Source organism: Aulonocara sp. 'chitande type north' Nkhata Bay, linkage group LG11 (genome assembly GCF_057382095.1).
Source record: "Aulonocara sp. 'chitande type north' Nkhata Bay isolate Kocher_YH1m ecotype deep benthic linkage group LG11, A_spYH_male_GT1.1, whole genome shotgun sequence".
NCBI lineage: Eukaryota > Metazoa > Chordata > Actinopteri > Cichliformes > Cichlidae > Aulonocara > Aulonocara sp. 'chitande type north' Nkhata Bay.
This window is the reverse complement of record NC_141354.1, coordinates 34,453,378-35,007,742: the sequence shown is the minus strand read 5'-3', so window position 1 is coordinate 35,007,742 and position 554,365 is coordinate 34,453,378. Positions and strand designations below refer to the sequence as shown.

General features: G+C 40.0%; 13 protein-coding genes, 2 long non-coding RNA genes and 33 other non-coding genes across 65 annotated transcripts; 19 read left to right on the top strand and 29 right to left on the bottom strand.

Moving 5' to 3' along the window:
* Positions 1–4,010: 4,010 nt before the first annotated feature.
* On the top strand, positions 4,011–10,571 carry nr1d2a (nuclear receptor subfamily 1, group D, member 2a). 2 transcript variants are annotated; one of them, XM_086312323.1, is made up of 9 exons: positions 4,011–4,625; positions 7,038–7,074; positions 7,205–7,441; positions 7,528–7,616; positions 7,719–7,863; positions 7,964–8,658; positions 8,764–8,949; positions 9,417–9,627; positions 9,754–10,571. In XM_086312323.1, exons 3-9 carry the CDS (start codon positions 7,258–7,260, stop codon positions 9,951–9,953), a joined length of 1,710 nt encoding a protein of 569 aa, XP_086168449.1. In that variant the 5' UTR covers positions 4,011–4,625; positions 7,038–7,074; positions 7,205–7,257; the 3' UTR covers positions 9,954–10,571. The 2 variants fall into 2 exon arrangements, with proteins under 2 accessions (XP_086168449.1, XP_086168448.1); XM_086312322.1 differs by lacking the exon at positions 7,038–7,074 and having other exon boundaries at positions 4,012–4,625.
* A 5,897-nt stretch (positions 10,572–16,468) lies between these two features.
* LOC147319643 (macrophage mannose receptor 1-like) lies at positions 16,469–21,177 on the top strand. Its single transcript, XM_086310077.1, has 7 exons — positions 16,469–16,513; positions 16,858–16,906; positions 17,596–17,952; positions 18,287–18,628; positions 19,050–19,141; positions 20,180–20,270; positions 20,374–21,177. The coding sequence occupies exons 1-7, from the start codon at positions 16,490–16,492 to the stop codon at positions 20,391–20,393; spliced, it is 975 nt and encodes a 324-aa protein (XP_086166203.1). The 5' UTR covers positions 16,469–16,489; the 3' UTR covers positions 20,394–21,177.
* Positions 21,178–50,167: 28,990 nt separating this feature from the next.
* On the bottom strand, positions 50,168–50,240 carry trnav-aac (transfer RNA valine (anticodon AAC)). Its single transcript has one exon. It is a non-coding gene; the product is annotated as a tRNA-Val (tRNA).
* Positions 50,241–50,822: 582 nt separating this feature from the next.
* Positions 50,823–50,894, bottom strand: trnad-guc (transfer RNA aspartic acid (anticodon GUC)). The gene has a single exon. It is a non-coding gene; the product is annotated as a tRNA-Asp (tRNA).
* Positions 50,895–51,045: 151 nt separating this feature from the next.
* Positions 51,046–51,117, top strand: trnaq-uug (transfer RNA glutamine (anticodon UUG)). Its single transcript has one exon. It is a non-coding gene; the product is annotated as a tRNA-Gln (tRNA).
* A 3,031-nt stretch (positions 51,118–54,148) lies between these two features.
* trnav-cac (transfer RNA valine (anticodon CAC)) lies at positions 54,149–54,221 on the bottom strand. The gene has a single exon. It is a non-coding gene; the product is annotated as a tRNA-Val (tRNA).
* Positions 54,222–54,804: 583 nt separating this feature from the next.
* On the bottom strand, positions 54,805–54,877 carry trnav-aac (transfer RNA valine (anticodon AAC)). Its single transcript has one exon. It is a non-coding gene; the product is annotated as a tRNA-Val (tRNA).
* A 583-nt stretch (positions 54,878–55,460) lies between these two features.
* trnad-guc (transfer RNA aspartic acid (anticodon GUC)) lies at positions 55,461–55,532 on the bottom strand. Its single transcript has one exon. It is a non-coding gene; the product is annotated as a tRNA-Asp (tRNA).
* A 151-nt stretch (positions 55,533–55,683) lies between these two features.
* trnaq-uug (transfer RNA glutamine (anticodon UUG)) lies at positions 55,684–55,755 on the top strand. The gene has a single exon. It is a non-coding gene; the product is annotated as a tRNA-Gln (tRNA).
* A 462-nt stretch (positions 55,756–56,217) lies between these two features.
* On the bottom strand, positions 56,218–56,290 carry trnav-cac (transfer RNA valine (anticodon CAC)). The gene has a single exon. It is a non-coding gene; the product is annotated as a tRNA-Val (tRNA).
* Positions 56,291–56,875: 585 nt separating this feature from the next.
* trnav-aac (transfer RNA valine (anticodon AAC)) lies at positions 56,876–56,948 on the bottom strand. The gene has a single exon. It is a non-coding gene; the product is annotated as a tRNA-Val (tRNA).
* Positions 56,949–57,531: 583 nt separating this feature from the next.
* On the bottom strand, positions 57,532–57,603 carry trnad-guc (transfer RNA aspartic acid (anticodon GUC)). Its single transcript has one exon. It is a non-coding gene; the product is annotated as a tRNA-Asp (tRNA).
* Positions 57,604–57,754: 151 nt separating this feature from the next.
* trnaq-uug (transfer RNA glutamine (anticodon UUG)) lies at positions 57,755–57,826 on the top strand. Its single transcript has one exon. It is a non-coding gene; the product is annotated as a tRNA-Gln (tRNA).
* An 11,146-nt stretch (positions 57,827–68,972) lies between these two features.
* Positions 68,973–69,044, bottom strand: trnad-guc (transfer RNA aspartic acid (anticodon GUC)). The gene has a single exon. It is a non-coding gene; the product is annotated as a tRNA-Asp (tRNA).
* A 151-nt stretch (positions 69,045–69,195) lies between these two features.
* On the top strand, positions 69,196–69,267 carry trnaq-uug (transfer RNA glutamine (anticodon UUG)). Its single transcript has one exon. It is a non-coding gene; the product is annotated as a tRNA-Gln (tRNA).
* A 462-nt stretch (positions 69,268–69,729) lies between these two features.
* On the bottom strand, positions 69,730–69,802 carry trnav-cac (transfer RNA valine (anticodon CAC)). The gene has a single exon. It is a non-coding gene; the product is annotated as a tRNA-Val (tRNA).
* A 585-nt stretch (positions 69,803–70,387) lies between these two features.
* Positions 70,388–70,460, bottom strand: trnav-aac (transfer RNA valine (anticodon AAC)). The gene has a single exon. It is a non-coding gene; the product is annotated as a tRNA-Val (tRNA).
* Positions 70,461–71,042: 582 nt separating this feature from the next.
* trnad-guc (transfer RNA aspartic acid (anticodon GUC)) lies at positions 71,043–71,114 on the bottom strand. Its single transcript has one exon. It is a non-coding gene; the product is annotated as a tRNA-Asp (tRNA).
* A 1,332-nt stretch (positions 71,115–72,446) lies between these two features.
* trnav-aac (transfer RNA valine (anticodon AAC)) lies at positions 72,447–72,519 on the bottom strand. The gene has a single exon. It is a non-coding gene; the product is annotated as a tRNA-Val (tRNA).
* Positions 72,520–73,101: 582 nt separating this feature from the next.
* On the bottom strand, positions 73,102–73,173 carry trnad-guc (transfer RNA aspartic acid (anticodon GUC)). The gene has a single exon. It is a non-coding gene; the product is annotated as a tRNA-Asp (tRNA).
* A 150-nt stretch (positions 73,174–73,323) lies between these two features.
* Positions 73,324–73,395, top strand: trnaq-uug (transfer RNA glutamine (anticodon UUG)). Its single transcript has one exon. It is a non-coding gene; the product is annotated as a tRNA-Gln (tRNA).
* Positions 73,396–73,856: 461 nt separating this feature from the next.
* On the bottom strand, positions 73,857–73,929 carry trnav-cac (transfer RNA valine (anticodon CAC)). The gene has a single exon. It is a non-coding gene; the product is annotated as a tRNA-Val (tRNA).
* Positions 73,930–74,514: 585 nt separating this feature from the next.
* On the bottom strand, positions 74,515–74,587 carry trnav-aac (transfer RNA valine (anticodon AAC)). The gene has a single exon. It is a non-coding gene; the product is annotated as a tRNA-Val (tRNA).
* An 805-nt stretch (positions 74,588–75,392) lies between these two features.
* On the top strand, positions 75,393–75,464 carry trnaq-uug (transfer RNA glutamine (anticodon UUG)). The gene has a single exon. It is a non-coding gene; the product is annotated as a tRNA-Gln (tRNA).
* A 3,088-nt stretch (positions 75,465–78,552) lies between these two features.
* trnav-aac (transfer RNA valine (anticodon AAC)) lies at positions 78,553–78,625 on the bottom strand. Its single transcript has one exon. It is a non-coding gene; the product is annotated as a tRNA-Val (tRNA).
* A 582-nt stretch (positions 78,626–79,207) lies between these two features.
* On the bottom strand, positions 79,208–79,279 carry trnad-guc (transfer RNA aspartic acid (anticodon GUC)). Its single transcript has one exon. It is a non-coding gene; the product is annotated as a tRNA-Asp (tRNA).
* A 151-nt stretch (positions 79,280–79,430) lies between these two features.
* On the top strand, positions 79,431–79,502 carry trnaq-uug (transfer RNA glutamine (anticodon UUG)). The gene has a single exon. It is a non-coding gene; the product is annotated as a tRNA-Gln (tRNA).
* A 1,100-nt stretch (positions 79,503–80,602) lies between these two features.
* trnav-aac (transfer RNA valine (anticodon AAC)) lies at positions 80,603–80,675 on the bottom strand. Its single transcript has one exon. It is a non-coding gene; the product is annotated as a tRNA-Val (tRNA).
* Positions 80,676–81,480: 805 nt separating this feature from the next.
* On the top strand, positions 81,481–81,552 carry trnaq-uug (transfer RNA glutamine (anticodon UUG)). The gene has a single exon. It is a non-coding gene; the product is annotated as a tRNA-Gln (tRNA).
* Positions 81,553–82,014: 462 nt separating this feature from the next.
* Positions 82,015–82,087, bottom strand: trnav-cac (transfer RNA valine (anticodon CAC)). The gene has a single exon. It is a non-coding gene; the product is annotated as a tRNA-Val (tRNA).
* Positions 82,088–82,672: 585 nt separating this feature from the next.
* trnav-aac (transfer RNA valine (anticodon AAC)) lies at positions 82,673–82,745 on the bottom strand. The gene has a single exon. It is a non-coding gene; the product is annotated as a tRNA-Val (tRNA).
* An 805-nt stretch (positions 82,746–83,550) lies between these two features.
* Positions 83,551–83,622, top strand: trnaq-uug (transfer RNA glutamine (anticodon UUG)). The gene has a single exon. It is a non-coding gene; the product is annotated as a tRNA-Gln (tRNA).
* Positions 83,623–84,084: 462 nt separating this feature from the next.
* On the bottom strand, positions 84,085–84,157 carry trnav-cac (transfer RNA valine (anticodon CAC)). Its single transcript has one exon. It is a non-coding gene; the product is annotated as a tRNA-Val (tRNA).
* A 585-nt stretch (positions 84,158–84,742) lies between these two features.
* On the bottom strand, positions 84,743–84,815 carry trnav-aac (transfer RNA valine (anticodon AAC)). The gene has a single exon. It is a non-coding gene; the product is annotated as a tRNA-Val (tRNA).
* An 805-nt stretch (positions 84,816–85,620) lies between these two features.
* trnaq-uug (transfer RNA glutamine (anticodon UUG)) lies at positions 85,621–85,692 on the top strand. Its single transcript has one exon. It is a non-coding gene; the product is annotated as a tRNA-Gln (tRNA).
* A 5,129-nt stretch (positions 85,693–90,821) lies between these two features.
* LOC147319609 (uncharacterized) lies at positions 90,822–93,689 on the top strand. The gene is made up of 5 exons (XM_086310076.1): positions 90,822–90,997; positions 92,175–92,579; positions 92,890–93,231; positions 93,363–93,451; positions 93,591–93,689. Exons 1-5 carry the CDS (start codon positions 90,961–90,963, stop codon positions 93,687–93,689), a joined length of 972 nt encoding a protein of 323 aa, XP_086166202.1. The 5' UTR covers positions 90,822–90,960.
* A 32,925-nt stretch (positions 93,690–126,614) lies between these two features.
* On the top strand, positions 126,615–144,338 carry LOC147319608 (retinoic acid receptor beta-like). Its single transcript, XM_086312321.1, has 8 exons — positions 126,615–127,243; positions 131,180–131,340; positions 131,879–132,020; positions 135,950–136,116; positions 139,592–139,768; positions 140,682–140,886; positions 140,996–141,154; positions 142,363–144,338. Exons 1-8 carry the CDS (start codon positions 127,033–127,035, stop codon positions 142,533–142,535), a joined length of 1,395 nt encoding a protein of 464 aa, XP_086168447.1. The 5' UTR covers positions 126,615–127,032; the 3' UTR covers positions 142,536–144,338.
* Positions 144,339–146,256: 1,918 nt separating this feature from the next.
* nek10 (NIMA-related kinase 10) lies at positions 146,257–170,437 on the bottom strand. Of its 3 annotated transcripts, none has more exons than XM_086312318.1 (36): positions 170,311–170,437; positions 170,075–170,171; positions 169,905–169,965; positions 169,638–169,768; positions 166,924–167,019; positions 166,754–166,838; positions 166,597–166,638; positions 166,419–166,497; positions 166,260–166,327; positions 160,282–160,361; positions 160,122–160,208; positions 159,692–159,916; positions 159,167–159,369; positions 158,173–158,234; positions 157,934–158,005; positions 157,784–157,848; positions 157,514–157,616; positions 157,243–157,371; positions 156,993–157,130; positions 156,858–156,903; positions 156,418–156,539; positions 155,591–155,693; positions 155,437–155,512; positions 154,852–154,981; positions 154,685–154,755; positions 154,094–154,301; positions 153,854–153,944; positions 153,706–153,774; positions 153,358–153,403; positions 153,150–153,187; positions 152,929–153,029; positions 152,639–152,749; positions 149,065–149,170; positions 148,882–148,925; positions 148,421–148,476; positions 146,257–147,068 (listed from the first exon to the last, which is right to left on the bottom strand). In XM_086312318.1, exons 2-36 carry the CDS (start codon positions 170,137–170,139, stop codon positions 147,032–147,034), a joined length of 3,246 nt encoding a protein of 1,081 aa, XP_086168444.1. In that variant the 5' UTR covers positions 170,140–170,171; positions 170,311–170,437; the 3' UTR covers positions 146,257–147,031. The 3 variants fall into 3 exon arrangements, with proteins under 3 accessions (XP_086168444.1, XP_086168445.1, XP_086168446.1); XM_086312319.1 differs by having other exon boundaries at positions 159,167–159,357; XM_086312320.1 differs by having other exon boundaries at positions 159,167–159,306.
* A 5,354-nt stretch (positions 170,438–175,791) lies between these two features.
* On the top strand, positions 175,792–196,870 carry septin7b (septin 7b). 3 transcript variants are annotated; one of them, XM_086312312.1, is made up of 13 exons: positions 175,792–175,913; positions 177,562–177,668; positions 178,655–178,755; positions 179,514–179,648; positions 183,405–183,522; positions 184,069–184,161; positions 184,260–184,356; positions 184,564–184,615; positions 185,511–185,639; positions 186,608–186,628; positions 189,318–189,453; positions 191,139–191,281; positions 191,470–191,839. In XM_086312312.1, exons 1-13 carry the CDS (start codon positions 175,904–175,906, stop codon positions 191,483–191,485), a joined length of 1,158 nt encoding a protein of 385 aa, XP_086168438.1. In that variant the 5' UTR covers positions 175,792–175,903; the 3' UTR covers positions 191,486–191,839. The 3 variants fall into 3 exon arrangements, with proteins under 3 accessions (XP_086168438.1, XP_086168439.1, XP_086168440.1); XM_086312313.1 differs by lacking the exon at positions 191,470–191,839 and adding an exon at positions 195,463–196,870 and having other exon boundaries at positions 175,811–175,913; XM_086312314.1 differs by lacking the exons at positions 186,608–186,628; positions 191,470–191,839 and adding an exon at positions 195,463–196,870 and having other exon boundaries at positions 175,811–175,913.
* On the bottom strand, positions 196,445–200,305 carry LOC147319605 (uncharacterized). Of its 2 annotated transcripts, XR_015131562.1 has the most exons (6): positions 199,688–200,305; positions 198,077–198,114; positions 197,741–197,843; positions 197,611–197,634; positions 197,333–197,389; positions 196,445–197,249 (listed from the first exon to the last, which is right to left on the bottom strand). It is a non-coding gene; the product is annotated as an uncharacterized LOC147319605 (long non-coding RNA). The 2 variants fall into 2 exon arrangements; XR_015131561.1 differs by lacking the exon at positions 199,688–200,305 and having other exon boundaries at positions 198,077–198,380.
* On the top strand, positions 199,513–213,360 carry ngly2 (N-glycanase 2). 3 transcript variants are annotated; one of them, XM_086312303.1, is made up of 13 exons: positions 199,513–200,348; positions 203,174–203,313; positions 203,493–203,668; positions 205,365–205,525; positions 205,657–205,797; positions 208,518–208,639; positions 209,185–209,353; positions 209,587–209,732; positions 210,038–210,162; positions 210,503–210,629; positions 210,949–211,082; positions 212,060–212,181; positions 212,331–213,360. In XM_086312303.1, the coding sequence occupies exons 1-13, from the start codon at positions 199,921–199,923 to the stop codon at positions 212,344–212,346; spliced, it is 2,007 nt and encodes a 668-aa protein (XP_086168429.1). In that variant the 5' UTR covers positions 199,513–199,920; the 3' UTR covers positions 212,347–213,360. The 3 variants fall into 3 exon arrangements, with proteins under 3 accessions (XP_086168429.1, XP_086168431.1, XP_086168430.1); XM_086312305.1 differs by having other exon boundaries at positions 199,514–200,348; positions 212,060–212,232; XM_086312304.1 differs by lacking the exon at positions 212,331–213,360 and having other exon boundaries at positions 199,514–200,348; positions 212,060–212,272.
* Positions 213,156–238,761, bottom strand: col28a1b (collagen, type XXVIII, alpha 1b). Of its 5 annotated transcripts, none has more exons than XM_086312296.1 (36): positions 238,384–238,760; positions 237,186–237,266; positions 236,524–236,660; positions 235,123–235,685; positions 232,527–232,547; positions 232,385–232,444; positions 232,228–232,281; positions 232,114–232,158; positions 231,987–232,013; positions 231,843–231,887; positions 231,719–231,763; positions 230,780–230,833; positions 227,755–227,823; positions 227,440–227,508; positions 226,620–226,688; positions 226,301–226,369; positions 226,134–226,202; positions 224,942–225,010; positions 224,438–224,506; positions 223,820–223,891; positions 223,655–223,723; positions 223,470–223,541; positions 222,717–222,785; positions 222,141–222,209; positions 221,995–222,063; positions 221,831–221,899; positions 221,230–221,298; positions 221,081–221,149; positions 220,535–220,603; positions 220,201–220,281; positions 220,002–220,037; positions 219,339–219,375; positions 218,660–219,214; positions 217,856–218,040; positions 216,973–217,258; positions 213,156–213,935 (listed from the first exon to the last, which is right to left on the bottom strand). In XM_086312296.1, exons 3-36 carry the CDS (start codon positions 236,657–236,659, stop codon positions 213,763–213,765), a joined length of 3,582 nt encoding a protein of 1,193 aa, XP_086168422.1. In that variant the 5' UTR covers position 236,660; positions 237,186–237,266; positions 238,384–238,760; the 3' UTR covers positions 213,156–213,762. The 5 variants fall into 5 exon arrangements, with proteins under 5 accessions (XP_086168422.1, XP_086168419.1, XP_086168423.1 ...); XM_086312293.1 differs by having other exon boundaries at positions 238,479–238,760; XM_086312297.1 differs by having other exon boundaries at positions 235,123–235,682; positions 238,479–238,760.
* On the top strand, positions 237,991–252,096 carry mios (missing oocyte, meiosis regulator, homolog (Drosophila)). 3 transcript variants are annotated; one of them, XM_086312299.1, is made up of 12 exons: positions 237,991–238,119; positions 238,524–239,387; positions 240,535–241,028; positions 242,104–242,198; positions 242,311–242,565; positions 243,855–244,024; positions 244,647–244,712; positions 244,792–244,950; positions 246,297–246,449; positions 247,847–248,051; positions 248,296–248,425; positions 250,126–252,096. In XM_086312299.1, exons 2-12 carry the CDS (start codon positions 238,569–238,571, stop codon positions 250,214–250,216), a joined length of 2,637 nt encoding a protein of 878 aa, XP_086168425.1. In that variant the 5' UTR covers positions 237,991–238,119; positions 238,524–238,568; the 3' UTR covers positions 250,217–252,096. The 3 variants fall into 3 exon arrangements, with proteins under 3 accessions (XP_086168425.1, XP_086168426.1, XP_086168428.1); XM_086312300.1 differs by lacking the exon at positions 237,991–238,119 and adding an exon at positions 238,213–238,349; XM_086312302.1 differs by lacking the exon at positions 237,991–238,119 and having other exon boundaries at positions 238,415–239,387.
* An 878-nt stretch (positions 252,097–252,974) lies between these two features.
* Positions 252,975–326,566, top strand: glcci1b (glucocorticoid induced 1b). 4 transcript variants are annotated; one of them, XM_086312308.1, is made up of 10 exons: positions 252,975–253,139; positions 253,319–253,696; positions 262,790–262,938; positions 269,539–269,628; positions 272,403–272,528; positions 274,471–274,605; positions 277,669–277,858; positions 278,954–279,074; positions 279,360–279,715; positions 326,405–326,566. In XM_086312308.1, exons 2-9 carry the CDS (start codon positions 253,387–253,389, stop codon positions 279,706–279,708), a joined length of 1,470 nt encoding a protein of 489 aa, XP_086168434.1. In that variant the 5' UTR covers positions 252,975–253,139; positions 253,319–253,386; the 3' UTR covers positions 279,709–279,715; positions 326,405–326,566. The 4 variants fall into 4 exon arrangements, with proteins under 4 accessions (XP_086168434.1, XP_086168433.1, XP_086168435.1 ...); XM_086312307.1 differs by lacking the exon at positions 326,405–326,566 and adding an exon at positions 311,621–311,740; XM_086312309.1 differs by lacking the exon at positions 326,405–326,566 and having other exon boundaries at positions 272,406–272,528; positions 279,360–282,451.
* On the bottom strand, positions 284,253–296,358 carry ica1 (islet cell autoantigen 1). The gene is made up of 13 exons (XM_086312311.1): positions 296,168–296,358; positions 294,118–294,147; positions 293,826–293,997; positions 291,128–291,200; positions 290,860–290,983; positions 290,060–290,258; positions 289,094–289,219; positions 288,816–288,914; positions 288,621–288,721; positions 287,963–288,009; positions 287,217–287,447; positions 284,726–284,806; positions 284,253–284,588 (listed from the first exon to the last, which is right to left on the bottom strand). The coding sequence occupies exons 2-13, from the start codon at positions 294,132–294,134 to the stop codon at positions 284,467–284,469; spliced, it is 1,392 nt and encodes a 463-aa protein (XP_086168437.1). The 5' UTR covers positions 294,135–294,147; positions 296,168–296,358; the 3' UTR covers positions 284,253–284,466.
* On the bottom strand, positions 314,179–331,462 carry LOC147319599 (neurexophilin-1). Its single transcript, XM_086312315.1, has 2 exons — positions 331,147–331,462; positions 314,179–316,985 (listed from the first exon to the last, which is right to left on the bottom strand). The coding sequence occupies exons 1-2, from the start codon at positions 331,225–331,227 to the stop codon at positions 316,197–316,199; spliced, it is 870 nt and encodes a 289-aa protein (XP_086168441.1). The 5' UTR covers positions 331,228–331,462; the 3' UTR covers positions 314,179–316,196.
* A 3,849-nt stretch (positions 331,463–335,311) lies between these two features.
* thsd7ab (thrombospondin, type I, domain containing 7Ab) lies at positions 335,312–540,284 on the bottom strand. The gene is made up of 30 exons (XM_086312316.1): positions 540,134–540,284; positions 466,360–467,194; positions 454,760–455,008; positions 453,385–453,569; positions 438,264–438,419; positions 435,451–435,654; positions 430,095–430,289; positions 429,683–429,721; positions 429,331–429,366; positions 425,437–425,683; positions 407,866–407,981; positions 406,059–406,194; positions 400,608–400,711; positions 396,779–396,973; positions 395,304–395,570; positions 385,823–386,001; positions 385,209–385,214; positions 384,612–384,745; positions 382,960–383,113; positions 381,454–381,595; positions 374,676–374,791; positions 373,995–374,112; positions 369,532–369,677; positions 367,697–367,871; positions 354,221–354,394; positions 350,568–350,666; positions 348,840–348,922; positions 345,887–346,100; positions 342,581–342,668; positions 335,312–337,742 (listed from the first exon to the last, which is right to left on the bottom strand). The coding sequence occupies exons 1-30, from the start codon at positions 540,282–540,284 to the stop codon at positions 337,652–337,654; spliced, it is 5,034 nt and encodes a 1,677-aa protein (XP_086168442.1). The 3' UTR covers positions 335,312–337,651.
* LOC147319598 (uncharacterized) lies at positions 445,364–445,813 on the top strand. Its single transcript, XR_015131563.1, has 2 exons — positions 445,364–445,569; positions 445,650–445,813. It is a non-coding gene; the product is annotated as an uncharacterized LOC147319598 (long non-coding RNA).
* Positions 540,285–554,365: the final 14,081 nt, after the last annotated feature.

Sequence of the window (554,365 nt, the reverse complement as noted above, 5' to 3'; positions counted from 1 at the left end):
AGTTGAATGAGTTTTGCATATCCAGTCTCTTACCACTGACCTATGAATCATATGTCAAGCATAAAAAAAGCACCTAACTCAAATGAACCATGTTGTGTCAGACAACAAAGAATTAGCTTTAGAACCTCTGTTAGCAGCCTGTCTCAAAAACACGATTTTTCCCCCATTTATTTAGTTGAATCTATGAAAAATCCCAAAGAAGACAGACATAAAATGGTATTAAAGTCATTAGCTGAAAACTTCAGCATGATGTGCAGTGTGTCTTTAAAAAAAGTCACTGGAAACTGAACAAGTGGGGGACAAAAGAAGTGGAAGTCCTAAAAACCTTAAAACAGTCTATACCAGATGAACAATGATTTAAAGTCCTTCAAATAACAGGAAGACATCCAAAAAATACCTGATGCAGAACTGAAAGATGCATTTAGCCCTTCAGATGATTCATCTAGCCCACATTTTCGGCTGCATTTCAGCCTGTGGTGTTGGGATTTTGTCAAATGAACACAGAAAAGTACCATCAGATTTTGATCTGCCATGGATCTGATTGGCAACAGCTTAATTTTTAATGCCTTAATTTTTCCAGCATGACAGTGATCCCAAACATCCAGAGAGGTCCTTCAAGAACTATTCCTGAAGACTACTTAAAGTATGAGAACACTTCCTCAGAGAGTTCAGGCAGTCTTTAAAAATAAAGGCAGTCATATGAAATATTGATTTTCAAGCTCACTAGAAACTCTGCTTTTGCTTTATATATTGTATGTTTGGATGTTTTTCAACAAATCACTGAATCTATTTCCCATTTTCCTAGTAAAATATAAAGAAAATGAGTGGCTGAAGACTTCTGCACAGCACTGAAAGGTAAAAGTGGTTTGTTCTGCCAACGTGCAGAAGCTTTGACAGTTAACTAAAGATGAAACTGCTGCTGGCTTTTACCAAATATAGAAGGTCTCTGATGTGGGTTTTAGGTGAGTGTCAAGTATGTAGATCACAGAGGTCAGGTCAAACCCAGGTCACCACCGGGGATGCCATGTTCCAGATTTTTCTGCACTGGGTCAGCATCACTTTGGAAAAAAAGAACAGTGCTGATCATCATGGTTGCAGTATGAGCAGGAAAAAAAAGATTAAATACATGCATGAGTAACAAGAGGGCGAGCTGTCAATTGTTTAAATGTTGTAAATGCACTAAATCAAAGCAGGGAACTTATAAGAAACTGGAAATCCAATATGTGTTCAGCATTTATTATTTAATTTTATTATGATTTTATTTAAGTCATTTGTAGTTTTAGGCTCTTGTTATGCACTCAGCTGTTAACAAAATGTGTGTCAGTCTTCTTAAAATACTGGGGTGATGGGGTGTGGAGCATTGGCGACCTGCAGAGTGAGAATCATTCCAAGGATGCCTGAACGCTGGGCAGAAAGACAAATCTGGTCAATGAGCACTTAGTCACACAGTCACTGTGCATGTGTTTGCACGAAAAATTTTAAATCATGACAACTTCATATAAACTGGCTTTTTGTCAAGAAACCAGTGAATCAAAGTTATAATTTCCAAAACAGCTGGATTTGTACATGCTCAAACAACAAATTCCAAATTCAGGCAACACTAAATCCATTGAGCTAGCTATAAATGTTACTGTATAGTATAAATGTTAATCATTCATCTCACTCAATCTCATTGTAGATATCGTGTCAGTGTAGCATTCAATGCTACAAGTCATTTATGATATGGTAAGCATATTAAACATGGTTTTATTGCATGCCGTTGAAATGAATAATGAATATCAAGGACACAGTCCTCGAAGGGTTTTGTTAATAGTTGCCAAATATGCAAAAACTGATCAGTTCGATTACAATGTTGAGTTTGTGTTATTAGAAGTTTGTAAATTACTGAAGCACATATATGATTGAGTTCAGTTTGAATGTAAGTAAACATTGCTCATTGATTTGACCACCTGTCTTCACAATATTATAATAAATCTTGTTCAGGGGTTGCCACTATCATCTGCCCCCCTCTCTCTCAACAACTCTCTCCAAGTCCTCCTTCACTCCATCATCTCTTTTTTCACCCACCATCAGGTCCATCTTCAACATCATTTGTCTAATTTCCTCTGCAGTTATTTTTTCTCTGCACAAATACGCATGTCAATTTAAAAAAGTTACATATAATTTCAAAACCATTTCCATCTAAAAAGTTATTTCACACTTTACTAAAAATTAAAAGGAAAAATAATCCTGGTTCATAGCGAGCATTTTCCCCAGGTAATTTGCAATAGCTACTCCAAGACTACTGCAAAAAAAACCCACAGAGACCAGCTGGGTTCACTGACAAGTAGATTGGTGCAAGAACACAGTGATTGAATTACAGGCGTTTACAAAGTGAGCATGAGTCCAGCGCCATAATCAGAGGTATTTCCAGGGTGCTTTACATGGGGACGTGGCAAAGGGAGGATCAAGAAGTGGTCAGCCCTGCTCTGAATCCCCACTGCTGTTGACGATGTCACTTTTTGCATATATGCTTCTGTGTGGGCCTCATCATAAGAAATGCTGAGCTAAATATATGGTGGACTTGGAGCTCATGAAAGGTTTACTCGATAGAGAAAAGTCTTCAGAACAACTGAGTGTATACACACCGTCAGAGCTATGAAAGCAGCACATATACACACTGACAGTGTATCAGCTAATGCATTACTAGTGCATTAGCATAATGAACAAATGAGATACAATTACAGCATAACACACTGCCTCATGGGGCCATTATCCTTGTGCTAATCGATATACTGTGTTTACACTCCACATTACTACCATAGCTCCATATTTTAGTGGTTTACACAGTTACTTTGCAAAAAATTTGCTAGTTCAGCTGCACGTTGTGTCAGGAAGAAAATGTAGAGTTAAAAAAAAAAAATCAAAACATGAAGAGCTATCTGCCTGAGACTCCTTGTGACAAGGAAGCAGCTCAAATTAGCTTTCTATTACTAACCACCATATTCTTTTAGCAATCTTTTGCAAACAGGGATTGGGCTGCCAGGGCCTCCTTCAATGACAACCAATCAATCCAACCTCTACAGGCCTGTTCAGGGTGGTGGGCTGGCTTAGCTCTGTGGGCTTAGGCCTGAACAGCAGACGCTCACCCTTGAACCCCAGGACAGGTTAATTTTGTCCCTTGCTTTCCTCATTGACAAGGTTGCAGCACACCTCTCAGGGCAAGCAGAAGGTACAATCCACTAGACACCAGTCCAAGATGGAGACAGTCATACATTCACTTCACAAGGTTCTGCAGTAGTGATAAATTTGAGAACCTGACCGATGCAGATAGAGGGCGAAGAGCAAACTCCAACAAGGAAGCTTAAATAAAGAACCTTCTCACTGTGAGGTGACAACACAAACCTGCACCTGTGCTTGCTTAAGCCATGTTTTACAAAAATATACATTTCTAAAAAGATTACCTTCTTTCTGAGTGTTAAACAACTGAACTATGCAAAAATATTAACATTTAGAGACAGTTAAGGAAACTTCTTTCCTTTTACAGTTTTTTTCCTTATAGAACCTCCTGTACATACTTTTATTGTGACCTTTTTTTGTCTAATTGTAGTTAAATTGTAACTAACATTTGTTTATTTCTATCAATTACACTTTACAACTACAGCTTTAAAGTTTAAACCTCAGCCCAGGTTTAAACAGTTAGCGAAACAGTTATAAAAGAAAAAAAAAGTATTCCACATTTATAAACTGCAGATATCACAGCTGGAATCATGCGAGGGACAGATGTTTACACTTATAGTTGTCTTATTTTAAATACATCGTTAATTATTAGCGTTAGGACGCAACAGTGGCCACTTTTTTCCAAAGCTTGTTTTGTTGGTTTTCATGGTGACGCCTGTCCACGGAATGGTCTAGAAAACACGCTGGCGACAGGAAGCAATTTCAAAGTCGTGGTGACTGACTAGAAAAACTCGGCAGTTGGCGTCCGTGGACAGAACACGGGGCCGTGCATGTCTGGTGGGCTGTGAGGGGAAGGAGAGGCGTTATTCAATCAAACCTGAATAACTCAACGGTTCGCCTGCAGCCGCAGCGTGAACTGCAGAGCTTTTTGGGGCTTCTCCACTTCACGTTGTGCTTTGCAACGTGACCGCTGTTATCCAGTCCTCTGTTACGTCGACGGGGCGCTTGGCTCCGCCCTCACCAGTGTCCTGAAAGTGTGTCACTGGGTTAAAGTGGCTCGAGCAGCCCTGGCGGAGGGGCGTGGCTGACAAATGGGTCACATGGGCGAGCCCACTATTGAGAACATTTAGTTCTCTCCACGAACCCGCAGTCACAAACACGGCGAAATAAAGGGGGGGGGGAGTTCCTCCCGATTCAGCTGCCTATACTCGACCTGCTCTTTCTCAGACGCGCCTTCATGACTCACCGAGTTGGACCTGCAGAATTTTTCCGAAATAGAAGCTCGATGTGAGCTCGTGTACCGTCTTTGACTATCAGAGTTCAGTACCATTCGTTGATCTGTGAAGTGGCAGAATAAATCCTGATAGACTGTGCGAGTTAGTCAGATATCTGTTGGACATTTTTTTTTTAAATTTTCTTAATTCATTGATCAGAGATGCCTGAGGACATTGGGACAGCCAAGCCTGGTAAGTTTGTTTTTCTTTAATAGTTAAAGTAATAGATATTTAAGCCTGTCACAACCATTGCATGCACTGTGCAGAGACGCTACTACTACTGCTGCTGCTGCTGTGTTTTTTGATTAACGGTGTCAGCTGCTTTTAATATATTTATTACAAAAAAGTTTATTTATATGGGCTTTTGACGGTTGTGGATGGGCTTCCCATTAAAGGTATGCGTGACATTGACTTGTACTTGTGTGTACCTGTGTGTCATGCACTTATTTAGTGAATAATAAGGAATTTAAAGTGTTTTAAACAGCAGGAGGTGAATGAATGGCGTCCTAGCGAGTGGACAGTATTTTAACGCAATAATCAGACTTAACGTTTGAACACCATCGTGTTTTTTCTATAGACTTGTGTTACGTTAAGTTGTCGCAGGTTTTAAAGTGTGCTAATAGACGTATTTTCGCTGTATTACCGTGTTTTAAAACGAGGTTAGGAGTGCCACTGAGGCGCTGCGTCGTTTACATTTGACACAACAACAGTGTTCCACTTCCCCGAGCCCTCTCACATGGACAGCGTATCCTGGCCATGTGCCTCTGTGTACACGCTCCCAGGGAACACTGCTCTGATTGGTCGAGGGGCGTTCCCTTCTTGGGCGCACGCTTCGGCGGTGCTCTACTCCGATTGGTCGGGACGAAGCCCGTGACGTAGGGTGTTGCACAATCCACTCCGAATGCGGCTCTCCTGGCGCGAGGCTCTCTTGCTGGGTACACGTGAGCCGGGGAGAAACAGCAGCGAGCTGACCTAGATTTTTTTTCCTGTCTTCTTGGCGTTTCGCTTTCACAGAAATTCATGACAGGTCCACGTGTGGGAGGGCCGTGAAAGAGAGCAGTCATGGCTCGGGTTAGGTAATCGTCTGCCGCGGCCTCTGGCACTAAGGGGCTTTTTAAAGAAAGGGTTAATGAAGAAAAACAGTTTAGCTTTCACGCAGGTATTCCAGTAAACCCCGACTCTTCACACGTACACGTTATATTCGTGGAAATTTCCCAAGTATGTTTGGCAGGGGCGTTTCGAGGAGTTTATAGACGGGATGGCACTGGTGTGACCCAGAATGACTTAGCGCAGACGGTGCCGTGTGAGAAGTAGCACAACACACAAGTTTTTTTTAGTTGTTTTTTTTTTTTTGTAAACGTTTTGAATATCTGCCACCAGTCATACTCAGTACTACAACACACAGCTTCAAAGTATATTTATAAGGTACATGAAGTAAGAAGTAGAAGTTACACAGAATTATACAATATTGGCTCTTAACTAGCGACTAGTTTTATACTTTAAAACTTTTAAAGTTAGTGGCATAAAAAGGCCATGGGCTTCCAAACTGAAGGGTCTCTAGAGCTTTTACAGAAGACCCGCAGATGCAGTTTTCTCAGTAAACCGTGTTTTTGAACTTGATCTTACAAAGCATGTTTGGCATTTAACATCCGCATCACCCTACTTCCCATTCATTCACTTCAACAAACTGGCGTTTGCCCTGAGGGAATTAACAGGTTATTTGAAATTTGAAAGACTTTACTGAACACTTTAAGCAGACCTGTCTGTGGATCTGTTGGCATAAAAACTGCGGGGCTAAAACACGGGGCCAGCCCGCTGAGATTTTCTTGCTGAACATGTCATTACGTAACACACGGTGGATGTTTTCCCTTTGTGTTACTTGCCTCCTACACGTGTTGCCTTGCTCTGGTGCTTCACTGACCCGTCTAGTCGTTAAGTCATTGGAGCACGCTCCCATGGCACAGAGACCCAGGCTTGTTATGTAACAGTGTTATCCAACCAGCAAGCGTTGGAGGTGATAAAACAGGTCATCACAGTGTTGAATAAGCCAACCGGGAACAGCACATGCTAGACTGCTGTGCTGCCTGGGTGTGTCAGAGGCACCTGTTTCTACTGTAGATGTTTGTGTTATTGTTTTATTCCCGTTACCGTTTCTGTTTCACAATAAGAGTTGGCACGCTTGATGTTTTGTATGTCAGAAAGACAAATATCTGGATCTGCTGATATGGCTGCAATGCACCATAATTCTTGGTATCAGGTTTACATGGAAACGGGCTATCACAGGTCCACAGATAGCAGTGTTTACCTTGTGTGTTTGCACTGGTTCACTTTTGTGTTAGAATTAGGGTGGACCACCACCGCCCAAAGGCTATTCTGACAGGCAACGTAAGCAAAAGTTGTAGGTTACAGTGAAAATAATGCTGAAAGCAAAATCCACCTCAAATGCCGTATGAACATTTACATTAGCCAGTTTTTTTTATATGCATCTCTGCACAGGCCAGTGAAGAAAGCCATTGTATTGGAATGAATTTAAACAGCAGTACATTAAAGCCATTTTGCCTCGAGAATCCTAAGGATAATGTTGCTTCTTGTTGATTTTTCCAGGCCATATTTTGCCCATGTGTGTATTAGAACAACAGCAGTAAGTTGCGTCTGAATTTCTATGTTGAGAAAGACTAAATTCATGGTTTTCGGATGGAGCAAGTATATAAGTAAAGAGCCTTTCCCTGATTTTAAAGTGACCCTCTTGTCCTCTTTCTTTCTGTCTGCAGGAGGTGTAATTGCCTATATTTCCTCCGGGTCTGCCCCCAGCCCAGAGTCCTGCATGAGCAGCAGCTCCAGCAGCGGCTACCTGTCGATGTCACCAACTCCTTCCCGCCCCTCGCTGCCTAGCAGGGCCGTAGGCATGGTAGTGGATATTGCTCCACCAGCCAAGAACGGCAGCCCGCGGGGACACGGCGGTGAAAAGGCCGGCCGCTCATCTGCGTCTTCAAAGAGCAGCATCACAAGTAAGCACTAAAGCCTTCATTTTATGATCAGCACGCTTATTTATGTGTCACATGTGGTGAACCCCTGTTCATCTTTTTCTTTAAAGAAATCAACGGCATGGTGCTGCTCTGCAAAGTGTGCGGGGATGTGGCGTCAGGCTTCCACTACGGTGTCCACGCTTGCGAAGGATGCAAGGTGAGACGCATCCCTAGAAGGATTCATTTAAAATTAAATTCACATCCTCTTGTGCACATGGCTCATGCTCAACACTGGGGGATCTTGGGAAATTGTTTTTAGGGCTTCTTCAGGAGGAGCATCCAGCAGAACATCCAATATAAGAAGTGTCTAAAGATGGAGAACTGCACCATCATGAGGATAAACCGCAACCGCTGTCAACAGTGTCGCTTTAAGAAGTGCCTGGCTGTTGGGATGTCTAGAGATGGTGAGAGTTAAGATTTATTTACATTCAGAAAGCAAAAAACACCCTGTGATTTATGTTTACGCTAAAAGCTTAGTAAACTTAATGACTGGTTCTCTCTCAGCTGTTAGATTTGGCCGTATCCCAAAAAGAGAAAAACAGAGGATGCTGCTTGAGATGCAGAACGCCATGAACAACATGATGAGCAACAACAGCCAGTTGCACAGCATGCTCCAAGGACACCAGAGCCCCCCGCTGCCAATGGAGGCCATGACAAGTGACTCCAACTCCTTTCCATCCTCTTCCTCCTCTGCTTCCGATTCGCCATCGTGTTCCAATCCGTCCTCCCCGCAGTGCCCTCAGGACTCAGAGTCAGTGGTTTCTATGGACACCACCTCAAGCTCATCCTGCTCATCGGACAGCGGTGAGGACGAGGCACTTGTCACACTGAACAGGCAGCACCAAGATGCCTTAGCGTTCACCCAGCAGAGATCACCAATGCAAGGTCAGACCTCACCAGCCACAGTCTCCGTGGAGATGGGGTGTGAAAGACGATTGGAGGAGCAGCAGGATAGGTGGAACTGCTGGAACAACAGCGTGGCGGTGAGAGATTACCAGAACTGTCCTTACAGCAGCGGCCAACACGTCACCAACCCGGCCTACAGGGAGGAGAGGGGAGGTTGCCAGCAGCAGCTCAACAGCACCCCTAGCTGTGAACAGTCAGAAGACAGCCAAAGACAACAGACAGAGCTCCACACACAACCTGCCTCACATGGTTATAATGGACCAAACAGCTGTGTGAATAACAGGGCACACTTGGTGAGTGATTTCATTTCTCCCTCTTTGAAAATCTTCAGAGTCCAATGAAAAGAAAAGCTGGATTAATTTTCATCACACTGACATCTTTCTTGTTTGTTTTTCCAGCTGTGCCCGATGAACACCTCACCTTACGTGGACCCCAGCAAGCCCAGCCAGGAGGTTTGGGAGGAGTTCTCCATGAGCTTCACACCAGCCGTGCGAGAAGTGGTCGAGTTTGCCAAAGTGATCCCGGGCTTCCGCGACCTACCCGAGCACGATCAAGTCGGCCTGCTGAAGGCTGGAACCTTTGAGGTAAGAAGGCAAACAGACTGAACACAAACACTCGTGTTATTTTGTCCTCGCTTTGAAGTCAGACACTGCAGGCTCGTTAATACCAGGAATACAGGAGCCACAATACAGGTGCACACAGGCAAATATTTGTTCTGATAACAGTTGGGATAGAAATGAAAGAGGCTTATCGAATCTTCTGTTTCAACTGTGTACCAGTAAATTCTTGTCAGATTCTTCGAGGAGCTGAACCTCAGTTAATTTAAAGAAAAAATTGATACAGTGCAAAGTTGCAGATTCTTGGTCATATACCAACTACAGTATGCAGTGAAATGACCCTGCTCTTAAGTATGGTGCCAAAGGTTTAAAGTGGGATGAGACTATGAGGCATTTATTACATTATAAAGTGAGAAGTGCAGTTATTCGTATATTTCTGTTGGCTTGATCAAAGTCTTTGTCATGGTCTAAATAATTCCCGTCTTTGCTTCCAGGTGCTGATGGTTCGATTTGCCTCTCTGTTCAACATCGCCGAGCGGACGGTGACCTTCCTGAGTGGCAAACGCTACAGCCTTGACACACTACGCTCATTGGGTGCCGGCGAGCTCCTCAACTCCATGTGCGAGTTCAGCGAGAAGTTGGCGGCGCTGCGGCTCAGTGCAGACGAAATGAGCCTCTTCACCGCTGTGGTGCTTGTCTCAGCTGGTGAGTAACATACACCATACATATATGGACAACAGTTTAACAGCACAACTAGCAGTATTATCACAACGGAAGGAGTTCTCCAGTAATAATGCCCTCTCTCTCTTTGTCGTCTTTGTTCCGGCTCAGACCGCTCAGGGATCCAGGACCTAATATCAGTGGAGGCTCTGCAGGACAAACTTATCCGAGCACTGAGGAACCTGGTGATGCAGAACCACGGCGACCAGTCGGCCACCACATTCACCAAGCTGCTGCTCAAACTTCCTGAACTGCGCTCGCTCAACAACATGCACTCAGAGGAACTACTCTCGTTCAAAGTGCACCCTTAAAAAGCTTCCTGAGCGGGTACTCGTGTAACTTCCACTTCCTCCACACACACCTTCACCTGGACCTGCCTCTTACCGTGCCCTCTCAGCCCCCCCCTTTCCCTGCAAACTGACCAACCCAGTTGTGTGTTTGTTTCTAGAATGTATGAAACTGTTTTGTTTTTTTATTCTATTTTTGTGGAAAAGAGAACAATTAAAAATGTACTGTATTTATAGACGACGTAGCTTACGCTTGTTGCACACAAACACACGCAAGTGCTCGTGTGTCAGAGGTTTATAGTTTTGCAGTTCGATGCAGTTTTCTATTTTTAAAAGCACGAAGAGTATTTAACTGGCTTAATGAGAATATAGAATAGAAACGAATTAGTCCATGATATTGATTATTTTTTAACATGTTTCCTCCAAAAGCCATTTAATTCCAAAGTGTATTCTCTAATGAGCGGGTGAATGTGAGAGATTTTATATATATATCTATATGACATATACTGTACCTTACACACATTTTGACTGCTACATGTTTGTTGAAGAAAACAAGCTATCAGAAAAATATTGAAAATTGTGTGAAGATTGCTGCTAATGCATGGCTGTATTAATGCAAAACTACTATTATCCCCCCCCCCCCCCCCCCCCCCAAAAGCATCTGTTCAGTTAATTGACTCGCTAAATCTACAGTTATATGCTTTGTGTTTAAATTTGGTTTTCATACTCATGTCCATGCCAACTGCTGGTTCACCTTCCAGTGATTTCTGGGCAAAGTCAATAAGACTATTTGAAGCAAAAACACTACATTTGCACTTTTGGGAGAGAGGAATTTTTTTTTTTTTTTTTTTTTTTTTTTTAAATGTATGTATGCTTTCAGCACACAAATGTTTTTGCCTTTTTCCACCAAACTGTTTTCAGCCCAGCACTCAATTTGAATTTGTTTTTGTCAGCCGTTTTGTTAAAATGTTTCTTCTACTGGCAGCACTGCCACCTGTAAATAAATATAAATATCTGAGGAATATAGAATATAAATATGATATAGTATAAATAAAAACAATGGAAGAATAATTTGTGTGTGTGGTTTTTTTTTTTTTATACTGTACATGTCCAAAAATTTTGGGGATGTAATGGTTGTTATCTACCACTAGATGGAGCAATGTGCACATGGTGTCTCTATTTAAACATGGAAACATCACTCTTGAAAAACAAAATGTTATTTATCCTAAAAGGAACTGCTGCCAAAGTGCCTCAGGTAGGAACGGAGACAGTAATTAAGCAATGAAATATTGTAGACTTCACCCCTGACTGAAAAAGTCTGGCCTGAAGGGCAGCTTCAGAACTCAAGCACTAGATTCATAAAGGTAAGGGTCCATAAAGTAGCAGAGAATGTTGCAAAGAAAAAAATAACATTGTAATTTTTTAATTACAGTTTTTTCTGATTGCTTAAGCACATTTTTTGTAACTATTGGCTAATTTTGCAAAACTCTTCACACAAATAAGAAAACCTGTCACCCAATCATCAAAACATTGTAGTTCTCTTGCAAAAGCAAACACAGCTAGATTAACTCTTCACACCTTTGTAAAAATGGTGTTTCCGTATCAAACAGTACACACAAGCCATCATCTACTAAGCACACAATGCGCCAACTGCACACTGATGGTATGAATACAAAACACATCTGGCGTTTGCCTTCCCTGTGCACAAGGTAGGCTATGTCAGTTTGAGCTCATACTTCTGTCATAGATCCATAAGCATGGAGGGATCCAAACTTCAAGTACTGGTGTTTAGTCAAACACATCAAAACAAACACAAGTGTTTATTTCCAAGTATAGGATTATTTGCAATCGCCATAATGACTATATGGGTTACTTGGTCTGCAGTGAACATGCTTCCTCTGCCCCCTCCTCGTCTTCCTCTTGCTCCTCCTTGTCCTTGTCGTCCTCTTCATCCTACTTCTTCACCTCCACGTCCTCTTCCTCGGCCTCCTCTACTTCTCACTCTTTCTGCTCCCACCATTGTACTCCGCACACACAGCTTACCTGTATTATAGTGCTTAGGCTGATTGCAAAGTGAACGAATTATCTAAGAAAGTTTTGATATGTGAAAGTGTGCCAGACAGTTGGCAAATTAGTGTTAATGATAGCCATACATGTGTATACTTTTGCTAGGAGTGTGTTGGAAATTTGGAAATTGAGTGTTGTGCAGTGAATTGTGCCTACAGTTTTGCAAAGTGTGTGTTACAAAATTGCAAACTGAGTGCAAAGCAGTTTTTGTGCTTTTAGTTTTGCACACTCAGTGAGTGGTTTTGCTATAAGTCTGACTAGTTTTAGAAATTGTGCTACAGGATTCACAGTTAGTGTTTAGGCATTCGGTAAAAACTGTAAACCCCACATCGACTCATAACTTAAACTTCACATTAGAGCCACAAGGGGGCGAACCACTACATCAAGACGACATAGGACCTTAGAGATGCCCTTTAATTGATCTACAGTCCACTGAATCCTCATCAAAAATGGAGTCTATGGAAGTGTGGCTGTCAAGAACCCATGTTTTAAGAGGCAGTTTTTCATGATTTTGTTGGATAACACACAGTGAAGATTAGACAGGAAAGCATGGAGTCAGGGATAGCACACAGCAAAGGGCCTTGGGTCAGACTCAAATCCAGGCTGGTACATCGCCTGATCAACCTAGTGAGATAAACTGGCACCCAAGAATCCATTCTTAAAGAAGGAAAAGACAGTGGAGGCTCTGTCATGGCCTGGGCTTCATTTCAGCCTGTGGCTTCTAATGAATGCAGAAAAGTACAGTCAGATTTTCATCTACCAGACAAAAACAACTAGAAAGCACCAGACTGGCAGCAACTTCATTTTTCAGCATGACAATGATCCAAAACACAATGCTAAAAGAATACCTGGATAGAAAACAATTACCATGGATCACCATTACCAGCCTCCCAAGAGCCTGGACCTCAACATTATTAAAGCAGTGTGGGGTGGAGAAAAGAACTAAAGACATCCAACATTCAAAGAAAAACTTTGAATGTCCTTCAAGAAGCCTGGGGAACTATTCCTGAAGACTACTTAAAGAAAATTCAAGAAAACTGGCAAAGAGAGTTCAGGCTGCCAAATTTGGATTTTTAAGCTTGAGTTGTTTCAAATCTGAAACTTAAAGTTTTAAAAATAAATAACCTTGAACACAAAGTACGATACTTTAATTCAAAATACAGTTGAATAGAAGTAGAAAGCAGCATGACAGAAATATACATGAGGTGCAATCAACCTGTACTTTAGCAAAATAACTGAGTGGGTTTTTAGGTATAATTTAAAGATTAAATTGTTTTATTGTATCAATATGTTGTTTATTATGAGGTATTGTGTAGACATTTACAATAATTTAATATATGTAACGAGATAACGCAGTGTGTCAGGGCCAGACAGTTTGATCGTGCAGCTGATTATCCTAAACTACCAGGATTTTTCTTATTCTTACATTCAACCACTGACGTTTTGTGGTCCAAACATTTGAATGAATCATTAATGGAGGTTTGAAGCTTTCGAGTTGCTTGAATGTTTTGTCAGTGCTCAGGTACCTGTGTAATGACAATCACAAACAATGAAATATCTACCATGTTTTAGGAATGAGGAAAACTCAATGTAAGCGCACATTTTTACAAGGAAACTCCAGCTTTAATCTATATAGTACAGTAATTGCACAACACCTAAATTCTTGAGAGAGAAATATGCTTAAGAGAGCTTAGATATATGGCAATTTTATGTTGAAGCTAATTTGAATGTTGTAGCTTTCTTTTTTCTTACGTCTGAGCTGGCATTGTGCAACCCTTTGGATTTGAATGATACCTCAAGGGAGCTTTGAATGCAAACACACACAGAAAAAAGCTCAACCAAGCAAACAAACAATTAAAAAACCAATTAAGAAAAAACAAACAAGCTCCACACTCATTTTTACTCATTTTATTAATGATGTTATGTCCTCAGGCTCATTCATTGATATGCATTTATTCAAAAGTAAAAATTTCCATCACACTTTTGCAAGTCTAAGATTTTCTGTGTTCATTCATAACTTTTCTTGCTGTGAGGTATTTGTTAAATTCTAGTTCATCAAGTAATAATTCAGTGCTCTTTCCCACCTTGAACTTTCAAGGGATACGATAACTGACCAATAAGACCACAACACTGCAGAATTTTCCTTTAAATGACATTTGAGGACATCTCCAAATCATCATAGTATTTACTATCATTTAATAGACGAAGCATAATCAGTACTGTGGGGATAATTGTACATCTCTAGTTGTATTGCAGAGTACTAGTTGACTGAAAAGTTCATTATGTTTAGTATATGGAAGCAATATTTTAAAAAATTACATAAATACCTTTGACAAATTAATTCAGATCAAGCACAGAAATATTACTGTGAAATATTACTGAGCTTCAGTCTGTTTTCAGAGGTCACAGTTAGTTCAGTTCTTTAGTTCAGTGTGGAGAGGTTGGCATACACTCATAATCGGCCTAAAACATTCCCCCAAATCTATCCTTAAAGTGTCTGTAGAAAACCTGGGATTCATTAACACGTTCAGTCATACAAATTTAGAATTGACTTGGATCATTACTCCAGCAGGAAGGAAAAACGTGCATTAACCGATGAACTGCTTATCTCATACTGACAGGGTACTATGCTCCTTTATTACAACCTTAATTAAAAGATCTGTGGTTTCATCTGTGGTTTTCTTTTATAACCCACACGCAACAACATGATATATACACAAAGTATCTACATAAGCTTTTTGTGGCTTTTTGTCATGATGTTGTTTCAGTGCAGTAGACCCACGACAGCAACATCCTCCATTGCATTATTGAAGAGCCTTCTCTAACTGCAGTCACAAGCTCCTGTCCCGAGTGCTTATGAAAGTCTTTTCCACACAGTTTCTGGATGTCATGATGTTTTTTATTGAAATTAAGTGATTAGGAAAAGGAAGCCTTTCATGATCAAAATGTCAACATTTATACTGAGCGCTGTGAAATTTTGGCTTTACATATAAAACACTTTAGCATACATTCTTTTGAAAAATGGTCTTTCAGCCCACTTTAAAGCCATTGTTTCCACACAAACCATGTTTGAAAATTAATATTTCACAAACTAAATGTAAGCGCCTAAAATTTTCCCTGATCTTTCTTGCCATCAAAATAAATCAAGAGCTGTTTTGGGACCATTACATTAAAAATGTTCAATAGTTTAACAGTTTAAATTGATAAAAAACATTTAGATGATATATAGTTACATTTTACAAAATTGCTAAATAAAGCACAAAATACTTTATAGCATGAAATCAATAATCCCAAAAATGAAAAAAAAAAAAGTCATTCAACTTTCATGCTGCACTGCTCAAATATGAAAAATTGTATTAAAAAATTGTACTTAAAAACAATATTGGTAGATTGTGCTATCCAAATAGATCAAAATTCTGGAGTTTCCAGTTTGTACTTTCATGATAATTGAGAAAATAATTTCGTTAAATAATTCTCATGACCTACAATTAAGTAAAAAATTAAGTGCAATCATGGTCCTATCACATTAGTCTTATTTTTATTCTTGTGAGCCTCTTTTATGACAAATATGATCAAAAAATGTTATTCTTTTATTTGTTTAAGGGAAATATAACTGTCACTCAATAACAATACTAATGTTTAGCAGCTATGAGCTTATGTAATATTTACATGTTCATAATCATAGTTATTATTATAATAACTTGTTTAAACTACAACAAATTCTTAGTTGTTAGTTCTTAGTTTTACGTGTATGTGTAAACAATGGACGGATGCTACTTATGTTAACTAAAAAACTCGGTTGTGACCCCCAAATAATTTTAAAAAACAAACAAACAAATAATAGCAATAATTGTTGAAGTTGATTCAATTTAAAATCCTAATGAAGAAAAAATAATGATGCAAACTCTATTTACAAACCAATTGAATTTAATTTCCTCCAAAATTCCTCACACATCAGGTGATGCTTCTGAAGACTTTTCATATTGTTACATTTCAGCTATCGTATTTGGTAATGTAAAATGGATTTTGTAATAGATTTTTACATTATGTGGTCTGAACATTTGAATGAATCAGTGGAGGTTTGCATGCACAGCCGCACAAGCTTGCAACATTCCTAAAAGTTTTTTCAGTGCTCAATTTCAATAAAATTTTCACGTTATTAAATAGATACAATGTGGAGTTTTACCACTGATGTAATTTACTTTGGTAAAACTCAGTTCAAACAAAAATGTGACTTATGTCGGCGTCACATCTTGCTGTGAATACTTATATTAATCAACTATAACCAATGTGAAAAAGAGAATTCTTTCATAAGAAATCATGGAAGTTGTAAATCTCTAAAGAGAGCACAGTTTATATGGGAGGGTCACGAGAAAGCCTCACAGTGTCATCAAGGGTGTGTCACAAGTGAAATTTAAACTTTCCACTTATTTGCATTATATTATAACAGCAACCTCAGAGAGAAAGGAACACACAGTGACGAGCAGCTGTTCATGTTTGGTAACTCAAGAAGTGTGGTAAGTTTTTATCTATCTATCTACATATATACAACTTTCTTTTTGAATTTGCTGTAGTAATAGATTTTTATATTAAGGTATAAACATTAACACGAGGCCCTTAACTAAATGCAAAAATATAGAGGAGATTTTTATATTATATATTTAAAGCTAGTTAGTTAGTGTCAGGTTAAACATTCAAGAAAACAAGACACAAAACATTTTGTGGTATGTTTAAATACCTGTAAGAATTTCGGTCCTTTCTAATCGCTTTGTTTTTTAACCACTCTCATTCTAACAGTGAATGTTGTATATTTATTATAGCTTTCAATTTATAAATTCTACTGAACTTCTTTTCTCCACAGTTAATCAAAGTGAACATGGATGTGTTTGTAGTCCTTCTCATGCTTTCAGGTAATATTTCAGGAGTGTGCTGTTTGTTAAATTCTTGTTCAGTATGTAATTATAATTATAATTCACAGTTCTTTTCCAAATAGAAATTGTTTCTACCTTGATTTTTTTTTAAAGAGAGGTAATAACTGACCAAATATTGCATAGAGTTTTATGAAATGATATTTGAAGACCGCTGTTGCTCCAACATTATGACTATAATTAAATGAATAAAAAGTAAGGAATTAACTAAATGTAAAAATAAATAAATAATAATACAACACAGGGACAGAAAAGTTGTAGACTGAAATTTTGGCTTAATATATTTATTATTCATATATCTACAACTGCAGTACTGTCCTGCATTTTTCATAGTGTTGTATGTTTTTCTTGCTTAACTTCACTTCTTTCTCAATGAAAAGCTAATTGTGTTTTCTAATTTGAGAAATCATGGTTTGATAGAATGCTGACTCCACATACCGCAGGAGCGCGTATCAACTTAGAAATGTTCAGATTCACTAACATAAGTACAATTTAAAAAGTGTCTTCTATCCACACCACAAGTTGAACCATCACTGACATATTTCTCCTATTATAGGATCTACTGAGGAAATTATTTACTGTACTGCAGTACCAAGTATACAAACATTCTGAATAAATATAAACAGTATTTCTTCGTAAAACGTCAAATAAAAATCTATTTTATTCTTCAGGTTTCTGTGTCTCCACTGCTTCCTTTCCAAACATCTATTACTTTATCAGTGAGAATAAGACCTGGGATGAGGCCAACGCTTACTGCATCATGGAGTACACTGGACTTGCCCAAATTACTAACCCAGAGAACAACACTGCACTGATGAACACCTCAGCTGGGGGATACACAGGCAAAGCCTGGATAGGACTCGTGGGCCCTTTAGGGTGGGTCTGGCTGGATGGAACACAAGCCACATATTTCATGTGGCACTATGAAGAACCACAGGCTTCTGACACTGGGTACTGTGGGCTCACAAATTACCATGGGTGGTATAGTGAAATATGTGAATACAAGTTTTATTTCATTTGTTTTAATGGTAGGTATCAATCAAGATTATTTGTTGTAAGATTTCACTCCACTATATTAAATTGACCTTGGTACTTATTTTTCAGAAAGAGGCTCAAAACATAAAAATACAACTTTTTTTATACTCTAGTTAGAGACTGGAAAAAAGCTCACGGTGAAACTCAAACCTGATGGATATTCATTAAAATAATAATGAAGTATATATGCAGTACTGACATATGATTTATATGGTGTATTTAAATCACAGCTTTTTTCTGCATAGCCTATTTTTAAAAACATAAATGAAATCATTAATATATGTATAATGTTACTAATGGAATCTATAACTTCTGTTTCTTTAACAGGCAGTGATTACATTGTTAATAAGACATATGTGACTTGGAATGACGCCAAAATCAGCTGTGAAAACAAAAATTCAACTCTGGCACAAATCCTTGATCTGCTAACATTTGATAAAGTCAGTCGTGCATTTCGAAATAATAATCTTAACAAATATGAACCACTGTGGATTGGCCTTAGTTTTTCTCCAGTCTGGTTTTGGTCAGAAACCAAACAAATCAGCACATTCGTGAACTGGAAAACTGGACAACCTAACAATAAGAATAATTGTGCTGCTGTACTGGTGGGAAATGGAACCTGGACCACTGAACCATGTAGTGAGCAACATCCTTTCTTCTGCTATGGAGGTATGAATGATATTTCCCTAGTTTTAATATTCAAGTCAGTTACCACAGATGGTACGACCAGAAAATATTTAAAGCAAGACGTAATGAAAATAATACACTTCTTTGTTTCATTTAATTCTTGAAATCGTAAGCTTCATATTTCAAATATCTAAATTTAGCACAAAGACTAACAAAAAATTGACAAATTTATACGAAAAGAAATTCCAATAATAAAAGCTATGAGGTTCATTCAGGTCAAAGGAGTGCACTGAATTTGTTTTTGTTCTGGAAATTTTAACAAGGTTTTGGTATATGCTGAAGACATTCTATTTTAGTCTAAGAACATCTAATAATATGCTAAAATAGTATTAATAACTTCCTCTAAACCAAGTATTTGTCAAATTTGATCCGATTTATTCTGAAATGATTTGTTTTTGTGTAGTTCACAAATCAAAGAAGACAGTGTTGAGCATGAATATCCAAACTGATGTTGACCTGGAAACTCCAGATAACCAGGCTGCGCTGATGGAGCAGGTATACCGTGTGTGTGTGCCATAAACAACAAAACACGTTAGTCCTGCTTGATCATAAGATTTTGTTACATTCATTTTTGTACTTTGCGCAAATAATTCAATCAAATTAACTTTGAGAATGGAGACACAACAGTGTTGTGTTTATCTGTCTGTGTTTTTATTCTTGTTTTCTTTTTGACACACACACACACACACACACACACACACACACACACACACACACACACACACACACACACACACACACACACACACACACAAAATGTTTCATCTATGTTTATAAGTCTTAAGTCTTCCTGTTATTCACCATTTACTCAGCTAAAAGCTTAATGGAATTAGTGGAAAGGTGAATACAATCACTCACTTGTTGAAAGATGGATTAAGGGAAATTTAATTCAATTCCATTTTATTTAATACCACTAGATAACTAAAGCATCAATCTCACTGTGATTTACACTGTAAACTAAAGGCTAAGGGTGCAGCTTTAAAGTGTTTTAGTAATCGAGTAATCTATCGATTAGGTCATTGCTTAATCAAGTAATTCGATAAGAAATAGTTTTGTCCTATTAATGATCAGCAACAAATATTCAAAAGAGAAAAAATAGAGGTCTTTCAAAATGTACAAAAAACCCCCCAAATCCTTTGTATTTATGTGTCATAATGAATTTTAGTTTCAAAGAAAATGTGAAAAATGTTCTCACCTCTGTTTGCTTCCATGTAAAATAGGACAGCTACCATCACACTTCAGAAAGCTGTATAATTTAAACATGTTTCAACAGTAAGAAAGGATCCAAGCTGAAACACCAAGATTCAGCTTGGATCCTTTCTTACTGTTAATGACCGATAAAAAATAGCATTATATGGGGAATTTCTCCACTCCTGAAATCATGTATTTTAGAGGTGGCACGAATTATAGTAAGGGTACTGATAAGAAAACAATGTGAGTGTCAAACACAAATATGACAGGCGTAAAAGTGCCCCCTCCAAAAAAGCTACGAAATAAAAAGTAACACAATTTATCTTCTTTCCTCTTATTTAGCTGCAAGCAGCACTCGCTAAGCAGGGTGTGACTGACTTCAAACTGAGATGGACGAAACAGCCTGTGCAGAAGAGCAGGAAGAAAACTGATGGTACACACACACACACACACACACACACACACACACACACACACACACACACACACACACCAAGAATTTCTCTGAATATTTAAATGGGTTTGTCTCATTTCAGATGCTTGTTTGAACGTGTGAGATCAAGTCCCAGAAGACTGTGCTACAACACTGTTCAATCAAAGAGGGATCACTTTAAATTGTTCACTCTTCAAGTTGTTATTAGTTAATTATATTAGTCCAGGTATGAAACTGCATGATTTGTGTGCATAAAGTCTGAATTGTAAACATTTAACTCTTTACCATTTTAGTTTTGCATTTAAAGTTAGTATGTTTGACACCACATGTGTAACTTTGAAGTAATACATCAGGGATCAATTTTCATTCCCCCAAGGCATCAAATAATGCTGTTTTGTTAAAGCTGTTGGGGTATCTCAGTTGTTCACAAAGTGCCCTTTTAGAGAAATGTGACACGCCTGATTAGTGGATTACTGAGACTTGGTTATCAGTCCCAACCTTTCAGCATGTATGGTTCCATACAGTTGTGAGGGTAGAAATTTAGATCATCAGGTAAACTGACAGCTTTGTTTTCACATTATTCTCTCCTCATAGCAACAGAGTCCACATCACTATAGATGCAGCACCAGTACATCTGTCAATTTCCAGCTCCACTCTCCCCGCAGTTGTTAAAAACCCCAGTGCTCCATTTAAATTCTCCAGTCACACTGAATATTAATGTCATTATTTTTTCCATAGTTAACAACGTTGTTACTTATCCTCATGAAAACATAAATAGGTTATCAGGTCTGCATGGCATGTTTGCTACACGGTAGCAAACATGCCATATGCTAACTTTTTTGAGATGTGTCATAATTTTTCATGAAAGAGTGACGTGTCTCAGTTTAAACATTTGATGTGTTTCTATGTTCTGTTGTGAATAAAATATGAGTTTATTACACTGCAAATAATTGAATTTTGTTTTTATTTACCTATTTTAAATTGGGGGTACTTCAATACATGCAAATTGAAGTGAAATGTTTGATGAAAAGGCTACAAGTGAAGGTTTGCCACTGATTAAATTTATTTTGGTAAAAGTAAATGTTTACAGGTTAAACTTATATATTATATCAGCACCAGGTACAAATGACTGCGTACCTTTTCCAGTCCCGAACTGGATAAGCAGTTAATTCAATGGATGGATGGATGTGAGTTACATAAACTAAAACATTCATTTATGATCCAAAATGTTTTACTCACATTTGGAAAAATATCAATCAATCAGGCCCCAGGAGTCTGTTATTTTTAAAAGACTTGAGTAACCTTTAAGAGCTATTCATGCTGAGGATTAATACTTAGATTTTTACCTTTACTGTTTCACAAGGGTTAAAAAGGGAATGTCGACAATCTAGACTTTATTGCAGGATATTTTAATAAAGAACTTTAACAGGAGCAGAGCAAAAGCAGTACGAACTGATATTACAGTTTTTTCTGATTGCTTAAGCACATTTTTTGTAACTATTGGCTAATTTTGCAAAACTCTTCACACAAATAAGAAAACCTGTCACCCAATAATCAAAACATTGTAGTTCTCTTGCAAAAGCGAACACAGCTAGATTAACTCTTCACACCTTCGTAAAAATGGTGTTTCCGTATCAAACAGTACACACAAGCCATCATCTACTAAGCACACAATGCGCCAACTGCACACTGATGGTATGAATATAAAACACATCTGGCTTTTGCTTTCTCTGTGCACAAGGTAGGCTATGTCAGTTTGAGCTCATACTTCTGTCATAGATCCATAAGCATAGAGGGATCCAAACTTCAAGTACTGGTGTTTATTCAAACACATCAAAACAAACACAAGTGTTTATTTCCAAGTATAGGATTATTTGCAATCGCCATAATGACTATATGGGTTACTTGGTCTGCAGTGAACATGCTTCCTCTGCCCCCAGCATCTGGTCATCTAGCAATTCTGTAAAGTAACAATTTCAGTATTTTTACATCAATGGTATTGGTGTGTTTCTCATTGGCATATGGCAGTGCTACAAATCTTTGTGCAAAGTGACTGTACTAACCGATTCTCATTTCAAGATGTCCTTATGGTGCTTGCTACAGTGTAGCGGCTCGAGTTAGGCTGGACCCGTTGGCCAGCTACCCTCAGGGTCATTCCACGGTTGATGACATGGTCCACTATTGTAGCTCTGATGTCATCAGCAATTCTATTTCTTACTCTTCCTACCCTTCCTCTCCCCCCTCCTCATCTTCCTCTCCCCCCTCCTCGTCTTCCTCTTGCTCCTCCTTGTCCTTGTCGTCCTCTTCATCCTACTTCTTCACCTCCACATCCTCTTCCTCGGCCTCCTCTACTTCTCACTCTTTCTGCTCCCTCCATTGTACTCCGCACACACAGCTTACCTGTATTATAGTGCTTAGGCTGATTGCAAAGTGAACGAATTATCTAAGAAAGTTTTCACATGTGAAAGTGTGCCAGACAGTTGGCAAATTAATGTTAATGATAGCCATACATGTGTATACTTTTGCTAGGAGTGTGTTGGAAATTTGGTAATTGAGTGTTGTGCAGTGAATTGTGCCTACAGTTTTGCAAAGTGTGTGTTACAAAATTGCAAACTGAGTGCAAAGCAGTTTTTGTGCTTTTAGTTTTGCAAACTCAGTGAGTGGTTTTGCTATAAGTCTGAATAGTTTTAGAGATTGTGCTACAGGAATCACAGTTAGGGTTTAAGCATTCAGAAAAAACTGTAATCACAAAATAATAATCAAATCACCTGAAACTATACTTATCTAATCTAACCTCATGCTGACCTTGTTGTGATCTTTTGCAAGAGGGCTTGAGAAGAGAATGAGCATGTCTTGCTCAACAATATTCTTATATCTTTCATGTAGGTCACCACCGCCAGGCCCTGTCATGGCCTGGGCTTCATTTTGGTCTGTGGCTTCTAATGAATCCAGAAAAGTACAGTCAGATTTTCATCCACAAGAGGAAAACCTCTATAAAGCACCAGATTGGCAGCAACTTCATTTTTCAGAATGACAAAGATCCGAAACACAATGCCAAAAGACTACCTGGATAGAAAACAATTACCATGGATCGCCATTACTAGCCTCCCAAGAGCCTGGACCTCAACATTATTAAAGCAGTGTGGGGTGGAGAAAAGAACTAAAGACATCCAACATTCAAAGAAAAACTTTGAATGTCCTTCAAGAAGCCTGGAGAACTATTCCGAAAGACTACTTAAAGAAAACTAAAGAAAGCTGGTAAAGAGAGTTCAGGCTGTTTTGAAGAGTAAAGGTAGACATGCCAAATTTTGACTTTTAAGAAACTAAAAATAAATACGCTTGAACACAAAGTAGGGGAGACATTTTTGACATTTCTGTCTGTAAATTGGAGCTCTTTTAAGGTAGTGGATTCAAAATGTAATGCAAAGTATTTACATGTCTCGGCTATTAAATAGTGCAGCTATTTTCTCTGCAGCACAATTACCCATTGTATGGTATGGCCTCAAACACAAAGAGTGAAATGTTACAATTAACCCCATAGTCTGGGTTAGTTGTAACATATCCTGGGGTGAAATGTAACACAATGAAATAAGGGTACTAACAAAACATTAACATGTAATCTTTGTTTATTCAACACATGAACGCACTTACATCCATTTATGTAGCTGTGTGTGTGTGTGTGTGTGTGTGTGTGTGTGTGTGTGTGTGTGTGTGTGTGTGTGTGTGTGTGTGTGTGTGACAGAATGCAGAAATCTAGCTTTTGAACATATTCCAACCCCCCAAAAAAGACAAATTATGGAATTTTCTGCAACTGAATATTTCATTAATTTTGGTTGGTCTTCCTTGAGTTTGGCCTCTTTGGCTCAGTGGGCATTATAACCTACAACTCTTGCACCAATTTTGAACATAACAATGAAGCTGAAAAATGTAGTTGTTCACCAGCATCGCAATTCCATTACTTTTTATCATGGCTTACCTTGGTGTGGTTTGCAAAGTGCTTCAGAAAGATGAGGAAATCTGTTTCTTGCACCCATCCTGATTTATTTCCACTACCAGTACTTCCTACTGGTCCATCTCTGACACAGTGGTCTGCATAATGTATGTGTGGGAACACAAACAGTGGGGGAATTGTGTTGCCAATGGCATTAACCGCATATACAAATGCGACCAGTGAACCTCTCTCTGCTGATGTCGTTGCCCCAACTTGTTTAATATAAGTTAAAGCAATAGTGTGGTAAGTTGTAACATCTGCATTATTGTTACAACTAACCCAGACTGTTGCTGTTACAACTGACCCAGACTATAGCCATGAACTAGCTAACATTACAGCCAACGGCTAAAACACTAGCACTAAAGACCTACACAGAATATATCCCCACAGACATACAAATAACATAATTCAAGTTTGATGAGTTTAACTGCAAAGCAGATAATGCTATTAGAAATTGAAATAAAATAGAAAAACTTACTTTTTGGCATACAAATTACTTTTTTTCGTGTTAAATTGTCTGTGTTTGACAAAATGTGCTGATTTTTCACATGTGATAGCAGAACTGAGTTGGGCATGCACAGGATGAGTCACATCATTTGAAACTTAGCCCTGATTGGAGAAATTGGAAGTGTTACAACTGACCCACGTTACAACTATCCCCGGTCTCCCCTACAATATTTTCATTGAAAATACAGTTGAATGGACATAGAAAGCAGCATGATAGAAATATAAATGTGCATACATATACAGGTGCAAACAACCTGTACTTTAGCAAAGTAACTGACTAAATTCGCAATTATATTGCACCACTGCCCCTAAGCATGCTTTGGTGCATTTAAATTTATTATTTATTATAAATTAATTTATTAACTATTAATATTAACTGTACTCTAAACCAGTGGAGGGAGCTGCCATGCTTTGGGGGTAAGTGCCCTGGTGCAAGAAATATTAATCATTAGGAACTTTATAATTCAACATCCCTTCAACATCTGGATGTAATTAAAGTTCCAAACTTGTGATGCTCAGTGAGAAATATACAAAATTTAGCAAAAAGTTTGAATCTACCTGTGAAGATATTGTGTGTAGGAGTTGAAATCCAACATGACACGCATGGGTGGAGCACTCACTTGTGTCCTCTACAGGGTGTTTGGGCAAATTTGTTTCCACGGGTCAGATCAGCATTTAAAGGTTCCGGATTGGAGAAAGGAAGAGATGGAGTTGGGGAGTAATTTGTAAGTGTTTAGGTATAATTTAAAGATTGATTTTTTATTTATTGATGCATTAATGCATTTATCATGGCTGTGTGCAGGAGACGGGAAAGAAGGACCTAAATACAGACTCAAATGCAGAGGCAGAAGGTGAACTAAAAAAGCAGCCTTATTGCTGGACATGGAGATAAACTAGCTAAACTGAGAAATACAAACTAGACTGTGAAAGCAGACAGAACACACAGTTTGGTGGGAGTATGACATGATACTGAGAGAGAAACACAGGGCTAAATACACTGAGGGAAAATGAGGTAATGAGACACAGGAGGGAAACACAGCTGGGAGAAATTAGGCCTAACGAGGCGAGGGAAGCAAAACTAGAGACACTGACATGAGACAGACTTTCAATATATGTAACGAGATAACTTAACTTTTTAATCACACAGTGTGTCAAAGGTGGAAAGTTTGATCATGCAGTTGAATAATCTTAAAGAACTGTTTGTAGGGTCCTTCTGTTATGGTCTGTACGTTCCTGCAGCAAATCATTTACACACCCATCAGGTGAGGATACACCTGTGCATCATCAGTTAGCTTCTAACAAATCTCCTCATTCCTTTGGATTGTTAAAGCAATCTCTGTGCTTGAGGTTAAACTTTAAGTTGTGCTCACCTGAAAGTTTGTTTCTGCGATTTGAAAAAAAAAAAGAAAAAAGAAAAACTGCAACAAAAATGCAATAATCTTAAACTGAGTAGAATCAAAATCCTGATACAAATATAAATAAATAAAATTTATTTATGCTGCAAAATAATTTGAATTTTGATCAAGACTTTGACACAAATCGCAGGGCTGCACGAGGACGTCTACTAAGATTCTTCTTATTGCTACATTCAACCACTGATATTTCGTGGTCCAAACATTTGAATGAATCATTAATGCAGGTTTGAATGCAAATCAGGACAAGCTTGCAACTTACCAGAATGTTTTTTCAGTGCTCAGGTTCAATACAATTTACCCGCGTAATGACCTGAATCACAAACAATTTAATGCCTACCATTGTTTTAACAATGAGGAAAACTCAATGTAAGCACATATTTGTTTTACAAGGAAACTCTAGGTTTAATCTTTATATTACAGTAAATGCACAACATCTAAATTCTTTTAAGCGAGAGAAATCTGTTCAAGAAATTTTTGATATATGATGATTTTAGGTAGAAACTAATTTGCATGTACTTTTCTTACATCTGAGCTGGCCTTGTGCAAACCTTTGGATTTGAATGATACCTTAAAGGAGCTTTGAATGTAAACACACACAGAAAAAAACCTCATCCAATCAAACAAACATTTAAAAAACAAGAAAAAAAAAACCCTCCACACTCATTTTCAGTCATTTTAATAATGTTTTTTTTTCCCCTCAGGCTCATTGATTGATATATTTATAGAAAAAAAGTGAATATTTCCATCACACTTTTGTATCATCTCATAAATCTAAGTCACAGATTGAAGAGCAGAGACATCGTAATAGTGCTGTTTGTGTTCAGTAAGAAATCAGATAAGTCGTCAACTCACAAATACAGACTTGAATTGAAAAAAAGAAAAATACATTTTTTTCAGTTCTTGTTCTGTATTTCGTTCTGTTGTAGCAATGCAGAATGACATGTTGAAAAGTTAAATATAACATACAGCAGCGTCTTTTTTCCTCTTCTTCAAAGGTCACAATTCATAAACAAATTTAATATGAGCTAGACCTGCTAGAAAACGCAAGACAAAAAAAGTCAAATCTATTTTGGGTTGTTAAACAGCTGTTAGAATTACTTTGCTATTCAGGTTTTATTTATGCATATTACTTCATTTTTTTTAATGTAGATATGATTAAAAAAAAAAAAAGTTTATTAAAGCTTCCAAAACATTATTTCCCCTCAATCAAATCTCATGTTGGATCTTTTTTGGATGCGTTTGTGGTCCACACACAAGGTAAGATTTCCCCCCAAAAAAATCAAAAATTGATTTTTGGACATCAAATATTTAAATATTACTTAAATATTTAATAAGCTTTATTACTAATAATAAAATCAACCCAACAATCTTCCCCATGGTACACAACTGTCGACAACTGGTATCTGAGAGTTGATCTGAATATGGCTCAATAAATAAATATGAGCTACTTTATGTCATGTGAAGGGTGTTGCAGGTAGAAGTGGTGGTAAGGAGGACCCACAGTGCAGACACTTGGAGGCAAAATGTAAACTCAAAATGTAAACCAGCTTTAAAGCTGAACTCAAAAGTTACAAAAATAAAAATTACAAAATAAACTCACGCTGGCAGACAGCACACACAGTAAGATGAGGGTAGATCACGACACGGACAGATGAAAACACAGGGCTTAAATACGCAGAGGGAGCAGTCAGGGAACGAGAGACAGGAGGGAATACAGCTGGGGCAAATCAGGGCTGACGAGACAAAGGAAGCAAAACCAGACACATTAACATGAGATGCGGCTTTTTAAAGTAAAACAGGAAAACACAGAGACACAGACTGAGAAGGGGATACAGCAGACAGGGGAGACAGAGCAAGGAACACAGACAGAAACCAGAAATCACAAAGAAACCAAAAGATGAGAAATGATAAATAATATCAAAATCACAGTTCAATAATAAAGTAAGCTTAAAACTGGGTCGACGACCCAGGTCTCCTAACACTTGAAGCCTATCGCTTATTCACACAGGGTTACCACATTTGATTTGTTGGGTTTTTAAAGGATGCTCTTCCTGATATTAAGAGGGGATTTGTGCCTTCCCAGACTCAAATCACTTTTTCTGTTTCACTTGTTTGGCAAATGTGTAAACCACTGCACTGTGTAGCCAGTCAAGCCCACTATGAAGGTGAAAAAACTGCTATGGGACCCAGTTATTATCTGGATTTTTCAGTTGGCAACACACAGTGATCTCTTCAGGAACCAAAAGGACCACAGAGCCAGCCTTCCTGATCAGTTTTTCCAGCCTGGATGAGTCCTTCTTTGCTGTGCTGCTCCCCCAGCACACCACAGCATAGAAAAGTACTCCAGCAACCACTGACTGGTAAAACATCCTCAGGAGCTTCCTGCAGATGTTAAAAGACCTCAGCCTCCTGAGGAAGTACAGTCGGCTTTGGGTTTTTTTATACAGGTGCTCTGTGTTGCATGACCAGTCCAGTTTGTTGTCCACCCACAGCCTGAGGTACTTGTACTTGTTGACCACCTCCCCCTCCTCCCCCTCTATCTGAACTGGCAGTGGACCTGCTCTGGACCTCCCGAAGTCCACAACCAGTTCCTTGGTCTTTGAGGTGTTGAGTTGCAGGTGGTTTGTGTGACTCCATGTGACGAAGTTCCTCCCAGACTTCTGTACTCCTCTTCCTGATCATCCCAGATACACCCCATGATGGCTGTGTCGTCTGCAAACTTCTGAATATGGCATAATTCAGAGTTGTAGCAGAAGTCAGAGGTGTACAGGGTGAAGAGGGGACAGCACAGTTCCCTGTGGTGCTCCTGTGCTGCTGACCACAGTGTCAGATGTGATGTCCTTCAGTCTGATGTACTGTGGTCTGTCGGTGAGGTAGTCGGAGATCCAAGCCACCAGGCAGGGGTCCACCTCCATCCTGTTCAGTTTTTCCTGGAGCATACAGGGCTAGATGGTATTAAAGGCACTGGAAAAGTCAAAAAACAGGATCCTGACTGTGCCTTTTCCCTTGTCCAGGTGTGAGTGGGCTCTATGCAGGAGGTACAGGATGGCATCCTCCACTCCGACATCTGCCTTGTATGCGAACTGTAGTGGGTCCTGGGCGTGTTGTACCTGTGGTTGGAGGAGGTTGAGGAAGAGCCGCTCTAGAGTCTTCATAAGATGTGACATCAGTGCCACCGGTCGGAAGTCATTCAGCTCATTGGGACGGTTCCTTTTGGGGACCGGGACGATGCAGGATGTCTTCCATAGGGCGGGCACTCTCCCCAGTTGCAGACTGAGGTTGAAGACTCGTTGTAGCGGCTCCCCAAGTTCAGCAGCACACGCCTTTAGCATCCTAGGACACACCTTGTCTGGGCCTGCTGCTTTTCTGGGGTGAAGCTTCCTCAGTTGTCTCCTGACCTGATCCACTGTGACACTGGGAGATGATTGGAAGGAGGGGGGGGGGAGATGTCCTGCTGTTGAGAGAGGGGTTGGAGGAAGGGGGTGTCATAGTGTCAGGAAGGGGGGGAAGCGAGGGAGGTAGGAGAGTGGGGAGAGGGCTCTGTACTAAACCCGCTGTGTTGCTTTCATCTCCTCCTTCACTTTGCTTGTGAAAGCCTTCTTTTTCATGTTGAGGACAGTTTTGACTTCCTGTGTTACCCACAGTTTGTTATTAGGATAACACCGTATCGTCTTAGCAGGGGCGACCGTGTCCACACAATTAATAAAATCTCCCAAATTCAAATTTGGAGCTGTTCCAGAAGAGGGTCCTGACAAATGAGGGCTTTGTCTCTCATTCTAGTTTTAAATATCCTGGAAATTACATATAAGCTTGCAGTCTGATTGCATTTATTTGTGTATGTGGTTCAACTCTTGAGCGATCGTGGCCCAAGAGTTGAGAGGTCGCCTTATTATCGGAAGGTTGCTGGTTCGAGCCCCGGCTTGGACAGTCTCAGTTGTTGTGTACTTGGGTAAGACACTTCACCCGTTGCCTACTGGTGGTAGCCCGATGGTGCCAGTGTTCTGCAGCCTTGCCTTTATCAGTGCCCCAGGGTGGCTGTGGCTACAACGTAGCTTACCATCAGCTGTGTGTGAATGGGTGGATGACTGGATGTGTAAAGCGCTTTGGGGTCCTTAGGGACTAGTAAAGCGCTATACAAATACAGGCCATTTACCATATAATAATGAAAGCCTCGGGGTTTTGTGTCTGCAGTCTTGCTGTAACTGTGTGTATTTCCTCACAATTTGAAGCCTACATGGGATAAATGTGGGTTGGCCCTGCCCACACAGCCCCACAGAGTTTCCCGATACTGGTTGAGAGTGCATCTACACAAGATGAGAGGCTTATTGCCTTCCCTTCAGTTGAGCTGTAATGTTAGTGAGCTACATGCTTCTTTTGGTTGGCAGTTGTAGGTTATGATGGAATTTGTCACGTTTAATCTTTTGAGGTCTAAGTTGTCATTGGTAAGGACCTCAACTCCAACACTAACCTGAGACAATCAGAAAACAAATTTTTGTTTTCATTAAATTGTTTTGTACATCAGGAAATAAATAAAACGATCATCCTAACTGACACAAATCAAAAACTATTTGTCTGTTGTCACCTTCTCCAACTTATAGGGTTAGGTTTAGAGCAGGAGTATTAAACTAAAATTTGAGGAGGTTCAGTGGGAGAAAATCTTCTCAAGCGCCTGTACCTACTACAACAAATGACACAGCTACAACACAGGCACTGTGGAGAGCATCCTCACACAGAACATCACATCCTGGTTTGGGAAAAGCTTTGTTAAGGACCAAAAAGCACTTCAGAGAGTGATCCGTACAGCAGAACGCTGCTACAGGATTGCTCTCCCCCCGCTTCAGGACACCAGACTAGAGCAGCACAGATACTCAAGGACCTGTCCCATCCTGGCAACAAACTGTTCCAACTTCTGCAATCAATCACACACACACACACACACACACACACACACACACACACACACACACACACACACACACACACACACCTAAACCTACCGGCACAATTTACATTTCCCTCCAAGGTGCTCAGGAACTTTTACTCATGCACCATAGAGAGCATCCTGACGGGAAACATCTTAACCTGGTTCGGGAACAGCACCATGCAGGACAGACGAGCTCTACAGAGGGTTGTGCGATCAGCTGAGCGCACCATCCGCTCCGAGCTCCCTGACCTGCACTCAAACTACTGCAGGCGGTGCTGGACCAAGGCCAGGAAGATCGTGAAGGACCTCAGCCATCCCAACAACGGACTGTTCTCTCTGTTGAGGTCAGGAAAGCGATTCCGCTCCCTGAAGACCAACACAGAGAGACTGAGGAGGAGCTTCTTCCCGCAGGCGATACGGTCTCTCAATAACACTACCACACAGTACTGACCCACACATATAGTTCTTACACACACACTGGACATTCTGGACATTGTTTTCACTTCATCACTTAAATCACTTTAAGCATATTTGCACTGCACAAGACATAATGTGGATTGCACAACACTGGTCACTATATTCTTCATTTCCAGTTAATACTTGTACAGCTGCTGTTATTTTGTATATATTTATTTATTTATTTATTTATTTATTTATATTTCTTCATGCATTCTTATATAGTTCTATAGTGTGTATTGTGTATTTTGTTGTACAGTTATTTTATTTTCAACTTTAATTTATATATTTTATCTTATTCTTCCCAGTTAAATTTACCCTTCATTCTAATTTGTGTTGTACAGTTATTTCATTTTTAACCTTAATTTATATTTTATTCCTTCCTAGTTAAATTTACCCTTTTTAATTTTTCATATTTATTTCCTATCTTATTCATAGCCTTTTCCTTTTTTTTTCTTTAGGTCACGAGCAGTTGTCTAAGCATTTCACTGCATATCGTACTGTGTATGACTGTGTACGTGACAAATAAAATTTGAATTTGAATTAAATTTTAAATATCTTCATATTGTCTATTCTGTAAAATAGTCAGATTGCCTATTCTTATTTAATTCACTTAATGTACAGAATTGACCTTCTTGCTGTTTATATGCTACTACTGCACATTCATCTAATGTATATATTATATATAATGCTCCCCCCCCCCCCCCCTTTTGCACAAGTCAAAAAGAGAGACGCGAACTTGAGACGCGAACTTGACACGGTGGAGACAGAGCAACTAAGAAACACAGAGATATAACCATAAGGCAAAGAACCAAAAGACTAGAGATGATAAATAATACACAGAGGGAAATCCTGGAACACAAGAACACTAGACTGGAGGGAGTAACAAAAGACCAACCATGAGAACATAATTCACAATACAGAGTGACAGAAAACACAAGAAACTCCAAACATGCGAAGACACAGACCAAGGAACACGGACTTTACACAGAACAGAGAGGGCACAGAGAAACATGAGGGGCAAGGGATCAAAAATAGAAACCACAGAGTACTCGAAAAAAAATACAAAAATCACAAAGAACTAAAAACGCTGGGTGAGGAGACCCAGGATCCTGACAGGTTATCATATTTGATTCAAACTGTTTATTGTCATGTGTACAGAAGAAATAGCATTTCTCTGTGCAATGAAATTCCTCCTTTGCTGTCCATATACAAATGCCAAGTTAGGTAAGGTTGAAAGCAGAGGTTCACAGAAACGTAAAGCAGAAGATGAAGTATTGCCAAATATGTTTCCAAACCAACTTCATTCTAAGCCAAAGCCTAAAAATATGACGAAACATATTTTGCTGAGGTAGGTCTCCGCGACAGAATTAGTTTGCCCTGCGTCGGAAGCATGTGCTGGGCTCTTCAAATCACAGACAAACAGTATCCCACATTCTTGATTTTTAGTTCACAAACACTTGTTGTAATGACTAACTACATTTTTGAGATGTTAGCTCTTTATACAGTAAAGTTACAGTGGGATACAAATAATATCAGTCTGATCCTGCCACGATTTGTTCCCCCTGTCCGAATCACGGACAAACAGTAAAGCATAGTTTTTTATGTTTTTCAACTCATTTTGCACAGAGAGGCATTTTTTTGAAAAATGCATTAATAGCAATGTTGAATATTATTACACAGGAAAAAACACTACACATAAAATAATTACACTATGACGCCTCTGTCTTTCTAAATGGAGGGACAGTTACTGTGTGTGTATATGTAAGCATGTAAAAACTGCACATAGTCAGATTAACAGTAACAGCAAAAAGTTTGGGAACCACTGGGTTAAAGGAACAAGATAAATAGGGATAAAAATAAGACAAGATATTGAGATAAATAAAAATAAAAATAAGAATAAAAAATAATGAAAGATAAATGAATAAGTACAAAAATAAGTAAGTGAAGACAAGTGAGGTATGCAGATGTTGAGGTAGATGATGTACAAAGAAGCTTAATGTGTAAAATTAACTTAGTGTGCAAAGTGTCCTGATGTGCAAATTGCAGTTAAGGTAGGTCAGCTGTTCAGTCTGATACTAGTGGGGAAGAAGGAGATGTTGTCATGCGGCGGCTGTGTGAAGGCAAGAGAGGACCCAAATGCACGGCTCAAGACACGCGGGGATAAACTCAAAAGGCAGGTCTTTATTAATAGGAACATAAGAAGTCATACAAAACTATACTGGGAGAAATTAAAGCTGAGGCGCTGGGAAGACACGGGGGAACGCACACTACCTAGAGGGACGACACAACACGGAACAAAGGGATACTCTGACATAAATACACAGAAGGTAATGAGGGAAGTGGGAACACACGGGGAACACAGTTGAGGACAATTACTCATGACCGAGCGGGGAGGACACGGAACTGAAAATACTGACACCAAGATGTGGACCTTAAACACAACACAGTACACAGAGAAAGAGGCAGAGAGAGAGAGAGGCAGAGAACAAGGATGAATACACGAGAGGACGAGGAGAACACAGAACACAAAGGACGGGAACACAGTACCAGAACAAACACCACAATAAAAGTATGGACACAAGGGGAATCCAAATACCAAACCAAACAATCCAATGAACATAAGGAACAAAATACAAAACCACAGGAAAACTAAGAACACTGGGTCAAAATGACCCAGGACCATGACAGATGTTGAGTTGGGACATTCTGGACTTCACACTTCTAAACCTTCGTCTCGAGGACAGAAGTGTGAGTGTGTGTGAGCAGGCTGAGTGTACAGTTTGTGGATGAGTTTGTGAGGGATGACTGTTTTGAAAGCAGAGATGTAGTCAACCAAAAGTACCTTGATGTAGGAGTCATTATTTTCCAGGTGGAAGAGGGAATAGTGAAGGGCATTAGCGATGGCATCTGATGTGGACCTGTTGGGCCGGTAGGCATACTGCAGGGGATCCAGAGTGTTTGGAATATTTCTCCTAATGTAGGCCAGCGCCAATCTCAAAGTTGGTGTAAAACACATTGAGGTCGGTCATCCGGCAGACCACCTGGAGAGCTGATGATGTCGGTGGTGGCCCTATACTCTGTGATGTGCTGCAGGCATTGCCACATCTGCCTGGGGTCAGCAGAAGAATAGAAGCCATCCAACTTCTCTCTGTACTGCCTCTTTGCTGCTGTAATGGCTTTCCTCAGTCCATACTCAGGCCATGGAGAAGATCATAAAACAGCACATCGTAAGAGCAACTGACCCCCTGATGGACCCACTCCAGTTTGCTTACCATGCATGCAGAGGTGTTGATGATGCCAAAATCTTCATCTTGGACTCCATCCACAAACATCTGGAGCTCCCTGACTCCTCCGCCAGACTTCTGTTTGCTGATTTCTCATCAGTGTTCAACACTCTGCAGCCTCATATCCTGACCACTAAACTTTACACCCGATTTTACCTGGATGATCAGCTAATCCTGTGGATATTGGACTTTTTGACCAACAGGACTCAGAAAGTTCGGGTCAACAAGTCTCTTTCCGGTTTCCATTCCACCTCCACTGGCTCCCCCCCAGGGCTGTGTGTTCTCCCCCCTGCTCTTCATCCTTTACACCGATGACTGCAGATCCATGCAGCCCAACTGTCACCAGGTTAAATATGCTGACGACACAGTTCTGCTGTCACCGCTGTCAGGCCCCTTACAACACCATGGGCCCGCTCTGCAGGAGTTTGTAGAGTGGTGTAACAGCTCCAAACTTGAATTGAATGTGAGTAAAACCAAAGAGATGGTGACCTTCTCCAGTAGACAGAGGGATCTGGCTGCTTCAGTCACCACCACCATCAACAGGAAGCCAGTGGAGGTAGTTGAGGAGTACAAATACCTGGGAACCATCTTTGACAACCTCCTGAAATTCTCTGCCAACACAGAGGAGATTCTCAGGGGGTGCCACCAACTGCTATACCTCCTTAGGAAACTCAACTCCTTTGGAGTCAGCACATCCATCTTTTTACTATGCCTTCCTGGAAAGCATCATGACTTTCTCCATCACCTGCTGGTTCACTCCCTCAGCCTTCAGAACAGGAAGAGACTGCAGCACACTGCATCAGTGTGCTCTAAAATCATTGGACTGCCTGTCAGAACTCTGGCACAGGTTTTCAGCCAACAGGCCCTTAGACAGGCAGCCAAAATCATCAACGACCCCTCTCACATTTCAATGGCTCCCCTTAGGGTGACGCCTCTACTGCATTTCCTGCAGGACTGAGAGGAGGATAGCCACCAAAGCCACTCTGGTTTTTAACTCCAGCTTGTAAGAACGTTTCCCATACCAGAAACATAAACTACCCTCTTCTTATACTACTGACACTTTATTTGCAGTTATTTATTCACCTTTAGTCACTTTAATTTTAAAACTGTGTAATTTTAAAACTGTATATACTGTATATTCTGTGCATTTATTATTATCTTCAATGTTCAATATTGTTTGTTAATTGCCCCTTGGGGATAAATAAAGTCTTCTGATTCTGAGAACTCTACTAATACTCTTTTTACCACCTGTTCCTCGATTCTTAACATTGTTGCACCCATCAAAATGAAACGCCCTAGAACTTTCTCACAATGCTGGTTAAATGATTCTGTTCGTGCCCTACGACGTATATGTCGGCGTGATGAGAGGAAGTGGAGGAGTGATAGACTTCAGTCTTCTTATGATATTTTACGTATTAGCCGCTCGAAGTTCCAAACTGCTGCCAGAACGGCTAAAGCGGCTTTTCTCTCTAAAATTATTACCACTAATGGTGATAATCCACGAATTCTATTTAAAATTTTTAACTCTGTGGTGAACCACCGTCCCTCTATGCCACTGCTGTCTTCCCCGGGTCTTTGTGGAAAATTCTCAAACTATTTTTTAGATAAAGTTTTATCCCTTAGATCTACTCTTCCTCTGGTGACTGATTGTATGTCTACTCCTGATTGTTCGGCCACCTTTTATCAATTTGAACCCGTTTCTCTCTCCACTCTGAAGCGTCTAATTGATAAATTGAACAATACTAACTGTGTACATGATGCTCTCCCATCCCGTATTGTTAAGGATTGTTTCAGTGTAATTGGACCCTGTTTATTGTCCATATTGAACTTCTCCTTGCTTTCTGGCTATGTACCTTCAGCTCTCAAGCATGCCATAATCCAACCTGTTCTAAAAAAAAGGAACCTTGAGCTTAGTGATTTTGCCAATTTTAGGCCAATTTCTAAGCTTCCCTTTCTGGCTAAAATACTTGAGAAGGTGGTTCTGCTCCAACTGCAGACCTACCTTGATGAGAATAATATAAATGATAAATTTCAATCGGCCTTCAAACAACATCACAGTACAGAATCAGCATTGCTTCGTGTTTTCAATGATCTCCTACTAATGGCTGACAACGGACGCCCCTCAGTCTTAGTGCTTTTGGATCTATCATCGGCATTTGACATGGTTGACCATAATATCTTATTAGCGAGACTTGAGCACACTGTAGGCATCAAGGGCGCTGCCCTGGATTGGTTTAAATCCTATCTCTCCAATCGGCTCTCTACGGTACATCTGGCTACATCCTCTTCCTCGGCTGTACCTGTTTGCTGTGGTGTCCCCCAGGGATCTGTGCTGGGCCCTACCCTTTTCTCATTATACTTGCTTCCTTTAAGTGCCATCTTTGAGAAATACCATATTGCTTATCACTATTATGCAGATGATATCCAGCTCTATTTTGAGCTAAACGACGATCTTGCTCTGTCTCTGAATAGCCTCCGAGAATGCATGTCCGAGGCCAAGAAGTGGTTGTTGTCGAATTCTCTTATCCTTAATGAGAAGAAAACCGAGATTATGATTTTTGGTAGTAATGCCCTTCGTGCCAAACTCCGGGATGCCTTTGGTTTTCTTAGTTGTTCTCTCTCTGATACTGTCAGGAATCTGGGTGTCTTATTTGACAGCTCCTTTTCACTTGACAAACAAGTGTCTGCTGTTGTCAGATCTAGTTTTTACCAGCTTCGTCTTATCTCTAAGGCTAGGCGCTATATCCCGCATAAAGATCTCGAAAAGCTCATCCACGCCTTTGTAACGTCGAGGCTAGACTATTGTAATTCACTTTATTGTGGTCTCCACTCTTCCCTTTTACAGAGATTACAGACAGTTCAGAATGCTGCAGCTCGCATTCTAACCAAAACCAGCAAGTTTGCCCACATTACTCCTGTCCTTGCCGATCTGCACTGGTTGCCTGTCAAATATCGTATTCAATTTAAAATTTTGTTGTTTACTTTTAAAATTACTAACAACACTGCACCCAGCTATCTTAAGGACCTTTTAAACCCTTATGCTCCTGCTAGGGCTTTAAGGTCATCGTCACAGTTACTGCTGGCTCAGCCCAGATCTCGACTTAAGACTAGAGGTGATCGATCGTTTGCTCTTGTTGCACCTGTGCTGTGGAACAATCTCCCGATTGGCATCCGGGCATCTGATTCTATTCATTCTTTTAAATCACAGCTTAAAACATATCTTTTTAAACTTGCCTTCTCCACCTTTTAATTGCTGGTTTGTTTGTTTGTTTGTTTGGTTGCTGTGACCTATTGACCTCTTGTATTAATTCCCTCCTATCTTTCTATTGGTGTCTTTTATTATGGTGGTACAGCTTTTATCTTGCTATTACCCATGTGCTGTAGTCATTCTTATTGGTAGCTTTTATCTATGAACATAACTCGTTATTTTTATTTATCCTTTATCAATGTTTGAACCTTTTATTGTTTTATGTAAAGCACTTTGGTATGCCCAAGGCTTTTAAATGTGCTCTATAAATAAAGATTGTTGTTGTTGTTGTTGTACAGAGTGAGTCTGCAGCTGGACGGCGCATTCCAGGACTTTATCTGAGAGCCAGGTCTTGGTGAAAATAAGAGCGCAGCATTCTCTTATCTCCCTCTGTGTTGTGATCCTGGCTCGTATTTCGTCGAGTTTGTTTTCCAGGGATCGCACGTTGGTCAATAAGAGGCTGGGTAGCGGTGGTTGGCTAGCCCGAGCTTTTAGTCTTGCCTTGTTTGCGTCGCCATCTCCGAAGCACTCTCCTGGGGTAGGGTGGCTCACTTGGACTCGGTGCTTTGTGGCCTTTCTGGGAGTGGTGGCGTTTGCGGTGGCTGCCGGGGAGAACGATGGCTGAAAGCTCCAGTGGTAAAGCTGAAAGCTCAGGTGGTAAGAAAATAGTAGAATCCAGATGATTGTGTGAGTTGCCGATGTCTAGTAGTGCCTGTCTCATGTATGTTAACAGTGCACAACACTTGTCCAGTGCAAAAAGAACAGAAAACACAAAAAACAAAAGAAAGTCGACATTCGAGAGTGGAGCGAGCAAACATGTCTGCCTCGAGGGTGCCATTGTCTTCGGTAAGGTAATATGGATTTTTAATAGAATTTTTACAGGTTGACATTATGTGGTCTGAACATTTGAATGAATCATTAGTGGAGGTTTGCATGCACATCAGCACAACCTTGCAATTTACCCAAATGTTTTTTCAGTGTGTGGAAAGAAAATCAACCTGATTCATGACCTGAAAAACAAACAATGAAAAAATTACAATGTAAGTTTACCACTGATGTAATTTACTTTGGTAAAACTCAATATAAACACAAAATGTGACTTATGTTGGTGCTTTGAACACATATCTTAATAGATATGAATAGAAGATAGAATGCCTTTATTGTCGCTATGCAGTTGTACAATGAGATACAGAGCACAGTTCTGCAGCACTATACACATATTGGCAGTATTAAATGGTAAAAAATGGTAAATGGCCTGTATTTGTATAGTACAGAGGAAAAATATATAAAATGTACAAATATACAAGCCAGTTTTAAAAAGTAATATGTAATAAATAGCATTATGTAATTTCACATAGAATTAGGTATTGCACAGTAGTGATTCATAGAGGAAATGGGGAAAAACTTAAATTACATCAGTGGTAAAACTCCACATTGTATCTATTTAATAACGTGAAAATTTTATTGAAATTGAGCACTGAAAAAACTTTTAGGAATGTTGCAAGCTTGTGCAGCTGTGCATGCAAACCTCCACTGATTCATTCAAATGTTCAGACCACATAATGTAAAAATCTATTACAAAATCCATTTTACATTACCAAATACGATAGCTGAAATGTAACAATATGAAAAGTCTTCAGAAGCATCACCTGATGTGTGAGGAATTTTGGAGGAAATTAAATTCAATTGGTTTGTAAATAGAGTTTGCATCATTATTTTTTCTTCATTAGGATTTTAAATTGAATCAACTTCAACAATTATTGCTATTATTTGTTTGTTTGTTTTTTAAAATTATTTGGGGGTCACAACCGAGTTTTTTAGTTAACATAAGTAGCATCCGTCCATTGTTTACACATACACGTAAAACTAAGAACTAACAACTAAGAATTTGTTGTAGTTTAAACAAGTTATTATAATAATAACTATGATTATGAACATGTAAATATTACATAAGCTCATAGCTGCTAAACATTAGTATTGTTATTGAGTGACAGTTATATTTCCCTTAAACAAATAAAAGAATAACATTTTTTGATCATATTTGTCATAAAAGAGGCTCACAAGAATAAAAATAAGACTAATGTGATAGGACCATGATTGCACGTAATTTTTTACTTAATTGTAGGTCATGAGAATTATTTAACGAAATTATTTTCTCAATTATCATGAAAGTACAAACTGGAAACTCCAGAATTTTGATCTATTTGGATAGCACAATCTACCAATATTGTTTTTAAGTACAATTTTTTAATACAATTTTTCATATTTGAGCAGTGCAGCATGAAAGTTGAATGACTTTTTTTTTTTCATTTTTGGGATTATTGATTTCATGCTATAAAGTATTTTGTGCTTTATTTAGCAATTTTGTAAAATGTAACTATATATCATCTAAATGTTTTTTATCAATTTAAACTGTTAAACTATTGAACATTTTTAATGTAATGGTCCCAAAACAGCTCTTGATTTATTTTGATGGCAAGAAAGATCAGGGAAAATTTTAGGCGCTTACATTTAGTTTGTGAAATATTAATTTTCAAACATGGTTTGTGTGGAAACAATGGCTTTAAAGTGGGCTGAAAGACCATTTTTCAAAAGAATGTATGCTAAAGTGTTTTATATGTAAAGCCAAAATTTCACAGCGCTCAGTATAAATGTTGACATTTTGATCATGAAAGGCTTCCTTTTCCTAATCACTTAATTTCAATAAAAAACATCATGACATCCAGAAACTGTGTGGAAAAGACTTTCATAAGCACTCGGGACAGGAGCTTGTGACTGCAGTTAGAGAAGGCTCTTCAATAATGCAATGGAGGATGTTGCTGTCGTGGGTCTACTGCACTGAAACAACATCATGACAAAAAGCCACAAAAAGCTTATGTAGATACTTTGTGTATATATCATGTTGTTGCGTGTGGGTTATAAAAGAAAACCACAGATGAAACCACAGATCTTTTAATTAAGGTTGTAATAAAGGAGCATAGTACCCTGTCAGTATGAGATAAGCAGTTCATCGGTTAATGCACGTTTTTCCTTCCTGCTGGAGTAATGATCCAAGTCAATTCTAAATTTGTATGACTGAACGTGTTAATGAATCCCAGGTTTTCTACAGACACTTTAAGGATAGATTTGGGGGAATGTTTTAGGCCGATTATGAGTGTATGCCAACCTCTCCACACTGAACTAAAGAACTGAACTAACTGTGACCTCTGAAAACAGACTGAAGCTCAGTAATATTTCACAGTAATATTTCTGTGCTTGATCTGAATTAATTTGTCAAAGGTATTTATGTAATTTTTTAAAATATTGCTTCCATATACTAAACATAATGCACTTTTCAGTCAACTAGTACTCTGCAATACAACTAGAGATGTACAATTATCCCCACAGTACTGATTATGCTTCGTCTATTAAATGATAGTAAATACTATGATGATTTGGAGATGTCCTCAAATGTCATTTAAAGGAAAATTCTGCAGTGTTGTGGTCTTATTGGTCAGTTATCGTATCCCTTGAAAGTTCAAGGTGGGAAAGAGCACTGAATTATTACTTGATGAACTAGAATTTAACAAATACCTCACAGCAAGAAAAGTTATGAATGAACACAGAAAATCTTAGACTTGCAAAAGTGTGATGGAAATTTTTACTTTTGAATAAATGCATATCAATGAATGAGCCTGAGGACATAACATCATTAATAAAATGAGTAAAAATGAGTGTGGAGCTTGTTTGTTTTTTCTTAATTGGTTTTTTAATTGTTTGTTTGCTTGGTTGAGCTTTTTTCTGTGTGTGTTTGCATTCAAAGCTCCCTTGAGGTATCATTCAAATCCAAAGGGTTGCACAATGCCAGCTCAGACGTAAGAAAAAAGAAAGCTACAACATTCAAATTAGCTTCAACATAAAATCGCCATATATCTAAGCTCTCTTAAGCATATTTCTCTCTCAAGAATTTAGGTGTTGTGCAATTACTGTACTATATAGATTAAAGCTGGAGTTTCCTTGTAAAAATGTGCGCTTACATTGAGTTTTCCTCATTCCTAAAACATGGTAGATATTTCATTGTTAGTGATTGTCATTACACAGGTACCTGAGCACTGACAAAACATTCAAGCAACTCGAAAGCTTCAAACCTCCATTAATGATTCATTCAAATGTTTGGACCACAAAACGTCAGTGGTTGAATGTAAGAATAAGAAAAATCCTGGTAGTTTAGGATAATCAGCTGCACGATCAAACTGTCTGGCCCTGACACACTGCGTTATCTCGTTACATATATTAAATTATTGTAAATGTCTACACAATACCTCATAATAAACAACATATTGATACAATAAAACAATTTAATCTTTAAATTATACCTAAAAACCCACTCAGTTATTTTGCTAAAGTACAGGTTGATTGCACCTCATGTATATTTCTGTCATGCTGCTTTCTACTTCTATTCAACTGTATTTTGAATTAAAGTATCGTACTTTGTGTTCAAGGTTATTTATTTTTAAAACTTTAAGTTTCAGATTTGAAACTACTCAAGCTTAAAAATCCAAATTTGGCAGCCTGAACTCTCTTTGCCAGTTTTCTTGAATTTTCTTTAAGTAGTCTTCAGGAATAGTTCCCCAGGCTTCTTGAAGGACATTCAAAGTTTTTCTTTGAATGTTGGATGTCTTTAGTTCTTTTCTCCACCCCACACTGCTTTAATAATGTTGAGGTCCAGGCTCTTGGGAGGCTAGTAATGGTGATCCATGGTAATTGTTTTCTATCCAGGTATTCTTTTAGCATTGTGTTTTGGATCATTGTCATGCTGAAAAATGAAGTTGCTGCCAGTCTGGTGCTTTCTAGTTGTTTTTGTCTGGTAGATGAAAATCTGACTGTACTTTTCTGCATTCATTAGAAGCCACAGGCTGAAATGAAGCCCAGGCCATGACAGAGCCTCCACTGTCTTTTCCTTCTTTAAGAATGGATTCTTGGGTGCCAGTTTATCTCACTAGGTTGATCAGGCGATGTACCAGCCTGGATTTGAGTCTGACCCAAGGCCCTTTGCTGTGTGTTATCCCTGACTCCATGCTTTCCTGTCTAATCTTCACTGTGTGTTATCACACATGATTCCAAACATTTTTTACAAATAAATAACTGCAAAGTGGGGTGCGTGTAATTCTTCAGCCCTCTTTGGTCTGAGTGCAGTCAGCTGCTCATAGACGTTGCCTGATGAGTGCTAATGACTAAATAGAGTGCACCTGTGTGTAATCTAATGTCAGTACAAATACACCTGCTCTGTGATGGCCTCAGAGGTTGTCTAAGAGAATATTGGGAGCAACAACACCACGAAGTCCAAAGAACACACCAGACAGGTCAGGGATAAAGTTATTGAGAAATTTAAAGCACGTTTAGGCTACAAAAAGATTTCCCAAGCCTTGAACATCCCACGGAGCACTATTCAAGGCTTGAACAGTGCTCTGAATGATCGCTTGAAGTTCAAGCGAAATGGAGGGAGTATGGCACAACCGTAAACCTACCAAGACAAGGCTGTCCACCTAAACTCACAGGCCGAACAAGGAGAGCGCTGATCAGAAATGCAGCCAAGAGGCCCATGCTGACTCTGGACGAGCTGCAGAGATCTACAGCTCAGGTGGGGGAATCTGTCCATAGTTCAACTATTAGTCGTACACTGCACAAAGTTGGCCTTTATGGAAGAGTGGCAAGAAGAAAGCCGTTGTTAACAGAAAACCATAGGAAGTCCCGTTTGCAGTTTGCCACAAGCCATGTGGGGGACACAGCAAACATGTGGAAGAAGGTGCTCTGGTCAGATGAGACCAAAATGGAACTTTTAGGCCAAAATGCAAAATGTTAAGTGTGGCGGAAAACTAACACTGCACATCACTCTGAACACACCATCCCCACTGTCAAATATGGTGGTGGCAGCATCATGCTCTGGGGCTGCTTCTCTTCAGCAGGGACAGGGAAGCTGGTCAGAGTTGATGGGAAGATGGATGGAGCCAAATACAGGACAATCTTGGACGAAAACCTCTTGGAGTCTGCAAAAGACTTGGGACTGGGGCGGAGGTTCACCTTCCAGCAGGACAACGACATAAAGCCAGGGCAACAATGGAATGGTTTCAAACAAAACATATCCATGTGTTAGAATGGCCCAGTCAAAGTCCAGATCGAAATCCAATCGAGAATCTGTGGCAAGATCTGAAAACTGCTGTTCACAAACGCTGTCCATCTAATCTGACTGAGCTGGAGCTGTTTTGCAAAGAAGGATGGGCAAGGATTTCAGTCTGTAGGTGTGCAAAGCTGGTAGAGACGTACCTTAAAAGATTGGCAGCTGTAATCGCAGCAAAAGGTGGTTCTACAAAGTATTGACTCAGGGGGCTGAATAATTATGAACACCCCACTTTGCAGTTATTTGTAAAAAATGTTTGGAATCATGTATGATTTTCGTTCCACATCTCACGTGTGCACCACTTTGTGTTGGTCCTTCACGTGGAATTCCAATAAAATTGATTTATGTTTGTTGCTGTAATGTGACAAAATGTGGAAACGTTCAAGGGGGCCAAATACTTTTGCAAGCCACTGTATTCAGCTTTGTAGGGAATTCTGATCTACACAATTAGGAATGTGTTTGACACTAAGAAGGAACATTTCAAGGATTTGTTTTGTGAGTGTCCTCTAACATTTGCCACTATGAATCTATTTATTGTCTCTCTCATTTAGTAAGCACTATTTTTCCCTCTTAAATACTATAACCTGTTTTATGAAAGGATTATCAAATTAAGTTGTATTGTTTATTTATTTCCTTATTTATTTTAGGAGATCTGAAAATAAATTCTCCTGTATGTGTGTATTATAAGCTTAGTCCCTCACCCAAGACAAGTAAAGTCACTCTGTAACAATACCAATTTTTAGTTGTTGTTAAAACTAAATACATAGTACAGAATAAACACAACATTATAAAAATCCATTCTTGGGTCTGGTCACTGAACTGGGAGTTCAGATAAGGAGGGTGGAGTGCTCACTCCAGGTCAGCTCACTCAATAAAATTACAGATTTTTAGTAGTTGTAATTTATTCCTTTGCATTTGTCAAAACTAAAGACAGATACAGCCTATTCATAAAGGAATGTAATTCGTTTTTGAGCCATGCAATCCAAACTAGACTCATATAGTTATATAGGTGAACGTAAACATTAATTCCCAGGTGAGGTCACTAGACTTCAGGAAGAGAAAAAAAGAACTACTTGCTTGACTTATGAAATAAAAACAAAGGATGTTTCCACATTTACCTCATTGCTGTTATTCAATTCTTTACAGTTCAAACTCTCATTTTTATTGTAATAATAAATAAATAAACAATTTTTTTTAAAACTTTCTTTTACTGCCGTATAAATAAATGGTCTGTAAAGCGCTTTACTAGTCCCTAACAACCCCGAAGCGCTTTACACATTCAGTCATTCACACACTGGTGATGCAGCTACATTGTAGCCACAGCCACCCTGGGGCGCACTGACATAGGTCAGGCTGCCAGATACTGGCACCACCGGGCCCTCTGACCACCACCAGTAGGCAACAGGTGAAGTGTCTTACCCAAGTACACCACAACTGAGACTGTCCAAGCCGGGGCTCGAACCAGCAACCTTCCAATAATAAGGCGACCTCTCAACTCTTGGGCCACAATCGCTCAAGAGTTGAATGACATACACAAATAAATGCAATCAGACTGCAAGCTTATATGTAGTTTCCAGGATATTTAAAACTAGAATGAGAGACAAAGCCCTCATTTTAAAGTTCTTTTATTGGTTTTTAAATGTCTTAATGGTCTTGGGCCTTCTTATCTCTCAGATCTGCTTTTATCATATGAACCCTTGCGGACCCTGAGGTCCTCTGGTACTGGCCTTTTGAGAGGCAGCTTTTCAATGGTATGGTCCTCGCCTGTGGAACAGCCTGCCGGAGGACCTCAGGGCCGCAGAGAACGTACATGTTTTTAAGAACAGGCTCAAGACCCACCTTTTTAATTTAACTTTTATTTAACGTTTATTGATTTTATTCTTATTCATTTTTTAATCTTCTTACTCTATTTATATTTATATTGTATCCCGTTCTCATTTATTTTATCGTTTTACCCTGTATATATCCTATTGTGTCATATCTCCAGTGTTTCCTCAGAGGGCGCTCTCTGCACCGGGGCTTTGATCGACCGTGGCTGCTGGGGCACAGGGGTCCTCTCAGCCCGGCTGGGAGGCTTCTTTGCCTCCCTCCTGCTGTGTGGCCAGCCTGGAGGCTGCGGTCTGTGACCGGCTCCTGGTGCAGACGGCTCCCCTGTTATAGTGTTTCCTCACTTGGCTCATGCGTACCGAGCCCAATTTAACTCTTTGTGTGTGTGTGTGTGTGTGTGTGTGTGTGGGGGGGGGGATATGCGTGTATTCACATCGTTTATGTTAATGAGAGTGTGGGGAGTGAGTTGGAAGGTGGGGTGCGGTGGGCTGCTTTTAACCATGTAAAGCACTTTGTGCTACATTTTTTTTTGTATGAAAAGTGCTTTATAAATAAAGATTGATTGATTGATTGATTGATTGGTCAGGACCCTCTTCTGGAACAGCTCCAAATTTGAATTTGGGAGATTTTATTAATTGTGTTTTGTCATCAGACTTTCATCATTTACATGCAATACCTTCAAAAGGTATCCTTTTTCGCGCTGAAGGTCCTAACATCATGAGACAATTTCTCTTCCCTTACTGCCCTCCACAAACAGATGTCCCCAGAAGTTCAACAACCTGTAAACTGAGGTCTGTGTAGATTGTACAAAGAATATCGCACAAACATGGAAATACAAAGGAAATACATGGAAATACATTTTTAAAATAAAATTTCAAGGGTTTGTTAAAAAACAAACCTTTTTGGAAATACTTTTGTGTCTTTATGCATCATAGCATTTTATCATTCATCATATGTAGCAAGTTCAAATTACAGATTTGAATATTTGCACTATAACAAAGTCCAATTTTTGTTGCTTATCAACATTCACATTTTGGACAGAGAGGACAGATGGTTTGAAAGAGGAGTGAAAGAAGCCATCTATGTCCACTGTGAGCGACCATCTTTGAACAGAGGTGGGGGTTTACGACACCAACTCTCTGCCATCTATAATCCAGTTTTGAGATCCCTTCCCAGACGCCTTAACGCCCACTCACATCCTGGGCCATCTGATCTCAGGAATTCGCATGATAAGGTGGGGCCAGGTTTCACAATGAACCCACCCGAAACTCTGGCTGATTGGGGCCCACACCCAGTTTCACACCTTGGCTCAGGCGATTAGAGGATCATCAGGGGGTCCTTTTGTCCCTCTGTGGGGGGTCACTCCCACTAGGTTTATATCTGGGACTCTCCACCATTTGACCTTAGAACTGAAGAAGCTTCTCGGATGAGAGGTGAAACGTCTTCAAGTAACTTAAAGAAGTCCAGACGCTTTTCTTTGCAAGCTCCTTTGACTACGATGACCTGGATGACTGAGAACATTCACAGACATGTTGCTTATCAAGTTTTTCTCCTTTCCCCCCCCCCAAATTCTACTTCCTCTCAGTACTGCAGTGTCATTTTTATCATTTTCAAACCATTTTATTTTGGAAAATCTAATTGTACAAGCTAGCCAGGCTAACTCAACTAAACAGTATGTGAGGACTCAGGGCTGTGTGTCGGACAGGGTCGTCTGCAGTACGGGGGCCCCACAGGGAACGGTTCTGGCTCCGTTCCTCTTCACCATCTACACTGCAGACTTCTCCCACAATTCCACCCAGTGCTTCCTGCAGAAGTTCTCTGATGACTCTGCAATAGTCGGCCTCATCACTGATGGGGATGACAAGGAGTACAGAGGTCTGACCCAAGACTTTGTGGACTGGTGCCAGCTGAACTACCTCCAGATCAACGCCAGTAAAACCAAGGAACTGGTGGTAGACTTCCGCAGGCACAAGCATTCTCCACTGCAACCACTGAACATCCAAGGTATGGACATTGAGACTGTGGACAGCTACAGGTACCTTGGTGTTCATCTGAACAATAGACTGGACTGGACTCATAACTCAGACGCCCTCTACAGGAAAGGGCAGAGCAGGCTGTACCTGCTGCGGAGACTCAGGTCATTTGGAGTGGAGGGCCCACTCCTGAAGACCTTTTATGACTCTGTTGTGGCTTCTGCTATCTTTTATGGTGTGGTCTGCTGGGGCGGCAGCATCTCTGCTGGGGACAGGAAGAGACTGAACAGGCTGATCCGAAGGGCCAGCTCTGTTCTAGGATGCCCTCTGGACCCAGTGGAGGTGGTGAGTGACAGGAGAATGGTGGCTAAGCTGTCATCCCTGTTGGACAACATCTCCCACCCCATGCAGCAGACTGTGACAGCACTGAGCAGCTCCTTCAGTGGGAGACTGCGGCACCCACGGTGTGGGACGGAGAGATTTCGCAGGTTTTTCCTCCCCACTGCTGTCAGACTCCATAATAAAGACTTTAACTGATCAAGCACACACATCCATACATATGCAATAATACTAAGTGCAATAATCCTTTCTGTCATCGTTGTATTCTTACTCAGTTGTATATAGCATTTGTATTTGTATTCTATTTTTATCTTATTGTATATTTATTTTTTTTTATTCTACTGTATATAGTATGTTATTACACCACATGCACTGCCAAAGCTTGCTCTGCTTTTAACGATGTGAGGGACCTACCTCAATGGTGTCCAGATGACCAATACAGAATAATGTTTAAAGCCAGATGTTATAGATCTTTCAGGGGTGAGAGTAAGGAGTTTCTGGATCCGGAGAAGGGAATGTTACACGTGAAAAAGACCGACTTATCGACTGAAACTGTCGGATGAAAGTGCACTACTGGTTGACTCTTGTTTATAGCCAGTCCCAGATGATGTGGAGCGTTGCAGGACGGAAGATTTGGTGGACAGTGCAATTACATTGCAAATCTTGTTAAGGCTGGACAAATAACCGATTACACTACTTAAGATGTTTATTAAAGAACAAGTTAGTGGCCCAGTCAATTCCACTCCTCTTCTGTTGGCTGATCTAATCTGCGCGTGGTCTTCATGCCGCACCAAACCTAGTTCATGCTCTTGTACTGCACTTTCCACTTCAGCGTCCTGCTGTATCTTTCATTGGCCACCGTGACTCAAGGCAACAATTCCCCTTGTACTCTTCTCAATTCCAACTTCTAACTCTGTTGCCACCACTGAAGGCTCTGAGCTTCTGGTTGACAAGCTCTTTAATGTCCTTTGCTTGGCTAGCACACAACCTATAGAAGACAAAACTAGGAGTCTTGTTTCTCAATAGGGACGCAAGTAAAACAGAGAAAATGCTGGACAAGCAGAGTTGTCTAAACAGTGAACATCAATTCCCTTGTGACCAAAGAAGCAAAACACCCATGTTTCTGCCCGGTTTCGTAACGGGGACCTTTCGCGTGTGAGGCGAATGTGATAACCACTACACTACGGAAACGGTGAGTGATGGCTTGCTTGGCTTTGGAATGTCTCTCAATCAGTAATCTGGCCAATCTGACAAATCTGATGGCAGGTTACTATCATGCCCTTGAACAGAAGGAACCATGGAGAAGAGACAGACGCTCGCTAGCAAGGAATCTGAACTATAGTCTCGATGTTAGGCTCACTTAAACTTTTGACATTTAGGAGTTCTCTGAAGCAAGCGCAGCTTGACATATGCTGCCCTAAGAAGCCCAGAACTGTTAACTAAAGAGGCCATGCGGTTGATCACGTTGTGCATTGGCTGAAAATAGGCCCAAGTCCTGGGCGGGCCAGCTAGAGACACTCATTTCCAAGAGCTTAGTCTGTGCCTGCATCTTCAGTAAATATGGTGACTGGAGACATGTTGGTTTGTGTGAAATTTCCTGAAATTTGGGCTATAGACAACTTTTTACAACATGAGCATCCAAAGGTTACAAGCGTCAGAGCCCTGTACAAGATTTGAGTACTTTCACTCCTCTTTGTGCCAAACAGCAGTACAACCCCATAAGATAAAGCAATGTCTGCAGGCAGACACTTTTGTATCGGGAAACAAAGACACATGTTTCCGCCTGGTTTCGGACCAGGGACCTTTCGCGTGTTAGGCGAACGTGATAACCACTACACTACGGAAACGGAGCGTGCATGCCCTCTCGTCATTAGAGGGGCAATTCGATGCCTTCTTAAATTTGAGGACTTTTATGACAGATCATGTAGGACTAGTGAGAAGCGGGGAACTCCCATTTGTGTCATTTTTCAAGCATTCCCCCATTTATGGTTATATTGACAATCCAAATTGTGATCTCGAGATAGCATCTCTTCAAATGGGAGCTGATCTTCTTGTTGACAAGCTCTTTGATGTTCTTTGTCAGGCTAGCACACAACCTACAGAAGACAAACACACGAGACTTATTTGTTAATAGGGACGCAAGTAAAGCAGAGAAAACGCTGGACAAGCAGAGTTCTCTTGGACAAGCTTCTCTTCTCATGGGAGCTCTTGCCTAGAAGACATTTTTGACTTATGAGTGCACAGGTGGAATTGATGTTTTTTCAAACCCATTATAGGACTAGATTGTTAGATCGACTAGGATGTGGTGGAGAAATTCCACAGGGTGTTTTTGAATGATGGACTCTGTGCAAAAAAAATGCACGTAGCGTGCGATTAACGGGTGTGTGGTCATTCCAGGTAAAAGGAAGAGCAGAGAAGGAGACTGCTCACTCCCCGTCGGGGAATCGAACCCCGGTCTTCCGCGTGACAGGCGGAGATACTGTCCACTATACTAACGAGGACCTGCAAACCTCTGTCGGCATCATGTCAAGGTGGGATTCGCAGCAGGTATGACACGCAAACTCTCGTCGGCCATGTAAAAAACCCCATCACTTTACCAGGAACTACAGTTTTATGGGTGTTTGACAGAGAACTTTTTTCTGCTTTCAGCAGGGTTCCATGGTGAAACGGTTAGCACTCTGGACTTTGAATCCAGTGATCTGAGTTCAAGTCTCAGTGGAGCCTCATGGTAACGGCCGTGTATGTACCACCCGATGCTAATGCTAACTCTGCCATGGAGGAGCTGCACAAGACAATAAGCAACCAGCAGAACTCCCATCCAAACGCAGTGCACATTATAGCTGGGGACTTCAACCATGCTGATTTAAGGTCAGTATTCCCCAGATTTGAACAGCATATTAAATGTGCAACGAGGGGGAAAAACACATTGGATAAAGCCTACAGCAACATCCAAAAAGGCTACAGAGCAACCCCTCTACCACATCTAGGTTTGTCAGACCACATGTCCATGCTGTTGATCCCTGCATACACTCCCATTAGGAGAAGAGCCCCCCCAGTCACAAAAACTGTGAAAACCTGGCCAGAAGGTGCATCACATCAGCTGCAGGACTGTTTTGAAAACACGGACTGGAGCGTGTTCGAACATCAGGACCTTGAAGAGCACACAACATCAGTGCTCTCATATATTAACTTCTGTGTCAACAGTGTCACTGTGGACAAACGTCTCCGGGTGTATTCCAACCAGAAACCCTGGATGACTAAAGAGGTCCAGGTCCTGCTGAAGCAACGTGACGCCGCTTTTAGATCCGGTGATGGTATGCAGTACAGTGCAGCCAGATCTCAGTTGAAAAGAGGCATCAGAGAGGCCAAGGCAGCGTACAAGAGAAGGATCGAAGACCACTTCACCACCAACAACTCACGACAGGTATGGCAGGGAGTTCAGCACTTAACCAACTACAAACCTGGTAATACCACGTTGACTGAGGGTAACGCGGAGCTTGCAGAGGAGCTGAACCACTTCTTCGCACGCTTTGAGGTGAAGGGACCAGAGGCAGCAGCAGCAAAAACATCGGACAGCAGCAGCCCAAGCCTCATAGTGCAGGAATATGAGGTGAGGCGCACACTGAGGGCAGTGAACCCCAGGAAGGCCACCGGACCAGATGGGGTAACCGCAAAGGTCCTAAAAGAGTGTGCAGACCAGCTGGCTGGGGTCTTCACTAAGATCTTCAACACTTCACTGTCCCAGTCCTGCATCCCGCCGTGCCTAAAGTCAGCCACAATTGTCCCACTGCCAAAGCGTACTAACATTAGCAGCCTCAACGACTACCGACCAGTTGCTCTAACACCTGTTATAATGAAGTGCTTTGAGAAACTGGTCCGACGTCACATCATGTCCTGCCTGCCACCCACACTCGACCCGCTCCAGTTTGCATACAGAGCTAACAGATCAACTGAAGATGCCATTGCTACAACGCTCCACACCACCATCTCTCACCTGGAAGTGCAGGGCCGTTACGCCAGGCTGCTCTTTGTTGACTTTAGCTCTGCTTTCAATACGATACTCCCGGACAGACTAATAGATAAACTGCTGGAAATTGGACTTCCTTCCACCACCTGCCGCTGGATCAGAGACTTCCTCTCAGACCGTGTACAGAGAGTTAGAGTGGGGCCTCATCTTTCCTCAGCCCTCAGCCTCAACACCGGCTCTCCACAAGGCTGTGTACTGAGTCCCCTACTGTACACTCTGTACACACATGACTGTGTTAGTTCCCACCCAGACAACACAGTCATCAAGTTTGCAGATGATACCACTGTGGTGGGGCTCATCTCAGGGGGAGATGAGACTGCATACAGAGCTGAAGTTCAGAGGCTGTCAGATTGGTGTGCAGACAACAACCTGGACCTCAATACCACCAAAACAAAAGAACTGGTAGTTGACTTCAGAAGGAGGAAGTCCGAGCTGCAGCCTGTCAGCATCAACGGGGAGTGCGTGGAAAGGGTCTCCAGTTTCAAGTTTCTGGGTGTGCACATAGACACAGACCTCCAATGGAGCTCTAACACCTCTGCGGTCTTAAAGAAGGCCCAACAGCGTCTCCACTTTCTGAGAATCCTCAGAAAAATGGACCTGAAGAAGGAGCTGCTGACCGTCTTCTACCGCTGCTCCATTGAAAGTGTGCTGACATATTGCATCGGTGTGTGGTTCTCCAGCTGCACCACAGCACACAGAAAGGCACTCCAGAGGGTCATCAACATGGCCCAAAAAATCATTGGACATCCTCTTCCCTCCCTGAAGGACCTGTACAGCACTCGCTGTCTCAAGAGGGCACGCAGCATCCTACGGGACTGCACACACCCAGGACACCGGGTGTTTAAGCTGCTGCCGTCTGGCAGGAGGTTCAGGCTGCTGAGGTCCCGAACAAATAGACTCAAGGACAGCTTTTACAACAGGGCAATAGCCCTGATCAATGTAAATAGCTGACCTGACTGGATACCTCCCTGGACTTTTTAGGGGGAGTTTACAATGTTTAAAACGATAACAATAATATTTATATTTATAACAAGGTGCAATAATAATTAATGTGCAATAATAACAGTGTGCAATACAAATACACTTATTCTTCTTTTTTATACTAAGTTAATATACTGTGTTGTGTTGTTTGTTACGTTGTGAAGTGTCATATCGTGTCGTGTTGTGTTATATGTAGTGCCGACGTAGGACAGTTTTTCCAATTTCATTGTACTACTGTACTATGTATGACTGTGCAATGACAATAAAGAGTTATCTTATCTTATCTTATTTGGCTTTCTAGCCCTTTGCTCCGGATTAGCACAAGCTAGCATGAGAGTTTAATGACTTAAAGACAAGTTAGTGGCCCAGTCAATTCCACTCCTCTTCTGTTGGCTGATCCCATCTGCGCGTGGTCTTCATGCCGCACCAAACCTCGCTCATGCTCTTGTACTGCACTTTCCACTTCAGCGTCCTGCTGTATCTTTCATTGGCCACCGTGACTCAAGGCAACAATTCCCCTTGTACTCTTCTCACTTCTAACTCTGTTGCCACCACTGAAGGCTCTGAGCTTCTGGTTGACAAGCTTTTTGATGTCCTTTGCTTGGCTAGCACACAACCTATAGAAGACAAAACTAGGAGTCTTATTTCTCAATAGGGACGCAAGTAAAACAGAGAAAATGCTGGACAAGCAGAGTTGTCTAAACAGTGAACATCAATTCCCTTGTGACCAAAGAAGCAAAACACCCATGTTTCCGCCCGGTTTCGGACCGGGGACCTTTCGCGTGTGAGGCGAATGTGATAACCACTACACTACGGAAACGGTGAGTGATGGCTTGCTTGGCTTTGGAATGTGTCTCAATCAGTAATCTGGCCAATCTGACAAATCTGATGGCAGGTTACTATCATGCCCTTGAACAGAAGGAACCATGGAGAAGAGACAGACACTCGCTAGCAAGGAATCTGTACTATAGTCTCGATGTTAGGCTCACTTAAAAACTTTTGACATTTAGGAGTTCTCTGAAGCAAGCACAGCTCGACATATGCTGCCCTAAGAAGCCCAGAACTGTTATCTAAAGAGGCCATGCGGTTGATCACGTTGTGCATTGGCTGAAAATAGGCCCAAGTCCTGGGCAGGCCAGCTAGAGACACTCATTTCCAAGAGCTTAGTCTGTGCCTGCATCTTCAGTAAATATGGTGACTGGAGACATGTTGGTTTGTGTGAAATTTCCTGAAATTTGGGCTATAGACAACTTTTTACAACATGAGCATCCAAAGGTTACAAGCGTGAGCCCTGTACAAGATTTGAGTACTTTCACTCCTCTTTGTGCCAAACAGCAGTACAACCCCATAAGATAAAGCAATGCCTGCAGGCAGACACTTTTGTATCGGGAAACAAAGAAGAATGTTTCCGCCTGGTTTCGGACCAGGGACCTTTCGCGTGTTAGGCGAACGTGATAACCACTACACTACGGAAACTGAGCGTGCACGCCCTCTCGTCATTAGAGGGGCAATTCGATGCCTTCTTAAATTTGAGGACTTTTATGACAGATCATGTAGGACTAGTGAGAAGCGGGGAACTCCCATTTGTGTCATTTTTCAAGCATTCCCCCATTTATGGTTATATTGACAATCCAAATTGTGATCTCGAGATAGCATCTCTTCAAATGGGAGCTGATCTTCTTGTTGACAAGCTCTTTGATGTTCTTTGTCAGGCTAGCACACAACCTACAGAAGACAAACACACGAGACTTATTTGTTAATAGGGACGCAAGTAAAGCAGAGAAAACGCTGGACAAGCAGAGTTCTCTTGGACAAGCTTCTCTTCTCATGGGAGCTCTTGCCTAGAAGACATTTTTGACTTATGAGTGCACAGGTGGAATTGATGTTTTTTCAAACCCATTATAGGACTAGATTGTTAGATCGACTAGGATGTGGTGGAGAAATTCCACAGGGTGTTTTTGAATGATGGACTCTGTGCAAAAAAAACTGCACGTAGCGTGCGATTAACGGGTGTGTGGTCATTCCAGGTAAAAGGCAGAGCAGAGAAGGAGACTGCTCACTCCCCGTCGGGGAATCGAACCCCGGTCTTCCGCGTGACAGGCGGAGATACTGTCCACTATACTAACGAGGACCTGCAAACCTCTGTCGGCATCATGTCAAGGTGGGATTCGCAGCAGGTATGACACGCAAACTCTCGTCGGCCATGTAAAAAACCCCATCACTTTACCAGGAACTACAGTTTTATGGGTGTTTGACAGAGAACTTTTTTCTGCTTTCAGCAGGGTTCCATGGTGTAACGGTTAGCACTCTGGACTTTGAATCCAGTGATCTGAGTTCAAGTCTCAGTGGAGCCTCATTTGGCTTTCTAGCCCTTTGCTCCGCATTAGCACAAGCTAGCATGAGAGTTTAATGACTTAAAGAACAAGTTAGTGGCCCAGTCAATTCCACTCCTCTTCTGTTGGCTGATCCCATCTGCGCGTGGTCTTCATGCCGCACCAAACCTCGCTCATGCTCTTGTACTGCACTTTCCACTTCAGCGTCCTGCTGTATCTTTCATTGGCCACCGTCACTCAAGGCAACAATTCCGCTTGTACTCTTCTCACTTCTAACTCTGTTGCCACCACTGAAGGCTCTGAGCTTCTGGTTGACAAGCTTTTTGATGTCCTTTGCTTGGCTAGCACACAACCTATAGAAGACAAAACTAGGAGTCTTATTTCTCAATAGGGACGCAAGTAAAACAGAGAAAATGCTGGACAAGCAGAGTTGTCTAAACAGTGAACATCAATTCCCTTGTGACCAAAGAAGCAAAACACCCATGTTTCCGCCCGGTTTCGGACAGGGGACCTTTCGCGTGTGAGGCGAATGTGATAACCACTACACTACGGAAACGGTGAGTGATGGCTTGCTTGGCTTTGGAATGTGTCTCAATCAGTAATCTGGCCAATCTGACAAATCTGATGGCAGGTTACTATCATGCCCTTGAACAGAAGGAACCATGGAGAAGAGACAGACGCTCGCTAGCAAGGAATCTGAACTATAGTCTCGATGTTAGGCTCACTTAAAAACTTTTGACATTTAGGAGTTCTCTGAAGCAAGCGCAGCTCGACATATGCTGCCCTAAGAAGCCCAGAACTGTTATCTAAAGAGGCCATGCGGTTGATCACGTTGTGCATTGGCTGAAAATAGGCCCAAGTCCTGGGCAGGCCAGCTAGAGACACTCATTTCCAAGAGCTTAGTCTGTGCCTGCATCTTCAGTAAATATGGTGACTGGAGACATGTTGGTTTGTGTGAAATTTCCTGAAATTTGGGCTATAGACAACTTTTTACAACATGAGCATCCAAAGGTTACAAGCGTCAGAGCCCTGTACAAGATTTGAGTACTTTCACTCCTCTTTGTGCCAAACAGCAGTACAACCCCATAAGATAAAGCAATGCCTGCAGGCAGACACTTTTGTATCGGGAAACAAAGAAGAATGTTTCCGCCTGGTTTCGGACCAGGGACCTTTCGCGTGTTAGGCGAACGTGATAACCACTACACTACGGAAACTGAGCGTGCACGCCCTCTCGTCATTAGAGGGGCAATTCGATGCCTTCTTAAATTTGAGGACTTTTATGACAGATCATGTAGGACTAGTGAGAAGCGGGGAACTCCCATTTTTGTCATTTTTCAAGCATTCCCCCATTTATGGTTATATTGACAATCCAAATTGTGATCTCGAGATAGCATCTCTTCAAATGGGAGCTGATCTTCTTGTTGACAAGCTCTTTGATGTTCTTTGTCAGGCTAGCACACAACCTACAGAAGACAAACACACGAGACTTATTTGTTAATAGGGACGCAAGTAAAGCAGAGAAAACGCTGGACAAGCAGAGTTCTCTTGGACAAGCTTCTCTTCTCATGGGAGCTCTTGCCTAGAAGACATTTTTGACTTATGAGTGCACAGGTGGAATTGATGTTTTTTCAAACCCATTATAGGACTAGATTGTTAGATCGACTAGGATGTGGTGGAGAAATTCCACAGGGTGTTTTTGAATGATGGACTCTGTGCAAAAAAAACTGCACGTAGCGTGCGATTAACGGGTGTGTGGTCATTCCAGGTAAAAGGCAGAGCAGAGAAGGAGACTGCTCACTCCCCGTCGGGGAATCGAACCCCGGTCTTCCGCGTGACAGGCGGAGATACTGTCCACTATACTAACGAGGACCTGCAAACCTCTGTCGGCATCATGTCAAGGTGGGATTCGCAGCAGGTATGACACGCAAACTCTCGTCGGCCATGTAAAAAACCCCATCACTTTACCAGGAACTACAGTTTTATGGGTGTTTGACAGAGAACTTTTTTCTGCTTTCAGCAGGGTTCCATGGTGTAACGGTTAGCACTCTGGACTTTGAATCCAGTGATCTGAGTTCAAGTCTCAGTGGAGCCTCATTTGGCTTTCTAGCCCTTTGCTCCGCATTAGCACAAGCTAGCATGAGAGTTTAATGACTTAAAGAACAAGTTAGTGGCCCAGTCAATTCCACTCCTCTTCTGTTGGCTGATCCCATCTGCGCGTGGTCTTCATGCCGCACCAAACCTCGCTCATGCTCTTGTACTGCACTTTCCACTTCAGCGTCCTGCTGTATCTTTCATTGGCCACCGTGACTCAAGGCAACAATTCCGCTTGTACTCTTCTCACTTCTAACTCTGTTGCCACCACTGAAGGCTCTGAGCTTCTGGTTGACAAGCTTTTTGATGTCCTTTGCTTGGCTAGCACACAACCTATAGAAGACAAAACTAGGAGTCTTATTTCTCTTTTTTTTTTTTTTTTTTTTTTTTTTTTAAATGACATCAGAAACAGCAGTATGCGACATTACGTGATGGCAGAGCTTCAGTTCATCCTTTGTCATTTTTTTTTTTTTTTTTTTTTAATAAATAGGACAGGGGGAATGAATGAGAGAGAGAGGGGGAGAGAAAGAAAGAAAACCAAAGGGGAGAAGAGACGGTGAGAAGGGGGGGGAAGAGAGAGACAAAAAAAAAAACAAAACTCCTGGGTCACCTGTATGGAGAAAAAAAACAAACAAACAAACAAACAAAAACAAACAGAGGAGACAGCAAACAACAAAGAGCAACATAATAATAGAGAAAACAAAGCACCATCACAATAAACTAGCTAGTCATAGATATCAGTATTTACTAAATAATAAACGATATTGTGCAGCACGCAAGATAGACAGCGCACAGTGTGCTTTGAGGCAGCAGCCAAGAAAGCTTTAGTCCGCGTCTGTGAATACCCATGTGTGCATACCTGTGTGGATCAGCATGCTTGCATTCCAAAGGTTTCTCCATGTAATGATCTGCTAGGGAGTGTGGGGGGGCCACAGCCCCGTCCTCCAGGGTGTGAAGCGGGTATGGAGGAGATCAAAACTCCAGACATCCAGAGGCCCCCAGAACACAAGAGACCATGGAAGACCAACAGAGGGGCAGCCGCGCCACTGTCCCAGTAAGAGCTGAGGAGAGTCCCAGATGAGGGCTCGCCCAGCAGCCGCGGAGCAGAAGTCAGGGGGAGTTGCAGTGACGCGCCCGTGAGTTCCGCCGGCCCCCAGCTGCGCCTGAGTGACCGAGCCCTAGGCCGAGAGGCCGGGGGCACCCCACCTCCAAAGGGGCCCGAGCGAGCCCCAGGCCCCAGGCCCCGACAAGCGGCCGCCAAGGAGTGAGCCGGTGTGTACCCGGACGCCCACCCCCAGACACAAAGAACCACCAACACACCGACACCTGAGGGAGTCCGCCACCGGCAGGGGAAGTGGTGGTGGGTGGAGATAGGCCTCCAAACCTTGGAGGGCCTGAGGTGTCCCCAGAGAGGTGGCGTCTGATACCCAACCTGACATATAGACACAGACATACAGGCACACACAGACACAAACATCCATTCCCACCCTCATGCTCTCATATGCACTCACTCCACACTCAACCAACGTGGAGACAGACATAAAGAGACGCTGTACACACAATCACACTCCCCAAGCGTACTCTACAAACCGGGTCTAGGTACCCTTGCCCCTGGAGGGGGGAATTGCACCCAGACCCAGGTGGTGTTATCCTTTTCCCTGCGGTGGGGAGAGGCAGACCACCCCGACTCCGCAGCAGCAGGGAGGCCCCACACCCCAGACCGCAGTCGGACGGCCAACTCCTCCTACTAGCCCTCCCGCTCCAGCAGGCCGCAGAGAATGGGGGTGGGAGAAGACTCCAAACCTCCCTCCACCCGCTCATTGTAGTGTTGATGCATATGTGTTCTAAGGTGCAATTAAAACCCAGGAGGGCATGGAGCTACCTGCCAAGGAGCAGCAGGTAAGCGCATAGTCCCTCCTGCTAACCCTCAATGACTAAGTGTATTTAAAATTGAGAGGTGGGCAACGACGTCAGGGGTGAGGTATACACCCTGATGGTGATTTGGACTCCGTGATTGTGCCCACCCCCAAGATCCTATATGTATGTGTAATGAGAGTGTGAATAATGTGAATGTCTAAGTTGTGGGATAAAATTGAGGCAGAGGCAGCCAGAAGGGGACAGGGGGGGGGGGGTAGCCTCCTCTGCACCCTGGTGACATACCCCCACTCCAAGGCCCTGCATGTGTGGGTGGTTGTGGAGGAGCGGGAAGAGGGAGGCAGCTGGAGATGGGGAGGGAAGGAAGGGAGGGGCAGGTAACCCCTCCCTGGGGCCAGCTCCCCCGCTGACCCCAGTAGGCACTCCCACCCTCCGCGACCCGCCAGGGAAGGGGGGCCCAGGCCCATCAGACCGGGGCCCAGTGCAGTAGCGCCCCCCGGCTCCACAGAGCCCTGGACAGTCCACCCAACCCCACCACAGAGAAAACTGCACCCACCCCACCAACCACACATCTTCCAGACTACATAAGACGGTAAACGCCCAGGCTGAGATCTTCCTCCACCTCTCCTGTATCTCCCCCTCCTGCAGAGAGTTCCTGAGAGAAGAAAGCTCCTGCAAGATGTGACCATCCCCCCCACCAGTTGAAGAGCCCCCCAGGCGGCTCGATGCACCGGCGGCACCCTGCTCCAGGGCCGGGCCCCCATGCACCCACCCGCCCACAACCCCGGCAACACGCCAACCAGGACCCGAGCCCCCGAGGCCCGGCCCGGGCCCCAGCCCAGAGACGGAGCGCCCCCAGAACCTCACGCCCATCCCGGACCCACCCAGGGGCAGCCAGGTTGCCAGGTCAGTAACCCGCGTCCGTCAGCACAGACCCTCCCCTAGCCCCGCTGCACGCAGCCGCGAGGAAACAGTCACCTGAGAGCCAACAGAGCCCTCAACCGGACGTGACCGCTACCCCGGGTTGAGCCCCCCAAGGAAGATGCCTCCGGGGAACCCCCCGACGCCCTAAGCCTGTCCCTACCCCCTCACCAATCACAACAGTGAAGGCGGGACCAAACTATGACCCCCCACCCCCACTAGGTGATGGAGCTGATAAAAGGGGCCCAGAGCAATTGATCTAATGTGGTGGCAGAGGCTGTGTCAAGACTAATGTAATCTAATAGATAATTTCTATATTGGTTAGAATTAAGATTATTTTTATTTTTCCAGTTCATGAGGACTGTTTTCTTGGCTATGCATAGGGCAGTGAAGATCATATGGGCTATATTCTTTTCTGAAGTGACATTATCTAAGCTGCCCAACAAACACACTAAGGGGGAGGTTGGAATGTTACATTTCAGACATTTTGATAAGTCTTCACATATCTCGCGCCAAAACTTTTGCACTGGTGGACAGAACCAAAGAGCGTGGATGTAATTGTCTGGTGTATTGCCTTGACAGTGTGAGCAGTTGTTGGAAGATGTAAAGCCCATCTTGAACATCCGATGACCTGTATAGTGCACTCTATGAAGTATTTTGTATTGTATTAATTGCAGACTGGGATTTTTAATTAATTTAAAAGTTTTTAAGCAAATCTGAGACCAGAAGTTTTGGTCTAGGTTGACTGATAAATCTGCTTCCCACTTTGCAGTAGGAAGGGATATTGATTCATCTAATTTAGAAAGTGTTCTGTATATTTTAGATAATAATTTGGGGGATTTAAGAGTAAGAAAATGTGCCGCACTTAGTGGTGTTTGTAATTCAACTTGACTGAGGTTAAATTTCTTTTTTACTATGGATTTAATTTGTTGATATTCTAAAAACCTTGTCTTGTTGATCCCATATTGTTCAACTAGTCTGTCAAATGGAATAAATTCTGTTCCCTCTAATATATGTTCTAAGTATTTAATTCCTTTACAACTCCATTCTGGGAAATTAATCATATTATTGTTTTGTAATATGTCAGGGTTATTCCAGATAGGTGTACGTTTGCATGGGATTAATGAAGACTCCGTTATTTTTAGAAACTCCCACCATGCTGTTAGAGAAAAGCTGATGTTGATACTTTTAAAGCATTCATGTCTTTTGATGTTTGAGCTAATAAATGGTAGGTCTGAAATCTCTAGATCCTTGCATAGTGCCTGTTCAACATCTAGCCAGGGCTCAACTAAGAAGGTATGTTTTAACCATTCTGAGATGAACTGAAGCCTGTTGGCTAAGAAGTATTGGTGAAAATTAGGCAGATCTAATCCTCCTCTATCCTTGGTTCTTTGTAGCGTTTTTAAGCTAATACGCGGGGGTTTATCTTTCCAAAGGAATTTGGAAATATATGAATCCAGAGATCTGAACCAATCTTGTGATGGTTTGTTAGGGATCATCAAAAATAAGTAATTTATTTTTGGCAAGATCATCATTTTTATAGTGGCGACCCCTCCCATGAGTGATATGGGTAAAGATTTCCATCTAGTCAGATCGCCTTCTACTTTCTTTAGAAGTGGGATGTGGTTTAGTTTAGTTAAGTCTGAAAGCTTAGGAGAGATATTAATACCTAAATATTTAATATTTCCGGATTGCAGTGGGGCAGAGGAAGAATTATGGAAGGAGCAGTTAATGGGGAGAACTGTAGATTTTGGCCAGTTAATTGAATAATCTGAAACTCTTGAAAACCAGTTTATTAAAGTAATTACCTCAGAGAGGTTGGTTTGTGTGTTTTGCAGAAAAAGCAACACATCATCCGCATAGAGACTGATTTTATGTTCTATGTTCTTACATTTTATGCCCTTAATTGTTGTAGCCTGTCTAAATGCTGCTGCTAGAGGTTCGATAAAAATTGCAAAAAGTGAGGGGGAGAGTGGGCATCCCTGTCTGGTGCCCCTCAGGAGACAGAAGCTGGAGGATGTCTGGTCATTTGTTCTGATACGAGCCGTTGGGGAATTGTATAATATTCTTATCCAGTTTATGAAAGAGTTTCCAAAACCAAATTTGTGTAAAGTTGCGAATAAAAATTTCCAATTAACTCTGTCAAATGCTTTTTCTGCATCTAGAGATAATATTATGGCTTCGATGTTTTTATCGTATGAGTAGTCTATTAAATTAAGTAATCTACGAGTGTTTGTTGAGGAGTGCCGACCTTTTATGAAACCAGTTTGGTCAGGATGAATTAAGAGGGGGGTCATTTTCTCTAATCTCTTTGAGAGAGCTTTGCAAATTATTTTAAGGTCTACATTTAAAAGAGAAATTGGACGATAGCTTGAGGGAAATAAAGGGTCTTTGCCTGGTTTTAGCAGGAGACTAATGTTGGCAGAATTCATATTTGGTGGTAGTCTGCCCTTTTCCTCGATTTCCTGCAACATGCTGTGGAATACTGGTGCCAAAATTGTCCAGAATTCTTTGTAGAATTCTGCAGGGAAGCCGTCTGGACCTGGAGCCTTATTATTGGGCATACTTATCAGGGCTTCCTGGAGTTCACTTGGCGTCAGTGGCGAATCCAATTCCATTGCTTGACTGTCTAGCAATTTTGGAAGAGTTACGTTGTCAAGAAACAGATCAATTTCATTTTTAGATGGGTTTATTTGTGGTGAGTATAAAGTTTCATAGAAATCCCTAAAAATGTTGTTTATTCTTCCAGGATCATATATTGTGTTCCCCGATAAATCTTTAGCAGCACATATAGTTGTTTTTTCTTTATTTATTTTTAGCTGGTTAGCTAGAAATCGACCTGATTTGTTACTGTGTTCAAAATTCTGCAAGCGAAGTCTTTGTATAAGGAATTGTGTTTTTTTATTAATAGTTTCATTTAATTCTAGTTTTGTTTTGCATATTTTGGTCAATGTTTCCTGATCTTGGTGGGACGCGTAGGCTTCTTCTAGTGATTTGATGTTTTTTTCTAATTCCTGAATATTTTTGTTTTCTTCTTTCTTTTTGTGTGATGAGAAAGAAATTATTTTACCTCTCATCACAGCTTTCCCTGCTTCCCATAGAACAGAAGCAGATATTCCGGGAGTGTCATTAAAGTCTAAATATGAAGTCCATTCCTTTTTAAAGTATTTAATAAAGTCTTCATCTTTAAGTAGTGATATATTAAATCTCCAGTTTTTACTTGGCGTAGTATTATTCTTGTGCATTAGTGTTAAAGATACAGGAGCATGATCGCTGACAGCTATAGGATGAATCTCAGTGTCTGAAATGTCACACAGCAGTGAGCTGCTGACCAAAAAATAATCCAGACGAGAGTAAGAGTGATGAACATGCGAGAAAAAAGTATATTCCTTACTGGTGGGGTGAAGAGAGCGCCATGCATCGCAAAGACCAAAGTCGTTCATATACTGTTTGATTATATTTGTGGACTGCCAATTACGCTGAGTTCCTGTTGTGTTGAGCCTATCCATTTCTTCATTTAGTCCAAGGTTGAGGTCACCGCCAAGAATGAGTGTGCAATCAAGGTGTTCAGAGAGTGCACTAAAAAAACCGTGGAAGAATGAGGGTTCATCAACATTTGGACCATATATACTAACAATACATAGTTTTTTGTTCAATATTGATAGTTTAATAATTAGAAATCTACCCTCTGGATCTATAACTGTATCGAGTACTGTAAAATTAACATTTTTATGTATTAAAATTGCTACTCCCCGTTGTCTAGAATTATAACCGGCTGCAAACACGTTAGGAAACTCAGGTGTTTTAAGTTCATTTAAACCTGTGACAGGTTTGTGAGTTTCTTGTAATAAAACAACATCTGCCTGTAGTTTTTTAAGCTGGTTAAATATTTTTAACCTCTTTCCTCTGGTGCCAGCTCCATTTACATTCCATGTGACAAACCTCAGCATGCCCTTAATTGTGCGTGTATGTTTAATGATGTATGCTGGGTGTTTCGTTTAGACAGGTGGAGAGAATATGGAAACATCCCTTGTTTGTAAATAGAAAGAGAAAAAGAAGTGTGGTGAGAGACTCCATAAGTCTGACTATGTGTGTGAATATTCACTAATATGAACAAGCGTGGCTTGCTTATGTGTCCTGCAAGTCTGTGCGTGCTGTGAGGCTGTTGTGAATGTGCTGCCGTTGAGCTGATGTGTTTGCGTGATCGTGTTGTGAAAATATGGAGAAATAGAGGGTGTTGTTTGTAGGTGAGTGGGGAAGTAGGTGACCACAGCAGTGAAAGACAAGAGAAAGAAAGAAACCACATGAACTGTGAGCGACAACAAAAAAAAGGAAACGAAACGGAAACATTCCAATTAAAGCAATGACGGAGGGTGACGGTGTTATATCTGCTATGACATCCTACTGATATTACTAGGTTAAACACATTTTAAAGGAGAAAGTGTGAATGAATAAGAAAAGAGTGTAGCGGGTTCTTATCTGGAGTGCAGTCAGTATAACCACGGTGTGGTGCCGGGGTCGCGGTACAGCTGTCCGTCCACGTAGAGCCGGTCCACAGCGATGACAGCACGGGAGCCTTTCTGGATAAAGCTACGTCGAACTGGGAACAGGACCTTGCGTCGTTCCAGGATCTCTTTGGGGAACTGGTCGTTCACGCTGAAGTCCGTTCCTTTCAGCTCTCTGCCGCGACTCTTCACCTGTTCCTTCTGTTTGAATTGACTGAATTTGGCCACAATAGGCCGTAGTCTCCCGGTCCGCGACCGCGCGCCCCCCAAGCGATGTACTCTATCGAAGTCGATGTTCTTTACGGTGTCCTCCGGCAGCTTCAGGTGGATTTTAATGAAGCTTTTCACCGTTGCCTCTGCGTCCTCTCCGGCAGTTTCTGGAATACCAGAAAACACAAGATTATCTCTCATGCTACGGGCTTGTAGATCGATAACGGACTCTTTTATTTTTTTATTTTCAATGTTTAGCTGGGTCACGTTATCGGTGAGAGATTTAACCGACTCCCGTAGCGTGGCATTTTCAGCGGCAAGCGTTTCCACCTGCCGCTGGCTGAATTCCAGGGATTCTCTCAGAGATTTAAATTCCCGGTGTAAGATCTCCACCAGGGACAGCCTCGCATCGAAACTGGACAATCGCTTGTCGATTGACTCCAGGATTTCTGCGATGTCTTTGCCGGCAGGCGATGTTGTACCGGGGGAGTCTGCCTGGCGACTTCTCTTCGATGACGGCGTCTCGATTTTGGCCGGGGAAGATGCACTCTGGGCCTTATGCATTACTAAATCTTGAAAACGGCGGTCGATGTAATCTTGGAGAGCGTCTAAACTCTCCCCGTTGTCCTCCAGGGTGTTAGAGATGATAAAACAGATGTTGTTAGTTATATGACAATTGATTAGTATATTTGGTAATACTGAAGCTTGGAAAACCTTTGTTAAACTCTATGCTACCATTTGCTTTTTCTCCGCCAAAATCTCCGGCGTCTGACGTCACCTACAACATCACTTCCGTCACTTACCTCACTTCCGTCCGTCACTTACCTCCTCCTCTAGAGCCCTTACCACTCTTATTTCTCAATAGGGACGCAAGTAAAACAGAGAAAATGCTGGACAAGCAGAGTTGTCTAAACAGTGAACATCAATTCCCTTGTGACCAAAGAAGCAAAACACCCATGTTTCCGCCCGGGGACCTTTCGCGTGTGAGGCGAATGTGATAACCACTACACTACGGAAACGGTGAGTGATGGCTTGCTTGGCTTTGGAATGTGTCTCAATTAGAGATGGCACGATACCACTTTTTTATGTCCGATACCGATACCGATATCATAAATTTGGATATCTGCCGATACCGATATGAATCCGATATAATGTTTTTTAATCAACAAAACTGTTTTTTAAATATCTTGCTGCATTTTGTATAAGTTCATACTCAAGTTTAAAACAACAACTACACTAAAGCTATTCTGTTATACCTGTATGCAAAAAAAAATATTTCATAGTTCAGCAATACTGATCAATCTAATAAACTTAAACCTGCACCATCCTCCCTATTCTGGTATTTTAAAGAGTACTTAGCATAAATATTAAGCAACCTAACTAATAGGGTTCCAACTCCCAGCAACAACAAAAATAAATAAATAAAAAATAGGGAACCACCCCTCACGCTCCACCTCATGATGCTTAATCGACGTAATCAACCTTAATTTGATGCAGTGTGAAAAAAAATGCACAGAAATCAATTATTTTTCAAGAAATATTAAATAGATTCAACATCTTTCTTCAACAAAATTGCAGACTGCACAGATGGTACCTTCCCAAAGGAAAAAGTACTATAGCTTACTAGGGTATATATATTAGACGTAATAGTTACTATATACAGTAATTGACTTCTATTCATTTTACATCAAATTAAAACTTTGGGTGTCAGATAATTATTTATTAAAAGCTAGACATTTTAAATGAGAATAAGAAAGAAAAGTATGTCTTTGTGCCCCCTTTTCCCTGTTAATGCCCTATCGGCCCCCCTGGCTAAACTTTGCTAGATCCGCCCCTGCACAGTTACCAGCGTCAGCTACGTAGAAAAAGATCCTCGAGTAGAAAGTAATATTAAATACATTCTAACAACAGCTGATCAAGCTTAAACGTGCTGCTGTTGTTCAGCCGCTGGTTTCCTCTTTCTGGTGCAAAGTGGGCCAAAAGCAAACTAGAGACACGGACTCGCGACAGAAAAGCCGATCAGCTGATCATTTAAGCAGTTTCATGATTGAAGTAGCAGCAGGAGAGGCAGTCGCTTGTTAAGCTTAACGCAGGAATGCTTTACAAACATTCAGAGATGGACTTACACACTTGCTTTACTTCTCTCGGGGATAACTTTGTCGGAGATGAAATGCCGGGTTGCTAGCGAAGCTCCACATGCTATCCAGACCACCTACAGGTCCCGCATGCCACAGCCGCTCTATCACGTGATGCATACTGCTCCGACGTGCTAACTTCTGAGGTGAGTTACGGCGTGTTGCAAGTTTTGTGAGGTGCTTTCGTGATATTTAATGGATCGGATTACATTTTTTATTTTTCTCCGATATCCGATCCAGTAATTTAGGTCAGTATCGGACCGATACCGATACGTAATATCGGATCGGTCCATCTCTAGTCTCAATCAGTAATCTGGCCAATCTGACAAATCTGATGGCAGGTTACTATCATGCCCTTGAACAGAAGGAACCATGGAGAAGAGACAGACACTCGCTAGCAAGGAATCTGTACTATAGTCTCGATGTTAGGCTCACTTAAAAACTTTTGACATTTAGGAGTTCTCTGAAGCAAGCGCAGCTCGACATATGCTGCCCTAAGAAGCCCAGAACTGTTATCTAAAGAGGCCATGCGGTTGATCACGTTGTGCATTGGCTGAAAATAGGCCCAAGTCCTGGGCAGGCCAGCTAGAGACACTCATTTCCAAGAGCTTAGTCTGTGCCTGCATCTTCAGTAAATATGGTGACTGGAGACATGTTGGTTTGTGTGAAATTTCCTGAAATTTGGGCTATAGACAACTTTTTACAACATGAGCATCCAAAGGTTACAAGCGTCAGAGCCCTGTACAAGATTTGAGTACTTTCACTCCTCTTTGTGCCAAACAGCAGTACAACCCCATAAGATAAAGCAATGCCTGCAGGCAGACACTTTTGTATCGGGAAACAAAGAAGCATGTTTCCGCCTGGTTTCGGACCAGGGACCTTTCGCGTGTTAGGCGAACGTGATAACCACTACGGAAACGGAGCGTGCATGCCCTCTCGTCATTAGAGGGGCAATTCGATGCCTTCTTAAATTTGAGGACTTTTATGACAGATCATGTAGGACTAGTGAGAAGCGGGGAACTCCCATTTGTGTCATTTTTCAAGCATTCCCCCATTTATGGTTATATTGACAATCCAAATTGTGATCTCGAGATAGCATCTCTTCAAATGGGAGCTGATCTTCTTGTTGACAAGCTCTTTGATGTTCTTTGTCAGGCTAGCACACAACCTACAGAAGACAAACACACGAGACTTATTTGTTAATAGGGACGCAAGTAAAGCAGAGAAAACGCTGGACAAGCAGAGTTCTCTTGGACAAGCTTCTCTTCTCATGGGAGCTCTTGCCTAGAAGACATTTTTGACTTATGAGTGCACAGGTGGAATTGATGTTTTTTCAAACCCATTATAGGACTAGATTGTTAGATCGACTAGGATGTGGTGGAGAAATTCCACAGGGTCTTTTTGAATGATTGTCTCTGTGCAAAAAAAATGCACGTAGCGTGCGATTAACGGGTGTGTGGTCATTCCAGGTAAAAGGAAGAGCAGAGAAGGAGACTGCTCACTCCCCGTCGGGGAATCGAACCCCGGTCTTCCGCGTGACAGGCGGAGATACTGTCCACTATACTAACGAGGACCTGCAAGCCTCTGTCGGCGTCATGTCAAGGTGGGATTCGCAGCAGGTATGACACGCAAACTCTCGTCGGCCATGTAAAAAACCCCATCACTTTACCAGGAACTACAGTTTTATGGGTGTTTGACAGAGAACTTTTTTCTGCTTTCAGCAGGGTTCCATGGTGTAACGGTTAGCACTCTGGACTTTGAATCCAGTGATCTGAGTTCAAGTCTCAGTGGAGCCTCATTTGGCTTTCTAGCCCTTTGCTCCGCATTAGCACAAGCTAGCATGAGAGTTTAATGACTTAAAGAACAAGTTAGTGGCCCAGTCAATTCCACTCCTCTTCTGTTGGCTGATCCCATCTGCGCGTGGTCTTCATGCCGCACCAAACCTCGCTCATGCTCTTGTACTGCACTTTCCACTTCAGCGTCCTGCTGTATCTTTCATTGGCCACCGTGACTCAAGGCAACAATTCCGCTTGTACTCTTCTCACTTCTAACTCTGTTGCCACCACTGAAGGCTCTGAGCTTCTGGTTGACAAGCTTTTTGATGTCCTTTGCTTGGCTAGCACACAACCTATAGAAGACAAAACTAGGAGTCTTATTTCTCAATAGGGACGCAAGTAAAACAGAGAAAATGCTGGACAAGCAGAGTTGTCTAAACAGTGAACATCAATTCCCTTGTGACCAAAGAAGCAAAACACCCATGTTTCCGCCCGGTTTCGGACCGGGGACCTTTCGCGTGTGAGGCGAATGTGATAACCACTATACTACGGAAACTGTGAGTGATGGCTTGCTTGGCTTTGGAATGTGTCTCAATCAGTAATCTGGCCAATCTGACAAATCTGATGGCAGGTTACTATCATGCCCTTGAACAGAAGGAACCATGGAGAAGAGACAGACGCTCGCTAGCAAGGAATCTGAACTATAGTCTCGATGTTAGGCTCACTTAAAAACTTTTGACATTTAGGAGTTCTCTGAAGCAAGCGCAGCTCGACATATGCTGCCCTAAGAAGCCCAGAACTGTTATCTAAAGAGGCCATGCGGTTGATCACGTTGTGCATTGGCTGAAAATAGGCCCAAGTCCTGGGCAGGCCAGCTAGAGACACTCATTTCCAAGAGCTTAGTCTGTGCCTGCATCTTCAGTAAATATGGTGACTGGAGACATGTTGGTTTGTGTGAAATTTCCTGAAATTTGGGCTATAGACAACTTTTTACAACATGAGCATCGAAAGGTTACAAGCGTCAGAGCCCTGTACAAGATTTGAGTACTTTCACTCCTCTTTGTGCCAAACAGCAGTACAACCCCATAAGATAAAGCAATGTCTGCAGGCAGACACTTTTGTATCGGGAAACAAAGACGCATGTTTCCGCCTGGTTTCGGACCAGGGACCTTTCGCGTGTTAGGCGAACGTGATAACCACTACACTACAGAAACGGAGCGTGCATGCCCTCTCGTCATTAGAGGGGCAATTCGATGCCTTCTTAAATTTGAGGACTTTTATGACAGATCATGTAGGACTAGTGAGAAGCGGGGAACTCCCATTTGTGTCATTTTTCAAGCATTCCCCCATTTATGGTTATATTGACAATCCAAATTGTGATCTCGAGATAGCATCTCTTCAAATGGGAGCTGATCTTCTTGTTGACAAGCTCTTTGATGTTCTTTGTCAGGCTAGCACACAACCTACAGAAGACAAACACACGAGACTTATTTGTTAATAGGGACGCAAGTAAAGCAGAGAAAACGCTGGACAAGCAGAGTTCTCTTGGACAAGCTTCTCTTCTCATGGGAGCTCTTGCCTAGAAGACATTTTTGACTTATGAGTGCACAGGTGGAATTGATGTTTTTTCAAACCCATTATAGGACTAGATTGTTAGATCGACTAGGATGTGGTGGAGAAATTCCACAGGGTGTTTTTGAATGATTGTCTCTGTGCAAAAAAAATGCACGTAGCGTGCGATTAACGGGTGTGTGGTCATTCCAGGTAAAAGGCAGAGCAGAGAAGGAGACTGCTCACTCCCCGTCGGGGAATCGAACCCCGGTCTTCCGCGTGACAGGCGGAGATACTGTCCACTATACTAACGAGGACCTGCAAGCCTCTGTCGGCGTCATGTCAAGGTGGGATTCGCAGCAGGTATGACACGCAAACTCTCGTCGGCCATGTAAAAAACCCCATCACTTTACCAGGAACTACAGTTTTATGGGTGTTTGACAGAGAACTTTTTTCTGCTTTCAGCAGGGTTCCATGGTGTAACCGTTAGCACTCTGGACTTTGAATTCAGTGATCTGAGTTCAAGTCTCAGTGGAGCCTCATTTGGCTTTCTAGCCCTTTGCTCCGCATTAGCACAAGCTAGCATGAGAGTTTAATGACTTAAAGAACAAGTTAGTGGCCCAGTCAATTCCACTCCTCTTCTGTTGGCTGATCCCATCTGCGCGTGGTCTTCATGCCGCACCAAACCTCGCTCATGCTCTTGTACTGCACTTTCCACTTCAGCGTCCTGCTGTATCTTTCATTGGTCACCGTGACTCAAGGCAACAATTCCCCTTGTACTCTTCTCACTTCTAACTCTGTTGCCACCACTGAAGGCTCTGAGCTTCTGGTTGACAAGCTTTTTGATGTCCTTTGCTTGGCTAGCACACAACCTATAGAAGACAAAACTAGGAGTCTTATTTCTCAATAGGGACGCAAGTAAAACAGAGAAAATGCTGGACAAGCAGAGTTGTCTAAACAGTGAACATCAATTCCCTTGTGACCAAAGAAGCAAAACACCCATGTTTCCAACCGGGGACCTTTCGCGTGTGAGGCGAATGTGATAACCACTACACTACGGAAACGGTGAGTGATGGCTTGCTTGGCTTTGGAATGTGTCTCAATCAGTAATCTGGCCAATCTGACAAATCTGATGGCAGGTTACTATCATGCCCTTGAACAGAAGGAACCATGGAGAAGAGACAGACGCTCGCTAGCAAGGAATCTGAACTATAGTCTCGATGTTAGGCTCACTTAAAAACTTTTGACATTTAGGAGTTCTCTGAAGCAAGCGCAGCTCGACATATGCTGCCCTAAGAAGCCCAGAACTGTTATCTAAAGAGGCCATGCGGTTGATCACGTTGTGCATTGGCTGAAAATAGGCCCAAGTCCTGGGCAGGCCAGCTAGAGACACTCATTTCCAAGAGCTTAGTCTGTGCCTGCATCTTCAGTAAATATGGTGACTGGAGACATGTTGGTTTGTGTGAAATTTCCTGAAATTTGGGCTATAGACAACTTTTTACAACATGAGCATCCAAAGGTTACAAGCGTCAGAGCCCTGTACAAGATTTGAGTACTTTCACTCCTCTTTGTGCCAAACAGCAGTACAACCCCATAAGATAAAGCAATGCCTGCAGGCAGACACTTTTGTATCGGGAAACAAAGAAGCATGTTTCCGCCTGGTTTCGGACCAGGGACCTTTCGCGTGTTAGGCGAACGTGATAACCACTACACTACGGAAACGGAGCGTGCACGCCCTCTCGTCATTAGAGGGGCAATTCGATGCCTTCTTAAATTTGAGGACTTTTATGACAGATCATGTAGGACTAGTGAGAAGCGGGGAACTCCCATTTGTGTCATTTTTCAAGCATTCCCCCATTTATGGTTATATTGACAATCCAAATTGTGATCTCGAGATAGCATCTCTTCAAATGGGAGCTGATCTTCTTGTTGACAAGCTCTTTGATGTTCTTTGTCAGGCTAGCACACAACCTACAGAAGACAAACACACGAGACTTATTTGTTAATAGGGACGCAAGTAAAGCAGAGAAAACGCTGGACAAGCAGAGTTCTCTTGGACAAGCTTCTCTTCTCATGGGAGCTCTTGCCTAGAAGACATTTTTGACTTATGAGTGCACAGGTGGAATTGATGTTTTTTCAAACCCATTATAGGACTAGATTGTTAGATCGACTAGGATGTGGTGGAGAAATTCCACAGGGTGTTTTTGAATGATGGACTCTGTGCAAAAAAAATGCACGTAGCGTGCGATTAACGGGTGTGTGGTCATTCCAGGTAAAAGGAAGAGCAGAGAAGGAGACTGCTCACTCCCCGTCGGGGAATCGAACCCCGGTCTTCCGCGTGACAGGCGGAGATACTGTCCACTATACTAACGAGGACCTGCAAACCTCTGTCGCGTCATGTCAAGGTGGGATTCGCAGCAGGTATGACACGCAAACTCTTGTCGGCCATGTAAAAAACCCCATCACTTTACCAGGAACTACAGTTTTATGGGTGTTTGACAGAGAACTTTTTTCTGCTTTCAGCAGGGTTCCATGGTGTAACGGTTAGCACTCTGGACTTTGAATCCAGTGATCTGAGTTCAAGTCTCAGTGGAGCCTCATTTGGCTTTCTAGCCCTTTGCTCCGCATTAGCACAAGCTAGCATGAGAGTTTAATGACTTAAAGACAAGTTAGTGGCCCAGTCAATTCCACTCCTCTTCTGTTGGCTGATCCCATCTGCGCGTGGTCTTCATGCCGCACCAAACCTCGCTCATGCTCTTGTACTGCACTTTCCACTTCAGCGTCCTGCTGTATCTTTCATTGGCCACCGTGACTCAAGGCAACAATTCCCCTTGTACTCTTCTCACTTCTAACTCTGTTGCCACCACTGAAGGCTCTGAGCTTCTGGTTGACAAGCTTTTTGATGTCCTTTGCTTGGCTAGCACACAACCTATAGAAGACAAAACTAGGAGTCTTATTTCTCAATAGGGACGCAAGTAAAACAGAGAAAATGCTGGACAAGCAGAGTTGTCTAAACAGTGAACATCAATTCCCTTGTGACCAAAGAAGCAAAACACCCATGTTTCCGCCCGGTTTCGGACCGGGGACCTTTCGCGTGTGAGGCGAATGTGATAACCACTACACTACGGAAACGGTGAGCGATGGCTTGCTTGGCTTTGGAATGTGTCTCAATCAGTAATCTGGCCAATCTGACAAATCTGATGGCAGGTTACTATCATGCCCTTGAACAGAAGGAACCATGGAGAAGAGACAGACGCTCGCTAGCAAGGAATCTGAACTATAGTCTCGATGTTAGGCTCACTTAAAAACTTTTGACATTTAGGAGTTCTCTGAAGCAAGCGCAGCTCGACATATGCTGCCCTAAGAAGCCCAGAACTGTTATCTAAAGAGGCCATGCGGTTGATCACGTTGTGCATTGGCTGAAAATAGGCCCAAGTCCTGGGCAGGCCAGCTAGAGACACTCATTTCCAAGAGCTTAGTCTGTGCCTGCATCTTCAGTAAATATGGTGACTGGAGACATGTTGGTTTGTGTGAAATTTCCTGAAATTTGGGCTATAGACAACTTTTTACAACATGAGCATCCAAAGGTTACAAGCGTCAGAGCCCTGTACAAGATTTGAGTACTTTCACTCCTCTTTGTGCCAAACAGCAGTACAACCCCATAAGATAAAGCAATGCCTGCAGGCAGACACTTTTGTATCGGGAAACAAAGAAGCATGTTTCCGCCTGGTTTCGGACCAGGGACCTTTCGCGTGTTAGGCGAACGTGATAACCACTACACTACGGAAACAGAGCGTGCATGCCCTCTCGTCATTAGAGGGGCAATTCGATGCCTTCTTAAATTTGAGGACTTTTATGACAGATCATGTAGGACTAGTGAGAAGCGGGGAACTCCCATTTTTGTCATTTTTCAAGCATTCCCCCATTTATGGTTATATTGACAATCCAAATTGTGATCTCGAGATAGCATCTCTTCAAATGGGAGCTGATCTTCTTGTTGACAAGCTCTTTGATGTTCTTTGTCAGGCTAGCACACAACCTACAGAAGACAAACACACGAGACTTATTTGTTAATAGGGACGCAAGTAAAGCAGAGAAAACGCTGGACAAGCAGAGTTCTCTTGGACAAGCTTCTCTTCTCATGGGAGCTCTTGCCTAGAAGACATTTTTGACTTATGAGTGCACAGGTGGAATTGATGTTTTTTCAAACCCATTATAGGACTAGATTGTTAGATCGACTAGGATGTGGTGGAGAAATTCCACAGGGTGTTTTTGAATGATGGACTCTGTGCAAAAAAAATGCACGTAGCGTGCGATTAACGGGTGTGTGGTCATTCCAGGTAAAAGGCAGAGCAGAGAAGGAGACTGCTCACTCCCCGTCGGGGAATCGAACCCCGGTCTTCCGCGTGACAGTCGGAGATACTGTCCACTATACTAACGAGGACCTGCAAGGCTCTGTCGGCGTCATGTCAAGGTGGGATTCGCAGCAGGTATGACACGCAAACTCTCGTCGGCCATGTAAAAAACCCCATCACTTTACCAGGAACTACAGTTTTATGGGTGTTTGACAGAGAACTTTTTTCTGCTTTCAGCAGGGTTCCATGGTGTAACGGTTAGCACTCTGGACTTTGAATCCAGTGATCTGAGTTCAAGTCTCAGTGGAGCCTCATTTGGCTTTCTAGCCCTTTGCTCTGCATTAGCACAAGCTAGCATGAGAGTTTAATGACTTAAAGAACAAGTTAGTGGCCCAGTCAATTCCACTCCTCTTCTGTTGGCTGATCCCATCTGCGCGTGGTCTTCATGCCGCACCAAACCTCGCTCATGCTCTTGTACTGCACTTTCCACTTCAGCGTCCTGCTGTATCTTTCATTGGCCACCGTGACTCAAGGCAACAATTCCCCTTGTACTCTTCTCACTTCTAACTCTGTTGCCACCACTGAAGGCTCTGAGCTTCTGGTTGACAAGCTTTTTGATGTCCTTTGCTTGGCTAGCACACAACCTATAGAAGACAAAACTAGGAGTCTTATTTCTCAATAGGGACGCAAGTAAAACAGAGAAAATGCTGGACAAGCAGAGTTGTCCAAACAGTGAGCATCAATTCCCTTGTGACCAAAGAAGCAAAACACCCATGTTTCCGCCCGGGGACCTTTCGCATGTGAGGCGAATGTGATAACCACTACACTACGGAAACGGTGAGTGATGGCTTGCTTGGCTTTGGAATGTAAGATAAGATAAGATAAGATAGAACTTTATTAATCCCTCGGGTGGGTTCCTCTGGGAAATTCGATTTCCAAAAAAGCACAGCACCGACAGAAGTTACAGAGTTATACACACACACATATATATAAATACAGAGACAATATAAATAAAATATACGAAGGGGATAAATAGAATAAATAGGAATAAAAATAAAAATACAAGTGAATTGCACATTTCAAGTATTGAGTCTATTGCACCGTTGACTATTTACAAAAGTATTGCACAAAAGGTATTGCACAGTGAGGTGAAGAGGCACTACAGCTTAGTTGTTCCCTCCTTTGTCCTCCTGTTTCCCCTCCCTCTCCCCTCCAGAGAGGAGTTAAACAGTCTGATGGCGTGTGGGACAAAGGAGTTTTTAAGTCTGTTAGTTCTTGTCTTTGGGAGAAGCAACCTGTCACTGAACAGACTCTTCTGGTTGTTAATGGCCGTGTGCAGAGGATGCCTGGCATTGTCCATAATGTCCATCAGTTTCTTTAATGTCCTTTTCTCTGCCACTGTCACCAGAGTGTCCAGCTTCATGCCGACCACAGAGCTAGCCCTCCTGATCAGTTTCTCCAGCCTGGATGAGTCCTTCTTTGCTGTGCTGCTCCCCCAGCACACCACAGCATAGAAAAGTACTCCAGCAACCACCGACTGGTAAAACATCCTCAGGAGCTTCCTGCAGATGTTAAAAGACCTCAGCCTCCTGAGGAAGTACAGTCGGCTTTGGGCTTTTTTATACAGGTGCTCTGTGTTGCATGACCAGTCCAGTTTATTGTCCACCCACAGCCCGAGGTACTTGTACTTGTTGACCACCTCCACCTCCTCCCCCTCTATCTGAACCGGCAGTGGACCTGCTCTAGACCTCCCGAAGTCCACAACCAGTTCCTTAGTCTTTGAGGTGTTGAGTTGCAGGTGGTTTGTGTGACTCCATGCGACAAAGTTCCTCACCAGACTTCTGTACTCCTCTTCCTGATCATCCCAGATACACCCCATGATGGCTGTGTCGTCTGCAAACTTCTGAATGTGGCATAATTCAGAGTTGTAGCAGAAGTCAGAGGTGTACAGGGTGAAGAGAAGAGGGGACAGCACAGTTCCCTGTGGTGCTCCTGTGCTGCTGACCACTGTGTCAGACGTGATGTCCTTCAGCCTGACGTACTGTGGTCTGTCGGTGAGGTAGTCGGAGATCCAAGCCACCAGGCAGGGGTCCACCTCCATCCTGTTCAGTTTTTCTTGAAGCATACAGGGCCGGATGGTATTAAAGGCACTGGAAAAGTCAAGAAACAGGATCCTGACCGTGCCTTTTCCCCCATCCAGGTGTGAGTGGGCTCTGTGTAGGAGGTACAGGATGGCATCCTCCACTCCGACACCCGCCTTGTATGCAAACTGTAGTGGGTCCTGGGCATGTTGTACCTGTGGTCGGAGGAGGTTGAGGAAGAGCCGCTCTAGAGTCTTCATAAGATGTGACGTCAGTGCCACCGGTCGGAAGTCATTCAGCTCATTGGGCCGGTTCTTTTTGGGGACCGGGACGATGCAGGATGTCTTCCATAGGGCGGGCACTCTCCCCAGTCGCAGACTGAGGTTGAAGACTCGTTGTAGCGGCTCCCCAAGTTCAGCAGCACACGCCTTTAGCATCCTAGGACACACCTTGTCTGGGCCTGCTGCCTTTCTGGGGCGAAGCTTCCTCAGTTGTCTCCTGACCTGATCCACTGTGACACTGGGAGATGTTTGGGAGGAGGGGAGGGGGGGAGATGTCTTGCTGCTGAGAGAGGGATTGGAGGAGGGGGGTGTCATGGTGTCAGGAAGGGGGGGAAGCGAGGGAGGTAGGAGAGTGGGGATTGGACTCTGTAGTGAAGGTGAGGGTGGGGGGGTTGTGGGCTGGTCAAACCTGTTGAAGAAGTTGTTGAGTTCGTTTGCCTTCTCCACAGTGCTTTTCTTGGTGTTGTGGCCTGTGATGGTTTTGTGTCTCAATCAGTAATCTGGCCAATCTGACAAATCTGATGGCAGGTTACTATCATGCCCTTGAACAGAAGGAACCATGGAGAAGAGACAGACACTCGCTAGCAAGGAATCTGTACTATAGTCTCGATGTTAGTCTCACTTAAAAACTTTTGACATTTAGGAGTTCTCTGAAGCAAGCGCAGCTCGACATATGCTGCCCTAAGAAGCCCAGAACTGTTATCTAAAGAGGCCATGCGGTTGATCACGTTGTGCATTGGCTGAAAATAGGCCCAAGTCCTGGGCAGGCCAGCTAGAGACACTCATTTCCAAGAGCTTAGTCTGTGCCTGCATCTTCAGTAAATATGGTGACTGGAGACATGTTGGTTTGTGTGAAATTTCCTGAAATTTGGGCTATAGACAACTTTTTACAACATGAGCATCCAAAGGTTACAAGCGTCAGAGCCCTGTACAAGATTTGAGTACTTTCACTCCTCTTTGTGCCAAACAGCAGTACAACCCCATAAGATAAAGCAATGCCTGCAGGCAGACACCTTTGTATCGGGAAACAAAGACGCATGTTTCCGCCTGGTTTCGGACCAGGGACCTTTCGCGTGTTAGGCGAACGTGATAACCACTACACTACGGAAACGGAGCGTGCATGCCCTCTCGTCATTAGAGGGGCAATTCGATGCCTTCTTAAATTTGAGGACTTTTATGACAGATCATGTAGGACTAGTGAGAAGCGGGGAACTCCCATTTGTGTCATTTTTCAAGCATTCCCCCATTTATGGTTATATTGACAATCCAAATTGTGATCTCGAGATAGCATCTCTTCAAATGGGAGCTGATCTTCTTGTTGACAAGCTCTTTGATGTTCTTTGTCAGGCTAGCACACAACCTACAGAAGACAAACACACGAGACTTATTTGTTAATAGGGACGCAAGTAAAGCAGAGAAAACGCTGGACAAGCAGAGTTCTCTTGGACAAGCTTCTCTTCTCATGGGAGCTCTTGCCTAGAAGACATTTTTGACTTATGAGTGCACAGGTGGAATTGATGTTTTTTCAAACCCATTATAGGACTAGATTGTTAGATCGACTAGGATCTGGTGGAGAAATTCCACAGGGTCTTTTTGAATGATGGACTCTGTGCAAAAAAAATGCACGTAGCGTGCGATTAACGGGTGTGTGGTCATTCCAGGTAAAAGGAAGAGCAGAGAAGGAGACTGCTCACTCCCCGTCGGGGAATCGAACCCCGGTCTTCCGCGTGACAGGCGGAGATACTGTCCACTATACTAACGAGGACCTGCAACCCTCTGTCGGCGTCATGTCAAAGTGGGATTCGCAGCAGGTATGACACGCAAACTCTCGTCGGCCATGTAAAAAACCCCATCACTTTACCAGGAACTACAGTTTTATGGGTGTTTGACAGAGAACTTTTTTCTGCTTTCAGCAGGGTTCCATGGTGTAACGGTTAGCACTCTGGACTTTGAATCCAGTGATCTGAGTTCAAGTCTCAGTGGAGCCTCATTTGGCTTTCTAGCCCTTTGCTCCGCATTAGCACAAGCTAGCATGAGAGTTTAATGACTTAAAGAACAAGTTAGTGGCCCAGTCAATTCCACTCCTCTTCTGTTGGCTGATCCCATCTGCGCGTGGTCTTCATGCCGCACCAAACCTCGCTCATGCTCTTGTACTGCACTTTCCACTTCAGCGTCCTGCTGTATCTTTCATTGGCCACCGTCACTCAAGGCAACAATTCCCCTTGTACTCTTCTCACTTCTAACTCTGTTGCCACCACTGAAGGCTCTGAGCTTCTGGTTGACAAGCTTTTTGATGTCCTTTGCTTGGCTAGCACACAACCTATAGAAGACAAAACTAGGAGTCTTATTTCTCAATAGGGACGCAAGTAAAACAGAGAAAATGCTGGACAAGCAGAGTTGTCTAAACAGTGAACATCAATTCCCTTGTGACCAAAGAAGCAAAACACCCATGTTTCCGCCCAGGGACCTTTCGCGTGTGAGGCGAATGTGATAACCACTACACTACGGAAACGGTGAGCGATGGCTTGCTTGGCTTTGGAATGTGTCTCAATCAGTAATCTGGCCAATCTGATGGCAGGTTACTATCATGCCCTTGAACAGAAGGAACCATGGAGAAGAGACAGACGCTCGCTAGCAAGGAATCTGAACTATAGTCTCGATGTTAGGCTCACTTAAAAACTTTTGACATTTAGGAGTTCTCTGAAGCAAGCGCAGCTCGACATATGCTGCCCTAAGAAGCCCAGAACTGTTATCTAAAGAGGCCATGCGGTTGATCACGTTGTGCATTGGCTGAAAATAGGCCCAAGTCCTGGGCAGGCCAGCTAGAGACACTCATTTCCAAGAGCTTAGTCTGTGCCTGCATCTTCAGTAAATATGGTGACTGGAGACATGTTGGTTTGTGTGAAATTTCCTGAAATTTGGGCTATAGACAACTTTTTACAACATGAGCATCCAAAGGTTACAAGCGTCAGAGCCCTGTACAAGATTTGAGTACTTTCACTCCTCTTTGTGCCAAACAGCAGTACAACCCCATAAGATAAAGCAATGCCTGCAGGCAGACACTTTTGTATCGGGAAACAAAGAAGCATGTTTCCGCCTGGTTTCGGACCAGGGACCTTTCGCGTGTTAGGCGAACGTGATAACCACTACACTACGGAAACGGAGCGTGCATGCCCTCTCGTCATTAGAGGGGCAATTCGATGCCTTCTTAAATTTGAGGACTTTTATGACAGATCATGTAGGACTAGTGAGAAGCGGGGAACTCCCATTTGTGTCATTTTTCAAGCATTCCCCCATTTATGGTTATATTGACAATCCAAATTGTGATCTCGAGATAGCATCTCTTCAAATGGGAGCTGATCTTCTTGTTGACAAGCTCTTTGATGTTCTTTGTCAGGCTAGCACACAACCTACAGAAGACAAATACACGAGACTTATTTGTTAATAGGGACGCAAGTAAAGCAGAGAAAACGCTGGACAAGCAGAGTTCTCTTGGACAAGCTTCTCTTCTCATGGGAGCTCTTGCCTAGAAGACATTTTTGACTTATGAGTGCACAGGTGGAATTGATGTTTTTTCAAACCCATTATAGGACTAGATTGTTAGATCGACTAGGATGTGGTGGAGAAATTCCACAGGGTCTTTTTGAATGATGGACTCTTTGCAAAAAAAATGCACGTAGCGTGCGATTAACGGGTGTGTGGTCATTCCAGGTAAAAGGAAGAGCAGAGAAGGAGACTGCTCACTCCCCGTCGGGGAATCTAACCCCGGTCTTCCGCGTGACAGGCGGAGATACTGTCCACTATACTATCGAGGACCTGCAAGCCTCTGTCGGCGTCATGTCAAGGTGGGATTCGCAGCAGGTATGACACGCAAACTCTCGTCGGCCATGTAAAAAACCCCATCACTTTACCAGGAACTACAGTTTTATGGGTGTTTGACAGAGAACTTTTTTCTGCTTTCAGCAGGGTTCCATGGTGTAACGGTTAGCACTCTGGACTTTGAATCCAGTGATCTGAGTTCAAGTCTCAGTGGAACCTCATTTGGCTTTCTAGCCCTTTGCTCCGCATTAGCACAAGCTAGCATGAGAGTTTAATGACTTAAAGAACAAGTTAGTGGCCCAGTCAATTCCACTCCTCTTCTGTTGGCTGATCTCATCTGCGCGTGGTCTTCATGCCGCACCAAACCTCGCTCATGCTCTTGTACTGCACTTTCCACTTCAGCGTCCTGCTGTATCTTTCATTGGCCACCGTGACTCAAGGGAACAATTCCCCTTGTACTCTTCTCACTTCTAACTCTGTTGCCACCACTGAAGGCTCTGAGCTTCTGGTTGACAAGCTTTTTGATGTCCTTTGCTTGGCTAGCACACAACCTATAGAAGACAAAACTAGGAGTCTTATTTCTCAATAGGGACGCAAGTAAAACAGAGAAAATGCTGGACAAGCAGAGTTGTCTAAACAGTGAACATCAATTCCCTTGTGACCAAAGAAGCAAAACACCCATGTTTCCGCCCGGTTTCGGACCGGGGACCTTTCGCGTGTGAGGCGAATGTGATAACCACTACACTACGGAAACGGTGAGCGATGGCTTGCTTGGCTTTGGAATGTGTCTCAATCAGTAATCTGGCCAATCTGACAAATCTGATGGCAGGTTACTATCATGCCCTTGAACAGAAGGAACCATGGAGAAGAGACAGACGCTCGCTAGCAAGGAATCTGAACTATAGTCTCGATGTTAGGCTCACTTAAAAACTTTTGACATTTAGGAGTTCTCTGAAGCAAGCGCAGCTCGACATATGCTGCCCTAAGAAGCCCAGAACTGTTATCTAAAGAGGCCATGCGGTTGATCACGTTGTGCATTGGCTGAAAATAGGCCCAAGTCCTGGGCAGGCCAGCTAGAGACACTCATTTCCAAGAGCTTAGTCTGTGCCTGCATCTTCAGTAAATATGGTGACTGGAGACATGTTGGTTTGTGTGAAATTTCCTGAAATTTGGGCTATAGACAACTTTTTACAACATGAGCATCCAAAGGTTACAAGCGTCAGAGCCCTGTACAAGATTTGAGTACTTTCACTCCTCTTTGTGCCAAACAGCAGTACAACCCCATAAGATAAAGCAATGCCTGCAGGCAGACACTTTTGTATCGGGAAACAAAGAAGCATGTTTCCGCCTGGTTTCGGACCAGGGACCTTTCGCGTGTTAGGCGAACGTGATAACCACTACACTACGGAAACGGAGCGTGCATGCCCTCTCGTCATTAGAGGGGCAATTCGATGCCTTCTTAAATTTGAGGACTTTTATGACAGATCATGTAGGACTAGTGAGAAGCGGGGAACTCCCATTTGTGTCATTTTTCAAGCATTCCCCCATTTATGGTTATATTGACAATCCAAATTGTGATCTCGAGATAGCATCTCTTCAAATGGGAGCTGATCTTCTTGTTGACAAGCTCTTTGATGTTCTTTGTCAGGCTAGCACACAACCTACAGAAGACAAATACACGAGACTTATTTGTTAATAGGGACGCAAGTAAAGCAGAGAAAACGCTGGACAAGCAGAGTTCTCTTGGACAAGCTTCTCTTCTCATGGGAGCTCTTGCCTAGAAGACATTTTTGACTTATGAGTGCACAGGTGGAATTGATGTTTTTTCAAACCCATTATAGGACTAGATTGTTAGATCGACTAGGATGTGGTGGAGAAATTCCACAGGGTCTTTTTGAATGATGGACTCTTTGCAAAAAAAATGCACGTAGCGTGCGATTAACGGGTGTGTGGTCATTCCAGGTAAAAGGAAGAGCAGAGAAGGAGACTGCTCACTCCCCGTCGGGGAATCTAACCCCGGTCTTCCGCGTGACAGGCGGAGATACTGTCCACTATACTATCGAGGACCTGCAAGCCTCTGTCGGCGTCATGTCAAGGTGGGATTCGCAGCAGGTATGACACGCAAACTCTCGTCGGCCATGTAAAAAACCCCATCACTTTACCAGGAACTACAGTTTTATGGGTGTTTGACAGAGAACTTTTTTCTGCTTTCAGCAGGGTTCCATGGTGTAACGGTTAGCACTCTGGACTTTGAATCCAGTGATCTGAGTTCAAGTCTCAGTGGAACCTCATTTGGCTTTCTAGCCCTTTGCTCCGCATTAGCACAAGCTAGCATGAGAGTTTAATGACTTAAAGAACAAGTTAGTGGCCCAGTCAATTCCACTCCTCTTCTGTTGGCTGATCTCATCTGCGCGTGGTCTTCATGCCGCACCAAACCTCGCTCATGCTCTTGTACTGCACTTTCCACTTCAGCGTCCTGCTGTATCTTTCATTGGCCACCGTGACTCAAGGGAACAATTCCCCTTGTACTCTTCTCACTTCTAACTCTGTTGCCACCACTGAAGGCTCTGAGCTTCTGGTTGACAAGCTTTTTGATGTCCTTTGCTTGGCTAGCACACAACCTATAGAAGACAAAACTAGGAGTCTTATTTCTCAATAGGGACGCAAGTAAAACAGAGAAAATGCTGGACAAGCAGAGTTGTCTAAACAGTGAACATCAATTCCCTTGTGACCAAAGAAGCAAAACACCCATGTTTCCGCCCGGTTTCGGACCGGGGACCTTTCGCGTGTGAGGCGAATGTGATAACCACTACACTACGGAAACGGTGAGCGATGGCTTGCTTGGCTTTGGAATGTGTCTCAATCAGTAATCTGGCCAATCTGACAAATCTGATGGCAGGTTACTATCATGCCCTTGAACAGAAGGAACCATGGAGAAGAGACAGACGCTCGCTAGCAAGGAATCTGAACTATAGTCTCGATGTTAGGCTCACTTAAAAACTTTTGACATTTAGGAGTTCTCTGAAGCAAGCGCAGCTCGACATATGCTGCCCTAAGAAGCCCAGAACTGTTATCTAAAGAGGCCATGCGGTTGATCACGTTGTGCATTGGCTGAAAATAGGCCCAAGTCCTGGGCAGGCCAGCTAGAGACACTCATTTCCAAGAGCTTAGTCTGTGCCTGCAACTTCAGTAAATATGGTGACTGGAGACATGTTGGTTTGTGTGAAATTTCCTGAAATTTGGGCTATAGACAACTTTTTACAACATGAGCATCCAAAGGTTACAAGCGTCAGAGCCCTGTACAAGATTTGAGTACTTTCACTCCTCTTTGTGCCAAACAGCAGTACAACCCCACAAGATAAAGCAATGCCTGCAGGCAGACACTTTTGTATCGGGAAACAAAGAAGCATGTTTCCGCCTGGTTTCGGACCAGGGACCTTTCGCGTGTTAGGCGAACGTGATAACCACTACACTACGGAAACGGAGCGTGCATGCCCTCTCGTCATTAGAGGGGCAATTCGATGCCTTCTTAAATTTGAGGACTTTTATGACAGATCATGTAGGACTAGTGAGAAGCGGGGAACTCCCATTTGTGTCATTTTTCAAGCATTCCCCCATTTATGGTTATATTGACAATCCAAATTGTGATCTCGAGATAGCATCTCTTCAAATGGGAGCTGATCTTCTTGTTGACAAGCTTTTTGATGTTCTTTGTCAGGCTAGCACACAACCTACAGAAGACAAATACACGAGACTTATTTGTTAATAGGGACGCAAGTAAAGCAGAGAAAACGCTGGACAAGCAGAGTTCTCTTGGACAAGCTTCTCTTCTCATGGGAGCTCTTCCCTAGAAGACATTTTTGACTTATGAGTGCACAGGTGGAATTGATGTTTTTTCAAACCCATTATAGGACTAGATTGTTAGATCGACTAGGATGTGGTGGAGAAATTCCACAGGGTCTTTTTGAATGATGGACTCTGTGCAAAAAAAATGCACGTAGCGTGCGATTAACGGGTGTGTGGTCATTCCAGGTAAAAGGAAGAGCAGAGAAGGAGACTGCTCACTCCCCATCGGGGAATCGAACCCCGGTCTTCCGCGTGACAGGCGGAGATACTGTCCACTATACTATCGAGGACCTGCAAACCTCTGTCGGCGTCATGTCAAGGTGGGATTCGCAGCAGGTATGACACGCAAACTCTCGTCAGCCATGTAAAAAACCCCATCACTTTACCAGGAACTACAGTTTTATGGGTGTTTGACAGAGAACTTTTTTCTGCTTTCAGCAGGGTTCCATGGTGTAACGGTTAGCACTCTGGACTTTGAATCCAGTGATCTGAGTTCAAGTCTCAGTGGAGCCTCATTTGGCTTTCTAGCCCTTTGCTCCGCATTAGCACAAGCTAGCATGAGAGTTTAATGACTTAAAGAACAAGTTAGTGGCCCAGTCAATTCCACTCCTCTTCTGTTGGCTGATCCCATCTGCGCGTGGTCTTCATGCCGCACCAAACCTCGCTCATGCTCTTGTACTGCACTTTCCACTTCAGCGTCCTGCTGTATCTTTCATTGGCCACCGTGACTCAAGGCAACAATTCCCCTTGTACTCTTCTCACTTCTAACTCTGTTGCCACCACTGAAGGCTCTGAGCTTCTGGTTGACAAGCTTTTTGATGTCCTTTGCTTGGCTAGCTAGAGAATCCCACAAAAGACATGTAAACTGGTTGGTCAAACTCCTAGGCACCCGCAAACATCCTCGAGAGAATAAAGAGCTGGACCATTGTCTCACAACCAGGACGAAAATCCCATTGTTCCTCCTTTTTCTGAGGTTCAACTAATGGACGGATTCTCCTTTCCAGCATGCTGGCATAGAGTTTCCCAGGGAGGCTGAGGAGTGTCATCCTCCTATAGCTGGAACACATCCTCCGGTCCCACTTCTTATAGATGGAAACCATCTATAAGGAACCATCTATAAGAAGATGCCAATCCAGATTTACTGCCCCTGATCTCAACATTGTAGAGGCATGTCAATCAAGACAGCCCTAGAAAATCCAGACCCTTCAGGAACTCAGGGTTAACCTCATCCACCCCAGGGGCCATATCTCAGAGAAACTCACCCCCAGAGCTAGACATGGCGTTTCTGAACTCCTCCAACTACCAAGTTGTTTCTTCAGCCACTACCTGAGCTGCATTCCGCTTGGCATGTCAGTACGTACTAGCTGCCTCTGAAGTCCCACAGGAAAACCAAGCCTGATAGCACTTCTTCAGCCTGGTGGCTCCATTCACCTTTGCTGTCCACCATTTGGTTTGGGGGTTCATTTGGACTCAATGTCTCCAGTCTCCCTCGGAATGCTACTGAAGCTCTGTGAGTTGAAGATCTCGCTGATCAGGGTCTCTGCTAGGTGTTCCTAGCACACCCTCACTATACATTTAGGTATGCCAGGTTTGTCCAACATGCTCCCCAGCCACCTGATCCAACTCACCACCAGGTGGTGATCAGTTGACCTTTCCCAGGCCTGGCTCCAGAGTGGGGCCCGAATAACATTATCTCAGGCAAGGTTAAATGTTCCCTTGATCTTCTACTCATAGGAGTCTTTTGACCATTCCCAACTAAACTACAACTTCACCAAATGCATATTTAAACATCACCTTGATAAATATTATACAGTGGAACCCCGACTTATGAAATTAATTTGTTGCTGAGGGTCTTTTGTAAGTCGAAAATTTTCGTAAGTCGAAGCACCCATCGCGCGTTTTGAGTGAGGCGATGCTGAATGATAGGCTATAGGCTAAATGCTAACTAGAACAACAATATTTGTTCAAGTGGAACAGCGAAGCGCAATCACGAAGGCCAAGGAGTTGTCACATAATTCGGAAGGCATTGTGGGCATTGTAGGCTCAGCCAATCAGAGCCAGCGGATTTGATTACACGGGCATTTTGCCGTAACGCGGGCAGAAATATTGCAGTTCAGTGCCTTTGTAACTTGAATTTTTCATTAAATTGGGTATTTCTAAGTCGGGGTTCCACTGTATTTGGACTTATTTTATTCATATTACACATTTAATCCTTGCAGAATTGTAGAATTTGCAAAATCATTTTTACAAAAAAATTTACAAATTTACATGAAACAAAATATTTTTCAGATTTCGATTTATTCTGAAATGTTTTGTTTTTGTGTAGTTTACAAATAAAATAAAACTGTGTTGAGCATGAAAGTGAATGTAAAGTCTAATGAGCTATATCAGTTATTAAATTTGATCGGTTCTTTATTATAGATAATATGTGCTGATAAATCCCGTGTAAAACATGTGAGGGAACTACTGTAATAGACCCTGTAAATAAGATGTAAATAAAGAGGATATAAAAAAAAAAATCGCAAATCAAGGACACTTTCCTGGCACAACTACACATCATTTACATTTACAGTTTGTCATGGCACTCTTCTTGTGAAACAGTCAAATGCAGTGGCAGCAGAAACACTGGATCGTTTAGGGGGGAAAAAAACAAACAAACAGATGATGCTTTAGTTCACAACAGCCTTTTCTTCAAATTTAACAATGAATACAAATGAGAAACAGGTTTTATGTATTGCTTAATAAATTAATTCTTTTTTTATTATGACAACTTACTGGAATCATATTAGATTAATCTAATCATCCTGTGTGATTAGAAAGAGGACCATTAGGGGATCCATTGGCCCTCTTGGGGGGACTCTCCCATAGGGCTTAAATCTGGGACTCCCCACCATTTGACCTTAGAACTGAAGAAGTTTCTCAGATGAGAGGTGAAACGTCTTCAAGCAACTTAAAGAACTCAGACGCTTTTCTTTCCAAGCTCCTTAGACTGTTTAAGTTGTTATACCATTTGTTTATTAGCAGGTTTTAAAATATTTTTCAGCTTCACTATCTCTAATACAATTATGTAAAATGAAACCTCAAAACTTAAATAATTATTTAGTTAACTTTTTGGTGATCTAACTTCATTGTCATTGCTTCTGTTGTTACAGGATGGGCTCAAAATTTTCCCCATGGTATTCAAAATGGTATTGAATATTTTCCCACCATGGGGTTTGAAATTCTAGTATTGTGACAATCCTATTTCCTACCACGCAGTGATTGAAGCTCTCCAACATCTTGCTGCACTTGGTAAATGATCCAAGTCTGCGCATCTACTTCTTACACAGTATCACTTTTGGTCTTCCAGTCAAGTATGTCACAGTGACTTATTGGATGTGTGTTACCACCCCTAGAGGACTTGTCTTATTATTTACATATGAAAATAAGGTCCAAGACTAACCATTTAAAGGGTGGTAAATTCATTGCCTGTATTCATATGTGGAGCATTCAGAACTCAACCTTAAAACAGTTTTGACCAAACTTGTAAGTATATCTTTATATTTCCAGAATTTGAGTGTTTCAAAACATTTAGATTTTGTTATTGTGCCTTTTTTTTTTGCCTAAATTATAGATAGAACAATATGCACTTATTCTATTGCATATATTATATGTTAATAAATGAACAGTGGTTGTCTCTTTTTAGTTATATATTGACTAATAATAAACAGATAAAAAAGAAAGATCATTTCGTCAAACTCCCGAAAATACAAAAATAACGGCTGTTAGGGTGAATAAATCTGGGGTCTGGACTGTCTTGAAGACATGATTTGGGAATTCTAATTTCCAAATTTTCACTATTTTCTGTTATTTCTATTGAAAAAAAACCCTCATCCATACAATACAAACTTACACTGATCAGTCACAACATTAAAACTAATGAAAGGTTGCATGATTAAGACTGATCTTGCTCTGGGGACACCTCAGGCCCTCCAAGGTTTGGAGGCCTATCTCCACCCACCACCACTTCCCCTGCCGGTGGCGGACTCCCTCAGGTGTCGGTGTGTTGGTGGTTCTTTGTGTCTGGGGGTGGGCGTCCGGGTACACACCGGCTCACTCCTTGGCGGCCGCTTGTCGGGGCCTGGGGCCTGGGGCTCGCTCGGGCCCCTTTGGAGGTGGGGTGCCCCCGGCCTCTCGGCCTAGGGCTCGGTCACTCAGGCGCAGCTGGGGGCCGGCGGAGCTCACGGGCGCGTCACTGCAACTCCCCCTGACTTCTGCTCCGTGGCTGCTGGGCGAGCCCTCATCTGGGACTCTCCTCAGCTCTTACTGGGACAGTGGCGCGGCTGCCCCTCTGTTGGTCTTCCATGGTCTCTTGTGTTCTGGGGGCCTCTGGATGTCTGGAGTTTTGATCTCCTCCATACCCGCTTCACACCCTGGAGGACGGGGCTGTGGCCCCCCCACACTCCCTAGCAGATCATTACATGGAGAAACCTTTGGAATGCAAGCATGCTGATCCACACAGGTATGCACACATGGGTATTCACAGACGCGGACTAAAGCTTTCTTGGCTGCTGCCTCAAAGCACACTGTGCGCTGTCTATCTTGCGTGCTGCACAATATCGTTTATTACTTAGTAAATACTGATATCTATGACTAGCTAGTTTATTGTGATGGTGCTTTGTTTTCTCTATTATTATGTTGCTCTTTGTTGTTTGCTGTCTCCTCTGTTTGTTTTTGTTTGTTTGTTTGTTTGTTTGTTTTTTTTCTCCATACAGGTGACCCAGGAGTTTTTTTTTTTTTTTTGTCTCTCTTCCCCCCCCTTCTCACCGTCTCTTCTCCCCTTTGGTTTTCTTTCTTTCTCTCCCCCTCTCTCTCTCATTCATTCCCCCTGTCCTATTTATTAAAAAAAAAAAAAAAAAAAAAAAAAAAAAAAGACAAAGGATGAACTGAAGCTCTGCCATCACGTAATGTCGCATACTGCTGTTTCTGATGTCATTTAGGAAAAAAAAAAAAAAAAAAAAAAAAAAAAAGACTGATCTTGCTCTCTGTGTAGAAAATTGGTGTGGCAGCTACTTCAACCATTATCCCTGCCACACCAATTTTCTACACAGAGAGCAAGATCAGTCTTAATCATGCAACCTTTCATTAGTTTTAATGTTGTGACTGATCAGTGTAAGTTTGCATTGTATTGATGAGGGGTTTTTTTTTTCCAAAAACCCCCCCCAAAAACCTGTCTGTGAGGCTAAGGCAGACGTGTAAGACGTGTAAGGCGTGGGGGCCAGAAGCTCCAATCCAGCCTAACTGACATCTTTCAAAAATGTGACAGAAGGTTTAAATTTTGGACTCTTTAACGTAATCGACATAATGAAGTAATAGATAAACAATTAAATGACAGGAAAGTTTCTATTTTTTTCCACAAGCTACTATAGAAATTCTGTTCTTTTTCTTTTGTCTAGAGTAAAATAAGTAAATAAATTATTTGTCTGGGCAATAAGACTGTTAGAACAACTTTTACTGTAATTTTTAAACATTTATTTCTTACTATTTAAGTAAGTAATGTAGTGTGTTCTCATATTATGTTCTTTTTTATATATTCCCGAAGAAAACTTTTAAAGTCATTATTTTCTGACTTTATTCTCATTCTCAAAAGCATGCTATGTCATTCTTTTGTGGATTAACACATCAGAGAAAACCGGGAACAGATATAATGAAAAGTGGCTTTAAAGTTGTTGGGTTTTTTTGTTTGTTTTTTGTTTTTATTTGTGTTGACCTATATTCCTCCTCTCTCCAGTGAAATCAGAAATGGGTTGTTTCCCAAAACTGACTCTCCTTCTCTTTGGTAAGATCCCCATATTTGCATAATGGAAATGTGTGATTTGAATTGTAAAGTTGAAAAAGAAGCCTTAGCAGGACATTTTCCATTACCTCAAAAACAGTGTGTCAAAAAAATCTTATGTTTCATTTTATTAAAACTTTGAGGAAGTGCAAGAGGCATTGAATGAACCCCTACAAATGATCTCTATTCCTCAAAATTTAATATACAAATCTAAAGCTATAATTTTGACTCTGCATAACATAAGCTACTCCCATGCAGACACTGCCTCAACTTTCACTCATAAGTTTTCATGAACAAGAACTTTACGTCTCTCTTCTAGTATTTTATGAGCATCTGCTCTCCTCCATGTGTCTGTTTCAATGGAGACCAGCAGAGCACACATAACCACGAGTTGAGTAACATTACTTTTATGGGGAACTTACATTAAATTTAAAATGTGACTTAAGTTATTCAGCTACCAACAGAGAAAAGTGGCTTGTTGAAGTGCTTTCATGCAACTAAAAATAAAAACTATTTTCAATTTAGCTTGCACGTCAATTAAGCCCATATGGGGGAAACATTGTCTCTTTTTATAGTCCTTGTCACTACCCTTGCTTCAGCATTTTGGATCAGCTGAAGGTTATGAAGAGATATTGTGTAAATGCAAGAAAGCATTCCAATATATGCTTATATACACAGAAGGACATATACTGGTGAAAAACGATTTCATGATTCCTCACAGTGTTACAGTGTTGGCCATTGTTATTTGAACTGGAATCCATAAAAGAGACCAAAATCAAGTCTGCAGGAGCAACTCAGTGCTGAGTTGCTAAATTCTAAAACTGAATGTTAGCTTTCTGACTAAATAGGAAAATATGCCATGGTTGAAATAAACCTGAATTATTGTTTCATCTTCAAGAAATCCAGCAGTTATGACCCCAGCAACAAAGTAAAATATGCTAGGATATGGCAATTCAATGGCAAATATTGAATTCAATATTGATCTTATAATATTTGGGCATTACTGCAACATTACTGGCCTCCTTGTTTTTATATTAGTAGACTGGTACCCCTGTGTAGCCTGTAAATGTAGTTACAAAGATCGCACTAAGGGCTCTTTAATGTTTGTTTATCCTTTTCTTGTGTGTATTATACAAATAATTAACTTAATACTACTTATACTATCTATTACCAATGTTAGGGTTTAGTCTCTGCTCTTGCTCAAAGTTCCCTCCTCGTAAGTACTACTACGTTGACAAAAAAATGAGCTGGAACGACGCTCAACAATACTGCAGAGAGAAGTACACAGACCTGGCCACCTTCGAAAACATGGATGATATAAGCAGGCTAAATTCAACTTTTTCCTACGACTGGGCATGGATTGGACTGCAGGATGATCCCAAGTCCTGGAAGAATACGCTAGGCAATGACACCAACTCCTGGAGATGGGCAGTAACTGGTGAAACGAGCAAAACTGTTTACAACAACTGGTACTATACCAATCCAGATAATTATGATGGAAATGAAACTTGTGTAATAATGGGTCTTGAAGGAAAGTGGTACGATAAAAACTGTGGCGCAAGCACAAGTTTCGTTTGCTACAATGGTAAGAAAATATTTTCATTCATGGGTTTCTGACCTCACTAATGACTTAACCTGCATTTTTTACTAGTAGATTTCACAGAAAACATCACTGAAGATTTGTTGTATAAAATATAAGAAAACCCCTAACTCAAAAAGTTTGAGTAGTGATTTGAAAACATTAAATTGATTATCCAAATTTTTTACTCTTTCATTTACAATGTTAACTATTTGATATCCATAATAAATTCAGAATCATCTGTCATCTGCCGTGATTACTTGAATGCTTAAACACTTTCTTTCCCGCTTACTGGCTTATTTTCTATCTGCTGCAGTTACACAGCAAAACAAGAAAAATTACATGTACATCTCTATTACAAAAACATGGCCCTCTGCTCGAGAATACTGCATAAAACTCAGCATGGACTTGGCAGTGATCGAAAACAGTGAAGAGAACGCTGAGGTCAGTTCATTAAAACCAAACAATGATGCCATTTGGATCGGTCTGTACAGAGTGCCATGGACCTGGTCTGACAAGAGTCAGAGCTCCTTGGAAAACTGGAAAAGTTCCAAACCAGACAATTATCTAGGTAACCAGCATTGTGTGGTGGAGAATAACCTCCACAAGTGGGATGACGACATATGTACAATAAAATATGTTTTCATTTGCCATCAAGGTAAATGTTCAATAACACACACAAAACAAATAAACAAACAAACAAAAAAACATACCCTGACTAACAACAACTCCTGTTTCTCAGTTTGTCAAAACTTACTTTTATTTTTTGGTTACATGTTTCCTGCTAAGTGGCAAAGTTGAGGACGACAGTGAAGACTAAGTTTTTGACTGATGTTGACTTAACTGACTCTGCAATTAATGTCCAGATACTCCAACAGGTAAAAGTTTTGTTTTTGCTTCTGGAAAATTTTAAAGTAAAGCAAACAAACTACAAAGAAAAAGCAATGGATAAATATACTGACAGACAGCTTCAATAAAATGATGAAACCACCTACTTATCTTTCTATTCTGTCACAGCTAGGAGCCAAGCTAACAAATCAAGGATTGACTGATTTCAAACTGCAGTGGAAGATTCAACCCAAGAAACAAGAGAATGAGGAAAACAGAGAAACTTAGAGGAACTAGGTGTGTTTTGGATCACTGCTCAGCTTTGTAACCCAAGTGTGCTTAAGATTCAGGACAGAAATTGATGGCCAGATATTCTCCTTCAGGATTTTTGAAATTTTTAGACAAATTTTTTTTTTTCCAATTTTAAAATACAAAAAGTCATTCAGATACCAAAGGAGAAACTTTTAACTCATTAGTCCAAATGATATTTAAGGTTTTGGGGATTAACATTTTTTGTAGCAAATGTGGTGTATTGTGAGTAGTGAGTAGTGGTTCTCTCCTTGGGACATATTGGGACAATGCACTTTTGGAGTAATTTCGGTAGGCCAGCCATGCCTGGGAAGTTTCACCACTGTTCAGTTTTCTCCATTTGTGGATAATCAAGTTCATTTAAAAACAGTCCTTTGAACCTTGATAGCGGGATGTACATTGTCTAAAATTAAAAATTAATTGTGTAAAATATTTAAGTGTGGGAAATATGCAAAAAACCAAGGAATGCCAAAAGGGGAAAATTAGTTTTTCATGGCACTGTATATGAAACATATGCCTTAAACTTTGCCATATTATCAAAGAGATGATGATATGTTGCTGTTATTTAATATTGTCCCCTTTATTAATGTATTATATAAATTAAAAGAAATAGTTGACAGTAAACACAAAAAGGTTATTATATTCAGCCATGTTCATTGTTTTTTGTTTTTTTGTTTTTTGTTTTGTTTTGCCTGTCCCATTTGGTTCTTTAGCCATCAGAATTGTTGTCTGAAGACCAACAAAGACTTATTTTGCCAAATGGATCATCGTGGCATTGCCGTATTGGTCCATTTGATCGACCTTTGTTTTTATTATTTATTTTATTTTATTTTCAGTTGTTACAGACGGGACAGACATGAGTGAGGGATAGGAAAGGGAGAAAGAAAGAGGAAGGAAAAGAAAAACAGAAGGGGAGAGGGACAGCGAGAAAGGGGGGGAGAAAAAAAAATCTCCTGGATCACCTGTTGAGAGAAAAAGAATAGAAAACAAGCAAAAAAAACCCAAAGCAACATGCTAAACACAACACCATCGCATTAATCTAGCTAAGTGTAAACAGCAGTAAATACTAAATATTCAATGTTGTTGTGCAGTACGCAGGACAGACAGCGCACAATGTGCTTTGAAGTAGCAGCCAAGAAAGGTGTAATTTAGGTCTATGAACAGTGAACACCCGTGTGCACACCTATGTGGATCAACACGCTTGTATTCAAATGGTTTCCACATGTAATGGTCTGCAAGAGGATGTAGAGAGCCATAGCCCCGTCCCCCAGGGCATGAAGCAGGCATGGAGGAGATCCAGGCCCCAGACATCCAGAGGCCCCAGAGTGCGAGAACCCAAGGAGGACCACCGGAGGGGCATCCGTGCCACCCTCATGGGAAGGGCTGAGGATCCCCAGACAAGGTGTCACCCAGTAGCCACCGAGCAGAAGCTAGAGGGGGCTGCACCGGCGTGCCCGCCGGCTCTGCCGGCAGCCAGCTGTGCCAGAGTGAACCGGGCCGGAGGCCCGAGGGCCCCCCGCACCCCGGAGGAGGCCTGACTGAGCAACAGGCGCCAGGCCCCGCCAGGTAGCCACCGGGAGTGAGCTCGTACATACCTGAGCGCCCAGCCCCGGACACCAAGAACCACCAATGCACCGACCCCTGAGGGCATCAGTCACCGGCAGGGAGTGTGGTGAGGGGAGATAGGCCTTGGAGGGCCTGGGAGTTCCCAGAGAGGTGGAGTCTAAGACCTGACCTGACATATAGACACAGACAAACAGGCACACACAGACACAAACATGCATTCCCACCCTCATGCACACATATACAAACACTCAGCACTCACCCAACGTAAGGATTGACATAAATGGACATGTACACACAATCACACTCCCCAAACATACTCTATACCCCGGGTCCAGGTACCCTCGCCCCCAGAGGGGGAAACAGAACCCAGACCCAAGAGATGTTACCCTTCCCCTCGGGGTGGAGGCAAGCAGACCGTCCCAGGCTCCGCAGCAGCAGGGAGGCCAATCGGACAGCCAACATCTCCTCCCAGCCCCCCCGCCCCGATGGCTAGCAGAGAACGGGGGTGTGTGAAGACCCCATACCTCCCTCCTCCCGCTCATGTGTAGTGTTGCTGCGTGTTGTTCTAAAGTGCATTTAAAACAAGGGAGAGCATGGTGCTGCTGCCAGAGAGCAGCAGGTGTTAGCACGGCCCCTCCCGAGAACCCTCAATGTCTACATGGATTTAAAATTGAGAGGTGGGCACCAGCGCCAGAGGTAGGTTTGAGTACACAGACCGTCCACTGGACGCCGTTAACGTGCCCACCCTCAAGGCCCTATATATATATGTGTGTGTTATGAGAGTGTAAGTAATGTGGATGTCTAAGTTGTGAGATAAAATTGAGGCACAGGTGGCCAGAAGGGGACAGAGGGGGGGGGGGATGTCTCCCCTGCACCCTGGTGACACACCCGCAGCCCAAGGCCCTACCTGTGTGGGTGAGTGTGGTGGAGGAGGGAGGTAGCCAGGGATGGGGAGGAAAAGGAGGGAGGGGAGCCATGTTCATTGTTGATGTTTGAGGAATTTGTATCGTTGCAATAAAATTGTTTTAAAATTGTGGGGCTGAATTTACTATTTGAATGCCAGTAAATAGTCTGTAGGTAATCGGTCTGGTAAACTAATCACTATGATGACAAATAACACTATAACATGAAGTAATGCTTGTCGAGTAACTTGGGGTAAAGAGACCCCTGGCTGAATTGCAGCTTTCCAAGCTTCTTGCTGCTTCTCCCAATATTAAGAAGGTTTGGGGTCTCTCTGTACTCCTGAAGGATTGAATATTCAATGCACCCTGCTTCCCTGTTAGATCCTTTCCATTAGCACAGACACAGAGATAAGGACATCTGTGGCCAAAGTGTACTCATACTCTTACCAAAGATAAGAACAAAATCAGAGTAGGTTAATTACATAGTATAACTGATGTGATTTCATTATTCTTTTGTGATTATTCTTGTTTTTAATTCTGCTTTTGCTTTGTCCTGCCAAATTGCTTGAATACATTTTTCAAAAATTTTCAATGACTTTTTAGCCCTTTGTGAAACAGTAAAAGAAAAAAAAGTATTATTACCAACACCACAAAACAACAACAAAAAAACAAAAAAACAAAACAACCCAACCTTCCATCATGGCTGTAGAAACTCACTGATCTACTTCTATACTCACCTCCTCCGTATACTTCCATTCCTTAAGAATGGCTTCTTGATACTGACAACCACACTTCCCTGAAAACCATTTTTATGAGATTTCAGTGAATGGTCAGTGGATCAACTGAAGGGCCAGATGCATCTCTCAGGTCCTATTTCAGGTCTTAACTGCATTTTCCCCCACTTCTTAAGAACATATATTTCAGATACTGTTCATCTCTCATTGACAGTATCAAGTCCTGCCGTTCTTTTGTTCTCCACTTCTCCAGTTTTCAGATGTTAACTTTAAGTGTAAATATTTTAATTGACTGTTCTTTGATGTTTTAACTTACAAAAGTTCTCAGCAACAGCCGAGTCAAAGTTAATTCTTATTATTGCTTTTGTCATGGTCCTGAGTCTGTGGACTCATTGGTTTTGGTTTTGATTATTATCTTGTGTTTTAGATTCATTCTTGTTGGGAATTTCTTGCTCTCAGGTTTTGTTTCTGTTTTGTATTTCGAGCTCCTTTTGTTCTGTGTCTCTGTGCCTGCCCTGGTCCCACATCTTTGTGTTCCCTCCCTGTTGACATATCTTGTGTTAAGTTTGTGTCTGTGCATACCTGTTGTTTTCCTATTTTACTTTGAAGCTACCTTGTCAAATGTCAGTGTGTTCAGTTTACGTTTCCCCTGTCTCATCAGCTCTGATTTCTCCCAGCTGTGTTGCTCTCCTGTATCCCATTCCCTGATTGCTCCTGTGAGTATATAAGCCCTGTGTTTTCTCCTGCCTGTTACTGGTCTGTGTTATCGCCCTGTGTTTCCACTGCATGTAGGTTTCAGGTTAGTTTTCTCAGTTTAGGTTTCTCTTTAGCCTGTTCACCTCAAAAAATAAAGCTCACTCTCTAAACACAAAGCACAGACCCACCGAAACATCAGAATCAGTGAGCTGTCTGTGCCGTCGGGTGAGAAAGACGACATATAGCTGTTTGGTGGTTGCTGAAATTTTGTGAGGTTTAACCTGAGATTCTGGCATTTCAGGCAAAATAAATTAAATGCCCACCACAATACGAGAGCTCAGGTGATTCTTGGGTCTAGTGGGCTACTATAGCAGTTTCTGCCAGAATTTGTCGACAGTAGTGGCTCCTATAAGTCATTTGTGCAGTACAAATGCAGTGTCAACATGTATTTAACTGTGCCAAGTCTCTCCTTTGCAGTGCCCCTATACTGGCTCCAGGTTTCAGCAAGGCCTTCAACGTGTAGCAGTACTGCTACACGATGGAGCAGATGGCATCAGTCACCAAGTTGCCTACTTCTCAGCTAAGTTCAAGCCTCACCAACTTAACTACTCCACCATTGAGAAAGAAACGTTAACCATTTTGATGTTTACGTAAGATCCACCGCAACTCCTGTTATGGTGTATACCGACCATAACCCTTTGGTATTTCTGGAGTGCATATACAACCACAACCAGAGATTGATAAGATGGGCTTTGCTTGTTCAAGAATACAATCCAGACATCAGACATAAGAGAGGTCAGACTCAGAATGGGTTTATTGCCAAATGTTGAACAGGTTTACAACATTAGGAAATTGCTGTGGTACTTAGTGCAAAATATACTGTCAGATGACGCTTAAATAAACATAAAAATTAAAATTAAAAGTGCTAAGTAGATAGATTTATACATGAGTGCAGGTGGTGATCAGTGCCAAACATGGAATGATGCTTTGAACACAGTGTAGGGTCATGTGTTAGTGGTGGGAACAGTCATACGGTTATTGTTCATGTGTCCGACAGCAGAGGGGAAGAAACTGTTCTTATGGCGAGAGGTTCTGGTGCGAATGGACCGGAGCCTCCTGCCTGAGGGGAGCAGGTCAAACAGACTGGGTCCACAGAGAACCAGGCGCTCAAATGACTTCATGACCACAGATGTCAGAGCCACAGGTCTGTAGTCATTTAGTCCAGTGATCCTTGGTTTCTTGGGGACAGGGATTATGATAGAGGACTTGAAGCAGGCAGGCACATGACATGCCTGCAGTGAGGAGTTGAAAATGCCAGAAAACACTGGGGCCAGCTCATTTGCACAGTGTCTGAGGGTGGCAGGAGACACACCATCTGGTCCAGGAGCTTTTCGAGCATTCAGACTCTTAAACTGCTTCCTCACATCTGCTTCATGAATATGAAGAGTTGTGGTGGGAGGAGGTGGTGTGAAATCCTCCTTGGTGTGGGGTGTGGAGGGGGGTGTTGTAGGTGAAGTGTTTGATGGTGGTGATGGCTCTATGGAGGGGGGAGAGGTGGAGGAATGAGTGTCCAAAGTGTCTCTATTGTTGGGGCCGTTGGAGGTGTGAAGGCTGCTTGATGGCTCATCAAAACGGCAGTAAAAGTCGTTAAGGGTGTTGGCTAAGAGCAAGTCAGTGGGGGGTTTTAGGATTGTAGTTGGTGATATTCCCAAAACTTTTCCACACAGAGGCCGAGTCATTCTCTGAGATCTGCTGCTGCATCTTCTCAGAGTGCTGATGTTTAGCAATGTCCACTTCTTTAGTGAACCTGTACTTGGCCTCTCTGTAGCAGTCTCTGTCTCCACTTCTGAACTCTTTTGTCTTTTCCAGCCACAGCTTTTTGAGCTTAGGAGTAAACCAGGGTTTGTCATTGTTATAACTCACCCTGGTGCATGATGGCACAATGCTGTCCTCACAGAAGTGGATATAGTGACAGTGTCCATAAACTCATCCAAGCTGTTAGAAGCAACCTTCAGGGGTCGACCGTGGCTTAGGGGGTTGGGAACTGGAAGGTCGCTGGTTTGATCCCCGGGCTCTCTGTCCTGGTCGTTGTGTCCTTGGGCAAGACACTTTACCCTACCGCCTACTGGTGCTGGCCAGTAGGTCCATGGCAGCCTCGCTTCTGTCAGTCTGCCCCAGGGCAGCTGTGGCTACAACTGTAGCTTGCCTCCACCAGTGTGTGAATGTGAGAGTGAATGAATAGTGGCATTGTAAAGCGCTTTGGGTGCCTTGAAAAGCGCTATATAAATCCAATCCATTATTATTCATTGTGTCCCAGTCTATAGACTCCAAACACGTGCGAAGCTCCTCCACAGCCTCGTTGCTCCACAGTTTTTTAGTCCTCACGACAGGTTTGGAGAGCTTCAGCCTCTGTCTGTATGCGGGGATCAGGTGGATCATGACGTGGTCAGAAAGTCCGAGTGAAGCGCGGGGCACCGCGCAATAGGCCCTGCTGATCGTGCTGTAACAGTGGTCCAATGTCCTCTCCTCTCTGGTCGGGCATTTAATATACTGCTTGTATTTGGGAAGCTCTTGGCTCAGATTGGCTTTTTTAATAATAATAATGGATTGGATTTATATAGCGCTTTTCAAGGCACCCAAAGCGCTTTACAATACCACTATTCATTCACTCTCACATTCATACACTGGTGGAGGCAAGCTACGGTTGTATCCACAGCTGCCCTGGGGCAGACTGACAGAAGCGAGGCTGCCATATCGCGCCATCGGCCCCTCTGGCCAACACCAGTGGGCAAGTAGGGTAAAGTGTCTTGCCCAAGGACACAACGACCAGGACAAAGAGCCCAGGGATCGAACCGGCGACCTTCCGGTTACAGATGCGATTCCCAACCCCCTGAGCCACGGTCGCCCCATATAAAGATCCCAGGAAGAGCAGTTCGCAGTCCGCGTCTCCTCAGACGCACGAGTTTGCCAGCTCGCTTTCCTTCGGCGTCTCACTTTCCTGATCAAGGTCTGTAGTAAATTTGCCGCAGATGCGACAAAAATTGGAATTAAATCCACAGGTGTTGTAGTCCTGTAGTTAAGAAGCTCTTCCCTGGTGTAAGAATATCCAGAGGAGTGCCCAGACACACAAGTTATGCACAAAAACAAAACAGAAGTAACGCACTGAAGTACCAGGGCATCCATACGCGGCGCCATCTTGGTATGGTGTGGACAATGTAATGCAGGAGTGTCCAAACTTTTTCACTGAGGGCCACAAACATAAAAATATAGGAGGGGCTGGGCCACTTACTAGAAATATAACCTTAACTTTAGTGTATTAAAGTTAGAAAAATCACTTAAAAGTGGTCAAATATGTTATATTGTTGAATATAATTAAAGACAAAACTGCCTTCATCACAGCTTTCCATAAATGGATCTTTATTGATTTATTCAGAAAAAGCTTTGGTAGCTCATTCTCATAACAGCAGCCTCAGATTTCTTCTTAGACAGAAGATTTACAGCACAGAGAAAAAACAATAAAGGGGAAAATGGGACGGGTACATTTCAAGTTTGTTATTTAAGTTATTAGTCTTAGCAACACACCTATTAACGTTCGTTTGAAACCGTTATCAACATTAACAGACTGAACTGGACTTAATAACAGGAGTCCATATAATTTTAGTAAATTATTCTGTGAGTATCAGCTGTGCTGGGTATGTAAATCTGGCCATCCAGCTGCGGTGCTGATTGCCACTCGTGGCAAAAATACAGACAAATGTCACTTGATCAAGGATGAGATCAGCTGACTTCGCGTGTGCGTGCACTGTGCACAGCGGTGTGTACTCTGTGTGTTAACGAGAAAAACGCATTTAAAAAAGTGGTGCGCAAAAGCAGGGTAGTGACAGAATTGATGCGCATTATTGATATTTGAAGCATGTGTACCTGCAGATTAACACACGGGTACTGTGGAATATATTTTTTACTCACCTAAAGCGCTCGTGCTGTCGTCCACTCCCCGCAATAAATGATGAGTTGGGCGACCTCATATCTGGCTATTGTAGTCTTTTCCTGGACCTTTTGAGCACGAAAAAAATACTGTTGCTGACCCCGCAGGAGAGCTACACTTTGCTTTAATTTCTGCTCTCGCTCAGCACCAGTGTAGGATGCATAGGCCTGATGTTTGGTTTCATAATGACGTCGTACATTATACTCTTTCATAACTGCTATAGTTTCAGTGCAGATCAAACAGACACACTTCCCCTTGAATTCTTTGAAAAAATATTCACTCTCCCACAGTGTCTGAAATTTTCTGCATTCACTTTCTACCTTTCGCTTCTTTGGTTCTGCCATCTTTAGTAACTTGGGGTAAATTTCTTCTGTGATTGTCCTTTTTGGTGGAGCAACTGCCTTGATCAACAGCAGCTCCCCCTGGTGTTAAAACTAAGAAGTGCAATACACTCAAGCAAAAGTTGAAGTGCGGGCCATATTCTATTCTATTTATAAAATTACTTGTGGGCCAATTAACCCTTTAAAACCGGTCAGAGTGGACACGCTCCATTTTGCGTAACTATTTTTAAATCCCGGTAGCACTGCAACCACGTAAGCTAGCGCAATAATTTTTTTTGCATATGAAACCAGAGGAGTTGTACTTACATCTTATGCCATCAGCTTGTCCTAGGTCACAGTTTTCTTCCATATATAGCTTTGTAAAAACTGCATTAAAAAGCACTTGCAGCAACAAAAATATAATATTCCAGAAACACGCTTTGCCGATCCGATCAGCTGTTCGTAACACTTCCTACTCCATCAGCGTGAACTATCACATGACCGCATGACCTGCCCGAAACCGGAAGTGACGTCATTTTGCGGAAATGTAGTTTTTAACCATCGTGGCCTTATGAGCCTATTTTTGTGTTTTTAAAAGTTATGTTTGACTTTATGACTTTCTGTGTCGTTTCTGGGATGCTGAGGACTCATATTGCAATGCTGGAAATAGTTTATTTTGATGCATATGCTGTTATTTTGCAAATTTGCACTATAATATATTTTTTCGTTTTTCCTGTAGTATATGAAAATTGGTGTATCTCAAAAATAAAACTATGAAGACACTTAAAATAAATTTCCTTTTGGTGGGAAACTAGTTTGTGCAACTTTTTTGTATTTACAGTTTTGAGGGATAAGCCTCTTAAATTTCTCTAAATATATGTTAAAAATCAAAAACGATTTTCAATTTTTTTGTAGTTTATTGCACTTTTTTGCAATTTATGTAATTACTATGCACTTAATGCATACATATTATTAAAATTTGGGCTATAATGGTTGTATTGATGTATAGCAACTTGAAATGCTCCAAAAAATGGCTTCACAGCATGTAAAAATACAGGGAGTGCAGAATTATTAGGCAAGTTGTATTTTTGAGGAATAATTTTATTATTGAACAACAACCATGTTCTCAATGAACCCAAAAAACTCATTAATATCAAAGCTGAATGTTTTTGGAAGTAGTTTTTAGTTTTAGCTATTTTAGGGGGATATCTGTGTGTGCAGGTGACTATTACTGTGCATAATTATTAGGCAACTTAACAAAAAACAAATATATACCCATTTCAATTATTTATTTTTACCAGTGAAACCAATATAACATCTCCACATTCACAAATATACATTTCTGACATTCAAAAACAAAACAAAAACAAATCAGCGACCAACATAGCCACCTTTCTTTGCAAGGACACTCAAAAGCCTGCCATCCATGGATCCTGTCAGTGTTTTGATCTGTTCACCATCAACATTGCGTGCAGCAGCAACCACAGCCTCCCAGACACTGTTCAGAGAGGTGTACTGTTTTCCCTCCTTGTAAATCTCACATTTGATGATGGACCACAGGTTCTCAATGGGGTTCAGATCAGGTGAACAAGGTGGCCATGTCATTAGTTTTTCTTCTTTTATACCCTTTCTTGCCAGCCACGCTGTGGAGTACTTGGACGCGTGTGATGGAGCATTGTCCTGCATGAAAATCGTGTTTTTCTTGAAGGATGCAGACTTCTTCCTGTACCACTGCTTGAAGAAGGTGTCTTCCAGAAACTGGCAGTAGGACTGGGAGTTGAGCTTGACTCCATCATCAACCCGAAAAGACCCCACAAGCTCATCTTTGATGATACCAGCCCAAACCAGTACTCCACCTCCACCTTGCTGGCGTCTGAGTCGGACTGGAGCTCTCTGCCCTTTACCAATCCAGCCACGGGCCCATCCATCTGGCCCATCAAGACTCACTCTCATTTCATCAGTCCATAAAACCTTAGAAAAATCAGTCTTGAGATATTTCTTGGCCCAGTCTTGACGTTTCAGCTTGTGTGTCTTGTTCAGTGGTGGTCGTCTTTCAGCCTTTCTCACCTTGGCCATGTCTCTGAGTATTGCACACCTTGTGCTTTTGGGCACTCCAGTGATGTTGCAGCTCTGAAATATGGCCAAACTGGTGGCAAGTGACATCTTGGCAGCTGCACGCTTGACTTTTCTCAGTTCATGGGCAGTTATTTTGCGCCTTGGTTTTTCCACACGCTTCTTGCGACCCTGTTGACTATTTTGAATGAAACGCTTGATTGTTCGATGATTACGCTTCAGAAGCTTTGCAATTTTGAGACTGCTGCATCCCTCTGCAAGATATCTCACTATTTTTGACTTTTCTGAGCCTGTCAAGTCCTTCTTTTGACCCATTTTGCCAAAGGAAAGTAAGTTGCCTAATAATTATGCACACCTGATATAGGGTGTTGATGTCATTAGACCACACCCCTTCTCATTACAGAGATGCACATCACCTAATATGCTTAATTGGTAGTAGGCTTTCGAGCATATACAGCTTGGAGTAAGACAACATGCATGAAGAGGATGATGTGGACAAAATACACATTTTCCTAATAATTCTGCACTCCCTGTAGTTTGACCCTGCAGCCAAAGTGAGTGAAAGTTGGCAGACGTCAGTATTTACTTCAAAGAGTTTAGTAGATTTTAAAGTTGTGAGTTAATATGCGTGAATATTTCAAGGGAATTAATGAGATGTTAAAATACCCTGTGCCATTGTCACAAGGCGGTGATAGACGCTACAGATGTATTGTTTATTTTTATCTTTTTAAATGATACATTAAAAGCCAATTGAAGTAAAAAATATTTTCTGTATTTTTAAGTTTTAAGAACTGAAGATGTTAAGATTTAGATCATTAGAACTGAGTGTAGAGGAACAGAGGCACAGCTCAGGTTGAGTGTTTTCAAATTCAAATTTAAATTTTATTTGTCACATACACAGTAATACACGGTATGATATGCAGTGAAATGCTTAGACAACTGCTCATGACCTAAAAAAAAAAAAGACTATGAATAGGATAGGAAATAAATATGAAAATTAAAATGAAGGGTAAATTTAACTAGGAAGGAATAAAATAAAATATAAAAATTAAAGTTAAAAATAAAATAACTGTGCAACAAAATACACAATACACAAATACACAACATAGAAAATATATCAGAATATATGAAGAAATATAGAACAATAACAGCAGCTGTACAAGTACTAAATGGCAATGAAGAAATATAATGTCCAGGGTTGTGCAATCCACATATATTTTTCATATTTTTTGAGATGTAATTTGAGTGGCATGGCTACATTTGGAAGTGTGTAGTGATAGTGCATATACTAGAAAAAGGATGTTGAACATGGACCTAGGAGGAGGAAAAGAGGAAGATCACAGAAGATATTAATGAAGAAGGAGGACATTCAGAGGCTTGGGTTCACTGGGTAAACTACTAAATCATAAATTATCACTGACTTGGTAAGTCAGTATGTGATGGATGAAGTGCTGAATAGATAAATATGGCTTTTCTTGTAAAGTGTACCAAGTGGTACATAAAACTGAATATATGGCACAAGATTTTTATTATTATGTCAATTTTTCTTATGGTTTCCAGGAAATTCCCCTAAATGGATCAAAAACTAACTCACATTCTCCTCTTCTTTGGTAAGAACCAAAACTTTTATTTACACCAGTTTAACAGATAAACTATGAATTCTGTTAATTTTTGATTTATGTGTTGTTGAATGCATAAAATACTGAGACAAAAAAAACATTATTTTAGCAGATTAAATAGCACGGATAGCTGTCTGCTACTATCAAATGATGCAACAACAGATGCACCCAAATCACAGTTTACAATACAAGACATTTTAATTTTTTTGTCTTTCATTTACTGAAACTGTCATGTTTGATTTCATGTACATATCTAAATGACCTGTCTAAAGCATTTTGATATGCAAGAAAAAAACAAACAAGATGAAAAAACTGACTCCCTTCATGGTGCACAATGGGTTTTGATTGTTTACACCTGATCCCTGATATTGACTCAAACGAAAAATATCTCAATGCAAATTATTTTTCCTCTGCATATTGGAGGCCTGTTACTGCACCCCCACTAGCTGCCGCTTTTCCAAATGTTAATATTATTCAGTATGATGTGATATTCATGTCTCTCAGGATGAGTGTCTTGTATTTCTGTCAGAACATGTTTAATCTAATTATGTTACTGTGTCATCACTCCCAGGACTTTGCATACCTTCCTCTTATTAAGACAACAAAATCAGCTTACTATCACCTCAAGAATATTTCAAGGATAAAAGATCTGATGTCTCAACAGGACCTGGAAAAACTAGTCCATGCATTCATCTTTAGTAGACTTGATTACTGTAACAGCATCTTTACAGGTCTACCTAAAAAAAATCAGTCAGACAACTACAGCTCATTCAGAGCTCTGCAGCTCGAGTCCTCACTAAGACCAAAAAAGTGGATCACATCAGTCCAGCTCTGAGGTCCTTACACTGGCTGCCTGTCCGTCAGAGGATAGACTTTAAAGTTCTGATGCTGGTCTATAAAGCTCTGAATGGTTTAGGACCAAAATACATCAATGACCTCCTGACCCAGTATGAACCTTCCAGATCCCTCAGGTCATCTGGATCCGGTCTTTTATCAGTTCCCAGAGTCAGAACCAGACACGGAGAAGCTGCATTCAGCTTTTATGCTCCTTATATCCAGTGTTGGTCAAGTTACTTGAAAAAGGTAATCAGTAACTAATTACTGATTACTCCCCCAAAAAAGTAATCCCGTTACTTTACTGATTACTTATTTTCAAAAGTAATTAATTACTTAGTTACTTAGTTACTTTTTAAAAACACGATTTACAACCTGAAGAGGTGATAAAGCGATAGATCTTTCAGCCCAATTCTACTTTTTCTACATAATCCATCATACAAAATGTAATCAAATGTAATCTTTTAACTTTATGCATCAAGCAAAAATATAATTTATGCAACATTCTCTGACTTGAATAAATTAGTTTAACATTTAAACCTATTTTCTGCACATTCCAGCACATATATTTTTTGTGTTTACACTCACTCTTTCAAATAGATGCAAGTCAAACACAGCAGAAAATAAATAAAGTCACAGACTCAGCGGCCCTTTTGCTCTATTTTCACCTGTAAAGCAGGACTGGGGGGTAGGCGGAGGTTTACCCTGGTGCAGGTGTGCTGCGGTCAGTTGAAGAATCCGCGAGTTTCTCTGTTAATTTCCCATTACGTCGTTGCGCACTCGGTGCTTGCTTGGAAGTTTAGGGGTTTTTTTCGCTGTAAAAAGTTTTCTTCCCACGCACAACGGACGCTAATGTTTTTGTCACTTTTTATGGAATCAAACTCAAAATAAGGTCAGTACTTCCAAGCTTTAAACGCTGCACGCTCATACTCTCTCCCACAATCGATATATGATCCATTGTTGATCTGCACACAGCTGTTGTCACCAACGGCGCACTTGCTTACGTCACTGTCATGAGACATTCTCGCAAAAAAATCACGGTTTTAGTAACGCAGTAACGCAGCGTTCCTACGGGAAAGTAACGGTAATCTAATTACCGATTTTGCAATAGTAATCCCTTACTTTACTCGTTACTTGAAAAAAGTAATCAGATTACAGTAACGCGTTACTGCCCATCTCTGCTTATATCTGGAACAAACTCCCAGAAAGCCTCAGATCAGCTGAAACACTCAGTTTATTTAAATCCAGGTTGAAGACTCACTTATTCTCAGCTGCATATATAATAAAGCACCAAATCCGCACTTAAGCTTAAATTTCAAAACTTACATTTTAACTACTGATTTTATCTGATTTTATCTGTTTTGATTTTATATACTGTTTTGTTTGTTTGTTAAGCTTAAATTTCCAAACTTACATTAACTACTGATTTTATCTATTTCTGATTTTATCTGTTTTGATTTTATATACTGTTTTGTTTGTTTGTTTGTTTGTTTGTTAAGTGGGTTTAGAGCTCTGGGTAGCTCCCCAGCTGGGTCTAGACTGGGTCTAGAGAGTATTTTAAATTCAGGGAATTTAAAATAGAAAGTAGCTCGTCCACAGAAGGACTGGTAGCTCCCCTTACGATAAGGGTTCAGATCGCGCGAACAGGTGTGAAATGTGTGTGTTTAGTTAGTTTGTTTGTTTGCTTGTTTTAATCAATTTTAAATCATGCTTTTTATTTGTTTTTGTTTGTAATGTCTCTGTAAAGCACTTTGAATCACCTTGTTGTTGAATTGTGCTATACAAATAAACTTGCCTTGCCTCTTACCACATAAGGTACTTCCACTATGTCAATTTGACAATGAATTGGACTGATGCTCAAAATTACTGCAGAGAGAAATACACAGACCTGGCCACCATCGACAGACTGAACAGACCTCCTTTATCAACCACTACAGCATGGATCGGATTAAGAAATGGCCCCAAAGCCTGGAAGGGAACACTGAAAAATTATAGCAACTCCTGGAGATGGTCAGCAACTGGTCAAACAAGTAAAACTGTTTATGAAGTTTGGCGTGAGCCAGATAATTCTTTCAGTTCTGAATACTGTGGGTTTATGAACTCTGATGGAACATGGTCTGATAAAAACTGTTTTCTTCTTAGCCCTTTTGTTTGTTACACAGATAAGGAACTATTTGTATTGATTATACCTACTGGCTTACCTATTAATCCATATCCAACACATTGTCAATCACAACATACAAGCGCACATGTATCTCTCCTCTTCTGTGCAGTTATTATGTTTGTATTTGTGTAATTGAAAAGCCCATCTTTTAATTGATCAGCATTTGATTCAGTTTCTTCACTAATTTGGCACTGGTTTTACTTTTGTCCTTTGCAGAGACAACAAACTCCTATGTGTATGTCACAATTGCGCGCATATGGTTGGATCCACAAGCTCACTTCAGAGCATACTACACTGACTTGGTTACAATTGAGAGCTCTGTTGAAAATACAAAGGTCTTATTTTATTTTATTTATTCATTTATTTTCCCCTTTCTCACTGTCCCTCTCCCCTTCTGTTTTTCTTTTCCTTCCTCTTTCTTTCTCCCTTTCCCATCCCTCACTCATGTCTGTCCCGTCTGTAACAACTGAAAATAAAATAAAATAAATAATAAAAACAAAGGTCGATCAAATGGACCAATACGGCAATGCCACGATGATCCATTTGGCAAAATAAATCCATTGAGTATCCTTGTTGGTCTTCGGACAACAATTCTGACGGCTAAAGAACCAAATGGGACAGGCAAAAAAAAAAAAAAAAAAAAAAAAAAAAAAAAAAAAAAAATACAAAGGTCTTTCAAAAAAAAAAAAATCACCGTCGAGTGGAGTGTGGATTGGTCTTTATAGAGAACCGTGGACTTGGTCTGATAACAGCAACTGCTTATTTAGAAACTGGCGTTCTAGAAAACCAAATAATGCTGACTTTAACGACTTTTGTGTGTGTGAATATTCTCAACATCAATGGACCGATGATGATTGTGCTCTTAAGAAAGCTTTCATCTGCGAGGAAGGTGACTGTTCCCTTCTCCAAAGAAGCTTTTCTTCTGTTTTTGTTTCAATTACTGTGCATCTGACTTGTTTGTGATTTTATATTTTATATTCTTCAGATACAGTGGTGCATACAACTGGTTAAAATAAGGATTCAAACTGACACTAACTTGACAGATCACACTATGAACACCCAGGTCCTCCAACAGGTAATTGTTTTCTCTTCTCCATTGTTTTTTAGAAGTAGGAACAATAGAAGAAAACTCTGATTTGAGGTTATATTGAATTTAACACAGAAGAAAATGTTGCCAGAAAATGCCAATTATTTTATTCCTTCTTAGCTAAGTGCAAAACTAGCAAGTGAGGAACCAGCTGACATCAAGATGCAATAGAAGATTCAGCCCAGAAAACAGGAGACAGTCAACATGACACAAACGACTTGTACAACATTCCCTTGACAAAGACAACTATGACTAAATGAGTTAATCAATATAAACTTATTTTTCAAATGAGGAACCTGTCACATTATCTCTAAGGTGACCAGAGCCAAACAAATCTGGTCACCCTAGTTTGGTAAGAATAATTTTACACATGGTTTGTGTTAAGAAATTCTGTTGTAATATACATTTAGTAGATAAAGGTCATGTAAATGACACATGGATACTTTATTAATACAGTGATTTACTAAGTAAAAAACTTGATGGTAGTACCTGCATATGTTTTTAGCCTGTCTTTAAAACTGTGTGCCTTGTGACTGATAAACAAATTCTCCTAAATTTTGTTTTTTCAAAGGTTTTATTTGTTTATAAATAAAACCACGTGACATCTCTTGGTTTATCAATAAACAGCAACAAGCCATGTGGAATTTTTTTTTTCTTCTTTTGACTCTTTATGGCTAAATGATTGGAAAGTTAAATAACTTAGATTAGTCATATACCTATTAATAGCCATTAGTTTGAGTTTGTTTGAGTTGGATTTAAATCTTTTTAAATATATGATATCATTTTTAAAAGTAGTCTGTTCCTAGATTTAACCTGGAGTGCCACTGTTGCAGTTTAATAGTTGAATGAACTTGGAATTTAAATCTGAAAACAAAACAAAAATAATAATAACATTTTGACGTAACATTTTATCATATTTTCCTTCATTATTCATACATTTACAATTGTTACGTTCCCCTGGGGGGGTCTAGGCAGGGAGGGGGAAGTAACAAAAGTGACCGGGTCAGAAAAAGGAGTCAGGGAGGCGAAGCAGTTAAATAAAACAGTTTTATTGAAGTAATTCAACTAAAAGAGACTGACAAGCCGCTATCACCATAAAGGTAACACAAACAAAACTCAGGCGTTGGTCAGTAATGCAAAATGTCAAAAGGAAAACGCAGCTCACTAGCTGAAAACCACAATACACAGCTCACTAGCTGGAAACACCACAAGACACTCAGCTCACTAGCTGTACTCACACAAATGGCACTCTGGCCCAGAGCTCACCCTGCTCTGGGCTTAAATACCCTTAATTGCTGATGGTAGTCAGCTGCGCCGGAGGGAAAGGTGGCATCTCAGGTAGGAGGTAGTGGGACACGCCCACACAGGCACACTCAGGAGAGAGAGAGGCCCTGCTAGGGCCGTAACACCCCCTCCCATAAATGCAAACCCATGGTTTGTCAAATTTACGATAACACAAAGTGAGTCCATAGCCATTCCATGGAGAAATTGCAGGCTTTCCACCTACCAAACCCCATAGCAACGGGTAGGCATTGCCTGCGGAAGCTGCCAATCCCATCTCAGTGGGTTCACAACATTACCAGAGGGTGGCCCCAGACCCTCGAAACAGTGTCCCATGGGATAGCCAGGGCTTCGAACCATCACGTGTGGAGAACCCAGCAGGCAGCTAGCAGGCTTCACTGAAACACAGACATGATATTTAGCAAAGGGTGCAGGTCTGAATGGTGGTTTTAAACATGAACCGGAGAAAGGGTCAACCAGCGGCAGCTCAGGGTTAGTTGGCCTCGTACACTGATTACGGGGTGCTACCGAGCAATTGTGCTCCAGGTTTAGCCTTTTAGTAGGCCTGGCAGGCTTGTCAGTTTGAGAGCCACAACTGACTGTTCTCAAAGCAGGCCCCTTTTGTGTTGAGTGGGCTTTCTGTTTGAGTGCCAGTTCGACACAATTGGCAACCACATGGCCAGGCTTGTGACAGAAAAAACACAGTTTGGGCCTAGGTCTTAACACCATAACTGCGTTTTCCTTCTTAGCTGGCCCACTCTCACCTGTCCAGGATGCGCTATAGTGCAGAGGGATATCCTGTCCTACAGCACTTGCTTTGTGAGTCAGCCTAAACTCATCTGCCAGGGTGGCAGCTTGCTGTAAAGTTGTAACCCTCTGTTCACTTAAATAAAGGGCCACAGATTTAGGAACAGAGTTTTTAAAATCCTCCACCAGCATAAGCTCACGTATGGACCCCACATCATTAACCTGGCTTGCCGCACACCACCTATCAAAGAGCCTTGCCTTCTCCCTGGCGAAGTCAAGATAGGACTGTCCCTGCGCCAACTCCAACCGTCGAAAATGCTGCCTGTAGGCCTCAGGTACCAGTTCATAGGCTTTGAGGACGGCCCTTTTGATCTTTTCATAAACTAGGCCGTCCTGCCCAGACAGACCAGAACACGCTTCTTGAGCCTTACCTGTCAACCGACACAGCAACATCACCCCCCACACATCTTGAGGCCACTGCAGTGCAGTTGCCAGGCGTTCGAACACACTGAAAAAGCTGTGAACACTAGATTCACAGAAGTCTGGAACCAGGTGAATGTTATTGCTCACAAACGAGCCTCTAGACACCTGTACACTAGCAGCTGTGTCAACCATTCTGGGGATGGTGAAGAGTTAGCAAAACACAACCTAATTAAGACAGTTAACAGACCACTACACAACTTACTTTAGCTTACCAACGTACCTCCCGCCACACACACACACACGTTAACAAAACAACTTACCCAGTTCCAAAGCATTGCCCTGTCTATCTTCCGGAGCGTGCTGGGCTCGAGGCAACTTTAAAGGCAGAACTTCAGCGACCGGAGCCCTGAATTGCCTACCCCCGACAGAATTAATCCCCACCCAGGATTACTCCAAAAATAACAAAGGCAAAATAACAAAAGAGTGCCCGAAGGAGGAACTTAAGAAGCTCAGCTGGACACTCACCTACATTAACTGGGAAGTTATGGATCTTTAAAAGGTGACAAAGCGAGATAATCAAAAAACCAAATCCAACACAGAACTCCCTTTTCAAAGATCCCGGACGAGCCCCCACTTGTTACGTTCCCCTGGGGGGGTCTAGGCAGGGAGGGGGAAGTAACAAAAGTGACCGGGTCAGAAAAAGGAGTCAGGGAGGCGAAGCAGTTAAATAAAACAGTTTTATTGAAGTAATTCAACTAAAAGAGACTGACAAGCCGCTATCACCATAAAGGTAACACAAACAAAACTCAGGCGTTGGTCAGTAATGCAAAATGTCAAAAGGAAAACGCAGCTCACTAGCTGAAAACCACAATACACAGCTCACTAGCTGGAAACTAGTGATGGCCCGCTTGAAGCTGACGCTCCGGAGCGTGTGTCGAAAAAAACAACACACTGGTTCAGAAGCACTGTGTCGAGGCTTGCTTCGTTTGGCAAAAGTCACGTGACCAGTGACGTCCGAAGCTTCATTACGCACGTAACTGCTTCGGTACCTGATTCAAACAGATATAAGGAAGTGAATCATCCACGGGATTCGTGGAGTGTGTTGATGGTGACAGATAGCGACGAGGTGATCATTCCACTGACAGATATGGAGCCAGCGAGGAAGAGAGGACGTTCTGGCGTGTGGGAATATTTTGAGTTGATTTTGCTCAATTAATTTTATCTGCCGAAGTGAAAAACTTGAAATGTCCAAAATCATGTTTTCATAATGTAAATATCATTACAGCATATGACTTTAGGAACACTTCCATGTGAATTAAAGCTGATGAAGACTACAAAAATGTATTTGACACTATACGTACATTACATTGCTACACAGTTTAGAAAATCATTTTGTTTATTGTTTTTAGGTGATAGTCTGCAGGACCCAGGAATACCTGCATATCTACCAGCTTGCAGTATAGTTCCTGCACTCCACAGCCTCTTCTGTTCCATGCAAGTGGATTTTCTCCAGGGCAGGAGAAACTATTTCTAAGAAAAGAAACAGACTCAGCCAGAGCACAGTAACACTAATCCTCTTTTTAAATGTAAATAACAAAAGGGCTACCTTACATTGATCATGTTTTTACTTTGCAAGTTCTTGATTAGGGGTGGGTTTTGATTATCGCCTTTCTGATTACAATCCATGCTAAATTGAATAAAGTGATATTGATTCATTACAATCCTGTGTCGATTTGTAAATTAACGTTATTATGCCTGAAACGCCAGCATCTCAGGTTAAACCTCACAACATGTCGTCAAACACCATGCAGCTAAAACAGTAACTGGGAGCAGGTTTACGGATTCTGCATACAAACGTAAACACAGAGCGCGGACCCGACGCGTCAGAGTCAGATTTTGATGTGTCGGCGGGTCCGCGCTGTGTTTGCCTCTTTTTTTTTTCGCTGGCTTCTGCAGCTGCAGGTTTCATAACTCTCTGTTTACATCTCTAATTAAGTCTCACATGTGTCAGCTTTCTTTTAATAGATACGAAATTATGGATATATACTGTTAAATGATCAGAATTGTAATATTTCTGACTGAGGCAAAACTTTCCAGATTCCAATCAAATTGAATCGGATCCTGTATCGAATCAAAAGGATTCTACAAATCAGTGACGATGCAGCCGTACTCAGCCCCCTAAGCATTTTCCCTTTCCAGTTCACAATCAATCCCACCCCTAGGTCAAAAATATGTATAGGACAATTGGCCTAATCTAATATTTTGTATGAACCTGTCCAGCTGTCCAGTGATTAAACGACAAGTAGATGGAGGCAGGACTTCACAGCAGGGGCATACTCCATAATGTGCTGTGCATTATCATATGTATATTATATATATTGCTCACTTATTGTATTTACCAACATCAAGGAGTTATGAGCAAAGAAAGGCCACCATAGTGCATGTTTAAATAGGGAAAGTTTATTGATCAAAATGTATTACGCAAATACGCATTACATTTTTTTCAGCCCCCCAATCGAGAAAACAAAACCAATTACATGTTCAAAGCAACGGAACGGTGGCCCAATATCAGAGAGAACTCCACTCTTGAGTGAGCACTGATAATTGAGCAGTCTGTTTTATTTTGCAGATTCAAGCTGCTCTTCAAAATTTTCACCACCAGATGTCACCGGAGAGGACTGTGTTGAAAAGCTTCGAGTAATGAACCGTTTTTCAATACAAGTTTCAGTGCTTCGGAAAGCTTCATTTGGCCATCACTACTGGAAACACCACAAGCCACTCAGCTCACTAGCTGTACTCACACAAATGGCACTCTGGCCCAGAGCTCACCCTGCTCTGGGCTTAAATACCCTTAATTGCTGATGGTAGTCAGCTGCGCCGGAGGGAAAGGTGGCATCTCAGGTAGGAGGTAGTGGGACACGCCCACACAGGCACCCTCAGGAGAGAGAGAGGCCCTGCTAGGGCCGTAACAACAATACACTGCACAGACAACACCCATTTGATTTTAATAATTGTAGTAAAATGTCTCTTTTGTCTTTATCTACCTTATATTTTATAGAAGAAATCATTTAGGTTTTATAAGTCACTTTGTATAATCTTATTTTTGAAAACTGCTCTACAAATATGCTACACAATGCATTGGCTGGTTTTATTACTAGAAATGTTTGATGTATCTATTAAACTTAACTTTCCTAATCATGATGTAATCACATTGTCAGGTTGCTTTTATGGGATTTAGTGTGTTTGTTTCCAGCATTGAAGAATAAATAAATCAAACATGGTTGGCCACCGTCAAATCAGAGAAAAGTGTGTTAATCTTTTAAACGTCCCTAAACATCTCCCTAATGTCTAATTTGATCATCTATTTAGAGCTAAAGTCCAGTGATCAGCTATTTTCAATTTAGCAACACTCAATACGACTGTGACATGAATGAGTACCCACACACACGGCGTTGCAAATTGCTTTGCGTTCTATTGTTTATAGATTTTTACACTCTCTGTCTGAGCAACTTTCCAGCTGCCACACCATTGTCCCCTCCAGTTCCAGCAACATCCTTTAAAGGGAAGACATGATTCAAGGATGGAGGTCAGGTGTGTGAGTCAGCCTCTTCTGACACCACCACAACCTGCTGCTCCAGTTCTCCCCTACAGCTGAGCTATAAACCACACCCCGCCAAACCACCAACAAATGTCATCAGGGGCGACTGTGGCTCAGGGGGTTGGGAATCGCATCTGTAACCGGAAGGTCGCCGGTTCGATCCCTGGGCTCTCTGTCCTGGTCGTTGTGTCCCTGGGCAAGACACTTTACCCTACTGGTGAGGGGCCGATGGCGCGATATGGCAGCCTCGCTTCTGTCAGTCTGCCCCAGGGCAGCTGTGGCTACAACTGTAGTTTGCCTCCACCAGTGTGTGAGAGTGAATGAATAGTGGCATTGTAAAGCGCTTTGGGTACCTTGAAAAGCGCTATATAAATCCAATCCATTATTATCAGTAAAATGTGTTGTGTGGCATTAAATATTTTAAAGGTTTTACTGCCTAATCAGCTGCCACTACTTGCTACTGTTCAGTTATAAGCTTGTAAGCTTGTTCAGCATCACATCCTAAATGGCACCTGCGGACCATGACAGAATTTGCTGTGCCCTCTTTGATGTGGCAACTTAAGCAGCTGTTGTTTGTTAGCTGGCTCGTTGTCAGCTATCCATAGATGGGAGAGTCTCATATCTAATCTGCTAACGTGAAGCATTTGCCACAATATTGGAAATAAGGGAAGCAAAAGAGAAATGTTGGAGGAGAAGAAAGACATATTAAGATGATGATAATATACATGTACAAATGCTAAATGGTTATATGTAGTTTTAAAGATCTATTTGTGATCTTTAAATTAATAGTAAATTATAAGGTGTAATGTTTTTAGCCGCTCTCCAGCAGCATACATAAAATGCGATTAGGCAGAACAGAGATGCCCAACAACAGCATCGTATTTACAGTTTTTTCTGATTGCTTAAGCCCTTTTTTTGCAACTATTGGCTAATTTTGCAAAACTCTTCACACAAATAAGAAAACCTGTCACCCAATCATCAAAACATTGTAGTTCTCTTGCAAAAGCAAACACAGCTAGATTAACTCTTCACACCTTCGTAAAAATGGTGTTTCCGTATCAAACAGTACACACAAGCCATCATCTACTAAGCACACAATGTGCCAACTGCACACTGATGGTATGAATATAAAACACATCTGGCTTTTGCTTTCTCTGCGCACAAGGTAGGCTATGTCAGTTTGAGCTCATACTTCTGTCATAGATCCATAAGCATAGAGGGATCCAAACTTCAAGTACTGGTGTTTATTCAAACACATCAAAACAAACACAAGTGTGTATTTCCAAGTATAGGATTATTTGCAATCGCCATAATGACTATATGGGTTACTTGGTCTGCAGTGAACATGCTTCCTCTGCCCCAGCATCTGGTCATCTAGCAATTCTGTAAAGTAACAATTTCAGTATTTTTACATCAATGGTATTGGTGTGTTTCTCATTGGCATATGGCAGTGCTACAAATCTTTGTGCAAAGTGACTGTACTAACCGATTCTCATTTCAAGATGTCCTTATGGTACTTGCTACAGTGTAGCGGCTCGAGTTAGGCTGGACCCGTTGGCCAGCTACCCTCAGGGTCATTCCACGGTTGATTACATGGTCCACTATTGTAGCTCTGATGTTATCAGCAATTCTATTTCTTACTCTTCTTACCCTTCCTCTCCCCCTCCTCATCTTCCTCTCCCCCCTCCTCGTCTTCCTCTTGCTCCTCCTTGTCCTTGTCGTCCTCTTCATCCTACTTCTTCACCTCCATGTCCTCTTCCTCGGCCTCCTCTACTTCTCACTCTTTCTGCTCCCTCCATTGTACTCCGCACACACAGCTTACCTGTATTATAGTGCTTAGGCTGATTGCAAAGTGAACTAATTATCTAAGAAAGTTTTCACATGTGAAAGTGTGCCAGACAGTTGGCAAATTAGTGTTAATGATAGCCATACATGTGTATACTTTTGCTAGGAGTGTGTTGGAAATTTGGTAATTGAGTGTTGTGCAGTGAATTGTGCCTACAGTTTTGCAAAGTGTGTGTTACAAAATTGCAAACTGAGTGCAAAGCAGTTTTTGTGCTTTTAGTTTTGCAAACTCAGTGAGTGGTTTTGCTATATGTCTGAATAGTTTTAGAGATTGTGCTACAAGAATCACAGTTAGGGTTTAAGCATTCAGAAAAAACTGTAATGGATTAATGCTAAGCTTCTGAAAATTTACTGAATTTGCCGGAAGAACCAAACTGAGGGATTAATGACGTTTTATCTATCCATCTATTTGTCAAGTCATTGGAATACATAACTATACAGCAGTCTATGTATATTTATGAGTACAGCAGTCTTCCTTCTATTACATAACTTTTAAAAATTACTTTAAACAGCTTTTAAAATGCTTGCTTTCAACGACTGAATTCGGTTTACTACGGTTAATAACATGTACAAAACAGACAGTACTGTTTTTCATCTCTCCTTTAACTGCTGGCACGACTGGGCAGCAGCCGTGTGATGTGTGGAAGGAGGACTCAAATGCAGCACTTATTCAGATGTGAGGGTGGTTTATTAAGAATACCAAACATAAAGTGAGGATGGCAAAACGGAACTACGGATGGACTAAACTGGGAGAAACTAAACCAAAGAGTAGCAAACCTGAACATGAAGGGAGGACAGCAGGGAGAGCACGCAGATTCACAGAGTAATGCAGAGTACGCAAGGTAACACAGAGGATGAACACAGGCGACACAACAAGGAACAGAGGCAAACACACACTATAAATACACAGAGGGATACTGGGAATTCACACACAGGTGGGAGACACAGCTGGACCTGATTAACCTGACGAGCCAGGGGAACACTAACACAAGGGACCAACAGAGTGAGCACAAACCCAGAAACCCAGTATCTAAAATCCCAAAACACAAATAATAATGAAAATAATAACAATAAATACACCAAACACAAAATCACTGAGTCATGGACTCAGGATCATGACAACTGCAGCATTACATTTTTTTTGTTCAAAAGAAAAGAAAAAAGATATGAATGCAAATTAAATTGGACCATGTACTCCTGGGCTGAGCATCACTCTTCAAAGCCTGCTGGAGATTTCTTCCTTTTAAAAGTGAGTTTTTCATTCCCACTGGAAGTGGTTGCTATTAGGAGGTCATGTGATTGTTGTGGTTTTCTCTTCAATATTGTCTTTACCTTACAATACAAAGTTCCTTGAGGCAACTGTGGTTGTGATTGGAACTGAAAAATGTAATTGAATTATGGGTGCCCAATGTGACATTTCCTCCTCTTCCTTTTTACTTGCACTCGTTGGTTAGGTTTAGTCAATAAACACAACTTGGTTATGGCTGAGAAAGGTTTGCAGTTTGGGTTAAAGCACGCTCCTTCATGTTGAGTCAGTTTAGCTCACTGGCTGAGCAGGTGACCTTTTTTTTTTGAGCAGGTGACCTTATGCCACATGGCTGCCTTCAAGTCTGTGTGTCTCTCCTGCTCTCTCTTTTTCTTCTATTTCCTCCTTCTTCTTGTATACTGCACTGTCCAGTGAAGGTGAAAAATACTCCATATACAAGAAGAGACATTGCACAGATGTTTCATATTATAAAAATCATAGAAATCACAGATCAAGCAGTGAGAATAGTTTTGTATTTACCAAGTAAAACCTTGTAGAAAGTCAAATATAACTTCAAAGAGGACTTTGCCTCTGTCATCTAGTGCGACAGTAAAAAGATATATATTGCACTAATAAATTACCCCTCCGTGGTGTTAAGTTTTTAGTGAGGGTTTACAACTGGTTGTAAAGATGCAAAAAGGAATGCTGAGGATCTGTTTGACTGTTGGTCATTTAGGGCCCACTTGCCATTTGGTGCAATATCCTGAACTAAATGCTGGAGACTCATAAACGCACAAAATGGGTTTTATTAACTTTGTGGGAAAGCATTCCAAGCTGCAAAAAGGCACAATACTGAATACAACACCTCCTTGAACGGCTACATGTGCTGTCAGAATTTTTGAGTACATTCACTCAAGTGGTGTACTGTACAATAACTTGGAGATACATTTATGTACCACTCCTACCGATCCAGTATGCTGACTGCAATTGTCATTCATGGATAAGATTCAAATAAAAATACCTGCCCATTTATGGGGATCTAAAATATAAAAACTTTCATGACTGTTGTGACAATGTTCTTTGGAAAGAAATATAACGGCCTGGGCGCTGGTGGAGCAATATATTTCGCAAAACGACAGTAAAGGAAAAATACGTTTTAAAGGTATAAAAGTTGTTAATTCTTGCAGAGGTAAAACAAAACTGTTGTTTAGTGGTAAAAAAAAAAATGTGTTGAAGTTTTGTGCATTTCTATGTGTAAATTATAATGTAAATTAATTCTGTTCACTCAATCTGGAAATCTCACCATCAGTTTCTGTTTTGAACATTTTACCCATCAGTCTGGAACGGGGTAAATCTGGACTCATTAGAACACATTAACATTTTCTATTCCTCATGAGTCTAACATGTATGCTTACTAGTAAACCAAAGCCTTTTTCCCCCAGATTAGCCTCACTGCTACTGTTATCTTCGGACTATATAGCTATTAAATCCAAATTACTTCAGATCCCTTCATATTGTCCATATGGAAAGGCTCTTTTGTCTTTTCTATTTAACATATGCATGAGTTGCACTTCTCATTTTGCACAAAATTTCATTTCACCAGACCTTAAAGTGAGCTCTATTCACAATCATTAAAAAAAAAACAAAAAAACAATTTAAAAAGATGGATTCACTATACTATCCTTAAATGCTTTAATAATGCACTGGATAGAATTTCCTTAGTTGTCCTCCTTCCTTGATGCAAGTCAATAATTTGTCCCTTTTGAAACAGAATGATATCATATCCATGACTACAGGATCTGTCTTCAGGTGTGGTTGTTTAAGAGAAGTTGGTTAAATAACCTGTTGCCAGCCACTACAGTAATTATCCAATCTAGAGCTCTTTACTGTTTGCCTCGTTAAAACCCTGATGGTGACTTTTTAGCAGGGCAGTATTTATAGTTTCACTGTGAGCTAAAATGAGTTTGGCACCACTGGTTTAGGTATTTGGCACATTTGGAGCAGACAGTATTCTATGAGTAGTGCTATCCACACATTAAGATACAGTGTGTAGTATTAAGATATTAAGATATATGTGGTCAATACCCAGCTTGTCTTAGAGCACCATCATCTGGCAAAAATGTATCAAGTGCCCTGATTTATGGCTAAATATCTGTATTGCTGTCAGATTCAGCTCTACTGTGTGTTTATTGATGTGTAGCAAATCTTACCATGCTTACATGTTAAACTAAAATGGTTAACATTAAACTTGCTTTACATCAGATGCTAATATTCTCAACACAGTTGTTACATGGCATAATTATAAATGCCTATAGAGTCATAGCCTGCTAACTTAATGTGAATAGATCATTGTATCTTGGCCCTATGCCACAATAATCAATGATGGATGGCTTAATACATGCAAATGAAAACAAATGAATATTGCGAAGATGGACAGTAAGAAAAAATGTAAGTGATGCTAAGTGGGACATAGGAAAGAGAGAAGAAGCGGCGCGGGGGAGGATGGATAAAGAAAGGAGGACAGGGGAAGACTGAGGTGGGAGGGAGGTCTAGCAGCAGCAGGCTGTAGGAATGTTTCACATGCCTGTCCTCTGCATGACCTCGCCTCCCTGGAGTGTGGGAGATACTGGGAGTAATTAGCCTCTTTTAACATTGGAGCTGTGCTGCCTCTCTGCCTCAATGGGGTTAGCAGTGGCATTGAAGGAGATCAAGTGTATTTATATTTTAAAAAATAGCTTTGGCTTCCTGCTTTGGCACCACACGCTGTAGCACTCTGTGCCTTTCCAGTGGATAGACACAGACAACTACATGTGCAGATTCTTTTGTGTCTTTTTTTTTAGGTTATTCCAGTCATTTCCAGTTAGAAAATGCTGTAAATTACTTCCATTATCTTGAAGTGGAACAGATTTCCTTCCCCCACCCACTAACCCATCTTACAGCTGACCTACTTTATCTTCTGGTAGATTTAATTATGAATTCTTCTAACTGGAAATACTTCTCACTTAGAGTCAAGGATCAAGAATTAAACCGGACATGAATTAAGAGAAACGGAGCCTGGGAAGTATTGATTTTGTAAAAGGCCACATGGTTTTAATCATGGAATGCCAATACCAGTGTTATCACATTTACTTTGATGCCCTTTATTTAAAACAGATGGGTCTCTCTTTTTAACTCTTTACCCCTTGAAAAACTACGAGGAGTAACTGCTAAAGCGCTTTTCTCAACAGAGCACTTCCTGTCATATTTCAGGCCTGCTTATAGAACAAAATGACTGGCTGTGCATCAGACTTTAGTGAGCGTGGTCTCTGCCTATTCTAATGGTTGTCAAACCATGTCTTTATTGAGGGGTCAAAACTTGTAACTAAGGGTACAAGGAGGTTGTCAAATGTCATCTTTATTCAGGAAAGAGTTAAAAGCATAAAGCTGAAAAGAGTGTGCACAATTCTGAAAAAACAAGTAGAAGGCCACTGCCATTTAAATAACAATCAGCTATTTATTGTCTCCATACAGGTGAGTCGGCAGTCTGAAGTTTAACCTCCAAACCAAGTGAGCTGCTGTGTTGACTCTGGAACAAAATCTGATGTATTCAAGGCAAATCAGCTACATTGTTGGTTTGAAAACACATTTGCCTACCTGTCCTCTGTACCCTGCATGTTCTCCCCATGTTTGCTTGGGTTCTTTCCAGATGCTCTGGCTTCCTCCCAGAGTCCAAAGACATGCAGTTAGTGGGGTTAGGTTAATTGGTGAAATTTCCTATAGGTGTAAATGTGAGTGTGAATAGTTGTCTGTCTCTGTGTGTTAGGCCTGGGTCAGATTGACATCTTGTCCACCCCCCTCTCACTCTAGCTGAGATGGGTTCCATCACCCCATGACCCTGATAAGGATAAGCAGAAGAAGAATGGATGGATGGCTGGAATTGCTAGTTGGTTGGTACAGTGTAGTGGTGATGTCTTCTGGCTCTAAACGTTTACGTTTAAATAACACTACTCATAATTTCAGTAATACTTATAGTTCTGACATCCTATCCTCACTGATGCTCATGAGCATCTTGGAAAGTAACTTAAAGAATGAGCTCCTGGAAATTAACTTTCTCTGAAGAGTGGCTGGGCTCCCTTAAGGGGAAGAGTTCAGTCATTTGGGTGGGACTCCAAGCACAGTCTAGACAAAAGGAACTATTTACCGGATTAATTAGTATACCTCCCAGGTCAGGTGTTTTAAGCCTATTCTACAAGCAGGAGGCCTGTGCAAACTCAGGACACCCTGGAGCGGTGGCTGGCCAGAGGGAGTTCTCTCTAGGCATCTCTGCTTTGGCTGTTACCCTCACAATCCAGATAAGCGATGGATGGATGTGAAATCTAGTTTCACGAGGTCCCAAGCTGGAAAAATGGGAGGGTTGCATCAGAAAGGGAATCCGATGTAAATCTGTGACAAAATCTACGCAGCCAAAAGTATCAGAGTTTATCACTGTATTCTGTGAGCAAATTTTAATAACATTTTTAGACTCTGTTGGTTTGCATTTTTTTGAAAACTCTGTGTACCAAATATTTCATCAGCACTTTCTTTTTGCTCGTTGTATAAAAATAACTACCATTGCATTATTTCGATTATCAATAAAAACATGAGGATTTAGGCTCAAGTTCTTGTTATCGGATTCAAATTTTTCCCTATGTGGTCCTATGAAACATATTTGCAAACTAATAATTCTTTGTAATAAAAAGAAATTAAATGCAGTAACAGCTAAGTTCGGGTTACTAGAGGAGTCTGTTAGAAAAAGTAACTGCTAAGTTTATTCTGACCTGAAATGAAGATGAAGGAATAAGTTCTCCCTTCAAGCAAATGTGCACTGGATTTTTAACAGGAGAAAAGCTGATACAGTTTTTCATGAGTAGAAAGAAGAAAAAGTTGCAAAACCACAGGTATTATTCCTCCAAAAGTTGGCTACAGCTGGCATCCAGCTCTTATTGTATTAAATACTCTTACAGTATATAAAAAACTATTATTTTACATCAACAAGCCATCATAAACATCAAATCCAGGTTGCAAAACCATCTTAACATAATAAAACCTATTTTAACTGTAGTAAGAACTTACCATGAATTTTCCTCGACAAGATTTCTCAGTTAGTCCATTTATTCTTCATCAGCTCTTCCTTTCTTATTTTCTTATTCTTATTTTTCAAGCAAAAAACTTAAAGTCAAATCTTCTGCGCGAACATTACAAAGAGCTACTTTTGCCATTGAAGTCTAGACTTATGGGGTAAATCAAACTTGGCATCGACATGTGTTGGGACAGGACAATTTTACACATTTTACCATCTTTTTCAGAAATAGATATTATTTTTTATAAAATAGTAACATCTCTCAGTGTTCTCATGTTTTATATTGCTTTGAGGGGTTTGTAAAGTACTGCATTCTGTTTTTATTTACATTTTACACAATACCCAACTCTTCAAGAACTGGGGATGAAAAAGATTTTTCAAAAACAGGAACGGTCTAATTTATAAGGTTGACAAAATTTCTAGGGTTAAAAAGCAAAGCCAACACTGCCTTAAACTTCTATTCTTTTTAATGAGCAGGAGTTGAGTAACTCCTTTGGCTCCAAATTGACTTCCTGTTGTGTGGAAAAATGGTCCTTGACTCCATTTCTTTTTGAGCTCAGTGAACACTTTCGGGTGAACTCTGTGGGCTCAGTTACTAGTTTCCAGTTGGCTGGGGCCAGCAGTCTTGTTTCACTGCAGGCTAATGTCAATGCACATGTAGAAAACATGGTCATATTGCTTTTATTGAGTGGTTACAGGTTACTCTGACACAGCCTTCATGCAATATCACATAGATATTAAAAAATGCTGTTGTCTGTGGCTAGTTGCAGGTGGTGTCGCAACATCTTGGGGGGGAAAAAGCAAATAACTGGTTTTGTAGATTCAAATTATGAATTAGTAGTCCAACTTACTACTATATCTGCTACCCAATATTGGGCTTTGGACTAGTCAGCTACCCACAAGTTCCTCCATCATTGCGTTTTTAAACCACACATCACAAGCACAAGTTAGATATAACCAAGTAACACTGCACACTTGTTGGCTATTGATTTGTCAATCACATGGTAAAGCAAACTCTGCTTTAACCTCTTCTTTAGCTCTAATAGTGACCATATTTGCAAAATGAGATTTATGTTGTATGAATTTATTGAAACTAAGAGAGGAAACCATAAACTCAAGGGGCTACTTCTCAGTAAAGTTCAATCAGACTTCAATCAGACCAAAAGAAGTCATTCCCCTGCTGGCAATTGGAAAAATGCAGGTTTAATGTAAGAGTGAACAATACCTGTGAAAGAAGCGTACAAGAAATTAAGTGAAGTAATGCAGTTGTTTTTAATGAGAAAGAAAGATATGTAATTAATATGGAACAAGGGATGAAATGTAATGACTTAATTACTGTACATCTGCTCAAAAACAGGTAAAAGGTGAAGCTTAATAATAATAATTATTCTTATTATTTTTGTTACTATTATAATAATGAACTTTTCAACATTCTATAAAAGCCACTTGCTAGGTAAGATATTAGCACCAAAAATAAATGAGGATATAAGAATTTAAAAAATGTATGTGTGATTTAACACAGAATACTTCAATACTTCAGCCAACTTCAACAGGTTCGTTCCTACTGATGCTGTTGAATTTATTGTGTTTTATGTGAAATTCTCTCAGTAAATTAATTATGTGTAGTTGTCATCATTAAGGGTGCTGGTTGGTTGATTTTTTGTAACTTTCTGACTTGCTGTCTCCCTCTGAATCTAGTCTCTATGATAAGCTATAACCTAACTATGGTAAATGAACTTAATTTCAGCTCCATATAGCAGGGACATGAGTACATATTGTCAGCTACTCAAGCACTATCAAGGCAAACCTTAATTTTTACAGGTCTCCAAAATATTCAGACTTATGATGAATTTCCAACTTTCCCCACAATAATCAAGGGATTCTTTTTTGTATTTAATGATTAAAAAAAACGTGTAGTAAACGTGAGTCTTTTTTCCCTTTTTTCTGCTGCCTATTTCACAGTAAGAAATTACAATGTGTGACTCAACAAATTTCTGTAGTAAATTATCCTAAAAAGGCTGTTAAGATGTTAAAATAGCACATGCATCACAGACTTAGAGTCACCACAGGATTTATCACAGCTTCTTTTATGTGGTGCTGCATCATATGAATTCTTTGTAAGGTGTTTGTTTGTTTGTTTGTTTGTTTGTTTGTTTGTTTGTTTGTTTGTTTGTTTGTTTGTTTGTTTGTTTGTTTGTTTGTTTGTTTGTTTGCTGCTGATACAACCAAATTTCCCCTTGTGGGACAATTAAAGGATTATTCTATTCTATTCTATTCTATTCTATTCTATTACAGATGAGTATATGTAAAAAAAAAATCCACTTCAGAATATATAATAGTAAATATTTCATACATCTGTGCCTCGTGTTGCCACTCAGCTGATTCTAATTAAATTTTAAAGACAGAAACTCTGATGTGAGGTGGGTCCTCGTATTGCACCGTTAGTAATGTAGGTAAATGTTTCATGGCTCTTCTCTGTGATGGATCATTGTTGATACTTTTACTGTCCATTCTGAGTCGGTTATAAGAGGTGAAGTCCTTTATCAATAGTGGCAAACTTTTAATTTTAACTCTCTGAAGTTAGCTCCTGAAAGGTATCTCGACTGAGGCCGACTGCTTTTATCTTTTCCACCCTGTACGGATACTTTTACTCGAGTAAAGGACCTCAGTGCTCGTTTCCACCTCTGCTGGTGATGTCAGACAGCGGCTGGGTCATGTGAAGGGCAGCAACGGAGGAGGAGGTTCACGGAGAGTTCACTCGCATACATTAGGTAACACCATCGGTCGCTGTGACATAACTAGTATGAAGCAGGTTGAATTGAGACATTTGTCAATAAAGAAGAGATAAGTGGAAGAAGTTCTGCAACAAACTTTGTTATGCAAAGCAGCCTGAATGCGCTTTACCGATGCTCTCTGATGGAGGACTACAGCCCGCTGGCTGCGCATCAACATGCAGTTTGTGACCATCTGTGGGAAATATAGGTTTGTTCCTGCTCCCCTCTGAACATAACGCAGACATGCTTCAGTGTTAACACAGTTTGCATCAAGTGGATTTTAAACTACTTCGGTGCAGAGAGAAATCACCCTCTCTGAAGGATTTTCCTATGCCGACGACATTCCCATACGGACTTCACGGAGACTCACGACAGATCATGTTCGACTATATGGAGTTTCAAGTTTTCGGACCCGGGGAAATCGTGGACTTCTACAGCACTTCCAGTCCTTCTTGCATGTTGCAGGAGCAAGACCAGGATTTGGCAGCGTTCTTCCCCGAGCTGATCGAGTCCGACTGGCAGGAGCACCGGTACTCGCAATGTAGGTGAAACTGAGGATGAGTGATGTTGTGGTGCGCAGAAAGATTCTAATTTGTTTTGGTGTCCAGTGGAAAAAATATATAAATTCATTTCAGATCAATTCACTTTTATTTGTATAGCGCCAAATGCCTCGAGGGGCTTAATCCTCTGAAGAGAAACCAGAGTAAGGCCATGTGATTTTACTGACATTATTTCACCCAGAATGAGAAACACCCACGTTTGCCTCCATCTGTGCAGGATATCCTCCAACCTGAAACCTCAAAAGGTTCTCAAAACGAATTTATATTAAGTGAATTTCTTACCAGTTTAACCAGAATTTATAAAGCATCAAATCTGTAAACTGTAAAAGATTGCATTAAATATTTAAACAAACTGGGGGGAAATAAAGGTAGAGTTTAAAAACAAACAAACATGTATTACATGATAAAAGAGTGTTTCTTATTACATTGACATGGTGTGTAATTGTTTAAAAAGCCTGTTATAAAACTTTAATACCTTAACAAACTGGTGCAAGACTGTGAATACATGCAAGTTTAAATTCAGAGCAGACACTGGAAGCAAACCAGTGCAAGGGTAGTTTTCTCTTAGTTTATGACTTCAGTATTGTATTTAATCAAATGTGCATTTAGCTTTTTATTTAGATTATTATACTTTCGAATCATGAAATTGTGATTTGATTGTGTTTGCAAAGGGATGCATTTATATAACACTTTACTAAATTCGTACTTTAAACTAACATCCACATTAACATACCTGTACAAACATAATGGACTTTAAGCCTCTTATCCCTCTAGGATCAACACACACACCTTCAAAGTAAAGCCCAAGGACGATTTGAACCCAGAACCTTCTTGCTGGTATTAACCACTGCACTGACCATGATGAAACTGGACTTCATCATATTGTGTATCAACTGCTATTAAATGGTCACAAGCTGCCTTTTAATATTTAAAGGCTGAGATAAAATGAAGCGTTATCTATTCTACATTCTTGTGCTCTGTATCTAAATGCTTTGATGCTTTCTGGGAGCCTCTTTTCTCTTAATAGATAAAGGATGTGAGAAGAAAGTGAAAACAGACTACTGAGCACATGGCAGCTAATGTCTGTGTGGTCGTCTTAGTCTGTGTTTGGGTCTGTCCAGGGACGGTCACTTTGGTGTCACCCTGGGTTCACCGGACGGTCACCGGCTCAAGAGGTCAGAGGAGAGTCAGACTGTTGCCAAAAGTGGAAGTAGCATTTTTAGTGGAATAAAGCATCAGTACAGCAATTTAAAAAAATAAAATGTCAATAGTTAAAGTACTCATCCTGTAGTACAACCTGGAATTTGGGAAAACCTGGAAACTAGGCAAGAAAAACTATTAGACTTTAGATCTTTTGGTCCTTCTGATCAGGTTTGGGTTTTTATTCTCCCTCCCACAAATAATAATAATAATAAAATTTTTATTTTAGCAATAGAACATACAATAGCACGTTAGAAATGGGGACAAAACATACATAAATGGACTTTACAAAAACAAAATAAAACTATATAACATTTTATTTTTTAGTGTAATCACTGAATTGCTATTTACTCATATGATGGTAAATATCTGTTGTTTTAGTCAGTGCAAGCAAAACTGCCACAATGTGGCTGTTTCCAACTTCTTTCTATATGACAGAAAATAAAATATTGTTGTGTAATAAACTGAAGTTATGATGACCACATTTCATCTGTTTCTGACATTTCATTGGATAATCAAGAAAAGGATTATTGTAGGTCAGAAATAACTTTGAATTAACCTGATAATTATTATCATTACTGATAAATCTGCATACCGTTTTCCCTTGAAAAAAATATTCAAATGTGAATTTAACTGACAAGAATTTCACAATAAGAAAAGAAAAAAATCAGTAACTATATTACAGTTGATAATCTGTAAATGTAGTTTTTGTTTGTCATGATTTAAACAGTTTAGCTGATTGTAGCAAGCTAAAAAACATTAGAAAAATAAAAAGTTCCTTTACCGAAGGTTGCAGGTTGCATAACAGGCAACTGAGGTTATTCACAAAAATAAAGGGTGAATCCCTGCTTTCAGTATCACTAATAAATAACCCAGCAGGCCTCAAGCAGCATGCGGCCGTAATAATTAAGCTTTACTAGTCTTTAATACCAAGTCAAGCATTTGTTATTTTATCCAGCTACATGTTGCAGCTCCTGTCTTACTGTAAACCACAATCAAAGGCTTTTAAACTTATCTCTGTCTCCAAAATCTTTTAATGTTTTTCTAGATTTATTGTTTGACTCAAACAGTGCATTGTAGTATACATCAAACAGCACCATCTAAATTGGGATGGGGCAACCCTCTTTCCCCTACCAAATCACTTACACCGCCCTGCCACACACACTTTCTGTTTCTCCGTCCTCCCTCTCATCAGTCAGTTGGGCTTGTGGCATGCTCCTGCATTGTTTTGGATCTGGGGAGCAATCGGCCTGATGGGGGTGTCCTAGTTTGACCCGCCGATTCCAGGTTCAACCAGAGGCCACGGATTCAAGGGGATGGATATGAACAATTTTTCTCGTTTTGTCCCCTTTTCAAAACAGCTTTCTTGGTTTTGTGTCAGGGCTGGAGCAGCAGAGGTGATCAGAGAGCCAGCAGGGAGGCCGAACGAGCCCCCTAGGCCAGACAAAGTATCTTCTTGGAAATGGCTTTAAAGTGGGAGTGTTGAGTGCTGTGGTGGATGTGAAGTGAAACATTCAGTGGAAAAAATGCTGTGCTACAGTAGGTCACCACATGTGCAAAGCTGTAGATATATTACTGCGTCTGTTTGTGACTCATTTTCAAATTTATGAAGCAGAGATGTGATACATGCCTGTTTAATTTTATTTGTGTAAACTGAGCGTTGTGTTTGAAGTAGTGGGGCTGTACAGATCATGCTATAATCTGCCACAGAAAAAAAGCAAGATTAGTCTGCGCTTGGCTCAGTGAAGGAATCACAAGGTGATTTCATCAAAAAGTTGGTTGCTCAGGTCTGTTCGGCTACGATCAGTGCCTGAATATATGTGTAACCACTCTCAGGGGCCAGTGTAGGGTCAATCTATCCTATTGTCACGACTAAAAATTAACAGAAGGTGCTTTGTATATTTGGACACAATAAAGCTTTTTTCGTTCCTTTGTTGTTTTGGGTAAACAGGCCCGAGACTTGAAGCGTTTTCTAGGATTTTAAATCACTAACTTAACATGATAACATTGTCAGATGGGCCACAATAAATAAAAATGCATTGGCATGAACTGCAGGTCACAAGTGCCATAATTTGCCATATCTCTCACACAGCAGTTTGTTCTTCTGTGTCCTGTTAGTGAATGTGGAATGAAAACCGAATATTCTTGAAACCTTATTGTTATAAAAACTCTTCTGAAGCATGCAAGCAGTCCACTAAATAACCTCTACATTTTAATACAATCTGCCTTTTGCATTTCTGAGCTCTGTTTGCTTCATCATGTCAGAAATGGTTCATCAGTAATTTTCAACTCATCACTAAATGTTGGTATTTCTACTTGTTAGGTCTGCTTTGAAGAAAACTTTAGAATGCTTTGCAGATAAAAGGTCTAAAGTACATTTCATGTATGGTGATAATTATTTTTGTTACTGCTTATTTTGTTGACAGGTTTCTCGCTGTATATTTTAGACAAATATAAAGCTTAACAAGTAAATAATTTCATTTTAAAAACTGTGCAAGGCAACAACTTATGTTACAAAATGAATAAAAGCTTCATCTGTAATGAGTAATTTTTCATGTTCTGACTTCTTGTTGCAGCTGTTATTTCCCAGCAATATTTCAGTTTCAGTATTTAAAGGATGCGCTGAGTTTGATATCCATTTGAATAAATTTAACTGTCGCAGTTTTATTCTCCCTGAGATGCTCGTTTGATTTTATATGATTTTGTGTGTTTTTCAGCAGTGGAAAGTCAGAGTTCCAGCTCCAGCTTCAGCTCGGACGACCTGTTTACCCGTCCTGCCTCACCACCTCCACCTCCACGCACTTACAAACCCTGCTTTGTGTGTCAGGACAAGTCCTCGGGCTACCACTATGGAGTCAGCGCCTGCGAGGGCTGCAAGGTAACACGTCAGGCCGGTGGTCTGCTTTACAATGCCCCCTCTGTTAAGCTTAGATAAAAGTAAGTCCCTGTGTCATGCTTGTATTTACAAGATTGTCTTAGTTTTTCTTACTAATCTCCTAAACAGATAAATGAACAAATACCTTCTTAATATGCAAAATGTGACAATATCATATGTTTTAGTTTTTTCCTGTATAAATTCACAATTTTTTTTTACCTAAATCGGTTCAAATTAAATGAACCACTGGATAGACAGACACGGTATTTGTTTTTGTTTTTTCTTAATCCATTTTCCTTTTCTTTCTTTTTTTTTGAAGACCAAACAAATCAATTTTACTCCTTGTTTGAGTTAAACATCTGAAATACATTTAAACAGGCTAAATATTTACTCTTTAGGTGTAAAGGAGTAAATTTAGGAATAAATTAATCTTTTTTGTCTAGCTTTAAAGTCCACACAGGCCTTTATTCACATTGTAGCAACTTAATAGCTTAATTAATTAATATCTTATCATTCATTCATTGTGCTGGTGTCTCTGCAGGGCTTCTTCCGCCGCAGCGTGCAGAAAAACATGGTGTATACCTGTCACCGCGACAGGAACTGTATCATTAACAAGATCACCAGGAATCGCTGTCAGTACTGTCGGCTGCAGAGGTGTTTTGCTGTAGGAATGTCTAAGGAGTGTAAGTGTCACATCCTCTCTGATTCACAGCAGGCCTCGTGGGATTTAGAGTCAAAATTAAACCTTTCTTTTAAAATGATTCATCTGCTATTACAAACACGACTAAAAGGTCAGTGCAGTCATGTTCTCAATTTGAATGACCAACTCAAGTTTATCAGCATGTAAAGAGCTGGTCAGTTCGTGAGTGTGGTTTACTCAAAGTTATTTGTGTCAAGTTTTATATAATACTGGGTTTGTGGTTTTGTTGGGATGACCGAGTGTTCAGAAATTTGATATAAGGAAACTGCGTATTTGAGAATTGGATATTACGGAGCCCCTCTGATGACATGGTCCAAACAATAAATAAATTGTGGCCACAAAATACTACTTCGTGGGCACAAAATAGTGTAACATGCCCACAAAATACTTATTTGTTGCTACGAAATATTATTTCGAGGGCACGAAATAGGTATAACGTGCGCACAAAATGCTAATTTGTGGGCACGAATTGGGTATAACGTGGCAACGAATTACGCATTTGTGGCAATGAAATAGATAACGTGCGCACATCATATTGATACAATTCCTGGACAGCTGCGTAGAGACATAAGCATAAGAGTAGGCTAAACCTATACATCATGGACAGAGAAAGTATGATTGACTTTTATTTTAGGCTGGGAATGAGCTACAAATGCATTTTGAAGCCTGGCAATGCAAGGAACCATTATTACGGAGAGACATTTAAACAGGATATTGAGAGCCCAGTTGCTTTACAGACGTAAGTACGACCTGGATGCTGGGATAGATTTTATTGTCAACCAACTGCAAGGGCCTCACGGGAAGGATCTGCAAGGGAAGGATCACGGTTATGTCAAGGTCAAGTGTTTCGTGCCCACAAATTAGCACGTTATACCTATTTTGTGCCCTCGAAATAGTATTTCGTGGCCACAAATAAGTATTTCATGGGCACGTTATACCATTTCGTGCCCACGAAGTAGTATTTTGTGGCCACAATTTATTTGTTTTTTGGACCATGTCATCAGAGGGGCTCCGTAGGATATAACTGTGTAACCTTAGACAAATAGTGCAGTACAAAAGAAACTCTCTCCATCCAACAACCTATTTTCTCACCAGCTTATCTTACTCTGGGTCATGGAGGGGGAGGCTTTAGCCTATCACAGCTGACTTTAAACGAGAAATCCTCCCTCTCAAGTTTAAATGGTTTCATCTTACTGAGATACTCTGATAAAAACTGCCACATAAGCGGCCTATTTATTACTGCAATCAGAGCAACGAGCTATGTATTGAAGTTTTAATGCAATTTGTTGTTACCTATATGGTGGTAAACATCCACAAAGAAGGGACAGATTGTTTCCCATAAAAGGTGCCTGCCATTAAAACTGCATGTATGTTAAAAGTGTCTTATTTCTGTCGATATTAAAGAAATAACAATATAACAAAACAAAATGAGCAGGAAAATGCTCCTCTTATTGATCTGTGGTAATCTATATTCAAGAAAGTCTTTTTTCAGAAAAAGTTTAAGCTAAAGTGGAAGAAAAAGAAATTAAACTTCTTTTGTCAATTCAAAATGCATAATGTTGTAATATATTGTCTGTCAGCATATTTAGAGTCTTTATTGTTTAATTGTAACTAGATAGCACTTTAAGACTGAAAATTCATAGTTTTGTTTGTCAGAGAGAAAATATATAAAATCTAGAATAACAAACGCATATATACGACCAAGGTAATGCATATTAAAGCAAACTAAATTATAGCTACATAATAAAGGTGTAGCTTAAGAACTGCTGATACACTCTTGAGCTCTCAAAGGGAGTTTTAATGCTTTGTCATCTTAACAACCCAAGATTTTCATTTTGTTAGTGGGTTAGGAAATTTTTTTTTTGTGTGGTAACTACAAACGTCTTTATTTTAGAATATATAATTAGTTGTGAGAAAAATGTGCAAATAACACTTTAACATATGATTTTCTCTTTTTTTATAAGTTCTCTGTGAAGTACAGCAGCTCTCGGGCACAGGGACTGTACAATAGAAACAAAGGCTCTAATACCCAGCAGTGCAGTGACCTAAATAACTGAGAATGTGTTATGTGGAATGAGCAAAGGGCGGCGACAGGCCGACACTAAAGGATCCACCCATCCACATGTTTTCATTATAGTTTTTCTATGCTCAAACAAGTTACATAAACATATCACATGTAGTGGACAGATGGATGCTATGTAACTGCTCTCAGGCAGCGTGTAACATGATCTCTATTGGAGTGTTTACACAATGACGGCTGGATGTAGGGCATACACAGGGAGGAGGAAGAGGAGGAGGAGTGGTTGGAGTTAAGTGTTGCGTAATCCTGAGCTTTCCTGACATGTGTGTAGCCGTCTGAGGCAGTGGGACACAGAGAAACGTGTTGACACTGTTCCCGAAGTGATTATGAAAAGCTAACCTGGTTACGCTGCTTTCACGTGCAGCCTGGAATAACACATAAGCTCAGTGACACATGCTTTCATTCCAGAGTGATTTATACCAGGAAGTGGTTTAAATTATTAAGAACCAAAACTGAAATTCCAGTGAGCTCTATTTAAATCACACCTGATGTCTAAACATCGTTAAGGTAAAATGGGTTAAAACCGCCATTCATATACTGGTGAATGCAGTCTCCTGGGTCCTGATTAAAGGAACAGTTGTGTTTGGCTGATGGTAAGATCAGGGATCTGCCAGGGAACACTATCTGTTGCAGGACTTCCTGTTTTTTTTGTTGTTTTATACAGAGCTATGTCAGATTACAAGAAAAACTAACATAGAGGTCAATGTTTCTTCGCTGAAACTCTGCTTAAAGGATGAAGACAATTTTTCATAAGACATCCCCGTTTCATACAACTTATTGATACACATGTGTCTTCACAGTACTTACATGGGTTGTTTATTGTCTATCTTGGAGCACTGAGAGTTTTTGCTCTCAGCTCTTATCCACCAGTGTACTTTACATCCTTGGATCACATTGTGTGCTTTTGTCGTTTCCTTGACTAAAACACTGATGCAGCCTTATTTGTCAGGTGATTCTTGCTTTGCCTCCAGCTTGCTTACTGACTTACATTAATCAAAGTCAAGTGTGGGACGTTATTGACTTTTGTCCCGAGTCTCCTAACTTCTGTCTGTGCAGAAAGTCAACACTGAATTTGAAAAAAATAGTACGGCTCCTGCTTCTGGAGTCAACTGCAAAATCAGCTAATCTTTAGGATCTGGTCTCAAAAAAGGAGTCTGACATGATTTTAAGTGATCAGGATATACAGACAGACAATTGCCTACACTTGTGTTTTTGGTCAGTTTAGTTTAAAGATGAACATTGTATAGCACATTAATTTTAAACTTCCGTAGGAGTTTAAGTGGGTTGAGTTATGTTCATCCTAAAGTTGAAACCTTTAAATGAGGAAGGTTGTCATCCTGGTAGAGCGTGCTCCAATTGTGATATAAATCTTTAATTAAAGGATAAATTTAATCACTAAGAACAGCTGTTTTCATTTTCAGTGATTCATTGCTCTAGGGGCACTAATGAACCTAATGAACCTAAACCATGCTACCAAAATGCCTCCCGTAACATATCAGAGCCACTAGATCTCCTCACTGTAGGGACCATTTTTCAGGTTGTTTCTTCATTTGTATCGTTGTACGATTTTCCCTGTGTATTTGGCCTCAGACAGAAAACAAAAAAAACAACTTTTTTTCATATTATACACTTTTTTGTTCTTTTAAAAGGTTAGTTTATTAACTTGAGCATTTTTAATATAAATACTCAAAATTAAAGAAGGTGTTTTGTAACATTAACATTTATTTAAACAGAGAATGATACCAGTTTAACCAATTTTAAACCACCTGTGGAACTGCTCGAATACCTTATTTCCTAATCATCTTATGCTCTGCGTCATCCGTTTTCTCCAGCGGTGAGAAACGACAGAAACAAGAGGAAGGGGAAGAAGGAAGCAGTGAAGATGACCATCATGGAGACGTACGAGCTGACAGCAGAGCTCGGCCTGATCGTGGAGAAAATATGCAGAGCTCATAGAGAGACCTTCCCCTCCCTTTGCCAGCTGGGAAAATACACCACAGTAAGTCCGGACATGAAGCTAACGTTTCAAAACAATAATCTTTACAGAAGGAAGACAACCTGCAAAGAGGAAAAGATCAAAGCTATGAGGTCTGTCCAGCACTTTATTATGATTTTAATTGACTTGGGTAAACATTGTATGGATGTGTAGATGAAGGAGAATTTGAACTTATATGGCAGAAACTGAAAAATAAGATTATATATCCCAAAATGTTGATACATTTTACTTATTTTAAACGAAATATGAAAAAATGTCTATTTTTCGAATGTGATTGATGACCTCGCTAAACCCTTTCCTGATGATTTTGGGCTTTTAATCACTATTTTCAAGTTTTAAAGCAAAAACAATATTTTTTCTTTAAATTATGCTGCTCGTAATTATGATAAAGTAGGGCATATTAGATGGCAAAGCTGCCTTGTGACTGATGAAAATGACGGTATGTTTGTGCATCTTCCTTCATCTGGTTGTATTACATGGAAAAGACTTGAAACCAAATGGTGGCTCCATGGTTGTTATGTCATCGTTTTATAGTCTGTGGCCGAAAGAAGAAAGATGTTGACTGTCAGGGCAGTGACATTTAAATACTTGATATATGATTAATATTACCAGACAAAAACGGACCGCATTGAATACTCACTGCTGCATGCCTGGCTCATGGTTGGTCACTGTTGGATATTGTTAACACTGTCTGTAAAAACACATTCACCAAGGAGAGATCAGCAGAGCTGAGATGACAGACACTTATATTTGTGTCTGACACTTATAAACTGATACTTTTCTATACCTTTACTTGTTACATTTCTATACCTTTTTATTATTGATATGCACAAACTTTATTTAAATGATAACAGTCTTGTTGGCAACTCAAGCTTTCATCTCTTTCATTATCTTAAGCGCATTAAGCCCATTTAGAATCACAGTTTCACCAAACATGCCTATTTTAACGCTGTGGGTTAAGAGGAGCGCTCAGGGAAAAGCCACCATGCCAACAGACTGCACATCCAGAACCTTCTTGCTGTGAGGCAACAAGCTAACCTCTGTTCCTCTTTGCTTATGCAGAATAAAATTGTTTGGTAACATTTGAGACTCTGATTGTTAACAAAACCAAACAGACTCCTGATCACATTCAATGCCAACATGAGGGAAGGGGTGCAAACATGCACTTTTATTTAGGAACACATGTATACACATACATACATATATATATATATATATATATATATATATATATATATATATATATATATATATATATGTAACTACCTGTAACATAAAAATCGTTAGCTGCCCTCTGTTGCCTCTGGAGCTGCCAGCTCCTCCTGTCTCAGAAAAACTAGGGCCATCACAGGTGACCCTTGCATTGCGCCCACCACCTGTTTGACCCACTGCCCTCCGGACGGCACCTCAAGACAGTCAGGTCCCACACCTTCAGCCTCACAAACAGCTTCTACCACTGGGCCATTTGAACTGTAAACAAACACTATTACTCCGTTCACACAAACCCCACCCCTAACACCCACCCACCAATCTGGGCGGAGCACCCACTCTATTCTATTCTAACTGCCAATACTTACAGTACACACAATTTTCTATGTCTTCCAACAGTATGTACAGTATGTCATGTGAGCATTTTTCTTTAGAGCAAAGGAAAACTGAATATAGGTCCACACTGAAAAAAAACAAAACTCTTTTTAAAGATATGCTGGTGAAGATGTTGATTTGCACAGATTTAACTGGTTTATTCTTTGTTAAAAGGTAAAGTAAAAGAGGAGGAGAAAATAAAGGAGTGTGTTGTTTTATGTAAACATGTCCTTAGAAACTGAAAAAACTGTACATATCATTATGACACTTTCCAGTAAAAATACATGACATTGCAAGAACTGAGCTTATGTAATCAGCACTGTTGCCGTTTTACAAAAGTGACATTAAATAAATATGGTTTGGCAATGTAAGTGAGCGATGCCTGGAAGTATGAGTCAAAACAGGAAACATACGAACATGAGTGACACGTGTTGTTCTGCTCTTTAAAGACTATAACACAAGATTGTATTGATTGAAATAGTACACTAGGGCTAAGATGTACGACCTACATCCTAACAGTGCAGCAGATAATAGAAAAAGTGGATACTAAATATGGACGTTTGTCCCTCTGGAGCCATTGACTTAAAAATCAATTAGCCTCTTGAATCTGGGCATTTTTTAAATTTCATTTCCATCTTAGAAAATGACTCTTTATCAAAATTTTTACTGTGGGATTTAGAGGTTTTACTCTACTTTTGAATATAAATTAGTCGCTTTTAATAGTGAATTTATTTAGGGCCTCTTTTTTTAGGCCAACTAAAAGAACTGAGACAACATATATGTCACATGTTTTTCCAATGGTCCAATGACAGCTGTAGCTCCACAGTACTGTGCAGATTGAGGGATGATCCTTTTGCCCTTTTGATAACTCTTGTGATGAATACAAACGGGTTCAGACATCTTCTTTTAACCACTTATCCAGTGAAGAAATCCCAAACATTAGGTGTGAGGGTACAAGCATGTCTTTGGATAGCTTCAACCCTATAACCTTCGTGCTGCAAAGTGACTGATGCACTACTGTTGTGTGCTACTCCTCAGTTTGTTCAGACTGAAGGAGCTGGGTATTGAACCACAGACCTTCTAAATGGTTGAGTGTAAGGGTTTCTAGCCAAGAGATGTGCCTGAAACAAAGAAAAATATTACTTGTACACCACATGCTGCAGTTTTTTTAAACCTCTGTGTAATTTCAGATTTTTAATGCTGACGTCTAGCGTTCATCATTTAAAACATCCAAAAAAGGCGGAACCAGTTTACTTTATCTGAAAAAAATACACATTTTCAGCCATTGTGGAAATGGCCAACATGTTGAATTTATTGAGCTTAATCGATAAAAGCTAAAAAGTACATAAACAAATGTTAGTAAATGTTTATACTTGTGAATGATTATCTTGTAATGTTCAGTCATCTGTTATATTAAAATAGCTCATCATATCTCATATAATTAGCATTAGCATAACTGTTACATAATTTTCATCATTATTTCTTTTTGAAGTGCCCTGTCATAGTATTCTCATCTCGGTATTTTTGTCCTTGTGTCTGAAACACTCTCCTTCCAGCCTAGCAACAAACAGATAAGGTTAGCAAATAAACCGTGTATACACAGTGAAGCAATTAGCAGACTCATCAAATAAACAGAAATATTTTTTAAAAAACAGCTGAACGCTGAACTATTTGAGGTCACCGTAAAGGTTTTTTTATTGATTCTGATTGTGTAAATAGGTTTGTAAAAGTATGTCAGTATTGTATTTACTGCTCTTTGCTGATCTCAAGTTTTCAAAATATTTCAAATTTAAATAATTTAGCTATGTGCACAGATTTTAATAAGCCGTTATCACAACGCTGAAACAACATGTTTCGTTTGAGCCAAACACCTGATCTTCGATCCACTTTCTAGAACTCCAGTTCAGACCACCGGATCCAGTTGGATCTTGGCCTGTGGGACAAGTTCAGCGAGCTGGCCACCAAGTGCATCATCAAGGTGGTCGAGTTTGCCAAGCAAGTGCCGGGTTTCACTGGCCTGACCATTGCGGACCAGATCACTCTGCTCAAAACTGCCTGCCTTGACATCTTGGTAGGTCTATTTCAAAAGATGTTTTTTGTTTGTTTTTTTTTACCTTTAGATTTGTGGTTTAAGCCCTCAAAAAGCCTGACATATACTATAGTTTTCATTAAACACCTACCGTTTTGTATTTTATTTCAGGTAAATGACCTGAACAAGTTATGTAAAGTTGCAGCTCTTCCTGCATTTCACACCTTTGGTAGATCTTGACTCACGTTGCCTGTCGACATTCATGCCAAAGACAAACTGACAGGCAGACAGACAGTGGTCCTCAGGCAGAGTGTTGCGTGTGTTCATCTAATTTATCCTCCATCATTCGCTGCCAAGTCTGTCATAACTGCTTTCTCAGTCTGATAATTTAGCTGCACTCTCACAATCTCTGCAGGAAGTCCATCAAAAGCTCTGTGACAAAATTTCCCTGATTAATCACTCTGGGAATTTTGTTTTCCTGATTTGGTTTTCATGTTTTTTGATAGAAGTGTGATGCACCATATTGAACGCCAATTATATGTTATTTAATATTTGTATTCAAGCAATTCTCCAGAAACAGGGCACAGCATGTAATATCATTTAAAGTTTAGATGACAAGGAGTTGGAGAGATGTCTAGAGTGGTCTGCTGTTACTCATACAGATGAGATATCATTACAAAGAAATGATAAAAAAAACAACTGGAAAAGCCTGAGTATTAAAAGCAGGAAGGTTTCTTTCTAAACTATTATGCAATATAAGTATTGAACCATATGATAAAGGCCTTCTGCCTGCAATACAGACAAATTTTGAATGATAAGGATTGACACATTTTAATGAATATAAACAGATTGTTGTTTGTTTGCTTTTGAGTCTTTTTATTTAACATTTTTTAAAGACAAATACAATATTATTGAAAAAAATGACTTGGTACACATACATGTTTCCTACTTTTAGATCTTGAGGATTTGCACTCGCTACACTCCTGACCAGGACACCATGACCTTCTCCGATGGCTTGACACTGACTCGTACTCAGATCCACAATGCAGGATTTGGGCCACTGACGGATCAGGTTTTCACTTTTGCTGGGCAGCTGCTGCCGCTAGAGATGGATGACACGGAAAGTGGGCTCCTCAGTGCCATCTGTCTTGTTTCTGGAGGTACTAAGTCTTCACAATCCCAATTACTGTAGTAATATGACAACAACAATCAACAATTAACAACTCCAAATTTGAAATAGTTGAAATGTTCGATATCTGTCTTGGACAGACCGGGAGGACCTGGAGGAGCCGTCCAAGGTAGAAGTCCTGCAGGAGCCTCTGTTGGAGGCGCTGAAGATCTACTCCCGTAAGCGGCGACCCAGCATGCCCCTGATGTTCCCCAAGGCCCTCATGAAGATTACCGACCTACGTAGCATCAGCGCTAAAGGTCAGGGGAACCCCACCTTGTCGCAAAGTATTTCAATTCATAGATTACAGTTTGTTACAGTTTGTACAATCCTGCTATTCTATTTTGAATGACTGCCAATGTTACTGCATTACTTTTGTCCGAAATGTAAAACCTTTCTGATCAGAACGTTGCTATTTTTTGGTTTCTTTGCACTATTAAGTCTGAAGTCATGTTTACCCAGGATTAGTAAAAAGTATTATGTATTAGATGAATGTCACATGATTAAGCATTCGTATTAGTATACTAAGTATTAGCAAGCATTTAATTTATCATCTATATAGCATCACTCCTCCTTAGTATGTAATTTATAAATATATTATTATGAAAATGTTTATTACTAGAAATGATTATGCATTGGAAGGCCCCTGTAGCTGTGCATGGTGTAACAGAAACAGATGAATAAACATATCTGTATTTATAAATGACATACTAAGGAGGAGTATTGCGTTATAAATCATGAATTAAGCACTTGCTAATGCCTTACTAATACTGTACTATTTTTATAAAGTATTACCTGCATTTTTAATGACTATACTTCTTTAATATTTAAAAGTTTTTGTAATACAAACGAAAAGAAAACAATTTACCCCTGCTTTCATCTTTTTGTCTTTTGAAATTTTTCATTTATTTATTTATTTATTGTTGAATTCCTCTGGATAAAAACCGGGTGGAAATAACTTTGGGTTTAGTGGAATTTTCTTTGACTGTTTTCAAATCTTCCTTTTCTCAAAGTGCTTTCATCTACACAGTGTTTGTTGAGTGTCTCGCAGTGAATTTGCTGTCATCAGTGGCTGCCTGCTACAGAACTAGTGTTACTATTAATAGGCTACCACATAATAGTTGAGCAAAGTGTTCTTTGCCTCATGCTGCAAGGCATGTTATGCATTTCATCCTCCTCTTAGTGTAACTGGTGGGTTCCTACATTGTGTATCTGACACACTCCAGTTCCTCTCCCACAGGGGAATTGTAGCTGTGCATTTATTTTCACATTAAACATAAAGTACAAACTTATGTGCAGCATATTTGACACAAGATAAAAACCAACACAACATTTGACATGCCTGACAATCAAAGGTGAAAGCTGGTGTCAGTAAATACGGGTAAAACGCAGACTTTGTTTATCTATATCACATTAAGTCTCCCTGCCAATAAAGCTTTACACGTGCATTGTTAAACCATGTCTACAGGAGCTGAGCGAGTGGTGACACTGAAGATGGAGATCCCGGGCTCCATGCCTCCACTGATCGAGGAGATGCTGGAGGATCTGCAGAACCTGGAGAAACACCAGAAGTCGGGCACCACTCAGCTCACTCACCCCGTCTCCTCACAGCACATGAACTCTGCTGATTTTCCACTCTGAAGCTGCTCAAAGAACTTTTCTTTCCTCCGAGGGAAATCGCTCAAAGGTGCAGCTGCAGATCAGAGAGTGACTTACCTCAGTTATTGTCCAGAGGTCAGAGCTCGATCTGCAGATATGACTCCATGTTTAAAGAAGAGATTTAAATCACACATTAACAAGTATTTCTGTAAACAAAAATCCTACTTCAAAGGAAGATGCAGTAATGCTTTAATCTCCATTTTTATAACCTCTGAGAATCACTCTCAGTCTTTTCTTTACTGTTTCTGGTTTTTACTGTATTTATATTTGCATGAAATATCACATGGATTAATTTTACCTCATTTAGCATTAGTTATAGCAAGATAGCAAATATAAGGAATCAATCTTTAGGTTTTATATACAAATTTCTCAAACTCTGTTTGTACAAAATTAAAGGGAAATGCAATGTTTTTTCCTCCATAAGGGTAAGTGTTCATAATCGGAGTTAACAAACTAATGTGTCTGAACTGACACGGTGTAGGAAATGAGGGATTAGAGGTAATGCATAAGGACAATAAACATAGCAGTGTTTGTATGAGCTTGTCAATGTTAGAATCTCTTTGTAAAGCTGCTCTGGTAAAATTTGTTGGAAATCTGCTGGACTCGTTTACAGCTTGACAGATTTATTACAAGAGTAAGCTAATGATAATATACAACTTTATTCTCTTTTTTACTTTCTAAATGGAAAAAGGTTTTCCCACTATTATCATAAAGCATATTATTATTGTTATTATTATTTTGATACTGAGAAAACATGTTGGTTGCTGTATGAAGATTGTACAAAAACATTTCCTAGATTTTCAGCCATGATTGTGCTGTGGCACCACTCTTCTTAACTTTCTCTGTAGTGCCAATATCAGGTGAAAAAATATTTTTGACCGCTATTTAAGGAGGACCTATTGTGCTCGTCCTTATTTCTTGTCATATCTGTACTCTTACAGTGATAGATGCTTATATTAAAGATGGCTAAAAATTTTAAATATTGAGGTCTGAGCCAAAAGTTCAGGCTTCCTACAAACAACAGTTTTTTTGTTTGGTTTTTGGTTATGGTTTTTTATACTTTTGGCACAGCTTCAGCCATGAGCACAGAAACTTTGTCTTGAGAGGGGCAGCCAATCCGAAGAAAGAGGGAAGGGAGCTAAAATGTCCTGTTTAAGGTGGTCAGTGAACTGAGGGGCCAGTATAAGATAAATGTGTGAATCATACTCTAATGGAGTCCAATAATAAAAGTATTTAACTGGAAATGAGCATAATCACTTAATGATAAAATACCTGCAAAGCTGACATTTCCATCAGCATGTGAATAATGATAGCCTTCTGTGAGTGTGTTAGCATTCAGATGTTCACATTTATCTTAAGGCGCTTAGCTGCTAGCATGGCTAAATGCCAGTTTCTGTAAGTAGTAACGAACTTGCTTTGCACACAGAGTGGACCGTGGGCATTACAGTGACAGTATCACAGCATCTGAAATCTGAGTGATCATAAATCCACACAAATGCTAACAAAATGCAACAAATGATGAGACTGTAACAAATTAGAAACTAATGTGATGATTTTACATTAAAGATACACGGACCTTAACCTGCTTTGTGTAAGCATCTGAGCAAGCATCCCGTGTACTGTAAGAACTCAAATGTGCCTATTTTAATTGTGCCCAAACTTTTCTATGTCTTGACATTTCTAAAAGTGATTTTACTTATTTTGATGTCCACATCCCAAACGTTGCAGTAAGACTGTATGCATTGTGTCATTTTACATGTTGCATTAATTTGTTATATCACTAAACAGATCACATTTCATATGCTTTTCTTTGTTCTATTAAAGTCTTGTGAATTAAATTTTATGCTGCTCTGTCATGTTTCCACTGAGAATTTAAGTATTTCTTTTTCTGGTTCAAGTTTAATTTCATGGGGCTGTGAGGTTGTTTGAGGTCAGACCATATTTACTAAAGGCTCATACTGCCCCCTGTTGATCAATTGATGAACTGCATACAGCAGTAAATAATTTTATCTGATGACGTGTCCTAAGTGGGTGCAAAATTTAGAGTAAGTCTACGTTAGAGACTGCTGTCTAACATATTTTATCACTTTGATAAAATGGAAAAAGCAAATAATTACAGACCAAATAAGAATAAAATCACCACTGTACTTATTTCCCTTTCTTTGTGTTTTGATAGTTGTGTGTCCTTTAAATTTCTTTAATGTTTCTTGTTTGTGTTTGTCTTTCCCATTACTGGTCTGTGTTTTTCATTTCTGTTGCATTTTTGACCCCTCAAAAACAAGTCCATCATCATCTCAGTGGGTTGTTATAGTAATGAATAAATTTTAATTAGTCTGAAGTTTCAGCAAATCTGATTTACGTGTATGGGAAAATTAAATGAAACTGAAATAGTGTAATTAACAGTTAAACCCTGACTAAGCTGCAAGCAAACCTAATGTGCATGACAGTGATTCCTTTATGTTACTGAAGAATGGATTCTTTCCAAATGAACCTCCATCAATATCAATGATGGAAAGCTCTTAATATTTCCCATTTAATCCTATTGTGTACTTGCAATTGTCAACTAAACATAAAGGAGATATATTGTGATTTTTTACTCTCTATATTACTTTATGATAATAGATTAGCTTAGATAACACACACACACACCAGTTAAAAATATATACTAGTATACTAGCTAGTTTTCTTTCATACTTTTATTTTTGTTCAAATATATATTGCTGACAATAACTACTTATTTGCAATGCAGATCTTTATTTAGCTCTGAATTTTTGTACTTTTACTTCATCTGACTGCTTCTGCCATCACTGTTAATTTGAGTCAATCAATATCAAACCTGCACGTCTTGATGCATGTTCAATCATCCAGACAAGTAAATCTCCAAAAGTTGATTCTGTTCATCTGAACATAGCATTTTCAGTGGGAGAAATGTTTCGTCACTCATCCAAGTGACTTCTTCAGTCTCAGCTGACTGCAGGTTTCCTCAATCTTATAAACAGTACATTGCATAATGACTGAAACCAGCCCAGTTAAGGATTTATACATCGGGGAAACCAAACAACCTCTGGCGAAGCGGATGGCACAACACAGAAGAGCTACCTCGTCAGGGCAGGACTCTGCAGTCTATTTACACAGGCCAGTGGACACTCTTTCAATGATGAGGATGTACACATCCTGGACAGGGAGGAACGCTGGTTTGAGCTTGGAGTCAAGGAGGCCGTTTATGTGAAAAGGGAAAGACCATCTCTGAATCGAGGAGGGGGCCAAAGGGTACATCTTTCGCCATCTTACAATGCTGTGATTGCAGCCATTCCCCAACTCTCTGTGAATGGTACTCATGGCCATTGATCAGTGGGTTTTGGTCAGTGGTTGTTGATCAATGGTCATGAGAGTTTGCATAATTAAGATTAAGGAACTGACCTCCCAGCCCTTCACTGTGCTGGTTTCAGTCAATATGCAATTTATTGTTTATAAGATTGGGGAAACCTGCAGTCAGCTGAGACTGAAGAAGTCACTTGGATGAGTGACGAAACGTTTCTCCCACTGAAAACATCCAGATGAACAGAATCAACTTTTGGAGATCAAACCTGCACATTTTATGCACTAAATTCACCTTCAACATGAATAGCCCTCACAGCACATCAAAAGAATACACAATATTTATAGTAATATTAAAACATTACAGGCAGACATTTGTTGAATTAAATAATGTTTATTAATACAAACATTTAAATAGTTTTATACAGATAACAGTGAGTCAAAATGCAAAAGAAAGCTTTTCTTCAGCTGTCAGTCATATTTTAGATCTTCTTTATAGTAAAAATGCTGATTGAGTGCATTTTATTACAGTGCAAAACATTTGACCTGTTTTTTTTTTCTTTCAAATCCAGTCAAAAATTGTGATATGTAGAATTAAGGTCAATGTGCTGCATCTTATCAGTTCTTAGAAAGCAAACAAGGTCACTGTGGCTTGCAGCCACTAGAAAAACACATGCTGTGACATGCAGTGTCTGGGCCTGAGAGTATAAAGTGCTTCAAAAAAAGCATTTTAAACAAGTTTTAAATTTTGATTTTGAACTGAGAATAGAATAACTGTCAGTCTCAAACTTAATTACATCCGTATCTATCTGTAGATATGTATATATATTCATATATAATATATCTTTGGAAATTCATACAGTCACTTCACATTTATGGGAAAAAGAGACAACAATAATGCCTGAGATCAAAAGAGTAGGTGACAACATGACTATGAGCACTGTGGTAAAATATCACCGTAATCATGTTTATGTGCAAACAAATTAATGTATGCATTTACTACTTTTATATTCTTTTTATGTTCAATGAGAATATGTTTTGTAATGAGGGTTGGGATAAATGTTCATTAGATTTCAAGCAGTGTTGAAGTATCATTGTGAACTCATTCTTCTCCAAATAAATTGAAAGTTTGAGTTTTTAGGGATGAGTGAAGATAACTGTTACTTTTTTTCTTGGTCATTTCTTTTCTTTCTGAGCCTAAAAGAAAAAAAGAAAAAAAAGAAAAATGAAAGAAATCTTTATTTCATTTCAAACAACTGTCCCACTAAACTTAGTTTGGAATAACAAAAGGAAAAGAGACTAACATACGGTAAAAGTTTCAGATAATGGCCCCATTATATATATAAGTAATCTCTGAACCAAATGCTCAGGCTTCAGACTGCCTTAAACACTCAGTTTGAAACAGTTTTTTTCTACTCCTTTCTATGTTTCTACTTCTGATGTAAAATAGACTGGATATCCCTAATATCCATACACAGTATCCATAATCACATACTGTGTATGCTACCGTTGTATAGAGTGTAATATCTTACTTCTTTTATATTTGTTTGTAATTTATTTGTATTTTTTGTATTTTCCTACTGATATTTGTACCTGAGCTGAGGTATTATCTTAATATGGTCTTCTCAGTCATTCAGCTGCAGTTATAAATACAGAAGCCCCACCCGCCTACGGTTCCAAATTTTTGCTTGAGAGGGGCAACCAATCAAAAGAAAACTTGTTCAAAGGAGTCAATGTTAAAATAGCTAGTTTCAGACAATGGATAAACTGAGGGACTGCAACAAGGCCCAACATAAGACAAACAAAGAGTTGTTTTTTTTTAACTGTAAATCATGCAAAAATAAAGAGTTGAAAATCAGCATAATAGTTCATTTACATTTTGTAGCCACAGAAACAAAGCAATAGCCTCTGTAGAAACTATCCTCACCCTCACTTATCTTAACTGCACTACTGTATAGCTCTGTGTAAATAATCATTCTGTACATTCGATAATCTTTAATCCTACAACTGTTTACAACTTGCATAGTTCCCATTTCTGTATAGCTGTATATCTCAGATTCTGTAAAGTTATTTATTTCATATTCTGTATAGTTTTTCATATTTATATCCTGTTCATAGCCTGTACATAGCTTGTACTCACTACAGCCTGTACATACTTATAGTTATAGAATATTCACAACATACTTCATACCGTGTACATTATAACATACCATAATAGACCCATTTCTGTAATATACTCACATATCTATATTATTGCTAATATAAATTGTAAAATATCTATATCACTAAAGCACTTCTGGATGGATGCAAACTGCATTTCGTTGCCCTGTACCTGTGCATGTGCAATGACAATAAAGTTGAATTCTATTCTAATTCTATTCTATTCTATTCAATTACTGCTATTGAAATGAAATTCATTAAAGGTTTGTGTGCGCTGAACAAGACAAGTGATGATAATAATGAATTGTCTTGAACTAGTTTTTAGAAAAGCTCAAGCGCTAGATTTTGTGAGTCTAATGATTCAGTTAAACACATCATTTCCAGTTTACCTGCTGTTTGTTGGTTCATAGTAGCTGTTCTCATTCAGCAGTTCCTCAATGATCGCCTGAAAACATTCGAACAAAACACCATGTCAGAGGCCGCAGACAGAAGTTCAGTATCATGATGAAGTTGAAATTAAAACACTGTTCCAAAATGAGACCCATCTGTGGGAGAGTCAACACCTGCAGTTGTAAAGTAATACAGATCCATAAAATTGAATTTTAATGAAATAATAGTTGGCACTATGCCATCAGCAAACTATTTATTCTCTGAATAAATTTGTTGTTCACCAACCAGCCTACATTGGCACTATGCCTCTGCAGGAGGACCTACACGACATTTATACAAACAATAGTTTAATTGTTTTTCAATGCAGTTTTACATAGACTTATATGCCAAATATGACTTTTATTTTTAGCTAGCAAAAATTGTTCCTATTAGAAAGATTCCTGAGTTTCTCACCACCAACCTGCATCTGGTGATATGTAACTCCATCTCTGAGATTCACATCAACTGTCAACACAAAGAAGAGACAAAGTATTTATTTATTTATTTTTACATCAGAATTAACTTGCAATTCTACTTCTGCATAAGATGCTCTGCTTGTCTTTTACTGGAAATTTATGGTGAAGTTGGGCATTGATGGCACTACCTGTGCTGTCAGCGGTATGGATGTCTCCCGTGAAGTGGTGGATCCAAGGCCACCAATCTGAACTGATTGAACCAAATGCCATCAGCTCTGGAGACGCCTGGACGAGCTGAGAGCCAAGAAGAGGAGAGACAAACACCGTTAAGTTCTGCCTGATTTTATGAAGTGATTCTTACAAGACATTTGTAAGGTACACCAGCACAGAGCAAGACTTCCTGTAAACTGAGTACTGGAACAAAGTAGACTCAACTGTATGCAATAAAAAAAGATTTTTAAGAAATATTTCATTTTGATTGTGCAGAGAGCTCCTCAGTTTCTGACTCTTGAGTTATTTTGCACGGTGATTTCAGTGATTTCACAAAGCTTTTAAGGTTGGTGTTAATGCCCTCTTTTATGAGATATGTTTAAACGTCTCTGAAATTAGTTTAAAAAATGTCCAGTCCAAAAATGTCTCACATTATCAGATCATTAAAGAAAGAAGCTTTACAGTAGAAGTTGTGCCAAGCTAATAAAAATGTTCTGTACTCAGGCTATGCTTTAATCTTCCTTGTAATTACAGGGAGAGATGCTTACTATTTAATATCATCTATGAATGAACTGAGAGCAGATTTATCACGAGACATTGTTTATCAGGTAACCTAGCCATTGCTGGTCTCATGTTTTTATTTTTCATTAATCATGGCAGCAGAAGAGACACAGACAGGTGAGCTCTGATCTCATAATGAAAATATTTTGCCATTGGTTCAGGAGCTGAATTAAAATTCATGCAGGAACATGTTTTTGATGGTAGACTTAAACATCACTCTGTTATCAAACTCCTTCCCTGTGGTTTATCATATCATGAAAGTGAAAGTTCAGAGCTACAGGACCTCAGGTGTGGCTTTAAAATAGCTGACAGCAGCTTCTATGGTGGGTATATTAAATGTGTTCTGGCGACCTAGCACACATGGAATGAAGTCATAAACTGCATCCATCGAGGAGCACGGGGTGCACTGCAGAGTGAAACAATGCTGGCTTTGTGTGATGTTATGATTTTGATTTTTTTTTTTTTTTTTACATCAAGATGGTGAAACTGCAAAATGAAAGCATTCCTTCACAGAGCTGTGTTTAAGAAGCTTTTACTGCAGTAGTTACAGTAAATGTAGCCCAGACATGTTCTGTTGTATCTGTTGTAATCTTCTTGTTTGATATTTGTCTTATGCTTCTGAGTATTTTCCTTTCTCACATCTTTCGCCTGTTCTGTGTGAGTTGCCTTCATGTTTCTACATCCTTCCGGTTTTATTTTTTTTTACAGTGCTTTGGAGAAGTATTTCCCTCCTCTCTGAATTCATGAATTCATAAAATCAAGAAATGAATCAAGAATTATTTAAATAGAACCTGACAACAATCTCAAAAAATACACAATCTAAATAAACTTAAGAACAGATGAGAAACACAGTTATAGACATTTATTAATCTAAAGAGGCTCACAAAGCTACTTCAAGGCTTTGGGACTCCAGTAAACCACAGTGTAAACTACTCTCCCCAAATGGAGAAAACTGGTGAACCTTCCCAGCCAGCCTACAAAAATTACACCAACGGTGTATCGATATCTTATTCAGGAAGTCACAGAAGAATCCAGAACAACATCTAAAGAGATTCAGGCCTCATTTGCCTCAGTGAAGGTCGAAGTTCATGATTCAACAATAAAAAACAGACTAGACAAAAATGACATCCACGGAGAGTCCAAGGAGTAAAACCACAGTGACTAGAAATAACTCAAAGGCTTGTCTAACATTTTTTGAAAAATCATATTGATGATTTTGGGGAAATTTTTGTTTAACCAAGAAGTCTAACTTCTTGGAAGGTTTGATTGCCGTTAAATCTGGTGTAAAACGAACAGCATTTCATTTAAAGACCAATATACCAGCATCAGAATTATGATGCTTAAATGCTCTCCAACGCGTTTTAATTAAAACAATTCTACCAAGAAGATTCCTTCACGGTGATGTGAAAGACTCACAGTCAGTTATACCAAACTCTTGACTGCAGTTTTTGTTGCCAATAGTGGCACAAGCAGTTATTAGGCGTAGGGGCCATTTCACTTTCACACAGGGCCAGGTGGGTTTGGATAACTTTTGTTCCCTTAATAAATGGAATCATCATTTAAAAACAAAATGTTATATTTACTCAGGCTGTCTTTGTCTACTATTAAAATTTGTTTTATGAGTTAAAGCAGGCAGCATGGTGGTTAGCATTGTTGCCGCACAGCAAGAAGGTAATGAGTTCAATGTCCCTCAGTGCGTGTGAGTGGTTGTCTCTGTGTGTTAGCCCTGCGACAGACTGGTGACCTGTCCAGGGTGTACCCTGCCTCTTGCCCTATGACAGCTGGGATAGGCTCCATCAACCCTGAAAAGGATGAGTGGATGGATGGAGTTAAATCATGTAATATGTGTCACACAAGTGTGACAAATACAGACACACAATCAAAGAAACCAGGAAGGGAGCAAAAATAATTTCTTTTTTTTTTCTCTCTACTGAGTTCAAATCAAGCTTATTATCCCTCTCCCTGGTTTGTGTCCAGGCTCAGCTCCTGGAAGATGACCTTCAGGAAGGTGATGCACCAAAAACCTCCTAGTGATTCCTGGAGTTGCTTGCAGATTTCTACATTTACCTGTAGATTTTCATGTTTGTCACATTTGCCTGTAGTTTTTCATACTCACTAACGACTACCCGAGTAGCAGTACCACTGGATTAAGCGTATGGCAAATTGGAAATGGGGAAGGGATTGCCTTGGAACCTCAACCTACATGTTTCAAAAGGTGAAACATTTCCTTTAAAGGTGAATGTTCTCAACTTCTGTTTTGCATCATACAGACAACTCTCTCACTTCCATTCAAACTATTAGCAATAGGCGACTGACCAAAGCAATCACATAGGTTTTTGCCAACCAGTTGGGGAATACAGATTTTTCCCTAGCGACATGTGGTTGCCAGAGGGTTATTGACTGGTCTCTAGGCCTGCAAAACTAGGGCCTTATTCATTTGATCTAACATTGTCACCAAGATCACACCACATGTTCAAAATGACAGCAAAGTTAGCATCACATGTTTTGTGGTCACATGTCTGGAAAACAGTTTCACAGTTATGAAAACAAGATATCTGTTACAAAGCCATTATTGTGCCACATTATGTTTCACAATGACTCATTGTTTTGCTATTTGTTATTAATGCAGCATGCCCCTCTCCCTCATAGGGCTGCGTTTTGCCTTTTCCCTAAAAACTCAGGCTGTGCATCAGGCTGTAGTCTGCTTACGATGCTTCGCTTTATTTTGAACTAGCTTTCAATCTGAAGCCTGCAGTTTTTCTTTAGTCCAATAAATATCTGATGTTTCCAAAGTTAGTGAATTGTGCTTATTCACATTCTGATCACAGAAATGTCAAAATGATCATGATTATGATTGCTGAGCAGTCCTACATTATGAAGGAAAATTATAAAGTACAATCACTGAATACAAATTCTGTCTGACCATATTTTCCAAGTTCCCTGCATTTTAACTTCAAGTGCAGTTCTGAATTATGAGTTGACAGTTCAAACCTTGCTGAGCTCCACTTTCAGGTTGTACGGATCGCTGCCAAATTGGAAGAGAGACTTTTTAAATCTTTCAACAAGGCGCCGTTTAATGTGGTGGTGTGGAGCTGGTGGAAGCTGGAAATTAAATAAATGCAGGTTATTACCAACAAATACAAATCTAACCACTGCTGACAAAATATTCCTCATGGGTTGATCTCAGCTGGACCAAATAGTCCAACTGATAGAGTGTTTCTGTGACTGCATTTATAATTTTTGAATCAAGAGATTCAGCAAACATTTCTTTATGCCTTTACTTGAGTGATGAAGATGATTTTGTGCAGCTGCACCAGAAGCCTCTGAATTGGATCATCAATCTGGCGAAGCTTCTTCTGGGAGACGCAGATTCCTGCTGACACTGAGGTTAGAGCAAAACCAACAAACTGACTGATGAGTGCTAAAGAAAGCCATGTAGGCTCATTTGAAAGGGTTTCTGTAGTCTGAGAGGTCAAGCAGTGCCATAAAGTCAAAAAATTACCCGGTCTTGGTTTCACCTTTGCAGCTGCAAAATCCCCACTGGGAAAAACAGCAAATCACAAACGTGATTCAGTTTGCTTGTGTTTACCAACAAACATTTACACGTTCTTCAAGTTCAAAGGATGAGCTCAAGACTGCTACCACATACATTAAGCCCAGAGCTTACATAAATCATACAGCTGGAAATGTGTTCAATGTGTTAAACTTACCTGACTAAAATATGATCAGGGGTAGCACAGGCAGCTGACTTTGAGCCTTTGATTAAAGATAAATAGTAAAACAAATGGGGTTTGGGGTATAATTAGTGAGCAAAATCCACAACAACCAACAGAAAAATCTAAAGCAGTGAGAAGAAATGAGAAAATAAATGTTTATAAATGAAAAAAGGCTTTGAATCCCTAAATGGCACCACAACAACTAACAGTAGTGAGGCATCATCAGGTAAAGTAAACATGCCTGTGAATATTTGGATGTATGAAAAACACAAAAAAAAGTATCTTTGAAGTAAGTAATAAAAATGTGATCATGTGCATTATCACAGCTTTGACACCACTAACCGTAGTGTTTCCCTGTAGAGTTGGTGGTAGTGTCTGTGCCTGTTTCAATATCTTCATCAGGGCCGTCATCTAAGCACACACGCACAACATGTTAGCATTGTGTCTTCACACCTTTCACAGTCTGAGCAGTATAAAGATACCCAGATACCCTGAGCGAGTCTCTGCTCTCTGCTGTGGTTTGAGCTGCAGGCTGTAGAGGAGCATGAAGGTGCATATTCAGTCTTCATCATGGGTGTTTCCTGTAAAATATGAAGCACCATTTTAAATCTCTGCAGGCTAATAATATATTTATTTATAAGCACTACAGCACAGTACAAACGTTCATGAGTCTGTATTTAACATTTATAAAGTGAAGAGTCTTTTTCTGATTTCAAAGAACTGAATTCACCTGTGACATGTTTGAGTAAGAGCAGGTCACCCTAATTTTATCTCTTTCTAGGAAAAACCTCTGTGCTCGTTTCCTGTCTCGCTCTGCTTTTCTTTCCAGTGAATTCTGGGAAGTGTAGAGTCCATCCATCAGCTTCATCATGAGGTCAGAGATCCTGGAACTCACAGCTATAATGTCCGGTCTCAGATCTGGATCTGGATTTAAACACCTGACAGGACATCACATCACAAAGTAAAGTGCTGAATAAATTTATTAAATAATTGATTGTTCTGTTATTTCTTATTTTATTTCTTATTTTTCCACATGGATAATACATGTAAACACTAATACATTTAAATAAATTGCAACTGTTGTGGTGCTGGACTTCCTACCAGGGCTAATCCTGAGACCTCGTCCTTAGTGAATGCTTTTAAGTTAAACATGCATCAGTTAAGAAAATCTAGTAGAAACAATAGAGGAACCAGAAAGCCAAAAATTGAGATGCTGTGTAAAATCTAAATAAAAATCCTCAAACACAGATTCCAGAAGCCAATGACTGAATCAATGAAGCCAGATTGATTGATTGATCTTCTGTATACAGTCTATGCTCACCATTTGATCATGTCGATGACTCTCTCTGAAAAAGTACCTTCTTCAATTGGCTCATAATCGGCCTCCACAATCTGCCAGCAGAGAATTAGAGTGATCAGTGACTGACAGTAGAAAGTAAATATATGAAGTTAGGCATAAAATGTGAGTCTTGTGTGTCTCCATGCTACCTTGCTGGCCAGTGACAGCATATTACTGCTGTAGAATGGAGGCTGTAAAGTGGCCATCTGGTAGAGGATGCAACCTAAAGCCCAGATGTCAGCTTTCTCTCCATACGGCTCGTTTTTCACTATCTCTGGGCTAAAAACACATCACCACACTGAAAATCTTGAGTCATGAGGACCATTCATGCAATAAATCTCTGAATGAAGCCACAAAATCTGACGATGATCACAGAAGATTAGAAGGACCCCACAATTTGACAAGGAAAAAGAAAGTGTATGTGAATCGGACAGCATTATAGGAATATAATCACACAGCAATGGATTCTAAACTCTAAAACTCAAGTTTAGGCCTCGACTTTTTACCTGAAGCCAAATTGAGGCTTAATTCTAATGACAACCATCGTATTTAAAACCTCTAATTGGAGGAGAGTTCCCACAGTTGTTTATGTGAGCAGATTTCTGTTCCCTCAGCTCGATTAACACAAAACAAGTGTACACAGCCAGGAATAACATAATAACTTTCCAGCTGTTTCTTTAATAGGCTGTAATAAAAGACAAAAACAGCTGAACGTTTGGACTTAACTTCCTCACCAGGAGTAAAGGATGGTGCCAACCACTGATGTGAGCTTGCTGTTCTCCTCCTTCTGCTTAGCTAGGCCAAAGTCAGCTTCAGGTAGAGGAAAGACAAGAGTTAAACTTTTCATATGACGAGATGTTCTGTGGGGAAACCTAACTGCACACTCACTGATGGTGACTTTATCTTTCTCCCCTAGCATGATGTTGTTTGGCGTCAGGTCACGATGGACTATCCTCTTCTCCTTATGCAGGTACCTCAATGCCAGAGACATCTGAAGGAACATGGAGAAATTATGTTCATTTCAATGCTAGAAGTGCTTTGGGAGTTGTGGCTCATCCATGTGTGTCTCATTTGCTGAGTGAAAATTATTGCCATTCATTTTGGCTATTATCAAAAACAATCAAAAACCAGTTTGGCAGCCAGGGTTTCTGTTCCTTTGAGTTTTGAACGAATATGTGAGTTTGGGTTTTTGCTTTGGTGTTTAAAGTTATGATTTTTATGTTTTGCGGGGTTATTTTTATTTTACACTCTAATATTTTGTTGTACCTAGGCTCTAGTTGCTGTTTCTTGCATTTTAGTCCCCTTGGGTGTTTCTTTTCATCCTTCTGTGTTCCCTAGGAGTTAGTTCATCTATGTTGAGATTTTTTTTTCTTTATTCATGTTTTCCCCTTTCAGTAATGGTCCATTATTCACTTCCTGTTTAATCCCATGTCCTCTTCTGTCTTCACTGGAGTTTTACTTCATCCCTTGTGACTGTGTTGATTGTGTATGGCTGAGTCTAATTTTCATTAGCTCTCAATTTCTAGGTTTCAGTTTAATTGTGTTTTCTATTAAGTTTGTTCTTAACCACAAAAAGGTAATGGTAAATGGCAAATGGCCTGTGTATAGCGCTTTACTCTGTGGACCCTGTGGGAAGTGTCAAATTTGTCAGGCGGTAGACAATCAGACTTCATGCAGTACAAGCAGTTTACAAAGCACTTACTAGCATTTGTTACCTGTATGAATATATTCCAAAGTCTGTCTTCGGTGAACTGCTGCTGTTTTTCCTTCAGAGAGTTAAAATGTTCAGCCAGTGGTACTCCCTCAATCAGTTCCATCACAATGTACAGCTTGTCACCTAAAATGGACATTATGATAAGTGTGTTTGGCCTTTTGCTGTTTTTTTCTTCTTTAAAGGGGACTTATTATATGCTCTTCCTTAATTTCCTTCAGATTCTTGCCATTATACCTGTGGATGTTCATGTTAAACATGACTACAGTTACAGATAATGAACCCAGTAAGTAAGTAATCCCTGTGAGTTTTTGGCTCACAGGGATTACAGGGATTATGAATCAGGAAAATATCCTTTAGTAGAGCCTGAGAATAACAATATGGACCTCAAGACAATCAAATAGACTCCCTGTAATTTTCAGTTTCAGAGTTCATTATGCTCACCTTCCAGAAAAGTCCTGTAATATTTAACAATGTTCGGGTGTGTCATCTAGAGATAAATAAGCAACACATTAACTTCCAACATGTAATCATACTGTCCAAATACAGTTCACTTGTGATTTGTATTGAGCCAAGTGCCTGTTCTTTGATGATTGTGAGCTCTGAGATGATTTTCCCCACATTACTGTCTCTGGACTTCTTGTCTTTGCCAAATGCAGGGTTGTGTAGATTCACCTCCTTCAACGCTAGGATGTTCTGGCCGCTCTGTTTTTGGACCTGTCATCAAACCAATAAATTTGAAGTAAATTTAAAAAGAAAAGATGCAAAACATCACAACCAACTCCAAATTTGGTCACTCTTGATTATGTTTCCTGTTACTGATGTTTACCTTAAAGACACTTCCAAAGGCCCCGGTGCCCAGATGGTCCAACACAGAGTAGCCACTGATCACTCTGAGAGGAGGTCGGTTCTGGTCCACTGTCTCAGTGCCTTCTCTCAGATTGTCCAGTTCCTCTTTCTGCATTGAAAACACAAAAACTTTGTTTGTTTGTCAGTTTACCTCATTTATTTTACCCCACGGCAGTCAATGTTTTTCCTTTTTTCCCCAACTCCAAAACAGCTGAATAAACAAATAAACTCATTTAGAAGCTATTTCTTACAGTGTAGAGTGAAACTTTGGTTTGCAGGCCCTCATAGGCAGCGAGGTCCCGCACATAATGTCCAACATCAATAAACAGCTCAAAGAGGTCTGTGGGAAAGAGTCTGTAATGGATAAAAGATCACAAAACGGCAGTGGAAAGCAATAATGAGACTTCTTTCCCTGGCAGTGTTCCAACAGTAGCTCATTTTAAAACAATTCATCCACTTCATGAACTTAATGTTAGACAGTTTCTGTTATATTTTAAAACTTTTTAATGCCGTTTCATCACCTCTTAAACAGATGTCTATTTCTTTCCACACTAAAGAGAAATCGGAGCGCCCGGAATGCATAGCACTGCCAGTACACAAACAGATATGTTATTTCCTATAATTATAACATTTAGATTATTATGCAATTTGTTACATATAATAGCATATACCTGTAAAGAAGTGATTGTTTGTCCAGAGTCACATGGTATAATCAACTTTGCAATTATATAGATGCCATTTTCCTAAGAAAAGAAGGTCAAATGTAACTAACGCAAAAACATATACATGTGTTTTTATTTTTATTTATTATAGCTCATGCTTTTACATATTTCTCTCTGGTAATAGGATCAAGAGTAAAAGCACTCTCATTTGATTAATACGTGCTCTTCCACTAAGAACCCTTCTTTACCTGAACAATGTGGTGAGCAGATGTGTCATCTAGACTCATCTCAGTCAGAGCTGTACAGCAGGCTGAAAGGGGGATTAAAGGGATAGAATTTAATTTAAGAACTCATATACACAATCACAGAGTCCTAAATAGTCTGGATTACAGATGTAAATATTTATATGACTCTCTAAAAAACCAAAAGGCCAGAAGGAAACACTGTGTTTGAAATGTAAATCTTAAGCTTTCCCTATTGATACTTCTCGGGGCATGCATGTTTGGAGTGAGCAAGAACGAGTTCTGCTTTATGTTAGAGTCATCAGACGTTTGAAAACAGGAAATTTACAACCACTTCCTGTGCAATTACAGACAGGGTTAGTCAACTCTCTGCAGTCGTCATTGTCTCATGTCAGGAAAAAACTGTTTACATCCTCAGTAACTGATAAGACTGGGGTAGCATTTTCTTTTTGTGCAGTAGGGACAAAAAAATGCTTTATCATAAACTCTCTGAGACAGAGGTGGAATAAATGTCCGCTTCTGTCCCTACGCAGACCTAGGGACAGGGATCATTGGAACGTATCGTAACTATATGTAAATTCCTAACCATCACAAAGGTACAAATATGTTCCCAAGCAGTAAAAGTTTCATATTTCCACCGTTTCTTCCAGATTTTAAGATGTATTATTAGTAGATGACCTGTGTTTTTACCCCAAGCGTGTTCTTGGGTTGAACTTTCCCACAGGCTTTGTTCTCCATGTGACTGATTTTATAATAGAAGTCTTTCACTTATAAAACCTGTTTTTCTCCAATTTCCACTAATGAGTACTTTATAAGTTTATAAATTAATATCATTAAAAATAAATAAATATATAATATTCTCACACAGAAAAGCTGGTGGGTACTTTGGTGGATTCAAACCCAGGACTTTCTTACTGTGGTACTAACCACTGCTCCACCATGCCACTGAGCAACACAGTACCCAGAAATAAATTGTGTGATATGCAGCGTATACCCTGACCTGACTGGAGCGCGATCGTGTTGTCCACCACCTCCTGAGGGCTGAGCTCCTCCCTCATGTGCTCTCTCTGGATTCGACCGGCTGCGTTGGCACTGGAGAGCGCCTCAATGGACGAGCGGTCGGTGATGTACCGCCTGTCACTGTGTGAATGATTTTGTGCCTTATTTTTTGGCACTGTGACTGTTTTAAGCCTGAGAACAAAGCTGTTTAATGCTGTTCAGTCAGCTAAAGTTACAACCTCCATCATTAGCTATGAAATATTGGATGAGATTATGTTGCAGACAAACGGAAAGCATTTTTTTTCTAACCAGCAAAGATGTGAAAGGATAAAAAAAGGATAGAAAAATATATGAGGTAATAAACTCCAGACAGATTCATCAGCAATATTTGCTGATCTGTCCCTTCAAAGACAAGGATCACACTGAAAACTAGTGAAAACAACTTATAGACTATAAATGTTCAAACTGAGAGCTAACTGTTGTAATCTAAACTTTAAATACATTGTACTCGCTCATTTTCACGAACCTGTGGAGCAGCCGGAGGAGCTGCTGCACGCCACCCCAGCTTCTGATCTCCACCCTGATGTCGGGGTCCTCGCAGAGCTGGACCAGCACCCAGGTGACACTCCATAGCAGTTTCAGGTGCTTGCCATGCAACAGACTCAGCAGTACTGGCAGACCGTCCAGCTCCCTCACCTGAGCCCTCACGAGCTGAACCGGGCAGAGCAGCCTCAACAGCTCCGCACTCATTCTGGACGAAGTTTAACCCCAATATTATTTATGTTAAGTGAATATAACTTGATACTTGCAGAGATAATATACACTATTATTCTTTACAGCTCTATTTTATTTGTCTGTCTATGTTTCTGTCCAGATTTTATGACTGTATATCAGCACTAATGGGTGAAAAAACCTTTTCCATAAATTAGAATAACAACTTAGTAGTGCTTTCTTACCTCTTTGACAGGAGGTCGTATTCCTGAAGTATTACAAGGAGGCTCTCCACTATCAGTAGCTTCCCAATCTCCTCTTTAAATTCTATGCTACAGAGAAGAAAATCTTGTAACAGATGAAATCGTCCTTGTATGTATAGTCTTCGGTGCAACATTTACTTACCTCTCAGCCAAAGTGGTGAGTGCTAGCAGGGCTCCCAGTAGCACACTGCTATCAGTTGTCGAGAGGAGTTTTGCCATAGTCTACCACAGTCAGAGTTGGTATTCATTTACAAAAGGAAATAGAAATAAAGAGATGGCAAAGTGTCATCAATCCTCATTAGTACTTTCCCAAATGACAAAGCATTGGGCAAAAAAATTAAGAAAAACCACACTGGTAAATCTATGCTTCTTCCCTCACCTACAGCCTTGATCTGTGGGTAGTGACTAAAAAAAATATCGGATCGCAGATACAAGCAATAGGAATTAGCTTCCGGTGAAGGATGTCTGGACTCAAGAGATATATTTAAGAGCTCAGCCATTCAGGGGGGACTCAGAATGCAGCCTCTACTCCTCCACATTGAAAAGAACCAGTTGAGGTGGTTCATGTATCTGACCAGGTTGCCTACTGGACACCTCTTAGGTCAGGTCTTTTCTGCATGTCTAACTGGGAGGAAACTTTTTAAATAATGTTATCAGATGTAAAGCAAAAAAAAAAAGTAGTAACAGTAAAATTAATAGTAAAATAACTATATATATATATATATATATATATATATATATATATATTTTATTTTATTTTTTTTATTTTTTTTATTTTTTTAAAAACACCCAGCACGCCCCTGCGGGCGGTTTATCCTTCAAGCTCGGGTCCTCTACCAGAGGCCTGGGAGCTTGAGGGTCCTGCGCAGTATCTTAGCTGTTCCCAGGACTGCACTCTTCTGGACAGAGATCTCCGATGTTATTCCCAGGATCTGCTGGAGCCACTCGCCTAGCTTGGGAGTCACCGCACCTAGTGCTCCGATTACCACGGGGACCACCGTTACCTTCACCCTCCACATCCTCTCGAGCTCTTCTCTGAGCCCTTGGTATTTCTCCAGCTTCTCGTGTTCCTTCTTCCTGATATTGCTGTCATTCGGAACCGCTACATCGATCACTACGGCCGTCTTCTTCTGTTTGTCTACCACCACTATGTCCGGTTGGTTAGCCAACACCATTTTGTCCGTCTGTATCTGGAAGTCCCACAGGATCTTAGCTCGGTCATTCTCCACCACCCTTGGGGGCATCTCCCATTTTGACCTCGGGACTTCCAGATTATACTCGGCACAGATGTTCCTGTACACTATGCCGGCCACTTGGTTATGGCGTTCCATGTATGCCTTGCCTGCTAGCATCTTGCACCCTGCTGTTATGTGCTGGATTGTCTCTGGGGCATCTTTACACAGCCTGCACCTGGGGTCTTGCCTGGTGTGATAGACCCCAGCCTCTATGGATCTTGTGCTCAGAGCTTGTTCTTGTGCTGCCATGATTAGTGCCTCTGTGCTGTCTTTCAGTCCAGCTTTGTCCAGCCACTGGTAGGATTTCTGGATATCAGCCACCTCCTCTATCTGCCGGTGGTACATACCGTGCAGGGGCCTGTCCTTCCATGATGGTTCCTCGTCTCCCTCCTCTTTCTTGGGTTTCTGCTGCCTGAGGTATTCACTGAGCACTCGGTCAGTTGGGGCCATCTTCCCAATGTATTCTTGGATGTTCGTTGTCTCATCCTGGACTGTGGTGCTGACACTCACCAGTCCCCAGCCCCCTTCCTTCCGCTTAGCGTACAGCCTCAGGGTGCTGGACTTGGGGTGAAACCCTCCATGCATGGTAAGGAGCTTTCTTGTCTTTATGTCAGTGGCTTCTATCTCCTCCTTTGGCCAGCCTATTATCCCAGCAGGGTACCTGATCACGGGCAGGGCGTACGTGTTGATGGCCCGGATCTTGTTCTTACCATTCAGCTGACTCCTCAGGACTTGCCTGACCCTCTGCAGGTACTTGGTGGTTGCAGCTTTTCTAGCGGCCTCTTCATGGTTCCCATTCGCCTGCGGGATCCCCAGGTACTTGTAACTGTCCTCTATGTCTGCAATGTTGCCTTCTGGTAATTCAATCCCCTCAGTTCTGACTACCTTCCCTCTCTTTGTTACCATCCGACTACACTTCTCCAGTCCGAATGACATTCCAATGTCATTGCTGTATAGCCTGGTAGTGTGGATCAGTGAATCGATGTCTCGTTCACTCTTGGCATACAGCTTGATGTCATCCATGTACAGGAGGTGGCTGACAACTGCTTCGTTCCGTAGTCGGTATCCGTAGCCAGTCTTGTTAATGATCTCACTGAGGGGGTTCAGGCCTATGCAGAACAGCAGTGGGGACAGAGCATCTCCTTGGTAGATCCCGCACTTGATGGTGACTTGTGCTATGGGCTTGGAGTTGGCCTCTAGTGTTGTACGCCACATCCCCATTGAGTTCCTGATGAAGGCTCTTAGGGTCCCATTGATCTTGTACAATTCTAGGCATTCCAGTATCCAGCTGTGGGGCATTGAGTCATAGGCCTTCTTGTAATCAATCCAGGCAGTGCACAGGTTGGTCAGTCTGGTCTTGCAGTCTCGGCTGACTGTTCTGTCTGGTGTTTTGCGCCTCTGGTATTCTTGCCAATCCCTTTCTGTGTCCCGCTCATGTATTGACCCATGTGCCTGTTCATCTTAGCTGATATGATGCCTGACAGGAGCTTCCATGTAGTACTGAGGCAGGTTATTGGTCGGTAGTTGGAGGGGACCGGTCCCTTCTTGGGGTCCTTGGGGATCAGGACCGTCCGACCTTCGGTTAGCCATTCCGGGTGTCTCTCGTTAACTAGCAGTTGGTTCATTTGTGCTGCCAGACGCTCGTGGAGTGCAGTCAGCTTCTTTAGCCAGTAGGCCTGAACCATGTCGGGCCCTGGTGCTGTCCATCACAGTGGCAGATATCCAAGAAAGGGTCTCCAGTATCTTCATACTGGAGACTTCATACTGGAGACCCTTTCTTGGATATCTGCCACTGTGATGGTTACTGGACCCTGTTCAGGGAGGTCGCTGTGGTCTGCCCTCAGATCCACTAGCCACTGAGCATTGCCGTTATGGGTTGCGTCCTTCTCCCATATGCTCTGCCAGTATTGCTCCGTCTTCAGCCTTGGTGGTGCTGTTCTCTTATTGTTCCCTTGCCACTGAGAGTACACCTTTGCTGGTTCTGTGGAGAACAGCTGGTTTATTCTCCTGCCTTCTATCTCTCTGGTGTACCTCCTCAAGCGGCTGGCCAAGGCTATGAGTCTTTGCTTGGCAGTTTCCAAGGCCTTAGGTATGGACAGCTTGCTGTATTTCTTATGCACCTTCTTTGTCGCACCTTTCTGCAACTCCGTTAGTTGGCTAACCTCCCTCCGTGCTACTTTGATCTTGCCCTCTAGCCTCCTTCTCCATGGAGGGTACTGCCCCTTGTGGCTGTTCAACTTGTAGCCAAGCATCTGCACTGATCACTGCTGCCGTATTGTAGATCAGCTTGTTAGTGTGGTTGTAGGTATCGTCCGTAGTGCTGCATTAACATCATCTAGCAGACCTTCTGAGGGTACTTCACGTAATCTTGGTAACCGACTACGGGGGATACAGGTTTCTATTTTTCAGGTCAGTTCCTCTCGCACTCAACTATCCTTCTCCTATCGCACTTGGGGCTATGTACCCAATCTCGGGTGGGGGTGATGATATCTCCCCCCTGACCTGGCGTCCTGACTCCTCCTTGCCATAGCATTTGTGTTGTACCTCGTCAATCTCTAGCTGTGAGAGCAGTCCCTTCTTTCGAATGTTGGAACACTGAGCTACTAGTTGTTTCGCCGTCATTGTGGATGTTGGATATCGAAGAATCCATAGGTCCCGCATCCTATTCATGTAGCCCCTTCTGCCGGGGTTACTTGCGTAGTAGCATTCCAACAATGCCCTGTTTTTGTCTCTTGCCCACCAATGCCTTCTTGTTCCAGTAGCCCACTTTTCGTCAGGGTGCCCTGGTTCCTCAACACCTGACGCGGACCTTGTTGATCCGGGCGACGTCCGAGCCGGCATGCCTTCATATTTATCTGTCTCGCTCATGTCTGCGGTAGGCTTGCTTAGCATAGGGGGTCTAGCCTTAGGACCCTTACTGGATACAGACGCCCCAGGCAGGAATCGATCTTGCGATCCTCTGTTCCAAAGGCATGTAGTCTAACCACTACGCTATCCAGCTGATATATATATATATATATATATATATTAATTAAACTATATATAATAATTGTAAAATTATTGTCAGCAGGAAAAAACTGAACTCATTATTGCCACTGTTAGCGTATTTTTCCATGGTTTAAACTAGAGATGGCACGATACCACTTTTTTATGTCCGATACCGATACCGATATCATAAATTTGGATATCTGCCGATACCGATATGAATCCGATATAGTGTTTTTTAATCAACAAAACTGTTTTTTAAAATATCTTGCTGCATTTTGCAAGTCTGCAAGTTCATACTCAAGTTTAAAACAACAACTACACTAAAGCTATTCTGTTATACCTGTATACAAAAAAAATATTTCATAGTTCAGCAATACTGATCAATCTAATAAACTTAGACCTACACCATCCTCCCTATTCTGGTATTTTAAAGAGTACTTAGCGTAAATATTAAGCAACCTAACTAATAGGGTTCCAACTCCCAGCAACAACAAAAATAAATAAATAAAAAATAGGGAACCACCCCTCACGCTCCACCTCATGATGCTTAATCGACGTAATCAACCTTAATTTGATGCAGTGTGAAAAAAAATGCACAGAAATCAATTATTTTTCAAGAAATATTAAATAGATTCAACATCTTTCTTCAACAAAATTGCAGACTGCACAGATGGTACCTTCCCAAAGGAAAATGTACTATAGCTTACTAGGGTATATATATTAGACTTAATAGTCACTATATACAGTAATTGACTTCTATTCATTTTACATCAAATTAAAACTTTGGGTGTCAGATAATTATTTATTAAAAGCTAGACATTTTAAATGAGAATAAGAAAGAAAAGTATGTCTTTGTGCCCCCTTTTCCCAGTTAATGCCCTATCGGCCCCCCTGGCTAAACTTTGCTAGATCCGCCCCTGCACAGTTACCAGCCGTCAGCTATGTAGAAAAAGATCCTGGTGTAGAAAGTAATATTAAATAAATTGTAACAACAGCTTATCAAGCTTAAACGTGCTGCTGTTGTTCAGCCGCTGGTTTGCTCTTTCTGGCGCAAAGTGGACCAAAAACAAACAAGAGAGACTCACAACAGAAAAGCCGATCAGCTGATCATTAGCAGTTTCACGATTGAAGTAGCAGCCGGAGAGCGAGAGGCAGTCGCTCGTTAAGCTTAACGTGGGAATGCTTTACAAACATTCAGAGATGGACTTACACACTTGCTTTACTTCTCTCGGGGATAACTTTGTCGGAGATGAAATGCCAGGTTGCTAGCGAAGCTCCAAATGCTATCCAGACCACCGACAGGTCCCGCATGCCACAGCTGCTCTATCACGTGATGCATACTGCTCCGACGTTCTGAGGCGAGTTACGGCGTGTTGCAAGTTTTGTGAGGTGCTTTCGTGATATTTAATGGATCGGATTACAATTTTTATTTTTCTCCGATATCCGATCCAGTAATTTAGGTCAGTATCGGACCGATACCGATACGTAATATCGGATCGGTCCATCTCTAGTTTAAACACAAATCATTTCCTGTTATGTTACAGAGTTAAACTCATCTAGAAGCACCTATTAGCTTGAAATGCCTCAAGGCACTCACTTTAACATCACTTTCAAACCATTATCCAAATTAACTGTAATTACAATGATCTCTGGGGTATAAAGACTGTTCATAAAAAATGCTAGTCTATTTTTTTTAAATGCGTAAAAAATGAATTGATTTCCCTCTAAATAACATTTTAAAAAGATTTTATACTTTTGTCACCACTGCCTGCAGATTTCCATCCAGAATTCTTTGAATGTCTTATGCGGACTCTCTCTGGTTTAACCCAGACATGCCAAAACAGTGACAACAAACAGCACACAGTCACAGATAACCTCGTCACAACTTATCACTTACCCTGTGAGCGCCACTCTCAATGACCCAGACTCTTTGATCCTGAGTGGCAGATAATTTCTGAAAGATGTCTGGAATACAGTCAGTTAATCCGCCATTGATAAGGACAATACAACTTATATTATCGGTGTTTCTCTGTGAGTCTGCCTTCACATTACTCACAGGTCATTGTGACCAGCTTCTGCGTGGCAAACGTCTGCTCCCCACACGACATATACAGAGCAGTGACAGACTCCATATACTGAGAGACAAAGGAGAGAAGGGTTCAGGGTGGCATCATATCACTGTGGGCAAAAGAAGCATTGTTTTTTTTTCTTCTTTTTTTACATTAGGCATTTACCCTGGCAAGTAAACTGATGCCTTGAAGCTCATGGAGGATTTTCTAAATCAAATAAAATAAAATCAGCATTTGTTGTTTTTATTTTGCAGAAATGTTTTTTCATTAAATTAAAAGCATAAAAAATTAAAGTTTGTTGTTTTGTTTTTTAAACTTGGACCTGATAGTGGGGATCTCTGATCAATAATCGCAGGCAGATGAGAACTCTAAGGACTGACTCAGGAGGTGCATGCTCAATCCATTCACTGTTGAAAGAGTAAATATTATCACAGAAGTTATCCGTATCTATTACAGCAGAAGAAATGTTTAAGTACTTCAAACATATTTCACCTGCACAGTCGGTTCTTGATCAAAGACACAAGGATGTCAGAGAACAGTTCATGCAACGGGTGGCTGCTGAAGCATCTTTGGTCTCTGTATGTTATGCTGGTAAATGACAGGAAAATTATGTACAATTAACTTTAAAGAACTACATATTGCATTTAATCCCTTAAAGAAATATTTCACTGTATAATTAATGTACAAACGCCAACATCAGAAAAGTTTGAAAGCATTTTAGTCACATTTAGGATTAGAATTTAACCTCAATACAGTTATTGTTTTCCCTGAAGTATAGAGAGGACTTAAAGCTGTCCAGAAACATTTCCTCTTTGAAAAGATCTGAATGTGGATATTACTTTTCTTAATTTAGCAAGCCACCCTTACATTTCCTTGCTCATTTAATATGTAAACTTAAGCTAACTGAAGACCTTTGGCTTTAGGTTGTTGAATCTAAAAACAAATTTGAAGGTACTTAATTTATATTGTGTGGTGTGGTGCTTCAAAAAGGAAAGGTTATTACATAGTTCGATAGCAACACTATTTAAACTGAATGCAATGCTACAGGAAGGTTAGTGCAATTATTTAGCTGGAACTTGCCTGGAGAAATCAATATCCAGTCAAGTTCCAAGTCAGGTTTATTACCCAATGAACCAGACTTAACATAAACAAGAAATCACGTAGAAAAAGCAGAAAGAGACAATATACACTGCTCAACATTTGAAAACATACCAGATATCAATGGAAAACATATTATGCTGGATATCTATACAGGTAGGGACTGAGTCCTGTGTTTGGAATGAAAGGATGCAATCGTTTTTAATGGGAATTAAAATTATTAACCTCCAGAGGGCTGAATTCAAAGATACTCTGAAAATTAAAGTGGAAAAAAATAATAGGGCCAATTAGTCTATTTTGACAAAATTTCATTGTAGGACTTAAAATGGTGCTTAGTAGCACCCACATGTCTGTATGCATGAACAAGTACATTGGAGCATGCTTCTAATGAGATGATGAATTGTGTCCTTGAGGATCTCCTCCTACATCTATACCAGGCTGTCACCGAGATCTTGGACAGTCTGAGGAACAACCTGGTGGTGTTGGATGAACATAATATCCCAAAGATGTTCCTTTGGATTTAGATCAGCCAAGTGTCAATGGTATCAATTCCTTTATCTGCCATTACCCACTGCACCAGTGAAGGGTCTGAAAATGAGTCCAAGGGTTTCATCCTAATACCTAATGGTAGTCAGAGTGATGTTGCCTAGCTTGTAGAGGTCTGTGTGTCCCGTGTCAAAAATTGGCAGTTTGTCTTGTAGTCAGAAGGTTGCCAGTTCGAGCCCCAGCTTGGACAGTCTCTGTCGTTGTGTCATTAGGCAAGACACTTCACGTACCGCCTACTGGTGATGGCCAGAGGGGCTGATGGCGTGATATGACAGCCTCGCTTCTGTCAGTCTGCCCCAGGGCAGCTGTGGCTACAACTGTAGCTTGCCTCCACCAGTATGTGAATGAATAGTGGAATTGTAAAGCGCTTTGAGGGTCTCGAAAAGCGCTATATAAATGCAACCCATTAATATTACATAGATATGCCTCCCTGGACGATCACTGACCCACCACCAAACAGGTCATGCTGAATGATGTTACAGGCAACATAATTTGCTCCACAACTTTTTCCTGTTTGTCAAATGTGCTCAGGGTGAACCTGCTGTGATCTGTAGTACACCAGTCATGCACCTGCCAATTCTGGTATTCTATGGCAAATACTAGTTGGGCTCCACAGTGCTTGGAGTGAACACAGGGTCCACTAAAGGACATTGGGCCGTCAGGCCACCCACATTAAATCTGTTTCTGATTCTTTGGTCAGAGACTTTCACATCAGTTGCATGCTGAAAGTCATTTTGTAGCTCTGGCAGTGTTCATCTTGTTTCTCCTTGCACAAATGAGCAGACAGCAGTCCTGCTGATGGGCTAAGGATAAGTGACCTTCTCTGGCCCTGTCCAGCTCTTCGAAAGTAACTGCCTGTCTCCCTGGAATCTCCATGCACATGAGATTGTACTGGTGGACAAAGCACACCTTCTGGCAATGGCATGTAGCGGGGATCTCTGATCAATAATCCTGAAGGAGTTGGAACACCTGTGCAGCCTCTGTAGGGTCCAGGTATCACCTTATGCTACCAGTAGTGACACTAGCCAAATGCAAACGAGTGAAAAAAACAGCAAGAAAAGATGAGGAGGGAAAAAATGTCAGCGGGATCCACCTGTGAAACCATTCCTATTTTGGGATTGTCTCATTGTTACTCCTCCAGGACACCGGTTGTTAATTTCATCAACAAAGCAGTACCAAAGCAGCTGAAACTGATTAACAACTCCCTCTGCCATTTTAATTGACCAGATCAGATCAGATCAATATCCCAGAAGTTTATCTGACTAAATGCTATACTTTGATCATTTTTTGAGCAGTGCAGATCACTGTCTTACAGAAAAACAGCTCTACCAGTATATCCACAGCTGAGATTAGTAGCACATGTTACTGAATCTTAGACAAAGTCAACCTACGATTCTTTCATTTTCAGAGTCAACATAATAAAGGTCAACTGGGCCTCTAATGTATTAATTTTATGCATCTTACTTGTATTAGTATTCGAAAAGACTTGGACTCATAACTGTGTGCTTTGAGATTTTAGTTAATATTATTTCAGAGATTATGCGGTCCTTAGGAAATGTAACCTGAATTTGTCCAGTTCTGAGGCCTCATTGCTGATGTCACTCTCAAGCCTGTGTCTACTTGTGTTTTTTTGAGGAGGGATGGATCTGCTGGTTCCACTGCTGCATCCTTTACTGTGACTCAACACTGCCACCTGCAAACACAAGGAGTCTCACACCACAATAATACACACAGATAGGTAGCAATGTGAGCTGGTTTTTGGGGTCTGTTATTAAAATGTCTAGACATTCAGCCTTGGTGTGGTGTCATTTGTTGTTGTTGCTGTTCACCTCTTGTCTGGGACTGTTTTTGGCAAGCAGGGACTGGAGCCTCCTTAGATCACGAAATGCCCTATAAAACATGCTTATCAGGTGATTTGTGGTTTTCATATCACGGAGATGAATTCTGAACTGGGTCAAGAACAATTAAATAACTGTAAGGAGAAGATAACCAAGCATACTTGCTGTGTGTTCCTATGGATTTCGGGGTCAGTTTTTCTTCTTGTTTCAATTTTTTAACAGACATTTTCAGCGTTCCCCGCTGCTTTCATTAGGAACCTGCGAAGCATTTTGGCACATATTCACATTTAGTCAGACATAAGAAACTCAGTGGCGACAGTGCTACCTCACACTGGCCAAAAACGACAGGTCCGCTGATAGAAGGCTAACAAAAAAAGTCGCGTTTATAGTCGCTTACCTTTCCCCCAGCAGCAGAAAGCTGATTTGGCCTATAGAAATTTGGCCTCATTAAATATCCTGAGTTAGTTTTATTCGAGCAACAGCAACTATACGAGCAAATAGTATTAGTCTATGTTGCTATGGTTACAACCGACGCGCATCCAGTTCACTCGCCGTATTTTGTGCTACGCTGTCGGAATACTTGGCACGCGTATATATATATATAAATAATTTATATTTTAAAGGAAATTGAAATAACTTAAAATATTTCTCATTACTTCTCAACACAGTCCAGAACAAACGAATAAATTAATACATATTATAAGACCCAGAATTTCCTTATGTTTCCTAGCAATAGGAATTCTGTCATATAAGCTAAACATTAAGTTAAACAGCCTATAATTAAAAAAAACGAATAATGGTAATAATTATACAGGTCAATATAAAAATGCAGTATGACAAAAATTTAATGTAAATCTTTCAAACATTACTGTTTGAAAGAGTTACTTTTAAATAAAAAGTGGACTTTGCATGTTTCTCTCCAGGTACTCCTCCAATAATATAAAAACATGCAGTTTAAAATACTGGTGACTCTAAACTGGTCTTAGGCGTGGATGTAAGCATGAATGGTTCTCTGTTTTTCTGTGTAAACCCTGTGACACCCTGGAAACCTGTCCAGAGTGTACCCTGTGACAGCCATAACAAAATGAAATATCTCAAACTCAACAGCAAACCTCGACACACACAGTGGTCAAAGTTGTGACAGTACAGGTTTGAAGTAAAATATTAACATGAGAGAAGAGATGATTAACTGCTAGACAGATGTGTTGCATTGCTAAGAGTTATTGCATAAGGTATGAATGATTTCCTGTATTTGTCCTTGTGGCAACGTTCTCAGATTGCAGGCCTATTTATGGTTCCTCTAGTTTCCAGAAGTACAAATGGAGGTAGAGCTTTTACCCACCAGGCTCCTCTTGTGGAGACACAAATCTGGGAATTTTTCATTGCTGGTCCTACAATTCCACACAGTAAAACCATACTGACTTAATTGTTGCACTGCTAAGACCTTTTAAGATTTCACAATTTACAAGGGTGACATTGTGAGACACTGTCATTACTGTGGTATAAAAATCAAATATGCAATTTTATTTGAATGTGGTTTTCCCCACTTCTGTAAGTATAAATGGGAGCTTTTTATGGACTTTTTGTGTTCCTCCATTATTTCAATACATGATAAAACTGTTAGCTGTTATTTAGGCTGTGGTTCTGTCTGAAAGTCATCTTTGAGCTTCAGTAAAACTCCGTCGAACAACACATCTCAACACTGGAGTGAGGACACCTAAGTCTGTCTAGCAAGTCTAGTAACTCTGGAGTCACTTTGAATGCCTCAAATGACTTATTTGGGCAGTTGTGAAGCATTATCTAAATGAACTATAATTTCAGTGTTCACTGGTACATGCTAATTACTTAAATAGAATCACCAGTTAAATCTGATAAAGAGCTCTTGAAAAGTTTGCAGACTTTGAACTAAATAAGGCCTTAAAAAACGTAAAATTTGTACTTATATCACCATCTTTGCTGCTGCAGAAGAGAGAATACATTCCAGTTCAAGATTCTTTCAGTGCTGTGTTTCTCTTATAATTTCCACAAGCCCCAAAGACCAGCATTCAAATGCATTTGCACCATATTGGTGTATTATGTCTGTGACAGTGGCAAGTCCTCCTTCACTCACTAGTTCACTCAACAAATAGGAATTATGAGTAAATACAGTTGCTGAATATTTTTGTGGTAAACGTTGTTCATTGTGATCTTACTCAGCAGATGCACAGTCTAGCCTCTGGCTGCAAAAGGGGGGATGGTGGAAGATGCCAGTAGTATAAACAAATTAAGCTGAACCACTGCCTTTTGATTTTAGATGTGTTGTTGCAAAGTTTGCAAGGTAATCTAAAGATGTTTGTTTATCCTTGTTTTCAATCATCCTGTTAACTCTCTGTGCAGCACATCAGCCCCATACTTTGTATTGTGACTATAGGCTACTGTGTCCCTATCAAATTAAAAAAAAAATTGAGTGGTTGATAAATTAAAATAGGCTAGAAATATCAACACATGCACAGTTAAGCACAGCAAGTTACTGCTGATCTCAGAAAGACAAAAAAGTAAAAGTATTTTTTTATATGTCTAGCAGTGATGCTAGTTTTTTAAAGGTGAGAATAATATATGGAGACCAACACAAAATGAGTTTCCCCAGTATATGTTTCCTTGACAGAATCAAGAACCTTTCTGCCATAAAACGGGGCAGAAAATATTTAACTGCCGCATAAAAAACACACGAAAATGCAGGAAATGAAGTGCGCAAAAAATTCATGGGGGAGGATCTCCATAGCCACTAATTGCAATGTATCTTTTCCATTTCTCGAGTAAAACCTATGACCACGTGTAACTAAACTGAGAAGGATGGGAAACTGATTTTACGTGCTCGAAAAGAAGATTGTGACTAAAGAAACAAAGAAAGAATTAGTTTTGTTTCGGCTGTGGTTTATTCTCGCGAGATCACACCAGCACTCAAAGAAAACGAATTGTCATCGCGAGACTGCAGTGGTCCTCCCCTTTGTGATTCACGTACACGTTTACGTCTCACTTTTGGCATAGTTTCGTGGAGTGTGGGAGGCGCTGCGTGCCTCTTTGTGCGTAACTCAAGCAAAAGCAGTGAGGGGAATGTCGGCTTGTGAATGATCGGTGTTTGAGACGGCAGGGAGCGTCAACGTTATGGGTGAGAACGCTACAGGCAGCTAATGTCACAAATTTTTCAGAAAACATTGTTTTAAACTGTAACCGTGATGATTTCAGTTAACGGAATTCACTATTTAACATTTTGGCTTTCGCTTGGTTTAGCTTGTGTAGTTGTCTGAGCAACCAACGCCCAGTCGCCCGCCTCCAGTAGGATTGTAGCTAGCTAGTTGTTAGCCTCGGTTCGCGAGCAGGCTGCATAACCTAACGGGAGTGTCATTTCCTGTCTTAAGATCTTCGACAAAGTCTCCCATTAAACGTTTCTATGTGTTTTATGTGCTAACACCTTAACCACCGGTCACTGTTTTTACAAAGCCTGTCTACAAATGTTAGTACTTTGTCTAATGAGCTAAGTTGGTGTCGTATTTCGGATTTAAACAGCTCACGTTAATGCTAAGTTGCATGCTTTCAACCTCAAGAAGCGTTGAGCTGTTGTGGTTTTCGGTTTAGCATTTTTTCTAAACGTGTGAAAGAATGAAGTAGCACTATGTAGAAAAGAGTGTGTGTCGCAGTCGCAAAGCCATAATTTTTAAAGCTCTTTTTTTAGCCAGGAATGGGTGCTGCATTAGTGCGTGATCAATAATTTGATCAAACTCCCATGATTGGAGTATCTGGGTTAGGCAGTCAAAGCCAACTCTGGGGGATGTGGCAAGTTAGGAGGGGGAGGAAGGCAATGCTGCCATCTAATCTGGATTAAAGTGGATCTAGTACCTCAGAGTTCATGTTTTGACTTTTAAGTTCATTAGCTTCAGACCGTGGCCTCTAAGTCAGAATGCTGTACCTGCTCCCCCACCCCCGTGTCGCTGTGTCAAACTGAAACACCAGATTTGGTGTTCTACGGAGCAGAGCTTTCTAAAATCTGCACAAGCAAACTTTAGCTTTCACCTGCCACCACTTCCTTTAGCAGCCCTATCACGAAATACCGGAAAGGAAACACACGGTTGTAGTTTTAAAATGTCGGTTCTCATATTTTCATACTTAAAAAAATTAAAATTACCTGTTTGGTAATGCCTGTCTGCAAAACCTAATTTACAGTATTTCCAAAACTAAGGCAGTATGATACGGCTGAAATTAAATTGCATTTCTGGTAGGCAAATCAGCACATTATGTCTTGGTATCACACAAAAGACACGTGGGCTGCTGTTGGTGGGCAGGAGATGCTTTGGTGTAAGAAGCAGAAATACTCTTATAGCCACAGGCAAAAAGAAAAATCTGCAGCAGTTGGTGAAGCTTGCTTTATGGTGCTACTGACATTACAGGAGCAAAAACGGGCTTGTATTGCTTAGATCGTGAATTATTTTGCCTGCAGGCCTCACAACTAAAGAAGCTGATTCTGGAGACAGGATAGTTGGTTTGTCAGGTTGTCTGAGATTTCTAAATTATTTTTTTGTTTGTCTTCCTGTGCACTCCCCTGTGATTCTTTGTCCCTGGAAATGTTGGCTCTTCCTGCACATGCTGGGATTTCATTACATCCATCAATGCCAAACAGCTGTAAGTATAAAAAATATGTTTCATGCCTGAAATGTAACTGGACTGCAGTATTTTTTTCAGCAGTCTTTTGTCGATAAGCTTCTCAGAATACAAACCAGAATGTGTGATGCTTGATATTGTTTTTCCTTTTTACTGTGGAAAACCAAAGACAAGTGACTGAACAAGACAGAACATTGACAAAAAATAAACTATGGTGGTATTAACTTACGCTGGACATTATAAAGAAAATTTTTGTGGTATTTTTCAGGGTGTGTCGTGGTATTATTTTAAATATTTTAGTGTAACTGGATCTTTATATAGATTTAAAATGACATTTTTTGTCAGACGTAGATCCAATTAAAAACATTTTAAAAAGCCTACTCTTAAGTTTTGATTTTAAAGGAAATATTTCACACAAGGCTCTAGAGTCATTCTGCCTGTTATACCTTTAACATGTATGTAATGGCACCTTTTTGTTGCCGTTAAACAAATTCTGCCTCAAAAGCTACTTTGAATTAAACTCTTTTTTGAACATAGTCTTCCAAACTTTGTTGCCCAAATGATTTTGCCTCCAGGTAGAAACACCAGTTAGCCTTGAATAGCACATTGTCTTTGCGTTGCCTGGTCTTCTGTCACTGTGTGAAATTTCAGCACAGAATCAGCATGACCAGAAAGGAAGAAAACAGTTCTCCTTCTTTCGTTTAAAACTTTAAACCTTCCCAACAGCTGACACGGCCCCTGTCTCCGGGCAGCTCTGCTCCCCTTTCTTTATCCTCCATCTGTCTGTATTGTTCTTAAACTCAGCAATGGAGCCCCTCCCAAATGCTACCTGGCTTGCTAACATTACCCAGCATGCCATTCATGACAATTTTTATAGCTTTAGAGAGAGTTTTTTGTTTTAGAGTCTGTGTCATGCCCTGTTGACTAGAGTTAATTTTAGAGTATGTATTGTTGTTTTGTATTAAGGTATATGAGTATGGTTCAAGCCATGAGCGATAAGGGTGATGTGTATGTGTACAGCTCCATTCTGGGCTTTATGGTTTAAATTTATAACACATCTTGAATATTGTGGCTTCTGAATACTTTCAGTGTAAACTTAATCAGTTGCATAATAAAGATGTGAGAATATACTTTTTCTTCTTAATCCAACACAGTGGAGAGTCCGTTTCAATTCAGGCAACATAGTTTGTTCATGACCTTTTGTTTTACACTTTAGAAAATTAGATTTCTTTGTGGTTTAATTTTTTTTAACTTTCTTACAGCAACAGAAGAACCTAGAAGGATATGTTGGCTTTGCAAGCCTCCCGAATCAAGTCTATAGGAAGTCGGTGAAGAGGGGCTTTGAGTTCACCCTGATGGTCGTGGGTAAGAACACACGCTGCTCGCCACTCAAGTTTTCCCTTGTTTTGTTTGAATCATTTCATTGTATTCTTTGCGGTTGGCATTTTAACATCCTTCACTGTGTGGTTTATTTTAGAGAGAGAGACGGGTTTGTGTGTGTATACACAGCCATATTTATACACAAGGGACAGACCCCCAGCTTTGTAGTGTTAATTGCTGAGTCAAAGAGGAGGGGCGCAGATTGCATTCCTGTTCGAATTCATCTCGATGTCAGATCTTTGACACTGTCTCTCAGCAAAGAAGCATTTGGGTTGGAGTTATCTAAAAGTGCACTCAGCGAATCAGAAATGCAGACATTCTTTTACAGCGCTCGGATGTGGTGGTTGACGCTGTGCCAAGATCCTCCTTGGCTGATGAGGCCGTATTTGGAGGGACAGTGTATCCTAGGGTCAAAGCCATTTCCTGTGGTGGGACCAAGAGAATTCATACCCAGCATGCATCTAAGTAAAGCCAGTAAAGAAAACTCTGCGTTGTTAATGCTACGAGAGTGACGTCTCTCGTTGCATTAACAATGCACAGTTTTCTTTAATTATTGCTGCTAATAAATGTTCAAACCTGTTAGTGAGCTGTCTCTTAAATGTTGTTATTAGATAGTTGAAGTAGAAGATCACTTTTGCTCCCCCATCACTTCTATTGCTGTTGGATAGTGACCAAGTGGGCCTCTGGGGGCTGTGAATGCTTCGCTCTGTTTGTAACAAATATCTTCATTTTGGGGATAATTGCTGAAAAGATTAAACAAATGGCTTTGCAACAAGGAAAGAAGAGGAGGTCCTCTGGGCTTTCTGTTGCTTAAATGGTGGCTATTGTTTTTATGGTATCACCCGCTTTCACGGACACACTCACACTCAGCTTTTCTTGGCTCCAACTAGCTGCAAGCCCACATGTCCCTGCAGTGCTGTTCACATACAACGCAATGCGTCACCAGCGCGGTGTGATAGGAGTCAAGGATAAAAGATAAAGGGAAGCACAAGGAGAAATTGAGATGGCATCACCACCGGTGGCTGGCTGGCTGGCAGATCTCTGCATGCCTCATAAAATCACATGACCCAACAACCTGTTCAGCAGCTCATTTCACAGGCTTGTCAGGCATTCAGATCACAGTTTCTCGCTCATTGTTGCGTACGGTGATAAAATGTACAACAAACCGATGACACAGTACGAGCTCCACACATTACCCTTTGCTTGTAGCTCTGGCATAAATGGTGGCTCGTTAAATATTGACTTATGGCCATCAGCAAAGTCGGGCAGTGCCAGTGGTCGTTTCCACTAATGATCCTTTTCTCTGGGAGCTTGGACACTGGATGCACAATGGAAAACCAAGCATGAGAAGTCTCCCGGACTCCACAGCCAGCCAGCTGCACATAACAAGAGCCATTGTTCATGTTGTTTTCTTAGCCTTTTAACTGGTAACCCAAATGGATCAATGTCTTGGGCAAATGTTACTTGCATCCCCAGTTAGACACATGGTCTTTTCTTGTGTGGAAGATGCCAGCAGTAGACTTTGTATAGCTGTGTTACAAGTGATTTTAAAGCTCTTATTCTGAGTGATACTGTGTCTCACAATCTCACTGTGTTTTGTTTTGGGTTTTTTTTTTGTTTTTGTTTTTTACAGGTGAGTCTGGACTGGGCAAGTCCACATTGATCAACTCTCTGTTCCTAACAGACCTGTATTCAGCAGAGTATCCTGGACCATCACACAGAATCAAAAAGACTGTGCAGGTACACACTGACAAAAATATCTCTTTTAAAATCAGTTAAACCTGCAACAGCATGTGCTGGGCTGAAATAATATCACTTTATCTTTAAGCAGTACAGGTGTTGTGGTATAAAAGTTTTTCTTTATCTGTCCTTGTGGCAGCAGACCTGAATCAGATGTTAAAGAAAATGTTCCACTCCAGATAATTTGAGTTTTTATTGTTTAAATATTGCAGTTATCATTGGGACCGCTATATCCAGAGAGGTACTGATAATAAACACGAGATTAAATTTAGATATTTTCATTCATTGTCCTATATGTGATAGACGTGGTAAAGCTGAAGGATCACTGTCAGACTCTGCTATTATTTAGTACCAGGCAGCTTTTTGGGGGTGATGCATGTAACGTTTTTTTTCTAAACAAAATGGGATATTAAAATACTACACTAAAAAGTCTTAAAAGCCTGAATGTATGCCATGCAGATTGAGCAATTAAGAAAAAAAAAAAAAGATTTTTACTATGGTGTTTGTCATCATGAAATGTATCTGAATATTGGAAGCTGGGGAGAGTCATGGGGTGTTGAAAAGGTTTTGTTATTTTTAAATTTTTCTCCCAGTTTGTGAAATTATTCTCACAATTGTTTGAACAAGTCAGACTTTCCGTCAGCTGACCACATGACTTCATGTTAATCTTCCTTGATTACAAAACACCGTCCTAGATCCTAAAAGCCTAAAGTGCTGTGTGACTCTTGCTTCAAAGCCTTTCTGGTTTTTCAGAATAGTTATCAATAGCACAATATGTGAAGGCATGTTGCTACATGCTGCCCATTGCCAAATATTTTCTGTATGAGTTTTGAAATCTTAGATACACTTACCTTAACGTGACGATCATTTTACACCACTCCTTCCATACTGTGTTTTCATTACCTACTAAACAGGTTTGGTTTCAAAGGCGCAGTTTATGGGAGAAGTAAAACTTAGCATTCCTGTCATTCTTTCTTCGTTGACAGGTGGAGCAGTCGAAAGTTTTAATAAAGGAAGGCGGTGTCCAGCTGCTGCTTACAATAGTTGACACCCCAGGGTTTGGAGATGCTGTCGATAATAGTAATTGGTAAGGGTCACCACCACCTTCATTTGTAATCCTTAAAATATCAAAGCTACTCTCTGACATTCCTGATTCAGAAGAAGGGTGCAGCAGTTCTGCAGATTTCAAAAGTGGATTCAAGTGCTTTGTATGTTTGTCTTTTTGGCTCATTATTGTGAAAAATCCCATTATCTGCCAGAATCACATTAATAAATGTCACCTATTTAAACCACTTGATCAACTTTTTATTCTTAATATCTATTTCTCACTATGGGGAGGTGAAATATACACCTCAAAAACTTCTTCACACTTCTTTGACTTATATATAATGTAGAACATCAGATAATTGTAGTGACACATTTATCATGACAGACCAAAGACTCCAGAGTTGTTTTATAGACACACTTGTTAAATATGATCCTTTAACTTCATTACATTTTTCCACATACAACTTGGACAGGACATGATAAAAGCTGGTCTGATGACCCTGTCATTTTGAAAATAACAAATGAGATAGAAGGGGGAAAGAAAACAGTTCTTGGCAATTTCAGACTCCTAAAGTCCACTTATACCTGATTATACCTGTGTGATTATTTATAAAGAGCAATCTAATTGACCTATCTTAAAAAGTGATACATTCCTGCTGAAACAGCTTTTATCCAAGGAATAATCATAAAATGGTTTATGTGCACCTTTGTCACTCGAGTCCACTAGTGAAATGTTTCCCTGTTAAGAAACAAAGACCCAGCAATAACTTAACTGAAGCTGTAATTTGTATTACACAGCTGGCAGCCAGTCATCGACCACATTGACAGCAAATTCGAGGATTACCTCAACTCAGAATCTCGAGTGAATAGAAGGCAGATGCCCGACAGCCGAATCCACTGCTGCCTTTACTTCATTGCCCCTTCAGGACATGGGTGAGTCTAGGACACAGATTCCGTTAAAGACAACTGTTATCAAGAACCTCTTTTAACACTATACAATGCTACTACAAGCATATCCAGAGAGAATTAACCTCTTAAACTGCCACATGATTGTTGGGTTTGAAGTTAGCGGATGAAAAGCATTGGACTGGAAAAGGGAAAAGGTAGTAAGGGGAAGGGTGAACAGTGAGAGGAAATAGTGTAAGGAGGGAAATGAAGGGTCAGTAGTGCCTCAAAGGTCAGTGAAGCAGGGTTGTGAGTGGAAGAAAAGGTTGCTGGTTGAGATCATTGTGCAGCCTGGAAAATTCAGAGAACGGTCGGTAGTGTAGCATTTCCTCCCTGAGCATTTTCACTTAATATGGCTTTCACGGAGGTGCTAGATGTGCGTACTGCTTCTGAAACTAACAGCATTGAGCGGTAGTCATGTTGGACTGCTTAAATTTCTGCAGTAAATTCATATCTTGACATTATTTTTCTCCTACAACTAGACTCCCCCACCCCCACCCCCAGCTGTTGTTGTGAGTGATAATGTGAGACTGAGTCAGCCTGACTTGCAAAATAAGGGTTAAAAGTGGGCCTGTTAAAAGGAGAAATAAGTGTGTGGGGGTTCTAAGCAATACTGAGACGCTGGCTCAATGCCCGGCAGATGATACTGATGACAAAAAGATGACTGTGGAATTTTAATGATAATGTTTATCATTCATAAGCTACCATGTCTTCTATAACAGGCTGGTGTGCTCATATGGCCTTTTTTCTATGTGTGTCTACGTGTCATGGATGATGCATGTTGGTTAAAGATGAGAAAGTGTGAGAGTAGTGAACGTGAGAAACTCTAGTGGTTATTTCCTGCCCTCGGGGGGGAACAAGATAAAAACCTCTTAAAAATGTATTTAAATGCACGAGTTGGTTTTATTCCTTTTAAAGTGAATGGTTGCTCTCTGTCACATCTGTTGACCTTATTGTGTCTGCTGTGTGGCTTTGCAGATTTCATTAATATGCAAATATCGCTGCTTACTCACATGCCTTTCAATCTGCTGATCATGACCTACTGTAAGCCGTGAACCAGGCTCTGTCCTCCTTTGTGTCCTCATCTGCTTTCTGTGAGACATTGTGTTTGTACAAGCCCGCGATCTGTACTCACACAAGCTTTACTTTTATCCTTGAGGATGGGCAGCGTATGCTCTGGCATAAACACAACTGCACACTCACAGAGCACCCCTTCATAACAGAGCTGACTGCTCTCACACAGCCGCACAATGACCTCCAACATTGTGATATGCTCTGGCATTCACAACCCCCGCAGCTAAACCCTGGCTGATGTGACGTCAAGGTTATCTGCAGGTCTAGAAAAGTCTCATAAATCACTGAATTCAGTTCAAGACTTCAAAGTATTGCAAGATTAGCATCCAGGAAGACTTTATTTAAAATACAAGGGAAACTTGAGTGGTTGTGGATTTTGCTGTAGGATGCTATTGATTTTTTTTTTTTTTTTTTTTTTTTGCAGCTATTAGATTTTTAGCAAGCAGTGTTACAGAGTGGGTACAAAGTAACTAAATATAGGAAGAAAACAAGCACAGCAGATGTCAGATGACATAAAAGTGACTCACTGTAATAGTGTATAAAGTGATGTGGACAGTGCAGGGTTTAAGTTAACAGCAGAGTCTCTTCTGTGGTGTGTACTGTAGGTGCGAACAGTTTCCTGCCATTGTGGTAGTAAAGCAGAATCGCTCTCTTTAACAAAGTGCAAAGTGTAATTTGTACCAAGGGTGGTCGGTCAATGATGAATAGCAGTTAATATAATGGTAACATTTCCATCCTTCAATTTTTACCACAATTTTTTTTGGATCCAAATTGCACTAATGCATGAATTATGTATAATATTAAATCTAGGTCATATTATCAATATTAATTTACATGATACCTTTACATAATTGTGTCAGTATATTTAAATCCTTTCCTGCATCATTGGTGACGTGTGTGGCGTAGCAGTTAGTGCTGGGGCCTTTCTGTGTGGAGCTTGCCTGTTTTTTCCCTGTGGCGCGTGTGCGGGCAGAGTGGTTTCCTCCATAAATCCAAAGACATACATTTTAGGTTAACTGGCGATTCTAAATTGTCCCTGGATGTGAGCTGGATAGAGTGACAGAATAATGTGCCTTTCAATATGTAGTTAAAAATGCGTCTTGTAGTCTGAAGAACCTTGAGTGGTCAGTAAGACTAGAAAAGCACTTTATAAATGCGAGTACATTACATTATTAACATAAAACTGAATTTTTTTTCCATCCATCTATTTTTCTGTTGGTTAGTTTTAGGGAAACGCTGACTGGCTACATATTTGTATTGGCTGACATTTGCACAAGTTGACATGTTTTCTTTTATCTGATTGGCTGTTTGTTTTGTCAGACTGATTTTGTGCAAGCTAAATGCTTATTTTTTTTAAGATAAGGTCTCCCTGGAAATGATTCATAATAAATTACCCAAAAAATTGCAAAAACTTAAAAGGATATTAGCATTAGGATTTATACATCTGTAAAGTCCCAGAATCGCACAAAGAACGCATCCTGAATTATAGTCATGCCTTAATTTTTCTTCAGAGACATGAATGACAAATATTGGGTTAAAAAATACTTTTATCAGCACAGCACAAGATCAGTTATTCTGGTCTTCTTTGAGCTCTTGATTATTTAACACGATTTAACCCTGATGTTTAGAAGAATTATTTAGCTTTTGAAATGTATTCATTAAAATGAACTTATTTCAATACCAGTTTTGCTAATGCTGTACCACTTATGATTTCCTTTCTCCCTCCCTTTCTTTGATAAAATATGTAACAATATTTGTACAAGACAGTGTGGGAAATATGTCTGTCTGGGTTCCACATTATTTTCTTCTCAGTAAAGAGATAAATCTGGGACACGTTTAGCTTAGCCAGACTGGTGTTAAATCACAGAGGGCGTTGATGGACTGAAATTCCTGTGGTTATTTTGTGTGGAGTCAAAGTTGGGAAAACTCCACACCTTCGGACCCTGTTTTCAGGAATTTAATGCGTGATTTCTGTGATCTTTGTGTGTGTGTGAAGTCGCTAAATTATCACTCAGCATGTGCCAATAAACTGTCTGCATTGTTTAATGTATTATCAAAGTCAGAGATTACCTGTGTGTTTTCACCCATACGAACTTCCTTTATGAAATGGACTCAATTAGGTAGCTTTTCATTGCTGCATTGCATCATTGCAGATTGTCTCAAAGAGTTTAAGAGCAGCATTGTGTTGTATACAAGCCTGCATAACCACATGATATCAGTCTTATCTTAAAGCATCATATTCTATTTCAAGGCACATTTAGACTTTAACCTCAAAGAATCAATAGAAGACATGATTGTGTTTGATAATAAAATACAAAGTGAAATCCAAAGGTACTGTGGTATTTCTCCAGCTCATAAACAACCAAAAATAGCAATGCCTCCCCATGACTGAGAGGTCATATTCCCAGATATTACAAACATAAGGTGTAAAGGAGTTCTATATTTAGTTTAGCTCAACTTATCTAGTCTACAAAAGAGCCGATCAAGAAGCCGTAGTCAAAAACCAGTCTGCCCTCAACTATCCTAGTAGCTTCTATATATAGCGAGGAGTACACACAACAGTAGTTTGGCAGTTTATTTTATGCTTTAATGTGCTGCACTGAGTCAATGTGTCTGTAAACGTCTGGCATTATTTCAATGAAATGTAAAGCTGTATTTTGATCTCTGCAGACTGAAGCCCCTCGACATCGAGTTTATGAAACGGTTGCATGAGAAAGTGAATGTGATCCCCCTCATCGCTAAAGCAGACACTCTCACCCCTGAGGAATGCCAGCAGTTTAAGAAGCAGGTCAGTGGTTTCCACAGCTGCAAAGTCCTGCAGAACAACTATGTCAGAGGCTCCTTTATTTATTTATTTTAAATTCCCTTGTGGTCATTGGCATGACTGATGCCGAATGATAATAGAGTAGAAAACACCATGTTTGGTGTTGCATTTGTCAGTGAATACAAAAACAAGGTGGTATTGCAGAGAGCTAAATTTAGCACTGCGTTTCTATGTAGTGTCCTGAGCATGGTGGTAGTAGGTCTACACAACCTTTGTGTGTAAGGTTCTTTATCCTTTTTGTTAAAAAAAAATGTCATCAATCCACCGTAAGATCAGTCTTCTGTTTTGGCCAACATTGTAAACTTAACTTTGTGTTACAAATGTAGCTGGTGTCAAAGACAACTTACCGTAACACTCACCTGCTTGGAATCCCTCCCCCCCCACAAAATGTTACAGTTACCAATATAAACCGTCCTCTGAACAGACACATTACAAATGACACCCTGACCTCTTGTTTAACCATTTTCTTGTCTGTCAGAATGACTTAACGGCCTTCTTTCCTCCTGATAGATCATGAGGGAAATCCAGGAACATAAAATAAAGATTTATGAGTTTCCTGAGACGGATGACGAGGAGGAGAACAGATTGGTCAAAAAAATAAAAGTAAGTGTCTTCTAGTGTGTTGTAACCACAGGTTCATATACTTGAAATACTTAAACAAAAAAAAAATCATTGAGGGTAAATGCTTTGTTTTTTGCTAGGACAAGTTGCCACTAGCTGTGGTAGGCAGCAACACCATCATCGAAGTGAACAGCAAGAGAGTTAGAGGGAGACAGTACCCCTGGGGGGTTGCAGAAGGTAAGAGACAGAATGTGTAATAAATGCATCTAAGCAAATGAAAAGAGTCTTATGATGGGACAGAGTTCCTAGAAACATGTGCATGCATGTTTTTCTGCATGGTTTATTGGATTAGACTGCAACTGTTACTTGAGTCTAAGCTACAAACAAGATTATGTAAAAAAAATTTATCCTGATAACTGACTGATGTCTTACTTTTCATTACAGTTGAAAACAGTGACCACTGCGACTTCACCATCCTCAGGGATATGCTCATCAGGTACTGAATAAAAAAGACCTCATGATATAACCCTTGTTTCCTACCCATAGACCTTATTACATCACTCATTAGTGCATTGCTTTGGTGTTTTTAAATTTTCATAATCTAAAAAAAAAACATATTCTTTTTCAAAGAACACAATCAGTGACTGGACAACCAGCCCGGTCTTATTTTGAAAGTTCCGTTCTGGCCTGTCCCATCTCATGTTTCCCTTGCCAGGCACACTGGTGTAATATCAGTTTCACTTAGTTGCTTTCGCAGAGAGAATCTTGTCTCACACGGGTATGGGGTTAACCCGGGGTTCAGATAGTTAATGTATCATTTTTCCACCATTACCTGTTTTTGTAATTTTGTTTTGAATTTTTGATTGACTAGATGGTTTTCGTGTTTACCTCAGTTTTTAAAGATCTATTTTTAATTGTTTGTAGTGGGGTTTTTTTGTTGTTGTTTTTTTTAAGTAGTGGTTTAAAATGTTAAAAGTTCCCAGTCTCGTTAAACACCTGCACAAAAGTCTCTCCAGGGTATTTCACCACAGTGACTAAGACTGTAACTAAAGACATTTCCTGAGGCCCTATATCATTTAAGTTGGTTTTTGTGTTCCTCAAAAACCTTTTTTTTTTTTTTTCCATTTAACATTTAAGGTTTAGTTGGATATAAAAAAATTGGGTCCAGCCTACCAGTTTAGACTGCAGCTAATGTATGTACATACAATGTATGTCCCCTTTCTGCTCTGGTGATCTTCTGCATCACCAGCTGCAGTTTAAGCCAGTTCATCCTCAACTGATAATGTTGCACGTTTTTCAAAGTAACTACGATTATCATTAAGAACATTTAAAAAAAATAGTATAACTCGAAGCGCAGTTAAAGTATATATATTCTTCTTTTTCCACCCCAGAACTCACATGCAGGACCTGAAAGACGTGACAAACAATGTCCATTATGAAAACTATCGCAGCAGGAAGCTGGCCGCTGTCACCTACAATGGAGTGGACAACAACAAGGCTAAAGGACAGCTGTCCACCAAGTAAGTCCTAGACAAAAGGCACTAGACACATCAATTGTAGCTAAAGGGGTTGAGGTTACCTCTGCTGTTTAACTGCCCGAGTAACAGCTGCGTTTTTCAACCTAAATTTTAAAGCCTTCTGGATTTAGTATCACATATAATGAAGCTAATGCGTAGCACTGAAGGAAGGGTATACCAGAAAGCATTGTATGTTTAGAGCACACACAGTGTAGATAGTGTATTTTAATTAAGTTAATAGAATAAAGTTGATTTCTGCTGATTCTGATGTTGCAGAATGTGTTGCAGTTTTGTGTTGAACCCATTTCATGCATACTTTTTGATATTTCATGTGTTTTGGACTTTACATAAGCTTAATTTTTCAAATTTGCATGTGTTAACTTAAGTGGAATAGATTTCTGAAAGCAGTGGGATGAACATTTGCCACATAGGAGACTGCAGATGGCTGTGTTATCACATTATGTAATCATATCCTTATTTTATTTAAGTATATTGGTTCCAGGCAACAGGGAAAGACAAAGCTGGAGGATGACTTCTTTCACTGAACCTTGTGATCGCGATTTGTGAAAAATACTGATGTGTTGTTGTTTTTTTTAATTGTAGTTTATCACTCTACTAATTTTCCACTGATTTCAAGCTTGGATTCAAAACACAATGATTAATTGTCATTAATACATTCATAAGCAAATGGCTAACACACACTGCTAAAACTCTAGCTCCATGTTGCTGATGCTAACACACAGCTAAACATTTGACCGACGGCTGAGTGTGTCTGACACGCAGCTCACAAAGCTGACACTTATTTTTTCCACACTTTTTTTTCCATTTTGCAGTGAAAAATAGCTTCAGTCACAAACTAATAAGTGTTGTTTTATTTTAGTGCATGATCTCATCATTGCATGCTTTGTGTGTGTGTGTGTGTGTGTGTCTGTGTGTTTGGTTGTGTTTTTGTTTTGTTTTTTGTTTTTTAGACTTGACACAGTTGATGGAATGTAAGTCAATTTTTTTTTCCAGTACTTTTGAGACCTATAACATCTTCACATCCTTCCTCTCCTCTCCTCTCCGGCTGTATTTGGGTGGTTTCTATCCCCCTTGTTGACTTTGGTCTGCCCCCGCCTACTTTTTCCTCAGTAAAGGTTTTGAGGAGGAAAACTGTGAACGGTCTCACCTCCTGGTCAACATAGTTTACCAGCCAGGACTGTGATGCTTTCAATTTTTCCAATCGACAATTTTTCCACTTCTATATAGTCACTGCTGCCTCCACCTGCTGCTGCTGCTTGGATTAGCAGCAGAGACCTGCGCATGAGATGTTTTAAGCGGTTACCAGTACTGGGCAATATATCACTTTAGCTGACATTAGCAACTTAAGCAATTATTTTCACTTATTTAATACTTTTAGAAGACAGAAATAAAGGTTTACACTGCACAATTGTTGTAAATATTAGCAATTTAACTACAAATTTTAATTTTAGTAAAAAAATGAAGGTTAGTACGATAACACCAGCAAACTGTTGTTTATTCTCCTGATAAAAATTGCACATATTCACCTTAGTTTTATCATCCGTACTCCACCTTAAGTGACCCTACAGTTTGAAAACATCTGGTGTACTAGATAAACGGGCATTACACTTCCTCTGTAACACATAAAACTGGCTACACCAGATATGAAAGTAGTCTGACTGGTGCATGTGTGCCACTCTGCAAACATAAATCTGGAACACTTCTTGTTCTGTCGCAGAAATGTTTTATTGTGTGCCTATTTATTTAAATATATTAGCAGAATAGTATGCAGACAGTAACAGACATCTGCATTTATTCTCACAGTACCAGCCGGCAGATGCTTTGTAACTGTAGACAGTCTACCTCAGCCCACAGATGTTCGTGTTGGGTGTTTAGCTTTTAGTCCACATAAGCTGGTGGAGTGTAACAGTTTCACTTCCTTGTCGGAAAGGACAGTCTGACAGCAGGTGAAGCTTTGAAAATGTTCTAATTATAGCGTGCTCTTGAAATGAGGCAGACAGGTATGCGAAACAAAAATATCTCTGGCAGCCTGTTGCCTTTCTTTACGAGTAGTCTACTTTGAAAATCTGAGACTGAAGAAGTCACTTGGATGAGTGACGAAACGTTTCTCCCACAAAACGCTACGTCCAGATGAACAGAATCAACTTTTTGGAGATACTTTGAAAATCAATCTATCACCTGACCAGAATTATAAAACCTGACTCACTCAATCAGCCTAGCATTTTAAAGTTTGTCAAAACCGGACTTATGTCTAAGTTATGTTGATTTGTGTTAGGCGGCATGCATGATGACTAAATATAGAAAGTATCAGGCTTAAAGAGTTGAGAAAACCATTTCTATTAAGATTTAAAGTTTTAAAGACTTTTAACTCTCCAAACTAATCTGCTAATCTGCTTCAGCAGGACTGGGGGAAAAAAAACATATTTACATGAATATGTTCATTAAAGCCCCTTTTCCATTAGTACCTACTCTGATCGGCTCGGCTCGGCTCTGATCGACTGGTTTTCTTGAGTAGCACCTAATGTGTGTGGTTGTCATCATAGAAACAAGGCCCTGCATCCTGTTACATAATTAGTACCGGTATGTGACACAAATGCTACAACGAAGGTGGACGTTGATGCAACAATATACCTGCTGCCCCTTTTTTAAATAAGTAAATTCAAATTAAGAAAAATGTGAAAATAACTTGTGCCAGCTGAGAGCTGATGATTTCAAATCAAACACCAAAGCTTCTCCTGCTGCCGTGTGAAACTACTTTTTAAATGAAGAATATTAAAAACGTGAAGAAGCAAGAACCTAGCATCCACTAGCACACGTTTTGTGTGTGTGTGGAGGGGGGGGGGTGTTGTTTGTTTTCCCCCTTCAGATTTGTTTAGCCTCCCTGGGAAAAACAACACTTAAACATAGAAAATGTTTACAAAAATGACAAAAAAAAAAAAAATCGGGCGTCTCTCCAGTTGTCATTCCCACAAGCTACATTCCTCGTAAGCTCAGGTAACCGCTCCACATTCTTCATGACAGGTCTCTGTTCACTTACACTGCAACAAACCAGCCTGGTGAGCTTTACTAATGTTAATCCACCTCCACTCGCTGTCAGTGGTCACAGGTTCCTTGCATTAACTTTTGGATCCCTCCTCTGGTTCCCAAAATTGGTTTGTGGTTGCTTTCATGTTCTTGTCGCAGCCTGGGATCCTCCATTCCTAAATCTTCACCTGTGCCTCTATTTTTCTCCCTCCTGTTGTTTTTGTTTGGAAAAAAGGGAATAATACTGTAACGAGATTTCCTTGTAGTTATGAAAATGTGCTGTATAGATTTATTGTTTCTGTGAGCTCAGCAGACGACAAATTTAGTTCTAATAAAATTACTTTTAAGGTTTGATCCAAACTGATGCATCTCATGGTTACATTTCAAGCATTGTCCTGCTTCTCTCTCTGTGATGTTCCAGCCTGCATGCAGTAGTATCTGGAGGAAAGGAAATGCTGAAATGAGACTTTAATTTGCAGACAAAACTGACTAAAAAAGCTCACATAATTAAGTCATTCTACTGATTAGAAACATTAGTAATACTGAATATACTGATAAGTAGGATGATGCTAGTCACATTCTGTAGTTCACGTCTAAATTTCTGTTTGTGCATGTTTTCGCGTGCTTCCTGTACAGGAGTCCTCTGGCCCAGATGGAGGAAGAGAGACGAGAGCATGTGGCTAAGATGAAGAAGATGGAGATGGAGATGGAGCAGGTTTTCGAGATGAAAGTCAAGGAAAAAGTGCAGAAGCTCAAAGACTCTGAAGCAGAGGTAAAACACACAGGCTAATGAATTCTGCAATTCATGCAGCAGTGAAGTTGCCTGTCTGGGCTCCTTCCTTCCTCTTATGCTGACGTGTTTCAGCGGTTAGACGTGTGAGGGGAACTCATGTGCACATGAACGTTGCTCTTTTGCACGCAGGTTTTATTCCTACGTCTCCCAAAACAATGTTTAGAAAGCAGATGTTTGAATGTTTGAAGAGATAATAGCCTTCACATCCAGTTTAATACAAACTGCTACTGACAGGAGACTGGCTCCAGATAGTTATAAAACTGTTATTAGACCAAATGTTATTAAAATATACCAATTCTGTCTTTGAGTCATCCTCAAAACTTAGTGAGCTCATAATGTTAATAAAGTAGATAATATTCTACCAGTGTAGACAAATGTTTATTTTCCTTCATTTCATATCTCTGACAGTACGTATTGAGACTTGGATTCAGTTCTTAAGTCTCCTCTCTCTTCTGCATTTCTCTAAAGTCTTTATTAGCTCAAAGTCCTCCATGAACAGCTCAGTTTCACCAGCACCAAAATGTAAATGCAACGCCCTCTATAGCACGGGCTATAAGTCATGTTTTAAAAGATGTGTCCCGTTTGCGGTTTATATGTGAAATGCAAACACCGACTGGTGTTGATGTAGCACTTGTTGTCTCATTAATACAACACCAGTGGTTATTTGAGAATTTGCTCAGTTGAGAGGATGTCAGTCAATCCTTCATCCAGCCTCTGTCTCACTGAAGTCCTCAGTGATCAGTTCCTGTGATACCTTACAGACCTCAACATTTGTCCCATCAGAGCACTTCGCTCTTAAAATGCAGACTTACTTGTGGTTCCTAAAGTTTCTAAAAGGTTTACTAAAAGCCAGCACCTTCAGGTATCAGGTGGAACCAGCTCCTAGTTTGGAACTTCCTGTGATACACTGAGAACCTCCTCTTCCTTCTCTTTACTACTGTGGCTTTGTGTCTCGTCCTTTTTACTCTTCTCTTTCACCCTTCCACCCCAAATAGCTTTGGGAGATCTTCCACCGCTGTTGTTAAGTGCTGCTCTTTACCTTTAAAATTTAAATCACCATGTGGTGATTGGTGTTGGGAATTGGTGCTTTATAAATATATAAATATAAAAACTTTAATTAAATAGCAGAGTGTAGTCTGAGGCTACATCCCTAGTTGATATCTTAAAAGTATTTAAATTACATCACTTTTTTGTGTTAGATTAAATATTCTACATAATTAATCTGTCACTGTAATTTAAATAGAAGTTGGAGTCAAAGTTATAAATAAACCTTCAGACTAATAAAATTTTAATTGAGCTTCTGATGATTTTCAGGATCATTCGCTGTCCAATTTCCCTCGAGGTTAAAGTTTCAGCTCATTTCTTTCTCTCTTTAATCAGCTGTGTTTTTCTCTCCTGTGAGTGTTAAGCTGCCACTAAACTGAAATTTAGCCATAAGCTCGAAAACATTAAGAATTAAAATATAAAAACGTGGTCTCACTTTGACACTATGATTGTCTCTTTATAGGATTATTCATTCTCCTTCTGTGTAACTGAGCCTGTATCAGGAACACAGATAAAGTGGCAGTTCACATTTCTGTGTGTGCAGCACTCGGCTTATTTCCTGCATGTGTGCCACTGCCTTCAGTCCAAAGTGCTTACAGCGTCCTCTGTTCTGTTATTAGCTTCAACGGCGTCATGAACAAATGAAAAAAAACCTGGATGCTCAGCACAAGGAGTTGGAAGACAAGAGACGCGTGTTCGAGGAAGAAAGGGCAAACTGGGAGACCCACCAGCGCCTGCAACAGCAGCAGATGGAGGCCACCAGGTACAGCACACACACCGGGGCTCAGATCGTGTATATATGCATCATCATAGTCACACCCTGTGGTTCAGCTTTATGCAAAGTTTGTGCATGCATCACACATTGCAGGGTTGGGGAATAAATAGATTAGTGGGTTATGTCTTTTCATTTTCTTAGATTCTGCATTACACTGCATGCTGTTTATTTTTCAGACTCCCAGCCCTCTAAATACTTGATTGGATTCAGCCTTTATGCTGTGTGTGTTTATCAGGAAGTGTGTCAGCTTCAGGGCCAAACAACAAAACGGAAGCAAACCATCTAACAGGAGCATAAAAAAGCTGCAGCAGTGTTTTTTTGCTTCAGTGAAATGTGGTGTAGTGAGTGAGATTGTTGTATGAATGTAAATTTTTTTTTGTGCCATTTAGGGTATTTAGCAGGGTTGCACTCTATGGTATTTTTGGCTGAGGGTAGATGCAGTTCACTGTGTTGTAAACACAGTGGACTTGGAGGCAGCTTCCTATGTCTTAACTTCCTTTCTAATGAAGTTTAACTACTTTACCTAATGTGCACAGTATAAAGGTTTTCTCGCTCTGTAATAAATTCATGTGCACATGTGGCTGTCTGCTGCTGTGTTTGTGCTGTTAGTCCTTTTACTTTGCAACAGCAAAAAAGAAAAAAACAGAAGATATAATGTTGAAAGAACTTCTGTGTAGATGAATGAAACTCGTCAATGTTTATTTGATCCTAGTTGTTTTCGTACTTCTTCCTCTTCACGGTGAGCTCGACTGTGGTTGTTTCAGTCCCTGGACATGGACTGCATGTGAATGGATCACTGTAGTCTCCACAGTGGCCAAATTTCCATTATAATCCTCTAAACAGAAGACTATGGACCCATGCAGGACCACACCCTTAAAATGACACATCAGTAAAAAGGCAATAAGTACAAAAACGATTGTTGACAATGTTTCACAACATTGAAAAAAATAGCATAACACTTAGGATTTTTGAGAAGGTACCAACAGTATCATGTATGGTCAATAATTTTGGTAAGTGGTAGCTTAAAAAAAAAAAAGCAGCCTAAGACTAGGGCTGGGCGATATGGCCTAAAATTCATATCGCAATATAATTTGAAGCATGTGCAGTAACGATATATATCACGATATATTCTTTTCTTCTGTATAACGTATTTTCCACACTATAAGGCACACTTAAAATCCTTTAATTTTCTCAAAAATCGAGAGTGTGCCTTATGTATGAATTCTGGTTGTGCCTACTGACCTCGAATCAATTTTGGCGTGCAAAAATCTGTATAAATTTTTTTTTAGTACAACTTTGATAAGCTGCACTGCTTGATGGATTGTCAGAGCATTACGGCTGCCGTAGTGAGGAGCTTCGTGGAGTAATCTGGGTCCATTCAGTGTTGCCACCTTAGCGACTTTGTCGCTATATTTAGCGAGTTTTCAGACACCTTAGCGACTTTTTTTCTAAAAAAAAAAAACAAAGTCGCTAAAAAAAAAGACAAGCGTATCGCTTTTACTCTCAACAAGCAGCGGGTGCTGTAACGCAGTCAGTTCTTCTTTTACTCTTTTACTCTTATGCTGTTTTGTGGATCACAAGGTTTAAAACTACTTATAAACACACACACACAAAGTAACTCCACCAGAGTACCTATTTTGGGTCACTTTTGCCGGTCCAAGCCCAGGTAAAGGAGCAGGGTTGGAATTGTGACATTAAAAAAAACAATAATTGCTAAAAGAAATTTAATTTGTAGTTCTAAATAAACTCTAAATGCATTTAGGACGTTTTTTTACTCGATGTCTCTTCCACGATGTTATTTCTCTCTCAACAACATAGGTTACAATTAAGCAAATTAGGCGATGACGTCATTTAGCGACTTCTAGCGACTTTTAGGACAACCAATCCGGTTGTTCAGTGATGACGCGACGAATCCTACTTCCGGGTCTAAAGTAGTCTGCGTTTAATATGGCTTTTGTGTTGTTAACATGTTTAATGTCATGTATTTTCTTCTATTTGATCTCAAAAAGCTCCTAAAACAGTCAGTGATCACTGTTGACCTCCCTCGGCTTTTATTACCGCTAATCATTTATTGAAGCTCAGTTTTTAAAACCTTAGGATGTAACTACAGCACAGCCCATGCAGCAGTATATGAATGACTAACCTCGTATTGTGGATGGATTATCTCAGTTGTTCTCCTGGCTGAAGTTTGGTCCTTTTACAGCATCCTGCCATGCGATTACATTTGTTCCTGACCACCGAGAACACTCACGTTAACTTTTATCGAGTGGAAAAAAAGTTAGCTTGTTTATATTATGCTAACATAGCTGTGTCGCTAGCATATACCAGCTAGCCCAACTTCAGTAACCCTACAAACGTCACTGCTGTTTAGTTTTCTGTCTTCATTTATGCTGGAAGTGATAACAGAGCTGTACGTTTTAATTTGTTTCCAAAACCCCGCAGTCAGGACACGCTATATTGTATTTAGATAGAAGCTAGCGAGCTAACTTCCTGCTAACTTCTAACTCCGTTAAATGTCATAAATTCCGTTTTCATGGATGCCTGGATGTTAAACTCAATTGTTACACCTGGTAGAGCAGAACGCTGATCATTTTATTAAAGATGAAAGACTTTAGACAGTTTTTCAACTCTCAGTAATGCCATAGTGATCGTTTGATATATGGACCTGCAGCGGAGTTTAGACCCAGACACGGCTAGTGACGTCAGACTGAACAACTGGATAGCGATTTTCCTTACTGAGGAGTTGGCAACACTGGGTCCATTACTCCGTTTACTTCAGATCCCAAAGTCAAACGAACACTAAGAGTTAAAAACGGTCTAAATTCTTTCATCTTTAATTAAATCATCAGCGTTGCTGTTTTAACGGGTGTAACAATTAAGTTTAACATCCATGCGTCCATGAAAACAGAATTTATTAAATTTAACGGAGTTAAAAGTTAACAGGAAGTTAGCTCGCTAGTTTCCACCTAAACATGACATACCATGTTCTGACTGAGAGATTTTTGAAACTAATTAAAACGTACAGCTCTGCTACCACTTCCAACATAAATGAAGACAGAAAACTAAACAGCAGTGGCATTTGCAGGGTTACTGAAGTTGGACTACCTGGTATATAATGATGTGCTACGTGATTGCTAGCGACACAGCTATGTTAGCATAACATTAGCACAGTGAAGCTGGAGGATGAACGCCAAGTTTTTTTTTCCACTCGATAAAATTTAACGTGAGGGATTCTGGTGGTCAGGGACAAATGCAATCGCATAGCAGGGTGCTATACACGGGCCAAACTTCAGTCAGGAGAACAACTGAGATTATTCATCCACAATACGAGGTTAGTTATTAATATACTGCAACAACATGGGAATAGAGCAGCCGCGAGAGAATTCAACATTAATGAATCAATGTTACGGAAGTGGAGGAAGCGCAGTTTTTGGCCTTCCCCATATTTCAAAAGTGCTTCATCTCTTTGCTATGACTGTCGCCCGGCATAATTTGCAGATGATAATGGTTTTAGCCGCTGCCATGCTTTCGACCAAAACAGGCGCAGCTTGATGACGTCATCAACATGCGATAGAGCGATATAGTCAAAATCTCTATCGTTGGCCAAATTTATATTGTTTATATCGCCCACCCCCACTAAAGACTGTTTATTCTGCCAAAAATGAAAATGGACTTTAGCCAGCTGAACCAGCCAAAGGTTCTCATTCTTCTAAACCAGGGGTTAATTTTCCCAAGGGGCCACCAGTGCAAGTTTATAAAGGGATAAAATTAATATTGAGTAGAACTGAGTTCAGGCGCTCAACATTCCCAGTTTCTCATGTAGCTCTTTGGGAAAATTAACTGCCCACTCCTGCTCTAAACCAGGCTTTGAGCTTCGAGCTTGTATATTATTTGATAATTTTACTTGAAATGTGATTTGGATAAATTGGGCAAGGGAGGTCACTCAGTTGTGATATGAATGGGTTTATTGTTTCTTCTTTATCGGCTCACATCACAGCAGACAGAGCCTCCGTCAGAGCGTCAAGAACTTTGAACAGTGTTGTTAAAGATTCAGCAATCATCAAATGAAGTGGTGTTTGTTGTTTTACACAGTTATAACCTACATATATAAATAAACATGAAGTGTTTGTAGAACAAGTGTCACTGACTTTTCCCCTCTTCTTCTTCAGGACCCTGGAGAAAAACAAAAAGAAAGGCAAGATCTTTTAAGGACAGTCGGCAGGACCACCGCCACTCGAGAAATTTATGTTTGCCAATGTTGCCAGTCAGGACACCAGTGTGTGGCTCTGATGTTACCCCACCTCCTCCCAATCTTCCTCTATCCTCCCCTCTTCTCCCCGCTCTCCTCCCCCTCTTCTTCTGTCCCTGCTCTGTCTGCCAGCACAGCTGTGCTCCTGCTCCCAGCTGCTAGAGGGCGCACTGGGGGCATTTGTGGGTGTGTGAGGGGGCCTGGGGGGGGTCTGCATGTAAGGCCAGAACAGCCTCTGCAGAGCCCCCTGGCTGCCTAAGAACAGCCATTATCTTCTTCATCATCCTCAAGGAATGTTTACTTTCCATATTATTTTAATTATTATTATTATTATTATTGTTGATGTTATTATTGTTATACTAAATACTGTTCTCCACCCCCAAATCGGCTGCTTTCTTTCTTCCCAAGGTTGCTTTTAAATGACTGGTGTGTGTAGATTTATCATTTACCGGGGGCCGCGCCAATGTTTATCTTTTGCTTTAATTTTGTGCTGAATAAATCGTTAGAGAATGATAATGAAATGCTGAATATGGAATATATACCAATAATCTTTATAAATGGCGGCCAAATTTCCCCAACCTTTAAACATCTGTGTTGGCCCGCAGTTTCACAATCGGTTCATCCCTACAAATACCCACAAGTACAATCAGTTTCTGTTGAAATGCTTGTTTACAGGAAAAGTTAACGTATATGAACATTTAACCTGACCTTCAAATGTGTATCAAAGTAAGAAAAGGACAAGGCATTAACGAATCCTTTGTTTTGTTTTGGTTTTGAGTGTACCTGTTAAACCTGTAACCCTCGTCCCATCAGCGCAGCAGGCTAGAACGAAACACTGTCGGTAGAAAACACGAGAAAATGCACCTTGGGCCTTTTTATAGATAACAAAAAATGGCTAACGCTTCTTTTTTTTTTTCCTGAAATATAACGCTTTCTTTTTCTTGTGTGTTTAGCTATGTTCACTAGTCTCGGACCACCATTTATATTGTCATAAGTGTTACATTTCACTTTAGTTTATTTTTATATATACCGAGCCAGCTGAAGTAATAACTTCTTTTGTATGTTTAGAAAAATCCTCAGAGACTTGACAGCTGCGTGTCCACTGTTAAAGAAAAACACTTCCAAATATTAACAGTGATTCTGGACACATAGAAAAAAATAAAATAAAAACAGCCCACATGTTATTTCAGTTACTCTGCGGAAACCATCAGTGGGAAATGAAGAGTCAACATCACATTTTGCTTTGGCTATGTACTCCATCTCTGTATTTTTAATTTTATTTTTCATTTGTAATGTACAAAGTCACTTAATAAACCTGTGATATTGAAGAGTAAGATGGATTTATTATGAGAAAACGTGCTCATTATGAAGTGGGGAGAACACCAGTTTTGTGACTGAAATATAAACATAAAATAATGCTTTTTATTTAATTTTTTTTATAAAGCCCCTCAATTTAAACACGTGCTCTGGTAATTTTGAATTATTAAATGATTTCTATGGTGGCAATATAGGACACTGTTTTACCACTAGGTGTCGCTCTGTGCACTTTAAGTGTTAGGGCGATTTTCAATGGCACTAAATGTTATATTTTATACATTAAATAATATGTACAGACTATAAAAGTTGAATGGAGACAAATCACACGGATGGAAATTTAGTTTTTCTCTCCGATCTTCAGCCTTGAATCGACGCCGGGTCACAGAGCTCCTGCGGGGATGAAACCAACAGTTGACCAGGCAAATATAAGCTGATGTGAGACTAGATTTATGAAAGTGTTGCGGGAAATATACCTTAATCCCAAGAGCTTCTCTTCCCCATCAGACCCACAAAGGTTTGAAATTTGTGCCCTAGAAAGAAAAACAGCATTTCGCCATATATATATATATATTTTTATATATATTTATATTTATATATATATATATATATATATATATATATATTTATATATTTATATATATATATATATATATATATATATATATATATATATTTATTTTATTTTTTATTTTTTTTACCTCTGAAATAATGCTGAACTGAAATGCAAAAAATAGAAAGTTATAAAACTTACGTTTACGTGCCGTCCGTGTTTTTCCTGTTTGTGAAGAATTAAATGGATGAGTGAACTCTCTCTGGGTAGATGAGCAGTTTAAAACATAAATCTGCATAAATTTGTTCAAAATGCCGTCATATCGTCTTACCAGACTCCTTTCTCCCCATAAATCCAAGATGTTGGCGAGATCCTGGTTTTCTGATCATTCTAACTAAAATGTCTTGAATTTCTTTAGAGTTTGGCCATTTTTCCTTATATGAGACAAACACAAGCAAATAAAGACGTTTAATATTAAACATTCTCTTTTTTCCATATGAGAAAAAATACAATAGAAGCCTGAAACCGAATCCAAGAAATTATTTCATTAAAAGGTTTTGAGCGTAAGCATTAATCATAATCACATACTTTGTTTTAACTTTCTTTATACGTACTCTGAAAGGACGCTGGCAGCAAAGAAAGTGCCAGCAGGTTTATAAAATTTTACCTCCTCGATGTCTTCTCTCCAGATGTCAGCATCCATATCTTGACAGAAAACGTTTGACAGAAGCAGCACAGAAATGAAAACAAGTTTAAGCGTTTCCATCACTGCAGACTGTGTGTACTTAGCCAGGAACACAGATAATAAATATCTGTGTGCAAGTGGATCACACCTCACTGCTGAGTTTCAGATGAAGAGAGCAACATCCACGGTTCTTTTGCCGAGGTCCCTTTACGCAACGTTTGCGCGCTTTTACGCACAGCTGTGTGAGTGAAAGATGAGGGCTGATGCTCATCTCCGGCAATTATTCTGAGTCACTTGTTGCACGTACGTCTTCTAAATGGTCTTGTGTGACTTGTTCAGAGAAATGTTTTGAACTGGACTACTTTAACACTGGCTAAAATGCTTATCAGACTACGCTATATGATATAATTGGAACATCTTCACAGCACATGGAAAATCGTTAAATTAACAGTAAAAGAGTCAAAAACTGGTTACGGACAAAAAGTGTGTGATCATGTATGAGTTGTATAGTTTTAATGTTTTATTTGGGAACAGAATGGTGTGAATGTGTAAGTTTGGTGATGGAGTTTTTATTATGAATGAATGATGAATTTTTATGAATTATTATGTCTATTTTTTATGCTTAAGGACAACAGATGGAAATTAGCCCTTGGCTATAATCTGGTATGTTTACATTCATGTAATTTTTAGTTTTACATTTATGTTCATTAACATGCACTGTCCTAAATAAAATAAATAAATAAAGATTAAAGGACTCTGATTTGTGCATTTAGCAGCTTATTGTTGCTGTATGTAACCACCACTTTTTTATAATCTATTTTTATTTGGTTTTGTACTTCCTTTTACATCTTAATTTCTCAATATGTAACCTCAAATTTGACATGATTGTGATATGGTGAAGCTCTCTGAGACATGCCTTAGTTTTTGTATTAGCAGATGTGCAAGAAAATGTCCTGATGAATGAGATACGGTTATATAAAGAGCTACTTTATACTTGTACTTTACATTGTTTACTTTATATCGATAAAACTGAATAGTTTTCTTAATAATAGCAACCAATATATGTTGTAATGGCATACTCTAGTTCTCGAATTGGCTCTTGTGTCGGATAACCTTTTAAATATTTTTATTGAGATAAAAGAATACGATTCAGTTTAATTACGTTTTATTTATACAGCACCCATTCATAACAACAGTCACCTGCACGGTGCTTTATATTATTAGGTAAAGACCCTACAATAATACAAGGAAATTCCCCCGATAAGCAAGCACTTGGCAACAGTAGGAAGAAAAAAAAATGTCCCTTTTAACAGGATGAACCCTTCGGCAGAACCAGGCACAAGGAGCAACAGCTATCTACCACAACTGGGGGGGGTAAATCAGGGATCTTAAAACATTTCTCTGAAATAGGTCAGGTCATCATCAAATCTCGCGAGATGTTGAAAATTTATTTCTGCTAGTCGTTTTGCAGCTATTGTCTCCTATTGTTTTGCTATTGTTTTCCGCCTCAACTAAGCGTTTTATCACGACAGATTTAATTATTTTGACGACCAATCAAATTCTCTGTTTCAGATCATTTTCCGTTAAAAGTACCGTTTGCGCTTTCCCAGACCTGTGTCCCTGCAGGGCTGCCGTAGACAGCGGCTCGGCCCGCCTCCAGCTCAAATGTTTGGATGTCATGATTAGGTGGAAGGAGGAAATCACAGGTCGTCTGGGGACAGCTAAAAAAGACTCTGGCCCTTTAAGTTTAAGTTAACTTTTGGCGAAGTGATGTCCGACCTCGGTTGTTCGTGGTGAGTTCACGGGCACTAGCTTACACCGGGAACATGGCTTTGTTGCGTTCAAAGTCTGCGCTGTTGTGGTTCCTGATTGTTGTGGCAGCTCATATCGCTGAAACAGGAGGGAGACCGAGGCGCCAGGTGTTGCTGACCGAAGGTGACAGCACGGTGAGTTTGAGATCTCGGCAACCTCCCGCAGGGCCGGAGCCCGGTGACCCGGCGGACGCGTTCAAAGTACCAACTCTGGATGGGGAGTTTTCCTTCCAGCCCGACGCTTTGAGGGGACCTCTGGTGATCCACGCCTTCACCAACAACTCAGGGTTTCTGGAGTGCCTTTGGAGCTCAGAGTCTTCGCTAAAAAGTCTCGTGGAGGAACTTCCGAATAGCACACAAGTGCTCTTCCTATCCCTGGACGACTCTGTGGTCAATGATGTTCTCTGGATGCGGGAGCAGGTGCTGCGGGCCGCCGCCCACAGGTGAGCGTGAAGGACTCATCCTCGCTGTAAGGCAGACGAATTGGGTTCCAGTGGTGATAGAAAACAGATGTTTATAGCACTTGGCAATGCATACCTGCACTGAGTAAAACATACTCAGTGTCAATACAATTATATTAAATTAATTAATATTCTGAAGCTGTTTATGCAAAATTTTTCTGTTGTGGGTGGTGGAGTTACCTATGCTCACTTTACATACGCACAGTCTAGTTTTGAAGCACAAGGCTAAACTTCGCTTTTCTGTCAAATGTTAGATATGGACAGGGATTCAGAACATGCCACCTCCACTAGAGGCTAAAAGCTAAACGTGAAAATGGAACAGAAAAAAGGCTTAAAAGAACAGCTGTACACATCTGGAAATATTTCAGCACACCCACTTTTAAATGGAATCACAACATCACTACAGAAATGACATGCAAAGCACTGCACAGATAGTGAAGAGGATGATGGATCGGGTAATAAAACAACACAACAGAACACAAATATCAGCAGGAGCAACAAAGCAAATGTGGTGCATATTATGACTGACAAATATAAATCATTTAAAGTGCTTGAAAGTTCACTTGGCGATAAATTTCTGTCAATTTTAATATTTTTGCAGGTTGGTTAAATCTTTGGCTTCAGCAACTTGAAGTGGCAAAAGACCTACTGTGAAACACTAAGTCCATCCAATGATTGAATAAGTTGTAGAACGACCTTTAGCAGTAGGAACTTTGAAGTAATGGTTCTGTGTGTGACTTTCAGCCTCTGTCCCTGTTGGGGGGTAAATGTTGGCCCACTCGTCTTCAGTTCACTGAGGCCTGTGAGCATTAAATTATGCACAGCTCTCTTAAGGTCCCTCCACAGCATTTCAGTCAGATTGAGGTCTGTACTTTGAGTGGGCGCTAATACCTGCTGATGATCATGTTCATTTGAATAGTAGAACCTGTACTTAGTATTTTCACGTGACTGCATAGAGTTGGAGTTGCTGGTTTTATTTAAAGACAGTTTGAGAGCTTCAGATGCAAAATTAATAATAATAATGGATTGGATTTATATAGCGCTTTTCAAGGCACCCAAAGCGCTTTACAATACCACTATTCATTCACTCTCACATTCATACACTGGTGGAGGCAGCTACGGCTGTAGCCACAGCTGCCCTGGGGCAGACTGACAGAAGTGAGGCTGCCATATCGTGCCATCGGCCCCTCTGGCCAATACCAGTAGGCAAGTAGGGTAAAGTGTCTTGCCCAAGGACACAATGACCAGGACAGAGCGCCCAGGGATCGAACCAGCGACCTTCCGGTTACAGATGCGATTCCCAACCCCCTGAGCCACGGTCGCCCGTTAAAAATTAAACAGTTTTAACAACAAAAAACCTGCAGACTTGTGAAATGTGACTTCTTTTCTGCTCTGGTTCAAATTCCATAAAGCTTTGAGACCCACTTGTTTCCTCTCTAATGCATTCCCATCCATAAGTTAATTTTGTCTGTAAACTATAAAATTTCAGTTTATATAACTGGAAATTTACCTTTTTCTATTTGAACGTGAAACACACAGGGCCTTCCAAAAGATCATAAAATATAGATTTCATACGATGGATAATTTTAGCACTTTCATCATTTATTTCAACTCTGTGCTGTGAAACAGTTTTGACATTAAAAAGTTTCTTGGAAGATTAAATGAGCAGAGTATACTTCCTTTTTTTTTTATTTTTTTTTTTAAACTTGCACAGGAGGCTGATATTTTATTTTACAGTTTTCAGGAACATTAATCCTCAAAGCTGTAAAATAATCGGTTATGTGAAACAGGAACCATCTTAATAATAGTGACAACATACTGTACCAAACACAGGAAACTGCACTGGGAAAAAAGGGAAGCGCAGCAGAAGTAAAAAGTACCTAGAACTCCTTAGTCTATTGGAAAACATGATGTTTTTATTTAAATCTCAATGTTTTATTAACATGAGCAAGATCCCAAATGTCACTGCCAGAGTGACATTTATTGTATTAACCATTTTCTTGGGTTGTTTAGAGTTAACCTATGAAGGATTTTTCTTACTTTCAAATATGCGCACTTAAAATGGTGGATGCTTGCATTAAATATGGCCATCAAAAGCTTCAGACACATCTAAGTGCTTTGTGTTGGACAGTTTTTCTTGGTTCTGTATGATGTCACAGGGGATATCCCTGTCTGTGAGTTGTTTGGTACCGTGCTGCAAGAGTTGAGGCTCGAGTGTGAAATTTATGGTTTTCAAGGTTTTTATCATTATTTTGTTTATCTTTTTTATCGTTAACTCAGTTTCCCTGGGTCTTTTCCTGTGTGTTATGAATAAATCTTCTTTTTTCTTTTTTTTTGCTACCAGTACTGGTGTTATTTTGTTGTATTTATCCGCCACACCTTAAAGGCTGGTCTGTGAAAATATTGTCTGACATAAATGGTAAATGGCCTGTATTTGTTTAGCGCTTTACTAGTCCCTAAAGACCCCAAAGTGCTTTACACATTCAGTCACACACACATTCACACACTGGTGATAAACCGGTCCGTGGTGCAAAAAAGTTTGGGGACCGCTGATCTAAGACACAGAAACCACAACCACCTGATGCTCCGATCTTCTGCTTTTGAAGTGCAGCCAATCAGAAGGCATGTGACTAAAATGGCTTTTTTTTTTTTTTTTTCCCCCCCCCTAAGTTAGCAGATGAACTGTATGAAATAAATTGATTATTTTGAAGTCCAAGAGTTTAAACTTGGAGCTGAAAATAAGGTTTTATGGTTCTTCCTGAGTTAATATAGCCATCCGTGCGCTTGCCTCTTTTACGTTTCTGCAGTAAAAAGGAGGTTCTGTCCAGGCTGCACTTCTCTCCGGTGCCCGTCTTTGCTCTGGGTAACTGGATCCCCAGAGTGCTTTACTACTGGAGCTGCATGGGACACGGCTGTGGTCTTTCCCAGGCTGCTTTCATCTCAGAGGGTAAGACAGTGCATGGAATCAGACTCTGCAACTGATTTTTCTCTTGACCTGCCTGATTTTTAGAGGAGTGAAGTCAGAAGGTTAATTTCAGGTCTGTTTATTAATAGATATTAATATTTAGAATGCAGAGGAATGTTGAGAGGAATCATTTATTTGTAATTCTTGGCTCCCCCCTGCAGAGTGGAAGATGCCTGTGATCATTAAAAGACTAGATGCCAGATATGACTGGCTCATGGCACGCTGGGGCTCAAAGTCCTATACAGTGATTGATGCTGGAGATGGGTGTGAAACCTTCCCCTCGGTGGCAGGTGCTGTGGCCTGGGTGTCTGAAGGCAACTGTTCTTTCTTCACTAAGGTCTGTTAGTGTCAAATTGAATGAATGTTTTTGCTTCCAGTTTGTTGACTTCTGTGGTGACGTGCTTGAAGTTCAGTGAAATTAAATTGAACTGGGAGGATCCGGAGACTTAAAGGCTTTTTTTTTTTTTTTTTTTTTTTCCTTGACATTTAAAGCTTGACTACATAAACACATCAGATCTCAATGGAAAAAACAAACAGGCTGGATATCTATACAGATGTGGGCTGGGTAATGTGTTAGGGATGAAGGTATGCTATATCATTTGATGGAAGTAAAAATGATCAACCTACAAAGGACAGAATTGAAAGGCAACTCAAAAATCAATGACAAAAATAATGAAACGATGGAGGAGAAACCACAAGTCTACATGCTGAGAGGCTGAAAACAATAATTCTTGGTTTTTATTTGACTTTTATTTCTTAATAATTTGGGAACTTTTGGCTGGTGAGGCCAACACTTCCTGGTCTCCGGTGTAGCTGATGGACATCAAAGCTGTACACTGACCCCCCACGTGGGTGACCGTGGCTCAGGGGGTTGGGAAGCATATCTGTAACTGGAAGGTCGCCAATTCGATCCCCAGGCTCTCTGTCCTGGTCGTTGTGTCCTTGGGCAAGACACTTTACCCTACCGCCTACTGGTGTTGGCAAGAGGGGCCGATGGCGCGATATGGCAGCCTTGCTTCTGTTAGCCTGCCCCAGGGCAGCTGTGGCTACAACTGTAGCTGCCTCCACCAGTGTGTGAATGTGAGAGTGAATGAATAGTGGCATTGTAAAGCGCTTTGGGTGCCTTGAAAAGCGCTATATAAATCCAATCCATTATTATTATTATTATTATTATTATTATTATTATTATTATTATTATCATCATTATCATCTGTTTGAATGAGGAGAAAAATATATAAATGTCATGATTTAAAAAAACAAAAACTAAATCATTGGCAGACTGTACTGATAGTTTTGGGTTTGCATTTCAGCAAATCCAATCCCTCATTTGCTCTCTACACAGACTGTTTACCCACATGTAGTCAAAGCCTGCTCAAACATGATTGGCCAATAGCACTCGGACCACTAGTGGAACCAGAAAGCTTCCAGTATCAAAAGTTTTGCCCCTTGCTGACAGATTCATAGGCAGATATGTCTTTATTGAGATTATTAAAGTTTTAAATTTAGATATATTTTTTAAAACCTTTATTGGAGACTTTTCCCCCAAAAGACATGCACCCGTGAGCCACTGTGCTGCAGATTGCTCAACTTATCAATGGGGATTTGTTTTTCACAGCATATATCAAAGTGTGGGATGGACACTGTGGATAGTTGGTTTTATGAAGTCTGCTGATGGTTCTCAGTCAAATCACTCTTCCCCTTGTTATATGACTCTAAGGAGTTAGGCACAGAGAAATCAGGAAGCTAAGACCACAGACATTTCTGGTGAAAAATAAAAATGTTCCATTTGTTTAATGTTGTGTTTTTTTTTTTTTGTTTTTTTTTTTTTTTTTCTCTTCTTCAAATCTATGTGACACAAACCTTTACCATAAATGTCAAGTTCAGCAGTTTTCAGCATTGTAGCCTCAAATTCTTCCCTGTTTCCTTTCTTTTATAGACCAAACTATGAATGCATTAATTACATAAGCATAGACATTAATTATTAATATTGAGGTCTGTAACAGTTTCATCCTCTCTGATTTGTTTTCCTTCAGGTTCAGAGCATGGCCAAGTCCAATGCCTCCGGTGTCCTCGTCTATACCCTCCCTGGAAATCCACTCCAGGATATGAACTGTGTTGGGGATGAGTGTTTCTCGCTGCTCAGCATCCCAGCTGCCATGGTGCATCAGGACCCTGCGGTCGCTCAGACGCTCCGGTAAGATCGGCTCACCTGCAGGATTAAAAGCCTCCTGATGTTGATGCTTCACATTCACGTACAAGGACTAACTGTTCTTCTAAAAGGTCACAGTAATGGTTTTTGTTTTGATGTTCCGATTTGTTGTTCAGGTTTGGAAAGCTGGTCAATGTGTCGTTCCAGAACACCCCGTCCCCAAATTTCTTCATCAGCATTGACAAACAGGGGTTGCTGGCTGAGATGGGCTGGTTCCTCTACCCCACGTTCAGCTTTGTTAACTGGCAGGCCCAGTGGTAAGTACATGAAGGTTACTGGAAGATTACGGTTTATAATGTAACAAGAGGACACTAGAAGCTTTATTCCAGTGTTTTAACTGGAATTTAACTGATTATTAGATTTCACAGATGGAATCTGAATCCAACTTTTTTTGTTTTAATTGAGTAGCACTTTGATTTTAGGATTAATATACATATGATCAATACCAGGCCTTCTTCAGAGACGGTTATAATAGAAGTTCCACTGAGTAATTTATTTTATGCCTTTTTTCTGTCTCAAGTTTCTAGTCTTTAGTTCTAATAACAATAAGAGGTTAGTTATGTAGAATGAAAAACCTACATGCTAATTGAAGTTTTGATCAATTTCTTTAGAACTGCAAGATGGAACATTTGGTCTTGTAGCTTTCTTCTTCCTTGTGTTGAATGCAGCCACTTTACGTCGGCTGCTTTGGTTACATTGGTTATATTGTCCCACAGGGGGAAATCAGTTTAGCAGCAATAAGAATAAACAAAACAATGATAAAAAGCCACAAGACATGCCATTAAGTAAACGGGTTGCAGTAGGGATAAAAGCAACCTGGATTGTTTTGGTCTTCCTTGCAGGTACTCCAAAACGATGGCCAGAGGGCAACAAGTCAATTGTTACAACCATAAAGCGAGCCTTCCTCAGCACATGCTCGTTATACATGGCCAAAAGCCTGTCTTGCCAACGCTCTGAGATTTTGCTGGCAGTTTTTACCAAAAGTCCCAAAACTATTCTTGTTCTTCAGAGTCATGTTACCAAACCAAGCAGCAATACAGAGAGAAATAACAGATTCAATAAAACTTCTGTAAATCAAGGAGAACATTTCAGATGAGACATTAAAAGATCTAATCATCTTTAAGAAGAGCAGTCTTTGCTGAACTTTTTTGGTAGTGGCATCAGCATGAGGCTCAAAACTAGAGATGGACCGATCCGATATTATGTATCGGTATCGGTCCGATACTGACCTAAATTACTGGATCGGATATCGGAGAAAAATAAAAAATGTAATCCGATCCATTAAATATCACGAAAGCACCTCACAAAACTTGCAACACGCCGTAACTCACCTCAGAACGTTAGCACGTCGGAGCAGTATGCATCACGTGATAGAGCGGCTGTGGCATGCGGGACCTGTCGGTGGTCTGGATAGCATGTGGAGCTTCGCTAGCAACCCGGCATTTCGTCTCCGACAAAGTTATCCCCGAGAGAAGTAAAGCAAGTGTGTAAGTCCATCTCTGAATGTTTGTAAAGCATTCCTGCGTTAAGCTTACCAAACGATATATGGAGCGACTGCCTCTTCTTGCTGCTACTTCAATCATGAAACTGCTTAACGATCAGCTGATCGGCTTTTCTGTCGCGAGTCCGTCTCTCTGGTTTGTTTTTGGCCCACTTTGCACCAGAAAGAGGAAACCAGCGGCTGAACAACAGCAGCACGTTTAAGCTTGATCAGCTGTTGTTAGAATTTATTTAATATTACTTTCTACTCCAGGATCTTTTTCTACGTAGCTGACGGCTGGTAACTGTGCAGGGGCGGATCTAGCAAAGTTTAGCCAGGGGGGCCGATAGGGCATGAACAGGGAAAAGGGGGCACAAAGACATACTTTTCTTTCTTATTCTCATTTAAAATGTCTACCTTTTAATAAATAATTATCCGAATCTTACACCCAAAGTTTTAATTTGATGTAAAATGAATAGAAGTCCATTACTGTATATAGTGACTATTAAGTCTAATATATATATACCCTAGTAAGCTATAGTACTTTTTCCTTTGGGAAGGTACCATCTGTGCAGTCTGCAATTTTGTTGAAGAAAGATGTTGAATCTATTTAATATTTCTTGAAAAATAATTGATTTCTGTGCATTTTTTTTTCACACTGCATCAAATTAAGGTTGATTACGTTGATTAAGCATCATGAGGTGGAGCGTTAGGGGTGGTTCCCTATTTTTTATTTATTTATTTTTGTTGTTGCTGGGAGTTGGAACCCTATTAGTTAGGTTGCTTAATATTTACGCTAAGTACTCTTTAAAATACCAGAATAGGGAGGATGGTGTAGGTTTAAGTTTATTAGATTGATCAGTATTGCTGAACTATGAAATATTTTTTTTTTGCATATAGGTATAACAGAATAGCTTTAGTGTAGTTGTTGTTTTAAACTTGAGTATGAACTTATACAAAATGCAGCAAGATATTTAAAAAAAAACCAGTTTTGTTGATTAAAAAACACTATATCGGATTCATATCGGTATCGGCAGATATCCAAATTTATGATATCGGTATCGGTATCGGACATAAAAAAGTGGTATCGTGCCATCTCTACTCAAAACACAGTTTGAGGTCAAGAACAACCCCTAAATACTTGTAACTCTCCACAATCTCAATATCAGCAGCTGTAATGATGGTAGGTGATGAGCTATAAGAAGACTTCCTAAAATCAATGCCCATGGCCTTTCTCACCCCCCAAAAAGACAGGACATGTGACACCTCTAAAGGATGAAACTTATATGCAGTAAATTTTTATGTTGTTTTGTATTTGGTTTTTTTTGTTTTTTTGTTTTTTTTAAACTGCTGTATCTTATGCATAATGAACCTCAAAATAGATATTTTGGTTATGGCATTTGATGTAGTTTGTAGTCACCAGTACAAGCTCTCCATGGATGCACTGTTTTGTTTTGGTTTTTTGTCATTAATCAGTTACTTTTGCTTCGTCTCCAGGTTTGATTTCTTTGCTGATCTGCAGACTAAACTCCAGAATCCTGCAAAAGTTGTTTCTGTCTTTGATAAAGTCCAAATGCAAGGGGACAAAGGAGCCGTGGCCACAGTCGACCTGTCTATAGGTAAGTTTATCAAAACAACTGTTAATTACATAATCAGGTTAATTGTGATAGAAAAGTTGTTCATATAATGCTGCTGTAATAGACTGATTTTTATCTGTGAAAGCATTACACTTTAATCAGATTCATGTGACAGAAAAGAAATATCAGATATTGTTAAAATAAAACTGATCATTTTGCAGCTATCATGACTCTTTACACCCCAAACCAATGTTGGATATTCATCTTAACTTCAAATATGAACATTTTTCATTGTCCTGGTGGCAGGGACTGGGAGCAGCCCCTCTGTGGGCTTCTCAACTCTGGAGTTTCAAATGATTTTTTTTTTTTTAAATTTTATTCATTTTAATTTTTTCTTTTTAAAGAGCAGTTTTTGGCATCTTGACTGCAAAAATTATATACACAGAGTGACTTAACATCCTACTGGAATAGGTGAATGGTCGACTCTCGGCAGCAGGAACATTGACATATAAGAAAGATGGAAAATGTATGATTTTTCTTTTTTTAATTTTAATTTTAATTTTTTTAAAAAAGTACTTTGTCCACAGACTTGTTGGACTTTGACATGTTGGAGCTTGATGCATCGCTGTCATGTCCGGGCAAGAGAGACTCGTCATGCGCTCAGTGGGATCACACTGTGCAGCTTTTTGTCTGCTGCGACCGCACGAGTCCGTACTGCAACATGGAGCTGGGTCGATGGATCACTGCCTTCCGCAGGTACAAAGCTCGTGGGAAGCACTGATAGCACAGCTATGACCGTCAGTCTGCCCCAGGGCAGCTGTGGCTACAGCTGTAGTTTGCCTCCACCAGTGTGTGAATGTGAGAGTGAATGAATAGTGGAATTGTAAAGCGCTTTGAGGGCCCCGAAAAGCGCTATATAAATGCAACCTATTATTATTATTATCATTATTATTAGTTTGTGCAATATGATTTTTGTCTTATTTTACCAGAGGTATCGGGCGCTGGCTGACGGATGTGTCCCCTCTGATCCCCCTGCTGGACAGCAATAAATGCACCTTCACTATGAAGACCGTGCCTTGGGCGATGCCTTGGATTGTTTCCCTCAATCTGAGGTTCAGTGGCACCAATCAGACAGGTGAATAACACAGATGATGCAATCAAACTGCAGCAGGAAGCTTGTTACATTTTACAAACATGTCATGAGTGTGTGCGCTGAGCACAAATTGGCACTACTGAGCAGATCTTTCTCATGCAAACAAACCAGGATATGATCTTAAAATGTATGTTTAAACCACTTGGATGCTAAAGCATATTCAAAATATATCATTAATAATCAATTAAACGCATAAAAAATCAGGATTATTAAAGCTCCATAATTTGTAAATCTAGAGGAAGATGTTGCGTCAGATTTTTTTTGTTTGGTTTTTTTCTCTGTCACAGGAAACTTTGTGGAGAGCTTTCATCCCTTTAAAGTGATGTCACTGTACGATGGAGGAACCTTTGACAAAAATTACAACAAGAGGTACCAGCCAATCAAATTCACTGTCCCACCGTCCACCAAAAAGGTATCGGATATGATGTTAACTACAAAATGTCAAAGCCTGTTTCTAAAAGATGGACGTAACTTCCAGCTGCATTCTTTGCAATGGCCACCAGGGGTCAGGCTGGATAGAAGTTTATGGAGAAAATAACCCTACTGCTAACTTAATTTATGAGCTAAACAGTTATTCAAGAAAAACGCCATGAAGTCGATGGTGAAAACGCAGCTCAAGGCTTCAATGTAATATATCTTCAGAGTCCTTAAGGTTGAAGTCACGATGGCTACGTCCATCTTTTACATACAGTCTTTGCTAGTTGTTTACAGCTGTCTGTGGAGGATCACATTGGCTGCATGTCTGTTTTCAGGTGGAGCTGTACGCTGTCATCACAGGACACGGCAGCGACGAGAACGGCTGCGGAGAATTTTGTGTCACCTCCCACCATTTCGTGATCAACGCTGCTTATAACAACACCCACGTATTTGATTCTGCAGGTGAGGAAAAGATGCTTTCTGCATGACTGCTAAAGATTTTAGATGTTATAGTTGTCAGTGGTCTGAGTCCTCAGGACAAGTTTAATTTTGTCCTGCCATCCAAATTTAAAAATACTAGATCGATACTCTATCCACAAAAATGAATTTGAAATCCTCAAACTGTACATTTCTTTTTAATTTTAAAAAATATTCTGCTGATGAACTAACCTACAAATGTACCTGAGGATTGTTTATCAAGGTGCTTGTTAAAGCCTTAAAAATAAACTGGTCGGTGCAAATTGGAAATCAAACGCTTTTAATGTCATGTTGGGACCATTAGGAACGGCTCTGGGCTGTGCAATGCGCGTCAAAGAGGGCGCTGTACCGAACGAACACGGCACATGGCTGTACGGCCGTGGAGGCTGGTGTGATGGACTACAGGTGAATCCGTGGAGGGTTGACGTCACCAAACAGGTTGGTTCTTCTCCACCAAGTTTCTCATTTCATCCCTTGAATATTTATGAAATGCCAGACTTAAAGCTCCTCTTAATATGAAACCCACAACAAAACCGTCCTAAAATGTTATTCAGCCACAGTAAGCAGACTACTGGCAATCGAGCCATGCTTTATAGCTTTTTAACACAACAGAACTGTTGCCTTAAAGTTTGAGAATTTCATGTTTCTTAAGGACAGATGTGGCAATAATAGATCTTATACGCTTTTGCGTGAGCTTTCTAGTGGTGTCCACAATAACAAAGAGAAATCAAAACTGTCTAAAAGCTGGAGAGTCTTCAAAACGGATGCACAGCTGCACTAGGCTGAATATTCTGTTATGCTCATTTCCAGCTCAATGTTGACATTACTGGCCTCTGATAGAGAAGCTTTGCATGACTGACAGTTCAAAATAATCCTAGTCTTATTCTTGGCCTTGATGCAGTCCCTCTGTCTGAAATCGTTCTAGCTCTCGTCTCCATTCCTTTTAGCTGACTGTCTTCTGATTGGCTTCCACGTGTTGACAGAAGAATTGAATCCAGATGGGTGGGGCCCATGAACATATAAGGGATATCCCCTTTATGACATCAAACAGACTCAAGAGTAGGAAAAAAGTAAAAGTACAATCAGTTTGCTGTAAGAAGGACACAATGTGAAATCTGCCAGTGGGAATTCATCACTGCGTCGCTTACACACTTACACAGTGCTTTCTCTAAGGGCTTCTCTTCTTCAGTAGTTTTATAAGAACCTCAAATTGAAGTCATGCTGAGGAGAAGCACTTGATTTGAAGTTGTACCCATTAGAATAAAGGAGCACTTTATTATTCTCGAGTGAGTTATTGACCCCAAAGACTCCTGATCTAATCGAGTAAATCCTGACTAGTCTCTGAGACTGAACCTCACGTCATTTCATTAGACTGGTTTTATTAATACTGTGCGGCTCTCTTCCTGTCCCGACAGCTCAACATGAGCAGGTCTGAATCCAACACTGTCGTCTACTTTGGCTTGTTCAACGGACGGGATCCAAACCCAGCGCAGCAGCCAGGATACATCATCATGACCTCTTCCCTCGTCTTCTACAAGTGATCCCGCTCTTTTTAAAAACTCTCCTGTGAATTTCGATCTGAATGAATGTACAGTCAGTTTAACGATTAAAATGTTTTTTAAAAATTTTTTCCACCGCTTTTGTTCACTGATTCCTTTGCTTTTTCTCCCATTTAATTAACTTTAGCACGATACGGTTCTGACGGCAGCAGTGATGCAAAATAATACCTGCCACCCTCGCCCAGCAAAACCAGCCATTTACATTTCTCTGGAGACGTTACCCCAAAGTCAACAAGAAGACGCCTTACAGCTAAATGGGCACTCCATATGATTTTTTTTTTTTTTTTTTGTCTCAAGCTGAAGATGCATTGTTCTGAGAGCAGCCTCTCCTCCGTAATTACATGTAATCATGTCCAATTTGAAACTTTGGCTTGAAGCAAGTGTCTCGCGCTGAGTCATCTTCCAATTGTGCTTCTTATGGGAGGTGAATCCTCTCAACTTCAGCAACAGAACATCTGCTTCTTGTCGGTGTTTTTGTTATTTTCGTTTTGGATCTTGTTTAGCAAGATCTGGGGAAATTGTCGGCAGAGTAATTAGCTGCTGCAGCTCAGAGCTTAATGAGTCCCTCTTTAACGGGTGGGTACGGTCAAATGTTTGGAAGGTAAAACGGTTTTAATATACTTGGTTCTCTATGTTACACACAATAGATTTAAAATTAAACAAATGTCACAAAAGACTCAAGTGTAATTAGATTTTATTAAAATTTATTATTTTTAAAACTTCATGAAGGAAGTCTGACACACATGCTGCTTTGGCCACTCCTCGCTTTTTTAATTTATCACTTGCATTATTTCATTATGATTACTTTACTACTTGTGCATTCATGGCTTCAGCTTACAAGTGGAAATTTCAAACAAAGAATCGCCCAGAGATGAGTTTAATTTATGAGGTATACCCACACCTGTGTCGTCAGTTATCTTTGATCCCATGAAAATGGGCTGATTTTAAGAAAGGTTCCAGTTCCCCAGCACTTAAGTCTCTTTGTTTAACATCTAAAACTAAATATTTAATCTAAAAATACACCAAGCATTTTTAGAAGCATTATTTGTTTGTTTTTTGTGTGTATTTGGAGAGGGGGGGAAAAAAATCATGTCTATTCAGCACAAACCTTAAACTAAGAGCCTTGGATGAAACTTGGATGCTCATGATTAAAAGGTACACTTTTATTTGATCTTTTAATGACATAAGTATTAAAAATAAACGTACACATAAAAAGTATCATTAAAAAACATTGCATTATAAAAAAGTTACATTTTCTTGTTCTTAAAGAAGTTAGTGGTATTTTAACAGAGGAGCTCTGAAGTGACATAAAAATTGTTTCCTCTTTTTCTTTGTTTTAAGACAAATACCACAAATAAGTAGTCCACTACATTTAAAACCTAAAACTCAGTTTGATTTAATGATGCTTTCTAACATTAGCTGCTTATCTATCCGTGTCAAAGTAACTACAAGAGTACTCACTTACTGAAGTGAACTTTCTGGTAAATCTCACATCAATTTGAATCAAAATCTTTTCTAAGCATTTCATATGTGTGTGTGTGACTGCAGGCATGTGCGTGTCAGGCCTTGACACAGGCTTCTTTGCAGCTCTTCTCAGTATCAAACTTGTTGTCATTCCCTAAGCAGCCTCCAAACCAGAACTGAGCACAGGAATTCGCCGTGGGATCGTAGTACCACTTCACCACATATTCCCGACACGGCCCTGGATCCAGGGTCTGGGTGCAGCGCTCGGCTAGAGACCACAAAAAATAGTGTTATCAGAGACGACACCTGTGCTAGCAGCCCTGTGGGGACTCTTATTCTTTTGCTGTGTTCAGTTACTGGTAAATATGTTTTCTTTTTTTGTTTAATGGGACAAGGACAGAGGGGCAAAATAAAGCATTGAAACATGGTTTAAAGTTTCCTGTATTGTAATATATTAAGCACTCTGCAGAACTAAGGACATCTGGGAGAGAAACTGAAAATGGCACTAGAATCAAAATGTGGGACCTAACAGTTTCTAATAGATCAACAATGTGACTTTCATGGTGTAGACAGAGGAATTACATTAGAGGATTGCTTTGATCCTCTGATGACCATCAATGTTTGTAGCAAGGTTTACACCAATCCAAATAAAAGCTGCTGGACAACACTGACCAATATTTCTGGCCCTACAAGGCAGTTCAATTCTTACAAGATTCATGAGATCATGATTATGAGAGAATCCTTCAGTGTTCTGTTTGAAAGTGGTATTTAGGGTTGATTCCAGTCAAGTTTTGCTGCCTAAATCATCCAGTTGACTGAGTGATACCTATCCCTATATTATCACATTTTGTGACAGCTGTTTGAAACAGCAACCTTTTTAAAGCAATTTAAAAGCTTAATTTTACTGCTCTGAAGCATCAGAGCAGTAAGAAGAATGCAGGTGTTTACAGCGTTTGTACAGAAATGTCTTTGAAAAATAAGATATGAATCCTATAATTTCAAATGCATGTTTAAATTGTGTGACAGTTCTTGCTCAGAGCCACTGATGGATATTCTCCAGCAGGGGGCGGCTCTTTTAGATAGAGGAAAAAAAAACAAAAAAAAAACATTTTTGCTTCCCTTGATCTGCAAGTTCCTGATGACTTAAGGCCTCACTCTAATTGTTTACCCAGTAAATTCCAATTGGATTAAAATGCTAATTTTTGTAAATAATTAGTATTTTAAATTAAATCCCTGTAATAGTTAGAAATGATGACAAAGCGGGGCATGCTTTAGCGTGGGCCGTACTTGTAATTAACCAGTTCTTCAGTTCCAGTAAGCATTTGCTTTTGATCTCTGATAACGATTACCAAGAGGTCAAGAGCAAAAATACTCAGCTCAAAGATTTACAATCTCATTAACCAATGGGTGAAGTCACTGTGGCCATGTCCAGCCTTTACAGTGGCTTGCAAAAGTATTCGGCCCCCTTGAACGTTTCCACATTTTGTCACATTACAGCCACAAACATGAATCAATGTTATTGGAATTCCACGTGAAGGACCAAAACAAAGTGGTGTACACGTGAGAAGTGGAACGAAAATCATACATGATTCCAAACATTTTTTACAAATAAATAACTGAAAAGTGGGGCGTGCGTAATTATTCAGCCCCCTGAGTCGATACCTTGTAGAACCACCTTTTGCTGCCAATCTTTTAGGGTACGTCTATACCAGCTTTGCACATCTAGAGACTGAAATTCTTGCCCATTCTTCTTTGCAAAACAGCTCCAGCTCAGTCAGATTAGATGGACAGCGTTTGTGAACAGCAGTTTTCAGATCTTGCCACAGATTCTCGATTGGATTTCGATCTGGACTTTGACTGGGCCATTCTAACACATGGATATGTTTTGTTTTAAGCCATTCCATTGTTGCCCTGGCTTTATGTTTAGGGTCGTTGTCCTGCTGGAAGGTGAACCTCCGCCCCAGTCTCAAGTCTTTTGCAGACTGCAAGAGGTTTTCTTCCAAGATTGCCCTGTATTTGGCTCCATCCATCTTCCCATCAACTCTGACCAGCTTCCCTGTCCCTGCTGAAGAGAAGCCCCCCCAGAGCATGATGCTGCCACCACCATATTTGACAGTGGGGATGGTGTGTTCAGAGTGATGTGCATTGTTAGTTTTCCTCCACACACAGCGTTTTGCATTTTGGCCAAAAAGTTCCATTTTGGTCTCATCTGACCAGAGCACCTTCTTCCACATGTTTGCTGTGTCCCCACATGGCTTGTGGCAAACTGCAAACGGGACTTCTTATGGTTTTCTGTTAACAATGGCTTTCTTCTTGCCACTCTTCCATAAAGGCCAACTTTGTGCAGTGCACGACTAATAGTTGTCCTATGGACAGATTCCCCCACCTGAGCTGTAGATCTCTGCAGCTCGTCCAGTTCCATACTCCTTCCATTTCTGAATGATCGCTTGAACAGTGCTCCGTGGGATGTTCAAGGCTTGGGAAATCTTTTTGTAGCCTAAGCCTGCTTTAAATTTCTCAATAACTTTATCCCTGACCTGTCTGGTGTGTTCTTTGGACTTCATGGTGTTGTTGCTCCCAATATTCTCTTAGACAACCTCTGAGGCATCACAGAGCAGCTGTATTTGTACTGACATTAGATTACACACAGGTGCACTCTATTTAGTCATTAGCACGCATCAGGCATGTCTATGGGCAACTGACTGCACTCAGACCAAAGGGGGCTGAATAATTACGCACACCCCACTTTTCAGTTATTTATTTGTTAAAAATGTTTGGAATCATGTATGATTTTCGTTCCACTTCTCACGTGTGCACCACTTTGTGTTGGTCTTTCACGTGGAATTCCAATAAAATTGATTCATGTTTGTGGCTGTAATGTGACAAAATGTGGAAAAGTTCAAGGGGGCCGAATACTTTTGCAAGCCACTGTATATTCACTGTATGTCTGAAAGCTTGTTTGTTGGATTAACATGAGTAACGCTTATTTGATTTCTTGCCAACAGATCCAGGAGATTTACTGGTTCCAGGAAACCTTGAAGTGATGATGAGATTCCAGGAAGTCAGATCTCCCAACTCAGAAATAGTGCATCAGATAAAGTCATAGACTGAACTCAAAAGACATGTCTTCTCATCAAAACAGGAACAAACCTTACATGTAGGCTGACTTTAGGATAAAAATGATTAGAATTTGTAAAAATACATTAGCTACTACTTAGATGCACAGAAGAGGCTTTATCTATCATTTTAGGGGACACCTTTATTTCTCCATCTTACAGTCTCTGCTGCAGACTGTCAGCAGTTACCTGATAGGAAGTTGTCAGAGGACAGCAGGGGCGGAGTTGGTACCGGTGGTATCTTCTCCTCAGGCGGAGTCTTCAGAGTAGGACCAGCTGGCCCGATGGCTCCGGTCATCACCACATCGTGTGTGGGGTTGTTCACATCAAACTGTGGGAGGAACTCTGTTACCGGCCTGAAGGGCTCCCTGTCGAAGAACGGAAGCCTCTGAGTTTCTAAGGTGGTCCTACTGTTCATCGTCGGCCTCTTTCTAGAGGTGGACTCACCGTCAGGGTGTGAACCAGGAGGGCCGGGCTGAAACAGGCACAGAAAAATATTTTAATGTTTAGTTTATCTTACTGTAGAGAGGTACAGAGGTCACCAGGCGACACCTGAGCTAGTCATAGTCACTGAGTGAAATCTGTGGGAAGTGGTGCAGAGCTTCAGAGCAGCTGAAGACAACAGATTTACACAAGAGCTCAGAGATTTACATACATTTTACTAAGAGTCTTTAACTTTGAGGGAAACAATCACCAGCCATTTGAGTTATTTAAGAATGTGGTCCACATTTTGTTTTGCTTTTTTAATTTTGATATAAATATTAACAGAAGAAAATATTTTAGGGTCTTTAGGCAGTTATTCGTAACTCATTGATGACCCCAAGAGGAATGTTTTAAGCACTGTGGTGCTTTCAGCTTGAGCATGTTGGCATATTTAGACAAATGGCAACATTTGCTGAGTTTTTGAATTGGTAAATGTTTTGATATTTCACCTGAATAAAGAAAAATCTGACCTGCTGTTGGCGCTAGAGAAAAAGTCACCAAACTGTGAAGATGATTTTAGTGTCCTTTCGATATTGCAACAGAGTCTGAACGCACAGAACAAAGTTTAAAAAAACCAGCACGTTTTCACCATTTTCTGGACTCTCCTGAAGTCTCCTGTGAAAGTGGGAGTGTCCGTGTCTGTCCTGTATGGCGGTTCTCGAGCGTTGCTGGAGACTTCTGGGATTCCTGGAGGAAGCCCCGAGCTCGGGATGGAGCTGAACAAGTGTCTCTCTCCGTTTTCACAGATATGACTCAAAAGTTTTTTCTCCAGAGCTGCAAACACCAGAAGACAAATGGACAGTTCTACTCTGCATTTAACAACACAGCAGTTTTTCTGAGGGAGTATTTCTGAACCAAAGCACACAAATACAAGACGTTCCCCAGTTTCAGGTTCATCATATTTACTTTCATGTTCAGGTGCAGATTGAGGATATGCTAGAAAACAGGAAAATGAGACATCTGTGCCCGCTTCACTTCTTTATAATGATAAATGTTCAGTCTCGCTTAACAAGCAGCATTTCAGATGCCAAAAACATGTTAGTATTGTGTGGAAAATTAAACTCATGAATCTCTGGATAAGACGCATGACTTATCCAAACTCCAATACGAAAGAAAACTATTTATATTTTTTAAGTTTGCTTGGTTTTGAATTGATTGCAGTTTTTCTTACGGGAATTGGTTTGCCTTGTTTATTGGTTTGCTGCGTTGGTTGTGCTCTCCTTGTGTTAGAATCAAGTAGGATCACAGCTGCAGGTTTTCAGTTGGTTAAAGTAAAATGGTTCTTTCTAAATCCACTTTATTGTATTATACTAGGCTTTTTACTTAGCATTTTTTGCTGCATTTCAGTCAGACAAAACTATCAGATCATAAAGCCTGTGTCAAGGCCAGTCACCTGCAAGTGTTGCGAATTCATCGATCAGGTACAAGTGATCACTGTCGGGGTCAGTGGCCATGAAGTTGAGCTCCTTCTTGAACTCTTTGTACAGTGGATCGCTTTTGTTCACCACTCCGATCACGAACATCTCAATGTTGCTTCTCTGGGCTTCTGTCACGGCGCTCTCCAGACTGACCGAGTCCCTCTTATCGGCCTGTCCGTCGGTGATGATGATCGACACCTTCCTCACACCTGGCCGGGCTGCCTTGAACACCTGGTTGGCCTGTTGGATGGCACTGCCTGTGAATGTGCCCTCGCCCAGGTAGGTCATGGAATGCACAGCAGACTTGATCTCATCGAGGCTGGCTTCCTGTCTGAGGCTGACCACCACCATGTTTATGTGGCTGTAGAGGACCACGCCAACACGAGTGATGTCCCGGCTGACCGAGGTGTGGTCGATCAGGGCGTTCACAAAGTCTTTGATCACGTTGAAGTTTTCCGGGCCGACGCTCTCTGAGCTGTCGATCACAAAGACGAGCTCCAAGGGTGTCTGGCGGCACGTCAGTGCACAACCTGATGACATGGAGCAAAAACACGACCAGAGGAGCAAATAAAGGTTAATGACTAAAGAGGAAACTAATCCTTGGTGACTGATTTAAGGAAAACTAAGATTCACAAACTTAATTTTGTGACTTACTGCAGATGGATTTTACTATTTTGATGATTTCATCCCTCTGTGAAAGAGAGTACAATATTTTAGAGGTGGTTCAACACATTTTTTTATTTGTCTTTTTAACATATGTTATTGGTTAAGTTAGGGACCCTATTATACATTTCCATAACATCTAACATGCACTGTTACTGTTGTGGATGCTGATGTTAAATATGGCAACACAAACAAATAATATCTGTGAGTGTCAAGCTCAGGTTTTTAACTCTGAGTTTCATGCCTTTTTTTCTAAACCCTGGATATGTATGATGTGAGAAAGAGCAGATGTCCTTAAGTGTCAACTCCGTCACAGAAGCCACACCCACCTGTTACTTAAATCTCCGCATGCGGAGAAAAACTCAATAATTTCTGAAGACACAGTCGATGCATCAATGACAACAGACATGACATTATGTTAAATACAGCATAAAATGAGCTGGCAGGAGGTGGGTTGCAAAGTGGTTTGCAGATCTGCAGCAACAGCACGCAGGCTAAAAAACCTTAAATAGTGTCCCTATATAAGATTATACAGTTGGCTGTCTAGACGATTATCAGCAAACCATTAGCTCATGTGGGTAGTACCAGCGTCTAATGAAAAAATAATCTGAGATTTAATTGGTTTAGAGCTATTTTAAGTGTACTCATACTTACTGTAAGTCCAGGTTCCCCCTTCTGTCCTGTTTTGCCCTGTCATTTAAAACAAGTCATTATTTAGGAAAACACTATAGCATTTTCTGACTTAAATTGTTCTGTTAACCTACAGTTACAGAATGACTTCTTAATTCATCAAGACTTTCTTCAGAGAAGGAAATAAAAGTTAGTATTATGTCTGGCAAAAATATATCAGTACCAGAGGTCCGATGATGCCCGGCTCTCCAGGTTCCCCTCTGTCTCCCTTATTGCCTTTCTCACCTCTGAACCCTCGGTCCCCCTGCAGGAGGAAAAGAACACAAATTTTTGCAGTGTATAAATGACAAAGTAAAGCCGTTATAGCAAACGATGTCCCATCATTCATATATCGGCCAGAATCGCATTTTTCTGCCCAACATGATCTTTTGCATTCATTGTTGCTTCTGTATGTTTGAGGTGATGACACTGCATAGATTATCTTTCACCTTTATTTGAGTGCTGACTTTAGTTTACATAATAATTCCTCACTTCCCACATTGCGAACATCAAGGTACCTTATCACCCTGCAGACCTTGTCCTGGAGGACCTCTGGGGCCGGGCATCCCCTGAAATCCAGACTCGCCCTGTAAACATTCAGCAGAGTTCATGTTGTCACTCATCCCTGTGTGACCTTTCAGACCTTTATGGTTAATGTTAGTGAGATAATGATATCTAAATTTATGGCAACAATTGTTTCCATACCTGTCTCTAAAAAACTGCATAGATCCACTGAAAAACTTACTGACCCTATCAGATCTTCATTCAAAACAACTCCAGTGTGCTTCTCTTGCTGCTAATGACCACAGCATAAAAGGAGGGAATGTAGGTTCATATGTCTTAGCTAAAATCCAACCAAACCTGTTAGAAAACTCATTATTTAGTTTGCGAGACTCAATGGAAACACAGCAATTCTTTTATCACTGTGTTACCAGAGTGTAGCAAACATGAATTCCCTAAATCAGAATCTTTATTATCTTCATTATTACTTAAAATGTACTTATAGAAACATTCAATAATTCAGCTGCAAGTGAATAAATGTGAGTGACAGGTGACAATGGTACCTTTTGTCCTTGTAACCCTTCTCCAGGTAACCCCTGTGGACCAGGTGGTCCAATTTGGCCAGCTGAACCCTGCAGGAAAAGAAAACTTTATATCTACTTAAGACAACAAAAATACAACAAAATCCATTGTTTTCTACATTTCTGATTACCTTTGGACCAGGTAACCCGATTCCTGGTGGCCCAGCAGGTCCAGGAGGCCCAGGCAAGCCTCTTTCTCCCTGAACGTAAGTTATTAAATATTTATTGATACTTGCAATAATGATAATAGCTTTATTTGTGCATCAGTTTTTAGAACGCACAGTTACAAAATGCTTCATTTAAGTGTACATGCCTACAGACAGACATGCAGTCTTGCATTCTTGCAAACAACATACAGATTTTCAAAAATAAAAGGAAAAATGCAATAATTAAAACTATTATTAATTGCACAAATAAAACTGTTTAAAACCAAAATCATCACAGCAACAAAAGGAAAGTCAGAAAAAGTCGTTATTTGTATTTTTTATCAAACAAGAAAGCAGAAGCTTTTGGATAATAGGTCAGATAAAAGGTAAGACTTCAATTCAACTTTATTTATATAGCACCAAATCACAACAGCAGTTGCCTCAAGGTGCTTTGAAGAGTAAACAGGGGAACTGTTTATTCCTTTTCAAAATCTGACTATCTAAATTATCTATTTAAATGTTCCTAAGAGGTGAAGAGAACTACTCCATAATAATAATTTTTTAAAAAGCCAGTATTTTTACTTACCTTTGTTCCAGGTAAACCAATCCCATCTGGTCCAGTCTCTCCCATCAGGCCAGGAGGCCCGGGAAGTCCCTAAGAATATTTTTTTCAATTGACATTGAAACCTGAGTGTGATTACTTGGAGTCTTGTGCTGATAAAAGAGGCTGTAATCTGGTTTGATACTCACTGGGGGGCCAGTGAAACCTTCTCCTTTTAGTCCAGGTGGCCCAAGGGGGCCCTGTGGCCCTCTGTCACCCTACAAACCAAAACTTAATTGTACTCACATACTTTACTGGGGAGGATAACTGAAGAGTAAACCGGAAGTGAACTGACCTTGGATCCAGGTGAACCAATTCCTGGGTCTCCCACAGCTCCGGGTGGACCTTGTGGACCTGGTTCTCCCTGACAAAACCCAGAAGTAAAGCTGTTACTTTCAACATTATGCACTCCACACTGTATATAAATGCCACTTGTTTTGCACATATTCAACTCTGTATATTTTATATATTTTATTATTATTATTATTATTATTATTATTATTTATTTTATTTTTTTTTACTATTTAATTTGTAAAAATGTGTATACACACACACACACACACACACACACACACACACACACACACACACACACGTAGGAAAATATTTAGTATACACATCCAGAAATGCATACACTATTATATATTGTACATATATTTATTAGTTTCAGGTTGGCCATTCTTGTATTTTGCTCGTTTGTGTTGTTGTGTTTGCACATCTCTGTTGCTTGTGGGGCTCGCACACAAGAATTTCACTCGCATGTGCTGTGCCAGTGTGCCTGCACATGTGATGTGACAATAAAAGTGATTTGATTTGATTTGATACTATTACTGAAAGTCACACCAACTTTAGTTATGCAGCCTTGATTTACCTTGGCCCCCGCTATACCCCTGCCAGTAAGTCCAGCTGGACCTGGTAGCCCCATAATTCCTGGTTGCCCCTGGAGGAGAAAGCACTTATTAGAAAGATAACGGTACACAAAGCCATTTAAAAATAATTCCCTGAATGCATGATAATATCTAATCATGGCCTTTTTTTAGAACCTGACGGATACCATGGTATCAGTCATACACTTTAACAGAACAATTTCAAATTTTGTAAATTTTTTAATACATTTTTATATTTTCTCTCTTTCCTCACTGCTTGCACCCTGGATGGGCCGGTAACACGTCCAGATGCAACCTATACCTCGTACATGTTCCAGGCACCCCTACCACTCTGAAGTTGTACAAAATAGATGGCTGGAAGGAGGGACGGATGTGCTGTTTGTGTAACTGTAGCAGCAGATTTCTGTTTTTTTTTTTTGGGGGGGGGTTCCATTTAAGAATTTACTAGTTCACTAATTAACCTTCTGGTTTGCAGGTAGGTCCATGTTGGAAATAAGGTGCTTCTTAAAGCCTGTTTTTGTTTTTTCTGAGTTTGGACCAACATTTACAGCATGTACATTTTATGTAGCAACAATATTACTTTGACTTGATGTACACTCAGTAATCCAAAAACAACTCCAAATAACATCATCAGTGTGAGTGAAATGCTTCTCTCAGTCTCCAGATATCACTTTGACTGCTGTGTAAAATTATTATGACATTTTTTTCTAAAATGCTTCTGGTAAACACACACATACCTTTGGGCCCATTGGCCCCACAGGACCGACTGCACCTTGCTGGCCTCTGGACCCCCGGTCCCCTTTGTCTCCCTGTCAGAATAACACAAAACAACCTGTAAACAATCTTCTGGATTGTGGCTAAGTGCTTATAACCTCTAGAACAAAATATGGAGATCTGATCTGAAACACAGACACACTGTTACCTTCTCTCCTGGGACACCTTTGCCAGGAGCCCCATCAGCTCCCCGGGGCCCCGATAACCCAAGGTCCCCCTGATCAGTAAATGACACAGTGGACAGACAGACTGGTAAAATGTATTTAAAGTACATTTAACAAGCAGAAAACTGACTGACATCAGGCTTCATTACCTTTGGTCCTGGGATTCCATCTTCTCCTGGCTGACCAGGTATACCTGATAACCCCTCAGCTCCAGGGTCACCCTGAAACAGCAAAATGACACAAAAGAGTCCCAGAGGGGTTGAAACTATGCAAATACAATCAGCTACATTAAGAAGATGAATATCTGCGTTATGTTGTCTTTAATTAAGAAGCTATGGCTAGGAGGCAGTTAGCTTGGGTTAGCATGAAGGCTGGAAGCAGGATTGGTGGCTAACCTACAGTTGTCCAAATGAAATAAAATGCATCTTCCAGTTCATAAAATATTGCTCTAACTTTGCAGTAATACCACTTAAAGTTAATTGAGGAATATCTAGAAGAAATTGCTGCTATGGTGGCACCCTATTACATCACCACACTCAAATTTTCGTTGAGCTCTTTAGAAAGACCCCATTCTTTCAGATGTTTGTAAAAACAGGCTGCATATCTAAGTGCTTGTACACTTGTGTCAAGGGGACTGAAAACACAAAAGGTGTGGCCAAAGATTCATATTAAGTATTATATGTGGATTTGTGGTCAGTTTTTCTTAATATTACTCTGACTACAGGAAGTAACAGCAGGAGTAGTGCAGCAGTGCAAAGAGGACTTACTTTGGGCCCTGGTTCTCCAACACCTCGCTCACCTGGTAGTCCTGGCTCACCTGAGAGGCCCTGATCCCCCTGAAGGTAATAGTCACATAGTCATTTGGGTATTCAAAAAAAGATGTAAATATTTAGTATCATCTATAAGAGTTTCTTTCGTATGAATTTCTTGAAACACCAGAGCACTGCATCTTTAGAAAACATTACTCAGAAACGTAAAGGATATTTGTTTCTCATTATTTTCTGTCATATATACCTTGGGTTTGCCAGTGAGTGTTAATGGTACGTGGCACAACAAATGATAGACTATATGTAAAATATGGACCTTATTATAATAGTATATAGCATAGCATACTACAGACTCAATTGCTGCTTTAGAGTCCGATTTTTCCCTGTTACTATTTTAAACTGAATTGACTGAATTATGTCTTAACCTCCAGCAGCCAGTAAACCCTCTGATTCAGAGGAAGACCGATTCACAATCATCATCTTGTCTGTTATTGTGTGTCTTACCTTTGGTCCTGCTATTCCAACACCTGGAGCTCCTTTGGGTCCTGGAGGCCCAGCTGGACCCTGATCTCCCTGAAGGAAAAAAAGAGAGTTAAGTTGAAGAGGGGGGGGGGCGGGTTGTTTGATTTTTTAGCATGGTGGTTAGCGCCTTCTTGCCAGCAAGATGGTCCTCAGTTTGAATCCACCATCCAGGCAGGGCCTTTCTATGTGGAGTTGACCCAAAACACATGGATGGGGTTACGTCAATTGGAGACGGTAAAATTATACGTAGGTGTGACTTGAATGTGAATGGTTGTCTGTTTAGTGGCCCCTATGCCAGCTGGGATATGCTGTAGTCCCCGTGCAACACTGAAGTGGATCAGTGGAAGAAGCTGGATGTTTCTAAATCTATTTTTGATGAGAAAAGTCAAAGTGACAGTATAACATGTCTGCCTTCAGTTTCAGTTTTTATTTCTAAATGAAACATTAGTCAGGACTGTGTTGAAGGACATGAATTCTTTGTTATTGTTAATCTAATGTTTTTTGGATTTCCCAGGCTTAAATTTCACTGTGTATGTGTATTTACTGTGTATTAACAAGGTCAGACGAGTAAAATCATTGTGTAATAAAATATGCTTAAACAAAAAGTCTCTTTAAAGGTTACGACGTGAAAGAGGGTGAAAATGTTCATCCGAGTCAGAGCACGACTAAAGCTGAAAGATGAGACGAATAAAACAGATGAGACGTTTTGACATAAATATGTGTGATTTCATGTCTCAGTGTCTATTTCAAACTCTCTGCTTACCTGACCGACTGATGTTGGAGAGAAAAACTCCTCAAAACCAATTACTGATAATTTTTCTATGAAATGATGTTACAGTTCACCAGGTGCTTACGATTATTTCAGTTTATATCACATTCATTGAGTCTGTTATTGCATGTACATCATAGTTTACTGCTTACAGTGGAAAGCCCTTCACATCAAGAGAATTTCTTTTTTCCTTTTTACGATTCAAAAAACTTGTAAATCTTTAAATACTTGTAAACATTTCCACTACTGGAAATCATCACAAAAGGATTAGCCGAGCAGTTTGCTGAAAAATAGGAATAATTAATGACTTTTAAATTTTTTACTTAACAAAGCCATCAAGCTGACAAAATGAGACCCTTTGATGGACTCATTCTGGCCCCTGGGCCACATGTTTGACATGTTTACCTTTTCTCCTTGAAGTCCTGGACCAGGAGCACCAACTGGACCTTGATTTCCTGGTGGACCAAAATTGCCCTGAGAAAAAGGAATAGAAGAAATGCAATGATTAAAGATTCAGATCTGTACATGGAGACATTGATGAGGAATTCAGCAGTAAATTTTAGTTAAATCACCTTGTCACCTTTGATCCCAATACCAGGAGGCCCACGACTTCCCTTTGGACCTTCATATCCTCGATCACCCTAAAGAAAATATGAGAAATCTGATTTATACATAGCTGTATGTAAATTATACAATTAAGAACAGCAATCTTTCAATCCTACCACTTACACTGATCTGTATATTTTTTTAAAATACAAATTAGTCTGTTTCTTTTCCTAAACTCTTCTTTGGATGCTGGCTGCATTTTGTTCCATGCTCCAGACATGTTCCAGTACAGTACTGTATGCAGTACTGTATGTAGTACTGTATGTAATCAAAGACTTTTCCCACCTTTGGTCCTGGAAACCCCTCTCCAGGAGGTCCAGGATTTCCTTGTGTTCCAGGTGATCCTTGAGGTCCCTGGAACAAACAGAACTTTAAATAAAAGTCTGTACTTGTGAAGGTTTTAGTAGCTGCAGATCTAAAACAGAAAAGGGTGATTTTAAAAAGAAAAGGAAAAGCCTAGGACTTACACAAGATTTATTTGAGCTATCAGGCTTAGCTGAAGGTTTGGCTGACAACCCCGATGTAACAAACAGTCAGATCCCATATGGGACAGGGTATTTACTGTATTTGCTTCAGCCTCCCAAATGCAAACTGCTTTGCAACCCATCTCACTTTGGCTCCTCTATTCATGCTGTGTAAGTCTTCCTGCTGCCCTCTAGGCTAATAAAGCATTCATTAACCTCTTCCATGTGCATAAATGTAAGGTTAGGTAAGTCCCAGAACAGAGCTGCGATGTCACTTATTGTGGATAAAAATACCTTTTTCTTGTAATTATTGTGGTCTAAGTTAGCTAACAGGGTAACAAATTAAAAGAAATGCCTAAATGATTACGCATCACAGTAAAATAACCCACAATAACATCAAAAATCATATGGAAAAAAATACTAGAGAGTTCTAGAGAGTAGCGTTCTAGACATTTGTAGAATAAATGGTACATTGAAGCTGTTTTGGTGGCACAAAGCGGCTCAGCAGCTTACGAAGTTATGTCAGTTTTGTCTAACTTTTATCTCACTTGTCTGTATGTTTATATATAAAAGCTCACTACGACACTGTTACTCATAAGATATGAGCTCTTAATGCCAAAGATCCTAATCTTCATACTTACCAGGAGTCCTGGTTCACCTATGCCCGGAGGACCTGCTGGACCTGGTCTTCCCTGATTACCCTTGTCACCCTGTAATTAGTAAAAAGTAAAAACAAAATTTCCCATAACTCAGTAATAAAATATCTTTTTTTATTCAGTGTCTTGCAGTTGTAGCAGTTCAACTGAGATGATTTAATAGGTATTTGAATTCCTTTCTCACAGAAACAAAACCTCACCGCTGTTTGACTTCCAGCAATGAAATATCTCTCTCCATCCTCACTGACATTTTCACTTTGAATTATGATTTTTATAGTAATTGTAATATAAATGTGTCACCTTGGCTCCTGGGAATCCAATACCAATGTCTCCTGGTTGTCCAGGTTCACCGCTGGGTCCTCTTTCTCCCTGAGAGTAATCAAGTTCAAAGGTTTGTATGTTATGTGATGATACAGCAAACAACACAGAAAACAGGTTAACAGAATGTAAAATGACGAGATGACAGATGGTGCCAGGATGCATGTAGTCCTTCTAATCCAATAAAATCATTCTAATCTATTGTTTTATTCTTTATGGGGACCTGTTATGCTCCATATTTTTACTACTGGACCCCCTCTAACATCACACGAAGCCAAGAGTAGAAAAAAATGTTGGAAACTGAGAATTTACATTCACTGCACTTTGGCTATGTTCAGTATGAGAATCCATCATCATGCATTAGAGAGGGAAAAGGCAATAAAAGAACAATCTCAGGGATTCTTTCAGGGAAACTTTGCTGTATACACAGCTGTACAGTACAAACAGTTTATTCATGAACAACTAAAGTCCTGCTGTGGTAGAATTCAAAATTAAATTAAGATGAAGAAATGTATATGAGAGAACCATCCAATCCAGGATACTGACAAAGCAGTCTAACTGGGCAACTTTAGTCCAAGCAACAAATGCTGTATATAATGCTTATGGAAATGTTTATTGTTTTTATTACACGTAAACTCAAAGTGCTTGACATAAGTGCTGAAGGCCCTGAATGTGAGAACATACATGAAAGTTCTCTTGTCACCCTGACACTGACTCAGTAAATCAACCTCACTGTTGAAAAAATACACCACTTAGGAATACTCTTCAAACAGCACAGCCAAAAAAATAAATAACAGCAGAGCATGAACTCAGTCTCTGGATCCAGAAAGACATCTGGGATATTTTCTTGAGAACATCAAGATGATGTCTCCCAATATTTCTTATTTCAGTTTCATAGTGTGTATTTGTGAAGGTAGAATATTCATCTTTATGCAAATCTATTCAAAACCTTTTTGCAAAAAATGACCAGATAAACTTATCCAATCACATAGCTTACTAAAAAACTGTAGTCAGACATTCAGAGTGTCGGCTATTAAAAAAAATGCTATAAATCACATGTGATTTTATCGGCATAAAGACATTTTTGTTAAAAAGAAATGGGGAAGCTCTGTGGCGATGGAAGCAACACCATCTTATTAGGCTTTGGCACACACTGTAAAGGTCAGTATTATGTCCCTCGCTTTCTTGAGCCAAAGCTGATATGTGACCGTGCAGATGTTGTCAGGGAAAGTGTCCGCACAGTCCTGCATATGAATGATGGTGTGTCAGAGATTGCAACATTTTCTTTTTTGTCTGACCAAATAGTCATGATTTTATTGACATGATAATCTAAATGTTTGGGATACATAACTTTTAGTTCCCTAAACTGCAAAACCTGAATATGGACATCATTAAGAGTTTGTATGGAAAAAGAATGAGAATGAGCAACAAGTGAGTTCTTGAGCTTTGGGGGACCTTGTAGACTGCTTTTGCTCAATACAAAGCAGCATTACGAGCATTATTTTAGAATAAAAATATATATTTAAGTTGATAAGGCACTATTTTATTTAGAGATTAATGTCACAGTATCTCAAAAACAGGGTTTTTATATTTTAAGGATAAATTCACAAAATTCTAGAAACTTTTGTGGAAATATCCAGAACTTTACTACATAGTTGTGTAATATAGGTTTTCACAGGACTATATGCACTCCATATAATTTGGAAAAGTCAAACAAGGCTTGACAAGAAGATTCTCTAAAAAAAAAGATGGGAGCAGAGTTTAGGTTTGCAAAACTGCATCTAAAAAACAATTTCTGGAACAATATTCTTTGGACTGATGAGACCAAAGTGGAGATGTTGGGCCTTTGGGATACTTTGAAGCCTAGGCTTATTATTTTGTTGGTTCTCCCCTGGAACCTCTTATTTCCCTAAATTGTCTAAAGCCTGAGGGTCACGCTATGAAGCAAGTTCATTGTAGCCAGAGTTTCTTGAAGTTAGCTGGCTTGACAAAACCTAAAACCTCAGAAACATCACAACAGTGGTTATCAGTTTTCTTTGTTCACCCAGGCTTTCTGCTTTAAGCACTGAGCATGCTCACATAAGTGGGTTGTTTCACATGTCATTTAATTTTATTTGTGGTGTAAAATGGATCAACTGAGAACCAGCTACTGCAAACAGACACATTATCCAAGGAAGGGTGAAACAGTCTATTAAAAATATTAAACATATAACAGCGAAAGCCATCACTGGTGCTGCAAAGACACAAGGGTAATGCTGCAGAAAATCATGAATCTTATGAATTCGTGATCATCACCAGCACACAGAGCAATCAAATACATTACATATTACCTCAAATTAATACATTTATTTTACAGCTGGGTGCACATTAGAGCTCTGAAACTTTAAACTTGATGCATTTAAACACTAAAGGTTATTCAGTGAGCTCGGTGCTGACAGTTATGTAGCCTAATGAGGGCTGTTGCCAGAACAAAGAGAAATTTATTCTATTGATTGGGGAACAAATAGTCTACACCTGTAGGCGATCAGTGTTCTAATCTGTGTTTTAGGAGGTGCAGTTCCAGCAGTGTAAAAGACACTTAGCAGCATTAGGACCAAGTATAAAAACATTCAGTAATTTTCTCAATCGCCAGCTGAAAACATGTAAATTTCAGCGAGGATGCAATGCAGTTTGTGCTTTGGTTGTATTGCTTCAGCAGCTGTATCGCACTAAAAACATACCACAAATAAATCTGCCCTCTGTGTATATGTAGTTCAATGTAGATCTTTATTGAAATGTCTGTTAGTGTTTCTTGTGCTCAGGTTCTTGTTTTTTCTCCCTGGTGCCTCGTTTTCTTTGTGACTCTTTAAATCAACTATTAAATTTCCTCTATTGCTCAGATATTTTTGTTCCTGCAATTTGCATTTGGGTGGCACATCAACTCTGTGAAGAGATTTTGTTGCAGTTTTAAAGGCTAGTCCAACCAAGCAGGAATGACAGAGAATCCATTGCATCTTGAGAAACTTACTTTAGAACCCGATGGGCCTTCAGGACCCACCTCCCCTGGTGGTCCTGGCGCTCCCTGCAAAAGAAATACACATTTACTCATTTATAACCTACATAATCTATAACCTTATATTTCACTTCTCAAATGAATCAAACAAAAAGCAGTCATGTATGAATCAAAAAGGAAGCCCCCACACTGTGTTACTGATCTGCAGGTCAAGACCAACCCACTGCCGCTGAATAAAAAATACAACAGGATTAAGATCGACATTCATGTCTTTCATGCCATTCGATTCTCATGCCTAGCTCATGAAACAACAAGGTTATACTGACACTGTGCCAGTAGCACAGAGGAGGAAGAGTGCTGCTGTGCGGCCAGGTCGCTGCACTAATCCCATCACACAAAGTCTGTTCCTGCAAAAGAATAATATCCTGCAAGCCTGGATTCACAGCTTTAGATAGCCCCAATGGTATCAGGATTACCCATAATCCAATATTCACATTCCATTAGTGCAAAGACGAATAAAAGACAAATTCCACTTCCATTTTTCATATTGAAGAGAATACCAACTGTCGGATGTCGACTTTTCAGGAGCCTGAGCGATGAGTTTTGAAAGTAATGGAACTTAAATTTTGACACTGAAAAATAGAAAATTGCTTGTGATTGAAAAAAGTCCAAATTCATTAAAAATCTGTTGTCTTTAAAGATGAATTATACCATTCGCAAAACAGTGGATGACAACTCAGTGACTCCATCTTGTATAAACAGTTGGTTTGGTTGCCTTCCATGAATTACATGGACATCTTTTTATCCTCTCTTTTCATGGATTCACAAGTGTGTGAATAATGTAGACAAAAAGTCAGGAAAGCCTCACAAAAATGTGGGATTTAAACCAGGGCCCATAATTGTCACAATTCAGTATAAAACAAAACCAGAACTGAGACTTGTGGCCACTCCTACCTGTGCTCCTTTTGGTCCTTGTGGGCCCGGAGGACCCTCTGGGCCCTGCAACATAAAACCTATGTCACTACATGGATAAAGTCTGGGGTGTTTACTGAAACATCTCAGAAAAAAATGACCATACAGTGTCACCCTTTTCCCCAGGAGTGCCACAGTCTCCTCTGTCCCCCTACAAGACCACACGACACAACGTTAGACCCTGCAGATATTTTCTGAGGACATGTTTCAATAGTGAGAACAGAGCAGCTGAAAGGTCACAGTCACTCACCTTGTTGCCTTTGTAACCTGTGCGGCCCTGCAAACAATTCAAACAGGTTAAAAACCGATGTTTCATCTCTTAACATGCTTGCTGTTTGGCAGTTGTGCAAAAACAAGGGACAAATCTGCTTTCTTACCGGTGGACCATCACTTCCAGGTGTGCCATTCAGCCCAGACTCCCCCTTTAAACAGAAGCCCACTAATTAAACACTGAAATATTTTAGAAAGACTTTCTTTGTGTCACGACTCACCCTCGCTCCTTTTTGACCAGCTGGCCCTCTGAAGCCTGGGTCTCCTTTTCTACCCTGGAAATATTACCAGTTTTAAGATGAAGCAATGATTAAGCTGTAAAGCTAATAGTGTTTTCCACTTATGAAACTCCTCAGTGTTTAGTTGCTGAAAACTCACAGGACTTCCTGGAGGACCTCTCTCTCCTCTTTCACACAGACATACTTGGGCCTGTGGACACTATCAGAGCGAGAAAAATATTATAAAGTCAGTGCAACCATTAGCCATACTAAATAGATGTTGACTTCCATTTAAGTCTTACCCCTTCATATGCAACTGCACCCTGTGGAAAAAAACAGAAGATAAAAAAAATGTGTCAGTTACGTCCATCTTTTATCTACAGTCTGAGTCCCACTGGGGAATGGTGCTAGTTGCTTGGCAGCAGATGTGTCCACCACTTTAAAGTATTTTAAAGTCAGTACTTTTCCCCTTTACCTTAAGACCTGTTAAAGTTTCCACTATGATCTGACTGGGTCCAAGTGACATCACAGGTGAATCCAAGCCTTCTGGCGAATGCTTTCATGGCTGTTTCTTTCTTTTTTGTGTGACCACACAGACTTATCTGAAGCAACACTACACACCAACTATGTCTTTTCTTTTTCCATTTCTGCAAGTGTACTTGGAAGAAATGTAACGACATTGCTTGTTTGTGTTGTCAGCAGCTGCCCATGTCTGTAACTTGTAACAGGATACTTTCATCATATCTAGATAAAGGATCTAAATATTTCTGTTTGCCATGAACTATGCAAATAATTTAGTAGTGATTTTCAGACTTGTGTGTAGTTTTACTCTTCATGAAATACTATCTGCAGGACACTTGGTACTGCACAGAACCTGAAAATCATCTCTACAGCTGTGTTCACATCATTATTTCCAGTGAACTAACCCCAACTGGTTTTTGGTTACCCTGTGACAACACATACAGAAAGATATAAAAATGCAATATGCTAAAAGAAACCTCTACAGCAAACAATGAGAACAAACAACTTTGGGCTTTGAGCACAAGATGAAAACTGAAAATCTGTCATTGTTAATGTTAACATTTCATGGTACAATTTTTAAATAATAATTAATCTAATTATGTGAACTCAACCTAAGCTTTTGGGGCACTTGGGTGCCTGGGTGCCAACTCAGCATAGCAGGTAAGTAACCTCTATAAGCTCTATAAGTTCTACATTTGGTAAAACTGGGTACTGTCCTCTGTCATGTAGCTGTCTCTGTTTTGGAAGTGCTAAATGTGATTGAATAAAATGGCACATTAATGAAAAGCAGAACAAGCCATGCCAGTCTCTCAGACTAGCCGTGACCTCCTGCAGATATTTGACATTTCTGGGTGCTGTGGAAAATGCAAAGCAGCCAGGAAAACACCCTCATGCAGACACAACTCTTACTTAAGATGTGAACCCGCTGTAAGGACAGCATGAGCATGAACAAGACTAAACAGAAGATGATCTCTGTAGCCCAGTTCCAGACACGGCATCTGATGTCAGTAATTTTAGGAGAGTATGCAGGATGTCAGATACCTATGTCCTATTCTATTAGAAGGAGCTGCTGAATTATAGGTATCAGTAGTACACCTTTGTGTTACAGTGACAGCAGTCACATTCTGGTTTCTTTTATTTTTTTAATTACAGTTAAGGTTTTTAAGACAAACTCTGATTTTCAAGATTGTTAAACTCTTTCAAAAAAGAGAAATTGAGTAATGTAGCATTAAAACATACATCAAAGCACAGGTTAATTTCTTCTGTTTGTACATAAACCTTTAATCTGTCAAAAGCTAAACTTTTACCTCTTTTAACACCAACCAGAGAAGAAGTGACTCGTTTAGGGCTTGTTGTGTTTAAACTACTTCTTTAGGGGTCACCACAGGGGTATTTAGAAATACCCTATACCTGGGCGACTCTCTGATAAGAGGTTATAAATTTTTATTTGTTATACTTTTATAATATTTGCCTGTCATCCACCCAATGCCATAAAGTTAGCATGCAAGCAGTTTGCCTGATAGTTCTAAGATACTTTCACTTATGACCTTTTAGGGTAGAAATGCTGAGCTTGTGTTTAGTGCATCCTCTGCTCTATTTACTAAGCAATTTAACCACCCAGTCAATTAAAATAGATTGTTAGCTACACTGTAGCGCTTGTCACCACTCTACTTTGCTGAGGCCAATGGCACAGCCAAGAACAAAGATAGCCCTTAATGGAAATTCATAAACTTTTTCTATGAGTGGTAAAAGAATTGAGGTAAATTAGGTGAAATGATTGGTTTAGTCTTGGACTTTGAGGTTTTACTATAAAGTTTAATGTGGACAATTGATATTTTAATATAAATTTATTTATTACATAACAATATTATGAAAACTTTCTCCTGTATCGTCTTGATGCATGCTCAACCACCCAGACAGGAAATCCCGAAAGGTTGATTCTTTTCGTCTGGACGTGGCATTTTCAGTGCTGTCACCTTATCTCAAGTCTGTTCTGGATTCAAACTTTCCAGAGACATTTAAGTTAACTGTATGAAGATGTGGCATAGATAAAGCTTTGAATAGTCGGTAGAACTCGATAGGTAGTACACAGTTCCAGCCCTTTTCCAAAACTTTCAAAGTAAAACAAGAAGTAACCAAGTAGCTGTGGTAGCACTCATATAGTATATTTTGTGTTTCCCTGGACTGAATCTATAGTCAGCGTCTTTATAATAAGCTTTTTTTTGTCATTCAGTAAGCTTTGTCAGGTCCTTCAATAACTGAAGTTTATTTCCAAGCACAACGTTTTCCAAAAAAGCATTTCACCACTCTGATGTGTCTCGACTCTGTACTGGCACCTCTGTGCCTGAGCTCATTTTACTTGAAGCCAACACTCACCATCTCTTTGAGCAGCTTCTCTTCTAGCTGAGAGTCGAGCATACTTTGGACAAACTGCTGAGCAGGTGTGCTGGCGATGGCCCGGAGCTTGGCATTATTCTGCTGGGCAATATCTGATAGCCCAACAGCAAAGAACTTTATGCCATGACCTTTGGCCTCCACAGCAGCTGCAATCACATCAGGGTTACGGGGATGATCGACTCCTTCTGTCATTAGCACCGCCACCCTCACGCTGTCCTTTGAGGTCTCATGCACCAGCAGCTGTGAGGCATTGGTGATGGCGTAGGTGGTATAGGTGCCGTGACCGATGTAGTTCATGGTGCTGACTTGACCGTGAAAATAGTCCAGGTCTTTCCAGGCTGAGAATCTGTGCTCTATGGATACAGTGCTGCTGTACTGCAGCGCAGCCATCCGCACCTTCATCGTCCAGCTGGGCACCTGCAGCATGGCGAGCCGGGTGCTGAAGCTCAACACGAAGGTCTTCTGTTTCTCGAACAGTGATATGGTTGCGCTCTCAGAGCTGTCCAGGATGAATGCCACTTCCAGTGAACATGTCAGACCTACTTGAGAGGGAGATCACAAAAACTGACATCAAGCTAGAAGTATTAGAAACAGGACTAATTTCAGGATTGGCACTCTGACACCTTTCTAACTTCTGTCCACAAATTCAGTCCCTTCTGCCAGCAGTCGGTATGTATCCATTACACTATCAAAAGTGCTCTAATGTCTCAAGCAACGCTTCAAACAGCTGTGGATTCACGTGTAATCATGAATTCATGAAATATTCTGGAATAAACCTGATTCGGGGGAAATACCCACTCCCAAATTCCTAATACCAGATGCCACAGGAGACCTATAAAGGTCTTGTGTCCTGAGCTGTTTTGGCAGCATGAAGGGAAGCTACACAATAAATAATAAATACAGAGACTTAATGTTGTGGCAAGTCAGTGTAAGTGCATCTTGTGGAAAATTAAAGCAACAGTTTTGAGTAGTTCTACATTACTAAAACTGTCCAGTAAAGGCTCAAGGACCAAGTGAAAGACCCCAGATTGTCAACTTCCAACCTTAGAACTTACAGTTACTTTAGTTGCAGTTCCTCACTTCAGCTGCAATGGGATCAGAGTTAGTGGTGTTTGTTTTTGTACTAAATGAAATCAAATTGCCACATGTATCCATCCATAATCCATCCATTTTTTTTACATTTAAAAAAAGACACTTAAAGGAAGGCATTGTGGGTGGATGACTTAAGAAATTCTCGTGTAGTTTTTTTTTTTACTTAAAATTTGATGACTCAACCATTTCACTGGCCTGATTTCACCATCCCTCACTCAACAATTTGTTCCCTCAGTGCAACATAGTGACTTTCACCACCAGCATGTGGAGACCTCATCTAAAAATTACCATTTCTTCCCTCATCTTGCAGCCTGTAGTTGTTCCTGCGCCCTGTCTTTCTCCTCTGGCCTGTGGCCTTGTGTAGGAGAGCCAGCAGCAGAAGGCAGACCCTGACTCCTCTGCTCAGGTTTCCCTTCAGCAACATCCTAACAGAGAAAAGAGGAGAATGTTAGGGGGGAAAGCAGTGTATGAAAGCACAATGGGTTATTTCATTTTTAATAGGATTCCTTTTACTATCATGGACACTGCTAACCACACCCAGTTGCAGATCCCAAAAAAGGGAGCTGTGTTCTGCATTTCACAGAAATGGCAGCAATTCTAATGGTATTAATTTGCTTAGATGACACCGTTCCTCCTACTGATAATGCGCTTTCTCAAATACTTACTATATTACAGTGCCAACAATATGTAAATGTGTGTAAAACCAGAATAATCTGTGCAAATACTTTTCTGTTAATAAGTTACAAATGCTGCAGAATCTAAACAATATCTTCATATAAAGTTAAACCTCTGCCAGGTGATTGAGAAAAGGACACAGCAACATACCTAGACTGGAGTGCAAAAAAACCTGAAGTTGCCATTCAAACTGTGACACCACGAGGTTCACTACTTTGCAAAAAAGTTTTACAAACAAAGCAAATATATATATATATATATATATATATTATTACCTCGAATCTCATTTAGCTGCAGCCAGTGTTTGTAGTCCAGTCAGCTCTTTGAGAGGCATTTCTCCGCAGAACCCGGGGTCCCTATAAACCAGACTGAGATAAACTGAGGACCATCGCATGAGCTGATGTGCTGTGTGTGTGAGAGTGTTTGTAGCCGGGGGCCCTCCCTGGTGCAGCTCCAACATTTTAGTCCAGTGCAGCGCTTCATGCCTGACAGAAGGGATCCCATGAAAGTCTTTTGTGCGCATTGAGTCCGTGCACTAAAATCATTTAGATTTTAGAGATAAATAGCATTTGCAATAGTCATCACTCCAACCCATAAATAATGCATCTAAAAACCACTGCCAACATAAAATAAAGCAAACTACATTAGTTTGCAGAGATAAAATAATCTTAAAGTATTTTTTTCTCGGCATCTTTTTTTTCTTAACAAACTTGTCAGTTTTCTGGCTATCATGGGTTGGTTACTAAGGAAAATAGCTTGTTGTGCAAAAAAAATCCCAAATGAATTTCGTTCTCTTGCCTTTTCCACTCTCCCCCACTAATGTGAAAAGCAGATGAATTGTGGTCGTATGATACTCTTGTACAGCGCAGAAATCGACCTCATTTCAGTAACATTGTCAGTCCGACAACTCAACTCGTATTGTTTAAATATATTTAATAAATTAATTAACTTAAATAGTGATTATCTGAAATAGCCTAATTCCTTATATAAAACTGTCTGATTTCGTTGACGTCTTTTCTCTTTCTTTTTTATTCACTTAGCACCCTCTGCTGGTAAACCGCATCTTTAGCGGAACATGAAGTAGCTGACGTTGCTAATAACACGGACGTGTTTTGGTGTAACACACAACATCCGCTTTGGCTCCAGGTTGCCATGTGTATTTCAAGCTGTATCTCGTGCATTCCTATAAATCGTCTTTGTTGTGTTTATGTAAGTAAAACCTCTTCTCGAAGTGCTCAAACAGATGTTTTCGAGTGCTGGTTAAACTGGCGCGAGCGAAACGGTCACGCGCTTGCTCTCCCTTTACCTGTTAGCATTAGCTTAGTTTAGCTAGCATGTCAACAAACTTAAAAGTAGTACTATAACTGCCCACGGCAACTTTTTAACATGCTGGGCGTTAAATTCAAACCAACTGTGCTACACTTCCACACAGAGCTCAGGTTATGTTGACGGTTTGGTTCAGTGTATCATTACTTTAACATGTTAAAAAGATTTCTCAGAGCTGTCTGTTGTCCACCTTGCGACCACTGCACTCGGGGGTTGCCTAATATTTCTGCGCAGTCTCTGACCTTTGTTCATTTGCTCATTTGTGTGATAATCTGCCGTATTTTCAGGCTGGAGAGGTTAAACTTCCCTGAAAATCTACTAGCGTCTGAATCATGAGCGGTTCCAAACCCGACATCCTGTGGTCCCCCCACCACCCGGACCGCTACGTCATCTGCGACTCCGAACTGGGACTGTACCGGATCGGACCTGTGGGCAGCACAGAAGCCAAGGCTGGCACCCTACCACTCTCCGAGGAAACTGCTGCTACATTACTGGCCATCAACTCGGACACCCCTTATATGAAATGTGTGGCCTGGTACCCCAAGCACGAGCCGGAGTGTTTACTTGCCGTTGGCCAAGCCAACGGCAGAGTTGTGCTTACCAGCTTGGGCCAGAGCCACAACTCTGCATGCAAAGAGCTGGTGGGGAAAGAGTTTGTGCCCAAACACGCCCGCCAGTGCAACACTTTAGCTTGGAATCCCGTGGACAGCAACTTGTTGGCTGCTGGGTTAGACAAGCACAGAGCAGATTTCTCTGTCCTCATATGGGACATCAGCAGTAAGTTGTCCCCAGAGACCAGTGTAGCAGCTGAGAAGATTCGCCTTTCATCTGTCGATTTGGACTCTAGCACAGTGGTGACCAAGCCATTGTATGAGTTAGGCCAGAATGATGCTTGCCTCTCGCTTTGCTGGCTGCTCCGTGACCCAAAGCTATTGCTGGCAGGCATGCACAGGAACCTGGCAATATTTGACCTGAGAAACACAAGTCAGAAAACGTTTGTAAACACAAAAGCCATCCAAGGTGTGACAGTTGACCCGCACTTCCATGACCGCGTGGCCTCTTTCTTTGAGGGGCAGGTGGCCATTTGGGATCTGAGGAAATTTGAAAAGCCTGTGCTCACACTGACGGAGCAGCCCAAGCCACTCACAAAGGTAGGATGGTGTTTGTTAGAAAACGAACTAAAGGCCACAGTAATAAGGATGCACTAATATACTAGCTTTGTGTATTGGCCATGTAAATGTTCAGCCTTCTGCATTTATTAACATCGCAAAGTTTGCAAGTTCAGTGAAATAAAGGTCAGCATGACAAGTGGCTGGTTTAAAAACAAGTGATAGCATATGACATATGGCTTCTTATCTGGCTGTGACTCCTGTGTCAAAAATGATGTGACATGATCATATTTTACAACCCGGAATTTGAAAATACTTAAGGAACTAAAATCATGACAATGAGTGGGTTTAAAGTTGATTCAATTGCAGTTAAAAAAAAAACACACAGTTTGTTTATTTTTATCTCTGAAATTTTCATGTGGTTATCTCATTTTCTCATGAAGTTATGAGGGTCAAAGATGCTGGAAATTTTTTTGTTTGTAACTTGGCAAAATATTTTCTGTGTAGGTACTATTCTGTGTGGCTGCATTACATATACTAAAATTGTTGTACCAGTTAGCTGATTCTGGCAGGGTCAAGTGGGAGGCACAGATTGATTTTTCAGGGAATAACCTCTGGTCATTCCATGCCTCTCCTGCAGTTGCTCAATGCCCCACATTCTGAGAACCACTGGTTCTATGAGAAAATAAGATGTCAGCTTGTTTGTAACCTGTCAATTTTAGATTGCCTCAATCAGGCGTGTCTAACTCCAGGCCTCAAGCCCCAGTGTCCTTCAGGTTTTAGATATCACCCTGGGTCAAGACACCTGAATCAAATGATTAGTTCATAACCAGGCCTCTGGAGAGCTTCAAGACATGTTGAGGTGGTAATTTAGCCATTTGAATCAGCTGTGTTGGATCAAGGACACATCTAAAACCTACAGGACACTGGCCATCGAGGCTTGGATTGGACACCCCTGGCCAAAATGTTCAAAGACAGAGTGATGAAATGCTCACATAATTTTAAACTCTTTACTTTTTTTTTTTTTATCACCAAGTCCTGTTTCATTTAAATGAAAAAAGAGGGAATAAATGATATCAAAAACAAGATTAAGATGCATTAAAAAGGTTTATATAAGCTCAGTCAGGGCATGCTTATTCAGTAGAAGTCTTCTTATTATAGCTGATAAAATTCTGCATTTTGTTCTCAGGTGGCATGGTGTCCAACCCGTACTGGCCTACTGGCCACGCTGACACGTGACAGCAACATTATCCGCCTGTACGACATGCAGCACACTCCCACGCCCATAGGTGATGAGACGGAGCCCACCATCATTGAGCGCAGTGTGCAGCCCTGTGAAAGTCAGATTGGCAGCTTTGCTTGGCACCAGTCCTCCCAGAACCGCATGGTGGTGGTGTCAGCAACCAACCGTGTCATGACTGACTTCACGGTGTTTGAACGTATCTCACTGGCATGGAGCTCCACAACTTCTCTCATGTGGGCGTGTGGCAGACACTTGTACGAGTGTGTTGAGGATTCAGCTGAGGGAGTGGAGAGTTTGATCGAGAAAGACATTGCTACTAAAATGAGGGAAAGGGCTCAGTCCAGGTACGGACAAGATACCGTCCAGGTGTGGAGGAACCATTTGCTGGCGGGTGGGAAGGATCCCCAACTTAAGTCTTTATGGCATGATCTGTTCTATATCCTTTCAGGTGATAAAATGATGGAAATATCTGCATGATGGCTTATTGATAATCTGTTTAATGGCAGAGATAAACAGTCAGCCACCTGTTGAAACTGTATGCAGGGCAGGTTATTTTTATTACTTTACAAAGCAGCAGTGAAGTGCTTCATTGCTCTGATGATGGTTCTCCTCATCTGAAGGTTTCTCCTCTAAAGACTATATAGAGTAGAGATTTGTATTATTATTATTATTATTATTACATCAAAATGTAACCTTTTAATTTAGTTGAGTAAAGAATTCAATGTTTAAAAAGGTTATCATATAAAGCCTATAATGGGCATAATAACACCTTTCGAGAGCTTTCAATCTTCTTATCGAACATTTGGCAAGTAAAGTCAAAAAGGATTGTAAAATTACTTCCAAATTGAGTTATTAATGTTGATTCACTGATTAATTAGGTTTTGAATCATTTTTGGTTGCATTTAACCTCTTAAGACCCGAACTCTGCCACGGCATGCATTTTTAATTTCTCTTTGATATTTGGGCTGATTGGGACCTGATGAATGTAAAAACAAAGAATTACCAGATTTTCTTTTTTTTTTTTTTTTAACCTAATTTTTGTTTCTAAGAAAAATGAGTTCCACATATGAGGATATTCCTTTAAAGTTTTGATAGAACAGTAGCAGTATAATGTCCTCGTAAGTGGATATCGGGCCCTTGTAGAGCAAAATTGAGCATTTTGGTCTAAATAACCCAAAATGTGATGTCCACATATGTGGACGCCAGGTCCTAGGAGGTTAAATAAATACATTGAATGCTTCTGAACATCCTCAGATGGTGATAGATTAAAATGTGGGGCAGCGCCCCCTGGTGGGACATAATGTCACTCTAGGCAAGGCTTGAATAACTAGGAAAAAAATGAATGAATGAAAACGATTTATAACCATAGTAAAAATATTAACACATTATTTATTTTTGTCCTTGTTCAAAGGACAAAAATAATTAATGATTAATGTTGTAGATGCCTTGTTATGTGCCTGTATTATGTTGCATGGACTGCACACTGTTACTGTTTCCTATGCAAGTATCACATATGAAACAGTGTGCGGAGGATATGGAGCTAAAACTTCAGGGGAACGTACAGTCTGTGGTTTATTCTGGGATTAAGAACATTGTCAAGACAACCTCAGGTAAAACAAATAACCAACTGATTGTCTGTGCCACAGGACACTTCACAGTAACTGTGTTTATTTGAAATTTCATACACTGAAAAACTGACTTCCTGTGTTTGTGGTCCCAAAGGGACAACCGAAAGCCGCAGGTGTTGGAGTGGCTCGGACCGGCAGACAGATGTGCCGCGGTACCACAGCGAGGAGCGCTGCCTTGCCTTGCGGCTCTGTGGCTGGATCAGCAGGGGGACTGACACAGATGTGGAGAACTTCCTGCGATCACTGGAACAGGAACACGAGTGGGAGCGGGCGGCTGCTGTCGCTCTGTTCAACCTGGACATCCGGCGGGCAATCCAGATCCTCAACAAGGGAGCCATGGCAGAGAAAGGTGAGCTTTTAGGGATGAGAGGAAGGCGAGAGAAAGTAATTTAATAAGGGGAGATACTTTAGACAGACTACATAACTGTACATGTATCAAGTATATGTAATTGTAATTGTTTGGCCTTTAAAATGTAAGAAAACAATGATAAAATCCTAATCACAGCTTTTCTATTACTTCCATGTTGGCTTGTTTAATTTGAACAAGCAGTTATTGATGAAAATTGTGTTCGACATCAAGCAAACTCTTGAAAAATGAAATGAAGTCTTTGAAAAAAGGGGAATTTCATTAATGTAACAGCAGGAAACACGTTTTTTTTACACAAGTTTAATGAAAATGGAGAGAGAAGGCTGCTGTTTACACACGCCTTAACTGAGGAAAAAAATTACACCAATGTAGGTCAAACGCTTTTCTGTTGTGTGCACTAATGAGTGCTTCCTGAGTAAGACTGACAGGGTGATTCATTAGATAAGATGTGTCAACAGAGCCATCTCAGGACTTTCAACGTTGCAGCTCTAACTTACAATGTATTGATTCCAATGTACAACCTTAAACCAACATTTTGTTATACCAGAGTAGTTCAGTTAGGTATTTTCCGAGCCTCACCCGGTCATATATCTAGAGGTAATAATATGTAATAAAAACTGTGTTGTATAGAGACTTCTGTTAGGGTTTTATGATAGGTCTTACGTTGGGAGGCAAAGTCATTAAAAGTTCTTTTCTTTAGCAAGAAATTGCAGTTTAAATTTGAACTAAAGCCCACGGTATAACAAAAGGGATATGGAGCTGGTTTTGGATAGGTTAACCTTAAAAAAAAGAAAAGTAGGACACTTTTCCCCCCCTCCAAGCAATAAAACATCACCTTGAACAGCTGCCATAACCTTTTTCACACATGCACTGCAGCCGTGAGCACTTTTACATATTGCCTCATGTATGACAACTAAAATGCCCACTGCAGTAAGAGCAGAGTTTAAATGGACCTAACCTGCCAGCTTCCCAATGTTTTGTCCATTTGTGTCCAATGAGTGGGTGTCAAGTGTTCTGCTTTCTGCAAGCTCTACCCCTAAACTGAGCCGAACATTTCCAGTAGTGAGGATGTGTCCGAAGCAGATTACTTCCTGCTGGGTGCTACATGTGCGAAAGGACAACTGTGGAAAATATTCTGACATGTTTTTTCCAACATTAATCTGGCTTCATTTGTGAAAATAGCTTCATCCTCTTTTTCAGATGTGCTGCTCTTACAGTGAAGACTACAGACTGTAAATAAATCTGCTTCTTTCACTTCATATTACTCACAGGTGACCTGAACCTGAATGTGGTTGCCATGGCTCTGTCAGGCTACACTGACGAAAAGTCGTCCCTGTGGAGAGAGATGTGCAGCTCTCTGAGGCTGCAGCTGAAGAACCCCTACCTCTGCATCATGTTTGCCTTTCTCACCAGTGAGCCTGGAGCCTACGATGGCGTGCTGGTATTGGATCTCTTTAATATCACGAACATTTGAACGCTAGAAAAAAAAACTTTTTTTTTTCTAAGCACACTTTTCTCAACAGTGGCCCTTTTGTTCCCACTTCATAAAAGCAGTCAGGCATTCTTAATGCAGTGATGAATACTCGGGTAATACTCCAGTGGTGTTTAGTGGGAAAATCCTCAGGTGCACAGGAAAAGATGTTTTACGTTTCCGTCATAAAACACCTCTATGAAAAAGGAGTCTGTGCCCAGAACACAGTGTTGGTTTCTGCTTTTTTCCTCCTGCAGCTGCTCAGATTCTGGCCTCTGGCTCCTCTCACTGTTATTTATGTCTGTAGACCTTTTCCTGGCAGAAAGTGATAAGAGGATTTATGCAGTCACTTTGACTTTGTTTCTTGCCATCTTTGCTTTGAGAATTGATTATTTGTCACAGATGATTTATTTCTCGCAGCACTGTGGGTCAGAACAGGGTCACAAACACAGTTTTCTGTGCCAGTTTCAGTAGGAAGACTTTGACTCTTTAATGTAAAAAGTATCCACTATACTGAAGCTTCACCCCCTCCAAATAGTGACAGAGAGACAGATATTAAAAGGGAAGATATGATTCTTTGTTTGTGTTTCAGTATGAGAGCAGCGTGGCTGTGAGAGACCGAGTGGCCTTTGCCTGTATGTTTCTCAATGATGCACAGGTAACTGCAGAGTGAAGCTTTCAGCAGCAGATATAGTCTGAATATATCGCTGTTTGCTAACTTTGGATCTCTGCTGCAGCTGCCACGATACATAGACAGACTAACCCTTGAGATGAAGGAGGCGGGCAACCTGGAGGGCATTTTGCTCACCGGACTAACTAAAGATGGCGTGGATCTTATGGAGAGCTATGTGGACCGAACTGGTGATGTCCAGACTGCCAGCTTCTGCATGCTGAAGGTACAGAGACAAATTACACAGAACTGCTTATTTTTACACTCATTCACACAAACCTGCTTAGAATGGAGAGGGCACATGAGATTTGAGAATGAGCCTCTATTGTATAAGTTTCTTTGTCAAGATGAACAGTAGCTCTGTCAGCCAGACAAATAATACACACACACAGATACACAAAGCAAAATAAACCAGTACACACAAGTACGTCAGACTGAGCAAATAGCTTTTGGCACAGATTTGCGCTCTGATTGTTGTACGGAAATTTATTCTCACAATTTATTCTCCTTCTTTTGCATTTTGCATATTTTAATTTTTAACTATTTTGTGTCAAAAAATTCAGTTCCACCTTTTTGGACTGCAGTTGGCGATGTTAGTTCTTATTCTGTTCTGCTGTCAAGTTAGCTTTATGTCGGTGTATGTCAACCAGCTCTCCACCTGCTGGCCTGGTCAGAGTGGCCCACCAGCTGGAAGGAGGATATTTCAGAGCAAGATGGTTGGCAGTGACTGAACTTTCAAAATACGAGCATGTTTAGTAAATTAATGATAGATGGTGTTAATTTCTTGCATCATACTTGGATGGTTTGCTCTCACAGAGTTTGTTTGAGAAACACTAATATGAATGCAAAAACATCCAGAATTGGATGTTTTTTGCACAAGTACTACATGTGTCATAAGTACTACATGTGGTTTAGTTATGGAAGCTGAGTAGCACAAAGGAGGCAGTGGTGAATGCCCTGAAATATAACCACACATCAGATAGTCTGATATGATCGGACTTTTGCATTCTCGAGTGCAACCCTGTCCCTGCAGTGCATATGTGAAAGCTGCCACTGTGTCTAAAAACTATGCTGCCCTCATTCTAATTTTCTCATTCTGGCTGTTGTGAACTACTCTCATAATTAAACAAACACTAGAGTGCATCAAATAAAGAGAAAGGAGCTGTCTGTCTGACCATACACTTTGAAAGATCAGTGCACATGCTAAAACTTGCCTCTTTGTTTGTGAAAGTTCACAGCTAACACCTACTGTAACAATACAAGTAACAGCCTCGGTGGAGCTGCTTGCTGCTGTGCACTTGTTTCTGGTACAGTAACACTAGAGACATCAAAGTGGCTGAACAGGTTTGTAACCTTTCATGCTGTAAAACAGCTCTCTGGGTTTTCTTCATTTTATTTTCTTGTTCTAACCTGCTTGTGAAAAGACAAAAGCTGCCTACAGCTACAGAAATGTCGTACCTCACATACATATTTAACTAGTAGAGATGAGAAGAAAGGGCATGGCTGCCTTCCCAAGCAGAACCCCCGCTGAAGTTGAAATGTCTTACAAGCCTAAATAATCTCTCTCTACAGGGTTCTCCGGGCGAAGTGCTGAAAGACCCTCGAGTCCAGTGTTGGATTGAAAACTACCGCAACCTGCTGGACGCTTGGAGATTCTGGCACAAACGAGCTGAGTTTGATATCCACAGAGGCAAGCTGGACCCCAGCTCCAAACCACTAGCCCAGGTGATTTAATGCTGAAATCGATATAGTGTAACTTCACCCACATCTCAGATTCCAACCGCTCAATGCATAGGTTTGAAATATGCTAAAAACGGCAAGAACCAGAGAGGGAGTGCCATCTCCAACTGTGCATTGAGATGTGAAGGGAAAGAATGTGGTATAGTGGTTCATCACAAAATCAAGTTATTGACTGATTCCGTGGTGACATTATATTATCTGAAAATGATAACAGTTTAACATAGACTGTATATGAATGATGGAAGTAGCCACATTGACCTGATTCGTGGTTTTGGACTTGTGTATTTTGAAGTCTTGAAATTCGTGCTAACAGACTAGTAAAACACCCACTTTACAGTTGTTGTTAAGGTAAAACTATCTGTAAAAACCAGGCTTTCCTGGCTTTTTTGTACATTTTAAGATAGAACTAGTACTTGATTTTAGAGCAACCACAGCCATTACAGGAACAGTCGATTCTGTCACTTCTGCATTTTGCTGTTTGGACTTTACAGACTTCAACCATGGAGGGACAGGACAAGTTGTACATCCCCCGATTGGAGGATGGTTACAGTCTTTTTTTGGCACTATAGTGTCATCCCAAAGAATCGACTCAGTCGCTTTGCTTTGTTTCAGGAAGATTTGAAAGATGAAGTGGGTTAAAGCTATTGTCAACCCATGAAATGCCAGTTTTTATAAATTTGATATTAGTACCAGCATTGACATATTTCATCACCGTACAGTTGTTGTTGTTGTTGTTTAGTTAAAAAAATGTTAGAGGTGAAATTTGATACGTTTTTATTCTCTCAGTAAAACAGTGTTAAAGTGTCCTGTCATAAAATCACGTGACGTGATCCAGCACCTGCACGCTCAAAGCAGTCTGTCTTGTTTCTGTGTTTGTTCTTGTTTCTTACTGTATTACGTACAACTACCCTTATATGAAAGTAGGACGGTTGTGCTGTTTATTACACTACAAGTAGAGTTTGTACCAAGCTCATAACACCCACAGCTCTCCTCTGTTTCTTGTCATAAAACCTGGTGGTATAGTCAGTATAGTCTGTGCTGTTTCTCCTTTTGTATTGGAGAAATCTGTTCCTGATACTATGCATACTCCACATTGGTTGATATTTTTTTTAAGTAATTAATGTTTTTTTCAATAGATTCTGGTATTAAAGGGTTTTTTAACATGTGATTACATCTAAGCTAAATCTTGGCAGTGCTTCATTGCATTGCTGAAATTCCAATAATCACTCTTACGCCTGTTGGAATTATTGCTGTATTATCAAGTACTTATCTCACTCTTCCTTAAAAATAAAATCCAGACAGCTGGTCTGCATGCGGCTGTTGGTTTTACCTTCATGTTCACCGGGTCTTATCAGCCGACCTTTGTGTTTGTTCTTTGGCAGGTGTTTGTGAGCTGCAACTTCTGTGGGAAGTCCATCTCCTACAGCTGCTCCACAATACCTCACCAAGGCCGCGGCTTCAGCCAATATGGTGTCAGCGGCTCACCCACCAAGTCAAAAGTCACAAGTTGCCCTGGCTGCAGGAAACCGCTGCCACGCTGTGCCCTCTGCCTCATGAACATGGGCACACCTGTTTCCAATTGCCAAGGTAAACTGGACTATGTGGACAGATGCTCAGCTGATATTTCCAGTAACAGGCACACATCTTGGAGCAGCTTAAGTGGCTGTAACACTTAACTGAGCATTTACCTGAGTTAATGTGTGGACTTTGATCTGCATTTAAGCACAGGTAGCACCTGGACATTTAGTGTCAAGCCTTTTCTCCTTATTGCTCATAATAGGATAACATTATAACTTTACTGATATTTTATTTCTTTTTTGTTTTTTTGCAGGAACTGGTAAATCAGATGAAAAAGTGGACCTGACAAGGGAGAACAAACTGGCTCAGTTTAATAACTGGTTTACCTGGTGTCACAACTGTCGACATGGTGGCCATGCTGGCCACATGCTCAGCTGGTTCAGGTAGGAGGGATGCATGTGCTCAGAAACTCTTCAGACGCATCTGCTGCTGAAGTTCATGTTTTTATTTCTTTAACATAAACAATAAATAACCTCTGAACAGTCTCTCTTAAAGTTTGCTAAGAAGTTTTGCATTGTGTCATATGAAGTACTTTTACAAAATCAATCATAGCCAAAAAAAGAGGTAGAAAAATTAAATGAATGCTGAAAGATATGCAGCACTTAAGCAAGTCGGGTCAATTTATTTATGTAACAGATTTACAAAACAGGCATTGACCAAAGTGGTGCACAGCATGTGATTTAAAAAAAAAAAAAGGAAGTCATCCTAGAAACAACTTAGAAAATGGTATTACAGATTACAAGGGGGCAGACAAAGAATCAACAAAAGACACAGTTAATAACTTAGACGTAGACCGACATTAGAATAAATTTGGCTTCAGTCAAGATTTAAATGCAGTTATTGAGGCAGATGATCTGAAGGGGATGGCTGTTCCAGAAAGTCAGTCTGATGCCTGAACCTACTAACTTCTGAGCTAATCAGTTCACTTTTTAACAGCTCTAATAGATACTCGGTGTGAGCAAAATAATTTAAAAATAAATCTCGCATTACACTGGAAACCAAATTTTATTTTAGTCTTTGTTCCCTTTGTATAGCTCTTCGGCTGTGTGGTGTAAAAGATTGCTGGAATTTACTGAAGGCAGAAGTTGCTCAGACACTATGAATAGGTAGAATGCTGTGTGGTTAAAATTTGGCTTTAACAAGAAAGGGAACAATGGCAGATTTCACCATGAAGAGGAAGAAGCAAAAAAAAACCCAAACGAAGCAACGAAAACAAGGCTAACATACAGAAGCACAAACAACAGTTCTGTTAGTTTTTCATTGTTTTTAACTGTGTTTTTGTATTTGAGTGAAGCCAAGTCTGTGCATATTGTGATTTCTGTCTTCTCTGCCAGGGGAGCTAACCTGGAGGACGAACAACAGCGCAAATACGAACAAGAGCAGCTTACATTACCACAATTTTTTGAGCCTGCTCCCTCGTGCATTAGTTTTTTAAAAATTATTATTTAGTTGTTGCCTTGTTTTTTTTGTTTTTTTTAGTTGTTTTTTTTTTTTTTGTCAGAAGAAAATGGTCATTGACGAAGACTAGGACAGAAGTTACTGGTCACTGAAATTAGCTCTGGCGTAGCATTGTTGCACTACCATGTTGGAACCTGTAGGCTGAGTGTCTGCAGTGCAGTGATTATTATGGAAAGCAAAGTTTTTGTTCTGAACTTAATTTTTTTTAACTGTTACTTAACTGTAAGGGTAAATGTGTACCTCATACACCTAATATGTTCTTCTTCTGGTCCTTTGTGTATTTATGCCTCCTGCACCACAACCTGTTCTCATTTTCGTGCCTAATGCATGTTTCACAGCTTTTTCTAGTTTTCCTCAAAAAGTTGCCTGCTGTTATCTCCTACTACAAATGTAATACCAGTTTCAGTGTTTTCACTGCTTTATTTAAAATTACATTTAAAAGTAAAATTACAGGAATTTGTTCCACATACTCCAAACCACAGTTTCATTATCAAAAATCCAGAGAGACAGACATGCTGTGCTCTTTTGTTTTCTCTGAGCTGAGAGAGCTGTGCAAACTCTACACTAGTTTTTGTACACTTACCTGCATGTTTTGTTTTAACCGACCTTCATATGTGTGTTACAGAGACCACACAGAGTGCCCAGTGTCAGCGTGTACGTGTAAATGCATGCAGCTGGACACTACAGGGAATCTTGTGCCTTCAGACAGCAGCTAAACAGGAGACGCCTGTCAGGAACTGAGGCCAAACACCAGCAGGTTCACCTCTGCAATCGGCAGCCAACAATGGGGCGACGGTGGCAGCGATGTCCTTTTCTAAACGGGCTGCTTGAATTGAATAGAATGAAATGATGTTAAGTTATATAGTCTAGTGAATGTAACATTGTAACTGAGCCCTGTATTAAGAAGGGAGGCAGTGTGTGTGACTGATCTGACTAATTGAATCAATGACCGAAAGGGAGCGAATGCACACTCGATGTTCTGCTAATGAAAATCAAACACAAGAGGCTCTGTTGCATTCAGCCTCTTCCAGTTTAGCCTGAATCAGGAATCTTGTGATTTATAGTGATCTCTTACAAAAAAAAAAAGTTTTCCACTCACACATCAGAATGTAAAGATGTAATCACAGGTGCCAATATGTCTGAGCTACATTTGTTGGCTCTTGTTTTAATACGCTGTACTGTATAACGTCTGTGTTACAAAGGATATTCACATACCTCATCAAAGCATTGTTCGGGGTAAAGGACGGTACCCCGGGTGACGGTGGGGAGTTTAGCACACAATAACAGTCTTCTTGCTCTCTTCATGTTCCTCTTTGCCACTCTGCATCTGGCATTGTGGAGGGCAGGGGCAGTGCGGGTGGGGTGGCTAGGGGAGGATGAGGAATTGGAGAAAGTAGGAGTGGTGATGGGTGAGGCGGAGAGTGTGGGGAGGGTGCGTCTTTATTCACCAGCCCACTCCAGGCCTGTGGTCTATGAAAGAAGCGCCCCAGAAAACAGCAGCTGCTCGGCACTCTGACAAGACCCTCCAGATTGTTCCCCTCATAAAGAACCTCAGCTGCCGGAACACTATTGACTCAAAGAGAGGGCGAGCGAACAGAGCCCGAGCCTTGCACACCCCCTCCTGCACCCTGTGCACACACACTTGCCCTCTCTTTCTTTCTCTCTCCCTCTGGTGTCCAAATTGCACCCAAAAACTATGCATACCACACATCAATCCAAGGATGGGCGCTGTCTGTGGTGGGGGGAGCGGCTGTGTGTAAACCACATTGTAAATGGGCTTTCTCTCTTTCTCTGCCACCCTCCCCGCACAGTCACTAACCCAAGGAGGCATTGTAAGTGAGAGGCGGTCTGCACTAGAGCTGGCTAAATCACTTAGTCATGGAGTGAGGAGGAGGAGGTGGTGATGGTGATGGGAGGGGGGCACAGGAACTACTGTATGCTGCTTTCACCAGAATCTTTTTCTCAGTGTGGGAGGTTTATAAGTCTGCGTGCCCTTTTGTGAACTGTTTTGGAGTGGAGCTGACAAATTGGCAAGTCGTGTAGCATCCCGAAAACAGATTGGCTGGAATTTCATCCTTTCACTGTTTCTTGTGTTTTCCCTTTGAAATAAATTCTGACTGACAAATTAGAGCACTGCTGAATGGGGGTGTTTTTCCATAACCTTATAAGGCTTATTTTTATATTATTATGTTTCATAGACGCAGTTAGCGTGGGTTTTCTGTCACATGCTCACTCTTTCTGTTCATTGAGTCACTCATTATTCTCCCATGGGAACTCCCACAGAATCTGTGCATTCAGGAAGATGGTGAGAAAGAAAAAAAACAATAGATTTTGAGCATCCCGATTTTCTAAACAAGAGCTTGCACACAAATAATTCCACTCCAAGTTGGCTGCTTTTCTGGAACTTTCACTTTTATGTTTCTAAACATAACAAATGTAGTTTGGCCAGTTGTCGTGGAATAAAGATGTTTTGTCATCTGGAGCTGGCCTGAAGTTTGAGAGTGAGATTCTGCCATTGGAAAAGGAACAGATGACCAACCGTCTCACCACACACATTCATTTGCCAAATATCTTTAAGCATAAAAGGAATTTGACCTGAGTCAAGTCACATAAGCAAGCTCTCAAGTCACTTATGCACAGTATCATTAACAGAGACAAGGAAAGTAGGTGAAACAAGGTCAAGGCCGCTCAGAGTTGATTCGTATAAATATATATGTTTTTTAAAATCAAATATAGATATAAACTTTCCAGTCCTCTGCAAAAGGGAAACCGCTTGATAAATGAGATTAACAGTTATGGTGCTGCAGTGTTTAGCACTGTTTCCTCAAAGCAAGGTGGTTCTGGATTAGTGGGCGGTGCACTAAATGAGGCTAAGATAAACTGGTTGGGTGTGACAAACTAAATGATGTGAAGTAGCTCAATAAAGCAATACAATGTGACAAAATGTATCGAAATATCTTCTCATATTGCCAGTTAAATAGAAAGTAGAACAAAAAAAAAAATCTAGATTGCAAAACAATCTAAATACAATAAAATAAGGAGCTAAGTGAGTCATATAGGGACAACAGCTAATAAATATAGACTTTGAGGTGGTCCAAATTTCCTGTGGAGCTGAAATTGATGACTAAGTTTACACTGCCTGTAAAGAGGTGCAGAGGGTGCCTGCAGGAAAAGCCATTCACCTCAGTGTGAAATTACATCTGAAGCTGACAAAATAATGAATAATGTCATGAAGTCATTTTACAAGTTTTTATTAGTTCAAAGTTTTAATATTTATTTTGGAGCTATATGCTCTTTATGTAATTAAAATAATAATAATAATAATGTACCGATAAAATATTTACAGATATAATTGGCTGAGAATATAGCTAATACATAAATTTGGACCAATCAGCGTCGTTACTGTACACCCCCAGTGTCCAATCATACGCTCGGAATTGAGCGTTGTGTTCCGCCCACAGGCAGCAGCCAGTAGTCTGGTAGAAAGAACTGTCATTTAGAGTGAGTGGACAGGATGGGGAAGACGCAGAGAGAGCTGGAAAACACGAATTAAACGTAATGAGAAGTATTACAAAACAACTTTTAAAGTTGCCCATGTTGTGTTTGCAGCTTACGACGGCATTTGTTAGTATCTAACAGGTAAGTTTATCCCGTAATAATACGTCTTTGACCTACTTTTTTCTTCGAACGAATGAGCTGATTTTTTTTAAAGGAAGCTAACGTTTTTGTTTTTTTGTTTTGTTTTTTGCTAACAAGCTAATGTTTCTCTTACCGCCCCCACCCCATCCCATTCTCCCCACCACCATCTCCTTCTGCAGAAAAACAGCAACTTTGGCAGTACGTGTTTTTTTTCCCCACTGCGATAAGAATTACAGTCACTTTGAGGATGTCAGCCCCCAGCAACTCGCTTCAGCAGCCGAGGGTCAGACGCAGCAATGCGGGCTCCCCCGGCTCCTTCAACAACAACAGCTGCCGTTTGCACCCCATCCGTGCCACTGTGCCCTACCAGCTCCTTCGTGCGGGTCAGAGCAGTCCCACGCGGCCACAGACCCTGTGCGGAGGAGCCACGAGCCACAGCCGGGGCTCCAGCCCCCCCTCCAGTCCGACACTCAGTTCAGGAAGTGCAAATGCTAAGCAAAGACTGTCCCCCGAAAATAAGGAGTCGTCTTGCCCCCCAGACTCTCCAGTTTCCAGAGGTAAAAACAAGATTTTCAGCAACTTTGTCTGTGCTGGGTCAACAAATGCTCACCACGTGCGTTTGATTCAGGATGACTTGTCTTGATAGCCTAACTTATGTTGTCACTGTGTGGTGTATAGTCATGCCATTAAATGTGCTAAAATGTGATCGCATATTATTTTTTGGGGTGGGTAACAAGTTAGTCTGGAGTCAGGCTGGCACTTGCTTTGAAGGAGGTTTTATGCATTAAGCCTATCTTTAAGTGCAGTTATGCAGTCATAAAGAGGGTCGAGTGAAATACTGGCTCCTTTACTTTATTTGCTCTTTTGAAAGGAGAGAATTGGCAGAAAGACCTGATTTTAGTTATAACAGCGGCCACGTCACTCCCAGGAGAAGCCACGCGAGAGAAATGGTCAGGTGTTGCTTAGACTGACTCTCACTCCATACATAGATGCATGTACACTGAACATATGCTAAACCTCACCATGCTGCCTTGCACATGGATAGCAGAGCCTGGCCTTATGTTGTTTCATGTCATGCCCAGTTGATCTTTGGAAGAGATATGGAGATGCAGTGAAGGAGCATATGAGAGTTTAGGCAGCACCCAGTGCTTCACTGACTAAACCTTATTTAACTGGCTGCTTCTCCTGCCAAATATTGACCCTGTGGCCGGTTTTCTGTAGCAGTATGCTTTCACAGGCCAGCAGTGCACTTTTTCTTTTTTGCTGAAAGAATACTACTTTTTCTGTAGCCCCTGTGTTTTTGTAGAAAAAACACTCCTAACCACGCTCTGTCAAGCTAGTGTTTGAAACACTCTGTGATAAGAAAGGCCTGCTTTTCCTGTATATTGATGCAAAACAGGCTCATTCTGCTTTGGTTAACCTAAGTGACTACTCCTGCCTCAGCAGCTGGGGCAGTGTTCCTTCCATTTGTCAAATTCTAATAGATTTTCCCTCTTACCTTTAACTAAATGGGTGCCCTCTTTTCTCAATGCAGCACGATAGTTATTATGGAGTAGTGTGTGGAATTTAATGTTTGTGACGTGTTTCACATTCCTCAGTTCTTTGAATGAGATGACCTCCAGCCTTGACTAGTGTAGCATGCAAGGCAGGAAACTAAGTCTCTTCAATAACAACTGAGTGGGCAGCTTTACCAAGCATGGTGAATTTCACCTGAGCTGGTGTTGATCCCCTGCTCTGTTGGCATGCCATGCATACCTCGGTCCTCTGAGAGAGTCAACCTCTAACCTAGACTAGTGTCCCATGTCAGTGGTGATGATGATAGAGGCTTGACCCTCGTTCACGGATGTGACCCCACAGTACAAACACGCCTGTGAGGCGTCAGATGACAAGTACTATGGGCCACATCAGCAAGTGGTCTCATGGTTCCCGGAAGTGAAAAATGTGGCATATAGATCAATTTAAAGGTGGAAAAACAACTGAAACAAATAACCGATAAGATTGCCAGAATAAGTTATTGATCATTAAAATAAAGATATGACACAAAGATGCCTGTCACTTTTATTTCACTTACAAAAGTAAGTAAAACACAGACATTTATGATTGTAAACTGTCAAGCAGACAGATTGAAATGAATGAAGTTAATCAGCCCATTATTCATAAGTCAAATCATTTTTTGTGTCAGGCAAAGTTTCTTCCGGGCATTGGCTGATTGTCAGGTACCATATGCAGCTTTTTTTCTTTTTACCCCAATTACTGGTGTACTTATTTTTTTTAAAAATGTGTAAAACAAATTTTGGCTCTGATATAGCCGCCTCTCTGTAGTCTAATGTTCTGCCTAGAGAATGATCTGATGAGTTACACTTGAAGAGTAAAAAGGGCTATGAGCTCTGAGCACAGTAGCACATTCCTTGTGAAGTAGCTCTGGTGAGCTAGCAGAGTTGTGCATTAATGTTGAAGTTGTGTGACCTACCTCATTAGTGACAAGTATGCAGAATTTCCCTGTTACGTTAGAAATGCTTCACCAATGCAGTATTTTACACTGACCATAGATATATCTGCATTCTTTTAACGACCTCCAGGGGGCAATAACTGTGGTTCCAAATAGACTTGCGCTTCTATAAATGTCTATGGAAAAACCTCTCTCCTTCCTGACCCCAGTAAATACTTTCCTGATGAGTTTATGGGCTCAGCCACCTGTTTCAGATCACAATGAATCAAGCATTAAGTTGGTTTTTTTTTTTTTTTTTTTTTTTTTTTTTTTTTTTTTAAGCAAATTTTGTTTAAGTGTCAGAGGATTATCCAGGATGTCCTCACTGGATAGTAACTTGTGTTGACGAGGCTTTGTGCGAGTAGTGTCACAGTCATATGCACCCCCTGACTATTTTCACCAGGATAACGAAGGTGAAAACACTCAACACTAGAGAACTAGAGAAATTCACGGATTAATGGGTCATGTCACAGTTAACATCTAGCTGAACTTTCCCACATAAGCACTAAGAAGTTCAGCTTCATGATAAAATCCATTTGGACAAATTACAATTTTTGGTGACACAAATTGTATGGACGTCATGCAAAACAACTGTCAGTCTTGAGTACTCTTGTCTTTGTCCTACCTGGTTCACTGTAATTGTGGGTGGGTGGGGCAACCTAAACCTCACCTCCAGGGCAAGTCTGGCACAGAGGCAGCATGACCAGAAATGATGCAAAATTAGTCTTGTTGCTGTTGTTTCTTCAGCGTCCATCTGTGTTCACGGATCCCCAAAGCAACAACAGACTCCCTCCCAGCAGATTGTTAGCTAGCATTACCCGGCATCCTGGTCAGTGGTGTAATTTAATTTGAAAAATACAGTTATTAGTGTTGTCCATGAAAAGTATGGGCCAAGGGTTAATAATTGTTGTTCGCATTATTGAGATCCCCCCCCCCATTTAAAACAGCAAGATTGTATACAATATTTACATGTAGTCTGCAGTGATCCCGAAAGTCTAGATTTTGTTCCCTGACTGCTCGCTTATACAAGGCAGGGTCGGTGTGTTGAAGCTTTGGCAGTTTATAGTCGGATTTCTTTTTCACAGCTCACGTCTTCTAGAGCTGCACTTTATGTCCTTGACCTTAAGCCAGTTCTTAGCCCTGTTACATAAAATATCAATAGAAATTGATCTACAGTGTAAAAACATGGTGTCGGGCATGCAGCCTAGGCCAGACCTTGTCCACCAGTGAGTCCAGTTTGCCCTCTGAATGGGTTTGAACTCCAGTTTTTTGTTTTTGTTTGTTTTTATGAAATAAAGTGCATCATTATTATTTTTGTGGTAATGCCAGCCTTACTATATAAAATGTATAGAAAGTGTTTCCTAGAGATGATTTTTTTTTCTTGAAAAAAAAAAAGTGTAAAATAGTGTCCATGTGAAGGTGATATTTATTTCCACTGATCAGCAAATTCTAATCACAGTAAACTCAATAAGACAGCCCAGTCATCTGTTTTTGAAAATGGAACTTTAATTAAAAAAGAAATATTTTAAGAGATTGGGTTAAGTTTGTCTTTCACTTTTGCTTATAGTTTCACATTTCAGAAAGTAATTCTTTAAAGACACCTGAAAACATGTTTGCGGGTGTTTTCCAGTACAGTGCATTTATTGGTCAGGAATACTTGGGGTAAATGTGGATGCCATGTGGCACTAAATTTAGTTTTCTACGTGGTTAATAAAGAGATGCTACTGCAGAACTGTCACGTTCTGACACAAGCTTACCTCTGACTGCAAAACTCGATTTACAAACACAAGATCTACTGTGCTGTTATTTTGTTGTTGTTGTTTTGTTAATATATCAAAATTTTTGCATGTATACAAAATCTTAACATGCTTTTTGGTAGTTTACTCAAACCTAAAATACGTTTTTTGTTTATCCAATGTCCAAGTGCAAAATGCATAGACTTCTGCTACGTTAAGTAACAGACTTTTTGCTTTGCAGACCAGTCAGGCGTCCACGTACAGTCATCCCCATGCAAAGGCCCCTTTTAAGCCAGGAAAAGCCCTCAATATGAGCAAAAATTGTTCACTTTATCTTTCGTTGCTGCAGCTCAGTGTGATTTGACTACAGCAATAGTCTGTGCAGTGTATAATTTCTCATACACTGTAGTACTTTGAACCCACTCATAGACATAATGCTTGCCATTTGGTGGAAAACTCCGTCCAAAGTGGCTTACAGTGCCACGGGTGTGGTGATGGACTTTGGTTCACATGATTTTTAGATCTTAGCCTGATGATGGTGGACAGAGTTAAGAGTATTATATTTCACCTTATGACCTTTTAGGTTCACCAACATGACATCATCTTTTACCACACTGTCCCCACAATGAAAGTCAAAGTGCCAGCTGTGCTGAAATGGCCCTGCTTCATTGTCAGCTATTCAAACTGCAGAGTAGGACCAAATGTGAAAATGAATGTGGTCTGAATCGGTGGACTGTAGCACAACTGCACTGTTTCCTGTACTTTCATCTCTATGCATGTGACATTTTGAAGCACCTGGAAGTTTACCCTCAACTTTGATCTAAAGGTTGCTCATTCTTAAGTCCACACACATAAATGGGGGATTTGTTAGCACATACGTTCCTCATTCACTGAGATGCATTCAAACCTGTTCATACTAGCTTGTTGTGAAATATACCCACTGGACTCAGATGTGAATAATGTTATATTATATTAATGTATCTGAATTTATTTTACTGTTTTTTTGTGCTAACAAGCAATTTCTCAGCCTGCAAAGACACACACAGTTACAAACTCTGATGTCAATCACACTTAATTTTATCATCTATTCATTTACATTGTGTGAAATGGCAGTGCATGCTCAAATGCTAAATTTCAAAATTGTCAGACCCGCCCCCTTTTTAAGGTAAGATATAGATATCGATACCTTGGCTTTTGTAATGATCAGATACTGGTGTTAAATTAATAACCTCTGGTTCCCCTCTCTTCCTCACAGTGAGAAACATTCTTTTATGTAGGATAACATAAGGTTCATCTAAAATATTGTGTTAAATATTTTCTAGCTTTGTAAAGTACAATGTGATGCATATATTTAACAATATAAATTTACGTTATTTAGTAAAACTGAAAAAATCTGTATTTGCAGAAGTTTCATTTAAATAAGCATCTACTGCATACTGCGGTCATATATAGTCATGCTAATTTCTTCTTTTTGTGCATAACTTCACACATAAGTACCAGATATGGACCAGACAGCAACACGTTCTGTTATCATAAATGTAACTAGGCTTCTCCAAAAATAATACACTGGGCCAATGCCCTTTTAGCCAAACTGCTGCCACTTTGCTTTTAATGTCCTCCATTATATATTAGTTTCCCTGCTAGCTGGACTGAAACGTTGTCACCTGATCCAGCGGGTTGTTTTTTTTTTGTTTGGTTTTTTTTTTTTTTTTTATTATTCAGGATTGCACCGCCATCCGATCAATGTCTTAAATGTCACGTCACTTTGAGAATTTCTAGCACACAATTATACAATTTTTGCTTCCACAGTACAATCAGAACATGAAATCATCACACCCGTGATGTTTTTGGAACAGGACGTTGAATTAGGACTGGGTGATATGGGGGGAAAAAATTTTATCGCAAATTTTTTTTCCCCGTCAGTGGATATATAAAGATATAAAATCAAATCACTTAAAAAAAAAAAATAAATAAATAATACATTTTTTACTCCTAAGGGAAAATGTGTGAAGCTGAACATGATAAATGTACTGTAGATCTCCATGCTGCTGCATTTTAAATACAGTGTATATAATAAACTAAAACCTTAACTCTGACCATTCAAAACCTTCAAGTGTTAAAGAATACAAACAAATGATATTTACTGTATCTCAAATTTTCACTGAAGAAAAGTTTTTTGTCATAATTATCTTTTCGTTTTATTGCCCACCCCCATGCTGAACTGTACATACAGAAGAGCATTACTTTGTTTACACACAGCAATGGATACATTAGCCCACCATTAGCTTAGTTCTCATTTTTAGTGTTTTAAAGACTTCTTTAATTCCATTTATCCTTTTATAACTGTTTCTACACATGTAGGGTTGTTGGAGATATATATTAGCTTAGGGCTGTGCAGTTAAGTGATTATTTTTATTTGCTTTTTTCCCCTCTCATTATGGTTGAAACTAAATCTCTGGTATCTTGTGAATATTGACGATGTCGTCTTGCCTTCCAGCACCCTACGCTTTACTTTTTGTTGCGCCCTGAAATCTCAGATTTACTCTCCACCAGGGTGCTTTATATTTATTTTTTTGTTTATTTTTAACATAAAGCAGTTTGCTTTAATCAGGCAGGTAAATCAATTCTACTGTGCATTTAAAATAAATCTTCTGTCTGAAAGACATTTGTTAGCTAAATGTGTATTTTTACATAAAGGTGCTGCTATTGCAGCATATAGATACTTTATATTTGCCAAGTATTTGGGATTATTTTTGCCATAATTGAGCAACACTGCATTAACTAATTAACTGGTTGTATCTTATGTCTTAAAAACAAACAAAATAAAAATCCCCCTATGCTTATGTCCTTATGTCCAGTACAAGGTTATCCATTATCCTTGTTATCAACGTGCAAGTTGAGAATAAGATTTTAGCTGGTGCCTCAACGTGATTTAAAAAAGGAAAAAGGAAAAATCGGAGCGCATTTTGCTTTTCAAACTCAACTAAATACTTTGAATTAATTGATGTCAGTTTAAAAATTATGGTAAAGTCAGTGCATTTTCACTTTTGATACATGTTGGCACTTTCAGTAGATTTGCCATATTAACTTGGATTAAGCCTAAGTGTCCAATTACAAGGGTTTCTAAACTAGGATTAGGCTTAAACCATGTCTAAGAAACAGTCTCTCTTTTTAAGCCTGGTACCAATAGGAAAACTTAGTGATTTATTCTTAAAATGCACTTGCCTGAGAAGGTCTTGAGTTGTCTTTTGTTTTGTCTAAAACCCAAACGCATTCAATTTGCTATCATATGACCTAGAAAACCTGCCAATTGTCACGCAAAAGGAGTAGAATTGTAGATCACGCTAAATTAACCAAAGTTTCTCTTCAACCAGTCTCGCGCATCCCTGTGCAAACCTGGGGTGAACAGTTCTCCTATACTTTGCAAAAGAGAACTACATGTTTGTTATCACATTTGCCTTACAGCTAATAATTCACCATCCTGGAAATGCAAAGACTTCATCACAGCTTGCTGTCTGAACTGCGAAGGGAAGTTCAACCTGAAAATAATTCTTTAATTTGACATACACTTACTTTACCCATGAAAAAATCAGCAGATAGACTTCTTTGATGTCTTGGCTTCTTTCATACTGTTTCTTTTTTCTCATCGGGAGATTATTCTAGTCTGGCAAGTGGGGAAATGATGGAAAATAACTACAATCCCAGTTTTGAGAGCACTGGCTTGGACTATATAAATATTGATAGAAATTTAGCCTGCTTCCTTTGTCTAGAATGCTTCAGGGAATTTTTACTGTAGCCCAGTAAGCTTACTTAGGCAATACCTTTGGGTGTGTAGGCCTGTGTATTCTGCGAACAAAGAGCAACAATGAATGGCTGTGTAGTTCTAGTAGGAGAGAGGTGCCTCATGGAGATAGTTTAGTCTGTGTGTCTGTTGGAAAGGCCCTTGCCCTAGCCTGCTCAGGCAAGGAATAAAGTAAACAAGCATATTTCCTGCTCATCGTTCTGTTACTTTACCCTGCCTTTGATATGGGAATGAAAGAAAGAATGTACACTTGCTTTTTTTAGAAATTACTACAAGTATAATTGAGGCTAATAAATGTAATGCAGTCTCTAAGCACATTCGAGCTTATACCTTTACATGATTTTTTTTGTTTTTAACTGCGTGGCACTGCAGGAATGCAGAGTGAATGCAGGCAGTATTGATGTGCATTGTGGTTGTTTATGAGTTCTTATGTGGGTGGCGTGTGCTTAACTGCTCCAGCTCATAGCAGGTTATTCTCTTTTTTTTTTTTTTTTTTTTTTTTTTTTTTTTGGCCTGTCCCGTTTGGCTCTTTTGCCATCAGAATTGTTGTCTAAAGGCAAAGAAAGATGCCCAACGGATTTACTTTACCAAACTGACCATCCCAGCCTTGCCGTAATGGTCCATTTGATTCACCTTTTATTGTTTATTTTATTTTCACTTACTGAATACGGGACAGACTTGACTGGGGGAAAGAAGGGGAGAAAAAAAGAGGGAAAGAGAAACAGCTGAGAAGAGGGACGGGGGAGAAGGGCAAAAGACAAAAACCAACAGAACGGGCAGAGAAAAAAAATGCATATATCAATCACCTGGATCACCTGCTGAGAAAGAAAAAAGAAAGCAAGCAGAAGAGAACAAGAGTAATAGAATAAACAACATCACAATGATATATGGGAATATGACAGTAAATACTAAATGTTAAACATTATTGTGCAGCACATAAGATCAACAGAACACAGTGTGCTTTGAGGTAGGAGCCAAAAAGGGTGTAGTTTGTGGGTGTGATCACCCGTGTGTACACCTGTGAGCATGGACGCGCTTGTTTTTTGTTTTTTTAAAAGGTTGTTTATGAGTTCTTATGTGGGTGGCGTGTGCTTAACTGCTCCAGCTCATAGCAGGTTATTCTCATAATATCAGATACTGCTGCTCAGCCATTTACATTTGCCTCAGGTCGCAAGCCTTCTCTTTGCTCTGCTGTAACACATCATACTGTCCATACTTTCAAAACTAGAAGATATTGGTACACAAACTCATTTGGTTAGTTGAAGCCATGTTTTATTACATTTCTTGTTGTTGTTGTTTTTGCTTTTTTTATAATCAAAGCAGTATGTTTTGATTATAACTGACGACGATTTACATGCTCCTTTATTTCTAGATAAAAATGTAACTACTGGGTTTGGTTTGTCATTCAAAATATGGCTTCATGTTCCTGGTTGCATTTGTGCAGTAAGTGATTTGTTACACTAAAATGTTAGCATTTCAGTTGAAACTTATTAACACACTCAGCAAGGAAGAGTCAAAAGATACCTCAGGGTGTCTGGCAGTATTGCACATCATGACATGCACTGATGCCAGCGTGCATGCGTGTGTGTCTAATTCTGTTTCTTTGTTCTTTCTAACTTTACAGCAGAAAGATCCAAATTACAGGTGAGGAATTCAAGTGCCATTCGACGGGCTTCTTCCTTGGACGCCATCACAGGGCCATACCTCACTGGCCAGTGGCCTCGGGACTCCCATGGACCCTACCCTTCTTGTATGAAAGACAAAGCCACACAGGTACACGGTGTTCAGAAAATCCTACCTTGGCTGTAGGCCTGCGGGGGTTGACTCAACCTAACTCTTTTCAACAGTAATCTTTAACCTTTACGCAATGCTGGCGTGCATTTAATCAACCTTTAAGCCTAGTGATTGGAGATTTTCTGCCAAAATTAACTCTGGGTGTTGTAATTGATGTCTCTCTGGACATTTTTCTTTTAAAAATGTATTACACGGTTTTCTCTGGAAACAAGGTGCCCAAAGTAACTCCCTGAACTTTAGAAATCAATTCTGCAATAAATCATTATTTGATTTAGGAAATATTTGCATCATTTTCTAATGTTCTGTTGTATATGCTGTTACAGTTAACTATTCAAATGAAACATGGGCAACTTTTCAAAAGATTTTGACATATGTACAAGTTACTCTTGTGAGTTTGAAGCTCAGGCTTTAGCTCTTTTTCTGTTGTTGGATGTCAAAGACAGCTTTGTATGTGGTCACTGCATTTGTTGTAACAACTGTGATTACGTCACAATCCCATTTACACTGGAATTTTGGACTCTTTGTAGTCATCTTCTAAGCCATAGGGGATACAATGGAGGAAAAAAATCACTACAGGCAGAGAAGTCAGCATAAGAAGGAAATTAGTAGCTGACGTTTTTTAACTGATGCATCATAACTCAGTATTAAGCCTCTGCAGTGTTACATTTTGCTTGCACGTGCAATATTAGGTGGTGAAAGAGTCTTTTTAATGTTTGGAAAAGTTGAGTCAAAATACTGCATTTAAGTGGAGATGCACAATTACTTGCCCCAATAATATCTGTCTAAATGAGTGTGGTTTATGGCCCTTTTAAAGTTATTTTTACAGTTGACTGGAAAATAAAGACATAAAATATTATAATCTTATTTTAAGGCCACTTTGTCAACCATGAGGCCAGGAGGACTTTTCAAATTAATGATTTTTCCCAGCAAATAATTGCAGGCATGAGTACCAAAACAATTTTTTGGTTTCTTTCATAGTTTCTGTCATAGTGCTTGGTGCTGGCGAAAGACTTTTGTTATATTAATCTGGTAGTTGAAGTCTGGAGTCGGCTGCCAGTGTAGGCCTAACAGAGTTGTCTGAATAGTCTGAAATTCCCAGAAAGCACAACATTTTAATGCATTATAACACTTCATAAGGCATATGCATGGATTCCACATTGAATCTGACCACAGTATTCCTGGATAACTGCCCACACATAATCAGCTACTAATCTTGCCATGTGACTCAGTGTTAAATGTAGTTTCACTCAAAGAGCCTTTTTTTGTAGGGGGAGGGTTTCTGTTATGAAAGAATATTGAATATGTATGATCATGACAAGGGCTGCTCTCCTCTGTGCTAACAGAAGCCTTTCATGTGTCTGAATGAAGACCGCCGAGGCTCATTTACATGGGCTTCATCCCTTTAACCCCTCATTCTCCTTGCATTTCTTTGTGTGTAGGCTGAGGAAGTGGTGAGTGGGTCCTACGAAGTTTCTTGAGCTGGCTATGTGCAAAGTAAACATCTCTAATTACAGGGTTCCTGTGCATTCTGGACAGACTGGGCAAGAATGGAAAGTTGATTTGATAGTGATTGGATCTTGACTAATGTTAATAAATGGACCCATCTTTTAGACTTAGTGGGGGGTTTTAAGCACTCTGTGATGTTTGCCTTGTTCTTAACCATATTTACCTGTAAAAATCTGATTGAAGCAGGCTAAAATAAAAATCCAATTTAAGATTTATGTCTTTAGAAGCTGTGGAAAAAATGAAAAACATTTTGGATGTTTTCAAATTCTTAAATGCACAACCATCCCTGAAGGATAGTCATAGACCACTTCCTGTTAACAAGTTGTGCCTGGCCCCAGCTCTTTTTATGAGACAACAACAGAAGCAAGCAGCACACAAAGGATCCACAGACTCTTTTGTTGTGCATTGCACAAGTTCAAGTCAGCCTCTCCTTTGAGCTGTAATTCAGCCCTGCATGGAGGTGAAGTTGTTTGCACCTGTCCCCCAGGCTATGACTGAAGCGAGGAGAAATCCCACTGCTTACCACCTGGCCCTCGTGGCTACACGGCCCGCCTGCCTTTTGTGTGGGAGTTTAGGAGCAGAGGGCCCATACATATGCTAATCACTGTTCCGGGACAGGGCTGCGTGCTCTAGGCCCTGTGGTTACAGAACACAGAGAATGTCTGTATGAAGATTAGGATCCTGACACACCAAGGCAACCTCAATGAACTAGCATAAAGACAAAACTGATCAGTTTGTGTTGCCTCATGTCTTCTATTAAAAGTTGCACTTTGCACACAGTGCAGGAGCTGATGACCAGCTGACCGCTGATATGTGTGCACATTCTGGGCCTACGTGACAGGAAAAGACTCATTAGCATTATGTGTAATTGAAAATGTACAACACAAGCTGTTGTGTTATTTTCATATCTTGAACAGCTTCATATGAATTTTAGCTTCTTTCTTTGACTGAGACTTCACATGTACATGGTAGACATGGACGTAGCCATTGTGATATCACCCGCTGGCGTTTTGCAGCTGCCATTTTGTTTTTTGATGTAACCATATTTGGGTGGAGTGTAGATGCTAAGTTATAAACTAAGGCTAACAAACTTTGTTAGCAATCAGCATCCATAAAGTGTGAAGGTGCAACACACACACATACATCTTCTAATTAGTGATAAGTAACAGACTAATAAAACTACAATTTAATTAATCAAAACTGAAAAACATACCAACACAATAAATATGGGAGGAAGCATCCTGAAGTTATGAAAGACAAAACTATCCAGGCTATAATACGCTGCTACCACCCGATGCGCTCTCTGCCAGAGCGAGTGTCGATGAATTTACTTTTTGTGACTGGTTGTCGTTTTGTTAAACCTTAGTCGCACAGTTTCTACTCTGTAATTAGAAAATGACCAAAGCCAAATACAAAAGCTGTTGAAGCTCTCTGTAGAAGAAAACAAGTTCTACCACAGACTCCACCAGTTAAAGCTAGCATTGAATTACAGTTCTGTAGAAACTGGTGAAAATTAAATGGTATTTTTGCTTGAAATCTCACTCCCTAATGGGATTGGCTCACTTTGGGAGCAAGCCTCAAAGGGCCGTTAAAAGAAATGCTGTTTCTCGTGCTTTGAGGTGGCTTAATGTTAACATGCATCCAACTTCTGCCTTGGTGTACAAAGGCTTTTCGACAGAAACATGTGTTAGAGTGCTTTATTGGATGTTATCTCATGCCACGTTTTAATCAGTAACTTTTTTCCATGTTTGCGTCCTAGACGCTTAATGTAAACTGATGTCTCTTGTAGTGATTTTGATTTACTGACTCATAAAGTCAACTCGCCCAGTCAGAGAACATGGTCTCTGCATCTCTAAAATGCACCAAATTATAGCAGCGGCACTTTGCTCGCATGTCTCGGCATGTAATCTAAACAAAACAGCACAAATTCCACTGTGATTCTATTGAAGCCCAGTCATTATTTCCTGCTTTGGAACAGAGCTGGATTCTTGAGGATGTTGCCTGCATGTAACCCTTTGGGTGTGATTCACAATAGGAAGCGAGCTACAGGCTGCAGTAACAGTTGGGTTTTATCTGTAGAGCATTACATTATCAGGCACCACACCTGGCACACTGCTCAGGCTTGGAAGTCGGAGCTGAAACGATAAAAGGCCCTCTGAGGTAAATAAAGGTGGGTATTCTTGTTAACACATTGTTTGAGAGGAACAGAGTCAATAAAGAGAGGCAGCCTGTGGTTTTTGTAACTGCCATATCTTATGATTTCCCTGGGGAAGTTAAATTGCAAATTAAGATATCAAACAATGATGATATTGTGACCTCACTGTGTCATCTTTTAGCCCACTGACTGGTAATAAGCTTTCTTTATCATTAACAAAAAAATAATAATCATAATCACTTGGAAGACCTCTTATGTTGAAAACAGTGTTGAACCTGTGAACTCGCTTACATTTGTTTGTTAGCCAACATTTAAACATTTGCTCAACAGTGAGGGCTCTAGCTTCAGGCCAACTTCGCACCTCAGTGTCATCATTTTTACTGCAAGCTGTTTTTCCTGTACTGAAGGTTGCTGTGGTCGCAGCACTTTGTTGCCACCCCTGAACAACACAAATCAGAATGAAGGTGATCTAAGCCTCAAGAAGATTAAGGAACATGAAATATCTTCCTGTCCTGACAAGGGCATTCAGTTTTTCAGCCTGCCACCACGTTTCCCTTTGATACTGTTTAAATGACCATAACTGAAGTAATACAAATTAACACCAAACTGTGCATTATAACTAATGAATAAGTATAACTAATGAAAAATGCAAACTAATTATCATTCCCATGAGACTATACCTTGAAGTGCCAATAAAAGCATTGCAGATTTCATAAGCTACAGGTCCTCCTTGACGTCACATAACATCTGTGAGAACTTAGTTTTTCCTCGAGTCCAAAGCTCCACACAGTCTCTGTGCCCTTTCTAACCAATCTGCATTTTGCATGAACAGATTACGCTGCAGCATCAAGTCCCTCAGTGTTTGGCAGAGGCATCAAACGGCACAAGCGATTCCATAGCCCATGCACAAAATGTTAATGCTAAAGGCTAGCTATACATCTGCCAAGCACAGTGGTCCCTTTTATGAGAGCACAAGTGCTCATTTAATCCGCTGTCCTTTTCTCAGGCAACCGGCACCAGCGAGCCAGCGCAAACGACTTCACGGGTGTTCCTCATTATTCACAGTGTGATATTCCATATCATAGGGCAAGGCTTGTGCGTTAGTTGGAAAAGCCATAGAGGGTTTTCTGTTTATGTGGGGTCAGACATAAGGCAGTGTGAAGACACTGGCATTTAAGTTGCTTCATACTACTGTGCTGTCGATAAAACATCAGCTGTTTGAGAACCAGAGGCTGTGTTGATATGCATAATCAGGGGGAAGTATGTGGTTTCAAACAGCCATATAAAACATCCTCAGTCTGTTTCTGTTTTTGCATTAATTTGCATAACTTAACTGTTTTCTTGTTTCCGCTAAACATATCTGAAAGACTTGTGCAGTGACACAGAAATGCTTGTGTGCTCTCCTGTAGGGAATGTTTTGTATACGTTTACGAAAAAAAAAAAAGTTTACTGATGATACAAAACTTCTCTGTAGACTCATTGATCTGGTATAGGCTGGGCATTGTAGAGCACAGCTGTAGCAAATCTGTATTTTACATGAGCCAAGAAACTTTTTCACGACTAAATGTGCGGACGTGGAAACCGTGAAAATGCTTTTGTTGCTGACAACGTTTTCTTTGGTAGGTTTCTGGTTTTTGGACTAGAATTAAGCATCTTGTATTCTGTGTTCCTGTAGTCTGCAAGTAATAAAGTGAATTTTGTCCCCTGCCACTGGTTTAGAGTATTTACCTTAAGTCGGCGTAGTAATGGAAGCAGTCAAACATGCAATGGCTTTAGTTTTGCCTTTTGAATGTAACAGTTTCCTCAGGGATGATATCTCATGACTGTTTTGCTGACTTTCATTGATTCCAGATTTTCAACTTTAATTTTAAACACACGGCAATCATTACTGCTTTTAGCAAGCATCTTTCTCAACTGCTTATCTAAACATTTGACTTTTTAAAAGTTTTTTATTTATTTTGTTGTTGCGAATATCCTGACTGACTTCACAATGAGGGGATTTATTACCTAATCATTGTGTTTGGTGAGGTTTTAAGAGAGCTCTTCGTGTGAGCTTGTATTTCCTTACCTCTCGTGTGTGTGTGTGTGTGTGTGTGTGTGTGTGTGTGTGTGTATAAGTACAGTTTGGTGAAAGTATTTATTCTGTATATGTGGATGTCTTTGTGCACATATATCATTTGTAGCAGTTTAATGTACATTTAAGTAATATAAATAACAATCTATTGTTTGGTTAATCTCACCATTCAGCTGCATATTTCGCTCACTGACACATAATCAGATGGTCTGCAGGTCGTTATATCAAGAATTTATTTGATGCATACAAATACAACAATATTCAGTACTTAAACAGTTATAGTACATTGTTTGAAACCCTGAAGATGTTAATTTAAGATCAAGGCCTTGCCTTGCTAGCCAGCCCACTCTTTAGCCTCTGCTCAATCCATTTGGCTTTAAACCTGCATCTTCCTATTCTCCTATTCAGGGTCTTGCGAGGTCTGGAGCCTATGCCAGATGTTCCATGACCTGGAATTGGATAAATGGAAAAAAAAAAGAATCTTTTTATATATGTTAAGGTCAACAATCTTGTAGTTAAAGCCAGTGCCTGGAAATGCTTACACATCAAACCTGTGTCGAAGGTGTTTCAAATTAGATAATTGAGATTATTGAGAAGAAGCACATTTTTGTCTTAAATAAAACTTTCTCGTATGGATGGATACCCTCTGCACATACCCATGCTCTTTTGCAGTACAGCTGCACACAACATTGGACTTTCCGTGCCTGTGTAATATAAGACATGCTATCAGGAGGTCACGGTACATTTGAAATGCATATCACTAGCAAATGTATTTATGTTTTGGGGAAATGATGAGTTATGTAACGTTTGAGTTTGTGTCAGCATGTATATATCTGTGTTTCAGACTCCGGGTCTCTGGATCGATGATGGAGCAGATCAGGGAAGTCCTCACCAGCGGTCAGCCTCCTGGGGTAGCGCAGACCATCTCAAAGAGGTAGTTTTGCCTGTCGTGTTTTTCTTTCTTACTGTCAGGTTCTCAAGTGTTTGTTATGAGCATCCACTATTTTATCTGTTCAGATCGTTCAGATTGTGTTTGCAAGGGACAACCAATCAGAAGAGTTTTCTTAAAAGGAGGGTGTAGGAAACTTTAAATTGTTTGTTTCGGATAGTGGATCATCCCAGGGGCTGCACCAAGACCTAGTATAAGATAAATGACCACTAGCTTAAAATGTGAGTCACGCAAAGCTACACTAGAGTCCAAAAATAAGAATATAAAGCTGGAAATGAGCGTAATGGGTCCATTTTAACCTTAATTCATACCACAGAAAATGTCCTATCCACCCAGGCTAGCTGAATACATTAACTCGGCAAGAGGAAAGAATGTTTTTGTCGTTTTTGAGGCTCATATCATTTTCAAGTGTTTTATTTGTCAGGGTCTGTGGTCAGACTAAATATTATCCTCCTTAAGGTTGGTTTCCACTCCTTTCTGTCTGCCAGGCATGGTGGCCAACCAAGCGACCACACGGCATTATAAGGTCTCCAGCTCTTCAGACCACAGTCTAAATTTATCCTCTTTCTCCCCCTGTTCCTCACTCAGCTGTGTCCTTTGCATCTCATTATGGCCTCTTGTTTTTGAGAGATGGTGCAGGAGCTCCTCTCAAGGGTGAAACACCCATATAGTTTCATTTTGGGTATGTACAACTTAAGTCGGGGTAACTGAGGCACTGAAGATGTTATATTGAGCAGAACATATTTTCTGTTGAGCATAACAGAAAATATGAGCATAATGGACACTCATAGTTTCTGTTTCCAGTCCAAAAGTAGTTCCAAAATATTAATGGCACACAGATGTGTTGACCGAAGAAGTTGTCCACAGTTTGAAAGGATGAGGTTGGTGTCATTCCAACTTTCATAAAGCTCAGACATGTGTTTTGTAATTCCACACCACACTACTACTGTGCTTCATTGGTCAGTACTGAGATGTCCTATTAAATAACAGGCTTTACTTTTTTCTTCATAGCATGTGATCTAACAAGAACAAGACTGTGGTTTATTTCAGAAGTCTGAATGTTCACACTTCTAATTTGACAGTTATTTACTGTCAACAACTGGTATTCGTATTGCACTGTTAACAGGTATAAAAGAAAAGGGATAAAGAAACTTTCATAAGTGCCACAAGAGTTTGATAAAAAATCTTTTCTCTGCTATGAGCTTACAGCATTTCTATCTGATGGCAAATTCTGTAATCTGATCCATCTTTGCAGATTTTGTTGTTTCTTCAGAGTGAAGCCAGAGCCACAAGATAAGTTTAGTGCTTGTCTTTTTGCAAACAATCCCTTTGCCTTGGCCTGTACAGTCAATGGGATAGCACAGCCAGGAAAACCCTCTTTCACATCCACTGAGATTACATCAGGATCGTCTGGACTTGTCATTATCATGTGCTACAGTCACTAAGTGAATGTAGTGAGCTGCTTTCCAGTGCTCTACCCTCTGCGATTACATATGTGGGAGGACATCTATGAGAAGAGCAAGTTTCTTTGTTGACTGTGTTGCCAGGATGACAAGATCAGCACTGAAGACCACACCTTTGTCTGCATAGCGCAACTGCATCTCACAATGGGTATCCTGTTTTTAGGCTGATGCTGGACCAGATGTAGAAACACCCATTGACTAAATTTGTCTCATTATCAGACTTGCAAGCCTGGTGTTATGCAGTATACTGATCTGCAACCGTACAACTCATGAAGACTGACTTGGCTGGCAGGAATAACGTCAGACTAAATCCACTGAAGTTAGAAAATAGTAAAATTAAGCACGCTTTAATAGACAAGAGTAAACAATGTCTGTGCAGATATTGTCTGTCTGTTAAAGAGCAGTTTTAAAACCACCGTTCAAATATTTTCTGTATATTGAAGAGACATTTAAACTGTTAATCACATTCTTTGACAACTAAATGGTATTGTTAAAGTGTTGTGGTGTAACGTTGCGCACACACAATGCCAGATCAGTTTGCTGAGTGTGGCTAATGTTAGCAGTGGTAGTATCAGCAGTTCAGGCTGTATAGCATCTGAGTTTTTTGGAGCCCAGCCCAAAAGTTAGGACCATGAATGGTTCCCTTTGGGATTGAAGATCAAGGTGTTTTTTGTTTTTGTTTTTGTTTTTTTGTTTGTTTTTTAAATAGTTTTTGAGATTGTCACAGACAAATCAAAAGTAAGCAAGGTAATCTTCACAAACTGTACCACTTTTATGATCTTGAAGTGTAAACACAATCATGTAAGTGTAAACACCAAAATTAAAACTCTAATATTAGCAAAAAAAGAACTATACCACAGTCCCGTGACTTTAGTGTCTACACCCTTTGTTTTGAATTCGTCTTACTGAGAAATGTATAAAGCCTGTGTTAGAAGAAACCTTTGAGTAGTCACCTAATCACTGATATCTCTACTTGTTATGGCCGTACACTGCACATATTTCAGTGAATATAACTCCTCCCAAACATCTTGAAATCAGTTGGAGTCAAAGATGGTTTTCCTGTATTTTGGCAAAGATTGTGTTCTCACAGTTGCGGAATAACTTAAATTAATCACAGTATTATCTCTCTGCTGACAGTGAAGTACATCAGAGGAAATGTGCTTTTCACCTCCTGACCTCATTCAGTTCACTCATGGGAATGGTTAACTCATATGTTCGCATGCCTTCACGGCTCCCATTGTGAGCCGTCGTTCACTGAAGTGCTTGTGCTTCTTTTTTTTTCTTTTTTTTTTCCAGCAGATTGCTAAACTGAGGCTACAGCTGCAGCGTGGCAAACAGGTCAACCGGCAGAGCAAAGACAGGGAGCAGAGCTCGCTGCAGCTCCCACAGCAGGCGCAGCATGGCACTGCATGCCAGCCACAGGTGAGCTACGCTTGTCAGTACTCGTGCTTTGACTATGTGGGTTGTTGTTTTCAGGTGAAAACATTAACTAACCCCACACATGTGATGCAGGGTTTTAGGCTGACAGCAGCAATATGATAAGGCAGCTTAGCAGCTGAGGGAAAAAAAACACAAATAAGGCAGACCAACCTGAATTTCAACTGTCAAAGATAGGAAAAAGAGCAAGGTTGTTTTCTACATTAGTCGGTTAACAGGATTAAATGATTAACTTGGTTGTATGTCAACTTAAAGTAATGTATAAAATGACCATTATGAAGTTACAATTTTGGGTCCAGGCGAGCTGTTTTAGGGAGTAGGTATTGATTAAAATGATTTGAGAAAGATTTAGACTTTGTGAAGGCAATGTTTCATCTTAATGATACCTTTATGATCAATGTTGCTCTGACTCTTACTGAGGAGGCCTAGTTATTAGTGATGTGTTGGTCGTGAACGAAATGGCTCTTAGAGCCAGATCTTTTACGTGAACGATGCGAGCCGGCTCCTTATCGCGAGCTGTGGATTTTTATTTTTTTTTTCTTTCTTTCTCACCCTCTCTCTCGCACTTTTTTTCCACTTGACTCGCACGCGAGCCTTGTGCTTTGTGCTGGGAAGAGGGGGGAGGGGCGGTAGTTGCACCCGCAGTAGCACAGGAACAGAGCAGGAGGGAGAGAAAGAGAGCCAGGGACAACAACATCACATTAGAAAGGTATCGTAATCATCCACAACTATTTTCAGTTGCAGATGATAAAGTATTCAGAAAGTTTATTCATGCAGGCCCATATGACAGAGACTGTGCATGTTCTGTTTGTTTTCATATTTTAATTTCTATTTAATTGTGTTGTGGTTTGCAGCGTTTTGTGTTGTTTCATTTTAAATTTGTAAAAGGAAAAAGCTGAAAATTTAAATAGTTAAAAGTTGAACTGTGACTAGTTTGTTTTTGTATTATGATTTATTTATTACATTTTATGTTGAGTGAATAAATAAAAGTATATTTACGGTGGCCCCAAGAGACAAAGCACGTACAAACTCCAAAGCACATACAAAAGACAACAGAAGTGCTCCAGGATGCTAGACGCAGTGTTGAGTTTTTGTTACCTAGTCGGTACACAAGCCAGCAAGTACCAACGACTGGATTTGGTGTGGTAATAACACACACCAAATTAACATAAAAAAATTAACTTTTTTTTAAATTATTTGAATATATATGGGTACTTGTGTATAAATACACAAACAATACGCATATGCTTTCAATTGTGTAATTTAAGTGATCTAGGTAGCTCTGTTTTGGAAGTTCAGTTAATGCTAGAAACGTGTTTTGGAGTTTGTACGTGCTTTGTCTCTAGGAGCCACCGTATATATTTATATATAAACATTTATAAATAAAACCACTTTTTTTTTTCTTTTTTTTTCTTTTTACATTAGTAATTCCTTTTGTGCATAATTTTATATTGTTGTTAATAATAAATTAATTAAAGCAACAAAACAACCTGAAGAGCCGAAAGAGCCGGCTCTTTTTAGTGGGCCGAGCCGAAAGAGCCGGTTCTCTAAAAAGAGCCGGAAATCCCATCACTACTAGTTAATGAATCTCCTCTGTGACCAGTTGTATCAAAAGTAAAAGGGAGACAGCAGAGGAGAACTGTGTCTGGGCATGTCCCTTTCTCCACTGGCTGCAGTTCATTCATTAACAGATGCTCAGCACTGCAGCTGCTGTAGGAACATTTCCATAAACCATGATATGCTTAAATGTAAACTACAAACTGAATGTCTACACCCACAATTCCAAGACAAATTCAGTTTGATATGTGACAAGTGAAGTGTTTTAGTATACAAAGCTTTTTTTTTTTCTTCTTCTTCTTTTTTTTGACATGTACATAATGTTCATTTTTTCTCCTTTTTTGTCTTTTTTTTTTTTTTCTCATTTCAGTATAAGGCAACTTCAACTTCGACCACGATGCCTGTGATAAAATCCCTCATATGCAGAGTGCCGAGCAGTGTGGAGGGCATCAGCCATGAGCTAGAAAATGTGTTTATCAGAGAGGACTTGGAGCAGGGGATACAGGTAGGGTGTGTGCCCATACCTGTGATGGGTCAAGCTATGTTTCAACATGATTTGGAGCGCTTGTTGAACTGCATACCTGCAGATGCTGTGAAATCTTATCATTCACCAGCTGGATAAAATGTCAGATTAATGCCATACAGACTTTAAAATGAAGCATTCCAGTGGGCTAAAAAGTGGGCTGGGCTGTTTATAAGGTGCTTCTTTGCACATATTTAAATTGTAAACTTTGTGACTTACAAAGTCTAATCTCCTGCCTTTCCATCATCCCACGCATAGGCTCTAACCTAACCATACTGGAACGCAGCTGCTGACTGTAGTCCTTGTTTTGCTCTACAGCAGTGGTCCCCAACCCCCGGGCCACGGACCAGTACCGGGCTGCAAGAGTTGAGGCTCGGGTGTGAAATTTATGGTTTTCAGGGTTTTTATCGTTAACTTGGTTTCCCTGGGTCTTTTCCTGTGTTGTATTTGTGTCTTATTTTGAAAGAAATATTTACGCGTTACCATAGCGCCCAGAGAGCAATAAGGGGCAGAGAGGAGGATGTTACTCTCGATGTTGTTGGTGCATTTCAGGAGGACGCTGCTAATAAAGTTACACAATTACACTGTGAATTTGTGTTTATTATTATTATTATTATTATTATTATTATTATTATTATTATAATAATAATAATAATAATAATAATAATAATAATATTATTATTATTATTATTATTATTATTATTATTATTTACAAAATACCACAGTTTTATTTTGTTGTATTTATCTGCGACACAGCTGGTCCGTGAAAATATTGTCAGACATTAAACTGGTCCGTGGCGCAAAAAAGGTTGGGGACCGCTGCTCTACAGCCTCCAAGTAGTGGCACATGAATTAGCCAAAGAGCAGAACAAGGAGTACTGCTTACAGCTGCAGAACAGGAAGGTAAAGCTGGAGTCCATCCAACCTTTCTAGAAAGTCAGTTTATTGATATTGATAGTCATCATATCACAGCAGCCTGGTCTACCTGCCGATGGGGAGACACAAGACAGGAAGGGTTGGGTCTAGTGGTTCAATTGCAAATGAACTTTCAAAATGATGGCATTGTTTACCAGTGAGACGATTGCACTCGTGTACTGCGGTGGCCTTTATTATATCTAAAGCGAAGTCTATGTGGGTAACCCTGGAAATACACTTGGTGTGGCTGCTTTGGGTTCCAGCTCTGATGTGGGTGCTGGCACTTATTGCACCCTCACAGGACAATGCTTGCAGTTTCATCAGACGCACCATAGTATTTTAGAAATGTCCCAGAAGTGTTCCTTTGCTCCACAGAGATAATATAGCGCTAGATTTAGTTTTTATGGAAGCTGCATCAAGCTACACACAGACGATTTCGAGGGGACAGGAATCTAGTTAATTTTCACAATAAAAGGCCCCATGCCAACTACTCGCTCTGCTTCTGATACACATTCGGTGAGATTTGTAGTTGTGTAAAGAAGTCAGCTAAACTGTATTAGAGATTTGACATCAGCTGTCACCTCGAAGTTTACTTCTGTGGCGTCATTTTACATGAAAATAATAAAAAGCACAGCATAGTTTTTATTAAAACAGCTCAATTATTAAAAAATTAAATTCAGATTCCATAACTCAATCTGACAGCAGGTGTGTATGTTGTCTAGTGCCCTATATTTCAGAGACATTAAGGATACAAAAGTGATTAACAGATTCACATGACTCTTAATACACATGCAATATTTTTATGTACAGCATTTAATTGAGCTCATTTTTATCTGTTTTAGAGAGTTCTCAGATTGTTTGGGGGTTGTCTCTCTGTCTCCAGTTTAAGACTCAAGTAAATTAATCACCATGAACATGCCAAGTAAATACTGTTGTGGTATGAAGAACTTATCTTTATCATCACAGAAACAGCTTACAACTGAAACCTGTTTGTTTGTCCTACAGTAATGAAGATGTCTTTTAATCAGTGAGTGCAGGTGACTTTACCAGCATGTACAGTAATTGTGAGATGTTGATCATGAGATGTTTTAACAGCTCATGATCAAACATAAGCTGTGCTGAGACTCTACGTCACACCAGCCCTGTCAACTGCAACTCCTACACACTTGCATCACACTTTTACAAGGGTCATTGTGAGTCAGTGTTGTTCATGTAGTTTATATTCAGTGTTACTGTTTAACATAAAATAACCTTTGTGTTTACATTATAATGAATGAATTTGCATAGAGTACATTTTTTTATGCATCATGCAAACCCTGCTCGATTACATATAACAAGCAGTCACTGTGTAAACGCAATATTTAGATACGATTTTAACATGTTTTAAAAGTCATAATTGCAAAGATGAGCTCTAGAATTTAATCTTAAACCAGATAAATAAACGTTGACCATGTAAGGAATGCACCAAATGCAAAGGCAGACTTCATGTATGCACAACTATTGTATACCTGTGATTTAAACAACTTTTAGGCTATGCTTAAAATTCATTACACGTGCACAGGCTTGTAAAGTCACTTCAGCACCATGCAGCCAGACACACACATTCTCACTCACTCTGAAATAAATCGCTCATAGGAAAGGAGGCCTTAAATCTCGTCTGGTGCAGGCTAGTAAACTTTGGCAGGTCTGTAAAGCTCTACTCTTAGAAGGTCTCACACACACACCACAGATTTACAGCCTGCTGAGCACAGAGCTTTTTTTTTTTTCCTGGTCTCCCTTTTGAATCAGCTGTGCCAAAGCAGAACGCTCTGCACATCACACTGTTCATCTGCTGTCAAGTACTACCATCTGCTGTGGTGTTTGCTTCTCCAATTGCCCTTTAAACACCCAGACAAATACACCAGAGGCCTTTTTAAGTTTTAGATTCAGGGCATTTTAGCTGGTACTTTTCACCTAGAATTATTTCATTCGGGGAGTTAGCAGGTGGGTGCATTGGGTGGCTTCAGCAGTTTCCATATGGTTTTGAGGGTGTTGGGGAAAAGATTGAGGTTATGAGTTTGTCTTCATATTAGGATTCATGTGTGTAACCGCTTGGCTTCTCACCACCTCTTATGCATTCTGACCTCGCAGACAATGGATGTGGTAGATGGCCGCCGTGCCCCCTTCCCTCCACATCGTTACAGCAGCAGCGGGGACACACGTGACACAGACACACAGGCTCCTTCGAGTGGTGAATCCAGCCCATCGCCCCGTCCCTGCAGCTCTGATCACCTGCACTCACCTGATGGGAGCCCCTGTTATGCAGAGGAAATTGACAAAGGTGTGTCTTCACTAGTGAACAGGTGTAGCATGTTTGCAATATTCAAAGCTTATATAAACCTTTTGTGGTTTGAGGCAAATGTGTGAAATCTGATGAATATGCTGAGTAAAGGATATCTAGACTCTATGCCACCCTCATGGAGTCTGTTTCTGATAGTTCGGTCAACGTTATGCACATGACTAGCCTGATCCAGGTCATTTTGCTGGGCTTATACAAAGGAGCAGGGCTGGGTTGAAGGCCATGTTATGGCACCTTTTGCCTAGACTGCTGGGATAGGCTCCAGCGCTCGGCAGGCCTAAATTTGATAAGCCGAAGAAGTTGTGTGCGCGCGCGCGTGTGTGTGTGTGTGTGTGTGTGTGTGTGTGTGTCTTGTACATAATATTGCACAAGAGTGACGATACCAATGTTGGTGTTTAATCTGCTGAGAGACTGTACTGAGAGCAGAGAGTTAATTGCTTAGTCTGCCTGCAGCAGGAAGGACCTGCAGTATCTCACCTTTAGAGACTGTGGGTGAACCAGCCTGTCAGCAAAACAAGCCTCCAGTGATGTCACTTTCATGCATGTGATGCGAAGTGTTTTTCTTTTCTTTTTTAAATCAGAGATGGGAAACAGGCGCAGTTCACTTAACCAGGTCTGAAGTCTGGTTCAAGTTTCTTGATACTGCTAAGGAGGAGCCCTTACTAAACATTTACACACCTCTAAAATGAGTTCTTAATGACGGCAACAAAATTTAAAAATCAGAGTTTTGTTGTATGTTTTGTGTTGTTTGTTTTTGATAGGCAGGAAAACAACATTGGAAAAAGAAAGATGTGCTTTATCAGTCTTGTTTGTTTTCTAATCTGAGTCTGTTTCCAAAGAATTCCATGATAAGCTTACTAAGTTTATCCTCTTTTGGTGTCCACAAAAATAACAAATAAAGAAACTATGATTCCACAAACGCTTTGTACTGAGGACGCACTACTGCGCCTTTTCCGGCAGCTCCTCAAAATCTGCAGCCAACATGTATAATGTACATTTCATGCATTTGTCTCATTATCATTTTCCAAAAAGAAAAAGCACAAAACTGGTTTCATTTTTTTATTATTGTATTTTCAGACAATTTGTGCAGTTCTCCTCTCCCCAAGTTTGCCACGTCGCCCAAACCTAACAACAGCTACATGTTCAAACGGGAACCTCCAGAAGGCTGCGAGAAGGTCAAAGTCTTTGATGAGCTGGTGTGAGTATTTATTGGTCTTCCTCTTGGGTTTGTTTTTAGACATACCCTCATAGCCTTATATCTGGCAGTTACCGCTACACAATTAAACTGTATTTGTTTGAAATTTAGTTACATTATTTTTATGCTTTCTTGAATTAAAACAAGAAAGACAAGCCCATCTGCATTGTGGGTGGTAGGGATGAGAGCAACATGGCTGTCTAGGATCAGTAACTAGCAGTTAATCAGATACAGTTTTATAAAAAGATATCAAGCCAAGTAACTGAGTACCACTTCTGTTCTCTTCAGGTCTGGCAAGTCAAAGGGCTTCCCTCTGTTCTCGTGCCCTGACAAAAACAAGGTGAACTTCATTCCCAGGGGCTCGGCCTTCTGCCCAGTTAAACTTTTCTGCTCCTCCCTTTTCTCCCCGGTCTCTCCTTCTTGCACGTCCATCAACCCTGGTTTCCATGGCAACAGCAGCTCTGGATCACAGGTCACCCCGAGTATGCCCACGGTACCACTAGCTACCTTTTCGTCCTCCACAGACAGAAGCACCGACTCGAGTGGCGGTGTAAACTCAGACAACTGCACAGTCAGTCAGAGCCCCGACGCAGATGTGGGGAAAGACAGCTCAGCACAAGTACTCCTTACCAGCTAGTCCTCAGGTATCCTCGACCAAACCAACTACAGCTAAAATATTGCAACTAGTCAGGTATGGTCTAACAGAAGAAAAGGAAAAAAAAATGCACTCCGATAATCCTAATGTTAGCCAGCAGGGAGTGCTCAAGGTCTAGAAATACTTAGGAGGATAATGGTACCAGCGTCCTGCTGCACAAGAATCTCTACTTGATTCTAGTGTTAGTCCCGCTGTCAGTTAAGTCTGATGGTTCGGGCATTATTGCTGACCTTGGGCAGAGCCTCTCTCTTCACCCATCACTAACGTAGCCTAGCCTCCTCTGTACTATAACACTTCCCGTAACAGAAATAGCGTTGCTTTTTATTTTCTACAATAGTAGAAACGACTGCTGGAATGACTGTGTTACTTAGTGTCAGCAGTTTAAAATTAAAAAAAGGAAAAAAAAAATCCAAAAGTCTCACAAAACACAGCGATGTCAAGAAAAACATATTGTATTAACATTATCTAACAAGCTTATTAGCTGTTCAGTGTTCAGCAAGCTAACATTTCAAAGTGCATTTATGTTTCATATTTTTAAGATACCCGGATGTCAGAATACTTTCCCCTTTTCCCTCCTGTTACTTATTTGAATGTATTCGTAGCACACAGTCTTAAATGAAACCAGCAGTCACTTAAGTGCAGGCTTCACCTGAGAGGCTCACCAGACGAGACTGAAACCTGCATTCCTAGTTTGATCACTAATAAACTTGGTAAGCTAAAATGCAAACATCAGCTGTTTAATCAGCAATTAACTGACCAATCAAAAAGCACACGGCTCCTCCGTTTCCTCGTTTTATTGCCCCACACTACCAAGAACAATAACTCAGGTCATGTGGAATGTACTCTCTCGGATTATGTTGCCTTTGCCCAGTGTTTGACTTTGTTCTTCAGAAAGACATTCCAGTCTTTTGCAGAAATGTTTCATTATTATTTTTTTAGTTTCTGGAGAGAGGGAGGCTAATACAGACTGAATCAACTGATTGATGTCACACTTTGTGACTGATGCTTTGCGCGTTAACCTGTTCAGGTTAGAATTTCAGGTGCTATGACACATTCCAGAGACCGCTGTTGAATTGATCAACTGTGAGAACTCATGCAAAAGGAACGAGTGACATAAGCTAGACCCTGCGGAAGTAAGATGCTGACAATTATGGCATTTGTTTCAGCCCTTTTGATAAATATGTACCAAAGGATATTACGATGAGAGGCCTTTCATGTGTTTTGGGACACAAAGTAATAACTTAACAAACTGGGATAAATGGTAAACTGATGGTTAACTAAGCTTTAGTAAGTAGTTTACTGTTAACAAACAAGGACATGATAACAAATGTTTGTAGTCATTAGTAATAAAGCAGTTTGTCATTAGTTTGGCCACATTTGTGACAAAGATGGTGAGATAGAGCTCCATCTAAGCCACAATTTTATTTAATTTTTTTCTTTCTTGGACCTAAACAAGTAGTTTTTTGGTGCTTAAAGCTGCCCCCAAAAATTAAAGAAGAAAAGAAGTTGTGAGAAAAGAAGCACCAAGGTCCACTACCTCTCCATACATGCTTTAAAGTAAAGCACAATTTATATTTATGAACATTACCTGTACTCTAAAGTTGTACCTGGCTTTCAAAATCAAGTCTCATTTCATTGTTTGCTAACAGTAAATATCTGTTGCCTGAAGGTTAACTGTTAGTTTACCCGTTCTTAACAATTGCTATCATACAGTGTTACTGGAGCACAAAGAAGCAGGATGTTTATTTGCATTTCATTTGTGTTAATAAAGAGCTCAGCAACTACATAAACGTAAGTGCTAATCATTAAAATGGAAACAAAATGATAATCACTATTTTTATTTTAGACCAATTTGTAAAGTTAAAGCAATCAGAAAAGAGTGCAATTTCGATTTTTGCTTGAAGTAAAGCTACACTAAGGACGAAAAAAAAAAAGTGTAACACAGTTTATCTCAATATACAGATGCAGCCAGATGTGGCCTGATGTTACTTTGCAAAGTTTGTATTATCATAACATAATTCTAAAAAACAAAAAAAAACATGACTTTGGCTTTGGTCCGTTTTGCCACTCACGCACAGAAACACAAATAAGAACATGTGCAGCACATTCAGCAACAAATGCAGTTGAAGTGCTTTGCTCTGCTTGCAGCTCCAAGACTTTTAATCATACTAATTCTGATTATATTCACAAGCACACTGTGCCGTTCAGAAATGATTGCCGTGTTAGGCAACGATGATTCAGTTCTCCCGTGTATTACACGTTTTTATGTAGATCTTGTGTGTTTTTCAATAAAGGAAAAAAGAAAGCCCCAAAAAGTCTCTTTGGATTGATATACATTATGTTTATCTATGACCTGGGGGGAAAAAACCTTATAATTAGTATTCATAAGCATGATTTTATATGCAAATAGGAGTTAAGGTAAGGCAATTGCTGTATTTGGTTATGAGTGAATAATAAATATGGCATGAATATGAAACAAAGCAACAAAAAAATGTCACTGGGTTATAACTCTGTGTTAACGTGTGATTTGATTAAGGCATTTACTCAGATATGTAGTCAGTTTATGCAGCATTGTCACTAAAGTCAGAATAAGACTGTATTTACACGATTCTTAAAGTTTCCTCTTTTTTGGCTCTAGAATAATGCACTCACGCAGCGTATAATGCCCGTAAAAACCAGTAACCACTAAGTAAATACAGGAACGTGGAAAAATGTCACATCACTATAAACATGTAGTTCACTGAATCACGTTTACTGCTTAACATAAAAGAAGGCATGCAACATGCAGTAATAAATGACTGATGTGTTTTAAATCAACACACTTCTGGATTATACTTAATAGGAGATCACATATACTGTATTTTGCAAACACATCATCAGTCCTTACAAAAAAAGTCAAGCTTGTGTCTGATCAAAGAAACGACTTGGATTACATGGATGAAATTCCACCTTCAGATGTGGTGAGAAAGGAGTTTAGTTTAAATTCTTGCACTGCTGAATAGATCAATGCCAGGCAATTATGCTTCAGTTTGTTTAAATAATTCTGTTTAACTGCATTAAAATTCCTCCAGTCAACATGTTCCACTGCTCTGTAAACAAACTGTTATCTTTGTCATATTTGCCTTCTTTCATATTGTGCATCTCACGCAGTAGTTTGACATCTTCAGTAATGAGAACTGGAAATGAAGCATGAATGCTATGAGAGAGATTTCCAAGGCAGCTACTGTCAAAGGCGTTTTGTTCCAAACTCGTACTGAGGTATCCCTGCTAAAATAATTTAATGTTTACATTTTTCTTTCATGACAAAGCTGGTAATAGTTCATGGGGCTCTGACAGAAGCATAATACTGCCACCATGAAATAAATCTGCTCATTTCTGGTTACAGCCTGATTTAAAGGGACTTGTGCTCATCGCCACTTCCATATTTTTAACTTTGGACTAGCTTAGCACTCAGAGTATTACTTATGTATAATGGTCCTTGGTGCAGTCCTTCAGGTCAGCTACTGTCTGGACACAAGCCATTCAACTCTAGCTTTAAGCCAGATTTTTCCTGATTGGTGGCCATTTGCAAAGAGAAGGGTTTAACAGTTGGTGATTCAGCGCTCACAGCCAGTGCTGTGTGCCTGAGAGCCATATTAGGGATATCTCAACCTTTCTATACACTTATGTAGGCTTTTTGCAGGGATAACATAGATCTACACACATTCTGAGCTCATTATTTTAACTGGCAATTATTTAACAAAATAAAACCACAATATTGTTGTAGTTATTAAAAACATTTTTATGTTATGGCCTTGTAGTTTGGCCTCGTATCAACTTTTTCTCTAAAAATATTTTAGATTTTCAATTTTAAAAGAAACCTCATCTTCCTGAAGTTATAATCATACATATTCTATTTTTCAGTTATGACACTGGGCATTATGCAAGAACATTTGTGGTGTTCTTCTAAATCAGTCTCTAGTCGTATTTCCTTCTAAGATTAAGTTGAAAACACCTCTTGCGTGGCTCCAAAATGGGCTGTCTGTCATGCTCATTGTGCGGATGCCTTTTATTTTCCATGGAAAAACCCCAAAAGGTTGTTAGGCAAAATATTACTACTATATTTGTCAGCGGCCTGTCATCACAGGCTATTCAACAGTAAGTGACCGTGGACGCCTTGAGTCGGCTTTTGGAGTGAGCTTTCTCAGTAAACTGAATTTAAGAACTACGTAGTCATAATATGCCGATACATGCAACCAGGAAACATGGTAAATTTGCAAGTGATGCCACAGTGAATTAGTGAAGTTAATTTTTGTTAAATATTTTTTTTAAATGGTTACTAATTCATATTAACCTCCTAAGACCCGAGCTCTTCCACGACATGCATTTTTAATTTTTCTTTGATATTTGGGCGTATTGGGGCCCAATGAATGTAAAAACAAAGAATTACCAGATTTTTTTTATTTTTTTTTAACCTTATTTTTGTTTTTAAGAAAAAATAAGAGCCGCATATGAGGATATTTGTTTAAAACTTTGATAAAACATATGTGGACGCCAGGTCCTAGGAGGTTAAGGAAACTAGACAATCTGCCTGTCTACCTGAGACACCCTGTCATGTTCCACTTTAGAAAGAAAATATGAATTATTCTTGCATGAGGCCTCTGCAAGTCAGATCAGGCTGCTTTTTTTTTTTGTGTTTTCTGTTTTTAAACTTATTTTATTGTACCCCTTACAAGGGTAAAATGTGATGCAGAAGAACAACTATGCATTGTGAAGTTCGTGCTCTGTGTTGGTTTTGCCGATCGCGTCGGGATTGGAGAGGGGGTCCAAGTCGGCAAACAGGTTGAACCACGCTGAGAGATCTTTGGATGTCCCTTCTGCCTCTGTAAAAAGATTTGACGAGGTAAATATCACTAAGAAAAGTCAGCGTGACGGTTTGGCGTTGGCTTTCTAGTTTATCCATTTCATTCTTATTTTCTAATGTCTTTCTAATGTCTTGACTTATATCGCCCAGGCCTACCTCTCTCTGCTGGCTTTGGAGTGCTCTGATTGACTTCAGATGAGTGCTCAGTTGCTTGAGTGGCAGAATGTGGGGCCCAATCTGAAGAGGAAGCATAGATTCGGGTTACTCACTAGGAAACTGTTACTGTGCAAAAGCACGATCCAACACGAGTCATTACACTCCATCGCACACAGCTGATGACTCGTCCCACAGAAAATCAAAACATTTACTGCATTGCAAACATTTTGTGAATACAAAACAGAAATTGTCTTGTTTCAGACATATTTATTTGGTTTCCATTCTTTTCCGTGTCTTGAAAATGCAACATGTAGCAGCACTTCATGGCTCTGGAGAGAACAGTGAAGTGTGCTGTACATTTCTTACTTAACCAAATGGAGAATTTGTTTTTAATTGTGTATTGTTGTTTCACCTTCAGCAGAACTTTTGAATAAGCTGAAGTACTTCGTAGATTTTACAGTTGCACCCTGACCTTGCCTTTTAAGTCCTACTGCCTGGATCTGAAATTGCTTGGCTCTTGGGAATATGTGGATTTTTTTCCTCCTTCCTTTGAAGATGAGCCGTTTTAGTTTTGATTTGCCAGTTTGGACTCCATCCGGAGTTCTGTGACTTCTTTTGGATCAGTCTGCTCTGCTTTCTGTTGGCTTGTCTGCCTCTTGAAGGGCTGACCTCTTTCACCACTATTGCTTCAATCCAACATGCTCTAGAATATAATAGCCCTTTACTGTCATTGTGTACAATGACAATAAAGGGCTATTCTATTCTAGAAGACAAGAGACGTACTGAATATTATCCTATGGCAGAGTCCAGCAATAACAAGGATGTTGGTAAAAGTACAACTTAAAACCTTTATTATAGGCAAAATTCATCAAACTTTGTGTTTTCTTTAAATACAGTTTGGCTGCTGATCCTGTGCAATTTTTAATTTAAACAGTGACCTTTAACCAAAATCCCCTCAAAATGCTTTCTGTTTAGTACAAGGTTGTCAAGGTCATGCCATAATCTTACAGATAACCCACAGCAACTTGTTTTACAAGCCTGAGAATGAGTGCTAGTTACAGCATGCAGTATTTAATAATAAGAACAAGTAACCATGTTTAGAAGCAAAATAAAGGATTTTTTTCCACATTTCTACCAGTTTCACAGCCTGATCATGCACTCTGAATATGACTGCAAAAGAGCTCTGATGTAAATTTAGTTTTGCAGTGGAGACAGACAGCTTTCAATGGGCTTGTGCTTTGGAAGTCACTCTGCAGATGCACAAAATTTACTGAAGGTCTAATTTGATATGTATGCCATATTAAGTGTGTGTGTGATAAGCCTCATGCCAACATTTGAGAGGAGAAAAAGAGAAGAGGCACGCTCTGTTTCCCTGTAAACTGTAAGAAGCAGTTTTGCATTTCAAGTCAGCCCCTGCAGCACTTCTGTTTGCACAGATTGACTACCGCTCATTTGCTTTATAACGATTTTATATTTCTACCAACGCTGGGTCTAATTATTGTTGGTGTTTACAGTTTCGTGTTCCCTTAATTTGGGGTTCAATCTGTCGTACCAGTTAAAAGTAGAAAATGCATGTTTAACGGCTTTTCATAGGAAGAGACTGAGGCCTCAGTATATTTCCAAAAGTCACTCACAAGTTAGTCTCTCCTGATATCATTTGTTTCTCCTTGACCTCGCCCATCTTGCATATATTTACAGGACTTTTCTTTCTCAATGATTGTTTTGGGATTGTGGGAATATTCCCACAGTAATGTGCTGTGACTCATGAGTTAAATCTCAGTCATGCTACAGTAAATCACTCACTAAATCATTTTGTCTGACCTATTGCACTTTAATGATTAACACTGAATTGCCGGATTCTTATATGTGCCTCGGAAATGCAGTCAAACTATAAGCAGTTTTATAGAAGTGTGCAGCTTGCAACCTTTAAAGCTGGAAATTCACAAAACCAAGTTAACAATACCAGATGAGAATCCAAGCCAAGAGGAGATGGAAAGTAGTTGGCAATTACCTACGGGTAAGGAAATCTAATTGCTGTATTTTAACAGCCTCCTGCTATTACTTTGACAGATGTGGATTTGATAAATCCTTTTAAAGCCACTCTTTTGCCTGTGTGGAAACCATTGGGGAGGAAAAAGCAGCTCATTTTAACTCTGCCTTTTGGTGATTTTGCTAATGCACTGATTCAAAGAAAAACTGTGTTTATTAGTTTTTAGGAATATGTATCTTTCCTTAATGTGTAATTAAAATAAATTATGGCTAATTGGTGGTTAATGGTGGCTAATTTTTCCAGGTTCTGCATGGTGGTCATGGTGAGAGAATCGGTCTAATGGTGCAAAATCCAAATGGTCTATTCTTTTGATTACTAAAGAGCTTCCTTGGACCAACTTGCCAATTTTCTGGTTCACTCTTGTATAGTAGCACAGTTGCAACACACACACACACACACACACACACACACACACACACACACACACACACACAGGCTGACCTGAGATGGAAGACTGCAGATTATTCAAACTCTGGTCCAAAAGCTGTGATGGTAGAAAGAAGTTTTCCTTGTCCTGGGCCTCTGTTGGTCTGGTGGATGCAGCACTTGTTCCTTCCTCAGTCTCTCCAAACACTTCTGTCCACTCCTGAGAAAAATCCCCCTCATCCACAGACAAACCTCCCAGGATCTCATTCAGTAAGGCCATGCTGTCTGTCTCCTCTCCCTCCGACTCTGGGAAGCAACAAAAAGTGTTAATTTAAAAATGTTTGGATGATTTTATTTTTTTTATTTTTTCCCCCCACACAGTGTTTAAATTTTCACATTAATTTTAATTATAATTATCTAGATTCAAGACAGCTTTCCTTTCCTTAGTTTGCTTTGCCATTCACTATGGACTCAAATCACTGAGGGGACCATTTACACTTATTTCCACCTCCACATTTGAATTCACTGACTCTACTGATGTGGCTTTGCATGATTCACAGTTCAAAATAATCCTTGCTCATCTTGCACTACATCTTTATGCTGGGCCTTCAGGTCACCCTCTGCTTCTAACAAGTGCTCCATCCTTGCTGTAACCCTGAACTGTAGAAAAATTGGTGCCAGGATTGATAATGGGTCCCATTTGTTCTTAGTTTTGTTATTTTCCATATAATCAGATTATTTAACAATGAAGTCAGTTATTATTTTCAACCTAAAATGCAATTTAAAAACACAATTAAATCTTCAAGTTTTACATCTTTTACCTTCTCTCGCCTTGTCGCTGGTGTTTTCATTTACAAGAGAGATGAGTCTGTAAAGAAACAGAAATTAAGCTTACAGCATTTTGTTCATAGGTGACATACACAGTGTGTCCTCATCCCAGTGGGCCTTCAATAGATCAGTTTTTCTCAGGTGCTACCTGTCCTTTTGTCATTGGCACCAATCAGGAGACATTGACTCTGTTTTTAGAGACCTAAAAGTATGTGTTAGGATGTTGAATCCATGGCGCTGTCAGCTAGGAAGTCATGGTGTGGTAGTTTGTTTTTTGCTGGTTGGGTGTAGGACCTAAAAACTGCTTGGTTAGGTTAGGGAATAATTGTGGTTTAGGTTAAAGTACACCCATTCACAACCATAATCCTGATGGGCTTGGAGTTACACCCATTTCACACTAATGCCATAACCTGTTGCATCACACACCGCCGCCTAAGGAAACAGTCTGCGTAAACGAGACATACCAGTGGCTTTAAGAAAACAGCCTTAGTTGATGCCTCGGGGATGAGTCAGGCTGACCTACAGCTGGCTTGCAGAAATTCTTTGTCTCTGTTCAGACTGAACATTGCCCATACATGTACTCGACATTTTCACTGTTTTTCGTACGCGTTTGGTTTTCTTGCATAACAATAGATATTTCTTGAAGCTCACTGGTCGTCTGTGGTTTCTTCTTTCTTTGCTTCTTCTGTTTCTGCCTTGACTTTATTTTTCCCCTTCTTTTTAGCCAGTTTGTCCACAGGGTCTTGTAAAGTCTGGAACAATAATTGGAACAAAATCATCGCTTATTGTCATTACATGTCTCCAGTGTCAGCATTTAGTACTGTTATTACTGAGACTCTCTCAGACCTTAATTGTAGAGAACTCATAATGCTGACAGCCCTTGAAGCTCTCATGGATGGCTGCCATGGTGTGGGATGTTTTCTCCCAGAAGTGCAAAAGTGTTGTCTAAGACACGCACACAAGAAACAAGTTACACGCTCAGCTGCTCAAGGTAAAAGTAGTAATTCACCCCAGCGGGTGATAGTTTAGACCTGCTGACTAAGCCACATGTGGCAGAGCCATTGAAAACACCATATTTAAGCTCGGTGGAGTGTACGCAGACAGCTGGGACTTGTGAGGCGAACCTGATATGTGGTTAAGACGTGAGAGAGGAGGTTGCAGCGGCTCGCTCCCAGCAGGTCCACTTTCTGGCAGACGTCATTCTTCAGTTTGTCAAAGCTCGTTTTGGTTGTGCGCACCTGAGCCTGAACCTGAGAGAGAATATATGTGAAATGCTCCCCACCTAGTATTATATGACACACAAGGAAAATGCAAACAGTCGAGTTCTTGTTCACATAACTGTAAAAAGTGCTGGGTTCTTGCAGGCGGACCACCATCTATGGGTATGTTCTGCCCTCTGGTGTCAGGTTTTATAACATGTTTTCTTGCTTTTTGGTCTGTTGTGTTGTTAATGCTGAATTGATTAGTAAAATGGCATTTGTAGTTATTTCAACATGGTCTACATGTTTTAGGGTTTTAAACTGTTGTCCCACTAAAACAGAATATAAATATGAACCAGACGAAGCACTGTAAGCTGATGATGGACATTTTCCAGTGTTTCTGACATTTATTTTTAAGACTAAACATTTAATCAAAAAAAATTGACAGATTAATTACTGATTGCTGCAGGCCCTGCGGCGAAGGAAGAAATTGAATTTGTGGAAGTCATAATATTTTTGCCAATTTCCCACAGACTGCGTTGGCAGGGCTCTGATATTACTGTTTTTATGTTGCTCTAGGCGGGAGCAGCACTTCATCATATCAACAGTGGGGTTGCAGTCTGAGAAGTACCCATTAAATTAACAAAAGAACAATTAATTGGATTATATGCAGTTGTGACTTACTGGTATATAGACATTATGAATTGTCACAGGAGGTGCAGCTTAAACCCTGAAGTGTCACTTTGAACTATCACGTATGCCTGAGCCCTGAGATGGGCAAAACTAAAGAGAATGCAGGCATTATTTGTGCTAGTATGTAAGCTTTTCTTTCTGCTATGAAAATGATTGTTAATCTCTTCATTGCTGTGCTCTGAAAAGAACAAAACAAACCTTTCTGAATTTCTCCATCTGTTTATGTGTATCTGGGTCGAGCTCCTGAGATACATCCTTCATCCAAAGCAGCGCTCCACGGTACTCAGTCCTTGACTGCTCCATTCGATTCACTGTCAGCCACGTGTCTGAGATGGCACGATAACGGAACGTTTCCACCTCCTGGTACAAACGGCACAGCGGGTTCCTCAGAGCCAATCTGCAGGGTGTCGTATTAAACTCCGTATTAAGGTGCTGCATGTGGCTTGGATCATCATGTGGAAAATTTGTCATGTCTTGTCTACGCTGCAGATTAGTCTGCTGATTTATTCAGCTGCACTGAAAAGTATCTCAGCTCCAGGACGAAAAGCTTTAAATGATCTTGGAAATGCAAATGGTGAACTCAAGAATCAAAAGATGAGCAATGGGGAAAAAAAAAATAGAAATACTGGCAAAACCAAAATCGTCAACATGACTTTCACGCTACCGCTGATCTTACAAAATCTAAACAATATAATTTACTAAGTTATATTAATAATAATTATCACCACTACTGTCAGACTGACACAGATTCGGACACGTAAATGAAATCCCTGTTTTCAGTAGAGTGAGAGTACCTATGCTGTGTAGTAACCCTGTTATCTGCTCTGTTAGGGCAGCTATTTTATTGCTCCTGATGAACATTCCTGATATGACTCTCCATCCTTTTTGTGGATTTGGGGTGATACAGTTGGCTGACCTTTACTTGAAGCTATTTTCTAGTCCAGCATGTGATTTATTTTAAGGATGTGGCAGATTGTACATTGATCCGTGTCCCCTACCTCTGCTGTGATGAGAAGCAGAGAGCTTTTCCTGTGGCTTGCATGATCTTTCCAGCTCTGGTTTTATCCTGAGAGCCCTGGGAGCGCAGGAAACGACCCAGCTCATTCTCTTCTTGGGAAAGGACTGAACAGTAAGAGAGAGAAATCACTCTGGATGGATATTAATATCTTAAGAATGTGTTTGTTTTGGTTGACATTCTAGAAGTCTTAAACTCAATCAGTAGATTCGTTGTACTCAAAATGATTTAACAATTATATTTGAACTTACGGCAGATCCTCCTCTGATACTGCTCAATGACCTTCAAAAGCTCCATGCATGTTCTCTGAATCGAGTGGAAGACCTGCATAACAAAACAATATCAGCATAAACACCTAGTCAAATGAAACGTTGTAATTGATGATTAATGATTAATGGAATTGCCGATGATAAATCCCTAATGATTTTAAATGAACCATCTACACAGGCCGAAGTCTGTTTTCAGCAGACAACACTTCTGTTTCATTGTGTTACCTAATGCAAGTTTATCATGTTAAAAGGCTAATTGATCATTTAAAAATCTCTTTTCCAATTATGTTAGCACAGCTGAAAGCTGTTCCGATGATTAAAGATGCAATTAATTTAGCTAGTTGAGTTTCCAAAGCGTCAGCTTTTCTGAGTTCATTTGTGTCAAAACAAGGAAAATAATAATAGAAAAGGGAAAAGTGTCTTTTCAAACTCTTTATTCTTCTCAGAAATTAATATTATTCTATTAATGAAATTGCCAAATAACTTTTTCTCTTACAACAGTACATACTTTTCCCTTCATAGAACAGCACAAAATTACTCCAACAACAATAGAAAGAAAAGGTGGACGCGCCAATGCACAACTGACAAGTCCATCAGAGTCTCTTGTCTGAGAAACGGATGCTTCTCGGGATCTTAACCGGCAGCTTCAGTAAATACCTGCGAAACTCAGTTTCTTCCAACAGTGAAAGGTTTACTTCTGTATTTGTTGGCATAGTTGCATAGGAGAAAGTCATATCCAAGTCTGGCTGAGAAAAGGAAAACGCTGAGATGAAACATACATGGACAACATAGATCGTGGATGGAAGAAGATTGGAGGTATTTGGGCCACAAAGAGTATTTGTGAGGTGTGGGACAAATGGAAAGATACTGGAGCTTTATGACACCTTCTGGTGGTGGTAATCTTGGAGGTCTGGGTAAAAGGACCCTGGAATAAGAAAAGTCAGTGCTGTGGCCTGTGGATATTGTTCAATTGGAGCCAATTTCTTTTTACATCAGGAGACCTAAACCACAAATTCAAACTGTGCAAGAACTATTTAGAGAGAGCACTCAGACAGCTACGTTCTGACTATAATGGAGTGGCCAGCACTCCCCAGTCTCAATACTAGACTCATTGGTGTTACAGCTTGACTGTATTGTGTGCAAATGCCCATCAAATCAAAATCTCTGGTACTCTTTACTTTTTTCACAAAAAATCCTGCAGAAATTAGAAGCAGTTTTTGTTTTTTTTTTATTTTAAGTCTTTACTGTGGAACTGGATTGTGATCCCGTTTGCTTTCATGATATTTGAGATGTTTAGATCTTTATTTGGCGTTGAACTGTAGCAAGTTGAAAGGAGCAGACAGATTAAAAAGACAAAAACATCTTTGAGATGTGGAGAAAATGAGCTGGCGGAGTGCTTGATGCCAAGCATGGTGGAAAACTCTTATGGAGACACTTTGTGGTGGGAAACTCTGAGAGTTCTACAAAATAAAAAGAACCTTGAACAAAAAAGACTACTTAATTTTGCAGCACCATTTTCCCCAGTTTCTTCCAACAGGCCAATAATCGTGACTCCATACCAAGCAAAACTGGAGAAGAAGCAGTCGGCTAGTAACCTGTCAATAATCAAGTGGCCAAGCATTGATGGCCATTGTACCATCAAACCAAACTAGTTGGAGGAAGCATAGAGTGAAATTTCTTAAAATTACCTGAAAACAGAATTTAAAATACAAAATTGTTTTTTCAGATTAGAAATCTTATTTCAAACCCTTACTGCCCTAAATATTCATTTTTTCCAATTCATGTGTTTGATAGGTTTGCATTTAAAACAAAACAAAACAAAATGAAAAAAAAAACAAGAAATTCTGACCTCAAGCCTTTCAGCAGTGGTGTAAATAAACTATTCAAAAACTGAAACTAGAATTTGTTATGGACATTCTGCACCTCACAACCCGGCACATTATTTCTTACATATTTGTAATAAAAATAATTCAAAAGACAAAAGAGGTTCAGTGAGTTGCATTAGTGGAGGTGTAGCAGACAGCTGTTGGCTACAGCTGCCTGTGTCCGTACATCTGTCAGTCCTCCTAACTTTAACTGTTACTGGTATCCAAATGAATAGGTTATAAAAATAAATTTACCCAAAGAACAGCTGATGTTTAGTTAGGCATGGTAATATAAAATCGGAACATAAACTAATCTAACTAAATGATTAAATACGTGGGTTTTTTTTTTTAGGGTCATTAGTCTGTTTGCACCCACAGGAGTCACCTGACCATTAGAAAAAAAAATCTGCAAGTTTAATGCGCTTCTCCACTGACTTCACTTTATAGACCTGGAAGCTCCGCCCATCTTTTATATACAGTCTAAAATTGAGATGTTTATCAGGGGCATGGCCTAGATTAATGCTGGATGTTTATCAAGTATTGATTTCATGAATTAAGTTCTCCTCGCTCCAGTAATGGATGCCAGACGAGGGGGAGGGGGGTCGAGCAACCTAATAAAACTTTTAAGCCTCGAGCAATTTCTGGCATAGTGTAAATCAAAAAGCCATTTTAGTCTGTGCAGCCTGCCTGAGGGAGGGTACCTTCAGCTTTCTTGATGTTTCTGTGGTGTGACAGAGGAGTACAGGAGCCAAACATGGCTGTCACTGAGCATGCTCTTAAACTATAAGGCCAAACCGTTTAATACTCCTGCTCACCTCCAGCTTGGCATCCAGATCTGCGTCTGAGGCGACCACATGCTCGTCCTCCTTCTTCCCGGTGACCTTGATGAGAGTCTGCTTGGTTTTCCAGTATTTCTGCTGGAACTTGTTTACCACAGATGAGTCTTGGCTTTGGATGAAGCGATCAAGATAGTCTCGGGAGTAACCACTGCAATGACACAAAGAATGGCGCAGTGCTGTGACTGCTCCCTCTCTTGGAAAGAACTTTATAAAATCTTTGGAGAACTTATTGATTTATGTGAAATTATGTCCACAAAGATATACTTACAAGTTTCCTCCCTCCATTTTCTTAGATTACCTGAGGGGTAAATAAAGTACTTGAATCAGTATTGATGTGGCCGTTGGTTCGAACTTTTTTTTTTTTTTTTTACCATTGACTCCATATAATGCCTTAGTCACCTTATATTCTGTCTTATATGATAACACCTTGTATTTCTAATGCATTAGAGAATACATCTGCGCTTAACAAAATCAGCATTTTCTTCACAGCTTTGATGATAAAGCCAAACTTTTACATGTCTGCAATGATAGTATAAGGTAAGGGTGTTGCCTTATACCAGTATTGACAATAACTAATATTTTGAAAGATATATATATATATATATATATAAATACAGTTTGATTAAAAAATAAAATCATATTCGAAATAATGCATTGGTGTTAGAGTGAGGAATAGACTTTCTCCATCGCCTTTCAATCCTATTCTGAGTGAGTGTAATAAAAAGTTGATGGTTAATATGAGTGATAACACTATTTTTTTTCATTTGTTACCATGATGACTGTGGAGTGAAAATGTTATTTTGTCCTAGGAAGGTTGTTAAATGTTATTGTTGGGCACTTTTTTTAGGAGGACCTGACATTTACAAAAATGTACCAAACTATTATGAGAAAGTGACCGTGGATCACTTCAGGGTTTTTCAGATACTGGAGCGTAGAGCCAGTGAGGTGGGCAATAAAAGAAAATACAGTGGAATTCTGAATTTATAATTTATTCACTTATTATTTATTTATTCATAATTGCATTATCCATCTCAAACAACTTAGCAGAAGGGAATTTAGTAGCTCATATGTCCTCTTTATTCTTTTTATTCTTTAACGTTTGTTGTACAAGAATGCAAAGTGACAATAAAAATCTATCATTGAAAGACAACCAACCAAACAACATGCCAGTTCTGTGCTGACATTTATTTCACCGAAATTTAACTTGGCTATTTTTTTTAAAATAGTGTGAGAGAACCTCTGAATTTGTACAAAATGACAGCCAAAAAAGAAAACCCTCCAAAAACTACCTCTTTTCACCTTAAAGCATAATCTTTAACTTTTACATGCAGTAAGTTCTTTTTCACTTTTATACAGTGTTTCAAAAATTAATTAATTTAGCTCATATTCAGCTATTAAGGTTTTACCTCTGATAATTTCCCCAGTCCTAACTCTTATTTTCAGCTTCTTTGGAAAATGACTGCAGGTCGTTGACTACTTAATAAACAATATTTATCATAGACCTGTGCTCTGTTCAGAGTGAACACCACATTTACACTTTACATCTGCTGTGAAAGGCTCCAACCAGCAACCCTACACCCTAACTTGGGGAAAAAAATGGGGGATAGATGAAGTTGTTATACTGAAGTTATTTATTTTGAAATTAACCGACGTTGTACAAATGACATATGAAAGATACAATTATAAACTGCATTTCTCTGAAGCTTCAGTAAAAGTTGACGGAATCATAACAAATGGATTCAGACCCTGGACCCTGGAGAGACTCGACCTTGTTGGTGGATCATCATGACTTCTATGCTGGATAATAAGACGTGCCCGAGGACTTGGCTTATTTATATTTCTACCAGCTTTGTTTAATCATCGCCGGGAGTGGGATTTAGGTATCTGTGCCCGTTCTAAACATGGCAGAGGAGCACCACCTGTTTCCAGTGAGCGCCTCGCCTGCTGTGCATCATCACCGTGAAGAAATTAATAAATAATCACCATATCCTGCAAAGAGCGCGCGCGCGTCACGACTCGTTTAAAACAAACGGATGATACGTTGCTGTCGTTTGCCTTCCCCGGTAGTAACAGTGTTTATAGAAAGACCCTGCAAATAATCTATACCTCTAAACAGGTAAACGTATGCTCATTTACGTCCTGATGTAAACTGAGCGGTTTATTCAGCAAATCCGCACTGGCAGAAAGAAAGCGCACTGTGCGGAAACCCAGCAGCCCCCCCCCCCCCCCCCCCCCCGCCTTATCCTTTAAATATAACCGATACATATCACAATAAAACCGAGAGCATAGCAACATGAAACAGTTTGTTCCACACATACCTTTCCGCGTCGGTGACATGTAGAAGAGCCGCTTTATTTCCTCCCCATCGCCACACACACAGCAGCTCTGCCTGGCTGACAGGCCCTGATGTACTGTATACAGCTACTGTATGTACACACAGCTGCTTCTTCGCCACAGCTCATTGTCCGCGTGCACGAAACACCGCTGACGTCATCCAGACTTCGCCCCCTCCTCCTCCTCCTCCTCCCCTCTCCCGCGCTGCATTCAGCCACTGCCCCACGTTAGTGTGCAAAGTGGGCAGATGTCTGTTGACTAGAAAATAATGACGGAGAGCAGCTAACGGAGGACACACACACACACAGTGGACGTTTCATATTACCCCCTCTAATGTGTTCTACATTTAGAGCAGTGGACAAAATGGCAAATTTTTGCAGGCTTAGTAATTATTAGCACAAAGGAATAACTCTATTCTTAGAAAAATTAAAGTAGAAAATTACTTAAATGTTGCAAAAATAAGGGCAAATAACAATCTGGACACAGGAAGACTGGAAACACTGTATTTGAACATATGGGAACACACTGTTGCACATTTTATTGTGTAGTCAGGTTGTACTACACAATATGGGGCGACTGTGGATCAGGGGGTTGGGAAGTGCATCTGTAACCGGAAGGTCGCCGGTTTGATCCCTAGGCTCTCTGTCCTGGTCGTTGTGTCCTTGGGCAAGACACTTTACCCTACCGCCTACTGGTGTTGGCCAGAGGGGCCGATGGTGCGATATGGCAGCCTCGCTTCTGTCAGTCTGCCCCAGGGCAGCTGTGGCTACAACCGTAGTTTGCCTCCACCAGTGTGTGAATGAATAGTGGTATTGTAAAGCGCTTTGGGTGCCTTGAAAAGCGCTGTATAAATCCAGCCCATTATTATTACTTCACATGAATAAAATTCTTCCTAGTTTACAAATCCCACAAATATCTACATAGAAATTGTGGTTAGATCTGCTGCCTCACAGCAGGACAGTTCAAAGGCAGGTGGGGTTTGCATGTTTCTCCATATGCTTGCATAGAGTTCTGGTGGATTCACTTAGTACTCGGACACTTTTGCACTCAAACACCTCACCCCATAACGCAGGACTAAAAAAACCAAACAGATTAAGATGTGCAAATAATGAACAGAGCAAAACTGGAAAATAAACAGAGATATTACAGGAGTGCTCTATGACACCTCTGGTGAGGGTAATGAACAGGGTCAATGGTGGTCACCCACTGTCTTCCTAACAGTGAAGATATTGGCTACCTACACCCAAAGCACCCAGACAGCTATATCAAATCCTGATCTTAGAGCTGTTCAGACATATGGTAGTGATGTATTCTGACTAATTCATGCACACTTTATTGTGTGCATGAATTAAATGGAAAAAGCTAAATCTGACACTCAAACACACAATAACAATGACATCTTCCTACACCAATCAGAACATTTTCTGTGGCTCCAGATTGTGGTCAGGTAAACCATCTTTCTTCATGATTGGTTGCACTTTGATTAGCAGGTGGGTGAAGTCAAAGCCACCATTGCTCTATAGCTCACCAGGATGAGCTGGCATCCCATATCCTGAAAGCTATTGCAGTGCCCTGAGTCTGCCTCAGACCATCTCCTGCATGTCATTTCCTTGCTTCCCTGTCCTCTGCGCTGTACTATCAGTAAGTATTAAACAGAGAGCAAGGTTTTAAAAGGATGTAAACTTATTGCGGCTGAGTTTTTAATTTGTAACTTTTTATTTATTTATTTTGGTGGTTTGAACATCAGAAGGCGAGCACCATCTGGTTCCATAATATTGAAGCAAAGGCAGGCATCTCTGGAGCTGATATCTGTAAAAATGGAGCACCACTTATACCAAAACAATTTAGATGAATAAAAAGCACTAGGGGACAGGGGGGAAATATGTAAATTTGGCAAACTTTGCCTTTAAGTAAAACGCAAACACATCAATACTTCACTTGAAAAGCTTATGCAAGTAAATACTTCTACACAGAGAGCACTTTCAGCACTTTCTTAGCCACATACTAAACAGGCAAATAGAGGTTAGAGGATATTACATTTCAAGTGAAGTCTTATTCATTTGACCTTGCAGTTTTTCCTCATTTGGGCCACGCGGACAGGTGAAAATCATTTAAAACCTGAACAGACATGAACCTAACCTAAAGCCTAAAACCTTATCCCTATAACCTAAACGCTAAACCTTATGACCTGCTGGATGCAAGGAGGATTTAAAAAAGGAACAAATGGGAATCGATCAGCCTTACCTGCATATAAACTAATGTGTTTAATATGCGTTATCTTTATTTGCTTTACATGCACACGTGTCCTCTTTTCTTCTGTCTACAGTCTTGTGCAGACCTCCACCAGTCTGCTCTCAAAATAACTGCTGATGTTTAGTTCTCTGTGTGCCCAAAGGATGGCAGTGCAACACAAAGCAGTGGAGCTGCACCTTTAATAGTCTTCTCTCTCCTGTTTTGGGGCCCCGAGCTTTCATCTGTTGGCTTCAATTTATTTCATCACAGTATACTGCAGCTGATCTAATAGCATGTACGTTTTGTTGTCACCTAAAGGGAATTTCTTGTCATGCTCCAAATTGATGTACCTGTTTGTCGCCTTGGACAGTATTTGTGCTGCACAGTCACAAGCAGTGTGTGAGCAGCATACGGCTCAGTCGATTTCACCGATCAGGCACCGTGAGGTACATTTAAACAGTACGTTATGGATCTATATTTGGAAGGTGTGCTTTATGTACAGCTTAATTTGATTATCACCCAGGGAATATTGAGCCCTTTGATCCTTCGACGCACCGAGGTCACTTTGTGCACAATGGAGCCTGATTTCATCCTGGATACATCCATGTTGTGTTTGTTGGGCTATTCAGCGCCTTTCGTTAATGTTAGAATACCATCTGATTTTGTAAAGGAATTTCATTACTGTGCCTTGGCATCCTTCCCAAGCCATACCTGAGACATCATCCCAAAGTCTTTTGATATGAGCAGATGGATAGGGGGTCTCTTAAGGGGAGGATGCAATCTCCATAAAGCCCCATGTCCTTCAACCCATCTGATTGTCTTCCTGCGCTCACAATCTTATCTTCAGGTCCAAGATGGTTTTAAAGCAATTTGACTTCACTTAAATAAGACAGGAAAACAATTAAGTGATGCTGTTGGGGGTCTAATTCAATCAGAGGAATTCCTCTCCGATATTGATCAGAGACTATTGATTTTCTCTGACATTTCCTTACTCTTAACTCTGCACCGTGCTTCATTTGAGAGATTTTCCTTTGTATTAACAAGCAGTGTCTTTCATACTCCGCTATCATCAGCTCTGCATCAACTAACGCCAGAATAGCCAACATACTGATCCCCTTATTTTTTTCTGGGACACAGACTAAACCAGACTTGTGACTGGCCTCATTATGAAGGTTTGCCACCCCCTGAGAGTGCCCGACCTGACCCCAAAAATTGCCCAATTGGCTTTTTCCATCTGCGCTTATGTGTGGTGATGGGGAACCATGACATTTACATTTGCACCACTCCAATATGATCCCTTGCTCTGCACGAGTTTTCGACACAGACTATAGCTCAAAACCGGTCACAGGATCAAAAGTGTCTCTTGCCTGAAGGAGCCACTGAGTCGATCCTTTCCATTTCTGCACCAAATGGTGTTTTCTCTCTCCTCCTCTCTCTCTCTCTCTCTCTCTCTCTCTCTCTCTCTCTCTCTCTTCTTCTTCTATCTCTCTCTCTCTCTCACCAGTAACTTGCTGGAACACATTTAGATCCTGAGTAGAACTCCTCAGTGCCCACTCATCACTCTGCGTGGTGTTTGAAGATTACTACGCTCAGAGACATCCTCACTGGGCATCCAGGCAGCTTAGAGGCCAAAATCCATAATCCCTTACCCTTCATGGGAATTCTCCATGCACTTCAACATGCTGAAATACAGCCCCGCTGCAGCAGCCACTCATGGCCGAGGAACTACTGCAGCCGGAGGCCCAGATAGATGGATGACATGTCTCAATGAATGTGGGAGAAGTGGAGGAAGTTAGATTTAAAAATAAGTTATATACCACAGATAGTTCCTTCTCTGAAACACGCCGAGTAAAGGGATCTTTTTTGCAAGGTGTTTTATTTCCAAGATATGCTTGCACACAACTTAAGTTGGTCCACATGCGCCGCTAACTGTTTTATGCATACCATACCAGCCCAGAAGACATTATTTACTGAAAATATAGGTGCCGTTCTGGGACTCAGCAGTTCCACGGCTTTTCTAGCAGTCGTCTCAATAAAGAATTTCCTCTGAGGCTTTGGTGCCTTATTAAAAAGCGTAAATAAGTGTAGTTCCTTGATTCGGTAATCTGCATGAGCGAGTAATATGTAAAGTTCAGCTGTTGTAGCTGAAGGACCAGTGGGGTTTTCCTCCTCTAGGCTACACTCTAATGCTTTGTTAGTCTGCTGTGCTTAAACCTGTTTATTAGCTTGGGGACTTTGTCTTGCAGCAGACGAGAACAATAAAAGTAATCTCACATTCACATTTGGTATTTTCTCTTTATGAAAGTGTTTCTTTGCTCTGAACCTTTTTCCATTTTCTTTTCTCACCACATAGGTAAAAATATGAGGGAGACAAACAGAGCTGTTCCAGCGTTTTTAAAAATTTTTTATTTAACAAGGCAGGACCAAACCACCAGAAAATTGGTTGAACTCAGTTTAATGAGTTTAATTGCGGACAGAGCTTGTGCTTCCATGAAAATCAATGACCAACATAATGGTGGCTGCGTTGGAGGACACGATTCAACTACGAGGTCAAGAAGTTAACAAAATGCAGTCTGATTATATCTGTAAATACGTTTTTGATATGTTTTCATATTCTACTGAAATTATTATTGTTGGTAATATCTTTTGGTTTTGAATCCTAATGGATAAACTAAGCATAATGAGATGTTTAATTTTAGTTTAATATTTTATGGTTAAATTAGTATTTTTCTATTTGTTTCTTTGTACCCTTACTTTAATACAGGCTCCACAGCTCTAACTAGCTGTGGAGTCGTACTGTGTACGGTGGCAACGAGCCAGAGAGTCCTGTGAGTTAAACCTGTGACCTGCAAAGTGGTCTCTTGTGGATTATTTTAACTGCACGAGGGACGCATGTAAGTGCAAGCTAGTGCTTTCTGCTGTAACATCATATATATATATATTGTTTTGTGCTTTTAAATGAGCTTTTAGTGCATATTACTTGATACACTGAGGTGGACAACACTGTTTTCCCAGACAACAGGGATCTGAACACCACCTTCTATACCCTTCATTTTGTTAAGGTTTAAAGTTAGAGGCGTGGCTGTGTTGAGTGACAGGTGCGCCAAGAGCAAACCCCATAGGTGTCTGTTAGGTCTTACCTCCATTAATTACACTTGTGGAATTAAACCTGTGCGCTGCCTTTGGAGCATTCTTCGTTGAATTACCTGACAAATAATACGGCCTGCAGCACTCATGGTTCAAGAGGTCTTTGCTTTAGTTTTGGTGAGTAAAACGTTACTGTTTTTTAGTGTGTTAGCTTTAATTAGCTAATATGTGTGCTTTGCCCCTATACAGTCTATGGATGGAGCTGTTAATCACCTGATAACTCGGCACTAAACCCATTTACACATGGTAGTCTTAAGTCTGGCTCCGGAAAACCAATGTTAGATGAAATGCTAACACAGAGGCTTCCAAATTCAGAATCCAAAACCAGGGTGTGACGTCAGTGTGCCCGTGCAGTCTTTTGTCAACAGCAGGCGTGTGAAACAATGCCCGGGGGCCACAATCGGCTGGCAAAGAAGCCAATTTGTCCCCAACAGATGTGAAGGAAGGCGTAATTTTGGACCTTTTTCTGTATTTTCATAAGTTTTACCGCTTTATCTTTAATGATAAATATCTCCCATGTGGCCATTCATGCAACACTACAGTAATTAGGTAATAGATAAAAAAAAAAAAGTGAAATGACAGGAAAGTTCCTGTTTTGTTTTGAGGTTTTTCTCTTTTGGTTCTGCTATAGAAAATTCTGTGAATTAACTTTGTGTTTTATAATTACAGGACAGTCAATAAGCTGCAGCTAACAGATCTTTCTTTCATTTATTACAGCAGCATTTCTTTATCATGTATAGATGTCCTGTTGAAGTTGAACTTCTTATATTAAGATATCTCTTCGATTAAAGGTGCAAACGTCTTTAGCCTGGGCTTCACTGATCCAGCCCACAGCACGTGGTGATGATAGTTAGTTGAACATCATGTAGCAAGCTGGTTTCTAAGTCTGCACTGCAGGTGTAGTTTTTGTTTAAGGATTAGAGGAAAGCAAAAAAACCGAAAAGACAAATCCTCACCCAGGAAACTTTGAGCATCATTTATTTCATTACTGGAATCTGTTAAATCTTTCTGCACCAGTTTTATTATTTATGTAGAGGAAAATGCATCACATAACAGTTCAAAGCATGCTGGAGTACAATGCAGCGAGGCTCTCGAACATTCTGTGCCACTTTCAAATAATTAATCTCAGCTTTTCTCATTAGCATTATCACTGCTAAGTCAACACACATATAGACATAGTTTACTGTTCTGTTCTCTCCTGTGTTTGCCTGGTTTCAGAGGTGAGAATCAGACTATAACAAGCTGACAGGTTTGTCTGATATCATCCTGCTTTTGTGGGTTTTCTTTTGAGAAGTAACCTGCACAAATGTGCATGAAACATCTTTTCATCTCGCTGAAAATGACACTGATATGCTTTAATTTATCAGCTCCTGCACTTTATTAGCTCAGGCGTGTTTCAGCAAGATTTCAGTCTATGTACGAATATAAAATCTATCACACGTCCTTTTTTTGGGGAAGGATTTTAAAAGTCTCGCCCATCTTTACTGTGTTTTTGATATTTTTAGAAAACCAAAGGCAACATAATAATTAATATCTAGTGTAATCTCACATCACAACTTGAAATAATGGAAAGAAATCTCTGTTTACATTCATGGACAGGAATTGTCTTGTTGTTTCGTGTCAGTCAGCTGTATGTTATCAACAGTCTTCAGCAGAGACTTGCCACCCTGGCAACCGAGAAAACAAGCCTTGAAAAAAGTGGCCACTGTTTTATTTTAACCATAGACAATTGAAAATATGGACAAAGTCACTGAGACAGCGGCGACTGGTTTGTGAAGTACAGTTAAGTGGTGTTACCACAAGCCACTGACTGTGAACGCTCATTGGCTAAAAGCTTGTCAATTTCAAGTACTGGAAAATTCCAGATAATCCTCCTTTTTGATGCTTAGAATGACCATAATTTACGGAATGAACTTCATATTTTATTCAGTGTGATTCGAAATTAGCGACTGAGTTCAGAAACTTAGCAGAAAAGTGTTTAGTGAGGTTCAAGATCAGGGGAATGAGGGGCTGCTTTCTCACAAATATCTAGATAATCAAAATCACAAGGGTCTGTGTAATGGCCCTCTGCTGGCCATTACACAGAATGTATATTTATGGCACTATAGTGTTGGCTTTACTTTTAAAGATGAGATACTTCATCAGTCTTATACAGGCTATGATTTTAACCCTAACTAAGATCATTATCTAAACCTAACTAAGTTGGTTTTAGTCCCTAAACCTTTTTTAAAAAAAGTGTTTTTAAATGCTTAAACCACATTGAGTAGTTTCTAATAAAACACAGTTGAAGTGTAAAAACCTTCCATTTGTTGGATTCAAACCATGCTAAATATGTTCTTCCATTGCTAACCCACCCAGGACTTTTTTTCTTGCTTTTAAAAAATATTCGGTTTCTGTTCGTGGACACAAATCAGCACGTGAAACCAGTTAGATGAAAATTTGTGTCCGGGAACACAAATTGATGGATTAAAAGGTGCAAGTGTTTCATGAAGTGGCATAAGACAGCGAAGCAATTTTGGACCTCATCTTCTTTCTTCCTTCCGGCTCCTCCATGCATCATAACCTGCCTGTGTGCTAGAGGAGAGGAGGAGATGCTGTGCAGCTGCTGAGTGAGATGCGTGTGTGTTTGACTGTGTTGGGGATTATTAAATTTAGCAGAAAAGATTCAGTGGCTGTAAGAAGCCTAAGGAATAATTCATATTTCAAGAGTGAAAAGGTCAATTTTTGGACATCGGCTGCTGAGGAATGTGGGCGTTCTTACTTCATATAGCGGGGTGGGCGTTTAATCGATTAATTGATGTTATTTATTTTCAGTCAACCTTTTGAAGGCAGTTTGCAAGGACATGCTTCAGACTCATTTGTTTTCCCATAACAGGTTGCTCCAACTTGGACAAAATGCCTGTGTAAATGCCCTTGGTCAGCAACCAGCCGGACTGCTACCCAGCACTACAGGCCTAACCTGTATCAGAGCGCTGCAGCCCTCTCTCTCTCTCTCTCTCTCTCTCTCCTCTCCCCGCTGTTTGGCATGCTCCGTGGCACGGCGTGCTGAGGGCAGATCGTGTCACCGAGCTGGCACCGGCCTGAACTCGTTCAAGGTTACTCTTTGATTTAATGGTGATGCATTTTTTAAAACAGCATCATCCCTCTCTCTCTTGCCACAGCTCCTAGTCCATCTCTGTCACAAACACTGGCTGTGCATCTCACCTTTAGCAGTGGAAGCACCGGGAGAGGTTGTTTAAGATATAAATCAATGGCAAACGAAGCCCGAGCTCCAGAGCAAGCTGGCCCCGGTTGTTGTACCTGCCAGCCTGTTTTAAAGGCAGGACGGTGAAGGAAAATTCTTCTATATATTTAGTCTATGACATGGGAAAATGGTCACTCATCATGCAGACAGCTTTCTGTATGAGAACTTAAAATTAATGCTGTCTGCAAAGCCTTGACGGTTTGATACATAACCAGATGCTGTGTAATACCTTTATGGTTTTCTCTTCCCTTCTGGAGATGTAAATGATGGAGAAAATGATCGGTTTGTTCTTTTCATTGTGTCTTGCCTATTATAAATAGCGTTACCTATCTCTGTTCTTCAGTGATGTTTTTGACAGGGTGATATTCACCAATCATCACGTCTTCTTGCTGTTGTTTCAGTAAACGTTGTGTATCATAAAAATAGATTTTCAACCAGTTGCTCGTTTCCTCTGAGGGGTAGCTGTTTGTGAATTGTTGGGGGCACAGTCGTCACACAGACACACGCGAAAACGTTGACAAGATCAAATACACTTTTAACTTTTCTTCTCTTCTTAACTGAAATTGAATCTAAACTATTCAGGCACGAGAGCATCGGCCTTTGTGTGGTGTGGCAGGCTGTTATGGATGGAGATGAGCATTTCTGATAAAGAGAAAAAAGTGATAAATCAGAGGATAGAAACGGGGCATATTCATGAGCTCTGTAATCCTCTTATATCTTGTGTCATTTTGAAAAGCAAACACATCTTTGAGATCGGTACTTGACTGTGTCAGGTTCGATAAACCTCACCTCCACCATCTGAAAAATGTTAACATGATAAGAAACCTGATGAGCAGTAATGTCTGGAGCTCTAATAACTTCACTATAAGACTCTGTAGTCAGAGGAGCACTAATGCAATGCTTTTTAAAAATTTTGTAAATCAGTTTTTGATGTATTCCTACAAAGTTTTGCCCCATCAGTCACACTTGCCTACAGACTAGTTGGTGACCCCCTGTCAACCACTGGAGAAAATATTTTTTTCCCTGAGTGGTTGCTGCCAAAGATGGCTACTGCACCATCCTTGCGGAGGTAATCTGCTACTGGCTTGTTCCCTGTAGCTTGCACAAAAGATGTGAAGTTGCCTGCCAACTTGAGCAGCAGTAAAACTGTGAAAAATGCGAGCGAAATCAGAAAGAGGAGACCATTCCCTTCAGGAAGACTTAACAGTGGTTGGTTGATAACTCTTAACACTGCAACCAGAACATTTCAAAAGAAGCAACTTTTATTATTAAGGTGATGGTTTTTCCATTCCCAGTTTGCGTCACGCTTGTACATAATCACTACTGCTCGAGAAGCTGGCGAATGTCTGCAGACAAGTCAGTCTTTCATAAAAAATACGAGTAACCATCCCGATCTGCTGGTGAACAAAGTAATTGGTTTTCAGTTCTGTATATACCTTTGTGACCTTTTTCAGCTGTCAGCAATATTCAGCATTTACTCGCCAAACAGTTTTTGCATACACATTTTTCCTTAGTGGTCTATGTGTTACCAGGAGGTGCCAGCTGGTCTCCAGACCTGTGTGACTGGGTCCTAATAAAATAAATGGAGAAAGGGGAAAAAAATGAAACGCGTAAAATTTAGGTAAACGTATTAATTCATGCTAGTTTTACCTATTTATACTGAGTTATCTCTAAATTTGGGTGTTAGCCATAGACTGTATATAAAAGATAGACTTAGCTTTTGGCTCTGAAAATTGAAGCCAACACAGAAAAGCTTTGAACCTGCATTTCTTTTTTCTAATGGCCAGCAGAGGGCATCTTCTCTGGTTGCAAAAAGAAGTTAGATTTTGCAGAGGTCATTAGAAAAATGACATCTGGTGAGTTAAAATAACTTGGGAGTCTTATTTGAACACAAAATGAAACTCACTTTGTGAGGCCTAATTGACAGACAGACGAGAGAAGAGGGCAAGATTTAGGATTGGTGATAGGATTGACAAGTTACACGTTTTAAAAATAATGCTAATTAAATTGTTAATTTTGGACACAAAGCTCAATTTTACCTTGAAAGTGTCACAAAATTATTGTAATTTGAGAAGTGTTTAGAGTCTGACAGATCAAATCCTACTAACCTACTGTATGTTTTTTTTTTTTTTTGTTTGTTTTTTGTTTTTTTTTTAAAATGACCCGACAGTAAAATAATGAAATGGCAAAACCAACACTGTTGCCTTTGTTGGTAATCTGAGAAGTATAGTTGTGTGTACTTGTTTCATTTAATAAGCTATTGTTGACAAGCTGAAATGGGAAGTGTAAATATTCATGGGACTTTTAATATTTAACCTCAGAGCCTTCAGACAGTGTTGTGATAATTATTTCACTTATTTTGTGCTTAGACTTGGATTAGACTTTGATTATCGTGTCTGTAGTTTGTAATGTAAAGGTTTAGCTAGGTCAAAAAATGAACAATCACCGGGTTTGTGTTAATGTTAACATATTAATAAAATCAGCGTTTCTGTTATTGGAAGGTGCACAAGTAACAGGAAGGAGACTCGAACTGAGAGCTCTGTTTCTAAAGTACACAGATCATAAAATTGCATGAAATATATGGGCATAAAGTGCATGCCTTCGGTTGTGTTAATTACATTTTATCCTTTGCGTTGTTATACAATACTGAGTTCATGTAACTTATTCTCCTTACAGCATGCTTAAGATAAAAAAGTCCAACTTGTCACTCTTAATTAGACATTTTAAGTAAAACCAGCTAATCAAATTTCAGTCACCTTTAAAGGTTAAATGGGGAGAATAAGTCTTTTTTTTTTAAAGTTTTTTTGTTTTTGTTTAATTAATCTACGTTTAAATAATTATTTTATGAATTGTGGATCTGTTTATAAAGCACGAAGCCCTTTTCTGCATATTTGATTGCACATATTTAAATAAATAAAATCTTGATTTTAGTCGCATCTGAACACTTACAGAAAGAGAATCAAGATTTCTGATTACCAAATCTTTTCTTCAGTGTTATAAATGTGTCAAAACGAGCACCTTGTAGACGCTGTTATCAGCTACAACATGGTATTTTATGCCCTGATTTTTCAGCTGAAACGAAATGAATATTTGGTTAATTAAATGTAACCCCCCAAAATAATTGCTACTTTCTGTCCTGCACGCAGATGAAATGATTAATTGATCCGATTCCTGCTCTCTCAGTTCAGAGGGTCGCTTGACTTGGTGTTGAAGTCAATAAGCACTAAAGGAAAACTGCTGCTCAGCTGATCTCAATAAACACTTTCTTAATGAGTCAACTTACTCGAAAGCTATTTTGAAGTCTTTTTAGTGCAGTATGATGTTCATTTTGTAAATTATGGCCTCGTTTAGACTCAAACAGACAATAAAATGATATTCTTTGTGACAAGCTCGTGCTTGAGTCACTTTCATATGAGTATGCAGCGCGCTTCTCAGTCTAATCCATCCCCTCTCTGTGATTTTCACTTTAAAAGGGAAAAAATTACTAACAGAAGAAATGTTATATATGGTTTCTGGCACACGTATAGAAATCTTTGGGACCCCAGTGGAGTGTTTTGATCCAGCTTTTTAATGTTACCATTCAAGCTGGTTATTTTCAATATATTTCATATGCATTAAACTCATACTGGCATTCACCGTCCTATAATTTTAATATTAATAATAAAAAAAAAAACCCTAATACTGGGCAAAACAGCTAGTTGTCTTTGATGCTAGTTGATTTTCAAACACAGGTAAACTAAACCCCACAGTGACTGAATCCAATATAAAGATTCATCAGGTGTTGTAATTCTGTAACTGATTTTATGTATCTTTTTGCATCCACTGTAACATAATGAGAACTTTCCCATCACTCTTTGTGCATGCGAGTGTGAAAATCATGACAATACATGAAAGGAGGGCTTAGCGTTCTGGTTAAGTGTGAAAATGACTCTTGTCTTATCTAATGGGATAAAAGGTTGGAGACTTGGGAGACATTTGGTGTTGAAAGCAGACACCCAGCAGACAGACATTTGAAAGCAGCCTAATTTCTTTCAGATTCATGATGAGCTCAGCGGCATTAGATCATAGATGCGCAAAGAGCAAAATGGGAGAATTAGACAGTCGCGGCTGCTGCTGCTGCTGTCAGCCATTATCCACTGAGGTAAGAACTGACAGGGCTATGATGCTAACATCCATTAGAGCAATTAACTGCGGCACATAGGTGTCCTACATTTTAGGTGTGTGAGGTGGTCTATTAAAAGTATTCTAAATTTTTATTCCTTTTCAAAGGAAAAAAAAAGAAACAATACAGCAAATGTATTATAAGCAGTGGGACAGAATTAAATAGAGCGTAAACTTAATTTCATGTTGCCACAATTCATTCGATTCATATGGGCTTAATAGTATTGTTCATTTTCCTGCATATTTAGGGGTGAAGTGTTCGTACCTGGTTATGTCTGGGGGGCATTAATTCTGACTAATGAAATGACTCTATCCTCTGTGGCGTTTTAATCTATTCACTGTGAAAGTAATTGACAAGCCCACAGTATGTGCATTAGGATAGCTCCGGCACCAAAGGACAGCTGTCACTAAAGCAATTAAAATGACAAAGGTTAATTAATTCTCTGCAGTTTTTTACCTGATATGAGACATTCACAATGAGTGAGTTTTCATTTTCAGAGGAGTAATAGTGTTTTGAGGAGGGTAATTTATTTGTGGTTTAAAAAAGAAAAACACCAGTCATTGTCTGATGGAGCCTTTAATATGTCAATACCTCACACAAAACTGTGCCCCCAGGACAGCTTCAGCCCCAGATTTGAAATGCATTCTGCAGAAGGACATGATCTGAAATGACAATTGCTTGTTTTTGCCTCTTTTTTTTTTCAAAGCAAGCTCCTTATTCTTTGTCCTGTAGCAACGCAAACAGAATGTGATTTGTTTTTAAATGAGGCGCATGAGGATGTTTTACGCTTTAATTTGAGCAAACGTCTGTAAGTAAGTGGAAGCTCTACATTTTCGCTGCGGTTGGGGGTCAAGCGGAAGAAAAACCGAGACGCAAATAATTACTATGCCAACCACCTCTGACACCACGAGAGCAGAACCCAAGAACTTTCTAATCCACCTAAATGTCAAAGCAACGTTCACAGCCCTCCCTCCATGTGAATCTCCACAGGCTGCCAAAAGGCCAGTGGTTAGTCATCTGTTTACTCCTGCAGCTGCTGGGTGTCATTGGGACTCTGAAGGAGAAATCCCATGATTCTCTCTGCCATTTCTGACAGCTCCCGCCCAGACCACATTAATCAGGGATTGTGGGCGAGCTAGGGGATAGAAGGCAGGCATGGATGGCTCCGGCCCAGCATAGCTGAACCGAGGGAGAAGATCTGGGCCCAAAGATAACTTAGACGTCCAAACACTGCCGCTCTACAACGCTGTCGGTTTCATTCATACGCACGGAATTCGTTAAATGGACAAAAGAAATGGCCAGATTTGCATTTCTTATAAAACAGAGCTTGGAAAAGGACTCAAACATCTCCTAGTTGTGCATATTGGTGTCTACAAGAGATTAATTCCTGAAAAGCTGCGTTCCTTACATTTTAATTATTTAACTCCGCTTTCTCCATCTTCTCTGTTAAATTATTTTTTCACTAAGCTGTAATGAAGGTGTAATCTGTGATCTGAAAATGTTTTTTTTTAAAGCTGAAATACAAAGCAGGAAACGGCTTTCATTTCCAAAATGAGGAACATTTGTTACAAATATATATTTATTTAAATCTAAGGACCATTTTAAATCATTAATGTTCTTATATAAATGAGTAACACAACTCCCTATTTGCAATTACAGATAAGAAATCATCGACTGGTATATAAAAGAAGAATGTAGTCACCAGTACTGTACTAACACTGTTTTTTTCTGTAATGCAACACACTGCTGGATGGAATTCAGTAATCAAATTACATTTAAAACTATACCATTACTTACATTACAAAGGTTCTTCATTTACCTGCACGATGGGCACAGAAAGGAAAAAACTCAAACATGCCCTCTTTCAGTCCTGAACAATTATACCACAATCAGCTGATTTCAGTTAGTATGCAGGGAAAACAGTGGAATGGTCTACAGCTAAAAAGTGGATACATCCATGGACAGTAACGTGAAGGTACAGTGCAAACTGCATCCAGGACAGAAAACTGAAGCTATAAAATCTGCACAGACAGCATAGTGGCACAAAGGTAGTGTGGAAGAACCCAGAGTGATGTTAAAGCCGAGTATATGCCAAACCCAGCTAAGCAGACAGCCTGATCTTCTGCTGAAGCAGTGATGAGCAGTCAGGCTCGTAGCATTTCAGCCTCCATTTCTCCAGCCTGCACCTGTTAGTAGAATTACTGTGAAATGCCTTTTGAGCTAGTTTTTAGTTCAAACATTCTTTGCTGTTGTGTTGTTCATACTTGAACACTAAAAGGAAGATCTCGCATGTGTCCTCTTCAGAGGAGGGGATCTGTGTCGGTGTGCAGGATTGTAGTCTGGTAATTATGTACTTGCATTTATATAGCTCTCCATTCATCCATCCATCCATCGCCTGCAATCTCTCCAATGTGTCCTGGGTCTGCTCTGGGCCCTCCTTCAGGTAGTACATGTCTCAAATGCCTTACCCAGGAGCTGTACTCTAAACTCCACCTGAATGATTGAACTCCTCACCTTACTGCTAGGGTGATGACCTTTTGGAGGAAACTCATTTCTGCTCATTTGCTCAGCTTTCTGTCACTACCCCCAGCTTGTGGCCATAGATGATTGACAAATTTGCGCTCATACTTAATTCTTTCTTCACCACAACAGATTTGTGAAGCATCCAAAGCCCTGAGAATGCCTCCCCCAGTTGGTCTGTGAATCTCCTGGTCCACTCTCCCCTCACTCAAGAAATGGGACACTGAGATACTCCTCCTTTGACTCCAATAGGAACCTAGTAGGAGGAACTACAAACTGAGACCAGGAATGTGTTTACTGAGTTTATAAACTGAGTGAGCAGTAAGGTAATTAGATGTGAAACCAGAGGATTTGCCCCCTGCTGGCCATGAGAAAAAATGCAGGTTTATGCACTTTGCATTGCAGGGTTTGTTCGGTAAGAAAAATACAAAATGGAAATTTTTCATCAAATACTTAAACTTGCAATAATGAATTTGTTTTGGTAATTTTGGGGCAACAAAATAATTTGTAGGCAGAAGACTGAAAAAAAATCATCTCGTTGTGTTGATCTGGACTAATTTCTAAATAGAAGAAAATTAGTTTTCATTTGAATCCATTAGGGGTTTAATGGTTCCAAAACAGAGACGGAATTTGTCTTCCTGTCCCCCCAGCTCCTCCATCCGACCCACTGCTCATTAACTTACTAATAGAGGAGTTAATAGAACATAAAGTTCCTATAAAAGTTAAGTGCAGCAACTCAGTGCTTGAATGTAATCTCAAACAAACCAGGATGATTATGTGAAAGTTGTCAGAGAAATTTAAGGATCGCTGGTTAAAGCTGCAATGTTTAAAGGTATAACACATGAGCTTCTTTAAATGAAATAAGTTTAAAATAGTCATAAGCGATGATGTTATGTCCCACACCTATTGCAAAGATATCAGCAGATGTTATGAGCTATTGCTGGCACATCCCATCATGTCATGATCACTGAGTCAATACGGCATCTAGTTTGCCCGAAAGGAAATTTGTAGATGTTTTTGCACATATCAGTGGTGAAAACGTCTTTTGGAGGAAATAGCAGAAAATGGAAAGTCTGTTTGGATTGGTTATAACAACGAAATTCCAAAATAACCCGTTGTTAAAGGTTCTACACCTGCTTTGTTCTAGTGTGTGCTACTTTTGCTTTATTGGTATGCATTCAAACACAAATCTGTGTGCTGCAACAGCCATGTGTCGTCTTGTTCCTTACTCTAGGTCTAGTCAATAAAACCTTCCTGTGAATCTCTTTATTCAAATGGTGAGAGGCTTGGTTATTTACTAAAAAACAGGCTAGGTAACTACCAGTTAAAACTAGGGACTGCAACATTGTCTATACAAATAGCTCCTGAGACCTGAACTCTTGTTAGGGATTCATCACGTCTGTGTTGAGCAGAATGAAATGTAAGGTTGTGATGTCTGCTTATGAAGATTTAGGGTCTCTGGAGGTTAAGAACCATTTAAACACTGTTTCGATTCTGATTTTTGTGGAACTTGTACCATGACTGACTTTTTTTTTTGCCTTCTTTCTTTGGGACCTTCATTCTGTGACGCAGCAGCGCTAACCACTGCTTCACCATGCTCCCCTGGTTTGGAGAAACCAAATTAAATTTGTAATCTGTGCTCTATCAAAGCATAATTCTTTCAGACGGAAGCCCACTGTAGGATGGAAAGCTACAGGTGATTGTGTGCAACCTGGCCAATCACCTACGTTGTGTATGGTCACTCTGGTGCTTGTTGCGCTCGCCAGCTGAGAAGTCATCACAGTCTATTAATACTGGTTAAAACCATTGATCATTTATAGCGGTTTATGAATAGCACAGGAGTCACTGAAGTCTTCTTCTCAGCATGTGTTGTCTGTCTGTAGCCCTATCCAGTGGCATGTAGCACATGCACATTGCCCATAAATCATAATTTTAACCAACTAGGTTAGTTTTGCCTTCCTTTCATCTTTCCTGCTCACCCTGTAACGCCTGTGTTCTTCTCCCTGTTGAGGTTCTCCTTCTAATGTTGTTGGCACTTGTAGTATAGTGTAGTATAGAGTGTCATCACTAATAAATATTTCACCTGTATGTTGATGCTCGAACCTGCTTTAAAAAATACTTGAGCGAGCTGTGACTGTAAAGATGGGGGCAGTAAATTAAGAACAATACGATGAAAAAGCTAGAATGCTCCACGGAGCTGAACGGAAACTGTAGAGAAGAGCTGTCTCAAACACCATTTTATGGGCCATGAGCTTTGGGAGTAATCAACGGCAAATGATCACTGAAAGGAGTTTGGGAAGGAAGTTAGGCGGATAATGTGAGAAGGGGGAAAAAAACAGCCCAACACTTCCAAAGCAGCTGAATCCTAAACCCAAAAAACCAAGTACCTACCCAGTATGTCTCCAGTAGTGTTTGACCCCTTTCACATCGGGCACTTGACCGATGTCAAGTTTAGTTACTGATAAATACTAAACGGAGGATAAATTATAATACACGTGTAATTGAGGCTGAAACGGTAATTTCTTCAAAACAGTCAGCATCACAATACGTTGCATTTAGCCTCAGATGACATTAGTCAGGGAACAGATCCATCTCTCAGCAGCTCTCACACCGAACACTTTTGTGCCAGACTGTTTACACTTGTAAGATTATATGCATAATGAGGCTGCATTGTCTCGGGAAAGTGCTGCTTTAATTCTCTGAAGCTGAACAAACTGTCCCTGGCACATTTGGGTAGGGGTGGAGAGATATCAAAGTCACTTTATTGAGATGAAAGAACTGGCCCAAACAGCAATCTGACACATTAGTCATTCCTTCTTCTTAGTGACAGAAACATGCTCTCAATTTACGAGTCAGGTGCTTCCAGTGATTTCTGCCAGCCTTGTTCCTCCGCATCATAAATTCCTCTTTATGCTCACTCATCCCACAGGCAGACCCCTATTCTTCGACCTGCCTTGTCAGAAAATTCGCCCCATGTTGGCATATTGGATGTCATCCAGGCTGCCATTAGCAGTTACTGCGTTGCGTATACCATGGCATACACTGTGAAAGAGCACTGAATTTAAATAGACAGCAGTGATTGTGCCCCTAGGTGCACATTCATACTTTTTTACAGGTTTTCTATCGGCTCTTTAATTCATTCTTTCTGTGGTGTTGACTCTGCAGAGCTCCCACTTATACTGTGTTCATTTTCTCTAAATGCTTCACGTGGAGCCACTGGCTTCCAATCTATGTAATGAAGGTTTAATAGCCAATTGGAACATCCAATATCATTAGCAGCCAGCGTTAGGCTCATCTGAAATTTTTTTCTTTTTTTTTTTTTTTGATAACCAGAAGTGCAAGCGTTTGACACGCAGGATGTGTGATTAGCACCTGCTGTTTAATGCATGTCCTGCCTCTTCTGGAGCTGGAAAGCTCTTTTTACCAGTTCTCGCATTTTAATAGCGTTTTTGTTCTGCTTAAGCCTCAAATGCACTTCAGGAAATCTTCCTCTCAACAATTTCCATGTTCTCTTGCATTCTTGTTCTATGATCTATTTTTAAACAAACTTTTGACCTACCTTTTTTCCGATTATCAATCACTTTTCGATACAAATGATTATTCCAGTGTTTACAAATGGTTATTTTTGGTTTCTGCAGGGGCACTATGGCTCTAATTCTGTGGCTCACTACTGGCTGCTTGTCATGTCAGTGATGCAAAGAGTCACCAGAAATAAAAGCAATGCTTAAATGTCTAAAATGGATATGCAGTTCTGAGAAAAAAGAGCAGAGTAATGTTTGATTATTTTTAAAGAAAAGCACAAAAAATGATCTTCTGTTTCTCTGTCATCTTGTGCAACTTTTATTTATTCATTGTGACATTTACTTGCTTATGTTTGATCTGATGAGAGCCCTCAATTTGGTGTCATTTACCGAGCGCCGTCCATGGCCTTAAAACTGCTAAACACACAACACAGAATTAAAATAGAACATACTTTTTTTTTTCCCTCTTTGTGTCGTGACTTGGTGAAGATTATTTTTGACAGCTGCAATAACAGGAAAATATAGATGGACGTTATTAAGTTGTTTACCACATTCGGGTTCATGCATGGGACATGGACGAGATTCCAACAACAATATCAGAGAGGTACATTCACTCTAACAATCACACTGCAGAAAACAACACCACTCAAAATATGTTTGATTTTTCCATTATGCCCTCTAATGCATACTGACAGATTCTTCTTATTTGCATTGACATTTACGTGTTCGCAGTGATTACCAGAGACTGATTGGAGGAGACAGAAAGCATGATTGAGACGGAAATACACCATCAACATAAACAACTAAATTAGCAGGAGAAAACACTGATAAAATTGTTCTCTGGTCTTTGTGTGGAATCCACGATATTTACATAAATACAATCAGCATATTTTTATGGTTGGCTTGAGAATTTCCTTTCGATGTAAGCAGCTATGCATATAAGATGAGTATTGCAAGCCTATAAATGCTTCCCTAAATGCTCTCTTAATGACCTCAGGCTAGGCTTGTTCATTGGAGCAAGATCAGTCTTGTGACAAGGATAGGTTATTTGTAATAATGCCTGTCAACATCTCAAGTTGGAAATGTCTTCACTCCATTTTCTTTCATATAATCTGAAATTGCTCAGGACCCTGTAGCCTATCTCTGTCTTTTTTTTTTTCTTTCCCCCCCTTCGTCTGGTCTTGTGATCAACCCGTAGGGAGGTAGGGGGTGTCACTGTGGTAGTTGTAGTCTGGGCACACCTTCTGCACCAGCTTGTAGTCAGTGCTGTAGAAGGTGATGAAGATGCAGATCACTTTGAAGGGTTTGGAGCACAGCCAGGACACGTGGCTCTGGGTCTGCTCCTGAGGGCAGCTCTGCGAGGGGTCGTGGGCACACAGTGAGTTCCTGGTGCCTTTCTCCACCTTTTCGTACTCCACCCTACAGTTGAACAGCTTGGTTTCTTTGGTCTCCAGGGCCGTCTGCTGCTGCTGCTGCTGGTGATGGTGGTGGTACTGCTGGTGCGGCTGGTGGACCTGGAACTCCACAGCCTTGGTGGGAGGAACAAGTCCCACGGAAACGTTGCCCTGACCGGTTGAATTGTGTCGAAAGTAGACGCTGAAGGTGCCGTTACCGTGATCCACAATTTTGCCGGTGATGAGGAGGTTCAGCTTCACTGTCTTGATGTTAGAATGGAAATCACCCCAGCCGAACATCTTCTTAAACTTTCCAGTCTTGACGATGGGGCGTCTTTTCGTCCTTGATCGAGGGTCACGGGAGGCTGAGGTGTTGTAAAGCCATTTCCAATGCTCTTGCTTAGAGTAAGACTCTCCTTCGTCGTAGTTCAGATCCATAGAGGTGAAGTTCTCTTTGCCGTAGAGGCTTTGAGACAGCAGACGGCTAATGGACACGTCCTTGCTGCTTTCATCCCAGTAGGTCTTCACTTTGGATTTTGAGTTATATCTCAAGTCGGAACTTGGAGAGTCAGCACTCGCAACCTGGAAGATTAAATAAAATGAGTATTAGTTAAAATTTTACTCAATGTTACAAACATACTCTAAAGTATGTGAAGTTTTGCCTCATAATACTTATATGAATACAGCAGTTGATGTGTTTTGGGGTCACACGTATTAAATCGACATCGTCAATTGGACAATTATTTCCTTCCAAAGCACATTCCATACCTATAATCAGTTGGGATTTAACACAAAGTGTTGGATAAGCAAAAGAAGTTGGATGGATGGATGTCATTCATCGCTTTTTGATGAATGACTTTTGATGAATCATGTAGCTCTGCCTGCAAATGCCAACAATAGATTTGTTCTCCATATCAGATTTTCAGTGGCATCAGGTGAATCTACAGCCTGAGAAAACTCCCACCTGATAGGCTTTTGCGACACAGCATTAAGCAATTTTTTTTGCTGAAGTTAAAGTATGTATAACTTGCATGGATGCATATTAAGTTCTTGTAATGGGCCCTTGAGGCTGGCTCCAAAAGCAACTTATTTGCCATAGACTGTAAACCCAACATTAAAAAATTTAAAGCAGGTTTACAGTCTGATCTAAAAGAAAGTTGTTTTCTATGGATAGTTTCCCCCTTTGTATGGATAATATAATAAAAGGTACTTTCGGCTGCTCTTATTTCCCAAGGGGTTGCTTCAGTGGATGGATCTGCATATTTGATTTGACACAGATTTTAGCTCTTCCTGACCACCCCTCCCATTTATTCGGGACTGGAATTCTGCTCTAGGAATACACCAGTTTGTATCCCTCTCAATATTGCACATGCAGGTGGATTAACCAAAAAATGATCTTGATAATTACCAAAACTGGTAATTTAAGGCAGATGTGGCATAAACCTTACACTGGATGGTGGTCTGATAAACTTGTATTTGTATGATTGTGTATACATGCTCTGAAACTGCACAGTTCTCTACATGTGTTTGTCTTTTAAACAACAGAAAATGACAGAAAACATCTGAATCTATATATCAGTGGGAATGTGATGAGTGGAGACTGGCCCATCTTAATTTTTCTGAGCATGCATTTTCCTGTGAATGAAAGGAAATGTGCAAAATTTCAAGCGAATCAGACTCAGCCCATAGAGATATGTCCATTTAAATTAGACTTTCCTCCCAAAAAGGCACCAGTCATTTTCTGCAAATCCCCCAAAACAACATATTTTACATTCTAGAGACAAATCCCTCCAGTGGTGGTTGGAGTTATGAATTTCGTCTGTGAGGAGCAAGAGGGAAAATAGTTTGTTGCTATTTTAACCATGACGGCAAAAGTCTGAGACAGTCCCCACTTTAAACAAACCCAATCGAAATTGCAATTTTAATACAAATTAGAATGTTTTCCTAATCTTTCCAAAGCTGACTCTGTCCCTAAACCTTGAAAGATTTATTTTCTGCAGTGACTTGTCAAAGAGTTTTGAAAGGCACCACAAAAAGCATTTATGCATCTTGTTGGAGGGCATGAACAAATGTCAGGTTCGAGGGCTTGTTTAATTACAACTGTCATGTAGGTATAGCACCAGCTGAAGGTAAAATGCCATCTAATTTTACAGAACTGCTGTTGAAATGTGCATGTGTTAGTAAATCGTGTAAATATCAGGAATGGAATTTGTTAATAGGTGGGATATTTTGGGGGAGGTTATCTGACATTTTTATATTCAGAAGTTGGAGAAACCGGTGGAGAAATGATGAAAAAACTTGGTCAGGATGTAGATAAAAAGATTTTTTTTGTAATTATGTCTCTCTATAACCTGAATTGATACTCTGAGGGAGACATCTGCAGTTATGGTGGACCAGACCAACATCCCTCTACATATTACATTCATTGCCAGTGTTCAGTTGGAATACAGCAATCAGTCGCTGCTGCATATGCACATTTCTTTTAATTATGATTGAAGATTTGTGGTCAGCTGTTTATATAGGCTGCTATTTAATATGGTCTGGTATTTGCACAAGCAGTGATGCAGTTAATTGCAGTGGTGTGGAATTGATTATTGTAATTATTTATCACTGAATTGACTGCATTTCTATGTTACTGCAGCCAAAAGGACAAACACAATTACTAAGAAAATAAAAATAATAAAGGTAGAGTAGGAAAAAAATAATATAAACAGAAAACTGTGTAGTAGCAAAGAAATTAATTTAATGAGATAAAATAAACCTCTAAAATGAAATAAAATGCACTTAAAAAACATATGAAATAAAAAGCTAACTATAATATAAGAAATTGGCTCTATCAAATAAAATATCTCACTAAAAGAAAAGAAAATGAAGCAGTACGCTTGTGTTGCATTGTACAGCGTTAAATATATCCTGCTTTCACCTGCTTTGGGCTCATGTTTGATCAGCTCCTGGAAGATTGATATCTACTGTTTGTTCAGCACAGCAGTTGTTATTGTGTTGCTCTAAATTCTTTAACAGTTTGTATTGAAAACAAACGCTCCAAATCAGCCTGGAAGCAGAGTCTTCTGATCACTTTGTGCTTCTTCACTTTGAGATGTTTATTTGGAGAGTTTTTATTCTGCTTTGACTGTTTCTAATTTATTATTTGAATATTAGAGAATAGCCTCTGTGCTTCTATTATATGAAGTAAGTGGACATTCGGTGGTGGTGGAGTTAGATTTTTATGGTAGAAATCACAGATGCTGGGATTAATTGGATTTTAATTTCAGTCCCTAACTTGTCTTTCAACACTTCTGGAGATAATCACAACACAGTGATTACTACTTCTTTTTTTTTCACTTGTTTTCGAGTCTTTGTTTTGTCTTGTGTTATAAATCAAGCACAATGCTTTCACCTCTCTCTAAAAGCCAAAACTCGCTCTTAGTTAACTTCAACCTCAGCCAAGATGGCAAAAAGAGTCTTTGGTTCAGATGATCGCACCATATCCAGGTTTCTGTAGATGAACCTGTGGAAGGATCATTAATGGTTTCCTCCAGCTGCCTTTGTTGGGCTTGTACACCTCTGCCAAAAACACCTGCTAGTCTGGACTCACCACTGATTACTGACTGTTAACGTTTAACTTCAGCTCATTACTTCAATACGGCTGCGATTATTTTGTTTATGTGGTGTTTAGACTTTGTTCGTCGTGGATGTGTGATGTACACAGTGTCTAAGGCTGCGTTCACACTGCAGGCAAAAGCGCATCAAATCAGTTTGTTTTTTTTTTGTTTGTTTTTTTGACCCTATGCGTCCCATATCCGATCATGCTATGACAGTGTGAACGGCACAAATCCGATATTTTCAAATCTGATCTGGGTCACTTTCGTATGTGGTACTGAATCCGATACATATCCAATGTTTTAGAAAGCGACTGCTGCTGTTTGAATGGTCATGTCGCATTAAATCAGTCTTTTACATCACTGACACAAGACAGACGCCAATTATCAGCGCCGGAGAAAGAATCGCGAACGCTTCCTGGCCATCCAGTGTAGATGTTAGTGAAACTGTTGGGAAGACAACGTTGGAGAAACGTGAACATTTTATTTGTACTGTATAATCTGCAGATTCTGACAGAAATCTGTAACTATCCTTTGAAGCACCGCTCCTCTAAAACAGCAATAAGGATAATTATTAGGTTATCTACATTATTATGTAAATAACAAAATAACTTAAAGCAAAAATTAGGAAACGTAAAGTCCGAAGTCTTTATATTAAGGGCCATCAGTCAAACAATATTGTTTGCTCTGGGTCTAAACAGAGCGCGTTGTGTGTGACGTCTTCTTTTGCGCATGCGGGCCGCTTTGAGGGTTCACACTAGATCACGTTTGCTGTCGCATTTTATTTGTAGTGTGAACAAGCAGTCAAAAAAATCGGATTTGATCAAAAAATCGGAATTGAGCTTTAAGACCTGCAGTGTGAACGTAGCCTAAGTGCGGCATAGAGAAGTGTTGAGGTGTAACTGGCAAAAGGCCACCATGGCTAAAACTTCTGCAGTGATTAATGAATCCCATTCAGTGTTCACATTCAGAGCAGTTATTCAAATGTGCTCCTGTAACTGTGCAGTGTACGGGCCACAGTATTGTAAAAAACAAATAAACAGCTGACGTATCTATCTTTTAGCGTATAAACTGCAAATATTATGTACAATTATTCCTAAATAAAAGACAAATGGCCACATTTAGGCCATTTGTTTTGATTAGTTTCTTTTCTATAATATTTGCAAAACCAATACTGCATAAACTTTCTCTAACTCGTAATTTTTGAGCTCTTTATCCACTTAGTTCATGTGACTTATGTTCTGTGTTAGTTGGCCCATATTTAGCTTTAAAAATATGCTTTAAAAAAAGTTTGATAAATGGTAGGTTCATGAAAAATGAACAATTATGATTTCATCCTTAATCAAGTATCCTTACTGTAGCTATTATGAAAATATTTTATTAAAGGAATATATTAAAATGTTTTTATTAAGTATAATCCAGGTTCTCGTAGAGTCGTCCAATATCAGCAGTCTGCCTAGCAACAGCTTCGAGTAGACGTGTTCGTGCTGAGTGCTTGCTAACAAGATCAAAATGAATATCCTTTGCAAATGCAGGAAAACATCAACAAATCTATGCACATTATCCATGTACAAATACGTCTGTCAAAAACGGTTTTAACGCTGTGAGAAAGTCTTACAGTGTGTGAAATGTCCTTATCAAGATTAAGGCTATTCCTGTCATACATCGAGACGAATGAAGCGCTTCTCAGGAGCAGACGTGATGCAACAGCAGACTATTACCTGCTGAATGTACCCTGAATGGATGATTGATGATTCATTCTGTCTCTCTCCTCTAACAATCACACAGATGAGAGAGCAAAGATTTCCCGCGCACCCCACAGAGGCTTGTGACAGTGATGTCCAAGCCCCGTCCGAGGAACGTGACAGCAGATCTATCTGGTCGAAGCGTTTACATTTTGTACCTTCACCCACGATCAATATGCTGAAAATAAGGTCTTCTCTCATTCAGAAAGTTCACTGAATGACATTGTTGTAGTGTAAGCTGGAGTTTGTACGGCACTCTCTGAGTAAACTGCAAGTGCTGAGATCTTTCTCTGAAGCTCCTGCTCATTTTATGCACTTGGATTGAGAATGGAGGAGTTTGGAAGGATGGCCTCCAGTTGTTTTGAAGAGGCCTTGTTGATGAATGACCTGATGTGAACGAAGCGTTACTGGCATTGTGATCTTTCTGCCTCTCTGAATAAAGGAATGTAGCCAGAGAAATTTTTAAAAGCAACATGATACTCCAGAGTCAAATCAATACCTTTATATTGAGCAGAGGTTCAAAGGTAGCTAGACCTTTGCTTCTAGTTAGTTTTAATAAGTATAAAGGGAAAAATGCAAGAACCTCGCAGCAAGATGTTTAGCGTGACAAGGTGAAGAGAAAAATTTGAATTTCAGCAGTTTCCCTGCGCAGTGGGGCAGTTAAACCACATTAATGAACAGCCCTTTTTGTCTTTCATTGCTGGAAACAAAAGTCTGTCAGTGGTGATGCATTGTAAAAAGATAAAGTGAGTGTGAGGATGAGGGAGACTTCCTTTCCAGGATTTATTGGCACCATTATAGTCAAACATAAAGCTCCTTAGGATGTAAAAGTTCAGTGAAATAGTATCTTACAGACTGTCAGCCAGGGAGCTGTAAAGTCTATTATGCCATTATAGTTCAGTCCTTTTTCTTTGGTTTAAGAATATTCTAGGTTTGCTCTTGTTTCAGTTGTTAAGTTTAAAAGCACTAATGTTTTTTATTCAAGACTTTCATACTTATTGTTACAAAGGTGGGTTTTCATATTAAGCATGACCAAAGTTTCAGTTGATGAGGTCAGAATATGTCCAGCTAACCCTAGTGAGCCAAAACCTCAGTCTTCACACTGCTCTGAACACCAGTGTTACATTTGTTAACCAAAAACTTGTCATCATAGTTTTCAGCAACAAGTTGTTGTTGTTTTTTTTCTGACAAAAACATAAATTAAATAAAAACTGATGCATGAGGACAAAAACTATATTGGCACTTTTGCCGACAAATGCAAATAAGATGAAAATATTCTGGAGAGACGGGATCCAATCTGAACTAAAATTAAGCCGGATAGAAAGGCGGGACCAGTTTGGAAGTGATCTGCTTGTGCAGTGAGGTTGATCCGCACATTTGATCTGCCCCAGGGAAACGGTACAGCCTCTTCTTTTTTCTGTCTTTGTAATCGTACAGGTAGCTCTCATTCTTCCTGTTTTTCATGAAAATGGGACAAAATGTCAACGCTTGGGAAGAAGCGAACAGTAGACATATGACACATTTCCCATTTAGAAAATAAGACTCTTTGTAAGCCGTGTGGAGAAGCTCTCACGGGTAAAAATATGACAAACTGTCAACTGAATCAACTTTGGAAGTAATCGTCTGATAGTTGGTCGACTAAAACTAAATGAATTCAGATGCCTAAATTATGAATAAAACTTAATGAGATGTTAGTCAAAAGAATTACTAAAACTAGATCAAAATTTGCTGTCAAAATGAGCACTGCAAAACACTCAGTTAAAGGCAGTTTTTCTACTTAAACCTCTGCATGATGTCATTGAGAGTGGATTTCTTATACAGCGCAACAGTGACTGTCCACTTTTTCTCCACTGTCAGGAGACTTTTATGTTATGAGGTAAATCATGACCATAAAAACATAATTCTGATTTTAGCAAAAGTCAAAAGTGCACGATATAATTACATAATTACAAAGATACATGATTACTTCTAACGATTTAGGAACTACTCATCCCAATGCCCACTGCAAATCCCAGATTCCACAGTGAATGACTGTCAGCCTTTTTAAGTTTAATCCTTTACTATAGCGTCGGTATGGTTAATAACAGTGTAAGTTTGAATATATATCTACAGTTTGCGGTGCATGTGTGGGGGGTTACAGTGCTTTGTTCCTCACTGCAACCACTGCTCTTGCAGTTTCAGAAGTTTTGCGCTCACTTAGCAACCCGACTTTCATGGGTTGAACATTTCCATGGTAACAGCGACCTCCACCAATCTGAGACATCACTGTCTGAATTTAAGATTGCAGGTAGGGTAGTTCTTTTTCCAGAAAATAATAAAATACATTTTTATTAAAACAAGGTTCTTATCATATAGACTTGTGATTTCTACAGAAGCACATATTATTATTTCACAATGTTGCACCTCGTAACAGGTCTGCTTTGGATGGTTATAACCTTATGGCTCATAATCAAACTCCCTATGGAGAATGTCTTTTGTTTTTTTTCCCTGGAACCTCAGTGTTGAGCTCTATTTGGTCATTCTATGTGCACAGAGGTGCTGCCGTTCACATCTAATGTTCAGCAGAGAAAACCAATCAAAATAAAACTGCCTGTAAGGGAAAGGTGCTAAATCAGCTTGTTTTCGACTATGAATGAACTGGGAGTAAATTATTATTTTCAGCTGAGAAGCACGCAAAGATACTTTAGCAGAGTCCAAGAATAGTAGCGTGTATCAGAAATGAGCATAGTAGGTCTGCTTCAAGCTATGCAAGCAGTGTGTAAATTTTTACCAGTTCTATGTGGATATGCAGCCTCAGCCATAACAATTAGGGGAACACTGATTGTTAAGTGGCCAGTAATCATTGGCCGATTGGCTCAGTATGTTTTGATGTTATATTTATCTCCCTTTAGAAACATAAAATATATACTGTATATACAATTTTAAACCATTTCAAAGTCTTTTAGCTGGTCCAACTGTGGAAAAACACCACTGAGCTACATGAGAAATCAACACCTTATTTGCAGATACTCTGATATCAAGGCTGAGATGTTTAGAGAGTCGTGTATGATTGTCATCACATGTTTTGTTCCCCTTATTTAGCCAGTAGCTTGTTTCAGACAGTGAATTAAATGAGGGGCTGCTCCATAAATGAGCAAAAATAAACAGGAAGTAAATAAGGATTACGTTAGTGCAAGACTAAAATCATTGGAGCTTTCCCCTCTAAGGAAAACCAGTGACTTGGTTAGACTTGAACCAAGGCCAGTTTAAACATACATTTATTTGAAGATGCTTCCAGTAGTAAAGAAAAAGAATTAATTGAGTCTAAATGACCTTTGGCCAGTAATCCAAACTGTAAAGCCCATTAATTTTTCTATTCTGAGTTGTTAAAAGACTGTAGTCTCTAATGATCAAATGAAATATCATTTTCAGAGTGCAGTAATTACTGGTGCTTCTCAGTTACTCAGTTTCAGTCTCAGTGGAATCCCAAAACCAGATCAAGGGATATTAGCAAACTGCTTGGTTAAATGCCTGTCTAGCTAATAACTCAAAGTAAGTGTGTGTGTGTGTGTGTGTGTGTGTGTGTGTGTGTGTGTGTGTGTGTGTGTGTGTGTGTGCGCGTGCGCGTGCGCTTGTGCAGCTGCTGCTGCAGAATTTTGAGGAGTAGATGTAAAGAATATTTTCCAAACAATGAAAATCCAAGCGGGTTTAGGATCTTTATCGTTTCTTCAACCAGGAAATTAAATTGCACTCAGTGAGTTTTGAAAAGCTTCATGATTTCCTGCAACTTCGTGTTATGAATAATTTTCTAAGAGGATGTGTCACTGGAATCAGATTTTTTTTTGAGGGATTTCTTTACTATTTTCTTCCAAGATTATCAAAATTACACAGCGCATCTGAAGTGCGTGCCCAGTCATCGTCAGACCTAATTCCTTGTTGTGGAAACTCTGCTCTGTTGTCACCAGCGTTATGTCTGGTCCCCAAACTGTGACATGCAATTAGCTTTCATCTAAAGCACCTGACAGTCTCTGGATTAGAGCACTCGGAGGCACATTCATAGAGACCCCACTTCACGGATTAGAACCCAACCTGTAATCCAGCCTGGGGAGATTAGGCAGATCAGAGGCAGTCCTGACTAAAGCAACGTTTATATCCAGAACCCCCCGACTGACTGCACCAACACTCGGAGGGCCAAGATTTACCTCTCCTTGGCTTTAAAAACATGCAAGTGAGGCACAAAGGGAGTGTGTGCTAGATGCATGAATGTGCCTGAAAGAGATAGTACAGAGAATAAAGCGCGAAACTAGAAGAAAGAGACAAACAAACATGGCAGCGTAAAGGTCAACAGTCACACTTTGATGGCTTTGGCTTTACCAGATATTGGTTTGTCACTACTGTGTACTGTGAAATATCAAAATGACAAATAACATTGCTCATGACTAAAGATGGAGTTTATTTTGCACTTAACTTGTGTTTATTATTAGCAAAGCAGTGGCTCACAACCCTAAAACGAAGAGGCAGCCACTTGAGACGCTTGTTTCCAAGTGTGGCTTCAATCAACAGAAGGAACTGATCATCATTTAAATGCAGGACTATCAGATATTACGTGAATGAAAAACAAAATTAAATCCAAATCTGAAAAAAATCAACACATTTGTCTTCCTTTGTTTAATTTCAGATGTATGCTGTCACCCATTTAGAAGGTCATCACCCCCAATGTGGAAACGACTGCTGCAAAGGACTGTGCCAAAGGTTTTGCAAATCTTAAAGTCTGACATAAAGTTAAAGACGTTCATTAGACTGACTTGCAACCAAAATAAGCTTTTATAGAGAAATTATATTAAAGATTAGTTGAATAATAAAATAGTTGAACATAAAATTAGTTCAGCTATTTAAAATCAATTTGTAAATACAACATTTTTAAGAAAAGTAATTTGAAAATCTCACATCAATTTTGTGAAATGCCTTTTTAAAATGCCAGAAAACCAAGAAAATATATGTGAATGACAATACTGGGTAGTTATCATAAAGATACCCATAACTAATGTTTACAATCTATGAGACCATTGCTCCCAGTAGTGCTGAGTAACACCATCTACTACTCCTCAAGAAGACAAAGAGCAGTATTATTTCAAATTAAATAATAATAATATTGGAACATTTTGGATAAAAGTATGTTAAATTTACTAAAAACAAATCTTAGACAATCTATAATTTACAAATATCACCAGAATATATACAATAAATTATTCTGCCTTTAAAAACAAGTTTTCATAATGAAAAATAAAAACAACTGAGACAGAAATATTACATAACTGTAAAGTATGTAAAAAAAAAAAATATATGTTCACATAATTTAGCATTTATTTATTTTAGATATTTTAATATGTGACTATTGACTGTCTGTTATATGACATATATTATAATACTATCTGTTAGCAAACACTTGTATAGAGTGGGTCCCATATTTTACATTGTCCTCCTCGTCAACATCCTGCAAAAACACCAAAGCCAACAATGAACCGATCCCACTGACAAGTCCTCTGTCCACAAACTATTAAAATCCATCCTGCCTCACTGGCTCATTTCTCTCTTCCTTACTACAGGTTTATTTTGGGCAAACCCCACATACACCATCCCGCTGCTGGAAACAAACACTACATCACCAAATGTGTCAACTTTCAGTTTGAGTGATTCTTTGCGTGGGATTTCTTAATGATAAAAATAATTCAGGATATCAGACGTAATCGTTTAAAGCTCAGTGTTAGTTAGTTAGTTAGTTATATAATAATAATTAGTAATGGACTATGATGAACAATTGAATAAATTAGGTTTTAAGGTTTTGCTGATACATTTTCCAGCAGCACACAAATAAGGGAAGTCGATGGCTAAAAATCTAAAACTGTAGCTGAAAATGGTTGGAAAAGATGTTGATAATTTTGAAAAAGTTATTAAAATATTTTAGTCAAATCTAAAAATAGCTAAAACTAAAAATAAGAGATATTGCCTATCAGCAGATTTAACTGTGTACTACAATTTCATAAAGTCTGAGGACTCAGGAGAGTGAAGCTTTGTCTGCAATATCTGTGTAGCGTCTGTGTTTCCCATAATTTAAACCAGTTAAACCCTCCTTGCTTTTCTTCCAAACCCCCTTGATGGAGGCTAAAAAAATATTTTAAATATATAAAGGGAAGTCAGTCAAAGCCTTGAGGAAAATCTGCAGTAAAAAAAAAATTCTTTGTGAAATATATATTAAATGCAGTGTTTCCATTCAGAGATACTGTATCTTTCAGTCACGTTCAGATGCTTTTATTTCATAGCCCAACTTTTCGTTTTACAGTTTGTCATGCAGGAGCCTCCCACCCCCTCCCCCCCCAAACCCCATTTAACTGTCTGTTAATATAATTCCCAGATTCGGCATATGAGGCAGAATCCCTCAACAAGATAACGCTAACAGCATCGCTATGCACAAGTCCTTTAGGAAACGACTCTGATTGCCAGATGCAGCATATAGGCAGGCTGTTGGACAACTTAAATGCTATCTACTCTTGGCGAGGCTGTGATAAGGCGCAGGCGTCCGCTCTTTGAAACAGGAAGATAAACAACCCCCCCGTTCCCTCGGGAGCTCGGAGGATATTCTATGGGACTGGACCGCCGAACAGCCAACAAATTCCACCTTTAATAGAACTACCGGAGGAGCCAGATGACTCTGCGGTGGGCTGTACACAAAACCTTGTGAGGAAGAATGAAAGTGTGTGTCAGTTTTCATTTACCTGAATGCTGCGGCTGCTGCTGCGACTGCTGTGCGGGGAGGATTTGTGGGTACGACAGTTCTGGTTTAACAGAGGGAGAATGGAGAGCGGCCGGCCTGATGGCAGATGTGGGTTTCCACTTTTAAATCTTGCTTAGGTGCTGTGAGTTCAGCCGCAACATTAGAGCTGCTGCTTAACAGATAGCGATTTATCATTATTCTATTTTAATAAACAACAAAAAGATGGAATTTATTTTGCACTCATTTGCCTTTTTTATCAAAGGTGTGGTTGTTGTGGTTCACCCTGCCTTAAAAGACTAGTTCCTAACCTTAAAACAAACCGGTCCCTACTTGTGATGCATATTTGAATTGTGAGCAGTTCAAGTCATCTCAGATTTAAATATTTTCTGTGATAAAAGGTAAAAGTATTGAGCATCAGAGAAAAGAAAAGCAAAGACCTGTTGGCCGGGTCACCAACCCAAGATTGGGGGGGGGAAAAAGAAGATCAGGACTGTGATGTAATAATGTTAAAGTCCAGCAGAAAATTACAAGATGATCATGAGTGTTTTATATAAAGTTGTATTAGAGAACGTCCTTTTTAAAAAAGTTTGGAAAAGGGAGCCCTGCAGCTTTATTTTTATTTTTTTTAAATTTAAGGTATTAAAGTGATGCTCTTATGGAGAGAAGCTTAAAATATGAGCAGCTATTAAAGGGTTAGGGTTTGGCTGAAGGACATGTGGATGTTGTAGGATCAGACCTGTGACTTTTCAGGTGTGAGACTAGTCTCTATAAAAGCTTATTTTTAATCTAATTTACAACTTTTAGACGCCATGAATCACAGACAATTCTAACATAAGACTCCCACCAGTTGGTTTATGAAATATCATCTTCCATTTAGAACCACTTCTCTGTGTTTGACAGTAGACGGGAGAGTACTTTAAGAGTCCTTAGAGTGCTGATGCTGTCTTTGGATTATTTTCCAACTGGGCGCTTGTCGTCATAGTCATTTACAGTGAATTTAACTTGTCTCGTCTTGTGAGGTCCCCGCGCAGTTGAGCTGATGGACCAGCTGAGGGCATTTGACGCCCACTAAGAGTTTAGATCTGTTTTCTCTCAGTGATATCAAAGTGTTACCTGAGGGGGGTCAGAGATGATGACAAATCACAAAGTGTGTCAAGACATCACAGGCAGCTGTGGATGGAGCTGAGTCCTATCACTGCAGCACCGCTTTGAGAGGCCAGGGCACAATTATTACCATGACTTCTGAGGAGGATAAATACTGTACGCGGACAGACTGCGGGATTTTGTGGGAAGGGGGGGATGGGGTGGGGTGGGGGGCAGTTTGAAGAAGAAGGAGGGGGGGATCTAGCCACCAGTTTTCCAACTTACCCAGAGGAAAAATGCATAATCATATTATTTCACACACGACTTGGTTCAAAGGCGGCCAAAATAAGTTTGTGAGGTTCCCATGGGTCTGTCAATCTGTTGAAGGAGCTGCAGGCAAAAGCTTAGGATGCACCAAGTACGAAACAATTATGATCATCCCATTAAAGCATAGCGAAGCAATTTGGCAGCTCAGTCTGGAAAAAAACACACTCCTGTCAAGTGATGCTATGAGATCAACTCGCACTACCATGATGCTGTTGTACATATATCTCGCATAGTTAATGATTGTTTGTCTTTACATCATGACAGGGTGGTGGGAATCCGTGTTTGTTAATGTTGTTGCTTCTGAAATCGATGAATTGTTTTCCTTTAAAGCAGGAAGGGCTCCATAAAGCCAAAAAAAGTGGGAGGGGTGAAATGATTAGTGCGCTTAGTCAGCTGTGAAATTGAGTTTATGGTTTTCAAGACGGTGAATTCAATTCGATAATGGGTATTAAGTTGTAGAGAATAATTAATAGTAATTGACTTCTTTCCATCACTATGCAAATTAAACACAGATAACACCACGGGAGCTTTTTAAGGCCAGTCAAGTTTGTGGGGATTAAGTTTATGGAATTTTTGTTAGAGAGAGGAGTGGCTCCTGTTCTGCTTTGATTGCTTTGTTGACAGATTTATCAGCGGGTGAGGGGTTACTGTCTCTTCAAGGATTAAAGGAATTGGGTTGTCACAAACTGTCAAGGCATTGAGTTGGGAGCATTCTGGTATGTTTGCCATAATGGGCTCAGGCTGTTCCCCGCCGTACTGCCAAATATATTCTTATTGGACCACATCTGTAAATGGGAGGAAAAAAAAAAGGGGGGGAAATGCAAAGCAAGGATTGAATGAATAGTGCTGAGGGAGAAATATCCAGCGGGACTGTGTGCGGGTGGATTTGTCAAGATGCAGATTTGGATTTGCATAGTTTGTGTTTATGCTGAGATTGGTTAATTCATCTTGATGTTAATGAGTTAATGCATAGATATGTTAGAAAACTGATCATCCTGGGACTTAAAAACTGTACTATAAGGCAGATCACATGTGTCTGAAATGACTATATTATTAGATTGGCCACACTATGAGACAGCAACGTGACCTCAAAATGATCAATTCCAGCTTGTTTGATGATTTAATTGAAACTCACTTGTAGAACTGTCTTTTTATGAAAACTGCAAATATTAATCACAGAGATATTACACAATGTGAGAATTTTAAAAAAGGTCAAATCAAAATAATATTTAACTCACCAGAGAGATGACTGACAGCAGCACGGTGGCAGTCCACAGACATGTGGTCTTCATGACTCTTTGTGGAACGTCTCTCCTCATGTCAAACAGTCCTTGATTTTCTCAGCTGCTGCAAACAAACAAACAAATCTCCTTCTGATTGAGCCGTTATCAGCTGCCAAACTTGAGGAGAAATAAAGAGCGAAGAAGACGGTCCAGAGATGCGGGAGAAGAAAGGAGTCTTCTCCAGCTCATTCAGGAAGGGTCAGGTGTCTGCTGTTCAAACGCTTCAAGTGAGTACTGGGGTTTTTTCTGACGCAGGGTTCGGAGGCGCTGTGGTGGGAACGGAGGTGTTTGTATATCTGAGTGTGGAGGAATGTTTTATATAGCGCGCTCTGAGGTTCAGAGAGAGAGAGAGAGAGTGGGGGGAGTGGATGGGAAGGGACAGAGAGAAAAAAGATGGAATGAAGAAGGGGGAGGGAGAGAGGAGACTGGGGGAGAAGAGAAGGAGGTTCACACTTCTGAGAAACAACTTTTAACATCATCAAGGGCTGACATCTAGTGGCAGTCAGCTGCACTGGATTTTTCTTCCTTTCACTGTGAGCAGCAAGCCCAGTGAGATTCAAGAACATAATCCCTCCTCTTGATGTGTTAATGTTGTGCATCCTCTACTCTGACCTGGAATCAAGCATGAAAAACTGCATTTTAACCCTTTGACGCCCAGCGTATTGTATTTGATACAAGTGTTTTTGTGAGTTTTTGAGACTTCTACATCATCAGTGTGACATTTTTTTTTTACCCTCGTAAAATCATGACACATTTTTAATGACTAAACTGCAGATTAAAATTTGATATATTTTTATATATTTTCTCTTAAGGTTCAACAAATACTCCATTATCAAAAAATTAAAGATTTCTGGCAGTTATTTCATGATTCGGGTTTTAAAGGGTTAACACTGTTGGCGCTCCATAATGGTCAAAATACCAGCCACCTTTATGAACCAGGCATCCCTATGATCATGAAGAAATTGTTTTGTTAAATTACGCCTAGGTACTAAATAATGGTTTCCACACACAGTCATTGTAAATGTGCTGAGAATAAAACTAATAATATTAATCATTTAGTCTGAACTTGGAGAAAGTTTTGGACTTCAGATTAAAAAAAAAAGACAAAAGCAGTTGAGATTGAAGCTGGAGAGGCTGAGATATCCTAAGTTTTAATCAGCAGGATGGGTCAGACTCTAAAATAATTAGATCCAGTAAAGCAGCTTGATACAATCTACAGCAGACGCTCTCTGTCCGGGAAATGCCAATATCTTTTAAACTCCACCCCCCCAGTTTGTAGGACAGGCTATCGGTCAAAAAGTCTTTCTTGCAGCCACAGATGACATCTGTTTGGACCCACACTGAAACCTTATAGTTATTCCTACTACACAAGTTACGTTTAAACATTAACATGCTTGGATTGGAAATGTTTCCACTGGAAGTGGAGTGAAACAAACCCACAGTGCTCATTCTGAAGTTGGTAAGAGGCTTCAGTCGGCAGACTTAATCCAAAATCATGCAGATATTTACAGAGTGCTGCAGAGGGCAGATAGGAATACAAAGGGAATTTCATACAATAATGCTAAAACTTTATTTAATTAAAAGCTTCTTAGCTTCTTGTTAAACCTAACCAAATTCTGTCCCCTGTTACTTACATTAAGATGAAGTGAAACCTTTCCCTCTGTTCACATGGGCACCTGAAAACTTACTGTAAGAGCACACAGAGCTATATTTGAATTTACATGATGGCCAAGCTGTCTGTATTGTGTCAAAGAGGTATCAGCTGAAGTTTGAGGCTTGGCTGTACTTTTGAGTAATACCACGTTTGACCTCAAGATGGTGCAGTGAGTCAGAGACTAAAGCATAACTAGTCAGGGTAGCTCCCAGTCTGAGACATACACTGCATTAGCTCAACATTTGTACAGAATTCCCGTCACTATTATACCTAGAAGATGATCAGAAACTGGTAAGTTAAAAATAAAATGAGCAAATACACATCGAAATACTAGAATAGTTGGAAGTAATTTGTAACTAAGTTAAATAAAGAAATAATTCAGATGTAAATAGGAGGAAAAATCTGCCATCTCGTGGTCAAAATCTTTCAGTTAATTTAGCAATTATAAAAAAACAAAATAAAAAAACAGCTGTTTCAATAATTTAAGCTACTTTTATAAAGACTGCACTTGTGGCTTGTGTACTTTTTTTTATTGGTCCCCGTGGGGAAAATCCCTCTCTGCATTTAACCCATTCACTCAGTGAAGCAGTGGGCAGCCACTGGGCGCCCGGGGAGCAGTGTGTAGGGACGGTACCTTGCTCAGGGGTACCTCAGGGTAGTTGTTCAGGGGAATCGAACCCCCGACCTTCCGATCATGGGGCCACCACTCTACCTACTGAGCTATCCCTGCCCTTGTGATGGTGTCATTTGTTGGAATTAATACGTGTAAAGAAAACAGCAAATACAGCACTGTTGTTATTCAAAACTGTTAAAATGATGGGTAACGTTTTCCTTTAATATTTTGAGCAAATGCAGGACACTCTGTATTGCACCAAAAATGTATTAATACGCAAAGAAAAGCCCAATTTACTCCCACTTGATTAATGTTTGCAATTAGCTTAACATCCAGCTGTTAAAGAGAGTTACTGAGAGTTTTACACTAACAAATCATTTATGTGTCACCTGTTATTTCAGATTTATGTCGTCACTGAGTATGAACAGGGCTCAGTCTCATCTGACTGCAGCGGAGAAACAGGAAACTTGATTTAACCCGTCTCTGCAGTTGTTGATTTGGACCAGTTTTCTGCCTGATTGCACATTTTCTCCATTTAATGCTTCGTAACTAATATAATGTAGTTTCTCAGAGAACCATGGGAAATGAAAGAGGACGGCTATTAAATTTACAAGCGTAATTTCCATAATTACTTATCTCCATGAAAACATAACACACTGAATGCACATTTTAATTTAAATAAAAGTCTTAGGAACAAAGTAATAGATTTGAAATTGTAAAACTCTTTATTTACTTTTTTTATTTCTGGGTTCTGACAGACCTAAGCTTGTGTTTGAGAAATTTCTGTAAGTGTTCATGCTGCAGAAAAACACTGTAATTTAGAAAGTGTGCACTTCTATCAAAAAAATGCTCAGTTTAATATTAATCTTGTCAGAATCCAAAAATTACAAACTAATTAGACTGACTGCTAAGAATTTAACTAAAACGCACAAACATATTTTGTTTCTTGTTCAAGCCTCAGTTTCATCCTTTTTTTCTACAGTTTTTACAGTCTGAACACAATGCACTATATACCATTGTTATTATCTATCTATTATCTTGGTTTACTCAAGCATCACTTTTGATCATGAAATTGTCAAGAAAAACAGTAAAATGTAGCTATTTGTCAAATAATACAAAATACTTATTGCTTTTAATGGACACAATCCCAGTGAGCTAGTTATGTGTAGTTCGGCCGCTCTGCATATACACAACTATTTGTTATATAAGATCTGATGGAGTACAGAGAGTCATACCTCCTCTAAGTGTATTGTAATCCGACTGTCAAAAACAGATTACTGAGTGTTTTAATGTCTTGAGAGGGTAAAATATTTACCTACTTTATGTGCCCCCGTTTCCTTTCAGCTCAGTGTAAAGGTCTGTTGTGGTCTCTCTGCTCTCCTCTGTTCTCTGTTTTGTTACATTTATGTTCCTGCAACCTACATTCTAGCCACCAGGGGGCGGAATAAAGACATTGGTCCTATAGGAAAATGGCTCAGACCCCAGTTAACAATTCCCTGATGGGTTTATTGTCTCAGTCACTCATTTGAGGTCATGTTCAATAAAACCACAGGTAATCTAAAAGGTCAATGTAGTTGCCATGAAGTCTCTGCCATGAAGGTTTGTGAAGTCCCTGGATAAGATTTATACGGGCGTCATGTTTTGGTCAGTATGACTACAGATATCTGTGTTTAAGGCCCTAATGCCTAGGCTTCACCTTCCAGACTCTGAAACATCCAGGGACTGTAGGGAAATTAGTCTGTATGGCTAAATCTGACACATGAATTTAAGAAGTTTTGTTAATTAATATGCATTATCCCTCTTAAATAAGTATAAACATAAACATACATTCATCTTTTACGCACACAAAGAGGAGCAGAGGAAAGGGGATAGGGTGAGATGACCCACTGTGGTGAGCCCTAACACAGCGACAGAGATCAAATCTGAGTGTTTTCCTATAGATTTCTATTGGACCTGAAGGCATTTTGCAAAACAGGTATCGCCCCCCAGTGGCCATTAAAAAGAATGCTGGTTTGAGGTACTTGTGGAGTTTTCAGATCTAGAAGCTATGCCCGACTGAAACTAGAGTCTATAACAGCTGTTGAAACCAGTGAGTAAGTTTAAGGTGGCTACATCCATCTCTTTTGTACAGTTTATGCACTGAAGTGTGTTATTGCCATTAGAGTGCTAGCAAACAGGGGATGGCTATGATGATGGCTCTCTAATACAAAATCCAGCCTCCAACTCCTTTAACGCCAGTTTTAAGTATTTTTATTTGAAGGTTTTCTTCCTTAATGAACATATAAAGAAAGTAATAAAAAAAAAGACTCCATAACTTTTCTCTTTGTGTGTTTACAACCGTGTCCGCATTTATTTTTAGTATTTCTTCCCATACATATAAACAACCTGTACAAAATGGCCGACTCTTCATCTTTTTCCGCTTCTTTTTGCTTTCCTTTTTTGTTTGTCACAACATACAACTTGCATCATGGTAACAACAATCAGCAATATCATACACCCACTTTGTAATATTCAAACTAAACGTTTTCTGTGCAATACAAAATAAATGTACACATACTTTGATGTTTTTTTCTCCAAAAAATAAAAAAATTGCTGTTATTTACAAATCCAACAAAAAGAAGTAAACATTCTCCACACCAGTTTTGCTTTTACGTTGAACTCAGAAGCGTGTTCTCTTATTATTAACATATTGTATACTTGTTTGTACAGATTGTTTTCTTTTTAATATTTCATCTTCGTTTCGTGTGACTGAAAACAATAGAGCACCTAAAATACTTACTACATGAAAAAGTTTAAAAACTGGTTCGATCCATCTACCTTTTTTTTTTTTTTGTCTAAACATACTGTAGTGTCGACGTTTGCCCCATTCAAGTATTAAACTGTATTAGAGGACTGTTAGTATTCAGTTATCGTCAGTAAGGCAGAAACGACATTTGCATGACATGAATGATTAAAATTTTGCAGTGTCCATTTTTTTTATTACTTACTGCAAAATTTGAGTGTTTGCACATGATCTGTTGTATGTAAAGAGTTAAAAAAAAGTATTTAAAAAAGAACTTGTAAAGCAGGCGATCAGTTAATACCTGCTGATATCGTAGTTGCATCTGGGCAGAAATAAAGTGATGACACCAGACGAAATCTACAAACCACAAAAGCGACTTTACTACAACCAAAAAGTCCGATGTTTGTGAGAAATAAAATCTATACATATATTTACTTGAGATTCACACCTGTTTTATCGAACGTGACACGTCTAAACGTCCCTTCCTGTCGCTGTTGCTTCCCTTGTAATGTTCTCGTGTTGACTGAAGCTGTTCCTCTGCTTTATGTTTTTGTTTTTTTGTCTGTGGAAGAGGCAGTGTTTTATGGCAATAGAAAGTAGAAGTCACATGTGCATATCATGCTGCACTAATATAGTGCAATGTAGTGCCTGAAACAAAGCAAGGGTGGAGGCAAGCAGGCAGGCAGGCAGTAGTTTCCATGAACAACTGATTGCAGGCTACTCCTCCATCAGCATCATACAGATCGGTTTATCCCACAAACACAGGCCTGTGTGCCTCTGAATCAAGCCGAAAAAAAAAGAGAGGGAGAAGTAATGCCTCCCTTTTGTTCAAGACCGTAAAAGAGATTTGAGTCAAAACCCAGTTGAGGATTGAGAAAAAGGAATCCAAACCTTTTTATGGAGATTTTCCTCTCCCTCCTCCTCTTCCCTGCGGTGACTTTTGGCAACGTGCGAAGCGTCAGAGCATCCTAAGCCCCCAGCTACTCAGCATTTTTAGGGACAAGCAGAAAAAGCGCGGGGGAAGAGCTGGAGCCTGCGCTACCATGTTCAAAGACAGCAGGAGGGCTGGTTCTGTCTTCTGCGCCCAGCATTTCCAGTGTCTCAAACAAGTCTTTCAATATAGAAATACTGGTGTGTAGGGGGCAAAAAAAAAAGGCATTTCCTTGAACACGCTGGAGGTCATAAAAGCTCTGCAAAAAGAAAATAGTCGAGAAAACAAAAGAGGAGTGAATGAAGCTCTACTTGAAATGGTTAAACCCCACCAGTGTCTCTGCTAAGAGGATTTCCCGTCATTTCTGCGCTCCGTGACGTGTCCATTCACGCTGCAAACATCCATGTCGCTCACTGTAATGGCGTGATGAAGTGGGTCTCTGTGACAGGTGAAGTGCTGGGTGAAGCAGCTCGTGGAGGACTACATGTCCGTGTCCCCGTCGTAGGCGAGAGTCAGAGGTTTTAGTCGGTTATTCTGCTGTCTCTGTCTCTGAGGTCTCTTTGGCTTTTTGCTGTATGGAAAGATGAAAACGGGGTCAGAGTGGCACTTGAAAGATTCTCCGAACACAACTCTGCTTTCACTCTAATCATGAAGTGTTTGGGTAAATGCGATGGCAGTTATGAGACACACAATGCAGGTGAGGCGATGTCACAAACAGGGGAGGGAAAGTGTTTTGAAAAATGCAAAAGATGTCCATATGAATTGTGTTTTGCTTCCTAATTTTGATTTGTAGTTTCAGGGTTTTTTTGATAATCTAAAAAATACCTGTTCCCAGTTTTAAGCTGATAGTGAACCTTCTCAAGTATCTCTAGTCCACAAATAAATTATCAATACTTAATGTAACGATAGCCTTGATCTCTTTTGTTCTGAATCCCATGAAAATGACAAAACCAACGAGACTTCCTAAAAACCATTAAATTATTATTTAAGTCTTAATAAAAACATTAGCAATTGTTCAAAAGTAGTTCTTCACTTCTGTTTTTGACCTTAAAAAAGGATGCAGATATTACATCACATCATAAACTGTGTGTGTGCTTTTTTTTTTTTTTTTTTTTAGACAATCATGGTGACATCTGGCATAAGTAATGACAAAAGTTCTGCAACACAATCAATAAAGAAAAAAAGACCCATACCTGATTAAATGTGGCTAATTTACCCATATAGACAATTTCCTTGGGAACGGCCATGCCTTGTTTTGATGACTCCCTGGATGTCCCACTCTGACCATTAAACTGGGCACTCAAATCACATTTTACTACAAGCCTCATTCACCCAATGGAGTAGCCTGATCTTTTTGGTAGAACAGCTCATCTGGCAGATGAGCCGTTCAACCTGCTGAGCTACCTCTGCTAGTGTTGTGATTTCCTTAATTTTTGGAGAAAGAGCACTGAGTGGCCGGGAGCCAAATCATAAGATTAAAGCAGTTGGTGAATGTTTGTGGCTAAAATACTCAGTATGCTGGCCCAGGATAGCATGTATCACGGCTCAGGTGGTTTGCTTGAATGCTTTCATGCTTTTTTTTTTGGGGGGGGGGGGTAATAATGTGACACTCTGGGTCATGTCTGGATACCAGGATCAGATTACTACTGATGATCCTTGAAATGAAATTTAGGTCAGTTTGAAAAAAGCTAGTGAAAAATCGCAGAAGAGCAATTTAAGTTGTCAAAACAGGACTGGCCGATGATGATTTAAAAATGGTCCAGAGTTTAAATCAGGTATGGTTTTATTTATATAATATGGTTCTACTCACTCAGTATTTGATTGCACCTTATTTTAGGCTTCTGTATTTCAACCATGTCATCATTGGTTCTGAAATTTCATGGGATTCAAAATCTGACAGCTACAAAAAACCTCCTAACAAAATAAAAAAACTACAAATCAGGTTACCTTAAAAACTAAAAAGCTGTAGAGCCCAGACTACAGTCACTGTACTGGTTAACAGGTTTTAAACAAACAGTTTTTTTTTTTTGTTTGTTTTTGTGAGAAATGAGACTCATACATCTCAGTTTAAAAGGATGAAGAGCTATTAGTGAGTTAATATGCAGAGAGACGATCACATGCCCGACCTCTTCTACCAGAGAGGAAAAAATCTTCTAGATGAAGCAAAGACACAAAGCTTTTCTCTGAGCTCTCAGTGCTGCTTAAACATCAGGGTGTGTCAAAGTAATGAGGTGTGTAATATTAGACATTTTCAGAAGCATCTGATATCCCATAGAGAACGGCTTTTGAAATCATTAAAGCCAATATTTAGTTCTGCTGTGTATTCTATCATTTAACTTCTATTGTTAAGAATTTTTTTTATCTAGTTTTAACTAGAAAAAAAAAGTCTAATTAATATTTCCTCCCACAGCCAGAGTACGAGAAATGTACCGAAATGCTTTTTGAAGCACTGGATTTGGTGAGCACAATCAGAGGAACACTCTAGGGAATTTCCTGTGAATAGTTTTTCTGATGAAGAGCTGATAAAATCGCTGCAGAGTAAACGACAGCAAACGTTCAAGCAAGCAGCAAAAACGTGTTCATTAAACACCTCATCTGTAGTGATGCGTGATCACACTACAGCTGTAGCTGTGTTTGTTCTTAATAACAAAGAATCTTTTTCAGTTAAATGATTATTTAAAATAAAAGAAGAAATTAAATAAGGTTAAAAAAATGGTCATTAAAATTTCCTGATGTTAAAAGTGACACAGAGCGTGTTTTAGGCCAAATCGAAGCAGAGTATATAAGCCAAAGAAAAGCACCAAAGGTTGATATTAAATTTATTTAACAAAATACTGATTGCTATTTGAACTTCTTATCTTCTTATCCTACTTTATAGATTATGGTCTTTTAAAGTAAAGGAACACAGAGGAACAAAGAGTGTTTATCTTGTAACAATATTGATTGGGAAGGAAATAAAGGGCATGTGTTGCTATGGTTCCATCTTTGTCCACAAGAGGGCAGCGTGACATCGTTTTATTAAAGCACTTCAGCCTCGTGGAGATCTAAACCTGATTTAAACCTTGCCTGGAGTTAATACTTAAATGTCTCTTTAATGTCATCTCAGTCTGCTCATATTCTGCTTGGAGTTTAAACAAGACGATTATTCCCACACATTAGTATTAACCCTCGTTTAAAAAAAATTAAATGAGAGAAAAATAATTTTACACGAGCTCTGAGAAGTATGATGAAAGTATATGATGGTGAAGAACATGTCCACTGTAGCAATGTTATTTTTAATGTCATTTTTTAAACATTTGAAGTGTAACTTTTTTCTTTTTACCTTTTTTCCGCTCTGCTAACAAGTATTCACACATAAAAAGGTTTTTTTTTTTTTTTTTTAATACATCACAGTTTTGTGATTAACACAATCTCTCTAAGTTGAGTTTATGATATTCATGGATAACTTTGTTTGATAACCTAAAACAAATAAGCTGTAAAATAACTGCATTTATTCAGCAGTGCAGAGACTCTAGCATTTCTAATTTCCTGTATTTCTGTGAGGAATCAAATATTTTTACTAGTTGAACTGTTCAGTTTTTCATACAAACATGTAACAAGCTTATGAAACAGTTATTGATTTAAACCTAACTGTGTATTAAGAAAATTATCATTATTTTTGTCCATGTCTTTATTTGAAGTTGGGTTTTGTTTTGTTTTTACTTTTTGAGCCCTTATTTTGGTTTTTTAAAATATGAGCTATAATGCATGGGTATATAATGTAACTTTATTGTCTGGGTCAGATTTAAAAGGAGTTCAGAAAAGCACAATACAGCCATATGGACATCCCAGTCTCATAAAAATAGCATTAATGCAGATGTTATTATTTATTTAAGCTGAGTAAAATGTTTTTCATGACTACTTTCAGTTTAGTTTTGTAACAATGGTGATTGTAACAATCGTGGCTTACGTTGCGTGAATGTAGCCGCTGTACCTTTCTTCTTTATTGAAATCCTGATGGGAACAGTTGAGCTGAGTGTTTTTAATGTTGCCATCTTGGTGTTTTAAAACTTTATTTTTGACTTTCCAAAATAAGCATCGTATTGTATTCACTAAGACTTGAATCTGGAGCCTTAGAACAAAAAACGAGTGTTTTCCAAGGTCATATAAGAACAGAGCGAAAGGTTTTTCTCCCAGAAAGTTTCAGTTTGTCTCTTTGTACAATCAGAGGAGTCGCCTCCTGCTAGCTGTTAAAAAAGAACGCAGGCTTAAGGCACTTACACCATCACTTCACTCTTTTGACCTACAAGCTACGTCCGTCTACACCAAGTCTGTGGGTGGTAGCTGTACTTTTGAACTTTGGTCAGAGCTGACCTTTTCTCTGCAGTTTTTCAGTGTAAGCTGACCGCCTCCTGGCTCTTACTTTTTGTTGAGTGTACAGACACAGAAGTGGTTTCAAGTTCTTATTCAACCTCTTTACTCTCGAGCTGTCTTCTGGGATTCATGTTTAATATCTCCTCGCTATTTGTGATTAGCTGGACCTGATAAGTATAAACGTCATCATTTAACAGGAAGTCATCATGTTGTTACAGATGTTACATTCTCTGTTACTAAAAAAGTGATGTCATATAGCGATAGTAAGCTTACTTTACAGCATACAACAGGGTAACCTGTCTTTAAACACCAATGTTTCGTGGACTCTTTCTTGTCCTAAACAAATGGTTGACATCACGGGGGCTCTGTCATATATCTTTTAGAGAAACACTATGGTTTGCAATCAGCTGTAATTATAAATTGGCTTTGTGATGTGTGTAGATTTACTTGGAGTGCGTGATTATAATTAAAATAAGGCAGTGGGTAGAGAAAAGGTCAGGGTGACTTAACATCAGTGTGTCTAAGAGCGCTAAAAGATCTCTACGAGAACTGAGAGAAACATATTCTGGGTGGTTTGCCCTCACCTGGACCAGCACCTTCACTGAGCCAGTCAGGCAGGACATGTGACAACTTGACAAAGGTCACAGGGAAAGCTCAGGGACTTGCAGGTACTTATACTGAAGGGTGTGTCGGGGTGGGGGTGAACCCTCCACATCCTCTTTAGCTGCTGCTGCTTTGAGCTAGGTCTTGGCAATCAGGGCAGGTGTAAGTCATCTCGTGTGCATTTTGGCCCATCCACACTGCCGTCCCATTGGCATCAGACTCTTGGGCCTTAAGTGTGCGATGCACCTTAGCACAGTAGCTGCTGCTCTCACATGGGAAGGGCATGAAGCAAGCAAAATAAGTAAAGACAAAAAAAATCCAAAACCAAAAACAGGAATGATGTGAGGGAGGGGACGCTTGAACTCAGAGTGGGTGGGGGGTAAAAAATGTTAATAGTTTCATGAATGAGGATGAGGAGGATGATTATAGGGGAGATTAAACTCATCAACTCACCAAGCTAGGTATATCATAGACACTATGAATATGAGGAGCACAAAGGCTCCAGCTGCTACACCATACACCCACATCTTCAGCTTCCCATCTGTGGAGGAGGAAGCTCGTCAGTTTGTCTGTTTACACTTTGACATGGAACCAGAAGCCATTAAAAGGACTCTGTGAAGATTTCTGCAGTACTTTATAACAGTTAGGGACACACTGATCCAACTTTTTCCAGTTCCAATATGATAGAGAGACACTGGCTCAGAGTATCTGCCAAAACTGTATTGATCCTGTGACAAATTAATAAGCTATATTCCTCACTCTGAGGAAGAGACTTGGACTCATTCTTTTATGCGTAAGGAAATTTAATTAAATTTAATAGCCTAAATAAAATAATAATATATTTTTATTCATCATGCACTAGTCTCCCTTCAGCTCACTGTGAGAGTCATTACTGTATATTGCTGTGATTTACAGCTGCACCAGCTTCTGCTTTCCAGCTCTGATGTGAGTGCATCACCTCTCATACAAACATGAGCATCCTGAGTGGAGTAAAGCTGACAACTACTACTTCTTTTTGCTGTTTCCTTTAGAGGTCTCCACAGCGGATCATCTGTCTCCATCGCACCCTCTCCTTCGCATCCTTTTCTGTCACAGCAGCCCTGCGTCTCCTCTCACACTACATCCATGAATCTTCTCTATGTTCTTCCTTTTCTCCTCCTGCCTGGCAGCTCTATCTTCAAAATCTTTTGTCCAGTATATCAACTATCCCTCCTCTGCACATGTCCAAACCTTCTCAGCCTTTCCTCCTTAACAAGTGAAATAATAATAATCTGCTTTACCACACTGTGTTAGATTATTTTATTAATAATAAAAGGCTGCCAATGAGAAGGTAATACAGAAAGCACTGTCGATGTTGGAGCTTTTCAGTCGTGTCAAATCACTCAACCACAGTTTGAGGTGAAATATGTCTAAACTGGTGATGCTTTGCTGTTACTGTTGTAGCTCTCCTGTTAACAGCTGCTGATGTGTGGTGTAGTAATCGCAGACAAACATAGAATTATTGAACAGACTGACCCACTGTCAACAATACCTGATCCTGCTTTGTGAATTAGGATTGGACTGATATAACATCCGATTCAAGTATTGGATCAGTGCATCCCTCTAATATCAATAAATAAATAAATCACATAGCTTGTGGTTTACAGTGTAATATCCTGAGAGTCAGGTACTTATCTGGGGGCATAGTGGAAGAAAACAAGGCAAAAAATACCGGGAATGAGAAACCAGCGGAGCATGTTGTTATCCATAAATGGTGCTCTGTGTATTTTCTCAGGGTGCAGCAGCTTTTGTCAGATGGGCAGCGAGGAGCCAGAGCCTGACGGTTAAATGGGCCAGGGGCTGACTTCACACAAGTGATCTGTGATCATTGCTTACAGACTGCAAAGTGTACTAGTGTCCATTTCCCAAACTACTGTCACTCGCAGTCATGTAAACATGTTGTCTCTTATTTTTTTTATAATTAGTAGAATGTGTCAGAAATAATGGAGTGATAATTTATTAACTCTGCAGGGGGTAGAAATAGACTCAAATAGACTGAAATATTAAATGAAATCTGAATTTTTCCTTTATAGAGACCATGTCTCAAACAGAGCTGGAGCCAAAATAAATCTCGGCACTGTAAGAAAATATTTTTAGCCAATTTAGTCATTTAATTTAGAATAATAGATATTTTGTCAGATTACGTTTTGTTAAAACTTAAAGAACCCCAGTCGTTTTCTTTCCAAGCTCCTTAGACGAGCACAACTCTGACGTCAGACCAGAAAACCGAAGCTGGCACATACAGGACAAATCAGTGACGCAGTGGGGCATTATAACTGTCAAACACGCACCCATCATCTTTTTTTCTTTTTCCAGCTTACAGTCGTGTTTATGCAATGTTTATGCAATTAGTACCCTGTAAGTACTCTGTGTGTACTCAGTAAGTATGCGGCACTTGCAAAAAATATTGAAGTGTCGATTTCTTAAACATGCCCAATTGCTTTTCTCTTGTTCCCAAAGTTGACCTGATCACAGTGCAAATCACAAGCTATATAATCTAGTTGCATCTTTATTTATATCTTACTGTAGTGAAGTATAACAGCAAGCATTGTATTGCAAAACAAGCAAGCATATGGAAGATAAACAATGCAAAGGTTACTGTAAGTGATGGTTTGTGGATGTGGAAGTGTTTGCTCCTGAGACACTTTAACTCAATCTGTTCTGTGCTCTCGCATCCTAAATGGTTCTCGCATGCATCATCAGTCACAACACTCCGTGCAGACGCCGCTCTCAAACGTTAATGTAGCGGAAGTCAAGAGCAGGTAGGAAAGCTTCATCAGTGCATCCAAAAGGACTCGTGTGATATTACATGTTGGTTTTATTTCATACAGAGCTGCAAGTACAAGCTAACATTAATTCAGCACTGTCAACACTAAATCCGCCCAAACACACTGAAAGTAAAGCACGTCCTGCTGTTGTCATGTGAAAACCTCTCAGCTTTATGTCTTAACTTCACTTCAAGGATTATGTGGAGCTCTGTAGGTTGGAAAAAGTCAGACGCTGGACTCGGAAATCTTTTCCCTTCAGCCACACTAACAGAAACTTGAAATGGAGGAGTTTTTATTATTCTCTGCACATTCTTTACTTTACAGATACATGTTTACCATCACTGTAAGCAAAGGCTTGCTTTGGAAAGGATGCAATAGTTGTGCCTACATTCATTTTTCTATAGAAAGAAAAGCTTGTAAAGCAGCACTTTAAGTAGTTCCCCAACACATGGCATTTTAAAGATTAAATGGGGGTGCTGTTATGGTTTTTCTTATTTTCTGTCATATCACTGCATGTCAAAGATGGGGGGAGTTTTTATTTTTAAAACCAGCTCTGGCTGTTAGCACAGCAGCCTCATACATCTGCTGTTTGTGAGAAGCCGTCAATCAGAGGAAAACTGGCTGAAAGTGCAGGTGGCCTAAAAACAGGAACCAAAAAGGTTGTTTTAAGATGGCGGATGAACTGAGGGGCTAGACAGAGGCCATGTATAAGATAAATACGGATCATTTTGACCTGTGAAACATACAAAATTACTCTAGTAGAGTCCAAGAAATACAGTATAGAGGTGCAAATGAGCATTGGAGAGGTCTTTTAAAGGTTTTCACTTGACAGCAGCAAAACAATTGTATTCTCCTTGCATTTGTGATGTTTGTTAACACTGACGATAACCTGTAGTTTGGTAAACAGTGCTATGAATCTGCATAAGGTGTGATGAGTGTGTGATGGTCTGACCTGGTCCATAGGGCTGCAGGTACCAAGTTCGCCCGTTGCGTCCGGGCTGGATGGTGGTGGGCAGTGTGGGGTTAATGGCACGACTGGTCTTCACATCCCCTTTCTTGTCCCCTGCTGTGGGGATCTCCAGGATGGGGATGGGGGCACACTGGTCCAGCTGCCCAGTGGATGACAGCACTTCTGTGAAGCCTTCCTCGCACATGCAAATACCAGCCTGCAGGGGGCAGCGCAGATTCATATATGATTTAAGCTGGAGCGACAGTACAGTGCTTGGAGGGATGTTAAACAAGCTAATCTCAAAGTGAATTAATTCATAAGGAGTGTTCAGAAGAGTCCTGGCTGGTATGGCAGCATGGCCGACCTGTTACTGTTCGAAGACAGGTTTAACTGCTGCACTGAGGCCACCACGTGTTGACATTTCTCATTCATTTACAGTCAATCAAGATAAAAGCACAAGCTTCCAGACAAATCGAACCATTTCAGAGCTGTTTGTGACCTGCTGTAGCCTCATTCCCATATACCGTATTTTCTGCTAATGCCTGTTTCCAGTTCAGCAGGAACAATAATAGTCTGTGCTGCAGATGGAGGGCCATTTAAGCATTGCTTTGCACCCAGAGTCACCTGCTGTATGTTCACCGAAACAGTTACAGTCACAAGTATGACCCCAGGTTGGGCATTAACCCCTTAAATCAAAGTGTGTCATATTTGATGCATTACTTTTTGAGAACTTCTACATCATCAGTGCTAATCCCCCTCCCCTGAAAAACCTCAATAAATTGCACAATTCATTTTTAAGCAATAATTTATAAAAAGCCAGATGTAGCAAATATGACAATTAAGAATCTCATATGCAAATTAATATTTAATTCAAAATGTCAGAAGGTTCAATAAAACCTATTTTAATGCCTTGCTCAAAGGTATTTTAAATGTGGTAAATAGCGAGGGCTCCTAACTGATTTCTCCAGCTGTCACCAACTTATTAACAAGATTTAAACTTGTACTGTGGATGTGGATGATTCGCCAACTAGACAATTAAATGTTGCTGCCCTCACTTGTCAGCAACAGAAATACTACTCTGTTAATCTACTGTAATTATTCGTGTTTTTTATTAATGCACACAAAGTAGAGAAAGAGAATACCTGCAGAGCTCTATGGTATTATAATGTCAAAAATGAGCATTTGTATATGAGCTGTGCTGACTAAACTGGCAATGCATAGATGCATTGTGCATAGACGTGCGGAAGGAAAGAAGGCTGCTGTCGTCACTGCTAATGTTAGGTTACGTTGCCAGGTGTAGCTAACGTCATGCATGTGCAGTGTTATGCACAGTGGCATTTGAAATAAGCTGTGATTAATTCCTCTTAAATATACATGTGATTTGTGTACAGACAAAGTTTAACTGCCATTAGATTTTGCTTAAACTGGACTGTTTTCTGATATTTATGGTGCCAAACTGGGTAACGCTTGACTATGTTTGACCCTCAAAGTCCAGTTTATTTGACTGGTGTAACTAATAATGGATTGCATTTATATAGCGCTTTTCTAGGCACCCAAAGCACTTTACAATTCCGTTATTCATTCACTCTCGCATTCACACACTGGTGGAGGGAAGCTACAGTTGTAGCCACAGCTGCCCTGGTGCAGACTGACAGAAGCGAGGCTGCCATGTCGTGCCATCGGCCCCTCTGGCCAACAGGCGGTAGGGTAAAGTGTCTTGCCCAAGGACACAACGACCAGGACAGAGAGAGCTGGGGATCGAACCGGCAACCTGTAACCGAGCTTCAACCCCCTGGACCACGGTCGCCCCCGTAACTGGTGCGTACGGTACTTTAGCCTAGCCGATTTGAAGAGGTGGGCCAGGTCACAGTGAGGTCAGACACTTGCACACCTAGTGTGGTCAGCCAAGTGTGGAAGTCCGATGATTTCTCAACAACTGCTGGCTCTGTGAAATTCGCCTTAAGTAATAATGTATGTGAGAGGACAGTTTCTCACCAATTCCAGAGCAGCTCCAGTGTGGCCACATAAAAATCAAAGTTTGAGATGCTTAGACAGACTGAAGTGTACTCAGGACTCGGATCATTAAGCGCAGTGTGAGCGCAGGCCAGCAGGAAAGTGGGGACGGGGTGCAATGCAACCAAGCCTAGTGTGAACACAGTCTTTCACTTGGCTAGTCAGATATTTTGTCGAGGTGTAATTTCATCGTCGTCTTGGACGCTGCAGTTTGTGACACCACTGAACTGCCTTCTCCACACACAGAGGTGTTTTTGGTATTTAGTATGCCCTCACTCATATTAACAGGGTTACAAAAATATATGAAACACCCATCAGTGTTATGTAATCCAATCCCACAGCACAACAAACCTTCAGAGTGACCATAAACACCTGTCTGCAAAACTGAACATTACTACCACGATGAAGAGAGGATTTACTGTACGACTGTTGTCTTACACTGCATTAGGTTTTAGCTGAGTGTACCTAATAAACTGTGTGAGTGCAGTTTTTTCATCCTCGTCTGGGGATTGAATGGGTGACCTCAGAAGTCCTGACCCTGCTTCTCATCCGATCGTTTTGACCCGATTATTCAGCGGTTACGTAAGGCGGCTGGCTGTACGAGCTACTACAGCTGGTAACCTGCCTTCATTGCTAGGTCAAGAGTTGTTTCTAAAAGCTATTCAAGCCTGGAAAATAGATCACTCTGTGGTTTGCCAGCTGCCGTGTCTGTGAGACAAAAACTTATTTACATGATTTTGATGAAGTGCAGTTGAATGACACTGTGGAGCAATGGGTTTTACATCTTCCTGCTGCTATCATTTTATTCCCTGCTGCATTCAAATTCAATTCAGTGTGTCAGTGTTTGCACAGACATTCACCCAGGAAAGCTGTGCTTTAGGGTTTAGGAAAATTGCTCTTTTATTTTTGAGTTTATTGTGATATGAGGACAAAATCCACTCACCTCGCTGCAGAAAGACTTTGGCATGAGGCAGGGCGGGTCACAGGAGCTGTTGTCCTCTGGAGGGTTCATTGGAGGACAACCTCCTGTGAAAGAGACAACAGCATCAGATTGAGTACATTTTAATACGATCACACGAGCACAATCGGTTCGTCTCCACGTTTAAAACGTAACACTTGGGGTTATTTCACAGCATGTACTTTCATCTGCAATAATAACTCAGTAAATCCAATGTTTCCAGGTTTATTTTAAAAACAATTTTATGTGTTGATGTGTTAAACGGAGATGAAAAGCTGTACCGGCTTGCCATCGCCCACCACCTTAGATCAATATAGAAATAAGCGCCTAGTTTTTTTTTTTCCTTCAGTTATATTTCTGACATTTTGTGTAAATTTTACCTCCTACATAAAATTGCCACCAATGGTTTAGGCTTACAGTTGAGCTTAAGAGCGGCTGCAACCTCCAGTTTCTCACTTTAAAGAAAAATTCAGCTGCTCTATTTATTATGCACACTACTGTAGGACAGTGTTTTCTGATCTCTTCTAGCTCGAGACCCCTTTAAAGACGACTAAAGCGTACTTGCAAGTCCTTGACAACAGTTTGATTTCTTAAGCTCAAACATAATGTAATTTTAATGTTGTTTTTTTTTCATTTTATTTATAGATGTGAAGTTGAAACAATTCTAATCAGTTGTGTCATTTAATAAGAACACATCCAGGAAGTTATAATCAAAAAATGTAAATATAACAACATGGGCATTGAGAAGTTGCAGTTAGTTTTTTTATTTTATTTTTTAGGTTTTTTGGGATAAAAAAAACACTTGATAATAAAATCATCAGAACAAATAATTATAAATGTGATCATTAGTTGCAGAGACTCCAAAAACTAAAGTCAAATGGTTAAAAAAATTGACAAAAAAAAAGAAGCAATTGAACCTTCAGCAACTCTGCTGCAGACCTCCAGACTCAAAGTAAAGCAATTATGCTTTTCCCCCCCCATCCATCCATATTTTTATTTTATACTAGAACATTTTTTTTACAAGACTGTCTGTATAATGGTCATAATAATGCTTATTTCTCCCATACTGCTTCAAAGAGCTTCAAAGCCATCTACTTGTCACTGCTACGCTGATGATACACAGATGTGCTTCTCTGTTGAGACTAACAACCTCAGCAGCCTCGTCTACCTCAGTGAACGATTTGATGCTTGTACTTAATAAAAAAATACTAATATTTACTAATGTTTCAAAATTCCTCCACCTCAGTCCTAGCATAACTGAGCTTGTTGAATGAGGTCAATCATGTGATCGGTCTGCTCATCAGAAATGTCAAATCTTCTGCTAAAACAAAACAAACCTTTGTATTATTTTGGCCATTTAAATTTTGCATTCGCTCTTTTTTTTTTCTTTGATCTTAAGCAAAAATCAAACCTTTAATGTTCTCATTTAATCCAAAGGTGAGCACACTTTTGAGGTTGCAACTCCTAAACAGTCCTCCAAAGCCCACCAGCTCAGCTAATCTGTGCGGTTTGTTATTTTCTTTTTACTTTTTAAGTTATTTCTAAAACAAGCTGTTTTCGCTCCTCTCCCTCAGTCAGCTTTCTTCTGATTGTCTGCCCTCTTTAAAAAATGGGGTTCAAACAGCGGGTGGGGGTCATTGCTGCTGTGCTCACAGACAGCAGAAGCAACTGTGTGAAACAAATGTTTGGAGCAGCTTTTTTGGAGTTCCTTACCAGTGACATTGAGTCCATCTGAGCGCTGACACCAGATCAAAGGCCGAGTGGAATTTGGGCCAATGCTGCTGAACCATTTGTACTCGAAACATTCACCTCCTGAAAGAAAAACACAAAAACAGTCAACAACTGTGAAGGCTGTACTGAGTCAGGCAGTGGTGACCATTAATCATATGAGAGACACCAGATTAATAAAGCAGCTGCTAAGTTGTGGTTGTATAATAGGCTGCTGACACATAATATGACCGTGTCGTCTCAAAAGGGTCCAGTTCAATGTTTTAATCTTCAGTAAGAGCTTTTGCTTAATGACTTTTTATCAGTGCTATTATGACTTTATCAATATCTCCATCAGTGCAGTAAATGACTGTATTTCCCTGCGGAGTCCTGTGTAACCAATCATCAGTCCAGCCAATTCAGCCAGAGTAAATGAACAATTTAACCTTGAACAAAAGACAGAGCTATTCTCCACAGACGTGGGTACAGTATCGCTGCTCCCGTCAGTGGTACGCCTCTATCTGCCGCCGTACGGGATGAATCCTCTGCGACTGAGAGGACTTCACCTTTTATGTACTTTACTCTTCTCATTTCTCTCTTTCTTCCTTGCTCCGCTAGAGCTGAAGTCGTTTTTCAAACGTGTTAAGTTATCATTGAATCACTCACTTCGGCTGGCACTTCCCACCATCTTTTATGAGCAGACTGGAGTTGTACTACCACAGAAACATTTCTCAGGAGAAGCGCAGAAGTTTTTTTTTCTCCTTTTTTTCTGGAGGCAGAAATAATGTCAGTAGTAGTCCCAGATATGAGAATATCTGTAAGAACTGAGAAAGGCGATGGATGATTTTCAGCCATATTAACTGAAAAGAAGAGTAATTATATTCAAGCTTTTTAAACTGACTGCATTTTCAATCACTTTCATATCAAACTGTGCCAATTGCACACATTCACTCTACAGTGGCTGCTAAGCCGCTAAGCGAGGTGCTGTCTGTACCTGGCAAAATCACGGCACCATGGTCACTAATAAGAGGGGAAGTTAATGTCATTCAGGTTTGCTGGGGCGTGCTTTCGGCTGCTCCCTTAATTCCCAGCAGGTCACTAAAGCAGATAGATCCACATATTTGATTTGGCACAGATTTACACCCTCCCACTTATTCAGGGTTGGGGACATCACTTGGAGTACCTTCTTGTGACATCCTGAAACTGGGTTTGTAGTCTCCTCCCACTCTTGAATCAGGCTCTTTGGTGTGCAGTGCAAATGTCTTAACCACAAAACCATCTTTCAAGCTTGCTGGTTGTGGGCCGTATAAAATCTAGTAACACTTTTAAACCACCATTCATTTTTAATAAATGGATTTTCGTGTTCATAAAACCTTTTTTTTTTAATTTTTTTTTTTTACTTCTAATAATGAAATGATAGGCTCCTGCACACCTCTGCTACCCTGAATTGGACAAGCAGAACAAAAAAAATGGATGAATATTTTACACTAATTATTGCTAATGGTAGAATTTGTTACTTTTTTTTATCTTTAGTGATATAATTATAGCTTTGCAAATAACACATTTTATAATGAGATAACATTTAGGTGTGCAGGATTAACTTTGGCACATGTGAGGATATTTGAACCCAAATGTTCCCTTAATGGACCTGAGCAGTTTTTGATGTACAAACTGAACCAATCAGCTGGTGGTGATAGAGCACTATAGCACTGAAATAAAGTCTAACGTGTCTTAAACCCATTATGTACTCTAGTTACTTACTGAGATTTTAAACTTGTCCAAAGTTAAATTTGTAATGAGGACTTTGTGGGATTTAACAAACATAAAAAATGTTTATGTTTGAATGCTTAAGCAGAAAAATGTTGCAAATATGGATGTTTCTGCAAATAAGCTGCAATGGCCACAAAATCCCTTATATATGTGTTCAATCAGGCAGCACAAAACAAATCTATATCACCACAGTGTGCACAGTGAGCACCCAACATTATTGTTGCCTATTTATCCATCCATAACCACTTATCCAGCTAGGATCACAGTGAGCCTGAGTCCATCCCTGCGACTTTGGAAGAAGGTTGCACTCTGGACAGGTCGCTGGTCCAGCGTGGATACGGATACTTTCTATCTCTGGTACACTAAGAATACCAGAGATATAAAGCCAGGCATTGGCATTGCAGCCAATTTAGAATCACCTATTAAACTAACATGCCCAAAATGAACAAACGATCTCTTTATTGCAAAATTTTACCAGCTTAATGAGATGATGAATTCTTGAGCTACAGCCAAAAGTGAATTTTGCGAGATGAGAATGACCTTTGATGAGTGATCAATAAATCTACTGAAGAAAATCCTTCTAATAGTTTTGAACATAATGAACGTGTCGATGAGTCTCACATGTTTCTGGTTTCCTGGAGAATAAATGTAACTCCAACTCTGATTTTTACCTTGTTATAAATTCAGATTCAAGTTGCAAATTTCAAATTTAAATGCCTACAAATGGAGGGACTAGTGTTTCATTAAGGTTTTGCTTTTACGTCTCTGGAGCTGCTGAAAAGCAGTGAGCAGCTTTGTTGTTTTTGTTCTTCAAATTATTGTGATTATTGCATTGAAGTAAAAGTGCTGGCCATTCTGTCAATCTGCGTATACTGGAGACACAAAGCACAGTAAGAATCACTATACTGTAAAACAGAACGACTTTAACAGCAGAACAACAGTGTTGTTTTTGTTTTTCTCAAGCCTGGAGCCTCACATCAAACCTTCCCGTCCCTCCATCCCCAGCCTCTCTTTCTCAATCACCGCCTTCTCCTTCCCTGCCTCCACTCTCTCATCCTCCTCCGCCTCCACTAGTCTTGGCTGGGCCACTCCTCCCCCCATGCCTTGAGTGAAGCTGTGAAACCAGGTCATGCTAGCGAAGACTGCTGTGGGCTGTGTACAGTAACAAGGGAGGTAAGGGGGAATTACAGTACACTGTGTGTTGAGTTTTGTCGTAGTGATTCACAATGCTGCATCTAATGGGTGATTAATGCAGCAGAGGGAATCGCAGAGATCACTACTGTAAACGAGCATCTGGGTTTCAAACGTTTGAAAATCTGACTCGAGAAATCCCATCTGGGAGAGCACCAATTGACCCGGCATAACGGGAAAGACAAACAGTAGCAGTTAGTATCTTTTTCTTCTCGATTGTGTATCGGGCATGATAGGGAAGCAGCCCACTGGTTAGCACTGATGCCTCCCAGGGAGGAAAATCTATGCGACTCCTGTGTCAGATCTGTCTTTCCCACAATGTCAGCATGTTGTTGTTCAGTAGGTTTCTTTCCTCTGACAGTCCAAATGCAGAGAGACAGAGGCCTAAACAGCCTGCGGGTATGACTCTGAAAGTAAGTGTCTTTTTGCGTTAACCCTCTGATGCACTGACGTGCTCTCCACTGCCTTCAACCTTTCACACCCCGAGACTGACTTCAGTTTACCCTCGCCGTAAATATTACGAATATGCGGATAAATAGAAGGAATAAATGCATCAAAGTTTGGAGCTGCTGGGCTACAGCAAGCTAATTTGTATTCATAGAAAGTTCACTGTTCAAATAGACTTTGCTTCTGTTAATTTGTCAAACTTTCTGGCCAGGAGAGGTTGAAGCCGTCATGTTTTTCAAAGTGTTCTCCACCTGTGCAGGGCTGAGACTCCCACTCCTGGTCAGGACAGAGCAGCAGGTTTTCAGGCTCCTGGGCGAGCACGGCTCGTGAGCGGACCTGAACCGAGGCAAAGTCGACGCCGGCCTCTTTGGCGCAGATGTTGACGCACGAGCTCCAGTCTGACCACTCCATCAGGTAGCATTCACCTGCAGCAAAGAGCAGACAACACGTGTCGCTTTCCTGTGACTGCTTCACTTTAAAAGGAATTCACCTTAGACTCCATTTAATTAACAGATTATTAAAACAAGCAATGATTCATCAAAAATAAAAATAATTCCCACTTCCCTTAAAAAACAATGAACTTGTACTGCTTATGTTTTTATTCTCTGATGTACATTTCTGGCACATTTTAGAGTTAGAAAACTACCTAAACACACAGAGTAATATCATCATTACATCATTCTTCATCTGTGAAAATAAATTCAGATTAACAGATAAAAATCTGAATTACAAGGTTACATTTATTTACTGCTGACCAGTCAAGTGGTAATTTGCATCCATGGCATTTTATGACTCTGGAGAACGACCTGGGGCTACCTTTACCATCTCAGTGTCTAACCAAATGTAAATGATGTCACAGTCTATGACATCATTCGTTTTTGGCAAGAAAGTAGATTTTTTGTGCTTTTATGATAAATTGAACTTTTCGCGACCACAAGAGGCGCCCCCTGCTGGCCATTAAAGGTAATGCTGGTTTAATGCTGGATGCACTTCTTTGATCTGGAAACCATCCCCATCCTTTATGCACAGTCCAAAAAATTAAACCAGTGCAGAGAAACTACTTCCATCTGGCAGCTCATCTCTGTTATGTGGATTTTTTTAAAGTAACTGCCAAATGACCTGTGCAGTATTGCAAGTTATGACCTTGAGCCAAATCTCGAATTGTTTTTTTTTTCCTGTAAGACCACGTGCAGGACCACATCCTCAGGCAGATGGCCCTTTTGGTATATTTTGAGTGAAGAGACTAAAAGGTTACTATGTTTTTGCTATCTGGGCCCTCGACCTGCCTCAGGCTGAGGCGGACAGGATCAGTAATATCTCAAACTTCAGCTCCAGACTTCACTCCTCACTCCAGTGTTTTGTCTTTCATTAAATGTTTACTATTACTTTAGTTTTATTTTCACTCTCTTATTGAACCTCGACTCATTTTGACTGTAAAAGCTATAGAAAAATATCTGCATTGCAGCTTAAGTGTGGGTGTCTGCAGCAGAAATCTGATCTTTCTCTTTGGCAGCACAGAAGTGACGCTTTACCTGTTTATCTCTGGATGATCTGGGTGAGATGTGTGCTGCAGAGATGCATATAGAATATGTATGTATATTTAAATATATCATAGTCAAGATGCTTTGAAGAGTTTAGTGAGAAGGAAGGCGCGAGTTTGAGATGCAGGGTGGCTTGGTTTTGATCATAGTTGACAACTGCAGCTTATCAAACAGTGGGGGGAAACAGAACGTGGGTCAAAGGTTGCAGTGCATGAAAGTGTGTGTATTTGTGACTGTGGAGATGCAACCTGCTTAGATTCCCATGCCAGTCTGGGTCTTGCACAAGCAACTCCTTGAATTTCCTCCCAAATCACACTACAGTACCTCCCTGAACAGAAAACAGGCTGTGCTTTTGATTGCTGTTTGATACTTCAGTGCTCCTGCAGTTTGGCAAAAGAGGCTGGACTGACTTGTTATCTAGGGCACCGTTTCTCAGTGTTTTCCATCTCAGGGACCAGCAGCCATCTGATGAGCGCTTTTTTTCCCTTCCCAAACGGAAAAAAAATCCCACTAGCGAGAAACACACACCACACTTAGAGTATAAAATTAATTCAAACTGAGATACTTTAAAATTAGTCGTGGGTTGAAACAAGGGCTGCATGTTTCTTCCACTGTATTGTAGAGATATTGAATGATGAATGATCAACGACGAGCCAAAATAGACACACAGCACTTTGGAAATGAACTCCACATTTGTATTTTGTCTCTTGGCAGACATGAGGAACAATAATCCCCCCTTCAGGGACTGCTGACACTGAAAATAACAGATTTATGTTTAAGCTGCACCATGTGAGAATACACTCCTGTTATCTGGCTCAATCGTAAATTGGGGCTTCGGTTTCTCATCTCTTCTTATTGAAATGTTGTAGATTTGCCCTATTTAACCAAAAGAAATGCTCCTGTTCACTTCTGTGTGCAGCACAATATGAAGACTGCCGCTTCACAAAACGAAGAGCACTGCTGTGGACGTGGGAGGGACAGTAAACTGTTGAACCTGCAGACCTGATGGACAGATGGAGTCCAGCAGCTGCTGGGCAGAGCACACCTGTCTGCTATGCTCCACGTTGCAAAGCTACATCAAACCCAGCATCTGACAAGCCTCCATCACCAAACCTGAAAACAACTCATCAGACGCAAGCTTTTGAAGTGATAATCCCATCTGTGAGATTTTTTTTGCTACAGTGAGGGGTGACATCTTTGGCCCTAAGCTGACATTCTGCTGTTTTTGCGCTGCGGTGCCGAGACATCAGCTGTCAGTCAAAGAGTGGTCAACAGGCTCCTGTGAAGGCTTTTCTCCTCAGAGGTCAAAATATCCAGCAACACGCGCTTTATATAGAACGGTTTTATTGATCAAAAAATACGTTTCAGCTCGTAACCTTCACAAAAATATTACAGAAAACTATTTAAAAGGTAGAAAAACTATAAGAAACCCGCCCCCTTTTTAAAATTTTATTGGTATACAGAATTTTTTTTTTAACTGTAATGACAGACATAACTGTTTGAAGATGTAGAGACAGATTTGGTTACATCTCAATCCTCGTGCTCAAATTAGAAACAATAACCATGTGACTAGAAAGGATTAGCATTTCATCTGAGTTGGTGTTTTTTTTCCTTTTGTGCCTCCTCATCTCCTCCGTCCTTCTGCCCTGACCTGGAAATCTATCTCAGTCTCAGTGAGAAGACTGAGGAGACAGGGGGGCTTGCCGGAGGAGCTATAACCAGGTGTTTTTTTTCTTTTGTTGCTGTGCTTTCACCTGTGACGCATGAAACAGAAGTGCCACAAAACTGAAATGTGCAAATCACGTCAAAGGGGGGGGAGTTCCTCGTTTATTTAAGATGTTGAGCGATGTGATCAAACTTTCTAACCTTCAGTTCTTTGTGTAAATGTAATAAATAGTAGCACTAAATTTAAGTTTTCGTGACATTGCTATGGTGTGGCTGCTGACATTGTAAATTACAGCAGAAGCACAAAAGGCAGCCGAAGCAGCCGGCTCACACATTACATTTACTTGCCGTTGCTTTAAAATGCAAAGCGAGAAATGGAGGACGTACCGATAGGTATACTCGAAATATTACACTTTTATTTATGGTGCAATAAATAAGCTTGTGCCCTGCAGTGTGTGAGCTGTTGATTTCCCCCCCTATTGTTTTCAACCCAGCACCTTCGCTTTGTTGTTGTGGTTTTGTCTGCATTTTTCTAGTTTCTGTAGTAGAAAAAAATACCTCTTCAGACTTTTATTTCGTTCCTGCACCTTGGAAGTAAGTGAAGTTTTGCCAGAAACTATTTGTCTGTTGTCTTATACTTTGTTTTGATGACTCCTTTTGTAGACAAATGGTTACTGCTGCTTATGTTAAATACCCACTTCTATTTACTTCCAGGAAAAGTGCTTCTAGTGCAGCAGGAAAGGACCCACCACTGGTGAGGCCTGGGATACCCAATCTTGGCTTTTAAAACAACACTCTGCAGAAGTGTTTATGAGCTGTATACATCCTACAGCTGTGTTCTCAGACTGCTCGCAAGGCTATTAGGCGGCCCACGTGTTTAGAATTTATCAGTTTATTTCCATACTGCAAAAATTAGATCACATATTTGGGACAAAGTTTTGTTTCCTAACATAGCAAAATGTGTACGAGACTGGATTTATTGCTGATTAATAATGTAACCATTACAGTTTTTACCGAATGCCTAAACACTAACTGTGATTCCTGTAGCACAATTTCTAAAACTAGTCAGACTTATAGCAAAACCACTCACTGAGTGTGCAAAACTAAAAGCACAAAAACTGCTTTGCACTCAGTTTGCAATTTTGTAACACACACTTTGCAAAACTGTAGGCAGAATTCACTGCACAACACTCAATTTCCAAATTTCCAACACACTCCTAGCAAAAGTATACACATGTATGGCTATCATTAACACTAATTTGCCAACTGTCTGGCACACTTTCACATGTGAAAACTTTCTTAGATAATTCGTTCACTTTGCAATCAGCCTAAGCACTATAATACAGGTAAGCTGTGTGTGCGGAGTACAATGGAGGGAGCAGAAAGAGTGAGAAGTAGAGGAGGCCGAGGAAGAGGACGTGGAGGTGAAGAAGTAGGATGAAGAGGACGACAAGGACAAGGAGGAGCAAGAGGAAGACGAGGAGGGGGCAGAGGAAGCATGTTCACTGCAGACCAAGTAACCCATATAGTCATTATGGCGATTGCAAATAATCCTATACTTGGAAATAAACACTTGTGTTTGTTTTGATGTGTTTGAATAAACACCAGTACTTGAAGTTTGGATCCCTCTATGCTTATGGATCTATGACAGAAGTATGAGCTCAAACTGACATAGCCTACCTTGTGCACAGGGAAGGCAAACGCCAGATGTGTTTTGTATTCATACCATCAGTGTGCAGTTGGCGCATTGTGTGCTTAGTAGATGATGGCTTGTGTGTACTGTTTGATACGGAAACACCATTTTTACGAAGGTGTGTAGAGTTAATCTAGCTGTGTTTGCTTTTGCAAGAGAACTACAATGTTTTGATGATTGGGTGACAGGTTTTCTTATTTGTGTGAAGAGTTTTGCAAAATTAGCCAATAGTTGCAAAAAAAGGGCTTAAGCAATCAGAAAAAACTGTAAGAGACATGGGCAACTTTTCCCTTTTATGGATAGTTTATTGTGACAAGTGTGTCACAACAGCAAAGCTCCTAGTTTATGGGTATTTAAGCCCAATGATAAAATACTTTAAACATGCAGAGTGGTGTATAAGTTATAAAGGAGAGGGAAGGGAAGGCAAGCTACTCAACTTCAAAATACCCAGTGTGTCTTTTCTGTGCTCTATAAGAACAACTTTGGCACTGGACCTAATTTAAATCAAATGTAAACAAAGGGATTTTAAATTAACCGGTACTGTACACATACAGTAAGAATAAACAAAATTCTCCCCCAGTTTTTGATTGCTGCTAAGCTCTACGACTTTGCAGATATTTCATTTTAAAAGCCATCCAAGAGAGGAAATGGCAGACCGTGCCCTTTCAACAGCTGGGAAACATTTATGAGAACATCTGTCCAAAAAGTACTAAAGTTCATTGACAGTCACAGTGAACAAAAAAGGGCAAAATGCATCAGGCTATAAATACTTAATCAGTGTTTTATGATATAAATAAAAGTGTCAGTGTGATAGGGCATGGCTCTATTGTTACAAGGAAACCTTTAAAAGCTGAGCTCTACATTAGCAGCAACAATCATCAACTATTTATTAAAATGATCAAATCAACAGGAAAATATACTAAATATACATTCACTGGCCACTTTGTTAGGTACACGTGTTCAGCTTCTCATTAACACAAATGTTTAATCTACTAGTCACATGGCAGAAGCTCAGTGCATTTGGGCTTGTAGATGTGGCTAAGGCGACTTGCTGAAGTTAAAACTGAACATCAATTTGAAGTGACTTTGAATGTGGTATGGTGTATCTGAGAAACTGTTGATCTGCTGGGGTATTGCTGCACAACCACTGGAAAATGGTCTGAAAAGGTCAAGGTAGGTCAAGGTAACTTTATTTATACCCATAGGCAAGGTAAATTTGCTTTACAGAAAAAATGACAGCATTTGGCATCCCTTTAAAAACACACATACCTAGTAAAGATATAAACCTCACTGTGGCACATATATAGTAATTTTAATATTTCGAATCAAAAACAGTTCTTATTTAATTCAGTGACAGCAACGGGGACAAATCTATTTTTATAACGCTTTGTCCTGCATCTCGGAAATAGAAACCTCCGTCGTGAGGGAAGAAGCTGAAATTCACCCCTTAGAGGATGGGAACCATTTTTAAGGATTGATAAAGCCATCCTCTGTACCAGCTTAGAGTACAGGGACGCTAAACAAGACTGTGGCTCACCTATCAGACGGCTGGACCATCTCACTATCTGATTTAGAGAGTTTTTCTCTGTGACAGAGGTCTGACCAAACCATGCCACCAAACAAAAGGATAAAACAGACTCAATAAAAAAAAAAGAAATTAACTAGCGAGCTTCAGTTCTCTGGGTGTGAATGGCTTGTTCACATCAGAGGTAAAGACCAGACTAAACACACAGAAGGGCAACAGTAACTCAAACACTTGTCAAAACCAAGGTATGAAGAAGAACATCTCTGAACAAACAACACGCCGAAGCTTGAAGCAGGTCAGCTACAGCAGCAGAGAGTTGTTGTTAACCATGTCCAACCCTTTATGAAGGATTATGTCCAGTGTTACAAAGGGCACTGTACTCTGCAGCAACTGTGTGATGCTTGCTGAATATATGTCATAAAGAATTAAGGCAGCTCTAAAGGCAAAAAGGAGCAGAACGTGTACCCAATGAAGTGGCCGGTAAGTGTATATTCCCAGTTCCTTCTTCAGCTAAAGGAAATAAAGCATTATAACTATGAAAAACCATTGTTTTGTCACTTTAATTAGGCAAACACCGCAGAAAAATCAATTTTAATGACTATGCTATGGATTGTGACTTTAAAGCTGGTTGGGCTGAGTCTTTTTTTTTTTTTTAAAGGTGGCTAAATCACACCCTGACTGCTGGACTCTGTGCACTAACCAGACAGGAATAAAACATTCAAGGTCCTATAGTAATTATACAAAACCTTGCATCTGTGTATAGTTTAACATTTCACAGGTTTTGCTTTGTTTGGTCATATATCACATAAATCACAACAGATGTCCAGCACAGCATAAAGACTGTGCAGAGACCTAATCAGTCACCGAAATTAAACAAGTCATCCTGTGCGGGTCGACTGTGGGCTGACACTGCCAGATTTGTGGGGTTGTTACTCGCTGAGGCTACCCATGCTGAAAATGCATGTGCACATGGCACACTAACGAGCGTAGTGTGTAAGCATCCTCCAAAGCTTCAGAGCCTCGGTCTTATTTTTGGTACACTTGGTCTCGCTCTGCTTGATAACTATTATGTTAGGTATGGCTGTCGCAATATCACATTTTCATTACATAATTATCATGGCCAAAAACATAAAATCCAATTTTGGTTACATGTTTAACATGTGGGATAAAACCAAGCTCAGAGTCAAAAATAACACCCAGGTTTTTCACTTGTAGCAAAGGACATAGTGAAAATGCCTCTAATTTAGACAAGAGTTTCTCTCTCTGAGCCTCAGGACCGATGATTAAAACTTCAGTCTTGTCCTGGTTAAGCTGTAAAAAGTTTTCTGCCATCCAAGATCTTATAGGTTGTGGAATGATCTACCCTTGCATGTTAGGCAGGCCTCTTCTCTTTCTGAATTTAAAAGTCTTCTTAAAACATATTTATTCGCTGAAGCCTTTGGCATTGATTAGAGGGGTTGACTCAATTTGTTTTAACATGTTTCAATTTATTTTAGTTTTTTAGTTATTTATTTTATCTTATCTTATCCTCATTTTAATTTTCTTTACTTATGCTATTAGCATGTACAGCACTTTGTGAACTCTGGTTTTATGTTAAAGTGCTTTATAAATAAAGGTGGTATGTATGGTATCCAAGATCTTATATCTAAAATACAGTTAAAAAGGACATCCATTGGTCTGGTGTCATCAGGAGACACGGAGATGTACAGCTGCGTGTCATCAGCGTAACTGTGGAAGTTCACTCCATGCCTCCTGATGACACTGCCGAGAGGGAGCATATACAAATTAAAAAGTACAGGGCCTAAAACTGACCCTTGGGGCACACCACATGTCATTTTATGGATCTTAGAGGAGCATGTATCCATACTCACCATAAAAGTTCTGTCTGAGAGATAGGAAGTGAACCAGTTATGTACAGCACCAGAGAGGCCCACCATGTGTTTCAGTCTGTTTAAAAGAATAGCGTGGTCTACTGTATCAAAGACTGCGCTTAGATCCAGTAGCACCAGGACTGAGAGCTTTTGGGAGTCCCAGTTACATCTAAGATCATTTAGAACCTTTAGGAGAGCAGTCTCTGTGCTGTGGTTCACCCTAAATCCAGACTGGAATATCTCCAGGATCTGTCTATCATTTAAAAAAAAACATTAATCTGAGTAAAAAAAAAAAAAAAGTTTTTCTAAAATTTTACTTAAAAATGGTAAGTTGGATACAGGTCTGTAGTTATTAAAATCATTACAATCCAAATTGCTCTTCTTCAGAAGGGGCCTCACCACCGCCGTTTTAAAGGCAGCAGGGAAGACACCCAACGAAGAGAGCAATTCATCATGTATCATATCCATAAAGTGTTTTAAAAAGTGAAGAGGGGATTGGATCTAAAAGACATGTGGTGGGTCTCACTGTGGAGAAAACTTTCTTAACCCTTGTGTGGTGTTCGTATTTTTGTTACTCAGCCAGTGTTCATGGGTCTGGTGGACCCGCTAGAGTTTTGGCTTTCCAAATTAACACTATCAAACAATTTTATGTTAAATTACTCAACAGATGTTTACTTCATCCCAATTACAAGACATATGTACAGCAAACATGGTTAATTTTTTCCCTTTACCTTTGTTAGATCACATTTATGAATTAATGTGCTTCTTGTTTTTCTTTTATATAAAATGTTATAAATAAATCAGTTATAATCAAGTGGAGTGAGTGGAAAGACACAACACATTTACACGTGAAAAAATAATTAATTGTTTAATTTTTCTTTTGAAAAAAACTGAACACGGGTCTCACAGACCCGAACACCATACAAGGGTTAAGGTTCTCAGCATTAACCAGGACAAAGCTGTCCAGTGTCTCCTCAGGTACAATCGAGCCCTCAGATGTGTTTAAAATCATATCGCGAGAAGATAAAATATCAGATCTGATGGCGCTGATCTTTCCCCTGAAGTGGTCTGCAAACTGCTCACAGAGCGAGTCTGTGGGGGTTCTTTGGGAGCTGTTAAAATCAGGGTTAAATAAATGATATATGGTGGAAAAGAGGACCTTGGGATTATTTTTGTTATTACTGATTATTTTGGCGAAGTATGAATTTCTTGAATTCCTTAATGTATTATTGTACATTGTTGCTCGCAAAGTATTTCATGGTTGCTTGCATTTTTATTTTTCCTCAATCTCCTTTCTGCGGCCCTGCAATTTCTTTTGAGTTTTTTGACTCCTTTGTTTCTCCAGGGTGATGCATGTTTTACGTTAATCTTTTTAGTGGTGAATTGAGCAACGGAGTCAAGGCTTTTCTTCAGTTGGCTGTTAAAATGATTAAAAATAAAATCATAGGGTGCAGGTAAAATCACAGGGGGGCATTCGTCTAAAACCTTGGTAAAATTTGCAGCCACTTCAGAGGTTAGATAGCGAAAGTGGTAAAATGGTCAAATAAAATTTGTTTGGTGGTGAGTGTGTTGTTGGTTAAAGATGCAGTCCCACCACCTCTCTTACCACTTCTAATAGAAAAAGAGAAATTAAAATTTGGTGGGAGGCCTTAGTGAGAACAACTTGTGCATCTGAACCCAGCCATGTTTCAGTTAAAAATAAACAATCAAGTTTATTATCTAAAATTAAATCATTAATAATAAAAGACTTGTTCAACAGAGAGCGGATATTTAAAAGTGCCATACTGATTGAGACTGGTGGATTTTTGACAGTAGAGTTCAATGGATGTTGACATTTTTGAAGGGGTCGGAGGTTATTAATGTTTTTGGAGTTACTGGATCCGAGTTCACATCAGGGGTAAAGACCAGACTAAACAGAGTTTTGTGTATTACTGTTAAAAGTGGAACAAATATAGATGCTGGGACCAGAGGGACATCAGTCAGTGGCGGACAGATCAGCAGGTAATGTCGGTTTGGTCTAATGTTTATAAGCTAAACTGTAAGCCATCTTTGAAAACAGCTGTGACCAGCAAAGCTTTGGACTCTTTCACATGCTCGAGTTACATTGGAAGGATTTAGTGGGGTTTGCCATTTTGAATTCTTTCCTGAACTAAAACCTTAACAGAATAAGGAGTAAGAATAAACAGTACTGCACTTCGAACTCTTTGCCGTGTACATCTAATTAGCTTACGGCCTTAATAGGAGCCACTTGTCACTTCCAAATCATTATTCAGCTAAGTCCATTGTGAGATCAGAGGTTATATTAAAAAAAGGCCTGTTGGTCCTGGATGCAATCGAGGTCATGGTATGATTAGTTCCTCTCTCCTGCTCTTTATTGGATTTGGCTAAGTTTACAGCTCCAACCAACATAATCAGGGATAACAATACACTTGGCAAACTCATTTATTTATCATCCCAGAGTGCTGCCTTCAAGTAATCAGGGTGTCTACAGGTATAAGCAAGCAATGTAAGACTTTTTAATGCCACTTTAAATGAAATTTAAGACCAAAAGGGCAGTTCGATCGTTAAGCGTTTCCAGGCACCCGCTTTAACCACCAAGAGTAATTGCGGATTTCCAGCTATTTCCCGTTAAACTTGATCTTTCCATTTTTGTAGGCTAATGAACAGGCTGCCTAAGAAAGCATTCGTCTTTATCAAGAGGATGCTTTTTGCCTCAGATCTGTTCTCTCACAATGCCCCACCCTGTATCTAGTGTGTATTTAAGTGTGTACAAAGCCACTTTTGTCAGTTGGAGGAGGAGATTTGAGCCCACTAGTGAAGCTCGTGTTGCCCTTAATGCCTCAATAAAGGCCTTATTTGTTTCTCTCTTTTTACTCATGGGTTGAATTTTCCTGACCTTTTATTGTCTGGACTTATTTAACAATTTTAAACGGCGTACATAAATCAATTCGAGCAGCCTTTGTGTATGAGATGCACCATTTTAGCTGGCTCATGCCTCTGCTGCTGCGCCACGTTTCACCCAAGCCTTTCTTACAATCAAAACACAAATACATCTTCAATCTATTCTCCTCTTAATCAGCATCTCCATTCATACGTGAGGTGAATAAATGAATAAAATCTACACGTCTCCGTACAGCAGATTGTGCAGTCGTATCTTGGCTTGCCATTTTGTCTTTTTATTTCAAGCCCTGAGGATCTTTTGTTATCTCGCCCACACAGATTATTGATTGCACCTTTTTTTTTTTTTTTTTACTATTATTTTATCTCTCTCACTGTATGTGTGAGTGTGTTCAAATAATTTTTACTTCTAGGTTTCTTTGCTGTACAAATGGAATCAATTGAATTGTAGGGGTCACAGCTTTCATTTAGATTCTCCTCTCTGTCTATTTCACTGGAAGAGCAGGTGGTCCAAATATTTTGTGCGTTCCACATGAACCAGTTCCTGACGGCTGTGCCTCTGGCTTGGCCGGACACTTCAACATACTAGCAGGGCTTTGCTCTGGGGAGGACTGTGAGCGATCGCCCTTTGACTGTTGTTCTAACGATAACCTCAGCGTGTTTTACTCTTCTCGTGTGCTGCGAGAGGTGAAAAGAAGCAGCTGTGACTTACAGCTGGAGATAGATACCTTGTGAAATTGGAGAAAATGATAGAAACTATGAAGTGAATCGAAAACCCACACATATGCAGAGTACAGCTGTCATGATTTGAAAAAGCAGAGAAGACAAGAGTGCTCTCTAAGCTGATGCAGGCGATGAAGTAGAGAACCCAAAAGTAAATGAAACTCCCATAAAAAAACACAGTTAGACAAAGCTTTGGTCATAATGTAGTCCATTTATTCTGACTTGAGCTATGCTGCTGCTTCTCATTTTAGAGGTCATGATAGATAGTGAGCTCTGTTAGAGTTTCGAGGTAATGCTGAGACCAAACCCACACGCAAAAGACCAACTTTCAGCACCTCAAATAACAACTGCCAAACACATTTAGGCATTTCAATTCACTTGGCTTTTAAACGTTACAACAAAGCTTGTTTTAATGTGTATTTAAATGCTCATAATGGCTTCCCTGTAGTATACATCAGACTGCTGAGAAGTGTCGACTGTGCTGTGTATGGAGAGTGACTTGTTGAAGCTGAGAGCAGCGACACAAAACAGTTTCAGTGTCCACATGCGCCACTTTTAAACACTCTGTGCACCGTCTTACAAGCACAGCATTTTAAAATGCTGATGTCATAATTCCCACCCCTTCTTGACTCTGATTGGTTTGTGAGGAAGAAGTGACGTTACATAAATTGTAAAAGCTGAACGATGAGGGTGTTTTTACACTCGGAGCAATAAGCATTGATCACATTGAGCTTCATAGGATTTGCATAGAAAACTGCTCTGTGGATTAAAGCCTTAAATCACTGCTTTAATAGACAGGTAATGAAGACAGATAATTAGTAAACACTAGTCTCAAACACCTTCTACAGATATGATGATGTATGAGCATGTATTTACCTGAACGCTAGATTAACTGACACATCTGTATCAGGATCTTCAGCGCATGACAACCGATCCAAGTACTCAAGTGATGTTGATGTTAGCAACTATTGCTATTTCTAACTTTGTCTCCTGCTAGCAGCATCTGGGGTTGAAGTGCTGAAAACTGCAGCTCCTCTGGTGGCCACTTGAGGCTGACGCCAAAAGTGTAGAGTCCCCGTAGGCTCCTATGTCAAAATGCCCAATTTCACAGATATGAAATTAACATGTTCACAGCACAGCACACCCCTTCATATCAACTGTCCAGGTAAAGTTTGGCCTCTAACTGACAGATGTGTTATTGCTGTCTGCTCGGTCTCACAGCTAGACTAATTCCAGTCATTGAACTGGACCTCCTGTTTGCAGTGTTAGTGCTTTTGGGAGTTATTTTAATGAAACTATCTGAAAAATATTGCAGATTGCTGTGCGGTATAGCCCTTCCAGCACTAATTAGCACTGATAACCGTCTGGTTTAAAGTTGATTACTCCTGGATCCAAAAGAACAACCTAGCAACAATCTAAATGCTAATAAAAAATAAACCCAAAAATCAAGGGGCTCTTTTACATAAAGTCTATAGACTCCTTGTGGGTACTTCATGCCTGATCAGTTTTACTGACAGAGACTGAGGTTAATAGTATCCAGCATATTGCTGCCATAGCTTACTATTACTTTGTGTGGCAAAAAGCTGATTTGGAGGAGCTATTTCAGTCACAGAATATTAAAGAAAATTAAAGTAAAGTAAAGTAAGAGTAAAGTCATAATTGATTAAATTTTTTTCATTAGAGAACTTTTTTTTAATAACAGTGGACTGTGCTTCTAATTGCTTCTATTCAGTGCTTGGACTTTCCAAGGTTGCTCATGCAGCCCAAACAACAAATAATTACCACTGAAACCTTGAAGTCAGCATTATTACCTGGACATGGGAGGACACAGCTCTCTTTCAGTCTGATCTGCTTGTCTCCATCGACAGCCACCTCCAGGCTGCTGCACAGCTCCTCGTCCACCAGGCTGCCCTCGCCATCGCTGGAGCCGTCCGACACGAAGCAGGACAGGTTCCTGAAGCGCATGCCGTGTCCACAAACCACATTCTGACAGGACATAAACACCACAGAAGAAGACAGAAGGTGATGAGTTAACACAGTGAGGGAAGGGGGTGTCACACAAACCTGCAGCAATCTGATGGCAGTTTAATAATCCTAGTAAATTCAACTTCTGCCATTTGAATTGATGGAAAGATCAACTAAAGTCAAACAAATACAAAAAGTGTTTATGCGTCTCAAACATTTTAAGAGAAGAGTAAAAAGCATCGCTGAGCTGAGCTGTAGGATGAAAAGCTGCAGGCATTAAGCTGCACACCTCCAGCTTCTCAGCAAGGCAGCATACCTGACCTGGAAATGTATTGTTGCTTAGAACAGAATATGTTCTATATATTTGCAATATGTACAGCGGTTTGTATTTTTACAGAAACAAAAGAGCACAAATACAAACATGGATGAGTTAAACCTCTACTTTTTAAGCTGTCATTCGTCTGGAAATTGTGTGAACTGTAACAAATGATTAAAGGGGACCATTTTCCACACTCGGATAAAGGCAGAAAATTAAGGTCAGGGATAGCATCTCATGCAGGACTGCACATGTAGACCACTTGTTAAAGTGCCCTTGTGGATTTTATTATGTGGGTAAGACTGGTAGGGCGTTGAAAACACAAAAGCAGTATTGGAAATAACCTTCTATTGGCAGGCGGGCAGTACAGAGTGTCTGCTGTTCTTGTTTTGACGTTATTGGGACACTAAAGAGTGGAAGGGATGGAGAAAAAATCCTGGTGGATTAAATGAAGAATTGTTATTGTCCTGTTTTGTTTTATGAGTAGAGATCTATTAAAATGTATTTTAATAGATAAAAGTATAAGGAAGATAAGCTTCCCCATATATTTTCAGTCTCTTTCCCGTGTGGGAGTTAAATTGTCCTTTATATTTGTTCATGAAAGAACAAAATATCTCACAGGATCATTCTATCTGATACATTTTCTGCTAATATTTGCATTTGCTTAGTTAGGTAATATCATTTGGGAGTCCTCCAGGCTGGGTCCTGATTGGAGTTTGATAAGAGGTTACCACCCACAGGATGGTTTGCCTTTTTCTGAAGTGAATGCAGAGTGCATTTAATAAAATGTCGACTGTCTCTGCCTCTCACTCTCACACAGCCGAGGAAGGCAGAGGTTATAAGCACTTCCTTTTTGATCAACTTAAGTGAGGGGCAGCAAAGGATGTTAGTAACAGATGACATTACCTGTCTCTGTGTGTCCCCATAAAACCACATTTACTCTTGAAAAGTTTTGCTTTATGTCATAAAGTATTGCACTGGATGCTTTTAATAATCTGACCCGGTGCCACACGATGCAAAATTGAGTGTACAGGCTGCCAAATTTCTTGGCAAAGGTATTGGTTTACAGTAATGCATCAGCATTAAAGATGCATTAGATTGATTTTTTTTTTTACTGTCCATCTCTCAAAATAACCGTATGAGTGGGGAAATGATGAGCTTGTTCATCAATACTAAAGACTCCATTATTTTTTATCAGGTTCTTAGACTTCACCCTCCTGAAATCCACCTTCTGGCTCAAACTGTTTTAGAGTATTGATCTCAGCTGTGCCTGAGCTCCATTTCTTGTAGCTGACAGAGGTCGATACAATTATTAATGTTTAATGTACCTGGATTATGGTATAACTTTTATATGTATTGACATACCTCTACCCGACACTCAGACCAGGGGCTGTACTGCCAACGGTAGCAGGGTCGGACAGGACAGGGTTTCCACTGCTCCATCTGAGAAGGGCACGGTCGGCCATCGCCCTGAGAAGCCTGAACCACCGACCGCTGTCGCCACATCTTACCTGGAGAGTAAAAAAGAAAAAAAAAAAGGTTAAATTTATCTCTGGTTTTCTGTGGATCTCCCATTAGACTTTTATATAAGCAGGATTTTGTTACTTGTTGATCTAGTGGAAATAGGTTAGTGTCGCAGAACTGTCTTTATTGAGTGAATGTCTGTCTTTTTGTTCCGTCATTTTTTCCTAGAGCATCTCCACACCCATAAGCACGTTCAATTCATGATTTTTTTAAGACTTTCTCCACTTCAAAATGTGTTCCCTACTGTGAAAGGAAACAAGATTATCATTAGCAACTTAAAGAAGTCCAGACGCTTTTCTTTGCAAGCTCCTTTGACTACGATGACCTGGATGACTGAGAACCTTCACAGCCGAGATTATCATTGTTATCCTGAATGGAAAATGAAACCCCTACGGCATACAGTGCAGTTTTTCCTTCTAAAGATGTCCAAGTAATGAGCTTAAATCACCAGGAGTAACGATATTGTTCCAGCCATTTGGTGTTAATGTTGTGCGCTGACGTTATGCAGAGTTTTGCAGACCATTGTCTAAATGTTGCTGCTGTGTACTGTCACCAGGGGGCAGTCCCAAAATTATATGGAACCACCTTTAATGTGGGTTACTCTTGCTTGTGTTTGTGCTGTTGTCGTTCCTTTAGCGCAGAAAACTATTCACTCTTGATTTTTGGAAGACTTGACAAAGTCAGTGCAGTAGCATAATCTTCTCAGTTTTACAACTGTCATGAACCAATGTTTGTGTTCTGGTTTGCATCACTGAAGGCAGGTATGTTTGACCGTGCGTCCACTAATGGTGCACATTGCAAACACTGCTGTCACATTCTCCTATTTCTCTAAGCAGCCCAGGGCCTACTACACATGCTGCAGTGGTGGGCTAACTGGGGTTGGGGTGGCAGTCAGCCTGATTGGGGCAGGACATCCACTGGACCCTTTCCTTCTGGGAAAAACAAAGTTCCTGTCCCTTTACTGTTTTGCTTGACATTGTTTCCCCCTTGAAATGTTTTCAGCAGCAGACAGTATAGGGAAAGTGAGGCTTATAGGGAACCAATCCAAAGTTTAACAATGTCAATAGTATAAAGACGCTACATTGTGAAGTAAAGATTTACTTCATATGAGAAGTTGAAGCAAAGAAAGTCACTTTTACTTGTTTAAGTAGAACTGAAGTAGAACAACAGGTTCCTGTGTTGAAAACTCTCCACCCCAGCACTGAAATCTGAGCATTTTGTTTTACCAGCATGAGAGAAAATTAATATCAGGAGGGTTTTTTTTTTTCTTCAAAGCCTCTGGAGCTCTTGGTTTCTTGATAAAATAATACAATTAATGCAAAGTTCAAAGAGACTTTTCCCCCCCTGAACAATAAGCTAAACACAGAAACACATGCAGTGACCATTGTGGTGTGCCACACAGCAGTCATCCATTCCTTCTATAAACAGCTCATTTAAATTCATGTGTATGCGTTTGTTTTGAATGTATTAAATTAATCCTACGGCGCACAATAGCACTTCACTTAACAGAGCAGGAGTTTCTAAATGGCATGAAATACTGCACCTTTTTTCCCTTTACCATCTTGATTGGTTCTTGGTCAACTTGAGTAAAAAGGCTTTTATTCCACATCAATCAGAAAAACCTCTTTAAATAAATCCAATTCATCGCAGAACCCCGGAGACCATTTGATTTAAGTGCAGAATTGATGCTATGAATTAACTGAAAGACTCGACATAGAAGCCCTTCACACACGTTTCTAAAAGCAACCTTCCTGTCTACCTGCTTTAAACTGCCCACTCTCAACTCTCACAGCCCTCCATTTGTTGCATATTCCACTTACATTTTCACACTGACAATCCAGCAAAGTGCTCACCTCAAAATCCACCTTTACCAACCTACATTGGCTTTCAACACATAAAACAACCAGCGTTCCCACACATTGACACGCAAACTGTACAATTTCATATCCCACTCCAATAAAAAAAAACAACTTCCCCCACACATACACAGAAAAAACGCACATCAAATAAGGTCCCCGCCTTTGCCCTTTTTTATTTTTTGTAAAAAAAAACTTTTTTTATCTTATTCCTTTTGATTTACCAACTATTGCTGTAGCGCCCTTTCTTCAAAGGGCTCCCTCGGCCCTGAGGAGCAGGAACATATAATGGGACAGAATCAATTGTGTGAACTCCTGGAACAACAACTAGGCAACAGGACGACAAATTTTCTATGGTCATTTGGAAAGACTATAACACAGTAACTTTGACTTAAATAAAGACTCCCTCTGCTTTGTTTGTGGGAGTTTTTCTAGCTAGCTACATTTGGAAATGTCTGAGATGCGTGTCTCCCAAATACACGCTTTGGTACCATGTGTACATAACATGTATGTAGCCCACAGTAAGAAACAGAAGTAGAAACTTTTTGTAGGAATTAGTAATTTGGTTTTTGTTATTTATTTATCATTAGTTTCTGACCTGGATGGATAATTTAATTTTTAATCAATAGAATTTTTTGTCCCGCCTTTAACTGTTCCCATTTTGGTTACACTGGTAAGGCTGCTTAGTCCCACATCAGCATGCATGTGAAATAACTCTGACCTTGCTCCTAGGTCAGGTTTCTTTTGTAGTTGGAGATTAAAAAAAAAAACCCAAATTAAACAAACTGAGAGTCCACAGACCTTCTGGAAATCCATAGAAGTACGCTGATCTTTTATTACAATGGGTGTCGAGCCACAGCTCATGTGGAACTCAATCTAATTCCCTAAATTGTGGTAGGACAGACTGTGCAAAACATCCATCCTTTGTTTGGCTAATTTCACACTAATAAACTGCCCAGATAAGCCAGCAGGCGTGAACTGGATAGCACTGACATTTAAAAGACCCTGGTCTGACTTTATTTTACTTTCTTGGTCTCTGTGCATGCACATCATTTTGATTATTGTTGTTGGTTGTGATACAAAGCACAACATTTTAATACAACCAGAACATTGTTCCATCATTTCTGCAGATGTGTCTTCATTGTGGTTACCCATCCTCCTTTTGCAGTTTGGCATCCTCTAGTATTTTTGTTACACACTGGTTACATATAGTTACACTTGGGGACATTAAACATGGCCAGTTTCAAAGGTCAGTGTTTCTACAAGTAATTCCCTGTTTCAGACAGTTTATTCCTCCTGACTCTGTACATCAGTGAGCATACATTTCCTTCACATGGTCATCTCATAAACACTTCTTCTCTTCTGTTTGTGGGAGCCAGTAAATCATAAGAAAGGGAGGAGGAGAAGCTTAAATGGCTTGTTTCAGATGACGTGTGAGGGCCTAGTATCAGATAAATAAGGAATATCTCAAACTCTGCAAGAAAAAAAAATCCTCTCCTACAGTTACATTTTTTTAAATGCACCACACACATGTACACAATTGACCACACTCCAATATGTGGTCACACCAGCTGTGGGAACAATGAGTTTTTAGACTACACCTATCAATAAACTTGGCCCACGTTTTGATTTCAAATGCACACCTGTAAAGTTTGGTAAAGCTGCCAAGAGTTTACATAAAACTGCATCCTGCACAGACAGACACACAGATGGATGGGTAGACATAGTACTAAGTACTAAAAACTGCTTGTTTGGCAGTTCTTGCTACAGTAAAGATGGACTAAGGAGGTAAAAACAATAATAGCTCTGTTATCACAGTTGGATCTTGTTTTTTCAACAGATAAATGGTAAATATAGATAAAGCAACAGGAATGTAAGGTGGTTGGAAATGGTCATTATTTTTTATTTGATAGGACAGTGTAGCACAGACAGAAAAGTGAGGGGAGAGAGCATGAGTGACAGACAGCAAATGGGATACATGGTACCTGGGCCACCTGCTCTACCAGGTGAATTACAAGTGTGCGTCAGGAGCCTGTGTTTCACCTGTTTTAGCTTTAGTCGTCTGTTGCAAATTCAAGAATCTATGTTTGGCCATTTGCCATTAAGACTGAAGTGCAACTTTACAATCTGGCATCCTCTTTTATAACACGTCTTAAAACATTTATAGACCATCTTAAACGTATATGTGCTTCATTATTTTGCCTGAACTTATTTATCTCGTTTACTTGTTTATGTTGGCATTTGCCTTTACTCCAGTGTAATCTCATTATTGCACTTGAAAAGAGCAACGGAAGTAAATCAATAAGATTAATGTGCAATTAATGATGAAAAGGAGGCGCAGTGTTTAGAAAAGTTGTCTTGTTCGTGAAAGGTTACCGATTTCATACTCCTGGATTTTGATGGCACTGGAAGCTGCTCGGGACAAAAACGTGTGTGTGAAATTCTCACCTTCTAGACCGCAGGTCTGTGAACACTCTGACCAGGCCGACCACTCCAACAGCTGACAGTTGACAGGACACTCGACCACACAGGAGATGTTCATCTGCCACTTCTTCTCCAAATTCATCTGCAGCACATGTTTCAAACAGCACATCATCAAATCATTCACATAACAGACAACCAATCATTACGCTGCAAACTCAACCTGCTATGGTCAGACACTGACTTGACCTCTCAGTACTGCAACTCCCAGAAGTCTCTGTTCTGGCAAAGGGCAGGTTTCCGGCCAGCTGAATTGGATTATAAAGGCTGCTGTGAAAACCATCCTGACACAGTGTGTTTTTGTGAATGAGCCAGATGATGAAGTGGGCCAAGGGTTAAATAGCTGTGGGGAAGGCTCTGCCACAGCCCGCCGGCAACAATTACATGGAGTTGACACATTATGAATGAATAAAACGCCCAGGCAGAAGCAACGACAACAATCTCTGCATGGGAATATTCTTAAATATTTCATGTTGCTTCGGGCTGAATAGTACTGGAACGGTGCGATAATATATTTTAATGAGTTATGTGATCACGTCATTAAGAAAAGAAATTAGAGTGTCAAACAAAGAAAGTAAAATTGGATTCTTCCAAGAAACAAAAAGGGAAGGTCCAAAAGCAAACACCTGAAGGATTTTCCAGTCTCACCTCTTCACAGAATTTTATATCCACCGATTTGCCATCGCTGCGAACGCAGTCAAGCATCCGGGTTTTGATGCCGCCGCCACAGACAGCGTTTGGACTCAGCTGACACGTACTCCAGTCTGAAGAGAAACAAAACATATTCACAATTTTACTAGTTTTAACATTAAAATTATTAACACAAATATTGAGAATCACCGCTAAAGACGGCACTGCTGTTTGTGCCTACGAACAGCAATTTGCCATGACCCCCTTTGAAGAAGTCACCTTATACCCAGTGGCATACCTCTTCCTAGTGTTTGGAATGCCCAGTGGCAGTCCTGTTATATAAATACCACCTGCAACGTAAGCTGGATTTTTTTGCATTGTCAAAAGGAGGATCTTCAACTTGAAATTCAGAAGTTAAATCTGCCAAGAAAGGCAGGCGAGAAGAAGCCAAAAGCCAAAAAACTTTCTTGTAAAGACAAGCTGTGAGCTGCCATGTTGGTTCATGTCAAGAAGTTGGCTCCAAAGGGTCCTCTTTAGACAGTTCAGGGTGTTAGGAGTGAAGCTCGAAAATGACAGTCTAGTCCTGGAAGAGAAATTTGTATGTGCAACAGTGAGAATGCAGAAGTGCTACAGGATACTCCTGATCTGATGGCTGTTGATGGTTTGTTCATGGTGAACGGTTACATTTGGGCCAGCTGAATAGCATGCTTGGAGTATTCGACACAATGCAGATTCTAAGGATGGTAGTGATTCTAACACAGGTCCTGATGTTTGTTTGTACAACTTCATTTTCAATGCTGACTCCAGGCACATTTTTTTCTGTGCTGCAGCAACAGCCTGGGAACTTCTTGTACTTTGTAGTGATGCCCAGCACGATGTTTTTTTTAATACTACGAGGATTTATTTTTACACAGTACATGTAGCCTGAAACATAATCGGAAAGGTCGTATAGAGAAACAATCTCGCTTTGTTCCTTTTTCTTTATCACACTCACAAAATGGAAAATGTCAAGCTTTCGGAGCAACAATGGCTCTCTCACAGAAAATATAAATAACACCAGATAATAAGTTGAATAAATATGCAAAGACTTGGCATCTGCTGTGGTTTAAATAACTAATTTCAGTTTGTTTTCTGCAAATAACTGAAAATAAACACTGTTGAATAATCCAGCACAAAGACAGCACTGCAACGTTGCCCTGAACTTTATGAGTGCAACTCTACAAAAGGCTTACCAATAGCACTGGCAGTAAAACAAAGAGCTGTTCTAAAGCTTCAACAAACAAATCAAGCATGGCATCCAGATCTTTAAGGAAACTGTAAATAAGTTCTGAAATATGATCTGAATAGATATGATTTGCACTGAAAGCATTAAATGTGCTATTTAATTGAACTGAGACTGTGTTCTCCCAAATGTGTCAAAGTTGGATTATTCCATTATGCAAATTCTTTCTAAAGTTGATTACTTTTATTATAGCGTACCACATCAACTTGAATAGTTCTTCTTTGATTCTCAAATGAATTCTTGAGAAAGTCTTCATTTAAGACAAGTCCTCAATTTGTAATTTTCGCAACTTGGAGGCAGAAACGATCACAGATGCTGCGAATCAACAGTAGCATTTATTTGGAGTTATATTTGTTGACAAAACCACAATTTCTACAAATCATTTCAGCACAGTTTCATTTTACAAATGACTTAAAGAAAATTCTGGCTGTTTAGTTACTATACAGCTTTGGTACATTTGCCTGCTAGGTGCTAGCTCTGTGGTTCTGCAGCTTTTCAAAGGCTTTTTTGGCACCAAAAACAGCTGCTCAGTCTGCAAATAAAACCTTGATGTGAGTTCTCTGAGTGCACAAACACAGTTGGATGCTGGATACCAAAATAATGAGCTGAAAGATGCTAAATGCTCCGAATAACTGAGAGGAACTGCTAAGCTGGGTGATAAGGATCTGCGGGTTTGTGACAGAACACAGCGCTTACTTGATTAATGATTATTTAATATAGTTAATTCTATCTGTTCTAGATGAACACAGCATTCTGGATAAATTCCAGTCTGGTTTTCGTAGAGCACACTCTACTGAAACGGCACTTATTAGAGTCTCTCCAGTGACATCCTGATGAATTATGCAGGAGAATGCTCTGCCTTGCTGATGTTGGACTTGACGCCTGCCTTTGATACTGTTGACCATCACATTTTGCTAGATAGGCTGAGACATTGGGTGGGTATATCAGGGTCTGCTTGGACTGGTTGACATTTGCCAAACCTTCTATCAGGAACCTTGGTGTAACTTTTGACTCAGCTCTGACTTTGGACACTCATGCTAATTTATTGGTTCGCTCCTGTTTTTATCCTTTAAAAAATATTGCTAAGCTGAGTCCCATTGTTTCACACTCAGAACTAGAAATGGTCATCCATGCATTTGTCTCATCTCATTTGGATTATTGCAATTCTTTGTTCACTTGTTTAAGTAAAGCCTCTGTGGATCATTTGCAAGTTGTTTAGAACGCTGCCGCAAAGCTTCTGACCAAATCTTCTAAATACTCCCACGTTACACCCCTGCTGATCCAGTTGCACTGGCTCCCCATAAAATTCAGAACCAACTTCAAGATTTTGACTTTGACATTCAGGACTCTGCATGGACAAGCACCAACCTATATCAGAGATCTTTTACATCATTACATCCCCAGCAGGTCCCTGAGGTCATGTGATCAGGGCTTGCTGGTCGTCTAGCATACGGGCTGAAAACGAAAGGTGATAGGGCGTTTGTAACTGTGGCCCCCAGACTCTGGAACTCCCTTCCTTTAAGCCTGAGATCTGTGGACTCAGGTTTTTAGCTGTTTTTTAAATGAAACCACTATCTTTTTAAACTTGCTTTTGGTTGATTTCTGTTTTTATGTTTTAGCTTTTCTGTGAAGCACTTTGTGATTTCTGTCTTGAAAGGTGCTATACAAATAAAATTTTACTTACTTTACTTACTTAATTAATATAGTTATTAAATAGCAGCGTTCACTAATAAGCTATCACGTAAAAGGTAATCCTGGCATCAAGTGCACTGTGTTTTACAGCATTAAATGACCCTTACAATACAACTGTTATCTGCCTGCTTTGAGAGCACATAACTTTACCACATATCAAATATTTGCCAGCGTTCAGCAGGTTGCAGCTGTTGATTTTACCACCCTGAGTGCGAGCAGAGCTGGAAGGCAGGTGAGAGGGTGTCATGATTTAGATGAGAGCAAGAAGCGAAAAGAAGAGGAGGAAGCATTGAAGTCACAAGAAACCAGCCTTTCACAAGTGTTCTGCCTCTGTACTTGGATGTATTTTCAGTTCAAGCGGGATGATGTGGAGGGGACAAAACACAAGGAGACGCTGTTTAGAAGTGTTCGAATGCCTCAGCTGTCACAAAGTCTTTACACTTCAGAGAGAATAAATCCCAAACAGTGAGAAACAACCGTAGTCTGTCTTCGGCTTTTTATGGGGGAGCACACAAAAATGCATTGTCGCTTTATGTTGTCTCATTCCTCTCTGAAAGTTGCTTACCTTAAGCTTTTATACAGTACGCTCATACACAGAGTCTCCCAGCAAGGACAAGAACAAGGATTTTTATATAAAACATCAATTAATTGGTAGAGTTTTTGATATGACGTATTGACACAATGCGACACGATCAAGTTAATTACTAACTCCACTGCTGACACACTAAAATTTCCCAGCCATCAGAGAGCAGAAACTACATACACTTTAGGATACACATGCCAAGCATATAAATGAACCATTTTAAGCTGCCAGATGACTCAGCAGAGCAGTGCGCATGCCTTGTACTTGCCACACTGTAACTTTGACTTCAGCTCATTACCTTTGTGGCATTACATTCTTCGTCTCCTTCTGCCACCTCTTTAAAAATAATCAGTGTGGCTTTGTTGTATTTCTGGAGTCTTTATAGCTTCTGGCTGTTGAAGATGACTTTTAAAAACAGATGCCTGCAAAGAGGTCATTTAAGATTTCTAACATCTCACTTATATCCAATAAATATGGACCCCCTGGGTGACCGTGGCTCAGGGGGTTGGGAATCCCATCTGTAACCAGAAGGTCGCCGGTTCGATCCCTGGGCTCTCTGTCCTGGTCGTTCTGTCCTTGGGCAAGACACTTTACCCTTCTTGCCTACTGGTGTTGGCCAGAGGGGCCGATGGCGCGATATGGCAGCCTCGCTTCTGTCAGTCTGCCCCAGGGCAGCTGTGGCTACAACTGTAGCTGCCTCCACCAGTGAATGAATAGTGGTATTGTAAAGCGCTTTGGGTGCCTTGAAAAGCGCTGTATAAATCCAATCCATTATTATTAAATCTGGCTGCCATTAGTGTCTTTTTATGGCGGAATTGCGTTGTGTGGCCATTTGGTCTGATTTGAGTCGCCTCCTTTGAAAAATAAGCAGAATTTAAAAGCTGAATATGAACAGAAAAATCCAAAGATTTAGGAAGCAGAACTTGGCACCCTGAGAAAATTATTTCTGTGAAGGGAAAAAGCAGCATTTTATTCCAGACTTGGGGTTTCACTGCCTTTAAACAACCACAGTGCTGCTTAAAAAAAAGAAGAAGTAAAAGAAAAAAACTTGCAACAACGGGGAGGCTGAGGTATCACTCACGAAGAGCGCCGTGCGATGAGCGGCTGTTTTTAGCTGCAGTGAGCTCGTTTGCAAGCTCAACTCGGGAAATTGTGTCTCCTTCTGCTGAGGAGCTTTGTGGCACTCTGGGGACTGGAAATAGGGAGATCGCAACAAGAAAGACTGACAGTAAGAGACAGAGAGAAAGGCAGCAAGGAAAGGAGAGAAACGTTGCAGGAAGGAGCAGCTTGGATGATCTCTGCATCAACAATGGAAAAAGAATACCCAATAATAATTTCTGCTCATATATTAAGTACATATACCCCAGGATACCTGCATGCCACTGTGAACTCAGCAGTTGGGATAATGTGTCACCTCTTCCAAAGAGCAGAGGGAGCAGGAGGGTGGGCTTCCAAACTAAGTGAGTGCCAAACTCTGCTTTTATTCGCTTCTATTGAAATTGTTTCTTACAGTTTCCAAAATGAAACATTAATGCATAACCTCAGTGACATGTGAGGTGGAGCTGTGATGTCCCGAGGATTCGAGGGGGAGGCTCGGGTAGGCTGCCAGCTCAAATCTATTTTGGAAATCTTTCTGTTTACAGTTAATCAGAAATGTTTTCTGTTCTAAGCAGTCACACACAGAGGTGCCACTGAGCAAGGCATTTAACCACAGTGGCCTGCAGCCAACTGGTTTACTTGTACTCTTCCAGGCTTTAATGGTTGTAGCTGCAGAGAAATCAAACTTAATGTGTGCCTATTCAACCTCCCTGTGCAAACCGGCGCTAAAGAGATAAACAACCAACCAATAAATAGCCGGCTTTTAGAGACGAGCATTGTGAAGACCAGCTGTGAGCTGGACTCAAAACAGTCCTATTAACGTTACATTGCCATTATACAAGGTTTTGATAACACCCCGCATGGTCTGCAATTATCCTACTAGAATGAAACAAAAGCGATAAGGATAATGGAAAAAAAGAAAATAGATGAGCTGTTTATTGATCGCTCATCCCGTGAGGGGCTCAATCTGAAATGGATGCTGCATTTTAAGGCTTACATTTAAGGGGCTGATTTTCATGTCACTGATTTGGTTCAGATTTGGTTCACATCACTGACAGCAGCCCAGAAATCACACAAGCAGCAGCAATGCTGCCATTTTCAGGAAATACGTGATGATGCAGACTGCCAGGGGGCCACAATCCACAATCCCCGTGTTAATCATCCTCATCCACTCAGAAATGTAGTGAAATAACACAGACAAACCTAAAAAGTCCAGAATACTTCTTTTTACTTCTCACAGTAAGGACTTGATGATTAATAGCACATCTCTACTATTTTAAGGAACTCCTGCGTCACCATGCCACCACGCAGTTACATCACCATGGCATTGTTAAACATTCACATATTAACTGAACATTAACACTGGTTAGATGTATCATCGCCACAGCAACTTCTGGTGTGAGACACCCAGGCCAAAATCCTGAACATGCATGAACATGAATTTTATTTATACAGCGCCAAATGACAACAACAGTTGCCTCTCAGCGCTTTATATTCTAAGGTAAAGACGCTAAAATAATACTAAGAAAACAGGGTAAACCCCAACAATCAGATGATCCCCTATGAGCAAATGTTTTGGCAACAGTGGGAAAAAAGAACATCAGGCTCAGGGAGGGGCAGCCATCTGCGTGAGGGGAGGAAGACACAGGAATTCACAAACCTGCTCTTTGTATGTGGCTTGGAAGGAGTCTAAATAAAAGATACGAAAAAAAACAGCTATTAGCAGTTTGTCTGGGCTAGCTTTTATAGTCTGGAAGGCTCAAGTGAGCCAGGACCTTCTCCAAGACAATGTGTGGAGCGTCCTGCTGTTCTGAGCCATAAAAACATATTGTACAATCACAATACTCAAGGAGCAAACACAACATGACTGCAGTAACTACAACAGACCATTAATAGTCCCAAGAGTCTGTGCCTTTCCTGCCATGAACTGTCTGTAAGACGCTTTTCTTTCTCCACCTGATTATTGTTAAAAAAACAGCTGCTATTAGCTGATGATTGTTTCTCTATTAATAACCAGCAAAAAAGCCCTTTGACTTTTATATCAGTACATCCTTTTTGGGGAGATTCAGTGTGCCATTTTAAACCAACCAATGAGTGTGGGTTAGGCTATAAACCTGGGCTTCTTCAACATTTCCTTTTACCTGTGATGTTGTAGAAGTAGTTGAAACAGTTGAGGTTAAGGCTGCAGGGCTCCTTTTCGGTCGTGTCTGGACACTCTCTTCCTACGCTGGGGGGTCGAATGGTGTATGCTGTCCGCACTCGATAGTTACTTCTGGTACAGGGCTGAAACAGAGACTTCCCATTAAAAACCTGAGCCATTAGAATGCATAAATGATTAAACAGGCCATATTGTAGCGAGTGATAAGAAGTGAATGGAGGCATATCCTTGACCCGGAACAAAGTCATAGCGTTCCTGCAGCCATGGTGTTCATGTGTTTTGATGATTGAAGGCACTAAATGTGTTAGAATTATTTATGAAGTTATTGGGCCGTGATTCATTTAAAATGTTAATGTCAAGATGTTCTCCGATGGCTTTCCTACGCCTGGAGGAATGCCTTTAAATAAGACTCTTTCTTTCCCAAAATGTGGAATTCGATGTTTTTGTTCCAGCAGGAGTTTACAGGAGGGCTGAAACAGATATTCTACTGGAATGGTAAATCACCAGACTCTACACGGTCATTGCTCGCAGAGAAGAGAGTTGGGGGAGAAAATGACAGCCTTTTGAATAACTCCATTGCTGGCATGATGAATAAAACATGTGAGAGGCCCTGCTGGTGCCACTGCAGACTCCACGTCGAGACTGGAATTGTGGGAAGATGGTGCGTCAAGCACTTTGGGAGAGAATGGGGTGTGATTAACAATGGCCAGGGTGCTGCTGTGAGAACAGCGGGTGAAACCAGAGCAGTTAAAGCGGCTTTTTACCATCAAACGGAGGTGTCGGGCGGAGGAGTTGAACAGGATGTTCTGACACCTTTGGAAGTTTTTGCAAAAAGAATGAACATTGCGTGTGTGCTGCAGCCTGTAGGTGTGTGCTGATTGCAGGGGCTGCTGTCTTTTTACAAATATGAAGTCACCATGGAATAGGAAACTGTCTCAGCTGTAGACCAATATCAGTTATATTTAATTTACCATAACTTTTTTACAGTGAAGTAATTTTTTACAAACTGAATTTGTGGTCTTGTGTAAGACTATTTTTGGTTGTCTGCCAAATCATGTTCACAAATTAGCTGCAATATTTTTAGCCTCAGCTTTTATGTTTGCTGCTACATTACTGCTGAAATATATCCAGGTGTGTGTGTGTGTGGCTCTACATGCTCCTGAATCTTTATCATAAATCATGTTCCCTCCCTGCTGAATGCACAGTGAGTACAGTGTAATATAGGTGATATATAAGCCATTTTTCTCCTTCTTCCCAGTTCATATATCTCTTTTATTCCTCCTTGGTGGATGAGAAATAACCTGTTGACAAAGATTCACACACTGCTCACAATGATACAGTACAGCCACGCTTTGAATTCCTGAACCTCAGAAAATTTTTTCCAACAAGAAAATCATATCAGTGGACTTTTACAGAAATCTGACCCTGCCATATCTGCTCTGTGCCAGACAGCTGAGCTGCTGCTTTCTGATGTGGGTTCAGCTCTCACCAGGGTGCAGCGACTCCAGGGTCCCCAGTCGCTGAGGACACAGTCCTCAGGGCAGGGCAGCCGGCTTTCCCTGGCCCCCAAGGGCATCTCCTCCGGGTCGCACAGGTAGTCCTCGACGGGCTCAGATGGGCCGTCAATTGTGTTGAGCATGCACCTGTGGGATCGGGCAAGAAACACCCAGAGTTTGACCTTGTTTTAGCAATTCTGCTGTTGTGGTGCAAAGAAAGAAATAGTCAGACAGTGTGTTTTAACTGGACAGGGAGCTGACAGGTACATGAAGTACCTGACAACCTATGTGCTTCTCACACGGCAGGGTGGATCCCCCAGAGTAGGTGAGGTCAGGTCTATAAAAAAAGTCTAGTTTCACCTTTATTTTAACTTTTATTGTAAGTTTTAACAAAAACATTTTTTTACATAAGTAAAAAGTAAATTGTTTTTTTCAATTAAACCAGAACCTGGATTTCCTCAACGACCTCAGTCATGATATTTTATTTAAATTGCAGCTCGTTACACCCCAGTCGGCCATTTACAGTATTAATTTCCCCTGCTCTAAGGAGGGACAACTCAGCTGAGGTCATTAGCATTTTTACTCACTCTGACTGTACATTAGCCGCTCTAGCAGCTTAATGGACCACCAACAATCATGCTAAGATGCCAGGTTGGTTATTATCAGGACTGTATATGTTGATATCTTTTCAAGCAGAGTTGCTCCCATGTATGTGTGTTTCAATCCACTGTTTTTAAGATGTTTTTGTTTTGAGTAATTCAATCTACTTCATCAGCTGATCAGTACCAGATAATGATTTTCCAAAAACAGAAAATGTGCATATGTTTGTGTACTTTAATGGTGTGCCATAGGAACACCAATTATTGAATAACTGAATTAAGAAAAGCAGAATCAATTTGTCACATTTTAAAACTGTAGTGGAGTTGTAATTATTTCAACTCTAAAAGACACCAAATAAAATTCAGTCAGTAAAAATAAGATTATTTAAATCTGCAATGATTTTAACAGGTGTTATGGTTGTGTGGGGCCTCTATGCTATCATTATGTCCAACTCCAGTCCTCGAGAGCTACCGTCCTGCAGCTTTTGGATGCATCTTTGTTCCGACACACTTGAATCAAATGAATGGCTTATTATCAGGCCTTTGTCAAACTTGATGGCATGCTGAAGAGGTAATCCAACCATTTGATTCAGCTATATTGGAGTAAGGATGCATCTAAAAGCTGCAGGACAGTAGCTCTCGAGGACTGGAGTTGGACACCCCTACATTAAGCTTTGCATAAGTAATGAGAGCCTCATATGGAACAGAGCATCAGTGACAACATATAACACACTGAATAAGTCAGGCATAGAATGAAAGGAGGAGCTGGAAAGTTTGTGGGCTGCAAAGTGGCTTGCATAGCAACTGTAGCCACCCCAGTGTGGCTTAAATAAAAAACCCTGTATGAGATTTGCTGTGAAGCACAAACAGCTGAGTCATCAGTTAATGCTGGCTGCAGCTGATATCTGCTGATCTGCCAGGATTGAGGCTGAGCTTAACTTTGTGGCCTGCCTGAATAAATGCCATGCTCAATTACAATAAAAATTTTTTGGTAAACACTGAAAACAAATAAGCAAAGCCACAATGGCAGGCAATCTGACAAATACCTGACTCTTCTGGTCTGGACACCTTCTCCACAGTTTTCTTTCAAATCCACATTGCTGACTTTCCACACACTCCACGGCTCGGCCACCCACACGTACTGTTTGCAGTCACTTTGACACGGCACCACCTCATACACCTGAGAAAAATAACAAACACTCTGAAGTTGATAGAGCAGCAAATCAAATGTAGCAGATTGCAGTTTCTTTTCTAAACTTTTTTGCTGCAGGCAAAGTCTCAGAGGCTTGCTTAGCTAACAAATATGATCCTCGTGGTCAAAATGAAAAAAGTCGCCTCTACAAATATATTTATTTTTTAATATTTCATCTTAGCCATGCAAGTTTGTCAGTTAAGGTTTGCCTAATACACTGTGATTCTTTAGCTCAGCTCTCTGAGGTTTAACTCAGCCAACGAGATTATTTCTGCCCCCAGAGAAGCTTTGCCACTGAGAAATGTCTGCATAAATAAAACTCAAGTCTCCTATAGGACCTTGTTTAGCTACATTCATGACATTGTGAGTGTGTACATTTATCTGTCAGTGACCTACTGACACTGGTGACACTGTGAGTACATTGCAATTATCTGAGGAGAGCAACTCTTACCTGGGCCTGTAGCAATGAGTCACATCCAGCGAGCATCGGGTTGGATTAAAAGGAGACAGATGGATTAATGAGCAGATGCCAACTGTTCATACAGTGCAAAACCTATGATTAATGCAACATTCAAGAGTTCATAATCAGAAAAGCCTGTGGCATAAACACCTGTGTGAACTTAGCAGATTCACACACACTGCCAGGCGTACTTGCTGATACTCTAAGGCCTGGAAAGCATTTCATTTGAGCAAATCAGAGAACCTTAAGGAATCAACTGGCACATTTGGGGGCATTAATTCAGTGGATGGGATCCATTTATAGCACCCGTTGCTTTTTGCAGTGTCGCTGCTCAGAAAAAAATGACTGCAGCAATAATGAGTGGAAGGTAAGAGAAAGCTCTGCAGACTCAAGTTTATTGTCATAAATAATTAATTTATTTCTTTCTCTCTAGTGCTGGATATGTATAATGTGCAGCATACTTGTAATAACTACAGACATATTGTAGCTCAGCTCATAAATATTAAACAATGGTGAGCTGAAAAGAGCTTCAGTTTTGACTTTAATCTCCTGCTCAGCCACCAGCTCGCATGTCTTAGCACGTAGATTAGTTTGGCTGTCAGTACCTGGTTGATGTGGTCCAGTTTAGGACACGGCCGACCTCCGTTGTAAGGCTTCTCCCGAAGCCATTTGGAGCGAACTTTGACTCCGCTCCCACAGGACTTGCTGCAGCGTGACCAGTTGGACCATTCACTGAGTTTACAGTCTGAAGGGCAGGGGATGATGCACGCCTCTTCAATATAACCTGAAAGGTGGTGAAAAACAGGCGTTTTTGTTGTATTTTTTATAGCGCAGATTCTACTCTAAGGTTTGTGACCTGTAAACTTAAATGGATGAACACTGTGACCTAAGAGTTAGCTACAGACATCAGAAGAAAATCCAAAACACCGCTGTGCTGCTTTTTCATGCATTTTCAATAAATTATTGGAGCGCACAGTATCATCTCTTACTAATTATTTCATGAGGAAAAAGCATTCACCCGAAAATTGATTCACAAGAAATTTGCTTTGAAATAAAAACCTTTGTTCTTTCTGCCTCCCACCAGCAGGATCTAAGCCTCACAGGTTGGAAATGACTGCTTTAGAGAAAAATACCCAGCGTCCTGGTTGTTGAACCCGTTGTTTTCTTCATCTAGTGCAGTTCCATTTTTTTTTCTGTCTAACATTTCAATTTTATTTAAAAGGTGTAAAAGCCCTGTAAACTATTAACCAATACTTTACAAACTAATCTAAATGCATTTATTGATTTTCAGCCAAGTGGAATAAAAACAGGGTCCATATTCAAAGGCCTCATTTTTTGCTCTATTACTGACAAGTGGAAAAAATATCTCCCAAAGCAGAGGTACAGTAGGGCCTGGCAGGACGCTTCGTTATTTCAGTCCATCTTCCCACAGCTCACAGAGTCTTGACACCATCAGCAGGGTGGTGCTTTTTTGAATTTTTCTACATCTCAGTTGTGATCTCCTCTGTCTTGACCTCTACACAGAGGTCAAGTTTCAGTCAAATATGATGAAATATTTCTACACTCCTGGCTTTGTGTATTGAAACTTTCTCTACAGATTTCTTTTCCTTGATCAGAAACAGTCTGTTTAGTGCATCAAGTACATTTTGTAGGCTTATGCAACAGCACTGGTCTGCAAATCAGTTTACCCTTTGATTAAGAAAATCAATGAGGTGAATGAGCTGGTAAAGTGGACTGTCTCACCAGCTGCTTAAGCCCTTCCTGTTTCTAATGTGAGCTTCTCCAGGCTGCTTTTATTTTCAGTGAGACATGTGGTGCTACGCTGATGATGGGCTTGCTGAGAACACACTTCCCACGATTCAAGAGGAATCCCACACAGGCCAGTCACTCCTCACAAATCAATGTTGTCAAGTGGAGTCGTTTTCTCACTTTTTCTAACCTGGGAAAAGTCTTGCTGTTCCCTTCGCGCTTCACACTGACATACTGAGCTGCCGGGTACAACAACACCTGACCACTGAGCTCTGTGGGATCTCTGTGCTGTTAGTAATTCTCCATTCTGTCAGATTTTCTGTATTGGTCCAACAACTGAGCAAACAATGTCTCAGTCTCAAAGCTCAAGCTAAAGTTTAGGCTAACACAGCTCAGCTCAGGCAGAGCGGTCTGGTGGTGTGACCATGTGCTGGTAAGAAGACTGAGCCTAGTCTGAGTAATACATTTATATGTTTAGGGCACCAAAACACTGCAGAGGTTTATATTTAAGTTTATCTCTGATGGGCAGAGCCATAGTTAAAAGGACAATCACAACCATCACCTCTGAAATTTGACTGGCCTACACCCTCAAAGACTGCTGTGATATCAGTGAAACCATGGGCAGAAATTACAGAGGGAACAAAAGGGAACAGATGCCCTTTTTTCAGGGAAAACAGTTTTGTCCTCTTAAATGCATCGTTATAAATATATGATATTGATTATAGTATAATAATATGTATTGAAAGCTCTTGAATGGTTGGGTGGGTCTCACTAGTAGCACCAGGAGAACAATCTGGAATAAAAGTTGAATTAATATGATTTTTGTTGATTGATAAATATTGTAGGATTTATGAGGTTATATTTCCAGTGGTGCATGCTAGAAAAATGTTATTAAATAATTAGCTGCAAGTGCTAAAAATGGACCTGAAACAAAGCTTGTGTGGACGGGAGAAATCTGGCTATGGCATTATTTGGTTTTTGATGCGATGCAAATGCTGGCATAAATACAGACTTAGTATTGCTTAAAACAGCTAAGGAACATCCAGACCAGTGCCGCCACAGGCAGTAGCCAAATGGATTGTTAGACTTTAATCATGGGGTTTTAAACTTGGCTCAACTGGAGAGGACAGTTGAAGGGTGATCGTGCCACCCAGTCTGCTGGACCAGAGCAGTACGTTTTCTTAAAGCTAATAAGATTAGAAAATAAAAGTCTTTTTAATCCAGTCAGAGCTAGAGTTCTGGCAGCACTCTGGCAACAACTACGGTAAATACACAGTGATCTCGTCCATACACATACACACAGTCATGTCTCCATGGAGCTGCATTCGTTTAATAAAGCTCATTCATTTCTAAACGTAACCATAACTATTACTTGCATAATCTGCACTTAGCCTTACCCAAACACTAACGCCAATCTTTCCTAAAAATTAAATGATTTATGTAACAGGAACCTGCTTTTAGTCTCCATATGTGACTGTGCAAACAGATTTAGGTCCCCACAACATGAGTAATACCTGCACACACACACACACACACACACGCACGCACGCACGCACGCACGCACGCACGCACACGCACACACACACACACACACACACACACACACACACACACACACACACGCACGCACACAGACACAGGCCTCCTTTCCCTTTGGTGTCTCTGAGCCCAGATCAGCATCTCTACATCCACACCTTGCTGAGTAAAGCCTGGCCTCTAAAACAGCTCCATTACCTTCGACCTCCACTTCAGTCTAGTCAGGTCATTCGAAAATCACTCACACTATCACTTGGAGGTTCACCCTGTATAAAAGCCACAGCACCTGTGCCTGCAGTTCACTTGTAATTCAACTGATATAAACTTGTTAGGTGTCTCGTCTCCTCTGTGAAGCCTTTGGGCTGAGGCCAGGAAGGAGATCACTCCTGCTGCCTTTGCAAGTCAACTTAGGTACAGCCAGACACATGCTCTCACTGCAGTCTCCAAAGCAGCCGGAGCTGTAGAAAGCTTCCTTAGCTGGTAAAAACCAAATGATACGGTCTTACTAATCATATGCTTAAATCTCCTTATAATAATTTGTATATGCACCAAACTATCTAAAAGATTAGTCAAGCTTTGTAGAAAGATAAAAAATATTTTGTAGCCTGCAAGAATGTAACAATTAAATTAAAATGACATTAAACTGTACTTTGCCATTTCAAGAGATTATTTTGCTGAGAGCATGTCTCGTTATTTTGTAAGGTCTCAAATTTCACAATGCCTTCTGAGATTAGTGTCTTCATCTGGTCCTGAGTCTAGTGGCATTTTGCATATATAACCACCTGACTGTTTTTTTAAAAACTTATCTGGATAGGTAGGTGGATGTTTGCAAATTACTGATGCGCAGAATGGAACTGACAACACAGCTCCACCCCCCCAATCCAATGACTTCCCTCTATGCACAACTACTATCATCACTGTGCAATACTTAATTTACATGCAATAACCCACACTGTAAATATATAACACTATTTATTTATTTTTCTGATTTGTCTTTTTGTACATTTTATATTTTTGAATACTGTTCATATGTATATAGTGTATATAGCGATGCTCTGTATCCCATTGTACATGTATATAGTGACAATAAAGGCATTCTATTCTATTCTATTCTTAAAGCTTCAGAATCCCACTAAAGTTGTTTTCACATTGGTCTGTGACAAATGACAAATGCTAAATTAAAAAGTATATGTAGCGGCTCAATTAGAAGACAACCATATATGTCTAGATTTACTGAAAGGGCCAATTAGAGTGTTGACACAATTATAAAAAGGTGCAGATGTGAGTGGAAAGTGGTTTAACAGCAACACACTTGTTCTTTTAAACAGATGCAGTCTTTGTTTCGATAATTGCCAACACAATCAACCAAGAACAGCACAAATGAGCAGAAGTGACGTGGGTGGGAATACTTCACACGTGCATAGTGTGTTATATTTAACCTAAAAAAGATAATATAGTATAAGCATAGCTTTTATATGTTAATAAAGTTAACGCAGCTGTGCCATGTGTGCAAATATGCACATTGATCTTACTTTTCCAGCATGTAGTGTGATGCTGAAAGCATTTACTACAGTCAAAGGGAAGAATCTGACAAACAGCCAGCTGTGACAACAAGAAGGACAGTCGATAAATTTAAAGCTTCTGCAAAATCCTGAATAAGTGACAGGTGACACATACATCCATAGTTGTCATGCATTTTATAAACCCCACCTGCATTGCTCTAGGTTAAACTCCACCCTGTTGTGTTATGATTTTGGACGGGAATGCTTTAGCACCCAGCTCACGGCTGTGAACTGTCCCCCAAGCTCATTCTAATAACAGCTATCACATTCGTTGTAAGTGTGGACGAGGTAGGATATTGGTTTTCTTCTCATTGTGTAAGTAAAAGATTCATTGAAACATTTACAACATTCTCCTCTCCAAATTCTGCAGTGTGAAAGGAAAACTGCGGCACATACATATGCAATGAGGACAGCCACAAGAGTAACAGAGTCCACATGTTTCCTTTGCTAAATTTTTACTGTGCCTTTTTAATGAGTCACAGCAGTAGCCTTTGCACCAGTGCACACCCTCCCAGGGTGTGCTAACAACTGCAAAGTTAATGAAACTTTTTTGTAAATTTAACAATTTTTTTGGTTGTTTTGACAAATATTATAATAATCAATTGCAATGAAAACAACAAAAAGAGGAAACTGTTCTATTGTAAATATAGCACAGATAGAAAGATACATTAAGTTAAATACTGCTGGGCTAAAGTGAACACAACGGATAATAACGAGACTTTATCAAAAGATGATTTTCTGTTTGCAACACTTATTTTGTCCATCTGGTCGGGAATAAAGTCCAGGTTATTCATCAGCTAGGCATTTGAAAGCAAATTTCATCTCCCTGATGGCTGTCCTGCGAGACTTTAGATGCCCGTTTTGGCTCTAGGGACCACCCAACATTACTGCCTGTTATGCCCCTCTGCTCCACAATCCTCCTCAAGGTAATAGAGACAGCCTAATCCCTAGATGCTCTGAAAAACAACTGTATACCCTTTAGGCTCAGGTTGGGGCTCAGAGGGGAACAACAGCAGTGGCCATTAGGCCAGAAGGACTCGCTGATGTTTTTAACTAAAATGATTAAACATTGACCTTTGTCCTCAAACCTTCAGGAGAAGGTTTTGCCTTTATGACTTCCCCCAATGATTGCATCCCCTCCCCCTTTACCACAGTGCTACAGTGCTGAGCCATCCTGTAATATGATGAGGCCAAGGCCCCATGAGCCATCCCGTAATATTATGAGGTTAAGGCTCCCTGAGCCACCCTGTAATATTAAGTCACAGTGAAGGTCAAAGCATCATGGGTTGTTGATAGCAGCAGAGATAAGAAATAAGACTAACGCCGAGCACATCAGAGATGAGAGATTTTCCCCTTCTGTATCATCATCTTTGGCATAGTTTAATGTTACTTACCTACACAGCTTTGTGTGTATGGTTTGAGAAGGCTGTTGCTTTTTTGTTTTGTTTTGTTTAAGTTACACCAAACAGATGATCTGCTGTTGAGAAAATGAGAAATTCATACACACAAACACAGTTTGCAATAATTTTCCATCAAAGTGAAGAGTTTAAAGACATGAGTGGTGGCTGAAATTCTAAAACAGGAATGGTCGATTTCTTGACAGGACATAAGAGTGGACAGGAGAGATGAGGAAAATACACAATACACAATATTTTATTCCTTCCTAGTTAAATTTACCCTTTTTAATTTTTCATATTTATTTCCTATCTTATTCATAGCCTTTCCTTTTTTTGTCTTCTTTAGGTCACGAGCAGTTGTCCAAGCATTTCACTACATATCGTACTGTGTATGACTGTGTACGTGACAAATAAAATTTGAATTTGAATTTGAATTTGAATTTGAATTTGAAAGGACGTGCAGGAAATGGCCTGGGGTAGACTCGCCAAAACCAGTAAGTTATGTTGGTGCATGAGAAAAGCCAGGCCTAAAGATCTAGGCCTAAAGTTCAGTCAGCGAGCCCCTTAAAAATCACAGGTCTGCATTCCCCAACTGGTTGGTGAGTGGCTGCTAGAGGTTGCTGGCAGTTGCTTGCAAAGAAGCGTATGGAGCTGCACCAGAATGCTCCATGCAATTACTCTTTCCTAGCAGATTGCTGTGGTCGTGTGTAGTTTGCCTGGAAGATGTCAACTTGTCTGCCAATATTCATCAACTGCTTGGTGAGCTGCAGTGAAAAGTGTGTCTTTTCTGTGTTGGTTGTGGTGGTAAGGCACAAGTGCCACCTGAAATATCAAAATCTCATAGCAACCAAAGCGGTCAGGATTTCGGTGCAGCATCCCCTTTGTGATATATTTCACCTAGAAACATTAAGCAAACACTCGCCAACATTTTACCCTAACAACCTGTTGTTTCCAGGTGGTGCCAACTGGTCGCTAAGTCTGCGTGACTGAGGCCTTAATATAGTGTTCACTCTCACTGACTTTTGCTGTTATTTATGGCTGTGTTATTCATTTTTCCCTCTTTCATCACATGTGTGCTTCAAGTGTGAGAATTGGTCATTTAAACGACTTGAAGCTTCATTTATTCAGGTCATCAACAATATACTTGCCAGGTATGGCGAAGATCAGATGAACGGTTGTTGAAAAGAATGCAAGAAAACACAAATGCCTACAGCATTTGAAAAGATGAAAAGTTTCCAACAGAACAAATAAGCAGAGTGAGTGGTTTAACTTTTGACCCCCTCAGATAAAAGATGAATCTCCGACCTCCAAAGAGAGGATCAAAGCAGTCAGTCGACGGGAAACACCGATGCAATGAAACAAGCCAAAGGATGAATACTGTATTTCCGAGATTCCCAACAATTCACTTGCCAATTGTGTCCTCTTTTTATTAGAGAACTCCTTTTGTGGTTGACTGGATTATTGCTGAACACTACGAGAATCATGAATCTTTCATTTGGATGTTTCTTTTGCTGCTGATTGCTCCATCCCTGCTGTCAAGGTTGACTTTTTAATTGGCTAAAAAAATAAGCCTATATAATAAGATATAATATATATATAATCCTTATAGGGTTGCTTGCTGTGCCTGTGTCAAAACCTCAGAATAACAGCTTATTGAAAACAAGTGGTGCTAAAGCAGAGTGAGTGTTATCTTCTCTTATGCAAAATTATTTTCACAGAGGAATAAGACAATCTGAAAAGTGTGCAGAACCACAAAGCTTGAAATAACGTCCACATTTAATGATAACCCCCTTTTTTCTGGTGATGTCTGTGTAATAAAAAGATAAAGGGAGCACAGTTTGCCTGATCGACATCATAGCCGGGGGCATTGTGTCAGCTGCGGAGTCGTGGAAGGACCATGTCTCCTCCTCCATCAAGATTAAAAGTGATGATGGTAAAGATGGAGAGAATGGCTGAGAAATTGGGAGAGGGAGTTGCAAGGAGAACAGAGGAAGACGGCTGAATGAGGGGAATAAAAGAGATTTAATGATCTCTTTGAGCTTCACATGCACTAATGCCAAGCTTCATGAATGTGTTGTTGTTTTTCTGTGCACCTCAAGGAATATTCCTTTTTTCTTAGCTCAACAACGCTTAAAGATGAATGCATGGGTGCACACGTATGCACTCACAAACATTCACATAGGTGTAAAAATACACAGAATCTGACAAAAGCACACAAACACACAGAGCCCCAGCCTTACGATGCGCTCGTCACACCCACACTCAGATTAACTGACGCATATCTGAATCTGTGACTCACACAAGGAGAATAAAACCATGTTTATATATGCACAACACTGATGTATTCATTTGAACATCTCCTGCATTCGATTCCACAGCAATTTCACAACGAGTTTCTGAGCTGGGATTCTTTGCTTGAAGTATTTTGGATCTAAGATAAGACCTTACAATGAGGGGACAACTGATTCTGACAGGAGTGTGCCAGAAAAAGGCCTCCTTATGTGAAATTCAGTATTCAGAATGAGTCTTTAGCAGCCATGGGAGGGGTTTTCATATGTGCACAAACAAAATCTTTTGCTTCAGATGAATATTTAACAGAACAAAGTTATTCCTGCATCTGCTACATTCCAGTGCACTACAGTAAACTTCTCACCTGAAACCAAGAAGTAAAGTACAAGAAAGGGGAGAAAAGTCTGATTTTCTACACATTGTGCTCCAACTCAAGACTGAAATCCAGATTTCTGAGAGCTGCCACCAAATTTTAAATGGTAGTAAACTGAACTTAACTCCTAAAAAAAACTACAAAATATCCCAGAAAGGTTTCTGTTGCATTGTGTAGACATAAATGGTAGTTGTGGTCAACTTGCCTAATTCTACAGCAGCACCACTTTTGGCAAACAGCATCTCTGCATGGCTGGATAACCCACAGAAAACAGTGTCTTCGTTATAAATTAGTTTCAATAAAACTAGCCAGAGGAAATCTTCAGGAATTATGAGACATGGCCTGTGTGCACACATCTGAAATTAACCACAGTTGAGGGAGTAGATGCCGTGGCTCCGTCTGGCATAGCATCACCCACAGCTTGTCACCATTACTGTTAGAGATACATTGAGCCAAAACCCCCAATTTATGAGTTCTACCCTGGTTTTAAAGCAAATTAGATAACTAAAGCCATGTAGAACACAACCATTTAATGCTGCACTTCCACCCACTATAATGCACACTCTGTGGAATAAACAGAAAGGTCTTCAGTGCAGCCACACATCGCTGCTACAGGTACAGTATACAAATGTTCAGACTTTTAAAAAATACCCATTTAAAGGAGATTTAGGACAAAACTCACAAAATAAACACCTGAAAATGAACAACGTGGTAAAATGAAAGTATATGGTTGAGTTTATGAACATTGCCCAAAGGTGCTACAACCATAAAAAAGCAGTTTATCAGCCTAGTGCTACTGCTAACTACTTTTAAATATATAAAGACATCCTAAAAATTGTCAGTTCAACTATAGAGCCAGTTTTACCCTCGGTAGTTCAGCTGATATTCATATACTCATATATGATATGTGATCCAAGTGAAATTTGGGACTCATCCAAATATTTTGAAAGGGTTGTAGCTTATGTCTAAAAACATACTGAGATACATGTAAAATTAACATCCTCCAATTCTTAGGTCTGCCTGGTGAGTGTGTAACACACTGTCCAGCAGCTAATGAGGATATGTGCCAACAAACTATTATTTATGTAATCTGTACCGCACATTTTTCGAGGTTTTCCTTTACAAAAGGAACAAGCTCTGGGACTACACTCCTGACAAACGCACATGCAAGCATACCCACCATGACTGTTGCAGCGTGACGTCTCCACCAGCCTGTTGTCCTGATCGTAGCACACCATGGCCTGGTAGCGGTAGCCCTGTCCACATTCCTTGATGTCTCCTTGCACCTTCATTCCTAGGATGCTCTCCACTCTGCCTCCCTCAGGCAGGATGCAGTCTGACCAGTTCCCCACTGGCTGTGCGTTGTACTTATCACAGGGGCAGTACTGCGTCTCACTCAGAGGGTACATTTGTGTGTTCTTGCACTTGTCTTTCTTCTTGCTTCTCCCTGCGGAGTGGAGCAGGATATAGATTAAGAGAATCCAGAGACCTATGTGTCTGCTGGCATTGACGGATTTCAGCATGATACTGAGGCTGCTTTCAAGGTCTTGTTTACCCGCTAAAAAAAAAGACTAGACAACACAGGAGCTGCTGTGCCCCTATGCATGTGGGATACATGATGATAGATTAGGCTTGCCAAATAGTTTCCAGCAGAGTGGGCTCTTACTGAAACAGCTTGATATTTTTTATCCTCACACATGCCAAGCATCGTTAATCACAGATCACTGTGCAAAGAAATACTCTTTTCCTTACAGCAGCTCTCATTAGTAGCTGTTTCCAATGTAAATAAGGAGATGATGTGTGGATGACTGTCCCTCTGATGATCCGAGGCTTTACCTGCAGTTTTTTGCCATCAAATTTTCGAACTGTGGATTCTCAAATTTGTCTTGTGACAGGCGCACAGCTTTGTGTTGTTGATACTGTCCACAAACATCACAGTGACCAACAGGCAGAAGAAATGAATGCTTCTTCCACCCTGGGATCCAAATGTTACACCAACCACAATTATTTTAGATTTGGTAAAAAGAAAAACTTACTAAGGCTAAAAAGAAATGAACTAGGAGGTAGTGGGCAGTCATGGTATTAATAAAAATGCTTTTGAACCACAGGATAGTGGCTAAACCACAAAATCCACACTTTCCCCTTCCTAAAAAACTAAAAACAATGAAAGCATGTCTCTAAAAGAGTAATTACCTGACTTATGACTTACTAATGATCCGTCTGCTCTCTTACACATAGGTGGTTGGGTCAAAAGGTACTTAAAATTCACATCACTGGATAACAAAAGCTTTTCAAATCCACTTTCTCACAGTTTCGGGTTGACTTTGTAACCTCTGTGCACAGTTGTGGAGGTACCTTAATTCTTTACACTATTACACATGACTGCAATGCACGACGTACCCCCTGGTGACACTGACACTGATCACAAAGGCAGACGTCTTCTCCTAGACTTGTTGCTTTAATTCCACCAGAACATTTAGCTGTCAAAAACTAAACGCAGAGATTTTTTACCTTGTGTTTCATTTTAAAACTCCTCTGTTGGAGCGCTGCTCAAATCTTCTTGCACTCCTCAAATGTTAAACTCCAATGCAAATAAGTCTGCCTGAAAACGGTTCACAGCAGTGCATTGTTTGTGCTATGCCGCTCTGTCCTCACCTATCAATGACCTCTTTCTGGTGCGGACCCCCACACAGTCAGCTGTGCAAGACGAGAACTTGGACCAGTTGGTCAGCTGGCAGTCATCCTGGCAGGGGAGCTGACAGCGCTGAGTGATGGCAGGCATGGCCTTGGCAAATTTCAGACACTCACTGATATCGGCCTGCGTCCCGTCCAGCTGGCGGCAGGACACGGCTGGAAGAATGAGAGGAAGTCGGGTCAGAAGACCCCATTAGAACATTAAACATTGTGATTTAATGACTGATTGTTTCAACAGATTGATTGGAAGTCGTAACATGAATGGAAAGTTAAAGACATTGTTGAAAGGTAATCAAAAGTTGAATGTTTATAGGAACACTAGTGTAAAAAAACAACATTCAAGTTGAGATGACTAAATACCATTTTTCACGACTGTTACTGTTACAGTTTACTTTACTTTTTTGATGCATTTTCCATTTGCAGGACTTCCTCTGAATCTTACTTCATCACAGCATATTTTGATTTTGTAGACAAAACAAAATGTCCTAAAAAGTAGTAAAATATAAAGTATTTAGCTCTACATTCAGCAATTCCAAAATGAGAAACAAACTTATATGTTGTATTTGTGCACAATAAAAATATAAACGCAAGGGTCATTCATATTTCATATAGGGTGGTTGCTTCCAGTTCAACCACAGTAGATTTCCCTGCAATGAAGCATGGAAATCTCACTTACGTTAAATGTCTAAATTTTACAGGAAGGAAAAGTTCAGCAAGGTACTCTCAGCTAATCCCTTATTTCCCAAGAGCCTACCACGGCACACGGATCTGCATCTTTGATTTGGTACAGATTTTACGCCTTTCCTGACACATTCCTCCCATTTATTGAGGCTTGGGACCAACACTCGGAGTACACTAGCTTGTGACTTCCTGAGGCTGGGTTTGTATCTCCTCCCAGTCTCAGACCTGCTCAGTATTTAGGTCAGAAAGCTTGACTCTAATAGTTCAATAATTTAACAACCAGTGTTCCAGTTATTTGTGCATTATGCACACAATATATAAAGTTAAGGTGAGTTGAGTTGCAGACGGGCTTATAGGCACATTTGGTTTCCTATGGAAAGAAATATCTGCTGTCTGTAGTTTGATGTTATATTTTTACTGCACAGATAAAAACTAGACAGCAAAAGTGATATTGCTGTGTTTTAAAAAAGCAATATAGTATATTATACATTTAGCACTTGCAGAAGTCATTTAATAGAGGTAAAGCTTGACTAATAAAAGATTTTTGTCAGCCAAGAAAAATTTAAGGGAGTGAAAACTTCAGATATCACTAACTATGCTAATAGGATTTATATAGATTTATAAATACATATCTTTATATGTATTTATAAACTCTCTCTATATATGTAAACACTATTGGGTTCATTAAATCACCTGAATAACCTTTCAGTTATGTAAGTCACAAGAGCATGCTAGTAACACGGGCACTGCTTGGTTTCTATTTATGGCCACAACCAGAAAACAAAATGAAACTTAACATTACTCTAAGGTTACAATTCATAAAGAAGATGCCACATTGAAGATTCGCTTAACCAACAAATGATGTTACTTATAAACAAAGATAAATAAACCATTTGGGTCTTGGCCCGGTACACAATAGACTATAGGAGCCAGGACTTTCCCCTCTAAACTAATTTAATAGTAAATGAAATAAGCTAAATAACCCCCCCCCCCCACACACACACACACAAACACACAAAGAAGAAAGGAACTGAGGGGACTGGAGAGCTGTTCACTCCTCAGTCCCAATCCTTTGCTCAATAAGGGCCAGGAAGACCAATAATTAACTTCTGTTCAGCTATGATGCTACTCTGCTACATGTGCTGTCAGAGTCAGAGCTACTATAGAGCTATACCCAATTTATTTTTTCTGCATTATAAATTTTTTTTCATCATGTCAATATAAAATCTGTAAAAATGATCACCTAATTAAATCAGATATTATTGCTAGTGCACTAACATTGTCAATTGGCTAGATAGATAGATCGATCGATTGATAGATCTTTATTAATCCCACGGGTAGGTTCCTCCGGAAAATTTAGTGTCCAGCAGCAGAACACAGACAAAATTTTTCTTAGTAAGAAAAAATAAAGGGGAAAAAAAGAATATGAATACAAGTATAAAAATAACATATAGAAGCCAAAATGTCTATTGCTATAGATAAAGCTCTTTCAGAACTACACAACACATCCTACAACCTCTGACAGGCCAAGTAGTTCTTGTGACAAGTGAAATGACTTTGATATGTGAAATCACTGAAGTGCCCCTTTAATTAGGAGTTCTTAACCCACTCGTGAGCACGATGACTTGAAATATAGATTTAAAGGGAGCGGATGAAAAATAGATCAGAACTTTACGATTCAGATTAGCTCTCAGGGGGGTTTAATAACAATTAAGAAAAGAGCAGACACAAAAGCATCTCTCCCTCAATTGGTTTAAAGCCCAGAAGTCAATTTGTCTTTGACTGCATCATCCTTTCCTTTGTTCTTTCAATAAAGGGTAGTACTTGTGTTGCTGCAATATTTCATTTTCTTGTGATGCAGACATTCTGCAGGGCTGTACCTTCATAGAGAAATCAATCTCTAAGCACATTTTGCTGAACCCCCGTGGGCACCGCTATTGGTTTGGAAAGCCTCCGTCGGCTGGTGTGTTAGGTCAGGTCTTATATTGTTGTGTGTGTGTATGTGTGTGACAGAGTGGCTGTGTTCAAGAAAGAGAAAGAGAACAGCACAAGCCCTCTGTTCTGTGTGTTTAATAATGCCACTATAGGGTTTTTCCACCCTCTAAGGAAAGCCTCTTTCCAGGTAAACAACACAATACGCTGTCAGGAAACACGGACCAGAAAGGACAGCGTGTCTCATTTGGTCTGAGTCGATGACAAAATGATTTCTGCCATTTGGAAGTGACAGAAGTGTGAAAACCAGTGCAGGAGAGTCTGAACTTCAAGTGTCACATGGCATCAAGTCACAGAGAAGCTGCACAGAATCTGGAAAAATAAGGTCTATAATGGACCTTAAAGCATTTTCATAAACCGATTCTTCTGTCCATTAATGCAAGCTAGCAAAGGCGAGACAGAAAAATAAGCACTAATAATGGCTTTCCATAGGAGCTGGAAATGAAATTGATCATTCTGCGTGACCCCCCTGAAATTGGATTTTTATGAAAGCCTCCTAGGACTCTATAGTGTACCCATTCTCTATAAAATGGCGAGAGGAAATATGCTTTTAAAGAGAGAGAGCCACAAGTCTTAAAGTACTTGTCACTTGTGCGTGAAGTCGATATGAACAGGGGTCTGGGCTGTTGTGTGCTATAGGCACGGTGAAGCATCTTCTTCTAAATTTGAGCAAGAGATATTCGATTAAAATTGCATGACAAGAGCCCGAGGTGGAAAAAAAAAGCCAGCAGTGAAACAATCAAGCTGTCAAACAAGTCTCAAGAGGAGGATGATAAGGTGTGAGCACATTTCCTTCCCAAACTCTAGAGGATTACAAATAAATAAAAAAATAAAATAAAAACAACTGGAGGAAAAAAGTAAAAGGAAGAAAAATATCTTTTACTGCTGATGTTTATAGGAGTGTCATCTTCAGTTTGGGCCACGTTGTGTGAGTGGGAGGATTTGATGCGTACTCTAACTAAATTGGCCTATTCTCCAAACCTTGGCACATCCATCTGCTGCTTCATGGCTGGGCTCCAGATGCTCCGCAATGAGCAAAAATTAAATTTAGGGTGATTAGGAATGGCTCAGGGACGGTGCAGGGGGAAACAGGGGACGGAGAGATTTGTTTCTATACCTCGTGTTTGAATCCCTGGTCCACAGGTCTCTTGTGCACCCGGAGTGTCCTGTCTGAGAAACCAGGTGACCAGCTGGCACTTCCTCCATTTGTGGGTTTTCCACCTAGAATAAATAAAATAAGTACATACATATAATTGCTACAATAATATTCATTAACACAGCAACATCTTGCAAAGCACCAGGTCAGAGTCTGAATAGAATAAACTCATTTACAGCACAGTAATGCTGTGTTCTGCCCACACAGTATCAGCCCAGTTAAGGCCACATCTGGATGAGGTATTACATTGGAAATAGAAAGCATGTCCCACTTGACAGCTAACGGTTTTGTCCTGCATGACATGTCACCATGAATGAAAACCAACTCTGCATCTGGAAAACCTCATGACTTTCCAACAGAAAGACAAGCATGCTAGATGATTTTTAAGTCTTCCACGGATGTTCTATCGTTTCTCTGAGGTTGACCAAAAGGAGCAATAAGTGCTGCACCAGCTGTCTCGTTGTACAGGCGTAAACATGATAAAATACAACTGAAGCGATGCAGTGTAGCTAGGCAGAACTGTGAAAAGCAAAACAGCCTTTATGATACGCACTGCTTTGGTTGGTTTACATAATTTTCCTGGATTATAACCTACTTCTTAATGATTAGCACACTGTGAAAGCACACAGGACTGATCTGGAAACATCACTTGTCGTGTCTCTCAGCACTGAAAAGAAAAATTTGCACATCTAGGAAATTTAGGAAAAATGCACTGTGTTGCGAAAATAAGAGAAAAGGTCTGCCTGACCAGACAGGTAACAGTGATTTGTGCTGAAAAAACAATTACACTAATGAAAAGGCACGATTATGACTCACACAGCCACAGCAGCTGTTTTACAGGTACAAATCTAATCAAGTCTGAGCACAATGAGGCTGAGTGATTTTAGAAAAATATGCCATTTCCAACTTTTCAGATATAGTGCACACATCATTAAATGTTATCTGGTCACTATTTCAAACAAGGAAAATGTACATAACCGATTTTTATTTATTTACTTTTTCAATCTGAACATTTAAATGTATTGAAAATAATCTGTTTTGGTCGAAAATAACCATTACATCCGAATGTGGGCCTTGAGGCAACATTTTGGCACTTATATTGGCACCATATAAATGAATCTGAACTGAAAGCCTTACACACAGTGTGCCTGCACAAATAAAAGTGAAATTCATAGACGGATGCAGAGTGGCTGCAGAATAACCAACTTAGAATAACATAGGATTGCTGGATAGCAATTGGCAGTAAAATAAACACTGGTGTTGCTGACTGTGCCGTATGAAAAGAGAAAGTCTAAATAAAGAGTAAAGTATAAAGGGGTCTGTGCTGTTGTTTGAATTTGTATTCTTCACACAGTATCAGGGAAGGGTCTCATTAAACAACCATGCACATACATCCAGAGTCTTGCAACAGGTATGTCTGCTGCCACCACCTAACCATGATGTCACCATCAGAGAGTTAATCTGGAATTAGAAAGAAGACAAAGACAGTCTAAACCCACAGAAGACCTGCGGTGCTGCTTCAAAGGAAAAAGGATAGATGCTGATCTTTTGGGGTCTTTTTTGTCTTTATATGATGTTTATTCATCAATAACAGCTACTTGCAGCAGCACTTTTGAACTACTTTTAATCCTGCCTTTGTTTTTTGTCTTTTTTGTGTAATACATTCTTGTATTGACCATGAAATAATGCTTCATCATCACTGTAATATGAACATGCAAAACAAAAAAGCACATTGCTATTAAATATGAACAAGCTTAAAATATGTTATTGTATTTTGCATTTTTCAGTGTTTGGGCTCTGTATAGGTCCTGTTATACTCGACTATGTTATCACAAGTGTCAGCTTTTCCGCATATTGTGCAGGCCAATACACAGGAGTGCCCAAACCTACTTTCTTTGTAAGACTTTAAAAGTTTGGTAGTGATCAAACATTTATTTTGCAAAATTAGAAATTTTTGGGCAGCACAGATGGAGGACATTTTTCTAAAAAGTGCACCCCTTTTGTCCTCAGACACAGCAATCCAAAAATTACTGTCCGTTTCAATTTTACTTAGTACACGCAACAAATAAAAAATGCCTCTCCTCCTCTGATATTGTGTGTCTTTTGGGCTAATGGTTCCTGAACATACGTTTGCACACAGGGATCTTTGTGTTTTGTTAAAATTGCACTTGACATGACATTTTCAATCTGTGACAGCTGAGATAGGCTCCCCCCCGTGACCTTGATGTGGATAACCAGAAGAATTCAAATGGATGAGGTTCTATAATGAAAGTCTTCTTTTTGCTTCACAATTTTTCTTTATATCTATATGCAGGTGATAAATTGCTTCTAATCTCCTCAGTATCACAAAGTAATCTGTTCTGGAGAATGAATGACAAGCTGCTTGAATAAAATAACAATTTTAACTCATGACCCCAGAGATGTCAATGTGCAATGTCCCGTTATCTTCTAAGTAAGTCTCTGATCTGGCTAATTCTGCTCTGAAGCATTCGACGCTTCCCTTTGCACACACTTGCCTTTATTCACTGCAGAGCCCAATGCTCTAACCAGTGATTGGACTAGAAAACTGACACTTTCTTTAAATGTCATGTGCTCATCCAGCCTTAAGACAACATATTTTTACTTCTAATCAGTATATGACAGCTCCATTGATCCAAGATTACAATGTACTCGCTTCTCTCCAACTATTTATTTTTTAGAATCTAAAACATACTATTTGTTTTTTTAACTTCTATTTCCAGCACATTCCACAAAAATGTTCAGCATGAGCTGTCAGGTGCATCTAAGCCATTTGTTATGTCACACTCACATCCTGAGTAAGCACAATGTTGCTCATGTCAGCCCATGTTTTTTATAGATATGCCCATAAAAGTCTTTATAATAATATATATTTTACAAAGAAACACCTTAAAGTCAGATATGATAATAAAAACTATGTTAATGATGTTGGCTAATAGTGCTAACATTAGCTTTACAAGCTAAAAAGATGAACAACTTAAAAGCCATAAAAATCTGAAGGTTTGTTTGTTTTTAGGGCTTAAAACATTAAAATGAAGTGGGAATGAAGTCTAATCAACGACTTTACCAACCCCTTTCTAACTGGATCTGATCCAAACACCTTGATACAGTCGATGTATATTCATTGACTGTACTCAAGCCAGTAAAAATCAATTATGGGTTAAATAAATCAATAAATGATAAAAAAAAAGTAAATAAAATAATTTATGTTCCAGATATGGGGGTACAATGAGAAACAAACAAAAAAAATAAAAATGCAAAAATCAAGTAAAAAAAAAAAAAAGAAAGTTCACAAACTGTCCTTTGATTACAGTAAAAACATGAAAAACTAACATTTGTGGATAAACAAACATTTGTGGTTGCACAACAGCTGACAAGAAGAGACTACAGAGGGTCATCAGAACTGCAGAGAAGGTGATCGGCTGTCCACTCCCCTACCTGGACTTAATTGCCAGCTCAAGATGTCTCTCCAGAGCCAGGGCAATTATAAAGGACCACCTCCATCCTAACCACCACCTCTTCAACATCCTGCCCTCTGGAAAAAGGCTCAGATCCATCAGGTGCAAAACCAACAGACTAAAGAACAGCTTCTTCCCGTGGGCTGTCAGAACTCTTAATGCAAACTAAGAGTGTGTAAAGACTTCCCCAACACATCCACCCTGACACTGCTGTTGATCATCTATGTGCAATATCTCAGTCTTTCCATGTTCTGTGCAATATTTTTGGCTCATGTGCAATTATTTTGGTCCCAGTCTGTTTCAATGTTTCCTACACATACACCACGTATATAGTTCCACTCACATATGTATACATATACACTGTTTTTTATTTTATTCTCTTTATTTAATTATTTATTTATTTTTTGCCTTCGTTGTATATTGGTTTCTCTTCTTCTTACTTTAGCACCTTTGTGGTTCAGCTACCCAATTTCGCTGTGCAAGAAACTGCACAATGACAATAAAAAGCTCTCTAAGTCTCTAAACAGGTGAAGTTCAGGTTGGACCTGTAAGCAAACTAACACTTGGGAGTTTTCAAGAGCTGCATATTAAATCATATAAAAGTTACATCATCGTGAAATAAAACATCAGGTTGTCATAGCTAGAGCAGTTGCATGTCTAGTCAAGCATCATAGTCCCTCTTCAGTTAAATGAATTATTCTCATTTTAACATTTATGTTATACATGATGCAAAGTGCTGCATATTTCAATGGCATTTTAAACATGATTTGACTGATGACTTATTAAACACAGAACATGTGTTATAGTTTGTTTTTTTGGTTTTTTTTTTAGCTTTTTAAAAGCTCTTAAACTACACACAAACTATTTGTTTGGCCAGTATTTACAGTCATCCATTACAGTGTGCTCAGTTTAGAAACGTTTTTTTCTGTGGTTTAATCAACGAGTCACCAGGAAGATACCTGCTCACCACAAAGATAGAATCAAGTTGGTTGCAGCACCTTGTCACCATAAGAAAGGATAGCACAGCTACATGGCACAGCTTGGTTTATATAACCAGAATATCCAGGTTTCTTTATCACAGAGTAAAACCCCGCTACCACTTATTGCTTTTTTGTCATATTTAATCAAACTGTGTAGACTTTCACCTTTATTTTCACACTTTTTTGAATAACATTTATTAGAAAAAAGTAAAGGAAAAAAGTTAAATTGCGGTGGAAAAAAGATTTCAATTTATATTCTAAGATAAACTCTCGACACCACGGAAATGTCACAGTCTGAAATTAATAAACTGGATTATTGGATTTCCCCCCGTAATTTTTCCTGATAAAACAACCTCGTTTCCAGTTTTCATCACTAAACTATTCATTTCTGACCAAAGGCTTTGATTTGAACACAAATTAAAGCCAAAGAGACTGATGAGACTGGCATAGATATCCAATAAGACAAAACGCTGACATTATTTTTACTTTATCTCATTAGTTAGTCCATAACTTACATCTATTTTGTCTCTCATGGTGGCAAACAAGGAGTTAACAAGAAAGTGTGCACCTATAAATAAACACATGCAGCTGGTATTTTGAGAGGTGGGAACAGAAAGTCAGACTGACAGAGTTTGCAGGTGTAGAGAAAATCTGTATCTTTATATCATAGTTGAATCTTTTGATGTTTGTTAAATATTCTAATAAATTATTAAATTAAAACTTGGCTGTTTGGGATATGCTGTTGGTTTGTATTTTGGCTTTTTAGGGCTGCAAGTGAAAACCATTTAAACACAAAAGTAGAGCATAGAACAAAAAACAACAACAACAAAAATCTGTGCAATGAGCCTCAAGGTTTAAACATTTTAAAACCCACGGGTACATTGTCCATGTGACAAAACATTCAAACAGCAACAACAGTGTTTGTCGACACCTGAAGGCGGCTGTCGTGCGCTTACCTGAAACCGGGACAGATTTTGGGGACCTCACAGTCCCTCTCTTCTTCGAGCACCTCTGGACATTCCTGCCCTCCGTTGGATGGCATCTGGATGATAAGACGTTTCCTTGATTGCTTTTTCTTCACAGCAATACCAGCTGAAGGGACGCAGACAATTAATGAATTAAATTAAGAAATATGATGGAAAAGTGATGAGAAAAATGTCAAAATGATAAGCTGACTACTCTGTTAATAATCCTTGAAGAATGGACTTGGAGACTGCAACTGCCAATTCTAATTGGACAGCCAGCGTCAAAATCGCACACTTGTGATTACTGGGGATATCAAGCCAACAACGATGATGCGGAAAAATCCCATTAGACCTTGGAACTGACTCAGATTAAATTTATGGTATTTACATGTGTGGCGATGCCCTCGAGTAGTTCATTAAGTTGAAACAAGCCTCTGGATAGCCCTATACTCTGCTTCAAACCTTTCTACGTGGGTGGTGTGTAATTCTCTGCACAAGGTTAAGATATCAACAGCATCAAATTAAAATGCACTACCACCAGTAAAGCATGCTTAGACCGAAGAGATTTATGCCACCGTGTCACAGGAGGAGGTCATCAAAATACGGATGATAATGATTTTCACTCGTAAATCAACTTAATGTTTTTGCCACCACTCAACAGCTTGGGCAATGGCCGCCTGACGAAGGTGACCTCATCTGAAAACGTCTTCCTTTCACCGCTTGAAAACAACAACACCGACCACTTGCTGGCCGGAGCAAGCAGACTTGCCAGGCCCACTAACGGAGGTCAGCCCAAATGTTGTCCTACATGCCAGTCTATCAAATTAATGATCTGTAACGAGGCATGAGAGCATGTGTTTATGTGACAGTCATTGTCTTCAGCTCAGTGTAGGCCAACCCAACTCTAGAGTTGTTGCACTTAGTCAATTAAAATTAGCTTCTGTGTTTTCCATTTTGTTATCTTTTATTATTATGTTATTACCAGCATATTATTGTCACCTCTGTCAACTATGATTGGAAATATTGTGACTATCCTGAAACCACCAAGGCCTGACTGACTGAATAAAGTACTTTTTACAACATAGAGGAGTTTGGCACAACTTCACCCAATTCCAAGAAAGTCTAAAGAGGCCCAGCAACATTTTCAGTATAAAGAACAATTTAATGATTTGACCAGTTTATTTCGGCTTGCAGCCTTTATCAGGGCAAAACATGTTACAGGCCACATTTTAAAAAGCAAAAAAATTAAACAACCAATCACATATGTTCAATGTGCTCATCCACCAACCAGACACCAGCAAGGAGGCTAGGCCATGTGGTCATGTGGTATAAAGCCAGTCTTGGAGAGTGTCCACTATAAAAAATAAAACCTGGTACACACCCTGTTTAGCATTTAAACAGGACAAATCTAAATGAAGGGCAGTGTTTTAAGTTTTCCCCATCAATGTCATATACAACCAGTACAAGTGACACAAAAACAAAAAATAGAATGAAGAAAAGTAACATGTATGTAGATGCTTATTATTTAAAAGTACAAGCTAAGAAAATAAAAAATAAGAGATAAAAACATGAGAATGAAATTAAAGATGCATGATGAAAATACAATACCATAAATAAGCTGGTTTAATGGGAAAGTTGTCGGAGAGGACTTTACTTATTTAGACTTTATGTTCTTCTGTGTGTGCAAAGAAGCAGGGGAAGTTGTGCTGGAAACTTTGTTTCTTCAATACTCTTGAATTTTTTAACAGCAGCAACAACAGTTATCTATGAGCATGAATCGTTGTTTTTTCCTTCATACCTGCATCACATGTAATTGGACACGTTGCCCAGTCACTGAATGGGGTCATGATACAGTCCTTCTTGCAGGGCAGCTGGCATGGTCTCATTGTGCTTGGGCGAGGACCGTCTGGACACCTAAGCAAAAACAAAATCTCTTTATACATTCATCAAAACACAAGAGCATGAAGTCTAAACCTAAAAAGATTTACTCCTAAGAAAATAGTAATTTTGATAAAGCCAATGTATCTGACTAAATCTTTAATCTGTGGGTGCTGAGCAAGAACACTTCTTATGGGCTCTTTCTCTGCACTGGTTGTGTTACGTTGCCACAGCTCTGTACCAAACGGGCAGAGAAGCAGATGTCCATGTGGACCCTCATGCTCACCATTCAATGAAATTTATATCACTCAAACCTAAGCACACTCACAGACACAAAGAGTATAATCAAGGGCAGAATTTTTTTTATCATTTTAAACCATTGTTTTTCATTATTATCAAAAATCACAACATTTTATAGCAGAGGAATCCTTTAAATTCACTTAATGTGAATCCCTGTGAATAAAAGAAAAGAATTCATTTGCAGTAAGCATAGCAGAGCAGTGGTTCTCAAAGAAGGGTCTGGAAGCTTCTGGGAGACAACAGCCACAAGGTCCATAAAAATCATTTAGCTATAAATTATAAAATTGTACTCTATTATTTAAAAAGGGTCACAAAGAATAAAGGAAGCACTCTTCAGTGAGGCAAATTTTAGTGTTCAAAAAGCTAAATCCAGGAAATATTGCTAAATGTCTCAAGTGTCAGCATAACCCAAGACAAACAACTAAGGCACTCTGTCTTCAAGTGGAATTGTATTTTTAGTTTGCTCTTTGATCATAGTAGAGAAAAAACACAAGACAGATGACAGGTGCAAATCTACAGATGGGAGCAATTTATACCAAAACAAGCATACTGTGTCCTTTACTCCCACCCACGTTATCTTTGAGCCAACAGAAACTCTGCTTACACAAATCACATTAATGTGTCTCATTGTATTTAGAATGAAAAACTTCAGAATATCAATAGTTTCTGTGGTATCTTGCATTAAAAATTGTATCAGAAATAATATTTATAATTTTGAGAGATCTCTGGAAAATTGGATCCCCTGCAAAAAGTCATTGGCTACAGATAATTGAGTATGCCTACTGTAGACATAAAGAGAACCGCAGGATGAAGATAAAACAATATACGAATGTTGATGAAGTCATCACACGATGGTCCCATAAAAATAAAAAAAAGAATATTTCATTAGCACTGATATAAACATCATACTTTTGTCCAGTGTTTCATTTCGCTTTCTAATAAGGTTTCTTTTCAAAATAAAAGATCTTTAAAATATATTTTTATTGACTGCGTGCGTGATCACTGCTGCAAAACATGATGGTTTATTTAAGATATCAGAACTTGTAATGAGGGAAAAATTGAACTGAGTAACATTTAGATCTTCATGGCTCTTTTAATCTTTTGGCAAAGCATTTTACAGATATCAAAGGAGTTGCCAAACATGTGTTTTTGTGATTTCTGGAATTGAATTTAACATATTTGCAGCCCTATAACCAAAAAAATATAGTGTGTAGATTTAGCTGTATTTTTCCCCCCAACTTAAACCCACCCCCTATAGATTTTGGCATTTGTACCTAAAAAGACCAAGCTGACACTTAACCATGACAGTTAAAAATATAAACCATGCACTCACGCTTTAATAAATATCAACTGAGAGGCTTGATGCAGCAACCATCTGGGTAGTGCTTGAATACACAATGTAATTATTCTCGCCTCAATCTAGGGCAATAAAAACCTCTGTAATTACTTTCACTTTATGACTGATGTATGCCATCTGGATGACACATAGGAAAGGGATGGTTGTGTAACCCACCAGAGCATTGTTAGCATCACAGGAAATGTCTAAAAGCACTGTGTTTGTTTTACAGTAATATATCTCTGTGAGGAAACTTTAACTCACTGAGCTAAAGTCAGCCAACAGGCCTGAGGATAAAATTTCCAGTTTAAATGGATTCAGCTATCAGTGAGTAATAATCCTCGTGGTCAAGCCGAGGTTTTTCAAAACAGAGGTTATGTTTAATCTTCAGGTCCCCTGTGCATAAACGAGACAAAGATAAATAGGTCACGACAAACCTGCTGGAAGACATCTTATCTGATCCCTCGCTGCTCTTGCAGTTGGACGTTACGACTATGTTTCCTCATCCCACTGCTGACTTCTGATCATCAAAAGAGGTTTAACGCTCTTTTGAATTAGTGTTCTCCACTGGGTGTTTCATACTTGTTAGCATGGTGTTATCAGAGAAATGATAGGGAGCCTCCCTGGCAAAATGTAATATTGCAACAGCAACACAAGGAGAGATTTATTTTTAATACCAATAGACAGAGCTAAATCCCTCTTGAGCGGAACAAATCCTCGGTTGTCTTCATAAAAGTGAATGGTCCCCAGGAAAAAAACAGCTGTGGGGAGGATACATTTATGTCTTCTGCTTTTAACTGATGGCTGGGTCCATAAAGAAGGGAATAAACAGGTGTCTCTCTTGAGAACACTTCAACACGATGGGAAGCTGTTAAGAACTAGTGAACCTGCTACCGCAAAACAATCTCCACACTCGACCCCAGCATGAAAAAGGGTTTTTATCATTTTCTCAAGAGCCTGTAGGGATCAACACGTTCTCCATCAAGGGAGACCTGGCACAGAGAAGACAGACAGCATAAAGATATCTTCAAGATCTAAATAAAATCAAAGTGTATATAGAAACCAACACCAGCTTAATAACCAAGTACTAGATCTCAAACATGTACCAACCCAAATTAATCAATAAAATAAGTACTTCTTATTTGGTTAGGAGGAACTCACCAAAATAAAGTGCTGATTATGACACCATTAAACAAGTACTTAATGTGAAGGTGTGGAAACATTTCTCAAAAAGAAACAGGATGAGGAGCTGGGAAGGAAGAGGGCTGCAAAGAGGTGCTATGGAAGTTGCACCAACATCCTCCTTGCAGTTGATTTGGCAGCTAGCACTTTGTTGTGGATGGTCATAGTTTGCATGAAAGATGCTGACTTGTCTGCAAACACTGTTCAAAAGGTGCAACTTTTACTCTAGAATTACTCTAGAAACAGTCCCCATTTCTGGTTTGTGTTGTACTTTTTACAGTTTCTGTACTGCATGGTGAGTACAGACAGATAAGTGGATGTCTTCCATTCAAAGTGTGAGAAGCTGTGGCAAGTTTTTGCTAATTACCAAAGCAATTTCAAGGAGGTAGCCCAAAAACTTCCTGCAACCATTTCCCAACTAACTGCTAGGGAAACATTATTCCTTACCAGAGGTAGAGGGTCGTTATTTGGGCTTGTGTGACTGCAGTCTTAAGTAGCAATCCTCATTATGAAATTTGCCAATAGAAAGGTTATGGAACTGATCAGTTGATCAGCTATTTGTTAGCTTGACTTTTGTGGCCTTCCTGAATTCAAGCTATGTTCAAACTAGACACAATTTGCAGAAACATAGTGACCAGAGACCATAGAACAGCAATGATATTTTATGAGTTCAAGCGACTATGGGAAAAATAACCACTGGCAATGGGAAGGGGGCGGGGGGGGAGCAAGAAAATATTTTTCTCAATTTCCAGGCGAGTGGCTAAAGTGATTACCAATTAGAGAGAAGAATACTGTTGATTGATATGTGACCTGGGAGTAACTACATTACAGGGTCACCTAGGCAACTGGGGCCAGGGATGTTTGCAAGCAACCACCCGTCTTTTTCTAAGCAATGGATGATGAGTGTACCACTTCCAGTGTGTATGCAGCTCAACAGTATGCATGAATCATTGGACTTCTTCTGTTTACTTATTGATTCCTTGAATATGTGTCAAAGACAACCCTTTCTCTTTCTCATTTGGGATTTCTTTAATACTGTGACACAAACGAGTCTTAAACAGACGAGATTAAACCTCTGACCTTGTTAAATTCTTCTCATACTCAAAAATGGTAAAAGTCAGAGCATGAATTATAGTTTAACCCTTTTGGGATTGTGAAATCTGAAAAAGCCATGATAGTTCTGTTTAGGTTAAATACTACAACTTAAATACAACTTCAGTTTTGCCTTCGATCGAGGAGAAACACACTGTGAATACTAAGAGAGACCTTAGAGGACGAAACAACTCCTTTCTGAATTGCAGACTGCTTGCCTTTTCGATTTCACCTTTTCAGTGTTCCCTTTGGGTCTGAACACACAAACAAGCGAGCGTATGTTCTGGTGAAGGCGGCCTTTACCGGAACAACAATCTTGATTGGTGTTTCAAATGCCTCAAACAACTCGTGTTTACATTTTCCTGTAAGAATGAACTATGGCTGTTGTTTCTCAGAAGCAGGTGGAGTCTGTGATTAAAAAAACGTGCGTTCACATCACATTTTGAGTCAACACTGAAGGCTTTTTCCAACCAAAACTATGATCTTTTCTAAACTACAACAAAGATGCTCTGCTTCCCCCAGCAAACAAAACCTAAACAAGCAATCACTGCTTCTTGTCAAAACTTGGACAGCACTGCAAATACAACACTCGCATAGAGTACCAGCTCAATTTATAGGACAAATCAGTAAATGTTACTTTAATCGTGTAAAGGCGTATATATGAATATTGTGGGACACATTTTTAGACCATTAGGTGGCTACAAAAGGCACATTGGAACATATAGGACGGACTTTTATCCTGCAGTTACACTTAACCTTTACAATAGTACCCAACTCCAGGTTGAAGTTAGTTCAGGAGATTTAGGCTCTAACTGTAGTTACTTACAAGGTATTACACAATCTTGTCTTCTTAAGTCTTAATCTTAAGGTAAGGTAGGTCCACTCGGCATTGCATTTGCATAAATAAGGATTCATCCTTAAGATAGAGAGAGGATGTGTATATAAATGAATTCAGGGAATGGGATTTAAGTTTGAATTTGGTTCATCTGGTTCTGCCAGATGTTTCCTTCTATTGAAAGCAAGTTTTTTCACCTAACGCTTGCTCCTAGTGGACTGTGTGATTGTTGTGGTTTTCTCTCTAATATTGTAGATTCCTTGACTCTCTAGTTTACATTACATGCATTTTTGTGAGCTCTTGTCAGCAAACAGAACTGGTTTGCTTTCCATCTGTGAATAAAATGTTGAGCTCTATTATTTTTCAATTCAGTTTATCAATGTAGTAATCACAAGTGGCCTCACTGTGATGCAAGGTGAACTCCTAGACTGGTATAAAAGTGGGACTGTGTTTAGGTGTTTGGAGAATCTTAATAAGAATAGGTGGAAACAAATGTCAGTGAAAGGTCACTTCTGATAGCCTCCATGTTTGAGATTTCAATTTGTGAATTTAGAATGACTGGGAGAACACAGTAACATTTGCTCTACATATAGGGCAATGAGTGGACTCATAGCATGTCTCTGTCTGCAGAGAAAACAAACCTGTGTGCCACCCACTCCCAATCCCCTCACTTATGTCTAATTATATTGTAGCCTCGCTAATGGCGGATATTATCCAAATTTAGACAATTAAAATTCAATTAAAATCCAGTTTCCAGAAAGAAAGAACGGGCAATGTTTGTTGGCAAAGCGCAACACCAGCCAGAATACTTACAGCACTATGCCTGTCTGGGAGATTCACTCTGTGTGGGTGTGAAATCAAGCTATAATATTGTTATTTATGCATTTTTCTATCATGTATACATTTTATCATTCCAGTGTGTTTTCTTTCTTTTTTCTCCTGGTGTCATTGTTGTCTTTAATATTCAATTTATTTATCCTTGCTTGTCACGTTGATTTTATTGTTTGTTCGAGGAATAAAATTCTTATTTACTAGGTGCTTGGGGTATAATATCCCAGCCGCACAATTTCCTATTCTAGTCTTTCCTTTTTCTGTGTCTTCACTTGCGTATATCACTGGGGAAATGCTCTTCACTGAAATGAATCCAATAATAGCATCTGGTTTAAACTGACTTGCTGGTTCCAGTCAGTGTCACAAACTCATTATGATGTTTAAACGTAATGATTTGTAGTGAGCCGAAGACATGGCACTGGGAGCTTGTCCCAAAGCACGACATCAAGATGAGCAGCCAGGCTAATGCTCATGTTTTGCTTGCTGCTATTAACGCGATGAGTAATCTGTTCAGCGAGAGGCTGTTTTCGAAAAACGAGCAGATGGTTGAACAGGATGAAGATTCGAAGCAAAGAAATGTCAGTAGTTTTAAGTGTACGCACACAAAAACATGGTCTGGTGGGAAAAGATAAGGCCTAATTAATTTCATTATCAAAACGATGGACAACAAAACAAGAACATCATTAGTTTAATTTAGCATAAAAGTATTGCAGTTCTTCAAGGACCCTTTCACTAGCATCTTATGGCCCTCCGTCTCAAGGGCTTTTAGCTATCTATCATAGTCAAAACCAGAGTAAACACAACCTCCGTTAGAAAACATGGCAGGAAGATGATTGACTGGGCTTAATACAGCTACTGTCCAACATCATAATCATGAATCATTCATTTTCACAAATTCCACAGCATCAATGTGATTATACAAACGCACAGTCGGTGTGTGTCAGCACACACTGTCAGAATCAATAAGCAGATGTTATTGTTTTTTTCCCCCTCACACCACAACAGCTTTCTCAATAGGGATGATCGCAGCCCAAGCCCGAGGCACTGACATATTTGTCTCTGTTGTGTCTTTGGGCTTTGACAGTCAGTGTTTGTGTATGGGTTGCTTGCGCATGTGCGACTGTGTGTACGAGGGTGACATGCACTCTGTGAGGTTCACTGCCTGAGACTGTGGGAGGAAGACAGCACAGATCTATCTGTGAATGAGACGGGGCACATCTGCATATGGAGGGTTCGGGCGGCCATGTTTGTTTGTTTTGCTGGGATCCCACGGGTGCACTGATCAAGAGTACCTGCCAGTTAGATTGTGCCAGATGAAGACATGTAGAGCAGGAAAAAACACAAACAACAACAAAAAAAAAAAACAAACATCTGTGTCTACTCACTCCTAGGAAAAAATGCCAGTGATGAAAACAAGGCCTGGAAACCAGAGCCGTCACAACATTCTGGACAAGGAAAAAGTGGTGTAAAATAACGTGCTTTTATAAAACAGAAAATTTAATCTCGAGGGGTTATTATACAATAACAAGGGCAGACTACAACCACGTGACAAGTTAAGGGAAAAATTGGATAAATAATTGGAAAAAAAAGGAATGCAAATGGCTAAAGGCATGAGGGATAAAAAAAATCTTATGATCTTTGAAATTTCATCACATCACAACTAGGGATGGGTACCGGTATCGTTCTGACATAAACTGTAGTAACCAGACCGAAAAGCAGCGCACCTTTCGGTGCTTTATTTCGGTGCGTTTTTTTCCTGAGATGTCATACACTTTGGATTCTAGCCAATCATTTTACCTTTCCGAGGATAGTAGGCGGGCCCAGGTACGTACGTTCCTTTAGAGCAGAGCTACTGATTAAAAATGCCCAAGGTGAAGCGGTCAAATTCTGGCTGTACTTCACAACAAAAGATGCAAACTCAGCAGCCTGCAACAAGTGCTTTAAGGTGATACTGTGATACTGTGCAAAGGAGGTAACACCTCGAATCTGATGAAACACCTGGCGACGTATAGCATTTTGTTAAAAGCCGAGAAATGCGCCGTATTTGATAGCTTGCTGCGAGACTTCACACCGAGCACATCTACTGCGGGTGTGGTGCCTGTTATCGGACCCGGAGTTAGCAACATCCCCCAAAAACCCGAAGAGTAGAGTCCTGGCCCCTAGCCCTGCCAGTGTAGCAGAAATGATGACGGATGATGACGGCAGCAGCAGCCGTTCTTCTCTGCGTGAGTAGCTTAATGTTGTTCGTGTGTAATTTACGTTGAGTAGGCTCACCACGTTATTACATTAATGCATGTAAGGTGAACTAGCAAACACCGTCGTAGTTACATGCGGCTTTCTTCTTGTTTGATGGCAGATACTCCCTTCACCCTGGCCAAAAAGGTTAAAATGACCAAAGAAAAAGTGGAAAACAGTTAAACATGAGAGGTTTTTGGATAAAGTTTGTGTTTTTTCCATTGATTAAGCACTGCTTCCAGCCAAGAGTGATACCATAAATCCCCTATAGCTGCAGAAAAGGCTAACATTGTTATCTTTTCACAAAAAAAACAGCTGAACATGAGAGGTTTTTGGACCAATTTTGTGTTCTCCATTCTTTAAGCACCGGTTCGAGCACCGTTTATGCACCGGCACCGTTTCAAAAGTACCGGTTTGGTACTGGCATTGGATAAAACCTAAACGATACCCATCCCTAATCACAACATAAATGAACATATAAGGGAAAATGATGGAGCAATTATTTTTAATTATTAAACAGAATTTCCACCATTGTAAATCAGGCATTCTCTCCAACTGTTTGACTGGCGTGTAGGCTCTATAAAGGGTCACCTTGTAGGCCTTGTAGTGAGTAAATTCCCACTGTACACACTGCTATTGCGCGTCTCATGATTCATCAGTTATTGCAGGACACACTATCACTTATATGTGAAGGGAAATAGAGTTGTGGCTTGGTTTGTATCTATGATTATATGGGAGAGAAAATGGTGTCACCTCCCTATCAGAGGGGATTAAATCAGATAAATTAATTATTTTCAAAGTCAAAAGAAGATTGTTATTTCCACCTGCAGTTACTTAAATTTGTAAGTACGGCTCTGGTATTGCCGTTATTTTGAGTTGTAGAATCTATAACAAGCGTCACTGAAGCTTTTTCTCAGTCCATGTGGTGGGTAAATCACACACTGCTACTAATATGTGTTTTACTAAAAGTAGACCTGATGAATCTTCTCTCGCTGAACTAATCGCTTGATTTATAGAACAAAAAGGTCAGAATTCTTTAAGCAGTGAATGGGAGGCTGTAAGGTGCTTGTACAAGTCCAAGAAAGAATCAGCATATTAGAAAACCATAATTTGAAACAACTGGGAACAAGAAAGAAGGAACTCGTGACAATAGATACTATACTGATAGAATAAAGAACTGAGGTGGGTTGCGGGTTGCCAAGTAGCAGAAGCAAAGTAGCTGTGAGCAGGCTAAAGCAGCTTAAATAATGCATCCAGCAGTATATCAGTATTTGATATTCGGATGCACTAAAGTACTTTAGCCAGGATTGTAGCTGCGCTTGACTTTTTGGCCTGTCTGAACTGACACTAGGCTTATTTTCTGCACCCCCCCCCCCCCCACAGTAATGGATTAAAGGATTGTCCAACTAACAGAACAGCAACTGCTCGATTTTCAGTCCACACACTAATGAATGAATCTAACTTTCTCAACTCTAGTAACAAGCTGTCTCACTTTAGTCTTTTCCTGTTGTTATCTCAGGGTGGTAAATATTACATAAAGTGTGGAACCATTATAAAAGATCAATTAAGTTATTTTATCTTTGTTTCATTTTTCATGTTTGTCGGAGCACATTTGATGTTTGGATTAGGAGCAGGGTCCTATAAGGTTTGACTGAGAAAAAACAGTCTCCAGAACATTAACAGAAAAAAAGGTGGTGGTGATGGTGGTGGAGGGTGGGGGCATTTCTCTGTGTGTACTGTAAGTCGTTTTCAGTAAAATACATTGCAAATAAATAAATGAAAACCAGTGAAACTTCATCTCTCATCATCTCTCTATGCTGTATGTGTCATATCCTTTTTGATTACTGCTGACGTCTGACTAGTGCTCGTTCCAGCTGACTCTGATTGTCTTTGTTAGGTACTTGTCACTCTTCATACAGTTTCTCTTCAAATCTGCAGTGTACAAGTCTGAGTGTAACACTTTTGGAGAAGCATTTGATTGTTTCTAAGTTCATACTGGATGATAACAACACCCCACATAAAGAGATAGTCTCTGAAAAACAATACAACAAGGAACCATGAAAGGCACGGAAGCTGATTACTAAACACATGATTTCTGATAAGATCTTAACGAACGTCTCCTGCCTAAATCTGTCCTTAGCAAAGCTAATTAGTGATGACCCAGAGAATAAGACAATCCATTACTGTATATCACATGTATGGGGTTGGAAGAAAGAAAGTCTAATGCATTACGTTAGCATTAAGCTGCTGCTCAACCTGGTTTAACCTGGATTCAGGCACTAATGTCACCAAATTTCTTAACTTCCTTATTTGTGCTACTGATCACCTTTGTGATTGTAACTGTGATATGTGATCAGTGGAAGTTCCTATTATATCTGTGCTCTTCCTGAAATATTGAAAAAGTTTCATATGCTTTGCCTCTTCTTTCTGTTTTGACCAAAAACTCCTGATGCCTTTCCACCCTGTTAATTTTCTTGTGCTTCTTTAGAAACTTGCTTCAGTTAAAGTGTTGATTGCCAGTCTTTATGGCAGAGAATGTGCTGGTTGGTATATGTTAATTGGCAATTGCATTAGAAGAAGCCATCTCGGTGGCAGTGTTTGCCGCAGTAAAGTGCAAAGTCAAAGTAATTTCCGAGTGAAGAGTGAAAGTTGAGGGCAGCATCCAAAACTTTTAAGTGTTCAAGGCTAAGAAAAAGGGCAAAGTTGTGCAGTCAGAGAGCCTTTTTCTGCAGTGCAATAAAGCTTGGACCCCTTCCAGTGACTGTGGCATGAGATAAATCAAACTCAAGACTTTGAACAATTATTATAATGTAACAAAAAATGTACAATGAAATTACAGATGAAATCTCATTATGTTACTCACAAAAAAATTATAATTGAATGAATAAATAACCAAGTCGTAAAACTATTTTTGTGGGGGAGTGTGGAGGATGAATTTAATAATTTCATAGCCCAATAAAAGAAACTGCTCTGAAGTCTGGTGCTAGAGCACTGAACACATCTGCATTGCTTGCCAGATGGCAGCTGAGTGAACAGACTGCGCGGCTGTGGTGGGTATTGTCTTCTTGTATCCTTTGGGCTCTGCAGAGAAACCGCACCTCGCAGATATCACTGATGTGGCTGAATGATTTTAATCACCCGTTGCAAATCCTTCATATACTGGGCCATCCGTATCCCATTCTTTGTGTCTGTGATGGTTCCAGTTAGGATGCGTTCTACTGTTCCTCTGTAAAAGTTGACAAAAACTACTTCCTAAATTTCCTGGAGTAGTTCTCTTCCATTGAAGCTTTCTTCACCAGAGTGGAAATCTGTGAGGAGTATGGCTTTTTAGTTGTCTTTGCATCCTCTTTACTAAACGAAACAACTGTTTTTTTTTTTTTAACATGACTCTGCTCTGTTCATTACGGAGCCCCGCAGGGGACATGGGAGAAAAAAAAAATTAAGACGGACTTTTGCGAGATCTTGCAAAACAAACTCGGGATCTCGCAATACTTTTGCGAGATCTCGCAAAAGTTTTAGCTGCATTCTTCGCAGCTCGAAGCCGACCGGGAGGTCGAGGCACGATGTGCCGGGAAAGCGGTGTTCCTCCCGGCTGTAGTAGGTCTCGACCTCCCGTTAGCTTCGAGCTAGTGGGTGTCAGATCTCCAAAAACGTCGGAGCACTTTTGCAAATATGTGATGTCTTGTAAACCAAGCAGGTATCTGACGTTTACACAACTACATTCACACCTCAAAATATCTTAAAAGTGTATTTGTAAGTGACCCAGAAAGAGTAATATTACAACTAAGTAGCTGCCGCCATTGTTGGAATTCAACTTTTGCGAGATCTCGCAAAAGTTTTGCGAGATCCCGAGTGTGTTTTGCGAGATCTCGCAAAAGTCCGTCTTAATTTTTTTTTCTCCCATGTCCCCTGCGGTGCTCCGTAGTTCATGACTGTGCACTAGTTTTGATTCAACTTCCTGATTTTAACTCACATTATTGTTTGTAATATGGTGGACGATGCTGGTGTTATTTCACCTTAAAGTTCTCTTCATGCCTGCAAGTGCAGTCATGACTGTACAGCATGAACTGGAAGGAACTGAGCACACTGTTAAGGAATAGAGTGGAGGAGGTGTGACTGCCAATTCAAACTGTCTGGATTCTGTTTGGGAGGAAGTTCAATATCCAGTTGCAAAGCACGGTGTCGAATCCTGGAGTGCAGAGTTTGCCAGTCAGCTTCATGGGGGAGTATTGAATACTGAGCTGAAATTGACAAACAGAATTGTTATGTAGGTGTTTTCATTTTCAAGGTTTTTGAAGACAAGTGGACACAGCACCTTCTGTGGTTCTGTTGGTTCTGAATGTAATCTAGTGAGGGGCGAGGCTGGCACAGAAGAACTACCCTCTCAAAGCACTACTTCAGAATGGGGATCAGTGCTGGAGGGCATTCAGACTACACACTACGCACCTTTGGATAATTGTGCCTGTCTTGAAACAGTGACAAAATGATATGCTAAAAATGTTAGTAATAGCGTGTTTTAGTGTATGGCCAGGTTATCAGACCAAACAGCTTTACTCATATTCATCCACAGGAGGATTCTTCTCACAGCCTCTGTGGATACTGATAGTGGCAGGTCCTCTGGAGGTAGAGTCGACTTTACAGCTGACTCTTTGTTGAGGAGATCAAAGCGAGGGTAATATGCAGCCCATCTGGCAACGTGGGCTCACACATGGTGGGGGCGCTCCTGCTTTTGTAGCCTGTGATGCTCTGAATCGCCTGCCACGTATCCTCGGTGTTGCTGGTGTTGAGATCTCTCTCCAGTGTCTGCTTTGCCTCCTCGCCCATCGAGTACAAAAGCTTGATCCAGGCTGTTGTGATGAAGCTCAGTCTCTGTGAAGATGTGGGCGCAAAAATCTCTTGTATCCTATTGCTAAGCACACCTGAGACTTATTTCATTTTATTTTCCTAGACGTGAGCTGGCAGGAAGTTGGGTAGAGGAATAGCCTTAGGCCAGGCTTTTCTCTTTTTATTGCACTGCTTGACGTAATCTTTGCTTTGGCTGATCTGACTGGCTGCCCTGAGAATACCAAGGGCAGAGATCATCTTAAGGTCTGCTAAACTTAATCCAATCCATGCATTTACTCTGCCATCAGTGTATTTCTGTCAAAACTAATCATGAACGTTTTTCGATGAGCGTCTTTTAGAATTTGTTGATTTTTTTGTGCAATAACTTGAGTGTATTTATTTACCTCATGTAAAATTCTATCTTCACTATGAAAACTCTCTGAGTTGCAAGTCCTTGACATACATAGGAGTGGGTCTAAATTTGGCACAGAGAAATAGAAAAACATATATACAGACTCTTAAAAGCTCAAATCAAATAAGCATTTTGGCTCAGAACCATTTTTCTATACCTAACTTTGAGGATCAATAACATTTGATATACTTAATATTATTTTTTCAGTATTAAAACTGCACAAATGCACCAAAAACGAGAGAGAATAAAACAAAAATGTGGTCAAATTCAGGGGAGCTACTTTGCATCACACATATATACAGGAGATCAGAAAATGTCTTCAGCACCATGGACAGCATGACACTTCAATGATGAGAGGTGGAAACAGCTAGCGGGGAAAATGGGAAAGGCACAACGACTTTTCAGAGCTAGTATGTGGAAAGATTTATACACGGGACTGGGGTTCATGTTATGTGTATTATTAATTGAATTATTTTCACTTATTTTCCACCAAATATCCTGCCACACATTTGTAAGGTTAACAAAAGTCACCAAGGCTTACGCATGTGCGTTTCCTGTGTTTCTAGTACGAACCAAGAAGACGTTTTCCAAGAATGCTTTCTAGCAGGAAAGGTTTCTGCCAGCCCTGAAGGCTAACTTCTTCCATAACCGTGAAAAGCCGTCTCACAATCTGTGGAGAGACTTCTGTTTGAAAGCACTCTCAGTATCTGACACTCTGTTTTTGCCCCCAGGCAGACAGAAACTCAAGCAGTGATGATGCACACACTTTTTCCGAGGTACAACCCATTAAACACAACTGCAAGTCGCATCCCTTTTAAGAGGCTGTGAGTTGGAGATGGATGCCAGAAAAGTTTCATCCAATAATCCCATTATCTAATGGAAAATCTGGTCTTTCTGATAAATTAAAAACAACAACAACAAAGACAACAACAATTGTGTTTGTATGCACTTTTAAGTCCACACAGTACAGGCCATTTACAAATGTTTATTCTGGCTCTAGATTTCAGGTCTCCTTTTTAGTGTTGTTTGTTATGTTGACAAAACACAGCCTCTGTTCTGCAGCAGGGGCTGTGTTTTGTCAGCTGCGAATACATTTCGATCAGATCCACTATGGTCAAAATATGATTATTTCCATCTTCAGTCATTTACAAAAAGTTCTGCACAGTCTGAGATTTCTCACTGCTGAGTAATCCTGACACTCATTTCATCCATCTGATTTTCTTGCAACCAGACATTAGCCTGAAGTAGGTCGGGTACAGAAGTAAAAAATTTTTGTACCCACCATATTTTCTCTTTGCCTAACTGGCTGGTCTGAGAAGAATAGGGACAGCTGGCTGCTATACATATTCCAGTTCCCGCCTTTCCTTTTCAGTTTGAATGTATTTCATCAAATTAATCATAAAAATGCTCTTCAAGAAAAGACAAACAAAAATGAAAAAAACCCTTGGAAAATACAATATTTCTGTTTTGTCCACACTCTTATTCTGGTTTTGTAATTTCTTTTTACATAAATGGTTTATGTCTGACAAACATTAACCACCCTCATTCTGTAAGAGACGCCTGTCAATCAGGTCGCTGCTTACTTGATTTAACATTCAACGTATTTTTCTCCTGCATTGTTTTTGGCACAGCTGATATTTTCAGATTTCTCAGTCTGGTCCCATTACAGTATTCCTTTTTACTTTGGCCTCTGAAATAGTTACTGGAACAACGCCAGTGTATCAAAGACTGTTCTTTAGTACCCAAAAAGATCTTCCTGCATTTCCAGAAACCTCAGGTTTGTACAGCCAAAAAAACCCCAAAGCAAAACAAAGAAACAGTGAGAATTCTCCCAGCCTCGCTCCTCACCTGCCATGCTGCTGTACGGCTTGAAAAACATGTACTCTTCAACTTGAAACTGTTGAAAAGAAGCATGCTGCTGTAGCTGGAGTTCCAATTCATTACCAGTGATGATCCTCCACATAAAATTCAGAACAGTTTGAAAGAAACTTTCATTTTTGCTCACTGTCAAGTTCAAATGGTCTGACGTGGACTTCCAGGAAGTCAAAAACAAGTAAAACAAGTATTCTGGAAGCCCTGTGAGACGACACTGAACTTGAGATCAGGTTGAATCAAGTAAAGATTTCTGATTTTTATAGACCTGTTCTCACCACAACAGATGGTACAGCTTCCACCTCTCGACAGGTGCTACCTGAATCTCAATCTCCCACTCAAAAATAGAAAAGACCCCGATATAGGCTACTTGAGTTCCACCACTTGATGTAGCAACTCCTCTCCAGCTGAGATTAGGCACTCCACCCCTGATCCAACTGAGAATCATGGCCTCAAACTTGATGAGTACTCATTTTCATCCCAGCTGCTTTATAAACAGTTGAAATGTCTTGTCATTGTTCTCCATAATAAAATAAAATGAAATAAAAAAGGAATTACAGCAACAATAATCCTTTGAGTATATAAAGACTATGAGCATGACAGACCTCCTGTTACATGGGTGTGGATGTGCTTTACTACCTGAAGGGCGACTCTTGTTTTAAAGCTTGTTACCACACAGAACTCAGCATCACCAAAATAATTCAATTACTAAGTCACAGAAAAACCAATCTCCATTGAAGGTTGAAAATGTCAAACAACTCTTTGGACCTATTTAAGGTGCCTGTGTGACTTTCATTATTCAAAACCTCAAACAGGCTCAGCTGAGGTTAGCAGCAATAACCTCCTTCTAAGAGGGACAGTAGGAGTCCCCTTTCAATATCTTCTTTTCAGTTTCTGCTAGTGACACTATTACATGCTGCTCTTTTGCCCTTGTTGCAAATTACAGTTGATTATACAAAGTTATTGAGCAGTAAAAACAAAGATAATGGAAACAAATTGACTGAAACCTCTTTCTGTCAGAGACTCAGAGCCATTACCCTTGACACATTTGCACCTCCCACTCTCCAAGCCACTGAGCCTGTGTTTATCTGTTGCTCCAGCTTTGCCAGGAGTGTAGATTTAAACTACACACGATAAAAGACTTCCAGGATCTTGACCCCTGTTCTGCAGCTTCACTGACTGGGTCAGCTGCTCCAGCAGCCACCGCTGAACTGGACATTAATCTTCATTTCATCCTGTGTTGTTCTCCATGAATCACATTTCCCTTGTAACATGCTCAACACGCGCCGACCCTTTAAATAATTGATGTTGCCATCCTCTCCTCAGTGATAACTACGCTTGGGGATTTTCTGGTCCTGAATTATAGCGAGAAACAAAAGGAACTAATTTAACATAAGAGAACACACATTAGGAGACCTTTTGTTTTTATTTTTGCAGGGCCGAAATCAATTTGCCTTGGATTTATTTTCTGCAAAACGCAACAAACGCAGATCAACTCCTTTATCTTTTGTTGTCATGTGAATCAGCCAAGCACAACTGACACCAGACTAGAGATGAACTTTTTGGCGGATGTTAAAGTAAACGCTTCTGTGTTTTGAATTCGCCTCATGTGGTGTGGTCTTCAGAGCTAACCACAAACATCTTGTCTCTCATCTCCCCCATGATTAAATTGCCTTAAAGTATCAATCCCATTTAATTACTGTCATTATCATCAATGAGAAATTACCAGCGCCCAAAACGGCAGGGTTAATTAGACTTTCAGGGACAGAGATTATTTATTTATCTGTGGATGCCTGCAAAGGGGAGATAGGAATTGGGAGTTAACTTCACGTAGAGTCTGCTCAGCGTCTCGTTATTTCACTTTGCTCCCCACCCACTGCTGTCTCTCTCGTTCATCTCTTGCTTTCTGACTTCTCCTTTGTGTTTTTAATGTCATCGACTTTCAGTCTCTGTTTTGCAATGTACAGTTAACCGTTGACGTCCTTTAAAATAAACAGATACAAATAATTTACTCAATGTCCTGGATACTCCATTACACACCAAAACAAATGCTCGTACATCACTGTTTGACCGAGCATGTAAGATGGGCTTTTTAAAATTTCTTTTTCACTGTATTTCTGTGTTCATTAAGCAACAACCCAAAACACAAGGGGTTCTTTAACACATCATTTCACTCATCAAAAGACAAGCAGAGCTCTCGCTGTCGTCTTTTCCTCAAAGCTGCTACAGATTTCACTGATTAGTTTCTTCCTTTTGAATGTGAAAAGCGTCCAAATCAGTCAAATCAGCTGCCATACAGATCCGTTTGAAATGGAAACACACACCTCCTCTTCTATCTTCGATAGCACATGATTGTGAAATACTGTTCAAAGCAAGTGGATTTTAGGTCTGAGAACTTAGCAATTTTCATCACAACACAGCACTCCAGGAGTTGATTTCACAGTTATATACAGCTACAAATCAGAGAGGCAGGAAATAAGCAATCAGTGTTCTGTAGCAGGATTTAAATGGCTATACGCTGGTTAAAAGCCAACATAAACAAGTGCTCAAAGAAAGCAGAAACATAGCTTACTTCTTGGGTGGCACCTGGCCCACATTCACTCGGACACAGATGACCTTGCGAGTCTGCATTCCCATGGAGCAGGGAACCTCGCCGTCACTGTTGGGCGGGACCCCCACAGAAGTGTTGAAGGAGGAGGTGGAGGGGTCTTCAGTGCAAGGGCCCCAGGGCCCCGTCTGCCAGTGGTAAACTGTGCAGGGGTGTTCGTTACAGTTCCGAACCTCCTGAAGGGCGCTGCTGTTCGGGCAGAGGGCGCCACCTGAGAATACCAAAACACAGTGAGGACAGCAATTCTAAAAGTGTTCTCATGTGAGGAGGTAAAACAGGAGTAGTCATTCCTGTACTCTGTTTTCACAGCTGATTAAAACACATCATGTAATGCTAATTAAGAGAATCACCCAGCACTACTATAGTCACTGTTTTCAGTGTAAAAGTTCAGGTAAAACTACTTTACACGGATTAGGCTGCACAGCACCAAATAGCAGACTGACAATGTTTAAAATTAGAATTACCAGCCTCAGATCGTTATTTGCATACACTCTCAAGCATGAGACAGTCATGGAGCTGTTTCCTCTCTGTAGGTATATTCTAGGATAAATCTGGTCGGGTGATGATGGAGTAAAAAAAAAAAAAAGGATCAGTTTGGTTAAAAAATGAAAGGTGAAAAGTTCTTTTTTAAGCCTGTTACAAAACACTTTACACCTCACATGTAACCGCTGACAGTAAAAAAAAAAAAGGTTTTGTTAGTGAAGGAAAGTTTTATTCTTGTGGGACCAAACAATATAAAACTTCTAACCCAGTCTCTCATTCAATGTCAGTTTAATATTTAGATATCTAGATATCTAAACAGCCTCTAATACCTTGTGACAACCTAATAATCAAAAATCTTTTTCTTGCACCTCGGAGGTGAGAATTGCTGAATAAAAAGCTAGAAGAGAAACTGTAAATGAGCCAGTTTCAAGTCTCAAGAAAGGTGCAAGAATTTGTTTCCCCCGAGGCTAAACGCTGAGGCTTATGTTGGTTGATTTATATGCATCTGCCTTATTTCAGGCACTGCACTTATGGCTCAAAATATCACTGCATCTTTTTTTTTGCTTGCTTTTCCACCCAATTTTCATTAAAACAGAATAATGCATAATATAGATGTATCTGGCATTTTGTTTTTACTGACAGCATGATCAGTTCTCTTCTCTTGCTGCCTTTGGGTATCAGGGGTTTCCTTTAAAGAGGGAGCCTAAACTTTTTATTTTGATTTTACTTTTTCCAAAAAGCCTCCAAAGATAGCCCTGGAAAATCTCTAATGTTTGAATGAGACGTGTGTGATTTTTATGTAGATGACCAGAAATGAATAATAGTCCTTAAAAACATCTGTTTAGTTATGAGCAACATCTTACAAAACGTGCTTTGGTGAAAGCTACAAGGCTGAAAAGTTACCATGTTTGCTGGCATGTCGTGGAAAAATAGTGATTTTTAAAAAAAAAAACATGTCTTTAAATTATGTCTGTGAAGGTTCTCAGTCATCCAGGTCATCGTAGTCAAAGGAGCTTGCAAAGAAAAACGTCTGGACTTCTTTAAGTTGCTTGAAGACGTTTCACCTCTCATCCGAGAAGCTTCTTCAGTTCTAAGGTCAAATGGTGGAGAGTCTTTAAATTACTACTACATATCTTGGGTTGCCAATGTTAAAAACAACCATTATTTACCAAAAAAAATACTTGCAGGTCCTACCCTGTTGAATGTTAATGTTACAAATGCTGTTTTGGTCTGGCTTTATCAGGGCTTATTCAGGATTTAGGTTTTAACCTTTGGCAATTTATTATGTCTACAAGAGGAGTTTAGATGTTTGTGTATACTACTGCAAGACATAAGTCCAGCTTTAATGCACTACTTAAGAGCCACCTCCACGGGACAAGACTCAGCAGTTCATCTGTATCTAAAGGACAAAGGTCACTCTTTCGAGGATGCCAACGTTCACATTTTGGACAGAGATGACAGATGGTTTGAAAAAGGAGTGAAAGAAGCCACTGTGAGCGACCATCTTTAAACAGAAGCGGTGGTTTACGACACCAACTGTCTGCCATCTATAATCCAGTTCTGAGTTCCCTTCCCAGACGTCTTAACGCCCACTCACATCCTGGGTCATCTGACCTCAGGAATTTGCATGATAAGGTGGGGCCAGGTTTCACAATGAACTCACCCGAAACCCTGGCTGATTGGGACCCACACCCACTTTCACACCTTGGCTCATGTGATTAGGTAGATGATCATCAGGGGGTCCTTTGTCCCCCTTTGGGGTGAAACTCCCACTAGGCTTAAATCTGGGACTCCCCAATTGACCTTAGAACTGAAGAAGCTTCTTGGATGAGAGGTGAAACGTCTTCAAGCAACTCAAAGTCCAGATGCTTTTCTTTCCAAGCTCCTTAGTCCACTACTTTAGTGTTTAATACCTTTAACTATTGCCATCGCTATGCCCCCTCTTTGCCCATGTCCCTTTCCTTTCTCTTGTAAGGCAGCAGTCAGTCAGTTGTTGGATCGATGGGCTGAGAGAGCCATCTCTGTTTCAGAGTAATTGCAGACACTTAGGGCTTTCAGGAAAGACTGAGGGGCATTGCAGCACTGCGAATTCTTCACACCTGTATTTCTCTGCCGGAGTTGAAAGAAAGCCAGCTCCTAAATGAGTAGCGGTGTACACACAGTCAGGTCTGAATCACAGACTGCCAACTCTGACAAATCCCAGCCTAATAGCCCCTGAGCATGACTTCCTTTCTGCTGACTGCGCCATGCCACCTTAGCTGACTAACAATGGGGCAATGCTAAACTCGACACTGGCCTGACATGGTATTGCAAATGAGCCTCAGCTGTGGCTGAACAGTGACCTAGAAAATGTTGTTTTGCTGGACAACGGGGGAAATGTGAGGCAGTTTAAAGGAAACACATCTCACATGATGCAGTGACAAATAATGGTGCATATACAGTTTGGTCCATAAATTGCTAGACAAAGACAAAGTTTTGGCTCTGCACACCAACACAGCGGTTTATAATTCAAGTAATATGTGATTTAAGTGCAGTCTTTTAGCTTTAATTCAAGGGATTTAGCAAAAACATTGCTGTTAATTGTTTACAGAATCACCACATATGTACAATCAGACTATGTAGAACAATGTCTGTAATCCATGTAATACTTGTGATTTAATCACATATTGATTAATTTAAAATCCAGTATTGTGGTGTAGAGAGGCAAAATCATGTCTTTTCCCAAAGATTTATGAACCTAACTGAATGTGGGACATGTCGTTACTGGGTATTTATTAGACAGGTAGAGTCAAATGTTGTTTTTTCATCATTTTTTGCGTATTTTCTGACACCTTTCCATCAGTTATTTAAATGCACTCATGTTTGCAAGACAAACTATAATTTGCTGGAGAAACTGCCACTTAGCATGCACCTTGAATGTGATTCAACTGATGACTATAAAACAGTAAGAGCCACTTGGGCTTTCCACAGTCCCACCATAATCACCACAGAATTAAATGTAAGCAGTTATGCTAAATAGGTCATTAATTAAGCTTATTAAAATTAGCACAGAATTCTATGCAAACATTGGTGGATGCATATTATTAGAGCCCTGTGTCCTAAGGTTTGAGCAGTTCTTTAGTTCCAACCATTTTTTTCCTCAATATTTCATTAATATGTAACACATGGGTTAAGAAAAAAAATCTGCCAAGGAGCAAATTCTAATCAGATAATCTGCTCCGGGGGGGAAACTTGTGATGGAGAGAAAGCGTCCAGATTTCTGGTATTGTTGTGTGTTCATAAAACTGTGTCACAGTACAGTAGGGGTTTAAAGCTAATCTAAACTACAACTCTACAACTACAGTTTATCCAGTCTGCCTAGAGTCAAATATTTACCATAAAGTTCTGGAAACTTCGGCACCTGTGAAAGACCTTTGATAAATACAGACGTCAGAAATGTTAATGTGGCAGGTGAGGTCTGCACTAGATGAGCTAATACTACAGCAGAACAACTGAAAACTGCTAACAGAGTTCACCCATTTCACACATGGCTAACACTAACAAGGCTTGACTGAATTACAACTGGCTGAATAAATTCAAAATCAATTATAAGCTACCCTAAAGCTGTTATGGTAATGTACACATTTTTTAAAGCTCAAAACAAACTAACAATTTTAATTTTTCTGCATGTAGACACATAGCTAGAGGGATACAAGAGCTACCATCAAAATGTGTTTTCAAATGTTACCCTCCATCACAGTGATCCACGCCACAACCATTGCAGTGACTGTGAGGAAAACACACACCCAGATAAAACATTCAGAGACGTGACAAAAAGGACGACAAACAAACACGGAGGACGCTCTTAGAAATTTAAAACCAGAGAGAGAATAAGCATATGCAGAGAAATGATCTTAGAGCGAGATAAAAAAAGTGAGTGTCAGGCGAGGAGACAGACCAACAGAAATAATCACCAGGACAGATAAGCAGACTGTTTGAGATAAGGACAAATGCACATGCAAAGAACTGTGAAATCCAGACATTCGAAGAGTGACAGCAAAGGACGACTTGAAAGGCTGTGACTAAGCCAATATTCAGGCCTCATCTCCATATATTTCCATATACCATGAACAGTCGACTGTTGGCGGGTCCAGACTCACCTTCCCCAGCATTGTAGGCCAGAATAGAGCGGGTCCTCATTTGCTTGCCCTCAATGGTCTTGCTTGAGCATGTCTGAGAGCAAGTGGACCAGGACGTCCAGTCACTGAGCACACAGTCTCTTGAGCAAGGCACCTCACAGGGCACAGGTTCTGGAGTTGGGTTAGACGTGCAGAGATTTCTTTCCACCTTCTCTCCTGAAGCAAAACAGAACATACAACAGGGTCAAAAGCCCATAAATGGCCGCTTGTCGAGAGGCTGGGGTGATCACTTGGTAATCCCAAAAAATAGGATAATAGTGTTTTAATCTGCTTATGATAATCACTGATCATAAAATTACGCAACTCTTCTTATAAAGTTACAGAGTTATACTTGGCTGATCTTTCCTTCAAGGCTTTTTGCTTGTGCACATCTGGACCACTTTCAGCGTTACAGGTCAATTCAGAGTATATGCACTTCTGCAGTGGGTATCTATCTAACTATACACACAGGCTGAGTCACCTTGATTGCACCTAGTAGGGGTATTCTGTAATAAGAATCACAAGACATTTCTATTTGCCAGATCTGATCTATGATTTGATCTATTTGATCATACAGAAACCAGCTGAACAAGTGCTTTAAATAAATTCCAGATGTTATTGGCAATTACAATACATTCAAAACTCCCATTTGTGTGTTTCTAAGTCCCAATGGTCATTTTGTATTGCGAGAGGTCCCGGGTTCAAATCCCGGACGAGCCCCCACTTGTAACGTTCCCCTAAAAGGGGTCTAGGCGATGAGGGGGAAGTAACAAAATGTGTCCGGGTCAGAAAAAGGAGACAGAGGCAAGATGGTTAAATTAAAGAGTTTTATTAAAGTTTCTATTAGTACTAACTAAAAGAGACGGACAAGCCGCTATCACCATTTAAAGAAACAAAACTCAAACGTTGGTCAATTAAACTGAGAAGTAAGCCAGAGAAGGATAAATTGCCAAACACACTCCTCTCCACCAAGTAGGAGCCGAACACACACAGCTCAGTAGCTGCAACCATTCACATGGCACTGGCCCAGAGCTCACCTTTCTCTGCCCTTAAATACCTTTAATTGCTGATGTGAGTCAGCTGTACAAAAGAAAAAGGTGGTTACCTAAGGCAGGACAGCTGGTAGGACATGCCCACACAGGCAACTTCAGGAGGAGGCCCTGCTAGGGCCGTAACAGTATTCATTTCAACAAAAGTTGTCTGCTGAAAGGTGCAACAGGTGGTTCAGTTTATTCGATATGTCTTTCTCAGTATAGTGGAATACTCAGAATCTACCATCTGAAAATTTCAACAGGTTCTGCGTGCAAACAGTTGTTCACTCATTATTTCACCTCCATATTACACATGAAACCATAACATTACAGCTATAGCCCCATTAGTATTACCTATGTTTAATTTCAGTTCTCAAGCAGCACATATGACCGTCCTGCTTGAGGTAATAAAGGGCAAGCATTCCCAGTTTATCTTACCATCAACATCCCAATTAAATCCTGTTGCTTTGCAGTATATGCAGTAATTAAACACTTGTGTTGGCCATTTTATCAAAGAAAATGTCTAAAAGTGAATATATAAAGTGACTCAAAACAAGAACATTAAAAACTGATTAAAGTTTAAATAGAGAAATATAAACCAGATAAAGACCTGAAACACAAACACAAGTAATTTTCTGATTTTGCTCTAAAAGTCTGATTATCATTGTTGAAAAAAATCAGAAAACATTCATTGCAAGAATTTCATTGTTACCCGTCACATTTCAGCACAGAGGCGGAGGGAAGTGCTGAGAAAGTGAACAGATGTGTGTCTTAATTGATGGCACAATGTCAAGCACTCGGCCCACTTTAGATTTTTGAGTCACGCTTGTTCTCTCAAGTGGCAGCATAAACTTGGTTTTGTTTAATTGTTTTTGTGTAATGCGAAGACAAGAAAAGACAAAAGATTTTAAACAGGAAAAGCCCGGAGAGCAGATTGAATCAAATACTGTACATAAGTAGCTTAAAATGTCACAGTTACTGTACTTTACTCATACATTCAAGTCTTATGCATGATCTATTTTGCTGTATGTCTATTCATACATACAGTAAATTCTACTGAGCCCCAAATAAGATATGCTTATTAAACACAATGTATTATTAACAATCACATTTTTGGTTTCAAAAATTTGTGGCTTGTCCCACATATAAGGTCTGTCGTTTTTGGGGCCCAATGTCAGCCTTCAGAGGGATAACTGTGTAAAATTTTACTTTTGTTTTACCTCATAATAATCTAATCTTGCAATCTAACCTATGCAAAAAGACAACTTTGTATTGTAAAACTATGTTAAGTATTAGACTGCGCTGGTTGTGGACACACTCTGTACTACTGCAGTTAGAAAGATAAATAGAGGAGCTCTCCCAGCTCTCTCACTGAATGCTGCTGAGGCTGATTGAGACAGGCAGTAGCTGAGATTATGATTGCAGCCATGCGGTGACATAGCGATCACTGTGGCTGCAGCCACAGCTTTGCTTTGGGTGTTATGATTATGGTTATGAAACATTAGTTTATAATGGTTGGGCGTGCGCAAATTATTAATATGACTGTGCTGCTTGAGAACTGAAATTAAACTTTTTTTTTCTAAAGTCCTGTGAACTAATGGCAATAAATCTGTCATATCTGATAAAAAGCACACAGGTTGCAACAGTTAAAGAGGGACTATTATTCTTTTCACTGTTTCATCTAATGGATAAAATATTACTAATGTGGATTCTTAAATTAAACTTAGCCAAAGGTCAAATAATAAATGGACGCATCTGCAACTACTGTGATCGACTTGTTCAAGGCCAATGTTTATACTCAGTTTTTGAATTTATCAGTGAGAGAAGCATCACATCATCTCATCGACTCATTATCGGGAATAATAGTCACAATATCAATATAAAAACTCACAAATGCCAACAAATTCCTGTAGGGAGATTGTTGAAGCTATCAACATGAATGATGGAAAATGTATAAAGACCTCAAAAAAGTTGAGCAATAAATATAGTTGCATAAAGTTACACTGCAGAAGTCTAAACCACCAAACAGACTGCATATAACAGATGGACTAAGCTTGAAGCTACAATGTTATCACTTTGGTAACCGGTATAAATGGAGCCAGAAGTAATCATGTTCGTACAAGAGGGTGAAGTTAGAAGCAAATTCTAGTAAGCTTGAATCTGTAGTGTACGGGTGCAATCCATAAGTCCAAAAATTTCCCTCACCAAAAATTAAAAACATTTTAAAACAATGGCAAAATAATTTAAATGCTGTGTAACATGAGAGTCATCGGGGTGTATGCTGTTCAAACCTTCTATTAACGAGGGGCTGCTTATCAGAAGACAGATGACCCAAAGGGAGGGGGAAATGTGCTAAAATGGTTGTTATAGCAATTCTTATAATAATGACACTAATAGTAACAACAACATTTTAAATGTAGATGTGTCACATCAGCATATCTTCTTTCTGCAGAGAATTTCCCTAATGTGGCAGTGGATTATAACTAAACTAATGTTCCTTATACTGACATGACAGATGATTATGACTCTTTTAAATTGATTAGCTGTAAAATATTCATACTGATGCACTCTTGACTGTGGCTCGTCTCCAAACAAAGTGGCACTGAACATGGAAACTGCAAATTCACATGGAATTCCCACATTTTTACACAACTATTCATGGTTTATTGATGAGCTGCTGGTATCACGCTTAAGTGGATTAAAATAACCCACACATTTGTCTGGTTTGCTTCATGTGTTGCCATGAACCAGGCGGAGAATATTTTCCTCTTTCGGCAGCACACACACACAAGCAAATGTAAACCTTTCAATGAGTGAATTGAAAATTCAAGCAAAAGAGAGGCTTCACAAGTCAGACTGGGCCTGACTCTGCATTAAGATGTCACTTTGACAGATACGCAGTGAACCAATCATGACTGAACTAAGAAGGCATGAAAATAAGAAGTGACAAGGGACCCCAGCAGTTTTCAGACTCGCACAGAGGAAACATGAATGAACAGAACACCCACTATGAGAGGAACACCTCCATGCTCAGTATGCAGAGAAGAAACAGCTCCCTGTCTAAGTGGGCAGGCAGTCAGCATGGGGAATATCAATAGCCAGTTTCAATAAGATTTGTATCGACCTTCGTCTGTTGTCTGGGGCCTGGCTGTGTGGCCTTTTCTTTTATGGCTGGGACACACTCCGAGAAAAAATACAGCCAGCATTGCAGTGAAAAATCTCTGAGGCGAAAAGCAGAGCAAAAAATCCAAACAGAACAAATCAATTTTCATCAGATGAGGGAGTGAATGTGAGCGGGGATCAATCAACCAAAGTCATGGTGTGAAAGAACAGTGCAGAGTTTCTGCTGTACTCCGGCCGTACAGGGGAGAGTTTCCAGCAGCCCAGCTTCACTGAGCACCTGCAGCTGATGCATGAAGTGAGATTTGTGGGAGACGTTAGAAGGACAAATCAACTTCTCTAGTGTGGAAAACATGAACAAAGTCACTGCACTGCATCATAAATTCAAGATTTACTGAGTAGATTTGCAACTGAATGAGATTCCCAGAACAACATCACAGTATAACTTTACGTGCTGATTAAATAAACATGCCATGTCATTTGATGCACAGCTCACAGCAGCTCAACCCCCCCAACTCAATAGTGTGTTGTGACTTATTTTGTCATACATATGTCTGATAGCTGAAGGCAAGAGGAACTCAACAAAGTATCTCTGCTCGGTCACCCTTAATATTAAAGATTTACAGTAATAAAGAGAAGCAGTAAAAATCAGGGAGTAGCAAAGGGCACGAGATACTCTAAGACTTGGTGCTCGAGGATTGATTTGATTTAAAGCGAGTAAGGTTTAATTGTGCGTGCAGAGAGGAAACTGTAATGAGAGAGACGGCAGGAGAGAGGTAGCAACGCTGAACCGAGGAAGCGTTAAAGTAGAGAAGTAGAGGAGCTTTAACAGGGAGAGGGGGGAAGGGGAGCCAAGGGAGAGCATTCCTCACAAAGACGAATGGCAACTGGGAGTCATGTTGTGGAAATCTCCTCACGTACAGCGCTGTGCTGCAAGAGTTGCAGGGTCGGTGGACAGGTGACCTTGAAAATATAGGATTTTTCATGCAAGGTCAGACCAGCAATTTCTTTTTATTGCAAATCAAGGTGGGTCGAAAACGCAGCAAAATGCAAGGATGCGCAGGGAGCAAGCATCAATGTCAGCCAACAAACACTGTCTGTAAGCAAGAGTATGGTTAGTTTTTAACAAATGACTCAGCTCATTTTGAAAATGTGGGGCACATTAGGATTAAACATTCCTCGCTCACCGTTGCTGTTGACACATTGGACCTGCACAATCTGGGTGCCGGAGCCACACTGCTTCCCATCATCAGGAATGCACGGACTCAGACTGATCAGCTGCCAGTCGTAACAAGTGGGCTCGTCACATGGCACCGCCTCCACAAGGTGTGGACAGTTTCCAGGACCTCCCGTTGGCTCGTTTGTAATCTGTCGTTTCCTCAGTTTGAAACCTGCAGTGCAAAGACAGTTATCACAACTGACAAACTTTTGTGTGTGTAGCAGGCTTTAGTTTTTTCACACAACCACATACATAAGGGGAAAATAGTCCTCATCTTACTCCACTACATGTTAAAAGTTATATTTTATTGCATTGTATTTATTTATATCATGTGATAATTTTTTCTAATCATACACATTGTATATTTTTTTAAAAATTGTCTAGTTTCATCTGTCACAGGTGGGTTTGATAGCAGTTGGTTAGCACATGCAATACATGTATGTAATTTCCCCTCTAGAGGTTTTCTCTATCTTTTTTAAACTACACTATAAATAATATCACAACCGCTCAGATTTATCTTTAAATCCTTGCATAAATAAGCCTCCTTTTAGGTTGGAGACAAATGAATTAAATAGGCTCCACGCTGACCAGCTACACCCCTAAAACAATCGTATATACAGCAAGTATTTCTCTGTAGACCAACTACTTCTCTGTTTAAACTGGGCCTTTCATGTTTTTCCTTACTTTCTGTCTCATAAAAACTGTTACAGTGATGGATATTCTAACAAAACATGGTGAACAGTTGAATAAATTACATTTGTGCATATGCAAGTAATCCCTGTAAGCCAAAAGGTCAGGCTTCAGAGTTCTTTGAGCACTCAGTCTTCTTCCTACATCAGTGAGACAAGATATTACTTATATGGTCATCTCTGACTCCCAACCAAATACTGTTAAAACCTTCTGTTCACTGGAGTCTGAGAGTGTGCACCAAGTTCCAGTATAACATAAGTAAGCATCTTTTTGAACCATTAATCCACTTAAAAATAAATAAAGCCACTTGAAAATAGTGCAAAAATAAAATGATTTATGCTATTAATTAATTTAATATTATTAATGTAGGATTTTACAAATAGTGAGATCTTACATTACATTTTACTTTACTAAAGTCTGAGCACTTAAATGTTTGTTTGATGGTTCGTTTCTTGATATGGCTCATCAATAAGAAACCTTTATGATTTCACTTCATTGCTTAAGTTTATACTTATGTGCAATATTTGCATAAACATTGTTATTCACTCACACTATGAACAAAGACTGCCATATTCTGATGCAACAAAGGGACATTTTAGACTGAAAATGTAATTAGGCTGCTGTAGTTTCCTTAGAAATTGTATGCTTTTTACCTATTCTGTAACAAGATGACCTGCTACTACTGGAGACAATCAGTCATTAAAAATTCAGCAATATTCTCTGAAGCTATGTGGTAAGGTGAAAACCAATATAAGAATATTTTTTAATGTAAAACGATATAAAGACTGCATATTCATTAAGCACATTCAGGCTCAATCATATTATTCTACAGCATTCTAATTATAACGGCCTCGTACAAAAAGATAACAAACGTGATGGATGGTGTACAAGCAGCATTTAATACACAGCAGCCACTTTTTTCATTGTTTTTGAGCAATAATTATTAGAAACAATAACAAGGAATAATTTAAGAGGTTCTTGTATTTTCAGCACAAAATATTGAATCGGGTGAGAATTTATCTCGGTGCCAGGAGCACAAGAGGGTGACAGATGACTGACAAATTATTTTCGGCTTGTTTATCTCCTATAATGAAGACTACATGGAGGCGAGAAGGGGGAGTATTTAGGAAAAAACACTGAACAGCCGGTCTTAGATAGTGTCTGTAATTATTTTAAACCAGTGTAATACAACAGCTTCGATAAAGCATAATAATGCTTAAAACGTGACACACTGAGTATAGTACTTAGAGCAGACAGAGACAGTTTAGTTGATAATGGCAGCTCATATTAGCTGAAGGCTCAGCTGATACCCTATTTGAGGCCTCAGTCACGCAGGCTTAGAGACCGCTCGGAGACTCCCTGGCAACTGTTGGTCACCAGGGAAAAATGTGACTGGCGAATCTGCAACCTGCTTTGAAACCCACCTCCATCCCAACTCCTGACTAAATTAACTGACTGGAGTCATTATCTTGCCCTCCAATAACACTGTGAGGAGTCATTTTTGACCAGGACATGTCCTTCAATGCACATATTAAACAAATATGTAGGACTGCTTTCTTCCATTTGCAGTATGGAATCGAGAGACAGCGACTATCTCTATTTTTAAGATTAGGCTTAAAACTGTCCTTTTTGATAAAGCACATAGTTAAGGTTGGATCGGGTGATCCTAAGTCCTCACTCAGTTACTCTGAAATGGGTCTAGGCTGCAGGGTGATTGAAATCCCACTATCAAAGCGCTTGCTCATAGATGCTCATATAATTGTTGGGGTTTTTCCTCTGTTTTACTTGTATTAATGTTGGGTCTTTACCTTACAATATAAGGCATTGAGGCAACTGTTGTTTTGATTTGGCACTCTATAAATGGAACTGAATTGAATGTCATAGTGCCGATCTGTTCTGTGCACGCCATGGAGTCTTGCTGCTACTCCCCCAGCTTATGCATTACATGTATGCAGATCCACAAACGTAGAGCAATTGAGAGGTGCAAAACAGAGCCACAGTGCCAAACGTAATAGAGTGCAGTTAGAAATAGCAATCACCTTTTGACTATAATAGTTTGGACTGAATTACATATTTCAACCATTCAGGTACCTTTCTTTCCAGCCTGATCATCACAGTTTTCAAAGGTGCAGGGCCCCCAGGCACCCCATGGTGATACCTCACAGTCGATGGGACAGGGGATTTGGCACAGCTGGGATCTGTTGGGGATTGGACCTTCGCACAGCTTGTTTTCCACTGGGCGGGAGGCTGTGCAGATAAACAAAAGGGAAACACACAATAAGCAGCAGATAAAATGAGCCTAATTCTGAGGAATTTTTCTTCTTTAGCAGCATTGAAAGGAGCAGGAACAAGGGACGCAAAAATGCTTATTTGCTTTTATTCCTGGCATAAAATCCCTGCAGAGGGTAGATGAGAGCCACAGTGAAAAAACAAAACATGCCTGTGAAGTAGACACTATTATCCCTTTGTTTTGTTTATCGTCTCCCTGTTAGCATGTCAGAATGATAAATTAGCAATGATTATCTCGTACAACGCCTTGCTAGCAGCATAAAACATTATGGAGCCCTGCCCACGGACTCTCAACGGAGACATAGGAAGAGGAGGCAACAATACAACACTAAAGGTGTAAGAGAACACGGACAATATCTTGGCTCATGTTTATTCCATGAGGTGTAATTTGGCATCTACTTCTCCTAGTCATGCCATGCTGGATTCTAAAAAAGCTCTTTCCACGAAACCACTGGTAAATGCATGCCAGTCTGAACTCTGGGGGGAAGAAAAGAGGAGATGCTATCACCGCGCAAGAAACAGCTCTGTGACAACTGTGCAGAATACATTTCTACACATCTGCATCATGATAAATAAATCTGATGTGTGGAGTTCCTGAAGATACAAAGTTAATGCATTTATTCATGCACAAAATCATGCAAGTGTCATTTCAAAGTGGATGTTTCTGCTTTCAGAGACATTTTTCTTTTTTTCCCTTCACCCTTTTGAGCCTCGTGAGACTAGAGGCTGACAGGAAATGAACAAAGAGACTAGGAGAAAGGGGACTTTTGATACAAGCCTGACCACACGCAGAATTTAAGGTTTTTCAGCTTAATTGCATATTTTCCATTTGTATTGTTTACACAGTTTTAGCAGAAAGTAATACATTTAATCTGATGCAAAAAGGGAATGGAGAGGTTTTTTTTCCAGGAAAGTGAAACCAACTGCTGACTGTATTTTCCAAACAATGACACCATCAGCATTTAGATTGGTTGCCTTTAAGGTCTGCTTTTATCTTTACAATTCCCGCTCCCTCAGAAAATAAAAGCAAACTGGCAAAACTGGGAGAAAAAAAAATCACTTTTTTTGCCTGTGGACAAACCGGAGTAACTACATTACGTGAAGAAGAACAGAGAAGATGGTGCGAAAAATGGATCCCTTTTTTTTCTGTGTCCATAGAAACTATTGCAAATGACCTCAGTCGGAACAGGGGTGTCAACAGCCCTCACACTGTGTTGGGAGAATTGACTGATGCTTACGTGGTGCCAAACAAGCTGAAGAGGCACTTGGGAACCCAAAGTCCCTTCTCTGAGAGAAAATTTAAAAGAATGTTGCATGTAAGTTGAGACACCATTCACTGGACTGTGGAAAATAAAAAAAGATGCTTGCAGGTGGCATGCCAGCTGCAAATGTGCTGTCAACAGAGCTTTCAGCTGACTGCACAACCAAAACAATAGTTCATTCCTGACATGTCAAATGGCAAAGCATACAGGTGTTGTATGTTTGAAAGACAGATAGTCACTACACTGATATCTACTTTGTTTATGGAACAACTATGTAATCAAAACAGAAAATAGAGATCAAAGGTGATCCTACTAAAGCCCTGACTCATGTTGCAGTTAACTTATCTTAGCATGAAGCCTGAAACCAGAGGTAAACAAACTGCTTGGCTCCGTAACAGAACATTTTAAGTTTGCTAATTAACCCGTTACACCTTGTTGACTGATTGATTGTTGGTTTGCTGAACCAATCAAGTGTTAAAATGGCAATTTGTCTTGATGACATGAGACATAAGCTTTGGAGGTAATGGAGAGAAGCAGGCTAGCTGTTTTTCCCCGTCTCCAACCAGCTGCTGCCTGTAGTTTCATATTTACCAGACAGATATGAGATTGGCCTTCATCTTTTCATGTAACTTTTAAAGAAAGAAAATAAGTGTGTTGCCTACAATTTTAAATCATCCCTTTAAAGCATGAAGCCAGCAGCACACCAGCTTCATGCTTCCAGGTTTTCCTGATTAGAAGAAGTCTGGCTCACTGAGCAGACGAGTCCAACCCTCTGCCTGAAGCTCCCCACATTGACGGACACTTCTGAACCTCTCTTCCTGCAGCTACACTCAGAAAACCTGCAAAGCTGAGCCTGTAAATCAGATTTCATTCTGCGCAAAATTCTGACTTCACCATTTTTTGAGCTATATAGCTTTAATAAAGATAACTATAAAACACTGATTCCCAGGAATAATGACAAGTACTGTAGAAGGTACTTCTTCACTACTTGGAAAGATTAACTATTACAGTTATTTTTGTTTAATTTAATAATTGAAACGTGGCCTATACAGGGGGAGATATTTGAATAGTAGCTAAAGGTACTGAATGAATGTTTAAAATAGTGAGCCGACCATTATGAATGGTTAAAACATAAATATGAAAATATGAGCTAAAAGTTGACCAGGTCTGATTTAAGATTTCCTACTTATTGCAATTAAATGTTTTGAGGTGAACTGTGGGGATACAACAGACGAAACTATAAAAACCCTGTTTAACTACATGTTGTTATACACAATACAATATCATAAATATAAATGATTATACATGAACTTAAATTAACTGTAACAATGTGGGCGGACTTTGTCTGGTTTTAATGTGAAGCTGTAGGAGAATAAATTGGCACCATCTGTCGTAATAGGAAGTACAGCTATAGTAGATTTTGCCCCTATAAGAAAATCCGCTCTCTGTGAAAACTGATTCTTGGTTGAAAACAAGATGATGAAAAATACATATCAGAAGCTTTGTCTGAGTATGGATTGATCTCTACTTTTGAAATATTGTAATTAATACTGGAGTGTGTTTTTTAAAAGAAGATATTTAACGATTCATACAACAAAAAAAACCCTCTTCTTCATGTTCAACCTGAAGCACTTTATTTCCTGTATCCCAACTGTTCCTACAAGACATCTAAAGCTTAAAGTCTCTCATAGGCAGGACAGCCAAATCATAAATCCCTCAGAACTGTACAGGGAAAGGCAGAAGGGCCTTTTGAAATGCAAAATGTCTAATTCCTTTTACAAATACACTGAAAGTCAAATACTGAGTTTGCTGAGCCACTGTTAATCCACATCTTATTGGAGAACTACACTCTCTTCAATCTTTTAACATCAGTCCATTTGTGAATACTAAATTGGGGGCTGACAGTGTATCAGCCTCTCTATAAAAGGGAGAAAATATCCTGGAGAATATCCTGACTCTCTGTTAGTCCATTTTGTGGTGTACTCTCCAATGAGTTCATTTCTCTATTGTGCAAAAATGACAACGGTAGAAAAAAAATCCCTCTTGCAAGTGCGGCTTACTGTCTGCAGCGGTGGAAAACGTCTTGCTATCCGTATTCCGTTTGTAGTGGAACAAAGTTTGTCTTACAGTTCCTTCAAAGCTTTAATTCTTCTATCCAGTAGAAAACAGAACTTTGGTGTAAAACTAGTCATCCTTTGTTTTACTTGAAAACAACACTAAGAACTGGCAAGAGAGCAAAAGTTTGGGATTGTAACTGCACAACTGGCTCGTGTATACTGAACGTGATTATGATTATCTAAATTATCTAAAGCATTACAGCAGCTGGGGCAAAGTCTACTGTAAAAAGAACAAGGAAGAAGAAAAGCGGAAAAGGAAACAGAAAAAAGAAGAGCCAGAGAAAGAATAAAAACCAAATGAAACAACAAAAAAAGGCAAATAAAGGAGGTGAGGAGTGAAGGTAGATGAGGGTAGGATGATGGGAAAGGAAACAAGTGCAAAAAGAGAAGAAACAAAAGATTGACAAGAAAGAAGACAAGAAGAGTTGGTGCAATGAGAAGGGAGAGGAATGGAGGAGAAGTTACAAACTAACCAAGAGGTTAGGACAGGAAATGCATGAGGAAAAGCAAAGGAAACATGGCAAAAGGAAATGGAAATGGAAAAAACAACCAAAAGGAAAGATGAAAAGGATGAAAGCAATTGGAGGAGGGGAGAAGACAGAAGGGAGGGAGGGGTGAGGCAGGCGGGGGACGCATAAATCGGGGAGACGGGCTTTGTGACAGCATGACTAAAAACACCTACCTGTAATCTGGAAGGTGATGGAGAGAAGAGGGGGGACACTAGGCTTCTGCTGTTTTTGGGTCTGACCCGCTGCAATTACAGGGGAGATAGCGCTATTAGCTACGCACACACAGGGGAGACAGAGGCACTATCAAAGAAACAGAGGGAGGGAAACGGCACAACAGAGACAGGCAGAAACTAATGCAACAACAACAGCAGACCTGAGCCTCATAACCCAAACATGTTCAATTAAATGCAGATCAAATCTTTGGTTTGAGTGGAAAGCATAAAATAATTGCTGTGCATGGTTCATTTCTTCCGACAAGGCCAAATCAGAGGGAAAGCCACGTGGACCCTAGGAACATGCCATTTTATCAGCTTAGATAAGAAAGTTGACACATGAAAAGAAATTACTTTTTTTAACACTTTTCTTTTTTTCAAACTTAACGGCAGCAGACTAGGTAATGAAAGTGAAAATAAACATTAGCTGTGATTATGCACTGCGACTTTTTAGCCTGTCTGTGTATTTAAAGAAGCGGTTAAGCAATTGCTAAAATGCTCTTGGCTGTATTTGAAAACAGCAGCAGATCGATTTCACGAGCTACAGAGCTAATTGATGCCTGTTTGCTCACTGCAGACAGGAAAAAAGTTCATTTAAGCTTAATTTATGAGCAAAAGATCACAACAATAGTTCTTTCAAGGCACTTTATATTGAAAGGTAAAGAACAACATTCTAGAAAGAGCTTAGTGATCAAATCCCCTATAAGCAGGCACTTAATGATCTTATATACATGCATGCTAAGGTATTTCAACCTGACACATAAATATAAACAACACATTGTTTATTGTGTACAAAACAGAAATTAGTCCCTTTAGCACAAACTGAACAGCAGTTATGCGTTTGAGAAACTCAGCCAGATGCAGTGACTCTGCCCAGCTTCCGAGAGTCTTGTCGTCACAGCAGGGTTGCCAGTTTCTGACGCTACACTGTCTGTATACAGACCAAACCCAAAACCTGTCGTTTGATACGATCACCGCAGGTTGCTGACTGCATCTGCCAGCCCACGCTATAACTGAAAATGCTGCACAGAATTGCTCTGTGAATGCATAAAATGGTGTTTGTCTAGAAATATTTTCAGCAGCTTTCCTTTTCTCCTCTCTGCACTTTTTATGAGAAATTGCGTGGCAGAAGTCGTGTATATTCATCACTTTCTTGGGATTCAGATTGATCATTTCTGTCACTTATTTTGGCCTAAATACTTGTTCAGTAAAAAGAAGAACAAATCAATTTAACATGCAAGTCTCTATAAATTTACAAAATTCTGTTTTTACATTCTTATATTGTGAATAAAAAAAGACATTTGTGTACTGCAACACGATTCTGGAAAAATGTCTTTTTGGCACAGATTCAACGAGGTGCTGGAAACATTCTCAGAGATTTTAATCCATTCTGACATGATGGCATTGTGCAGTTGCTATAGATTTGTTATGCAGCCAACAAATCTACAATCAAACTTCCATTCACAACATCCCAAAGGTGCTCTATTAGACTGAGATCAGGTTCCTGTAAAGCACATTCTTGAGTACAATTAGCCTTTACATTAAAGAAACCAGTTTGAGATGACTTGAGTTTTGTGACATGATGTGTTATCCTGGTGGAAGCAGCCATCACAAAATGGATACACTGTGGTCATAAAAGGATGATTAAGGTCAGCAACAATACCCAGGTAATCTTGACTGTTTAAAAGATGCTCAGTTGATACTAAGGGGCCCAAAGTGTGCCAGGTTCTGACCTTTCTTGTTCTTCGTTGACAGGTGTGGCATCCAGTGTGGTCTTCTGCTGCTTCAAGGTTCAATGTGTTGTGCATTTAGAGATGTTTATGTTGCTTTGGAAGACCTCGTCTGTAATGACTTCCCTGGCCTCTGACATCAACAAGGCATTTTCTTCCACACAGCTGTGGCTCCCTGGATATTTTCTCTTTTTCAGACCATTGTCACCATTGTCTTTAAACTCTAAAGATGGCTATAGTGGGAAATCCCAGTAGATCAGCAGTGTCTGAAATACTCGGACCAGGCCATCTGGCGCCAACAACCATGCCATATTCAGAGTCACTTAATTATTGCATTTGCTTTACTGTCCATTTGAGTGGCTGATTAGAGTGATTAAGTGCAAGTACATGTATATAATGTATTTATATTTACAGTTGTAAATGATTTAAACAGCATATAGTAGAAACACTGTAATGTTTATGATTTATAGCCCTTAGAATTATAATTGTATTCTCAGTGTAAAAAACTTCTACTGTAGATTACTGTAGGCACACTGTAAAATAACTGTCTTTTCATCATACCCTTGTAAAGACAGTGAGAAGCATGGTCTTTCGAGGAAAAACTGCTTTTATATCTTCTGCCAATCTAATCCCCAGTTGCGATTTTATTACCACCTTCAAAATATCTCCATATGCTTCAGCATACCAACACCCAGAGTTACTCATGCTCAGCTGATATTACTTACTTCTGACCCCAGATACTGATCTGGGGTCAGATCGATGCTTCTCCCCCATAAAGATTACTGTTAAGATTTAGGAGGTAGTAAGCTCATTTCAGATCAGGGCTTGAGGGCATCTTCAGCCCTTTAGCACAGTGATATTTATGCATGAGACGGTAGAGAAAGAGAGCTCTGTCATGGTCTGCGGTGGGTGGCTGGAATTTCCATAAGGCTCCTGAACTGACCTGGGATCCGCCCCTGGGCAGGGCCAACTCCAGCTCCTGCACACCTGGAGCCTATTGCAGGCAATCAAGCCAGAGGGATTTAAACCACACGTTGATGTTCATTCACTGCCAGTTTGTCATCAACACATTTGCTGTATTCACCTTGGCTCACGCTCCACCTCCGGACTCAGGATACCAAGCAATCATTCTGAAAATCTCTCTGTGCCTCACCTGCCTGCCCTCCTGCCATCACACTCCATCTGAAGCCCCAGATCTCAGGCCAGCCTTTCCACGCCACTCAGCCTCCCCTGGATTCTCATCACCCCCCTCTCAACACTCCATGTCCCCTACTGCAAGTAAGAATTGCTACTCTTACAACTGGCCACTTCAGAGCTGCCTCCACTACCTCCCTAACTCCTCTATCTTCTCTCTTCAGTGTGACTGTTCCCTGCTCAGCTCCACTCCGCATCTCAGGCCTCATTCCCTCGCCCTAGCCACGTTCCCCAGGCCACGCCTCGTCAAACTCCACGTCTTATTGTTTTTTTTGTCTTTGCTACGTTTTCTTTTTTGCACTTAAACCTAATAAATTGTTACATCATCTGCTGTCTCTGCTATGGGTTTCTGCACCTGAGTCCTGTTCAGTACAGGCCACTCGGCCCCGTGACAAGCTCTGGTTGTAGCAAACATCGCTGAGCTGCTGTCTGCCTCTCTGTCTCAGTGGTGTGCTGTGAGGTTACCCCCCAGAAGAGGGAGAAGAAATCCTGCACCAAGAAGATAAGAACTTTGTACATGTTTGTCTGTGTTCACACTTTCTCACATACAAGTCACGCACGTCTCTCTCGCAGCACTCTCAACATGCTTGTGCAGCGTAATCTTTAACAGAGTTTATGAACACCTCAGATGTATCATCGTGTACCTCACAGCCTCTCAATAGACCTAACAGAACTTCATCTGGAAGGTTATACATTATTTCTGTCATCACAGGTTATATTTTGAACAGTTTCTGTCGATGGATTTAATCTTGGCTACCTGACTCATTATTCTTTAATTACAGCTGACACACAGAGAGCCAAAGGACCACCGATCAATTCGACCACTGAAAAATAAAAAGTGCTAAAGCATCTGTGCTGCTATCGCTTCCTTTACAAGTAATTTCCCTTTACTTAATTTAGCATTACCTAAAATAAATTTGACTAATATTGGAACCATAATGAAATATTGCAAAGCATACATCAGTGTTAGCACAATCTATCACTGACAAATGAAACAGAACAATGATTTGGTTCAGAATAGTTTTTTAAAGCTTTCCAGCTGCAGGTCTGAAAACAGGAATGGGCTCATAAATTATTCTGAAATTTCAACATAACAGTTTTTCTTTGAGTTTTTAATACAGCTTATTTCATTTATTATTATATATTCCAATCAAATTGATAAAAATGGACTGACTATATATATCTAACTTTAGTTGGCTTGCTATTGGGCTAGTAACAACATGCTAATGATACAGTTCTCCAATAACAAACTAGGTCTATTTAAAAATAGTATTTGTGGTACGACCTCTTTTAGTTTATTGGGGTATAAATCTAATAGAAAATGTATAAATCACTCCTACTCACTTCCTCAGGAACTTAGTGAATCAAGTGTTTTAGGCTAGCATCTGGGGTATACTCAGCTGTTTCACAGGGCTATGCAGTCCTGTGATACTACCAAAATACTACCACAATTAAAAGCGGTCAGTACTAGCACCTGAAAAACAGTGCCTAGACTTGGTTGTTTCATCCCATTTTTTAAATCATAATCTTTCCATTTTTCTTTTCATCACTGCTTCTCTTCCATGAGAGCCAGTAGTTTGAGAGATACGAGTAATGCTCATATTATTTCCTCTTAACTTCCTCCAGCTGGTTGCAAGAGAAGATCATCTCTCCCTTTTTGACACCAGTTGCAATTGAGCACCTCACTTCCTCCTAAACTTTGTCACTTGCTCTCATGTGATCAGTATGGTTGAGCTCCATAAGCTTAGTTTCAACTAATGTCTTTAACACCTTCCTTAAGAGGGCAGCTTTGACTCTAAGCTGGCTTGACGAGTGTCAGAAATCGAGGCCTTTACACTTGTGTCCACTGACAAGTCAAAGCAGGTCACAGGACCAGACAAATCCCTGATATAAAGGGAGAGGCAGCCAGTAAAAGGCTGTATAAAATGTTTACGTGACGAGCTGATGAAAAGAAAATACTACAACAGGTATTAATAAAAATAAAACATTGTGGCATAATATTGGACGTGAACCGAGTCAACATGTTGGCTGCTGCAAGCACATGATATGCAATTATCTGCTACCAACCCACCAAGGGCCTGCAGCTCTTATACACTGTGTGTGGGGATTGGAGGATGCAAGAGTGTCACGTAACAGTGCTTGATCAAATCTATTTGAGTTACCCTTGAGACTGATTTGTTTCAGGCTGTGTGATGGTGTAGTATCTGATGTATGCAGCTGTGGCTACGCTATAGAGGAAAGATGGTCAACAGCCTCCCGAGATCAATATGCGCTCTTGACAAAATTAGATTTCTTTGACAAATTAACTATATAAGGTTTGTATAATTGAAGAGCAGGCCACAAAAACAACACAACAAAATAAAAACACTTGAAAAAGGTAGCGAGAGACAGAGTAGTGGGTTATTGCTAAAGAGTTAATTTAACTTTAATGCACACAGATTAAACATGCAGTGTAATAAAACTTGCAAATGTACACCAAGTCTACACCTCAGCTTGGTGCATAAAAGAGTGAGCATGTTTCTAATGATCAATTTTTCTAACTGGTTTCAAGTAGATAAACTTAAAAGCCTGGCAGCCTTTACAAATCATTCAAAAACCTGCAGAAAATCTGGATTTTGAAACTGAGCAACAAGTTGGAAGTTTCTGCATGACAGCCACAGTATATGCAGAGTGTACTTATGTTCTCATCCAGTGATCAGATACCACAACAGAACTGTCATGATACTGTGTGGCATAGAGTACAAGCTTTACAACATCATACTTTTCATGGAAATTGAGAGTAATTTACATACAGTAGCACTTCTCTCATCCCACTTATCACTCAAAGTGCTTTACACAACAGGACACATTTACCTTCACATAGTGCTTTATGCTATACACTCTAAGCACTTTATTGATCCAACACCCACAACTACAGCCAATTTGAAAACAGCCATTAATTAAAAAGGATGTTCTTGAACTGTGGGATGAAATCTCACCAGGCACACCGAAAACATGTAAATTCCAGCCTGAACCTTCTTGCTTACAGTGCCAACCACTGTGTGGTGGTGCAAGGCATTACGCTGCTGTTTCAGTATTCCTCTTGTAGTATCCTTAGACTTAAATTGTACTATGAACTATACTCATATTACACTAAAGTACTGTAGACTTTATCTATAAAAACAACCTCTTCAAGCTTCAATGAAATGTTAGGACTTCAAGCAACATGATTTTGCTGAGATGAGTTATGGAAGGACTCAAGCTACAAAATGAAACGGAGCTTTAACTGAAATGAAAAAGAAAATTAGAACATCAGTGATGTAATAACTCACCCACCTCATGGTCCATCACAATTCACAGATTCTTGTAATGTTTGAAGCACAGAAAGTAAGTTATGCTTTGCTGTCATTTGTTAAACTAATGAGAATTAAAATCCACTGAGAAGGCTCCGTTTTATCCAGGGGAATTAATGCTGTTTCATTCAAATCTGGCCGGTCTTCTAGAAGGAAAAGTCCCTATTAAAATGACAAATATGACCTTGACCCTGAGGACAGTTTGGTGAAGACCCATGAGGTTAATGTTGTATGCATATTTCACTAACATTTGACCAGTGCTAGAGTGCTGTGTTTGAGTAATCACAATTCTTTGGATTTTTTGAGGGAATGAAGGATGATGGACATCACACCTTTGCATAAGCTCGTAACACTACACAAAAATACAGCATTTTTAGCATTCTGCTGTATTCACAAATAACAATAAATTACAGTACTGTTTAAGATGTTGTATATTTTGTATTCCCATAATTAATGTAGAATAACAAGTTCTGAAGTCATGTTTGCAACATTTTAACAGTATGCAGAGAAAAGCTATGTTACTTGCTATGACTACACATCACGTCAATGTAGATTTTTAAAAAATGCTTTTAAGAGCATGAAAATGAAGTGAAGGTCCAAATTCACAAGATAAAACCTACAGAATCTTGAAGAAAAGAGGACCTGATTCTATTAATAAACATACAGAGATGCAGCAAGAAAGATATATATTTTTTACCTCCCATTCTGTGTGAAAGTGACAGAGAAAAATGGAGAAAAATTGAGTTGCTGCTCTGTCAGATGAGTCAGAGGCTGAGCCGTGACACAGACAAACTCTGTGCACCGTCATGGGTTGCTGATTCCAGTATATGTCCGTTCGGTTGATTCAGACAACAGACAAAAAAAAGGTTGAAAACTGAATGACTCACTGGCCTCAAAGAGGAAACCTTACACATTAATACAAAAACTGGACTTTGACAAGAACATAAAATATGATAAAGAGCATATTTTATTAACAATTTGACTTTTTCTCTGCAGTTCCGAGAGTCCTAATCCAATGTTAGTGATGTCTTCTTTTTCTAAATCCAAAAGCTCACTCTTTGAAAGTCACTGGGACTGTCTTTAAGTAATATAGGGGCACGTCCCCCTTCAGAGCCCAAAACAGTCAATCCATCACATCCCACATTATTCAGTAAATCAGTAAGAGTCTTGAGGTTAACACATTCCAGAGTAACTCCTTAGTGCATTCAGGTTCGTATACTTAGATTTGCGTTATTTACCCCTTTTCAGTTACTGTTACATTTTACTGTATTTGTTGTGAAAAAAATCTCCTCCATATTTGTTTTGCATTCTGTCGTTTATGAGTCGCTACATACTAGCATCAAGTGCAGCTCAGCTGGCAGGATTGCAGAGAAGAAAGCTTTTAGTCTGTGGAGGTGTGCACAATTTTGAATTTGTGGGTGAAGAGGACATGAACAACATCACAGTCAAATCATGTTGTAGCTGGATGATAGTAAGTATCTGACACTTGTAAAGAGATCTACTTCATATTTTAAGAAGCACTTGTTAGGTGAGAAGGTCTGCAACACTGGTGGCCCATTAAGGTGGAGAATCATAGAAGTGCTACAGCTCCAACTTTTATTTCAGCTTAAAAAAAAGCTGTGCTGAGAGACATGCTAAAATGCTTGTTGCTGGTTGTATGTGAAGAAAAGGTTACCAGTATTAACAAGCTGTGAAATGAGGTAAAGTCACTACATCAGGGGTAGGCAACCTTTCTGATGGCGAGTGCCATTTAAAATTTCCTCAAAGTCAGTGTGCCATATGATTGTATTAGCAATAAATTTAATAACACTCTATATGAACAGTTACACACTATATAGAACCACTTTATAGAATTATATTTGTTTGCAGATGTTGGCAGCTATCAGCGAATAGTTATCAGCTATTTTGAAACAAAAAAAGACACTTTTTATCCATAACAGCAAATGAGCCGTACAACAGAAAATACAAATGCTATTTATGGTCTCCTCACAACAATGATAAGAAAAATAAACTAAGCCAATATGGCATGTTTGTTAATACAGAGACACACATGTTAATGTGATCTCTAGTCTCCCACTCAGAGACACAGGTCTCCGAGCGTCCAACATTCAGACGGCTACCCGAGGACACTCATGTGAGAGAAAATCTGCTCACGCAGACATGTAGAGCCAAATACTGTCAATAAGGCCTCTGCAATGTTCTGAAGACAGTTAAACTTGTCAGGTAGTGATGTCCAGCAGGTGAACATGCAGCTCCGTGAACACGCACAGCTGTGGATTCCAGCTGCTTTGATGTCGCATTAACTGGCATTAAGACAAATCTAGCTGCTCATTAAAGATTTCTGGTTTGATCAGAAAATAAAACATTGTTCCACACACCTGAAAGTCCCGAAAACGCATTGTGTCTCAAGTCTACGGATGTATCCGTGTATTTCCGTGGTGCTGATGCTGTGCTGAGCGGACAGCTCCTGAAGCTTTTGAAGTGTCGGAATGTGGAAAGCTAACAACGTCCCTCTCACCAGTAGGCTAAGTTATTTTTAGCCAATTACAAGTTGAATCTGGTAGTTGGGGTTGTTAGCTAAGATACCGTCATTAAGAAGAGGCACAACTAATGTGTCTATGTGAGCTGATTTGCGATGTGCACCGCTGGCGTGGCCATTTATTTTTTGATGCACCTTCTCAAATTAATTCACCGCGTGTCGTGCCCAGGGCTGGACTGGGACAAAAGAAAACAGCCCGGGCATTTTGACTAAAGACCGGCCCCCCAGGTATTAAAGCCATAAAGCCTTTGAATGAAAACAAACGCTGTTGTGACAGTGATGTACAGTCTTGTTGGTAAATGTATGATTTCTATACGTGTAGATGACAGCTTTGGTTGTAAGATTCAGATAATTATTTAATAACAGCCAGACATTTTAAATGAAAATAAGAAAGTATTTCTTTGTGCCCCCCTTTCCCTGTTACATTCTGAAGTGGATGAAGCAGACTACACAAACTCTATAAAATATAACCAACAAGCACAAGTGGTAACACTTTAACTTTAACTGTAACTGTAACTTTTAATGGCAACAATCATGGTCTCCGTCACTAGGATGAGTCTTTTTGAATGCACTATGAGGACAATTTCGTAAGACGTGGTCCCAAAGGACGGTAAGGCTCAGCTCAAGGCTTCACGCTGGGACAGCATCTCTACCACCTCAGACGCTTGAGAGACTTCCAACTGCCCTCCAAGGTGCTCAGGAACTTTTACTCGTGCACCATAGAGAGCATCCTGGCGGGAAACATCTTAACCTGGTTCGGGAACAGCACCATGCAGGACAGACGAGCTCTACAGAGGGTTGTGCGGTCAGCTGAGCGCACCATCCGCTCCGAGCTCCCTGACCTGCACTCAATCTACAGCAGGCGGTGCTGGACCAAGGCCAGGAAGATCGTGAAGGACCTCAGCCATCCCAACAACAGACTGTTCTCTCTGTTGAGGTCAGGAAAGCGATTCCGCTCCCTGAAGACCAACACAGAGAGACTGAGGAGGAGCTTCTTCCCGCAGGCGATACGGTCTCTCAATCACACCACCACACAGTACTGACCCACACATACAGTTCTTACACACACACTGGACTTTCTGGACTTTGGTTTTGCACAACACTGGTCACTATATTCTTCATTTCCGGTTAATACTTGTACAGCTGCTGTTATTGTGTATCTATTTATTTAGATTTAGATTTCTTCATACATTCTTATATAGTTCTATATTGTGTATTGTGTATTTTGTTGTACAGTTATTTTATTTTCAACTTTAATTTATATATTTATCTTTATCTTATTCTTCCCAGTTAAATTTACCCTTCATTCTAATTTGTGTTGTACAGTTATTTCATTTTTAACCTTAATTTATATTCTATTCCTTCCTAGTTAAATTTACCCTTTTTAATTTTTCATATTTATTTCCTATCTTATTCATAGCCTTTTCCTTTTTTTGTTTTCTTTAGGTCACGAGCAGTTGTCCAAGCATTTCACTACATATCGTACTGTGTATGACTGTGTACGTGACAAATAAAATTTGAATTTGAATTTGACTTCAGTAATCAGTGTGTGAGGTCACAGTGACCAAGCCCATCTCTTATACCCCACATTTCGAGAGCCACTGAGGTAAGGGAACATTAACATCTCAAAAAACTGTCAGTAGCCCACTGTGACTGAATGAACATAACAAAGAACAGAAATTCTTCATAATTTTACTGAAAATTGGGATCTTTCACGCAAACTATGGGCAAGCACAGAAATCTGCTAGCAACTATGGCAAGTAACTGGGTGAAATTATGACTAATTTCACTTCCAGCAATCATTTTCTAAATGGCCAGTACCTGATCAATTACAATTAACTCTAGGCTAGCAATGATACAAATCGGGCCCGGAATCAGGTACTGAAGGATGCAACCATCAGCCATCAAATTAGATTACACATTTTAAAATTTCTAAATCATACAGTATATGACATCTTGATATCAGGTACTAACTCAAAAGTTAATATACATACACAACAGGGTCTTTAGGAACACTCTTAACTTTACCTTTGTCCTTTTCTCGAAGGTCGTTGAGGTATTTTAGAAGCTCAGCGTTGGCTTGAACACAGTACACTTCTCTCGTCTGTAAGCCTCCTCCACAAAGCCCTGTCAGGTTGCTACGTCGACGGTCTTGTTGGCTCAGCAATGTGTCAACCCGACAGTCGCTCCACTCTGTGGTTCTCCAGGTGTAACTACAACGTGAACATAGAACATGGAACGATGGGCAACAGTGAGAGAACCAACCATGCGAGTAATGCATGTAATGTAATGCAAGATAAGCATATTTACAATCTTGCAGACATCACTTTACAACATAAATATGCACTTGATGTTTATAACCAATGTTGTCTACACTCCTCAGTTTATGCAGCCTTTACAAGGATGTGAAGCATCATTTTATAGCTGTGTCTCTGAAAACCTACTAGATTTTCAGACACATCAGTGTTGGACAACGATAAGTTGCTTAATAAACTGTTGAAATAATGTAAATACATTTTTTGAATGTGGCTAACACAAACATTGCTTGCACTAGCAGCTTTCTTTCTTGTGGTCCTGTATTGATCAAGTCAAGAGATTAAACTTTGATACAGCCTGTTTGATAAAGCCTGCTTGTTTACAACTTGTCAGAGAAAGAAAAGAGTGTTGTCCTCTGCAGTCCTCTTTAAAACAAGAGTTAACAGGCATGTATATTTGTAAATTAATAAGGAATAAAAAGTTTGTCTAGCTGACCACTGTATCTGGGGTCAACTCGCAGATGAAGCCACCATTTAATTGTCTAGTCCGCTAGTTGTACATATCCCCAACAGAAACATTCAGGATGGGATTAGGATCACACACAATTATAAGTTGATATATGCTGAACCATCTGTGAGAATGCTTTTAATGTTTTAATGTATGGGTGTGTGTAATTTTCTGGAATTATAATATCCTTACAGTCTCCATCCATTTGTCTTTACTTTGTGTCTGGCACCAGCCCAAGCACTTAAACTAATCTATCTCAATATGCTGTCTCACTTACACACATATACGCAAATAAACACACAGGCCACCCAGAAGAGCAAATTAGCTGGGTGGTGTGTGTAAAGGGAACTCAGCAGGAAGCGTGTGTCGTCTCAGTCAGGTTGAATACCAAACACTTTGGGTTCGCTGTATTTGTGCCTGAGCCTTATATGAATCCCTGCAATCTTTCTTAACCATGCTATAAATAAGAGGTGGGTATCATCACAACATCACATGCAGTTCTATCCCTGTGAAACATGAGCTCCTGTTGTGTACCATGCTATGAATTCCACATCTACACTTTACTCAATGTTTTTTTAAGTCCCTGCTCACTCCCACCTGTGCTCCCTGCATCTCTTCCCTATCATCAGGAGTGACTCACGTGGCACAGGGTGGTATGGATTCACCCTGAGGTTCACAAGATTCAAACTCCTCCAGGAGTGGGCACTCCGCCCCCTCGCCCACGGGGAACTGGAGCACCTGTCTGGTCCGAGTCCGATTGCCTCTGGGAGATTCAGGGTTCATGCAGGTTTTGGTGCAGGGGCTCCAAATGGTCCAGTCGGTAAGCTTGCAGTCCGTGGGGAGAACGCATGACTGGATGGTCAGTGGAAGGTCCCTTGTTAAGCACATGCTGGGAAAAGATAAAAAGGAATGACATGAAATCTTAGTGATATCATAAGAACATTAATGCAATATAAATTTGGACTGTTGGTTGAAAAGAAAAGAAAATATTTATAGCTCTAACAAAACTACAAATAAAATAGAGAATATGCTACACTTGTAATTGAGCCCTTGAGCCCCAGTCAACCAGCCAACCAACCGACCCCTGATCCAATTATGCTTTCATAGGATGAATGACAGGGTAAGCTATCACCCAGACTCTTAATCCAAATGTTCAAAATAACTACAAAAATTAGTAATCTAAGTAACATAAATTCATGTTTTTATTTCAGAATTGTAACTTAATAGTTTTAATAACCTGAACTAGTCAAAGGTCCAAAAGTATACAATGTTTATCTATAGTTTACACTATTATTCCCATTATTTCTTTCACGACATGAAAATCATGGAACTGAAATAGCAAATAAACTCATCTCAAATGTGTTCTGGCCTACAGGGTTGTTCAGTTTAGATCAGTTGCTCAGGTTGTGTTTTGTTTATCTTTTTGTTAGTTTGCTGATGCTGTGACACCATGAGTGCAGAGGGTTACTGTGTCCATAACTGTCAGTGATTACCACAGACAGAGGTTATAAAATTGTAACTGTCTAAAGTGATAGCATTACAAAAAAATGACGTTAAATTAAATAATAACTGAATTTTCAGAACAAAGACTTCCAGATATTTTTCTTTTTATCACTTAAAAGAAAAAATAGTTAAATTCATGTAATACTTTAAGTAAAATAGCATGTGATCCAAATGTTTAAATCTGAAAACATTTGGAACCTCTGCATATAAATGTGGTTGCTGGTCAAATGGCCATGAACACGTGAGCACATGCAACCAAATGCTCAGGCCACTGACTGCTCTAAATGCTCAGTTTGAGACAGTTTTTTTCCCCTACTTTTGGCTCTGTGTGATGCTAATGAGAGACGATAACCTTAATCTCTGACTGTGCGTGAAGAAGCCCACCCACCTGCTATTCAAGCCTTTTTTTTGCAAGGGGCAACAGCTTGTTTCAGAGAGAGGTTGAACTGAGAGGATGTAGGAAGTATAAGATCGAGAATGATTACTTTGAATTGTGCAAAGCTACGCTAGAAGAGTCAAAGGAAAATAGACGGAACTGAAAATGAGTATGGAAGATCCAACTTAAGTTGTTTTTTTTTCAGAAAAAGAAAGAAAAAGGAAAATTATAAGAATTATGAATGGATATTATAAGTCAAGAGCAGGGTAATCAGTTTTTGGATATAGGCCGACATTTAGCATACAGATACAGCATTCGTGGTAAGAAAGCCGCTAGAATAGAATAAAATAATCCCTTAACCCACAAGGGGAAATCTGGGTGTAACACCAGCAAGAAAGACACATATACAAACAAACAGTACACAAGAGACAGAACAGAAACATACACAATTTTTACATATTTACATCAAGGACAATGGTTACCAAAAACAGACTACTGTACCGTTACTAGATTAAATAAAATTAAATGAAGTTAAGAGGCAAACCCTGGTTATAGTGTGAATCGGTTGATAAAATAGTGCAAATTACAGCGCTGATGTAAACATCTATGTTTGTTGGGAGCAGTTTTGATTGTACAGTCTGACAGCTGCAGGGAGGAGGACCTGCGGAAACGCTCCTTCATGCATCGAGGATGCAGCAGTCTGTCACTGAAGGAGCTCTGCAGTTACATATATTAGTCAGAATATAATGTGTTAAAATGTTTTTCTTAATAAAAAATACCAGATATCAGCATTGTTGAAAACTGCCTGTAGATTCATTGACTTAATGAATCCACTTAACCTTTCACTATTCTACTTCTTCATCCAAGTCATGCGGTGTACAGCTTGCTGATGCCTCATTACAATGGCACTGAAGTTTTCAGCAAGCTCTCAATTCTATTTTAATGTCAATGTGCTAAGTTGCCTATTGGCGTAAGACTTTGCATCAACATGTGTGATACCACACATGAAGCTTTGAACCCTTCGCCCTTAACTGTCGTTAGCTTCTCATTAGCATACACACTGCATAATCAGTTTCACATTAAGAGTAAAAAAGGAATGGTATGGCACGGTGTGTGTCATGTGTTAAGACAGCCAAAACAACTTCTGATCAATCGCTCACAAACATCTTTTGATCATCTAAACAGTATTTAGACGTAATGAATAACCCGTCCTCTTTGGGTCCCTTCCGAATCATTAGAAATTTGCTCTAACTAAAGCCGACTGCTTTCTGGTACTCGTTCTCGATGTCTCTCCCCTTGAGGCAAAGCAGCTGACGAGCTATTAGTGCTAATTACAGCTCTGCTTCATTTAGAAACCTCTCATTTAGACGTTGCCACCACACTTCACCTCCAGCAACTCAGACTTTTGGTATAAATCAGGAAATGTATGAGCTCAGTTGTGCTGTCTTTTTTTCTTTTAACTCCTGTGTCTTCACTGATTAAAACACCTCTGCAGTCTTTGAAGTGCTACTGGAGCGACACTGTGAAAAATCTTAGTTCTGTTTTTCTGCCAAACATGCTTGGTGTGCCGGCTCATCTTGCTTGGGAGGAAAACAATGAGGAATTTAAACAGTGAATGTGGCGCACAGAGGGTGATGGCTCGATTTCCTGTCTCAGATGGAACTTCTTGTGTTTTTAAAAAGCCCCCTAATGCAGCCAGTGACCCATTTTCTCAGCAGCTGGATCCTTTGAGTCGTTGCCGTTTGTTGTGTGCATGCCCAAGCATTTTTGTGGAGATTTCAAAGTTGCGAAAAGAAGTCATTATTTCTTCATCTCAGTCATTCAGACAGAATGAGGACACAATCAGATTCTATTTAAATAAGTAGATGACATCTGAAAAGTGCTCATTCTTAAGCATGTAGGTTTAATACATATACTTTCAGCAATGGACTCCAACAGACAAGATGCAGACAGCCAGAAAGTCTGCATACTGTAATTCAACACCTGTACACACTTGTTACTTGAATGTCAAATGACCAAAAAACGAAATTGATGTGGGTCAAAATGATTAAAGCAGCCTTTTTTTAATAAAAGAAAAATATCTGAGGGATAGATGTGGTCTCAAAAAATAAAATTAGTCGATCCCTGTACGACCTTCCCCATATGGAAAAGAAATAGAAAAAACTTATTAAAGACTTGCATAAGATGTGGCCTACTTCACATAGTGAATCATATAAGACTTATATGATTTACTCATGAAAGTGGCCACTTCCTCGTTACTCTCATATATTGTTTTAGTAAGTATCCAAAACATACAAGTTTCATTTATATAATTTTTCAAGGGATCTTATATCTTTTTTCACTCTTGTATGCTTTTCATACAAGTTTCACACAAGACAGATAGAAACTTTATAAGATTTATATATATCTTTTCCATATGGGTCTGCATCAAATTAAGTAAGAAACAAGCCCAATCAACAGGACAGCAGCTCAAGTTATAAGGAAACTGGCCTGTTTAGGATGAGTTGTCGGCAACAGAGTAAGAAGCGACTCACTGACAGATGTTCATCAAACGAAATTGGAAATGAAGTGAGCAAGATGTTTGGAGAGCACCCGGTCCGCAGATGACTGTTTTTTCTTTTTTTGCTGCACTGGGAAGTTTGTTCCACTTTTTTTTTCCTTTTTTTTCCGCAAGTGGCAAAAACAACTATGAATATTTTAGAACAAGAAATAAACAAGTCAAGGATTAATATTTATGTTCCTAAGGGCATGTGAGTTGTTTTCACGGCTCCTTTGAAATATTTGATCCCAGTTAGTGCTGAGAGCTTGGCGCAAACAAAGCATTAATGAATAGATTTAGTACATAATTGATTAAATCTTAGAGTACAAGTGGTGTGTGACTGAAATGTGATATGAATAGAGGCGTGCTCTATTGGCACTGTCACCAAATCCTTCTAAGAGATCAGAGCCGTCGCAAAAGCACAAGTTTGAAGGGAGCAGAGACGACATTTTAACTTAATGTCAGTCAAGGAACAGAAAGCGAGAGGATGGATCCAAAGAAGCAGCTCTTTAAAAGAATAGCTGATTACTTTACATTCACTTAGTAAAGACATCAAAGGTTTACACCAATACATGTTACAGAGACTTATTGACACCTGTTTGGCGTTTTACAAGTCTCACAGGTGTAATTTGCAATTTAAACTAAACTGTCCAGACTGCATGCACCACATCCTCGGATCTGTAAGATCTTAGTGAGCACAACCTTTGAAGAGTCAATAAAATATACCCTGTTTATAAAATACCAAAGTTAGTACACGAGCAATGAAACTTTGGTTTTTGCTTTCATGCTGACCTTACGCTGAACAACTTCTATATGTAATTTTTGTGTGGCTGATAATGACAGTAAAGTTGTTTTTTGTCATCTGTATTAAGTTAGTCTGTATATTTTCGTCTTGGCTATGCAAATAGTGATGGTCAAGCACTTGAATATTGTCAGCAGCTATTTCAGCAAGAAACATTCGGGCAAATAATGGCAGCTGTGGTGAAAGGGTTGTTCCTTTTACACTCTGTTTTTTTTTTGTATGTTTTCACCATGGGCGGCTAGGAAGAAGGTAGAGGTTGGTTGAGTACCAATTTGAAGGTGGTTCGATCCTCTACTCTTCATGTCAAATTATCCTTGGGCAAGATACTAAATCCACAGCTGCCCCCATTGGAGTGTGAGCGGCAAATGTTAGGTTCAAAGTGCTTAGGCATAGAGAAAAAATGTTATTTCATAAGAGAAAAGTAAAACTGTGTGTTACTATTTCCACGCGTTCTTATACGTTTAAAAAATGTCGTGGAAAGATGAAAAGTATTCAAAGGTAGGAAGGCATTACGACCACAGTCAGACAGCAGGCTTTCAATAGCCTCTTGGTGGTATTTACATTCGGTGAATGGGCTGTGGTTATGGGCTGTACTTTACTTTGCATCCATTCACACATACATTTATGCAGCACTTTTCATACTATACAAACAACCAGTCTGCAATTTGTGAAAAAGATCAGGAGCCTCAGTAGAACATGTAGACTATGAAGGCTACTAGTGTGTTGTTAGTCATTGCTGCTGTCAATCTAAAGTTTCCAGAGTAATTACATTTTTTTAACTAGAAGTTGAAGTTTGGAACTTGAACTTAACTGTTAGATTGGAAAAATCATAAAACAAAATTGTGTAACAATCTAAGTAATTTACCTTTTTAATAATAATTTCCTATTATTCTATCCCACATGGGATGCAAGAAAATGACAATACAAAAGGTTAAATGCTATTATAACATGCCAGAAATAACTTACCCTTTCACATAAATGGTAAAATGGGGCTCGAACCGGCAACCTTCCGATTACAAGGCGAACTCCCAACTCTTGAGCCACGATCGCCCCACATACTCTAGCAACATTTAGTCCTTCAATATCTAATATAAAATAACCTCCAAATGCAACTAAATTAACTGAAAAACATAATATAGTATATTCCAGTCTGCTTTGATGATAGTCTTCTTTTTACCACTATTTCCAGGATTTTTTTTCTTTTGTGAGGGTGCTTCATAATATGATAATCTGCTGAATCCATTTCCTTTTTCTCTTACTTAGCTAGCTGCAGTTCTCACTAAAATAGCCCATTGTGCTTGGTAGCATATTGAAAGCTATCCATGGATGATTGTAGATCTATAGCCATGGTAATTCTTAACGGGCCTTAACAAATTCAACCACAGATAACAACATATTACTCCATGTCATTATTTATTCACCAAAAATCGAGCCAACAGGCAGAAGCAGTGTAAAAGTATATTGAAAGTATTGAAATATAATAACAATATAAGTTTTGGCAGTCTGAATCATAACACCATGCCACGAAGGAAAGACATCGCCAATGATTGTGAATGATCTTCAGCAATGATTTTGTTGCTGCCCATCAATCTGGCAAGGATTATAAAACCATTTCTCAGTCTTCAATGAGAAAGATTATTCATAAATTCAAAAAATTAAAGGCTGTTTCCAATTTTGGCTGGATTGGATGACCTAGGAAAATTTAACCCAAGGTCGGAGTAGCAATGCTAAGAGAAATAGCGGAAAACCCAAGAGCCACATCTCAGACCTCACATAGCATGTTATTCATGATAGTGCAACTATCTCGAGAAAGGTGTGTGTCTTATTTGGAAGAGTTGCCAGGAGAAAACCTCGTCTCTCTAAAAATAACATGGCAGCCTGGCTTAGATTTGTAAAATTGCATCTGAACCAACCACAAGACTTTGCCAACAATGTCTTTGGACTGATCAGACCAATGTGGACATGTTTGGCCATAATGCAGAGTACCATGTGTGAAGAAAATTCACAGAATTCACCTGCTTGCTGCTACTACTGCACATTCACCTAATGTATATACTATTTATATAATGTTCTTCTTCTACCCCCCCCCCCCCCCCATTTTTGCACATGTCGAGGAGCATTTCAGGTTACATCGTGGCTCAAGAGTTGGGAGTTTGCCTTGTAATCGGAAGGTTGCCGGTTCGAGCCCCGGCTTGGACAGTCTTGGTCGTTGTGTCCTTGGGCAAGACACGACACAAGACACTTCACCCATTGCCTACTGGTGGTGGTCAGAGGGCCCGGTGGCGCCAGTGTCCGACAGCCTCGCCTCTGTCAGTGCGCCCCAGGGGAGCTGTGGCTACAATGTAGCTTGTCATCACCAGTGTGTGAATGGGTGGATGAATGTAGTGTAAAGAGCTACATAAATACAGGCCATTTACCTTTTTTTTTTTTACATTTCACTGTGTGTTATACTTGTATAACTATGCTTGTGACAAATAAAGAACCTTGAACCTTGAAAACTAAACACTGCATATTAGCGCAACCACCTCACACCAACTGTCAAACACTGTGGTGGACGGGTAATGATTTAGGCCAGCGGTCTCCAACCTTTTTTACGCCACGGACCGGTTTATGCCCGACAATATTTTCACGGACTGGCCTTTAAGGTGTCGTGGATAAATACAACAAAATAAAACTAGTACCGGTTTTTATTTATTCATAAAACACGTGAAAATACCCAGGAAAACCGAGTTAACGATAAAAACGATAACAAAATAACGCTGAAAACCGATAAAAACCCTGAAAACCATACATTTCACACCTGAGCCTCAACTCTCGCGGCCCGGTACCAAACGACTCACGGACCAGTACTGGTCCGAGGCCCGGAGGTTGGGGACCGCTGATTTAGGCTATAAAAGAAGCCCACACCAACTCAATGACTTCAATTACTTTGCAGCCATTGAGTCAACTGCATACTCTTTATACTCTTATGTTTACTATGAATACCTCTATGTAAACTGTCTCTCACAGCTAAAGTGTGGCAGAAACAGGAAAATGATCTCAAGCACACAAGCAAAATCACAAAAAAGAATAGAATCAAGGTGTTGCAATGGCCCAATCAAAGTTCAGACTGCAACCTGATTGAAATGATTTGGATAAACCATAATAGCGTTGTACATAAATAAATGCCTGCAATCCTCAATGAACTGCAGCAACGCTATGTACTTTAAGTTATAGCAGCTAAAAGTGAGTCATTAGGTGCACTTAGATTCAGACACTGCTTCTGTATTTTGGTTTAATAGTTAAATACATTTTGAAACAATGTAATATGTCATGTGATGTTATTTATCTGTGGTTGTATTTACCTAATTTTACATCCCGGTAAAGACTAAATATTTTTTATTCATGTCCTGACTGGAAAAAAAATCTGAGAAAAAAGTCAGAATTCTGACTTTTCATCAAAATTATTTTTTTTTCAGAATTCTGAGAAAAAAGTCAGAATTCTGACTTTTTTCTCAGAATTCTGACTTTTTTCTCAGAATTCAGGAAAAGAAGAGAAAAAAAAGACGTGCCCACTTTTTTTTCCAGTGGCCCTAATCCTCTTCCGTATAGAACAGACAGAAAATGTACCTTCTCTTTTTAGTTTTTTTACTTTCTTTCATACCATTATTGTAATCTTGGCTTGCAGTATAAACTGTTTCAACTTGCAGTGGAAAACCAACTATATCATATAGCTGTCAAAGTAGTGTTAAGCACTTTGAAGTATAGGTAAAGTATGTCCCCACTCAGGATAAAAATAAGTAAGCATTGGAAAAGATGCGTAGACCAGATGGGAAAAACCAGCAAACCACACCTAGCATACAACTCTTGTCTTATCCAGGACACAAAACTAGACTGATGGAGGCATCGGACTAATTTTGGGGTTCAGTATTTTGCCCAAGGACACTTGTGAAGCAGATCAGCCAGACACCTTGCAGTGACTAGCCACAGTCGCCCAGCTTGGCTTTTTCATTTTGGTACAGCAATGCAATCCTGCGATCTTCCCAGGATACAAAATGTATGCAACTGTATATGAGCTCATTAGAGATAATGATTCATAATATCAATTAGCCAGTCAGAAAAAATAGTTTCTCCACAACAGAGTCTGTGGGAGGGACATTAGACTTTAGCACCGACTAAAATTTACTAGGGAACAATAAGTCTGATGTTTACTTAATGAATATAAGTTTTGAGAACAGTATACTGCTAGAGTATCTCTGTTGTAATTAATCATGTTAATAAAAAAGATACAGTGAAAGGTTTCTGTTAGCAATGCCCTTCTATCAAATACGGTGATCTCTAGCAGAGAGGAGAGTAAATGTTTGATGGGCATTTCAGGCAGGAACTAGAGTGAGTGAGATGGAGCTGAGAGCTATTTGATCTATCTTATTTTGAGTCAGACAGTGTAGCTCACAGCTATAATGTCAGGGCAAAAGATTAGATTCCCCATCGGCTTAGCAGTATAAGCACTCGTACAGTTAAACCGTGTATTTTGGGTAAAAGTACCCACTGAAGGTGTAATTTAGTGACCTATTTGAATAGTGATTTGTTTGATGTGGTTCCATTTTTCACTTTATGATATTGCTTTACAATTACTGACTTATTTTATCTCCCACTCACAATTGATGTCTCTCAAACCAATTTCTTTATCTATGTCTTTAGAGGTTTCTTTTAGTAACTTCACTCTTAACCCTCTCAAGGCAGGCGTTGCAGATTTGCAACAGTTAAAAACTAACAACCTGATTACCCCACATACATATTTTATGAGTTTTTTTTTACTCAGAAGTACCACTGCAGGACTTGGTTGTGCATTAGCAACAAAAAGTTTAATTTGAGCCTGAGAGGGTTAAATCACACATAATGACACTAGATTATCCACTTGTCTGTTATGTGAACATGCCGTGTTGTTCTGCAGTTCACTCTTAAGCATAAAAAGATTTCCATTTGCAGTAATTGCCCCGACCCCTACTATGTGCATAATTGGAAACCTGGACGTGGGGAGAAGAGCAGCAACAAGAGACAAGAACAGAACAGAGCAGGAGCATGCATGACAACAGATTTAACACTGATGATGGAACGTTATGAAACAGCACAAAAAGGAGGACCTGGAATGAAGGTGGGTTGCAAAGCAGCTTGGAGCATGCAGCAGGCTAAAGCAGCTTAAATAGAGTGTCTTTATAATAACCGTACCTGAGCCTGGATTGTCTGAACTAAAATATATTAAAATGGAATTAAAAACAATTAGGTTTTTATTTCCAGAAAATTATGTTTTCGGTTATAATGCAATATTTTTCACCTCTTTTAAAGCTTTGTTTTCTTCATTGGCGTGGTTATGCCTCCCATCTATCTCTGGGCAAAATATGTGTTTCATACACAAAATATACTTCCTATTGAAATACTTTAACTATATATCCATACTGATGATTTGTATCCATGAACACACACACACACATGAATTAGATTACTTTTTTGTGACTATTTCATGTTTTCTAATGAGGCCGAGCTGAGTGGAAAACAAGCAACACAACACATCAGGAAGAAGCTGAGAAATCTATATTTTCCTGATTTATTTTGGCCATGTCAACAGACCTGCTAACACTTTGGATCTGTAGCATTCATCAGAATGTGGGAGAAAATGGAGGTCCTGTCATTTATATTCCTGATCCTATATCCTATGTACATTTTTGGATAGTATGACATGAATTTAAAACAAAGTAGTAGTAGTTAGCATCGTCGTCTCACAGCAAGAAGGTGCTCCACCAGCCTGACCGGGCCTTACTGTGTGGAGTTTGCTTGTTCTCCTTGCGTCTGCGTGGGCTCTCTCTGTGTACCCCACTCGTCACCCAGTAACTATGGAATAGACTCTAGCCCCTGCACAGTCCTGAGCTGGAAAGTAAAATGTACGGAGGTAACAAGTTCTGTACTGAGTATTCTGTTTTTTTGTATTGCATATAAACTTGTTTAGATTGAAGATTTTAAACTAAAAATCATCTTTCAGTTCACCATGTGTCATATATTGAATATAGGGATCCAATACATCTCTCTCTGAGAAGGCAGCTTTGATAGATTGCACCCTCTGGCAGGAAGAGCTACACATTAAAGTCCAATGAAATGCAGAGTGGCAGGGGAGCCATGTTTGGCCTCATGATAGTGTTTGGCTATGATATACACTGCATTCCCTGCTTTATGCTCTGAAAGGCACTGTCAGAGAGCTCTCTTTGTTTGTCCAGTATAGGCTCATCCACACCCATAGGGGCCTGTAAGGATATAGATGACTGAGGCTGCACTGCAATTAATGAATTGTTTGTGTAAACTGTGCCTTTAACCTATATCCTTGGTTACCATAACCTTGTTCCTTCGTTTTTTTTTGCAAGAAAAACATCCTTTTGGTGGCATTTTGAGCAACGCTTGATTTGTTCAATTTTTCTTAAAACATCTGATTCGAAACCACAGGGCAAAACACTGAAAATTGCCATATTTCGAAGTACCACACAGATTCATAGTTCAGATTGATCTCATGTCACAAAAGGAGTTTTTCTTTTCCACTTCCATCCTCAGAAGTTGACATGAAATACAATGTACGGGGAGTTGTGCCTCATTGCTCTGACAGCACAGCAGTGACAAAGACACAGCGGATAAACATCCTCCCCTGCATGTCACTTCATGACAGGGTGAAGAAAAACTTTCAGGAGGACAAATTTGGCTTCATGTTCAGAAATTCACCAGATGAACCTTCTGACAACAATAAATGGACAAACATACAAATACCTAGAGTAATCAATAGTCAGCAACACAAAGAAAATATGAAAACAGAGATATTGATTACATTAGGCAAAAAGCCTGAAAGGCAGGGGAAACATGCTTTAGTTTAAAAATTCAGCAAAAGCATTTGCAGTAATACCTATGAAAGGAAGCTTAAATTTATGCTGAGGGGGAATAAAAGCACACATACAAACAAAAAACCAACAACATACACATTACTACAAAAATATTGCCACTCACTTGCGTCCCACAGTGCTCCCATTCCTATGGATGCAAGTCACCTCCCGATTCTGGTAGCCCACCTGAATGTCCCAGAAGGGACTCTCTTGCCGGTTGAGGCGGTTCCTGGTACGCTTCTTCTGGATAAGCTCCCTAGTCTCGGGATCTTTTACTCCTGCCCTCTCCCGGAGCCCTTGCCCTTTGCCTTTCCTGCGTTTAACTTGGCGAGCTGTCCGAGTCTGCGGGAGGGCACAAGAGTTCCACGGTCCAACCCTGAGACTGTACATGCCCTCTGGACCTGTGCAAGGCCCTGGTTTGCAAGACTGGAACTCAGTCAGGTTGGGACAGGCAGCGCCTCCAAAAAGCGGAGGGACTAGGACACTGCGCACTCTGTTCCTGAGGCCTGTTCCACACGTTTTGGAGCAGGATGTCCATGGCGAGTACTCAGAAACCACACAATCCTGAGGGCAAGGGATCAAACATGCCTGCTCTAGACGAGGCTTGGGTTCAAAGTACTCACAGATGGCATCCTCTGCTGGAGATTCGTCTGACTTGAGTATGCAGCCCACCTCCCGGATCTGAATGCCCTCTTCGCCTCCACTGCACGTGAACTGCCGTGGGGCCCCAAAGGTCCTTGCTGATACTGGCACGCACTCATTCCAGGCACCCAGTTTCCAGTCATAAAGGTCCTTGTGCCAGTCGCACACACGGAAACAGTTTCTCTGGTTTGAGGGACGCTGTGCCTGGTCACAGTTGGTGTGAAGTGTTGTCCAGCCATCCACATGGGCACACCAGACTGCCCGGCTTTGGCTGCCACCCAGGCCGCAGTCGCTGCCCATACATCTTCCCCATGGACCTGGGAAACAAATGAACAAGCTCAAATCACAATGAAGAAACATAAAACAATAATCCTTTCAGCTTTAAATGACAAGAAAAGCACTCAGGAGCATTGTAAGAAAACTTGTAAGGAAATTCTAAACACAACACATCACAATACGGCTTTGAAGAAGCAGGAAATTATATTAGCAGGAATAAAAGATGCTAGTCAGATTGGAGGAAGTGAAACAAAACAGCATAATGCCACAGGCTGGACTCGATTGAAAGTGTAGAATAAACAAATAAGCCATATTTATCCTAATAATGATGAATGGAAGGCACTAATGCCACTTCATGTGTACCTTTAAAACAGAAATCCATATGGAAGCATCAGTTAATCAAATGCTTGAAACCTAATTCTAAACCAAGACTATTTCATTTTCTTTTTCTCAGCTAAGAAAAAGGCACATAATACATCTTCAAGGATGACACAGTAAATTCACAGACTCCTTTAATATGGCCCTTGATGTAAATGTGCTGAAAAGCTGTCAGCAGCTGAAGTGAGTGCAAAAATGTGTCATATTAAATAAAAATAATCCGCCGCCTTGTTTTTGCACGACACTTCGGTCAGACACAGTGATTCTTTCTGCATGGTAAAAACTGGGTGGCTGCCATTGAGGCGGGGAGGGATGATTAGGCAATGCAAACACAATGTGCAACAGTAGAGATTATAGGTGATCAAATGCAAGTGTCTGAAAGTTAATTTACAGGGGCAATGAGTTATCTGTGGCGTTTATCAAAGTCTATTGACAACCAGCAGAAATTGCCACAAACATCAATAAACGTATATTTCTTGGTACACAAGAGTTTGGCAAAGTCTTCCCTTGTCCCCATTTACTTAACCCTCTCAAGGCAAGCGTTGCCGATTTGCAACAGTTAAAAACTAACAACCTTTATGAGGTTCTTTTTACTCAGAAGTACCACTGCAGGACTTGGTTGTGCATTAGCAACAAAAAGTTTAATTTGAGCCTGAGAGCGTTAATGACAGCACAGACTGAACAGACAGTACATAACAGGACTAGAGGAGGGGAGAGGTTGCTGTATATGTGGTTTAATAATTAAATATACTGCTGGTACTGACTCAGGAATACCGACATGTAACCTCAAATAAAAAGATGTTCTATATTTTTCTTATTGTCTGAAAGTTCAATTACAATGTCAAAATCATGACATGATCTTGTTAAATGATTTGTTGCAGCCTGTTTAGATTAGCCTCCTACCATTCATCAGACCCCTCTTTAAAGTTAACATAACACGCTTGGCTGCTCAAAGGTATCAAAGTAGCCATTATGACAAAATATGTAAAAGTCTTTATTTGGCAGCTACAGTTACTTCTAGTTTTCTAAAAATAAGCATTTTTTCTTAAGCATGTGGCTACAATACAACCGGACCTTATCGCTAAGTGGTTTGCTGGCATGTGGTGAATAACACTGGCCTACAGTCAAACTGCTTTTGATATAAATGTAGTCAGACATTACTAATTTAGTGTTACAGCAACTGAAAATTATGCTTAAAATTTTCAGTCATTATCTGCTATTCTCTTAGTTTAAAGATCAAAAGTTATCAATCAAAACCAAAAAATGACTTAAATACATTTTGACTGTTGAATGTTGGAGAAAAAAAGGCCCAAATGGGGATATGTGTTGATTTTCAGGTGACCATTCGTCCTATAATATGCATCCAATTTTCCATTTTATATCACAATGTACTGTTCTCTTGTGATTGTTAGTGATGAAACCAACATTTTTTGGATTCTAGATCCAATCTAATCCAAAATGCTGCAGCAAGAATACTGACAGGGACTAGAAAGAGAGAGCAGATATCTCCTGTTTTGGCTTCCCTTCATTGGCTTCCTGTTAAATCCAGAATTGAATTCAAAATCCTGCTCCTCACATACAAGGTCTTAAATAATCAGGCCCCATCTTAACTTAATGACCTTGTAGTACCATATCACCCTATTAGAGCACTTCGCTCTCGCTCTGCAGGCCTACTTGTTGTTTCTAGAGTATTTAAAAGTAGAATGGGAGGGAGAGCCTTCAGTTTTCAGGCCCCTCTTCTGTGGAACCAGCTTCCAGTTTGGATTCAGGAGACAGACACTATCTCTACTTTCAAGATTAGGCTTAAAGCTTTCCTTTTTGCTAAAGCATATAGTTAGGGCTGGACCAGGTGACCCTGAATCCTCCCTTAGTTATGCTGCAATAGACATAGGCTGCCGGGGGATTCCCATGATGCATTGAGTTTTTCCTTTCCAGTCACCTTTCTCACTCACTATGTATTAATAGACCTCTCTGCATTGAATCATATCTGTTATTAATCTCTGTCTCTCTTCCACAGCATGTCTTTTATCCTGTCTTCCTTCTCTCACCCCAACCGGTCGCAGCAGATGGCCGCCCCTCCCTGAGCCTGGTTCTGCCGGAGGTTTCTTCCTGTTAAAAGGGAGTTTTTCCTTCCCACTGTTGCCAAAGTGCTTGCTCATAGGGGGTCATATGATTGCTGGGTTTTTCTCTGTATCTATGAAGCGCCTTGAGGCGACTTATGTTGTGATTTGGCGCTATATAAATAAAATTGAATTGAATTGAATTGAATAGATAATTGATGAAACTGACATTTTGCAATGCCACAACATCCCACCTAGGCTCAACACCCTGACCTGGCTTGGACAGCTCTAATTAAATTCGGAGCAGCTGTTATTTATTTTAACTGATATAAAATAATGCTTTATTTTCTAATGTGATGTTTCATATTAAGTCTGTTCTATACCGACTGTTTCCCAATTTTTAAGATGTTGCGATTTAAAAAACTTGTTGGTAACCATAAATAGACACAAGTTTGACAATTTAGTCAAATTGAAATTGAAACACCTTGGTATTTTAATTGTCATATCTGGATTCAGCACATTTTAATCTGCATGCTTAGAGGTTAAATTGATACTGCTGATTCCTTTGCAGAGCATCTGTTAGTGTAATGCTTCAAATCCACAAGGAGCAGAAGTATCCGTCAGCATACCGAAGGTCTAGTAATGTGCTGCTTAAAACAGTCTCCAACAAAAGCACTATTTATTTCTGTTTCAAAGGTGTTGCTAAAACCTTTGAGCATTTTAAGTTTTAGCAATCAGCCCCTTTCTACTTATGGATAGTTTAATCGCATCCTTTGTCTGATCCTAAGTACTTTTGACCTTAATGGAAAACATCGTGATGAGATGGAAAGGTAAAGGACAACTGAAGGACAATTTATAGGGACTTAGGTAAAGTAGTGAAATGACGTGCTCAGAGAATCCGGCTGCACTTATAGTAAGTGGATTAATGATATGGTTGATGACACACCGTTTTATTGTAGTAAGACTTTACCTAAGATCTTTGTTTGTCTTGTATAACAATAGAGACCTTAAAGGGGCTTCATAAAATGGATTTCCTGGACTCTACTAAATTAAACTGTTTAGGAACAGCATGTGCGGGTGGGTATCTCTGTCTGAGATGATCATATTAGGAATATGCCCTCTGAATATGCCTGAAACGGAGTATTTAAAGCAGTTTGAAGGCTGAGCTTTTGTCTCATGGCCTAAACTCATTATTTCAACCTTTGCCATGTTTAAATTAAATACAAGCATGCACTATTGTAATACAGGGTGGGCCATTTATATGGATACACCGTAATAACATGGGAATGGTTGGTGATATTAAAGTCCTGTTTGTGGCACATTAGTATATGTGAGGGGGCAAACTCCTCAAGATGGGTGGTGACCATGGTGGCCATTTAGAAGTCGGCCATCTTGGATACAACTTTTGTTTTTTCAATAGGAAGAGGGCCATGTGACACATCAAACTTATTGGTAATGTCACAAGAAAAACAATGGTGTGCTTGGTTTCAACGTAACTTTATTTTTTCATGAGTTATTTACAAGTTTCTCTTAGTTCACAGCCATTGACATGTCAAAGAGATTAACATGAGAGGAGTGGATCGAAATTGTGTTGATGTCTGGTGAACGGAGTAACCGGGTCATTGCAGCAGATTTCAATGCAAGACACCCTACGAGACCACCCATCTCCCATGCTACAGTTAGCAAACTGCTTGCTAAGTTTCGTGAAACTGGTTCAGTGTCGATTTGCCAAAATGTGGACGCAAGAAAACTGTCACTAATGAAGAAACATCAGTGGCTGTCCTAGCTTCACTCAGCAAGAGCCCACAGCATAGCACTCGCCGCATGTCACTGGAGAGTGGCATTAGTCGAACATCCCTTCGGCAGATATTAGCTAAATGGCACCCTTACAAACTCCAGCTACTGCAGCATCTCAACAAGGATGACCCAGATCGGCGCACAGAATTTGCAGAATGAGCAAAACAAAAATTGGAACAGGACCCTCAGTTCACGCAGAAGATTTTGGGGCGACTGTGGCTCAGGGGGTTGGGAATCGCATCTGTAACCGGAAGGTCGCCGCTTCGATCCCTGGGCTCTCTGTCCTGGTCGTTGTGTCCTTGGGCAAGACACTTTACCCTACCGCCTGCTGGTGTTAGCCAGAGGGGCCGATGGCGCGATATGGCAGCCTCGCCTCTGTCAGTCTGCCCCAGGGCAGCTGTGGCTACAACTGTAGCTTGCCTCCACCAGTGTGTGAATGTGAGAGTGAATGAATAGTGGAATTGTAAAGCGCTTTGGGTGCCTTGAAAAGTGCTATATAAATCCAATCCATTATTATTTGTTCAGTGATGAGGCAAACTTTTATGTGAATGGTGAAGTTAACAAAGAAAACCACCGCTATTGGTCTGACACTAACCCACATTGGATGGATCCCTCCAAGACTGTTGGAACATCAAAAGTGATGGTTTGGTGTGGTATATGGGGTACAACGATAGTGGGTCCATTCTTCATCAATGGAAACCTCAAGGCCACTGGATATTTGAAATTGCTACATGATGATGTGTTTCCCTCTTTATGCACTGAAGCTGGCACGTTCCCTGAGTTTTTCCAGCAAGATGGTGCACCACCACATTATGGGTGCCAGGTCCGAGCATTCCTAGATGAACAGTTTCCTGGAAAGTGGATTGGTCATCGTTGGCCAGTTGAATGGCCCCCAAGGTCTCCCGATCTGACCCCCTTAGACTTTTATCTTTAGGGTCATATGAAGGCAATTATCTATGGTGTGAAGATACGAGAGGTGCAGCACCTGAAACTACGGATACTGGATGCCTGTGCTGGCATTTCTCTGCAGTGTTGCTATCAGTGTGTGAAGAGTGGGAGGAGAGGGTTGCATTGACAATCCAACACAATGGGTAGCACATTGAACACATTTTATAAGTGGTCAGAAACTTGTAAATAACTCATAAAAGAATAAAGTTACGTTGAAACCAAGCACACCATTGTTTTTCTTGTGACAATACCAATAAGTTTGATGTGTCACATGGCCCTCTTCCTATTGAAAAAATAAAAGTTCTATCCAAGATGGCCGACTTCTAAATGGCCACCATGGTCACCACCCATCTTGAGGAGTTTGCCCCCTCACATATACTAATGTGCCACAAACAGGACTTTAATATCACCAACCACTCCCATTTTATTACGGTGTATCCATATAAATGGCCCACCCTGTAGTATAAATATGACAGAAAATAAGGGAAAGTATACATTTAACTACAACTTGAAAAAAAACTGAATAAAGAACACAGGGTCTAATTTATGTTTCACCACAAAAAAAGCTGACATTACTAAAACCGTCTTAACCCTGTCAGCCCAACTCAGCCGGCACGCCAAGGAGGCTGCAGAACACTCATCAACACAGGGTGGCTGCACTCTGACTGTGTTATCCAAAGGCTATTGATACTACAAAGGAAAAGAAATCACACTAATTGGGAAACTTCAGTTCAATCCCACATTAACCTCTCAGCTAATTGATTACTATCCGGAGCTGAGCCCGGAGCTGGACTCTTTGCAGGAGACGGGCGGTAAAGGTAAGGGCACCTCTTGCTGACCCAGATCCAGATAAAAATCCTGGCAAGCAATCAGGAGCACAGTTCCAAAAATGGAAGCCTATCATGAAGCTGCCTTGTAGTCTGGTCTTCAGTGTCAGCAGCCAATGTGCCAGACAGGAGTCATCGTGATGAAGCATACACAGGAGCCTCTAAGCATATTTGAAATGGCTGGTTTACCTCACATTGTATCAACACGCCATTTGATCAAGTGATCTCTGCCTACTGGGAATCTACAGACTCAGCTCACAACTCATTTGTAGAACTTGTGGATTTGAGAAGAAGAAGTGAAATATATTTAGGATGCCCAGTGATGAATTCTCAGTTCAATTTAATTCAATTTATATAGCACCAAATTACAACTGTTGCATCAAGGTGCTTTACACGGTAATGCATGATAAAGACCATACAATATACAGGAAAAAAAAATGGACAAGCATTTGGTGACAGTGGGAAGGAAAAACTCCCCTTTAACAGGAAGAAAGCTTCGGCAGAATCAGGCCCAGGGAGCAGCAGCCAACTGGTGTGACTGGTTGGGGTTGATGGGAGGAGAGCGAGAAAACAATAATAACTAATGATGAAATGCAGAGTGGTGCATAAACACAAAAGAAGCAGTGCATTATGGGAATCCCCCAGCACCCCAGGCCTATTTGAGTGGTTGAATTTTGACGTGATGTACATTTTTAATCGAATCCAATAATTGAAAAATGTGTACTAGAGGTTTTTGTCTTCACAATACAAACTGACAAAGACAGAGAATATTATCTTGAGAGCTGATATTCAGTTCCAAGCAGAAGAAATAAAATGTATCCAAAACCAAAAATGCAGCAGAATCAGACACATCCCACTCATATCTAATCTATCCCAGACAGAAGTTATCTCCTCTAAGACTGCTCTCTGGCACTGCCCTTCAGCACTCCTCGGGCTTAGTAATGTGGAGTTAAAGAGTGGTTAAAGGTCAAAATGCTTGGCCCTATTCAACATGATCTAAGTAGAACAGTGGCAGCCTGTAGTCTTATGTATCTTCTCAGAAGAGAAAGTTTGCTATGTCTGATCTTTACAGTTGCTTCCATGTTATGTCGCTCTGTTCAGACACAAAGCTGGAGCAAGGCCTTTTCTCCAAATGTAAATCAATGTGAAAGTCGTGTAGCTTACAGCTAACCTTTCAATATTGCTGCAGTCTGACAGGTTCATTTAACATTCTGAAAACAAAGTGTGTCTCGCCTCCATTTATCACAAAGTATTCAAAGAATTATCCATTACTGTCACTCGGCTGCACATCACACATTTGACACATGTCTGATTAGTAATCTTTTGACACAAAAAAACAGGTGTCATACAGAAAAATACAACCCACATTTGGGCAAGTCATTCAATTGTGTTACATTTATATTAATTTTCTTCTGGATTTTACTTGATATCAGAAGACAAATACACAAACACAAGCCCACATATTGATGAAACTTAACAGACGACTATGTTATAAAAGTGCATGTACAGAAGTCCCAGTTTTAGCCAAATATTCTTTTGGCTGCACATTATTGTAGATAATAGTAATGTTATTGATAACCTCATCATGTAAAATTATTCAACTTTAAGTGCTCATGTCATTAATGTGATATTTTGACTCGTGATACATCAAACAATTTTACCACTGAAAATTGTGAGATACATTTGCCACATGCAATAAACTACTGGAACAGCTACTAATGCATAATTTTGACACTTGTTGGTAGTTGTTGGATATTTATATAGGCTTAACCACCCATCCCTCATTTATAATATTTGCTTCAGAAAGCAAATTAAAAATTAATGCATGTTTGGGGTAGTGACCTCTGTCAGAGCACTAGTGTTTGAACTACATTGGCTGTCACCACTCCATAGTAAGACATGACCAACACTTTGAGAAGGTATGAATGTTGACAGAAGGGTTTTTCAGATGACCTGCAAGATTAATGTATGAGGGGAAGTGCGGTAAGAGCATAATACAGTATAACACAGGAAAATTAATTTAAGCATCATAGGAATGCTCTATGAGGTAAATGTGCTGATGCTGCGAGCCCATTAAAAAAGGACCCAAAGGCAGACTAAACAGGAAAAGTGGAAGCTAACAAAAATAAAGGACGAGTTCAAGCTAATAAATACTTACAGGAATCCCAGAAACACGAATTTTTGCACTGCGGTTAAAAAGTCCAAAACAAACACACAGTAGGGGTGTGAATACCTTTAATAAATCTGAAGATGAACTTGAGGTGGACACAGCCAGGAAAGACAGACTTACAAATATTGGAAGGGAACAAATGGACACAGGGTACGCAAAAAGACAAAGATGGGAAGTAAAACAACCAATAGTGGTAGCACATCTGTCAATCTCCCACTTCACTTTTTCTATACTGATAAACAGGATGCTGAGATACTTAAACTCAACTTGGGGCAGCAACTTGTCCCTTTTCTAGTTGTGAACCATGGCCTCAGATTTGGAGGCGCTGATTCTCATTCCCACCACTTCACACTCGGCTGTGAACATTTTAGTGCAAGCTGGAGGCCACCAACCGAATCACCTTCCAAAACGAACCAATACTGATGATTCAATGCGTGGGAAGGCAAATCAGAGTCTGCTCTATTGTGGTATTGTCTTTATGGTATGCCTGTTTATGTGTTATTACATTTAAGCCCATTCTCATTCCTGGGACATCACTTAATGTTGTTTTATCAGAGCTGCTGGAATGGATCTTTTATGGAAAAGGTGTCCTTTGTAAGCAGATTTTGATGCCTATGGTTATTGCATTGTCACATGCTACTCATCATTTTTCAGTGTGCAGTTACTGTTGTGAAGGGGGTATTTTACCTCAAACCACAATCGTTCCATAAGCCTAACCAAGAAGTTTTTATTTTTTAAGACTGAGCAGAAGAACAAAAAACAAAAAGAAACATACAAAACACAAAATGCAAACCAGAGTTTAACACACCTGTGATTTAATCCACTGCAACCCTGCTATAACCATTTATTACAGGCACTGTAGGACTCTAAACAGTGACAATTAATATTGTAACAGCTGGTGTGTAAAGCTACACCTGGTAAGTAATAAGACGACACAGGTGTTATCTAACTGACTGCATTATAGCACGTCATAGGTTGAATTACTCTCGTTTCCGCTTCTGCTTCTTTTTTCATAATTCATGACTGAATTGACCATAGAAATTAAATTACTTCTTTTCAGAGCAACGCAGAAGCCAAGAGCACATTAATATGCAGAGAAATCAGGTACTTTGAAGATGAAAAAAAAAAATCTGAAAGTCACCAAAAAGAAGGGAAATGATCTAAAGGCACTTTTACCTAGCTTCAATCATAATGAAATTATCTATTCCCTGTAATACTCAGGGCCCCAGCAGGTCCCCCGGGAGTCCTCGGGCCTCATAATGGGATCTTTCCTCCGAGCACTATATGTGAAGTGTAATATCCTCACTGTTGGGGTGAGAGTCTGATCTCTGACTGGGCCTCGAGTGTCTATTTAATGAACAGCTTCTTTGTCCCTGCAGGGTTAGCTTCACTAATGAATGGGTCACTGTAACACTCGCTCTCTTTCTCGCTGCTTGTGTTTGTTTGTTATTTCTCAAATCCACAACTGGGTCCGGCACTCAAAGACAGGACCTTTCTCTCGGCCAGGGTCGAGGTTCATCTCAGGATCATCGCCGCTGACTGGCTGCCGCTTCACTGCGATGTTACAGCCAGTGGATGTGTCTTGACTTCAGAGCTGTCAGTTCTGCTGTCATGTCCAACTATATAAAAAAGGTCAAATAAAATACGAGTTGCTTTGCCACAATCAGCAAAAATTTGGTGTTCTTGAGACATTCAGGGTCAGTGCAGTGTTATATATGTGGAAATTTAGCCACAGCTGAACAATGTCAGACTCCTACAGCAGCAGGAAAGTGTCAGTATGTTGTAGAGTAATAAGAAACAACAGTCTGAAGAGTAAAAGTGAGGTTATGTATCTAAGGGCTGGCTCTCCCACACAATTTCAGTGAAAGAGAATGAATTCAGTCAAATTGTCAGATTAAATCAAATCTCAGAAATATGATTTCACACAGGTCTGATTTTATGGATGACTATATTTATTATATGGCAGGTCATAAATAACCCTTCTTTTAGCATTTTCATAATATTCTAAGGTTTGTTAAAGCGTGGAAGCAAAGTGCTTTTTTCACGATGAAGAGATGGTGTTTTAAGTTTCATCCTCGGAAATTGATTCATCAGTTCCACAGCAGTACTGCGAGATGTCAGTTTGATTATGTAAGCTCAATTTTTTATTCAAAGCTCCAACGCTGTACATGAAACTACTGTTGTTTGAGTAGCTGAAAAGCTCCTTTCTAAGAGTTCAGCTCTCCATGTAGCATCACAGTTTAGACAGAATTAACCGTATGAACTACAATGGGATAATTGCATGTTTGCATAGCCTTTGGAAGAACTAAGCATTACCACATTGGACTTGCCATGTTGAGTCACATTAGGCTCTGCACTGCATTTGTTTGCCGAGAGCTACAGAACAAATCTGCACAAGGCAAAGGCCAACTGTGCATTGTTATTGTGTTTAAAGAGCACAGCCAGCTATAAATACTGCCATTTCTTGTTGGGCATGGTCACAAAGTCATTATTTAGCACCAGATGGATACCAGCCCTTTAGGTCCAAATGGGCAACAATGTGCCTGAAAGGTTATTGTGGAAAAGAGCAAAAGTTAAAGGAGAAAAGAAGAGAACCAAAGGCTAGCCCTTAACATCTGAAGGAATACTTTGAGCAGCTTAGCATTCATGGATGATTGTTAACCGTAGCCTGCCTTCAGTGTGATTGGTGCCCAGGGCTGTGCAGCGTTAAGCCACATTGACTAAAGCTCTCTGCTCACACTTGATCTAAATTTCATTAACTGTAATACCATGATTGTGCTTGCACGGCTTGAAGGAGCTCCTCTGACTCTTTTATTCATTGCGTCCAACAGACGCAGACGTTTCAACAAGTCACACAATATGAAATAAGTCCTCTCAATTTTTATCTGGGCTCCTTTCTGCATGCAGTATCTGCATACTCCATATTACAGCTTAATAAGAGCAACAGGGTGCTACAGTCATTTAATGTGTATATTAATTTTCATTGGTGTTTTGAATTGAAGCTTAAGAATCATGCTAATTTATTTTTATCCTAACACTCAGCCATTATATTTATCTTAATTTTACTTCATATTCACCATCATCAGTTCTGCCAAACAGACATAGATAAATTCAAGGTACTGATATTCCAACATTTTCTGTCAAATGGCAAAAACTTCAGTGCATTACTGCATTTGTGTAGAACAGCTATTATGTCATGCTACTATGATATGTCGGCAGTTTCTTTAGGACTGCATAGTCAGACTGAGGCACTTTTGACAGCCAATGTGTGGAATCTGGACCTATAATGACTCCTCCTTTTTTATTACTTTATTACTTGTGCAAAAGTGTCACCACTCCACTAGCATTTAACTTGATTCCAACGTTTTAAATAATGTCCACATGTATATAGTGCTGCAGAAACTGTGTACTGTGTATTGCTGCTCTTCTTTAGGTGGTGAGCCCTTTTCATTAAATGATATATGGTCTTATATCACACTTTTATTCTTCTTCTTTTCTACCTGAGCACTCAAAGCCCTTTATAGAACATGCCTCATTCACCAAATCATACTCATTCATACAAGCACATTTTCCACACCTAGGTGCTTTCTGTCTAACGTTCACACACATTCACACCTTGGAGAGCAACTTGGGGTTCGGTATCTTGCCCAGTAATAATTTGGCATTCAGACTGAAGGAGCAATGGATGAAACCAACAACGTTCCAGTTAATAGATGACTTGCTCTATCTCCTGAGCAACAGCCACCCACTACAGCAGTTAGTTGTGGTGTGCGCCACACAAGAGGAGATTATCCACCTGTCTGTTTATCGCGAGCAGTACCTACATAGAAAATGGACAGTATAGGAAAGAACTTCTTTATCTCAACAAAAGCAAAATGATTTTGTTGCTTAGTTCGGAAATACTGTAGATGGGAAGGCTTTGTGCCTGGGAGGCACTGACCAACCAACCAACCAACCAACCAACCCCCCCCCCCCCCCCCCCCCAAAAGAAAGTAAAAATAAAAAATAAATTAAAAAAAAATTGCTGACCCCCCTCGGCAAGACTTTCTCATGTTGGTAATAATTTCAGCAAGAGGGAGGAAGACACCCTTCAGTTGAAACATTAACTTGTTATTTAAGACAGATTATTATTGATTTTAAAAACTTATTTGATCTTTATATGCATCTCCTTTAAGTATCAATTGCATCAGCAGAAAAATAACGAGGCATATAATTATTTTCTTTCTCTTTTTTTTCCATATTTTTTTTTTAAGTAACCTATATTTAAAAACAGAATAATAAAACTAGAAATTCTGTTTTTGGTGTGCCACCCTGATATTTTTTAGTGGCCCCCGGATTGCCACCCATATTAAAAACTTCTGGAGACGCCCCTGATTTCAGGCAGTTCACTTTAATAATTGTTTATGCTGTAAATTCTATCATCTGGATATTGCACAGATGAATGCAATTTGTTTTTTAGGGCACAGGATGTGTCCATATATGAGTGAGTACAAAGCTAGGGCTCAATAAATAAACATTTACAGCCTTTTGTGTAATTCAGTAATAATTCATGGTTTTTACTCGGTCCAGTTAAATGCTTCATGATAACAATCGTTAATTATCAGTTGTTTAGTTCTTATTGTCACTGCATCTTATAGGTGAAAAGGGCTTTTGTTCACTCAAAGATGTGGTAAGCATAAGTTACTGTTTATCTATAAGTCTCTCATTGCCAGGCTGCCATTTTACATCACTGCTACCTGGAGTGGTGCTTGGGGCCATAACTAACTCCTGGCTGCCTGCACGTCTTGCAGGTTTAGAAGAACTGCTTTGAGTTTTTATGCTCCAACCACCTGGAATTGTTGCACCCCACAATGCACATTAAAAATAAACTCTCTGGCAATGTTTGATCAGTTTAAATTTATGATCACAAGCCATTTAGCTTTTGTCTGCACTTCTTTTTAAGCGATTTACCTCTAAATCCCACATCCTATATATTCTTTTCTTTTACTGAGTTCTTTGCTTAACACACATCTTTGTTGTTGTGCCTTTACATGACAGCAATGTAAATGTAGCCTGGTTCTCAATATTTTTTCATTAAAAAAAAATTAATGATCTTTATGTTGTTTTTAATTTATAGTAAAATATGTAGGACGAGAACAACAGCCAAATAATTTCCAGATTCACTCAAATACAAGTTTCAGCAGGCAAATCAAGTATCTTTTTAATTGCAACATTTACATTCATGCCAGCAAAGAGCATAATCATGTTTCTAAACATCTGGAGTTTAGCCGCAGCAAAAAAAAAAAAGACATGACAAACAGCATAAGCAGCCAAAACTGAGAACTGGATGACTATGTTCTGTTGTTTACAGAGAGTTTGTGTTTTCCTGTTAGCTCATAAACACCCTCAGAGGATGGAAGAGTGACAAGATAAATTAGAGAGAACACGCTCCAATCCTAAAAACACCCACATGCTTGGTGGTGACGATAACGCTACTGGCAACAACAAAGAAATTCTCCGAATTCTTTGAGTCAAAGGGTCAGGACCGGGCACAGAGCCAGAGTGAAACACCTGCAGCTCGTAACACTGTACCACCGTCTGTCACCACAACAACAGCGACAAGAAAGTGTCTGACTTCAAATGAGCCTTTCTTGCTTCATGATTTAGACTGTCAGTGTGTTACACAAACAGTTTCCCACAGCTCTAAGGCAATGGTCTGTGTATGAATCTGTCAGAGAAAATGTCAACACTGTCAGAAGCCAAACTAAAATTAACTCCATGACTTGCCATTATTACACACTTTCTTATTCAGGAACCAACATCAACAAAATACTTGCATTTTCAAGACAAGTAGGGTGAGATAAAAAGAATTACTTTTGCTTTGATGGCAATACGGCCGATGTAAGGAAAATCAAGTGAAAAAAAAAAAAGCATGCGCAACATAATTTTGTTCTAATTAAATCTTTACACAAGGCAATCTCAAAACGTTAAAAGCATGCTAATTAAAAACTGATTGAAAAAATGCAATGACTGACTAAGCTTTTTAAATTTAATTTGCTTTTATGAGTTGATTAATCATTTCCAAAGCAAAAATACCAAAAACAAACTGGCGCTAGCTTTTCAGACTTGCTTTTTCCTGGGTTATATTAAAGTAATGTGTACTGTTTGGGGGTTTTGAACCATTTCGCAGGGTTCTCTGACTTTCTGCGACTAGGCACCACTTACCAGGAGAAAATGAGAGACCCTCATACACCTAATTTTCTCAGTACTGAATAATCACATGCTTTCCACCATTTGTTCCTTGTATGACACTGGAGTTAATTGTTAATTGTAATTTTGAAAATTTTCAGCTGAGGTACAGTGGCTAGCACTGCTGTCCCTCAGAGATGGCCCTGGATTCGCTCCTGCTGGCTTCTTCCTGGTATTCCTCCAGGTACTCTGGTTTACTCCCACAGTTCAAAAGACATGTTTGTTAGATTAATTGGTGATTCTTTAATTTGCTGTAAGTGTGAATGTGGGCTCGAGTGGTTATATGTCCCTTTGTATTAGGTTTAGTTACACCTGAATTAAATAAATGGTCAAGAAAATGAATGAATACTTCAGACAGATCAGTTTTAGTGTTTCACAATCATACTAGAGATAAAGTCCGTTGGAGCAAAAGACACATGTGTGCTTGTTTTGTGACACAAATGCCTCACTCGAAGATGCTAAAAAGAATAAATCATTGCATGAAGACTAGGTGCCTTGACTGTTTTCTTTTTCTCCATGTAATGCCTTTATCAAGATTTCATGGAGTTTATTTTTGAGATTTCTATTTTCCTCACTTCCCTATTTATCTCTGCATCTTTTCAATACTGAGGCACTTTTAGACTCACTCAGTGTCTGGTGAAGCACATTTTAATGTTGTGGCACAATATTATGATCTTACCCACTGGCCATGGGTCGTGGATCACTGTGACACTTATTGTTCAATAAGCTTAGTCGTAACATATAAAGAAATTATTTTAAGTTAAGTGAAGCGGAGTGTTAATAAAAACCAAAACTCTCCAGTGCAGCACAATGGCTGCACTGGAGAGTTTTGGTTTTTATTATTTTTCTTTACTCTTTTTTTTTTTTTTCATTTTTAAAATTTGATCACTAAACAGCATCCGGCAACATGATGCTGGCCTTTTGGAGGATACCACACAAATGTTTCTCCACAGTGTTATTAAAATTCGGCATTCCCTTTTACAATTCTTTTTTTGTAGATGGTTTGCTGATATTCTACAGACTGAAAATCTAATTACCATTGGTCCTTCAGTGGTGTTAGTTTCAGTCATTATGCAAATGTACTGTTTATAAGGTTGGGGAAACCTGCAGTCAGCTGAGACTGAAGAAGTCACTTGGATGAGTGACGAAACGTTTCTCCCACTGAAAACGTTACGTCCGAATGAACAGAATCAACTTTTGGAGATTTACTTACCTGGATGACTGAGCATGCATCAAGACTTTCCTAGTCTCACTCATCACTCGAAGGGATTTTAAAAAACAAGTCACATTTAAAAGTTTAAGCACCTTGCCTACCTCACATCCATGTCCAATTTAGAATAACCAATAAACCTAACATTTCTGCTGTTATGACTATTGTCGAGTGTGCAGGTACCTCTCCGTGATTGGTGGATCCAGGGGACGGACCTTACGGATTGGCTAATGACCTGGAGGCAACGTATAAGATGACACCACCATGGACGGCCAGTCATTCATCCTCGGCCCATCCCAACCGGCAGACTTTGCAATCCCTCTCTAGCCATATTTGTTTGATACAGGAGCATGTCGGGGTGGACTGCCTTTTTGTTTGATTACAGTTTTCTCATGTTTTTGTTAGTTAGGGAGTTAAGTTGCTGTCGTTTGGTTTAAGTCTTTTGAGTAGGTACGCTTATTTATCCTTGAGATAGGCTCCTTTTGTTTGTTATTTTGGCATTAGGTCCACCCCGAACTTATAGTCCGCTCCTTTCCTTTGTTTTAAATCCACTCATTGTAAATAAATCACCGTCAAACAGTGTTAATTGTGTGATGTGCTGCTTGGGGTCATGGTCATGGTCTGGCCACCCCTAGACAGGCCATAAGTGTGGGAGCAAGACGGACACCTGGAGGAAACCCACACATAGACAGAGGGAGTTCACAGATAAAGGGTTTGAACTGGGAAGGTTCTCGGAAAAGACAAAGGTAATCAAATTTAATAACTACTCATACTAAGTGTATAAGTGTATTTTTAAATGTCTCTGTTAGACGTCTCTGTAAAAGCCTCTCGTGTAATGATCAACTATTTTTAAATCCATACATGTAAAGTCATCCATCTTCCATCTGAGAAACTTTGTTAAATGTTCATGTTCACTTATACAGACTCCATCACACATGCTTTTGCTTCCACTCAACTCGATTTACTGCAATAGCCTCTTGACCATCTTAACGCTCTCAGGCTCAAATTAAACTTTTTGTTGCTAATGCACAACCAAGTCCGGCAGTGGTACTTCTGAGTGAAAAAAAAACTCATAAAATATGTATGTGGGGTAATCAGGTTGTTCGTTTTTAACTGTTGCAAATCAGCAACGCCTGCCTTGAGAGGGTTAATCAGAAATCATTACCTAAACTTCACATTGTAAGATATTTAACACCGGCCAAGAAAAGAGATCACTTTTAAAGTCCTTCTACTGGCTGCAAATTGGTTTAGAATTGATTTTAAGAGCCTACTCATCACATTTAAAGCACTTCATGGCTTGGACCCAGATTACTTATCAAACATAGTCTGAAGTCCTTAGCACTACAACATCACGGATATTCAAATAGCTCAGGTTGTTTTAAAAATTCTGTACTTGGTTGTGTTTTGTAGCAGTGTCTAAATCAGATTTTTATACAGTCAAAAGAAAACTGACCGAGACCCCAGAGGGTTAAGCTGCTCTTTGCAACATTTGTATTGCAGGGCTTTTATATACAACCTTATATCATTTTCATCTGGAAATTCTCATACAGCATTAGTTACAGCAGTAGTTTTTATCCATGCTCCTTTTTCTTTCATTGAATCTTGCCACTTTCCCTGTCTTTTCAGGAGTATTTTGATTGCCTATTTTCAGAAATGCCTCACAAATAAAAAAAACCCACCAACTTAACCTTCACACACAGACATAGTTATTTCCCACCTGCTAAAGGATCGACTCAGCACTGAACAATGACTGTGAATGATGAGGCGAGGAACCACTCAATATGAGCATAAATGTAGAAAAATAGACTGGATGATGACAGCAGGGGTGTGTCATGATTTAGCTTTAAAAAATAGTTTTCAGTTTGTTTCCATTTATTTGGCATGTTTTGAAGCTGCTGCTTCTTCCTTTGTGTTGACTCGGCCATTTCATTTTTAATTTGATCATTTTGTTTCTTTTTTTAATTCACATTTTACTGTTGCTTTGTAAGATATCAATGGACAAAACTGTGTACTGTGTGTATGGGAGCAAAATTAGTCACTGCTAATGCTGAATCTAATGGTGGATGGAAATAACGCAGTGGTCTTTAGTAAATATTCAGACATGGGTAGCATCTCATGCTGTGCGTCTGTTGTAAGTATGCAAACTTTGTTTAAAGAAAATGATGTCAAACCAACCTCAACAGAAACAGAGCTGAGGTCTGTCACAGTGTACAGTAATGAGTCTCACTAATGAGGGAGTAGTTTTTCTTTTTAAAAAGTCTTTTACTATACAGGAGATTACTGATGCTATTATGACAGCAGCCTCACTGGCATGTGTCTTCCTGTTCCTTTTATTGTGTATATTTGTATCGCTATTAATACTTCAGATACTTAGATATCCATAGAGCTCTGAGCTGATCTTCCTTGCGTACATCTTTTTATAAGCAGCAGCTGAATGCCAAAAAAGGAAAATAGAGACACACAAGCAGTAACAATAAAGTCCCCAGAATATTCTTAAAGGTTGTGGCAGGTGAAAGAACACACCCTGCATTTTAAGCAGACACACTGAAGGGAAAACAAAAATAAACAACAATGGTCATAGTACTGTCACTAGCAGTGGTAACAGTAAATAAGGCGTTCACTGCGGCGCAGTGTTTTATCTTTACTTACCAAATGAATCCTCTTGGTCTGTACTGAGGTGATACAAATTTTACAAATACTTTTACAACAAACAGACGTCGACTACAACTTTAGTCCCTACCACTGGCACTGAGCAGCATCCCAGGTCTGCTCTTGTTTACTCGTTGACTCAAATATGAGCTGACAGGCCCACGAATGTCTCCCCTAAAGGGGTGTGATGGTTTGGCAAAGGGTACAGGTTAGGGGGGGTGAAGGAAGTTTCAGTGCTGCACCAGGAGTGTCAGAGGCTCAGCGAATGTGGCCCATGGATTTAAGCCTCTGGTGTGTGAGATGCTACACTGGCGGGTTTTACAAGAGCAGCAGTGACACACACTGTTCAAGGCATTTAACTAAGAGCAAGAAAGCCAGAGAAAGAACGATGAGTACACACAGCAGGGGTGCTTGTTTTCCCAGTGCATGGTATTCTTCTTGCCAGGGTGTGGTATTTCATCTCCTTCTCAACCCCACAAACATGCAATATGTATGTGACTGTTTGCAGCTATTCAAGGACACCCACAACAACAAAAGCATGATGACAAGTTTGTACCACTGAGCCCAAACTAGCTGTCAGCCAGACACCCTCCCTAAACCAAGCTCGCTCCCAATCCGATGACCATTTTACTGTAGTTTGCCCAACCCTGGTGTGCAGGGAGTGGACACAGCATCATAAACACCTGAACCCTTTAATGGGATCAAAAACAAAAACCCTGGAAAAAACCTCTGTGCAAATCTTGTAATGTTCGATTTTTGTCGAGGTGGAGAAGGAGAAGCAGGTGCATCCATAATTCATGGAGTGAGTCAAGATTGGATTACAGTGTATGGAGTTGGTTCCAACACCTGTCATCTATAAGGAATAGAGCTTTAACTGAATGGCCTATCATGGAGAAATTGGTATTGATGTATACTTTGTCCCATATGACTGAATATAAATAAATTTTGATTTTTTTTTTTTTTTAATAATAGAAAAGATGCGTGGAGTACTTTTGCACCTTTTGTCCAGAAGAGTGACCCAAACTATTTCCACCGTGGCCTCAGTGTTTTTGACAGCTGTAGCACCGTCTGCAGCACATGTAGCAGAGTAGCATCAGTGCTGGGCCCAACATTGGTATAAAGTCAAGCATTGAGAAAGATTAAGATATAACATATCTTTAACAATAACACAAAATACAAGCATGGAAAATTTCCCTTCTAGTGTTTTAGAGTTAACAAACTATCCTGCAAACCAACCCACTAAGCTAGGAACATTTTGCTGGCACCAAGCTCACTGATGATGCAGAGCAGAACAAGGACTAGCAGCTGCAGTCCACAGTGGTGGAATTGTTTTGTATCTCCTGAACAAGAGATTAATTATAGAAGTAGTTGATTATATTGCTCAGTAATACATTTGTAAAATTGCTATTTGTTATTTGCAGAGCATAAACGCATAATCAGTATTACTTATTAACTAATTTACAATGGCCTATGCACCTCCTTTGCACACGTTTTGGCTATGGGTGAAGAAATAATCTAGATAGTCGTCAAGAATCTCTTTTTTGTGCCAGAATCCTCAGGCATGTATGCATTAACAACTAGTGGTATGTATCCTATAATAAAATATATATAATATTTTTGGTACATTGGAATATGAGAGGTTTGCTTTCATCTCAAGCTCTGAAATATTACATTTAAAAAATTCAACAGAAATCTGTCTTTCCAGGCACAATGTTCCTGTTTCTCTGGATTATCCACAGACCTCACTCCCAACAGATTCTTAGTGGAAAAACTGCTGACGGAGAAACTGTGGCACTGTTATTGCAAAGTGATGCTGTTGGGAGTTTAATTTATAATTCTTCACTACTGGAAAGGGGAAATCAAATCTTTTATACAGAAGGTAAGGTTATGCAAAGCCCATTCGAGACAAGCAAGAAATTCTATGTGTAAGGTAAACTGACCTTTCAACAATAACATTAATTTAAATAACAGAGGTACCACAGAAAGCTGCAGGATTACTGAATTATACTCATGCAGGTGTTGATCTTAGTGTGTCAATCTGCAGTATTTAAGACTCCCCGGAACATGTATCTACATTTTTTCATCTGGTAGCCCAAATCCGCTTTTGACAAAAATATCCAGCCCTGAGCTTGTAGTAGTTGAATAATCTTTTGTATTTTTGTGGATTAAGCTCGTGCTGTGTGGATTTTCTTGATGGTGATGCAAAAGAAGAGAATGAATCTGTGAATGAATTTACTCGAGGGTAAAGTGCAAGCAACGTGGAACGAGGCTTTGTGGTTGGGTATTAAGAGCGTGCAGTGCACCTGTTAGGAGGTCAGAGGTGTGTCTTTCAGTGTATCTGTGCACTGCACTGGCTCTGTGCATGCGTTTGTTCTGAGCAGGTGCTCAGAGGAGTGGTGGCTTTGTGACGTTGCTGTCACTTTATTAAGACAAATTGTTCAATCACATGGCGAGATCTCTCGCCCTCAGGAGTGCCAGCATTGGGGATTAGATTACCACCTCCCACAATGCATCACACTTTACATCACAATCCAATAGAAGAGTGATGCTAGAGGGGGGCTACTCTGTAGCCCTGCCTCTTTAAACAAGGGGATTAAAATTAGCTAGAGGGATGTGCACTGAATCACAACAATGAGAATCTTTGAGATAACACTGTTAGGTATCACCTAATTTAAAAACACTGCATGTAGTGTGCTCTTCAACGATACATCACTGTGAAATTAGTGGCATTTGTGAACTTAAATGCTAGTAAACAGCAAGGCAAATAAAGGCGTTACAGACAGTTGTTCTATGCTTTATGCTTTGATTTAGATTTTATCGCATCCCTGCTAATAACAGAGAAAAACTGTTCTGTCAGACGGGTAAGGTAGCGTGTAAAGCACATGATGAGAAAATAATGAATCATGACAATAAGAATAAGCTCACATGGGATATGCGGTGGAACATGACACCAGTGGTAATTATTACTGTTCACTCAAGACTGATATTATGAATGAAAAGCTAACACAAGCTGCTTTAAGTATACCGGCAATTCCATTATTTCAGTGCTATGCTAAACTACAATGCGATTCAAGTATTCCCAGACAAGCAGTTCATATCAAGCCATGTGTTGGGACTGGAACATTTTCATTTTTCTGCTTCAACAAAGCTTGGAATTACTGAACAATACAATTACAGTCATCCCATAATCCCATTTCAACCACCTATAGTACTATGAAAGACTGTTAGAGTCCAAAGCAGAGAGCTCCGTATAAATAACATAACCCAGAATAAGAGAATAGAAACTTACTGTGGTTTATCAATAATAAAGGTAAAATATCTATTGGTAATATAGATATTTTATTTCTTATTGCTCAAGTAAAGCCATGAGCTAAGGTGTCTCGATTTTCCTGTGCAGTATAGTCATAAAGATCCATCTACTTTGCTTTTAAAATGGCACCAGTTCTTTCACTTGCACATTTTTTTTTTTTTTTTGAGGTACTTGGCAGGAACGTTGCTCTGAGCACCTTGGAGAGTTTGCCATAGTTCTACTGTGGATTTATGCTGTCTCAATGCCTTCTTTCTCTTCATGTAATCCCAGACTGACTCCATGTGGAGATCAAAACTCTCTAGGGGCCACACTATCTTTGCAGGGCTCCTTGATCGTCTTGCCTCTGATGATAGTACTTTATGTTTCTGGCTGCATGATTGGGGTTACTGTCATATTGCAAAATCAATCTGGGACCTATCAGATGCTTCTCCGATGGTACTGTGTTATGGAAAATAATCTAAACATCTATCATGCTTAAAATCAAATGTGCTAGATGTCTGTGCTAGTGATCTGAGAGAAGCTGCACCTGTTTCATTGTTTCAGTGTCAGCGGTTCAGCTCGACTCCTTACATAAGGAGAAAATCTGCAGGTAACCAATATTCCACTGAGGCAGCGTCAGTACTGGTGCAGAGCCAGTTTGGATTTGGTGGCTTTTGAGAACCAGCTCACATTTAGGCAATACAGAGTAGCAAACATTTTGCATTATTATGTAGTGGAAGTAAGGGTAATTTCAGCAGAAGGAAAATAGCAAACTGAATCAGTGGGCTGCATCTAAAAAAAATTGTTGAATTATTTGGTGGTTCAACTTATATGGGGCTGTGATTGCCATTTTGAGATCAATATTTTTATAGTGGAACTGTCTGGCCTGGCTCTATATTATGCACGAACACCTGCATTGTACTGGCGGGGGGAAATTAAAAAACTATAAAGAAAAATGAGGATTTCATTATACAAAACCTGTTTAAAACAATGCCGACGCTTCAGTTAAAAATGGAAAGCTAAACTGGAAAAAACAAAAAACATCGATCAGATAAGTAACTGTATGTTGAATTTTAGTGAAGTTAAGCATAATAGCATCAGCCAGCTTGTTACCAACATGAATCACATTCAGTGAAGCGAGTTTTCCTCCATATTTTCCCTCACATCTTCCACCTGAAGTGGCTCTACCGCCTCTAAAAACTCTCACCTTCCAAACTGACTTTCGGTTGTCTTGCCATTTCTATCCAAATGCACACCCTTTTCAAAAAGTCCAAAAAAGAGCTTATTTTTAAAAAAAATGAAGAAACACTATCTATCACAGGAGTCATCAGATACATTTTAGAAGTTCAGAACAAAGAACTAGAACTAGGCCACTGGAACTATACGGGAAAAAACATCTGTGAACCTGTATGCATTTTGACCAACAACACAATGGCAGCACAATCAGCTCTCAGCCACATTTGAAATCATCTACAGAGCCAGTTTTCAAAGCCAGTTAAAAGTAGATCATCCTCCAGCCTGTGAAACACCAGTCCAGATGTTCCTCACAGCAGTAACACATTGGTTTATTTCTGTGCATGAGTGATGTTGTGATTCAAGCAGACAGTGTTTTACTTGCACAGCACATACTTGCATGAGCATAAACAAACTGTTGAGTTTTGAAAAACAGTTCATTGTTGCAGAATATGCATCCAGTGAATTTTAGAGTTGGTTCAACGCAGAATACTGAGCTTTCTTTTAGCCAGTCAAGGAATCTGACGATGTGTTTATTCATTAAAGATACTAAAGAGAGAAAATGTCCATATTTAACGTACTAAAGGGGATATTAGGGCTTAGAAAATGTTCATGCTATTATGTGAATATTCTTTTTTTTTTTTTTTTTTTTTTTTTTTTGGCCTGTCCCGTTTGGCTCTTTTGCCATCAGAATTGTTGTCTAAAGGCAAAGAAAGATGCCCAACGGATTTACTTTACCAAACTGACCATCCCAGCCTTGCCGTAATGGTCCATTTGATTCACCTTTTATTGTTTATTTTATTTTCACTTACTGAATACGGGACAGACTTGACTGGGGGAAAGAAGGGGAGAAAGAAAGAGGGAAAGAGAAACAGCTGAGAAGAGGGACGGGGGAGAAGGGCAAAAGACAAAAACCAACAGAACGGGCAGAGAAAAAAAATGCATATATCAATCACCTGGATCACCTGCTGAGAAAGAAAAAAGAAAGCAAGCAGAAGAGAACAAGAGTAATAGAATAAACAACATCACAATGATATATGGGAATATGACAGTAAATACTAAATGTTAAACATTATTGTGCAGCACATAAGATCAACAGAACACAGTGTGCTTTGAGGTAGGAGCCAAAAAGGGTGTAGTTTGTGGGTGTGATCACCCGTGTGTACACCTGTGAGCATGGACGCGCTTGTTTTTTGTTTTTTTAAAAGGTTCCTTCATGTAATGATCTGCTAGAGGGTGTGGGGGGGCCACAGCCCCGTCCTCCAGGGCGTGAAGCAGGTGTGGAGGAGATCAAAACTCCAGACATCCAGAGGCCCCCAGAACACAAGAGACCAAGGAAGACCAACAGAGGGGCAGCTGCGCCACTGTCCCGGAAAGAGCTGAGGAGAGTCCCAGATGAGGGCTCACTCAGCAGCCGCAGAGCAGAAGCCAGGGGGAGTTGCAGTGACGCGCCCGTGAGCTCCGCCGGCAGCCAGCTGCGCCTGAGTGACCGAGCCCCAGGCCGAGAGGCCGGGGGCACCCCACCTCCGAAGTGGCCCGAGCGAGCCCCAGGCTCCAGGCCCCGATAAGCGGCCGCCAAGGAGTGAGCCGGTGTGTACCTGGACGCCCATCCCCGGACACAAAGAACCACCAACGCACCGATGTCTGAGGGGGTCCGCCACTGGCAGGGGAAGTGGTGGTAGGGGGAGATAGGCCTCCAAACCTTGGAGGGCCTGAGATGTCCCCAGAGAGGTGGCGCCTGACACCCAACCTGACATATAGACACAGACATACAGGCACACACATATACAAACATCCATTCCCACCCTCATGCTCTCATATGCACTTACTCCACACTCAACCAACGTGGAGACAGACATAAAGAGACGCTGTACACACGATCACACTCCCCAAGCGTACTCTACAAACCGGGTCTAGGTGCCCCCGCCCCTGGAGGGGGGAACTGCACCCAGACCCAGGTGGTGTTTCCCTTTTCCCTGCGGTGGGGGGAGGCAGACCGCCCCGACTCCGCAGCAGCAGGAAGGCTCCACACTCCAGACCGCAGTCGGACGGCCAACTCCTCCTCCTAGTCCTAGCCCCCCTGCTCCAGCAGGTCGCAGAGAACGGGGGTGAGAGAAGACTCCGAACCTCCCTCCACCCGCTCATTGTAATGTTGATGCATGTGTGTTCTAAGGTGCATTTAAAACCCAGGAGGGCTTGGAGCTACCTGCCAGAGAGCAGCAGGTAAGCGCATGGTCCCTCCTGCTGGCCCTCAATGTCTACGTGTATTTAAAATTGAGAGGTGGGCAACGATGCCAGGGGTGGGGTGTACACCCTGATGGTACTTTGGACTCCGTGTATCGTGCCCACCCCCAAGATCCTATATGTATGTGTAATGAGAGTGTGAGTAATGTGAATGTCTAAGTTGTGGGATAAAATTGAGGCAGAGGCAGCCAGAAGGGGACAGAGGGGGGGGTAGCCTCCTCTGCACCCTGGTGACATACCCCTACTCCAAGGCCCTGCATGTGTGGGTGGTTGTGGTGGAGCGGGAAGAGGGAGGCAGCTGGAGATGGGGAGGGAAGGAAGGGAGGGGCAAGTGAATTATGTGAATATTCTACACAAGACTTATTTGTAGTCTATTGTTTTTTTCAAAATTGTGTGGGCTTAGGAGTGGGAAGGCGACAAAAACATGTTTGAGGCTGAATTAAGAAAAAATGCAGCGCTGTCAGTGAGAGAAAGGCTTTGAAATTTTGTAATTTATTAAAATTCAGAAAATGAACTCAGCTACATGCTTTTGTTTCTGCTAATCAAAGCCCTGGTGATGCAACATAGATGGAAAATTACCGCTTGTCAGTTTGCTAATTCAAGTGAACAGTGGGGCTTCGTGTTTTACGAATCACCTAAACATACTGGATTTAAGAAAGTAACACTTCTAGCCCAGTTGCTGAAAAACTTATTGAGGTGCAGGCCCACTTTCTGGGGCCTACGGGAGATCCTTCTTGGACTCGGATTGAGCAGCAGTGGGGAGGTGGGAGGTGTTGGACGGAGAACGTAGATATTGAAGCCAAGCTCCGTTCAAGACACGCACACATATGCACACATGCGCACACTCTGACATTCAAACAAACACACGCATGCATGCACAAACACAAGCACACAGCAGGCCAAAGCAGACAGGCTGTGATTGTACCACCACATCGACCCACCGCCTTCTGTTAGCTCTTTTCATGCTTGCCTTTATTTCATGTCACACTGGAGTGTATGATGAAAATACAGAATAAGAAGGTGAAATCAGGCTGAAACCTTTGAATTTCTTAATCATGCCTCCAATTTGCAATCAGAAACATTTCACTTTGTTTCATCTCGGTTGCTTTTGATTATCTTTATTTTTCATTTACTTTGCAAAAACCTTCCAGCCCAACTAACTCCGAATGCAATGGCTTGAATCCCTCACATGGGTAAAATAGGTCACATGTAGCTGACAGCTGCTTTAGATATTAAAAGACAGCTCTGTAATCTTACACACCATGCATACCTCTAGATTTTTTATTAAATCAAGCCAGTGGACAGATGTCTTCTGTCTGCAGAAAGGAAGTGCAATGACTGGACCGGAGGTGGCAAAAGTACAGAATTTCTTTAGTTAAGTAAGAGTATAGATACTTGTGTTAAAACATACTCCAATAAAAGCTGAATCACTAAACACTGAACTTCACAGGTTCTTAAATGTACTTAATGTAAGAAAGTAAAAAAGAAGCTCCTTGAAAGACGATTCAAACATCTATTTTTATGCAAAGGTAACTGCACCTTGTGCTATATTGATATGATAATAAAATAATATTAGTATATAAGAATACAAATGAGATTTAAATTCAGCAACTTAATCTAAGCATCATTATCTTAAATGCAAATGAATCTACTGTACTTTATGTACCCTAACACTGACCACAAGCACCACAACCACTGTTCAACAGTCCAGCAGAGTGCTTTACCACAGGACTGCAAGCTAACCTGTTTTTTCCTGTCAAAAATCTATTTTGATGCAACATTTTTTTTTAAATGTTGAAGTTTGTATACTTATTGTGTTTTGTAGAATGTTCAACAATATGAAAATGCATTATCTTGAACACGTCCTATAATGGAAAGTGTCACTGAGCAGTCCTTACCTTTAAATATAACCTGTCCTGTCTTTCTTACATCTCTCTCCACCTCTGACTGAAGCTAACGTCATTCTTAGTAGCTGAACCTTTGGCTAGCAAACCCTTGTGCCACAAAATGCACATGCAAACAGTTTGGTGTTTGTTGAGAATCTAGCTAGTGTAGGAATGTTTAGCTTATTTTAGAGTTTAGAATTATTGTAGAGACACTGACACTGCCCTTAATGTAATAAAGGCCTGACTGTGTCGTGAACTTAGGAGTAGATTGTAGGAGACCCTCCCCCACTTGAACTATGAAAGTAAGACAAAGAGGAGTTAATGTTGAATGGAAATTCCCCAGAGGATACCTGGGTGGGGGTCTCAACATTTGTTTTTGTTTTGTTTTTTAAAAACATTTGTAACTGGAGAACTGTGGTCTGGAAGGGAGATGGGTTTTATGACCTCTAGGGAGTCACCTACACCCACAGTGTTTTAACTGTCACGCACACACATCCACACGCATACTCACTCATGTGCACACACATACACACAGGTATGCATACACAGTCACTCACAAGCACTCACATAGACACGCGGGAATGCGCACATGTAGGCATTCATGTGCTCGTGCACATAGACACAGACAGAGTTTGCAGCACACCGTGGGGGGTTTTATGATAGGGTCGCCCCTACAAAACTGTGTTTCATGGACAAAGGAGTGTAGATTTTGCAGAGGGGCACCGGCCTGGCAAGTCTTCCCTTCTAGAAGATGCATGAGGATAAATGAAGAAGAGTAAAGATAAATGAAGATGAGTGAAGATGAGTAAAGATGAATAAAGTTTTGTGAAAATGACTACTGAGTCCGGTGTCATCTCTGGATGCTCGAGGAATAAAAAGAACCGGGCTAAAACTGATTACGTAACACTAGCTACACAAGAGCATCTCAGCAATATGCAATATACTGTCTGTTACCATTTCATGAATTTAAAAATGATACCATTGAAGCTAAAGTAATGAGCTCGAGTAGAAAGTACAAAAAATGTTTCTCAAATGTAGGCAGTAAAAGTAAAACATCCGAAGAAAAAAAAATCTAGCTAAGTACAGTAACAAAGTACTTGGCTACTTCTGGAGAGGACTGGACCTTCGCTGACTCTCATCACCTTTTTCTTCCTTCTAAAACACAGTATGATTTATTCATTGTGTGGCCTACCGTTAGGCGCAGGTAGCTGCTGATTTCTGGGGTTATTCTTTTATAATGACTTTCTGGGGGAAGTTCACAAAGAGTTAAAGCTGGTGCTTCTGCTCAGCAAAGTAATGAGACATTTCCAGCCATCTCAGCTACCAAATTGACAGCATCACTGACTGGTGGTCCACTGGGAGTTCTTGTTAGGATGTTGAGCTATAATTGCAAGATATGTTGGCCGGGGGAGGGGGCACATAAAGAGCAAGGGCAGAAGGCGTACATATTAGCATCATGAGGCTCAATTGCCAATACCTGTAGTATCTCCTGTGAATGGCTGACCATTTGACTATTCATATGTTGCCATGTCATGTGCATTTATTTCTTTTACTCATTTGGAAAAGACAACACAGCTTGCCCTTGATACCAGTGAATAACATGTTCCCTTTATCTCTCTTTGTTGATGCTGATATTAAATTGTGGAACAGCCATGGGACAAATGATTGATTACTATAAAACCTGTCAAGGCTCCTTCACTCCCCCAGCCGAGTGAAGACTCCCAGAGCCAAGAATAGATCTAAAGACTGACAGCTGCCTTTCCCATAGGACACCAGCCTCTTGCTTGTGCTAATTTGTGCCCATGCCTACGCATGTGGAGGTGTGAGCATATAATACCAGAGAGGTTTGGGCACACTTGTCAGAATCAGTCTGTCCTGATTGAGTGAAAAGAATAGGTTTCTGGTATACCTATTCAGTGTTATGTTTACTATGCAGCATGTGTTTGAGAACGCTAACGGTATAGATGTCCTTGTTCTGATACTCATTTTTACCTATAGGAAATCAGTATGAGATGTGGTCCCGCTATCTTACGGAATGGATTTTCTGTGTGGGATCCCGTAGATAAAGAAATGGCACACAAACAGCTCAATGTCAAGTATGCAACTATAAGAACAAAACCTTTGAATAATTCATAAGAACTGCTGCATACATTTAGTGTGCCAAGGAACCGGAGTGATACCCACATCATGGCATCTCTGCAAGATAAAAGGAGCACAGAGTATAGCGTATAGACGGTATTGTCTGCCTTTCACAGAAGAGGTGAATAACTGTCAAACTGTGGATGCACATGAAGGCCTTCTCAAAGATGGGATGAATTTGATGCAGCAGCACCTGAACAATTTTGCCAGATGAAGGTGGATCCAGCAATCCTACTGGGAGCATTAGTGATCAGCAGGAAGCCCTCTCTCAGTCAACTCGATTTACCCCATTTAAAGAAAATCAAGCTGTGCCCTTGCTCACTACATCACAAGTGGATGTAGTGGTTAACCTTTCCAGAGAGGCTATTTCTGTTTTTGAATCTAAGACTGAAACAGCTTAACAGCAGGCAGCAGGCCAGAGCTCCATTTCACATGACACCAGCATGACAAGTGGCATTATACCTAATCAAATCAAGAGGCAGAAATGAACAGGAAGATGCCACCTGGGCTCTGCTGAAATATCCAGAGTGATGACTGGAAGTGATGAAGCTGTGATCACAAGCTTTTCCATCCGGAGAACAGCGCCTGGATACCAACTATCCGCTCCTCTGACCCCCCTCCCTCACATCCTTCCCACTTGTAGAGGCTAGATGGGGGAGATTATAGAGCCTCTGAGAGGCGGTTGCTAGGATATTGATGGCAGCCACAGGATAGTCATGGTTCTGGTTATTTCTCACCTCTTTGTATAAAGGTCTCCCCATTCAATTTTCTGGAAAACATTAATGATTTCTCTTATTTTCCTGCCAGCAGCTTAAAATTGTTAAACTGACGCTCACCATGTTGTGATGCATTATAAAATGTGTGTTTATAAGTCACAATGAGTTTGCAAATATACTGCACACCTGAGCACACCTCAGCAAATAGCCAAGAAAGTTATCTTTGAAAGTATAATGCCATGCCAGTTGGGTAGCTGGCTATGAACTGTCTTTTGTTGGCTATTATTGTAGAAAGTACCATCATCTTATTTATTGTTGCCTTACGAAATACCTCATTAGCCAATCACATGGCAGAAACCCACTGCATTTAGGCATGTAGACACAGTTTAAACTGTGCACTCAAAATGAGTAAGAAAGTGATTTAGGTGACTTTGAATGTGTCATCGCTGTTGGTGTATTTAAGCAACTGACGATCTACTGAAATGTTTTCACACAGTTAAATGGTAAATGACCTGTATTTGTATAGCGCTTAACACTACATTCAGTCATTCACCCATTCACACACACACTGGTGATGGCAAGCTACATTGTAGCCACAGCTGCCCTGGGGCGTACTGACAGAGGCGAGGCTGCCGGACACTGGCGCCACCGGGCCCTCTGACCACCACCAGTAGGCAAACTGCAGTTATTGATAGGGTTAACAGAAAATGGTCCAACAAAGAGAGAATATCCAGTGAGCATTGACATTAGAGGTCAAAGAAGAATGACAAGATTCCATAGTAACACAAACGGCCACTTTTTACAAGTAAGGTGTAAGAAAGACACACAACACATCAAACTCTGAAGCAGATAGGCTACAGCAGTAGAAGACACTATCGGGTGCTGCTCCTGTCAGCTAAGTACAGGAAAGCAAAGCTACAATTCACCAAAATTGGAGATTAGAAGGTTTGAAAGTTATCTGGTCTAATGCATCATTATTCATGCAGCTGAGTAACTGCATAAATAACTGCATGTCAGTATTTGTTGTTAACTACGTTTGGCTTCTTAAACCCCCACAGCCCGACTGAGTATTGTTAGTGACCATGTTCATACTTTATGCCAGCAGGACAATACAGCATGTCACAAAGCTGGTCACAAACCATTTTCTTAAACATTACAGTGACATCTCTGTACTCAAAGTTCTCCAGATCTGAATTCAAAACACCTTTGTGGATGTGGAGAGTAACATCATAGATGTGTATTAACTGTGTGATGCTATTTTTTCAATGTGGAACAAAATCTCTGAGGAATGTTTCCAGCATCTTGTTAAATCTAACCAACAAAAAAAATTAAGGTGTACTTAATAAATTGGTTGGTGATTTTATTGGTATAAATTTCTAACACTTATGACAGTTTTGAATTGGATTTCATCTCTAAAGCCAAATAAAGATCTCTACATGAGTCTGTGAAGGTTCTCAGTCATCCAGGTCATCGTAGTCAAAGGAGCTTGCAAAGAAAAGCGTCTGGACTTCTTTAAGTTGCTTGAAGACGTTTCACCTCTCATCCAAGAAGCTTCTTCAGTTCTAAGGTCAAATGGTGGGAGGTTACTCCCACTAGGTTATATCTGGGACTCTCCACCATTTGACCTTAGAACTGAAGAAGAACTGAAGAAGCTTCTCGGATGAGAGGTGAAACGTCTTCAAGCAACTTAAAGAAGTCCAGACGCTTTTCTTTGCAAGCTCCTTTGATCTCTACATGACTCAAATCCTCTGGTGTTCATTTGCAGTTTTCTCCTGATGGTCACATTTTTGTTTGGTCTAAAGAAACTGTCTTTTTTAAACATTCACTGACATCAGCTTTCCTGCTACCACACAAAAATGACATGAAATCTATTGTAGCTGCCAGATACCTAATGTCATCTTGCTCCAGCTTGGTTTTGCTATCCTGTGTTGAAATCGATGTCTTTTGTTGATATTAGTGAAGAGTGGGCTCAACTTTTATTCTAGCAACACAAACAGGCAATGGGACACAACACTCCAGCGTAACCATCACATCCTTTGGATTTTCACAGAAGATCACATAAAAATCAGTAAACAGGCTTTCAGACAACTTAGAGATTCCACAAAAGTCACATTTTTCACATTGTGTTCACAGAAAAGTTAAATATAAGAAGAGATGCATGAGCATTTAAAACCATAATTAACTCAACATTGTTTTTTAATGTTTTAAAAAAATCGATGGCCATAATTAACCTTTTAAAAACATCAGGCTGTGGCTTGTGGAAAACTGGGAATTATCATATTACTTTAAAGAGCAGATCTTCTAAAAAGCTCCCCGAAGACATAATTTACTGGAGGTAACGGATTGACCAGGGGGCAAATCAATAACAGCAAGAGACTGTTTGTACACTTGAGCAGAAGCATAAATTTCTGTCCAACAACATAAGGTGCCAATGCGGTGTTACTCAGTAGCGGGATTTAGTGTGCTTTCAGAGTTACTCAGCTGCATGAATAATGGGGAAGCTGCCATCACTTCCATATGGCAGCTCCAGCCATGTGCTTGGACACATATGCTTACTGTAAGCCATGGTGAAATGGATTGGCTGCAAACATGCTCTAATCATTAATGTTTACTGTCAGTGTGAAAGAAAATAACAAACACTGCCAATGTAAAAAAGGTCAATGCAGCAATAAAGGGGAGCTCAGGAAATGAGTAGACACTTTGCAAAAAAAGGCAACGTAATTTAAGACTAAAACCCATCCTCGAGTATTATGTTGTTGCATCATGAATCTGTGTGTTTAATTTCTGCAGTTATGAACCTTTAAGTTTTCCATTTACGCAACTTTAAATCTGTTGATACTGAGAGACACATCCCCACTGTGGATAAATGGTGCAATATTTATGATTTTGCTGTCGCCTAAGCTGACAAACTGTAATATACTCTACTGTACTGTATATACTCAGGTTGCAGCGTGACATGTACTGTGGCAAGTACTGAGATTTCTGCCTTTCAAAACTCACTTTCCAGCAAGAACTTTTCATGAAATATTGGGACTTTTGAGTCACTTTTAAACATTTTTCCTGCTCAAACTGTCAACAATTCCGTGCTGGAGGACGGCGCCATGAACGCGCTTCCAGCACTGAGAGACGTTTCATTCTCAAACACGCACATCAACAGAGAAATATGTATTTTAGCCTTTCAATGATAATATTTTGACATATTCTGTTTCTCTGCGCTATGATGACCCATTTATATATACTGTTTCTTTAAATTGCATGCTATTAATAAGGTCAGAAGAGCTTTACATTTTACCAGTGTTAATACTGAAAAACAGGTCATGCAGATGAGAACGTGTTTTTTTTTATCTCTGAGGACTTGTCACACCGTCATCTGCTCCCTTTGAAGTGTCTTAGAATCCATTAGAATGCAATAGAAAAGGACAATGTGCTTTTTGTTGAGAGTGAGTTAGCTGTTTTATTAAAAATAGTACATGTTAAATTAATGCCACGAAGCATTAAAAAAAAAAGCAAATGCATGGTTTATTTCCATATTTAACAAATGCCTGAAAGTATGGTTTATAAAAGCATGGCAGGCATAGAAGTTATGGTAAATAACTGAAAAACAAAACAAAACTAACTAAAACAGCTTAAACTAGTTCAGCTGCATAGATAGTTAAGCAACTAATTAAAAAAGGTTGAAGTTGCAGGTTAATGAAAAGTCAAAGGCAACAGCCTCTGTCTGATTTACATGCCCATCAACCCCCATCAACGGAAGTGACCTCCAAATCTTAATTTTCTGTATCACTGCACAAAGGGGACATTGCTTCCTGTATTGGCACTGAACATTGGCGTAGAATAGTTGAAAACGGATGTAACCCCTCAGGATACTGAGCAAAAAAAGATAAGATACACACTGTACAGAAATTCTACGAGAGGAAGGTCTGTTCTGAAAAACAAACCTCATGCAAAAATTCAACAAGTATATCTTAAACATAAGCTGATGCTAGGGATGAGCAAAATCTGACCCATCACCATTAGTCCAACAATCAGTGATTCATTACAGACATACTGGGAGTGCAGAATTATTAGGCAAATGAGTATTTTGTCCACATCATCCTCTTCATGCATGTTGTCTTACTCCAAGCTGTATAGGCTCAAAAGCCTACTACCAATTAAGCATATTAGGTGATGTGCATCTCTGTAATGAGAAGGGGTGTGGTCTAATGACATCAACACCCTATATCAGGTGTGCATAATTATTAGGCAACGTCCTTTCCTTTGGCAAAATGGGTAAAAAGAAGGAATTGACAGGCTCAGAAAAGTCAAAAATAGCGAGATATCTTGCAGAGGGATGCAGCAGTCTCAAAATTGCAAAGCTTCTGAAGCGTGATCATCGAACAATCAAGCGTTTCATTCAAAATAGTCAACAGGGTCGCAAGAAGCGTGTGGAAAAACCAAGGCGCAAAATAACTGCCCATGAACTGAGAAAAGTCAAGCGTGCAGCCGCCAAGATGCCACTTGCCACCAGTTTGGCCATATTTCAGAGCTGCAACATCACTGGAGTGCCCAAAAGCACAAGGTGTGCAATACTCAGAGACATGGCCAAGGTAAGAAAGGCTGAAAGACGACCACCACTGAACAAGACACACAAGCTGAAACGTCAAGACTGGGCCAAGAAATATCTCAGGACTGGTTTTTCTAAGGTTTTATGGACTGATGAAATGAGAGTGAGTCTTGATGGGCCAGATGGATGGGCCCGTGGCTGGATTGGTAAAGGGCAGAGAGCTCCAGTCCGACTCAGACGCCAGCAAGGTGGAGGTGGAGTATTGGTTTGGGCTGGTATCATCAAAGATGAGCTTATGGGGCCTTTTCGGGTTGAGGATGGAGTCAAGCTCAACTCCCAGTCCTACTGCCAGTTTCTGGAAGACACCTTCTTCAAGCAGTGGCACAGGAAGAAGTCTGCATCCTTCAAGAAAACATGATTTCCATGCAGGACAATGCTCCATCACACACGTCCAAGTACTCCACAGCGTGGCTGGCAAGAAAGGGTATAAAAGAAGAAAAACTAATGACATGGCCTCCTTGTTCACCTGATCTGAACCCCATTGAGAGCCTGTGGTCCATCATCAAATGTGAGATTTACAAGGAGGGAAAACAGTACACCTCTCTGAACAGTGTCTGGGAGGCTGTGGTTGCTGCTGCACGCAATGTTGATGGTGAACAGATCAAAACACTGACAGAATCCATGGATGGCAGGCTTTTGAGTGTCCTTGCAAAGAAAGGTGGCTATATTGGTCGCTGATTTGTTTTTGTTTTGTTTTTGAATGTCAGAAATGTATATTTGTGAATGTGGAGATGTTATATTGGTTTCACTGGTAAAAATAAATAACTGAAATGGGTATATATTTGTTTTTTGTTAGGTTGCCTAATAATTATGCACAGTAATAGTCACCTGCACACACAGATATCCCCCTAAAATAGCTAAAACTAAAAACAAACTTAAAAACTACTTCCAAAAACATTCAGCTTTGATGTTAATGAGTTTTTTGGGTTCATTGAGAACATGGTTGTTGTTCAATAATAAAATGATTCCTCAAAAATACAACTTGCCTAATAATTCTGCACTCCCTGTATTCACAGTGGGGGGGGGGGGAGAGCAAAGGCATTGCCATCAGCCTATGCAATCAATAAAAGAGCTCACTGAGGAAAAAGGACTCTACTTGGAATAATTCTGCTTTTAAACTAGAAAAAAAACTGCAGGTCAACTTAAAGCCCATCTGGCAGCAGTCATTCATGAAAAGGGAAGCAGTAAGGAAAACTATGCCGACAAGGACCACGAAATAGGTAAGGTCCATAAAACAATACAAAACAATCATATACAAATGATCAAAAGAACAGGATACACAAGACATACAGGAAATGCTAGAAAACCACTGGTAAAACAAATGAACTACATAAACAAGGCAATCTACAAACTATAAAGGGAAGATTACATACTAAATAATGGGGGAATGACTTATCAAATGACTAACTGATTGTAGTTTGGGATAGAGAACAGGTGTGAAAGACAACACAGGTGAAATTAATCAGAATGAATTAGCAAGCACAGAAAAATTAGCAAAGGCAGTAAAGCTAACAGCAACTGAAAAGCATCACTGTAAATAAAACAGGAAGTAACCAACCATAATGCTCCAAAACCACAAATATTAGTAATCCACTGCAGCTAACAACTAAACGGGAACAACATATAATAACAAGGCCACAGGCACAGTTTTTGGTGCTCTTTTCAAATGTGATCGACAAATTCAGAGTGCATTTCAGTACCAGTCAATTAGAAAGTAACTAGAACTTAGCACGGCATATTGATTGTTACATCTGCACTGTCTGGTTTAAAAATCCCCCAATAAATGGCTGAGAAGTGCAGTTCAGTGATGTAAATTTACAAAGATTAGGCAAAAAATGATGCTATTGGCTATAATAACCTACATGTGCACACCAATCAAGGCAGTTAACACCCCTAACTCTAGGCCTCAAAATTATCTAAATAGGTGAAATAATAAAAAGAAATATGCCCTCCAAAATTTGAAATTAGCTAGAGGGACTAAAGCTACTTTGTATCCATCCATTTCATGGCACTTGACTCGCTTTTTGAACCATCCTTAGCTGGTCAGGAGAAACTGGAACTTTATGGCACTTCCCTGTTGGCTTCATCATTCATTATTCAGGACCACAACATGAACAGAGGGTTTGGGAACAAACTAGGAAAGATAAAAATGAAACAGTAAGGTGCTAATTAATTTAGTTTTAATTATATAGCACCAGTTTACATGTACAGCTGTTTAAAGGCACTTTATGTTGCAAATACCCAACAGTGTTTTGAGTAGCATGTCTACAGAAAAATATATGAAGCTTAACTGTTTGGTATGTTTTGGTCCAACAAGGTCACTCTTGAGAAGCAGATTTTCTCTGGGAAAAGCTACCTGTACAGTGCATGCATTCATCATGTAGCTCATTTGATTTTTCTTGCTAATACCCTGTCTGCTCAGTCTGTGAAATAACAAGAAGTGACATCACAAGGAATATCATTATGTATAAATGAGCCACCCACGGCCTCAGTTTCCTCCATAAATTAGCAGAGAAAAGAGAACAAAGCTTTCAAAGAACAGCAAGAAGATATTAAAATCCTTCCTTTTTACTGCAGTGCGAGAGGAGCTAATGGATGGCTCACAGTAAGCTGCGAAAAGAATATCACTGTCGGAAAGATCAGGTAGAGCAGGAGGTCCAAGGTGAGGGAGAACACACACACACACAGACGTACACATACACTGCACACATGCCGACTGCTGTGAACGCATCAGGGGGTGTGAGCTGTAAAAACTGCCACCCTCCATCTGAAGGCGCTGAGATAAATGAGCACACAACTCTCCGTTTCTGCCCTTTGATTTCACTGCTGCACTGCTCCAGGTAAACATCAGAGGAGAGTGAGAGGAGATGGGGCCACTGAGCATGTGATTGCACACAAACACACAATAAATTGTGCCCATACACACTCGCAAAACAAGAACAGAAGGGAGAGAGAGAGAGAGAGCTTTCGCTTGCATAATTTCCACATGCGTGCACATACTTTGTTTCACACACAAATGTACGCACACCTCCAACATCCATCTGAAGATGAATTGTTTTGTGTGAGCCTCTGATATTTCTTTTCCTAACATGGATCAAAATCCAGAGAAAACAATCAAGGAAGAACACTTGAACTTCTCTTCTATTTGCAGCTTGACATATAATCATCATTAATAAACACAAAAAAATGTTTTTTCCTGGTCCCTGTTTGTCCTTGGAGGAGCGATCAAACAGTTTTCTGTGTAAGCGAAGACAACACAATCGTATTAAACACATACACAGATAATAGCTTCTCTGTAACTGTGAGTGAACAAGCTGCCTGGGGAGCCAATCGATTTTCTCAACTCGAACCGGAAAAGTCTGCGCTTCGACTCATCTAGTGTACACACCTTTTGCTCTACTGCAACCCAGTTGTAACATCTGGATCATAACACAGTGGAGGTTTAATCAGGGGCCAAGCATCGGGACAGGAGGAGAGAGTGCGCTGAATCCATTAAATATGGATTAGAGTGGTAATCGCAGGAGAGTGGGACAGGAGGGCAGAAGGGCATGGGAGTACTGCCAGGTGGGTGAACCGGTGTGACATGAAACACAAGAGGGGAAACAGAGAGAGAGAACATGGGTGTGGCAGCAGTGCCTCATCATGCAGGCTCAGTATTAGCAGTGAGCTAGCTATATGCTAACTTATTGCTCCATCTGTTCGACAGCAAACAAGAGAGCAAAGGAGCAGGCACATAGGCACATGGGAATGAATGCAGCATCTGAGCGCCCACAGCACCAGGAAAGAGTGGGTGTCTGGGATTTGTTTGTTTGTGTCTGCCTGTACATGTAGCCCACGGAGGGCATCCACTGTGACGACACTTTGCAATCTGTGAATAAATGTAGGTTAATGATGCTGCAGACCAGATGTGTCTCACTCACATGTTGGACACTGTGCAGATGCTGCTGGAAAGCAAATGGCTGCGTGTTTTTACACAAGGAGCTCATTGTGTAATGCCTACGAGTGATAACACAGGACTACTGAGTGTTCAGATGAGTCTGAAATTGGGGGTCAGTTGGCTGACTTTTAAGACTGAATTACATCACATTCATAGTTTGCAGAAGATGTGAAAATCTATGAATAGATTTACATGAAGTTACCAAGAAATTGATTTGGATTTCGGGATGCTTCAGGATAGTAATGGATGGAAATACTACAGGACTTTTCCCAATGAAATCCATCCAGGATATAAATAAGTCTGTGGTGAAAACAAACAAAGAAGCTGCTTTGGTGTGTGTTAAGAAAATGAAAAATTGTTTTAATTACAGCTGAAACAATTACCAAATTGACCGAAAATTAATAGGAATGCGTTTTGATAATAAATCATTAGTTCAGTAGAACTTGTGGCTTTTTTATTATGAGGCTTTGGTTCTTTTCTCTGATGCAGAATGTTTAGCTTGAAAACAAATCAGACAAATTATTGACACTTCAATTAATCATTTATTTCAGATACTAAGTCTCAGATTGATAATAATTAACTGCACATCCACGTAGAGCAGCACGCCAAAGCAGACAGATCCAGATCTACTGACAAAATACGTAGCAACACTTTGTCATATTAACCCCTTTTCAAATGTTACATTTAATTCTACGTGACAAATAGGTTATCTATAAATATTTATCGTCATAGTTTTCTTTCAAAAAATGAACACTGGTCCACATGTAAGCTTTGCTGCTCTATAGTCATACTGGCAACACCTCTAGGTAGTTATTTTGAAGCTCCCATTTAAATAAATGGGAACATGGATAAACACAGTTCCAGTGGTTAATGGGGCATGAAACTGCATGTGCTGTATCACTAGTCAAACCATATTGTTGTATGTCAGGGGGTTTACTGTAACTGTCGTCATATTTACATGTTCAAATAGTTTCACCGGTTCCCACCACTCTTTATACATTTTTTAGCCTTTACAGCAGGGCCTGTTTTTCATCAATAAAAATATGATTTTCAACCAATGCATTTTTAGTGTGACATCATGAAAAGCAGAGTGAGGCAGGAGCTGTTACGGCTCATGATCCATCACGATCCACAGGTTACTCTAATGCGTGAAGCACAGAAAGAAGAAAATTAGGTTTTGCTGTCATTACATGGTCGATTTGAAAAAAGAAATGAGAAGTCAAAAAGGCTCGCAAACAATGCAAGGCAATTTATTTTTTGTTTCTCTAGAATCTGACCAGAGGAGTAGTGAGTCATGTGAAAATAGACAGCTTGAATGAAGGAGACCACTGTGTGTACTTTTCACTACAATCTGATTCTAGAATGAGGAGCTATTTATGAGGATTGTGAACACACGGGTGGATGACCAAAGTCTTGCCAGAACGAATCCTACAAGTATACAAATGCCAAAAATCAACAGCATAATGAAAAAGTGGAATTATAGTAAAGAGAACCTATTATGCTTTTTTAATTTGAAGTTTCCTATATATGTATTATTAATGCACTTGGCTTATTTACAGGGGATTACTGCAGTCCAGAAACTCAGGCTTCAAACTGCTCTAAATGTTCTCTTTTAAATTAAGTTTTTTTCCTACTCTTGGCTCGGTAGGTTGTCAAAGATATCCTTAATATGGCCGTCTCAGACATAAAGCTGTGGCTCTGATGAAAGCTGGCTTAAAGAGAAAGCGTGCTAAAATGGCTTGTTTCAGTCAGTGGATGAGCAAAAATGCGGCACCATAGCACACTGCAAGATAAATCTGGAGTATTTTGAACAGTAAATAATCCAAAGCCACTCTAAAAGAATAATATCGAGTTGGAAATGAGCAGCACAAGTCGCCTTTAACACTCATACTTCATCCGTAACTTTAAATCTATAGCTGACCTGTTTTTCAGTTGGCAAGTTTAACTGTCAAGAAACCTACTTCATTTGAAATGTGTCTTCGGGTATAGAAGCCAACTCGTATGAAATTTTCCATATCTGAGAGGTTTCCATATTGGTTTCTGTTGGCTTTGGCGTAGACTATCCTCGTTTGGCCACCAGTGTGTTATGCTTCAAGCAGTGTGCTCGGCAGAGTTGTGTTTTGTAGATGAGACCCTTGACAGAATGTTCTTCACTCCAAAGAGTCACTTTCAAAGACACCCCAGTAGGTGGAGGATCAAAGCAGCTCAATAGCTGCCCTGGACCACCATCTTAAACAACATGTTTTTTTGGTTTTTTTTGGAGAATCAAAAACTGCTCTGCAATACTTTCTCCATACTCAGCAACAAGACCGAGAAGAGAAATTTGAAGGAATGACTGGGGAATGTGAGGGTCCGCTTTGATATAGGATTTGGAGAAAACATAAAGTGAAACTATTTTTTTGTCAAGATGAGAGGGAAATAACCCTTTGAACTGCCGTTGCTTGTACTCTTTGGTTGATGTTGCTGTATTTACTTTTCTTGATATCTACAGTGGAAATAAAATCCTAGACAATCTAAACTGAAGTGACAGTGAAACGATCAAACTTGCATGAAACTGTTTTGCCTCAAAGGGCAACATGGCGTCTTTTTAAAGATGTTTGATGGTGGCAGCTTAAAAGTCAGCCCGTCCTTTTGACGAACAGACTTTGACAGACATATCGGGCAATATCGGGGCTAAATCGAACCCGACAGATGGAAATACATTTCAGATGAAATTGAAAAGTGCTCTTCCCTCTTATCCCTAAAGCCGAGTAGGAAAATGCTGCTCGTGGCAATATATGATCAGTGTTAATAAAGAGCGGCGCTCTGACTTGATCAATCATAGCATTTGGCAGCACGGCACACCAAGGGAGGGCTTATTACTTTTCTCCCTTGCTGCTCCATCCTGAGAGGCTGCATTCATTTTCGCAGTGGGTCTCTTTAGTCTGTGCTGCTCTCTTCCTCTTTCACACCCATTCCATCATTGCTATTCTCTCAGGCATTTTTTCTCACTCTTGCCCTATCATATTTCCCTCCTTCCCCTTCATAAACAACAGCATCCCAGAAGAGGTCAGCTCATATGTGAGAGGCCTTAGGGATCCATTCTGTCAAGTGAGCATTATAGTGTCAAGCACCACTAAAGGTTAATACTGTAAATTTCCTTGCTGTAGACTAAAACCTGTTTAATTTTAGAGGGATGATCATGCAGTTTAGAGAAGGAGATGGCAGCAGGAGAGGCATGGCTAGTCTGAATCTTTGTCCTTCCCATCCTCACACATTGTCAGCTCCTTGGTTCTTAACACCTTCCTTCCATAGACCCTATATCCAAATGGGAAAAAAAATCCTTTAACAGGTGGGAGAAGAAGAAATGCTAATGTTGCTATCCCTGAAGAAATTTCAGGGATAGCAACCGATGATAGATGCTTCTTTAATGCTGAGGGAGAGCCAAGGCGTGGCCATGGCCACTGAAGATTACTGCAGGAGTCACATGGACACGTTTCAGGCTTCAACAAGCTCACCTATCAGTCAGATTCAAGTACCAGCCAATCAACATACCACTAGCCAACCAAGTCTTAACCTATCATGGTTTCTTCTTTAGTTCAGAATTAAAATGAAGGAGAAGTAGACAGAGGAGGTTGGAAGAGCTGCATGGCTCTGAAGGCATACACCACATGGTCAAAAGGACTGACCACCTACACATTACACCTACAGGAGCTGTTCAGCCATGGAAACCTGTGCAACGAAGTCCCTGGTGCACAGTTTTTGTGCTGATGTTAATGTCAAAGGAGGATTGGAACTTTGCAGTTTCAAGGTCATCAGGGTGTTGGCAACAGCACCCTGCTCTGTAACTTTATGTGGTCTGACAATGCTGTGGCTCCTAAACACACTAACAGTTTATTGTGGAAAATATAGAAGTGAAAAAATTTCACAAACCATCTTGTTTCAGTTGTGACATCCCATTACAGCGCCACACTCCAATTAAGTAAGCTCCTTAGAAACCCATTCTTCCAGAAATGTTTGTAAAGGCAGACTGTGTGGCTAGATGGATGATTTCATACACCTGTAGAAATGGGATTGAAAACGCTTGTATTCAAAGATTTAGAAGTTTGGTCTAAAACTCCTGATCGTTCCATATAGTGTCTTTTAAGTTTATTATTTAAAAAAAAAAAACAACACACCACAAATCAACTTAATCTTCATCAGGGTCTGACAGACACAATTGCCACATGTACAGAAGACTAAAGCTATAGCGTTATGGCACAGGACATCAAGAACACCTAATTAAAGACTATAAATATATGAATATATCAGAAAATCAAGAAATGCCCCTGTGTTGCAATACTAACAGGAGTATAACCACCACATCAGCCAGACTGAACATCTGTGGGTTCTTTTGAGGTATGAGGTACAAGCTGGAATACAGAGAGCACAAATTAGCATGTTCAGATTTTTTTTTAAAAGTGTAAATTGAGTTGTCAGAGATGACAAGGCTGTCCTTTTGTTATTTTCTCTTTTCTTTCCCTAACAACTGGACTTCCATAGTATTTATAATTTGATCTTATCATTATTAATTCAAGTCACCCAGAGTCAGTCCTGTACCAGCAGAGACAGAAGCATGCTATTCTATACTTTTTGGATAATGAAAATACACACAAACTAATAAAACCATTTTCTCTGGATTTTGTTGGAAACAATATAAAATATTAAGGTCAGGGTGCACTTGCTGAGCACAGGAAGGTTAGCGATTGTCTTCATGGCTGTCCACACCGTAATCCACCAAAACATTAAGTTGTAGAGTTTGCAGAAAATCAGTTTCATGCATGTAAACAACTGCTGAGTGATTGCTGAAGGCTGCTGGGTACTTGGTAAAAACATTCGCAAAGAAGGCGCTGAACCAAAAATATCCGTGTAATTGCTTTGGTTGTTAGCAGGTTGCTGCAATTTTTGTTAGTTTGCATGACTTTGTACTGAAACGTGAAAAAGTGCAACACAAACCAGAAACCAGAGAACATTTATTACAATCAGTACATTTCAAAAGTCTAAACTTTTACTTCGAAGGCCAGTGGTCTCTGTTTCTTGTTTGTGTCACCGTAGTTTAACTACCACTCTCTAAATAGTTGGCGAGTGTTTGCAGACAAGTTTGCAGGACCTTGGTGACCATGGCAGCAATCACAATTGCAGTGACTAATTTCAACTAGCAACTGCCACCAACCACTCGCCAACAATATGGTGAATACACAGTTTCCCCTAGCAACGTATGACTGCCACAAGGTCAATGACTAGTCTCTAGGCCTGTGTGACCAGTGCCTTACAAATGAATATGCTGCATGCAGGGTTTGAAAAAGGTGCCATCAGGTCGTGAAATGTTAATTGGCTTTGGCTCTGATTCAACTTTTCTAAAGCACTTGAATATTGGTGTCGAGGATATGATGAGCTTTCAGCCTCAGTAACGGCGTGCTGTAAATTAATACTCCTAATAAAAGACTGTAGAGGCTTAAAAATACACTGTGTTTTAAAGCTGAATATAAGACTTAGATGTAGTATTATCAAAAGTAACAAACTGTCACATTAATAGTAAATTTACCTAATCTAAGTAAACCAGTTTGAAAACAAGATAACGATGTGATTCAACTGAACATATACAGTAACCATAAAAGAGTTGTAGAACATACATTTAAGTACATAAATTATATTATGAACTGAAACTCCAATTACTCATGCATAAATATGCTCGTTTTAACAAACAAACATGTTTACATGAGTGTTGGCATCTTCATCGCCCTCTGCTACAGCATATTCTACAGTCATAACGGAACACATCTGCTCATATCTTGCCTGAGTTAGTGCTGCTGACAGCTTTCTCTCCAACATTATTCTGAGCTGTAAAATTCTTTCAACATTAAACTCTCTTTCATCAGGAGAAGACAGCCTAGAAACCTCACACAACCTTCACTGTCAATGCAAGAAAAAGTGTGACATATTCATGGAGCTCCGTGAAACATAAAGAGTGGAGGCGTGGTGATGGACTGGAGATGGTGATTTTGTCTTTGAGTCTGGCAGGCCTGGTTTGTGTCCTGTCACTGGTAGCACAAACCTTAGATGATTATAAATTAGCATCATCATCAGCTTCTCCTAATTTCAACAAACCAGTCCAAAAAATTCAGTCTTCTTTTATCTGTAAATATAAAAGCCAGTATGAGCACTGTCTCTCAGACTGCTTCCTCCTTCAATTGTGAGGAGCAACACAATAGCTTGTATTCCTAATTTGTGATAAATTATTGAAAGTGTGGAAAACGCTCACTTCATTTAGCTAATTCAGACCCCCAAATCCCCATAAAAGCTTTGAGTGTGTAGCCCATCTTTTATAGTTGCTCTTGTGATGACTTTATGCTCAATATGGATCGGTGGAATTAAAGTGACCAACGCTTGTAATGCATACAAAATAGCAACACCACAAGAACACATTTTGTGCCAATCCAAACTCTGGTAATATCTTCTGTCTGTGTCATATTGCTCAGTTGTTTTCTAACCACTAATAAAAACGTATCTATGAGCCACACTGTTGCACTGGATGACAGATTTCTCCATTATGATGAAATATGGCCCTGCATCTTTCACATTGCAGTCCTGCTGTCAAAACTAGAGCAAAAAATAGTAACTAACAAATAGTCAAAGGAGCTTGCAAAGAAAAGCGTCTGGACTTCTTTAAGTTGCTTGAAGACGTTTCACCTCTCATCCGAGAAGCTTCTTCAGTTCTAAGGTCAAATGGTGGAGAGTCCCAGATTTAAACCTAGTGGGAGTTTCCCCCCAAAGAGGGACAAAAGGACCCCCTGATGATCCTCTAATTGCCTGAGCCAAGGTGTGAAACTGGGTGTGGGTCCCAATCAGCCAGGGTTTCGGGTGTGTTCATTGTGAAACCTGGCCCCACCTTATCATGCGAATTCCTGAGGTCAGATGGCCCAGGATGTGAGTGGGCGTTAAGGCGTCTGGGGAGGGAACTCAAAACTGGATTATAGATGGCAGACAGTTGGTGTCGTAAACCCCGCCTCTGTTCAAAGATGGTCGCTCACAGTGCACATAGATGGCTTCTTTCACTCCTCTTTCAAACCATCTGTCCTCTCTGTCCAAAATGTGAACATTGGCATCCTCGAAAGAGTGTCCTTTATCCTTAAGATGCAGATGGACTGCTGAGTCTTGTCCTGTGGAGGTGGCTCTTCTAAGTTGTGCCATGCGCTTGTGAAGTGGCTGTTTGGTCTCTCCAATGTAGAGGTCTGGGCATTCCTCGCTACACTGTACAGCATACACCACATTGTTAAGTTTGTGTTTAGGAGTTTTGTCTTTCGGGTGAACCAGTTTCATCAGGGGGTCCTTTTGTCCCTCTTTGGGGGGATACTCCCACTAGGTTTATATCTGGGACTCCCCACCATTTGACCTTAGAACTGAAGAAGCTTCTTGGATGAGAGGTGAAATGTCTTCAAGCAACTTAAAGAAGTCCAGACGCTTTTCTTTGCAAGCTCCTTTGACTACGATGACCTGGATGACTGAGAACCTTCACAGACATAACTAACAAATACTCTCTTTACTATTGTTTGAGTATTTGCCAAAACCTACCATGGCCAGGAAATTATTTAGCTTTTTTTAAAACACATAGTGTTATATGCGTAAAAATGCTAAGTGCCAGGAAACGTCCACAAAACTCCTCAAAGACTGAAATCCCGCTAACAAAAACCAAGGAGGTTTAACCTATAAAGGGACAGTTTACCCCAAAATTTCATTGGTGCCATTTCTCCATCTAAATTGTTTTGAAGTGAGTTTCTTGTTGTAGAGTCAATTAAATATAATGGTAGTAGACTGCACTTGCCTCGTGGTACTGAAAGCCAGAAGCAAGTAAACAAACAAATAAATAAAAACAAAGCAAGACAAAAGAAAACCACAGCAGCAATAACTGTCCAAAAACCATTCCTCAAAAATAACCCATTAACCTTGATGCAAGCATGCATGTCTTTGAATAACTGGTGATTCTAAATTCGCCATAGGCGTGTATTTGAGTGATGTCTGTCTCCCTGTGATGTACCCAAGCCCTCCACATGTCACACTTTTAAGTTGATCAATCTTAACCCTTTTTTGAGTTCTGTAAACGCCAACAAGAAGAATTTTTCCTGATAAATCACAGGACAATTCTCAAGTTTGATTTTGGGGTGACCTGTCCCTTCAAGATGGGAAAAAATTACCACTGGTGACATTATGCATTTCTTGAATTTCCACTGCAGCAAATTTACATTGTGCAGCATAGGATGAGAATTGCAGACAATAAGGCTGCTCTTGCCAGCAGCCGGTATCACAGAAAAAGAGAAGCTGAAGAATTTTTCTGAGAGTCAAAGTGCAGCAGCAGCCGTTTAGCGAGCTGGACGTCTATAATGGTACATATTTGTTAACTGCAGACAATCTGTGAAAAACTGAGGAGAAAAAGTAATCTTCCTTCTCTCCCACTGCTTCGCTCAATTTAATTCATCCGTGAATCACACCAACACTACCTCTCCTCCCTCACCGTCTCTCTCCTCCTTCGTTTGCTCCTCATCTGCAGTCTCAAATCGTGTAAACAGCAAAGTGCTGCAGGGTCTTCCGGCTACAGTTTTACTCACTGGGGACCAGGCAGTCAACGAGAAAGGCCGTGCAGCATGGACGGGCAGGCTTTAAAGATATTAATCCTCCGTAAATTAACAGTGGACTGAGGGAAGATTTCATCAGAAATGAGCCTCTTTTAAATGGTGCTCATGAAGCGTGAAGACCCATTGCTGCCAGTGATACTTACACCGCTCCCACGCTGGCACTTCCTACTGTGATTTAGATGTCTCACTGGTGGGCTACAGTGTTTTTTTTTTTGTGACAGAAGGTTTTGTGAAAAATAAAAGAAGCAGATGTGGAGGATCAATGGAGGGGCGGTTCCACCGGAAAACCGCGTGCCCATTTACGAGAGCACGCATGCCAGTTTAGATTGTCCACAGTCTGACTGGAGGGTTCACCAGCGGGCTACAACAGCAGGACTGACCTACATTTCACTCACACACAGACACACTGGGAGGCACAGAGAAACACACACACACACACACACACACACACACACACACACACACACACACACACACACACACACACACACAATTGCCAGTGTTTCTGCTACATTTTTGTGTGGAGTGGAAAAGGCTCTGAAACAACATCTGGATCAACAGAGGACACTAAAAATTCCAAGTGAAACCCAGAAATTTGTTCAGGTGTGTCAACTCTTCAGGGCAGAGAGAGCAATTTCACCAATTTAATGGGAAACTCTGGGATACCCACTTCCACACACTTAACAGCAAAGTGAAGACAGGTTCAGACACACAATTTAAACCAAAACCAGGACACTGCTGTGTATATTGTAACAGCGATGGCAGGCTTAGTGAGATACTATGATAAAGGCCATCGTGAGGTATGGTTTTTCCTTGAATTTGTCTATATTTTATGGTAAACATTTCACCCTTTTATCTGATTTGGTAGCTGCAATTATTTACTCTATGGGTTCAATATGAGATAAAGGCATTGTTTTTTCACAGTAAACTGTATATATCCAAAATGTTTCCCATGTTAAAACTGTACAATATAATTTCATTTTAAAAACAAGATTGGATATTTTGCACAAACAACAAGTCACTGTAGCTTTAACAGACATAACCAACACTGGAGTTTCTGCAGTTTTTGAGAGCATTCCAAGTCAGGGATGAACAAGCTTTACAGGATTTTACCAGAAGCATTTACAGCAGCAGTGCTGACTCAAAATATGCTAAAATATATGCATAAAGTGTTACAAACTATCTGTGCATTTTTTTTTTCATTTTTGAAAATTAGCAAGTGACAACAAAGAAGGATAAAAGGATACTAAACAATGGCAAGGGTAAAAAAGATTCTTCTTTCTAGAAGGTCATGGAAGGCTGTACCAAACTGACATTAATGATGGAGATCACAGTCGTCACAACGTTTTAAATATTCTTTTGTTTTAAAAATAATTTTAAATGTTATGTCTACCCAAACTACAGCCAATATGGTTTAACCACTGATTTTGATAAGTTATTACAGGAACTTAAAAAATAGAATGATTTAAATCATAAAAACATTTGTTTTAAATGCGACTTTGTGCTTTTTTTGTTTGCTCTTGGTTACACTCTTTTTGAGACCTTTTTTTTCACCCGTGGTTTTGGATGATGTCAACAAGAGGAGTTTTCCTAATATGGTCATCTCAGGATCACACCTCACCAACCTCCTATGTACGAAGGGCAGCCAATCAGAAGGAAGATAGCTTACAGGGACATGAAAGGCGAGATGAATATCTTTGACTACACTGAGGGCCAGTATATACTAAGAAGACGATTATTTTTCAACTTTTAATCAAGCAAAGGTAGCAGAGTTCAATAAATCTGGAGTTATAATAGAGCATAAAGGTTCCTTTAAAGAGTCAGCTAAAAGCCAAAATGGAGTCTTTCAAGTTCTAAATTTCTGAAATAAGCTTTGCTTATGAGACGTCAGAAAGCACATGAAGGATGAAATACTGTTACTTCTTCTTAGAAAATGTCAGTGCACATAAAAGACAGTGACACGTAAACGCTGCAGGATGCTCCTAAGAGATTCCTTTGTTTTTTGGGGCTTTTTATTTCTTTGTTTTTATTCGGTATAGCCGCTTTCACGTAAACCAAAAATATAATTTAGTCTGCCATCAATGCCGAAAACTCTGTTTTTCTATCTGCCATATAAAACAATTTAGATTTCAATGAAAATGTTGTTATTCCCATACACACACATTCTAAAAATCTCTCCCACATCAAATAACTGCAAAATAACCACATAATTAACTGTGTGACAGTTTAACATTTTCCCAATAAAGAGATGTCAAGACAGGTATGGTCACAGGTAGCAGGGCAGAGGCTTTGACATATACACATACTCATCATATTATCTCTGTTGCTATGACTACAACTGTCAGCAGCTCACAATTGGGGGTAGGGGAGGTCTGTATTTGTGCATGTGTGTGAGTGTGTGTGTGTGTAGTGTTGGAGGGGGCAGCTCAAGACCTGACAGACAGCTGTGACAGCTAAATAATCCTCTAGGTCGTGCTTTCAGAGCGAGAACCACACACACACACAATATTCAGTGAGGCAGGTGAAGGAGGGCTGGGTTGCTGTGTTTGCTCGGCGGTCGCTGACAGCTGACGAGAACTTCTAATGACACACTGTGCCAGAGAGCTGAAGGTCCTTGTGCATACGGACTGTGTTATTTCTTTATTCATATTTCTCTCTCAAGCATAAGACAGAAGCCTGATAACTGCTTGATGTATGGTCCACTAAACTGCATGGGAGCCACTAAATTCTAACTGGCTAACGAAGAGACGGAGACTGTGCTTAATACACCGGGGAGATAAGATACCGTATTTCCCGGACTACAAAGCGCACCTAAATATTAGCCGCACAAGCTAAAATCAGGGGAAAATCCTGTTTTGTACATACATTAGCCGCACCTGACCAAAAGCCGCAGGTGTTTCAATGTTGACTTATCATATGTAAGAGAATATGCACAAAGGGAATTGTCAGGAAAGAGATGGCTGTTTGGAGACATCACTTTTATTAATATTTTGAAAAACAAGTTATGGGTACATATTTGCACATGTAGTACATAACAATAACCTACAGCACACCAGAACAATAGATTCGGCCTACCTTTTAGGCTCAGGTGCAGTGACACAGCTTTAACAAGAAGAAAGGTGTCATGGTCCTGGGCCATGTGGGCCCAGTATTCTTAGTTTTCATGTATTTTTGTATTTTGTTCTTTATTTAGGCCATGCTTCCTGGGTTGATCTGTTACGTTGTTCCTTATGTGTTTTCCCTTCGTGACTCTTACCCCCTGTGTGCCCCTCTGTGTATTTATGAGCCCTCGTCTCTCTTTGTGTTTTATTCTATGTTTTCCCCAGCCCGTTATGTCTGCGTTCTCCCCGTGCTCTCTCTCCTCCTGTTTGAACCTCTGTGTACTTCCTGCTTTACTTTGCCCATCTCCCATCAGTGTTACGTTCACTCCTGCCGTGTCTTGTTATGATTATCAGTGTCACCTGTGTTCCCCGTGTGCATCCACTTCCCCTGATCATCCCTCATGTGTATTTAGTCTCTGTGTTTCGTACAGTCTGTGTCGCGTCGTCTGTGTTCCCACCCTCCGTGTTTCCATGCCCGGTCTATTATATTCCAAGTCATAGCCTTACCTTAGTTTATTCCCAGTTTAGGTTTCTGTTTAGTTATTGCTCTTGTGCTGCCCTTATTCTGGTTTGCTTCTGTTGTATTCATCAGCCACAATAAAAGGCTCGCTTTTGTTTAAGTCCACTTCCTTATCACTCGTGTCTGCACCTGAGTCCTCCACGCACTTTCCACTCGGTCCGTGACAAAAAGTCAGTCATTCACCACCATCTTTCTCTTCTTCCTGCGCACTAAAACCACCAAAGTCCTCTTCTCCAGTGTCGGATACAAACAGGCTCATGATGGCTTCGTCATCCACTCTTCTTCTCTCCTTCGTTGTCACTTTCAAAACCAAAGAAATCCTCGTTGTCAGTGTCAGAGTCGAACACCCTCAGAAGGGCCGTGGCGGTGTCCTCCTCTCCATCATGCAGCAGTCCAGCCCTTCAAAATCCGTTGGTGATCGTGGATGTTTTCACACTTTTCCACGCTGTCAGAATCCACCGGTGGAGTTGGGCATAACTTGCAAGTTTATCGCCGCTCATCATCCACGACTCCCGCTGAATGCGTAGCGCTACTTTGAAGTTTGTTTTTCGCGCTACTTCGTACGGCACTACGTTGCCTGGCGGACGGACATGTGACTAACATACCACTCTTGAACCCCGATCCTTCCGCCAGGCAACGTAGTGCCGTACAACAGCGGAACACACAAAACAAATCGTCTTACGATATGACAAAAATCACGGACAATCCATAGAAAAGCCGCACCTGACTAAAAGCCGCAGGGTTCAAAGCTTGTGCAAAAAGTAGCGGCTTATAGCCCGACATTTACGGTATATGCTCTAACAGTCCCAGAGGGAATGTTTAGCCACACTACTCTTTATTGCTCCATCACTGCTAGCTTCATCTTTCTCTTTTCTGCAGGTTAATGGGAAAAGAAATCCATCTGATAAAGTGATAGCAACGTGTTTATCTCATAACTTTCAATAACAGCTCCAAACTGCAAGAATAAAGAACTCCTGGAGACTCAAATGAAATGCATACTGACAGGGCTGCTAATGAATTAGCAATGTCATTCAAACAGAAGTTGTACTTCCACAGCTGCTACTCATGTGCAGCAGTTATACAGGGAGAAAAACATCAAAGAGGCAATGACACCAATTTATCAACTGAGTAAAATCACTAAAAAAATTCAGCTGTGTGACAGCTTGGCTTTTGTCAACTATAAAACTTAATGTTGTGTTTTTCTCTCTTTCACCACCAGCTCATTTGCAGCACAAAGATCCTCGTTCTCCTGGGCTTGCTGAAAGTCATTCAAGTTAAGCAGAAGGAAAGCAGGTAACCCAGAAAAAATATATTACAATGCTCACTCACAAAACTGAAAAAATAAAAACTCCACTGATTGATGATACCTAAGAGTGAGATCATCAAAGGTTGGTTTTTTCATTTAACAGGAAGGTAGCCTGTGTGCCCTACAAAACCTTCTGGCGTGGCTGTAATTTTGACATTTTTTAGCTCTCACCCAGAGAGCATACCTAAAAGTGAGTGAACGCCTGTAGCAAACTGGCAATTTTTCACTACTTCCAGGAGGAAGCGACCCTATTCTTCCCCTTAGTCTGGGTTTTCAATAAGAGCCTGTTCGGAAAAATGAAGTGGGAGAATGTAAACACAAAGGTGATGGATGACATTTTCTGTAGATTTGTCTTGCAATTAGTTGAGGTTCAAGTGCTCCAAGGCCCTTGAACTACTTCCAGGCACATTTTTTCCTTTGATGACATCACAAAGATTGCCTTCTGTGGACTTTTGGGATTGGTTTTTGTTCAGCAATACACAGGTAAGAAAAGATTTTTCAAAAATGATTTGTGTAACTTCCATTCTTCCCTTTGAGTGCCAAAAACAAACAAAGAAAAGGTTTAATTAACTTAACTTCTACCAGGTTACCATCAACCTGTCTAGTCATAGGGTCATCTTTGATTTAGCCACACAGGCTAACTAAAAAAGTCTAATTTTCAGAAACTAAAGAATGTTGCCCTTCAAAAGAAGTCCAATACACTGATTTTAAATATTACATTTTTCTGTTAATAGTTTTAGTTAAGTGAAAAAGCCATACAAAGCAGTGAATACTACCCAAGCCTAAGCACAGATGTGTCACCGGTGACCGGAGATGCTTGCAATTGCTGCAACTATCAACCATATTTTGGATTTTGGTTGTATTGGTTGGTGAGTGGTATCTGGAATACAAGAGAGGAAATACAAGGAGGAGAATAACGGTCCTCTTTGTGATTGAGTTGGTTGCCCTGTAGTTTGCATAGCAGATGCCTAATTGTCTGCAGGAACCTGCCAACTGCTCGCCAAGCGGTAGTAAAACTGTAAAAAGTGAATGTTTGCCTTCATGCAGCAAAGCACAGCTGTTACTTTGAAGTTTTTGCTTTTACTGATTCACTCCACTCGCTGATCATCTGGCGAGTGTTAACAGATAATTTGGTGTCTTCCATGTAACCCACTGGCAACCACAGAAATCTGCTAGTGGCCAAGACAATTATAAGATTTTTGTTTTTTTCCACTCTTTGCCCTTCATGATGTCACTGAGAGCAGTTAGCCCTAACAGGATCAGGGCTCTGTTTATAAGGAGTAGCCAATAAGGAGTAAAGCTGGCTAAAAGACAGCAGAATGGAAGCTAAAACAACTGAGGAGCTACACCGAGGCTTAATGTAAAATAAATAAGGATTAGTTTAAAAGGGTACTCATACAAAGCTACTCTAGTGGAGACCAAAAGTAAAAATGTGCAGTTGGAAATTAGCATAGTAAGTTACTGGTAATGATTCAGCTTAAAGCCAACATGGAATCTTTCAAGTTGTAATTTGCAAAATAAGCTTTACTTATGACATGTAAGCAAGCGGATTAGGGATGAAATACTTCTGCTTAGAAAATGTCAGAGAGCACATAAAAAGCTGTGACATGCAAACACTGCGGGATGCTCCTAAGAGACGTATAAGCCTGCAGTAAAGTCAGAGGTCGAAGTGAACATGTGCCTTGTCGGATCACAGGAGTCTCTAAAGTCTTACAACTGTGTCGTTATTGCAATAGCTGTTTGGCTGCAAGCCATGAGTCATATATGATGCATTCAAGGAGCAAAATGTTTGTATTATTTATTTAATATTTTTATTTGTATTGCTGGAAAAACCAAAATGAAGAAGGTGGGGAAATAACCAGTTTACACATTAAAAACATGGTCAACATTTAAGCAATCAGGAGCATTTTGTGTATCTACGGAGGATGATGAAGGGCACCGTGAAGAACAGCCAGTGGCACTGAGGAGAGAGGTCACACGTGCCATGATGAATCACAGCAACCGAGGTTGTCTTGGCTGCTTGTTCATTAATGACTCCTCTTCGGGGAGTACAGCACAAAAGGACACATCAACGCTACATCAATTCTCATCTGCTCTTTGCAGTGCCTCTGTAGCCTGCTGCGGGTTTCGGATCTAATTGTGCGCTCCCATAATCGAGTACAGCTCGCCTAATCTTAAAATGACAAATGCTAATTTGCATATTTTATGGTTGCACTCTAATTTGATCAGAGCACTTAAGAGTGGAGAATGACAGATACGGATTACAAGCATTATCAAAGACTGCATTACTTTAGTATGAAAATGAGACTTGACTATTAAAATTCACACTCAAGTACTCTACAAACAGCATGTGAATACTTCACTCCTCTTTATCCGTTTCTGGGCCATATTTGTAGCATACTGATGGCTTATAATGCGCAGCCCAAACAGAGACTCCCCACCAATGCAATATTGGACTGCAAGTGTCTCTGCAAATATCCGATTGGATTCACAACAGTTAGATATAGTTGCAGAATATACCTGTCCAAGTTGCATTAACTTTCATAAATATTTAAGGAATTCATGCAAAATAATTCAGAAGAGCGTGCACATCATCCACCCACTACCCACCAACCTGACCATGATAAATACTACAGAAACTGCAGGTTGGCTCATGGTAACAAAAACGGACACCTCGCTGCACACTATCTGTTGTCTATATTTCAAATTAAAGGTCAGTTTGGGGTCCATTTAATGCACATTGTTGCAAATAAATACTGTGTGATTTATGTGCACCAGTTCTAGTTGACAGTTTACCTACACTTGTAGTCTCTGTTGCTCAAAAAGAGTAACGCACTGCACATCGCTCTTTACTTTTTTTTTATTTGAAAGAAACACATTACACCACATTACATTACATCGGTGATTGCATTCATCTAAAATGTCACCATTGTAATAATCAGTTAGCAAACATTTCACACACCAACGTATTTGCTCAGATCCTTATAAAGACTACTAAAAGAAATATCGTCTTGAAATTATCCCTATTAGATTATAAGTATTATCACAAAGCTGACAGCAAAGGCTGTGAAAAACAGCCCATTCACAGAAAATAACAACTAAGCATGGGCAGAAATGTTTCCTGTTGAAAGTCAACATTTGTTTTTTTGATTGATGCCCAACATACAATCTGCAACAATATCATTCTCATGGCTACTTTTTGTAGTGTCAGGCTTTTTGGTTTGGAGGTGATGTGTCACTGATGTCATGTTAGAAGAGGTGGTTTGTTGTTTCTACAGTTTTTTTCTTTACCATCATCACATTCTTATCCCCACTTCTCAAAAGTCATTGTGACATTTTTATTCAAGCTCCTGCAGGAACTCATATTAAAGGATTGTTGTCAAGTATGCATATAATAGATATCACATGAGTGCAAATAACTGAGAAACTTACACAGTGCAAGCAGCAACATTAGTAACTATAATGTCACTAGTGAATTTGATTGCAGTAATGTGTTAATTTGGAACACGTTACACCAAACACCGCTCATTATGGACATGATTGTTTTAGCAATACGACACTTTACATTTTGGGTTTTATCCATAGAAAATTCTTTAATATACAGCACATATCTTTTGAGTTTTCATAATTACGACCCTCTATTTATTTAAGGAAAGCTAACCAAATCCATATGCTCCATTTACTTTTAATGTATATGCTGAACAGTTATTCTCCTGAAGGAAAAAAGGTCAAAGGAATACCTAAAAGCCAGTATTGTGTTGAAATTCCTACACATTAAGTGTTTTTAAACATTTGGCCAAAACTTTGTGTTTTTGTTTTAACTTTCCTTCATTTATATTCATAGTCCATAACTACACTGTTAAAAATGTAATGACAGTTTCAGCCACAGCAGGCGTGGAGAATAGAAATATGATGCACGTACAGTAAATTGCTAGTCAGGCAACATTTCTTTGTTTATTCATTTAGTCTTCAAAATCCATCATGAAGTAAGTACATAGAAGTACATAGAAAATGCCACATTTGAACATTATGAGTAGCAGGAAGTTCTGGATGTAAGGACAGTCCGAGTACATTTATAATCTGGCTTTAAAGGCATAGGAGGGCAGGTCTCCAGTCTTCTGGGTTTGTTATGAAGCGTGTCCCCATGACTTCAGATGGCATGTGAGTTCATATAGTGAAAGGGAGTTAGGGAAGGTATTTTGGTCCTAAAGCCCAGAGAGATTTAAATACGAACAGGAGTAGACTATTTTAAACTCCATTCTGTAACACACTGAGAGGCCTGAAACTTGAACTGACCTGATGTTTTCAGGTGACTTTTCTGACGGCACAGATAAAATCATTATTAAAATCATCCAGTCTTCAAGAAATAAAATGTCTTAATACACACAGATAATTGTGGATGTTATCCATATCAGTTGAAGATTTGAGTGTTTTAAAAGACTCTGAATGATTGAACTTCAGTGAGACAGTACCAGGAGGTCTCTGCCAGTCCATGCAGGGTACTGTAGTGAGAATAAAGATGAATGAAGTACCATCTAATAGGACTATCACAATATCATATTTTATCAAAAATGAGCACTTTGCTGTCAGATTGCACATTTTCTTGTGGTTCCTGAAGTTTATGAAAGTAGATTCGGTGGCATACCCTTCAGCTATTGGCCCCTCAAGTTTGGGTTAAGTACAGATACCCTCTTTTAAAACCAATGGGGCTGCATCAAATGACCCTGAACTCCACTATATCTTCAGGCTGCTGGGGAACTTCTCCATTCAGCTGTAGTTTTGTCTTTTTCTGCCAGAGGTTTCTTTCTCTCCACTGTTGCCAAATGCTGCTCATAGGGGAATGTCTGATTGTTTACTGTAGCGTCTTTACCTTACAATGTAAAGCACCTTCATGTAGCAAAGACTGTTTATGTGAATTGATGTAAACTGATGTCTGTGTAGCATGTGGGAATTAGCAATGCAAGAAGTGCAACTGAACCTGGCAATATCTGCTCACACAAAGAAACAATCTTTGATTACTGGTAGTGTCAATGTCCATAAGCAGTTATTGATGACGGAAATTGTGTTTTATTGCTAATCAGTTAAAAAAAAAACAACAATGTAAATTAAACAGAAAAATAACCAATCCCCATTGACAACATTTAGACTCTAAGACTCTAGATGTTATTCATTGCTCTAGCCTTTTAAGACAGGTGGTCACTGTCTGCAGATAAAATATTGCCCAGTGCAGCTTTTAGTTTGAGTTGATGCAGGGAAAGTTTCTCTAAACGTACTCTCAATTATTCACCAAGTGACTAACTTGACTAACTTCCACACACGTAGGACACGGGATAAAAATTGAAGGGAGACAGCCTCTCTCACAATCTGTCATATGTTCGCTCCGAGCTACATATAACTGGAGGTGTGACCACTAAAGAATTCTGTTCCCAAGTGCAACTGCTAAAACTCGTAAAAAGCTGCCTCGTTCCGCATTGTGCTAAAGAGAAATGCCAACTTTGTCTCTGTGGATTACAAGTGTGGCATTACTGTGCATGTGTGTGTAATGCTTTAAGTGTCTGCCAGAGATCTAGTGCTTGAAGTGACACCCATGAGTGCAGGCCCACGCTATACACCCACCACACAATGAGAGGAAAAAGCTAATGGACAAACAGATGAATAGAGATTTAAATCAATACACGGATGAAGAGCTGGGTGATGTTCAAGGGTGTAGTTTTAGTTATGCAACCCTTTAAAAGCAGATAACCTAGTTCATTGAGTTTTTTAGTGTATCTGTACATACAGGCATAAGCTAACTTTGAGAAAATAATGATATTAAAGAAGTTTTAGAAGACACATGCAAGATAAACTTTAAGATAAACATTTGCCTTATCAAACTTAGCAGGGCACCAAGGTCACTCTAGAGTTAAAGTAGGACTGTAGGACTGTAACCTACTTGTAAGATGTGACTGCACTGAAATTTTTCCCATTTGGCGATCTATTGGTTTGAGTGTGCAACTCTCCCAACCTCTGAGCAATCACATTTGATCACAAGGCAAATGCACAGGTTGCCTGGTGATGGGAAACCTTTCTCCAAATAATCACAGTCTGATTGCCATCTAATTTAAAATGCAGACATATTGCCATGATGGCTCTGCAATCAAACAGAATCAGCCTGCTCTGATCAGCACCTAGTTATAATGGGGACTCAGCTGGTTGCTAACTGGTTGTATTCTAGTTATTTCCCATATAAAAGCAAGGCTGCCAAGCAGCTATGTCATTTTGCAGTTATATCGTCATCTAGCAGCAACTGTATCAGTTTCAGATTTATGAGGTTCAGTCTTGACTCCGAATGCAAGTAGTTAATGAGAATTTCTGTTCAATATGAATTTTTAAACTCTAGTGCGACAGCAGCATAATTGGTTCCATTTAAATAACAACACAAAAAAAAAAAAAAACCACAAAATAAATAAAAGTTCTTATTTAAAGTGGCTATACAGCTGCTGAATAAATCCACTGGTGCTTAATGATGTTTGCTGAATATACAGTATCTCCTCAACTCGTCCGAACGACCAGTAACGCTTCTGGTGCACTTTGGGGAAAGTAGCAGATGAGATGTTGTGCTGCCCTTTGTGGTTGCTACACGTGTGGTTTTATTGGCCACAATGCAACATAGCTGACACCTGGGATGGTGATTTGGGTGTATTATGCGGGTAGCAGCAGGTAGCCTCGAGCACAAATAAGAAATAAGCCACAGAGGTCCAGTGAAGTCCCTTTTTCCCAATTTTTACATTTGCAGGCATCAGCATTATTTGTTGACAGCTGGAGTGACGTCACTTGAGGCGATTTATCACACAATTCCTTCACAACATTTTTTTTTTTTTTACAGTGCAGTAATGCTTCCAAAAACTGTCAACTTTGATGTGTGAAAGTCTCTTTTTAAGGATCAAACATCGATCCATTCTCTTCCACTTATCCAACTGAAAATCAAACAATTTTTTTGGTTCATAGTATATTTAAAAACCTTATTAATTTTAATAGGCTAATAATTGGCTATGGAGAGCAAAACTATTTAGTGCATCAGGCTGTAAGCATGTCGTTTTATGGCATTTACTTTTTAAACCCAAAAGGTGGTGCTATTTAATTCTGTACTTTAGACTTAGTTTATCTCTTTTAATTTAGCTAGCTTAATTGCGAAACATAAATAATTATCCTTTGGTGCCCTGAATGGTAAAACATGTGACATCTATGTCACCATACATTAAGGCTACCTAATATAGAAAGATGTTGCTTTTCTCAGATTTGCTATGCGGCAGATCTTCTCTGTACACACTGTACATGTCTAAGTGGGTGGGGGGGTTGGTAGTGACTACCACCACCAACACAGTGACAAATATTCTGTGTACACAATGTATGTCTGCTCTAGGCACGAGGAGGTAGAGAGCCCGTTCAGCCTCCTGGGATATTCATATGTGCTCGGCCTTGCCCTGCCTCAGGCCATCTGCTCCCCTCCCTCTAATCCAGGGGCTTGTCATTGGTGATTAGCCGGCCACTCTATCACTCTCTCTGCCCCTTTACCATTATACATTTCTGGCTTATTGTGTTGATACTAATGTTAAAGCACAGTTAGGTGTGCTCTCTCCAGCTAAATTCCTTTCTATGGATATTTGATGCCTACAAATCCTCTACACTTCCTGTCAGCCTCTCCCTCTTGCTCCTTCATTACAAATGCCAGGCCTATAATGCTGATGTTAGGGTTTAAATGTGCTTAAGTGATCTCTTACTCTATTTTCTCCTTATGCATTTTAACCACCTTTTCCAATTTCTCTCTACATGTACACTTTTGTCAGCACTACGTATTCCCTGGCATTAAAGGGCTGTAAATGCAGATCAATTTCAGGAGCAGTTTCAAGAGAGAAAAAGGCAAACGAGATCAATACAATCAATCAAATGTATTGACAGGTTTACTTCCATCTTGACTTTTAATATCTAGCTGAATTTGTTCTTGAACTGTGCATGTGAGACTAATGAGACCTGCCTACTGAAGGTGTAAAGAGCAGTAATCAATAGGAATGCAAAGTGAAAAGGACAGGTTTATTAAACATGATGCAGTTTAAAGTAAACCTTCACTATCATTGTCCCCTTGAGTTTACATTGTCAAATTAGTATTTTATTTCATTCCGATGCTTTAAAGCCAAGCTTGTAACACGTCTCCATGGGTGGTAATGTCAGCCGGTCAACCAGGGCTCTCTGCTGGGAAAAAAATTAACTGTTTGATTGAGTGGAATAAAAAGTGATATCCCCCTCAAGATAATTTGTAATAACTTTGGTAAACTTTTTATCTACCACTGGTGTAAAGTTGGATTTTGTAGCAATAATATTTTGTACACGCATTCAACATGACTTTCACAACTCCTCAGGCTGTACCATGAAGCAAGAGAGCCAGCCAAATATGGGAATTTCCTATCTATAATAGTTCCTAGACAGCCTGTACTACAAAAAAAATGATAGGTGATAAATTAAGACACCAATATTTATAATTACGCCACCATTAATACATTTGATCAATTTTTTCTAAAATACACCAATACCAGATCAGATCTCTGTGCTCAGATGGTGAAGGGTCTCCTTAGGTGTTTTCTAAGCAACATTGGCTTTTCCTGATGAGCATCAGTGAGAGATGCAGCAGGGTCCTTTTTAAACTTTCAAAAAGACATTCATAATGAAATTAATTTTAACAAATTTAATGAAATATATCATCATCTACTCAATACGTAGTGTCATTGTACTATTGCACTATGTATGACTGTGCAATAACAACAAAGAATTATCTTATGTTATCTTAATAGATGTGATTCAGTCATTTTTATTTACTGAACGCAAACATGCTTTTTCTTTCAGTTGAAATGTTGGAAACACTGAAATGTTTCTAATAAGCTGGTGACAAAATTTGTGTCTCAATTTTAAAAACTTTTAGTACCTTATTATGAAATACAGCCTTCTGGTGAATATGTGTTGTAAATTTCTGGAGAAAAAAATCCAGAAGAGTTATTTTTTGGATGTTTTTGTTTCTATTTATTTCATGGCACATAAGTGTTTCTCTACTTCTGCTGTTTCTCCCATTGCTTGTAAATTCTCTTTTTTCCAGTAATTGCTCGTGTTGTGTTGTTTTACTTACCGTCTTTGTCTGGTTCTCCATAATTTCTTAATTGCTTCCACTAGTTTCTCTTATTTATCAGCACAGAGTCTAAATATAATCTTGTCTCTCTCTTTATCACATTTTTGCGCTCTTTTGTTTGTCCCTTGCACTCCTTACTAGAATTTCTTGTGCTTTTCTTTTAGGATTTTGTTAGATTTTTTTTTTTATCCCATCAGTATTGTGCAATTCTTTTTCTTTAACACCCTTTCAGTTAATTAAAGTTACTCTGGTTATTTGCAGGCTGGAGAGTCTCATTTATCTACAAACATCTAAAAAAAAAACCCATCATCTCCCTCTGCTGTGAACACAGTTAGTGCTTTAATGTGAGCATGCTATTGAAAAGCTATGGTACATTATACCTGCTCATCATCTGCACTAGTTTTGTTACTGTGAACGCATTTTATATCCAAGCACTGGTGTGTCTAATTACATCCTCACAGAGCTGCTAACATGGACTGCTCTTGCGTTAATTAATATGGTTTAATCATGGTTTAATCACCCCTCAGCCACAACATTAAACCAGCTGGAAGGTGTAGTGAACAGCGCTGATCATCTCATTACAATAGAACGTTCTGCCAAGACCCCTTGTCCTGATAGTCACGTGGATCTTACTTGAGATCCACCTAAACACAAAGACCAAACAAAACCCCAACAGAAGCCTCCAACTAAAGAAGAATGGCTCAAGAAACATGACAAAGAGCCCAAAGGTTTTGAACAAGCCATCAAATAGCCCTGACCCTAATTCAGTTAAGCATCCATGGGCTCCTATGTCTTCAGTATGTTGCATGTTGGTTGGTGAATCTGTCTTAATTTCACGAGCTGAGAATTTTTGCTTCTATGTCAGTGTAGTAAGTCCAGATCTGATGAGCAAGTGGCAAATCCAATTGAGGGACTGCACATGCATATGGCAGCAACCTGTCAGTCATATGACAGGCCTGCTTTATTGCTGTTTTGGACCAGGATTTACAAAGTAAACTTCAAATTTTGTAATACTTTAAGCAACAACATGGGAAAACTCTTTCCCCAAACTAAAAACCTAAAAAAACAACAACTCCAAATTCAAACATCTGCCCTGTGCTGGCGACCACAGAATATTTCTACATGTCCAATATATGTACTGTACATGACTAAGAGCTGTTTCAGCAGCACGACGAACTTTACACAATATTTGGGAGGCAGTTTTAATGTTGTGGCTGACTGATTACTCCTTCAGCTTATCACACTAAATGAAAACAAACTAAAACAGACGAGAACGCAGGATTTCCAGATTTCAGCAGACAAACAACATCAAAAGCGGGATTGAAGAACACCCTCACAAACAATTACCTGAAGCCATTTTTCTGTCGCTGTTGCTTAATGCACTCTGAGGAATTACTGCACCATTTTTACTCGATAAACCAAGAACACATGGTCCAGAAACAAATGGCAAAGCATTCATAAATGTGGTCCAAACTGCACAAGTACAGCATGGCGTTCAAATGCAGTATGGTTTTCAAACCAACAACAGAAGCTCAATACACTAATATAATGTTCTCATTATATTCCGATTTAGTAGCTTTGATATATGACTCTAAACTGCACTGCATATTAAAGCAGTCTGTGTACAGTTCATTACGTGATCTACAGATGAATTATAATCTTTCTGCGGTGCAACAGTGAGTGCTTCTCAGACCATCTATGACAGTTAGATATCAGCTTTTTCCACTGGGGAGCAAAACACCCAAACCGCCATGGAAAAGAAAGCTTTTATCTTCAAAAAAATATGGGGACATGACTACCTCATGGCTGAGCAAAAAATAAATAAATAAAAAACAATAAAAATGGATGGCCAGTGGGGGAGATGAAGGATTAATGACAGAGCTGCTGGATAGACAGGAGGATATTTACTTCCAAGCCACCTACATATCTTCAGCTTTATTAGAATAGCATCGGGGGAGGCAGCACAGGCTCCTTTCAGGTAAATGTCACTGCTTTCTTCGATGATACCGCAATTCCTCTCAGCCCACTGAAGCTGCCTCGTTGCCTCTTGGGAAGTCAAGGGCCTGTTTTGAATGCCACTCTCTGACCACGAGAGTGCTTGGTTTCCTCAATATGGGTCCCGTTATTTGTTTGTGTTTCAACTTGTGGCTGAGTGGAGATTTAAGTCCTTGTTTGGGAAGAGACACCAAAGGGACACGACCCCATTGTACGAGAAAAACACAAACCCACAAACTCAGGAGAAAAACAAGTGGGACGGAAAAAGAAGGGAATATGTTTCTGCTTTGCTGCTCTGTTTAAGTTTACCTGTATTTCACTCAGAATCATTATAATCAAAGAAACAAACTAGTTATGGTTGAATTATAGATATGATTTCGATGTTGGCTCGGCATACTTCTTAACTCATCTGGGCTGCACACTCTTATTAGACTTTTGAGATAGAAAAGGTTTGTGTTGACGATTGATTACAAGCAAATCATTCCCAATCGAGAGAAGAATGTCAAGCAAAAAAAAAAAAAAAAAACGTGCTGGGTATATGATTGGGTGGGGACAAGAGCAGAACGACCCCTGTACTGACCGGAGCAAGCATCAGCAAGATCAGACATTAACAGTGATTAAGTCCGACACAGCATGAGAGGGAGGAGCAGGGGTGGAGATGGGTTGTGAATCAGTGTGCAGCTTAAATGCCCTGAGTGAGATTTGCCAGTAGGATGCGTGCAAGTGCATCAGCTAAGCCTGCACTGTCAGCCTGTTCTGGGGTCAGCTCATCTGCCAAGACTATGTTCAATTTATAGAGAACATTTTGTTACTTCTTTATAATATGGGGGGGTTTGATTGGATTATGTGAACGAATGAAATTGCCAACATGATTTTAGCTTAAAATATTTCCTCTGAGCAGTCTGACATGGGACTTTGAGTGAATCACCTGCCAAAAAGATGTGTAAACAATCAGAGACCACAGAGCCAGGATGTTAGCATGTTTGTTGACATGCTCAGAATAAAATGTAACATTGACGTTTGGATCAAGTGGTTTATCTGAGGATATTACAAAACTGGAACTATGATTTTGGTTTTCTATGATTTCTGGTTATGATACTACCATGGTACAACCAAAATTATTACAACTTTTTGCAAGGAACTTGTAATATTCTTGTTTTTCAAATGGATGCCTTGAAGACGGAGACCAATTTTCTGCCACCATTTGCAATTGGTGGCTGCTGTCAGGCACCAGCTTTGAAGACAGCAACTGATTGCAAGATAGGATGGAGTCAGTCTTCTGTTAGTCTGTTTGTGATTGAAGGGGGTCAACTTGACAATTACATGCAATATTTTGTGACAATACAGCAATCAATAGTGATAAAGAAAATTGTAATTGCCATCTGTTTCAAATCTGTTGCTGTAAAATACACAGAAATTCACATTAACTGAATCATACGAAGTCCAGGCTCTGTAAACAGTGATGTTGTCTCTGCAGTTTTACCACAAACTGTTTGGCAATCTTGCTTTTATATCGAAATATAACTAGAATGCAGCAACTTGAGTTGGTTGCATTCTCAACTGCAATGAGATGCACTGCACTGATCACTGCAGACTGACTCTGATTGAGTGCAGCGTGTTAAATCTGTCTGCATGAATAAATTAGTCGGTAACTATTTGCAAACATTTGTCAATGCCACCATGTATCCACAGGTTGAGGGCGTTGCATACTCAAACTCTAGTGTGACTGAGCTATTAGCGCCTCACATGAGTATACAGGGAAACCACATCTTTTCAGAGACTGAACTAATATCCATACGCCTTCGACCTCTAGCCTTTGATCCTGTCGCTCCCCATCACATTCCTTCCAAAAGTCAGTACATCACTGGTTGTTCCTGCATATGAACTGGGACTAGAATGAGTGTTTATTGATGGATACTGTAATATGTTATATGTACTTTGCAACAGTGAGGACATAATAGTTAATAATTTCACTGCAAAAACTGAGAATGCACACAAGAAAATGTACCAATTTTTTAAAAAAGGTCTTCATTTTTTTATCTCACTTTCTAATCTTTTCATAGCAGCACGTACCACTTTGATATACCAGGTCAAGGCAGATAATCAGAAAGATAACAGTCCTACGCAACATAAATCTATCACTGATCTGCTTACTCAGGACCATGCAAAAAGTACTCTGGTGGTTGAATGACAAAGCACTGCATCTAAAATATGCTGCGAGCCATTTCAATAGGGTGGAATAAAGCAGTGGGAATCCTCTTATCTTACTCTAAATAAAGTTTTTTGGATGAAGTGTAATCTCTAATTCTGCCGTGCCTCCTATATCAGTAATAGCCAAGCCAGTTCTTAGTGTAAGCTCTGCCATTTAGATTAAACAAACTCTGGCATCTCTTTGGCATCTTTCTCCACTGGATGGATTGGCAATTTCTAAAAGCACAGCAGTCTGGAGCGGAGAGTAGTAGGGTAATATCTCTAAAGCCACAAAACAGATCAATGTGGGTCAAACGTGACACATTTTGCTGCAAATGCTTTGAAAAAAAAAAAATCAGGTACAATGTCATGGAGTGCTGTTGCTGAGCTCTGTGTCATTTCAATGACAGTAAAGTGCCGATCATTTGAGCCCGAGCTGTGTTCAGTCTTTTTCCACTGAGACTAAACGTAACTTTGAAAAATAGCTTCCATCCTCTTTCAGGCATAAAGATGCTGAGGCCACATGGCTGTTGTTGTTTCCACAAGCTGCTGAGTGCTCATTTTCTGATGGTTGCAGGGCGAGATGCACAACAGACACAATTACCCTCCATTTTCACTCTCACCCAACTGAAAAGGAAAACAAAAACAGGGGCATACTGAATTAAAATAAACCCCACTGGCACACTCTGTAATGAAAAATGAAATTCCCAAGGAAATTATCTTAATTTATATGCGTGGCCTAAATTTGTTGCCTGTTGCTAAGGAATTTTAACACTGGCTGGCCAATTATGGACCAGATCCTTGTCTGCCGTCAGGTGCTATGCTAATTAGGGTCATTGAGGGTCACGTTGTAATGCACTCGCTAAAATGAGGTGGGAGTCTCCAAGGGATATTCTCATTTGGGATGATGCCAGTCACTTTCCTGCTGCTATCACAGCTACAGCTATTTACTCAGACATTTGTTTGTTTCCGGCTTAATGAAAAGAAAACTGGTAGATATCATACAGGTACACAGGTATTAGCACATAGCTATTTGAGGCAAAGGATTTCCATGGCAGTACAGACACAACAGGCTCTAATTTAGATGTTGGAAAGGTTGTGGGGTTGATGCTGAGGTGATTTGAGGACATGAATCAATCAAGTATGCCAGTAAAACAGAATAAGAAGTTTAAAATGGGAAAATGTAGCCAAATCCATTGCACATGAATATAAATATAACCTTCCTAAGATGTCAGATGTGTTGCTTTAACAGACGATAAGGCTAGAGGGGAACTGTCTGCTTTTTTAGTGCAGACAGCCTGAAAAGATCACTGTTCTTTTGTTTCCATTTATCTCAAGGGGTTCCCCTTAAACTAATCTTCTCTTGTCTTTGGTTACCACTATCAGTTTGGCTAAAGGATTTTTTTTTGTTCTCCATGTAATGCCCTTGACATGCTGTAGTGAACTTGAGAACCTGTCACACCCGCTCTCCCTCAATTTCCTGGATGGCCTCTTCAGTGGGTCCACCATAATAGCAGGTGATTGTGGGAGAGCCAGTAAAAACCCTGAGCGAGGATGACATCCTTCACTGCTGGCGGCTCTGTAAAAGGAGGAATGTATTCAGCTAACAATGGCCTGTCAGCAATAGTTGCCCTGCACCTGTGTCCTGAACAGTGACATGGGCGAGATGTGTTGACACACTGCAGCACGTCACAGAGCAGAAAACCAGAATAATCCCTATTGGATGATACCTTGGAGGACTAAACCTGCATTGGTTCTGGAAACTGACAGGTCATTAGAGAAGCAGGTCCAACAAATGTACAGGCCGATAGATGCTAGCATTCTCAAGAAAGGTACCTTGTATCAAGTAACTAAAGTAAAAAGCGAAATTAATATCCATGTATTAAAAGGCACTTTGTGTAAGAGAAATAAAAAAGAACAACTTGACTTTAGAAAAGATAATCGATAATCTGTCTGTGTTTCTTTCTACAAATTCCTCCTAGACCATCAGGGAATGAGCAACCAAACTTGGCACACAGGTACATCTTAGGCCCCTGAAGGTTCTTACCTGACATTACAACATCATGTTGCCTAGCAAACAGCTCGCAAGTAGCTAGTGCCCAAGAGATTTATGCACATTTTATATGTATAACACCTTATAAAAGGCATCATAGCATTTCTTTTTAACCACATTTAACATTTACTTTAGATCCACAAAATACTGAATTGTATATGATGCAATCACACCTAACAATGGGCTAAAACGGCCTAGTGTTAGCAATTTGTAGCACCCACAATACCTCATAAAAGTACTGTGTCATTTTAATTTCACAATAACATCTTATTTATATTTGCAAAAGCTGAATTATACATGTCTAGCAACCACTTACAAATGTGCTATATTATCAGTTTTTAGTAATGAACATTTACAACACCCACTTTGTTTTTAACTTTGTTAAATGTCATTAAATCTACTAGTTCCCCCCCCCCCTGCACAAACAATGCATCAAGATGGACATGTAGTTGTTTTATTATGTACGAAGAGTTCAAAGGTGTTACCAGGTCAATGGTCAATAGATGGGGATGCAGACCTATCCCCCCCCCCACTTTGAAGGGAAATTGTAAATGAGTGAAGGGGAAAGCAAAGAGATGACAGTTGTGTTAACTGGCGTGGTTGATATAAAAATACTGGATCTGGCCAGTGGTGTCCACCCAGCCTCCAAGTAGACACCCCTATGGTATCAATATCAAAATCCTTGTCTTTCAAGCATCTGTTTTATGAGGGTGGTTAGTTAACAGCTCAGGAAACTTTTTAACTGTTGATGCTCTTTGAGGAGCATGTAGAGTAACAGGTGCCAAATCAGTATCCTGAAGAAGACCTACTGCTGCGCTTTTATGTGTATAAACTTTGTCCAGGCATAAGGTCTCAAAAGAAGCGATCTGTTGCTTAAAATGCAAATTTGAACAAGATTTTTCATTTTCTGATTGACTGTATTCACAAACACAAATGGCAAACAACATATAAGAGCAGCTAGTTGAGAGCTTGTGCATGTCTCAGTTGAGTTAACAGGCCTGTGACTGAGAGGCACATGCTGTGAAGTGTGACTTAACTTGATGAGGTAAGACGGCAGGTAATTGCGGATTGGCTTGATCAGGATCCAGAGGTGACGTAATCTGGAATCCGGGAAAGATTACCGGCGGCCAATCAGGAAAGGTAGAAGGTTGATCAAGAGTGATAAGATCAGGCTGTCAGATCAGACTGATAAATGAATTAACACCTGCTGGTGTACATTTTAAAGGTAAGCTTCACTTCTTTTTTTGTGCTTTTTATGAAACCGAAGCATTAAAAGCACTAACAAGTCATGATTATCTTGTTACAATGTGATGTCCTTCTGCTAAACTTTGGGTCCTACTGTAGCATTCGTATGGACATTACATTATGAGATGTACCACACCAAACCACTAAGGGCAAAGATACTCTGACCATGGCTACCTCTCCAAACAGGACAATGCACCCTGCTACAGCTAACACCACTTAGGAATACATAAAGATCCCAAAAGCATTGACTCCAAACATTCCAGATCCTAATCAAACTGAGCATCCATGGGACTCATAGACCTCTATATAAACGACTGCTGTAGCTACAGTGTCAGCACCAGTGTTGGTCAAGTTACTTGAAAAAAGTAATCAGTAACTAATTACTGATTACTTCCCCCCAAAAGTAATCCCGTTACTTTACTGATTACTTATCTTCAAAAGTAATTAGTTACTTAGTTACTTAGTTACTTTTTAAAAAATGATTTACAACCTGAATAGGTAATAAAGCAATAGATCTTTCAGCCCAATTCTATTTTTTCTGCATAATCCATCATATAAAATGTAATCAAATGAAAAAGTCTCTTTTTGAAACTAGTTTTATTAGTTTTAATCTTTTAACTTTACGCATGAAGCAAACATTAAATTATATGCAACATTCTCTGACTGGAAGTAATTTGATTAAACCTATTTTCTGCACATTCCAGCACAGAAAATGAAATAGTTTTTTGTGTTTACAGTCAATCTTTCAAATAAATGCATGTAAATCACAGCAGAAAATAAATAAAATCAAAGACTCAGCGGTCCTGTTGCTCTATTTTCACCTGTATAGCAGGAGTGGGGCAGGCGGAGGTTTGCCCTGGTGCACATGTGTCGTAGTGGTCAGTGGAAGGATCTGGGAGTTTCACATTCCCGTGGCAGGGTACTGTCGGTGCTTGCTCAGAAGTTTAGGGGTTTTTTTCGTTGTAAAAAGAAGTTTTCTTCCCACGCAGTGAACAGCGGACACTAATGTTTTTGTCACTTTTTACAGATTCAAACTCAAAGTAAGGTCAGTACTTCCACGCTTTAAACACTGCACGGTCATACTCTCTGCCGCACTTGTTATATTATCCATTGTTGATCTGCACACAGCTGTTGCCACGAACATCACACTCGCTTACGTCATTGTCATGAGAGACTCTCGCAAAAAAAAAAAAAAATCACGGTTTTAGTAACGCAGTAAAGCGGCGTGCTTACGGGAGAGTAACAGTCATCTAATTACCTTTTCTGCAATAGTAATACCTTACTTTACTCGTTACTTGAAAAAAGTAATTGGATTACAGTAGCACGTTACTTGTAACTGGTCAGCACCCATTGGTGTGTGAATTCCCACCTTTCCTCATCTTACACTTTGCTTTATCATCTTTTTTGCCATAATTTACAAAATGGGGATCATGTTGTACTGAGGTTTATTTTCCTGTTGACGTCCATACAAGTGGATTTCTTTTGCGACCGCTTTTGCAAACACTTTTGTCGACCAACTGCTTCTCTGATGGCGGCATCCAGCCATGCCACAAAACTGCTCAGGAACAGCTCAAGAAACATGACAATGAGCCACAAAAGCGCCAGAATAATCCCAATCCCTGGGGGCCCCACATCAAAACCTACAAGATCCAAAAATTCACCATGCCAAGCACCACAGGACACCCCAGATGTCCCATATCCATACACTGATGCATCAGAGCTGTTTGCCGGGTTGAGACAGATCACACAATATTAGGCAGGTGGTTTTAATGTTGTGGATAATTGATGCATTTAAGGATCCACTGGAACATTAACATGCATCAGTATCAAACCTCAAAGCCCTGTTTAAGGAGCACTTACAGTGAGGCAGATGCTCAAGATATCGAAATACTACAGTACATAATAATCCACCACCTGTAATTGCCTTGTCCTCAGGCAAACATGGGAGGTCTTGACAGTACAAACCTGGCAACCTTGTTGCTTCAACAACTGAGTATAATGAAGCACACACACTGTAACTGAATCGGGAAGATGCACCTGCTGCGGTGCGTGTTTGTAGAGGCAAGGATGGGTTGGGGGGGTTTATAATAGATAGATTGACATCCTGGTGTTGCCTCGTGACAATAAGTTTCTCTGAGATTTCATCATATTTCATTGTTTTATTGTTTGGGCTGTGGCTCTTAAAAAAGCAATGCAAAATATGGTCTGAGTGCTAGACAGGGAAACAAAGTGATAAAGATGCAGAGGAAGAAGTGTAGAAGGAGTGCACAGTTGTGAGAAAGTGACAGGGAGAAAATGGCGTGAAAACAGGATCTGAGACGAAGGCAAACTCCCAGCAAACACTCAGAGGCCCCAGAAAATCTGTGGTATGCCATTATCACCATCACCATCATCACTACCATCATCCTCATGGTGGCTATAATCATTTTCTTTTTTCCTTCAGCTATCCTAACGCCACCTGCAGAAATATCACTTGCAATTGCTGGAGGATCCTGTTGTCTCCATCTGCTTCATTTGAATAGTATTCTCCATGAAAAAAGAAAAAAAAAATCACCAATGAACTGTCTCACCTTCCAAAAGAGATACATCATATTTCCACAGAAGGCAATAAAAGCAATGCAGGCCCAATTCCCCACAGTTTTGAAGACAGGGGCTGTATTTCAGCTAGACTCATCAATATGCAAAACATCAGAGCATTGCTTGCCACAAGAATATTCCCTCCACTGCACACTCTGCAAGTGTGCACAAACATCATCGTATTTTGCGTTTCTTTTCTTAAAAAAATAAATAAATAACGGGAAAAACAACTTCCATTGGAAAGAAAAAGTATGCAAATCTTGCACAAACATAATCACATTTTGATGAAAAGCACCAGGATCCAAAGCGGTAAATTGCCCTATGTGATTTTAATACTCTGCAGGCAATTGTCAAACCAAAGAGACTCAGAAGAAAGCACACTCCAGGGCTGAAATCAATGCACTACCTTTTATTTGGGAAGAAGTGAACAAACTCCCAACACTGGATTACATTTCAAAGCGCAGAGCCTAGAGCTTTCCAGTTGAGGAGCTTGTATAGTGTGGGAGAAAGGTGCTGTAGCGTGGGAGAGAGGCATAATCATTGTGACCTACAGTAGGGTAGATGTAGGTTAAGTTAGTCCCTCTCTCTGCCTGCAGTGCTCACTCTGCCTTTCTCTTTCTCAAGTCTCTTCCCTGGGCTGTCTTTCCTGGGTTGTTAAATCCCTGCTCCTTTAATCTCCTTACTCAGCTACATCCTCTTTAAAGATGCAGAACCACGGGAGAGACGTGGGATACGTCAACTGGGGACTGGTGCTGAGCAAGGCGGGGCAGGACATGCAGAGTGGCGCCGTTTGAGTTTGAGAGAGATGACAAAGTTGTACCGGCATTGAGAAAATAAAAACTTTTCCAAACGTTGAATGAGAAGAGCACACCTTAAATCTCCTGAGCATCAAACTGGGAAATGAAGCGATCGTTATTTAATTTGTGCCTTAAAGGACGTCCTAGATGTTTTTAAAAATGACTGCAAAGGTTAATTTTTGCATCTGTTAGTAGTTATCGGTGTTAATCTGAACCTAGTGCACGATATGTACTCTAAAACCTTAGAGTAGTGCTCAGCATCAAGTATGGGGATCTAATTCACCACAGCACTCAATATTTAGATGTGTCTCTGATAGACATTTCAGTGCAGCTAGATTCAGTGTAGAGAACAAGCACGTGTAAAGATAAGAGCTACTGTACCCACTCAATCTACAATCTTCTACACGCGTGAGCCTCAAAAACACACAACACCCTCATATTCAGAGCTGATTTTGTATCAGCAGCATCAAACCCGTTGCCAACCGCAATAGTGATGCAGTGCCTATCAATCATCTGCATGCTGTAAAACACAACAGCAACATTTCAATAACAGTGCATCACCTGAGACTCAGGGAGATGAAACTAATCTATTGAAAAATGGATCATATTTGTCCTGCGTGCCACATGCGATTCAGTACGAAGAAGCGAGATTCTACTGTAGATTTCTGGGTCATTTTTCAAGTGTATGCATCTTTGAAGTTCAGCGGCGTAAACCTCAACGAAAAAAAAAAATTGAGACAGCCAAAGTGTGTCATCTGGAAGCCTTTTAGATCTCTGAAACCCAATAAGTCATGAGAACATTTCTGCACTAGATCTAAGAAGCTTTTATTTCCACTGATGCATGCATAGATTTAAAATGTGCCATAAAACGGTTATCACCCTGTTCATGCCACATTATCCACATATAATGAGTTAGAAAACATTTACGATAAGATCTGACTGATTGTGCTGTTGGCGCAGCTACGGTATGTGACCTCCCACACTCAGAAGCAACACACTAATACATCAGCAGCTATCATAAACACTCCATATGTAAAGCAAAGGATCACATTTAATCTCTAATTAGTGGTTTAGCAGTACCTGTTTCCCAGAAGTAGACAGACTTCCCATCATCTGTCTGTGTGTGAGCCTCCCAGAAACCACACAACAGCAGCAATGCCACCAAATGGTACCAGCTCTCCTCTGTCCTTTTTTGGATGGCCCCTCCTGTACCCCTCCACCCCAGCCCCATGGTCCTCCACAGGATAAAAGTAAATCCACTCAGCTCGGAAGGCAGCGATGATGGAAAACAACAAAAAACTCGCTAGTCCAATAGGCAGAGTGAAGTGTGCTTCAGTTTGAGAGAAGGTGTGTGAGTAAGTGTGCGGGAGTGCAAGAGCGGGAAAAATAATGATGATCTTGTGCACAGTGTTCCTGCAGGAGTTGAGGGTCCAGTACTTGGTGTTGTGAAGGACAGGAGTGTAGTTTTGTTCCCAACTTGGCAGGATGGTCCCAGAGGGAGGCTGTCAGTGACGGGGACTGAGCTGCAGATGGATGGTACAGTCGTCCTCCTCCATCGTATCCGCTTCCTCTGCTGCCGCTGCTGCCTCTGTCCTCTGGCTGTGGAGCAGTGACAGTGGGCGAGTGTCTGCAGTGTTGTACGCCTCCCTCCCTCTCACTTGCTCTCGCTCACTCTCTCTCTTCCACTCCTATTCGCTCACTCATTTGCTCTTCTCCCTCCGCCACCCTGCGCTCGCTCTCTCCTTTTCTACTTCTGGCTTTTTCCTATTTTTCTCCCCTGCCCTCATCTTTTCTCATCTCGCTGCATTACTTTCCCTTTATTTTTACATTCTGCATCTCTAACAAGCTCATTCCTTGTTTTCTCTGCCTCAGTTTCTCCTTTTTCTCCCCTTATTTTCTTTCTCCTGCCTAGGGCACAAGGACAAATACTCCCTCCTCCACCTCCTCTTCCACGTGCAGTGCTGCAAGGCGACTGGAAACCAGCAGGGCTCACACTGGTCCGAGGAGCTCCCATAAGCAGTCCTCCCGGGATCAGAGAGACAAGCTGGGTTTAATGCAGAGCAAGAGTAAGTGGAAGGGGGGGGGGGGGGGAGCAAGGAGGAGCAAAACACTAAAGGAGAGTGGAAGCGAGCGCGTGAAAGATGAGGGCGAGGTGATAACTGTGGCCGTGTGAAAGGGCTGTGAAAGTGAAATTATAGAACAGATAAGTGGAATTACAGACTTTTATTACCCATTTTGTCAACAAAAATTAATGGAAATTACTGGATATATAAACATATTGGCTTTTTTAAATATACTCAATGTTAAAAATGTTTCGAGCAAGAGGAGCAATTATTATTTCCTTTTTCAAATTCATGTAGCGGCCAGGATATGAAGTTTTATTTATTTGTTTTCTGAAGATGGGACATGTAAGTGGGTATTTACAATGAGCAGTTTTATCAGCCATGGCTGAATAGACAAAGAAAAGAGCACCACCATGAGGAATTTCATCAGCAAAAAAAAAATCCAGGAAACATCACCTGAAGATACTGTTTGATTCATTTTAAAGGCACCATCCTCTGCTATGTCAGTGGAAGTTAAGGCTGCAATTATAAGTCGCTAACCTCCTGGTTCATAAAGACAAGTCTCACATACAATGTGGTGAGGTTTTACCTTTACAGAGAGGCGGTAGTGTTCATTTCCAGATCCATTCACTTTTTTCACTGTTCAAAATAATCCGTTTATCGTACAGTATCTTGGTGCAACCTCTTACTTTGTCCTCGCTACAGAATAAGCTGTTTTAACGTATCTTTAGGGCCACCCTCTGTTTTAATCCAAATCTCATCTGATTGGCTGTCACTGACAAAAATCAGGTTTCAACAGCAGGTTGGTGGGGCCTCTGTGCCCAAAGCCAGAGCTGTATTAAAGATATCCTCTCTGCCCAAGATCAAACAGAGCCAAGACTAAAAAAAAGCTGTCTTTAATCGAGCATGTAGAGCAGTCTGAAACCTGAGCGTTTGACTTACAGAGACTACATTTACATAACACTGACCTCATTACTGTGAACTTTGGCCCTGTTTAATACGAGTACCCAGTACCCACTGTACCCAGAGTTGGTTGTAATTTTTTTAGTACATTACTGTACTGCCATGAATTCAATACTTATTACAGTTACAATTATGCCATTTGTCACATTACAAAGGTTCTTCCGTTATACAGAAATAACTGTGGCAGAAGGAAAGCGGTGAAGCAGCTTTTGAGGAGCGGACATTACTTTTATTTTTATTGCATAAGAGCACAATAGTAAAGTCCAAGCTGAAGCTAACCAAGAACCCAGAGTGATGTTAAAGCTGAGCACATGCAGACCCCAGCCCAGCAGCCAGAGCTGGATCTTTATCAGGTAACAAAGGCCCCAATGAGCAGTCAGGCTGCAGCCTCCATTTCTACCTGTTCATGTTTCTACAGTAGAATCACTGCAGCGATTGCTTTGAAGTCTTTGTGCTTTGCGTTGGTGTTGGTGTTGCTGTGTGACACTGTAGCTTAAGGTTTATAATGTTATCTGGTGATTATAAGACATTGCATTTCAGGTCATTTTATGCAGTAACGAGGAAGCGATGTAACAAATTACTTTCACCGCATTACTTGTAAGAAAAGCAATGACCCCAACACTGGTTGTATCATTGTATATAACAGCATAACACACACCTTGAGCACAACTGAGCTCTAAAAATTTGAGCCAGAAAGAACAAGACAAAAAACAACAGCAGCCTGCATGTACAAACCAAACATTACATTAATGTACCAAATTTGTGTTTTTAATTTTGTCTTCAAACAAAAAGATCATCTAAGTCAAGAAGAGTAAGCTGCTCCATCTCAGTTTACACAGATAATTATTCATAACTCATTTTCTCTTTACATGCTGTCAAAGTAGAAAAGTAAATATCTGTGTACCTTTCTGTCTAATGCATTAAACAAGAACAGAGATTACAGTGGAGGAAGAGGAAGTCTAGTGGCAAAAATGAAGAGGCAGAATTCATCCGTCATCTACTGTCTCAACCTCTGACAGTCTGACCTGGCTGAGACTGTGTCAGGACACCTGACTGACAGGCTTTGACCTGAGGACGGCCAACCTGTCATCCTAGTTTTAGCTCGTCTTTACTAGACCAAGGCAGCTGAGGGGGAGCATAAACCTAGTTAGTAGATTCACAAAGAGGCTGAGAGAAGAGTGACTCCCAGAATCGCCTAGTTCTTAAGACTGCATTGTTCCCCATTGGAAATAAGGACAGAAAAAGGCAATAAATACAAAAGCAGACGTTAAAAGCCTCCTTTAGAAAACTATTTCTGTTATGTGTATGGCTGTAACATCATTAGACTTTTTAAATTGTTCATTACATCAGTACAAAGAAATGGCACAGAGCAGTGACAATGTCTTTACAGTAAAGCTTATGTAAGGAGGCACCAAACAAGTAACTTTTGAGGGAGGAGTACTGCAGATTTTTCTGGTTATGGAACAGCGATCCACCTCTCACACAGACATTTCATGGAGAGTTTCTAGGTATTCTGAAACCTATGTATTGTCAAGGATGTCACCAGTTGTAATCTATGGGACACAGCTAATGAAGGCTGATTGGACAATTCTGTTCTCTCCATTAAAGTATAGATAAAAGATATAAAGTATGGAACAGGACAAACTAACATGATGGTTTTGTTTTATTTACTAGATAAACCAAACGCATATTAATTCAATAAAAAGCAAGCTTTCATTTCTGACGATGCCCAAATACGAAACTATTGAGCGATTTAACAGGGCAGCACACAGTGGAACATAAACAGACTGTGGTGAGAAGTTCATAACCACTCATCGTGACCATGAATTTCATGGTAATTTTGGGCTTTTAAAGACTTGGTTTTTTTTGAAGGGGGCTTGAATGGTTGTAGCATACATCTTTAATGACTTTAACAAACAAGGGTTTTATTTATTTCATTATTTTGTTATTTAATTATTTATTTTTCCACACAGGGTCAAGTATACATACAGGTTCAAATATATGCATACACACTTAAATATTTTACCAAGTGATTTTGAAGGTTCTGCTATGTCTTTTTACTTGATAAGGCAAAAGCCTTTTAACTTCTCATTAATGGTCATGCTCGACAACAACTGGTAGTTTCTAAGAGCGTGTTTGACTGAAATACACAGCTGCCCACATGGACAAGCCAAATACTGTCAGGAGAAACGTTTTATGGTCATGTGAGACAAAGAGCTTTGTGCTAATGACAAGAGTGACACATATGGGAAAAAGAAAACTTTCACAAGACTGCATCTTAAAACTATGTACAACCTAATGGCGTCCACGTGAATTAAGAAGGTATGTAACAGCCAAGTGCTCCTAATCAAATGCACTTGATAAATTAATCATCTGCAAGCATAAGCACCTCTATAAAAGCAGAGGTTTTGGCAGGTGGTCTTGAGCTTTCAGGTGAGTGTTAACCCAATCCCACAGTCTTCCTAGGAATGGCTGTCCCAGGAAATTCGCCCTGTGGTCAGACTGTGCAATGCCCAGAGAGACGGGAACAAATAATAATAATAATAATAATAAAAAGATTTTTTAAAACCCAGCTCATGTCATCACCTCAGCTATACCCCAGATGCTGCAGGACTCAGCATGTTAAGTATTAAGGTTCATAACAGTACAATAAGAATAAGCCAGGAGAAAGCCTCTTCTCTATAAAAAGAACATGGTAGCACTACTTAGGTTTAGAGAGTTGCATCTGAATAAACCACAAGACATTTGGAACAATGTTCTTTGAACAGACAATACCAAAGTAGAGAGGTTTGACTATAATACACAGCTCCACATTTGGAGAAAACTAAAAACAGAAAATCAGTCCAAAAACCTCACAGCTGTGATTATGCAGCAAAACAAAATCTTAATTGAAACTCAATGAAACCAGGAATCAGAAACTTAAAACACCAAAACAGCAAATCAATTGAAGTAGGGAGCTAAAAAAACAACAACAACAAATTAATATAAACTACAAGCCAAATAAGTCCATAATAACTGAAGCTAAACATTAGTAGAATGATCATAAACCTCCTAAGACCCGAACTCTTCCACGGCATGCATTTTTAATCTCTCTTTGATATTTGGGCTGAATGGGACCTGATGAATGTAAAAACAAAGAATTACCAGATTTTCTTTTTTTTAACCTAATTTTTGTTTCTAAGAAAAATGAGAGCCACATATGAGGATATTCATTTAAAATTTCGATTGAACAGTAGCAGTATAATAATAATAATAATAATAATAATAATAATAATAATAAGAAGAAGAAGAAGAAGAAGAAGAACTTTATTTATAAAGTGTTTTCAAACAAAGTGCTGTACAACTAAAGAGATGAATAAAATAAAAGCGATACATAGCAATACAGGTAAAAGACACAATACAAGTTAAAAACAATAAAAATTTAAAAACTAAAAGCCATAGAATTAAGACATGTAGGATAAGGTGAACAAATGTGTCTTCAACTTAGTTTTAAAATCCTCCACAGAGCATGCCTGCCGAATATCTTGAGGGAGGTTGTTCCACAGAAATGGGGCACGAAAGAAAAAGCACGCTCTCCAATTGTCTTTTTTCTGGCTCTAGGAACTTTTAGAAGGCCGGAGTCCTAAGATCGTAGAGCACGAGATGAAACATAAAGGTGTAAAAGGTCGGAGAGGTATGTAGGTGCCAATCCGTTTAAAGCCTTGTAGGTGAGCAGCAGGACCTTAAAATCTGCTCGAACCTGACAAGGTAGCCAATGCAGAGATCTCAGAACAGGGGTCCTGCTCAAATTTCCCAGTTTTTGTTAAAATGCGAGCAGCTGCATCTTGCACCATCTGTAGACCTCTAAAACTTTTCTTTGGTAGGCCAGAAAAAAGAGCATTGCAATATTCAATACGGGAAGACACAAATGCATGGACAAGAACCTCTGCAGTGTCGCTTGACAAAACTTGTCTGATTCTGGCTATGTTCCTCAAATGATGAAAGGCGGTCTTTGTTATCTCTTTTACATGAGATTCAAAGGAGAGCACCATGTTGAACCACACACCCAAGTTTTTTACCTTGTTCCTGCAATTTATGACACTGTCATCAATTTTCAAGATGAAATTTTGGGACAAGTGCTGAAATTTGTGTGGCCCAATGACCAAGAAATTATCCGATAACCAGCCCTTAATTGCAGATAAACAACATTCTAGTTTAGAGACTTCAACACAATTTCCAATGGTTAAAGCAACATAAAGCTGCAGGTCATCAGCGTAACAATGAAAGGTTACATTAAAAGAACGTAAAGGAACACCAAGAGGCAGCAGGTACATAGAAAACAGCAATGGTCCAAGTACGGAGCCCTGAGGGACCCCATGCCTCACTGCACAAGTCTCGGAAAAATCATTTTTAAAACTAACAGTCTGAGACCTCCCAAACAGGTAAGATCTCAGCCATGATAAAACATTTCCTGTAATTCCAATAAAATGTTCAAGCCTATCCAGTAAAATGCAGTGATCCACAGTGTCAAACGCAGCACTTAGATCCAGCAGTAATAAAACTGAAGTGCGATCATTGTCTGCATTTACCAGCAGATCATTTACCACTTTGACTAAAGTTGTTTCTGTGGAGTGATTCGGTTTCCAAGCCTGGAGAAATATTTCTAGTCTGGAAGATCTCCAGTGACGCTCTGCTTTTCTACAATTTCTTCTCAGGTTCAAGAGCTCCTCATTTAACCAAGGCATAGGGTTCGTTTTTTTTTTTTTTTTTTTTTGACATTTCAACTTCCTTACGGGAGCAACAGAGTCCAGTAGTTCAAGAAGTGTATTATTAAGATTCGCAGTCAAGGTGTCCACACGTAACTCCTGGGTAAAAATAGGGTTCAACACATCAGGTAGATGTAATTTAACTCCAAGCAATGCTTCAGGGCTAATATAACCCCTCTCAGAAGCTGGAGATTTAGGGATTAAAATATCAAATAAAATTGCTGAGTGGTCTAGAATAGGTAAAACACAATTTTCAGTCATTGATACATTCAGCCCGTAGCCCAAGACAAGGTCTAGGGTGTGGCCCTTACGTGTTTGCCTAGACACAAATTGTGTGAAGTTTAAGGAATCAATTACATTTAAGAAATCTTTGACCAGGGCTTTATCCTCACAACACAGATGAATATTAAAGTCCCCCACTATAAGAATCCTTTCATAGTGAGTGATAAAACATGTCAAGAAGTCGGAAATAAACAAGTCATTATATTTAGGTGGACAATAGATGACTATAATTAGAACCACGGGACAGCCTAAAGTCAGGAGTTGGGGCTCAAATGAGGTAAAAACACCAGGACTTTGTATTAGTTTGCATTTAAAGCAGTCTTTGATGATAGAGGCTACCCTGCCTCCCCTCCCAGACAACCTGGGGGAGCTGAAGAAGCTGGCATCGGAGGGGCAAAGTTCCAGCAAGGGTGCCACTTCACCAGCGCGCAGCCATGTCTCAGTTAGGAGCATGACATCCAGCTTATGAGTACCAAAAAAGTTCCGAAGAACGTGAGTTTTATTTGATACAGATCTTGCGTTTAAGAGAGCTAATTTAACTCTCTGTCCATCCGTGGTAGCAGGCAGTATTTGTAGGTTGTTCATATTTGCTCCACCTCACATAGAACATAAAACATAAACATTGCAGAACCAAGAGATGGCGTGGGGATGGTGTTCGCTCTGTGTTGTAGCGTCCTAATGAGACCCAGTTTGTGCTCCAGTGGATGATGAGAGTCAAACCTTAAATACTGATTCGTATGCGTAGGTTTACAGTACACGTCAGCTTTTAGATGTCCCCCATTACTGATGGAAATCTCACAGTCTAAGAACCTGCTACTTTTCATATCCTCCCTGGTACATCTTTCGCCATCTTACAATGCTGTGATTGCAGCCATTCCCCAACTCTCTGTGAATGGTACTCATGGCCATTGATCAGTGGGCTTTGATCAGTGGGTTTTGGTCAGTGGTTGTTGATCAATGGTCATGAGAATTTGCATAATTATGATTAAGGAACTGACCTCCCAGCCCATTGTTCCTTCAGTGGGCTGGTTTCAGTCATTATGCCAATGTACTGTTTATAAGATTGGGGAAACCTACAGTCAGCTGAGACTGAAGAAGTCACTTGGATGAGTGACGAAACGTTTCTCCCACAAAACGCTACGTCCAGATGAACAGAATCAACTTTTGGAGATTTATTTACCTGGATGATTGAGCATGCATCAAGACGAAGACAAAAATTAACAACTTCAAGCACTAGAAAAGTCATTAAACACATTAAAAAAGAAGCAAAAACAAATTCAGCAAAATCCAAGACTATGACTATGTACGTCAGTATCATGGTAAAGAACCACTTGAGTGGCATTTTGCGAATTGATGTCCCACTCTGCTTTTAAGGGTAGGTAAGGTTAAGTCCCCAGATATCCAAAGGAGGTCAGAATACAAAGATTGGTCTATCAGGTCCCAGGAACCATGCTGAGATGGTTCAGTGATTTGGAGGGATGTCCAATCTAGACTGATATCTCTCTGTACGGTCATCTGGGGCACATCCACCTGGTTTAGGGACCCAGAACATGCTGGAGGGAAAAAATATCTAACCTCACTTAGCAGGCACTTATTGAAATTACCAAGGAAGATCTAAAGCATGAAGCAGAAGGATATTTAGGCTAACCTGCTTATCCTGAGGACATAACACTTGTGTGCCAACTCTCTTTGCTGAAGTTGCACAGAACAGTAATGAGATTTCAACGTGTAGTACAGTTATGTGAAAATGATGCAAAGCAATCAAAATTATCTATTCTTTGTGACAATGTTTGAATGGGAAAATATATTAGAAGATACCATAACTGATGATACTGACTAATACAGTAAATAACTAATAAAACGATCAAAATCTGTGTTAAAACCTCTTTCCGATATCAGACAAGAGGGATACACAATTATGGCCAAAATAATTATCACAGTTATTCTCATCCATTATTCACTGATTTTTTTCGCCTGCAACGTTTTACATACAGCATAGGTGGTGCCATTTATGCGCACACACACACACACACACACACACACACACACACACACACACACACACACACAATGTGTTTTTAGACCTGTGGTCAGTGGTTTAGGGGGCACTCGATTTTTCTTTTGTTTCACAATTTTAAATTACTTGAATGCAGTTATTTTAAGCTGCAAATATTTTGCCTTTGTTTCTGGCATTAGACAATTGCTTCTACAAAGGTTTTCATTCTTTATTGACACTGAAGGTCATACTTCTTGGTTGTTTCTGTGCTTTGTGTTTTTGCTCTTTGACTGTAGTTAACGAGCGTATGGATTTGTATGTGTATGTGCTATTAATTTATGCAACTTATGATGAACTTATGTACTTCTGTCCTTCTTTGCCAGGACACTCTTGTGAAAAGAGATTTTTATTTTTCCTTGTTAAATAAAGGTTAAAAAAATGTCTATTAGCATAGCATGCAATTTTAAAATCTTGGTAGGCTAAAATCGTGATCAAGTTTAAAATGTGATTAAATACGCAGGTGTAACTGATGGATATGGCTTGCCACCATGGTATTGTCAGCTCAAAGTGGCAAACTGTGGCTAAAAATGAAGCCATGGCATACACTGTAGTTCCACCATGGCTACTCGAGGTCTTTGCTTTGCTTTGAATATTTTTTATCTATATTATCTGAGCAATAACATAACAAGCTATAAGGTAGAGAGAGTCCATTTTAGCAATCTGTCATTTTGGAGTAATTCAGCAATTGGAGTCTGCAAACCAGGCCTGCTCCGATCAGCCAACAACTCAGCACTCCACCCTCTCACTCAAATATGGTAACATGGTGTTCCAAAAAGTCCAGAAACCCGTGGCTGATGTATAAGTTCATGGTTATGTCCATCTTTTATATACAGTCTATGGTCAGCTGGTAGCAGGCCTTAGAGGAATGCACATCGGTCTGACTGACAACCAAGAGGTGGTGAGAAAATCAATAAATAGAGCTTGTATAGATGCACAGACAGGTCTTTGTAAGGCATCCTGCCCCGTAAGCCCTGTGTTATCTTGAAACATGTCAAAAGAAAACATTTCTGCATAGTCACAGACTAAATGTTGCATCCTATGTATAGGTTTTTCTCACAAATAATATCTGGATGTAACAACACTGTAATCAGCATTTAAATTAGCAACTGAAATTTATTAAATACATTTCACAGTTATTCCAACTAATTACAATTAAATTGAGTTTATACTTGAGACTAGTATATAAATAGAACTAGTTGTTGCCCAACACTATCATATCACTTATTTGAGTATAGGATGCATGTAAACATATATAGCACAACAATTGTTACCTGGTTTAAGAAGAAGAAGTAAAACCTAGTCTAGTCTATTTACCACAAGGAATAATGACACTTGAGCTGTCTGCTCCTGTTTGCCAGATAAGAGCCACAAAAATGCAACATTTCAACCAGGAATTAACTAAATATAATGATTTTCCACATTATGGTCTACAGTATGTTTCTTTTTCTCCGTCTGCTTGAGTTAAAGACATTTTTTTCAGTGCATGATAAATGTCAAATCTTAGCAGATAGTGGGACACATGACAGGGAACTTTAGGGGACAGTGCAATGACTTTTATTGTACTCAAGTTACATAGAGTAGACTTTTAGGTGTTTAAAATAAGTTGACAGCATAACAGTAGTGTTCAAAGTGTCAGCTATGACGTAGCCCCTGTCACTGCTATTGCCATTAAATGTCAGCTGTGAGCTGCGCAGTGGAATCAGTCAGCCAGATGGAGAAAAACAGATAAGATGGGGCAGATGTGTGTGAAACTGGCAGGCTGAAAATTCACCACCAGCCACCACCTAAAGGCTGCCAGACTAATCTTCATCAGTAAATGACAAATGCATCTACTCTACAAATCAGATCTGTCATTTATCTAATTACTGACGGGCCATCCTTCCATCAAAAAATCTCATTTGTAAAGTAGACAGAGTAGTGAAAGTAGCAACCTTTATCTCCAATCCACCCTCACAAAAAAAAAAAAAACAGCCTGCAGAAAGTAATCACAGGAAAACAGCAGCCCAGCAGTCTGACAACACATGGCTCAACACATCGTATCACAACACAATCAACACTTAGCTTCAGTAACTTGCCAAGGACAGACGCTGACTGAAATTTGAATGGCTTGTCAGACCATTATCTAGCTGCCAACTTCAATCGAGGCGTGCCTTTAAAAGACGCTGGATTCCCCCCTCCATTCATCAATAATGGCTGTCCTTATTTGAGACTTCTTTTCAATGACTGACATTAAAATAATGCACGGTGTGTCCTTACTTCATTTTTCTATAGGTCTATTTGGTCAAGGCTCTGCTGTCATGAGAAAACAATAGCAGGCATCTATGTAGTTCTCTCTGAATACAAATGATTCTTTATGATGCTGGTGGGTTTGGGGTTAAGTTCGTTCAGAGCTCTTGGTCAGATGTGGGTAGGCATGAGAATTCGATTCTTTTATCAATTCTCATTGGCTCCCCTTTACGAGTCATCACAAAGACTTTGCAGCATATCAAAGACATTACATTTCTGCAAATTAATTGCATGCTGTGTGGTCAAATGTTTGTGCATGGAGGTATTTCCCCTCTTTGTTGTGATCAGTGTTGGGGTCAAAAGTAGTAATGTGCAAGTACACAGTAGTAATTATTCAGCAATATGGCAGCTGCCAAAACATTCCAACATGTAGGTAACATGTTGGAATGTTTTGACAGCTGCCATAGTAGTTTTTTGGGCCAAAGTTTCAATACGAGAGTGGATTTATCAGCTAATGCTAGTTAGCTTGGTTAGCAAATACAATACTCACCAAATCTGGAACTCAACCTTCCTGGATGATCTATCTTGCATCAAGACATGATGTTTTATATATATATTATCCATTACAAATGATAATATAGGTAAAAAACAATCTCACATTGACTTACATCAGGGGTGGGCAATTCCAGGCCCTAAGGGCCGGTGTCCCTGCAGGTTTTAGATGTGTCCTTGAACCAACACATCTGATTTAAATGGCTAAATTAGCTCCTCAACATGTCCTGAAGTTCTCCAGAGGCCTGGTAATGAACTAATCATGTGATTCAGGTGTGTTGACCCAAGGTGAGATCTAAAACCTGCAGAACACTGGCCCTCGGGGCCTGGAATTGCCCACCCCTGACTTACATTATACATTTATAAATATAGAATTATTTAAGCTTTTTGTTTGTTTTTTAAGCAGTCACGGATTAATTTGATTTTCACTTCGTTTGCTTCCTCTTTAGCACTGGACCTTAACTGATTAGGTTCTGAAACTAAGAGGTTCTTTGTTAGACTAGACACTGAAGACCACCTGATTAGGTTTGTTTTCTAAAAACTACCTTGTTAGATTAATGGAAAGAAGGTGGTTTAGGTTAAAGCATGCCTCATTTACATCAGTAACCCTGTACTGAAAATGTTGGCAGTGACAGCGCTGTCTCACAGATGCTATTAATGTGGTGCATCATGTACCTTTGATGGCAGTACTCTTTCATGTAACTGAGACACACCACCTGCTTTGATAAAACAGCATTGGACACCCCAGGAATGGGAATGGGCAGATCTGACTGAACAATTAGTTTTTGGAAATAATGAAAAGACAGATGAACAGTGAGGAATTATGCTGTTTGAGGCACGTTTATTATGAGACATTTGTAATTATTTGTTTTGACATATAAATTTTGAAACTGACCCAAAATATATCTTTTTTTTTAAAAAAAAAACCAAAGAGCATAAAACGTTGCTTTTTTCTAAACATACTGAGTTTTCAATACCAAAAAGATACATTTTTGACAGAATGTCCCTTTAAAACAAAAACAGCGCACATGGTGTACTTTAATGTTCTTCCAAAGCAAAATGAGAAGCAATAACAGAACTGCATGAGTAAGAGACTGAAGCCATTATGAATAAATCCAGCATTCACAATAATTCACCTTTCAGTTAGATGAGGTATTTTTGTCATAATTTCTTCACTCAAGGCTGTTATCATATGTTCTAGTGTCATCTAAAGAACTAACCACTGTTTGAGTAATTTTTTGATGAAGCCTTTTTTATTCCTATCATCTTGTCAGGTATTATGGACAAATTGCACCATCCGGTTCTTATAACTGTAAAATAATTGAAATAACTTAGATAATCAAAATAATAATAGACAATTTGTTCTGCATAAACCTGTTTTTCTAGATAAGAAGGGCACATGGAATCAAAGGAGACCTATAATAATTTTCCTTATTTTCTGACATATGTATAATAATATATGGTGGACATTCACATTAAACCAAAGCTTAAAATGTAAGTAATCACCATGAGCCAATCAGGATAATGTTGGTTTAAAGAGAGAGGCACTAAACATGCTTGTTTTAGTCAGAAGATGAACTGAGGTGCTGAGGGTCCAGTGTGAGATAAATAAAGATTTTTCAAAAAAGGGGAACCATATAATCTAATCTTGAAGAGTCCAAAAATAAATATATGGAATTAGAAATGAGCATATTTGGTTCCCATATAAAGCAGCTTATTCTGTACACATGTTACTGTGCCTGCATCTGAAATTAAATATATTGACACGGTATATTTATATAATGTACACCCACATACAAAAATCACTTGTGTGCATGTTTATGGCCATCCGTAGGCTTAATGTGGCAGATTTTTGCATGAGGTGCTCCTGACGTGACAGGTGCACACTGCATTTTTTTTTTATATAGTGGTTCTTTTATCTTAAACTCAATATTAAATGTATTTATAAGTTAACATTTATTTATATCAATGTATATAAATTATAATTATAATAATTGATATAAATCCATAAAATAATTACTTCTAATCCACATATGGAAATAATTTGGCAAAATGTGCATTACTCTCAGATCACACAATACTTTTCTACAACAGACTACCTTATTCAAGCTGTATTGTTCAATCTGCTGTTAATTCACCATTAACTCAGTGTTTCTTAAAGTTATGTTTAATTATTCCTACAGTATTTGTCTCAACACCGTTTCCTTATCAGGATTTGGGGTTTTCCTCAAGAGAAAGCACTGAAAAGAAAGCATCAGTACTGAGGCCACGTGTGCGGGTGGGTGATTATATTTATTTGCAATATAAGGCTTACTGCATGCGATATAAATTTGGAAAAAAAAAACACGTGTAACACATTTCTTTATAGGTGTTTTCTTTTATGATTTAATTGCAGGTATAATTTATTCTGTGAGGAGATAAATAT

Excerpts from the sequence above, each read along its gene's own strand:
- ngly2 (XM_086312303.1), top strand. The coding sequence starts at position 199,921 with ATGGCTTTGTTGCGTTCAAAGTCTGCGCTGTTGTGGTTCCTGATTGTT. Across the intron at positions 203,669-205,364 it reads ACTGTTCTTTCTTCACTAAG|GTTCAGAGCATGGCCAAGTC; the intron begins GTCTGTTAGTGT and ends GTTTTCCTTCAG. Across the intron at positions 210,630-210,948 it reads CCACGTATTTGATTCTGCAG|GAACGGCTCTGGGCTGTGCA; the intron begins GTGAGGAAAAGA and ends TGGGACCATTAG.
- LOC147319599 (XM_086312315.1), bottom strand. The coding sequence starts at position 331,227 with ATGAGGAGAGACGTTCCACAAAGAGTCATGAAGACCACATGTCTGTGG. Across the intron at positions 316,986-331,146 it reads TGCTGTCAGTCATCTCTCTG|GTTGCGAGTGCTGACTCTCC; the intron begins GTGAGTTAAATA and ends TTAATCTTCCAG.
- LOC147319643 (XM_086310077.1), top strand. The coding sequence starts at position 16,490 with ATGTTTGGTAACTCAAGAAGTGTG. Across the intron at positions 18,629-19,049 it reads TCCTTTCTTCTGCTATGGAG|TTCACAAATCAAAGAAGACA; the intron begins GTATGAATGATA and ends GTTTTTGTGTAG. Across the intron at positions 19,142-20,179 it reads AGGCTGCGCTGATGGAGCAG|CTGCAAGCAGCACTCGCTAA; the intron begins GTATACCGTGTG and ends CCTCTTATTTAG.
- LOC147319608 (XM_086312321.1), top strand. The coding sequence starts at position 127,033 with ATGCCGACGACATTCCCATACGGACTTCACGGAGACTCACGACAGATC. Across the intron at positions 131,341-131,878 it reads GCGCCTGCGAGGGCTGCAAG|GGCTTCTTCCGCCGCAGCGT; the intron begins GTAACACGTCAG and ends GTGTCTCTGCAG. Across the intron at positions 141,155-142,362 it reads ACGTAGCATCAGCGCTAAAG|GAGCTGAGCGAGTGGTGACA; the intron begins GTCAGGGGAACC and ends CCATGTCTACAG.
- thsd7ab (XM_086312316.1), bottom strand. The coding sequence starts at position 540,284 with ATGGGGCTGGGGTGGAGGGGTACAGGAGGGGCCATCCAAAAAAGGACA. Across the intron at positions 396,974-400,607 it reads ACCAGGGATTCAAACACGAG|CCGTGTCCTGCCGCCAGCTG; the intron begins GTATAGAAACAA and ends TCATTCTTCCAG. Across the intron at positions 350,667-354,220 it reads GGAGTCTCAGCCCTGCACAG|GAGGTGAATGTTTCGAGTAC; the intron begins GTGGAGAACACT and ends TTTTTCTTTCAG.
- mios (XM_086312299.1), top strand. The coding sequence starts at position 238,569 with ATGAGCGGTTCCAAACCCGACATCCTGTGGTCCCCCCACCACCCGGAC. Across the intron at positions 242,566-243,854 it reads GGGAGCCATGGCAGAGAAAG|GTGACCTGAACCTGAATGTG; the intron begins GTGAGCTTTTAG and ends TATTACTCACAG. Across the intron at positions 248,052-248,295 it reads ACCTGTTTCCAATTGCCAAG|GAACTGGTAAATCAGATGAA; the intron begins GTAAACTGGACT and ends GTTTTTTTGCAG.
- LOC147319609 (XM_086310076.1), top strand. The coding sequence starts at position 90,961 with ATGGGTTGTTTCCCAAAACTGACTCTCCTTCTCTTTG. Across the intron at positions 92,580-92,889 it reads AAGTTTCGTTTGCTACAATG|TTACACAGCAAAACAAGAAA; the intron begins GTAAGAAAATAT and ends TATCTGCTGCAG. Across the intron at positions 93,232-93,362 it reads TGTTTTCATTTGCCATCAAG|TGGCAAAGTTGAGGACGACA; the intron begins GTAAATGTTCAA and ends TTTCCTGCTAAG.
- ica1 (XM_086312311.1), bottom strand. Across the intron at positions 287,448-287,962 it reads CAGCGACAAGGCGAGAGAAG|AGTCGGAGGGAGAGGAGACA; the intron begins GTAAAAGATGTA and ends GTTGCTTCCCAG. Across the intron at positions 284,807-287,216 it reads TCTGCAGTCTTCCATCTCAG|ATTGGGCCCCACATTCTGCC; the intron begins GTCAGCCTGTGT and ends CTTCCTCTTCAG.
- nr1d2a (XM_086312322.1), top strand. The coding sequence starts at position 4,595 with ATGCCTGAGGACATTGGGACAGCCAAGCCTG. Across the intron at positions 7,617-7,718 it reads ACGCTTGCGAAGGATGCAAG|GGCTTCTTCAGGAGGAGCAT; the intron begins GTGAGACGCATC and ends AATTGTTTTTAG. Across the intron at positions 9,628-9,753 it reads TGTGGTGCTTGTCTCAGCTG|ACCGCTCAGGGATCCAGGAC; the intron begins GTGAGTAACATA and ends GTTCCGGCTCAG.
- septin7b (XM_086312313.1), top strand. Across the intron at positions 184,357-184,563 it reads CCCCTGGGGGGTTGCAGAAG|TTGAAAACAGTGACCACTGC; the intron begins GTAAGAGACAGA and ends TTTTCATTACAG. Across the intron at positions 189,454-191,138 it reads TCAAAGACTCTGAAGCAGAG|CTTCAACGGCGTCATGAACA; the intron begins GTAAAACACACA and ends TTCTGTTATTAG.
- glcci1b (XM_086312308.1), top strand. The coding sequence starts at position 253,387 with ATGTCAGCCCCCAGCAACTCGCTTCAGCAGCCGAGGGTCAGACGCAGC. Across the intron at positions 253,697-262,789 it reads AGACTCTCCAGTTTCCAGAG|CAGAAAGATCCAAATTACAG; the intron begins GTAAAAACAAGA and ends CTAACTTTACAG. Across the intron at positions 274,606-277,668 it reads ACTTGGAGCAGGGGATACAG|ACAATGGATGTGGTAGATGG; the intron begins GTAGGGTGTGTG and ends CTGACCTCGCAG.
- nek10 (XM_086312318.1), bottom strand. The coding sequence starts at position 170,139 with ATGTCTGTTAAAAAATTGAAACAAGAAGAAAAACTGACCCCGAAATCC. Across the intron at positions 155,694-156,417 it reads TTTGGAATATATTCATACAG|ATGTCTCTGGCATTGAGGTA; the intron begins GTAACAAATGCT and ends ATGTTCCTTCAG. Across the intron at positions 153,775-153,853 it reads AGAGCAGAGACTCGCTCAGG|ATGACGGCCCTGATGAAGAT; the intron begins GTATCTGGGTAT and ends GTGTGTGCTTAG.
- col28a1b (XM_086312296.1), bottom strand. The coding sequence starts at position 236,659 with ATGTTGCTGAAGGGAAACCTGAGCAGAGGAGTCAGGGTCTGCCTTCTG. Across the intron at positions 223,892-224,437 it reads TTGGAGAACCAGGGCCCAAA|GGTGACCCTGGAGCTGAGGG; the intron begins GTAAGTCCTCTT and ends TTGCTGTTTCAG. Across the intron at positions 219,376-220,001 it reads AGGGGGAACCTGGACTTACA|AGGGATGAAATCATCAAAAT; the intron begins GTAAGTATGAGT and ends TCTCTTTCACAG.